A 486,822-nucleotide genomic window follows, 5' to 3' on the forward strand; every position below is an offset into this window, starting at 1 on the left:
TTAGTAATAATATAGTTTATAATTACTTACTTATTAACTACTAAACTATTAACTTATCTTCTTTCTTATGCATTATTTATACTATTATTAAATATCATCTCTATCACTATTTTACTATCTATTATTCTTCTTATTTAATTAGGCTAGCTAGTATCTTTATAGTAGCTATACTATTATTAATAATACTCTCTCTATTTAGCGTAAAATATACTCACTATATTTCTCTACGTGAGGCTTATATCCTCTTTAGTATTTTTAAGTATTTTGAAAGAGAAGTTTTATTTATTAAAATAGTTAGAGATCTAATTAAACTCTATATTAATATTATTTAAAGCTTTTTAGTAAAAAGGAAACCATTACTATTTATAGAGGTTTCTAAGAGGTTTATTAATAGAGCTATTAAAATAATATATTTTTGATTTTCTTTAGATTATTTTTTAAATAAAAGCTTTTTATTAAGTATACTAAAGTTAAATTTATTCTAGATATAAAATATATTATTTATAGAGATAAAAATACTATTTAGCTTATACTTAGTGAACCTAAGTGCTTTATGTAGTGTAGATATTATAAAGGATTTATTATAAGTTAGTGAGGAAGAGAGAAAAAAAAAAGTATAAAGCTTTATATATAGAGGTTTTATATTTCTAGCTATAAGAACTTTTTTTAATAACCTCTTTAGTTAAAAAGTCATCTCTTATGTAATAGCGTTTACTTTACTAAAAGGTTCACTAAGCTATTATTAAGCTATAAAAGCTTTAGTAATCTATTTAGCTTTAATATAATTAGCTTTATTATATATAACGTTATTACTAACGTAAATGATAAGCGAGCCGAACAGACAAGCAAGCCGAACACCCAACCGCAACCACAGCATCTTCTTACTTCTACCACACGTCAATCCCACAATAACAATAGCATCAACACAAAAAGAAGCTTAAGTGGTCCTAGCAGTCCAAGCTATCAAAAACACACTAAGTCTCAGTATCCGAGAGGCTGCCTGGATCTACTCCGTCCCAGTTATAACGTTATACGATCGATTGAAGGGAAGATCATCATGACGCGACACCACGCCTAACTCGCGGAAATTGACTACGCTCAAAGAAGAAAAGCTTGTTGAGTATATTCTCAACCTGGATTCCCGATCGTTTCCTCCTCAGATTAGTGGTGTTGAAGATATGGCTAATCGACTGCTTGCCGACTGCGACGCGCCCCCAGTTGGGAAGCGCTAAGCTTCAAACTTCATTAAGCGACAACCACAGCTCCAGACGCGCTTTTTTCGCAAGTACGACTATAAGAGGGCCTAATATGAAGATCCAGACGCAATAAACGCATGGTTTCATCTTATGGCGAACATAATCGCGAAATACAGCATTATAGACTGATATCTATAACTTTGATAAGACTAGGTTTATGATAGGCTAGATTGCATCTAGGATGGTTGTTATAAGTGCTAAAAGGTGCTCAAACATAAAAATGATGCAGCCTGGCAATTATAAATAGGTTACAGTTATTCAGGCTATCAGATCGTCAGGCTATAGTGTTCCATTATATATCATTGTTGCAGGCTAATATCACCTCTCCACCTGGTATACTGAAACCGATCTACTATGCGACTAGGTTATTGCAACGTCTGAAAACAGATAGATAATAAACAAAAGAGGCCTAGATTGGCTCCAGCACTTTGATCGGCATATAAAACTGCATGCAAGTGGCAGATATCGCCTCCTCATTATTAATAGTTATAAAAGTCACTATGCGGCTGACTTTGAGATATATTGCAAGGAAAATAACATCATTACACTTTATATGCCAGCCTATTCCTCTTATTTACTTCAGCCCTTATATGTTAGGTGTTTTAGGCCACTAAAGAAGGCTTACAGCTGAAAAATTAAGGAAAAGATGCGATAGGGTGATACCTATATCATAAAGGAGGACTTCTTCCCTGCGTTTTACAGAGCATTAACAAAAGCAATTACAGAAAAAAACATTTAGGGAGGATTCAGAGGGGCTAGGCTTATGCCTTTAAGTGCAGAGAGTGTGCTATCTAAGCTTGATATGAAGTTACACACTCTAACGCCTCTAGGGTCTTTCCTAACAACACCCCCTGCGTAGACTTCTCAGACGCTAAACAACCTAACAGAGGCGTCTTCTCAGTCTGAACTTATTAAGAATTAAATCTCACGCCATCAAAATAGCTCACCAACTTCAATTATTAAGGCTGTTGAGCATTTATCAAAGGGGGCGCGTGGATTTATGCATAAGATTACCTTATTGAGGTCTGAGGTCCAGATACTTCAGGAAGAGAACAACCTACTTAGCTGACATAGGAGGACTAAGAAAACACGTCTTAGACAAGGAGGAAGTCTTACTGTAGCTGAGGCAGAGGATATTCAGTCGCAGAGAGAGGCGACAACTCAGATCGAGGAGGAAACGCGTTGGAGTAGTGGTCGTCGGCCAAGGACTGAGACGGGCTAACGGCGGTGTGGCGTCTGTGGGAACACCGGTCATAATGTGCGAACATGTCAATTTGTTGAAGAAACGTCTAATGAAGAGGTTTCTGAGTAGTTTTAATTGATTTATAGTTTTTGTGGTTATTTGATGATTATATTTATAATGTGGTTGCGGTTGGGTGTTCGGCTCGCTTATCATTTACGTTATTCTATTAGTTTATTTAGTTAAGGCGTATATTAAACTTTATAATATTTAGAGGGTTTACTTATTAGTTGGAATATATAGAGTTTTATACTATTTTCTTTAATTAGTAGAAAGTATAAATTAAAATGCTTATATAGTATTTCTAGAATTATACTTGTATGTAAAGTGAATTTTATTATAGTTTTTATAAGGGAGCTATATTATAACTATAAACTTGATTAAGTTTAGCTTATTATTAATAAATTAAAACTTTTAAAAGTAATAATATTAAGAAGTTTTAGTTTAAACTTAATTAAATATTTAATAAATAAGTAAATATTATAGATATTATAGCTAGAAATAATAAAAGTTAAATATGTATTAACATATATTTAGCTAAAGAAAAAGTTAAAACATCATATTTAGTTTATTTAAATTAGTTTTGAGCTACTTAAGAATAATTATTACTTATTAAAAAAGACTTAATTACTTCTCTTAAATTAGTTTTGAGCTACTTAAGAATAATGATTACTTATTAAAAAAGACTTAATTACTTCTCTAAATACTAATAATTATAATATATTTATAAAAAATAAATATTTAAACTTTTTAAATTTATATAGATAAAACTAAATAAAAAAACCATTTTTTTAAGAATATAAAAGAAAAACTAAAATAGTAAGTTAAAACAGAAAACTTTTGAAAATTTATATATTAAATAAAAGTAAATAAATAAAAATATAAACTTAAATCTTTTAAAAATATTATGAAACTAAATAATTATTTTTTAAATAAATTCCTTTTTATATAAAATAATTTCATTAAACATATTACTTAAAAACAAAGTTTTAAGATCTTTATTTATTTTTAACTATACTAAAATAATTTCTATTTCTTAATGTATAATATACTAAATACCTATAAAAAATAGAGATATTATTCATATAGAATAAAAAATAGTTAAAACTTTAGTTTAAAATAAAACTAATAAATCTTAAGTGTTATTATGAAAAGAAATAGCTTATATAAATAAATAGAAGTTTAATTGGTTTTAAAAAAAGCTAAATAAATAAATAAAAAATATATTTATTTTTATATTTTTTCTACTTTTCTTAATAACTTTAATAACTAACTTTCTAAAAAAAAGCGATTAAGATTTTTTAGTTTAGTTTATAATAAAAATCTATTAATTTCTCTTTTTTAAAAACTAAATAAAAATAAGTATTCTTAAGTTTTTCTAGTTTTAATTAGTTCTATTTTATATTTTCTTTTTTAATCTTTATTATACTTCTTTAGTTATTTAAAACTAAAATAAAGTAAAATATTATAAAAATTACACTACTAAACTTCTTTTTAGTAGTTTATTTTTAAAAAGAATTAACTTATATTTTATTTATACTTTCTACTCTTTTCATATTTAAAATTATTTAATTAAGTTTATATTTATATATTTATTCTATATTTTTTATACTTAACTAGAAAATTAATATATAAGTATTTAAGTATTTAAGTATTTTTAAGAGGTTTTTTACTTAGAGGTAAGTATTTAGTATAATGAATAAGTTTTCTCTCTTATTTTATTATACTATACTATTAGCTTATTATATATTTTAACGCTATATAGCGTAAATAAAACACTAGATAATAAATGAAACCTACTAGTCTTACCCCTTAAGTAGACTTCTAAAGCATAGCACCTGCGACCTTTCTAATGCGGCGGATCTGGCAGCAGACTGATTCAGGTGATTAGGTTGACGTCTTTAGCTAGACCTTAGCAATCAAGTGAAGGCGCACAGGATGCCCTCACCTCACACTGGAAGCACAACCTCCTTCTCGAGCGCAGGGCCGTCGAGGCAGCCGCAGCAGCAGCAGCAGCAGCAGCAGTCGCATCTGTACCAGAAACAGCACAGACTTTCCAGGTCTTTTCCAACGTCAACGAGTCACCTGGCCCCTCGCTACCCGACCCCGACCGGCACACGCTCCGACCGACAGCAAAGTCCGGTCTCATCTTCGCTTGGTTCTCGTCTCGACACTGGCACGTCCTTTCCGCGAAGAACTCCCTCACCTCTTCCCAGGACCTCGTCGCTTCTTCCGCCCCCGCACCTTGCCCCATCACAGCCCCTGACGGCTCAGTTCGACGCCTTGAATAACAACGCTGCCGCCGACTCCGACTCCTTGTTCCTACGACCGACGACCTCTCATTCGCGATCAAGCAGCGCCGGCTTGTCAACCGAGGGGTTCAAAAATTTGAATCGCTGGTCTACCTCAACGTCATCGAGTCGAGTATCTGGCCTGAACCATCGCGCTTCTAATTTCTATGCGCGCCGCATGAGTGTGGATGCGGCTGCATTTGTTGCAAATTCGTCGCCTCAAAGACCCCTTAGAACTAGACGGCGGTCGAATTCTAGTGAAGCTTCCCAACCGGTCGGCAGTGCCCTCAAGTTGCGTGGCTACTCACCTCCTGGATCAACTCGAGTTGAAGGCCTGTCTACTGTGTTCGCGCCTTACCCATTAGATTCATCCCTATCAACTGATCCGGCAGGTGCAGCGAACGGCCCAAGTGTACCGTTGGGCGCACCCAGAGCGCCCAGAAGCGGCCATATTGCGGAACAAAATCGACCCTGGGATGCATTCTCAAGCCCAGACCGGAGGAGATCAGCGGAACCAGGTTCACAGCAGCCGCTTCGTGCAATGATGCCAGCCGATCGCAATGGAGGGGCCTACGATACAAGGGGCCATTCCCGTAACCGTTCCCAAGCGGCTAAGGGGAGTACGGACACCACTGCATCGTCAAAAGGTCGAGAAAGAGGCAACAAACCGCCCTCTCAAAAAGCTATGCTTTCCCGAGCCCTACAAAAAGCAAACACTGCAGTTCAGTTAGACAATGCGCAGAATTTCGAAGGTGCACGCCAAGCTTATGCCGAAGCATGCGAACTACTGCACCAAGTATTGGCGAGAACCTCCACGGAGGAAGACAAGAGAAAGCTCGAGGCGATTGTGAGTATCTTGACTTGGAATGGTGTGACAGTCCGGAGCTAAACTAGGTCAGCGCCGCACGTATACAAGTCGAATCGAGGAGCTGGACCAGATGGCTCCTATCGAGGTACCGGATGGGAAGGCTCTTCCTGCTAGACCCGAGAGCTTAGGTCTGCGACTCAACCCGACCCTCCAGTTTAACGACGACGACGATGTGGACTACCTGGAGGAACCAGGCGGTCTCGAAACAGCGGCTCTTGCCAGGATACTCAAAGATGGAGGTCGAAATTCACCTAGCTATGCGGGGCCTGGGCTGCCTATATCACGAATGCAGGGCTTGGCTGAACCAGCAAGGAGCGGCTTATCGAGGACACCAGAGCAATATACGCTGCAGTCTTCCTTCTCTCGCTCGCCGCTTCGAGAACGAAACTCGGACGAACATCTTATCTTCCAAATACCCACGGAAGATGCTACCATGCCACCGCCACTCTCACCTCGCCGACCAGCTTCTCCGGAGCTAGATGGGCGGGGTTCTCCTGACGGACCCGTCAGGTCGGATTTCTCCCTTTCCGCAACGCGAATTGGACAAGCCCCGAAACATGTGCGAGATTCGAGCCGCGAATCCAATTCCTGGTTGGATCCGATTGACGAGTCCGGCGGATCAACTTCGTCTGTCCACTCCCGATCATCCTCTATGAATGTGCGGCGAAAGCACATACGCGCTCCTAGTGGCGCTACCGAGGCTGAATTCGATGCAGCATTAGATGCGGCGGTCGAAGCAGCGTACGACGACGGTTATGAGCCGATGGATCTATCTGACAACGAAGCATATGCGTCAGATGATCAGGTCGTAGCGAAGGCACTGCGTAAGGTTGAGTTGGCCAAAGAACGCGTTCGTCAGACGGAAAGAGAAGTCTACGAGCAAGAAAGCGAAAGAGAGCGAAGAGTGCAAGGGCAGCAAAAACCTGACGGGGATTTGATACATGAAGATTTCTACGACGACGGATCATCGGACGAGGAGGAACGCATTTTGGAGGAAATGACTCGAGGATTTTCTATTGACGACTTTTCCTTCAACCAAGCATCTCGATCATCCGCAGCCAGGCACTCCGGCTCCAGTGATGCCCAGCAAACGTGGCAGATGCCTGGGACACACGGTACAAATGGTGATGATGTCTCCTCGTCACCGACGGATGCCTTTCCCTCTTCGAACTTCCCAAGGGCCGGAAGCCCAGCTGCACCGCCTCCGGTGCAGTCTCTACCCGAGTTACCCTCCAAAACATCTTTCTCAGGACCAGTGCCTGGGCCCGGCCAGACCGTGAGGAGTAGGCGAATGTCAGGGCAAAACCCGAAGCAGCTCAAGATTGAGACTAGCAAACTTTCGAAATACGGAGACTCCGGGAGACGTTACAGCGTTGCCCAATCAATCGACAATGATCAAGAAGTTGACTTCGATCCTCGAGACTCCATTATTTCCAACGACTTTAATGGAGGCATGCGCAGACCATACTCCCCTCCTGAGGGGATCAGCCCAACACAACCGGTACCCCCAACTCCTCCACCCGGGCATCGGAGTCGAGACAGTGCAGACTTCAATAGTCATTCGGGCTCACCATCCTTCCGGCCTACACTAAGAAAGAACTTCTCTTCCTCAAGCTTGAGGAGCATGAAGAATCGAAACATGTCACTGTCGAATTTGGAGGACGCTTCGGACATGTCACCGGGTACGCCAATGAGCAATGCCTTTGGCATCAGTGGCAGGCATCCGGCTATGCCTGCCCTGCCGACCCCCTTGGCAGCAGCCTTCAGAGACAAGTTTACCTCAGGCTCTGCTGGTGGCTTGTACCTATTCGACGATACTTTGCACTCCCCGCAAAGTCCAGGCTCGCCAAATTCGCTTCAGGTAGATGCACCAGCACCATTGGAACCGTGCCCTACAGATTACATGTTGCGGCCCTTCTGGCTAATGCGCTGCTTGTATCAAACGCTCGCCCACCCCCGAGGAGGTTATTTAAGCAACAAGCTATTTGTTCCGCGGGATGTGTGGAAGGTGAAGGGTGTAAAAATCCGCAACGTGGAGGATAAAGTAGCGACATGCGACTATCTCACGGCCGCTCTTCTCAAGCTAGCCAGAGTAGACACTTGCGATGCTGATGCCGTGCTTGAGGAGATGCAGGCTCTAGAGGTCATTCTGGAACAGGTTCAGGCCAGCTTGACCAGAAAGCTGGGGACAGAAGTCGGGGTGCAAAGCTCCAACGTGATTTTCAGGGATGCATCGAACTCTGTCGAAATTGAAGCGGCAATCAACGTACCGCGTTCAGCGAGCGTGTCGGGCAAATCGTCCTCATTCTCGTGGCGCAGATTAAGGTCCAAGGGGTCTGCGGCTGGATTGAATAGCTCCTACAACGCAAAGGGTACCGGACCCGATAGCGGCAAGGAGTCACCTGTACTGGAAACCCTGCCAATGACAGAGAATCCAACTAGCCGTCCGACGAAAAGAGATCCAACCAGTGCCCAGTTTACTGGGCCAAATTCCAACTACATGGGATCACTCGCACGGCTCTTCGATGCCGCCCAGACGATTGGTAAGGCCTCTCAAATGCGTGCCTGCTCAATCGCAGATATGTGTTGTTACGGGTCAACTAACAGACTTAGACCAAATCGCTCGTCAAGTCGAGGATCCGGGACTACGACACGCGGACAAGACACAAGTTGGCCTGGAGCTTTGTACCCGACACGCCGCGGAATTTTTCGGGTTTTTCATATGCCGGTTCGTACTGTCGGACCTCAGCATGTTGCTGGATAAGTTTATCAAAAGAGGGAGCGAATGGGTCCTCGCATGAGGCGTTGAAATGTGAGTCGCAATCTGAATTATCATATGGGAAAGTAAGGGCGGCATGATTTGAGCGTTTGCTGGAGCGTTTGTAAGAGATACCTTATGGTGACCAATGTCACACTGCAATTTGTAAGGCGACGTCAATAACAAGAGGAGGTAAGCGTGGGCACTGGGAGCGGTATTTCCTCTCTCAACCGAGCGATACTTGAAATGATGGTGATGAACACCTAGGCTTAACGAATGTCTAAAGATGCCGTGGCGTGCGCAGAGATACCGTCCAAGGCAACTACGAATAGTTTCATGCTTGACCAACACTGCATGTACTCTAACGGTAAAGATATGTAATCATGTATGAAGAAAATCTAGCAGCGTATGTACGTCGTCGGGCAGTGTACTCCATACAAACCCACCATACTAGTATACAGAACTCGGGAGTCAGTTGGTTTCGGCGAGCCTCTGCCGAAAGACCAATCGGGGGCCAGTTCCACACCGAGACCCACTCAAGCTTCAAGCACACTGTACACTACTAAGGTACCTAGGTAGGTAGTCGGGGTTTTGATTTCTGCGCCAGGACGGGCATGGGAAACAGGCTCGGCATCGCATTCGGTTGCTTCACAGAACCTACACGACATAACTGGAATCGCACAATTTGAGCCTCCAGTCTGAATCTACTCAATGCCGACAAGAACAACTTGATGCGCGGATCCCGGGCGACAAGCGTGCGCGCTATGCGGGACCGTTTGGTCAGTTTTCCACGCCAGCTGCGACAGCCTTGGTCTTCAATCTCGACGTTCAGCTTGACCCCGCCGCTTCAGTCTCGCAGCTGCACTCTGGCCCAGACGACGCTGACGACAACGCAAGCTCCATGGTCGCGTAGTCTCGCTTCATCATGGAACCCGGTGCGCAGCCAGCCTTTTCATTGTGCCACCGCCCACCTCGCCAAGCCTGCGCCGCCATCTCGTGCCGCGCAGGCTCTAGAAGAACGAATTCTCTCTATACCAATCGAGCGGTACCGCAACTTCTGCATTGTGGCCCACATCGACCACGGGAAGAGTACCCTTAGTGACCGTTTGCTCGAAATCACAGGCACCATCTCTGCCAGTGATGCTAATAAGCAGATATTGGTGAGGCCGACAGTGCAGCTGCGCTGCTCTTCCAGCTTAAAAGAGTATTGCTGACCGAATTTCTTTTCACTGGCTAGGATAAACTCGATGTGGAACGTGAGCGAGGGATCACCGTCAAGGCCCAGACTTGTACCATGATATACAACTATAAAGAAGAGGACTATCTGCTACATCTCGTTGATACACCTGGGCATGTGGACTTTCGCGCCGAGGTGACGCGATCCTACGCCAGTTGTGGTGGTGCTCTGCTGCTTGTTGATGCAAGCCAGGGCATCCAGGCACAAACAGTATCCAATTTCCATCTGGCTTTCGCGCAGGATCTCGCCTTAATTCCCGTTGTCAACAAAATCGATATGCCGTCCGCCGACGTTTCTAGAGTTCTCGATCAGATGCATACTTCATTCGAATTAGACCCTTCTTCGGCGGTTCTGGTGTCGGCGAAGACTGGCAAGAATGTGCCAAATATTTTACCTGCCGTTGTGGAACAAATACCGCATCCAGTGGGCGATATTTCAAAACCACTTCGCATGTTGCTTGTGGATTCTTGGTACGACAATTTTAGGGGCGTCATACTTTTGGTTCGTGTATTCGATGGCCAGGTTAAAGCTGGCGACGACCTCATCTCCTTTGCCACCGGGCAAAAGTACACTGTTGGCGAAGTCGGTATTCAGTATCCAAACGCCGTCCCGCAAAGTGTTCTCCGCGCCGGCCAAGTTGGCTACATACACTTCAACCCAGGTATGAAGCGTATCCAGGACGCCAAGTTGGGTGATACTTTCACCACAACCGGGTCAGAGGCTGTTGTCGAGCCATACCCTGGCTTTGAAGAGCCGAAACCAATGGTCTTCGTAGCTGCGTTTCCCACTGACCAGAGCGACTATACTCGTCTCGCTGACAGCATCAGTCAGTTAGTGCTCAATGACAGGAGTGTAACATTGCAGAAAGACTATTCTGAGGCTCTTGGCGCGGGCTGGCGCTTGGGTTTCCTTGGTAGCTTGCATTGCTCTGTCTTCCAGGATCGCTTGAAGCAGGAGCATGGCGCTAGCATCATCATTACAGACCCGACTGTACCAACCAAAGTCGGGTGGGCCGACGGGTCTGAGACGATATATCAGAATCCGGCTGAGTTCCCCAGTCAAGACGAGCACCGAATGCGCGGCGCAACAGCATACGAACCGTAAGCATTCTCATTGACTTTACTGCCTGCCCGCCTATATCCCTCTGACAATGCTACCTAGGTTTGTGACTGCCACGATTACTCTTCCCGAGGAGTACCTCGGTCGTGTCATAGAATTGTGTGAAAGTCAGCGTGGCGAGCAAAAAAGCCTTGAGTTTTTTCACACAACGCAGGTTATCCTCAAGTATGACATCCCTGCAGCCCAGCTTGTCGACGACTTGTTTGGCAAGCTTAAGGGCGTCACGTACGTTGTCTCGAATACCCTAATGATGGAGGTTACAAGCTGACAACTGGAATAGGAAAGGCTATGCGAGCTTGGACTATGAAGAGGCTGGATGGAGGGCGAGTCAGCTCACCAAATTGCAGCTTCTGGTCAACAAACAGCCCGTGGATGCTATCTGCCGGGTGATTCATACCTCTCAGGCTGAGCGTCTTGGTCGGCAGTGGGTCACCAAGTTCAAACAACACGTCGACCGCCAAATGTTTGGTAAGTCCAATCAGTCCACCATAGCGGTGGGTGAAATAGACTGACCTGTGACTTTCAAAGAGGTCGTCATTCAAGCTGTTGCCGGTAGGCGGATTGTCGCTCGCGAGACCATCAAGCCATTCCGGAAGGACGTGCTTGCGAAACTACACGCCAGCGATATCACTCGTCGGAAGAAACTGTTAGAGAAGCAGAAGGCGGGACGCAAGCGCCTTCGCGCAGTTGGCAATGTCATCATTGACCAGTCTGCTTTCCAGAGTTTTCTTGCCAGATGATTTAGTCTTGCGCCTCTACAGGTCTTGGCGTTCTCTCTGTGGCACCCGAGGACAATCGCCGCGGATCAATTGCGCTACTGATGTACGAATATGTAATTTATAAAAGAACACCCGAATTCACCAACAAACCATGCATCCATCTAATGGCCTGTCCTTCGCATGGGGATTATCGGTTGCGATACGGCCTTTCGATAGCAGTTTTGCCTCGGACTCACGCCATCGTAGTTGCTGAGGCACAATCTGAAGCAACCCCGAACTTGACACAGCGAGTCTCAGCCGCTCTGAATGCCTGCAATAGAGTTCTCCAGGACCGGCAAGTCAGAGCCAATGACAACAGGGTCTGTCCAGGATTTACCTAGACCGCCACTGACAGTTGACTGACGCTGTCGGAGCTCAGGGTTGCTATCAGCTTCATCACCTTTGTAAAGCTCGAATGCTCGGTAGTCGCCATTGAAGAACCAGTGCCCCGTCACCCCGAGTCGCAAGAAACCAGAGTGTGAAACCACAAAAACCAGCTTCTCCTTTCGCTCATAGATGCTGTTGATGCATGATCGAGCTCTTCCGAGAATAGCCTCCTTGGTGTAGGAATACTGGGCTCCAGCAGGAGAGGTCTTGTCTGGGTAGACGGGGTCGACAGAAGAGAAGTCAACGCCAGGGAATTCCACACTCAACTCGGCGATTGAGCTTCCTGTATCACACGGCTTTGCCGAGTTTTCTAGTGATGATTAGATATATTACCTGCAAGACCTTACTGAGCAGGCTTTAAATTCAAGTGCGATTACACCTACCTTGCCATCGAGCATCAGCTTGAATTGGCACCCCATTCTTGATCAACCAATCGAGCGAGAGGAGGGCTGTCTGGATAGTCCGCCTCATTGGACTGACAATGATGATGGCATCCGTCTCGTCGGCAAAATTTTGGGAAAGATTCTGACGTAGCTCCTTGCATTGTTCTACACCCAGTGATGAGAGCTCAGGGTCATGGATCGAGTAGTTCTGTGCCTATGTGTTAGTACAAAGTAAGAGGAGCTTATCAAGAGGACTACTCATCATCAACGTTGTGCAGTGCCTGGGCATGACGAATGAGCACGACTGTGGGCGCCATACTAGCCAAATTATGTCAAACAAAGAAGTGCAAGGCACGCGCAACGACTTCCCCGTGTATAGTTGGTCTCGTCAGTTTGCAAGGTCAATTCTACGGTGATACTGGAATTGGAACCGGGTCAGAAGTGGTCCAATATTCCGGTAGCGGACCGGTGCTGCTCCGGAAAATGATAACTTAGGCACCTAAGGTCCTCAGGCTTGTAGAGTATTCAGTGCCCAGGTACGTACTTATCCGTACCCGTTACTCATGGGGACCCCTGTCATGCCCCACTGGGCTGCAGGTCTGCGACCTAGGTAAGGTACGGTAGGCCGGCGCGCCTTGGAGCTCCAGCAATTACCTGCACCGTCACCTGGTTCGATCGTTACACGACTCTCCAATCTTTCACGAGGCTCCTTCGAAGTTGCGCTCTTGACGTTGACGCGCGGCTGTTAGTTTCCTGTGCGGTTTCATTTCGAGCGCCTTTGAAGAGCCTATCGCTGCCTGGCAAAGATGACCGATGTTGATAACCTATTCAAAGTAAGCCTGTCGCTCGGACTGCGCCTGGTTTTCACTTCTCAACTGACGGAAACAGAGCTCCGGCGGCGTTGGCAAAAGGAAGCTTGATGCTGTACGAGACCCAAGTAAGCAACCGCCCTACCAGATAGTGATCTTCCTGTGGTCAGGACTGACACACGACAGATGAAATATACAAGTCGGCCAAATTGAGCGCCAGCGAGTCTATAAGTCGGCATGCCCAAGTGGAAGAAGAATCCGATGATGATGATATCGCCGGACCTACTCCCCCACCCGACGACGACGCGGACGACTACGGGCCCGAAATGCCCCCGGACGAGGATGATGAAGGCCGATTCTTCGGCGGAGGGATCACAAAACAAGAATCCGAAATACTGGACTACGTGGACGGCCGCGGCGAGAACTCGGCCACTTCTGAGAAGATCGACGCTGCTTGGGTCAGAAAATCTGCCCTGAATTTCGAAAAGCGAATCACGAAGAACGCCGAGTTGCGCGCCAAGTTTGCCAACGAACCCCAAAAGTTCATCGAGAGCGAGGCAGATCTCGATGCCGCCATCAAGGATCTCTCCATCTTAGCAGAGCATCCCGACCTGTACCCTCAATTCGTCAAGTTAGGCTGTGTTGATAGTCTTGCCGGGCTACTGACACATGAAAACACCGACATCGCCATTGACGCTGTCGAAATTATCGGTGAGCTCACTGACGAAGACGTTTATGCGTCTGACGACGACTGGGATATGCTGGTGGATGCGCTGTTGAAGGCAGACCTGGTTAGCCTTCTCGTGTCAAACTTCTCTCGCCTGAATGAAGATGATGAGTCCGACCGCAGCGGGGTGTACCATGCACTTGGCGTCCTAGAGAACCTCCTGTCTAAGAAGACGAACGCGGAAACAGTTGGTAGGGACGAGACGTTGATCAAGTGGCTGTTGGAGAGGGCCCAGCGTAAGGAGTCCCCCGTATCCCAGAACAAACAGTACGCTACAGAGCTGTTGGATATCATCGCGCACACATCGACAATAACGCGCCGTCGGCTGGCAGAGCTGGAAGCCGTCGATGTATTGCTGCAACTGGTATCGGCTTATCGCAAACGCGACCCAGAGAAAGGCGGCGAGGAGGAAGAGTACATGGAGAATCTCTTCAACGCATTAGTCTGCATTGTTGATGAGCCGGAAGGCAAATTCAAATTCCTCGAAGCAGAAGGCATCGAACTGTGCCTGATCATGCTCAAGGAAGGTAAGATGAGCAAGCAACCGTCGATGCGACTTCTTGTGCATAGTGTCAGCGGAGATATGAGCGGCGAGGTTTGCCGGAAGATTGTTGAAGCCGGTGGCCTGAAGATTCTCTTCACCTTGTTCAAGAAGACTACACAGCAGCGCATGATTATGGAGAGCTTGTTTGACATCTTCAGATCTCTCTTGCGGTTTCTTCCCGCCAACTCGGCCGAGAGGATCCGGACGCTGGCGAAGTTTGTCGAGAGGGAGTACGAGAAGTTGGACCGACTCTACGACTGCAGGAGGACATACAAGTCGATGCTCGACGTAGCCGACCAGGAAATTCAAAAAGAACGAAGCAGAATGAGCGCGGACGATGCAGAACTCTCCGAAGGAGAATGGTTCCTGAAAAGGATCGACGAAGGCCTTTACAGTGTGTGGGCTATCGATGTCATCCTCGCATGGCTCGCCGCGGAGGATGCCGGTGCCAAGAGGCGGATACAAAAGCTGCTGGGTAAGGATGGTCAAGACCTGGCAGCTGTGAGAGCTACATTGCAGGAGTATCGGGAAGACTTGGATCTGGAAAAGCCCCAACACAAGGACTTGGCGGAGATGCTCACGACATTGATGGACTTTTTACAGTGAAGCAAATGAACTAGGTGTAATTATACAGCTATGAAGTGATGCGGTGTGTTTCTCTGGAAGTCTGGAAACATCTCTCTCCGACCAGTTGCATGACATCGGTTGATTTTTCTTAACAGTGCCATTCTCTACCTGTCTCTACAACCCCTTCACGACAGTCGTCGATTTCGAGCCCGATGCGTTTTCCATTGCACTCCCGTCATGTTGATGTGTCTATAAGCCGCGTGGCGTATTGGTATTGCCTCATGCGGCGCTTGGAGGGACTGGTTTGACCTCAAAAACGGCTTTCAAGAGATCGGCAACGACCTTATCCTGGCTCTTCTTTCCAGCATCCTTGATCTCCTTGATCTTGCCCTCGGCCTCCTTGTTCGCCTCGTCCTCGGCCTGCTTGTTGCCCTGGGTATGCTTCAAATCGTTAGTATACTCACACGCCCTTTGACGAGGCTTGCAAAGTCGTACCTCAGACTCAAACTTCTTGAACTCGTCCTCCTTGGAGTTGCGATAAGCTTCAATCTCCTTCTTGGCCTCGTCGCGGGCTTCCTTCACTCGCTTGGTTCGAACTATAGCATCTCAGGGTGAGCAAGCGGGCATTCAGCGCGTCAGTTGGTTATGTACATACACTCGCGGGCTGGCAGTGACATGTTAGCAGAGGCATTGGGGGTGTGGGAGGGAGGGGTTTGAATCTGACGTACCTTTCTGGACAATCTTGGAAGCCTCCCGCTCGGCCTATGTTCTTGTGATCAGTGGCGTATTCGTGTAGAAGGCCATAGAGAGATGCGCCTACGTCGAGGAGGGTCTGGATACCCGCCGAATTCTGGGCCGACTGTGAGTACATTAGCACGCTGTCCTCCGAAGGAATGACGTCCGCGGCGGCTGTCGCGCTCACCATCGTGTTTGGCTGTTATCGGCTGCAACGTTCAGCTGCAACCAGGATATGTCGAAGGGTAAGTGAATCTGAGGTACGTGTAGGTGATTGGGCGGAGTAGAGATGTCGGATGAAACAGATCGTGATAGTTATGTTGCTGAGGACGACGTTGTCGACGCTGAGTGCAGGTCCGGTAGGTCAGAGGAGCAGGAAGGTACGTAGCTAAGGTTGTACTGCACCGCCACAGCCTGAAGCGCGCCATGTAAAGGTACTCACACGGCGTCGCAGGCATCTGGAAGTTGCCCCACATGAGTTCCTACCTTAGGTAGGTAGGTAGGTACCTGCCTCCATAGCTCTGCCGCGGCCTGTGCTTGTCCACGGTGAGGTGCCTGGCGTCGATCGAAAAGTCTTATCTTATCAGAGGCCGCAACCAACCGACATCACTTTCGCCAGGTTTGCGGACGACGGTCAAATCCCGACATAAGGCCACTTTCTCCTGGGATTTGCAGTGCTCTCACTCGCGCAGGAATTTAATTCTAGATCTGGATATCACGGGAATTCGCAATCGCTACTCTGCGGATCATGTCTCGGGCCTCTAAGCTCACTCTTGCGGCGACTTCGTTGTTTGCCGCCAGTACCATCATCGTCGTACATTTCCAGCAAAAGTTCGAGAAGGAGGTAGGCTGCCCGTCCCGATGATGCCCAAAACACCCCTAGTGTCGTCGAATGTTATGAAGACTAAACGTTCCATGCTGTAGGCTATGCACCAAGGCGTTGTGCGCGACATAGAATTACAGCGCGTCAAGAAAGAGCGACAGCTTGATTTCGACATCCAGCGTGCTCTCGAGGAAGAATACAAGCGAGAGCAAACAGTTCGAGACGCCACAATACCACCCATCGTCGGTGCCGGTGGTGGTGATAATGGCTCCTGATGATGGAACTTGCAGTCAAAGGATTCGTCAAGAATAAAGTCGCCATGCAGCCGTGTAACGAAACATTTCGTCCACACCTAATTGCTGAAGCTACATATGGCAAAGGACCGATGGAAAAGCCAAGCTATTTGGTGGCGGGAATACGGGAGCGCATAGAGAGATACCCGGAGGTTTGGCGCATTCTTGCATACCTACAGGTCCTGCCATCGGCTTTTGTGGGTTCAGGTGTTCCTCGAACGACCGTCGACACCACCTAGTTGCAAAGTGAGTTTGTTTGGTATCACATTATGTACTATATCTCTTTATCTTCCCATTTGCACCAAAAATGCTCAGGGTCCAGGCAGTAATGATATCTTGTTTTTTTTATGTCCCGTTTGTAGTACAAATCGTTAGTACAAAACCATATGAGGGCTGAATTGCCAGTCTGTCGTCCGCCAAGAATTCGGAACGGGGCCCTCCAATGACACCAACCCATCAAGACGCCGAATGCAACCAACCACTGCGCTTCCCAACCTGAGAAGTCTTCTCACGTTCATCAACATGCCACACCACCATAGAAAGCCCTTTGTTTTACCGAATGGACACACCCGATCTGTTGGTGAACATGCGCGCTGCAATGTTCATGGATTGCAGTTCCTGGAAGAGCAGCTTGGCCGCGTAGGGAATATGGATTTGTGCAATCTTGGTCTTATTCTTGCAGGGTCGGCACTCGAATGACTGCTTCGAAAGGTTTCTGTTTCAAGTAAGCATGACATCTTAAGCTTTCGTGAGGGAGCAACTTACGCAATGGGTGTCATCAATCCGCAAATCTCGCATACGTGGACTCGGAAAGCATCGGAAACTTCGAATAATCTTTCCTTAAGGAAAGACGCAGCACCGTGTGCAATCATGCAATCACGCTCCATCTCGCCGAACCGCAGACCACCATCACGAGCACGACCTTCGACTGGCTGTCTAGTCATAATCTGGACTGGACCACGCGCACGAGCGTGAATTTTGTCGTCGACCATGTGACGCAAGCGCTGATAGTAGGTCGGGCCAAAGAAGACTTGAGCACGCAACTTTCTGCCCGTATGGCCCTGGTACATGATCTCAAAGCCTCTTGATTGGTAGCCTTGGTCACGAAGAAGTTGTGAAACCGAGTCGACGGTCACGTCCGTAAATGGTGTGGCGTCGCCCTCCATGCCTTTCAAGGTTGACACCTTGCTTAGCAGACACTCGATCAAATGAGCAATAGTCATACGGGAGGGGATAGCGTGGGGGTTGATGATGATGTCGGGGGTGATGCCCTCAGCGGTGAAGGGCATGTCCTCTTGGCGATAAGTGACACCGATCGTACCCTTCTGACCATGGCGGGACGCAAACTTGTCACCAATCTGAGGAATCTTGGTAGTCCTGACACGGACCTTGACGTAGCGGAGACCATCCTGGTTGGTCGTAATAATGACCGAGTCCACAATGCCGTTCTCTGTACTGCGAAGAGGCGTCGATGCGTCACGCTTGACATGCTGTGTTGTTTTCTGGCCTAACTCCTGATTGTCAGGGTTGATTGGGGACGTCTTGCCGATGATGATGTCCTCTCCAGAAACACGGACACCCGGTGCAACAATACCATCGTCGTCGAGCTTATCGTAGGTACCGTGCTTCAAACGGAGGGTGTCGCTCCTGAACGGCTTCTCAAATTGCTCGACCAAGTTGATACCAACGCGCTTTTCGCAGTCCGTGTAGGACCTGAAGAAGAGACTCCTGAACAGGCCACGGTCGATGCTGCTCTGATTCATAATCACGGAATCTTCCTGGTTGTAGCCCGAGTAGCAAGCAATGGCGACGATGGCATTTTGACCGGCAGGAAGCTCTCGGAACTTCAAGAATTCCATAGAGCGGGTCGTGGCGAGCGGCTTCTGAGGATAGTACAGGATGTTTGCCATCGTGTCCATCCTGCGAGAATAGTTTGTCAGGAAAAAGCCCATGGCTTGCTTTCCCATGGCCGATTGATAGGTATTACGAGGAGACTAGGATATTGTTAGTGCGCCCACATGCAGCTGCTTAGACCTGCAACGTACCTGATTGTGATCAGGGAAGGGAATGATGCTGGCACAGATACCCAGCAGCATACTGGGGTGAATTTCGCAATGCGTGTACATGTGCGTCGTTGGGTTGATCTTTGTCTTCAGTCGCCGGTTTCGGTCGTCCGCGTTATCTTCTTCAATGACTTGTCCCTGTTTCTGCAGTCGGTATATCTCCAAGTCCTCGGGCGTCATACAGATCATGGCCGTCTCTTCTTCTTCCGCGTCGAGATATTCAATGACTCCGCTATGGGCCAACGTTTCCCATGTGATCTTGTCGTTTGGATTATCGGGCGGGTTTTCTTGTTGATCACGCATCTCGTTGACTGTTCCTTTCTGCAAAACCAGGGAGCCCTGAGGGACGATACCTGTCGGACTTTGTTCCACGACGAACACCGGTCTCATCACTCGACCAGCATCCGAAAAAATTTTGAACTCGCGGTCTCGAATGTCACGTACCAGAGAGACCTCGTGGGAAATGACGTTTCGTCGACGAGTTCCCTGGACATCCGGTACGAGAATTCTAGGGTCCTGGTGAACTCCCACCCACACTCCGTTGAGAAAAACCTTGGTGGCGTTGGGGTATCTCAGTGGCTCATACTCTTCAAGCACTTCCATGCCTCGTTGAATCATGTAGTCAATGATGGGCTCGGCGGGTGTGCCGACACTGACATAGCACATGAGCGAAAGATTCTTCACTAGACCACAAGCTTGTCCTTCGGGCGTTTCGGCGGGACAAACCAGACCCCAGTGAGTATTGTGGAGTTGTCGTGGCTTTGCCAGCTTGCCATCACGGCCGATGGGGGTGTTCGTACGACGCAAATGAGAGAGGGTAGATGCGAAAGTGTAGCGATTCAACACCTGAGACACACCGGCCGTTGAGCTTGCAGCCTTCTTCTGGTCTCCCCAGTTACCCGTGGCCAAAGAATACTTCAATCCATTGGACAGAGTTTGGGGTTTGACACCGAGCGTCAGGCTGAACTGTCGGTTGGATTCAACACAACGCTTGAGGTGGCCTGAAAGCTCCTGGTTCATGCGGCGAACGATATTGCGGAACAATTTGGCAAGCAGAGGACCAGCAAGATCGAGACGCTTCTTGCCAAAATGATCGCGGTCGTCAGTGTCGCGTCGTCCAAGAGCGCATTGAAGCAATTTGTGAACCATATAGCCCAAAAAGAAGGCCTTGCGGGTTTCGCTACCCTCGCTTTGGGAGATGTGCGGCAGAGTCTCCTTTTGCAAAATGTCCTTCGCCGTCCTCACACGCTTCTCGCGCGGAATGTTATGGTTACTTCCTCGCTTACCGATGAAGTCGAGAGCAACCTCCCTGTCCTGAATGCAAAAGGCCTCCTCAATGCAGGGTCGCAGCATCTCGAGCATCTGGCTGTCATTTCGATCATAGCAAATATGATTTAGAATATCCTCATCGGACACCACTCCCAGCGCTCGAAAGACAATAGCGATTGGCAGATCGGACTTGACGTAAGGGAGACTGCAGTGAATGGTCTGACCATATCCGCCCTTCGCAGCGTCTCCCTTGCTGTAAAGCTTCAACATCATGCTCGAAATGAGGCGTGAACCCTTCTCAAGTGCACTGCGAATCTCGGCAGTGTACGAATAGGGACTTGGCTGGGCTTTCTTGAAAACTTGGACGATATTTGCCGCAGATCGCTCTTGGGCAATAAGAACCTTCTCACTGCCGTTGATGATGAAATAGCCACCTTGGTCGTACGGACATTCGTTCAGCATGAAGAGATCGTCCTCCTGCTCACTACTCAAGTGACAAATCTTTGACTTCACCATGATGGGCATACGCCCGATGAAGATCATGTCCTTCATATCGTCGGACTTGTTCTTGTCTGCACCGTAGTCCTCTCCACTCTCCTCTTCCTCCCATTCGAGCTTGGTGGGATGCTCACCAGTGTTGGCAAGCTCTTCTTGTTGTTCTTCGTCGAGCTCGTTCAGTGGTATGGGCTTCTCGACCGCAATAGATACCTTCTTCGTAATTTTGACGTACAGAGGGCTGGCATAAGTGAGGTTTCGGTCGCGACATTCGTACGGCAGAAGGGTCGTGACCTTGCCATCAGCTTCGGTGATGGACGGCCGCGAGACCATGACGGTCCCAAACTTGACCTCATATCGGCGAAGGGCAATAACCTTGTCGCTGTCCGACATAGGATTCGGTTGGTCGAGGGTGATTTGTGAATACTCATCGATGAGTTCTTGAACAGTGGAAGATGTAAATTCGTCGAAGGAGTCCACCTGCTGCGAAACCAAACCCTTGGACTCGAAGAATGATGAGATCACCGTCCAACAATCCTCGGGAGTGATGCTTTCATCTTCCTCGACGTAGCCATCGTAGTCGTATTCGTCGTATGCGTCAGCCATGTTGGCGGAGTGTGAAGGTATTTCGGGGAATGATCTTTTGAGATTGCTTTCGTAGGGTAGGGGGCAGGCCGTATGTAGCACTCCGATGCTGAAGTGATTTGGTGACGGATGCGCGACGGTTGGGTGTACGGAGGCGGCAGGAACGTTGGTGGTGAGGCAAAGGACGAGGTCCAACCGGGCGATATTTGAAGAAAGCGACTCGAGACTTGCTTGGTGCCGGGGTTGCGATCGATCCGAAAAGAGGAGCGAAAGGGAGTCGACGGTGATTAAGAATCACGACACAGAGCCCAGGCGAATTTGCCTCCCTCGCACAGCAGGAGCATTCGCAAGCCGGGGGACGAAAGACAAGTCCGAACGTTCGCGAATCAAGTGCTTCAAGGGCGTGTGAGTACGATGGATCGCGACGCAGGCGGGTTGTGGTCGTTGTTATTTCGTTGTTGGTCGAGACAGAGCAAGAGCAGCCTCGCTGGGTGGTGTTTTTTTTTTTCAGTCTCGTCGCAGGCAGAAGACGTTGATGGGTAGCCTCAAAGTCCTCAGAACGCGGTAGGGGGCGCGCTAGTCTTTTTCAGGACTAGGTAGCCGACTTTACTGCTACTGAGGCAGGCACTGTCGCCACCCAGTGAGCTACCTACCTACCTTATGTAGGGGTCCACAAGAGCTGCTCCTCAGTCACGTGGCTTACCTGACTCAGATACCTGCGTGTACAACAAGTCTTGACCGCCGCCATCCGAGATGCCAGGCTCTTCTGATGCTGAGAGGCCTGATTAGACCGGTAGAAGATTGGCGTCATGATTTACTTTTCCTTAGATTCGTGAGTGCTCACTCGCGACTAGAATGACTTCCGTGTCGACTTCCAACTCGAGAGTGACTATGAGAGCGAAATGGTTACCCGTAACTGTACTGCCCAATGAAGAATCGGGGCTTTCAATGGTCTATCAATGACCGCATAAATTTGAACGAGTGTTGGTCAGATCATCCCTTGGTCATTATGTCAAAGCCATTTCAAGCAGGTTTTTACCAGTGTCAGTCGACCAAAAAGTCATACTTTCACCTCACTCTCCCCCCGTGTACATGTGACGCTGTTACAAAGTATTGGCATCAAGATCGTTCCGCGCTGTTGTGGTGCCTGGATGTGGAATAGGACCGGCCACATAGATGCATAAGCGAATGTAGGCAGTTTCGAGCTTTTCGATGTTACGGACTGTGAGAGAAGCTGCTGCCCATTCCGGATAAGTATGGCAGGTATTCATAGTTTGTATGTTATTCCTAGTGCACTCAGCACAATATGTAGGTAGAATTCTGCGTTATCCTTTTTGGCAATACAAGGGCTCCGTCAGTGGTCGAAATGAGTATTCGAACGTCACAAGCTTCGATGCTTTTGTTCCATATCTGGCCTGGCTGGCCGGCCACAACAAGGTGTTTGTTTCAGTCGCAACAAGATCTGTGGGGGCCTGCTTAGCCCAAAGCCATGCAAGAGTCTCCAGAAATTTGACAGTGTCCGCCAACAGAAACAAATGTGCTTCTCTCCGCACTCTTTACTCGCAACGTCATCCGGCACTGTTGTTAGCAAAAAGGATATCTGGCATCGCATAGACTTCATGGGCAAGTGTAACGAGCACGGAAAGACCAGGTCACCACGATACACCTCACAGTCTCGGCGTTAGAGGATAATGCGACAAGTATAACATGAATTCAAGTCCTCAAGAGGTACTACGTAAACCTAGCCATGGCAACGCGTTGGGTTTCACGCCAACTGTTGTCTTCGGCGAGGCAGTCAGTCATGTTAGTAGTGACAAATGCCGCCAATATCATCATCGACAGTCCAGGTACCGGCCAGACCGCTGACCTCAACTTCGACGCCAGGACCGGGCAAGTCTGACTTGCCCAGGAAGAAGTCTCCCTTGCCTTCCGGCTTGTCCGTTCTCTTCATGAAGCGGCGAGTCCATTCCTCGATGGCCGGCTCACCAGTCTCATCTCGCGCCTGTTTCAAGAACGGGATGAGTGCGGTCCCGCCAGTGCCTGTCAATTTCTTATTCTTCCCGGTAGCTTCCAGGTTGTTTCCCTGAGCATTAGATTGGCGCTGCCGCGAAGCGACGGCCAAGTTCATTCGCTGGCGTGCGGCCTCAGGGCTTCTCGACCTGCTTCGGGCGCGCACCTCTCGCGAGGGTAGAATGATATAGCGAGTGACGATGGCAATGTGCTTATCACGGAACGCACTCAGCATTGCCAGGCAAGCATCATACGCCAGACAAAGCTGACGATCCTGTTTGTGGCTTTCGACAAACTCGCGGATATTGGCGACACCGGCGACATCCTTGAGAAAGCGTGCATGCGGGCCTGGCATATAGCGACGCATTTCCATGATGAAGTTGTGCTGCGGAACAGGAGCTCGAGACTCACGCTCCGACTCGGAGAAGGGATCACGCTTCTCGCCGGTCGGACGATGGTCAACTCCAAGGATGACGTCAAAGAACTGAATGAGACTGCTCTGTGCATTGCTACCGCCGCTGTACTGGCGATAATCCTCCTTGTCGGAGCCGTCGGCGTAGTTGACACCGTCTGGAAGCCCAGCCTCAGCCATGTTTTTGCTGCCTGCGAGAAAGATTCGGATGCGATTGTAGAAAATGTTGGGATCGCAGCTTTCATGCATGCGCTGCAAGATATTGGTCAAATCTGTCATGCGTTCCGCAAAAGCACGCAGGCTATGAGTGACGGTGGCAGCATCTTCTTGGCGAGCGGCAGCAACAGCATCCAGCATGAGCGGGATGATTGGAGCCCCGCGAGCTTCAATAGCCACGGAGACAAGGTAGAACCAGGATTCATCGAGCGAACCGGTGAAGGTGTTCAGGGTGGCTAGGTTCTCGAGATTATCGATGTCTTCGTCGACGAAAAGAGGCTTGAAGTTCCACAGACAGAGGGCAGCGTAGGTGGCTACGGGAGGTAGCTCCAGATGATTGGAAATCCCAAGGAGCGGGATGGTAATGGCCGGGGGCAGCTGGTCGCATGGTTCATCGCCACCCCAAACATACGCGTGTGCCATGAAGCACAGAAGGGAGTAGGCTCTCCGCCATTCTGCGTCATGTTCCAGACCGATGGTGGAGAGGACTGGCAAGCGATCGACAACCGGGCGAAGGCGACGGCTTAGAACCAGAGCTTGAAGGTTGGTAACAACTGCCTCCCACTTATTATAGTAGGGATCCGGCAGTCGGGTCAACGGCAGAACGTCTGGAAGGAATCCATGTTTTGGCGAGATTCCGTAATCGGACAAGACGGGGATGGGTGGAAGCATAATGAATGCCGGCGCTTAGCTATCAGGTGTAGGAGAGATGGAAGTGTGGTAGAAGCTGACTGAGTTAACGTCGTAGGCTCAGAGTCAACAAATTGAGTGTTGAGAAAGCTGCGCGGCTTATCTGGAGGCACAATGTAAAGTTGATGGTGGCGTGTTTTCGAGACAGTATTTTAACCAGGTCCTGACGCAAGGAGTATCCAGATAATGGCTCTGGAATACTCCTCAGCCGTGCGAAAGATCCTTGGTGTTGCGAGCATTCAATCGGGCAACGGATTGGGATTACAAAGACGTCTGGGAAGTAGCAGAGAGATCGAACTTGGGGAGTGGGAATGTAAGAAAGGAAAGAAGAGTTGCGAGAGAAGACGTTTATTAATGCGCGCAACAGTCCCCGTTCTGTTGAGTGGGATTGGTCGGAGGAAGGAGGGAAGGATGGAGGGAAAAAAAAAAAAAAAAAAAAAAGGGGGCCAGGGTCTTCCCTCGAGACCACAACTGACTGGCAGCATCCATGGTACGTACACTAAAACACTGTCTTGGAGAGGTAAGTCATTAGCTTAGGCTGAGTGATTTACACATGACATTTTTGTTACCTTGGGAGGGGCTGGCGCTCGAGGTGAAACGTAGGCGGTACATTGTGTACATTTTGCGGATTAGCGGGGTACATTCGGCAACGTCTGATCGCAGACGTGGGATTGCGGCAAGTTGGCAATGCAGCAAAGCAAGCATAAGTGGGTTACATGTTGACTTTGGAGCGCAGTTAGCAGATGAAATGGTGGCTACGACTCCTGCCAACCAGATCCCATTCTGCCTGGGCTTCTCTTAGCTTACAAACCAAGAAGGGACATTGTTCGGGATTTACCGTAGCGCACTGGACCTGCCTTAGCAACTAAAGCATTCAAAGGGGCGGAAGGATTGGAGAAGGGGTAAAGAGCAGGAACATATGAGAAAGCAGTCGCAACCGGGACCACCGGACAATCGAAAGTGGAAGAATTCCAACTCATCGAAGTTGTGCATCCATCCGCATCGTCCGATGCTTGCATGACCCGACCACTATCCAGCTTTACCTTGGTGCCTCCGAGGCCGGCCGGTCCAGCGGGTGTTCCATAGTCCATCAAGTACCTATCTTCCACCGGTGTTAACGTCATTAGAACAACGCCCCGTTCCAAGTTAGATTTGCTGCTGTTGGTTTTTCTATGAAGGAGGCATTACAGGCAATTATAGTCATAAGTTAATTTCAGAAGACTGAACATAGACTTCAATCTTGGTAGCACTTAGACACAGGGAATAAGAGCGAAGTTATTCCACCGCGTCGGGTCCACATCCGATACGTCGTCCATCAAGGTCCCAAAGGCAGCAAGGATCTCTGCAACAGAGCTGGGTAGTATTAGGTAAGGCGCCTAAGGTGCCCCCTCCCCCTACGCTTGTCCACTTCCAGGTTACCTTAGAGGACCTGCGAACACTCGGTACCTTACCTTACCTTACCTACGGAGCTGAACTGCGTCATCTCTCCCCCGATCCCGGGCAAGGTCAATATCGGAATCTCCCAACGACCACCTGCCACTGCTTCCTTCCGCCCCCCTCCGCCCCCCTCCGCCCTACCTGTCCGCCGCCCCCATCCCCGACCGCCGACCGTCGACCGTCTGTTCCGGCCGTCTCAACACGCCTCGCGGTGCACTCGCACCGCTGCATCCGACCCCGTGCTACCGACATGCATTGTCACCGTTCGCATTCCCCCGCTGCCCCCGCTCTTCGCGCTGCCTGAACACTTTCGTTTCTGCTGCCAGATCTCTCCTTCAGAACATCACCATGCCTGTTCAACAGCATGTTCTGAACTGGCTCTATAGTGTTCTCACAAGCGTACACGACGCCTTGTCCCCTCTCGTTCCCCGTCATGTCTTTGCTAACCCGTTCCATCACAGGAGTACCATGACGTAAACCGCACATACAACGATGTCGCCCAAGCTCTGTCGCAGTACCCATCGCTGTCACCGCGAACCGATGTTCACAGTATGACCCCTCTACTCCTCCTTTGTCGCCTCGTCGGCCTCACACAATCGATTCTGACACCGCATCCAGCTTTCGATACCGGCATCTCCGCCCTTCTTCTCCACCTCACAGGCACAGTACCGGTCATCTTCAGAGGCACGACATATCGATTCCCCATCTCAGTATGGGTTCCTCACGCATATCCCCGAGAGGCCCCTTTGGTCTACGTGACCCCCACCGAGTCCATGATGGTTCGTCCTGGCCAACACGTAGATCCTCAAGGCCAGGTCTATCACCCTTACCTGGTGGGCTGGTCCGCGTTCTGGGATGTATGTGTATCCATCCTTCCTGCTCGCCTACCCTCCCAGCCTTTCTGACACTTTCCCCTCCAGAAATCTACCATTCTTGACTTCCTAGCGATCCTCCGAGATATATTTGCCAAGGAGCCCCCCGTCATTGCTCGTCCCCAAGGAAGGCAGCCGCCTCCCGTTTTTGCCTCTCCTTCGCAGTCTCACGGCCAAACACCACCGCCCGTTCCCCCACTGCCGCCAGACCTACCTTCTCATGCAACCCTTCGTCCGACGACGCAGACGCCCGTGAGCAATCCACATCCTCCTCCACCACCGCCCAAACCGTCTGGCACTGGGCCACCTTATCGCAGCCCTCCGCCTCCTTTGGATGCTAGAAGTGGCCCTCCTCTTCCACCGCTACCACCGGGCGTTGACCGCACAGTTCTCCACGGAAAGCAGCCGGAGCAGCCCCAGAGCCAAGGCTATTCTCGCTATGATTCTGCACCACCTCTACCGCCAGCCGCCATCCCTCAACACCCGCACCATGCTGTGGCGCCGTCTCCGCGATCAACGGGCGAGCTCCCACCTCGGCCCCCGCAGCAGACACGCCCTGACGTGAACCAAAGCCAGTCATCCCTTTCGGATAATCGGTATTCTGCACCCGTCCCGCCTCCTTCGCAGCCCGCCCAGCAGTATGGTGGGCCTCCCCCGGGCTGGCAACCGGCTCCCGGACAATACCAACCGCTGCCGCAACAGCACCCACAACAGCAACCGCCACTGCAGCAGCAAGCGCTCAAGGCGGCACCCCCTCCCGATCTGCTCGATGAACCTCTCACCCTCAGCATTCCGTCTCCATCCTCTGTATCCGCGCCACCAATTCCTCCAAACCCGGAAAAGGACGCACTTTTGCATCGGCTGGCTCAAACGCTCCATTCTCTACGCCAACGGAGTCGCCAGCAGAACGAGAACAGCATGGCAGGCCTTCAAGCGCAACGCACAGCCATGCTGAACGCCTTCTCAACACTCCAGTCCGAGATGGGCACTATCAGCCAGACATCAGCCCTGCTTCAGTCTAACGCAAATATCCTCGTTGATGCTTTACGGAAGGCCGACACCGTTATCGAAGGCTCCGCTCGTCAAACGGCCCCGGATATTGATGAGTTGCTAGTAGCTCCCACCATTGTAGCCAACCAGCTGTACAATCTTGTGGCTGAAGAAAAGGCTATAGGCGATACCATATTTGTGTTAGGCCGTGCTGTTGAGCGTGGTCGTATATCACCTGCAGTTTTTGCCAAGACAACTCGCTCTTTAGCAAGAGAGTGGTATTTGAAGAAAGCACTGGTGCGCAAGATAGGAAAAGGGATGGGACTAGCAGCATAGCTAGACTATAGTGCTTCTGTCCCTGCATCAAATATAATTTTGACGCCTGTCGTCACGAAACGCACCAAAGACACTGATCCCCCCGCCCCCAACTCGTTTGGTGCCTCCCCCATTCAAGCAGTAATGATGCCGCACATCGACTTCCAAGAGCGCAAACACCACAAAATCCTCTTGGTAGTTCCTACGGACCCATCTCACTTGGAGGCGCGTTACTGCCAGTCCAATATGTAATACACCCATAGGCGATCTCCTGCCCAATTTAGAAATGCCTGAATATGCATGCGTTGTGTCGCTCCAGCTCTGTCGATGCTACCCGTCTCCTCATCAAGATTGATCGCGTTCTGCATCTCATCCACTGATGGGGATCATCTGCTTAGGAAGACCCCATTCAGTCTTGGCTACGACGAGTTTCTCCACGGGCTCCGCGGGTCATCCTCCCTCATTGGTGTTTCATTGTACGTTAACCTCACGTCCTATCTTGAACCGCAAACCGGGCGAGCGGGTATCTCAGCCGAGATGCAGGTTGTCTCGATGATCGGTCCCGTTGTGCATGCTGGGAGATTTCCCAAATGCTCCTTGCATGGAACGCTTTTGAGGTTCGAAATCTCTACCTCGCCGTCTTGTTCTGTGGCTATTGCAGGCATGCTCTTTCGCGCAGGAAGGTCTGGCTGCCATGCTCTCGTCGAATTCAGGCTTGCAGCAGAGATCAACGTCTCGTCTTGGGCACTTTTGGCCATTTTTGGGAGCCAAGAGCCGAGCCTGCGACCCGTAGTATTTTCCCCTTCCTGTGGTCGAGGAGTCGTCGGCAGGCCTGGAGAAGCGGCGATCGAGCCATGCCTGTCTTCGTGCTTGTCGAGGCTATCAGCTGGCTTTCTTTTGTCCCAAGATGCTGATAGTTTCCTCCAAACCTCCCGACCTTGCTTGAAACCTAGGCTTTCGAATTCGAATCGCCGACTAACAGGACGTCTCTCTGGGTACTCTTCTCTGTCGTCATTGCGCGCAGGAGTCAACTGTAATTTCCTCGGTGTTCCCCGTTTCGGTTCCGATATTTCGAACCTGGAGCGAGAGAGCGACTCGAAGGCGCTGATATGATCTTTCAGCGAGGATCGCGTCGAATCTCTGGAGACCCGGGCACTCTGATATTCTCGCAAATACCGCGGTGGGTCAGGCGAATCAACCATGAAACCCAGCCTGAATTCGCGATCGTAGTCGAATGAATGATTTGGCGCAGGAGAACGATTAATGGACTGGTTTCTCTGTGGTCCAGTGTGGCGGCGCTTCAGGCGCAAGTTGAGTTGCAGCTCGTCATCTTCCTTGGCAGTCATGTTCAAGAGATTCCGTAGATTAGTGACCCGGCTCTGGACAGTCTTCATCACCGTTCCCCTGAAGTTGGGATACGTGACCGCGGTGGCGTTGCCTATGGTGTTGAATTCCGCTTCTCTGCGGGCTTGGTGAGGGGCGTGGATCTGGGCTCGGAAGGGTTGTTCTACTGATCCTGGACACTGTAATACAACGTCGTTTTCCCACCCCTCCCCTGACTCCTGATTTGATCGAATATTCGGACTGGGAGGCAGCTCTAGCTGTTCCTTCGACGAATGCAGGCTGACCTCGCGCGAAAACAGTGCATCGATAGCACCAAACAGCTTGCTCCTTGGCTTGATTGCTGTGGTTGCCTTCGATCTGCTTCTTGGAGCCTCACTGCTGTGCATAAGAAGCGGATCGTGGCCGCCGGCTTGTACATCTACTGTAGCTGCGGTTTGTTCCCTTGAATTTGTCGAGGCTGGATGGTTTGTATTTTGAAGTCCAGTTTGAATCCCAATCTGGGATTTCGAGGCTTCCGAGAGGCTGTCTGACTCCATTGCTGTGGTCCAATATGTCTTGGATCGCCGTAGTTTCATTGTCAATGGCGGGCTTGACCCCGAGAGGCTAGTGCCATACAGGTTGAAAGGCATGCTTGCAGACTTGCTAGGCATAGTATGACACCCTACGCCCGTGTCAGTAAATGATATCGTCTTCCAAAGCATGGAAATTGGATTATCTTACCCGTCCGAGACTCAAAAATCTGCCGCCTCTCTGCTACAATGTTGTGTATACTCCCCGTCGCAATCCCTCCCGCGGTGCTTGGCCCTTTGTCCCTGGATCTTGTGTTGACCATTGTAGAAGTGGAAGTATCTTGCATCCACTGTCTCTCCCGATAATGATTATGCCGTTCAGGGGCGGATATTTCGCCAGACGAGAACTGGCTAGACTCCAGACTTGCATCCATGCTCTCGCCCATCATGTGCTTCGAATGACGTCGAGGTATCTTGCGAGGCGTTCTGGGACCTGCCTTTACAGTAGTCGATATCTCAGGCTTCTCCAGGTTGGTCATAGCCTCCAGAATCTCGAACTTGGACACAATAGCAGCAAGACCACAAGCTGGCGAGATCTTGGATGACTTTACTTCGCCGCCATACTCCGCAGGCACCATGTATAGTTGGCTATGATGTTCGTTTGATAGTCGAGGTGCATGCGTGTCCCTGCTCCTGGGAGACAGTCGAAGGGGTGCGGGCCTCAGATCATGGCCAACCTCTTCGGTTTCCTGGTTCCTTGTCTGAACGAACGGGACCTTAGGTTCTCCATTCATTGTAGCCAAGGTTCTGGGGCAAGTCGGGCAGTCAAAGATGCGGCAGGTAGTTTTGGGGGCTTCACAAGTCCATTGGACTGGATAGTATGCCGGAGTTCAGAAAGCATAATCCAAGGAGGTGTCGCGTGTCGGCCGCATCGGCGACTCGCCATCTCCTCCTTCCGCGACAGATCTTAACCCTCTTTCGGACCTTCCAGTCGTGGCTGGGCGCTCAGTGAGGCAAGAGCAAATGTTCTCACCTATTGATAAATGGAAGGACAGATCTTGCTGTTGCTGAACGCTAGCTGGGTTGCGTAGGTAATAAAGTAGACGGCATCCTTCTTAATACTCAATGGAATAAAGTAGTAGATACCCAACGACTTCCTGTGATGGAAAATCGCAAACATTTGTTCGTCAAGCGTGTTGAAAGTGCCCGCTGCCTCCTCCAGGCCTGGCCATATCCAGGTTTGTCTGTAATCACACTCGTTCCTCGTGGAGTTCAACGATTCGGTTGACGCGGATCATTCCCTTCTCGCAGTCTTCGATGCGCTGCAACTCGGCATCAATCGGATCGACCGAGTCACCCCGGTAACCCGAGCGTGACGATTCTATATGCGAGTTGACAACGCCCCCTTGTGCGCTTCCATGGTGGTTGAAAAGGCCGCTCGTAGAGCACAGCCTCAAGGGTGTATTGGAACATGTGCAACAGCTTCTCTGGCCTTCGGCTTGCGATGTGTTGCTTGAGATACGAGAAGCAACCAGGGTTCCCAGTGGCAGAAACACAACCACAGACGTGTACGTGACAGAAGCCGACTCAAAATTAGTCCAATGACCCCATTCTAGTGCGGCAAAGACTGCTGTCTCGGCATGTCAGCAGGTTCTCTGGGTAGTTGTGGGATACGACGGGTTACTTGAAATGGCGACCCTCGGAGCTAGCTTACCTGGGATCATCATGAGAAGACCATTCGTTATCACCAACACCTCCATTGCGTTCAGTCCGTGCCTCGTGGGAAGAATTCCACGGTTTTTGATCAAGTGCATCAGAAGCTTGATGTTGAACAGAGCGCAATAATAGAATACGGAAACTGCGCCGATAATGGTGCTTTGGTAGCGGATCCAGTCTGGGTTGGGCAACGTAATGAGCAGGATGGCCTCGACTTGTATGACACTGAATGCTATACGCCAAGCGATGGCGGCGGTGGACACAAAACAGGAAAGCCCCGTGAAGAACCACTTCCAATATCTTGGCAGCAGGTTGACGAGAGCCCAGGCCTGGATACCGAGCGATACCTGGACTAGAATCAGTAGGATCAGGGACATGGTCTCCGTTGCGACGCTTCGGTGGAAGTCCCCAGCCGTGATCCGAGAGTAATCTTGGGCCCAGTAAGCGTAGAAGTTGGTCCAGTTTGAGGTGAAATAAACAGCGAGTAGCGTCATACGAATGGTGCTTGCAACGAGGGCAAGAATGTGGACCCAAAGGGAAACCTTGATGAGCTTGATCGAGGGTGTCATAGCAACGATAGTCAGAAGCATCATGAAACTCGCGCCGATTTGGGAACCGTAATTTGTGCAGATTCCGAGATTCTCCTGATTGGCGGAATCAAGAACGGCGACATCGACTTTTATGATATTGCCATTTGCCTTGACGAGTTCGAACGTCTGCCGAAACGGGTCGAAATGAGACATGTTTCTGGCCGTGTCAGATCAGTGAATTGAACCGAAGGGCACTCACTGTAGGTCGAAAGTACCTCATTCTGATGGATTTGCAAATGGTGTGAGTGTCAACCCTCTCAAGGTCTCGATGGCCACTACGAAGGGAACGGAAGCCTCGAGGTGATCTGATATTGACCTCGCCCTGAACGGAAATGGCGATGTGCGGCAACGGTTGGTACGTTCCAGGATGAACGCTGAGAGAAGAAGCCGCTGGCAAGAAGATAACTTAGGCTTTTGGAATTGGGGGAAACGGAACACACACAAGTTATAGACGAGGCGAACGGATGAATCGCAACTGTTTCTAAAACAATAATGGGAAGTGAGCCGGGGCGCTTCAGGAGGCGGGCGTAATAACATCTTAGAGCTTTCAATCTTTGCCGGGCCCAATCCCGAGAAAACCTCAAACGAACTGCCGCCATCTCACCAGGAGATCTGATCTGGCCTCTGATTGTCGATGCAACGACATGGACCACGACCGCACGGATGTCTCGCGGGTGATGTTGCAAGATTGATCACAATGACTGCTCCAAAGCGAGACTTGATAGACCGAGGATCGGCTTTGGTTGCTCAATCTTGATGCTAGGGGCCTGTGCTATTAAGCTGTGACAGTACCTTGACTGATCCAATAACCATGGACGCGCCTGGGTTCCTGAGATACAGTTGACCGACCGCACTCAAGAGATGCACGATGTCGTTACGTGATCTCCAATCGTACTAGAATTGCAGCTAAGATCAAGATTCGGCGCCGGATCAGAGCTTTATCTGAGCCACGAAGAACATGGTACCTTTCTGGTGGCGATATGATATGTACCCTGCCCGCTACCGGCTGCCAGGTAGGCCATATGCAGAAAATGACCGGGAGGCGCGGAAGAGAACGGCTTTTTTCAGAAAACCGGGAATTCATCAGTAAATACCCAAGAGAGTATTCCTGCCATAACCCACGACAATTACTTCGCTCACCGAGCGGCGGTATTCAGTTGAAACGGGCAAAGTAAATTAGATCATGGTGACGGACGAGGCGTCAAGACAACGATTGATGAAGAGAAGTTTCACTGAGCCTCATTGCCCAGAAGACGATGAGGTATCTTGTCTTACTCCTCAAACCCCAATCAACGTTGTAGAAGACCCTGATCAGTTGCGCAGAGACACCACTGACACGCCCGTATCGGCGGTACGGTATCCGTTGCGGCCCCACCATGATTTTCCCAATGCCGTCACTCCCGCCATGACCGAAACCTTCCGTCTACGGCACGGGGGTCGGGGTTTCTGCCAGAGTGTGTTTGTAGGTCTCCGATACCCGAGAGTTTGCTGCTGTCAAACGCAGCACCATGTTAGTGTCTGTCTGTGTCGGCAAGTGGACCATCATCCTTCGCTGCTGGGTCACACAGATCGTGTATTTTCTTCCAGGCATGGGTCTACCGGCCTTGCTTCTTTAGAATTTTCTCGGGGGTAAGGACGAAGGGGACATGAAAGCATTCTCAGCCCTCGCCTTTTTTTTCCGGGAACAGATGACAGGTCGGGCAATTTGCCAAGTAAGACAAGGAGACAACTTACCGAGACCGTAGCAGCAATTTCCCAATTGGGGGCCAAAGAGCCTGTTCTGGCCCGCCACCTGTCTCTCATTGATTCCCAAAAGTCTCAACAGCTGAGCACACGCCCGTCCATTGGCCTTGTAACCGGCTGCTGGGTGTCCAATCGCCCGACCAGTTGGGTTAGTATGAGCACCTTGGCATAAGGAACTTTTCGGGAGCTCTTCGTTTGTTCATCAAACTGTCCCCCTAGTACCAATCCGTCAATTTTCCAATGAAAGCCCTCAAATGCAATGTGTATTCCGACTGAGACCCCGACGGATGACGGATGCTTGCAAGTGCGGACGAAGCTGAGTCAAACAGAACCCCCACAATATTCCCAGATGACACTGCTGTCTAAGACATCGAGTATTCAAACTCCGAAGCTTGGTTCCATGGTCTCGAGTTCCGGTCCGGCCAAGTACGGATATTGCCTGAATCTTCCACCGCGTAGAATCTTGACGTGCGTCAGATCTTGCGACGCCCCCAAACCCCCGTCCGTCGGGTACATCTGCGCTACCCTGGCGGTGGTAAGAGAGACATGTAGCTGAAGGACAGGCAATTAGTACGCCCGGGTTGAGGCTGAAATGGCATGCGCTGTCCGTGAAGATGGGCAGCTAAAATCGCGACTGTCCTTCTGCCTGCATGGCATCCCGGACCCGCCTCCGACGAGCGCCGCCGACAAGCCCAGCTCGCAATCTGTGGACACCACCAAGTCCTCGGCCTAGGAACGCTTGCAGACTAAGTTGAGGCGAATCGTCATGCGTCCAACTTGCCTTGTTCCTCGATAGCTTAAGGTGAAAACAATGGGCCGGGTGGCTGATGGAGCTGTGAAGCCATGGCTGTCATGGGAAGAGCCCTATCGTTGGAGTCTTGCCTAGCCTGCCATCCACGTCGGAGGCTGTGGTCGCGAACCATAGATCTGCTTGGAGGGAGAAAAAGATAAAAAGACCCGGTCGTGTCCACGCTGCCTTGATAAGAGCCAACATCCACATCGTTACTTCGTTGTTCGCATAAGCCGACACCTGCAGCTGTTCAGTCCATTGACACTCACTTAATACTTGGCCGATTTGATTTCCCAACGCCCTGGCCCGCACTCTTCCATAATTCGAATCCCACATACTGCCAATTCACTGCCTGGCCCCTACAGTTTCCGATCATGAAGACTGCGAGGTGGCTCCTCAGCGGCGCGTGGATGGCCAGTCATGTTACCGCCTTCTTCAAGATCCCCTGCTCAAGGCCGGTGGTCGTAGAACGAGCCGATCCCATTGTCAATCCTGGAACGTTATCTGGGCATGTACATACTGTCATGGGTGGCAACGGCTTTGACTTCAGCATGACCTATGAACAGGCTCGCGCGTCCTCTTGCTCGACCTGTAAGGTCACTGCCGACTTGAGCAACTATTGGACACCAAGTCTGTATTATCGGGGACAAAACGGGAAGTTCACAAGCGTCGGACAGGCTGGAGGAATGCTGGTTTATTATCTGTAAGCGGGAATCTCTCCAAGGGGGAAAGAATTATGTGTGGCAAGACTGACCTTTCTTCTCATCAAGACTAAGGTCGGACCCAAAGGATCCAGAGTACAGCAACGGACTTCTCGCTTTCCCAAAGGGCTTTCGGATGCTGGCAGGTGACCCAAGGTTGCGCAGCTTCAATGAGAGCAGCCTGGAGCAGAAGGCCATCTCATATGTCTGTTTAGGCAATGGTGGCCCTCAGACGAATGAGTTCCCCAACCGCAACTGTCCCGATGGGCTGCGTGTCCAAATTGTGTTCCCATCCTGCTGGGACGGTCTCAACGTCGATTCACAAGACCACAAAAGCCACATGGCATATCCAAGTGGTGTTAGCACTGGGAAATGCCCGACATCCCACCCCAAGAGACTTGTAACGTACGGTTCCCCCCACTCAATGAGAATTCCCTTTTGTCATAGGAGCTAACGATTTAGTCTATTCTATGAGGTTATCTTCCAGGTCACCGACTTCAAAGACCAATGGTATGGGGACAAGCAACCGTTCGTTTTGTCTAATGGGTATGCACTACTCGTCTGTCCCGCGTGGAGACCGTGCAAGCTGACGCTGCCCAGTGACCCAACCGGATACGGTCTCCACGGTGACTTCCTTAATGGATGGGATATCGACGTACTCCAGTCTGCAATCAAGCAATGCACTGATAACAGTGGCTCACTTGAAAAGTGCAGCGTCTTTCAATTCTTCGATGACGAGACGAGGAAGGGGTGTCGAGTGCCCGTAAAAGTGAATGAGCAAGTCTCCGGTCAACTGGATGCCCTCCCTGGTTGCAACCCGGTACAAGCAGGCCCGTCGAACGCACAACCGCAGTCAAATTGCGGCGCAACAACACAGATTTCGCAGCCTCAATGGGGCTTTAAGGATGTTACGAGCACACTCAAATTCAAATATCTTGGCTGCGCTCGTGATCCTTCAGGCCAAGGTCGTACGCTTCCCGCCAGGAAGACGTCAGACACCATGACTGTCGACTTTTGCGTCAAATACTGTAACGATCAGGGATACCAGTATGCTGGGCTGGAGTACGCCAAGGAGTGTTGGTGTGGCAATTCAGTGGCAGCAGATCGGATGCCCAAAAAGGGCCTCCTCGGCAGTTGCGAGATGCCGTGTCCCGGCAGCACGGCCGACGTGTGTGGTGGATATGCAGCGCTGTCACTTTACCAAAAGTGCAATGGCACTTGCCAGAATGCGGCGTTGATGTAAGAGGCGGGCAGGTCCTAGCCCCAATTTTAGGGAAATACTTTGCGCGATTAAGCCTACCTAAGCAATTGTAATGCCGCATATGGCCATCTGCAGACCAAGCTTGTAAACTTGCCTTTGTTTCCTCATTGAAATCCTTGCCGAGTGTAGCTGATGCCGTGCTGATTCCCCTGGCGAGCTGTGCTGTGATAGGCAAGAGAACGACAACGATGCCTAGACGGTTTGGCCTATTCGTAGTTGCCATACCGTGCCCGCACACAATATCACATCGAGACAGGCTCTGGAAGATGAAGCGAAGGTGGTGCATCAGAGTGAATTTCATTAGCCCAGGGGGCGCAAGTCGTGGGTTCGACTACTAAGCCGACCCTCGTATGCCGTTCCTCGTGAAGTAGCATCGAGGCTACCCGTCTTCGAACTATTGTACAGCCAGCATTTGCGGCAACAGGAATGTGTGATTATACATGGATCGTCATTCGGCAATCGAGAGATTGAGGTTTTCATTGACTAGAGAGAGTAAGAATGGCTAGACAATACCAGGTAGGTGATCAGGGGACTGCTCACGGAGGAAGGAGGAACTCGCCCCAGGAGCTCGAGAGGAAAGTTACGGCGGCCTGCGGACATGGTCAGTTTGTTGCGTGCCTGGGAAAAGTTGGTGGGCGTAGAACTTACGCCGAAGATGGCGATGCTACGCACGATAGGTGCATTCTCTGACGAAGTCAGGGCATCATAGGTCGATCTGAAGTAACCCTTGGGCTGGCGAGTTCGGGGGCCACCAGCTCTCTCAACGACGATTCTCTTAGGAGGCATGTTGACAACAACGATATTTGACGGCTGGGGAAAATTTCTCGTTGGCGGGGGAGAAGTATGTTGTCTTTCCACACTCAGTGGCTTTGTGAAGTTGGAGGTCGATATCGGACTGGTGCTTGCGCGACGGAGCTCTGTCGCAGCGGAAATTTTTGATTCAACGTCACCACACGAGCCACCTCACGTTAGCGCTATCTCGCCGGCAAAAGCCACTGCTGAGTGGTCAAGGTGTGGCGTGATGCACGGTCCAGAAATGCTTACTAAGAGACAGTTGTAGGTAAGCAAGGTACATACATAGGTCATGGCCAGTACGGATAGTGAATCCTAAACCTTGGGTACGTCTGATGGAGCGAAGATAACTTAACCCTACCTACCCGGTGCTTCTCACTGCTCGAGTGCTACCCATACCTTCAAGCTCAGATTAACGCCTATAAAGCCATGCTCCAGTCCTGACGATGCGCCGAACTTTGTCGACCCTGACCCAGCCAGTGCCTATACCTTTCAAACATGGCTGACACCTCGCAACCCGGTCCGGGGGGGTTCTTCCCCTCGCAGACCCTCCCTTCACCAGCTCCCAGCAGCTCATCTACCCGTTCTAGTGCGGGCCTCCCCCATCCTCGTGCCAAATCCCTGCGGCCAGGATCGAGTAAAGAAGACACAGTCCGCCGATATGTTGGGGAACGACTGGCAGTAGTCAACCGTCGCTTTGTTAAGAAACACGGCAATCCTGAGCCGGGCGACGATGTTGTTGGCTATAAGACCTTCGCAGAGCTGTGCAAAGACGTGCACGGCGTCATCGATGTTCTCTGGCTCTCCGCAACACGTTAGTGAAGGCCCACGTCTTCCCGCACGCTTCTTGTTCTCCTATGACTGACACATCCCCTCGTAGCGAGCCTGCAAATCCCCTTCCTCTTGAATATCGCTGGCGATTTCACTCAATGGATCGTCGCCTTCCAGCCCTCTCCGAGAGCTACGTTTTCTGTTCTCACCAAGCTCGACCATTGTTTTGCAAGTCTTCTGACTGGCCGAGACATCGACACTGGCGACTCTTTGCCCGGTTTTGAGAACGGCCTCAGGGCAGGAATGACCACCACCGACATGGTCCGCTGTCGAAGCTCCGTAGAGCATACTCGACTAGTGGTTGTCGAAGTTCTTGGCAGAGAGCCAGACAACGACGGCGAAGAGGAAGAAGACTTCGACACTGAAGCAGAAAGCGACGATCGCGCCAGATTGGTTTGGGATGAGGATGACGACAGACTATACATGGACGTCGCGCGAGTGTACGAGCACACAATCGTCCAACTTGGCAAAAAGCTCGGGGATGTCCTCGGCGCAATTCCTCAGCCAGACCAGACACTAGATGGCGGCCAATGCTGAACAAGACACTCCATCACCAGGTTCCGGATACCTCATTATTAGTAATGCAGGGACAATATACCCCGAGTGTCTAGCCTGAACAAACATTTTGCTCAGAACTTGTCTAGAATTTAGAGCCGTGTACAGAAACAGTAGGCGGCTGAGCCTGTTGTGCATAAACAAATAAGGATGCTGACCTACGTGCCGTGGAAGAGAGCTAGATATCTATTCACGGGCTAAAGCGCACAGAACGCACTTGGCGATGTTATAATATACACTGGAAGGAAGAGGCTTGGGTTCGTCCGAAAATGAGCATGACAGTTCGTTTCCGCCATTCTGAGCCTCACAAAGCCAGCGACTTTCAGCGACGGGGGCACTATCTCAGTGGTGGACCTCCCGCTTCGCCATCGTCCTTGTATCCACGGTACCATGCCCTCGGTTTAACGTGGTGTATCTCAGTGGAGGCGACTCGCTTATCTCCTGGATTTACGCGGAAGTTCGACTACCTGGGTTCCACGCTCTGCGTCCGTGATAGTGTGGTCAGTTTGGCTGACATGCTGATGTATGTACTCTATGTGGCCATCACGTATGTATACTACGTGCAGGGGTAACAAGGCGTGTGGGAGGCAGTGGGTATTTCCGCTCTTACAGACTCAGCGGCCCATCTCCAACGCGGCACCTGAACGGAGTCGCTCCGGGTCTCTGGTGCGGAATTGGGCAGTGCCGCGTCCATTTGCGGCGCATTGCGGTGTGCTGCGGCACCTTTACCCGATATCTTTGGCCTCCTCTGGTTCGTCCAGTGTCGCCGCGGACCAGCCAGCCCCTGTCGGAGAAACCCTGTCAGTCCTGTCTCAGAACATGCATTGCCGGCCCAAGTAAGGCTGGGTAGCTGGCAGGCTACGCCACTATTCGTACAGAGTTATATAGCGGCAGGGGCATTGCACTTGAGCGATCCGATCTTTCGCACTGAGAAATTCGCGGCGGCGTGTCCCGTCTGCACACCGGCCATCCACATCAGGCAGCCCCCCCACGCTACCATTCTGTCACATCCACCTCCTCCTCCATGGGATCCCAGGGGCTAGATGCGTTGCCGATGTGCCTCTAGAGTTGGAGGAAACGAGACACCCGTGGCATTGTCATTGTATGCTCAGCACACTCTATCAAGCTCCCCCTCCCTCCTCTCAGCATACACGGCACACAATGTTGGCTGCAGCACATCATCAAGAGAGATCATATCCAATGCGCAATCGCCGAGCCTACCCCTTTTCTCCTTCGTGGAGCTTCGGGACGGACGAGTCTGACTGACTCTGCCCATCTCCTATTTTTTCCCCTCCCCCTTCAGAATTTTTCTCCTCTAAGTGGACGGATCACACCCCAATCCCCAGCTAGCGGTGGGGATTGAGCTTATGCGCTTTTATTTTCTCCTTATGAAGCGGGATCTATCAGTGGCCAATGCAGCAGCGGGAGTCGATCCTTGGCTCGGAGGCCCCCTTATCAACATCCTAAGTCGTCCCGTCTCTTTCCCCCGTCCATGCCAATATCATGCAAATCCATGACCATTCAGTCCTCTGCGCCCCCTGCTACCTCAACCTGGGTGGTTTTCCAGGCTTGAATCTCCATTCTGCCCGTTTTTTGTCCTCTCATTGCACCGACACTTCCGCAATTCCCTCTTGGTCCTTGGTCCCGACCTTCATCGGCCGCTGGGGTCCCCTCTCATGGCGCAGATCACCACTCCCTTCCATTCATCAGCCACCTCCCGTCATGAGCTACCCCTGTTGTGCAAGGTATCTAGACGGTACTCTACTTTACCACGTCAGGGAGGGAAGATGGGAGCTTCTTGGTGCCACGCAGCTGCGCAGGTACAATGCAGAGTCATTGCGATAGTGGTGGCCAATTACCAACCAACCAACTCGACTATCTGCATATGTTTGGTATGGTCTTCGCTGTCCCTGCCTTTGACTTGGCCCTGTTCATCGGCCCTGGTACTACCCACATCTGACTACCTACACGCAACCCACTTGCGCCGCGAAGCTACCATTGTTGGGACTTCGGCTGCAACGAGAACTTGTGATTAGTCGAGCCCCAGAGAGCCAAGCGGACCACCATCACCGCCACTGAAGGGTGTTGCTGTCCGATTCTGGGCGTTTCATCCTTACTCCCCACGTCCAATTTCTTTCTTCTGCCTTACGGCATACAGCCTCGGGCTATGGATACTGCTTCGGAGGATTGCCATGGCCCATGGGTGGTGAGCGAGCTCTTTTCCCTGTCTCTGTGGCCCGCTTGCTCTCTCTGGTTCTCAGCACCGAGGAGACCTCCCTTGTTGCTGCCGCCCACTTTCTTGTCCACCGGCAAGGATTTTGTGCAAACAGCACACTCCTATCTATTATATATACTCAGTCCAGCCTCTGGCCTGCGTTCTTCAGAATGCCTTTCGTTGCCTTCTCGCCTTCAATTCCACACTCCCTGACCTGGCCTACAGCGCCGCTTACATTCCTTTCTTGGTGATCGCTTCACTTACATTCATTCACACGACGTACATCGTCCCAGTCATTCCTTCTTTTGGATATTTGCAGCTTGCCAGCATTATAAGCCAGTACGACGAGAACACCACACAATCGATAATCATCAATTTCTCCCTCGATCTCGTCCTCAAGTCTGAAACGTCACTTCATAACATCAGAGATGCTTAGCTCTACTCTTCTTCTGGCACTTGTGCCTTTTGCCAGGGCTCTCGCCCCCCCGGCCGTGGACGGCATGAACATCATCTGGTCAGAGACCTTCCAAGGAAACGCTGGCGCGCCTCCCCGAAGCGACACTTGGGGCATCACTCTAGCCATCGACACCAACAACGAGGTACAGACTTACACCGACTCATCTTGGAACCTTCAAATTTCCGGCGGCGAGACGATCCAATTCATCCCCCGCAAATCTTCCAATGGCGTCTGGACCTCAGGCCGCATAGAGACCAAAGCCTCGTGGACCCCTCAACCCGGCAAACTGATGCGTGTCCAGTCCATGTTCAGAATGGGCGCCAACGCGAATAAGCAGGGAATCTGGCCGGCCTTCTGGATGCTGGGCGATGCCGTCCGTCACGGTACGCAGTGGCCTCTCTGCGGCGAGCTCGATATCTTTGAACAGGTCAATGGTCAGCTTTCTGCCACGGGCACCGTCCACTGCCAACAAGAGTCTGGTGGTATCTGCAACGAACCCAGCGGCCGTGGAGTTGCTACCTCGATCCCGGATAACGACTGGCACACATGGAGTCTTCAGTGGGACCGTACTTCTAACAACTGGCTCACCGAGACTATTACCTGGATGCGCGATGGCGTTGTTTTCAACACGCTGACCGGTGCTGATATTGGGGACGAGTCGATCTGGGCCACGCTCGCCCATGCCCCTTACTACGTGCTCATGAACGTCGCTGTTGGTAAGTCTGAATCACTTTCGGCCATATTTGAGCCGCCCAACTAACATAGCATAGGTGGTACACTTCCGGGTAATCCTACCGACGCTACTCAGGATGGCTATGGTAGCATGATGGAGGTTGGATATCTCGCCGTTTACGAGACGGCATGAGCTTCCCTCAACGAAGTTCGCCCCCGCGTGTCCTCACGTCAAGAACTTGCCGCATGCTGGACTTCTCTCGACCGCTTTCAATCACGCTTGCTTGTGTACACTGGATGGGCGTTGCGGGCGCTCTGCGATCCGACCAAATCTTGACGAGAGCCTCGAGATAACAACGCCATACCAGTGACGCTTGCCCGCAGCTTCACTCAAGTACGCGCGATGGCGCTTCTGTTCATAGTAGATACCCCCAATTCAACAGCGTTTTTTCTTGCAGTGGCCAACCTTAGTCCACCCTTCCCTTCCGTAGATTGAAAGAGCCCAGCCTTTTTGTTATTTCAAGGGCGAAACACCAGCGGTCTAGATGCTATCGCAGAGTGATGGCAGATATATGACCAGAATGATAAAATCAAATGGCATTCTCTTCAGACTGCGCCGAGTACCCAACTTGTGGAAAGTAAACTATGATGCGACCTGATTCTAACTCTGCTTTGGCTTAAGGAACACGGGATCGATACGCCCGACGCGCGAAGTTCCCTTTCTGTCGTTGCTGCCTCAAGCACATATGGATGGAATCTGCTCTTGGTCATAGACTATGTGAGCTAGTATATAATAATGCCCAGGAGGCGGGGACTGGTAGTTGGGAGTCTATTGTGGCATTGCTGTTAAAGACGGTAGGTAGTAGAAGTAATGATGATGGTAATAATAGCGGCGGCGGCGACGACGATAGCAGCAACAACGACAGTGAGGTGGATTATGTCACCATAGGAAAAGCAGCAGGAAAAAAAGGCTGTCCCTTCCAAAATGCATCACCGGGCACTGTCAGTTGAGCACCCGGAAGCGGTCCGCGAACAGGATTCCCCCTCATCGATGACCAGTCCATGGTGGTCAATGGCTTGAAATACATTCAAAATGATATACCTACCTTGAACATACAACTCGCATGGTGCCTCGCGTACACCCGTGTTCTCCGGATTGCTTGACAAGCATTATTCACTGTTGACGAGATGCCTCTGCTGAGCCTGATAGCAGTATTCGAACAACTGAAAAAATATGGATTGAACCTCGTAAGCCAATACCATTCCACACGCCACAGTAATCTGACAAGACCTAGGATAAACGACGACGGCTGGACACGGTATGATGTTGTCCTGAACCTTCTAATACAATGCTCTTCTCATACTCAAACCCGGACAGCAACCTCTGCCCCCTTTTCGACTTCCTCTCCTCTTTTGCACAAGTTGAAACTCATGGTCCAGCGAACTTTCCCACTCCAAGTAAAACCCGGGCTCCGCAATCTCAATTCGTATGCCGCATGTAATCAATGATTTCGCCCAACTGTTCGAGGTAGGTAGTAGGCACCTGAAAAAAACTAGCGAAACCGGCCCGTAGAACTCCAGAACCAATGATCCAAGGACAGCCAAGGAGAAGCTCGTGTGGTGACAGCTAGCTCGAAGGCCCCTGTTGAGGTTGAAAGCGTGTTACCCCAGGCAGATGCACGCGTGAATTAAGACCGCCTTTGTTTTGAAGGGCGTTAGAGGACGTTGACTGTGTCCATCCACCACACTTCCACCAGATAACAAACACCAGAACCATTTCTGCCTATGTTGTCGACAGATGGTAGGTGGAGGAATAGTAGCAAATAAGGAAAACTGTCAGGCTGAGTGACGACGATGTAAATGGTCTAGAGACCACATGTGTTGGGAATGGTTTTTTTCTCTTTTTGGGTTGGTCAGGGGGCCCATAGACTGCCCTTGTGGATGATTCAACTGGCGTAAATGCCACTCAATGTTCACATAGCCAGGGGGCTTGATTGCTGGTATTCCGACCGAAATGTTGCCCAGCTGGAATAAACAAAACGGTCGACGTCGTAGCTGGATCTAAGGAACGGATGACGGATATTGCGAGGCGCGAAGCGACAGCCTGCACCGTCACCGTATCGTCAAACTACCCTTGGCTACAAACGCGCGCAATGACAGTTTCAATTGGACACCTAGTCTGCGCCGATCTCGTTGGCACCCTCCATGCCGAAAGAGCCGGTATTGAAGTCAAAGGCTTGATTGTCACCATCTTCGTGCAAGAACGAGTCGAAATCGAAGTCGTTTAGGACGTTATCGGAGACGAGAGGGTCCGCAAACGCCATGGCTCCGAAATCGACCATGCCATTCGTGCTGTCCATGCCAAACGATCCGTTCTGGTTGGCATCCGAGTGAGCTTGAGGAGCGACCTGGGGCGCAGGTGCGGCTGCGGGAGCTGGAGGCTGTCCATTGGGAACGGCAGAGACCGGCGCGTTCTGGCCAGCTTTGAAGCTTGCGGGGTTGACAGGAGTGATGGGCGTCGCCGGGGTTGGCGGCTCCTGGTCTTGAGTGCCATCAGCCGCCGGCGTGGCTCCGCTGTTGAGATTGGGGTTTGACTTCTTTTGTGTGGCAGCCTGTAAATTTGTTAGATGGTTCTCATAGGCTTTTGTTGTGCTTACCTTGGCCTTTGCGTTCTTGTTATCCTTCTTCTTGGGCGCTGCCTTATTGGCTTGCGAAGGAGTGGGTGGCGCTGCAGTTGCTTGCTGAGGGGACGAGGTGTTTGTACGGTTTGCGTTCGCGGCGGCAGGCGCGGACGGTGGTGGCATTGATCGCTGCTGAGGGGTGCCCTGGACTTGACCCTGAGGGCCCTGAGGTACCATCTGGTTGCCGTTCGGACCTCCTTGCCATTGCACAGGTTGATTGCCTTGACCACCTTGTTGAGGCTGCTGTTGCTGTTGTTGCGGAGGCTGGCCTTGCTGCTGCTGCTGCTGAGCCGCTTGTTGCTGTTGTTGCTGCTGTCTCGCAGCCATCATCTGTTGAGGGTTCATTTGGCCGTTGAAGGTCTGGCCTGGATGCGAGCTAGGCGGGCGCATGCCATTGATCTGAGGGTTTGGCACCATGTTCCCGTCCATATTCGCCATGCCCTTGAAGAAGTGGGGTGCCATGTTGGGATCCATCTGGTTGCCCATGAAGTTCATGGGATTGGGGGAGCCCCGAGACTGGGCGCCCTCCGGCAAGGGTGAAGGTATGCCCGCGTTGTTCATCTGGGGCGTACCACGCTTCATCTGCTCTGTCGGGTTGGGCGAGGCTCCTGTCCTGGCACCTTGAGGGGAAGTCTCAGGGAATGGCTGGCCGTTGGGGCCTGGAGGAGCACCGGGACCGCCAGGACCGGCAGGGCCGTCTCCTCTTGGCATAGCACCGCCCATGCTGTCCTGTTCCTGTCGAGCCATCATAAGTCTCTTTTTGTTCTGCTGCTCCAGAAGCATTAGCTGCATTTGATAATCTTGCAGAGCGTGGTTACTTCCACCGCCGGCCTGGGCACCGCCAGGGCCAGGTCGAATGCCGGCAGGCATCTCGCCGGCGTTATAGTATGCGGCCAGCCCAGCTTGATCAGGGCCCTGTGCCATCATAGGGGATCCTTGACCCTGAGGACCGGCCGCGTTAGGCATAGGCTTGTTCGGCATCTGGCTGGCCTGGTGTTGCTGCAGATTCGCAGCGTATGTGGCAATGGACTTCGCTTGGACAGCAGGTGGTTGATTTGAGAATGTCGTGAACTGCTGCTGGGTCAGCTGTGCCGGGTTAATGCCGTTGGTGATGAGCATTTGCTGGGCTTGAGCTACGTTTGGGGCGGTCCCCACCTGCTGGCCTGGCATGCCCTGCTGTGGTCTCCCATTCGGCATCATCCCAGGCTGACTCGGGTTGTAAGGCGTTCCGTCCAGGCGAGGTCGCTTTGAGGGTGAAGGAGCATTTTCGCCAGAACCAGGCGAGGAGGGGCGCTGTCGGTTTCCCTCCATGTCAGACGGGTCGCGTTGCATTTGAGTCTGCTTATGCTGAAGCATTTGCATGGCTTGGGGGCTATTACGGCAACCTGTTAGCGACATCTTCGGAGTTGAATCACGGGCCGTTGCAAACTGAATACTCACTTGTTCTGATTGTTTGCCATAGCTGTGCGCGCGAGGTTTCCCTGCTTCATATTCATGGCCATGCCACCATTCTGCATGTTTCGCATCATCTGGTTGTGATATTGCTGCTGAGCGGCCAGGCCCTCGGGGCGCATCTGACGGAGAAGCTCCTGCTGCTGGTTTTGGCGCATGCGGGATTGTTGCTGCAAACCGAGTTAGCATAAGCCAGGAAATAGACGGCATGGAAACTGGAGGTCGCATGAGCTCGAAAACACGTACCTGGGTGTGGCTGACGTATTGATTCACAGGGCCGTTGCCGCCCTTGGTACGTTGCGCGTTGAAAATATCCCAGAACAGGCAGAACCACTCGTACAAGAATGAGGATTCGGAAGCAGGCATGGGCAGTTTGGGAGCGGGAAGATCATCAGGGAGCTTCGCGTCAATGTCATCCTTGGAGTCGGTATCCATAGGATCGTCACCCAAGCCATTCCCAAGCAGATTGCCATTTTCATCCCTCCGTCGGTTCGCACCATCCTTAGTGACGTTTATTTGATGGTCTCCGTTGACGAGCGATCGCGCACAGTCAAACATTTGATGGCGGAGAAAGTATTCGTAAATGTAAGTGTTGAGCAATGTTCTTTGGCTCTCGGTGGGAACGGGCATTTGTCGGGGGCCAGCGACCTGAGGTGCGACTGCGCCATTATTCATCATGGGTATGGGAGCACCGACAGGGCCGCCCATGGCGTTCATGTTGGCCATGTTGGGGTTAACGTTGACGTTCATGGTGACGAGGGTGGGCCGGGCTGCAGACAGTTGTCTGCCCGGCTGGAAGAGAAGAAGTCGATGCGGTAGATGATGAAAGGAAAGGTTGGTTGAAGGACGGGGGAGGTGGTCGGTGGACAGAGAAATCGCGGTCGTCGAAAAACTTTCGGTCAGCCACCTCAGAGGCGCTGGATGCGTGGCACGCGGTGCGCTAAAAGCCGACCGGCAGGAGCGTGTCGGGTTCAGCGGTAGGCCACTTGGGGGGGGGGGGGGGGGCCTCTAATGGAGAGAGTGAACGGATTGAATGGTCGCGACGCAGGGCGAGGGCTCGCGATCGGAGATACAAAAGGAAGCGAAGAGAAGAGCAGAGCAGTCGGAAAGGAGAAGAGGCGCGGTCGTTGCTGGCTCCGTCGTGGGTCCGTCGATGGCGATGCGGTATGGCGATAGGAAGTCGAGGATTTGTGTAGAAGAGTGAGCGAGAGGGCGAGAGCGAGAGATGCCAGTTGCAGGAGAAGAGCAAGTATGGATTGAGTGGGATTAGGTTGAGGGATGCAAGTAAAGGGAAGTGGAAAGACAGGAGAACGGATGTCGGAAGAGAAGCTCTGTCGGGGGCTTTCTTTGGGGTGCTGAGTGTCTTCTCTGGGTCTTGGGATTTGGCTCTTGGTTTGGGCCCGGGGGGGTTGTTCTGGCGTCGTCGATCCTGCCAGACCAGCTTGCTGCTCTACAAGCAGTCGCAGTCGTCCCTCTCCTGCAGCGCTGCGCTAGACCGATAAGGCGAGATCAAAACTGCGAAATTGACAAATGGTTCGGGGCAAAGGGCGAAACCATCAACTGAGCAAGTGACGCGTGTTTAAAGCCAAGTTGCAAGTGTTCGGCATGCGAGGCCACCAGGGGGGGATTTAGTTGATGAAGGAAGGGGAGAGGACAGGAGGGTAGAGGAAGGTGGAAGAGAGGGGCGCGAGATGGACAAGGCAAGGCAATGGAAGGGGAGAGACGCAGGACGAGCGACGGGTGGAAAGGATGGGGTTGGGATTTTCCTAATTTTCGCCCAGGACGCTTGGGCAGATTTGGGGGAGTCTGGAGACCTGGAACTGGGAGCTGGGTGGTCGTCAGAGCAGTTCGGGGGCGGGAGGACGCGGGTACACCTGAGAATGAGGCGCGAACTTCTGAGCACGTTCTGGCCTGAGGCACAAAGCACGTTGTGTCAAAGGCAAAAAAAAAAGGCTACAAAGACCTCAAAGAAGGGGGGACATTTACAGATATATCAAGATACACGGTGTATTTACCTAGTCGATAAGCCCGCCGACTGCACTGTAGCTGTAACTGTCAATACCTACTTTACCCATCGTCTTACACAGACGGTATTCGTTCTTAAAGGTATTGGATGTATGGATAGGTAACGTCCCAGATGTCGACACTGACGGGAGCTTATGACAGGGTACCTCGCTAAAGCACGCAGGCTCCTCATCGACCCACGTACTGACTGTTCGACGTCGCATCGCGGTTGAAGCTCCAGCCGCTTCATTATCCGTCTCAGTGAAGCGAGACGCGACGACGCGCCAGGCTGCTGGGAATAAACCCGCAGTGCAGAGTTTCACCCGACCCAAGATGACCTCCCACTGGATTGCGAGAAACTAAAGATCAGCTATATCACCTTACATATCTTGGGCTCCATGCCGTCGCATTGCAGCCACTCCCATACACGCCAACCGGTCTCGAGAAAAACCTAAGTACCCTGCATCGTCCGCGACTCTTCAGGGTCATAAGACACCTATTTGTGAGGACATTTCAATACCGGAAAAATCGTATGCACGCTGCGATGGCCCAACCACAGGGCGCACTTGGAAACTCATGAAAAGACTTTACCCCAGCGCACAATTGTCGTTCTCAACCTATGATTCCCTTGATGCCTTGGATGCTTTTTACTTGAAATTGTCGTTGCGCAAAGCACGAGCCTCCACTTTATTGCATTAGCCAGCTCCGAGCCAACGCGACACTGTGACTGGTCGGAGCCTCGAGATGTCGCCAACTATGCGAAATGACTTCCTCGGAGCAGGCGAGGCAGACCGATCCTCTTCGCTCAATGTCGCCATCCCGCCCGTGACTTTCTCGTCGCCTTGTCGCATCGTCCCGATCATCCATCTCCTTCAAAGTTTCCCTCAGGCTGTCTAGACCCAACTACGGCGGCATCCCGAACCTCTGGGCACCTCTTCCCACTTCGGCCGACACCGGCCGATACACTTATCGAAGTCCGTCGCCTAACTCCGCCATATGCCCTCCCTGGAATTGATACAGTAGCAATGCATCCGCTAGTTTAGCTGCCGTCTGTCTGTCCATTTGCCTGATCAGTGTGTCGTGTCAACGCCAAGTCGTAGCAATGGGATTGTTGAAAGCAGTAGCTGGACGTTGCTCCATGTCGTCAAAATTAACTCCCGTTGTATTCCGCCAACGTGGATACAGGCCCAGGGCCACCGCAAACCCGGCGTTGGTACGGATACAAAGTGCGGCCTTGAATTGAGCGCCAAGATTGTTTCCATTCTCACAATTATCACTCCCTGCCTGCAGTCACATGTCTCCCGCATCGCTCTTCAGATATGTTCCCGGTAAATGCCCACTTTGTGTCGTTGAGAGCCGAGCCACTGTCTCTTCCTAGTGCTGCGAGAGCACCATTGCATTTGCTACATATATCTCAAAAGCCTGAAACGCTAGGGTGCCTGTCTCAATAGAGCCGACAGAGTTGTCATTGGAAATTCCACCGTATGCACAGTCGGATTACGTTGATACTGAGGTTGATCATCTCGACTGCTCCTCTGAGGCTCTTCCTCGTCCCAGACAGGTAATTCAGCTGAGAGATACCGCGAGACCACGACTGCGAAGGCCATGACCCAGTGATCGCAGCCGGAGTTGCGGACAGTTGGTGTTGTCATGTGAAAGGTTTGCACCGCTCAGTCGTCTTCTGGTGGCAATTCGTCGTCAATGTATCGTATCAACGATACCCTCATCTCTGTTGTATCATGGCCTCTCAGGACATCGCTGATAAAGTGTGCCTCCACCTGCATCTGCACCATTTCCAACGCTCCGCGCAACACACCGCAGAAGATGTTGGAGTACCACAGCTCGTCCTGCGCGCGCCCATCATCGGGCAGCTCCACGAAGTCTGCCAATGGGTTCTCGTCAAATACCAACGAGAACTGTTTGTTATCTGTCGTCCAGTTGGTGACTTGGGGCGTAACGTTCAAGAAAATCTTGAAGCCAACCTAGCGCTCATCAGTGATTAACATTTAGACAGTCTTCTTCTTGATGGGAATGCACATACTCGTGCAATCATATCTGCCGTTTCGCGAAAATTCGAGCACCGCTTCATTGTATTTGACTTGGCCAAGTAGTCTTCAATCAGACGGAGGCCGATGTTGTATCCCATCTTATCCAGCTGCTTGTTGACCTCCACATAGTCGCTGTCATAGTCCTTGCATAGCTGGGCGACGATTGTTCCATATGTCAAAGTCACCAGCTCAGCGTTCACCTTGTCGATGCGTGTTCTGTAAGAAAAGGGTCAATTCTGGTTCGAATGGCGTCGTCGCGACTTCACGTACTTCCAGATCCTGTTGAGAAAGCTTGTTAGCCTCTGTCAACCGCATACGTAGCCGAATACTCACTCTTCACCTAGGCGAGTTGCCTTGCTTGCTGCCATGCTGCGCAGTCAGCGTGCGACGGCTCAAGGTTGCTTAGCGATGCGAGCCTCGTGAGGGCGGCAGACAATCAAGGAAGTCGGCGATGATCTGGCCGTTTCAATGCCTCTCTGTCTGATTGGGGGCTGGGTTCGGCCCGGTCTAGTATCCTCGTCACCGGATCGCCTTGTCGTAGAGTTCGCGTGGTCTTGAGGCGCAAGTGTTGGGGCGCCCTGACGTTGCTGTCAATGGTATCGGGGTGGTTGATGTTCACAGTGTGGGTGGTAGATGGTCTACGTCTGGCGTCTGTGGATATTTGAGATGGATACACCAGGGTCAAATGAGGAAAGCGCCAATCAGAAGCTTGGAGAGTTGATTAGGTACCTTAACGCGTACCTACCTTACAACAGCCATCCACCTACCTTAAGCCTTGAGGTGCACTGTACCCATAGACTTGCGCAGGTCAGGTCGGGTCCATCGGATTGGACGGGAGCTCCACTGAACTGAGCCCGGCACACTCCAGCAGGACTTACGTAGATAGGTAGCTCGGTGATCGGCAGAAGCAAGCTCCGTTCCGCGTCGCGTCCAGATCAGGTCCGTCTGCACTTAGGTAGGTTGTTGCACGGGCCAATGATCACAGTTGTTGCGTATTTTGTCTTTTCCTGCTCATTCAACTGAACAACTATCGCAACACTCAACGCGCGCATTAGCCCACGCGAATTCGACCTGAAAATAACGGCACCTCCTTTAGATCGAAGAGATATCATACATCCTCAACATGTCCGAAAAAAGACCGGCATCTGACGAGCCAGGCTCGGGCCAGATGATCGTGAAGCGTCAAAACGTGGGATCATCCACGGGAGCACTGGCGAGGCTCAATGGTTCCGGGAAGAGCAACGCCTTGGTGGAGACCGTAAGATATGCGACTCGTGTACCGTTCGATCATGGCTAACGTTGTCGTAACAGGCGCCACGAACGAGCAATCTACAATCCCCTGTCATGGAGCTCACTGGGCACTCTGGGGAGATTTTTTCAGCCAAGTTCGATCCTACAGGCAACTTTATCGCCTCAGGATCTATGGATAGAAGCATTCGTGAGTTCATCTTGCCGCAAGGAAAGCCAAGTTTTGGTGCTGACTGATAAGTCCTGTGGCGCACATATGGCGATTGTGAAAATTACGGAATCCTCAACGGCCACCGCGGCGCCATCCTGGACCTTCAATGGTCGCGGGATTCGAAGATTGTCTACTCAGCATCGGCGGATACGCATCTGGCCAGCTGGGACCTGGAGAACGGCTCCAGAATACGAAGATACGTTGGTCACGAAGAGATTGTCAATGCTATGGACATCAGCAAGAGAGGCGAAGAACTCTTGGTCAGCGGCAGTGATGACGGGTCCATAGGCTTATGGGACCCGAGGACAAAGACTGCGGTTGATCACATTCAGACTGAGTTTCCGATCACAGCTATTGCCATGTCAGAAGCCGGCAATGAAGTCTATTCAGGAGGCATTGATAACGACATCAAGGTCTGGGATTTGCGCAAGAAGTCGGTGATCTACTCCATGCTTGGGCACCAGGATACGTTAACCTCTCTGAGGGTTTCGCCAGACTCTCAATCACTCCTCTCGTTTGCTATGGACTCGACTGTAAGGACGTGGGACATTCGGCCCTTCGCACCAACCGAGAGACACATCAGGACGTTTGACGGTGCGTCCGTGGGTCTCGAAAAGAACCTCATCCGTGCCAGCTGGGATTCAGAGGGCAAGAATGTGGCCGTTGGTTCTGGAGATGGAACTGCGACGATATGGTCTAGCGAGACTGGCAAATTGATGTACAAGCTGCCAGGTCACAAGGGAACAGTCAATTGTGTTGAGTTCGCGCCTGGCACAGAGCCAATCAGTATGCGTTCCTGCTTTCTTTTTTTCTGGCGTTACGAGACGAATGCTGACTTCCTTTCCTAGTACTGTCCGCATCATCTGATCGAAACATGCTTCTCGGAGAACTGCGGTGAACAAGACGCCGAACGTGAAGCAAACATTACAACATGCCAAGGTAGATGCAGCGCAGAGATGAATTCATTGTGCAAGCGCCAAATTTGAAGGAATTATATGTCCACATGCCTTGCATCTCGGAGCATGTAGTTGTAATAGTGACAACAAATTCGGAGGTGGCGGGACAAGATGGGTGGACTTTTCTGCGATGAGTGATAACCTGATCATTCGTTGTAACACGGATTCGGACATGATTCGGCGGAGAAGAGCCGCAGGTCGACGTGGCCCGGGGAGGTTAGCGGGCGGCAACTAGACCGATCCATGATTGTACACCACAGGTCGTCTCAGGGAGAGATTACTTTGATACCCTTGGAAGAGCCGATTTCGGCAATTTAAACTCGCTATTGCCGGAGCTGTCATACGAAGTCGTGAAAAAGCACATTTCTCGGCCAGTGTCACGGCCTCGAGAATCGTCCGGTGTATCCGTCCAGGTATTCTTGCAGGAACAACCCTGAGACATTGCAAGGTTCATTGGCGTGCGTCAGTTACTTCAGCTTGCACAAGCGAGGCCCGCCGACTAACCTTTAGCATCTGACGACTGCTGCCGCGGTACGAAACCCAGATTCTGGGGTTCCCGAATTTCTGAAGTACTTGCCAACGAAACGGGAGAGCAGAGACTCACTGACCGTTGCATCGTATGTGTACGTCGTTTACTGTCATTCGTTAACCCATTGTCTGCGGGCCCACGACTTTACCGAGTTCCTGCTCTAAGGGTACGCTAAGGTGTCAACCACTCAACTTACAGATTGCCCTTTCCGGTCTTGGTGTTCGGAGAGGCAAATCTTAAAAAACTCTATTGAGCAATGGTTTTTGGACGCTGTCGGAAGTCACGAACTGGACAAAAGACGACCCGGGGGCTATTTATGAACAGGAACAGGGCGTGACGACGACAGTTGTGTAGGGTGAGAGAAAAGTAGTTCAGACGCAGCTTTGGGCGATGAGACAAATGGCAGCGCACTTGCTGACTATCAACGAATCTGAGGTGTTCGTACACGGACCCCGAAGTCTACCTGATGATGGAACACGACGCTTTCGCAATCGCCTGTCTTATGTAAGCGTACGTTGGCCGCCTCGAGGATCAGTATGCAACCGGGCTTCGTCAATGGGCATGCTTGATTCCCTGAAAACATATCGTACCTTCTGTATCTTTGGTAGATGCGCAGCAGAGAGGGTGGCAGGAGACAAGTTGGGTCAGGTCCGAATTCTTTGGCGTCGAGTGAAGCGCGCGTGTCTGCTAATTTGGATGTTGTCAAGGTGACTCTGTCTTGAACGGTACCTAGGTAAGGTGGTCAGGTATTCATGGTTGACCTTTTTCAGGCCCTGGACGCCAACGCCAACGCCAACGCCAAACTGCCAACAACGCTTCCACCACCCCCAGGCGCCCGGGTTCGTCGATATTGGGCCGTACGTTCCTGGCCCCATACAAAGACTACTTACGTAGTTCTCCCATGCTATCAAACCCCTAATCCAACATAGCCCTGATAACCTGGATCTGCTCCAGCACGCTTGATCGACTGGTGCCGCCTTTAGCCGTTTTGGCCTCGACACTCGTCTCATATTCGAATGCCTCCGCAATGTCTGCTGTGAACCGAGAGTCGATGGCTTGCAGTTGCTCAAGGGTTAACTTATCCATCGCAACTTCCAGCTTTTCAGACTCTGCAACAACGCGTCCAGAGATGTGGTGAGCCTCTCTGAACGGACATCCCTTCCTCACCAGCCACTCTGCAACATCAGTGGCTAGCATCGTTTTGTCCAGAGCAGCCTCCATCCGGTCTGGCCGCACCTTTAGGGTAGAAATAACCCCGTTGGCTATGCCAAGACTATCTGACACAGTCTGAACCGAATCCAGCATAGGCCCCCACCCTTCCTGAAGATCTTTATTGTAGCAAGATGGCAAGCCTTTCACACTCTTTTAAATGAATAGTCAGTAGCTACTCCCGATGCGCGTCTCAAAAGCCAAGGCAACTGGCTGAGATGTCAAAATGAGGACTCACCATCATTAACCCAGCCATTTGACCGAAAGCACGCCCTGACTTGCCGCGCAGAAGCTCTAACGAGTCCGCGTTGAATTTGTTGGGCATCAAAGAGCTACCCGTAGAATAGGCGTCGGCCAGCCGCACGAAACCGAACTCAGATGTCGAATATATGATGAGGTCCTCAGCCCACCTGCTAACGTGGTTGGTGAAGATCGAGTTCCAGACCAGGAAGTCGATTAGGAAATCGCGATCGGCCGAAGTGTTCATGGAGTTCAAGGTTATTCCGCTAAAACCAAGCTCCTCAGCGATTTTGTTTCGATCAATTCGAAATGGGTTGCCGGCCAAAGCACCACAACCAAGGGGACTAAGGTTGACCCTTTCGAAAACTTGGCGCAACCGCTCGAGATCCTGCTTAAACGCAGCGGCGTATGACATCATCCATTGAGAGAATCGAACTGGCTGAGCACGCTGGAGATGGGTGTATCCAGGCATGATGTAGTCGCTGAGGTTGTCAGTCAGCAGGGAGCCGCTTTTGGCCAGAGATGGGGCTAGGCTTACATTTCCGACTCGGCACGTGTGATAATGACCTTGAGGAATGCAACGAGTTGGCTGTCGATTTCGCGGATCCGATCGCGTAACCACATGCGCATATCACAGACAACTTGCTCGTTGCGGCTGCGACCTGTGTGCAGCTTACCCGCGATGTCCTTGCCGATGACCTCTCCTAAGCGACGTTCGTTTGCCGTGTGAATCTGGTTCTTTGTGTTAGCCTCGAGAAGTTGAGTAGAATTGAGCGTCCTCTTACATCTTCATCATTCGGCATGATAGCGAAAGTTCCCTGCTTCCATTCTTCCATCACTTGAAGCAAACCACGCTCAATCGCCTGAAATTCGTCGTCGCTGATGATGCCGGCCTTTGAGTTGGCTCTGGCAAAAGCAATCGACCCAAGGATATCTTCTTTGTAAAGAGCCTTGTCGTAATGGATGGAGGCATTGTACTTATGCATGAGAGGATCAATCGCACCTGCGGCACCGTGAGGTCAGTATACAGCATCCGAAGCTTGTTTCCCGAAACATTCGAACCTGTGAACCTGCCCCCCCAGAGCATGCCAGCTGCCGCAGCTTCCGCCTTTTTCTCGGCCATGTTGGAAATGATCGTGAGTGGCGTTCGTTGCGTTCGTTGCGTTCGTTGCGTTCGTTGCGTTCGTTGCGTTCGTTGCGTTTTCAAGGCCGATGAAATCAATGGGTTGGAAGGGCGGGGGTTACTGAGGTTGAAAAATCTAGTGGGGGTAAAGTACGTAGGTCGATCAGTCGAAAAAGTTTGTGGGCAAAATGGCGGGGGATAAAGCGCAGGGCGCGGCTTTTCTAACCAATCAGAGCCCTGCAATCGTAGTCGCTCCCTTCCTATTACTGCCCTCTACCTTACACTTGCCCTTTACGCTGTACTTGCCCTCTACGCCTGCCTTCTCGCGCCTACATACTCGCGCCTACATACTCGCGCCTGCTTTTTACTCGCGCCTGCTTTTTACTCGCGCCTGCTTTTTACTCGCGCCTGCTTTTTACTCGCGCCTGCTTTTTTGCGCTTGCCTGTTGCGCCTAACTTGTACGCCTCGCGCTTGCCTGTATAACTGAGGTAAGCGCCGTGGGAGTGGGCCCGTGAGCGAATTAAAGGCCTTTGGTTGGCTAATCTCTGTCCCCAGGCCAGTACCCTGCGAAAATATGAATGGAAGTTACCCTGCGCTTTTACCTAAACCCGGGACCAATTGTCGGATGTGACTATTGGGTTAGGTTGTGGACGGCGGCAGACCAGAAACGGCTTAGCGCCTCGCACCCGTGCAATCCGAAACATCTGGTGTTCTCCATCTCCAATAAGACCCCTGTAGTGGTTACCCCTGGGCGATTATGCAACACTCGAGCTGTCACAGAAGTCGACAAGTGACGGCGAATCCATCTCTTCTTCTGTGCAGGAGCTGTGCAGGAGCCCAGTGGGAGCCCGGGACACTGCGAGAGGCACGGATGAAATTGAGCCTCGCCAGCGCAAGGGTCCAATTGCGCTGCAACATGTTCCCGTCCTCCACGCCGCAGAAGATGCACGTTTCCTCCTGTTTTTCGTCCCGTACTTGCACCTCCTCGTCACCCAGGATCGCTTCTTCCTCTTTTTTCTGCCCTTCCACGTCGCAGAATCCCAGGTGCCCTGCCATGAGACTGGTCACAGCTGTCTGTGTGCCCCGAGTCTGCAGCGCAGTTTCTTTTTCTGTTCTGTCCAGTAACACTCGCGATCTTGGCCGACCTTCTCCTCCGTTCCAATAGTCGACAAGACCCTACCAATACTTGCCGGCTTGTGCCTTGCCTCGAACTCCCCTAGCGAACCGAACTGTTGGCTGTCCGTCCGGCTGGCGTACCTACATACCTCCACTTACACAAAGTCAGGCACGGCTGCGGACGCACCGAGAAACAACGCCTGACTGGCAGTCCCTTGTTCACCTCACCTTATTCCTCGTCTCAATCTCCCTTTCTTTTCCAGCTCTTCCGTCTTCTCTTCATCAATTGCCTCACTCAGCGTCATGTTGGCGGCGCCAGGCGCCCATCAGGCTTCCTTTTCATCCTTTTCTTTTCATTGACCATTTGTTTACGTTCTCTCATCTACCTTCCCAATCCATCTTTTATTTCAACTGGCCATCACTGTGCAGGCTCTGGAAGCTAAACTGCGCCGCCAGCGTTGTCCTCCTGGACACTTTTTCTGCTTCCCATCTTCCTCGGTTGCGAATGTCCCTCCCTTCAGCCGTCGAATTCCTTGATCGAGGCCGTTGAGTCGCCGGCAGTCCTCCCTTGGAACTTCCGACACAGCAGTACCCTCTCAATCCGTTGTTTCCTTCACACTTTTCTTCTCCTAACTATTGGGCATTGTTTAAGCCGGCCGTGGCCGCACCTACAAAGATTCTTCAACGAGACGGTCATCAATATCGTATCTCTGAGAGACGCTGACTCGCCATTTGCTCCGTCTACAATAAAGGATCCCCCTCGTCGCAGTATTATCTGTGGCAGCGTCGACAGCCTCCGCACGAGGAGTGCGAAACACACAGCGCCGACTCGCGCTTCTCGCTATCCTCCCCGCCGAAGCATGCCGAACCTTGAACGGCGATAACTGCGAAGTTAACTCTTAACGTTCAATCGGGAGGTGCATATCAGCTTCGACCCTCCAGTATGGACTTTCTGCGACGCGGACGGTCCTCGAATGGACCAGATATTGAGCAACAGGCCTTGGCTGGACCATCGACACAGCCTGAAATGCAGGAGGATTCGCGATCTCGACCGAGGCGACTCCCTGGAACACGGCCTGCTCTGTCCTCAAGAAGACATCCCGGCGGCAGAATGCAGCGCCTCGACGATGGCGAGGATGACAGTCCCAAGACTCCGCGCTTCAATATAGGCCTGCCAACACTCCCAAGCACTCGACTGAATCTTCCGCATCTTGCGAGGACATGGACGAGTGGTTCCAACGGCCCGAACTCGCGGCCTAGCTCAGGACAACCACTGCCAAGTCGAGCGGCGACCGATCCGCTTACCGGACCGTATATGAGCAGGGCGGGAGCTACGCAGATTCCTGTAGCGATGCCATCTCCCGTTGCCCAGCATGCTCGATCAAATTCCCGCAGACTGACAAGAAGGTTTACTGGGCCAGATCCTGCAGAATTGCATCTGGCACAGATGGCACAGGAGGGAAGGCGGCGCAGACGACGGAGGCAGCGAAACCAAGAAGACAACAACGAGGGACACCCGAAAAGGTTCCTGCTTTGCCTGCCATGGGTGAAGTCGCGACGCATGCGATCGCAAATCCTTCGGTGCTTTATTTCAGGCACATTTCTCGCCCTGTTATTAGCCGTTTGTGAGTGATGCCTAGTGCTGCTGTCGGGAAAGCCTAACTGACCCCGTAGACCTTGCCCTGTCTCTCACACAGAACATCCGCAGTAGCGAGTTCACGGTACTTCTCATACTCATCATTCTCTTTACAACGATTTTTTTCTGCCACGGCTTGATTCGCTTATGCATGCTCGTCATTCGACCGCGATCGGACGACGAGGCTAGGCCGCCAATGCCGCAGCTTGTTGCTCCAGGAGGGTACGCTGTCCCACGGGAACCGATCAGAGTGGTGTTGGCCCGTGACGAAGAGGAGGAGAGCGAAATAAGCGATGCAGCCAAAGCGAAGCCGCCAGCCTACGGGCTCTGGAGAGAGAGTGTGGTACGTGCCAGCAGCATGGACGTTTCTAATTATTTTCAGCTAACAAGAGCATACAGCGGGTGGATCCCAATAGGATATACTGGCAACGCAATCCTAATGCGACATCAAATGGCAGCCCGTCGAACTCTAGGGAGGTTGGCAGCGGGCCACGACCACCATCGTATGCATCGGAAGACGGTGTCAGCTACGTTGTAGATGCTCGGCCCCGGTCAATGGCGCCAGGAATGACCGAAGTCCTCCCACCACACCCCTCTGAGGTTGGGCGGATGAATGAACGACGAGGCCCATGGTGATTCCATTTATGTGGTCAGAAAAGACATAAGAAACCTTGCGTGTGATATTATTGTACAATGAGAGCTCGGCTAGCGGCGTCAAGGGAGTTTCGGTAGAGGCACGTCTCGCCAGTGCGTGAAAACGCCACTGAACGGGAGGACCTGAAGCATGTCATCATAAGTGTCTTGCGGTCATTATATGCTGCTCAGGGAGACAGAGCGAGTCGACTGGGACTGCACTAGTAGTACTTCCGCATGGCATTTCAAGATAATCGAGCGAGGGGATGCAGCTCATTTCCAATACAAGCGGGTGTTTCACAAGCTGAAGGCGTCACGAGAGGGGCCATGAGGGAAGGTCACGCTTTGCATGGCTGGTTCCACAGCATTAGTTGGGCTGGCGGGTGTCCGGACTGTCGGAATGTGCACCATTGGCACAAAAGAGGCTCTCCCTGCTTTGTCGCGATAAAGCGTGTGAGTACAACAGAGCTACGGTCGAAGAAAGGCATGAGGAGCTACACCAACGATTCGTAGTTCTACTGCTAAAAGGTGTTCGTTCTCCGCTGTACGGGTAAATACAGCTCTGTGTGTATGCAAAAATAAGCAAGACGGCCACCAGTCCACTCTAGGTAGATAGATATCTATTAATTGCTAGCGTTGGATGTACAGGAATAGGCTGGCCTATTGGACACCCATTTTGCTCTCCAGCTGCCGCGTGCTTGGGAGCGGAGTGGAGCAGAAAATGATGAACATCCAATGGCGCGGGGAAAAGAGACGGGCAGGCAACCTGGGGGCCAGAAAAGAGAGACACCCGACGGTGCAGTGCCAGTCACACAGACATGCGTTTGGGTCAGGCACGCTGAACCACGGCACGCCATGCTACATGGATAAATACTTTCAACGGCTCAGGTTTTGTGCTGCGAGATGCGGGAATGAGTATCTGTCTGCGCTCAGGAATTGCGGCTAAGCGATGTGAGGTTTGCTGAGCCGAACATACAGCGGGAGCGTATGTCAAGTACCTTATGGAAGGTGCCTTGAGTATATATTACGTAAGGTAGGGACTAATACAGCTCGCTTAGAGGGGCGTCAGCGCGTGGGGTGTTTGGAGGACTTGGTGGGATGATGGATCGCGGCTGCAGTGTGTTGAAAGAAGAGTGACAACTGAGCTGGTAGTGAATTGTGAATATGTAAGTAATGTACATAGTAAAGAGGTAAGGTATCCGTAAGGTAGGTTGAAGACCGAGGCCGGGCGTGAGCGGGAAGCAGAAAGCGGGAGAGTCGGGGGTACCGTTGCGATACTTGGCCCCGCCGCCCCTGGCGCCATGTTTCCCCGCCTTCCCACCTTTTGACGTCGTCAACGACCCAGTTGATCCGTTCCTCGAAGGTCGCTTCCATGTATCCAGGGCACGACAAGCACTCAAGGGCCCCGGTACTGCCATTTACAGTAGAGAAACTGGGAGGAGGGCACTGAGACAGACACGCAGGAGGGTCAAAGTTCCAACACGACACGGCCACACACATGACATGGGGGACATGAGGCCGAGCGGGTATTCGTAGGAAAAAGTGATGACTTGCCTCAGTAATGTGCTGCTGCAGGTGCAAGAGGGGCAGATGCAGGTGAGGTGCAGGCGCAGGCGCAGACGCAGACCAGACACAGGTGCATGCCTTGCCTTCGCAGAACTTGGAAGAAGGGCAGGAGAGGGGAGAGGAGGAGAGCAGAGGCGAATAGAAGCCAGTGGGAGCTTGCTTCACAAGTCTTCAGGTCTCTGACGAGGAAGTTTTTCCTTGCCTCGAACCCCCTGCTACAAACGCTGCCATCCATCCCGATGGCTCAGGTAGCCAGCCAGCCCGGCCTATTCAGCTCTCACCCCAAACTGGACACATCCCGGCCCTGCCCTGGCCTCGCCTTTCCTTTCCGGTCGACATCCATGACCAGGCTTCCCCCTCCAACGCACGCTACTTCAGTCACTGACTGACTGATGGCGGGCGAGGCGATGGAGGGGTTGGTGGTGACTTTGGATGACTTTAGAACCGGGTGATGACTGCTCTTGGTGTTGGGGATTGTTGGACACCTTACCCGCGAGACGAGAAGGAAGAGAAACAGAAAGCTCGCGCTTCGCCCTCCCACCCCGCCCGTCATCCTCCGTGTTGTCCAGCTTGCCTACGGCGTAGGTAGTTGGTAATTAGGCAGGCACGTAGTAGGCAATTACCTAAGGTAGGTAAGTAAGGTACTGGCCGAGTGCGCTTGCTTATTCTCTGCAACATCTCACCCCTTCAGCAGGACTTGAGACAAATACCTTTTACCCTTAGTTTTATCTCGAGGCATCCGTAGCCACTTTAGGTCCCCCCCCTCACTCAGGTAGCCCCGTCCAAGTCCCCAGTCAGTCAGTCAGTCAGTCAGTCAGTCCTGCCCGGCAGTCCTGGGAGTCCCCAGTCCCTCGGCCTCCTACCCCGGAAGCAACATTCCGTCATCCGCCATCAAACCAGCGGGCAACCTACCTGCATCCATACTACCTGCCTTCGCTACTTACCTACTTACCTACCTAAGCAGTCCAGTCTGGTCTAGTCCCCCGTTGGGTCACAGCCGCAGTCACAGGTCAGGTCCAGCCAGCCCAGCCGTGTCCCGTCCTTTTTTCTTCGCTACTAGAAAGGACCAGACCCCTCTTTCCTCACACATTATTATTATTTTTTTTGCCCATTAAACAACAGCAACCTTCGTGGAAACGAACTGTTCCCGAATTTTCCCAAAGGCAATTTTTCGCGAAAAGGTGAGTTTCGCCCTCGATTGTACCTGCATCCATCGCATCAGCATTGCCCCCAGCACCTCTCTGTCCTTGTCTCTCTCTGTCTCTCTCTCTCTGCCTTTTCCCTCAATCTACCCCTCATCTTGCCTTCCCTGCCCAGCCAACCCAGCGTGCCGTCGCAAACGTCTCTTTCTGCCAACCCAATGCGACACGGTCGACGAGGGCCAGCCTGCCACAGCAGCATTCGCCATCAGCCTCACCAGAATGCGCCCACCCAACGCAACGGGAACGATCACGATAGTCCTGCCGCATCCCATCTCTCTGCCCCCCCACGAAGAAACTTGGGAGACTGCCACACTGAAGATGCGATCACTTCTTCCTTGGTCCCGCACGCATTGCGCATCTCGCTATGCGACCCGCGGAAATGCGCCAACCCCGCCTGTTGCTTTGCTCTCTGGCCCACCACTACCTTTAACGACCGCAATCCTCGTCTTCTTGCCAAGACACCCGTTCTGTCGGGTTCGCACGTCAAGCTGCGATCCCAACTTCACAGATCGCGATCTCTGGAGCCTACCTGATGCTACATTGATCCGATAGTCCACCGGACTCAATTGGCTATTCATATCGTTGCGCTGCGACTGTTGCGTTACTCCTGCGCGCCACCTCAGTCCCCCACACTCGATCTCGCCCCGATGCGCCTCCCCCCGAAAAGCCCTCGGTGGATCACTTGCGATAATCCCTCAATCGCAAGCCGGCAACAAACAGCGCCAGACCACGATGAGACCGAAGCCTGCGTCATTTGCGCCCTTGCGTTCGCAGGTTCACTCCCAACGGCATCCTTCGCATTGGCAAAGATCCCTCTCTTTGCGCGCTTCGACCACAAATCAAGTCCCGGGTGATTGGCATGGGTCTACTTGAGCAAATCTATAAAGAAAAATGGACGGACCGAGGCATCAGAAACTCGCGTGTCATCACTGCCCAAGATCTGAGCTCCCATCGCAACTGTGTACCCTATTGCCGGATATTCCGTCCGAAGAGGATTGCACATCAGGGACCTTGGAGACGAATACTTCCGCTGCAACACCATCCGACAAGCTGGATTTCCTCAATAAACCGCTACAACGAGCAAAAATCTAGCCAAGAGTAAATCGACTAACCTTCCTTCTCTGATAGCTTTACACCAGACTGCAAGATGTCTTCCCTCTCCCGTCGCGCGTGCTACAAGTGCGGCAATGTTGGCCACTACGCTGAGGTTTGCTCGTCAGCTGAACGTCTTTGCTACAACTGTGAGTTCTATCCCCAAAGATCGGTCAATATTGGAAGAATTTCTGACTCTCAATGTCAGGCAAGCAACCCGGCCATGAGTCCAACGGCTGCCCGCTGCCGCGCACCACCGAGGCCAAGCAGTGCTACCATTGCCAGGGCCTCGGTCACGTCCAGGCCGACTGCCCTACCCTGCGCTTGAGCGGCGCTGGCACCAGTGGCCGCTGCTATAACTGCGGCCAGCCCGGTCACCTCGCTGTAAGCAATCTTGCGTAATCGCCGTCGATGAGAAGCTGACGTTAAAATTAAAAAAGCGTGCCTGCCCCAACCCTGCCGGCGTCGGCATCGGACGTGGCGCCCCCGTTCCTCGTGGTGCTTTCGGCGGCTACGGACGTGGCGGTTTCGCTGGTGGTCCCCGCCCCGCCACCTGCTACAAGTGCGGAGGCCCTAACCACTTCGCGAGGGATTGCCAGGCTCAGGCCATGAAGTGCTACGCTTGTGGCAAGCTCGGCCACATCTCTCGTGACTGCACCGCGCCCAACGGCGGTCCTTTGAACACTGCTGGCAAGACTTGCTACCAGTGCGGCGAGGCTGGCCACATCTCGCGCGATTGCCCCCAGAAGAACGCGAATGGCGAGATTCCCAACGACGTTGACATGAATGCCGCCGCTGGCATCGCCGCGCCCGCTGTTGCACCCATCGCCCCCGTTGCTTAAGCAATGATCCGTGGCCGCGTCGTCCTCTCCATGAGGCGGTTCCGGACTGGGAAGAAGTTGGCTGCGTGAAAAGCAGCCGCTCCGCTAGTTCTACATACGCCAGCGCATCGTTGTTGGTTTCCTTATGTTTTCAGCACGACCCTTTACGCCTCTCGCACCTACCTACCATAACACCTGCACCTTGCCCATTTCATTCTGGTTATTACTTTTACTTCCTGCATAAAAACGGCTTGTCGCCAATCGACATCCTTTGCTTTACACGGCGTCTACTGGGATTCCCCTTCGTCAACACGATTCATTTTCTGGAACAAAACGGGAAAGGCTTCCTCTCTTCATACTACCCTTGGTTCTTGCAACGACTCTCACGACGGACGGTCTCAACGTATTTATATGCATCTTCATTCCTGCATTTGGAAAAGGAAAGTTCGTGACCTCATGGCTATCTACGGTTCCTTCTGGTTCGACTTAGCTCCCTGTTTACGCGCACCATTGCGTGATCCAGAATGGTTCATAGTCGGCGCGCAGCCCCAGATTGGATCTGAACTACGGCGGCGGCAAAATTATTCCACAGGACAATATGGTGTCAAGGCGGCTGGCGGCTGGGGAATTGAACACTGACAGGCGATGGGACGCTGCGGTCTGCACGGGCAGTTCAAAACTGTCTGTAGACCTTCGCTTACCGAGCAGGCCAGGCTAGGAGATTTCATTGGAATGAAAGATATGGCTGAGGGGGGGGGTGAGAGATCCGAGTCTTTTATGAAGAAGAAGAGTTTTGGGGCGGTGGAAGTGGTTGTTGAGTAGAAGACCCTTTCGAAGGGAGACATGGTGGACACCATGGCAAAGCTGTTGTGGCGTGACGCACAAAAAAAAAGAAGCAGTTGATTGAGTCGTTTGAGTGTCCTTGGAGGAGGAAAGATGATGTTGTGATGGGCGCCCCGAGATGATTTGCACCGGTCGATGGCATGGCTGGTAGGAAGCGCCACAATACGTTGGGCTTGTTAGATCGGATTGTGGTACGGCGATGCGCTAAATCAGCAACTGCGTCGGCATGGCGATGGCACACGATTGCGTACGGTGTGCCAAATCATCGGTCGCCTGCATGGGCGAGAAATCACGAGGAGATTGCAGGGAGTTATGCGGCAGAAGGGCATCGAGTCGCTAGGCCTCGAATGGGCTAGGCGTACTGCATGAGGTGATGTGATTCCACTAGAAGGACCCAAGCTTTTGCTTAAACGAATGGTTCGCGTTCTTCTCGCGTGCGTCTGAATCAGCCCAAATAGACCAGGGCTGATGAAGACCATACAATAGTGTAGGCCGTCTTGTCTCGCCCACCTACTCCGGCGTCGCTCAGTGTCCGTAAGGCGATCAACGGGACACTGGAAGCTTTGGCCAGCTCTCACCCGGGAGCGGGACGGAGTCGCAACGGCACGGCCTAAGTGGGTCTCTTGCTGAGAGCACCGGCCATACCCGCGGGCATACTGTAACTTGCAAGCATGGCCCTGGCAGGAAGATTTCACTTTACTCCCTCTTATGGCGGGAGCCCAGCCAATTTTGTGAGTGAGATGATCATGAACACTTAAATGACTTTGCAGGCGGCCGGCCAAACACCTGAAGCGGGATAGTTGAACGAGACAACTAAAGATTTTGGGGGCTAATGTGTGTAACGTCATGTAGGTAGGAAGTGAGTGCTCTCGCCTGCAGGACACATGAGGTGAACAAAAGCACTCTCTGCGTGCGTACACATGCGTCAATATACCAGATCAACACAGCAAACGGGATGGGGATCCTCTTCAATTCATTTGTCCGCTTGCTGCCTGCTTGCCTATTTACCTGTTCACCTGCCTGGCCAAGTCAGAAATGTAGGCGGATTCGTTGCGGTCCTAAGGGTGTCGTACCCGCCCAACTACAAGCGCCAGCCTAGTCAACTTGGTAGTCACACTCGTCCGAGTCTTCATGCGGCTGCTATGCATGTCAGAGTAGCGGTCGCGTCAGCAGGCGTGCCTTAGCGGTAATACAAAGCCGCCGTTGATCATCATGGGACTTCAGCCGCCGAATGAGCTAGTATAAATGGCGCCGCCCCCAACGCGACATATCCAGGACCGCAGCCGCAGCCACAGCGAATGCCACAGCAGAAGCCCAAGCCGGAGCCTTGATTTGTTCTGCCGTTCACTGTGACCATTATCGTATGAAATTGCTCCTTCTTTCTTTTTTCTTCACTTGGGTTCCTGCCTACTGCTCGGCAGACTTCTTTCGCTTCTATTTCATGCCTGCCATTTCTAGATACCTGTCACTGCACACCTGCCTTGTACAGGCGCACATGCAAGTGTCCAAAGTCCGCATGTGTCGGCAAGTGCATCGGCGGTAAAGACCACTGGCCCCTTCCCCATCAACGCGACTTCTGGGCAATATCAATCAACATGGATTACAGCTCCGATTCCAGCTCAGACTCAGTAATCGCATCTTGCGTCGGCCCGCCCGCCCTCGATCACCCGCGACGCCGAACATACTTAGCCAGGATGCCCGTCACCGTCAGCAAACCCCGAAAAGCGAAGCAACAGCCTCCCCAAGACATTATTGATGAGTTTTGGACGAAATTCACCACCAAGACCCCTGGTAAAGGTTCGTGGTGTTAACCCCATGTTCTCTCGTCCTTGTATGACCCCGGGTGTGTTGCTGCTGGTTCTAACTTTGAAAGCGACTACTGTCATCCCTCAGAACGAATACGCCGAGAAAGTCGCCCGACGATCGGCTGCAGCTACCGGAGTATGCACCCAGACATCATATGACGAGGCTGCGGCAGTCTGCAAAACCAAGGTTGACAAGATCGTCCAAGAGTGTCGGAGAGTAAATCAGAAGTACCGGGATCCTCATTTCGACCTCGAGTTCGATCTTAAGTTTGGCAGACGGGATTGCCTGGAGTCCCTCTGGAATACCAAGAACAAGGAGCCCTCCCCGTCATCGTTCGAACCGAAGGCTGTGAAGCGCGTTGTTGACATCTTCGACAGCCCTCAATTCTACATCGATGGCCCTACCGCTAACGACGTACGCCAAGGTAGAGATGGAGACTGCTGGCTAATGGCTGCGCTATGCAATCTTAGCAATAAATCTGGCCTGATCGAGAAAGTTTGTGTTGCCCATGACCAAGACGTCGGCGTCTATGGCTTTGTGTTCCATAGGGACGGTGAGTGGTTCAGCGAAATCATTGATGATAAGGTACGTAAGTCGACGAAAGAGTGTGAACGATTCCAGTGTCAGCGAGCAATGCCTACCGAGGGACTCCTTGCCCCGCTGTTATCGACCTTGGCTGACACCGCTCGCATTAGTTGTATCTCACAAAACCCGACTACGACGAAGGCTATCTTGAACGTATTCTCTGGGAGGATCGAGAACGTGTCAACTCAGAAGAGGCCTATCGACGGATCTACCAGTCAAACAGCGGGGCTCTTTACTTTGCTCAGTGCGAGAATCCAAACGAAACTTGGCTGCCACTTCTCGAGAAAGCCTATGCTAAAGCACACGGAGATTATGCCTGCATCGAAGGGGGTTTCACCGGCGAGGCTATTGAGGACCTTACCGGCGGTGTAACTTCAGAGATCTATACCACCGACATCCTAGACAAGGAGTACTTCTGGAAAGAGAAACTCCTCAGAGTCAACGAATCCTGGTTGCTTGGATGCTCTACTGGATTCGCTTCCAAAGGATGGGGCGAACGCAAGGGCATCATTGAAATGCATGCCTATAGCGTCATGAAAGCTGTCGAGATGGACAACCAACGACTTGTTCTACTCAAGAACCCTTGGGGAAAGGGGGAATGGAAGGGTGCTTGGAGTAAGTGCGGCCTATTTCCATGAGCATGTGCTCTTATATGTGCTAACATCATCAGGCGATGGCTCTTCACAGTGGACGCCTGAGTGGCTCCAGAAGCTCAATCACAAGTTTGGGGATGATGGAGCTTTCTGGATTTCGTACCAAGACCTGCTCAAGAAGTACAACATTTTCGACGTGACACGTTTGTTTGGACCCGAGTGGAAGGTAACGTCCATTTGGACGACGTTCTCAGTACCGTGGACCCTTGACTACCACGATACTCATTTCGCCTTTGAGCTTTCCAAGCCTAATTCTGTGGTTCTGGTTCTGGCAAATCTCGACGAACGATACTTCAAAGGCCTGGAAGGCCAGTATAGGTTTGACCTGCAATTCCGTCTGCACATAGCCGGCCAGGAGGACTATGTCGTACGGAGCCCAGCATCTTACCGCATGAATCGATCCGTCAACGTGGAGCTAGACCTCGAAGCCGGTAGTTACGAAGTTTACGTCAGAATTGACGCAGTACGGAATGACAGTATTTTGCCGATTGAGCAGGTCATCAGAAACAATGCCAAAAGTCGCCGCGAGAAGTTGACTCGCATTGGGCTGGCTTACGACCTTGCCCATAGCAAGGGGAGAGTTGTCGAGTCAGCTGAGCTAAAGGCAGCACGAGAAGCCTACGAGAACAAGCAGCGGGAGAAGAAGCGCGCCGAGATCAGGAGCAAAATCCAAGAAGAGCGCGAGCAGGAGCATTACCTGCGCGTCAAGGCCGCAAAGCGGGACAAGAAACAGATGGCGAAGCGGCACGCGAGGCATAAAGCCAGGGCAGAAAAGAGAAAGGCCACACAAGCAAAGACCCGATACGACACGAACGATCGCCCTGGACCCGAGAAATCAGCGCAGACCCCCGAGAAATTCAAATCTTCTCCCAAAAAGCACGTCCAGATTCAGGAACTGGAAGTTCAGACCAAAGACTTAAACATCTCTGAACGAGACAAACAAACTGCAAGCAGCGGTGCTAGCAATAAGCATGCAGCCTCACCGAAGACCTTGTCGGACTCTGGACCTGTCGGAGATGTTACGCGATCATTTGGGGAGACTCCGAGTGGGATCTTGGGGGGATCTTCGGACAATTGCGGTCTGGCTGGGCTGCATCCCGCGAAAGCTAGGGAAACTCCAATCGTGGACATCCGCCGAGAAGCCGCCAATACAACGAATGAAAGCCGGCAAGCCACGCCCCAGAGAAGCGAAGACACCCAAAGCGATCCATCAGCCCCGTCGGAAAATTCCGACGCGTTCGGTGTGATGCTTTGTGAATCCGATGACGACTTGTCGAGCATCTCCTCCCTTTCCGACTTATCCGAGCTCGAGCTCGACATCAGGATCGAAGACTTCAAGTCGCGGGAGAACAGCCCTGGACGCCTGCCGCCGCCACCGAACCCTTCGAATCTCCTAGATGACCAGGATGAATTCGAGAGAGATCCGTGGAACGCCGTTGCCGTGGTAGGACTCCGAGTGTATCACAAGGTACTTGAAGACGATGAAAACGAGGTCATCGTCAAGTTACGCGTTGTGCCACCTAATCCATTTGCAGAAGAGGAGGTGATAGCCAAGGATGCCGACTCCAGCAAGAAGAAACCGAAGGGGCTAGACGTTGACGACAGTGCCAAGGATGCTACGCTGGAGGGTGAAATACAGCAGAGGAAAAAGAGCATTGCACCCAGCGGCGATGATCTTTGAGATGCATCCTTGCCACTTCGGCCCGGTCCGAGCAGAACATGAAGGCCTGGTTTTTTTACTCCAAGTAGAGGGCTTGCGCAGCCATGCATTGCAGTGTGCTTGCGGTGGGAAAGCGAAGTAACATCTTGTATCTTGTACTGCGTCGGGGTATCCTTTTTGAAACCTAGAACCTAGTAACACTCTTCGTGCCCAACAATGGAACACGAATCATGAAAGAATTACACAGTCCTTCACCTTTGTGCGTACATTGGGCTAGCTTGACAGCGTCTTCTCAAAAACTGCCCAAAAGGTCATCAAGCTTCCGTTTCTCGCCCGTAGCCACAGGCTCCACAACGAGAGAGTCGTCCTCCCTGAAAAGAGACCCAGACTCGGTTGAGTCGGGTAGGAGGCTAACACGACCGCCGACACGAGCTAGCAGAACCCGCATGCGTTCCATTTCTTTCTCGACCTCGCCGTCGCGTGTGACAAGATTCTCCTGAACCCCGACGCCGGACCCGTCCGAGTGGAAAGGATTCAATACAGCTTTCATACGCCCAAGTCGCTCGACACGATCTCTCACTTGCTGCCTCTGCTGTGCAAGCGATTGAAGACGTTCAAACTGGTCGTGATAGCGCCTGGCTTCCATGGGATACGTAGTCACATCGCCATCAGATGGCCATGTTGCGGGCAGTGACTTGACGGCAGCGTCATCGGCTTTGTTCCGGTTCGGTCAGCCTACGTACCTGCAGGTATATGGAGCGGTGCATAAACAATTGGGGGGGGGGGGGGGGGGCCTACTCAGGTCAAGAGAGAGCGAGAGACCGTCAGATGGCTCATCTTCTTGTACAGCTGTGGGGTGTGATAGGTAAAGAGAGTCAATCTGCTCGGCGACGTGTCGGCTGGCCTGGTGAGGGTAGGCGCGCCGAGAGTGCTGGGCGATGTTGTGGTTCAGACGAGTAACCACGTGCTCGATCAAGGCATCACTTAGTGGTGATTCGGAGGAGTCGTTGGCGGCAAGCCATGTGCGGGACGGTTGAATAGGCTGCGAAAGTAGGCGGGTTTGGGTAGCGAGGAAGGATTGCTTCTGCGCTATCACGGTTGGCGGAGCTGCTTGGGTTGACGACATAGCGAGGCGCAAGAGTGATCGAGTAGGTAGAGGAACGCGGCCGGACACGGCACGGCGATTGTAGCGGGACGGGAAGACCTGCCTTAGACGTAGGTAGAAAGGGTACTGGTGTGGGGTCCGTGTCGACCGGCAGGTTCACGGTGCAGTGTACTGCGCAGTACCCACCTAAGGCACGGTAAGGTAGGTAGTGTGAGGTAAGGTAAAGGTGCACCGAGGTGGTTTGGGAAGGTGGAGCGTGTTGTTGTGGTGCCCTCTTTACGCGGGATACGTGCCGGACGAATCATGTGACGACGATGGGGGCCAGCCTCGGCCACGGGCATATTGACATTTCTTTTTTCTAGGTCTTGATGGGATTTTTCGACTCGCAGCTGCCCACGCCAACGACGGAAGGGGGTCAAAGCTCGCGTCCACCACATTCACCTCCAACGTTCCATCAACGGTGTCCTGCATACGGATACGGATACATAGGAGCTTAACCCAATGATTGCTCCACCGATCGATACCACGCACTTCCCAATTTGTTACTCGAGCCATGTGCTCGCTCCCATGGCGAAGCTCGCGGGTCCCTTGCATTGCAGTCAGCATCCTCCAACCACCACGTAAAAAAAAAAAAAAAAAAAAAAACACTTGATCACCGGCAGCATCTAGAACTCCTCCTACTTGTCCAGGCTTCCAACGTTGCCGGCGGCTGTGTATGATAAACACAGCTAATCCAAGCTAAAGAAGCCACCAGGGCTCTCGTGTCTCACGCCTAGCCTCCTTCTCCTCTTCCTCCTTTCCTGCTCTCTACTTCCCATCCGTCTGCTCGAAAGGACCCTATGATTCGGACTCGTCGTAGGCGGCTTAGCCCAAGGTACTAGCCCGGCATCAACGTGTGCGGCAGATGTGCTGCAATACCTCGGTCTTGGCTCGTCGCCCGCCCCGCACAATTCCAACCTCTTTACCGGAGCGTGGGTGCCTTGATGGGATAAGACGGTTGCGAAAGGCGAAGTAGTACATCAGAATGAGCCTCATCAGAGGAGCGGACAAATTCGAGGCAGACGTTGGACGATAACCGGTGCAATGTCATGAGCAAGGTGGAGGTACACCGCACATCACATACCTGCAGAAACACACAAGCACACCGCCATCGGCTGGCTCCTGCCTCATGGCCTTTCTCAACCATCTCATCTTTCGCTCTTCCTTGCTCGCCCCGCCTCCCAAATCGACACTAATGCAGCCCGCTTGTATTCGATCCCTCCCGTACGGCCGCATCTCGTGGCCCTCGGCGCCCACGCCATCTGCACGTCAGGTAATTCCCTCGCCTTAAGTGGACCGACCTGGGAAGCCTCTTTCTCGTGAACCACTTGCAGGAAGCCTCGCGAGGCCGACACCCATCTCTTCGCCCTCTTACTGGCTAGCTATGCCCTCTTCCCTTTCTTTGCCGCCACGCCGGCCGGTGACAGGACCGGTGAGCATGCATGATCCGTCCCGCAACGCCTCCCAGTGTCACCACTTGCTCTTTCTCCTGCCTAAGCGTCCTCTCCTGACGGATACCTGCTTGAAAACTGCAGAGAGAGAGAAAACCTACGACGTGGTAGCTGCCTGGTCGGAAAACACCTGCTGTCCCCCGGCTCGAGTCCAGATGTGCCATTCCCACCCTCTCGGCCGAGCTTGGCCCTGTATCGTTGGAGCAAGGATGCCAAGCTCCTCTATCTTGTATGTCATGGTGCCATGCATCTGGTGAGACACGACTCCGGTGCGCTGTCAAACGGCTAATCCTGTATGCCCAGCTGCAGCGACGCATCTTTGGCGGGGGATCCGGATGGGAGCCAGCCTGGCCCAGCCCAGCCCTTACCCTGTCAAGCGATGTTCATCGCTCATCCCCCTCCTCATCCTCTACCAAGGCTGAACACCACTTTAGGATCGATGTCCGAGGTCTCAGGTGCTTCCATTGTCTGACGATGTCTCTGTCAACGTATATGAGAGGCCGTTCGTCTCTTCCACTGGCCGTATCTCGCAATCTTGTCCGTGATTGTACGACTCTTCTTCCTCTCCATTCTTCAGCGAGAAGCACATATCAAGGAGCGGCTGCTTGTCTCACTCCAGCTTGCCCATTGTTGCACGCCGATGGGTTTTTGTTTAGCTGAGTCTGCCCGCCTGCCACTATGTCTCCCCCCCCAAGGCCTCCCGCCAACGGTTTTGTTACCTTTGTGCGTAAGATCTATAACCCACTCGGCTTCAAAAAGGGTTATAACTTTACTCTCTTCTTTATCACGGCCGGTGCCATGGTGGGCTTCATCCTCGCCCGCCTAATGTTTTTCGACTTCAAAGGTATATTCTGTAATCCAGATTACAGATCAGGGGCCCTCCCGGGAGAGTGCTACTACTACCAATCCGGCACGGGGAGGATTGGCATCATCATGCATCTAGCTGGTGTGTTGCCCGGTGGTTTCTTGGCCTGCCTCCAGTTCGTTCCCGTCATCCGCCACAAGGCTATCCTGTTCCACCGCCTCAACGGATACCTCGTCCTTCTCCTCAGTACCGTCGGCATCATTGGCGTCTTCATGATAGCGCGGCGTACCTTTGGTGGTGGTGTCAGTATGCAGACGGCCGTGGGCGGAGGCAGCGTCATGTTCCTTGGAGCGTTGGGGCTTGCTATTTACAACGTCAAGAAACTCCAGATCGAACAGCATCGTGCCTGGATGCTCAGGGCTTGGGTATATGTAAGGACACATCCCAGGTCTCCAAAGGCTCAAAACTAACAATCATGGTGCCCCCAGGCTGGTTTCATCATCACCATGCGCATCATCAGTTTCTTGGCTGCTAGAGTCGTCGCCAATACCGACCCAACCTACTACGAGGTGAAGCAGTGCGCGGTCTTGGACTTCATCTTCCGCCACAACCAGACCAAGGTCCTCGGCTTCTACCCTGACTGTGGAGGCTTTTACTCTGGCGAGTATCCTGGCTTGAACGTTCTTGTTCACGCCAACGTGGACGCCCACCAGCCTGCCGAGATTGCGGCGGGATTCGCAGCCGTATTCGGTGCGGGCTCGTGGCTGGCTCTAGCCATCCATGCCATTCTTGTTGAACTCTACGTATGTACCGCCCCAGGTGTGCGCAGCTGCATTTGCAAGACCTATGCTGACGAGACTTTGAAGCTTCACTTGACCCCGGCAGAAGCGGAACGCCTTCGTCGCATATCGTACCAACGCCAGCTCGAGGCGGGGATGAAGAATGCTGGCAGCGCTGGCTTGACAGCACAGCGACTGGGCGACGCGGAGCCGTGGATACCGCCGAACGAACTTCGAAGAATCGAAGATAACAGCACACCAAGCTCTGATGGCGATATGAGAGAAAAGCGCGTGAGCTCGCCTTAATAGCAGCTTTCGTTCGGGTAACGGACCTTTGGCAGTACGGCTCTGGAAGTCTGTCTTCTGCACTCCTACGACCTATGAATGCATGATATGATAGACGTGACTATTTGAGATGTTTGGGCGGAAGTTCGTGTATTCAAGATTCTACTGATGTGGCCCACGAAGCAAATGAGAACATTTATATTGTATGTGCGCATTCATCATTCATTCGTTACATACCCAAGACAGCTATGACAAGATATTTTACTCCTTTTTTCCTGCCATCCACATGGACATCAACCATTAGTCTACAATCCCGACCACCAGAACGTCTCACCGACGCTGAAAGATCCCTTGAGGGCCTTGTCGGCGACAACACTGCTGTCGCTGACGACAACATCGTATTCGCCCTTCTCTGCGCACCACTGATGGCGTTCCTCGTCGAAGTAGCTGGCAGCGTACTTGGTCTCGATGCTGACCGTCACCTTCTTGCTCTCGCCCGCTTTCAGCGCCACCTTGGCGAAGCCCTTGAGTTCCTTGAGTGGGCGGTTGATCTTGGCCTTCTGCTTAGGCGCCACGTAAACTTGGACGACCTCGGCACCCTGTAGAGAGCCTGTGTTCTTGACTGTGACGTCGACGGTAAGCTTGCCGTCCTTGTCGTTGACGACGAGATCGCTAAAGGCGAAGCTCGTGTAAGACAGACCGTGACCAAAGGGGAAGAGGACGGGGCGGTCGATGTACTCGTAGTAGCGGTAGCCAATGTAGATATCTTCGCCGTACAGAGTGCGGCTGGCTTCAGCGCGGTAGTTGAGGTAGGCCGGGTTGTCTTGGACGCGTTCGGGGAAGCTGAGAGACAGCTTTCCTGAAGGGTTGACATCGCCGAACAGGACATCGGCGATGGCGTTACCCGTCTCGTTGCCTCCATACCAGGCCTGCACCAGGGCGGCAACGTCATTGATCCACGGCATGCGCACAGGCGTTCCTGACTGGTTAACGACAACGGTGTTGGGGTTGGCCTTGCCGACGGCAGAGATGAGGTCGTTGAGGTAGCCAGGAAGCTCCATGTCGGCGCGGTCATTGCCCTCAGTCTCCCAGTCAGCGTTAAGGCCAGAGCAGATGATGACCTGGTCGGCGTCCTTCGCGAGGGCAGCAGCCTTTGCGATCTCGGCCTTGTCATCAATAACCTTGCAACCACCGATGCGGAGGGCACCACCACCGAAGACGACGTTGTCACCCTGGAGCTTGGATGAAGGGGCCGAGGCGAACTCGACCTTAAAGGTATAAGTCTCGCCCTTCTTGAGCTCTACACGGCCCTTCTCCTCGACGGTTGCGGCGCCAAAGAAAGCGTCTCCCTGGCGCTGCTTGGTGGTGTTGTCGATGACAAGCTTGTCGTTGACGAACAGGTTGGCGGTGCCGCAGACGATTAGGCCGAGCTCGTAGGTGCAATCCTCCTCGGCGACAAAGCTGCCCTCAAAGTCGGCGTACCAGAGGTTGGACTTGAACTTGGGGTTGTAGTAGTCAACCAGCAGGAGCTCGGTCTTGGTCAGGATAAGCTCGTCGAGGCACTCGCGGCTGTGGTCGGTGGGCGGCTCGTTGTAAGCCTTCATGGTCATGCCGGGTTGGCCATTTGACTTGACAACGTTGCCCAGGAGAGGCAGAAGCTTGTGGGAGTAGGCACCCTCGGTGTGCTCGGGTGGAGAGCTCAGCTTCTTGCTGATTCCGTCAAAGGGGGTGACGGAGTAGTAAGCAGCCAGAGAAGCGGAGCCGCCTCCGTGGTAGGTGCAAATTTTGGCATTGGGGCCGATGACGACGGTCTGCGGTTCCAGTCAGCTGCTGTTGTCGTATAGGAGAGAAAGCTCTTGGTCATACCTTCTTGTCCTTCTTGAGGGGAAGAACGCTGTTCTCATTCTTGAGAAGAACGAGACTCTCGCCGCTAATGCGTCTCAGCAGCTCAGCGGTCTCAGGAGTGTCGCCAGTCTTCTCCGGGGCGCCTTCAGGGATGCCAGTTGCCGCACACTTCTTGATGAACTTGAGCATAGCACGAGCTCTCTCATCTAGAATGTGTTGGCGGACCTTGTCGGTTGAAACGTTGAACTTCAGGGGCTCTCCACGGAAGCGCGGAGGACCGGGCATCTCAAGATCGAGACCAGCGTTGGCCGCCTCCGTTGTGCTGTAAGTGCCGTACCAATCGCTCATGATCATGCCGTCCCAACCCCACTCTTTGCGAACAAGTCCCTCAAGCAGCTCTTGGTTCTCACTGCAGAACTTGCCGTTGACACCGTTGTAGGCCGTCATCAGGGCGCCGGGCTGCGAGTCGCGGAAAGTCAGCTGGAAAGGGAGGGCGTAGATCTCGCGAAGGGCTCGCTCAGTTACGATGCTGTGAACAGCGTTGCGCCTGTGCTCCTGATCGTTGCAAACAAAGTGCTTCGGCGTCGCCTGGATGCCGGTGCTCTGAATGCCGTTCACGATGGCGGCAGAGCCCAGGCCGGCCAAGACAGGATCTTCACCCAGAGACTCGAAGCCCCTGCCACCGAGGGGGGATCTTTGCATATTGATGGTCGGGCCGAGAATGCAGTGAGCTCCCTTGAGCTTGGCTTCTTCGCCCATCTTCTTTCCGGCCTCCTCTAGGAGGGTGGTGTTGAAAGTGGCGCCAAGGGCCGTTCCGCAGGGGAAGCAGGCGGCCTTAACGCCATTGAAGAACTTGGTGCCGCGAACGCCATTGGGACCATCAGATAGTCGCACGGAAGGGACGTTGTGCTTGGGAAGAGCCTTGGTGTGCCAGAAGTCGATACCTGAGGCAATTGCGTTAGCCCACAAAGATCCCATCTGTCGATGACGTCGATCGCGGGGAGAGAGCGCCAGTTGGGATGAGGTGACTTACCCGCAAGAAGGTCGACCTTCTCGGAGACGGTGAGCTTCTTCAGCAGGTCCTCCACATCGAAATCGGCCATCGTGGGCTTTGAACCGGCAAATCGGAAAATAAAACCCTTAGTTGGCTGGGTATCTCTACGTCGGAACAGAAAAGATGCCGCTTGAAATTGGAAGCAGGCGACGTAACAATAGGCGGTGACTAGGAGAAGCTGGATGGATGATTTGGAAATGGCAGGATTAGTCGGTTTCTCGAAGGCTGAGAGGTGTTAAATAGATTTATTACGAGCTCGAAAGCGGGCCATCTCCGGACGCCGCGGCGGAGTATCGGTTCAAGCAGCCAGCAGCCCCAGTCTCTAGTCTCATGGTGTGGGAGGTGGTTTTCCAATATCTGTGTTGGGCAAACAGAACCACGTATTGTTCGTTCCCGGGGAAAGACTGGCAGACAAGGTATGTCGAGGCGCAGAGAGGAGCGAGCGTAAGGTGATTCCTGTCGCTGACCCCTCTCTCCCACCACACAGCCGAGGCGTCGAGAAAGGCCTCGAGGGGAAGACAGATGGGACAGACGGGATAACTACGGTTTCCAAGACGCGGTCAGGCGGTCCATCAGTCCAGCGCATCTCCCAGCTACCCCACGTTGAGTGAGGTGCTGCCCCTCACCCCGGCTGGAGCTTTGTGCCTCCTCTGGCGTCAGACTCCGGTCTTGGGACCCATCTGTCGGCTCCGCATTGGCCAATTCAACTGGATCATGGAGCTGGACGCCGTCCCGAGATTCCGCAGACAGGGTTTTGGCCGGCTGAAGTTCGGATAGCCCCTCACTAGCGTCTCCGATTGCGTCTCACCTGCCTCCGCAACCCGCAGTTTGCGCGATATTGACGCGAGGTTCACCCGGGAAGCCCTACTTGCCTCACTCGGTGAGGAGCATTCACATCCATACCTTATGGATGAGGCTTCTCACCCGAGGGCTATCCGGGTACCGACGATACTATCGCTGATGCCAATGCGAGCCATTGCATTGAAGTGAGTCTTTCTGGGTTCTCAAAATAAAACATCCTCCAGTGACAGACATGGCTGACGGGTGTGTTGTGTTGAGCGCCGTACCATCTTCGGCATCCGGTCCGATACCCGTCATCCACTTCCCGGCAGCAAGTAGGCACCGCGGGGAGTAGCGGATCGTGACCGTCGGAAGAGCATGTCGACCACGGCATCGCCATGAAACGGAGAATCTCTCAACGGCTGTTCCACAATGCGACTGACCCACATGGGATGCCGACACGGGGCGGCGTGAGAGCGGCCCGGATTGTCTACACGGCAGCACTGTCATGACCCTACCGCCGACCATTCACGGACGATCCCTTCAACATTTCGCCGGAAGTCTCCGCCATCCCCAGAATCCCCAGACCCCGCGGGACCCATAGAAGCCATCTTGGTCAGCAGTGGCGACGTGCTGGCCCAACAAGCCGAGGCCCCTTTCACGGCTGTGACGTTGCCATTGTCTTATCGGGCATGACCTCCATTCAGGGGCATCTCGACCGGGAGAACATAGCCAATATGGGACGATGAACAATTAGCAGCAAGCCGCACTCCTTGGCTACAATGGCGGGGAGCCCCTTTCACCACATGCATTGTAACAGGTTTCTGGACGGCCTCATGCGTGTGGCTGCTTATGGTGTTCGGCAAAATGCCCATTTGCTGACCATCACCACCCGCTTCTATGGTGACTTTAGGTGATTGAGACGACCGGTTGAGAGGTCATACAAGCTTACTGCTGAAGAACACCGTGGCTGCGGCTCGGGCGAGTGCTGCAGTACCGACCGTCTGGTGATCAGCACTGATCCTCAACAGGGTTCTGCTGTTCGCATCGGGCTATTATACAAAAGCGGTGGATCGACGAAGCAAATCACCGACCTCGAGCTTCATCAGACCGCACTTGGTCCTGGTGGCGGCCACATGAATGCCCTCAATTTCCTTCGCTGCCTCAGAGTGCGTAGATGATGTCTCTCGCGTGATGAGGCACAGAGGGACAAGCGGGATTCTTCGTCTCTAACAAGCCTGTGCCACCCACGTACAGACGGCTCATCTTTCAGCCGGTGCCACGCTGATCCGTGAGCAACAGAGCAACCTCTTGAGGCATTTGAGATGCCGGATTTCACGGGCCACCTGCTCGGACTCAGGTTTGGGCGCCTTCATGATGCTGAACCAGGGGTGGCTTTCTAGGGATGCACAGCTTACAACTTCACTCCCAGTCTTAGATAGCATTGCAGGGGCTCTAGAGGCTTTCGCACGCCATCGTTGAAGCTCTTAGAGCTCCCGAGGGCTTCACGGAGACGTAGATATCGCCCGCTTGGGGGGCGTATGCAATGTACAACACACAATGGCGCTCATGGAGGAAGAGTTGCGCGACGTCTCACTTCCACACCGCCGTTCCGCTCCGCCCCTGAATATTCCATACGTTAAAATCAAGCCATGCTGCGGCGGAAGCGTCAACAACACCGTCGTTGAAGTCATCAGGGCCGGCGCAGGTGAGCGCAAGCCAGGCGTCCGAAGCATTATGTAATTGGGCATTGCTTCATTCCTCGGTGGCTAGGATACCAAACAAGTTTGGCATCGCTCAATCGTTGACCATGCTCTCCGCCATGTCATCTCCCTACAGCAGGTAAGGACGCGGGGGCCTCTATTTGGGTATAACGTCGGGCTATCCGAACGAGGAAAACCGGCCGACGACGCTCTTTCGCCCAAATCCCGCCAGGCGGGAAAATTTGATCCCCCGACCCCAAGACGAACAGACAAATCAGGTCTAGGACCGTTACAAGCACCATTCTCTGCCATGGAAGTGCTTAGCCAAGGCCTGAGGGCTGAAGGCCAGTGCCAGGGGTTCCGGAAGGAGGGGCGGGGGTTGCAGGTTTCGGCCGGGGAGATGACCGAGCGAAAGGAGATGGACGGAAGGGGAGAATGCCGAGCGCGGTGTGGGATACACGGCATCTCGATGGAGCGCGGCAGAAGCGGCGGTATCAGTCCGGCGTGTGCTACGCAGGAGTACATGGAAACACAAACGACACTGGTTGGGCTAATTAGCCAAAGCGATGGAAGGATGCATTGCAGATCGAATGTACCGCATATACAAAGTACAGATACACACCGATGCTGCCATTCTTTGTTCCTCATAGGACGGGTTAGTCCAGCTACGTGCGACTAGACCCGGACTCGACCGCCAAAGTCCCGATTGGACTCGTCCCTCCTTTCGATCGCGATTTCCGCCAGAAACCAATGGGCACTAGAAACCGGTGCTAAAGCTTTCGCAGGCTAGGGAATTGGGCGTTTTCCCATCGGGGACGCTGGCGGTCGAGCGTGCACTTGCAGGAATTATCTGGCTGCACCACGTTCCGCACGTCCGCGATCGGGACGGGAAAGCCCACGGACGCTCGGGGGGTAAAGGAAGGAAAGGGGCCACAGAGGAACAGAACGGTGAACAATTGAACTTGTTTGACAAACGGGAAAGGGTCTTGTCGTCGACGCTTTCCCTCTCAGAACAGACCCGACTTTGCAGCGAACGGCGCAAAGTGTAATTCCTTCCATGAAGCTTCCATTGCTTCGATGGCGCAGTTCGGATGCACAGAAAAGGAAACACACCGCCGCGTCGCATACAGAACCCGCGAAAAGCAGTTGGAAGCGCCGGGATTGCCACGTTTCTCTGCGCCTTCACACCCACCACCTTATAGCGTCGGAGGGGTGCGCAGGTGTTGATGAAGCGCCTCGCATCGGATCTCACAGCAAGACGCCATGGCGAAGTATGTACTAGACGTGGACGGTGTGTAGAGCATGATGTGCGTACGTGGTGTAGCTGCAGAAGAGTCAACGCCTAGCCAAACCTCGACACGATGGAGGCGAGCACGTCCGGTCATGAATCGGGTTGGCTTCGGTGTGTGTGTGTGGTGTACGTGTGTGCCATGTGCACAATGTTGCATGGCTAACATGGCGAGTCCGTGGCGTCAAACGGCGTTCGCAGAAACAACAAGTACCGGCTTTAGCCAAGCAAGAGACACAGGGGCTGTTTGCAAAGACTAAAACGCCCCCAAAGATACCCTACTTCCTGCTTCTCTAGTTCCCCAAACGAAGCCGGCGAGGCGTACAAAGAGGCGGCCCAGCGCGTGGCAGCGTTGTAGGGCTTCAGATACGCTTTCGCCATGACATGAGACGTGCATCATAGCCACGTGTTGCGGGCAGCGATAACTGTCAAAACTCTATTGAGGCCATCACACGAACCCCGAGCCGCCTGTCTCAGAAGTTTCCATGCGTCAGATTCTGCGGGAGGCTGACTCGCAGGGAAGGGTGCAACCGTCTTTGCATGCCACACATCCGATGGGCCCCTTCTGCGTCTTGGAATTCCATGTACTACACACACTTGCAGCATGAACCAGCCGACAGCTAGGCGGGCGCATATCCCGCAAACCCCGATATCCAGACTATCTTCATCAAGGAAGAGCAGTGGCAGGCAGGTTGGCGATGGGAAATTGTGCTCATGCAACCATGCTTCACACTATCCATACCTTGGCTGTTCATAGTCCTGGCGTTGGTCGAAGCAGGCAGCAAGCAAGCAAGTAGTGCTGCAACACCCCTACTGCACACTACAATAGTCAGCACGTGGACTCGAGGATGAACGCGCAAAGCTGTCATGCAGTAGACAGTCTCAATCATGTTGTCCGTTGATCGACATCTGCGATTCTCCTTCATAGACGCTCGTAATTTGAGATTTGCCCTGTGGCTGGGGGGAGTAGATGAATTGATGGGGGCGGAGCGGCAGGAAAGGAAACCGAGGCTTCCCAAGGGCTGTCCGTCGTGGTGAAGAGGCATGATGGCTGTCCTTTACGACTGTCATTGGACGGACAGCGCTTTGGTCAACCGTCACAGGGTCCTGCTCGAAGTCGGGGTGGAGTGGCGGCTTCAAGAAGGCGCATCGTGGCTTGAACAGGCACTGGGCGGCGGGGTTTGGGCTGAAAGGATGTTGCGAAATTGAGGCACTCTAAAACGGAGTACTCGAGACGACCAGTCTGGCGCTAGAGTAGCTGAGAAGAACGTCGTTCGAGCGGCCGCGAGCAAGATGCATCGCGAGGCGTGCGAGGTTGAGGTGTTCTGGAGCTAGTTGAAGACTTTCTTAGCGTAGCTTCCTATGGTAAGCCCAGGCGTTAGAGGTACGACTGCAGGACTGCAACGGAGGCTTGGAAAGAGAGGCTAAAACGGACCCTGTTGGGAGTGGCAGGGTTTCGGTGCATGAACGAACGTCCAAGGCACGTGTCTGGGTCTCGCGGCTGGCAATTCATCAAACATTGATGATGGTTGGGGGTTGGACGCTCTGACAAAACGTTTGTGGCAACGCCCAGGGGTCGAGAGGAGGAGATGCCGAAGGCGACCGACTGGTTTATGGAGATGGGCTACTGCGTAATATTACATGTAATAAGTGCGTCGAAGCAAAGTAAAGTGAGGTACTACTTAAAGTAATGGGAGATGCGTAGAAGAAGTTTGTCCGCAATAGATGGGCGTGTTAAGACGGAACGGATGCCAAGACTCGGTTGTCTTTTTGCTAAGGAACGGATGGATGCCTTAGTGGCAGACGGGACGGGAGATGCGGAATAGAGCAGCGAGGAGTAACCTGGGGGCATCATGTGGAAGAAGAAGCTTCCGTCCGTCCCTTGGAGTTGCAGTGCAAGCTCAGCTAGAGGCCAAAAGTGAGGTGAGATGAGGTAAGGTGAGCTGAGGGGGCAAGCTGTGGACAGGGAATATCCAAGCGTGATGGGAAGACTTCTTCAACAGGCAGAAGTACAAAGTACTTTGCCCCAAAGGAAAGGACCAGGCTCGAAGGATAAGGCAACCAACACAGCCCATCATACAAGGCTGGGCCCAGGACGAAGCATCGCAGGGCGCGGTCAAGAATCAGGGACAGGGGCCAAAGACGAGGAGGGCACTGGTGTCTCCCTGGTTCCGTTTGTACGGGCGCGATGCGATGGTGCACTGCCAGGACTGGGGCCAAGAGAATGAGAGTGAGAGAGAAGGAGTGATGCAAAGAGAACAATCAATGGACGGGTAGGTATGCTATTCGCTGTCTGGCTAGGTGAGTACTATGCAGTAGGTACGCAGTAAGGTAAGATGCCTAAGGAAAGGTAGGTAGGTAATGGAAGTCGAGTGTGCTCAAGGGGAATGATGATTGGGCGCTGGTGAGAGCCGGGCTCGGGACGGGAAATGTGGGTTGGACCTTCCTCGCGTCCCACGCTTTCCGGACAAGCGTTTCCTTGCTGGCGCCCCAAGGTCACTGCGATGCAAGAGGCATCTTCACACGAAGGGCAAGGCATTCGTTGTAAGTACATTGCAACAGCAGAAGCGGAACGACATGGTACTGGATACCTTGGACTCTCGTGTGCGGACGACACCTCCACCCAGTAGGTAAGGTAGCCGGCCAGTGGAAGGTGGGAGAGAGTGGGACAATCCACAATAGTCCACAACAGCGGTTTTCCGAGAACCTCTGGGCTGGTAAGGCACGGAACGTCTTTTCCACCTGCAGAGGCGGTGTTGAGTTGAATGCGATGTACCTTGCAATTGCAGATGGCGTATTGCAAATCCTGATGGGCCAGAGAGGTGCGCATGCAGAATTTACCTCATAACCATGAGAGATCAAACAGGAGATGGATGTGCGTGCAGAGACAGACGATGATACCGCCAACTGTCAGCGGCATGCCCCTCCTTCTCCTGGGAGCTCCAATCTCTTGCATATCGCAAAGCGGTCCTCTCGAGCTCAAGAGATGAAGTCTCGCTACTAGCAGATTGTGCCAAGGGGCAAGGGGGGGGAGGTCTTCAAGACGCAAGCAAGTGCACCCGCGTTTCGATCTCCCGATGCAGGCGACTCAAGTCTACCTGCATACCTACCACGTACCCAACTTACTTTACGTCATGGAAGAAGAAGATGAATGGATGCCAAGATACCTACCACAACCACCATCCAACGGCGCATGATTCGTATGAGGCATATCAACAACTTGTCGCTGCTGCAGCGCATGCTAGGTCTTCCTGTGAGTGCTGCAAAGCACTCAGACTGCCTCAGATACGGTCCAGGTGTATTGCACGTTGCTGCCAGAGCGCGATTCACCAATGACGGAGACGGTGACAGGAACGGGGGCCCTCAGCGAAGCGAGAAACCCCGCCCGAATGCATCGACCCGCTTTTCCGCTGCCGGCTCACGCTGGCGTCGGTGGATCCCCCGGCTTTCGCCTGGCAACAGGTGCAGCCGTAAGCCAAAGGTACCTCAGTCCTGGGACGTGCGACAGGGGGGTAGAGGGGAGGAGGGGATCAGGACGTGGAGGCGGAACCAAGGTACCTGGGCAAGGCACCTTACCCCACCTTGCTCTGGCAGGGAACCTTAGGGCAAGTAGATTGGCTACTTTGCTCCGCTGCAGCTTGAGGCGTAAGGTTGTGTGTATTACCTTATGGCGCTGCATAGTATCCGTAGCTAGGTATGTCGTCTCGTGACTGTCCTGCCTATGGCCACCCCTCCATGAGGTAAGGTACCGCCTAAGGTAGACAACAGAGGTAAAGTGGGCAGAGCACCTTACGCAGTAGGCTGACCTTCGAGTGCCTTAGCTGCTGCTGAGGTATGGATACCGCTGGCCCTAGGTCAAACCGTCAGCCAAGACCCTGAGGGGCGGGATCCCTGCAAGCATGTGGTGATCGACCGTGCAGGGACACCAAGGACAGGGGCACCCACCCCCCTCCCCCCCCCCCTCCCTTCACCCGACCCCTTCACATCCTCTTCTTGGAAAGGCATGAGGGCACCCAGAAAACGGCAGGATGGAGACAGAGACCCCTGTCCGTTTGCCCGCTCGTGTGCCCCTCCCCCCCGTTTTGGCGTCGCGCGCCTCGCGATTGGATCCCGCCTCAGAACTCATTTTCTACAAGGCATATTATTCCCATCAGACAGACACCAGACACCAGACACCAGACACCAGGCACCGGAGCACGCACCACCTCGTCAGGCATGCCAGGCATACATGCTATGGTACTGTTCCTTGCCTACCTACCTTACCTTACTGAGGTGCACACACATACTTCCATTGAATAACAGCGAGAATTTCCATACTCAACACCATACCGACTCCTCGCACTTACCATCCGATGCATGCCTCACCCTATTATGGCGTAAGGCATGAAGATCCCTTCTCTCTCGGTTGATTCTCGTCTGCCAGTCTGAACGTTGCCCTCACACGTGTTGCATCCGCCCCTCCCCATGGAATCTCCATGCGCTTCATCCCTTTTACACGACTACAGGCGCAAGCACACGTTTCTCCCAAAACTAAGCTCAACTTGGGTTAATTCCGAGCGCGGTGAGCGTTTGGATGACGACGGAATGTTGACACGCCGAGCCAACGAGCGGGCAGTTAATCAGAGCACCTTTCCTTAAGGTAGCCTCCACCACCACCTCCTCCACCACCACCACCACCAGTAGTCAGTGGCACCAGGGGTAGGTTGTTGGCACAAGCTTTCCATCACCCATTCTTGACATGATTCCACGGGGCTTCTCTCAGGCTTCGCAACGTCTTGCCACAAACCAAGCTCATCCTCATCCTAGACGGGCAAAAGTTAGTCTGCGACGAAGGCTAAATCGTTGAACGACGGGCTCCCCGTGCCGAGATCGTTCGGGCGAGAGTCGGCTCAAAGACTTGAGCAGAAAGATTCAGGTGGAAGGTGGTGAGGTGATTAAACGACCGGTGTTCCTTGCGACCGTGGCATGTGGTGGGTGTGCCTCGTTCCAAAGTGCGCATTGCAACTATGATGGGAGGCGGCGGGGACGGCACTGCAAGTTGACGCGAAAACGAGACAGAGATGCAGAGAAAGAGAAGTCGAAAATGGCGTACTGCCTAGGACAGTACGTAGTTGCAAGGACCAATGACAGACAACATGAGCTCGGTGAGGCATAAGATACTGTAGTGTGTAAGCCTGTAAGGTAGGTCGACATTTGCAGCAGTTGGTGCACACGGGTATCAGTGTGCAGGATTGTAATCAATTTGTTGCATGGTTGACTGGCAGCAGCTAACTTGGAAGTTCTATCTCTGCTAGCCTACGGATACTCCGTTGCTATCTTTGACTCTGGACCCAGACTTGACCAGATGCAGATCCGAAGCCCCTCCGACTGCCCCGACTGCCCCGAGTCCCCCACGGTGATTCTGCAGCGCAAGAGCGGATGGAGAGGCGGATGACGGATGACGGGGACAGTCGAGGGCTGACCAGCAAGGTATCTTAGCTTGCCCTGCACGTACTATGCAGTAGATGGCTTGGCCAGGTATGATGATGCACTGCGTCCGCTGGGTAGCAGACTGACCGCTGGCTTGTCGGAGTAACGCAATGATGTGCTCCTGGGGACGGGGAAGAAGGGTAGAATGGGAATAGATGAATGGGAACGGGAACGTATTCGTAGAGCACCCAGAGACGGAGACGATGACCGACGACGGGAAGGATAGGGTAGGGTTAGGTAGGGTAAGGATAGGTAGGTAAGGTACCTTAAGGTAAGAGGATGAAGAAGAAGAAGGGCAGGGGCATGGGAGGTTGGGTCGGCTGGGTTCGGAGCAAACGGTAGGTGAGGTAGGCAGGCACAATGGATGGAGGTTCTTACCCTGGGCAGGCAGTTCCTGGGAATTCCGTTATTTAGCCGGGTAGAGGCATTGGCTTGGGTCAGGTACTCGCCGGAAGGCAGGTACTTTGGGCGCCCCTGCCCATCTGCCGCCCAGATGTACCTGAAGCAAGAGGTACTTTGGTCCTACCCTGGCTGAGGTGGTTCGTGTGTGCCTGCCTGGGGCTTCCATGGCCTGCCTGCCTGCCTCCGCCTGCCTGCACCCCCACCCCTGCCCGCCTATCCCAGCCAGCCAGCCAGCCAGCCAGCCAGCCAGTTTTCCCTTCTGCACGTCCCGTCATCCATTGCATCGGCCGTCGTCCAGCCTCCAGCCTCCAACACCGCACCTGCTGCTGTGCCGTACGCTTAGTTTACGCCTCATCTCAGAGAAAATTCCATCTTCGGCGCTAGAACATTTCTCCTGCATCGGTGCTGCACCGGCGCTGCAACGTCCAGGCCTACTACCATACCTACCTACCTACCTACCTAAGGTAAGGCAGGCACGCCAAGTGCCCTGCCCAGGAGACTGCATCCTCCGTATGGATATCCTCCGGCCGGACTACTCCATACTTTGGACCTTACCTTACCTTACCGCATCAAACCTGCGATCCCTACGTCGGCCGCCGGTTCTTCATCGGCTCAATCACCCATCGTCATCGCCAACGCCGTCGGCACCAGAACCAGCTCCCATGTTCATTTCACACTGCTGCTCGCTCTGCTAAACCTGGTCACCATCCACCGCACCGCACCGCACCGCACCTGCCGCAACGCAACGACCTCTCGGGATGCCGAGTGGCCTGTGCGGCTGCTCTGCCTCCAGTGTTCTCCCGAGTCCGATTCTCCAAGACACGGACCCGACATCCATCGACTCTCACCCTCGACTATGGATACCGTTTGCTCTCTTTTGGCTACGGATACCTACCATGTCTTCTTGGCCTCCTGCTCCCGCGCGCATCTGCCCCCCTCCACACCCTCGTACCTACTGCCTACTCTCTCCTCTCTCCCGCTCCCCGGACCTCGACCTCACGACCAATCTCGCTTTTCGCCTACACTGCCCACAACAAGGCAAACCGCTGGCTGTTCCTCGCACTTGGTCTCCTCCAAAACATTGACCTACCCTGCGCCTTGGGTAGCGGCTAAAGAAAGAGCGCCTTACCTAATAGGCGACCGCCAATGGTCCTCGTCATCCTGGGACGCGTCACAGACGCCTGCAAGCGCAGAACCCTGCCTGTTGGACATAAGACAAAAGATGGCCCTGCCACCGTCGCAGGGCCCAGAGGCATCCTCAAACTCAAATTCCCGTCTAATATGGGAGAGAAACGCTTGGCACGGGAAGTTGGGTGCGGGTAACGTTCGGGTAAGAAGCATAGCCGGACCGGTCAAGATTCACTCAAACCTTCCTCCACCACCCCCGTCCGTTGTTGTCAATCGTCACTTACCGCCGCCGTTTTGAATCTTACCTTCACCCTGTCTAGCCTGTCCAGTCCGAGAGTGTGTGTAAAAGACCAAGTGGAAGGTATAGTGTGTGTGTGTGCGCGTGTGTGTGGGCTTTCTCCTGCAATTTGGTGGAGATAAATGGGCGGGCAATCAATCATCTCTGAAGGCCCATCATCCCGTCTTCGGCTGCTGCTGCTGCTGCTCCAGCCCCAGCTGCGACTCTGTCTCTCCCCCAGCTTCGAGCTCTGCCCCTTCTTGAAGAATCTCCATTGACTGCGCATCAGTTGACTGGACCCAAACAACTGGCGGGATCGCCAGCCTAGGTGCTCCGTGCTGGCAGTTGCTCGGCACTTTCCGGCCTTGTCCGGCGTCTTGCCATTCGGGGATTGTCCGCCGTGGTTTTACATCATCGAAAAAACGTCCGGATCCTGAAAGCCTCCGGTGCTCACCCACTCATGTCCACTTCTCTCGTCCATCTTTCCAGGGTCAGACTGCTAGTCGGTCCCAGCACCAGGGGTCAGGATCAATCAAGCTCCATTCTCCATATCCAGCAGCAGCTCCAAAACGGGGCAAAGCTCATTCCAACTTCCAACCACCGCAGAAGAGAGCCACCACAACCATCCACCTTCCACCATCGTCGGGTCAGGTCAACCTTTCCCCCGGTTCTCGACGTTGCATTTTCCCTCCGTCTCCTGCGGGACAAAGTGGGCGACGCATCAACCCTCCGGCAATATCCTCAAGTTTGTCTCTCCTCCTGCATCCCATCCCATCCCATCCTATCCTCACCTGGAATAGTTAGCCTGCGTACCTACCTTCGTCACGCCCAGACGCCCAGAACGCCCTGACGACGTGGAGAGACCCAAACGAGAAAACCCAAATAAATCACCTGTCAACACAAGAACCGCCAAACGCCTCGAAACCCTGCACACCCTGTCATCGTCGACCCTGCCAACCCTGTCGTCCTCGTAGGGAAGAGCAGGCGGGCAAATGGTCCGTCCGCGTCCACTCTTCCCGAGCCCACGGGGCGTCCTGGTGCCGTTCACTCAGTGCATCGGTGCGTCCCCGGTTCCAACCTGGCCTTGTCTGTCCTTGTTGTCGGGCCTGTCCCGTCACTTGCTGTTCTTCGCCCTGTGGCGAGTATCTACATGTGTTGTCGTTGGCTTGGGGCTCTTGCTTCCTGACGGCCTTAGCTTTCCCGGCCCCGAGTGGACGATCGAAGAAAGCCGCCAGCCGAGCCTCGAAGCGCATGCGCAGTGCCGACGCCCCTTGGGGTAGAGACGGTACGTATTGTCGTCTCAGACATATCTCAACGCGCGCAGTAAGGTTCCTCGTCTATTCGTCTACCCACTTTACACTTGACCTAAGACTGTGTGTCTCTAATCCATGTTTAGCGCCGTTGTGAACATCACTTACGTATTCAAACACTCTTGCCTTGGAACGCTCCAAACTCTATACCATCACACAGTCCATCGGGCTTGTACTGATGCTCTGACGCATCTTCGAACGCGACTGTCTGATTAAGGGAGGCAGGGGGTGAAAGCATATTGCACGCCTTTGCGCGTTGCGACGTCCTCTGATAGCTAGCGATCGCAACACCATCGGCTTGAACTCGGCTCACTCGAATCACTGATCAGTGTCGATGCGCTTGAGAAACCCTCTAGCCGCCCGTCTAGCCCAGGCCCAGCGCCTGTCTCGAAGAGATTTGAGACCTTCCAAGACACCAGATCGCATCCCGTCCACTTGGCCCGATGCGCTACGCTACATCCGTCTCCGTCCGCCGCTCGAGATCGGCCAAGGCGTCGGACGGCCAAACGATCGCTGCAAGACAGAAGAACCTGTGGAGAGAGGTGGATCGCCAACTGGAACTGGTGCAAGACACATATATACACACCACACCTGCGGCCAGTCTAGCAAAACACTCGAACGCGTCGTGACTTGCACTCACGCTTGACTGTTTTTTTTCTTCGAAATCCCGACCTGGCTGCTCTTCATATTTGAAAAGACCAACGAGACCCAGACCTAGAGGATGGGGCAGAGAGAGGTCGGTAAACCGAGACCTCCAACGAACTGGACCCATTCCCCCCCAATTTCCCCTCCCTTTACGGCTGGCCTTTGAAGCAATTTGTATTGATTGCCAGTGACCCCATTTTCCGGGCGCGCACTCTCCTTGTCTCCCACTCTACATTTCCTTCACTTCCACTGCGACCCACGACGACGAGCGCTCGCACTCGCCCGCCCCTGCACGCGCGCACGCCCATTCTCCCCGTACCGTTGCAATTATCCTATCCCAGGATACATGATACCTTTCCCAGGTCAAACGAGAAGAGCTGTGGCTCCCTCGACAGCCCCAGATGTCCAGAACGGTCGTAGACAGGACCCGGCCGGAAACACGCCAGTCCAGAAATGGCGGTCAATTTGTCGCTGTTACCACCTTACTGAGTGCTATGTACATTGGACTCAATCCAAGTTACCTTGGCCCTTCTCTATCCTCCTCTCTCTCTCTCTCTCTCTCTGTCTCTCTTCCCCGAGCGTGTATGTACTGCATGTGTCTGTCTCCCACTCTCCAGGGCTCCGCTGCATCTTTCACAGGTGACGGGCCTGTTACTTGGGACAAACCCACATTCTGCATTGGAGACAGACAGGCAATAGAACTGGAGCGCCCAGGAGCACACGCCCGGCCCAGATACGGAAGGGCCCAGATGTGGTTCGAGAGAGGGTTGAGAAAGAGGCTTAAGTCGTCCAACAAGTCTTCGGGTCCTTACCACCCGAGTGGATGCCGTTCCATTTGAAAGGCAGAGGAGAGAGAACCCACTCAACGTCACGGCATATCCCATGTCGTTTTATTTTTTAATCCCCTTCCCATCTCTCCCCCTTCAACATCCAAGCCCAAAACGCCCTCACCTCCAACGGTCAAGGGGTGACAGGCAGGCAGACAGGCAGGCAGTCAGACAGGCAGGCAGTCAGGGCGCAGACAGACGGGGCATCAGTGGGATGACCCGTATTCAGATCGGCGTCGACGAGGCCCTCCTTGTGCGATATGTATCTCGTTCCCAAACATCGTGAAAGCAGAGAGGCAGGGCCATCAATCTGACCACCCGCCGCGCCGTCCGATCCGTTCTTTTTCTTCAGCTATTGACGGTCCCATGTTTTAATCGCTCTCAAATTAGAATAAGAATACCTCTAGTGTAGCAGAAAGAACCACACCCACCCCAGTCTCCAGCAGCTGTGGCTCCCCTTCATCCCCTCCCCATCAATCAGATCCCCCCCTCCCAATCCATTCACCGGCGAACGGCAACAAGCTGGTCGGGCCCTGTTTTTTTTTTTTTTTTTTTTCTCATCAAATCAGCTGCCAAGTCGGAGGGATTCCTTCTCGCTTGCTTGCTTTTGCCATCGGCTAATCCATCGTTTAAGATAGCAGCATGCGCTTAAGGGATTTCCGACAGCGAGGTGTCATCATAATCAACAATGACAGGCAGCCTCGCGCGCCCGCGCTATTTGAGGCTCTTTGCAGGGGCAAGGTATATGTGGTGGTCTACCCAGCTGCTGGGGACTTTTTGGCGCCGTTTTTGAGAGAGACAGACTTGGGCCCCCCGGAACTACGACCATGTTTAAAGGCTCAAAGCGAAAAAAAAAAAAAAAAAAAAAAAGGGAACAAGTACAGTACACGGCATGCGATGGCCGCAGCCCTGGGGGTTTCCGGGATTTGCTCAGTCCTCGGGACCCGATGAATTGATTACCGAATTGAAGAATTGATTGAGTGGTTGATTGACCGAACGGGAAAAGAGGGTACCTCTCCCAGGAACATCACCCTTTGTGTGTGCGCGCGTGCTTGTTGTGGGCAGCAGAGGGAAATGTGCCTCTCCACAGCAATGCGTGGGACGACAGACAGGCAACTCTCTCGCACCCTGGGCCCCGTAGTGTACCTACCTACCTCCCTTCTGGGTGAGATTGAGGAGAAGAGGTCAAAGCAACACCACAGCACAAGGGCGAGAACCGACGATGCTGTCACCTTCTGCTCCCAGTATCACAGTGAGGGGAGGGGGGGGAACAGGTCAGCGGGCAGGCAAGGCAGGGGCAGCGCCCGGTTGAGGGTGAACTACTGGCGAGAGGGGAGAAAGGCGTGAGAGGCATGTCAGAGTGTGGGTGGATACGCCCTCATCTCTATCCGTATCTGGATGGGGAGACTTTGGGGAGGGGAGAAGAGAGGGGCGAGGAGACGGAGAGAGATTGATGTTTGATGGCCAAGGCAGGCGGATGTTCATTGCAACGGGACGGTTGGGCGGCGGCGGCGGCGGGCGGCTTGGATGTTGTTGCTGCGCGCGGTATGTGCGTCTACCATGCGGCAAGGGCGCCTCACCCCTGGCCTGGCTCGCTGCCTCTTCATCCCGGCCCCCGGTTTGTCTTGGTCCCTGTCGTTCTCGTTGTGTGCGAGCGTCCTCGTCTCTGTGCTGCCATTTCGTTATTTTTTACCCTATCCAATACCTCGCGGTAAATCAATGCGATCCGCCGGGCAGCTCCCTTCCCGTCTGGTCTTGTATTTCTGCTGTGCCGATGCTATGCTGGTCCCTTCTCTCGTCTGGTGTTGCTGTTCGCCAAGCCAAGGCTGTGTGCGACCCGAGTGTGCCAGGTTCTTTTACCTTTCTCTCACACTCTCACATTCCCTCCCCCCCCGGCTCTATCTCTATCTCTCTCTCTCTCTCTCTCTCTCTCTCTCTCTCTCCCTCTGCCTCTGCCTACGGACGATAAAGTAAACCAAATCTAGCTCTTCTGATTGGTCCCAGGCCCAGAAAAGGCACCTCCCGTCCGTCTCTTGCCTCCCTCTATGTGTGTCTGTACCCATGTAAGAAGGGGTCTTGTGAAAGTCTTGGATCTTGGATCTTGTAACCTATGTCATGGAGGGTCCCCAAAGCGAAAGGACCGGGGCACATTTCTCGGCTGGATCGGTTCGTCAACTAAACCCGACTTCATAAAAACTCAATGTACGATGATGGATGTGTGGGTGGGTGTTTGTCTGAGGTTGGTTGGTAACAGGAAAATCATCGAGCCAAAGTTGTCTTGGTCTCTCCCAAGTCCTCTCTCAATTACCCCCCTTCCTTGGTGCGTGACAGCATGTCTTGACTGATCGGCGGTCCCATGTTGTCATCTTCTTCGCTCTCTCTCACCTTTGCCCACCCACCCTCTGGTGTCACATACTCTCTCTCGACTGCACCCGTCAACTCATGTAGTCATCATTACCACGTCCACTGTAGCGGGACCAGATTGAATTTTGAACCTTGAGCCAACTGAAGGACGGATAGGCAGATGGGGAAAAAAAAAAACTTTTGTCTTTGCTCATTGTGTGATTTTTTATACGTATCTCGTGGCAAGGTGAGTTTTCCTAATCCACTTACTATGGTTAAACATCAGAAAAAATAAATAAAAATCAGTGATCACATTCTTATAATCCCTGCCCAGAATGTGTGTAAAACTTTCGCCCCCTCCCCAAAGTCTAGTTCCGCCTAATGGTTGTGTGATATATCCCGTTGCGATAACGACAATGTCAAGAAAAAAAAAACAGACCTCCCAAATCCTATAAAGCGCCGTCTTTCTCCTAATTTCCCGGGGGTAAAAAAAAAAACAAAAAAAAAAACCAACGAACAAGCAAAATCGTCAAAGTTCGAAACAAGAAAAGAAACAAGAACTTGCGGTCGCAAGAGTCCTCCAACCTGAGCCCCGTGACACCGGTATTTTTTGTGTAAAAGAAGTGTGAAGAGAAGAAACAGAACCAGCCAATCAGACGTGGTCCCCAGCCGCCTTGAAATGCCTCGACAATGAACCTACCCGTTGTGTTTTGTTATCTACTACAAAGACCATTCCGGCAAAAAGTGTGTCCCATCCCATTCCAGCTGAAAATGAGACTCCGCAACAAGGTGGATATCAGAACGAAGAGAGCCAAGAAACGAAGCAAGAAGTTTGACGGGGGGTGGAAGAGGAAGTATGAACAGGTAGATGTAGTAGTGCCATGACCAGGGCAACGCCAAGGCCGCCCTTGTTTATGACCCTTCGACGGCAACGCAGCCACGGAGTTCAGGGTAGCGTCTGACGAAGTTCTCATTGAGACGCCAGTTTTCGACGCGCATGGCGTGGGCTGTGAAGGTGTCGCTCAGCCACATCTCTCCAGACTGCGGGTCGACGACAAGGGCATCGATTGGTCGGCACGGCCAGTTGATGAGCCTCAGACTAGACGAGTAAACGGCCTGAAATTCTTCGTTTGCGTATGCATCCTGCCGCTCGATGATGGCAGTGCGCAGGGGGGCCCAGAGGATCAGGTCAACCCACTGCGGGTGCGGGATGGCCGTCTGGATCGGCTTGGGCGTGAGCTCTTGTACCATGGCCATGTATGCCTCACGCGTCGGATGCACCAGCCAAGCAACAGCCCGCTGGATGACCGCAAAGACGGCGAGGCGTTCAATGACGTTGGTCACGCCGGCCTTATTGACGAGGGCGGTAATGAGCTCGGCCATGGGATGGTTGGCACCGGAAGCCGCGGCAGAGTTGGAAGCGGCACGGTCGAGGTCGGCTAGCTGGCATCGTGGGGGTGAGTTGGTAGGTGAAGCAGGATGGTATTCGAGGAAATTCTTCATGTTGACCCTGACAGGCCGGAGGAGCGAGTCAAGGGGTTTGAGCTGGGACAGTCGGCGGCAATCCTGGATGAAGCCAACCAACAGCTGGTCGATTCGACAAGTGGGCGGGACGATGAGTGTCGGAATCTCCCAGAGTGTGGTGCCTGGCTGGCGGATCAATGGGCCGACGGTTGTTGGTAGTACACCGGGGTTGGATACGAATTCCACGACTGCTGGTGAGGGAGGTATGACTGATGATGATGAGCCATGGGAACGTGTTGGTGGCCCATGGGATGATGGTTGTGCGGGTAGCCAGCGTCTAGAAACTGAGTGGTTAGCGTCTCAGAATTGCGTTGACCCAACCACCGCATGCGGGAAGAACACCCACCAGAGTCGACGTCGTCGTACTCCATCTTGGACGGGATGCTACGGGCGTCCATCATCGGCGCGGGGACGCTCGTGGGGATGTAGCCTGCGCCGTACTCGTCCGTGTTGGCCGATGATGACGGACTAGAAACGGTCGAGGGAACGGAAACGGGAATGCCTGGGCCCCATGACTCTGACGCATCCGGCATGGGCACATACGAGGGGCCGAGTTCTTGCATCACGTTGTAATCACCGTTTGATGGGAATGGTGAAGATCTGGGACTCGGGACAGCCCCGCTGATAGAACTGAGGTTGTCGTCGTATACTGGAGCCGAGTCAGCACGAACAAGAGACACCCACGCAGAGGACGAGGCAGCTGCGGCAGCCGTACCTGAGTTTGGGTAAGACTGCCCGTTAGGAATGCCCACGCTCTCACGGAGCTTGAACAGTTCCTCTTCAAGGGCCTTGTTCTTGCGCAAGAGCTCCTGAACGGTCTGGCTTTGGTCGCGGTTGCGTTCGCTCTTGAGTTCCTCAAGCTCTCGCTCGAGTCTCTCGATGTGCTCCTTTGTCCTGGCTCTGATGGCCCGCTGAGCTTCTCTGTCGTTGGCACGCTTGCGCGCCAGCTGAGACGGCGTCAAGGTAGAGACGCTTCTGGTGCCTGTGGGTGAGGAACGTCAAGTCAACATGTTGGTTCTTGATATTGAAGGAAAGCAAGGCCCGCCGAGGGAAGAGAGGAAGAGTGGTGCAAGTGCGGGAGAGTGAGAGAGAGGGAGGAGGGCGGCGGCGGCAACCACGACGGCAGATGCGCATTGTCATGGACAGAAGCACAAGACAAGTGCGTCTCTGTCGAGGTCGCCGGCAATGTTGGTGACGGTTGATATTGCGTACCCTTGCGCTTGGCCGGCTTCGAAGGCTCTGCGGAAGCTGATCGCGTCATGTCGGCGGGGGATTTGTCGTCGTGTTGTGTAACAACGGTGGTGGTGACAGGTGTTGCTCGAGTGTTGGCGACGGCAGTATGGGCCATACTCTGGAAGATATGAAGAGGAGAGAGCGTTTGAGTGTTGTGAATTGTTCGTGTTACGAGGCAGGGATCAAACGCAGAGAATCAAATGGCAGCAGCATCTGAGTTATAAGATCTGTTGACGACAGAGAGCAGACGCAACAGGGCCCCCAGTGCCGCCGGCAAAGGTTTCAGGGCAGCTGGGAGCGATGGGTAAGTAGAGTACGAGGGGTACGTACATGGGAGAAGGGACATGGGGGGTGGGAAGGGCTGCTGGTGCTGAGGAGGAGTGTCTACTAGGGATCAGGTACCTAGGTAGAGTGTGTACATACCGCGTGAGGGCCACAGAAAGAGATAGAGACGGAGAAGCAGAGAGTGAGAGAGAGAGAGGTGTGCTAGGCAAGGTAGGTTGGTCTGCAGCAGGGGTTCGAGGGGATTGCTGCATCCGGGCTAAAGCAGCCCAGTCCTAAGGTAAGGTAGGGTAGGGCAGCTAGGCACGGTACCGCCAGAGAAAATGAGAGCAAGTACACCGGTACTCGAGTACTTTTGGCTGCGAGATGGGGCGAGTATCGGTGAAGAGACGCAACTTGGCACATGACAGTTGATGTTAGGCACAGACATGGCGCAAATTGCTAACCCACTTCGAGAACACCCTACAGATCTATCTAGGATGAGCTGGGGTTTGATGGGGGCACAGGGGTCTGTACAGAAGGGGACAAGACGGTCAGGGGGGCCATGTCCCCTGCACTCCCAGGACAGGCAAAGACGTCGAAGCCAGGGGTACAATAGCGCAGATGATACGTACTCAGTACGTACCCGAGAAACTTAGAGATGGGTGTGAGGTCTGGAAGTGGACTCGGGGAGAGAGGGGGGTAGGGGGGCGTGGCGCGAGATAGGGCGTGAGAATGCAAGAGATGCGAGTGTGAGGTATTGCGTCCACTAAGGCAAACCCAAGGTAAGGAAGACATGGGAATCGGAAGAAAGAGAGAGAGAGAGCGCGCAAGAGCAAGTGAGAGATGGAGGGTGTAAGAAAATTATGAAAATGGTCTTATGTAACGACAACGAGATGGGACACCACGTTCTGCCATCGCATTGCATCGTAGCGCGTAAGCTATCAGTCTGGACATCGAGTTCGGTTCGATTCGCGAGAGAGAGAGGGAGAGAGACGGATATTGTGAGACTGAACCTGAACCCGACTGACCCTGAGCTTAAGCTCAGATGGGACTGAGGCCTGCAACACGCAACAGCAAAACAAGAAGGCTGCGGGCGTTTTTGCCGTTGTTGTCACGTATAAGTGAGCTCGATGATGCTATCGTACAGCTCAGTGGTACTGTAGGTGGGTGGGCGCGGCCTGGCCTATCCCATGAATGTGGCCTTGTGCTTGTTCGAGTCCGAGTTGGAAGATGAGCGACCGGTGGGGTGGCTTATCCGCGAGATGCCCGCTCTTCACCCCAAATCCAAAGTGGATGGGCTAGGAAAAGTGACGAGGAGAATGCGAAGAGGGTTGGAACAGAGTTGCAAAAGAGCATGGTGAAGACAAGGGAAACCGGCTCCTGGTTGGTAAGGTACTCTGTATCGTAAACCGTAAGGCAAAAAGGCAAGGCAAAGCAAGGTTTGTTCCACAGGAAAAGGTACCCAGCTGCCCTGGCCTGCTTTGCCTTGCCTGGCCTTGCCTCTCTGGGTAGCCTGCCTCGCCTTGCCGTGTATGGTGGTGGTCCGTTGAAAAGTACGGTGTAACTAACAGCAGGCACCGCACCACCAAATCAAACGTCGACTCCTCTGCTCCCGCGCTTGACCTGGAGTGGCCTGGTCTGGCCTCGCATTACCCTGCCTTGCCTTCCCATGCCATGCCCGCCTTATCCATGGGCGTGTACGAGAGATGAGGACGGACGAGCAGTCGTTGAAGAAGAGGAGATGGATGGACAGACAAGACAGCACCAGCTCTAAAACCTCCCGGCCAGGAGTCAGGGCTGCGAATACCCACCACCGTCCATCGCTGGGACATTGGCCAAAGCCCACCTCCGTCCACCATATCTGACGGAATGCAATTGGGAACGGAGCACAGAGCAGAGAGTCTTGGACCAGACCAGGGGGCGCGCGGTCCGGTTTTTGCTCGGAATAGCTACACCCATGACGGTGGCCTGTGTGCCAAAGTCCCATGGGCTCCTGGCTCGTTGCGCGCCCATGGAACGCCCAGACCAGACGAGGTGGTAGGGCGATGCCCCGTGAAATGCTCTCCGTATTGCATCGAGGGTTGCGGGATGCGGATTGCGGAGCGGAAAAAGACCATGTCCAAGTTGTGGTGTGGTTATGACGGTGCCGGAGGGCCGGTCTGTTGTTCTACGTGGACCTCTGAAGATGGTCTGGTAGCGAACGGCATCCGATGTAGTGCTGTGGTGGTGTATGAGGCGTAGCTCCGTAGCTCCTTCCCCCCAGCAAAGCCTCAATCTGGATGGCTGGCTCATCGGCAGAGCTCCAGCTCCAGCTTCTGGTCCTGGTTCTGGTTCTGGCTCTGGCTCTCAGCGCGGCACGGCACCGCGCTGAGCTGCGCTTCCTGCTGCACTGCATTCGCAGCTGCATGTTCGGACACCCTCCGATGACCGGGGACGTCAGGAATATGACGAAATGGCCATTGTGTCGCCCTTGTCGATTGATTGAGCCATTCAAGCGCAGGCGGGACGCCACGAGGAGGGCGGATTTCCGCTGTAAACACACATCGGCATCAGCGCATGCGCATGTGCGGGCGGGCGTGCGGGATGAATGCGCGGTGCAGGAACAAGAGAGAGACTTTCGGGGTTTCCAGGTGGTCGTCTCTCTCTCTCCCCTCTCTCTCTATCTTTCTTGCGCACTCAATTTCTCGCAAGAGATGCTCAGAGACACGAACGCTCGCGCGCACATACACACACCCACACACACCAAGTTGAAGGGCTTGGAGGAGAAAATTGGTTGAGGGGAGCGCAAGTGAGGTGAAGACGATTGGGCCCTTCCCTTGAGAGAGGTGGGAAAAGGTGGAGAAGCCCATGGCAGTACGTCTTTCCGTTGCAAAATAAACTTTACGCTAGTGCCGAATGAGACATAGTGTCGTGGGTGCCGATACGCGGCCCAGCAGCAAAAAAAGTGGTCGTGTATCGGCCAGGGGACACTGGACACACCACACACACATACGCGGTACACACACAGCAGCGGCAGCACACTGTCTGCCGTCGCTGAACCACTGGGCCGCTCGACATTGTAAGCCTGTGAAGTGAGGTGAGGTGAGGTGAGGTGATGGAGGCGCGCAAAGCTAGGTAGGTAGTGGAGGTAAGCTCTTCTGGGATCTTTCCCTTGCGGTACGTACCCGACTGCCGTGAACTATCTTCCTAGCCCCCCCCTGTACGGAAACCTGCTCCCACCTGCTGCTCCGGCGGCGGCCAGCCCGACTGGTGCTATGGAACTGGAACTTAGCGTGCCTGGCCTCACTCTACCTCAGTCCACCTTACGAACGCTCTACCCTCCCTCACCTTACCTTACCTTACCTTACCTTACTGTGCACCTCAGTACACCCACCACCACCACCACCTCCTCCTGCTGTGTCGGATGGGGGTGTGGGTGAGAGACACGCAGGACACGCTTCAACTGCCCTCCTCCGACTCAATTCGTTTGTTCCGCATGCTCGAGATTAGCTGGATGATCGTTCTTCTGGCCATGTGGTGTGAGAATGCAAAGCCCCCTCGTCGCCGCCTCAAAGGATGGTGGTGTCATGGAATATAATGCACCGATTAAACCATAGTCAGACCGGTCGCAAGCCAACGTGGAACATTTCCGCTGCCGCCGCCGGTACGCCGCTGACTAGACTTCTCGGGAACCCTACCCAAAGGGCCCTTAGCTCATCAACCACATCGGTCGACATAACGAGGCATGCAAGGACAACAAGAAGGAATGGCTGGGGGGGCTATCGAGTAGTAGGAAGCCTCTCGGTGCGTCGTTTCCTTCTGAGGCCTTATAGCATCTCAACGGGGGACACTTGGAGAAATCGACGGCGGCCGCGGCGGTTTCAATGCCATGGCATGCTCGGCCGGGCTAACCACCAAGACGCCTTCTAGCCGCCCGCCAGAAACATTGGAAATGCCAATCGACGAGCCCAGTACCGGAGCCATTGCCAGGAACAACTTACCGCTCCCTCCATCGCCGCGATGACAATTCATCATCAACGGCCGAGCCTCCGTCTCCGCACCTAGAACGCCCGAGCTATCATTCCAAACCACGTCTGGCCTAGAGTTCGCGACCGGCCTCCAACCTCCCCAGCCCATCATCGTTCAGTAATCGCTGCTTCAATCCATTGCGAATCGGGCTACTCAACGGCAGCCTCGGAATCCGTTGTACGTAAAGCGTGCAAATTTTCAAAGCCTCCCAAGACATTCAACGAGCTGTCTTGAATGGCGATGAGCATGGGGCCCAGAGTATAGTGCCGTCAGTGTGGCCGAATGGCGTCAAGTTCGTGCCAATGGTCGGACCTGGTTCCGGTTGTCCAATCCTATGTGAAGCCGCCCGCTGAACTGCCGATGTGATTTTCTCTCTCCCCCCTCCGATTGCTTTTTCCGCCCGTCGGAATGCTTGTTCATGGCGGGTGGTATGCATCGCCCTTAGCCCTATCTGTCTGGTGCCGCCTCCCACCCTCTTCTTCCGCTGTAAGTAAAAGTACACTTGGCAAAATCTGCGGTCGACAGGTAGGCGGGTTGTAATTAGCTGTCGGCTCCTTGATCGCCGACCGACAGTCCAATGCTGTCGCAGTATTCACAGGCCGCGGCGTGTCTCACTTCAGCTTCACGGGAGGTCCTTCTGCCGGAGCTGTCATTTCTTGAGGGCGGTCTGCCGCTCGCAGAAACATTCGCTCGGTTGAAGGAAGCAGGTGCCTGTTTGGTGAGCATGCAAGCAAGATGGTGTTTGAATGCCTGTCCCGGCAACGAAGCGCAGTGCGGGAAGAGTGAGATCGCCGCTGTCAACACTAGCAGTGAGCCGAATTTCACACGTGTGCCATGTCGCCTCCGTCCCTTGTTTTTACCCTCCTCCTGGCCTTTTTTTTTTTTTTTTTTTGTTTTTTTTGTATCTGTTTCCCTCGAGATTGGGCGTTTTGGGCTGAGGTGAGGCGTGCACAGGTGATGGATGACAGTGCGCCGGCAGTTCTCTGACAACGTGGCGGGCTTCTCGAAGTTCCATGGCTTCCGTGCGTTCTGCATTGCATCGGGCGCCTGCATATTCGGCCTGTCATCGTCTTGGGGGTGTCACGGCTTTGGGTCAAGTTCTCTTCGGTGATGTTCGAAGCCGCGTGTAGGAGGCAATAAGGCGACGACGACGACGACGACGACGAAGGCAGCGGCGGCGAGGCGAAAAGGAGGCAGGCATTTGGCCGAGCCGAGAGTGATTCACTGCGCTTCCAAACTGGCGGGATTGTGGCGTTCGGGGCCGCCCTCCTTCTCCCTGCTCGTGTCTCGCTCTCCCTTTCGCCCTCTCTGCGGCACGGTAAATTTGTCCAACGTCAAGAGTATTTGGGCTGCGTCGAGGTTTTTGCATTTCCGATCTGCGCTTCCTTCGTGTTAGTATCCAGGCACCACGGTGCCCGGCGAGTGTTCCCAGCTGTCAGTGGGTGTCGCCGTCTCCAATCACGCGGGGATAAAGCATCCCATCCTGTGCCTGTGCCAGCTCGCTCGGCTGGTCGGCCCAATCCAATCTTGTCTCGATTTGTTTGTCGCTCCCGTCCCTCGTTCGCTTGTTGGTCGTCTCCCCCACGGCACGGCGGATGATCCAGAAGGTAATCGTAATCGTGAATATCCGTACCGACGCTCTGGTCGTACGATGCGCATCGTCCCGGGTCCCCGTGGATGCACACATATTGTCAGGGATGGCGATCGGTTCGAGCTATGTCATAAGGCGTTCATTCTGGATGGAGGACGAGGGTTTCGGCCACGGCGATGAGCTGCGAAAGGCGTCGACAAAGAGGGCATCCGGAATCAGCGAGCATTTTAGTTATTTCGGGGAGGGCTGAGCACTGCCGGTCCGGGGTTATGTACCCCCCCCCCCCCCCGTTGAATGCCGTGCCTTCGGCGCATTATCCCATTTGGATTTCTGTTTTGTCATTTCTGACTCAGAAAGCTGGTCTTTGTATGTTTCGTTTCCTCCTCTATTGTTCCCCTCAAGTTCAGGGACTCCAAGAGGGACTGGACGGCAAGGCCCCATACCTTCGGGGCACCAGCAGGGCCTGCTGCATGGTCCGGCGCAATGCCAGGTCTCTGCCGGGCATCTCGAGTTTTGGAGATGGGGGGAGGATGGGGGGACGGACAGATGGTGGGGGGTGCCAGGCCAGGTGCAGCTGAGAACGGAGGAGGAGAACGGGGAGCGGTCAGCTCAGTTCAGATCGGGTCGGGTCCCTCAGGCCAGTGGATGGATTGTGGGAGACGGCAGTCTGCCGACGAGCAAAAGTACCTCTCCAAGGTGCCGTTGCCTGCAAAATACTTCCATGTCTTTTTTCTAGTTCGGGTCTCCATCTTCAGGAACGGCGCTAGCAGCCCAACGAGGGCCGCTTTTCTCTCACCAACTAACCAATGAACAGTCTGCTCAGCCATTGCGGATCTCGCTCCGAGAAGATGGGGGGGAGCGGGTGGGAAGGAAGGGGTCAAAAAATAAACAGTGAAAAAAGAAAAGATAAAGGTGAACAGGGTCCGCTTCTTGGCATCTCCGAGCCTACGGTCAGCGGAGGTGTCGGCGCCGCGGCAGATCCCATTCACAGGCAGTCCAACCACCCTTGCCATACGAATCCTTCGGCGCTGCAGACTGGGGGCACCAGGCGGCCATTCCGTGGTGCGGAACTTCCGTACCTTAGGCGGAATGCCTGTACAACATCGATTTCTATCGAGACGCACGTAAGTCTATCAGACAAGTATCTACGACCACCTCTTTGTATCCAGCCAGCGGCGCATAAACTCATGTAGGTAGTCGCGCAATCGTACAGCAAGAACCAAAGAATGTCGCAATTTCTCAATGACTATCCCACTCAAAGTCACAGGGTATTTCCATCAATTCCATGATCACGCCGTCCAAAGTCAATCATATGCAAGATTTCGGTGGGGTCAATCGGTCCGTCCGGTCCCGCAGTGAGTTCGTTCGTACCATGGAAAGCTGCAACCGCAAATCGCACATCGCAGCATACTGCTCAGCATATTTCAGGCTCATCTTTGACCACCTCCACCAATTCCTCCACTCCTCCGACCTCCGTAGGCCCGCTGGTGCCCTCCGGAGGAAGGGCCCAGTCCGGCATCGGGCTGACATAGCTCCATGCTCCTCCAGCGTCCTCGTACTGGAGACTGTGAAGCCACAAGGACAGCTCATGCTGGCCCGGGTCGGTGTACAGAGGAGTGTCGCAGATCTCGCAGAGCTTGCCCGACAGCTTTTCCGCCCTTCGCTTTTGGTATAGGTCCACCATTTCATCGTGATAGGCCACTGCGTCCGCTACGTCTTGCTTTCCCATCCTCTCCAGCCGCGCCATGATGTCCTCGTCAGTGTTCTCGAGTGCTTCACTGTCGTTCTGTCCAAGATTGATGCCCCAGACGCGCTGATTGGCGTATAGAGGGTCATTCTGGATTGGATGCCCCAGATGTTGGAGGTGCACACGGATCTGGTGTGTCCTGCCTGTCAGTGGCAGACAACGAACGATTGAATAGCCCTCCTTGTTGAGCCAAGGTCGATGCTTCTCTGCCTCAAGCTCTTCCGGCGTTTTTGGTCGATCCTCGGTGGTCGTCGTAGCACTTGGGTTTTCGGGCGAGTAGTATGCAAGACGCTTGAAGACGGTCCGTGCCGACTTGCCATTGGCACGAACTCTGTTGAGTCCAAGTCTCGGGGATATCTGAAGGACAGGCTGGTCGCAGACAACGTCGCCATCGGGAAACTTTCCAATTACACGTGCCAGGTATTCCTTGCGTACCGTGCGGGCTACAATCTGGTCGGACAGTCGGACGGCAGCGGGCTGGTTTTTCCCGATGAACATGAGGCCACTGGTGAGGCGGTCTAGGCGATGGCACGGGTAAGGCACAAAGTGCTCGCCTCTCTCAGACTTCATGATCTCGATGAGCGAGTTGTACATGTATCTTCCAGCAGGGTGCACCGGCACGCCAGAGGGTTTGTTGACAACAATCATGTCATCATCTTCGTGAATAACACGGATTGGCTCAGCTGTGACAGGGGGTTCATGACGATGAATGGTGTGGTTCACCACGTCGCCGTTCTTAACCAAGTGATCCGGGCCGACAGCTTTTCCATTGACGACAATTCGCCCGGTCTCCATTGCCCAACGATAGTACTCTACCGTGCGGTCTCTGAATTCATCTTCGTAAATGTCGATTAGCTTCCGGCCACGCCAACGTTGCTTGGCGTTGGTGCGGTAGGTGAAGTGATACGGAGCAACTCGGCGAAAGCCGCCTTCAAAGAAGTAAGGCCGCGGCCACATGTCGCCAACGGGAGTTGTGATCACATCAGGCAACTCGTCTGCCTCTGGAGCTTTAGCCGGCTTGGGTTTTGGGGGCTGGACGATAATAGCAGTGGTGGTGGCAGCAGGGACAGCGACGGGAGCTGCAGATGGCGCCGCCGCCGCCGCTTCCTCCTGCGTCTGCTGGGAAGCCATAGAAGGAGAGAAGAAGCCCAGTCGAGAAGATAGCCTCGCCAAGGGCACAAAGACAGACTGCCTGATGGTAGCCAGGGTTGATAGGCCGGGGGAGGTCAACTGCCAGGAGATGCAGCAGGGGGCGGAGTGGCGGGCGTATGAGCGAGAAGGGTGTGTGTCTTTTTTCCTCGAAACTGTCGGCGACTGGTTGGCGAGGAATGTCGAGCTTTGAAAAGAAAGAACTTGTTGTTAGTTCTCCCCGCACAGCTCGCGGAATCCCGAAGGTATACTTCGCTCTATGTACGTTGACCAGATGTATCTAAGAAGAGTCACAAAATTGCTGGCGGTCAGACGTGGCAGAACTTTGCTGTACTTTTTTTTTTCTCATCCTCCTCTGGACTTTGAGGGTCGGCAACAGCGTGATTGGCCAGACTCAAGGTCAAGCTTGAGACAGTGTCTGTTTATGTAATCAATGCAGAGGGGCTTACGAGGTCGCCGCCGCCGCCGCCGCCCGCCCGCCAATGTAACCAACAGTGCTAATTAGCCCTCGTGTGGGCCATTGCATGCCTGCCTCGGTATGAAGTGAGATCGATTCTAGATCCTCGGACAGCTTCTCCGCACACATTAGTTTAGAGCCACGAGAGCTCCCCCTCCTTCAAGGCTTAAAAACGAACGCGTTTGGCCTTAACTCAATGATCACCAAAGCTACACAATTTAAGCCGGTGCAGACTTCATCGCTTACTTCACGGCCGGCACATCTTTCGTCGTCAGCCCTGAAGACCTCCATCTCACATCTCTCGGGCAACCAATACCCGGCCATCTACCTACCTTGCCTTACTGCGTAAAGCTCAAGCTCCAGGCACCCATCTCCTCGTTCCCGTCCCATTAGGCAGCCAAACATGGCCAGCTTCGAGAAGCTAAAGGGGCGTCGAAGGGAGGATTACCGCTATATTTTGGACTATCGAACACGATGGTGAGCTTGTTCCTTCCTTGCAGTGATTGTCGTGCCTGGCGCTGCTGCTTCTCTCCACATTATTCGTCCTCCTCTCTGCCGACATCAAGCCAGTTGGTGGGCATGGATGGAGGGAGCCTGTCCCTTGCAAAGGTTCCCCGGCGCCGGCGCCACTGCGACGAACCATCGCTTTGCCGCGTCGCCATATCTCCGGACCAAAGCGCCTGCCTCAAGCCGACGGCTGTGTTTGTGCGCCCGTCATCCCTCCATCGTCACATCTCATCCCTCACAGAATGCAGTAGTATCATTCTCACTGCCTGGGCAGTCAATAACAAGGTTTCCTAGGGCCGATAATGACATGTATCAACACATGAACAACAGCATTTACAACTTCTTGTATGGCTCCGAACCCAACACACTTGTGTCCTTGAGGCGCACTAGCTAAAGGCTGCAGATACGATTCCGTCGTCAACACATACCTGATTGAGCATTGCGGCCTGTCGCCCTCAGGCTCCGAGCAGCACGGCCTCGTGGTACACTCACAGAGTGATTACTTTGCGCCCATCTCTTTCCCCGCGGTTGCGGAAGTAGCTCTTCGGGTCAACAAGCTGGGCAAATCAAGCGTGACTTATGAAATCGCCGTATTTGAGAAAGGCGTGGATGAGGTGAGAGCCGTCGGAGAATTTGTTCACGTCTTTGTCCAGAGATCTACCGGCCGGCCAACCGCATCTGGAATGAGTGATGAAATGCGGAGAGGCTTGGAGCGAATTCTCGTGGTGGAAACCAAGGAAAACAAGCTCTAAATTGAACTCTATCACCCACCCACAAACGTACAGAGCTTATCTCACCCGCACACCACCTGCCTTACCTAGGCCCCTCTCACAGTTGCAACTCCAACTTCAAACGCGTTCCGTCCTGTTCACCACTCTTAAATATCTTCTCCAGGAACTCCAGGTCCGCCAGCGCCTCGTCGGTCGACTGCAGCGGGTTCGGCTTGCCCGAGACCAGGGCCTCGGCCCATGCCTTGACCTCCTCCTTCACACCTGTCGTTTGCTCAAACTGGGTTGTCCGTGCTTCGCCATCCAAGGGCTTGACAATAAGCTCGTGGCCAGAGACTGTGACACTGCCATTCTCACACGCCACTTCGAAGTCAAAGGCGCTGAGTGAAGAGCCGACACTGACGGCGAAAGACCCGGTGGCGCCTGAGCGAGTCTTGATGACGGCGTTGATGGTGTCAATGGGCGGAAGGTGCGGCCGGGTCAAGTCCGAGAATGCGGCGACCGACTCCGGGGCGGCCTCAGTACCGAGAAGTAGACGCACGGTGGCAGCGAAGTGGACGCCACCGTCCAGAAGGAAACCACCCTGGTAATCAGGCTTCTTGCGCCATGCCGTCTCAATGTACTTGCCGCCTAGCTTGACGAAGAAGAAGACTCTGGCATTGAAGCCAATAACTTTGCCTAGTTTCTGCACCTCGTCCCGTGCAGTGGTGAAGCGCGGCTGGAAACGATAGTTTTCGGCGATGGCGAAGGTAACGCCGTTCTCGGCAGACACTTTTTTGTAGTACTCGATTAGCATCTGGGCACGAGCGACGTCGGCGGCGATGGGCTTTTCAGCAAGAACATGCTTCCCAGCGGCCAAGGCCTGCTCAATGTACTCAGGCTGGTTCGGGATGGGCAAGGCCAAGATGACAGCCTTGATGTCGTCGCGGGCAAGGAGGTCCTTGAAGGACTTGCCAGCACCCGAGTCGTCTGAGTACAGGTCGGGCGCAGCTCCAGACTTGTTGGCCAGGCTTGCTGTGTCCTTGGCCGACTTGAGAGACCTCGAATAGATGGCCTTGAGTTCCAGTTGGTCGCTCGCCTCCACAGCGGGCTGTTGGTAAGGTCAGTGAGCAAAGTTCTTCGGGCAAGATAGGCCCAGAGTCTCGTTGGACGACTCACTAAATGCTGTTCCTTGGCGAAAATCCCACCCCCAACAATCGCAATTCCAATAGGTGCCATGATGACGAGTTTGACGCGATGGTGCAGGTATTCGGAGGGGAAGACGTCTGCTTTGCTTGAAGTTGGTGGTGGACGAGCCGGAAATGTTTGGGCAATGCGTGAAAAGAGGAGAAATTGGACTTGTCTTAGTCGCGATGTGCTTCCTGTTTATTTAGGCTGATGCAAAAGGATGGAAAGGGCCTCTCTTCGTCTCCATTACCGTGGCTCGAACTGTCGGATAAATGCCATCATCGTCAGTCCCCTCCAATGCCTGGAGAGCACTGCGTTGATAGTGGGGTTGGTGGCGGGGTCCAGGCGCAACTGGTATTCAGTGACACACAACTGCCCCGCAGGAGCTCGGAGGAGTCTAGACTGCTCTGGGAAGGTTTAGCAGTTGGGATGCCCAGACTGAGAGGAAGGCACGCGGGCACGCAGGCATCTACCTACCCACCTTAGTATGTTGGTTGCTTGGCTGGATAGCAACACCTCACTCTTTAGCAAACGATGTGAATATTCGCCATCAATTCGCCGAATTGCACAGTAATCATCCAGTTTATTCGTGCTTTTTACTCTACTTCTCAGCCAATCCTTGGCGATTGCTTCTTTTGTCATGGGTCATTCTAAAATCAACTATTTACCCGAGACGGTGGAAAAAAACCCTGCCAGCAGTTCAACACCAACAACACCAACACCACCCAGACAAATGGATTTGTCCCTATGTACATTCAATTCGCATGCATGGCTGACCAACACCTTCTGCCTAGACGGCCTCGTTGTCGGGAGCATCGCCTTCTCCGTCACTGCTATCATCAAGGCGATCCAACGCTCGCTGGCACTCCTTGTCCCACTTGCTGAATCCAACAATAACCCATTCGAGGACGCCGACGAGATACAGGGCAACGCACTGTCCAATCCACAGACCGGCGAGTCCCCAGCCGTGGAACGCGAGGTAAATCCCGGCCGGTAGTGCCCCGCCATAGTAGCTGACGAGGTTCACCACAGCCCCAACCCACTGCCGTCCCATCCCGCGAAGCGCACCACCACACGACCCGTTAAGCCCGTCGGCGATTTGGAACAGAGCCACAAACGGCATCACCTCGCCCACCAGCCGGATCACTCTCTCGTCGTCGTTGAAAATACGCCCGAAAACATCCTTCGTCGCCATCAGCACCACCAGCACCAACGTCCCAAGTATCACCGACAACACTGCTGCAGCGTGTGCTGCCCGCGCTGCATCCCGAGCTTTCTGCGCCCCCAGCAGGTTGCCGAGTCGAGCCGACGCCGCAACCCCGAGCCCGAACGGGATCGTGTTGATGATTTGGTCCGCCGTCATGATGACTGACTGCGCCGCCAGCGGAATCGTACCCAGCCTTCCCGCTGCCAACGCCACGATCTCAAACGCCCACCATTCCGTTCCCACGTGCACCACCCCCAGGATCGCCAGCTTCGCAAAAGGTCCTACGTTCTTCAGCGCCTTTCGCACTTGCAACCCGCCCCAGCACTCTTTGCCACGTACGAACGCCGCATACGCCACGAGAAGCAGGAAAGAGATCCAGTACGAGATGCCCGTGGCGAGAGGCGCACCGTACAAACCAAGGCCTAGCGTGTGGATGAAGAGATAGTTGAGCCCGGCATTCATCGGCGACGTGATGAACAGCACATATGTTCCCGGTCGATAGATTTCTTATTACTCAGACATCAGCAACCGTCGCTTTTCTCCATGAGATGAGGTACCGACTCACCTTGCGCCTGCAAGTACTTCTTCATAGCCTCAAACCAGACATACCCCAGTCCGCCAGGGATCAGGCACCGCAGGAATCTTGAGCTCTGCACGCAAATGAACTCTTCTTGACCCAACGCCCGGAAGACTGGCTCGGAAAACCACCATAGCACTGCCACAACTGCATAAAATGCCGACAGGACAATGATGCCCCTTTGCAGCAGAATGCCCAGATCGTGCTTATTGGTCGATCCGGTAAAACTACTAGATGCAAGCGTGTCGAGCGCCGTCGTTCCACCGAGGGCAATGAGCCATGCGGTGGCCATAGCGAACATGTAGCTGAAGGCCGCGGTCGCGAGAGCCTCTGGACTTAATCTACCCACGATGAGCACACTGATAGTCTGCAGACTGTTCTGCAGCGTATAAGCCAAGATGACCGGAACTGCGGCCTTGGCCAGCAGCAAGATCTCGGCCACCCATTGCCGGATTTGGGAAGGTTCATCGGAGGCAGAGCCCGGTGGCTTCCGGAGGAGAGCTGTGGTTTCGGAGGGGAGCGGCGGTGTTGTTGCCATTGTCTCGGAGGACGACGAGTCCGGCATTCGATCGACACTCAATGACTGTGGGCTATTGTCGTATTCGTCGAGGCCCCGGAGCCGAAGGTTGATTCGCAATTGTCCAGATACCCAAGAAACCGAGCCTTTCCAGAAACACGCCAAACCGGCCGAGAGCACGAGTCAAGTGAAGCGTCGCACGAAACGGATGAGACAGACCGAAGCATGTGTTTATCTCAGCACCAATGAGTAGCTGGCGAATCTCGTGAGTTTCTGAGAAGAATAGGAGGGAACGAAGGTTCAGACGGTCAAGATATTGACGAGGAAAAACGGCGAGAAAAGCCCTAGCATTGTATACGGCATTTCCCCAAACTCCATCTAAGGGTTCCCCTCCATCACAAGCTCGTCTCAAATCCTGAGGTGAAGTATGAGATAGCTGACATGAGCCAATTGGCACTTGCGACGCAGCAACTTGACCGCTCAATGGCCAAGAATTGACTTTCAACGCCTTTGGCGAGGCAAGCCCGGCCGGTTCTGCGCGGGGAGATCCCCTCAAACGACGGCTCGAGATTGGGCAGTGATAAGTGTGCATTTCGGCCGACACGTTTTTATTTCCACGCTTGCGAGGGTCTACACGTGCGAAAAGACGATGGACAACGGATCGATGGCTCTGAGTGGCTGCTTCATGTGGCGCACGGCAAACGGCCCATCCGAACTGACGCAATACATGAAGTTGGATGCCTTGAACGAGCAGGCGGTCGGCACGCCGCGCAGTTGCTGCGACTCTGCTTCCTTTGGCTTCGAATTTTCATTGCAATACGGCGACATTTAACATTGAAGAACGGTTGCGTCAGAGTGCCGCAGTGCTTGCCCCAGAAATGCCAATCTCGGATCTATGGGCTATGGGGTTCGCTACGCTAGACCAAGACAAGGAGAGAACAGACATTCGGTGCAGAATTCTTATCTCACCCGATGTTCTGTTATCTCTTCCACGGGCCAAGACTTCAGCGGCAGCAGCAGGACCACCCACCTGGCACCGAACCTCAGCAGCGGCACCGGCGGCCAAGGCGTCGGTGACCATGCGGTCGATGGCCGACACCGGTGTTGGAGCCAAACCCGCCGGCCGAGTGGAGAGCGAGAGACGAGACGAGAGGGGGTGTCGTCTTATCGGCCAGTGCCATTGCTCTGAATTTTTCAAGACGTGCTGCATCGCAGCCGCACTCCAGAGACGTGTACCGTCCGCCACTGAGAGACTTGTTCAGGTCCCGGCGCTCAAGTACCGGTCCCACACTGAGCTCATCTGAAGACGATCACCAAGAAAAAAACGCAAGACCACGACAGACACATGAAAGAAAACAAGTCTTCAGCTTGCATCGACGCGAGAGTCGTGGTGGAACGAATAGAACGAATGGAATCGTCTTAGAAGCCAGTCTAGAAGAACCTTGACCGAAAGAGGACAAAAAAGAGGCCATGGTCGGGGTGTCAAAGCGCAACGGCGAGGGGCGGGTTCTCGAAGTGAGTGAGATCTACAGGAAGCACACGCAGGGCAACATTTGCACTTGCGGCGGCACACCACTTGTCTGCGACCACGGACACCCAATATGGCCATCTCCGGGCAGTCATGAGAGCCGAGTAGTTCGCTAAACCAAGATATGGAAGGTTTCGCTGCGGAAACTTCTCGAAAACAGCCCGACTAGTCCTGGCACCGGTCAGATGTGGCATCCAACACATGTTGAACGACTTGGTGATGGCCAATAGATGGAGACGACACGACTAACGAAAGGTGCCCTTTTGTGTCTTTCATGAGTCGGGGTGACTCGCGAGGAAATGCCAGGAACAACGGCTCAGTCCAATGCGACACGAGGCGAGTTGAGTTGAGTTCAACTCAGTTTGCCTTTGACCTGCGGCATAATATGGATGGCTTTCATGGCAACTGGAGACTCGAGTCGGGTAAAATGCAAGCCCAGTTGCTGCAAGCACAAAAGCATACCGCTGGCATGGCATGCATGGCATCGTCATTCAGATCTCATATTGTCGAGTTTTGCGGGTATGGTAGCTAACCAGAGCTGCAGTGCAGAAGCCAAAATTCAAAGCGAACGGACCCTGCCTGCTCTTCAACGCCCGCCCAGTGGATGAGCGACAAGAAAGATGCCATTCTGATCGCCCATCACAGCCCGCATAGTAGCAACGCAAGGTAGATTCCTTGCCTTTCACGCAAGGTACAAACCCAAGCTGACTGAAGTCTATTGACATCTTTGCAGAGGTAGGATGTGAGAGGCTGCAGACGCCCTTCGTGGTAGTAGCTCGGTTCTTTGATTGGAAAGGAATTCGTTCGAAACATGCTGTGGAACGTGGTTCTAAACTCTAATGCATATCTGGGGATCCTCGACTGCCCGGGACTGGGCCTCGACGAACACCACCCATTTCATCATTGCTATTTGAGTCGGGCAAAATGTCGCTATGTAGAGGACAAGCGCTCTATCATCCCTGCCATCCTATACCATGGAACATAAATGTCCTTCCTTGTGTTGCTATTCCCTGCTCTACGATACGCTACACTGCGTGCTTGACACTCACTCTCGACCATCACACCACTTTGCGGCACCGCACTTCCATACCGCACAGCTGCATGCTGCTATTATCTCTGTTTCTTCCATTTTAACCCCTCCAAGCCGTTGCCGGAAGACCGATCCCGTCGGATCTCTGTATAGTTGAACGGGTTCTCCCTGGCTAGGTTTTCTAGCGGACATTCGGGATCGACGCCGCCATACCTTAAAGCCTTGCAACTTTGACATCAAGCTTTCATGTTGCTGCGGGCGGTTGAGAGATGAGAGACGCCAGTGGCCGGACCGGCGGAGTATCCGCACGTCGCTGAGCCTCCAGTAGAACGGCCGGCCGGAAGGGAGGTGCAGTGCGCTACCGGCGCAGACGACGGGCGTGCGGGCAGGCATCCGGGTACGGGTACGCCTCCACTTGCAACCGTTCCGACGTGAGGCCATAACGATTGTCAGACACGAAGATGGAGACACTTGCTTGCTCAGCCCCTCACCCGCCGTCTCAACAGCCACCGTACCGACGGCCGTTGATGCATCCACCAGTGCCACCACAAACAAATCTGAACACACATGGCCACAACCGGACCACAACCGGACCGGACGACAAGCTCCTCTGCGGCATTACCCTCCCCGTGGGAGCGGTACCTGTTAGCCAGAAACGGTGTCAAATAGTTTAGGTTCTTCAGTGCAGCTTCTGGCACATCCACGTGGCTCCCGCAGGGCGAACGGACGACGCCCGCGGTGCACACCTCCCTTCGTTCTGTCCTGAGCCAGGCCTCCTCGCCCGTTTCACGGGGCCCCGAACGTCGGTCATCCCGGCCGTGGCGAGTTACATGTTGCCGTCAAAAACGTGGACAGTGTCGTATCGGCCTGAACTGTCAGGAGAGAACTCGTCCGTTGGCGCCCGCTCCTGGGTTTTCCTCGCACGCTGGAACTTTGAGGAGCTCCCACAACAGGGGTGGTACGAAAACGCAGAGCAGAGAGAAAGAGGAGGGGGGATGGGGCCTTGTACCATTTCCCACTCTTTAGAGTTCAGAGCCGCAGCAACACAACAGACCAGACGCAGCCTCCTCCCCGGCTCCTCACCCCTTCCCCTCCTTGCTGGTGCTGTCTTCCTCCAACCACCGTCTCTTTCGCAACGTCTTCAGCAGTTGCAGTCCAGCTATCCTCGTCTATCACACTGTCGCTATGCCCGCGGAAGGTGCAAGCGCTTCCCCAGGAGTAATTTCGGAAGTCGGATCGTAGGGATGGTCAACGGGGAGTAATGACGACGTTGTGAGCCCAGCCTTCCAACGCAACCATAGCATCGTGACACCCCCCTCTTCCCGAAATACAGAAAAACAAAAATAAAATAAAACTTCCCTGAACCTTGCCGCTGCCCTGCCCTGTTCATTATTCGCTGTTCTTGCTCATGTCACTCTTCATGCTGCAATGAATTCCCCTCATTTGCATTGGCCAGCTTGCGGGCCCCTGGACAAACCGCATCTCTTTGCTTTGCCGCCGGCAAAGTAGATCAAGTAGGTACTTTTCTTCAACACCTCGTGGCAAGTCGCAATGCCTGGGAATCCCAGAGGAGTGCCTCTAAATGCAAATAGGCTGCAGACGATTGTCCAGGGCTCTTATGCCGGAAAACGTCATGCTGTAGAGAGTAACCCGCTCGCGAGTGGATGCGGACTGTTCCACCTCGTAAATCTCTGTCTGTCTCGTTGTCGGTTTAGTTTCGTTGTCCTGCATGTTGCGGCCGTTGTCCGTTTCGTTCAGCCATATCCATGATTCGCTGCCATCGAACACGCATCCGCATACACCCAGAGATGTGTCCCTACAGGACGTGGAAGAAAGAGACACACAAGCACAAGAATGTGGAAGAGGTCTTGGCCGTGTACACGCCTCCCATTCACCGCTCTTCGCGCCCGGAGCGCCACCTCCCTCATCCTCGTCCGCCGCCGTCTCCCTGCCCCTTTCCATCGTCCTCCTCCGCACCCTCCTCGCTCTCCGTTTCCGCGTCTTGGCCTTTCAGCCAGTGCTGCAGCTTGAGACCGGCCTTCGCAGCGCCTATAGCCACCGCCCAGTTGTCCACCCCGAGCGCAAGAGTGCTGACCATGAGCATGTTCTTGACAAAACGCACATGCGGTGTCGTGTGGCACGCTGGCGCAATGGCCAGCATGATCCAGTGAAAGGTGCCCACTGAGCTATTCCACGCCGACAGGGGTACACGCCACACCGTAGCCCATATCTGCAGGAATTCGGGCTGCGTGCAGGCCACGCTCAGCGGGGTTCGGTTCATGATGGCCCGGCTGTACACGATGGCCGTCGCTCTGATAGCCTGGTACATGTAGTCCGAGTTATGCTGTTGCTGCTGCTGGCGATGATGATGGTGGTGATGAGGCGCTGTTGCCGTCAACTTGGGGCTTGTCGGTGAATCGCTAGCGTCCGGCGCAGAAGCCCATTCCGGCGTCGTGGTGGAGTCGTACCCCGGCTCCGGTGGCGAGCGGCCCGGGCCCCCGGAGCTAGGTCCGGCTGCTGTGCCTATACTCGAGATGCTCCCGCTCCGTGTCGATCCTCCATCCGCGCCGGCGTAGTAATTGAGCCCCGGAGAATTCCCCCTCGTCGAAACTCCCGGCGATGATTGCCGATGTCCTGGTATCGTAGGATGCAGGCTCTGAATGTGTTCGTGAATGTACCTCCCCATGAGCTGTACCTTTCTGGATGCCGCCTTCGTCGGTGCCCCCGTCGTTGTCGTCGATGTCGTTGTCGCTGTTTCGATCGATGGATCGGTCGTCTCGTTCATCACCACGTACGCCGCCTCCACCGCCTTAAACAGGAACCTCACATTGTCGAGTATTGAAGCCGTCGCCCGGTGGATGCCGAGAGACTGCGAGCACTCCGCGTAGCTCGGCAGCGTTCCCACAGATGACAGGCTACAGACAAAGGGCGCGGAGTGTGTCATGCGAAGGGGCACGTCTTTTATAGGGTCGGCGAAGGTGTAGTCGGCCGTCCACGGGGTCCTTGGGTCGCCGCCGCCGCTGCCATTGCTGCAGTCTTCCTGGGGATGGAGCAGCAACAGTGGGCTGTTTTCGTGCGCGAGGGCTATGGAGACATCGTGACTATGAATGAGTCAGTCAGAGCGGTTCCAAGACAGCGAAAAAGTCCGCCGGCATATCGTGTCTTGGGATCGAGACCCATTTACGAGTCAAGGAAACGAAAAAAAAGCGAGAGAGGGTCAGACGGACGAATGGATAAAAATATCAGAGCGAAAGAGAGACCGGGAAAGAGAAAAATATAGAGACGAACAATAAACCGAACGGCGGGATACCCAGGAAAATGGGAAAGGTAGCCCCCAAATATGCTGCAAAGCAGAGTCATAAACCCAACCAACGTACCATATCGCGTTTTTCGCCAAGATCCCGTTCATCCCGAGACGGTCGAAACCGCCGCGCAACCTGATCATGTCTCGGAGACCTTTGAAGTGGTGCTGGACGTCTTCGTTGTTATCGCCCCAGTACCACTCGGCAGCGGCGAGCTGGATTACGCTCGCGATGGCGGCGTCGTTCGTGCCGCTTGTTTCCCCGACGTTGCCGGTATTGCTCGCCGCAGCGGAGTTCCGCCCGGAACTAATGCGTTGGTTGAGCATATGGATGGCACGCCCTTTGCTGGCCATGAGAGCAGTCCTGGGCAGGTGCCCGGTCTCGTGGATGTAGCAGGCTGAAGCGTACATGAGTGTTTGCACGACCAAAGGTTCTTGAATACAGAAGGGAGCGTAGTGCTTAATGAACGGATTGCTGGGGTCCGGATCGCCTGTGAGGGAAGCCTTGAAGCGGGAAAGCACGTCAAGGTCTGTTGATTACCACTGATGTTAGGTTCATGATGACAGACCACATGCTCCGGAAGGGCAGAGCTCACATATTCTGAGTAGCTTCTTGTTCAGCGGCGTCTGGGCAACAGGGAGATACCCGAACTGGTCCTCCATGTTGCCTATAGACCTCTGGATCTTTAGTTGTGCTGAACGGGCCCATACGACAGGTATTACCTCGTCTTCGGCAGTCCATTCGTCCTTCCTGCCGTCGTTTTCGGCTCCCAGCACATAGTCGGGAAACGCGCGACGAAACGTCAAGACTTGCTGCGATGCCTGTGAGGGGTCCACATCAAGCGTGTAATCCGAGTCACCGATGACTAGCTGAAGCCGCGTGGAAAGGGTTGGTCTAGCATAGTCTTGTGGTTCTGATTTTATTTCTGGTCGTCGTATACTTCCAGGTGAGAAACTGCTTGACGTGGGTGTTGTGTCAGAGCCGCTGAGAGCAGCCGGAATGGCAGCTGCAGGCCATCTGCTTTCGAAATGTGCCGGCGTCCCAGAAGATGAGGGCTCGTACGACAAGGGACTCTCAACGCCAGGAAGATCGCGACTAGCCCCTCGCCCGCCGACTCTTGTTGGGGTCGGGAAAGTCGAGGTTCCAGGTATCCGGCTGGGAGCGAGCCGTGTCAAACCACATCCAAGACAACAACAAACAGTTGATGAGGGGATGTGTTACTTACTTTCCCAAGCGATATTCGCATACTGGCTGGGGGAAACGACGTTGACAGTTGCCACACGGTTGTTGTTGATCGCACTGGGTCGACGGTTAGTCTTACGATTCGTCTTATTTCTGGATAGGATGAAATTAGGGGACGGGCGGTCTTGTCCCGTAACAACCAGTTGTCCTGATGGCCTCAACAGACGAAGGGGGCCTATCAGACAACGAATAGAGGCTTAAGCGGTGTACATGCCTTCTGCTTTCGCCTCCTACACTCGCCGCAAGACGTTGTAGTCCTCTCGGCTCGCATGTTACGCGATGCCCGCAAGTGCCGATGCTGCAGCCCTTCGGACATGATCTGAATGCGGCGATTTCCCCCTAACCATGTGGGATCTGTTCCTGTTCCACCTTGAGGAACCGCTTCCATGACGTTGGGAGGGTCTTTCGACCGTAAGGCTGACTTATAGGGATGCCGAAGGGGGTCATGGCGAACCACCCCAGGTAAGCAGCACCTATATGATCACCGGGTGAGAAAAGGAGGCTTGGATGCAGCTTGTCGGATTTTGACACACTTGGCTTAGCGTCGTATTTGCCGGGCTGAGAAAAAGCCACAAGTGGCATCTTCCGCGGTGGTTTGATCGATCTGCATTAGCCTGGCTCGCTAGTGCTGGGGCACCTGAATGGACTAATGGCAGGTTGTTGAAACGTATAAGAGCCAGTAGCATCATCTATTGTGATGGAGAAAGGGAGCTTGTGGCCGAATTTGCTGTTCATGTCCCATCTTGGTGATTCCATGAGGTGGAGGGGCTGGAAGACCGGTTGTTGTGGTCACGTTGAAATCACGTCTCGAGAAAGCGCTTCAATTTTTCGAGGCAACGTCTTTGCTGCATTTGGATTCAGCCATAAGCGGCGCTCCACCACTTGGTTCTCCCCGGCTTATGAGAGTTCTTTCAGGAGGCGACGCCATCAGGCTGGGGCTAGCCACAAAGCATTGTTGATCATGGCAGCTGAAGCTCACCGCTTCTCGACGTTAGATGACCGATGCCTATTCAAGACAGAACGGGAGCGCTCATCTCGAGCTTCTCACTCCTTAACAGAGCTATATCGGGTCTGACGGGTCGATCTCTTGATCTGGCGTCGTGCCACACAATCCGGGGGTAACAACGCGTGTCTCAAGCAGGCTAGGTAGGCAAGAGCTGCTGACGTGCCCTAATCGGTGAGTGCCGTCTGACACCGCGTCGTATGTTGTTTGAGAGCAAAAGTCAAAAAACAATGTGAATGCCCGTTGAAAAATGAACAACGATGAACCACAAGGCACCGTTCAAGCCGCTTGGCTCTACTCCACCGGAGATGCTCCCGTAGATTGTCAGTGACTTGCGATGGCAGATAGCCGCACTCTTGCTCATTTTGAAGTGCCGACGAAAAGAAAAGCGGAGTAACACAAAAAAGAAATGAGGCTCGCAAAAAGGGTAGTCTTTTGACATTGCGTTTGAGATGCTCGCAGATTGATCGACATCTCCAACAACCAGCAGGGCCAAGATGGCCGAGGCCCTTCCATCGCAAGGCACGTCAGGACTCAAACGTGGGCACCTTCATTTCCTACAAGTTCGTCAGCCCTTGTCGTGGCGCCAGAATAAGAAAGGCCTGAGAATGAGTTCGTAAATTGTGCCATGAGAATGTCGTTCGACCACATACTGTCTCGCAGCGCTAGTAGAAGAGCACATTCCAGTTGGCCAATTTCGTGAGATAGCTTCCCGTTGCCCTCGTTATTTAGGACTCGAAGACATGAACAGAACTAGAAAGCCCTTCAAAGACATTGTCTGGCGAGGGAGGACACTCTTTTTTCTTTCGAATTTGTCTCGTGGCGTCAGGGGGTGGGACGCTATTATATGCCACGATAGCCAGCTGAATGTCTTGAACATCACATCGTTCCCACATTAAGGGCATCGTGCGCGCAGCGAGTTGGGGGTAGCCAAACGGATAAAACTTAAAGAAATAGCAAGATTTGGTGCATGGTTGGCGGGCGAGAGACAAAAATATGAGTGTATAAACGAGATGGCCGGAAATATGGTGGGCACGAAGAGAGTTCCGGGACAGCGGGGGATACGCGGTTTAAGCTTATGGCCGGTTCGATCAACAAGCTACCTTAGGTACTGATAGAGAGAGGTTCACGGTGCCGTGACGTAGTGCCCCACTAGAACCCGAATAATCGGAAATTTGCCACCCGGCCGGGAAGCGGGCATGCGGGAGACCTTCGGATGACGGAGTCACAGACTAGGGCTAATTCAAGACACGGAACTTGGATGGCAGGGCTAAAGAGCATTATCTCATTATGGTGACCAGCTTCAGTGCCGCGGCTGAGCACCCGAGCTAATCACATGTGCTTGAATGGTATCTTTACTAAAATCCCAGGACCTTGGTATCAACTTCCCAAAACGCCTCATGTTATGTCGCTTTCCAATCAAATCTGAAGCCACCGGGAGGAGGTATCCACTGACGTGCCATTCCTGTGTTGTCTCATATTTGGAGACATCGAAAGCTGTTCCATGAAGGATCGGGGAAAGAGCCTCGGACGTATATGAAACCAGCAACTTTGACTATCTTCCACGGTAGTCTGGCTTCCTTGCCATATTCACTGGTGGGGGTTCGTCGTCAACAGGATAAGGAAGAGGATTGGCGGTATTGGGGCGACGGCCTCCAGCCATTTGATGTTCCGGAAGTGGTGTTTTCGGGGGTAGCGGCGGAGGGATACGTGGCAGTTGCGACTGCTGCACATGTCCGTTAGGCGGCGGGCTCTGCCATCTAGGGTGCTCATCTGGGCTCATGATAGCAATCTTGTCGGCGCCGGCGGCGTATCTGTACTGGGCTGGTGTAGGCGCCGTGACAACCAAGCGATCGACTTCGTCGTCATCATCCGCCGAGTGCGCACTTGGCGGCGGCGGGTATGGCCGCTGCCCAACAGGTGATGTCCCAACCTTGAGAGATTGTGGTGCTTGTAATCTCTCGCCAGAGCTTCTTGGGGAAGGGCTCATGGGCGAAGGGACATGCAAGTTTTCCATTCCAGATTCATACGACTGACGGCTAGGCGGTGTGTTGTGTGGCGGCCATGACGAAGGAATATCGGCTGGCAGCTCTACCGCAAATGGCTCACTAGCCTCCGACGTGGACTTGACCAGCTCGGGCACATCCGGCAAGGCGCGATTAAAGCGGATGTTCGCCTTGTGAATCTTGGCCAGCTTCGCAGACGCGCCCTGCACCATCCTCTGCTCCACTTCCCGCCTGAGATACTGGCGTGTGCCAGTACTGATGTCGGCCAGGCGGTGCCACTCGTTCATGCCAAACTCGCCAACACCGACCTCCACGTTCAGACGATAGTAGTTGTCGACGCTGACGTTTCTCTTTGCAAGGTGCTCTTTCCTCATTTGCTCGTGAATCGCCTCACAGCCCTCGATCTTAGAAATGAGCTTCCGGCGTGCCTCGGCGAAGTCTCCCATAAAACCTTCGTACCAGACATGCTGATTGGCGTCGCTGCCCTTTGGTCGTCTACCTGTTCCGACACTGACGAATACGCCTACCTCGCGGCCAGGCCACTCATTCAGTACTGCTTCGTCCAGGGCTTCCGGGGCGGGGTTAAAGGTGCCGGCGCCGTCGTCGTGGAAAACAGATTGACCGATTTGGATAGGCTTGAAGGCGAGACCGATGGCGCACGTTGCGCGGCCAGCTTGCCAAATCTTGCAGTCGAACTCGGGCGGGGGCTCTCTTCTCGAATCGTAGGATCGCAGAATGGCTGGGGGGCTGCCCTTGCGCGAGCCTCTATACATCGCTAATACAGCCCTACTTGTGTGTCAGTCATTGCACGCTTGACCGGATATTTTGTTACCAAGGGTATGGCTCACGTTTTTGTTCTAGTTTCTCTAGCATCGTAGAGCCTGGCATTGGGATTGCCGTAACGGGAGTTGAAGGCGGGGCGGGCCATCTGAGCCTGGGGGCTGCGAGCGCTGAAACTGACAGTGCTCGCGTTGCTGGTGTGTCTTCGAGGACCAGATGAGTTGGAGTAAGCCGAGTTGAGGGGGCTAATCATATCGCTCTCAGTCCCATCGTTGCCCTCCTTCTCGTAGACGGTGTGCTCTCTGACAGCCTCCCTGATAGCTTCCTCCAGCTTCGACGCCTTGAAAAGTGTTGATCGATAGGGTATTCCGGCGATGGTTTTGTCCGTCTCAAACACCATGCGTGTAAGCCTCACGTACAACTGCTTGCATGTCTCCAAGTCAAGGCGCAGCCGGCCGAGCATCAGGGCGATGAGGCCGCCAGTTCCTGTTCCGACGATAAGGTCGAAGTGGTCGCATGGCTTAGGGATCTCGTTTCGGTGTGGTGCTCTTCCTTCAATTTCGACGTATGTGCGGTGCATAAGCTCTTGGATGATAATGAGCATGGAATAGCCGCGAACCCCTCCACCATCTGTCGCAAAGCATGTCAGTACGTGAACCTCCCGGTGTATTTCGCGCACTGCTGCTGATCGCGTGGCGGGCGAAGCATGGCTTTGTGGCCGAAGGTGAACGTACCTAGAGATAGAATGCGAAGAGGAGGTCCTTTGGTGGTGTCCCTCCTCTTGACCCCATTGAGGTCCATGACTTGCGCGGGTTCCCGTGAGAACGCCAGCTTGATTATGATCGACAGGGGTCTCTGTTGGAAGTATTACTTTGGTTTTACACTCGAGTTTGTTCGTCTGGCGGTCCCAAACGTTCGTGTCGCAGTAGGGAGTGATGTTTTTGCAAAATGGAAAATTTGGCCAGCTGGGAGAAATTGAGACTAGCAGGTGCAAGTGTGTAAGTACGGTAGGCAATGAGGAAGAGGAGGCAAGGCAAGGCAAGGCAGGGTCAGGGAAGGGTGCGGCAGGCGGCAACACAGGTTGTCAAGTGACGCAAGGAACGGTTTGCGCCCTGGATGGAGGGACCCTGTCCACTTACAGGATGGGTCCTCTTGGCCCTGTCACTTGCCCACTTGGTGAAGAAGGACTCACCTTTTTTTTTTTTTCGTTTTGTTTCCAGTGCAGTGTTCCCCAATCTCGGTGAGCACCCAGCGCGTGGAAGTGTGTGATTCCTATCGTGATCAGGCTTGTCGTCGTGGCGGCCCTTGCGGACTAGACTGTCCAGTCCAGGCCGAGGATACAAGAAAAATAAAAAATAAAATAAAAGAGGCGGCAAGAAGTGGCAGCGACGGCAGCAGTGACACACAGCGACGGCCACAGCAAGTGCCAGAGCCTAGAGGTGGAAATGCAGGTGAATGGCAGGCAGTGACGCCACAGCAGCGACTGTGCTAATTTAGAAATGGCCGGGGTGGTTTTAGGCGATGAAAGAATGCGCGAATCGCAGGTCGTGTTTTGCACGAGACCCGGCGTCTTGGCTCCCTCTTTGGTGTTGCTGGAGCGAGTGGGAGGCGGGAACGGCTTCCAACACGGCGAGGATCTTCAGGTCGTCCCCCCACTAGAAGGCGTTGAGGGGGTAGCGTGGCAGCGAAGCTCCGGCAGAGAGAGGTCTAGCGCACGACGAAGGCGACGATGATCTTTATTCGCTTCAGGAGCAAGCAGACGGCAGAGTATTCGCAAGATATGAAAGAGGGCGCCGACGGAGGTTTATGACAAGCAACGGAGGCCGGCAGCATCGGGTCGGGCAGGCAGTGGGATGGGGGAGGCTTGGTTGGATGTGTCCCCGGTGTTGACTTGACTGCGTAATGGATGCGCCTTCTCGGAGGAAGCGAACTTCCTTTTTTCCCTTCCCCACGGAGGGATGCGACCTTGGGCTCAGCCAAACGTCAGCAACCACCGCCAAGACACTGGCTACTTGCCTACTTGCTTTAATGGACCTTACTACGGATACCGGCTTTCTACAATGGAATACCTCGACCTCGCGGCCTCGCCTTTGACACGGCTCAACTTGCGCCAGATGGAAGAACTCAAAAATTGCACGTCCCTTCCACCCTTGCCGACAGCCCGCCGCGCAGCACCTGCCGGGCCGCTCTTCTCACGGGCTTCAACGGTCTACCTTGTTCGACGGCCCTCGGCTGAGTACCTTACCTGAGGTAGGTAGGTAATGGAATGAAGCGAGGTCAGCTCAGCTTCTCACGCACTCTATCTGCCGTACGCTGCCAAGACCACGATGCCTCTCTCCAGAGGCTTCCTTATTCGACGCACACTGCACCACATCGGCTATCCTGTCACTTATATCCAATCGACCAGGCCTCAGTTAAGGCCCCGCGAAAAACAAACAGACTTGTGGTTGGTTGTACGAGTTATCATGCTGCATGTTATGGTCAACACACTGGGTCATCCCGCGCGCTCTGTCGTCTTCGATCCATTCAGAATGCTCAGATGTCGCGAGCGGACATAAGGCACGCTGCAAGGCAGAACGAACAGACGATACCCGATTACGTTCTGCAAATCCAAGTGCAGCAAACAGCCTAAGGTACCGCACGGGAATCTGGCTGCGACTTACCCGAAGCTCCTTCAAAGTAAGGTCGCTTACTACTACTCTACTGGAGACCAGATGGCGCCGAACCCCTCAACATGTTTCCCTGCAGCGCGGGAGACTGGCCCCTGGACTGGACGGCTAAATAAGGTGGTTTCTTGCTGTAGGTAGGATCCCGGGAACCTGCACTAGAACCGTCCTGTTCTTTGGAAACCACTCCTCTCTCAAGGCCGCCGGTCGCAATTCAGCCATTCGACAAAGCTGCGTCTTCTTCCATCTCTAGGAGCAGGGGTATCGCCAAATGCCCCACCGCGTGTCGGGGGTCCTCAGTCCTTCACCGATGATGGCGCTGGATCTCGTTCCCGACACTGACGTCTGATAAACGAGTCCGAGTTTAACTCACCCGCCACGCAATTGTCAGTCAAACGAGTCTCGTCCCGTTTGTCGATTCCCGAGGCCGAGAAACAAGCTGCGTCTCCTACTTAATGCCGGACACTTACATAAGGTAGCCTGAACTACAGTATCAGAGCCGTACCGAATACTGAACAAGCGAAACGTCAGGACCAGCAAGGATACCCCACCAGATCCTCGGCCAGGGCATCGAGGCCCGTGATGACCATGATGGCATGGCCTGTTTCTGACCTCCGCTGCTCAGCAAGTTCCCCCGCTGCCTCGAATTCACGGACAGCAAAGGCGTCGCATTACTTGGCATCAGCATTATGCCAATTCAAATTTCAAGAGATTTCTCTCAATTGGCGTCTTTGCGATGTCTAGCTGATGATGCTGGCTGACACCCACCGCTTCTGCGGCCTCCCCCGAAAGAAGCAGCTGTTTCCTGAGCTTGCGCTGCGCTGCGCTGCACTGCTGAGCAGATATCCTGCCTGTCTCTCCCAAGGTAAGGCAACGCATAACCTGACAGCTGCAAGCAAGGGACCCTTTCCCGTGACCCTACCCGCACGTCAGCAACACAATTGTTCTTCCGCTCAACATGTGCCGCCTGGCCGCGCTAGCTCCCACCCTCTGCGTTGAGAAGAGCCGCGAGTCCGACGCCTTGATTGGTCACGGAGCGTGCTGCGTACCGAACAAGAAGTTCGAAACCAGTGGCCCGCGTGGCTGTGCAAGGCTTGGGCTTGTTGGCATGGACGCCTCCGAGGAACTCACCCCAGAGTCAAGAGTGTCAGGTCACCCAACAGCCAGTCAGTCATTCGCACGCGTCTCTCTGCATGGCTACAGCTATCGAAATCGCCACTCATACGCGCTCTTGTGACAGGAGCACGTTCGCTTGGCTCCTCTTGATTGCTCGCATTGTCTTTCATGGTCTCTCTTGGCGACACAGTCTCAATCCGCTCAAGTCACCTGCCTCTGAACCAGAAGATGTGACATGGCCCCCGATCGTGCCCAACGGGGCTTTGGGGCCGACCCAGAGGCCCCGCACGCCGAACTCCGCGATACGACTCAATGTCCGGCTCAGCCCCCCGCCACATCAAGGACAGGTTTTTACTCTACCAGTGTCCGCCACCATGGAATCTCCTTGTCGCTTGGGCTCGTTCGGCAAGCGGTTTTCTAGAAGACGGTTCTTTCGCATTTTTGGGTCCATGAGCTTGGCCGAGCAAGCGACTTGGCGGTCAAGCAAGTTTCTGCGAATTAACTAGGACGGCAGATGTATTGAAATCCTCGATTGTTGAGGCCCTTTTTCGCCTGCAGCTCCATCATATCGCCGAAAGCCGAGCAGTCAGGCCGAGGAGGCGTAATAGAATCCACACGAGCTGCGTCTCTGGCCTTAGCGGACTCTCGTATTGGTCCCATCGCTTTCGGTACCGGACCAACGAGTGAGAGGTCATGCTTCCGTGGAAGCCCGACCGCTGACGAGTCTCCGGGAGCGACGGGCGGGACGGTCGGACTCCGGGCGCCTCCCTACCCGGAGACCCACTCCCCGACTCGGAGTCAGAAGCCGCTGTGCCCAGAGTGCTTCTCACAGTGTCTCCGTGACCAACCCCTCTGCCTGGTACTGCGATGAATTTGGCAAAACGCCCGGGGAACACGACAGCAACCTAAGGCGGCAGTTTGCCTGCTGGTGGTCTCGATGCCGCAGCATGCTCCTGATGGCTCCAGCTGGATTGGTGATTGGGACTCTGCAGCAATGGCGCCTCATCCGCTTACCTAGTGCGCGGAACAACGAATCACACCAAAATGCCACGACCTATGAATGTTCAAGTGCAAAGGGGCATAAAGTCGGATCCAAGAGTGCCATTTCAACGGAATTGCATGTCGACCATGGAACTGCCTGAGACGATGAACGTTCTCGAGTAGGCAAGAGTTGCATGATTCCAGACCTGGCTGTGCATGGCACACCATCCAGCGATGATGCAGCTTATTTATCCCCAAGCTCCCAGAGCTATGTCCCCTGCTTCCAGGAAAGACCCTTCATCGTCTTGGTCGTCAGTGCCCCAGCCGAGGCAGCCAAACTGCTCCGCTGGAGGGCAGAGACGAAAGGCTGCAATGCGCGCTCAGTAAGCTCAGTAGGGGTCTGGGTCAAGGCACTGGAGCTCTGTCATTTTACGTAGTGGTGATGGGGAACTCAGCCGAAGTGTGCGATAGCTTAATGACAACCACAACAAGCCTGTCGCAAAGTAGGACAGGTAATGTCACGTAGGGCATGAACAGACATTTGGTGGTGCGAATGGCCTACACCCCCCAAAAGATTGACAAAGACATACACACGTAATAGGGCGTTAGGCTGGACCTCAACAGAGCGCGAGTGATGGTGTGCATCCATCTGCGAAGCGAAGATCCCGCCCAGCTTTGCGCAACGCGTCGTGGTGCCCCTCCGATGGAAGGCTGCAACGGGGCCAAAGAAGAACAGGAACACGGATGCACTGGAACCTGACGAGACGGGAAGGGACGCACGCCAATTGGCCGGCGGCAGCGAGGGGATGGAGTGATGAAGTGTTGGAGGGGTGGGGTTGGACACCTGCAGCCATGCCTTGTGAAAGTGTAAGTCATCGGCCTTGCAGGAGGATGAGGAGCATCTCTCCCTCGGCGGCGACGGCGACGACTTCTCCCGGGTTGATTGTCAGACCAGAATTGGGTCTTGTGCCGTGGTCCGCCGTCTGCCTTCTTGGACGTGTCTACGGTGAGATTGGCTGGCTGGCTGGCGTGGTGTGTCGTCTGTATCTCTCTCTGTACTGCATGGCACGGCATAATATTGCAACAACCAAAGGTCGGATGTCGGTGAGCTAGCTACCTGGGCTGTTGCAAGAGACAGAGACAGACGGAGACGGAAAAGTGTCGGTCAGGCCATGCCAGGCCAGGTCAGATCAGGACGGCTCGGTACCATTGAACCGTACCTTGGATGAAATCAACGGCAGTGAGCGAGCAAGGCTAATGCCGTGCGCCTGTCTCTGATCGACTGCTTCCTTCTTCTTCTTACCTACCATGGCTGGCAGACAACGGGCAACGTGCCTCGACTCCTAAGGCGTGTCCGATGAAGCTAGCAAGCTAAGCTGCCTTGCAGCATGACCGAGAGACATGTGGCTCCATTCGAGGGCCGCAGTCAGGTCGTGGCTGCAGTGGACACGGCCACTTATCGGGCTTCGGATACCCCAAGAGGGGGGGCAAGGCGGAGGGGTAGCTAGCCAACGCCAGCCCAGCCTAGCCCCGAAGGAATTGAATGGTGAGGGGAAGATATCTCAGAAAGGTGAGAGGTGAGGAAGACAGCCAGCAAGTCATTGATGTGCGTCGGTGGGAGGGTGGAAGGAGAGAGAGAGAGGAAGATGATGCGGTGCGGTGGCCGGTCGGTAAGGTCCCCAGAGCAAGGAAAAGAAGACTAGGTACCTTGGTGGTAATCTTTGTGGAGGGGTTGGTGGTGAGGACGTGGAAGGACTGAATGGAGAACGGCCGGGCGACATTCGGGTGCATCCATAGTGTACTGTGGCCAATCAGACAAGCACATGGGGTGGGTCATGATTGAGGCACACAGCCTCGCCGAAGCCTCGAGCCTAGGCTGGCTGGACCTGGTCTTCCTTCATCGCCGACCCTGCCCTGCCCTGCCTTCCAAAATCTCAACCATTGTCGCCTCTCATGATCTATACGCACCGCATCGAATCATCACCCTGACTACCCAATTGTCGTCCATTGATTCGATCTGTAGATGGAGCAACCGGCCAAGAAAAGACGACTCTTGCCCGCGCCCAAAGAGTCTGCCCAGCCTGCGCCTTTCCCCGAATCGGTGAGCTCGCGCGATTCTCCCAATCCATCCTCACGAGACTCTATGTCCTGGCCCTGCCGTCATTGTCGCCCATGCTGCCCGTGAACTTCCTAGACCAAGGCGCTAATATAATCTCTTGAAGCTTCAGCAACAGCAGGTCCCCGAGGCCCCTCCAGCCGAGCGCCATGATTTCGAGTCCTTTGCGAGGCATCTTCAGGATGCTGCCATGCTGATCCAGCGTCAGACCGAGCGCCCCCCGTATGATAGCGTCTCGGTCCTGCTCCTGCGATGGGAAGAAGACACTTCGGCCGAAGCTGATCTCACAGCCCTGGAAAACATCCTCAGAGACCGCTACAACTATCGAACCGATCGATGGACCATCCCAACGGTGCCCAATCCCAGCATCAAGCTCGGCGTGCAGATGGCCTCGTTCCTCGAGCATGGTCGCAACAACCACTTGTTGATCATCTACTATGCTGGCTACGGCTATGTTGCGGACAAACAGCTCTATTGGGCTTGGTGAGTCGGGCATCCGCCACCATCATCTCTTCGCTTTCTTCTGACCGCTTCTCCCTAGCAATAACCGAGAAGACGCCGCGAAGCTCAAATGGGACGGCGTTCGATGCCTGTTCGAGGATGCGCAGTCTGATATTTTGCTTCTGCTCGATACCTGCACAGTTCGTGACATACCCATGAGCGGCAGCCATGGACTCAAGCAAGCCATTGCCGCGTGCGGCTCCGAACAGACCGCCCGGGAAACGACGGGGAAATCCTTCACATATCACTTGATTGAAGCATTACACAAACTCAGCACAGTTGGGAGGCCGTTCAGCGTGCCGCGATTGCATGAAGAGATTGTGCTGTTGCGGCAACAAGAACATGCTCAATCTGCTAAGCTCACAAATGGCGCGAGCAAAAGTCCATCCCCGCCACCTCAACTTCCCATTCTGTTTACTCTCACCCCTGGGAAGGGCCAAAGCCTCAGCCTGGCCCCCTTGCCTCCACGGGCTGTACAGCAATCGCCGCATAACGGCGACGCTGAATCCCATACAAAGTCAAAAGAGGATCAGCTGATCGACCCTGCGTCCGTCACCGATCTGCGGTTCGACGAGGCAAGAGTGCTTGTGTGCACCACCTTCGTAGGAGACGCCAGTCCAGACATGTCCTTTTTCAACGGCTGGCTACACAACACTCCTCCTCTGGCTGCCAAGATCGAAGTAGAGGGCATGTTCCTCGGACCGCCCACGATGCTCCTGATATCAATGCCACACTCCATTTGGAACGTTGTACAGCACGACAAAGTTTGCTGTTTCCTAGGATACATCACATCGCATAACATGATTCACCTGTATCAGAAATTGAAGGGATCATCAGGCATCAAAGCGACTGCAAAAGAAGTTGAGGACGGCCGCATATTGTTGGAAGCGAGGGAGATGGCAGTAAGCACACCAGCCATGCACCGACGCTCTTTAGACAGTAAAGACGCCGCCTATCACGAGGCACTCAGTCGCCTAGATACCACGCCGTCAGGGATCTCATACGCCACTGCAGCGGCGGCTGCAGCCATTGATGGCAAAGATGATGTCGAAGATTCGGCCGAGATGCAGGAGGCCGCAGAACAACTGAAGGCATTGAGCCATGTTCGCCATCTTAGTGACGAGGCACCGCCTGCGGTAGAGAGGCAACAACGGACTACCCTGCCTGATGGGGTGATGACTGCAAATCATGAAGACAGTTCATCCCACGAGTCTGGCGCCGACGACACGATGCATTCGATAGACATGAACACTCCCAACTCGAAGCCCAAGCAGAGGAGATCCCTCCAAAAAGCGACACCGAAGCAAGAAACGAGGTGCACACTTTGCAGCCACGCACCCTTCAAGGACTCCTCATCACTTCGCAAACACATCGCTGCAGCGCATACCAGACCATTCCCTTGCGCTTTCTCGTTCGCAGGCTGCACTAGTACTTTTGGATCGAAGAACGAGTGGAAGCGACATATTGCCTCCCAGCATCTGTGTCTCCAATACTACCGCTGTTCATCCTGCCCGCAGAGCACAATCGAGGGCAAGGGCAACGAGTTCAACCGAAAGGATTTATTTACCCAACATCTCCGCCGCATGCACGCACCTTTTGCCATCAAAAAGGCGATCGCCAAAGGCGACAGTAAGCTTCAAGTTGAGTGGGAGGGCCATGTCAAAGAGATGCAAACAACATGTCTTGTGACACGTCGATCGCCGCCTCAAAAGTCAGCATGTCCCAAAACTGACTGTCAAAGCGTATTCGAAGGTCCCGGTTCATGGGATGAGTGGACAGAGCATGTTGGCAGACACATGGAGAAGGGCGAGGGCCAGCGGCTTGGGGTTGACCGGTTATTGGCCAAGTGGGCTCTTGACGAGGGCATCATAGAGCGTAAAGAAGACGGCGAGTATCGACTTTGCGCTGGCAACGGAGCTGTTGGCGGCGGCGGCGGCACAGTCAGTGGGGGAGACTCGAAGGATTCCATCTCGGTAGCATTCCCAGAGCCGAAACAGGAAGTCGAGGAGGCAGCCGACGCAGGAGACGCCGATGACAAAATGGAGGTGGACACGTAGAACATACAACGGGGAAGCATACGATGCGGTTCTGAACGAGCGAACGAAAGCTGGCGCGGCGCTAAGGCTTTTTGTCGACCTATACTATACGGCGTATTTTCATCAATTGGCGGGAGTTATCCGGGAACGACTGATACGAGATATGAACGACACTCTGCTCGAAAATTGTTCGCTTCTTGCTTGGCTGGGGGCTCGCTTGGTCGGTCCCCAGACAGCTGGTTCGATTCGCCATGAGCAGCAACTTGGAAACCAAGTGGAATATGGCAGGGAATAAAAAGACCCCTCTTCAGGGACAGGTATAAGGAAAATAACTAAAAGAAAAACAATAGGGAAGTCAAGAAAGAATCAAACAAGTTGCCATGGAACACTGCAATATCATCGTGCACGCTGTGGGGTCGCGCGTGAACCAAGCTTTTGAGACCCGGTCCGGATTCGGTACTGCACCCCGGTGATGCTCCGCCGGTAGATCAGCCGACGCCCGCCAGGGCCGAAGAATCATTGGACAAACATGGCATCGACACGCCAGCGTCGCACCGGGTTGCGGGGAAGTGTGGTTAGCGCATATGTGCCTGTGTCTGCCTCTCGACTCGCCCACCCTTTTGCTAATGACATAGTGCTTTAATGGCTGCAACCTCGGAGCGGCTTTGGTATCCCAGAAAGGCTGTTGATGGTGAACACATGAGCACTACACCCACAACCTCCACCTGGATATTGGCGGGCCACTCACACCGTTCGGGGCGAAGACCAGGACGCAAGCTTCCAATTGAAGGAACCACTAATTCTCCGGCCGAGGGAGCCGGTTGTCCGTCTAGTCTACAGGCTGAAAGCGCACGAACGAAAGGTTTTTGGGAGCGTTGCGAATTGGATTGTGAGGTGGGGATGCCGGAGCCGAGGGCCGCAGCTGACGATGGCGCAGAACTGATCAATTGTGTGTTGCCGGGCATGGGAAAGTATAACTACAACCCAAGGTAGCTCGATGTTTGGGCGATTGGAACCTCTCTGGTTAGGGTTTGCGATTCTGCTACCTCGTCCACGATCGATACAGCATTGCAGCGAGAGAGAGAGAGAGAGAGAGAGAGAGAGCATTGATCGAAACCGACTTACACGGCCACACCATGCGTCTGCTCCACAGCCTCACCTCTCTCCTTGCGGGAGCTGGTCTTGCAAAGGCCACGCTCCAGATCATTCCCGGCGGCACTTGGACTGCGGTAATGATGCCCAGCTTGATTCGGGTCCTTCCCCCCTTGGTCACAATGATAGACTGACTGTGGTTGGAAACTAGACAAACACCGGGCGGCACATTCAAGCCCACGGCGCTGGCATCACCAAGGTCGGCTCGACTTACTACATGATTGGCGAGGACAAGACCGAAGGCTCGGCTTTCCAGAACGTAAATTGCTACTCCTCGACCAACCTCGTCGAATGGACCTACGTCGGGGCCCTGCTCTCGCGCACCGCCAGCGGCGACCTGGGCCCAAACCGCGTCGTCGAGCGGCCCAAGGTCATCTACAACTCGTCGACGCGCAAGTACGTCATGTACCTGCACATTGACAGCAGCAACTACGGCGAGGCGAAGGTCGGCGTGGCCACCTCGGACACCGTGTGCGGCAAGTACACGTACATCAGCAGTTGGCGGCCTCTCGGGTTCGAGAGCCGCGACATTGGCTTGTTCCAGGACGACAACGGATCCGCGTATCTGTTGACTGAGGATGTAAGATTTTGGCTCCCTATGCTTGTTCTTTTCTAAATAAAATCTGACGAGCTGTACAGCGGCCCAATGGTCTGCGCATCGACGCCCTCACCTCCGACTACCTCAATGTCACAAGCAACGTCTACCTCTGGACCACCAACATCGAGTCCCCCGCCATTCTCAAGCGTAATGGCTACTACTTCATGTTCGGAAGCAAGCTCACCGGCTGGAACCCCAACGACAATGTTTGTTCTCCCCCTTTCCGTTGACACATCGTCCTTCGTCTCACTCTTTGCAGGTCTACAGTTACGCCACGTCCCTCTCGGGCCCCTGGTCCTCGTGGGCAACTTTCGCTCCTGTAGGCTCCAACACCTTCACCAGCCAGACGTCCTACATCTTGCCCGTCGGCGACATGGTCATCTACATGGGTGACCGCTGGGTCAGCACGAACCTGATGCGCAGCACCTACATCTGGCTGCCGCTCACCATCTCCGGCACAACCATCACTCTCGCGGACCGCGTCAACTGGACGCCCAACGTCGCCGCGGGAACCTGGGCAGTCGGACCTTCCGAGACCTCCTTTGAGGGCGAGTCGGCCACGCTATCGGGCGGCGCGAAGAGCATTTCCTGCACTGGATGCAGCGGCAGCGCCGCGGCCGGATACGTTGGCGGGTCGGCCGGCGGTACGGTTCAGTTCTCGAGCGTCAGCGCCCAGGCGACCGGTCGCACCACGGTGAGGATCAAGCATCTCAACGGCGACTCTAGTCAGCGATGGGCGACGGTGACCTGCAACGGTGTCTCACAGACCATTGCGTTTCTGCCGACTGCTGATGGCAACACTCCTGGAAGCAGCTCCTTGTTCTGCAATCTCAACTCGGGATCGAGCAACACCATCACCATCGCTAGCACCGACTCATCTTGGGTTGCGGACATTGACCGAATCTTTGTACCAGTCAACTAGTCTTTGTCACAGGTAGCAGTGGGAAGTTACAAGGCGAAAGAACTCCTCTTCGTAATTATGTATGTGCATTAGGAAAGGGTGATGTACACCATTTAAGACCCGAACATCGGTCTAGTTGATCTCAATCACGAACGGCCCGGTTAAGGGCTTATCAACTGCGATTGTCATGATGGACTCCCGCCTCTTTCCATTCTGCTGTCCGCCACCCAAGAAGGTGATCTTGGACACCTTGAGCGGCGTGCTGTAGCCGAACCCGCCATCAACCGCAACTTTGCCGTCCTTGTAATCGAATGTGACGTGGGTGATACCAGACTGCTCCAAGCTGACGCCATCGTCGAGATACAGCTGGCCCTTGGCAGTTCCATTCCTATTTACGGCAATGAGAAGCTCGAAGTTCTCTTCCCTGAGCTTAGTGGTCGTCATGGCACTATTGGCGCGCAGGGGCAGCACGGAGCCGCCGCGGATGAAGAGCGGGATTGTGGTGTAGTTCTGCTCAGTCAAAGAGACGACTTCGCCCTTGCCCTGGATGGTCTCATGAGTGTACCAGTCGTAGAATGCGTCGTCGGGGAAGTAGACATCAACAGACGTGGAATTTTCCTCCGTGACGGGTGCTACCAGGATCGAATCGCCGTAGAAGTACTGAAGATCCAGTCCAAACGACTTCTCATCCTGAGGGTACAGATAAAAGACAGGGTTGATGACCGGGGTGCCATCGATTGTCTGCTGGTAAACGGCCGTGTAGATGTAGTCGAGCAGGCGGTAACGGATAGAGATTGCTCTCCTGGCGCTCTCAGCGACACTGTCCCAGAGGTAGAATTCTTGAGAGATGCTGTCAAGAGAATTGTGGTTGCGGTAGAAGGTTGAGAAAGCGGCCAGAGCAGCCCAACGAGCGCATAGCTGCTCGTTGGTGTTGTCACCGAATCCGCAAGCATCAGAGCCTACCATGGGTACCTGGTAAACAGAGGCGAACTGAAGGAGCTGGGAGATGGAGATCCGGTAAAGAGACCAGTTGGACAGGTTGTCACCTAGCCAATGCCCAACATGAGCACCGGCACCGGCAAAGGTAGAACGAGTGATAATGAGGGGACGGAGGCCGGGGCGACGAGCCTCCATGGCGACGCGAGAGGCTGACGACATCATGGACCCATAAAGGTTGTGAGTGTCATACATTGTCAGACCGTTCTGGTGAATCACGTCTGTATTGACCGTCTTGTTCGAAATGCCGCCGGCAGCCGCGTTTGACTCTGTATCCCATGCCGCCTTGTTGTGAATGGCATACTTGGGGAACAAGAGATCTCTTCCTGGCAGACCTTTCTGGTCACCGGATTCTTGTCGCTCGGCAAGAATGAGGTTTTCGAACTTCTCGCTGAAGGGCAAGGTTCTTGGTGATACATTCTGGGCCAAATCTGAGCGCTTGGATTGACTCGAGCAGTTGGTGGTTCCCGGTGGCTGGAAGTCGCACGGCCAGCCAGGCAAGGGACGGGGGTTTTCTCTGACTGGTGGCGGGTCTGGTGGGAAGCCAACGGCAGATGCGTACGGGTCGTCGCAGGGGAAGTAGCATGGGAAGTTGGACGGCTCATTCATGTCGATCCAGAGAGCATCGATATCGACGCCGCTCTCGGCTGAGAAGAATGTGGCGAACTCGTTGTTCCAGTACTTGGTAATGTTCTCGGAGAACCAATCGGGGAAAACAGATACACCTGGCCAGACGACGCCGATCCAGACTGAACCATTGCTGCGCAACAGCCAGATGTTGTCCTCGATACCTCGGAGCATCGGCTCATATTGTTGGTAGGCCACGGCAGGATCTACCATAACAATATAGTGTTGATCATTCTCGTGCAGTTTGTCGACAAGCTGTCGCATCTTTTCGAGAGGGTAACGGTCGGGGTCCAGAGAGAAGACCCTGGTTCGAAAGTCAGCAACACCGGGGTAATCTCTTTTCAAGTGTGACTTACCTGCGTCGATCCATGTAATCAATGTCAGTCCACATTGTCTCCAAGGGGATCTCGGCTACACTGTAGTTGTGAACAACCTCGGCGACATCGAAAACATCCCGGTAGCCGTAACGACATTGGTGGAATCCGAAACCCCAGTATGGCATCATAGCAGGGAGCCCAGCAACTTGGGCGTATTGCTGTGTCACTTCGACAGGAGAGGGTCCGGCAACGAAGTAGAAGTCGAGGACTCCACCGAGAGTGTTGTACTGAAGGTATTGTCCGGACTCTTCCGTCTTGTTGATGAAGACATCCATGCCATTGGAGTTGAGAAAGAAGACTCCGTGTGTGCCAGTCTTGCGATGCTCATAGTAGACGGGATGATTTCCGTACAGGTTTGCGCCTGATGGAATGCCGTAGGAGTCTTGAGACCAGAGAGTGCGGATATAATCTGTCGTGTTCAACCGGAAAGGGTCTGAGTGCTCGCCCAGGCCATATAGGTTGGGATTGTCGGGCAGCTTTGTTCTCAGACGAAGGTATTGACTCTCGAAAACGATGTTGGCGCCAGAAGTGTCGAACAGGACCTCGCCAGTGTCGGTTCTGCTGACCGAAAAGGCGAAGGGGTTCTCCGTGTAGTTGAAGTGCAGCTTGGACTGCGCCGCATCAACCCCAGGGCCACTGGGACGGGGAAACACCGACTCGGGCACCTGATACACCGTGTTGTTGGCATCCTGGATCTTGACGTGCAGGCGAGTATCTGGAAAGTCTGTTAGGCACTCTCGGACAAAGGCTGGGGCTGTTACGAGCTGTCTTTTATCTTACCAGTCTGGTATTCGACAGTCAGTGTCAGATCCTTCAGGTCGGTTCCGTAGGCGTCGCACGGCTCTCCAGCGAGGGAAAGCTGGGCAGTCAGGCCGTTGGAAGATGTCTGGACATTCGAAGCCTGATAGCCGGGACATTCCGCAAGTGCATCGTCGCTCGGGTAGTCTCGTCGGATCACAGCCGCTGAGACTGCCGTGGTCAGCAGCGCAAAGATGGAGAGGTGTCTCGCCATGGTGAATCTCGGGCTCCGAAGGTGCTGGCGAGCTTGGCTTGAGAAGTGAGAGGACACGCGAACCCGGCTGGAAGGTAACTTTTATACTCGTGGTTGCTTGCAGATCGCTCTAGGTGAAGTTACATCGGCAGGGAAGGTAAGTGAACCCCGCTGGGGAGGTAGAAAGCTCTTTCCAACCGTTCATCCCGAGAGCTCGTACTGCAGGGTAGACGCAAAGCTACCTCACCACTTTTCCATCGTACGGACATGCCCGCTAATGAAAGCCGCAATTAGCTTGTGGCAGCATGGGGCAGGCGCATAAAACGTCATCCGGACCTTCATCTGTGGTGGCCAGGACTCCCTGGAGGTTGGGCTAGCATTCAGGGGACTAAGGTTAATTGGTGAAAATGTCTAATTGACAAGTGGTGTGAGCGAGTAATGGAGCGAGGTAGGGCCGTGTGCCGTCAGATTTCAAGACCGGCCGCCAGCTTTCGCATCTTTCCCCGCACTCGAATTCCGAGCCTAGGAGAAATCAGCAAGCGTGACGATGAGCTGCAGTGTGCATCGCGTAGATAGCATGCGTAAACCGGGAGAAGTTGGAGATGGCAATGGCCGATGGGATGGATAGCTGGGGGCGGGGAAGACTGAGTGTGGTTCCAAGCAGCAGGGGGGAGGTGGAGGGGGCAAGATGAGCTGCCATTGGCGATGTCAAGCGGAGAAAAAGCAGTGTTTCGTTTCGTTTATTTCTTTCCCGGGGGGCCTGGATCCTTGGCCCGGTTCGGGTGCAGCCAACGGCCCGACTGGTGGCTTGACCGGATGGCGGGGGACACCACTGAGACGACGACAACAGCTCGACTGCCCCGCATCACCCCGCATCCGCAACAGAGCCGGTGACCTTCAAATCGCCCCGGCTCAGAGGGCGGAGACTCCGCAAGCTTATATTTTGGCCTCCAAAAGTTCTGGATCGTAGACGTGTTAGTGACTGTGGTCATGTCCTAGCTACACCCCGGACAACCACCCATGCGGTGACCGGCCGAGTGAGGGTTCGCGCCGGCCAAACTGTCGGGAGGATCATCTGCATCCACATTTGGTTGAGGCTCAGAAGGGTTAGAGTGGATGAAAACCCAGCTGCAGACGGATCTGGCGCCTGTCAATGACTGACCAGCCTGATTAATTACTAGAGACATTCATATTGACATCACCGAGGGTGCTCGGCTTGGTGGTTGCTGAGACAAGATAGCAGTTCATGACCTTCGATTCGCGCTCGCTTTGAGTCCTTCGAGACAAATACCATTGTTGAAAATAGTTTACCGAAACCTTTGGAAGCAACTTGCCTCTATTCCACTCTATTCCATGATTCGAAAAGCCCAATGAAAGTGCCTCCCAAGTCAAAGACTACTTTGACTCCAACATGCTAGTCATCAATGAAAGCGCTGTAGTAGTAGTTGCTCTCTGAACCTATGGTCACTCCTCATTGTAGATTTGGTAGGTCACTCGCAGCCTTAAATGAGAACTTGGACAGCAACACTTGATGGTTCCTGTCACAAGGTAACCACCTTTTGAAGCTATCTAGCTGGAGTTGAGGGCTTCTTAGATCTCCAGACTCACTTGACGATATGGGGTCTCACTGAGAATCCAGTCACTGCCTTTAGTAGAGAATGTTCCGTGCTGAACCAAGCACCACCCTTCTCGATATCCATGGATCGTGAAGGCACTCACCCGACGACATAATCAACTCTTGGTGCCAGTGAGCTTGGACCGGGAAGCGCCCGCAACCTCAAGATGGCACCAGAATATCTTGGACAGCAGGAGCTCCTCCGAAACATAGCTGAAGAACAATCTCTGCGTGCTTCATCTCACCAATCTCTCTGCCTCTTGTTCACAATCTGGCCAAGAAAAGCCACCAGCACACAGGCAGCTTTTGAAACCCCAGAAGTTGAGCCTTGTACTTGTGTCAAAGCCCTTCGTCTCCTTGGAACCCCCTTTTCCCAGAGGTAAGCTACCTTCAAGATGAGAGGTCCCTCTATGCTAATTAAATCCCAGTTGAGCTTCCCAGATACCGGCAAAAATTCCTACCAAGATGAGCACCGACGGCACCGATGGTGGCGATGGAGTCTGTCGGAATCTGTGGCCCGCCGGCGCTCAGATGGCGAAGACGGCGGAAGATGACAACGTAGAGGATATAATTGCTGCAGAGACTCGTCAGCAGTATGGCTCGTCGCCATTCTCGGACAGCGACTCTGCCGCAGACTTCAATTCGCAGAGCAGCACTAATTGCACCGTCACTGGCCGCCGCATCCTCAAGCCCGTCTCCCGCAAGGGCCGCGCCGGCAACACCAACAACAATAACCCTGAAGTTTTCCATCGAGGCAGCCACAACAACACCTGGGTCCCTAAGGGATTCGTTCATGAAGACGCCGACGTCTTCGGCACCCCTACCACGCGTGGTGCTTTTGGTGACCAGTCGACTCACAAGGCTACGCGTACTCAGCCGGGCAGCGAAACCCCTCGAACTTCGAAAGCCCTTCGACTCCACAACCCTGTGATGACTCGATCTGGTTTGGAAGGCGACGAAGGAAGTCCAGGCGCTGGTCTTATTCTCGACTTCGAACCGAGCCCGAAGCACTATCTTGCTCTCGGCATGAAGAACAAGATGCCCTCAAACCCCGAATGGCGCCAAACCGACACCCCGGTCGTCACTCCGCGCAAGGCAGGAAAGTCCATCGAAGGTGGGCGTGTTCCCGACCGACCCCAATCAGTCAAGACCGCTCCTCCTGCCATGTCAGCCCCCGGAAATCAGCTGTTCGTTCACGATCCCATGGAAATGGAGGATGATTCGCCTTCCCTCCGCCCTCTCCGTCGCCAATTGGGAAACCTCAAAGTCTCCCAGCGCCCACCCGAGCAGGCTGGGGTTCGTCCTATGGACACTTTCGTCTTTGCACACGGCGCCGAGCTTCCTCAAACGCCTACCAAGAGAGGCCGAGGAGAGTTTGACAGAACTAACTCCCTCTACGGAAGAGATGTTGCTCGTGAGCGGGAGATTCTTTCGCAGTATGCCGTCGCGACTGCCCCGGGAGAGAACCACGACGAGGATGAGGATGAAGATGTCGAAATGGGCGAGGAAACGCCCAAGGCGTCAATCCTCAACAGTCACCTGCAGAAGAAGTGAATAAGGCGGGCAGAAGCTTGGCTACGGTTAGATTGGAGAGATGGAGTGAAGGAGGGAAGGAGGGAAGGCTATGAGGACTGGGAATTGGAGAAGCCGAACTCTTGTTATAGTATCATCTCGTTTGTGTTATCGATTCCTTCCCAGTTTTATCTTTGTCCACCACTGTTTCCAGATGCCGTATCATTGTTGGCCGAGAGGTGCAGTCGTTGTTGCATCAACCAATTTATGCAAGCTCGAAAGCAGGATTTATGCACAGATGCGGCTGCACATTGGTTTAGCCGCTCCTCCCTAAGCACCCGCACGGATACAGCGATATCACATCCAAAAAGCGTGTCCTGCAGCAACACACCCCCTTCGCCCTCCACACCTCCAAACCCAAAACGGCACGGATCTCTAGAGTAATTAAGGTACCTTCCACGAACGAGCGCTTCACCCACCTCAGACAAGCTCCACCTCCAAAGGCCAGTCCAGCGCTTCTTGTCCCCGGCTCACGTCCGGAACACCTCACAGCTGCCTGCCAGTTGCGACCACCAGACTGAAGGCCATGAACTTTCCCGCTCCTCCATCAACCACTGGCGATCTCCCCCTCAACCCGATCTCCAACGCGTCTAGTCCAGCTGCCCAACATTTCAGTCAGCAGCAGTACCAAACCCAGCAGCAACAGCAACATCAGCAGCAGCAGCTCCAATTCGCTATCTCGCGCCAGCAACAGCAACAGCAGCCCCAACCACAGTACCACCCGGCGCCGCCAAATCCATCTTACGCCGCACCGAGCCCCCTCACACCCGCCCAGCAAGCCCTCGCCCACGCACAATACCAGCAGCTCGTCCTCATGAACGGAATGAACGGCGGCAACATGCCTGCCGGCATGGGCGGCGTGCCCACCCCGGCAGGTCAGCAGGCCGAGCTGAACTACATCTACGGCATGGTCGAGGAGCTGAGTCGGCAGCTCGCGGAGAACCGTCGCGTGACTGAGGATATTGTCTCTGGTCTCGGCAGGGTACGCAGCCGCGCAAGGACTCAAGGCGTAAACAACGATGATCTGATTCACAATGCCGCCGACGACATCAACGGTACGCACGAACACCCAGGGGCTTGCTCTCCCCAGGCCACGGGCTCCGCAAAGATGCTGACTTGAACGCTCGCAGCTCAAGAACAGAACCTCGATACGCTGATATCTATCCTGTCCGAATCACTCGAAAAGGCCAAGTACAGCCGAGACGCCAATGCCACCCTCCTCGCACAATACGCCACTGTACTCGCCGCGATGCTCAAGCAATTCCACGAATACAAGGCGAAGCACGTCACCGACGTTGCCGCGTGGCACCGATCCTACCGCTCCCAGCTCGCCGAAGCACGCGCTGAAAACAGCAGGTTGCGGGAGCAGATCTGGGAGATGCAAGAGCGCGCCGGCAAGGCCAACGAGCTGCTGCGCACGTTCCGCCGCAAGTACGATGAGGACGAGACTAGGTGGGATCGGCGCGTTGAGGATGTTGCCGCGCGCCAGGAGCTGCGATTTTGGAAACGGATGGCCATGCCTGAGGTCGGCGATGAGGATCCTTGCTGGAGTGACGACGACGATCTCATTGACTCCGCCGAGAAGGAGCGTCTAAAGGAGTTGGAGCAGAGGGCTGCCCAAGAACAGCTCGCCGGAAGCCAGCAGATGGGTGACGAGTACTCACAACCCCAGTCCCCCGAGTCAAGCATGATGGGCGGTGTACCGATGCAGAGAGATCTGGGAGTTCCCATGGGCATGCCAGTGCCCCCGCCGCGGCCCTCGAGCGCGACTTCAAGCACAGGCTCTTCTGGTCAATGAGACTGAGGAGGTTTGGTGAATCTTTTGAAATGCTTTGTCGACACCAGGGCCAATGAATTATTCCAAATAAAAAGTAAACGGCGTTGGGGATTGGGTCTGGGAAGCTGGAACGCTCAAGGGTGAGCGGTCGCATTATACCTCAAGTCACGTTTGTCATGCATTACGATGCACCTGGCGGTCATTGTCACGAATACTATGGAATGAATGAACCGTCTTTGTGATAATTATGCACCAAAGTCTGTTTATACCAGTACTGCTGCACAAAACGAAAACTCCGTTTGGTTTCCCTGCGGGAACACTTAAGACTGTCAAACCCCGGTACCCCAATCGCGAACAACTAAATGGTCTTCTAAATCCCACTCGCAAACAATGTCACTTCTCGACTACTTCGACACGCGTCGGCTGCTCTAGATCCGCGCCAGACCTATCAGCAGTAAGGCGAAGGCCGTATCGCAAATCTACCTCCTCCAGAGGAATGAGCAATGGCTTCTCGGCCTTCTGGATAAAGCGCTGGTAGAAGCGGTATCCAAAGTAAAGGAACGGAGGAATGACGGTGCCAATGTTGTCGCGGACAATGGCTTGGGCTGAGTATTTGCCGCCGACGGGCATCGCAGCGGTAATGACGTTCGCCAGAAGACCGAGGATGCAAACAAGCAGGCCAACCCAAGCCCCCCAGGTACCGAAAGGTGTTCGCCACAAGAGGGTGGCCTTGTCGTGGCCCTGGGCCGCCCATGCTCTGCGGAAGCGAATGTGGCTGAAGCAAATCGAGGCCCAAGTGTAGTAGTTGCTGGCTCCCGACAGACTAAGCAGCCAGTCGAAGATAGCTTCACCGCCCTCGGCCAGGTTGACGAAGGCGAGCAGGCCGACTAAGAATGTTACCAAGAAGGCATACACCGGCACACCCCACTTGACTTTGGCACCCCATTTGGGGCCCATTCCCTTCTCGCAGAGAGCTTGGAAGGCTCGACTGGCGGCGAATATGCTAGCATTCGCCATTGATATCAATGCAACGACGATGAGAACATTGAAAAAGTCGGGAAGATGTTTGACGTTGGCGAGCTGGGCAGCCAACGTGAACGGGCTGTACTTGGCACCATGACCGGTGGAGGCTAAATTTGGGTCGTTGGAAGGGACCACGAAACCAAGGAGAAGAAGAGCGACAATATAGAAAAAGAAGATCCTTGCAAACACAATCTTGGTCGCCAGTGGTAAGGCCTTTTGCGGGTTTTTGCACTCGGCTGCCGTCAGTCCAAGAAGTTCGGTACCTCCGTACGACATGCCAGCAGTGCGGAAGACCAAGAAGAATCCAGCCACGCCATTCTTCACGGCACCAGGGTTGACCCAATACTCGGCTCCGGTTCCGTGTCTAGAATTTGTTAACATCCGTTGGCCTGAACTCGTGAAAACTTCTGCTTACCGAGGATCCGTTGGCACCGCGCCGGCAATGATGAAGATAGCTGCAAAGATAAAGACGGCAATAGCGAGTGCCTTACCGATGCCGAAAGCATGCTCGAGTTCGCCAAACCAACGAGATCCGAGAAAAGACGAGCCCGTCAGGGCAAAGAGAATCGGCGTGATCACATAGGCTGGTCGCAAGTCTGGAACCCAGTACTTGATCTGAGCCGCGATCGTAGTGAGCTCAAACGGGAAAACAATGAGCCAGTTGAAGACGAAGTTCCACCCCATGGCAAAGCCCCACGGCTCTGATATCATGCGCCTTGAGTAGTCGTAGAATGCGCCAGCGACAGGATAGGAAGCTGTGGCTTCTCGTCAGTATAGAGGATGGAGAATGGGAAGCGTTCAACTCACCTGCAAGCTCGCCGAGACAGCCCATTGTACAGCCAACGCCGAGGCCGACAAGGGCAAAATTGAGAACCAAGTTCAGAGGACCGCCAGAGCTTAGAGCAGCACCGGAACCCACGAATAGACCAGCTCCAATTGAGCCGCCAAGAGCTATGAAGACCATCTGCCGAATGGTAATGTTTCGCTCCAACTTCTCGCCCTCCGCGGTAATGGGCGCATTGGTGGCATCTCCGCTTGTCGTACGAGTGGCGTGGGTGACATTATCGAGGTTGCTGGCCGTCTTTTTCAAGGGCGATACTGGGTCATTGAAGGACATGGCTCTTCTGATGATATGGTGGATGAGACGAGCGATGGGAGGAAACCCGGCGACTCGGTGGGATAAAACAATAACGTTTTGTTGTGAGGTTCAATAATGATCGTTGGGCACAGAACGGGGATATGAACGATCGAAAACGTGAAAGAGAGATTAAGGGAACAGAGGTTCAACGAGGATGTCGGCTGAGTTTATAAACACGACCTGATTGCTACAAACATCGTGGCTTTTGAGGGGAACCTCTGGGGAAGCTGCGGGCATCCCGATAGAGAAAGGTGCGCGTGATCATTCTTCGCGTCGTAGATTACCTTGCCCAACGAATCACAGATAAGGCAATACTTGTCGAGGACTCACGCGGGCCACGTAAGGTTCCGGCAAGGCAGGTCTGGCCTCAAAGAACCTCTTCCGAGTATTGGTCAAGATAGGCGGACGGCTTATCTAGACAATATATGGAAGGAGCGAGACCGTGATGGCCACTACCAGTCACAGCTTCGTCAACCATGTTGTGGCCACTTGATGTGATTGACCGATATGCAGCCAGAGACGCAAGCCTATATCCCACGCTTGTTGCCTTTATATTTCTTGTGCCCTGAGACAAAGGACAAATACTCATCTGCTTCTTATTATAATACATAAGCCATGATGAACGTCATATCATCCTGTCGCAGCTTCCATTCGGTATCTTGGGGCGCATGGCTTGCCAAGGTTTATAGGCTTGAGCTTGGGGGCTTTGCGATAATAACAGTGTCTGATGATCAGCCTTTGCTCATTTGGGTTGTGCGTTCATGGTCCTTCTCAAACACCTGGATGAGTTTGACTGAACTCAATTTAAGGTCCATACTTCTGCTTGCGCGCATGGCGCAGTTGTGGATGAGACGTTCAATGTACTCAATGGATAGATACCTTCTGGTCAACACGTCATTGTTCGTATGATAGCCAGCATGGCCTGATTAGACATTGTCGCCCGTGGAAGACAGGTGTCGGTAGGTGAGTGATTTGGTAATTCATGTGGTCAAGGAATGCCGCGAGCATCAAGACGTTCATGGTTCACAGAGTCCCACGACTGGTGATGCGGCGCGCTTGGTCATCTGAGTACATCTCCAGTTCATTGTCTTGTGTACCAGGAGCCGGAAGGATCCCAAGCCTCAACTAAAGCCCGCGCCAGAGCTACCGTCAAATTAACGTGCGTCATGCCTCGCAGTAACTCCTCGTTCAGATAAATGCCCCCCCCCTGAATTCCATATTATACAAGCCTGGGCTCAAGACTATGCAATAGTGTTGTTACCAGGAAGGAAGTTGTCGGTTCAGTAACCGCTTTGCTCACGTCGGTGGCCATCATCATCATCCTTCGATCCATTGGCGGCCTCCCCTGCGTCTTTGATGGCCTGCTCATCGCCCCTGAGTTTAGCGAAGTAGGACTTGATGTCTTCCGCGCCGATGGCCTGACCGCTCTCAGCAAACTTCTGGAAGAACGGCTTAAGCTGATCCTTGAGGTGGTTGTAGGCCATGACGCCCTCAATGGCCCGAACCCGATCTACATTACGCAGGGCGCTCTCGCCACGCTCGAGAAGACTTCCACTGCCATTGGTAGAACCGCCGTGCTCTGAATTGCCATCATCGGACAGGGGTGGCTCGTAAGTCTCTTCCTCTTCAAGAAGCTGAGGATGCGGGTCCAGCTTGGGGTAGCACGACGAACACTTGCAGAGATGGTCACGGAAATCCTCCTTCAGGAAGAGCGAGAACTCCTCTGCAGGTGGCGAGGGCAACGCTTCCCACTTGCAAGCAGTGGTTGTTTTGCTGGCTTCTTCCTTAACGTCAGGCTCGGCATTGTCGGGCTGGCCGTCTGTGTCCTTAGGGTCGCTCTTCAGTCGCTTAACATCAGATTCGGAGCCGTCATCATCAGCCTTGCGTTTCTTGGATGCCTCTTGCGTTACCGCATCTGGAGCCTTGTCGTCTTGAACTTTGTCGTCTTCAAGCTTCTCCTCTTGAACCTTCTCTTGAGCCATCTGGCGCGAGAAGACGGCGGGCAGGAAGCCCTTGGCCCCAGCATACTTCTTGATCCACGGGTTGGCGTTGACGCATTTGTAGCAGAGGAAAGCTTCGAAATCATCCTCTCCAGGGAAACCGGGCGGCATCGGCACATCGTCGTCATCGTCTTCCTCTTCTTCCTCCCCATTACCAGGTGCAGCTGCCTGTGTCGCTGGCTGAGGCTCCGCGTCTTCGGAGATTGTGGGCAATGCTGGCTTCTCACGATCGCCTCCGTCGATTTTGGTTTTTGTGTCTTTCTTCATGCCCTCAAACCATTCGGGTCCCATACCGACTAGACATCCGGGATGGTACCAGTCCTCACCACAGCCACCAGTCTCAGCCGTGCCCAGGCCTAGGCACTGAAACATGGTGCCTTTCTGCTGAAAGGGATCGTAGTCGCACTCGCATGCACAGAATCTGTTCCTAAAGTTCTGGTTGTACTTGTTGTTTGCGGCCGGCTCTTCAGAGTGCACTCCACCTTTAGTATTTGTCGTAGGGTTGACTCGCAGGCTACACGGGCTGGTCGCAGGGTATCGCGTCGTACCGCAATCGCAAGTGAAGTCCCTCTTTGTGAAGATTTCAACGAGAGTATGTTCGCCGTGGCATTGGACAGAGCAGGCGTAACAGACGCCAGCAGGGTTATAGGAATCCTTCGGGTTGGCCGGAGGAGGATTGCAAGTAAGGCAGGCGAAAACGCTCTGTCGAAGCGAGCCCAAAATCTTGGTGCAGTTCTCGATGCTCTGTAGGCAGATATAGTTAGGCATGCTGCTTCCCAGCTACGGGTTGAGTGACGTGACATACGTATGGGAGCGCTTCGCGCGCATCAGCCTCCAGCTGCATTTGGTCTCGGATGAACCTATGAATTATGATCAGTTTTCAAGGTTTTGATACGCGAGGTAGATGGTAGGAACGCACTCAGCAGCGGTCTGGGAGTCGCTCGACTTTTGCGAAGAGAAGCTCTCACTGCGCGCAGTCTTTGGCGCATGTGCAGGCGCATCAGCGACGGCCGCAGCATCGCTGGATGGTGCTGCGGTTGGCGGCTGGGGCGGATCCATTGATATTTCGGCCAATTCGAAAGCGAATCAAGTGTAACGAACCAAATCGACGGACCGCAGGCAGACTTTTCCCTGGGATTGAAGATGGGAGATATAGTTCGGAGTGTGGTGTTGTCAAGACGGCAGTAGGGCAAGTCGCGTTGGTCTGAGGTAACCTGTAACTGTAAGATAGGTACGTCAGATACGTACACCGGGACCTGAGCTCAGCTTCTGGTGTCCGCTGCGACAAGCCCTTGCAGCTGCCCACACTGTCAACCCATTTACGCGTCGTCCAAATGAGGAAAGGTGCCACTTTACGCGCTCGCCCCTGATCGCGTTTCTTCCAGGGGCGCGACTGGGTCCAAACTAATTTCGCACTCCAAGTGTTCCTGCCCCCTCTTCCCCATCTCTGCAATCCCCCCTCTCCTTCACCGTTGCCCAGTTTCCTCTCGTCGCAACGCTTTTTTGTGCATTTTACAGCGAAGAACAGCACATTCGAATGCGTTCTGTGACATCGCAAACATGAGGTGAGCCTTTTTATGACACCGTTGCCTCCCCGGGAGTGGTTGCTCCACTGTTGCCATGGGGAAGAAGAAAATCATGGCTCACAACATCCAGTTCCCCCCTCCGAAGCAACTACAGCTCCGCCAACAGAGGAGTCCCCGAGCGGGCGAGTCGCAAGCGTGGTCGTGGAAATGGTGACGATGGCACGTCCTCAATCGCAGCGCCTTCCAGCCCCTTGGCCTCATCTCCTCCTGCCCCGTTCGTTGCTCATGGCGGTGACGATGACGAGGACATCGAGGACGACCCCGAGATCCTCGATGACCTCGACGACATGGACGAGATGGCCGAAGACGACGTAGACCTTTTCCGCGAGGGTTTCGAGCGCGATTACAGGGCTAAAGAAGACGATCGTTACGAGGGTCTCGACATCGACGACGACGGCGACTTTGATGACATGGACTTGGGTGCAAGGAGACGACTCGAATCTCAGCTCAACCGCAGAGACAGAGAAGTTGCCCGCCGCCAACGCATTCCCGCCGCGTTCCTTCCCGGTGAAGACGATGAAGGTGACATTGATCTCTCGGCCCAGCCCCGCCGTCGCCGTCACCACTACGATGAAGACCCTGATGAGGATATGGACGCCGACATTCTGGAGGAGGAGCTTTCCCTCGAGGCTTTGCAAGATGCGAAGGCTGCTAGTCTGACCGAATGGGTTTCACAACCGAACGTCCAAAGGACCATCAAGAGAGAATTCAAGGCCTTCTTGACGGAATATACCGACGAACACGGCTCTTCGGTCTACGGAAACCGCATTCGCACCCTCGGTGAGGTCAACGCCGAGTCCCTTGAGGTCTCTTACGACCATCTCTCCTCCTCTCAAGCACTTCTCGCCTACTACTTGGCCAATGCTCCGGCAGAAGTCCTGAAGCTCTTCGACGAGGTCGCCATGGATGTCGTTCTTCTGCATTACCCCGACTACGAGCGCATCCACTCGGAAATTCATGTGCGCATCTTCGACCTGCCTGTTCACTACACTCTGAGACAGCTCCGTCAATCCCACTTGAACTGCCTGGTGAGGGTCAGCGGTGTTGTCACCAAGCGAACTGGTGTCTTCCCCCAACTCAAGTATGTCAAGTTCGATTGCACCAAGTGCGGTATTACTCTAGGGCCATTCCAGCAGGAGTCGAATGTTGAGGTCAAGATCTCCTACTGCCAATCTTGCCAATCCCGCGGTCCTTTCACGCTCAACTCGGAGAAGACGGTCTACCGCAACTACCAGAAGCTCACTCTCCAAGAGTCTCCTGGCACCGTTCCAGCTGGCCGTCTGCCTCGTCATAGAGAGGTCATCCTACTATGGGATCTCATTGACAAGGCCAAGCCTGGCGAGGAGATTGAGGTCACCGGAATTTACCAAAACAACTACGATGCCCAGCTGAACAACCGCAACGGATTCCCTGTTTTTGCCACCATTTTGGAAGCAAATAACGTCGTCAAATCTCACGATCAGCTGGCTGGGTTTCGCATGACGGAAGAAGACGAGCAGGAAATTCGCAAGCTTTCTCGCGACCCGGCTATCATCGATAAGATCATCAACTCCATCGCCCCTAGCATCTACGGTCACACGGATATCAAGACAGCAGTAGCCTTGTCCCTCTTTGGCGGTGTTGCTAAGGTTGGAAGGGGTGCCCATCAAGTCCGTGGCGACATCAACGTTCTGCTTCTTGGTGACCCTGGTACCGCAAAGTCCCAGGTTCTCAAGTATGTTGAGAAGACAGCACATCGCGCAGTTTTCGCAACTGGCCAAGGAGCCAGTGCCGTCGGTCTGACGGCCAGTGTTCGTCGGGATCCCATCACTTCCGAGTGGACCCTTGAAGGCGGTGCTCTTGTATTGGCAGACAAGGGCACCTGCTTGATCGATGAGTTTGACAAGATGAACGACCAAGACCGTACGTCAATCCACGAGGCCATGGAGCAACAGACCATCTCCATCTCAAAGGCCGGTATCGTCACAACTCTGCAAGCTCGATGTGGCATCATTGCCGCAGCTAATCCCATTGGTGGGCGATACAACTCAACCATTCCTTTCTCGGCCAACGTCGAGCTTACTGAGCCAATTCTTTCTCGTTTTGACATTCTGTGTGTGGTTCGGGACACTGTGGAGCCTTCGGAGGACGAACGTCTCGCTCGTTTCATTGTCGGATCTCACAGCCGCAGCCACCCTGCATTCTCGCAGCCCGCCGCGGACTCAATGGATGTTGAGCAGGAATCCGAGAAGCAGGACACGCAAGCTGAGACGCAGAAGAAGGAAGGCGAAATTCCTCAGGAACTTCTCCGCAAGTACATCTTGTACGCACGCGAGCGTGTCAGTCCCAAGTTGTACCACATGGACGAGGACAAGGTCGCACGTTTGTTTGCCGACATGAGAAGAGAGTCTCTTGCTACTGGCGCGTACCCAATTACAGTAAGTATCCCACGATAGGCGACCAGAATCTCTGCTAATTGTTGATCAGGTGCGCCATCTCGAAGCCATCATCCGCATCAGCGAAGCTTTTTGCAGGATGAGACTGTCAGAGTACTGCTCAGCGCAGGACATTGACAGGGCAATCGCCGTGACGGTGGATAGTTTTGTTGGCAGTCAAAAGATTAGCTGCAAGAAGGCCCTGGCTCGGGCTTTCGCCAAGTACACCTTGGCAAGACCTGGTGGAAACTCGCAAAAGAAGTCGGGAATTGCCAGCCAAGGATCAAGGAGAGCAGGCACAGTACGAGCATAAGAACGAAGAGGCGAACTATTTTGGGGTTATGATTCTTTGTTTATGATGCGATGGGCGGAACTTTTCAGATGCCCAGCAAATCAGGCTGGCGGCGACTGGCGAAGAGGCGAAGAGCACATGCCTGGTTCGGGCAAGGTTTGATAGATGACATTAGGTAATGTGAAAATGGCTGATTTTCTTGTCACAATTGCTTGCGCCAGGGGCTGGCCAAAGGAAGCGCATGATGATGGACAAACGTTGGACGAAATCCGATGACAGCGGCAGTCCGAGTCTGATGACAGGATCGGACGAGCAGCCTCGAAACGGAGGGTTCTATGCGGAAGCTAAGGTAAGCTTAACGTGGGGATGATGAGGAGGATTGATTAGTCCCGCATCGAAGGCTAGCACGGACAAATTTAGAAACGTTTAAAGAGCTGCCTGCGCTGCGGGTGACTTGATGTGTCGATTTCGTTGACCAGCTACATACACAGCCTCAATTCGCCTAGCAGTTCCTTTCTTTGCGAGAGTTGGCTGCATGGCCTCCCAACACGCATACAGCAACTGCCAGACATGTCGCGGTGAGCGGGCATGCAGCCCAGGGCACGTTTGAATTGATCAGAACCAAGGCTCGCGTACATGAAGCGTACCCCGGTCAAGTTCAGGTGCCAGAGTCTCGGGTCTTGTTTGGTAGTATTGTGCATTTTGTTGCTCCAACACGCACATGGCTCGGTGGCTGTGTGCTTTAGCAACCAACAGCAATGGAAACCCGTCTTCAGATATCACTCCACTGCCTCCTCTCCCTGCGTCGTCGCTGACAAGGATCAATGATTGCTTCAGGAAACCAACCCCTTCTCGCTCTCAGCTACGCCGCCCGCAGCGCCCTGTTGCTAGATCCCTACTTTGCACCAACATCAGCACCAGCACCAGCACCACAGCACCGATCTCTAAGATTCTAGGCACGAGGCCAGGATCCCCATCGATCCCACGCAGATTAAGTCACTTTAAAGGGTTGCTCATCTGCAGGTTTCTAGGCAGGAGGAGGAAGTGATCCCCAACATGATGGGTGGGGGGCCAGCCGCATGCGACGAAAGAAGTCTTCCGTCGCCGATGGACAGCCGAGCCCGCAGCTGCGGCGTTGACGCCGGCGACTAGATCAGTTTGACCAGTTCTCCGCCCCGAAGGATCAACTCTGAAGAACCTCCGTCGTGCCCCTGCTAGCCGATGCTCTTGTCATGGCTGTTTCTCGCTTCCTGGCTCTTATACCACTCCCCTTCTTTCTACAACCTTGGTCCCACAAACCCTCTATCATGGCAGCATTTCCTCCCAGCCGTTTCACTCCTCGTTCCAAGTTTTCTCCCTAATACTCTGATTGTCTTTCTTCCCTGGGGCGAAACTGTGCCTTGTTTCCGAACCCGTAAACCGCAAAGGGCCAACCAGACGACGACAAACAGACGGAAACCTGATTGAATCTCAGACGTATGCGCCCTCCCGAGTATCATATAGAGCTACTGCTTTGTCCCTTCCCGTCGCATCTGTACCACCGGCGCCGAGATCACGCAACGCGAGACACTCACTACGGCTTCATCGCAGACTAGTGTCCGCGCGCTCCCCGACGATCGTCACCCCTTACCTCCACGAACATTCCAACCCGTCCGTTTGGCGCCATCTGTGTCCCCTCGTTTGCCAGCTCGCAAGCACAACAGCCCAGGAGTTCATCCCTCGCCAAAAGGTCCAAGCAGGATTCTGACATCCAGCCGGCCCTGCAGCTATCCGTTTACGCCTAAAGTAATGTCTTGTTAGATAATCAGTTTGGCCCAGCACACAAGTCGGAGTTTCATTCAAGCCCGCCATGGCCGAAAGTGATCACAGGCTCATCCCTTACTCCCTGCACCCAGTCCCTGAGGTCGAGGAAAGCCATCTTTTCAACTCACAAACAAGTCGCGACGACAGACCCTCGCCACCTGGAGGTCTCCTTTCGTCTCCCATCTTCCGCCGAGATGGCTATCGGCCAATGCCCTCTGGCTCCATTGACCTTTCACCTTTAGGTGGTGTTACTGAAAACCAGCACGTGGCTCGACCCGACACCTCCTACAGTCAAGAAAGCGACCCTCTCGGTATTTCAGTACAGGGGATCGCAAAACGTGTGTCTTTTACACGCGTCCCTGTTGGCTCTAAAAGCAGCTCACCCGCTACGCCTCGTTTCAACAACGGATTTCCCGGCTCGCCAGAGTCTGGAATTACATCGCCTCGAGCAGAGTCTGGACCTGCTTCACTTGCTCAGAACCCAGATCAGGACCTCGTCTCGCCTCTGGAGGAAACGCCAGTCACGTCGCCAAACTCTTTAAGAAAAGCTACACGCATAGGAAAGTTGACGATGTCTTGGGACGATCCGCCGAGAGATGACGGTTCGTGGGATCCGTCATCTCGGGACGAAATTGATTTAGGGCGGGTAGACCCCAGCAAAGACGGTCATCGACAAGATGCAACATCGGTGGGATCAGACAGGGGCAACAGCGCGCAAATGCGCAACGACCACGACGCAGAAAATAACGATTCTCATGATGACGATGAGACCTTTTACAAGAGATACAGTAAGGCTGATAGGCTCCTAGACTCAACTTTCACAGCCACTGACACGATACGCAGGCCATGTGCCACGTTATTGCGACTCACGGAAGGACGTTCACAGAAGAAGAGCGAATTGGCTCTCCATTTCGATTATAGCGCTTTCAATTTACTCAACAGGCCTCAGCTGTCTATGGTTTGTCGTTGCCGTGGTGCAACCACGATGGGGACCGACAATCTCATCGAGCGGCGGCATCGCCCCTTCGACGGCCACCATGGTCTGCGCAATGTTCGCGAAGACGATTGAAATATCTTTCGTGACGGTCTTCGTGGCCTTCATTGGTCAGGTTTTGACACGTCGGTCATTCGTCAAGTCGTCCAAGGGGATGACCTTGGCCGAGATGACGATGAGAAACTGGGTCATTGTGAGAACCTCAGCCATCTGTATTCTCCTGCCACATCTAACGTGACGTAGCAACCTGGGTTCATGTTGACGCATTGGGAAACCCTTCCCTACGCCGCAGTCACATTCCTCGGAGCAATCTCCCTTATCGCGACCATCGCGTCGACGTTCTACACCACCGCGTCTGACGTCATGGTTTCACCCAAGCTGAAATACGGCGGCTGGGAGAGCAAGGCGTTGAATGGTTATGTTATGTCTTCTTACGCAAACACTTTTGCTACGCAGGATAGCTGCCCGACACCCCTGCGCAAGGAAGATCCAAATGGACCGGAGTTTGCTGCCAGATCGTGCTTGGACATTCAGTATGCCGGGCAATGTGAGCTTATCCCTTCCGGAGGAAGGCTCGATGCTAAACCACAAGTAGCCTATCGGAACTTGGTATCTTTCTTGACAGTGTGGGACGAAATTAACCATAATGGTACGGGCGCCTCTTTGGACATGTCTCACCGGCCTGTGGGAACCACGCTGTTGTACGACAACACGACCTTGACTACAACCTGGGTCAAAACGGAATACAGCAATGTAACTCGCCAGTACGAGGAGAAGGGGAGGATCATTCACAATGTAACCCTTGCAATGCCCCATCCCGGTGAGTACTGCAAAAGTCTGAGGTATTCAAGGCTTTGCTAAGAAAACTCGCTCAGGTGTGTATGATGCAGCCACAAACCCCGTGAATAAGATCCTCCAACCGAACGATCTTTCAGGTGTTGGAGAGTATGCTATTAGAGCGAGCGTTGTCTCCCCTGCCATCAATGTGATGTGCGTCAATATGAACGAGGAGGAAATGGCTCCTCTTATCTATACGAAGTGGGAGAATAGCCAAACAAATGCAACCGGGGTTGGCAACCAGACTACCGGTTGGGCTGGTTGGGAGGGAGAGGTGCCTCATCCCGAGGAAGATGAGTGGCTCAACCGAACAACAGTCGATGACATTTTCCGCTGGGGGCCAACATACGGGCGTCGGCCGCCGGTGTTCCAGCTTGTACGTGTCTATGCTGTTGATCCGAAAGTTTAATGCTGACAGGTCGAACAGTATCCTGCAGATTTCAACATGATTACCAACACTACAGTATGGATGAGCTGCCAATGGGAGTAAGAGCGTTTGCTGACTTGCACTAGGTGTATCAAGGAGATGCCATTTACCTACTGGCCAAATCGGCTTCCATCACGAATTACACGCTTTGTGAGATGCGTTCCTGGGTCACGCCTAATTGCTCGACTCATTTCAACATCTCTGGCACCGCTGGGTCACATATGCAGGCTCACTGCGAAGATCCCGATGACCCAGACAGATACGACCGTTCCGTGCCTGAGGTCACACCTGAAAAGCCTGATGGCGATTGGAAGGTACGTAATGCTCAACGTCGTGGTTCTCTGGGTTGATTACTCACTTTACCAGAATATCGCAGATCAATGGCGACTCTCGATGGATATCAACGGCGGAACGGTAAACAACAACGCCTCCAACGCGCGAACACTCACGCAATTCATTCTAGAACAGGGCAAGCTCAACCCGCTGCTTCCCTCCATGGCCGAAGCGCTCGCCGTCTTTGCCTCGTCAACCTTGGTCATCGGCAGTATAGGGACGCCCTTCATCCATTACTGGGACTATGAAACGATGCAGCTGGGAGAACCAGGTGCTCCCGCTGCGTTTAACGCCACGATCCGCACGCAGGAGTACACCTCTTCGCACGAGTACGAATGGCAGAACGTCTTCTACCTGGCTCTGATCCTTGTTTTGCTCATCAACATCTTCTGTCTGGGCTACTTTCTCTCACGCTCGGGTCTGGTCACCGACTACACAGAACCACAGAATCTCTTCGCGCTGGCTGTCAACTCGCCGCCGAGCGAGCAGCTCAAGGGCAGCTGCGGCGGCGGTCCCATCAAGGCCGACTTCGTGGTACCCTGGAAAGTGGCTTACGCCAAAGGCCCAAACCACTACTTCTTCGAGGAAGCCAACGGGCAGACTTGGCGTAAGAAGCAAGACGCCTCGGCCGACACGGAGTACCAGCGCGCTAGGGAGCGGAGCAGTTACAAGAGGCTCAGCACAAGTCGCACGTGGTTTTAATGGCTATCTGCCCTTTTCGCATAGAAGGCTAGGAGAGATATGGTGTTCTGATAAAAGATAGACAGCGCGGCTCGGACGTTGGTATTGTTGTTTGGAGTTTCAAAAAATACCAGTTGGTTCACGCAGTGCAGCAACCACACCACCATCGGCATTGCTTGCACGAGAAGATGATGATATGTGCTCATAGTCTCAGTAATTCAACCGTCGCCTCCTTTTCTTGGCGTTTGGTATTTATTCTTGGGACGTCGACCGTTGGCCGGGCCTGTGCAGTCGAGGTTTTGCATGAAGACAACGAGGGCGGCATGAATCGCCGCTCTCCAACAAGGTGATACCTAGGAGAAAAGCTGTTCGACGAGTGAGGCAGTGCAATCTCCAACTCGATCATTCACCCAACCTGGCCGGCCATGTGGCCAACTGGCTCGAAAGCCGCATCCACCCACCCACCCTTCCGCCCCGTTCCCGAGATGTGCTGGCCTCGATACATACCGTGGTGTAGTAGGTCAACTGCCATGTCTCCAGATGACCCCCCCTTTTTGGTGGGCTTAGATCATCATCGTCAACCTCGCGCCTAGCCCGTCAAAGTACTTACACACTAGGTACTGCTGCTGCGCTGCATACCACTGCATTTTTGTCTCACTCTAGGCTTGCATTGGCGTAGTGCAGCGCCTGGGGAACAAGCCACAGCATCCCGCAATTCATCTCCCCGCCAAGCTAACTGGATCCTTGGGGTCAAACTCAAAATTGCGGGAAGCACATACCGCTGCGACTCTACTTCCCAAGAACAAGTCACTCAACACGGCCGACCCATCCCCCCTTCACGTTTTCAGCAACAACCTTTTGCAGTCTCGTCCGCACTGAGGTCACTTCTTGCCAAAACAACTTCTTTTTATTTCTTGGCATCAAGCCTCGCTCCCGCCTCATCGCCCAGCTACGTCTATTCTACCCACCTTACCGACACAGGGCGAGGTACATCACCCAAGACGACTGACGAGACGAGAGGGTGGCTCTGACTGTCGATCACCCTCATCTTGTTCTTGTTGCACCGCTCGCCCTTCACTTCCAACACTTCTGCTCCAACATCTCCACACTCGAGTCTGTCAACAATTGTGCCTTGCGTGTCTTGGCACTTCGCATCGGCGGTCGGCATTGACATTGGCATCCAATCTCGCTACCCTCCAATCAATAGGCCCCCCAAACCGCCAGCCCAGCTTGATCACGGGAGGCCGGAGACGGGGTTTGTTCGATTTTTGTCACCTGCTCTGGTGTACAAACACCCGCGCAAGCCGCATTCCATTGCTGGCTCCCTTCCGTCAAACGGCAGAGAGAGAAAGAGGGGAAAACACACGCATCGCTTCTCGGCAAACCCTCCCTTCAACCACATTATTAAGGAATGCAAAGAATATCGGCTATCAAATCACCATATGCGCCCACTCTCGGCTGGCCCTCGAATTTGAGAACACCCCACAGGTGATTTGCCCAGTACGAGCACGAACGGTCCAAGTTACTACGGAAACCCGCCATAGACGTACAGACTCACGTCGAGGTGTAGTCACGACAAACACTTCACATTCACAATGCGTACGTTCATACTCATCCTCACCAACACTGCTCTTCCTTCCCGACACGACATCCCCAGGGATCCCGACACTTGTTCTGACTGACTCCTCCAGCTTATTACGCAAGGACCAAGGGCCGGACTCAAGAGATCCCACCCGACGGCAGCCGGTCACCCCTCCCGGTCTCCGGCGCCCGGTCACCGCTTCCGCCTCGGACACCCGTTAGTAAGTCCGCTCTATCTCATCTAGCTTACCCACTCGGTGCCCCCATCTCGGACCCGGTCATCCACTCTTCTCCTCCACCCTCTCCACGTTCTCCGTGCCATCTAATTCTCATCTTTTCATCCGGTTGCCCTTCATCACAGATGGATTTAACTAACCCACTGCCCAGATGGCCGCCTTTCATCGCGCTCACTTCCAGACCTCAGCGCCGACGTCCGCGCCGCCCTCTCAGCTCCAAAGCACGATGACGTTACGTATCAGCACAGCTTCTGGACCCGCTGCCGTTGCTGCCGGACTGGTCGGAGTCCTCTCGCTCTGATTCGAAGGATCATCATCGTGCCTCTGGCGGACTTGCTCGTGCTTGCTGAAGACGTAGCAGAGTCCGTGCCACCGGTTGTACCTGCACTAGTGGCCTGCATCTTCTTGCTTGCCATACTACCGCTAATGATCGCATGGGATGTGATTTGATAGAGACATCGCATCGGAGTGTCGGTATTGATCCAGTAGCATGTAATGGATGCAGATGATGCAGACTCAGCACCGAAGAGACAAGACTGGGAATGAAGGCTTGCTACGACAGAATGGGACCTGGCGGAGAGGATCGTTTTCTTGGGCGTTCGGTTTGAGCGAGAAGGAACATACATATATGGGTCAACATTTGCCTATTGTACTTTTACTCTTTAGACCAGACGGGGCCTCTCAAATACCCTCATAACTAACATCGAGAGGATTCAACAAGCCGCCGAAAAACGGCAAGCTCTGAGCATTCGGAGACCACTGCCATATTCGCGCAATCTCTTCCAGCAACTCCCTGTTGACTGTGTCTGATGCCATCTTTCCCTCCTCGGCCTCTAGCTTAGACCTGTACCAGTCACTGATCCATCCCATCTTCTCGACCAGCTCCTCGCACATCCCTCCTCTGCTCTCCGTGTTCTCACCTTCTATCCATGGGTAAGCCGCGCCAGTCTCTACAGAGAACTGCTCCATCCTTTCGCGTCCAGCGTCTACTGTTCTCCTGAACAAGCCGGCCATCCGCTCCGTCACGTCGAGAAAGTCGAGTGATGCCCTGGCAGATTCCAGATCCCACCCTTCGACCTCGAGAACCAGCAGTCTTGTTGTGACCGTCACCACCGTCTGCGCGTGGCTGATGCTGGCCGATGTGCGGTAGAGGAACTGCTCCGCGGGCAGCGTCGTGAGGGACTCGTAGTACGCCCTCGCGGCCGCCAGACAGTCCAGGAGGCAGGTGGTGCGGTGCAGCGAGGTCGACGTCGCGGCCTTGATTGCCGGCTCGTACAGCTGCACGAGAACGCAGTTGTACTGCATCCACAGGTATGCTAGCGAAGGAAACTTGTCAGCGTTGCGCAGCAGCACAAAAGAAAGATCAAGAAATTACCAAAGTAGGGGTCTCGGGGGTCAATCTCGTCCGCGACGCGGTCCACCTCCCTCCTGATGGCGACGGCCTGCGCCTCGAACAGCGTCGCGTACGACTCCCCCGTGGCGCGGTTCGCAAACGACCCAAACACCTCGGCGATGCGCCCGGAGATTTGCATGAAGCGCACCATCCTCACGCCCAGCGCGTCCTCGGGCGAGCCCGACGTCGCGAGCTGCTCGCAGCAGATGTCCACGTACAGGCCGCCGCCGCCGCCGCCGCCGCCGTTCTGCTGCAGCAGCGGGTTGCGGCGGGCGAACTGGTTCGAGTTGACCGTCACGACGTAGAAGAGCCCGAGGAAGGCGCGCTGCTCCTCGGGGGTGTGGTGCTGGATCATGGACGCGGCCATCCTGGACGCGAAGCAGTCGTCTGGTTGCGCCGTGCTGGCGGCGGTCCCCGTGGATGACAGGACGGAGAGGGGGATGCGGGTGATGCCGATGCTGTGGGCGTAGCCGAGGGCCAGGTAGACCAGGCGGGTGATTTGCTTGTCGTAAAAGTATTTGATGTCGGCCCTTTTTGTCATTTGTTGGTTTCTTGGAATGTACAAGAGAGGAGGAAGGGGGTTCACTCACCACATCACAATGACTAGAATCCCCTGCAAAAGGTCCAGCGTCTCTTCGTTCTCGAGCAGCATGCGATGGCCGAGGTACGCTAGCACCTCGCTCCGTATGTTGGCGATGCGGGGACGCGGGAGCGGCGCGGCTGCCAGCATGACGGCGCGGAAGAGGAATGGCTTCTCGCGGAGGAGGTCTTGCGGGCTGGTTTGGCGGTCTATGATGACGAACGGGAAGTTTGGCGTGAACTTGTCGCGGAAGTCGTTGAGGATGAAGCTTGCTTGGGCCCATGTGAAGCCAAACGGAGGCGCGTTCGGGTCATTGAGGCCTTCTTGAGCGGCTGGGTAGAGATTGCCGGCGTCCGAGGTGTGTTGTCTGCCGGTGGGGTCATGGTCTCCTCGGCCTTTTACGCTGCTTTGTGGTGAGCTTGAGTTGGATGTTGAACTGCCCGAAGATGAAGTAGATATGCTATCTGGCTTCTCTGCTGTTCTGAGAGAAGCGATCTGTTGCTCGAGAGAGGCGACACGACTGGGACATTGTAAGTAAGCCCATGTTCACCAACAGGTCATCTCTGGGGAAGACAACTCACTTCACCAACGGTTTAAGCTGTCTCGGCCGCCTCACACCCCGCGTCGTCTTTGCCGCGCACTCAATCTTGAGACGATCACATCTTGGGTGGCCCAAAGTTAGCCTGGCTTGCTCACCGAGCTTGAAATGCAAAAAGACGTACCGGTCACAGAGGTGCTTCCCGGCATTCTCCTCGCGGAAGTTGCAGCGGGCCTTGGCCCTTGTACACGGCACGCAGGCCCGCAGCCGGCGGGGTGGACTCTCGGGTCTCGGGGGTTGATCCATGGAGGCGGACGGGGCTGGTTTTGATTAAGAAATACGGAGCCGTCCTTGCAGTCTGTTGACTTTCTATCTTGTGTGTTATGATTTTGATGTTTCTCAATACTGTGTTGAATGTCCTCGAGAAATATGGATGGTGATCGTATGGGCTGCGGGTTTCCCACTTCGTTAATAATGCATGGTCACAGGTGAGAAGTCGGCGAATAAACCTATGCGCGAGAGAACGTTCCTGGACCACATTTTATAAGAATAGTCCCTCGGACACATAACGCGTAACAGAACACTCTGTCGGCGTCAGCCTGGCTGTGTTGATGTTCTCGTCGGACGAATTACGGGTTAACAGGATGGCGCGGGATAACTCAAAGTGCCCAGGGATAGAGCGAGATAGTATCTCCATGACGGGCGCGCTGGTGCACTATCTTTTACAATCCCGGCGACCTGGGATGTAAGCAGTCTTTCTTGGCCGAGTGGCTTGGTAGAGACGGACCAAAAAAGCGCCCCCAGTCCGGAAAGATGTACAAAAGTCCCAAACTGCAACAAAGTTGTGGCCGCAGAACAACGAGGGTGATGCATTTGAACAGACTCTGTTCAAACGAGCAGTTCATGCAACAGGCACCCAGTGGCCAGTGCCAAGGCATTCAGTCTGAATTCCGAGGACGGGTCTGTTCGCCAGGGCCAAACCGGTTGCCAAAGTCGTGCCATCTGATGTCCCAGTTTGATTGCAGCTTGCACCGGCAAAACGAAACAAATGGGGCCACTTTTGTGTCAGATTTTTTTTCCCTGTGGATAAGAGATAAGGAGGAAAAAGCGCAAGGTTCTCAATGCGAGACATTGTCTCAGGAACGCACATGTTCTCGGACGGCGAAGTGGCACACGTCGCTCATCAGCTTCCCGATTACGGTTTGGAATGCAGCAAATTTGATTGCGCAACGATGAAATAGGTATCATTAAGAAAACAAAAAAGGGCTCATAATATCCTTTGCGGCGTCTTGAGTTGACATATGGCCGCTCCCACGTATTATCCGGCCAGTCGTCCCTTCATGCCGGTATATACGGCCTCTGGACATTTCCTCGTAACCACGTCTCTCGTGAGACTCCAATCCTGTCGTCGTTGACCGGGTCGAGAATCAAAGTCGATAGATGGGATGGTGGATGATCCGCGAGTGTAGTGATGAATGGTGCTGGGACCTTCGCGCCCGTTCCAGCAGCAGCCCTCATGTGTAAGTCGTGGTTGTTGTCATTAGAGGGCCGCCCATTGCGACTTCGATAGTCCATGCTGAAGCCGTCCATTACTTCCTCCACCGCACCTCATGCTCCCTGCCTTGGTGTAGTAGTGACGGCGTTTAAGCGGCAGCCTTTGCGGCCTTGCGCCTGGAGATGCAGCGGGAGATCATGAGGCCGGCAATACCGCAAGCGACGATGAAGACGATGCAGAAGACGACGATGACACCGGCCTCCTGAGAGGCCCAGTTCTCGCGCTTGGCGAGCTGGTGAACAGCATCGCGGGCGACAATAGAGTTGATGGCGGGCATTGTGACTGAATTTGAGCGTAGAGTCGACTGGAGAGAAGAAAACTTGTCAGCGGGAGAGTGAGGAGAGGAGAAACAACGGCAAGGAAAACAAAGAGGGCGAATGGTGCTGAGGGTGTGAAATATGTATCAGTGAGCTTGCTCGTGGCGAATGCAACTATAAGCTGCTAGAGAAGCATCAAGCCGAAAAAAACACATCAATTGGGACGGCAAAGCTTGTCCCATTGAGGTATTTTATGGAGACGACCGTCCGAGGTCTTACAATGCGGACCCTTGAAGCTCGGTGTCCATCGTCATTACCGGGGTATCCGGCGTTCGGCTGGCCGACAAATGTCCGGTCTTGTTTCCCATGATCTGGCCCAGCGCGCCGGGCGCAAAGCACGGGGGCAAGCCTTGACGGGCAAGGAGCGGCGCCAATTCTGAATGAGGGGTCCGGAGAAGTGTTTGGCGTGCTAATTGGGACGCGAAAAGGGGAATTTTACCTTTGATTCACAGAGTTTTGCGTCGAGTGACAGAATAGAGGTGGGGAAACGGAACGGGATGGTTCGATCGCAGTCACTGGGGGGGAGGCTAGCTATGCGTCGCAGGGCGCGCACTTTGTCAGCAAGGTAAGGAAACAAAAACTGGGGTGGATCTTGGCATCCGATACTCACGTTGGGCGAACAACACGCGACGAGGAGGGGAACTGGAATTGACCGTCGCACGAGAGAGTCGGTGTCAATTGATGGGGTTGATCGTCGAGTGAGTTGGAGGAGGGAAAGAAGAACGGGAGCAGAAGTAGTGGTCAAGTGAGGGCGGGTGAGGTGGTAAATAGCTGTTCAAATAGTGGCCGGATGGGCAGGCGCGAACGGTGATTCGACCTGGCCGGATACAGCGACAACATACTTTTCCCGCGGCGCAATGGCGAGAACGACAGAGGACAAGAGGTACTCGTTAGTACCTTACGCAGTACACCTACGGTAAGTGTGAAAGGGTTAGACCATCAGGCAGGCAGGTAGGATCCGGTGGTAGCGTCATGTCACAGGAAGCGGCGCCAAGGGCAGCAGAAAGCTTGTCTCCAAGGATGCCGGGAAGACGGCAGGGTCAGTCGTCGCGAAAGGCAACCGCTGTGGGGGCATCGCCAGGGACGGCAAGGCGCACAGAACACACTGGCAGGGTAGGTAGGTACCTACCTGCTCAGGCAAGGTACCTCCTGCCTTCCTGTCCGTACTTTACCTTACCTGACTACCTACTAACGGCACCTCCAACCCTCCGTGCCTCCTTCCTAAGGTAGGCACCTTGTAATACAGGTAGCAGCAACCTTTTTCTTCTTCCCGCTTGCGCGAATTTCCACCGCGCCGGTGCTGCTCTCGTGAGTCGTGGAGGGATCAGCTTGAGCCCAACAGGTCCTGCCTGGTGTGGTGGTGCAGACTGCAGAGATTGGGCGATTGGATGACATGGGCACCTCTGATGGGGCCGGCACCGCGATGGGGCCCCAGCACCCTCAGTTTTCCAGTGGGTTCGCAGGTCAGTGGACTGTGGTTCACACTCAACTCGCCGGGTCTTGCCCTGGGGGAGGGCAAGGGAAAAGCGCCGCTCTACCTCGTGGTTGTAGGGAATTTGGCTGCTTTCGACAAGTATCACAATCCCAGGTGCTAAGGGTGATAGATACCGGTAGCCTGCTAGCGTCCTTGTCGACTCCTTGTCAGACCGTCCTGGCTCTTGTCGCGTGTTAGTCGTTAGTCGCTCTCGTTATTTGCTAGCTTGTCTGCTGTTAGTGATCATCTTACACCGGAACAACAAATGTTCTGCAAGTCCTGGCCGATACAGGGCGGAATTGACTCCAATGGGTTTGGCAACGGGATGGCCCCGACGGGAGGAAAGAAAACAACCTTGGAAGGGTGCTGGTTCCATTATCCCTCGCCTTGCCCGATGCCGCGGGGGAGATTTCTCGGGGACACCTCCAACACGCCCCGGCTTCTTTGTGACCGTACCTCCCAGTCGCCTCACCATCTTTCTGTGCTCTTTGTGACGGCCCTGGTCTGCCTCTGTAAGCGACATTTCTGATGACAATATCTTTGCAAGTACCTAACCGACCGATTTGCCGCTTCTAGGACGCCGCTGCTGACACCTCCCACTTACCTTAGTAACTACAGTCCCGTCTTATCCTCTTCACACCCGCTCATCGCCTTGCGTTGTTTATTTCTCTGTACCTACAAGGCCGGGCCAGGCCAGGCCAGAGCGTCACCGACTCGAGCTGGCCTTCCACACGCTTGGCGATTCCCTGACTTTGCTTGGCTAATCATCAGCCACCTGTACGAGGCAAGTAGCTTGATGTGAAGCTCTCTGGAGCTCTGCAAATGCCGCATCATGTCGATTCTGGTTGGCCGGTCTTGGTTCTTAATAACTGCGCCCGGCCAAGCTGCTGCGGATGGATTGGCAAAACGTTGGCAGACCAGAGTAGCTGTGATGCGCTCTCATTGCCAAGAATCGCTTGATTCAGTCAATTGCCCAGACCTCGGCCAAGCATCAAGAGCTGTTAGCCAGCGGGGTCATACCAACCGGGCAATGGGAGCGCAAATCCAGCTGTGAATAACTGGATAATAATAATACAAAATAAAATAAAATAAAAATCCAACAACACAAAAACAAAGTAGGGGCCACCAACAGTAAACACACCGGGAGTGGAGGTCCCGCAGCTTCTTGCTGTCTCCATCGCATCGTAGCCCGTCACATCGGATCGGGGTTCGCGCCCACTCAGGGCCGATGGTTGGCCTGTCTCTGTCAAGGTCAACCGTCTGGCCTGACCTGATGACCGTCCATCTTTTCTTTCTTCAAACGCGCGCCGTTGCCTCGCAGGGTCACAGCGTCGCTTTCTTGCGTCCCACAGCCAAGCGCTGATTTGATAACAAAAACCTCATACCAGAGTCCAGCTCGGAGCCCCATACACCGCTTCACGCCCCGGGGCCCTTTCCGCATGGTAAGCCCCAAGTGAGGTGAGGTAAGGCCGGCTACACTGGGGCGGGTGGCAGACCGAATCCCTCCGCCCGTTCCGATGGCCCAGTTTGAAGTTTTTTCTTCTTTTTTCTTTGGAGTCCTTGTCGTTGTCATTGCGGATTCAGCCCGGCTTCGTTATTAGAGCACCCGGGACTGCACGCTAAGGTAGCTCTTATGTCCGGTCTTTGCCCGTTCCTAGCACAAACAAAAACGGTGCCGTCTCGGCGTCTTCTTCGGCGGCCAGCCACCACAATTACTCCAAACTTTTGACTTCCTCCTGCTCGTTATGACTTATGTAATCTCAAGCTAATAAGACGCCGGAGAATCAGATCATTCATCGTTGTCTGGCGGGAAGGATCCACCGATGAAGGCCTATGACGACATGCTCAGGTAACCGCTGGCCATTCTTATCTCCTTATCACCGCTGCGGAACACCAAGTTGGGGAATCGCAGCATGGGTTGAGACGAACCAATCACCACCTCGCGCCTGTGTCGGCCGAGGAGTTGCTTGCTCCGATCCAAGTGGATTGTCGGACGCGGCCGCCTGAGCTTCAGAGCTCACGCGCCTGGGTGCTGACACACTCAGGCGACCAAAAGACATCACGGGGGCCTCGTCATCGCCAGAAGCTTGTTAGAGCAGTCGCTTTTCACTTTTCATTTCATGGTGTTCCCAGAGTAACTGCTCCTGTTGCGCTGGTAGCATCTGTCTTGGCTGGGCCTGCGATCTGAGCCGACTCATTTTCATCGGTTCAACTTCCCCGCATCATGACGGTCCTCAGTCATTTGAAACGAGTCCATCAACACAATGTTGCGACTCTGCGCCGCCAACCCGCCGCCGAAATTTCTGGCGCTCTGGGCGACCTAGGAACTTTGCTTCCCTTGATGATTGCACTCGCCGTGCAACGATCTATCCATCTTGACAGCACCTTGGTGTTTACTGGCATTTTCAATGTCGTGACCGGTGCTGCTTTTGGCATCCCGCTGCCAGTACAACCGATGAAGGTCTGACACCCCGTAACTGATTCAACAACGACAACTAACGTATTATCCTAGGCTATTGCAGCTGCTGCGATTTCTAGAAGCGAAGACAGCGGCATCAGAACTGTCATGGCTGCTGGTCAGTGGGTCAGTCTGGCGGTTTTGATCATGAGTCTCACTGGTCTTCTTCGCTGGGTTACACGAAATGTTCCCGTTCCGGTTGTCAAGGGTATTCAGCTTGGTGCTGGCCTCTCTCTCGTAATGGCCGCCGGTTCAGGCTTGCTTCGAGATTTGCACTGGACTCATTCCGTTCTGGACAATAGGCTCTGGGCCCTGGCTGCTTTCTTGGTGCTCATCTTCACGCAGGGACTTCCCCGCTTCCCCTACGCCTTATACATCTTCCTCTTGTCGCTTGTCTTTGCGTTCATTTCCATCCTGTACGCCGACCATCACGAGCCGCACAACCTGCCATGGTTCCACGTCTGGGTTCCGCAATTGCTGCACTGGAACTTCAACTGGTTCAGGTATAAGCCCATCACGATGGCCATCGGCCAGCTGCCTCTTACTACACTCAACTCTGTCATTGCTGTCAGCGCCCTTGCTGCCGACTTGCTCCCTGATATGCCTACCCCGACTGTCACCGGCATGGGCATCAGCGTTGGAATCATGAACTTGGTGGGTACTTGGTTTGGTGCTATGCCAGTCTGCCACGGCGCCGGAGGCCTGGCCGCTCAGTACCGATTCGGCGCGCGCAGCGGTGCCAGCGTCATCATCCTGGGCCTGTTCAAGATTATCTTGGGCGTTGTCTTTGGCGGAACTCTCCTCGACTTGCTGTCGCATTACCCCAAGAGCTTGCTTGGTGTCATGGTCATCGCCGCCGGTCTCGAGCTTGCCAAGGTCGGCCATAGCTTGAACCACGGTGCCTCTGACCTGTGGGAGAGTTCTGCAGGCAACAACGACGGTGGTCTTCTGAGACAACACCGCTCGCTATCTGACGATGAGAGGGCTGAAAGATGGACCGTCATGCTGATGACCACTGCGGGACTTCTTGCCTTCAGGAATGATGCTATTGGATTCATCGCGGGTATGTTGTGTTTCTGGGCCTACAGGGCTTCGGAGAGAACTGCGCGCTGGTGGCAGTCTAAGCGACCTATTTTCGGGGAGCGAGAGCCGCTTCTGCGTTAAGACGGCCATATTGGTACGTTTTGCTTCGACAGGTTAGAGTATTGGTTCCTGGAAAACCAAAGTATATGTATTTATGACCTAGAATCATTGCAAGAATCCCTGACCAGAGACTGGAGAGGGGCCATCCATCAATCCATCCGGTTCATCTCATTTGCAAGTGCGTCTCAACTGCGGGTTTGGCATGTTTTCTGGTATCCTCGAACTTACCAACGTGGATTTAACTTCAGCCACACGCTTCCAGGTTGTTGAGATTCACTAGACTTGATTCAAAATGGACCTTGTTGGGAATAAGCTACCATCCAGGTTGATAACCAAACCATGGATATGTCCATCACTGCCTCCACTGGTAGTAAAACTTCTGAGGACGAGAGAGTACTTAAAGCCGCAGGTTTCGGGCTCATGCAGAGACCAAGACTGATGCACTTCAAGAAAAAAAAAAGCCATCCAAAATGAATCACATAGAGTACCAAGATACCATACCCAAAGAATGTTTGCCTGCAGATTCGTTGCTCAAAGCAGCGGTTTGCATATGTAGTACCCAGAGCAGGGAGTCCACAAAGGTGAGGAAGTATTCGCCGGTTGGGTAGATTATCATTGGACGCTGACCGGGAAGTGGAAACCGAGTTTGGATCTACGCAGGGTGATGGCCACGAGGTCTGTCTGTGAGCAGTCTCCTGGGAGCGTGGACCTTGCTGATAGGTACTGAGAGGCAATTCGGACCTTGACCGAATTGCATCGTGAGATTCAGTCCCTTCACCGCAACATTGAAAAGATGACTCAGCCAAGCTTCAATGATAAGAAGGGGCCAGGAAAGATGAATCATTTGGGCTATGGGTTCTTTCCTGTATCGTCCCAAAGTGAACTGCCCAATCGTGTTTAGGTAATTGCCACGGGAGGATGGCTTCGTTTGGAAAGTCGCAAGCACCTTTTGCGCTTTCCTCCGGTCATTGTTTGGTCCTGAGAAGGCAGGCAGCGACGGGGGACTGCACCGGTGACTGGCGTCTGGCCTTGTCTCTTTCAAGGGAACGAGCGTGGGCCCGTGCTTTCCCAGCGCGGGGTTGACCAATAGGCCAGGAGATTCACCGAAGTCAGCCAATCAAAAAGGTACCCTTTCTCCACCGACCCTGTCAATCGGCAGGAAGGAGTCTCGCAGCCCGATTTTTTTGGGATCTCGCATTGTCCGCAGTCTCCTCAGGTCCAACCTTGTCGCAACAGACCAAATCGCCTTCAGAGGCTTGCCGAAGACGAAGGAGCTGGTCTGTCCGCTTGCAGAGCAGCGATGACTTCGTCCAACGCCGGCCAGAACGGCCAGGCGCCCGTGCCGACCACGCCGCCCCCAAAGAACAAGACGTCGCCAGCCTCCGCTCGACACAATCCCGACGACAACAACGCGACCAAGACCGACCAGCCGCGCGCCGATGCATCCACCGCCGCTGAGAACACCAAGAACGACACGTCTACCAACCGTCACACCACTCCCGTCGCCGTCGATACCGTCATGACCGATGCCGACGCCGCGACCACCGCGATCACGACCGCCCTCCCCGCAGCATCGCAGCCCGCTCCAGCCGCCCCGATGGATGCCGATCCCTTCAACTCCTCCTTCCCCCATACCCCAATGCCCAACATGGACCACGCCTACATGATGATGGCTCTCGCGCATATGGCAAACAACCAGATACCCAACCAGATGTCGCCACCTCCGACTGTCACGCCAGCCCAGGTCACGCTCCCGACCATGAGCAATGGCAACGACCCGCTCGTCGCAAGCACCCAGAACCTCGCGGCCGCCACACAAGGCCTGGAGTCCTTTGCGCGAATAGAATTCGCCGACAGTGTCTTCCAGATGACCACTTACGCCGTCATCATCGGCCGTGATCAGAAGGCCATGATCCAGGCGCGACGGGACGAGAAGCGCAATGCCGAACATCGGAGAAGAGTTGAGGAGTACGAGGCTCTGGGACTGCCGCCCCCCTCTCCTGTCAGGAATGACCGCATCAAGTTCAGCAAATCGTACGTCAGTGAAGAAGGAGGCATGTTGGGACCCGAGTCCGACAGTGAGGAATCCGGGCGGCCAGCGAAGCGACGTAAGACCACTAGTACTGGATCGTCGCAAAGACCCGAAGAGGAAGAAGCACAGGAGAACCTCATATCCAACAGACAGTACGTATCGCACACACCGGGCGCCGCTGCTGTCGACCTCGCATCTCTGCGGCCCTCTCCTCACCACGTTCCGCTGGTCGGCATCCATTCACCCGGACCCGACATCGCGACCAAGACCAAGGCCATCTCAAGAGAACATCTCAAGATCCAGTTCAATCGTGCTGAGTGCGTGTTTGAGGCTATTCCATTACACAAGAATGGCTTCTTTTGCGAAGATGTTCACCACAAAGACGGAGTAGTCGTGCTTCGGAGCGGCGCCCACTTGCAGATCAAGGATGTCGACTTTCGCTTCGTCATCAATGGTGTCCCTGAAGGCCGCACTGGCGCGGAAGACTTCGCAGAGGATAAGGACAATCTGAAGAAGAGCGGCAGAGCCCAGGGTGGCAAAGAGATGAGCTTCGAGTTCGAGGCCTCACATGGAAATGGCGAGCTGAACGACTCTAGCGACTCGTCGCTCAGTCCCCCAGCACCGTCCGAAGATGAAGAATCAGATGCGGACGTCGATGCAGAAGCTGAAGCCGATGCAGAAGCCGAAGCAGATGCAGATGCAGATGCAGAAGCCGAGGCCGAAGACGAAGCCCTCGCAGAAGCAGATGCTCAGGCTGACGAGGAAGAGGAGGAAGTGGAAGATGTTGAGCCTAGCACAGAAGTTAAGGCAGAGGAGCCCGAATTGGGCCACTCATTACAGCAGCCATTACCACTGCTTATTCCAAAGAAAAGGGGGCCTGGCAGACCGCCAAAGAACGGTTTCATGTCCAAGCGCGAGCAGCGGTTGCTTAAGAAGCAACAGCAAGAGATGGCCAAGAAGACGCTACCACAACCACCTCCCGGCGAGCCTCCAATCAAGAGGAAGGTCGGACGTCCAAGAAAGCATCCGCTCCCTGAAGAAGGGGGTGACCGACCAGAGAAGCGCAAATACAAGCCACGGAAGCCGAAGGGAGAAGACGGCGCAGAGGGATCAGACGCAGAGCGACGGGCCAAAGAGAAGAAGGAGAAGAAGGTCCGGCCGAAGTCGCCTCCCTTGGAGCTCAAGATTGAAGACTACACAGAGGAACAGCTTCAGAAGCCCAACAAAAACTACGGAGTTCTCATTGACGAAACTCTGACTGCGGCGGGACCTGACGGTCTTACACTGAAGCAGATCTACAAGCGAATCACGCAAAGATACCCCTGGTTCTACTTCCACACAGAGACAAAAGGTTGGGAATCCAGTGTACGGCACAACCTCATCGGGAACGAGGCATTCAAAAAGGACGACACCACCGGACTCTGGTCGCGTGTGCCTGGTGTGGAGCTTGATGCCGGCAAGAAGCGGAAGGCCTCATCGCCGGATCGCTCGATGAGTGCCGGTTATGGCCATTACAACCACCACCCAACGTACGCTCAATATGCCCAGCAGCAGCAACAGCAATATCAGCAGCAGCAGCAGCCTCAGCAGCCGCAACCGCAGCAACCACAACCTCAACCGCAGCAGCAACAGGCGCATATGCCTCCAGCGTATCAACATCTTCCTCATGCTTACCATACGCAGGCATATGCGAGTCAACAAGCTCAAGCTGCTGCTGCTGCCGCCGCTGCTGCGCGAACACCTCAATACTCTCCCCCAGCAACGACTCCAGCCCCTGGTCAACCAGCGCAACCCTCAGCATCTCAACCTGTTGCGCCTGCAACGCTTCCCGGTTATGGAGCTGCCGCCGCGATTGCCCGACCTCAGGGCGTCGCCGGTAAGCAACCGACTTACAGTTCACCATATGCTTCGCGACCTCCTCCGACACATACTGCTATCAAAGCAGAAAACGGCACCACACCATCAGCACCGCCAGTCACACAGCCTGCTCCGGCCGTCCCCCCTGGAGCTCACCCACCACCGATACCCGCTGCTACACCGCAGCAAACCCGACCCACACCAACGCCTCCAGCACCAGCCGAGCCTCGTGCAGTCATTCAACCTCGCCTATTGTCTGCAGTCAATGGCCTCAAAAACGGTTTGATTGACAATTTGAAGAAAGCGAAGAATCCGAAGGCCGAAACGATCGTCATGTCTGCCCTCAATCGGGTCTTGGGGCTCAAGAGTGCTGCCACAGAGAACCAAGCCATGGAGGACATTTGCATGAAGGGCATGCAAAAAATTGTCGACGGCTTCTTAGCTCCAGGCAGCAGCACGCCTGGCTCTGGTGGCACACCACAGCCAAGTGGGTCCAACAGCGTCTTCGAGCCCAAAGTCTTCCAGTCCTTGCTTGGGTTTAAGAATGTCTCGTCCAACGCCCTCAAGGTTAGAATAGGAGAAGCCAAGGCTGAGGCAGTCACCCTGTCCGCCATTGACCGAGTGCTCGGCCTAGCCGATGCAAGTATCGTGCCCCCAACCGCGGAAGCTACAGCGTCTGGCTCGCCGGCTGCAGGCTTGGATGGGATCGAATCACACCTAATTAACTCGGTGAAGCAGTTACTGCTAGGTCTAAATCAGAAGTTGCATGGAACATAAGTATCAATCTAGCACGAGAGAGGGGGAGAGAGGATTTCGCAGCAAGGTCACCTAGGCAGCCCTGGGGGTCTTTGCGTTGTTTCTGGAAGCGAATGATCATGAAATAGCGAAATACGACTACTCATAGCGTAGCTAGGTATTGTCGATTGGGGTTTAGCACAAAATATCTTGAATCGTTTTTACAACATGTTCTGCTACTATGGAAGTTGCGAGTTCACTAAGAATTGGACATAATGCCGTGCGTCTACGCGAGCATCTTCGCTTGATGCGGTGAAGCACTGTCCAAGTCTGGCATCATGTGTTTGTCCAACTGATGGCTCTGATTGACGGGGCCATGACAAGGGGCTAGGATTGGGGCCCAGGATGTTATCACGTATGGCCTCGCCCAAGCAACTGTGCCGCCCTGGGGCTTGCGTCTCTAACCGCTGTGGCTTTTGGAATTTGATAGTATAACTCAGTCGTACATACTGTGTGGCTCACCAGACATCCGAGGCAGCCTCTTCTTCCTCTGTATGGACTGAGGGTTTTCCCTACTGGGTGGGCTCGAAACTTTCTCAACATGGGCTGAGGGTTTCTGGTTTGGGCTTTGTGGGATGTGGCCAGGCTCGGGGACCATTAGTGACGTGTCTTCCGAAGCACTTTCACGCCCGCTCGTGTAGTCAGTCCATGGATTGTAGTACCAACCGTTGGCTCTGGAGGCTCTTCTTTCGCCGTTCCGGGCCCGCTGCCCGGCTGCTAAACGTGTTGGTTGAGCGGTGAGATTGGCTGGGGAAGACCGACTTGACGCGAGGGTGCGAGAAGCCCGACGAGCTTTCGGCGCATAACAAAACATACAATGGATTTGCCGCCACCTTGAAGAAAGAAGAATTGGAGCCGCGTTTCACGGCCAAGAGATCTAAGTCTGGTCATGATCAGCATAGCTACCCTGTTGGTTATGGGAGAAACCAGTACACCTGATGTTTTTGACGCCCATGCGTCCTCGAACACCCCAACGCAGCCGTTTTGAGTAATTCTAGAGCTTCAACTTGCTAGAAAACTGGTCATGTGCTAATTAAGGACAGCCATGTGATTCAGGTTTCATCTGAATCGATTGTGGAACGGAGAAGATACGTCGATGAGCGAAGCCTTTTACGAGTCTCTGCTCATTGCGGACACTCATGTTGTCTTAGAAACTGCGCATTATGCCAGAGTGACTGGTTGCTACAGAAATTGTTACGACTGAGATGACATGCTTTTTATGGGGGATGGGCCTAAAACACAGTACATAGTTGAGTAATTTGGACACTCGATTTTGAGACACGGTTCATTCTTAACAAAACATTTCATTATTCCAGCCCCTGGTTCCAGGGCTCCCAAGTTTGTTTGTCATAACTACCCATGCACTTCACCTTCTCGGGAGGATCGGCTTTCCAATCCAGCTTGAAATCTTCCTTCTTGTCTTCGTCCCCAACCCACTGGCTAGTGTAGCCCTTGGCCGCCTTGATCTTCCTGCCTGCGTCGTCACTGTATTCCAAGTTGACGCTTGGGACGACCGCAATCTTCCCGAACCCGATATTCCACATGTCCTTGCAAAACAGCTGGGGCTCTCCCTGGAAGCACTCCCCCTGGCTTGGCGCCCGGAACCTGATGAGCTGGTCCAGCAGGGGCCGCGCCGTCGTGGCCACTGCGCCGTTCCAGCAGGAAAAGACTTGGATGGGCTTGTGGTCAAAGAACCGTCGCTTCGACGTCGCCTCGTTCCAAAAGATGTTCCAGGCCGAGTTCCAGTTGCCATCGGGCGGGATCTCAAAGAAGGAATCGCCGGCAATGGTGCGGCTGATCCAGACGTCGTAGAAGGTCGGGTCTGCGCCCACGTACGTCCAGTCAAAACCGCAGGTCATGTCGGCGCCGAGATAGAGCCGCTGGTGGGCGAGCTCGAGGATGTCCTCGAGACAGATGGAGACGTCGTTGAGGAAGAGAACAGTCGTGTCCGAGGCGTATTTGAGCGGGTTGTTTACCAGCGGCGCGATGGCCATGTTTCGCAGCTCCGCAAGCTTTCTAATGCGGTCGCCTGCGCCCGGATCGAGGTCGCTGCGGGCGAAGTGATACTCGGTGCCGAGCTTCTCGATTTCGCTGGTGATTTCTTTGAGAATCTCGTACGTGCCGTCGTTGGAGTTTCCCTCCACTACCGAGAGAACGCAGCTCTCAGGACCGAAGAAACGAAGGGCTTCGACGATGGAGCCCATGAGCCGCGGCAGCAGATCGGCCTTCTGGCGGATATTGAGAGCAAGGAAGAATTTTGGCTTCTTCAGCTTCGAGGCAGGCTTGAGGTACTCATAGCGGTCGATGTTGGGCCGGGGGCAGTCTAGCCTGGGAAAGTTCTTGTCCTCGGGGTCGAGGATGGCATTGATGTATTTGGGAGCGCTCTTGATATGATCCGGGTTGCCGTCCGGCAATGGTGGGCTGACGGCGTCAGCAGTCGGCGATGGTGTCGGCACTTGTATCGGCGTTTTCGTGGGTGCCGGCGTGTGCGCCGGGACGTGGGCCGGCGATGCTACCGTGGGTTTTGATCCATCGTCTCCGTGGTGTGGAGACGCTCCGTGCGTTTGTTCGGCGGTTTGAGGCTTCCCTGGTTCAATTGTAAGTAATAATGATTCCAGGCTCAAGCAGATATCATGAGCGTCCGAAAGAAAGTTGGCACTCACGGAACGGTTTGTACGCGACATCGAAGTACTCGCGACCGGAAAAGAGATCATATGCGACCAACAGGCTGAATAGCAGCAAGCCGACGGAGCAGGCCTGCGCAAAGAGGACGAGCTTCCGTCTCGCCATGGCAGTTATGAAGGGCCGCAAACTACCATCACGCACCGTGAAAGGCGACAATGATGAGCTGCGAAGTAGAAGGGGGAAGAGAGGTTAAGTTCGATTAAATTACGTATGGCCGAGAGAGAAGAGCGCAAGAAGGCCGGGGGCCATTTCTCGGGGGGTCCAACAACAGCTCAGGTGGATGTTGGAAGCGAAAGGCCCCTGTTCGTCCAAGACATCGCCGACCACTCAGACACAACTGTTGGTGCCGTTGTCCGTCGAGTTGACCGGGGTCCCGAGAAAGGCTCACATCCCGCCCCGGTTGTCTTTTGTTGGTGCAGGCTCAGGGCGTTTACCGCGCGATTAAAATGGCGGCCGTGGTTGGGTCATGATCCTTCTGGGCCCGCAATCGAGGCCTTGGTGCATCCACTCTCCTACCAGCATTATCTTCTTTTGGTGCTGGTTCCCTTTGCTTAACTTGTTGGTCTACCTCCAGCCTCACAAGTTTTGCCCGATGCCAACGCCTTTTCTCTCTACGTCGTGAGCAGGCTGCGACGTGCCCTGAAATTTGCCCCCTCTTGCTGCATGGATGTCACAGCTAGAGGCGCTCAAGACTCGACTGCTTTGAGTATGATTCGTCGAGGGAGATGAGCTGCCCGGGGTCAACCACTCTGTCGGGTCGCAGGCAAACGAAAACAGGCAGGTGCCGTCATTCCCGCCATGGCGATAACTTGAGAGGCAGCAAAGTCAGGCTCTCTGTCACGGCTGGCCGTCGGGCCTCCGAGGTTGGCCGACTCCTCCTGCTATGTGACCTCTCGCCCAGAGGTCTGGGTGATCGGGTTGACGGGATGCTACATACTTAGTTGCGTATTCCACCCTTCCTCGTCCGAGTCTCCTCGTGTTCCGAGTCCATTTTCCCCTCGTCGCTTGTCATTGTACGACTTCACGATATCTCTCGTTTCACTGAGAGTGCTTTGGATTTGATCGTCCAGTCCATAATTACTAATATTCGAAACCGGTTTTTCATCACTTTGTCTAAGATACACGACCATCGAGAATACGAAGCCCCTGTTTATCAAGTTGTTTGCACACTTGCGGAGTCGACAAACACGCAGATCCTCCCGAGAAGTCTAGTCTATCTCTTCTTCAGCGTTCAAAGACCCTCCACTTCGGGATGCTTCGGGTAAACATCCTGTTTCTCCTCCTCTTCGCCCTCGAACGGCATTTCACCATCGCGGCATCCCCGCGGGCCATTAACCTCAAGTACGCCGCTGTTCAGCCGCCAAAGCCTACGCAACCTCCAGCCAAGAACAGCACACGAGGTACAGATGAAGAGCTCCGGCGGCGACAGGTCACTTCCATCGGATCCAAAACCTGCGGGTACTATGACGGCGACCCGACAAAGTTCCGGACTGCTGACGGCGGATACGGCTGTCGCCTTGATATCAACAACGGCCTCTGGGGATTTTGTCCTACTACAGTGATATCTCCAAAAGATTGTGGGCTGGCGGGAGCTTGCGAAGACAGACATGCGTGTGCAAACGGCTGTGGAAAGACCGGCATCGAGGGTCTCACCACGTTTACTTGGTGAGTAGCTCTGACTAAGTATGACAAGCACAGCCTAATTATTATCAGTTCAAGCACAAATCAGTACTGCTCAACTGTCATTCTCAAGGGAGATTATGAAGGCGGCTTTTCCTACATTGCGTGCGGCGCTCAAGCTGTCGTAGAAACCCTCTTCCAATCCCCAACAGTTGCGGCAGTTCCCAGCGTTACTATAACTCCCGATTCATCGACAGCCTCTGAAACCGAAACCACAAGCATATCAACAGATGCGAAATCCTCGCAAGCCTCGACGTCATCAACCTCGACAGGAGCGACAGCTACGGGTGCGCTACAATCATCCACGGAATCTACTGCTGCAGCCAGCGAGACAGCCACTCCAGCAGGACAAGATAACAGTGATGGAGATTCTTCCAGTACACCCAATACCACAGGCATCATTATCGGCGGTGTCATCGGCGGCATTGCCATAGTGTGCGTTACTGTTGTCACGGCCGTCTACCTTCTCCGTCGCAACAGGGGTAGCAAGGAGAACAACGAAGGGAGGAGCAGTCGCTTCTTTTCGTGGAGAAAATCATCTCAGAAACCTCCCACCTATGATCAAAGCGAAGCTACTCAAGTTGATCAAAATTTGCAGTACACCGCGGATAATAACAAGACCTACGCCGGATGGGGGCCAGCGGAAGTGTACGGCTCAGAGGCATGGAGGAACCCGACCGCTCCCGTTGAAATGCCAAGTGCGCCTGCGCCTCCTGTTGAGCTTCCCAGTCGACGTTACTAAAGAGAAGGGAAAGACTATTTTGGAAATGATTAAAGATTTCACAACGACATTTCAACTGTAAAGTCTACATAGCGAGGCGGGTGTTTTCCTTAGAATTTTCTTCGAATATTAATTTGTGCTTAGTTCACAACATCTTGTGGAAGTCTGCCTCAGTAAAACATGGTATATGTGCTTGACAACAAGGGGTAAAAGGAATGGTCTCTGAGAACATGATTCGAGAGTCGTAGGACTACATTGTGAATTTCATTGGTATTCGAGAGTTCCATTGGTATTCGAGAACGAACCTTCGAAGCGTTTCAGCTAAAGCTTAAAATGACAAGGAATACAAAGGCAGCACTCCTCGAAACTTTCATGACGAAAAGGAAAATTCGATGCGCCAAAGTCATCGTTGGAGGTCGTATACAGATCTACTTGACCTTGTCAAAGATCAGCTTTTCCCAGCAATCAGGGCCTTCCGTGTTCATTTCTTCGATCTTTTGAGACCAATATGACGACAGACTGCCTCCGTCATCAAATGGTCGAAGTCGAGCCCATACCGCCCACATCCTCACTACTGCCTCAGCTGTCGACGCGTCGACTTCGAAGAATTCGTGGTGCTGCGCAGGACAACCGGGGCATTTCTCTTTTCTCTGATAGTTGCGCAGAAATAGGTGGATGATCTTCTCCATCTTGACGTGATGCGCGACTTTGTATGCAAAGACAAGTTGTGGCTCGTAATGACACTGTTTCTGCCACTCTCTCATACGTCTTTTGTAATCATTCGTATAGCCCATCTTAACCACTTGGCAGGCCTTAAGGCTTGTCGTCTTATGGTCTTGAGGCAGTTGATAGCCATAGATGTATCCTTCGCCTTTGGCAAAGCCCTCTTTTTCGCTCTTCATGAAAGGCCTGTTGAGTTTGCTGACAATGTCATTATTGATCATACCGATATGTCTGGGTTGATAGTAGGGCTCGAAGGTGTGTATGGTGTCATTGCTTTTGACTGTGTCTTCAAGCGGATCCGAAGCAAAAGGCACAGCTTCAGTCTTGACGTGTTGTCCGTCTTGTTCTTCTTTAACCACGGTATTTATCAACGATATTCCTGGTTTCGCTTCAGCATGAGAACATGTTGATGGCTGAACCGCAGCTGGTGTTTTGAGAATGTTGACTCGAGTTCCGCTGAGTTGAGTTGAAGCTTTAGTCGATTTCGGGTGATTTCTGGTATCCGCTTCTTGAGTTACCGCAGCATCGTGGCTCAGGAACGAGATCAGGCGGCTTCTCCATTGTGCCACTTTCTCGGCAATCTGAGTTTGGTGATATCTTTTGCAGAGAACAAGAGAAGCGAGAGTCTTTAAATGATTGGTCGCGCAGCTAATATTTCCGCTTTCGACGATGTTGAGCAGGACGGGTGTTATCTGAGAGCGGGAGACTTTGCTTATTGAGTTACCACAAGTCGTCTTGTTCTTAGAATATCCTCGGCAGGTGGTACAAGCATTGAATTGGGTGTCGAGACAGCGATATAGCTCGGTGGTATTCTTCACCCATGATGTCTGAATGAGGGCCTCCATTGCAAAGAATATTCAAGGTTTGACGTTGAGAACTAGCTCTTGTCACGGGGTCCTCGATGCCGCAATATTGCTATCATGGCCAATTTCAAGCATTCTAGATCATTTATAGGAGTTTGAGTGACGGGAAAGCCTCTGAGGAGGCCTCGGTAAGGCTTACAGGCCTGGGCCATAGCCACGCCACACTCCAACATAGCAGAAGCCGTGGGCCGCAAAGTGACAGCCAACTGGGTGGAATCCCGGACAATACTTCCGTACTCTCATGTTCAACAACTTATGTATTAACTGGTATCGTTACTATTGCCGTCCCTTTAACCGTATCTGTCGTGATCTACATCGTCTTGTTCTTATAGTCTTTAGCGTCGTCTGATCTGTTCTCATCGCTCAAGTAGTGAGTAATATCCGCCGGAACAGCAGACTTCATACCGTGACGGTACTCCTAGGTTCAAAAAGTCCATCGCCGCCCATGTTGCGAGACCTCGATGTACAGTGTTTCCGTCTGTGTGAATGGATTCTCACGGAGAACTGTAGTGCTGGTGACAATTACCCAGCTAACGTCGTTGGAGGTTCACGTCTGTTCGCCATGTTGGCCGTTGGCGGTATGAACACCAAAAGAGGACTCACCGCCGACGATGAAACCCTCGGATCCAGTCTCTCGGGTCTGGAAATGGCGCCGCAGTATCTATTAGCAAGCATGAAGCGAAGAATCACGGAAGAAAGTGGAAAAAGTGTTGCAGGTGATGGCGTGCGGAAGACTTGTCGTCGGCGGTTGCGGAGCGAATGAGAAGTTGTGCGCTGGACTTGGCATAGGTGGTGCTGGTACTGTCTGCCAGCCGGTCAACGAAACGGCCACCACCCAGGCTGTGCTGTGGACCCATTCATCGCCATAACTCGAGCTCAACGCCCTCGAAAGTCTGCTACCGACAAGTAGAAATGGAAAATCTTTTTCCAAAAGCAATGCCTTCCCGCCAGCAATGGTGATTGATCATGTCATCTACTTTTATAGACAGATAGCGATCCGCGCGACGTTATGAATGGTCTTGAGCTGTTCAAAAGCAGTCAACCTTCGCAAAAACTCAATCCATATCTAGAAAGAAAGAGTCGATGACAAATTTCACGAGAGAGAACAGGAATGCCCTGTTGGCGTGATGCGAACTTGGGTAGCGTTGGTGTCGGATAAGTGGCGAGCATCGATACGGATGGCGCAGACTCCAATGGGCAAATCAAAGTCTTGCATTATAATAATTGTGCCTTTTGCGTGCTCCGATATCCCTCAACCTTCGATAGACGACGTTGTCGTGCGTTTCAATAGCCCTATTTCTTCTTGCTTAGCTCAATTTTCTCGCGAATAGTCAACACTGAAAAGCAGCAGCCCTCATTGTTAACACTCAGACAATCATTGATGCGACCCAGCCAGATCAGTGCGACCACTCATGTCAGGCTATGAACTTCTTCTCCAAATCGATAAGATCTAGGCGATGGAAATCCCGGCCGGGTACCGATTGACTTGTGTCACATCCGGTGAGGAACTGGTGAAATAAGAACGCGTACACACAGATGCAAGTGTGCAGATCGTCAGATCGTGCGCCGTTGTCCGGCGCGTTTGAACAGTTATCCGGACTTTAAGGAGATAAAATCAATCTAGTGGCCACTGACATCACTGCTCCGCACCGGCTCAACAGTTTCGAGAATTTACAAAACAGTCGACTCTCGGACTGGCCATCGACTTGGAATCCACAATAGTCAAGGAAAACTTACACCTGTTGTTATCGCACAGCATGGACTTCGGATCCGAAACACAGGCCGCTTCTTCAAAGCGCATGTACACTGCGCGGGCCGACAACTATGAAAACTCATTTCATCCCGACTACACCAAGCGCTTCATGGCGCTCGCCGACGTCCAGCCGGGCGAGCGAGTTCTGATACTGGCTTGCGGTACCGGGCTTGAAATCTTCATTGCTGCGGAGCAAGTGGGAGAAGAGGGCGAGATTGTCGGCGTTGATATCACAGACGCAATGTTGGCCAAGGCAAGAGAGAAGAAAGAGCGTCTCAAGCCAAAAGCGGACATACACTTGTTCAACCACGACATAACGGACCTGAACGGGTTGAAAGAACTCGAGGACAAGAAGTTCGACGTCATCATGTGCTCCAATGCATTTGTCCTCCTCGACAACCAAGAGCAAGTTGTCGCTTCGTGGAGGAAGTACCTGAAGCCTGGCGGGCGGCTGCAGGTTGACATCACCCACGAGAACAACCTCAAGATCGGGCTTTTGCTAGAGCGCGCGGCGAATAGACTGGGAACCAGATTCCCTAGTAACAGGACGTGGATAAAGGATAGGAACTCATTCAAGAAGATCCTGGAGAAGGCCGGCTATACGGTGGAAAAGATCGAGTCGATGGACAAACTAACTGGTCAGGGTAGCACGTTCTACGGCATGGACCAAATTGACGAGCAATTTGACGGGATTATCAGCACGCCGTTGACAATCAACATGGCGACGGACGAATTCAAGAATAAAGCCAGAGCACTGTTTCGGGAAGAATGGGAAAAGGATGCTGTCGATGGCAAAATTGAGAACGTCGATGCCCTGTATGTCTATGTAGCCCGGAATATGTAGGTCGCAAGGCTCTGTTAGTCTAATGCGAAACATAGAGATGTAATGTAATACATGTTTACAACTTAGCCTTGCCGCTTCCTTTCAGGTTTGGTTCAACAGGGACCTTTGGGTGATCTCCTTCTAATGCCAGACCCGTAGCCTTCTCAAGCTCTTCAACAGCCTCATATGTCCTGCCAAGGTGGACCTTGATGGTTCCAAACCCCTGCTTCTTAGCCTCCTTGAGGTTCTCGCCTATATCATCGAGGAAGAGAATATCGTCTGGCTTGACACCATCGGCCCAGCCCAAGGCCCGGCCTCTCTCGGAGTCTGCGTTCTTGATCGCATACTCATTGACGGTCTTCACAGCAAGTTGATATATCCTCGGGTCAGGTTTTCGAAGGCCGACATGCGCTGACGAAATGAAGACGTCAAAGAGGCTGCGGACAGGGTGATCGAGAAAGTCCTTCGTCCATAATTTGTGCCCTTCCGGGAAGACGACGGTGTTGCTCAGAGCGGCAAGAATGTATTTACCGCTGGCTTTCAGATTCTTCAACGCTGGGTACATCCATGGATCCGGGGGGATCGAGTTGGTCATCATGGTGTTGAATAAATACTCTCCATCAATGTCTGGCACAGGCGGGACCTCCTTTGGTAATGATGGGTTCTTGGCTTGCTGTGCAGTGTAAAATGCCACCCAACGACCATGATCGTGAAGGTCTTTGTTGAAACCTTCAAAGAAGGCCTTATCCATAGGTATTGAGCCCGTTTCCAGACGGTGCCAGAAACCGGTCGGGCTCGTCTTGGAGATGGAGTAGTTGACCCATCCTGGCGGGATGCCGAGACTGAGCTCGTAGTCGAGAATGGATTGGAAGGGCGAGACGACCTAGGGAGTGTCAGGTAAACCAATTGACCTCATCGCCATGCAGTCGCAATTCCGAGACCGCCGACGAGTGCGAGGACTGAAGAGATGAGACGGTCACTTACACACACTCCGCCAATGTCGAAGAGGAGGACCTTGGGCTGCTTGGATCCAGTCATGCTGTCTACGGCTTCAAGCACATGATCAACAAAGAAGGTGTCTGATCCCTCGAAGGACTCCATGTTATTGAGAAAGCGAGATGTGCACCATCTACTTGTACCACGATTCAGCGCGTCGCTCTGGAGGCGGAGACGGTTGATCGGGGCCGAAACCTGGGGGAAGCTCGACCCCCACCTCGGTGACAATTCCCGTGGACCTCGGCAGTAGGACCAAATTGACAATCCACTACGGACTCCCTGCTAGCGGGTTTCTCCACGTGACTCGTGACTGACCGAAGTCCGCCGGTCCCGTGACTCGTCCCCGACCAGTTCGCAGACGACCGGCAGGCGCGATCGATAGTGGGGCACTCGCTAGGGCTGCCAAAAATCGCCCACACAAATTTATCACGGAAGGAAGGCCTCGAAAGTTTCCCTCTGATCGACAACCCACGACAACACCAAAAATCGACAATTAGCTGAGCCAACCGCCCGCCAGCCAATACCGTCAAAATGGTAAGTTGAGACAACTCACACCATTTCTTCGATATCGAAGTGAAGACGACTACGACTACACTCCGCCACAATGTATTTTCATGAAAATCAAATGAATTTGGCATGGCCCTAGCTGCAGGCAGAAATGTCTCTTGGGGAAAGGAGTCAAAGCAAGATGCTTCGGATCGAGGGCCAAATCTGAAGCGCAAATTGCTGACTCGGGATTTTCAATCGTGACAGGCCTTCCACAAGTTGGTGAAGAACAGCGCGTACTACAGGTTAGTTCTCAATTGGCATTCGCGACAAATTGTGCGCACAATGTACTGACCTCGAACCTCGCAACAGCCGCTTCCAGACCAAGTACAAGCGCAGACAGCAGGGCAAGACCGACTACTATGCCCGTAAGCGTCTGATCACCCAGGCCAAGAACAAGTACGGTGCCCCCAAGTACCGTCTTGTGGTCCGCTTCACCAACCGCGACATCATCATGCAAATCGTCACCTCCGAGATCTCTGGTGACAAGGTCTTCGTCGCCGCCTACGCCCACGAGCTCCCCGCCTACGGCATCACCCACGGTCTTACCAACTGGGCTGCCGCCTACGCCACCGGTCTCCTGATCGCCCGCCGTGCCCTCTCCAAGCTCGGCATCGACAAGGACTTCACTGGTGTCGAGGAGGCCGATGGTGAGTACACCCTCACCGAGGCCGTCGAGACCGACGATGGTGAGCGCCGCCCCTTCAAGGCCTTCCTTGACGTCGGTCTTCACCGCACCTCAACCGGTGCCCGTGTCTTCGGCGCCATGAAGGGTGCCTCTGACGGTGGCATCTTCGTCCCCCACTCCGAGAAGCGTTTCCCTGGTTACGACATCGAGACCAAGGAGCTCGACGCCGAGACCCTGAAGAACTACATCTTCGGTGGCCACGTTGCCGAGTACATGGAGACCCTCGCCGACGACGACGAGGAGCGCTTCAAGTCCCAGTTCCAGCAGTACATCGACGACGACGTCGAGGCTGACGGCCTTGAGGACCTCTACACCGAGGCCCACGCCGCCATCCGCGCCGACCCCTGGAAGAAGCCCGAGGGCTCCAAGAAGACCAAGGAGGAGTGGAAGGCTGAGTCCAAGAAGTTCAAGGTCCAGCGCCTGACCAAGCAGGAGAAGGAGGAGCGCGTCAAGCAGCGCATCGCCGAGTTCCGTGAGGAGTAAGCTTGTTGTTGTATCTAGCGGCTAAAAATCCATTCACGCGTGGGGACATCAGGGCATTTTGACGTTTTGGCATGACTTTTTTCTCAAGTCTGTCGGAGTTATGAGGCAAACAAAATCCGGAAGGGGATTATGATGGGTCAAGGGAAAGGAACTCTAACACAATTCAATAAGAATATCCCAAATGCCATACGTCAACCATTGAAGTCGATATAAAAATGAACAACAGCGTGAGACATGAACCGTGGCTAACCGACTTGGCTACTGTAGTGGTGTGTGTGCCGGCCACAACGACGACGGTGCGACGGCGAATGCTTGAATCCTCGCTAAGGCATCCCAAGGCATGGTGGTTGACCGGCGGCCTAGCTTGCACCGAGACGAGGTTTAGGCGTGTGCTGAGGCCAAGACCAGGGCACGAGACCCCGCATAGGAGCACCGATGATATCAGATCACGCCAGGGAAATGGTGAAAAATGACGATCTAGGTCGAGAATCAAGAGATGGCATCTGCGGGTTTTTTCTTCTCTCTGTTCCCTGCCTCACAACTTCCGGGGTCGGAGGGCACCGGAATGGCACCAGCGGCAATGGTTCAATATCGTGCTTTTAGCCTTATGGATCTGGCGGGGGCTGGCGGTCGATGATGTCGGAATGGCCAGTTAAAGGACGATTGAAACCGAGTGCCTTAAGGCTTGTGTCTCGCCTAACCCCCTTGGACGCGATGCTGCTACTGCAAGGCAGAGGAGTGATGCGAAGGGGTTGAGAGGGCCAGGCCCACAAAGTGTCCGAAAAGCGTTGATGGCGACATGAGGTAAAAGAGAGGGTCCGCGGCATGTGAGTTGCTCGATTTGAGGGATTGAGAGTCCAAATGGTTGCACAACAAGGCACATCTCATCAGTTCGCGCGCGGGAATTACGGGATGGACGGAGGGTACGGCGGCAGCGGGGTGGAGGGACCCAGGAAACGGTTTTCCCACCAAGCCCCGAAGCACATCATCTCATGGAGCGAAAAGAGGAAAGGCGTCTGTGTCTGTTGGGTTGTCTTCGGGGCAATTGTGCGAAGAGCCATTGGCATTGCTGCAGAACGAGAGAAGAGAGCCCACCGTCCCCTACCCTTCCCGGGCGACTTGCAGGGTTGATGGTGGATGATCCAATTGTTTTTTTTCTGGCGGTGTCCGGCCGTCTTCTTTTAGAAGGGAGGGGGACACCGCTGGATGGGAGCAGGGGAGACCCTCAAGGGCCAACCGCGATGTCCGCTTCTCAGGAAGCGAGGCGGCCCCCGTGATCTCGCGATGCTCAGGGGGCGGTCAGTCAGTCGACCAGAGACTCCGAGTCGAATGTACAGTGGCCCATGTGCATTTGTACGGGATTGAGTTACCTTAGTCGCAGACAGCAAGTCGTTATCCAGGGACCGGTTCTTTATCAGTTAATGCAAACGTGGAGAGGCATCTGGACCCTGAATCGCCCTCGCCCGCAAGGCGCCGCCATGGCCAGCGGAGGGCTCAGCTACAGCTGCAATGGGCAAGTGCGAACTCTGTTTGTGCAGCAGAAATTCCTCAGGACTGGAACCCAGAGGCGAGCTTCGAGGACGGCGTGAGACGAGATCAAGGCTGGGAGAGGCGTAGTGGGCTGTAAGGCAGAGGAAGCTAAGACATGTAGGGCGACTGTAGGTTGGACGAGGAGGATAGATTAATAAGAGCCTTGCTTATTTGAGATCATCCACGTCTCGCGACCTGAGGTGTTGTAAGGTGACAGTGCAGTAGCGTGCGGTTCTAGTGATAGGTTGCATTCTGCAAGACGGCCGGAGACGGGGACCGATGCGGATGAGCCCAGACCTTGGGTACGATTCGGTGCCTCTGGTGAGTGTGAGACGAAGCACGGCGTCGCTGTCTTCGACTCGAGGATGCGAGTCGTCAAGACAGCACAAGTTGGAGGAGGGGTTCGTCCGCTTCTTGGAAATGATTGCCCTCCACTGACTGAGCATTGGTACTGGCACTGGCATTGGCACTGGCGGCGGCAGCAGGTGAGCGGTCATACCCACGGTCCGCGGCTTTTCTGACGTTGCCAAACCCCGCTGGGCAGTGGGGGCGAACGGCAGTGTCGTCCAACCAGAAGACGGTGGAAGCAATCCACTGGCCACCTGTTGACGGCAGCTCAGCGGAGGGTCCACGGGTCACCTACAGGTAGGTACAGGCCAGGACCTGGAGGAGCCCGGAGTACCTGAGGACCACCAGCCAATGCCTGTCATCCAACCGTCGCTCTCGCTGTCGCCGGTGTTTTCTCGCCGTGTGCTGGAGACTTTGGGGGGCAGTAGCGTTGGCGGTGCTGCGAGCGCTAGCTGCAACCTCCGGATCGCGCCCAGCTCGATCTAGGCCTATTAGACATCCAATGCGTTGCTATTGTAAGCGGGAGGCGATCTGGCTTGTCGCCTCAGCCGGAGGACGGCTCACGTCAGTTGCTCCCAAAGCTGGGAGTGAAGACGGCTTTGTGTCAATCCCGTCCAGTAGCTTCAGGAGCGTGCCTGAGGTAGACAAGGAAAGGATGGAGAGTACCGGACGGGCGAAGAAGCAGAAGAAGAAAAGAAGGGAGAAAAAGTGGCCGATGTTATGGCATGATCAAGTCCGTCCGATGGTGGTGTTGCCGCGGGACTTCCCACCGGGCCAGGACCAGCATCTGTCAGCCGGATTGACATGAGGATTTTGATTACCATAATCGGAGTAATAAGTAATTAAAGGAGCCCAAGGCATCCGGTGAAATGTTATGTTTTGCGAGCGAGCATGCCCGGTGCCGACGAGAGCTTATTCGCGAGTCTCAGTGCCGTCCGTGATTGTGCGAGAATAAGGCTCGCAGGACGAGTGAAAGCCAAGGCGTGCTGTCTCCAATCTGGGCCATGGCGCTGCCCATCTCCTGCCAATGACGAGATGCCTCTCCTCTAAAAAGGTTAATGAACCCCGCTAAAGCTGCCACGTCCGGCCTTTCCTTCCACGCATTAGAAGAAATGAAGTGCCCGGAATACTGCTGAGGTGCGTACCTATTCGTACCTTGCTGGAGTGCAGTGCCTGACGGACGCCGCGAGGAATCCATCAATCCACGCCAGGGAAGACGAGCTGAAGGGAAACGATACGCAGACGCAGACGCAGACGCAGACGCAGACACAGACAACAACACATCTCGCGGTGGTGCTTCCCTCCTCCATCCCAGTGCCTCCTTCCTTCCTTGCTTCCCTCCTCATCCTACCTACTCCTCCTCCTGCTGCTGCTGCTGCTGGCACTGCTGCCGTCCCGCATCTACGTACCGAGAGGAGAGAGCCACCACACCCATCCCGTCCCACGGTTCCCAGGGTCCGGGGATCAAGTGAATAACGAAGTACCCTCCACCTCCCGCCCTCTTTCGCATTCAGCAAAAAGTCACCCGCCCGCCGGGGCTGAACGCACCTCGCCTCTTCCATCACCTTCCTCTGTCTCCCCGAAAGTCAACCTCCACTGCTTCCTCCCTCCGGCGAACATCCTCCTCGCCTCCAGCCGGACGACCTCGTCTTCTTGGCCCGTTGCGGCCCTCCGTTCACCTCTACGCCTAGTCTTGATATCTTTGCGACATACAATATGGAGCAGGTTCATGGAGTAGATGTTAGCTGGATGACCCACGGCTCTCCAAAAGGTACGCAATCATGTCCCATCTGACCTCATTTTCCAGGGCAGTTGGTGCTTGCCCCCAGTCGCAAATCGCCCGCCCAGTCACCCAGTCACCCAGTCACACTCGTCGCTCGCTGCTCGCCTATGCCAGGCCAGCCGCCCAGAGCCTACCACGCCCGCATCCGCATCCCACCCAGCAGCTCAGTCGGCCCAGATAAGCAGCACCCGGCCTGCGACCGCTCGCCAATGGATGCCGCATCTCTGGGTCTCGCGCCCGCTGCTTATATCCAAGAACCCGTCACTTCCCGCGACTTTTGCTCCCCATTCTCGCCCATCTTGTTCTTTGAACCAAACATACAAACCTCCGGTTACTAATCCGCAATGCGACTCACAGACAAGGCGCTGAAGCCTTCTACAGCACGGCGATCCTCGACATCCACCCCTCGAGAGATACCAACCCCTGCCTCTCCGACCGCCGGCCAGCCTCCCGTCAACGGCGACGGAAACACCAATGGCACGACGACAGACGCCACAAAAGGTTCAACAGAAGGCGCGAAGCCTATTCCTGTGGGACGTCCTCCCATAGGCAGAAGTCCGTCGAACGAGAAGTCGGGTCCCAACGGCACTCCGCCCACCCGCCGCAACTCGTGGTTTTCCAATATTTCTTCCAAGTTTTCCTCTTCTCCGAACAACAACAATAACGCGCAAGCGAACCAACAGCCCCAGAACACTCCCCCAAAGGATTCAGGTCCGGTGCCTCCGAAGGTGACTCCTGCGAAGAATGCAGTGCTCCCGCACGCTGCCAAGTACGATGGGGACCAGCCATACACACCAGCGCCTCCCGGCCGCGGCCAGGCTGGCTTCCTTGGAGTCTTTCGCCGATTGTCTTCCTCGGGCGGTGTTTTGGGACCAGGCGCGAAGGGCACCCATGGGCTGGTCGAGCGAAAGGTACTGAATATTGACCGCAATCGCGAGCGCTGTCAGATTTCGGACTTGCACCAGGCGAAACTTCGAAGGGTCGCATTCAGCGTCGATGTTGAAATCGCGCCAATGCCAAAGTATGTCGATACGGATACGCCAACGAAGAAGCCCCTTGAGAAGTCGAAGACCCGGAAAGTGACAGAAAAGGGTGAGGGTGAGGCGCTCAAGAACCCAAAGTCGCTCGAGGAACAAAAGGAGCGCGACGGAGTCATCCACGAAACAGGCGAGCCCGTACCCAAGGAGCCAGAAAGGGAAGGAACCGACCCGGCCCAGGAAAAGAAGGACGGCGAAGTTACCACTGCAAACCCACTCACGGAAAACAAGGAGAAGGATACCAAGAAGAAGGAGAAGAAAAAGAAGAGCGAAGAGGAGAGGAAAGCTAGGAAAGAGAAGAAGAGGAAACAAGCCGAGGCCAATGGCACGATCCCAATGGAGATTCATGTCGACGACAGCGACTCTTCCAGCGAAGGCACGCCAGCTGCAACACCAAAGACAACAGCATCTCCCACGACAAACCCGGTTAGGATATACCGGCGCTGTTGCCAGTTGAGAGAAACGCCGATCCTTAAGAAGATCACCGAGCAGCTGAGCAGCCCTTCAAATTGCTCATCCGACATCGGCATGGTGCAAAAGCTGGACCTCACAGGCTACTGGCTCCAGCTGCCAGACCTCGTCACTTTGGGAGACTATCTAGCCGTCGTCCCGGTCAAGGAGCTCATTTTGGAGAACTGTGGCCTTTCAGACGAGGGGTTGAGAGTCATCCTCGCCGGCCTGCTGGCTACAAAGAAGCCCGAATCTAGGCGGCGGAAGCACACCCAACCTGATGGCCTCACAATCCAGGGAGGATTCGTCGAACGCCTTGTTCTCAAGAACAATAAGATCGGACCCGAAGGCTGGAAACACATTTGCCTCTTCATCTACCTCTGCCGAACGCTCAAATTTCTCGATGTATCCACCATCCCCTTTCCTCGACCTCCCGCATCAGCTCAAAATGGAAATGGTCACACTCATCATTTGCTGAGGCATTCCAGTGATGAGCGACCCCAGAACATCGCAGCAACACTCTTCTCCAAGGCTATTGGTGAAAGATTGGCTGGGTCCACACTCGAGCTCGTCAATTTAGGAGAGACCAACCTGAATCCGGATGATCTCGGAGTGATAATCGATGGTATTAACCAGTGTGGCGTCAAACGTCTGGGCCTTGCTCACAACAATATTGATGATAAGGGCCTGCAACACGTTGCCAGATACCTCTCCCAGAGCTTTTGCGAGGGCCTGGATCTTGGCGGCAATGATCTCCGAGATTACATGGACGTGATTGCGAACGCGATCTCAGAAAAGGATTCTTTGTGGGCACTCAGTCTGGCTGAATGCAACCTTAAGCCCGGTTCACTTTGCAAAATCTTCCCCGCGCTTGCGCAGCTCAAGGACTTTCGCTTTATCGACCTTTCTCACAATCGGGATCTATGCAAATCTGATCCTAGTGCTATTGGTCTCTTGCGCAAGTAATTTGTGTCCACTCAACCATGGCTGATAATTACTAACAATCTCCAGATACATACCGAAGCTCAATGGTTTGCGTCGCATCCACCTAGCCGATGTTGCCATGACTTCTGAGCAGGCAATCGCTCTCACAGAGATCCTTCCCGAGGCGAAGCTACTAGCACACATTAGCTTCCTTGAGAATCCAGAGTTGGTCAAGCTTACGGATGCCAAGACTGAGGAGACTCAGGAAGAAGCATGCGCCTTGTATGCATCCTTCTTGGCTGCCACACGAGTCTCCAAGTCGATCGTGTGTGTCGACATTGATCCCCCTGGCGACAACTCTGGCGAGATTGTCAAGGCTTTGGCCAAACAGGTTGTGGCATATTGCTTGCGGAACATGGATCGCTTCCCCATGGGAGACATCAGCAATGTTATATCCACGGTTCTGGCCGAGACTCAAGGGCCTCAACCTGGTGGCCCAATTCCTCCTTACCCCGATGTGCTTGCACACTTGGTTGGCCACGACGTGCTGAGAGACGATTCCTCAGACAACGAGTCGGCCCCGGATGATGACTACGTCATCGGTGGAACGGGAGTTGTGAAGGCCCTTACGTGCTGCCTGAAGAACAGAGGAGATGAGTCGAGAAGACAGTCTGGCGAGTTCATCCGAGACTTTGAAGATGGCGTGCCAGTGCCGGCAAGCCCTCGACCGAAGCTTCCTCCTGGAAAGGCCAAAGACATGTCGAAGCATCTCCTTGCAAGCGCTCGCAAGATTCGCCAGCGATTGCAGCCTGCCTTGTCAAAGGCTAGGGTCAACCCTGAAGAAGATGAACACAACTTGCGCAAGTTGATGTTCCTCGACACCACACTGGCCAATATTATCAAGCGATTCGAGGATGAGTTCCCCGACACTCGAGTGTCGACCGACGAAGCCTCGGAAAGCACAATGCCCAGCCAAAGCGATCGGCTGGGCACATCATTGTCCTCTACCGAAGACCCTGACCAAGGAACTATTCCTTCAGATCCCGAAGATGAGACTGGCTTGCAAGTCCGACCTGGTCTGCCGCGCACGAACTCCACGTTGTCGCATACGTCCAAGGCGCTCATTGAGGAAGAAGGCAGAATTCACAGAACTGGTCACAAGATTCGCTCCGGCATCATCAAGCCTGAATACTATGGCTTGCTCAGTGGCGTACTTGAGGTCGGCCTCGATCCCAAGCATACCGCCATGCTTCACCAGATGATCGAAGAGATTGATGACGCGGATTTGACTGAGAAGGTTGAGCAGAAGGGTATCATGCGCGTTTTCCACGAGGACCGCGATCAAGTCCGTGAAGGACTGCGGGCATTGGATCCCCTGCATTGGGATCGCTTTGTCGAGAGTCAGGAGAAAGCAAGGGGGAACGTCAAGTCGAGCATATCAAATGCAGTCAAGCCGGCCGACGAGGTTGCTGTTGAGGACTGAACATGAATCGACGTCGTCGCCTAACACTATGAGCGGTATTTCACCGCATTTTGTACGAATAATTTGCTTAACATGAATTGTTGGATGGGGGACTTTCGAAACAGCAAGAAGCAAGCATAGGCGTACCGCGAGAAGGGACTTCATCGCACAGAACTTTTTCTTTTTTTCCTTCTACCATTTTCCCCTTCTTCCCGTGGAAGACTTTGCGGACACAACACGTCCATTTTTCTGATACCAATAGCTCGGGAACCAGTGGACATATCTGCCAACCCCCGTTGACAAAAGTTGCATCTTGGCAGACGAGGGAAACAAATGACGAGACGGGACACAGTCGCTACTGGAACTCCTGTAATGTACACTAGTACCTCCCTAGCGAAATCATCGCACATTTTCGCCCTCTCGAGGGCAAGGAGGCCGCCGGGTTTTGACGCGCCGAAATCGTTCTGATTCTGTGAAATGCCGTGTATTCTCTCTCTCTCGATATCGTTTCTCTTGCCTGCATCTCGTTGACACGGGTGCTCAGGATTTTCTCCTCAAGTTTGAGAGACGGGGTTGAAGAACAACGTCGCGTCCAGGAATGTCGCAGTAATTGGGCTTCTTGTCTGTGCACAAGATACAGCCACATTTTTGGCGGCTTTAATGTGTAACCAGGAAACGCTCGTTCCCGCATTCACTTCGCCGACACGCGTCAGATGCATAGGGTTTGATGCTTAAAAGGCGTAGAAATCACATTTGACATTGAAGCTCCGATTGAAACTCTCATCGCCACATCCAGGGGCGGCATCTGTACGTGTTTGTTCTTCCCGTCCTTCGTTGGTCGTTTCCCGTTTCCCAAACCAAAACACTAGGGTATAAGCTACTACAATGATCCGACCTATCCCAAATCCGCACGTAACAAACATCTCCTTTTTTCCCATCTCTATTTCCGACCTCACCACTCCCTCTCTTGAGTGGTTGTCGCCGTGCCGTCGCGTTCATGCGTGAAACCCCATCCCCGATTAACACCATTAAAATGCATGCATACTGTTCCCACCTGAAACCCCGACTCGTCGCGCCGTATTTTTGGTTTGCGATGCAGAAAAAGAAGTGGTCCCGTCATCCTGATAGATGAACCCACTGGAACCGAAAAGATTATGTACAGCCGAATAGAAACAACAATAGACAATGATGTATGATGATAGATGCCGGCCTCCCCAAAAAGGGGTAAGGAGAACAGAAAAAAAGCAAACGAGAAATAAATCATGAACAAGCGTGTGTGTGTGTGTGTGTGTGTGTGTGTGTGTCCTGTTAAGCATAGCTCCTGACAGGATTGAGAACAGTGACGGGCAAACTCGAAAACGTGGCGTGCCCGACGTTCGTTCCCTCGCCCTCAGCGACGACACCCCAGGCAACCTCGCGGCAGGCGGCGCCAACGTCGCCGGGGGAGCGGTGGCACCTGGCGCTGATGACGGCGGAGCAGCTCCCTCCCTTGAGGACGAGCGGGTTGCCGGACGGGTCGCCGTCGACCCGCGTGGGCGTGGGATCCGCGCGGCGGAGACCGAGACCGAGGACGAGGCCCGCGATGATGACGAGGAGCGCGAGGAGGGCCAGGAGCCCGACGCCGCTGAACCCGACGCCGTTGAGGGGGGCGGGGAAGTCTGCGTCCTTGGCGGCGGGGAGGGAGTCGACGGAGATCATCACTACCGACTGGCTGAGGACGAAGCCTGCGGCGGCGAAGAGGACGAGGAGGAGCCAGGAGAAGGGGCGCGGTAGGGTGAGGTAGAGGCTTGTTGTTTGCGCGCCGAGGGGTCGGCCGGAGCTGACGCGGAGGGGGAGGGTCAGGCCGGGCAGGGCGTACTGGCTCAGCTCGTGCGAGAGGAAGTAGGAGGAAAGGAGGATGTTGGTGGTGAGGTAGAGGACGGCGAGGAGGAGGTGAGGGAGAGCCGCGACGAGGGCGAAGCCTGCGCGGGCGGCTCCATTGGGGAGAATGTACAACTGGTGGTCCGGAGCGTGGCCGAAGGCGCTGAGACTGGCGGATGTATCTTGGCTCAATGGAATCGCCAGCGCCGCGGCGGCAAGGCCTGTAGGCACGGCCCAGGTGAGGAACCAGACAGCCCAGAGGGAGAGGCTGGGGGTCTGGAACCAGAAATGTTCCTTGGAAGTCCAGTACTTGGCTTCATTGTAGCCCCAGCGGCCTTGGGTGACGTCCTTCTTGTCGAGGAGGCAGGAGGCTTTGGTGGTGTGGTCTGGGTGGGTGATGAAGGATGCGAGAGTGTCGCCGAGCGTCACGAGAGGCTCGAAGCCGGTGAAGAAGTACACCGCGCCAATGGCAGAGACGGAGACGAGGTTGAGGATTGCAATGACGCCAAGCAGGGAGCCGTTGAGGATTACTGAGCAAGATTCGCGTGACTCGGGCCGGGCGAGGCAGTACTCGGCGGTTGTGTCGTTTATCTTGATGGAGGAAGGGTTCGTCGGGTCAACGAATTGAGAGAGCGAGGAGCCTGATTTCGCCGTCTGGACGAGGGAGTTGCTGGTCGAGGCAGAATCCGTGACCAGCAATACGGCGCTGAAGTCGCCCTGGTACACACCTCCGAATTCGTTCAGACAGTCGGCAATGGTGAGATTCGTCAGGTTGTTCTGGGATGCCTGGGTCTGCAGGGTCAGGATGTCGGATCTCGAGAGCCCGCCGGCGTTCGTCGCAGACGCATTGCTGAACTGGCCGGAGGAAAGGAAGCTCGGGGTGACGAAAAGGATTTGATGGGCGAATCCCGGCATTGTTGTAAAGATTACAGCATTATATCTAATGACGGTCAGCACACGTAATTGAAAGTAAACCATAGTTGTGACGGACATTACTTGGGTGCTGACGGCCGCCATCATAATGATGACCGCCATGACAACCCTGGGTTTGGAAATGAAACGCAGGTTCCTAAAGGAAGGAACGCCAATGTGGAGCCAACGATGCTCCTCGTGAGCCATTTCGACCTCGGTGCGTGTCGGGCTGCTGAGTACTTGAAAGACGTAGTTGGCTGTCGCGAGAAGGATGATGACGATGACGTTGATGGCCACGGAGAGTCCGAACTTGATCTCATCTGCCTTGGAGCAAGATCCTTCGTACACTCTGCTCTCTCCCCGGATCATTCCGACAACTACCAGCGCCAGGACCAGGCAGACGATGGCGACAATGAGGATGATGAAGCCGATGACGATGTTCACTGCGATGCCGGCCCTCCACCCCGACTTCATTCTGCTGAAAGTACCCTGGCCGCCGCGCTTCCCCCCCGGAGGCATCATCCGCTCCAGATCTTCGCTCGCTGACGCTGTCGACATGCTGTGTGTTGTCGCCTCATCATAGAATCCTTCTCCTTGGTAGCGTTCCGCCGCTTGTGCTGCCAGTTCGCCCCCTTCCGTCTGTCTCTTTTTCTCCTCCCTTTTCCTTGCCATGGTCTCTGGTGTTTCTCCTCTGATGTAGTTGACGATGTAGTCGGGAACGATATTTTCGAGAATTGTTGCTGTGGAATTACGCTTGCCCGGAGCCCATGTTGCCCTCCTCGGTGGCTCCCGCTCCCGTTCCAACGGAAAACTTGGTCCTAGACTCGGCCCTGGAAAGCTTCCCGTGAAGCCGGTGAACGGCCTTGATGAGGCGACGTCGGACGCGGAACTCTGATGGCGGAGAAAAGGCCATTGCACCGTTTGTCTGCTGACTGTGCTCTGCCGTTGCTCCTGTTCGGTGAGTTCTCTGATCTCTTGGTGTGGGACTCTATGCTGCATGTAAGTCCGCATTCAAGGTTTTAGGCCGCATCCGTCAGTAGTAGACTGTACCTTTCTACTCTCTCAACTTGCCCTTCCTCGTCCCAAGTATATCTGTAGGACGGCCCATGATCTCGTGGTGGAATTACAACCTCCATGACCTCGCGGAGGAGCGCAGCGCAGACAGTTGTACGCGGCAGTTCGACATGAAGGGATTAAAAAGAAGAAAAATTGAGGGTGGATATGAATATGGTTAAAGAGGGGGAAAACTGTCTGATCAGGTCGATCAGTGCGGTCGGTACAAGACGACAGAAGCAAGAGCCGAAGGAGTGAAGGCACTTGCAGCTTTCGTCTCGTCTAGAAAAGAGACAAAACAGAATAGAGTTTTAGAGTGACGTGCAGCTGACACGTTTGGTGAAGGAGATGGAAGAGGGAGAAAAAGACACCCATGGCCGAGCGCCAGGGTTTGCGATCGTCTTGTATATGTCGGAGGGCTCGTCCGTCCGACCTTTTCTCATACGGCGGGCCTTGGTGCGATTGCGGGAGAGGCGGCCTTGACAAGGGCACAACGCAGGTGGATGGGGAGCCACCGATTATTGGACTAAAGCCCATGGCAGATCATGAACAGGGAATGGTCCTTGTCACTCGGGGGACTCGAGACTTCAAGCGGATGTGCAGACAAGAGGGGCCCGAGTGTGGTGGTGGTGGTGAGCCGCAGCGCCATCGAGGATGACCGCTTCAAGGCGAACGATGATGGAGGGGTGAGCAAGGGGGATTGGGAAGGGGGCTGACGACGTTCGGGACATGACGAGGAATCAAGGATGTTGGCGGCAGACGCTTGGAGATGCAAGATGAGATGGCATTCTGGTCGCGGCGAACGACTCGAGCCAAAGGCTTCCTTTCCGGCCGGTTGGATTGGACGACAAGAGGGCCGGTGCCCGATCGTTGACCGTGCAGGAACATTGGGGTGGCTTAGCTTTGATGAGCTCTTGTCAGAGTTCCTAGCCTCTGAGTCGAGGGCGAGTCAAATATCAGATAACTGGGGGACGAGGAGGGACGGGCCATGGATGATGGGAGGAGGAAGGCATTGAGATCTTTGACATGTCTGTCCATGTTCTCCCGTTTAGGGATTCCATCCGTATGGCCTCGAGTGCTCAACGCATGAAGAACAGAATCCGAAGATCGGTTGTTGAGAAGGAGGCTTCTGTCACCGACCATGACGATTCGGTGACGGTCCGCTTGGACGTTGCTTCTCCGGAGACGCAATCTGCCTGATGAGGGCTAGAGCAGGTCGGGCAATGGGTGAATGGTAGTTACCCAGCCGTGGCGTGGCAGAGGGGACGATCCGGGAGCTACTGCAGCGCTGGCGGCTTGGTGAGCGTCGATGGGGAGGCTCGAGGCCGGCTTTCTTCTTGCAGTGCTGCAGTTTCAGACGGGGGGCCTAGATGAGATCACACTCGCGATTTGTGTTCCATAAAGGATTAGAACGATTCGAGTGCCGGCATGTCCTGTCCTGTCCTGGGGGAGGAGGGGTGAAAACGACATGGGACGTGGGAGTTGCAGGTGGAACGCACTCCAGTGTCGAACAGGGGTTTAAAGAGCCTGCCCGGGTCCACCCAACTGTCCAGGGCGAATTGCAGTGGGTGGCTAGCCTGTTACAGCCAGGGCCAATGAGAGGCGGCCATGCCACTATGCGTTTTCCATCTTTAGAAGTCGAGCCCAAGACTTACCTCACCAACCTTGCCTACCTACCTCTGAGGCGTCTTACAGGAACCTGCACCTCCGGAATCCAACATGACTCTGCAGTCCATCCAGCCTTGCAGCTCCATGTCATTCATGATGATCTCTGTTGCCTAGAATCCGCCCACAAACATGCAATGCCCCCAAGCCAATCGACCACTGCTGACGAGACGACGATCAAGCACGCCAACCAACACACACAAGGGGGACGGGGATGGTGCTCCTTCCCCTGCCCCCTTCCCTCGGATTCAAGCCTCCTTGCCCGCCCTGAAGCATGACCACACCACTCTTGGCACTGCGAAGCAACCCTCATCGACCGTTCATGCGAAGACCTAGAATCACCAGAAGCCCTGCCCTCAGCCATTCGGTCATCCCTACTGTCCATCCCTCTCGTCCCCGCCCCCTTTCAACCTCGTGGTCTTCAACCGGGGATGTGAAGGCGAGCGAGCACCACTCGCACTTTCATGCGCCGGCACCGCCATCCCAGGAGATCGGGGTTTGCCTGTTTCACGACCTCCGCCAGGGGTCGAAAGGCTGTAAAGATTAGGAAAAATACCCGTCGAACCATATGTTGGGCACTTATATGTGATTGCTGCTTCACCCATCCCGGCCAGAACTGTTCTGAAAGGCTTCTCTTTTCGGCCGGATGCCCACAGCTGAATTACGCATTGAGTCGAGGGCGGGAACGGTCATTAAACTCAACATCGGGGGTTCCCTTCCAACTCCAGCAGATCCGGAGCTGGACCCGTCAAGAGCTCCAATTCAATTAAAGAGCGTCGCGAACGCCAATACCGCAACCCGCGCTTTTCGCGCCATGTCGTAATCGCATAGAGTCGGACGGCTTCCCTTCGAACCCTCAAATCTCTTCTGGTCTCCGCCGCTGCCGCCATAAATCCACAGCATCGTTGACTCGGGGGGCTTTGGAGAGTGCAACCAAAAACCAAAAACAAAAGAACAAAAACAAAACCTTCAGGGCCCCTTTTGATGGAACGTCGGGGCAGCTCCGCCGCCGGATCTCGGGCACCTCGTTCGGCCTTCGCTTCTCGCATGTTGGGGATTTCGCCAGAGACACAGCACGCGTTGTGATGTGGCTATACTTGGCTGTCAAGACGTCAGAAAAGCTGACGACGACTCCCAGTTGCAGCAGCTCCTGAAGACGACCCTATTAACGCCGCCAAGATCCAAAATGTTTCCGCCTGCTGCCGTCGCCTAAGCCTTGGAGAACTAGCGGCCGCCTTTTGAAACGACGGAACCGCCAACGGCGCAACGCGGGTTCAGTTAAGATGAGCCCTGTCATAACAGTTGATGGCCTTCACCTTCAGCTGGTGACGGGCTGGGCTTACCTGAAATTGGCTGCTCAATGAGCTCATAGGCCCCCTCACACCGTAATTATTCATTATTGGGCAAGTTTCGCGATCTATATGTCAAAAGGAAGTGAACTTATGAAGGTAATGAATAAATATAGCAGTGAATCAAATTCGTGACAAGAGTCCAAGAGGCACACTATCAAGCAAAAGACATGATCCAATGCCATCAGGATACCGAGCAGCAGTAGAAGACAGCAAAAGAGACAAAAAAACGAAGCACGGCGCAAAAGAAAATGTTCCGAAACCGAGAATCGAACTCGGGGCTATGCCTAACCTCTCAAAATCATGAGAGGGCATCATGTTGGCCACTACACCATATCGGAGTGGGTTGCAAGGTAGTCCAAAATTTGCATGTAGAAAGGCTGTAGCAGAGTTTGGAGCCCTAGTGCGCCACACCAGCGGGGCTCCTTTCGGCAGGAGGAGCTCCTCCCCGCCAACCGCACCTCGATTCATACCTTGACTCAAGGTCAAATGTTAGGTTGATGTGAAAGGGCAGTTGCTGTGAAGATAGTTTCGAGGGAAAGACCAGCTTATTGCGGCTACTTCCGTCCAGCCGAACTTGGATGGCAAAGCCCCTGCTGACATTTCCAAGACTCATCCTTCTTCCAGGCAGCATCGTCAGCCAGCGGAGTTTACGATCGAGTCCCCGGCCAACAGTCATCATTTATCATCAGCCTTGGGCACACGACAGGCCTGGAACTCTCGGTACGAACCAACAACGACAAGAAATCCACATAGAGTCCACCGCAGAAGCCTTACTGCTTCAGTACCCCAGACAGCCCAATCACGCGGTTAAGCCTTCCGCAAGAGCCGAAGACCGAGAGACAGGCAGATGCGGCGGCCACTTGACAATCTGTCGTAAATCTGGCATCGTTGCGACCCCGCGTGCCCAGTCTCGGGGGGTTTGCGAGGAAATGAGGGGACCGTCGGCAGCTCCAAACGGCACCGACAGCATGCGAGCACAATGCAGACGTGAAGACAAGCAAGTTGGATGGCCAGCGTCGTGTTGTCGAACCATCCGCATCATCGGTTCCCCACGGCTCGGAATGTGGAGCTCCACGGCGATTTTGTCCTCCTCTGAGCTGTGCCGAACGGTAGTCACTGGCCCCTGTCGGAGCTCATGTGCAGCAGCAACAGAGACATGCGTACAGATGGTGCCGTTGGCAGCTCCTCCTCTTCCTCAGAATCGTTCGGGAGTCGATGTCGGGCCAGCTTCGGATGGGGCTCCGACCCGAAGCGGAGCCTGCCCAAGAGGAACTTGGCCTTGGACGGGTTGGGAATCTGGGAGAAGTTGCCTTGGTCCTGATTCCGACCCTGGCCCACGAGCCGACAAGGCCCTGAAGATCACACGTTGTGGCTGGTGGATGCACCCCAACAGCCCAGTCCAGCTTCCTCATTCTCCGTCCAAAGCACGCAAGCAGTGACGTATCTCGTTCAGCCAGCCCCTCTCGTCTCAGTCAACTCAGCTGCGCTGTGTGCAGATTTTGGGGGACTATGATATTGCTCTGCTTGCAGCCATGCAAAGTATTGCGTATAATCGCGAGAGAGCAAACCCGCCATGAGCAGTAGAACAGGCCCTCAATCTGGTGAGATCCGACGGCATCGTCGTCTCCGGAACAGCTAACAAACATTCCATGCCCACCCCCAACGCGAACTCCCCGCCGTAAACGAACGGGCAGCCAACCAGGACTATTCAACGGCGAAGCTCTTGTCAATCTAGATTGGGGCACAACACCACCTTGGCTGTCAAACTGCGTCCACCGGGTCTGGGCAAGTGGAGGGTGGGCGCCCGCGCGCGCCAAAAAAGGTGAGCGTCAATCTGACGGAAAATGGTGTTCACAGTGTCAGCCCAGAGAAGACCTTTCCGGACCACCACGCCCACCCGTCCGTGGTGCCATTCAGCACAGCCACAGGCCTCAAATCGCACGTTTTCACTCCCACATTCCTCCCTTTGCGTTGCTTACTTTGGGTGAGCCCCTATTCGCCAGCAGCCATCAATCTTGCTCTCTGGGCCTTCTCATTGGCGTACCTGGCCTGTGGCGTGGCTCCTCCCGGCTGCGGAGGTGTGATGGGGCGGAGGTGCGGCCAGCCGAACAGCGTGAGGTGCTCACACGCCTGCACAGTGAGCGAGTCACACACACACGCCCGCCCCAATCTCCCCCATGCCGCACCTCGTCCGTTTTCCAGCTCTTTTGACGCCATTTTCGCATGTTTCGTGGTCCCCCGACCATTGATTTGGGTCGATTTGACAGCTGTGCAGCCACTATTGTACCAATGTATCTGTAGATCTGGCCGGGGGTGCTCGAAAGGGGGGAACCAGCAGAAAAATAACCCCTGGTATTGTTCGTCTGGTTGCCTGGCCTTGTTGTCTTCTCCCCCAAATATAACCAGCACGTCTGCCCCCCTCATAACTCGACTGTCATCGTTCTGTTTCCCATTCGAACCTCCAAGGATTCTAATAATATCACTCACGTCTCAAAGACAAACAGCCCATTAACACGACTGCTCCCAAAGACGCGTGTTTGATACTCCACAACCAAGCTCATCCCACCTTGCTTCTGAAGCTCAGCCTCACTCGACTCTCTTATATAAAACCACGACTGACTGGCCTCTCTCGTCCATCTCTGAGAGCCTGTTCTACAACCACCAAACACAACCCGGACAAATCTACTACAAACTACACCTTCACAATGTCGCCCACCTACACCATGTCCGCACACCTGTGCAAGCAGATCTACGCCTCCTGGCGCGAAACCCGTCCTTCGCCTTCCAACATGCCCTCTCCCGGCGTTCAGGCACCCAACATGACCTCCTACTTCCCCCGCAGCCCGTCCCCGGAGAAGCGCTCCATGGACAGCGACCGCAGCGACGCTGGCGTGCCCATGTCAAGATCTCCCTCAAACTCCTCGTGGCGTGGCCCCAAGTAGATGAGCTATGAGGCTGCCAGCGCCGAGGGGAGCTCCGTCTCGTCACAGGCGACATGCCAAGGTCACCCTCATCAACTACACAAATATAAACCACCACAACACACGTTCGTGTCACTGCAACCAGCGTCGTACAACAACGGAATCCAGCAATGGGCACTACGAAATTACCAATACGCATTTACGGCTTTACGCATCGAACCGGGCACGGCGCATGGAGTTACCATCTTCATCCCGACACACTTCACAACCCGTCACGCGACCAGCCGCTACGCGCCGTTTCAGTCACATCCCGCTCGTGATCAGCAACGACGTTACACAACCACAAAATCACCCAACGACCCGAGCCGCATTGGATGGAGGAGCACACAGGAAATGAACGTCACCGGAGTCGCGGCGCAACAAATTCACAAATCAGATCAAAAAAATACATCATCGGTTTTCCGGGAAGCAAACGGGAGGAATCTATTTGGGGATCGAACGGCAGCGAGCGGCCTTAGCACGCCATGAGGGTCGAAGCATGATCATCGCATCGAGTCCACTTTTCCTTCTCACTTACAACCAACCTTACGCAGGGGATGCTGCTGGTTGCCCCTTCCATTGTATCATTGGCGGGGGTGAATCGTTCGAGGGGCATGCAGAGCTGCGACATCGTCTGAAGCCACTGCTGCCCATCGAATCATCCTTTTTGCTTGTTGAACCTACTTTTATTGTATTTTTTTTCAATTTCCCCCTTTGGCAGATTTAAGCAAGGGCGCTCTACGAATAGGATACCCAACACGATTTTTTCATGTTTAAAAAGCAAATCTCCATCTACCGTTTCCTCTGCCGTGAATGATGTCCGCATGTGAATGGTCCACAAGTGCCAAGTTTCCCCATCAAGTCCACCGACTCTTCTTCTCGACTCGTAGCCAAACATCCAGGAAGCTGTCCATCAGCCCCACCCGTGACGCAAGATCGTCACACATGAAGAGTAACTTCCTCCCAGATTGAACACCACACAGGCGCAACAGGTCCGATACCGTCCACTCTTGAAGCAAGGCTTCCTGAGCAGGCTGGCGAAATGCTGCATGCACACAGCCGCAGAGACATCCACCTCCCCGGTCGCCATCGCCGTCGCCCTCTCCGTCACCGCCGCCGTCCTCCGATGGATCCCTTCATCCACCCCCTTTAGGTCCCCGCCCCGCCGTCCAAGTCCGGAAGACGTGGGGAGGGAGTATCCCAGCTTGCGACGGAAAATGCCATTAAACCCCCTGACACGGAATCCCGAAAGGGCGAAAGGGGGGATTTTTCTAGAATTTTTAGGGTTCAGTGTAGCGATGGATGAGGAGCTGGTTGAACATAAAAGTAACTCGCTCAGATTTTTTCCGCCTTTTTCTCAAAGTAACCCCTTTAGAATTCTCAAAAGATAAGAGCAAAACTCCCGCGTACGCAGCACACAAGAGAATGAGACGAGAGAAAGTGCATCCCGCCGGCCCCATCCCCTCCGACCCCTCCACCTGCACCACGTCCACGCCGTCCACACCCAAATCCGTCCGTCTCCGTCCAACCTGCGCACACCCGACCAGACTCACCAGACTCTGATCTCGCATCTCCGCCCAGCCAAGCATCCCCATGTCGGCTCGCGGCAACCTCGCCATGCACCCCAAACCAGCATCATCCTCCTTGGGCGTCTCGAGACCTAATCGGTTCATTCTTCGCTGCTCGCTGAAGTGGCCCTAAGAATAGAATACCGCATAGTTCTGTCCTTTTAGTGCCCCTTTTGCGGGTTGATTGATCTCTGAGCCCTCCCTAATCACCGAGACCCTCGATTCGCGATGAATCGCCAGTAATTCAATGTGAGAACGCTTTTGCGTTATGCATCTCAGCTGAGAATGCGCAAATCGGATATAACGACACATGGCTCGACTTGGCCAACCCCTCAAATGCACCCGCTTGCCATAATCACATCTTCCCACCTAACCGAGTGGGAACATGAGCCCATTTAGAGCCTCGCTGCAGCTGTCCTTCCTCTTTGAATCAGGTCGCGTCAAACCATTGGGCACACACAAGTCACCATCACACCAAGACTCAAGAGCGACTAGGGCCCTTTTCTTTACCAGAAAACTAACAAGTTGCTGCATTCATTCCAAGCGAGCGAGCTACATTGCTGATCCCCCACCTCGCCAAGCAAGGCCCTCCCCGCACCACTCTCCGTCTCCCCTGTTTTCTGTACGCTTCGAGCTCTCGCCCCTGATTTCTCGGGGCCCAACAAACACCTCCCACGTCCCGTGCCCTATACAATGGTCCATACTGTCGCTATGCTTCTCTGTCGTATTTTGTCGATGATGTGCGTGTCTGTTGACGGCCACCGGCGTCGTGAAGATGAAAGAAATGAAGACCCATCGCGGGTAACGCGATGGCTGAGAAACCATCAAACCCCCAAACACCGAGTTTTTGTTATCTAGCTGTTGTTGTATCCGTCTATCCTGCCCGATGGGGCCTATGCAAGTTCGGCACGGTCGAGGAAACGGACGCGTTACATGGCGGACGCAGCATGCGTGTTGATGTCGGTGCCGTTGCCAGGAGTTTCGTCGCCGCTTGAAGACTCCTCTCCGGTAAGGCTGCCACCGATGCGTCGTTTGGCGTCCTTCTTGTCCGCCTCGGTGATGTCCTTCTCGTCTTTGCGCATGTCCGGCGCCCATTGCGGTGTGCCAGGCGCGTGTCCCACAGACATGCCAGCGCGAACCTAGAAATGCTGTCAGTCAAATTTTCACAGGTAGACACCATCCCGCCAACTTACCAAAGTCTCAAGGGCGGTGTTCGAGTTGTCCACCAGGTCATCATCGAAGACCATCTTGCCAGGCTCGAACAACAATACGATAGTGCTACCGCCAAACTTGAAGTAGCCAAGCTCCTCAGCTCGCTTTACCTGCTCGCCCTCCTTGCGTGTAATGACGGTGCTGCCAACCATCATGGCACCCACACAAATGACCATCACACGGCCGTGCACAGGACTGTCGATCGGGCAAAGAACTCTGACGTTCTCTCCGTACACGTCAAGGGCTGAGCGAATAGCCATCGGGTTGACGGTGTAGTATTCTCCGGCAATGGTCTTCGGCTTGTCCAAGATACCGTCAACAGGAATGTGGAAACGGTGGTAATCTTGCGGCGCCAGTCGGAAAATGCCGAGCGCACCGTTCTCGAAGCGCTTGACATCCTCAGGGTAGGCGTCGCCGAGAAGGCGTTTGATCGAGAACTCACGACCCTTGATCCAAACGTTGGTGGCCTGGTTCACACTATTAAACACGACGCTGCGACAATCGGCGGGAGAAACGGTGACATCCGGACGCTCGGCACCAGAGCATGGGCGAGCATCGGGCTTCAGAGCTCGGTAAAAGAACTCGTTAAAGTTCTTGAACTCTTCCAGCGGCAGAAGAACCTCCGACATGTCGAGACGGTGGAATTCGATGAACTTGGGAATCTCAGCCTTGGAGGCCGGATCGTCAAACTTCTTGCCTTGCTTGATACTCATACTCTTGAGCATCTTACGAACTACGATGACGTTAGCAGAATATCCGGTTAGGGCCATGGGGCCTTGCTTACTCCTCTTGGTTTCCATGTTACTAGACTTGAGTCCTTTGTACAGGAGACGGATTCCAAGTCTCACGTAAACGCTCATCTTCTCCTCGTTGATCTGGCCCGTGATGCGGTCCTGGACCAAGATGTTTGCCGAGTTGGCTCCAAGCTTGTATCCGCCGTAAGAGATCTTGGTAATAACCTTGGAGTACCACTTGCGTTGGGCCTGGCTGGCGGTGACGAAACCGCCCATGACGAGGTTGTTCACCTGTCGCCAATCCTGGCTGGCGCATGTGGCAATGTGCGTTATGATGTCAGTGTCCTTGCGCTTGTTCAAGCGCGGCTGGTGGCAAATTGGACATTCTCTGATCTCGACCACATGCTCTTCGCCAGAACGATCCTCAGCCAGATCGTCCTTGTCAAGGAGGTCGCCCTCCTCGCCCGGAGTGCTCAGTTCCGGCACGTTGAGAGTACCATCGGAGGAACTTGAAGCCTCTGTTGAAAGACCAGGCTGGGCGTGTCCTGGCCCTGACAGAAGATTTTTGACCTTGTCGGCATCTGGCAGCATGCCCTTCATCTTCTGCGTCACAGTGACGGGCTTGCTCTTGGCCTCCAGTTGGTCCTCCAAGCATAGCACGGCCTCGTCCATCGTCAGATCTCCGGCCTCGTCGCCTTCCTCCCTGTGGGGAAAGCGCTTGAAGAAGCCATCGATTGTCGACTCATGCAGCGTAGAACCCAGAGTATCGAGCATTGTCGTCAATTCGATCTTGCTGATGCGGCCACTCTCGTCCGTGTCGTACTGCTTGAGCATGGATCGCCAGAACTGCTGACGAAGAGCAGGGTAGGGAACATACTTCGCGCGGATGTATAGGACTGGGTTGTGCTTGTCTTCCCACTTCTTGGCGTCCTTCATCTTCAAGGGAATGCTGAAGTCATGGAAGTCTACTTCTTCAGACTGCTGCGCTTCCGCAGTCTGAGCTCCAGCGCCAGCGAGAGCTTGTTCGGGCGACAGGAACTCGGGGTTCAGACCTCCAGGCTGAGCGGCAGGCGTAGGCGTCGCAGTTCCAGACTGGCTTCCTCCAGGCGCGCCGGAAGTGCTACTAGGGTTCTTGGACAGGGACGGCCGTACCACTTTGCTCAGGCTCTGAGACGAAGATGTGCGCGACATTGCGAGCTTTTTGAAGCGACGCTGCTGCGGGGCAACGAACTCGGCAGGCTCGGGTACGTCATAGAGGCCAGTCTCCGGGTCAGCTTTCGGGGCCTTGTCGATCAGCTCTCTGACGGCCAAGTTGCAGTCGGCGATAAAGTCGTTTCCGGAGTACTTGTCGTGGTCCATGACCGTGAAGGCGAATGAGTATTGCTGCTCGTGGCCTTGGACTTGGAAAATCATCTTTTCGTTGAAGACGGGGTTCAGGTTGTGTCGCACTCGTTTTGTTCGGTATGTCTTCTTGCCGAGAGACGCGACAACGAACGGGTCCATGTCGAATGTGGTTCGCGTGGAGTTGGGCTCGGGAGGGAGATCGGTGATGTTCAGGACTTCGAGGTAGATTATGCCCACTACGTCACTTCCACTGTTATTGAATTCGTACGCGTGATCTCTTCTCTTCTTCTTCAGTCCCTTGATCCTGAGGCGGCGTTTGCGCTTCTCAGCGGCCTCAGGCTTGCTCGGATCTTCGTCTTCGGGGGTATCATCTTCGATATCGAGATCATCGTCGTCATCCTCTTCCTGGTCGTCGGTGGCATTTCGCGATAACGGGGGCGAGGGTGTGGTGCCGCTGCGCACGCGCATGTTCTTGATCGGCTGAATCAGTGGCGTCATGGTGGGCGTGATTTGTCTAGAACCAGCAGGCACTTGGCTGACGAGGGAGTAAAACTTCTCGAAGACTTGCTCGCGAGTTGCGGCGGTGTTGGACTGGTCGAAAAGGGTAAACTGCAGCATGACCTCACCAGACACAACGCTCGTCTTCTTGCCGGGCTTCTTGCTCTTCAGAGGGTACCATCTCGGGGGCTGCTCGTTCTGCTCATCGGCAAAGATCTCCTCCAGAGCGAGGTCGAATTCGCCCAGATAGTCCTTGCCGAAGCGATCCTTGTCCCAGCATATTACGTCGAGGATGAGGCTCTGGGTCGTGTTTACAGGCAGCTCTTCGATGACGTTCCACTCGGGGTTCAGGGTCTTGGGAACTTCGTGCGTCGTGACTTTGGCGTCACCGAGGGTGACAACGAGAAACTGCAGGCAGACATGTTAGAGGAGTTGCTTCAGAAGGCACCGGACGGCAATTGAGGGATCGTACCGGATCGGATGTGCCGCTTCTGTCCTTGGCAGCGAGATTTCGGGCCTGGAATGCGATCAATCGTTAGCATTTGGGCGCTGCTTAGTTTGACAGGACCGCGGCACCGGGTGCGCAAGCGGGCTGAAGGCGATGGGATGGCGGGGCAGCAGTGGTGGATTGCCTACCTTCATAATGACGACCTTCAAGGTCAAGCCATTGTCTTTTGGGCTCAATTCTCCCATCTTGCCGTTACTGCTGGTGCTGCTATTGCTGTTGTTACGAGTTGGGCTACTACTGCGGCTATGGCGGAGGGAAGAGCTGGACTTGAGTCGTCCAGGGATGATGCGGACCATGGCGGGCGACGGGTCGGGGAGCGGCCCCTAAAAAGAGTTGCGGTTGCCAAGCAGAGCGTTTGAGGGCGCAGCGCACGACGTGTGACGGTGACGGTCCAGACACCACTCACAGGCAGGGCGGCGGCCAGTTTGGGGGGCGGGGTGACGTAGGAGATACAATGCGGAGCGCGCTGGGAACCGAAGCTGGGAAGCCTAGGTACGCAATTGGGAAGCCAAAAAGAGGTACTTGCGGTACCTTGCGTATTTTGGCTCCAGCGCCTAGCATCCAATTGTCACAATCCGACAGGACAACCCTCCGACGTGGGTCTCTAGCAGCTGTTGTTGACGTCTGCCTGAATGCCTCCTTTTCGCCTAGGCAGAGCAGGGCAGGGCAGGGCAGCTGTAACCTGGAGGCTGTAGCTAGGTGTGGTGGTGTACGGCAAATCACCAGCAAACAGGCGCGCGCGCGTTGGAGCTGAGGCGATGGAACGTGGCCGTATTCCGCGAGGGACAATGCAGAGCAGACAGCCAGAAGGTTGCTAGCCAGCTGCACAAGACAGGGTTTCTGAAGTACTGTCTCGTTGTTGGTTGCTGATCAGGATATGTCTCCGCGACTGCGATGCTCCGTCTCAACACGATTCGTCCTCTTCCACCAATGCAATACTGTTTTCCAGTCAAGATCGAATAGCTCGTTGGTCTTCTGGGCGGATTGGCGACGGCGAACGACAGGAACGCGAAACGGTCGTGACGGCTGGTGTAAGATGTCCGGGGGGTCTAGCGGATGGAACGAACAAGTACTCGTGCAAATTACGGCGACTCGACTCGACTCGACTCGACTCGGTTGGAGAAGGGTATCCGTAGGGAGTACGGGATAGGATTGGATCTCGAATGCTGCAACACCAACGTCTCTGGGAAGTCGCAGTGGCAGTGACAGAGTCCAGGCAGTCAAAAGGGATGTTCGATAGGGAAAAGGGGATGAATTGAAGAAACAGAGAGAGGTGGCAAAGCTCCGAGAGGCCCCTGGGAGATGCTGTCCGAGTAATAAGAGGGCCGAGGACGACAACAAGAGGTGAGCAGGTGTACGGATTAATTATGTGGCTTGGATGCACGTCAACTTGGCACCACCGCCATGCTCGGTTGGAATGTAGGAGCAAACTAAGAGTAGTACGGATAATGTGAACAAGAAGCAAAAAGGAGAGGAAGACGCGTGAGACAGACAGCCCAGGGAAAGGTCGGGACTCGGGAGAGAGAGATGGCAAGGAAGACTGAGAATGGAGCTTGCAGCGGAGGGGAATGGGAATGGCTGCAGCAGTAGCAGTGGCAGCAGGAGCAGCAGTAGCAGCGGGTGGGATAAGAGATGGCACGCCGTCAGTGTCGCAGACCGCCTTGCCCCGGCACAGAGAGCAAGCAAGCAAGGCAAGCAGACAGGCAGGCAAGCAATGGACAGAAAATCCCGCCAGCCAAAGAAGAGTAAGGTACTTTGTTCAGACACCTACAAATAGCGTGTTGTGGTGTCTGGATTTACACAGTAATGGACATATCTGATGCGTGTGTTGAAGCCACCACCGCGGGTATTCTGTTTCTAACTTGAGGTGGTAGCTGTACATGGGAACTTGTGGTTTGGTGTGCTTATGGCGGCAAAGCGAGGTACCTCACGGACAGCAGCTGGTCGTCTGAAGTATTCGGGCAAACCTACTGCGTATTCGTCCCAGATGCGTATGGTCTGCCGGTCGGGTGGCCGTTAGTGTCGCGGTTGCGCGCGGGTGCTTCGGATTGCGATCCCCAGCGGTGCCGTGCGGTGGATTCGCCAGGTTTTGGGAGCAGTGGGCAGCAGGGAAGGCAGCTGGAGCTGAAGCTGAAGCTGAAGCCCGAGGAAAGCTGGAAACGGCTGGAAACAGGAACCAGAAACCGCGGCAGAATGCTGCTTTGAGTCCCTCGACCAGGCACCCTCAATCTGTCTCTCACACTTGCACCACCACCCACTCACTCACTGCACCAGCATCTGTGGCCTGGCCAGTGGGTAGGTGGTGTTGCTGTCGGTGTCTTCTGTCTAAGGTATACGCGCATCAGTATCAGTGTCTTGTTTCTCAGCTGCATTTGCATGCATTGCATCTCCCACCGCCATTCTGTTTTCTCTGTCTACCAGCATGTCCTTGTATGTCTATGAGCACCTAACATCGAGCGAAGATGGCTGCTCGGACTCGTGCAAAAGCCCGATCAAAGTCTGTCGCCGCTGCTTGTTCAAACGCGCATCAAAGTACCGCAACCCGCACCTCCCTGCCCGCCCTCGGCTGCCCGTCCTGACCATCGACCAGCTGCTTATTTGTCCGTCCTATTAAACCGTGTCCTTAATTAGATGCTGCTCCCTGTTCAGCCCCGTTCTGTGCCCCCATCACGCCCCGTCACGCTTCCATTCCCCTTCCGAAATCCTTCGCTATTTCCTCGTGCCTCTCTGCCTTTTCAACTCTTCCCTCGCGTTCGTCGACCTTCCTCTTGGGCTCTTCCCTGTATCCGTAGCCGTCCCGCTTCTCGGTCGCGTGCCAGTCCCCTCCGTTGGTTGGCTCTTCCCGGTTGGTGGCTCATCTCTCGACGTGTTATCGCGCATCTCGAAATACTCTGTACAAAATACCTCCTTAGTCGAGTTAGTCGGCCCGGTGCCCCCAACAAAGATAGTTCTTGACCGCTCGTGGCCTGGGCCTGGCATCGCTTCAACCATTTACTAACCTCCGAATCCCGCGCCAATACTGTCCGAATCTCGATGGGGGTCCTCGACTTCTAGATCCACATGTCTTCAGGCGGCACCAAGACAGGTCAATGGCCTCGATCAAGGACCAGGTCAGAGCCCATGTCCAGATGTCGCAGACCTGGTTGAGAGCCCAGCTGAGGTATAACATACAGCAAGGTACAGATATAGAAAAGGACTAAGCAACCCTAATAGATATAACCTAAGGTGTGAACATAAAAGTATTATACTTAGTACTAGAAAATATAGAGGTCTTAAGAGAGATAAAGATAAAATAAATAAAATATAAATAACTTTTCCTCTACTATAGTAGTTTTAGCTATTAAAGTTATAAAACCCTTATTTTATATAAAGAGAGTAGTAATAAAATAAATAATTAGTACTCTATCTATTAATTAATATAATAATAAACTAATAACTTAATAACTTTAATAATAATTTTAATTTAAAGGGCGCTATATATATTAACTTTCTAGTAATTATTAAAAATATATAAAAGCTATAGTTAAGAGGAGTATTAAAGTTTTTTATAAATATTATTAAGTTTAGTATTAAAAATATTATTACTATATTGATTTTTAGTATTTACTTTTAAAAATAGACTAAATTATAGCTAATAAGTTTATAGATATAAACTTTATATTATACTTATAAGAAGTATTAATAGGGGAAAATATATAAAAAAGAGTAAAATCTTACTATAGCTCTCTAAAGTGATAAATATACTACTTATAGAGCTACTCTACTAAAAGCTTAATCGATTACTTAGATCGCGTAAGAAGAGTAGGATAAAGAGTTAAGGGATAAAGTAGTGTACTAAGACCAATATAAGAGAAATTCAAACAAATAACAGGCCACTCACACCCCAGGGTGGGGGGAGGGTGGTTGAGAGCCCAGCTCCCCCTCATCTTCGCCTGTTCTTCACATGGATCGCTCATATTGCCGTCCATCCCCTGAGTTCCCGCCCCATCAACGGCTGTCACCCGATTCTCCCTTGCATCTTTCCAACATGGCCGGACGGTCAGCATCCAAACCTCACATGCGTTCATCAAATCACTCAACCACCCGGCGATATTCATTCGTCTCTCTCTCTCCGCCTCTTGGTAACGGGGTCTCTTGCAAAAGTCCCGCCTTCCTCGGCCTCTCTCTCTCCATGTCCAAACTGCGTCCTACTTGTGGCTTTAGTCCCTCAATTTCAAAAGAGGCTGGCCCGGATGAGGACTTGGCTCCCCCCCCCCCCCCCTCTTCTCCCCTCCATCTCCACGAATCCAGTCCCCCGGTGACGCCCCTCGTCGGCTGCAACTGCACCTGCAGCGCCGCACAACATATTCATCCCACAGGCGCCTTCCCCATCTGCTTGCCGTGCATCCGTCTCTGCCCTATCCGTACCACTGAGCAAGGGAGCGTCCACATCCCACATCCTGAGGTCTGGATGTGGTGGTGGACTGGGACTGTAGGCTCCTTTCGCCAAGCCCTCGCGGATTGCTTTGGATGCTTCCAAGCCTTCTCCCAAGAGTCTTGGTCGATCTCTAGGCGGACAGCTGGTATCTCACAACAGCAAGGGCCGAGAGAGGCGGCTCGTGCCATCTGAACCTCACCTCACCTCACCCTCAGGCACATCAGGGACCAGTCAGACAGTCGAGAATAAAATGCGACGTCTGGTCCTGCCAATTGGTTCCCATCTTGGCACGGGCGGGCCTCGTCATCAAAACACCCCCATCCTGGCTCAGCTCTCTGCCAACTCGCCCGGTACAGACCCGTGAGCAGCTTGGTGGACTCATCCTGCTGCTCCCTGACGTTCCTTGTACGCGTTCCCTCTGATCTGCGGGTGTTGCCCCAAAGTTTGCCCGGGGCAGCGCAGGGCGACGAACAGCAACCCAATGTAAACGACGTGGCGCGGCGGTGGTCAATCAGCAGCATCCTTTTGAGAGTTGAGATAGACTGGTGGGGGTTGCACACTGCGTAGGTAGGTATCAGAAAAAAAAAAAAAAAAAAAAAAGCTGAGGTAATCCGACGTATCGGACACGAAACCTTTGGGAAGGCGCAAGTTGAACCGCGTACAGCAAGTACCTTCCCGTCACATTCCCAAGGGGCACGGGCCGCCGGCGATGCCCCGGCGATCCAAGCTTCGCCGCTACGACTATTAGCGCCTGCCTTACCTCGGTGCATCCATTCCCTGATGGCTAAAATGCTGATTGCTGACTGCTGCCTCGCGGTACTGTTCCAATTCCAACCCAAATCAAATCCATCCGACAATCACTCCTGAGCTCAGCCGAAATCATCCAATTCAATTGGACCCAACGCAGCCCAATACGGCGTGGCGGACGGGCTGGTGCTGATGCCGATGAGCAGCGAAATGAAACAAACCATCAAATTCGACGTCCATCCGAATCACGAAGGATCGGCCTTGTTTCTGCAGTCTGCAATGCCGCTCACCGTCGACCTACCGCTCTGGAGTCTGGCGCTCACCTCGATCCATCCTCCCGTATGCGGTACGCGACGGCGCCAAACAGCCACGGTCGACCCGCCTCCGCTCCATACTGACGAATTGCCAGCCATTTCGAGACAAATGAGACCCCCAACTTAATCAAGCCAAGCATTCCACGAGGCCTCCTACAAGGCAAAGCGAGACCCGTCATTCATTCCTACTCTGCGTGTAATCCAAGACCATCAGCCCTGTTATCCAATGCACATACCTGCCCGTCCACCACCACGGGGTGTGTCAGCCAGCGGCAGCGACAACCAGATCCAGAGTCATCCCAGGCCCCGTCTGGTGGTCCTTGTGGCTGTCGCCGGTTCAGCCCAGGGCTCCATTTATGACGCAAAACCTCACCAAACTTGATAGGGACCACGGCTATCGAGACCACACAGCTGCGACGGGCAAGGGCCAAGCCTCCAAGCTTCGGCCGGATATCCGCCCCGTGGAGCTATGGACGCTCCCGAGCACCCCGACTCCGAACTATCTGGGCTGCGACAGTCTCATCGTGCATTGGTTCATTGCCTTGCTCCATCCCATTTCGTGTGAAGTATGATGCTTTGCTAACTTTCGCGCTTGGTGTGGGTCGAGGCCCCTTGTACCACCTCTGGCTCAGCGCTCCCACGTTGGCATGGCTTTGATGAGGTCAAACTTCTCTAGTTTGCCGCTTAATCTAAGTCGCAGAACTCATACTAGGGCTACCAGTGTTGGCAACCGGTCACGAAACATGACGTCTCGTGGACGGTCTTGGCTGTGCTGTTCTCGGTACCAAACGCTCCTTGATACGATGACTATCCTGCTGGCGCCCGCTCCAACGGTCAAACCAGCGGGAAACATTGTCAATACCGCGGGTCAAACAACGGCCGCGTCGGCTCGTCCCGGTTTTGATATGGCTATTTCCAACTCTTTGGGATGATATCTGCGAATACATGATGAAACAACCTGGAGACTCGGTCAGCCATGTGTACAGCTTGACATGAGACAACCAAGGTGTTCTTTAAGTACAGTTGTGTGCCCTACACACTGTCTCTCGTCACGACACAGTCAACGATCGAGTCGTGATACCCCACGGCCGTCTAATCTGGCACTAAGTGTGTCTAGCTGTGAGTGAGGTTGTAGGGATGTAGGCATAACCGTGTGCACCCAACCATTGAGTGACCAAATTCGAAATCGACGCCCCATTAGGCGCGAGTCCAGGGGAAAAGAGATGTAGGGTTCCTCTTTCGAGTGAGTTTACCCGATCTCGTCTTTGAGTCTCCCCAGACTTGAGATGCCAAGCGCTTCATCCTTCTTCCGTCTTGACTATGTCCCCATCGTCTTTCTGTATCTACCAGAACTTACCAGAACTTTTCCGTGTCAACTGATGTCTCTCCCCTTGGGTCATGCCAAAGCGGTTCTGATTGTTGCGTAAAGTTAGCTGGTTACAAACGTCAAAACGCACTGGCTTCTTTGATTGGCAAGCGAACGAAAGCTCGCGGAGTTCACAGTGCCGTCTGCGCGATCATCCTGTTGTAACTTGAACAACTCCCTGGATCTGTCTTCCAACGTCCCTTCGCCCAGTACCGTTGTAAAGATGGCCGCAGCCGAGGTCGAGCTCTGGAGGCTTCCCTTGTGGCATGGCCAGGACCAACACGCGTCTCAAATTCCGGGTGTCGTGGGCCTATCACACGCAGTCAAAGATGATGATGGGCCTAGTATTTAAGCAGAGGCTTCGTAGTAACTTATTTGCTACGCAAATTTTATTTGTCTGCGCATTAAATAAGTCAAAACTCAAGTATGTGTCGCAGTAGATGTCAGCCGTGAGGAGCTGCGGTAGATATGTCGCACGTAGGTACTGGAGACGTAACGACAGCCCCTTGGCATTTGTATCAGCATGTGAACACGATGGCATAGTTGCTAGCACTGGGCCTTTCAGCTCCAGCCTCCCTGGTAAATATTTAGACCTAGACTCCCTGGGAATGTAGAGCTCAGGTAACCCCTTTCTCGAGATAATCTTTGCTTTTCGGGAATGCTGTCGACCAGCACCTCACTTCTTGGCTCTCTCCAGGTCGTCAGTTGCGGGTTACCTACGTTTGCCATACTACGGCAACTACATTTCCTGTAGACTCCTTTATACCCTCTGCCACCATTGTCAGTTGCTGCTTCTTTCTTACGCGTATTCTTCAAGTCATCATTCATGTAACATGCTTGACAAGTAGGCATCACTAGTGTATTAACATTGAAATCACTAAGCGATGCTTCCGAGGACGGAGGACAAGATTTTCATGGGAAAGCGTAAGTTCTGCGATGCTAACGATTGTTCATGGAAACTTTGCACTGAGGTTCAGATCATGATTAGAAACAACACCCTTCCCAAAAAAGAACATGAATTAAAAGGGGAAGGCCGAAAAAAAGTCTCAAATGTCAAAGAATTCAGTTGAACCCTTAAACTCCAACGATCAGATAATGAATTACCAGGGCGCTACGATTGCGCTGACCTGACCACTGGGCCATTTTGCTCTTCTCGCCGGTTGAGAGCAAAGAAGCAGGAGCATACTTGTGTAGGCTGCCACCTGGGGCTACCACAAGGCCCAACAACAGGAAAGAGACACCGGCAAGCGCAGCTCAAAAGTCCGTTGGCAAGCACCTACCCTCACAATATCGACCGTCAAAGTCACTTCAATGTTATAGATACTGACAACTGTCTAAAACTTTGTACAAGAAGCGTCTCCAAGATACGCATGAACAATCCTCAACTTTCACCACTTGGTTCTTATCCCCTCTTACATGGCCATCCTCTTCTTCATATCAACCCTTCTCTTGGCCATCTGCTTGACGCTCTCCGCATAATCGTTCGTGCCGTTGTTGGGGTCCGCATCGGTAGCCTTGTCCTTGCACTTGGAGCCCGCCTTAGCCTTGCCGTTCGGCCCGTCGACGGCCTGCCACTTCCTCTTCTCCGTCAGCGCGGTGACCATGGTCTGGGCCGCCTCCTCCAGCCAGCCGTTGATGAAGTCGCCGTGGAAGCAGTGGCTCGGCCCGCACGCGAGCTCCAGGGGCGGCGCGCCCTTCCAGCCGTCGGGGATGGCCTTCTTGGTGTCGTAGCGGATGCTGAAGCGCAGCTGCGGCATGCGCTTCATGCCGTCGGCACAGGTGCCCTTGTTCGAGTACGCGCTCTTAAGCGTGGTCGTGTCGACGCAGTCCGGGAACCAGAGGACCGACTGCAGCGAGGTGGAGCAGGTGCTCTGCGGGAAGTCCGAGTTCTTCTTGCCGCCGGCGTCGAAGTCCTGGTTCTGGCAGAGCCAGGCGACGTCGGAGCCTTCGATGAGGTCGTCCACGGTCTTGGCCTGGGCGTTGCCGGCGACGACATTGAAGTTGGGCGGGATCGCGACCTCGGCCGGGTCCTTGTCGAAGTTGTAGTAGGCCGTGAAAGCGACGGGCTCGATGGGGGTGCGCTTGTCGCCCTCGACGTGGTAGAGAGTCGGGATCCCTGTTTCTGGTGTAAGTGGCCAACTTTTCAAACTTGTTGAACATATTCCATGGGGATGGGACACTTACAGTAAACGGACAGGTCGTTGGGGTTCTGGGCAGTGGCGCAGCCCTGTTGGAGTTCCGCCGTGGTGCTCAGGTTGACGTTCACGGCATCGCTACCGAAGAAGCTGTGCATGTGGCTCTTGTACTGGCCCGGGATAACGATGGGATCGATGTTCTTGCGCATGAAGAAGTCGACCTTTGTGTTCGTAAAGGCGCTCGCCAGGCCGGCGGTGGCCAGAAGTATGGACGATGAGTGGTACATCTTTGACTTTGGTAAGTTGTAACGAGCGACGGGTCTTGTTCAAGCAACGAAGGTGAAGACCGCAAAGAAGAAGAAGTAGAAAAGAGCTACTACGTTCCTCTCCAGCGGACGTAGGTTGCTAAATTTGAATGGGATGGTGAAAGAAAGTTAACGACGAAACAGGCATGGCAGGATGAACGATACGTGTGGCTTTAAATGTGAGTCTATCTGACTTTGACATCTCGTAGGAGGTTGATGATCTGTACATACCTGTCTTGACAGGTGGGTTAGTTAGGGCGTTCCCAGCAGGGCGCTTCCCCAATGGAGAAGGGAAGGCATTCAGGTGGTCTTGGCGTTGTTTGAAGCATATCGTTGTTAACCGCTGTCGTTCCCCACGTTTTAATGTACACCAGATGCCCCTCTGTCGCCTATAGATTTGACAGAGCCCCCCTTGCGGCTGAGAACACCGGCAGCAGCTGCCTACTTCACATAAGCGTAAAGGCCGAGGTGGACAACAGAGGGCACAGTGCCCATGCAAGTCGACCGCATTGGGAAACCTATTCGGGGATATTGGATCTTGGGATTTCGGAGTGGCTCCCGATTAGATCTCTGCCCAGATCCCAAAAGGTTTCACTACAACCCCGTCCCTGGTCCTGATCCTGCGTTTTTGTATTGGTTCCCCTGAAACCTGGGACTCTGCATTGCCATCCAACAGAACTGCGGTTTTTTTTTCGTTTTTGAAGAGACGTCAGAGACGGGACGAACTCATCGACACCTTGTTCGGTGTGGAGCGGTACGATGATCATTCCCACATTTTTCCCACCCAAGATTGTTGGCGGCCGTTTGCTGTCAACTGCGAGCTGAAACAAAGGGGCAGCGTGGGAGCCCGTACGGGCAGCGTACCCGGGTCGCGATCTAATCTGTGTGAGGTAAATCGATTCTTGGCTGGCAGAATACGAACCCGAGGCCGGCGCCTAGGTGGATGAGCGGCAAAGACTTTTCTCCTTCCGCGGATGCCATTGACAGAATTGGGGGCCGACCGTCTGTAATGGGGTTCACTGGAAAATGGCAAAGTGTAAAGACATGAGTAGAAATCATGCAATCCAAGGGCTGGGTAAAACTTAGATATTTCATACACCTGCTAGTCACAATTCACAACTGGATGCTGGTATTGAGGTAAGGTGTAACAGTAAGCAATTTTTCTTTCCTCTAACCTAGATCTGTTTAACCGTCTTCTGGTGTAGTATCTTCTGATTTAATGTCCAACCTGTCCCAACCAAGCGCCAGCCCAACCGAATCCCATCAAATCGCTCGCTATGCATTCCCTCGTATACATGGACACCTATAAAATTCCCAAAGCCGAAAGAAGACTGCCATTCTAGGCCAAGACGGGAGCGACCATGGTCTTCTCGATGCTGGGGGACATGACGCTGAAGACGTTGGGCCACAGGAACATCTTCTCCTCCGCAGGCGACATGGCGACCATGCGAGGGATGGCAGACTTGCTGGACATGCGGCGCCACATGTTGGCACGGGGGTTGAAGGCCGCGGGCATACCCTTGCCGCCGGTCTTCTTCTCGTCCTCCTCTCTGATTCGCTCAATCTCCTTCTGGATGTCGGCGAAGGTATCAAAGGGGATGTAGGAGATGTCGTTCTCGACGCAGTACTCCTCCAATCTCAGACCCCTGCGGGCGAAAAGGACGTCGGCCTGGCGCGCGGCGGGCAAGTCCGAGACGCCGTCGCCGATGAAGACGATGAGGGGGATGCTGCCGTCTTCACACTCCATCTCAGCCTCCTTGCGGGCAACCCCCATGGAGAGAGCCTTGTCATGACCGAGCTCGTTGTCGTGAAGCCAGATTGGCTTCCAAGCGGTTCCATCCTCAGTGATCTCGGCCTCGTTGGCGACGATATCGATGTGAGCAGACTCCTCCTCGCCGAGGAAAGTGTCGAGAACCCTTCTCAGGATGGGCTTGAGTCCGGCGGAGATGACGTTGAAGGGGATCGAGTTGCTGATGCAGAACTTGTGGAACTCTTGGAAGGCAGGATCGATCTCGAGGGTCTTCTCCATCACTTCGAAGCCGTCGTCGAAGGGGACGTTGAGGGAACCCCACATCTCCTCGGAGACATCGCGGAACGACCGTTCGCCGGTCTTGATCTGCTCGTCGAGAACCTCGCGCTGCTTGGAACCGCAGCCATGGTTGTCGAAGAGGATGTGGCCAGTGTCCTGCATGAAGATGGTTCCATCGAAGTCTAGATCACTGTTAGCGGCGTGGCGAAGACCCACGTCGGGGTTGTCGATCGTTCGTACCTGAGAAACAGATGATCTTGCGCTTCTTGTTCTCAGCAAGAGGAAGACCGCCGTTGGCAACGACCATGGCTTCGGGGGGAGTGAGTGCGATAGGCATGTTGGCGGTGGTGTATATCTGTGTATGACAGGTTTGATGCGTGTAGGTCGGCAGTGATTTTTCGTCTTCAGGCTTTACAGTCTCGTGTTTTCAGAGAAGTCGAATGCTAACGAATAAAGTTGTCACGAACAGGTTTCAACGGGATGGTGTCCGACTTTATAGAAGTCAATGCCCACACGATGTCGCCGAACTCTCGACCGACCCGCGAGCGGTAGCGGCGATAAAGCGCGCACAGCCCATCCATCCTCCACGATCACGGGCTAAGAGTAGATTCCACCATCGTGTTCCCCCGCGGACACGGTGGGCACGTCACGGCGCGCCATGCTGCATGAGGACAACGAGCATGGGCGGCCTGGCGAAGAGAAAGCCAGGCCAGAAGCCGCTTCCGGGATGCTAAAGAGAAATGGCACGCCGTCGCGGACGGCGGCGCAACGGGCGTACCGCAGACTGGGCATGCTACTACGATGACGGCGTCTTACAGGGCCCGTAGCATCTGGCTTTCTTTTTGATTTTTCCAAACCATGCCCAATCGGGGGCTCTAGCGCGGCGATGGCTGACTGGGATGACTGGAAGACTCTGGTCTTTTGTCGGTGGATGAACGGGAGCGCAGCCACGCTCCCACCATCACGGGAAGCGGCCGGCAGTGTTCCTGACAAATCGGCCGGGTTGATGAAGTGGCAGACTGCCACTCGGACGAGAGCCTCCAGCCTTCTCAGCCTCTCTTTCCACTCGCCGAGTTTTGCAGAGCCGCTGCTGATCGGCATGCCGTTCCCTCCAATGTCGCGCCCGGGAACAGGAATGGACGTGTTCTCGACCAACTCCTGTTTTCCTACAGATAAGCATCAGAGACAAGCGAAAAGACAAAACTGTTTCCGATCCGGTACGCAGCTACTCGCTGGTGCAGAATTTCGATACTTCGGACAGCGGCCCCTCCGTCTCTCTCTACAGGGGATCGGGAGGCGAGGTGATACATCCGTCCGAAAGTCGAGCGAACAGAACATTCCAGCCCCGGCGAACAGCCAAGCCCCGGCCGCATCCAAACTGCGCTGAACCATCGACATGGGGCTGACGACACAATGTTGCCGAAGGCGGTAGGTATTCCCACCCCCTGCTTAAGTTGGCTGAGTGAGCGAGAAGCAAGAGGGAGTATTGGATTACAAAAGTCAAACGAACATTGATGCCGGTAGCAATGTGCATGTAGTGTAGCCATCGGGAGCCTGGTCGTCCATGACGCGCACAACAGTCAAGGCACTAACACTTTGAAAATTTACCCATGATTTCCCACATCGGAAAGGCGCTTTGAACATGTGCCTTTTGGTTGGACAGCGGGGAATTGCAGAAATCAAAGACTCGAAGCTATGATGTCATTCTGTCCTTGGTGGGGCTTTTTCACGCCTACCTTTACCTGCATCGTGCTGCAGTTCGCCTGTACTCAACCTCCTCCACGAAGCAGAACACTAGCTAGGTTACTCCGCTGTCTCTGCAGGCTGGACTGCGTTGTCAGCATCTTCGTTCTGCACTCCAGCCTGTCTAGACACAGTCCGTGGAGTCCTGCATATGCATTGTGAAAGGGGCTTGAGGCCCAGATCGAAACAAGCGAGGTCGGGGATGCTGGGGCGGCAGGGAGAACTTCTGTCGAATCGTCGAATCCTAGACTCCGTCCCATTTGCAGTGGGCCGCGCTTCCAATTCACCCGGCCTACCTACGGCTCTACAGAGAGCCCGTCTCGAAAATGCAACTGCAACTGCAACTCCATGCGCAGCACCCTCCAACTGTTAGATTCCGTGCCGCCATGGCGGTGAGGCACAACATGCCTGTCGTGTCGTGGTGCCTTGGCCACCTCCGCTCACCATCGTGAGGGGTCCTTATCGTTACCTTCACCTGCGTCCACTCCTCATTTGGCTTCATGTTCAGTCTTGGTTATCAATGGCAACTTGCACTGGGCGATGACGACAGAGGCTGCTTGAACCTTTTAGAAATTAGCATGTGCGCTCGATAGGGTCCCGAGAATTATCCAATCTCCTCACGATGTGACGGAGCATCATCATTCATCGCTGGCTTGCGTGTACAATGCCCTTGGCATCGAGAAGAGACACTGGGCACTGAGCATCTTCGGACGTCTCTCCACAGCACTAACAACCAGCCAGTCAGACGGAATATCGTATTGTGCGATGCAAAAAGATAGTGGCGAATTCAAAGTTCCCTTTGTCGCCCTAGCTCGCACCCACCGGAAATTCCACTCCGCGGAGGAAAACATTAGACCACAAAGCCCCGTCTGAGAGTACTGCAGGTAAGACCTAGCCAACCACTCTCACAACTCTTGACGGTTGCCAGAAGCCTAAGCCCTGCTTGCCCTGACTCAGGAGGAAGAGGCCATGCAGAGAGCGCTTGGTACTAGTGAGGAAATGGAAGGCCATGATGTCAATCATCCTCCTACAAGACGCCGGGCCGTCACTTCGGGCGGCTTCGGTAGACCCGACCTTCACAAGCCGGCCGCGCTACCATGCCCGGGGCCAGACCATGCACTCTCCGGGGCCAACAGTTGTCTAGACCAGAACGACAAACATCGGCCCCTTCGAGGCCTGCCGATCGCTGGCGGGTCGCGCGCCTCTAGCCGAGAGCGAATTTTGGAATACCGAGTAGAACGGGATGGGTATCTTCAAGCGGAAAGTAGTAATTCGGGTGGTCTCGTTGCGCTTTTCCGAGCCGATGTATCCATTTGAGTTCCTCTAAACCGTACGCCTAACATTATGCCTCATCAGCAGTACATCAAACCACAGCCTATGCTGACACCTTGGCGCTGTACTTGGTTGCCGCCTTGTCGAACAACGCGCTCTTTTCCTCCAAATCCACAAGGAACTGGTGCTGGGGATCCGCTGCCTTGAGCTTCCTGTGTTCAAGTGGTTAGCAACTCGGCCTCATAGCCTCGGACAGGGGCGGCACTTACTCCGTGAACTCCTTGGGATCTTTGCCAGAGATCACTGTCAACACAAGCAGGTTGGCAATGGCCTCGGCGTAGTTGGGGTTCTTCGAGACAGCCTGGTCCAGGGCAGACTGTGCCTCCTCTGCACGTCCGAGGTGCAGCTCAGCAACAGCCTGGGACACCAGCGTCGCGATCGAAGATGTTGCTGGCGCCTGCGCAAGCTCCTCGAACACGTAGAAAGCCTGTTGGTACTTGTCTCCGCCCTATCACATTTTAGCACAGTATCTCCGTTTGAGGTATGGATATCGTACCTGTCGCAGACCAACCCACGACTCAGCCAGGTTAACCAGCAAGCTATCCTGGGCCCATCTCCTGGCGGCGGTGACCTCCTTCAGGGCGAGGTCGTTTCGGTTCTGCTGGAGGTGGATCTGGACAATCAAAGCAACGGCGTCAACTGCATAACATAGGTTAGCTGGAGTCAACCTAAGCCACGCATTCATAACTTACGGCTGCCCTGGTGCTGCGACAACAGCGCAAGAGCCTCCTCTGACTTTCCTGCCGCCTGCAAGACGGTACCTCCAACAATCTGGACTGTGACATTCTCTCCCTCGGACGCGGCGAGCTTCTCGATCGTCTTCACTGCAGACTCCGCCTTTCCCAACGCACTCTCGGCCAGAGCACCAATTGCAACCAGCTCGGGCTCCTTCTCTCCCTGGACGTCGGCGATGACATCTTCGGCTTGGCCCAGAGCAACGCGGGCGCGGAGGACTAGGACTCGGGCAGGAAGCTCATTCTCGGGAGAAAGGGCGGAGGTGTCGTAATCGATGACCTCTTGGTATTGACCCTGATGGAAGTGGTTGTGAATGTTGATCAATTCGCCTTCGGCAGAGTAGGGGTCCATGTTGGCGGTTGTGTTGAGGTCGGATGCTCGTCGTTGATGTCGGACGCCAAATGCTAGACAGCTGCGACGTGTTCCCCTTGGCTACTCACTGATGTGGGGGACTCTCGAGCAACGTGGAACCCTGAGAAGGCACGGAGGATGCCGCTGCCGGGATGGTGGGTCTTTGGTATGGTCCGTGCACCGCATTGCTGAGCTTAGGAAAGAGCGATGCCAACAACACCATTGATTCAAACACCACCACGACCCACGATCTTTCTGCAGCCTTTCAGCATGACACTCCCGTTCATGACATTTCCCGGAACTCAACGCTGGAATCTCATCCAGTGCCCCTAAATTAAGCACCAGATTGCGATTCGTGATGCTTGCGCTCTCATTACCATTTGATGCTCCTCCTATCTCGGGCTTGCAATGTCACTCGGTCAAGTGGCCTAATGTTGAAGACCATGAATATTTGTTGCTCATATCAAATCTGTCGGTTTTTTTTTTTTTCGTTTTTTTTCTTCATGAAAACCCACGGCGCAATTAACAACATTTGGTGCTTGTGGTTTGGGCCATTATGAACGGAGTTCTCACCACCTGGTAGAAGGATGCTCGAAGGCTGGGTTTATAACCCCTACTGGTTAGTCCAAGTTGAATAGCTCATTGCAACTTGCAAAAACCCATTTGAAAAGCTCTTTGGCTTGATCTTCAGTTGCCCACATAACCAGGATTTCTATCAGGTTTGCCTTGCTGAGATCATCGCATCCCTCCCTAGCCTCCCTCCTCTTGGTTCTCATAGATAGATCCAGTAGTTGCCAATCATGAGCCCCCTTAGTATCCGTCTGCTGAGTGGTCTAGTGCAGAGATCTTTCAAAGTTGAAAGGTGCATGGGAAGGTGCTCCTTCTTGCGCCTACTCCTTCTGGCTTTCACATTTTCTCACGCCCACCTTAGAGAAACCACAACAACAAAAGCCACTCTCGATTTGCACAAACCCATCTCTCCCAAGGGTTGTGAAAATCCCCTCACGCCCCTTGCTTTGCCGCGAATTTCTCTCTTCTCCCCCTCCTCATCATTGCTATTACAGTTACCAAGCGTGCTACTATTTTTGCAGCGTCACTCACACAGTCTCTCGTTGCTGTGAGTATCCTCCCTGAACTCATCTTGTTATCTCACTAACGCAGCTCATCTCAGTTACTCATTCCATAAGCGCGTCTAGCACCCGCATACTTATCACCGTGGCGATGAACTGGATGACTCCCCACGAAGCGTCCCTGCAGAAGCTTCCGGCTGAAGCTGATGCTGAAGCGGAGACCAGCGTCCTCGATAGGAAGCGCCCAATTCCTCGATTTCCTGATAGCTTTTCTGCCAACCTGGGCCGCAAAGTTTCCTCGCCCTCCTCTCCCCAGGAAATCTCTGCATCTGCAACTCATCGCACCCTTCCCTCTCCTCTCCCAGAGAGCCAGAGTGTCATCAATCGCAAGCGAGACGTTGTCGCTGGCATAGCACCTCCGCTTCCTACAACTCCTCTGCCCACCTCACGCAATCGACAAGTTTCTGCTGCCTCCTCAGTCAAGGCCATGGTAGCGAAGTTTGAGGGCGGTGGCTGCGACGACGCTCCTGACAAATTCGACACAATGGCAGATTCGATGAACGACGCGCCATCCTCGCCCATCGACAGCATCAAGACAAAGGCATCTGTCGATGATTCAATCAATACGGTCAGCTCTACGCTTGCTCCTAGCTCAACCTCTCGCGCAGGCGTTCCCAAGACCCAGACCATCGAAGAGGGTGAATTGGAGCTGCTCAAGATGCAGGAGTTCTACAAAACCGAGCCTCTCCCTCGTTGCTTGGATAACTATGTCCCTCCTAAGCGAAGCAAGGAGAAGGTGAAGGTTCTTCCTACTGAACAGGATGAAGGTGCTTCAATGCTGAAGGCGGCTAAGCTCGAGCTGCATAACACGCTCGCCAAGTCTCACGAGGCCTACGAGGAGCGCCACCCATCCGCCAAGGAGGAACGTCTGCAGCGTGAGGCAGCTGAGGCATTCAAGAAGCGAGAGCCGTCCAAGAACAATGTCTCGAGCAGCACACCATCTGAGGCTAGCACCAAGTCCTCTCGTCGCGCCAAAAAGAAGGCTCTGCAGAAGGCCCAGAAGAAGGCAGAGAAGGTGGCAAAGCGCGAGGGCATCGATCCCATCGACCCGAAGCCTTCGTCTTCGACTACCACGCAGCCTCCCCAAAAAGAATGGACGCTGCGAGGCCAGTATCCCGAGACGTTCGCCAAGATCGACTATTGGCGGTCTCTACCTGATCCCGATGCGCCGCAGTCATCTTCTGCTACCCAGACACCCGGCCTGGTCAATCAGTCTATCTCTAGCAAGGATCGGGCCCCTCGCTACGGCGCAGTTTCTCACGCGACTTCTCACGACGATAGCCTCGCCAGCTCTTCCTCGTCCTCCGCCACCTTGGTCCCTTCGCAGAACCAGTCGATCTCGGTCACGCCTGCTGACAGTCACTCGTCCGACAGTGATAGCACCGACTACGATCAGGACAACACCTCCCATACTATCAATGAGTCCGATGAAGCAGCCATTCCGTCTTCCCAGGGTGCCAATAAGCCGATGAGCCAGCTCTTCACTCAGAAGGTCGGCGCCGTGGTGAACAAAGACAGCGAAGCCGGCAACGGTGGAGAGGCATTCCCGTTCATCCAGAGAAACCCGGAGGAAGTTGCTGCGTTCTAGGGCGGCGTGCGCAACTACCTCCACATCTCAGATGACGAGCTCTCTGACGGTGAATCTGCGAAGGTCACAAAGGCCGTCGCGAAGCAGAAGGAGAAGAGAGACGCTGATCGCCGCGCTCATGAAGCCGTCAACGCTGCTCATGCCGCGGGCCGCATTGTTCATCTCGAGAATACCAAGTCAATCCGCGACCAGATCTCGACTAATGTGAAGAAGTCCGACATCAAGCCCGGCTTTGGCAAGAAGGCTCAGCCTGTTCCTGCTTTCGACGAAATGGCTTACAGTGCCGACTCCATTGCCTGCCACACCTTGAAGCCGGCTCCCCTTCGGATTCCGTCGCGCACGAAGCAGCCTTCCGTCGAGGGCTCCGAGAAGAAGGAAAGGGACACTCCTCGTACGCCGGCTCCTCAGCTCCCCGGCGAGCTCAAGGTGAACAAGGGCAAGCATCGCGTGGAAAATGTGCTTTCTGAGGCTCCTGGAATTGATGTTAGCGAGACTGGTATTCAGAACAACCGCAACCAAAGTGCGTCTTCCGCCCGTCAGAAGACTGGCTCCATCAACTTCAGCCGGCCCCAGAACAAGAATACCCAGAACCAGAAGCAGTCTGACGCTCCTTCCAACAAGTCGTCTTCTCCCGCCGGTGGTAAGAAGAACAAAGCTTCTGCTCGCGACAAGCGCGGGAAGAAGTCGGCCTCTAGCGCTTCAGAGAAGGAGACTCAGCCCGGCGGCGGCGGTTATCAGGGACCTTCCAGAGATGAGCTCAATAGCTTCTTTGGCACGAAGAACCAGCCTGGCCCGGTTGATGCCTGGCTCAAGGAGGCTGCATATCGTCAGAAGCGCAAGGAGGTTGAGGTCGCTGTCGCGGCCGCCAAGGCTGCGCAAGCTGCGCAGGCTTCGCAGGCTTCTCAACCCGCTCAAGTATCCCGGCCTACTGCTCAAACTTCTCATGCCGCTCAGAACTCAGACCGCCAGAGCTTTACTGCTGGCGACTACCAGGACCTGATCCAGGATGACTACAATGACCTGATCCGAGAGTCCCCTGAGAAGAAGCAGGCTACTCACACGCAGGGAGGCTCCTCTCGCGTCGTCTCTCAGACCGTTGACTTCAACGGCCAGTACCCCCAGACTCAGCAGCTCGCCGGAGCTCGTCACCATGGTGGTGGACCAGCGCTCCCGCCCACCCCAGCTTCTGCCTACCGGCCCCGCGTTGCCGCCGCCAAGACGACGGACGAGATGATGGGCGAACTTGACGATTTCTTCGCCGAGGAGAACGATCACCTATACCAGAAGCCCGGCCGCGCCTCGACTTCCACCGCTGGCTCTTCTAAGCAGCAAGAGCCCTGGGACGATCCTGCCTACAACGAGGAGGCTCTGCAGTACGGCTACGCCTACATTCAGAACAACCACACCCCTCTGCCCGAAAACTTCGAGCCCGTCCCTCTGACCCGTGAGCAGCGCCGCCAGGTTCTGGCCGCCAACAGCATCGCCGAGGCCGACTACCCCGCCCCTCCCGCCGGCTACCCTACTCCGGCTGGCCCTGCCGATGGCGAGAACACGCCTCCCTGCCCGACCCGCCCCCCTCCTTCCGTCCCTGCTCCTGGCACCGGCACTGGCGGAGGTACTGGCCAAGGACGCCAGAGAGGCAGCGGTGAGCAGGTCCAGAGCCTCCGTCGCGCCCCTCGTCGCTTCCAGCGTGCCGCGACTGCCCCTACCTCCGCTCCCAAGAGCCCTGCTCCCGGCTACGACGACGACTGGTTCTAAATCACTCGACGATACTCTTTGTCTTCTCGCTCATCTTGCTCTTTTGCAGTCTTAACAACAGGCACACAGATATTGGCTCTCATGCACCGTTTTGGCCGATTGGAATGGCAATCTTATACGACGACAAGGATTGCGAGTCTACTTGGTATGGAAGTCTTCGAGTAATTGCACCTGGAATGGATCAGGGATGGAAAGGAAACGATAGGAAGGAAGGCCTTGGACTTTTTCTCTTGCATTTGTTGTTGGGTTACCAAAATAACTGGTCTTTTGTGGATTGACCTTTCGTTTGGGCAGGCATTTTTTTGATATGCTTGCGCTTGTAACGCGAGGACGGCTACGGAAAAGCAATAGGTAGTTCGGTAAAGGAAAAGGCAGCAACAGCTCTATACTCTACTCTACAATGCGGTGTTGTGGTTTAGCGACATGGTGATCCGTCTTCGCCTCTGAGCGGTTTGTGAGCCATCAGTGAGTGCGGCAAGACCGTACAGCACCCACATAAGTCGCACCCGGAAGATAAACATGGACATCAATAGGGCATATCTGTCATCCGTGAGCTGATTTGCACAGTGTACCATACACCTCGCGGGCTCAGAGTTCAGTTGTGGCTGGTCTAGCCACGAAGGTCCCCAGCACCAATCTTGCAGCGCACACAATCAATCACTTTTTCAGACAGCCAAGGCTTAGGAAATTGGTTGATTATCATCCACTATTCATGGCATGCGTACCCGCCGTCTTGGGGTATAGGAGGCTCCTTTTGCCGACTCCAGTCGTCGGCTTTTTTGCCTCAGGGCACATCAAGACTCCTCTTCCAAAACTTCCAAAAAGCCCCCTCCATCCCTACCTACTCCTGCGTATGTACAGCCCCATCCTGTGCTGCCACTCGAGCCCGCCACCTCTGATGGGGTCTGAACTCAGTGACTGGAAGGCAAGGGAAAGCTAAAAACAAAGGGAATAGCCTGTGTGTGTGAAAAATTATCCGCTTGTATGTCCAGTGTCCACGGCCCTCGTTGCTGGATCTCTCTCGACTCTCTTCAAGCAGTCCCAAATACGCCGCCCCTATGCGGATTCGTGTCCCTCATACATGACAAAGGTATATATAGAAAGTTGCATGGTACAAGAAACGAAGGAAAAGGGAACCCAATTAAGCGCTGTGAACGACCTCACCACAATCAACATCCTCAAGCACTTTGTGGTGGTGCTCCAGCCACGCCGTTATTCTCCTGGTCAAAGGCCAACTTCCTTGCACTTGCCGGCTCAACCTTGAAGGTCGGCTTCTCCAGACCTGAAACTCCACTATCAGTCTCACCAAATGTGATGCCCAGGACGTCTGGATTCTTCTTCGCCTCCAGTCGCTTCCTCTCCTCTTCCGCATCGTTGAGATTCATCAGTGCGGGCGGACGGTGGCGCTGTTGCTGAGCCTTGGCCAAGGAAATCGTCTTCTGTTGATACGTCGTTGTTATCGCCTGGGTATCATCTCGGTCGATCGTGGCCTTCATGAGGGCAGCCATCCACAGCCTGCCTTGCTTGAGGTTGGGGACAGCAAAGTAGTGGACGGTTGGCTTAGTGAAGTTGACAGCACGGGAGAGGCCTGCGCGCGGTGGGACAAGCTTGAAGATGAACATGGCGTCGTCGCCCTTCTCCACTGAGGAATCGTTGTGTGCCGCAGCGCCAGCACCAGTGAGTGTGGCATGGAGTCCAGTCAGTCGCTCGTTGTCAGCCGGGAGTACACGGTGGAAGGAGATGTCGATGAGGCCCTTCTCCTGGTCATCGTTCTCTGAGTAGTAGTAGGCCAGGCGACGTCCCTTGAGGACGAACAGTCTGGGTTTCCAGGTCGTCATGAGGTTAGAACTCTTCTTGCGCATCCAGCCACTGTAATCTGCTTCTTTCACAGCCTCTGCAGGGCTGACCTTTTGCAGACCACGTTGGTAGGCACTGGTCTCCTTCTTGCCCTTCTTCCTGCTGCCCTTGCTTGCGATGGTGGTCGCGGTGCTCGGGCTCTTCGCAGCATCCGGAGAATCCAGCTCGAAGCTTGGCCCAGCTGAAGGAGTACTCGATCCGGTTCTAGCGGGCGAGTGCATAGGCGAGTCCGCCTTCAGAGGAGAGTCGACAGAGGATGTGATGACAGGGGAAGGGGAGGACATTTTGTTGCGGTCTCCAGAAACCGAATCGGAGATGGCACGGAGCCCAGTGACCTTCACGGAAGGCTTGACGACGGCAGACAACCATTCCGCATGAATGCCTTGGCGTGCTGCTGGAGACATTGGCGCTGGCGATTCGCGGGTCTTCGAGGTGGCGCCGTCGAGCTTGGTGACGCTAGGGGCTCCTGTGTCCTTAACCGGAGGTGCAGGACGGGCTGATTGAGTGGTGCTGGTCGAGGCAGTCCTCCTGTGGCTGTTGGACTGCAAACCGTAATACTTCTGGGCGGCTGGCGAAGCGACGGAGTCGCGGGTTGAGTCGATGCTGCCGAATCTAGAGTGTCTCGAGATGGCAGTTGCGCTGCGGACTCGTTGCTCGTCGGCGTAGCTGTGTTTCCTGGCGTGGCTGGCCGTGCTGTCACGCTTCTTAAGTACGTTTCGGCGTCGGCCGTCAACATCAGTGCCGCTGAAGTATCCGCGATCGGTGTCGAGATTAGAATCCGGGGCATGGAGACCAGACTGCTGCATAACGTCTTGGAAACCAGTGGAGGAAAGCGGTCTCTGGGAAGCACTGCCGAGGGTCCAGTTCCTGTCGAATGAAGGCTGCTTCTTATGGGCCCCATCTGCTGCCTGAGGAAACGTCCCGCTCGTGGCTAACTTGGGTGTTACGGCATTGCCCATTGTCGTTCCTGTCAAACGGAAGTCGGTCGATGATGAGTGTCGGCGGGAGTGATGCAAATCCCTGACGGAGGCAGCCGAAGGTCGTTTCATGTGCGAAGGCCGCGTAGGGCTATCAGCAATGGGTGATACCGGTGATACCAGAGAGGTGTCCAACTTGGGCGTTTGGGAGAAGGACAACCGTTTGCTACTCAGTGACATGGACCTGTCGTCAACCGGTGTCATCCTGGGCATGGAGTTCGTCAGGGTATCCGCCCGACTCCGCGAACGCTTGGCATCTTCCGAACCGATCTCGCTACCGTAAGTCTGCGTCGTGCGTCTAGTGGCGACCCCGATATTGTTGCACTCGTCTTGAAGACTCTTAATCTTCTGCCACGTCTTGAGTCTCCTTCCGACAGAACCCAGCTCGAAGGCCTTGATGAACAGGGAGCTCTGGTCCATGCCCAAAAGGACTTCGCCGGAGATCTCCTGGTCTCGGAACACCTCGCAATGCGACTTCTCGACACCGACTGTGAATAGGTATTCGGCGACCTCGTCAGCCGACCAAGCCTCAACTTCCGACCGGCTGTGCATGCCCTCCTCCTCCTCGTCGGTCTCCTCACCATGGATGTATGATAAACGGTGGTCGATAGTGGCACTGTATTCGCTTCCAGAATCAGTTGGAGGGGCGCGCATTCCACCGTTACTGGGCTTGGAGCGTAGATCGGTGATGTGCTCCTCGATGACATTAAGCGTCTCGTTCAAAACATGGTCTTGGTTCGTATTCAAACGGCCGAGGGAGGCTGACGGCGGATGGGCCACAGGTGGCGCACTCTCACTCGGAGGGACATCCTGCTTGATGCTGTTCAAGGGAAGGGTGACTGGAGCGATCGATTCGGCAGGGGACACGGGAGCCGGCGGAGGGGTGGGCGTGTCAGCCTGGTTATCAATCGGGGATGCAACGGATGGGTGCTTGGGTTCGTTTGCTCCTTCAGGGAGCGTAGCCAGCGGCTTCGAGAAATTATTCGTAGGAGACGTCTTCGGGGCTGGTCTGGTGTAGACTAGGAAGGGCAAATCAGTTGCGCGTCGTTGGCGGCGGGGGCCAGTCGAGCCTACCTTCGGGAAACAGGCCGCTGTTGCCGTTCACCAAATGCTTGCCAAGAAACCATCCATCGCCAAATTCATCGTCTCTCTCAATGAGTTCGACTCGGTCGCCCTTGGCCAAGCTCAATTCGTCGGAGCTACGAGCAATGAAGTCGTCTGCGACAAGAACACATCAGCTCAGAGAACGCGGGTCAGGGGGGTGAGTTGTGCTGAAGGCGGGGAGAAGATGAAGCTGCATGACGCGAATGCAGCGGCGGGCGGGACGAGGGCGGCAGGTGGGCTCAGGAGGAGCAAGTCAGTATGGGCGGATAGAGAGGACGGACGTACGTATGACGAGAAGGATATCGCCAACTTCAGGCCTTGGAGCAGCCATGTTGCCGACGATGCCAGGCGCCGCGACAGATGCGGGTGGCGTTTGCTGAAGAGAATGGTTTGTGACGGGATCAATACATAGGAGACGAAGTGCTGGCTGGGCAGCCTGGCCTGGGCTCGAGATGACTTGGGTGCGACGACCGGGGGGCGGAGAAATGCTGGCGAAGGCGAAAAAAAGCGGCAGAAGCCAGGGATTGTCAGTTGTTCGGCAGCTGGGACCAGGTATGGTAAGTGTGCGCAGTAGTGACCGCGCAAGAGCGGATAAGGTGAGGAGTCGATGAGGGTCTGGTGAGATTGATGGCGACCAGGGTGGTAGGGAGGAAAGGGAAGGAGGGAGACAGAGAGGTGTGTAAGGAGAGGAATTCGATGCCGCGACGATGGGCCCCCAAAAGGTGTGCGTGTGTATTGTTGTTGTTATTTTCTGGGATGCTGATGAGGGGGGGGGGGATAATTTCACTGTCTTCACTTTTTTCCCCCTTCCTTCAGTCGCTGGTGCCCTTGTGTTTTTTTCTTCGTTCCCTTCCTTCCTTGGCTCGGCGCTCTTTCCCTTTCGCTCGTGTGAGTGAGGTTGAAGAAGCCGAAAGGTGGGCTGACAGATTGGACACGCAGCCGGCAAGAAAGTGGCGACGAATGCAAATAGAATCGGGTCGTCGGTCGGCAAGGCACGCTGTAAGATCAAGTCCCGGTCTTGACGGCAGACGAGACCAGACCAGACCAGACGGGGAGGTAGAAGAAGTTGGAGGTTGGAGTTGCTCAAGACGGGCGCTGTGAGATGTGATTGGGGGACACTGGATTTGGCGTGGAGTGACGCTATTGGATCATTGCAACGCAAGTGTAAGGCGCATAGACGGTGCTGGGGACGTGGTGGAGGACAGACGAAGGGTGACGGTCCACGTCTGGGTCCAGGAGCCGCTGTCCCGTCCTTTTTTCTTCTTCTCTTGTCGTCCAGTTGCTGCTGTTGATGCTGCTGGGCTGGTGCTGCACGCTGCCTGCAACCTGCACAAGTGTCCTGCAGATTCTGCTGTTGGCTGAGAGGTGCACCGAGGCCGTCCCGTTGACTGGGGGTACCGCCGCACCTTAGTGTCTTCTGTCCAGGGGTTCCTCAGGCTCAGGGCCACCTCGTAATTAGGTGGTCACAATCCCGTTCTCCGAGGCGGATGTCTTGGACAATGTCTTGGATGTCGGATTGGCTGTCGTGGAGCTGCGTGTGTGGTTTGGACTTTGGGAGTCCCCGTGTCTTGCGCCTGGCGAACGAGCTGCCAGACAGAAGTCTAATTGCAGCTGTCGGCCGAATGGACAGCGACTGCGAGTGCAAGATCTCAATGCACTGAATCACAGGAGCAGATGAAGGTCTGCAGGTACCGTACCAGGCGTTGGCCAGGCTGTTGGTCTAAGTGTACCTAGGTAAGAAGGTCGAAGTCCTGTGCTTCAATGCGGTGTCGTGGCCTTGGAAACCAGAGACAACCTGAAATGTCTTGGTATTGGGCCCCAGAAGGAAGGAATGGAAGGACCCCCAAAGAAGGAAGGGGTCGTTGTCGGTGGTGGCCCGTGTAACAAAAGCTGACGATGCTATGCGATGCGATGCAATGTGCGCGAGGCACGGCGGGGGAGAACGGAGGACGACGACGGGGACGGGTGCGTCTGTGGACTGGCCCTGTAGGTAACCTGCCTGGCTGGCTAGACGTACGGATACCGAGCGGTCAGACCGGGCTCAGAGCTGCGCAGAGGAACTGGTGCCGCACGCCGAGCGGACTTGTAGGTCGTCAGGGAGATAATCTGCTGCACGTTATGCGGACCTAGAGGTTTGCGACCTGGAGTGGATGAGATCCCGGAGGGGGGAGACGTGTAGGTGCTATTCTTCTTATTTATTCAGGAGGCGAGGTCGAGGCAAGGAGATGCCACTAATTAGCCAGTTTGAGGCTGTAAAGGGGACGAGAACGCGAGGATAAAGAACAGCCTTTGGTTGAGGATGTGGCTGCCAGAGGCGCCTCAAGCTAAAGTCAACGGGCGCCGGGTGGGGGAGGATGGGTAGACAGTGAGCTACCGGTAGTTGCCCTGGGTAAGATACAGGTACAGCAGAGGCAATTGGCAGACGAGAGAGGTCCTACTTGGGTCACTAAAGCAATTCGGTCTTGTCCGTTTCTCGTGTTATCCCGGCTGGGCAGTCCCTTAAAACCCGTGATAATATGATGGGAAGAGGTGAGATGGAGTGTGCAATGAATGTGTCTGGATGTTGTTCTTGCCGTCCGGAACTGCTGGGGAATCACAAATAGAGTTCGTTGCTGCAAGCCGCAGATGGCGAATGACTTTGCAGATTTGCAGACGGCAGGCAGGTCTTCACCACGGCCTGGCACTATTCCGACTCCTCTGGGTTTTGTTTCGTCCTTCATTTGTTTCCCTGTCCATGATGAACCCGCGTCGTCGTCCGTCCGCCAACTTCAATACCCGTGAACCACTTCATTTCGACGCTCTCGGTGATTACGTCTCCTGCGTTTCTGCCGTTGCTGGGACACGCATGTCCCGGCCCATCCCTTGCGTAAGGTAGATGACCGAACGCATACTGGTGTTCATGTCCGCCCACGATCCCCCGCCTTGCTCCGAGCCATCGGCGTCCTCGAGCCGTCACCGGTTTCGCCATGGCCAAAGACAAGACCGAACACGCACCACAAGACCCAGGTCTACCAGGACTTTCCTCGCGGGTGCACTGCGAAGGATTGCATCTCCCGCGGGCTGGTTCCCCGGCTCCGCAAGGGTGACCTAGAGCACGAAAGCCGGGCCCTCTGCCAGATGAACCAATCATTCCGCCCAAGCACATCGGTTGACACCTCGTCTGCATGGTGATGCTGGCCTCGTCGCTGCATTTCATCTACTTATTTTTTCTGTCATGAGCGCGTCCCGCCGTAATCACGGCAGACCCGCGAAATTGACAAGCCAGGGCACGCTGGAAGGTGTTCAAACTCACGTGTTGACCAGTCTTCAAGTTCCACAAGCCGGCGGCCGAGCAAAGCCTCCAGTCCACAAGCTGTCTGATAATGCAGCCACATCACGTACTCACTCGGAAAAGGTAAAGGTTAGGTACGGGGATGGGGTGGCTGGCTTACCTAATGAGCAGCTTGAATAGAGATTCGACTCTACTCTTGACGTTTGGAGCCCAGATGCATCCAAACCCCAGGTCAAGCAACCAAGCAAGCACCTCAATCGGGGCTAGTAAAAGGGGACCATCGGGGGCGTTTCCCCAACTGGCCAGCTTTCACCGTGATCCGTATGAGATAATAAGGGCCCTAGGATCCGCGGACCCCAACAACAACCAGCCTTCGAGATGGGTATGCGAAAGTGCAAAAATGGCGTGCACTACCTGATGGACCTATAATAGAGTTGTATGGTACTAATGATAGACACGCGAACGCCGAACTGGTGGTGTGCGGTGTCAAGCTAAAGGTGCGGCATCAATAGAAACAAACACCTTGACAAGTCGAGGGCCAGCGAAACAAAGGACACACAAAGAAACGTTCTTGTCGCCACCTGACACTTGCACCGTCTTTATCCCTCACCAATGTATGACTGCACATTGTCAATGATGAACCAAGCCTCGAGAGCTGGGATGTGGACGCAAGGGGGGTAAGAAGTGATTGGGGGCCATACCTTGAGAGAGAAAACAGCTCGAAAATCGTATTGTGTTGCGGGAATCTGGGGCGCAGAGGGAACATTATATTGTGCTCGATATGCTTCCAGCTGCAAGCCATGATTCAAGGTGCGAGAATCCCGTCGAATTCTGGCTGTCTGTACATGCGTACATACAGAAAGTCAATCACATCATAGGTGCTGATTACAACGATGGAAGGAGGTAATGAAGCGGCTGCGTTTGTGACTGGTGGTTCGACGTTATCATGACTCCATATTTACATGTCCATTGAGACGTCCTAAGCATGATGCTTTCTTTTTCCCTACCTAGTCTTGTCCGCAATCACGAAAGTGTCTCGTCGCGCTTCGTCAGAACCCCCAAAATTGGCCTATTGCGTGCAACATGCTAACGGTCTGCAGCAGGTGGGAACATGTGGTCGCCCGAAGGCCAAGTTGCTGAACACCACAGCAAACAGCCATACTGCAACCTTCCATCACCAGCTCTGCCTCCCTCCCTCGGAGTTGGGGAAGCTTGCCGTATATCCGAATGCATACAGAGGCTGGTGCAGGTCACAGTGGGAAAGCTAGATAAACTACTTTTGCATTTTCCCGATGAGATTGACTTTGAATTCGAATGCGGCAGCGCAGGTCAGTGACAGAAATTCGTGATCCCATGTTGAAAAGGGACAGCGCTATGCCCCAATCAGAGCCCGACCCGTCCTGCCCGCGTGCGGCTAGTGCGCAATAGGACTAGAGGACCTCCACCACCTGCCAAGGTCCCCCAGTCGCGGGCAGCATTAGCCTACCACCTCAGCAAACACCATCTCACCTTCCATCCCACCCTAAATCTTACGCTGTTTGACTGTGGCTTTCTCAGCGCCGTGTGAAAGATGGGCTCTCATCGTTTGGGTGCACCGTGCACGTCCGGATACCCTTCGGCCACCACCACCACCACCGCTTCACATTTGGACAGTAAGGCACGGCTGTCTGACATTACCTTACCCGCGTTCAGAATACCTGCCGACGACCATCTCTCCTCACCGACGACCGTCATCCGACGCCGCATCGCCCTAACACCTGCCATCAACCCCGAGTGCACGTTTTGTCTAGATCGACGGTTGAGTGATTTGCGAATACCCTTGGCGCCTCAAACTTCACGATCACCAGGGGGCAGGCGACACGGCCAGTCGTAGCCTCCTGGAAACCCTCAGAACGCGACAAATCCGAGCTCCAGATCGCGAAACCCATCAAACAACCCGTTCGAGAAGCACCTTTCCGAGACGTACACCCACCCGTTGCTCCTGCCCTCTTGGCAAATACTCCCACGGTCTGCAGAGGTATCCAACGCTGGACGAAAAAAAAGGGACGGAAAAGGCAGTCGCTCTGGACCGATTTTTGTCACATTGCGACCCGTGACGGCAACGACGCCAGCCTCGCCTTCCCCCGAATCCATACCTAGGGACTGGCTCTGCTCCTCGCTACTTCCAGACAACATCTGAGGAAACCCGCGTCACTATTGCCTCTCGAAAGACTCAAGTTTCTTCGACGCATCGGGACCTAGTCCTCATGGTGGGCATTCAACCCCCCCTCATCTCATTGCAGCTGTTGACCAAGACCCTCCAGTCTCGTCGAAGGTTCTCGTCCGACCCCGCTGCGTCGTCGCCGCAAACCTCCTGAACGAGCCAACACCTGGGACATGACGCCGCAAGGTGGCCAGCAAGATTCGGTCGGCGGTTTTATGTCAGGCGCGCGCGTCGCTGCCTCGAACTCGACCCTCAACGCCTGGATGGGCCGTCGACAAAAATCGTGGATGACTTCACAAACAACAACGGGCGCTTCACCGTCAACCTCGACCTACCAGCATGAGAAGTCCGGTCGCTTGGGAAGACCACCCTCTCGGTCCCAGCATCCTCCACCACAAGATACCACGAACCCGACCCCCTCGACTCACGACGACGTCTCGCCGCAAACCGCTAGACCCCCTAATACCACACAACCCGATCCTGAGTTCTTGCCTACCTCCGAGCTCGGCAAACAGACACTGTACGCTACCACCCCTCTGTCTACAGTCGATTTTCTTTTCTGACTGTTCATTTGCAGTGATAGTACGGCCGCTCTCCCCTCTCCAGCCCCGACTGATCAACCTAGTCCGCCGACTCCAGTGTCGAACCAGCTTCAGCAGCAGACTCGAGATCAGGACCGTCAAAGCCCCGGTTTTGTTCTTAGGCCAAGCAACATCGCGGCTGGCGTTGCCGAATTCTTTGCGCAACAAGCTGCTGCCAATCGTCCCCCGGAGATCCTAGGCGGAGGAGGAGCGCCCTCTGGACAAGAGGCGTCGAATACGGACGACTATTCAGGATCGATGTTCGCACTCAATGAGAGTGATGTCAGAGATGTCGAGGTTGCTCTTAGCGGTGCTTCACCATCGCTGCAAAACCGATCTGCAACCCAAATACCCGCTCTCCAGAGCCCTGGAATGCAAGAAAGAAGGCCAAGCGCGGCATCAATGCCAGAACCGCAACCTTCGAATCCCGCCGTGCAGAATAGTTCCCCGGCTTCAAGTGTTATTCAACAACCAGTTCCACAGCAAGTTGTTTCTCAGCATGCTGTCTCTCAGCAAGCCGCCCCTCCGCTTCCGCCCGCAGCGCAGAACATCAACCAAGCTGGAATCGCAAACTGTTTACGCCCTGATGTGATGTCTCTTCAGCTCGAGAAGATTGTCCAAACATGTGTTGGCCAAGCGAATTCAACTCCTGATAACACAACAGGGCCTAGACTCAAGCTCCTCAAAGACGCTATTGAAGTGGGCGATTACTTCTACATTGCGTTGCATCAGCTTCTTTGTTCTTGGTCTTTCAGCAGGGAATGGGTAATTCACACTCTTCAGATAGACCCCCCAGTGGCAGATGGCGGCATGAAGGTTGTGCAGAACACTCTCAGAAGAAACGACAACATGGCAAAGGAATTTGTCTTCTTGTTCGCCAACTTCCCTGGGTCACCCAGGTCAGGCTTGTGGAATCTGCCCTTCTATCGACAGCACATCGACAACGTTGGTGTGTTTCTCCGCTGTCTCCACAGCCAGTGGAATCGGGTCTTGATCCCGACTATGAAACCTGACGACGGCAGAGGCTATCCTGTTCTCGCGACTGAGCTGCACTATCAACTGAGGCTTCGGTCTCCTGTGCTCGAGCCTGTGATCTTCACCGTCACACGGAGGCACATGGGTATTGCGGATGGTCCTGTTGCAGACAAGATGCAACAGCTGTTCCAAACGGACCTGAAGACCGACTATTCTAGGATGTCAGAGTCGGATCAGAGCAACCTGAGAGACACGTTGATCAAGCGCTACAAACAACTTGTGCGCGAGTACCGGCAGTCTCAATCTTCTCCCCAAGCACCATCCTTCATGTCTTCAGCACAGTCGATGCCAGCACTAACGGCGCCGACCCCGATGCCTTCTAATGTGGCAATGACGCCGGCCATGGTCAGACAACAGCAGATGATGAACAACGCAAGACGTCTTTCAGCTGGTTATCCCGGCACCCAGCTCGCTGCCCCAAATCTGAATGCTCCTGAAGGGTTCGATATGTACCCATCCCCTGCAGCCCCGGGTAACTTCTCTCCTATTCCGCCGCAATACACCCTTCACAACCAAGGTCGAGTGGCCCAGGTTCGTGGATTGCAGATGCCCATGCCACAAAACATTGCGCGAGCGCCATCAACAGGGTCTCAGCTCAGCCAGCCCCTGACTCCGGCAGGCTCTCCTCTTCATGCCAATACGCAATTGCCGAACACGGGGAGGGTAGTGCAGACCCGAGGACAGACGTCGCCAGTTCTGCAAGCACCTCCTAGCGGGCTTTCTGTGTCGATGCCGACCGTGTCTTCTCCCACGCAGATGACATCTGGTCCCCATAGCCCAGCAGTGAACACACATTCTGGGTTCTTACCTCCCAATGGCTATCAAGGGCCGCGGGTGCCATATCAACAAACGATGCAACAGCAGATGCAAGCACAACAGTTGCAAGCCCAGCAGATGCAAGCACAGCAGATGCAAGCCCAACAGCTGCAAGCACAGCAGATGCGGCAGGCGAATCGTTTCAACTATCAAGTCCCCAGCCAAGTCATGGGGTCAGCATCGCCACCGAACATGGCCATGCCTCAGTTTCATCAGATACCACAGCCATGGCCCCCTCAAGGTGCTACCCAACAACTTTCAACAAGGCCGCTTCAGGGTGCTACTCATCAAATAACACCAAGGCAGGTACACAGTGAATCTACAGGTCTGCCGAGTCCAATACCTTCAAGTATTCGGGGGAGGGCACCAGCGCCGCGGCCCAAAGGCGCCATCTTTCGACCGCCTCATCAACATGTTCCTCTGGATCAGATACCGCATACTCCGCACGAACCGAAGGCTTTGGCCAATTCTCTACACCAGGTCGACGTCCGAAGCCCTAGACGAGTGCCACGAGAACTCCCCATGAAAGATGACCCGATGCCCCCGCAAAGACACTATCAATCTGTCAAAAGTCTAGCATTGGGCCCCGTGGCAACAACCCCTCGCTGGGAGTTGCACAAATTCGATTTTATGGTTCCAGATGGTGTCTTTGACAGGCTCTGCACAGATCGTTTCCCGATCGGCCAGCAGATTCCTGTTTCGCAATACTTCAACGGCTCTCTTCGATATCGTCTCCGTCTCTGCGCCATACGTCTGAAGCCAGGCCAGGAAACAGTACCAGAGGCCGCTTGGGCCGTGGCCCCCACGTATTGGCCCGATCACATCTCCGTCGTGGTCAACAAAAAGGTCATGAAGATTCGTCGCAAGCAGCACAACGGCCAAGACCAGCCTGTGGAATTGACAAGACATCTTTGTAGAGGGAGCAACGCTATATCTGTCAGCATAGCCCCCCAAGCTTGTGCGCGGAAGGCGGCAGACACGACCTACTTTATGGCTGTCGAAATCGTCGAAACCCTCAACCACCAGGGCATCTTCAATATGGTGACGCTTAGAGGCGTCATACCTGTTGACTCAACCAGAAAGCTCATTCAGAACCGTCTGAAGCCTCCACAGAACGACGGGGATGATGAGCTGGCTGTTGTGGGCAGCGACCTCAGTATTGATTTAGCCGATCCATTCAGCTCTACCATATATGAGATTCCAGTGCGCGGCGCCGCATGCACGCATTTGGAGTGCTTCGATTTGGGGAATTGGCTGAACAGCAGGCCGTCTAAGCCCATGTGCACATCCCACGGTAACAGCTGCAACCGGCCCTGTGGCGGTGGTGAACTTGGCCCCGAGCCATCGCTGGTGGACAGATGGAAGTGCCCTGTTTGCGACGGGGATGCTCGGCCTTACAGCTTGATGATGGATAGTTTCATGGCGGAGGTGCGGAAAAAGCTAGAGGCTGACGGGAAGCTCCATACGAAAACGATATTTGTGGCAGCGGATGGGACGTGGAGGCCAAAAGTGGAAGAGGCCGGAGATGACGAGGACGACGATGCAGAGGGTGTTCCTGGAAGGCCGCCAGCAAAGCGCGCGAGGACTGGGCCGTCGCCCGCTGAGGCACCGGCGATTGAGATCATTGAGCTGGATTGAGGATATGCATAAGTTTGAGGCCATTTTGGCGTGGGATTGCTAGCGGCATACGGGACACGGCGTTTATGAATCCCATCCTCAGACGAGGCACTCGGGATGGAGTTTGCTTTTTGCTATGGCATCGGGGGTGCCGAAATGATACCACCTACAACATCTGGGCATTGTGGGAATACGCAGAGGTGATTGAGCCTCGATGAGGATTGAAAGATTCATGTTACTAGTTTTGGCGCCCTGTGCACCGGGATGGTCGTTCCAGAGGGACACAGACGATGTTCCTTCGGGACAGAAGCGGAGGGGACATGGGCAGTTATCACAGCGACAGTAGGAATAGACCGATCAGCGCCATATCCGAAGTGGACGGTATTTGAATGTTCTTCATTTTGTGAAAGTTATCAGCCGGAAGCTCGGGATAGCCAGGCAGTTCGGGTTGGGTGCACGTCTCATGACCAACGGAACGCCAAAGATTTGGCAGCGGCGTCTATTTAAGGTGCGACCGAGGTCGGCAGCGTCGGCAAGAGCAGGACCGGGACTCCCTTAAGTTAGGTCGGGTCGGGCAGACAGTGCAGCAGTGCAGCAGTGCTCCAATCCAAGAAACGGTAGCGATTGGACTAAATCCCCATGACATCAGCCCTGCCAGACTTCACTTGCCATGTTTCCTCGGATTGAATACATGCCTACAACTACGCAGTATCTGTAATTGTCAACTCATCGAGCCAATTGTCACAGTGTTGCGTCGTCCGTTCCTCTGCGCTGCGACTGCCCAACTTTGCCGAGGCCCGTACATACCAGGCACGTTTGACATCTAGGGTGCCTGCTCTCGTAACATCCAAACATCCATTAGCTTCACTGCTTCAGACGAGCAGCTTGAAGCTTGCGCCTCACAGCGTCCCATCCTGAGTCCCTGAAGTCTCTGGCCCCGAGGCAGGTCAGCCAAAGCAACCATACAACTGCGACGGGTTTCACGCCCTTCCATCAGCTCCGGCAACGAGGCTTGGTGAGAGAGAGGCTGAGCCACGCGTCTACGTCGCCTCTCAAGCCCTCACGCAGGGTGTCAAAAATCTTGGCTTTGTTTGCCGTTCCGACGACCCTCATTCCAATTTCAGGGACGTCGTTTTGAATCGAACCCAACCTTTTTTTTTTTTTTTTTCTCCATTCCCCTCACCACACAATTAACTCTATGCGCCTTGGCTATCGGACCTCACTTTCGACACACTCCAACGACCGCGAAAGAAATACCTAAGAAAAGGTCCACCCCACTCTGCCCCTCCTTAGGTACCTTACTTGCCGACTCGCAAACAAAAAGCTATCGCTCGGGTGCGGTGCGCTCATTCCAGGTGAAAGGACCTGTTTGAGACCATTTTCACTCACCGTCGTTCGTCGTTGATACTATTGACGTTTGGGGGATCACCAGCCACATCATTCTGCGACGGAATAGAAATTAGGCGACCGCAGACCACTCAAAAAGTGGACTGAGCGGACACCATGTCGATCCGCATAGCGCTCGACAACCAGCCCGAGTTCTACACCAATCTCGACAACCTCGCTGGCCGCGTTGTGTTGCATCTCAGCCGCCCCGAGCAGATTGGTGGCATCATTGTCAAGCTCGAGGGCGAGTCCAAGACGGCCCTCGGATTGCCTCAGAATTACGATGACCGCACTCACCCGCGCCTGCCGCCCGGAGGCGGCCCCGGAAGTATCGCTAGCGAGAACCACAAGATTCTCTACCGGGTAGCGCAAGTCTTTCCAACCTACGAGGAAGATCTCGGCGGCGGAAGCTCCTCTATGAGCGGGAGCTACGTCATCCAGGGCGGCCAGCATGAATTCCCCTTCAAATTCAAGCTCCCCATCAACAATGCCTGCAGCGACCCCGTCGCCATGTCCAAAATCGGTGGTATCGGCGGCATGGGGGGCTTCGGTGCGGGCATCGGTCCGTTCGGACTCGGAGGTGCCAGGGTTATGGACGGCAGTAAGCAGCTGTTCCTCCAGCATGTCACGAAGACCCTGCCTCCGTCGTTCACCGGCTTCCCTCGGCAGGCAGAGGTGCGCTACTACCTCAAGGTCACCATCCAACGGCCAGGCTTTCTCAAGGAAAACTGGCGGTACCAGATTGGCTTCAAGTTCATGCCCATAGAGCCGCCCCGGCCTCCGAAGACGTCTCAAGAAGCCTACGCACGTCGGCCTTTCACCTTCAAGCCGCGACCTCAGGGTCTGCAGAAGAAGAAGAGCTCCCTCTTTGGCTCCGGCAAGGACGACAGCGCACCTAGCAACGGTGACGCTGTTCCCCCGTCCATTGAGCTCTCTGCGCGTTTACCCCATCCCTCGATTCTGACCTGCAACCAACCTCTCCCGCTGCGTCTCATCGCCAAGAAGCTCATACCCTCACACGAACAAGTCTTTCTCACCTCAATCCAAATCGAGCTGATCGGCAAGACTCATGTCCGGTGCCACGACCTCTTTAACACGGAAGTAAGCAGATGGGTCGTCGTAACCCAGACAGGCCTCAGCGTGCCCCTCCTGGACAACCCGACCTCGGACGACCTCCACCACGAGTCCATCATCCCAGACGACCTCTGGCGCAACATCCCGCTACCCAACACCGTTGCACCTAGCTTCGTCGCCTGCAATCTCCAGCGACACTATGAACTCGACATCCAGCTGGGTCTCTGCTGGGGCAAACCGCCATCCACGCGAACGTTCTTGGGCTCGAACAAGGAAAACCCCGCCGCGCAGTCCATTTTCCTCCCGTTGCATTTCTCCAAGGTTCAAGTATACTCTGGCATTGCGCCACCGCCGCAGTTGCTCGAGGCTCTAGCAGCACAAGCCAATCGGCCGTCCGCGGCAACAATGAGCCTGCCTCCGAGATTACCGCCTCGTACTTCACAGTCTGCACCCATCACCCATACCATGGGCCGTGGCCAGCAGCAAAGGCCTCAGGCGCCTCAGCAACCGCACCCACCGGCCGCGGCAGCACCGCAGTATGACCCATTATACCCTCCCCAGATGGGAACACCGGGTGCTGCGGCGTTCGACGACGCACCGCCGAGTTACGACGAGGCACTGGCAGCAGGGGCAACAGGACCAGAGGAGAGACCTGCGTACAGCGGCGTTACGAACGAGAATGCCCCGAGTCAGATCCCCGAGAAGAGTTAGCCTACGGTTTTTGCATGGAGAAATTGGGCGCGGGAAGGTTTAGACAGAGGGTTGGGTTTAATGATTAATGACCGGAGAGCGGTGACGGATGGACGAGACAAGACAGCGACGCCATCACAGACAGAGTTCAGAAGGGGGTTTTGTGTTGCCTGGGTGGTTTAAGCTTTACTATACCTTGAGATGAGTCCATGGGCTCGCCTAGTCCATGAATAGATTGAATTTTTCTTCATCCTGAAGAAGCCAGTGTGAAGTTGGACGTCTGGCATAGGGCAGATAAACAGGAGTTGGCAGCCCATGATGGAGACAAGACAACTTGGAGGTGTCAGCTCAACAGCTTGCCGAGGCGGGCAAATCCCTGGTCAGCCATTGCAAGCCTGCCAAAAGAGTGCCGTGATGCCAGCTGACCAACATGCACCAAAGCCAGCTCAGGTGCGCCATGCAGACTTGGTTTCTTCCCATCCACGTCGTTCAGAACACGCACACGCCCAATGGGCTTTAGGAACACGCAAAAGTCCGCCGCAGGTGGCGTAGCGGACCGCCTCGGGAGGATGGCCCTCCCCGTCTGAATACGGCAACCCTCGCCCGCCCAGTCCGAGATGTGATTCAATACAAGAGGAGATGTCAAATCAGAGGCGGAGGGCGGGCTCGCGATGCGATCGCCCGTTGTCCGGTCCAAAGATCTACGAGATCTTCCAGGCACGCACCGCACCTACATGGCCACACCGACGACGACGACGACGACGACGACGACAGCGAAAGCAAGCAAGCAAGCCACCCCTGCTACCAACAGATGTTGAGATGTGATCACATATGCTCTGTCTTGCACATTCCGCATACGGATATTGCCCACGGAAGGAAGATTCGCAAGGAACGAGAAAAAGGTGACTCAATCAAGCTTCCCGTCGGCATAGACGCCGGCCGTCGTGTGTGGATGAGGCACAGCGCGGCCAATCAGGGGCTGACAAACGTACATATTGTTGTTTGAGCGAGAGTGGAGGCTGGGGTTTGGGGGTTGGGCGGGCGTGTTGGTGGTCAGTATGTTGTTGGTTCGAAGCCCACTGTGTGCTGTGCTGTGTTGTATGCTGGAGTTGGAATCTTGCCTGGACGTAATTTTTTTTTCTACCAGGGTTAGATGCAGGCAGGGTTACGCGTGTGTTAACCTACCTTGTTTGGTCTGGGTTTTACGACCGGACTGGAGTGACTGGTCATGGTAATGGCAATGGGCGGTGTTGGTGTTGTTCTTCGGCTGTGATGAATTTGCGAGGTTCTCGGTCAACATCCATCTGTATTGGTGCATTCTATCCGGGGATGTTCCAATGGTGCAAAGCTCATTTCGCTGGGCTTGGATTTTGCCAATTGCTAATCATTCAGATGGATGACCTACCCACGCTCGATGCTATTGACGCTCTCTTAGTTACACATGTTCAACTGGAAATCGAAGAAATATCACAAGATAAGCATTCCTCCTCTTACACCTAGTGACGCTTTTGACACCTCACAACCCCTCCTTGGCCAACATATCCGCGATATCTAGGTAGAATGCAACAGCGTTAAAGGTCCGCGTCTGTCCCATCAAGACCTTCCTCACCGTCCACCGCACCCGGTTGGACCAATTGATCAGGTCGAGATGGCTAACGTCGACCAGCGTGCCCTTGTAGTCGCCCCACTGGCTGCTCGCAACGCTAACCAACCCGTCGTTGGCGCCCTCGACCTCTTCCAGGATGCGATGGCTCTGCCGGAACGGACTGAGGAGCGGGGGCGTGCTCGTGCATGCACCGTAGCTAAAGTACCTCACCTTGTCACTGTCTGGAGTCTTGGGGTTGAACTCGCCCTCCATGTACTCCCGCGTCAACTGGCCAAACGCCTTGGTGCCCAGCCCGGTACGCTCAATCAGGCCATAGAGGTTGGCGAGCTTGATGGGGCCCTGGCCGTTGATGAGGAAGTCGGCAAACGCGCTCCCGCGGTGCGGCGTGGCGACGGTCACGAGGCTCTTCACGTCCACGTCGGCGGGCTTGAGATGGGAAATCATGTAGCGCGCGTCGAGCCCGCCCATGGAGTGTGCGATGATGTTGACGGAGCGGCCGCGGGCTTTGGCGGCGATGTCGGCGCCCAGCTTCGCGGCGCGTTCCTCAATGGAGCCCGAGGGCGGTACGGCGGCTGTGATGACGGCCGGGTTGCCGGCGAGGGCGCGGAGGGCGTCTGAGATGCCGTGCCAGTAGTGGATTGGTGGGACGTACGAGCCTAGGCGCAGCTCGGCGAAGCCCATCAGTCCGTGTGCGAGGACGATTGGGTTCTTTGGTGTGTCTGGAGAATGTGTTAGTTATGGGTGGGTGGAGAGCCATGTAAGTGCGCGTGTGTGTGTTGGGGGCAGAAATCGGGCAGGAGGAAGACGGAGAAGACAGAGGAGAGAGAGAAAAAGGAAAGTGATCGGAGGGGGGTGGTACCATAGTGTTCTCTCACGACGGCAAACTCGTCCGATATCTGTTTGCCCAGGTCTCTCAACCTTGGATCGCTGTCGTCTTTGGTGAGGACCGGGGTGGTGGACAGGTTCCGAGTTCCCCGGCATGCTAGAGGGCGAAGAGACGCGGCTGGCGCACGGGTGGGAACAAGAGCGGGCAGCGCGCGAGGAGGGCGGCGGCGGCGGCAGAGGCCCCTCGCCAGACATGCGCTCATGGCATGGAGGATGACGAGTCGATGGGACGAGGTGTACAGTGCTGAGTGTAGGTTGCGGGTGACTGGTTGTCGGCAAGATGTGATTCAGTCTCGGCTCGCGGGGCAGGGCTTTAAGCGGGCAAGTGGGTGTGAAGGCTGGACTAGACGTAAGGTGCCGCGCAAAGTACCAGTGTATGAATACTGTGTGAGTTCCTGGAGGAAAGAATTGCGGGCGGGCTGGGTGCGACGGGCGGCGGAAACGAAGGAAGAAACGCGTGGTGGTAGTGAATGCGACTGGAAGGTCCTAACAGCGTTGATAGGAGGCGTGTTTCTCGCCAAGGAGTTTAAGCGCCCGGGTTTTGACGTCATGCAGACCGCGGCCAGAGAGGCTTAGCGCGATCGCGGGAGTCTCTGGTTCTCTCGGCCGACGACCCACCGACTACAGCGGACGCTAGGGTGCTCAGTGGATGGGCTTCCCGCACTATCCACCGGGAGGCCAGAGCTTCCTGCCTAGACAGGGGAGCTGGCCAAGGATGATTAGCAACTGCATGGCACTTGTTGGTTGGGCCTCATCCTTCAAGGCCACCCAGGGCAGCATCTGGTCAGTGTCCCGGTTCATCTCTTTAAAAGAGTAAAAGGTAATGAGATTGCTGTTGGAGGAGGGATGGATGGATGGATGGATGGATAAGTGCATCATGCAGCCTGCAGTGCGTGCGCACACAGTCCGTAGCACTGCACCTGCCATGACCGGACTTGGAGGGGGAGAGCAAATCTCGGGTCATCCCTCTTGCGTCCCTGGTCACCTTGTTTCTCCCCCTCCATCTTGTGCTCTCTTCATCTCTTCATCTCTTTGTAATGGGCTGGTAATGTCCGCGCCCCAGGCTACACAAGACCAGCAAGGGCACCTGGGAAAGAGAAGGGAAAGGGAAAAACAAATTCAGGCTTCCCCAACCGCAACACCACCACCCCCGCCCGCAAGATGTTCTGCGTTCGCAAATCAAAGTCCACCGTTGGCCGATTTCCCCGCTTCAGAGACACGTCGTGGTCTGCTACTTGTTTTCCAGCCCCCAACCTACACCTTCCCAACCCAGATTGTGCGGCGTAGCAAAGCTTTCGACAGCAAGCACTGGCTGAGAGCCAACAGCGTTGGGACCTCCCTGAGCTGGCCGGTAGGGCCAGGTGAGGAAGTGACGGTTGCCGTCGCTATTGGACGGGAGTTTCTCTTGGGCCCCCTGGCTCACCCTCACCGGCCGACATGGACCAACATGGGCCTCGCAGAATGACCAGCCAATGTAACCTCCCCGCCAGCGTTGCCCGTTGGATAAACAGCCCGCAACCGCCAGCCGTCCGCTGGTTATTGGTCCGTGACCTGGCTCTGGAGAGGGTCTTGATCTGCAAACATTTCCAACCGTTGCACCGTCGAACCGTTCCGCTGGGACGGCCGCCTGGCCTCCCTCCTCGCCCACCGCACCCGCACACATTGTTTGCTTGAATGCGTGCCTGCTTGCTTGCTGCTCTGGCGGCCAAGCTGTGTGGTTTCAATTCCTTCACGGCAGTTGAAACCCTTCTCGCTGGCTGTTTCTGCACATTGGCGTCTGACAGTGGCGTCAAAGTGCTCTTCTAAGCAGCCCCTGGTCATCGTTGTGCCAGTCACTGAACGGCATCAGTTGGGACGAGTTTGACTGAAGAAAGCTGCTGTTGGTACGACGTCTCTTCCGAAGTGGATGTAATCCATATCGGATGCAACCGCGGAAGCTGATGGTGTGCCCCTTTGAATTGACCCTGGCCTGTCCTGCGTGAACCACTTCTGCCCGTCGGACCGCCTCCTTCATCGCGTGTCCGGAGCCATCCACAATCGACCGTATCCTTCAACCGCAGCGGCCACCGCAGATCCAGCCTGCTGGAATGAAATGCTTGACCTTTGTGCCTGCTTGAATGTTGTGTCTGCTTGCTGGAGTTGGTTCGGCCGCCAGTTGTGCAAATCCCGATGGCCAGCCTGCCGTGTATATATCCCAACAGCCCGGCGCGCTTCTCCTTGCCGCCTCCCTCCTCTCTCCTCCAGGCATGCCCGACCAAACAGTGGTAAAGGGACCGCCACTGTCGCCTGTCAAGTGAGAACAAGGACACAATGACAGGCGACTGCAACGAAAACTGCCCCTTCCGAGGAGGCTTCCTCGACTATGAGCCTTCGGCAGTTGGCAGCGCCATCTTCTTGGCGGCTTTTGCGCTGCTGGTGCCGCTGACCTTCTTCCAAGGCTACCGCTTCAAGACGCCTCTCTTCGCTTCGACTTTGGCCACGGGTATTCTGTTGGAGGTTTTGGGATTCGCCGGAAGGCTGAGGCTGAAGAACAACGTCGCCAGCGAGGCATCCTTCACGTTATGGCTTCTGGGTTCAATACTCGGCCCGACCTTGATCTCGGCATCGCTCTGTCAAGTACTTCCTCACGTCGTGGCTCTATATGGTCTCGGTATCGGTTTCACCCGTCCCAGAGTCGCCGGATTGTCCCTTGTCTTTGCTCTACTTCTCGTCGTTGCTTTGGAGATTGCCGGTGTCGTTGCTGCCGTCTTTGGACTTGGTGGTGTTCAGGTATGAGTGCATCATGTGCAGACCACGTTCCGATGTTAATCAAGTGTGACAGTCGACTACCATCCTCCTCGCAGGCCTGGGCGTTCAAATTGCGGCACTCTTGCTTTTCATCGGCTTGTACCTCTGGTTCACCCAGAAGATCCCCGACCCAAAGCACATTGCAGTATACCAACAGCCGAGGTTCAGGCACTTTGTGAAGAGTGAGCCAACCAGATTCTCAAGAAACCAAGCATCAAGCTGATCGATTCCTAGTTATGCCGCCACTCGCTGTGGTCTTGATCGCACATACCATCTACCGTCTCGTCGAGTATGGAGAGGGCCTCGGCGGCCCTCTCACAAGGACAGAGGTGGCATCTCTCATTATCAGCGGCGCCCTGCCGTTTCTTGTGTGTATTGCCTTGTGCATATACCACCCCGGAGCGGCGTTCGGCCGCGCTTGGGGTCTCACATCCCCGAGGCTCCGCCGCCAGTCTCTTCGATCTCGTCGTCGACAAGGAGGACCATCGCCTCTTCATTCACCAACCGCCCCATGGGATAGACACAAGGGCCCCCGTCAGCCTGGCTTCACGGCTTCGAGATTTCCGGAGAAGAAGATGTCACCGGTTGGCGTTGGACCAGTTCCCTTGCGAGACTCCACGATGGCGAGCAAGGTTGCTGGTAGTCCTGGTGAAAGGTCTGCGATATATACAAAGATTGCCAGCAGTCCTGGCGAGAGGTCGGTGACGTATCCGAGCCCAATCGCTGAACACTATAATCTGGAGACGCCTCACCATAGCCCACCTTTGCAAAGGTCTCAGCAGACGAATCAACCGTCACCAAAACACAGTCCGCCATTCCAGAGGGCTCAACAGGCGGGGCAGCCGTCGCCGAAGCGAAATAGCAATCGTTCGAGTCAGAATCCGATGGTGAATAGCGAGTCTCTGTGGTGAGGAGACGGTATCAGCGGCGGCTTTTTGTTCTTTTGGAAACGGGAGTTGACGTGTCTAAATGGGATATCCTCTCGTTGCGGTAGCGTGGCGTTTATTGACATTGGTGGATATTTGTTGCTTTATATACCGGAAAACTCCATTCCTGTGCTTGGATCGGGTGGCCAGAGTTGATCTCAGTTTCGGTAGTTACAATCCTTTGAACTGCTTGACGAAAAGGTGGCGCTGATGATAATGTGACGCCGTCGTGTGCTGTGACCCCATCGAATCTTTCTCACAGATTCCGGTAACCTAACCACTTCCTCTCCAAGGCATACAGCAGGCCGAAGAGCGCGCCCCCAATGTGACCGGCATGCCCCACGCCGGTCTCGGTTTGAGTGCCAAGGCAGAAGATATCCACGGCAAACATCGCCAGAGATACTTCGCGCAGAGATAGCACGATGTTCGTCCCAGAGAGACGGACTCTCATAGCCGGATACATGGCGGCCAGGGCGATTCCGAGGCCCGTCAGTACCCCACTGGCTCCAACAGCGGTGCTTTCTTCAGCGGTTTTCCTTGGGCGCTGGCGCTGCGAATTCCACACAAAAGCCGCGCTCGCGGCGATGCCGCTTCCTAGAGCAAGTAAAGCAAACCGAAGCGGCGACGTTCCTCTCGCATAGAGATGTTTGACATACGTGCTATATGTTGACATGTTGACAAACAGGTGAAGGGGCTGGATGTGGCTGAAGGCCGAGGTGATTAGAGTGATCGGCTGAAGGTTGCTAGGCCTGAGCATGAAGTTCTTGTTGAGGAAATCCCTCAGGCGTTGCCGACTGAACGGCAAGGGTATCGAGGCGAGTGCAGGGTGAAGCGCAAGCAACCAGGCGATGTGGATGGCGATGTTGGTCAGGGGAACGCCGTAGAACAATACCGTCCAGGCAGGCCCCAAGCCGCGTGCCTGTGCCAAGTAGTGACTTTTGGAAAACGCCGCCATTGCGAATCCTGGAGGTTCAGTCGTTAGATTCGTATTGGTGTGTGACGAAGGAACAGCGCTGGTCGGGCGTTGGCGAGAAAAAGAGGTTGAAGTTGCTCTGAAGTAGGTTCTTTGGCACTGATTACTACTATCTTAAAACCGACAAGGGGATGAATGCTGAGTGTATGGACTAGTAGCAGGTTCAACTCGCGTTTGTAGAGCGCTTCTACTGCTAGATTTGAGAATGCTGAAGCGAATGAAAATGACGATCACCAAATGAAGGTGGTGTTCTAGGTAGTATTGCGGAGCAAGCAGCGACAAGGAAGCGAAAATGGTCCGTGCGCGATCTAAGTACATGTTTTTTTTAGTGAATAGCTCCTCGCATTACGACTTTGCCCTTCGTTCACCCATCTCAGTGTAGGTATTCCCTTTCGGCGGCCTTCCCTCTCGAACCTGATGAACAGCGGCGCATAGGACCACCTTCCCCATAAGATAATGTTATGTGTTCCATTTACCGCTATATTCATCCCAGTAAGTGCCCGTGACCTAATTCATGTCACTTAGCATGAGCACCCATCATGGCTTGGGAATTTGCACGTACCCATGGTCACGCAATCGCCTCAGCTCTCGTACCGACCGACATTTAAAATTGACAACTAGGACACTCGGGACCCAATATGCGCATGCGCAATCCCTGTGACGTCTGGACCAGTTCCATGACTCCTTGTGTTCTCGAGTTTAGTAATGGTCCTGTGCCGACTAGACGGACCTTTTTCTCCCAAATTGGCTTCAGTGTAGGTGCAACAGGATTGAACTCGAACTGCTTCCAATCGTATAGGGATGAGAACGTGTCTGTGTCAAGAAGCCGAAGCTCATCGTGGTTATGAATCTTGAGATGCTCGTGCAGACGGGATTTTGTGATATGATATGTTGCCACCAAGATAGTCCTGAGTTTCGGAAACATAAAAGGCCAACATCCGAATAAAGGGTCCGAAGCCTTATACAGTGTGCGAAACCCGGGTACGTACATTGTCTCGAAAGATTGGAGAAATTTTGCAACGTGGCGAGGTTGGGTACGCAAGATCGATTCGATAGACTGGGGAGAAAACCCGCCGAAGAGGGGCTCGATACAGTCAATCTTCGGAAAGACAAGAAGGCCTGCGGGGTGGATCATCGCAGGGCGACTTCCTGTCAAAGGCGAGAACCTGTTGCGAACCATGGCTCGTGTCTTTTGGTTGACGTGGAAGACGGGTCGAACTCCGAGAAAGCGGCTCTTCTGAAGTTTATCGGAATCTGGACGCCGTGATAAATTGGTGATAATGAATCTGTGGCGATCTCTTAGATATCTGTACGCGCCCAGCAACCATGATTCCTTCGCGGAGCTGGATTCTGCTTCGTCGAGGAAAGCTTCCATGATGAGTAGGAAAACCTCGGGGGGGAGTGTCCGTCGTAAGGAGAGACCTTTGCCTGTGGCGACCCCGTCACTCATATTGGTATTGCTGATGTTGAACTGGCAGGGTGTTGTTTGGTGTTGTTTGAGGTAAGGTAGAGACTGACTTCTGCTCTCTCCTGAGAAACGGTAATGGCTTGCGAAAGTGACGGCTGGCTATCCAATTTTGGGAAAGATCCCTAGGAGAGAAGGCGCGAGCCAAAAGTTGAGCAAGGCTTGAGAAGGTGCCTAGCTTGGCACTTTCCTTTTATCGTCTCACGTAGGTAATTTCAGATTCCCGGTATGGAAACAGCGAACGGATCCTTGGGTAGGGAGTATCCCAATTTCTAGAGCTCCTGCCTAGGTACGCGGTCTACCACTCTCAGTCTCTCTTTCCTCAACCCTTCTATCAGCCTGCTCTGGCATCATGCTAGCCGAACCTTCTGTTCGTTCAGAAACGGCCTCGTCCCCCTTCTCCAAATCAACCATTTCAAAGTTTTCGTGTTGACCATTGACGGCAGGCGCCCCGGATTCCACACCTTCCTTCGGAGGGTGTCCTGTGATTCTTGACCAGCGATTTAGAACACTTCTTCTCTTCGATTCATCCGTAGATATCCCCGTGACGCTCTTCCTGCTGGGCTTGGTCGAGTCAAGTTGACTGCGCAAGCCCAGCTTGAATGATGCATGCCGCAACAAGGGCTGCAGCGCTGGGAAGCATCCTACCCAGAGACCAACGTGGAGCTCAGCGTCCGTCCAGGCAGCGACAGACAGCATCTTATATGTTCTGGAAGAAGTCAGAGATCACGCTCATTCGGTCTGACAGCAGTGACAATACGTACGTGTTCACGGTGAAGTCTGTCGTCGTGATTATGGCAAACCTGACAATGCCGGTGGCAACACCGAAGATGCCTAGCGAGAAGATAAGAAGGATCTGAATCGACTTTACTCCCATCTTGAAGTAACTTGTCACCACCCAAAGGGGGAGGGCAACCAGCATGCAGTCGACAAAAATGCAGATAATTGCATGGGCCATCATCAGATCCCGCTCTTCTCGCTTGTCCTTGCATTCTCGCCATGTACTTGCATAGTTGAATACCTCGCTATAGTCTCGTGTTTAGTCGGGATAGGAATGCTTTGGAAAGGAGGTGCTCACGGTATTTGCTGGCATTCTGTCAGAATGAAGAAGAACCCCGTCAAGCTGATGATGATGACGATGAGCCTAAGTCCCCATATGCTCCAGGTGTAAATCTCTGTTACGATGATCAGCATCGAATTGACCAAGCGATGGTAGAGCAAGCGTACTGGCTTTGCACAGTCGTGGCAAAAATGCTAGAATTGACAGCCGAACAACTCCTGATGCAATAAGGTACACTAGCTCCATGATTGTGAGTCTCTATCACGCTCCGTCAGCTTTCTGTCAACCCAACTGCAACAATCACCAGCCCACCTTCTGAAACTGTAGCAATGTATCTTTGGGTACATCTTCGATTTGAGCGCCGGTTCCGTAATGGGTGGTATCCATCTCCAGGGCGGAAAGAGTCACGCAGAGCGCCTGCATGGAGGATTAGTCGGTGATATCTGGTACGAGTTTGTGAACATACCCATGCTAGAACCGCGAGGAAGTCATCCCATCCCAAAGCCTTGACGATAGCCTTTCGAACATACAACCGCAACGATATGAAAACCGTTGAGAAAATGATCAAGGCCAAATTCAGGTTGTAGATATGGTGCCCTTTCGAGTTAGGGTGCCATAGCATGGAGTCACTGGGAATGACCATGTCGTTTTGGCCTCCTTCGACCCACTTGTGAACCATCTTGTCGACAGCTTCGAAGTGATCTAAACCACTCAGCACTTCCCAATATCAAGACTCTGTGCCGGTTATCCGGGGGGTGGCTGTTTTTGAGAGATTTGGCAGAGACCAACGTTCAGCCAGCTTACATCACGTGGAGCATGGAAACGGCAAGAGATCATTGTGGTTTCTTGAAGAGCAGAGACACGCCAAGCCACTTTGAATGCGACGGATGGTAAGGCACAAAGTGACGGGTATTTTCCTCTTCAGCTAGGAAAGATGAGATCCAGAACGTGGAAAACCTTGGTGGCCAGCCGGACACCTCGCCGACAACCGCCGAACGCCACTTACACCGCCGACCCCGAACACAGGTGCCCACTGGCATGGTATGCCAAATGCAGAAATACATGCCTCAATGTAAGTTGCCACGTGAAGTCTCCGTAAGCATATGTTGCTGTCGTTGAGGGCAATGCATCGAACACTTGGGGCTTCTATGACTTCTACGGTACCGCCACTGAGTCACCTCCCACAATAAGAATCAAGTCCTCGATCTCGGCGTGTCTATGTCGTATTATTATTATCGCCAGTCCGTGGGCGACACCAGCTGCTCTCGGCATGTCTCATTCCAGGAGCTCTGCTTACCCGAGCGCCATGAGCATTTTTGGCCACTGGCCTGCTAATTTACAGTAACGGACGTCTTGGCAACCGATAGAACCTCGCGCTTACGGTTAAATCTTGGCCTGGACCCTAGTTTGAACAGGACGCTTTCGTCTAGGTGTAAATTTCGGTGTCGAGACGCAGACGCCTTGACGCTTTTCAAGCACAGCCCCAAAGCTGCAACGGATGTCACCGAGGAATGCATGTCACTGCATCTGTACGAACGACGGAACGATGGACGGTATGATGATCAAAGCTTTTAAACATCCGTATTGATGCATTTACATACGTCAAGTGCGACAACTGCTTCCTCAGATGGCGCTGAAGGGGCGGCATAAGTACATCGTTTCCCTCAGCTTCGTCTCTTAATCTATTCAGACGGGAAGTTCTTGATCTGACAGCTGCCATTTGCCGAGACCTTATTTTGACATCCAACGGTCTTTGCACCATAAGAAAAAAACACCCGGTCTGGACTCATCGGACCATACAAGCAGACAAAAGCACTAGCTAGGTACGGAAACATCTTGGATACTTCAGCCACCTCCTAAAAGTCACCGGTATCCCACATACTTTTCCATTCTCTCATCGCAGAGAAAGCTTCATTCGGCGGTCTTGGCACTCCGTACCCCTTGACGGATGCGGGTGTTGTTGATCCATATCGGTACTTTCCCTTCCGATTCCAAATCCTTGCGTCACTCTATCTGCCACCGACAATTGCAAGACCTTCTCGAATGTTGAATAGAAGCTTTTTCTCATTCCACTGAAGCCTTGGCTCCGTAACCGTTTTTGCGCCCAAATGACAACCGTGAGCTTAGGGAGGCCGGGGAGGAAATAAGGACGTGATAGCTCTTTCTTTGTTCACGTGGAGCTGACTTCAGGCCAGGGCTCCTACCTCAACGTTTCTGCCTCTTACAGTAACGCCCTTTGTCGTCGTGAATTTCGACAAAAAGCTCTGGAACTTGTAACTACAGGTTCCATCATTGAGAAGCTAGTTTTCAGGACCCCCTTGGGTCTGAAATCGGACGTTCCTGCCAGAAGTTTCCTCCAAAGGGAGAACACTCCCTCTCAACGCCACAAACTCCGAGGCAGTGCACACTCACCTCAACACCAGCACGACCGTTTTCATCCAAGATCGGAAGCGAAAAGCATTCCTCTGGAGCCAAACAGGCGCCCTTCAGCAAACAAATCATACCCAGCCGCCAATGAATCCTTGCTTGAAAACAGACATCGCCCCGGTTACACAAACCGTCAATACCCTCCTCCTTCGCACCTACGCCCTTCTGCAGACGCCCCTGACGGGCGCGACCCTGCGCCTGGCGCTTGAAGCCGCTGACAAAGCCCTTGCGATTGCGACAAATTTTGGACGCTTCGACCTTGAACCCCGCGCCCAGCTTTACCGTGGACATGTATTGCGAGCATGGGGTCGTTGGCGCGCTGCCTGGCAGGCGTATATCCGCGCGGCAAGCGTAATGGGCATCGGGTTCTCGGGGACGGACATCAAGGGCCTCACGCGAGAGTGTCTTGAAATGATGAGGATTGAAGACGAGTGCGATCCCGAGAGGAAGAAGAGCATGATGGAGAGGAAAGGCGCGAGGATGGTGCGCTTCGAGTTGGACGAGAGGACTCCTGGCAGAATCGACGAAGTTGATGGAACCCAGTCCGACGAGAGTACTGATGGGATGTACCTGCTCCTGAATGGAAGCGGCGAGGTCATTGGAAGCCGTGAGAGTTTGCCTGATCTGAGATCTGTACGGGGCAGAGGTTCTGTCCATCGGTCGCCGACACCAACATGACGCTATATTCAGACCATGAGATGGTGGGGTATTTCGCTATGGGAGATGAGAGGCTATAATCATGCCTTCTATTTAGGTGGGAAATATCAAGCATTCAGAGTCACGGACGGTCACTTGTCTCTATTTCCATGTCGCCAGCCTTTGTTGACGCTATCCCAGGTCTTGCCAGGCCAATGCTCAGTAATGCTTCTTTGTATCTGCAGCAAGGGCATTGAACTCTTTGAAGGTCGGGTCTCCCTTCGAGAAAGTTTTCCACCGAAAGCGTCTGTATGGCCAGTATCACCACAAGATAATGCGGAAAGCTTGAATTAAGATGAGTGAGAGTCTGAGAGCTACTGAAGTTGATAATGATCATAAACGCCCGAGACTGGGAGGAATACTCGGAGATTTACTTTCCCCAGACAGATACTCTTTCTCCTTAAGGTCTCTCCGTCACTGCGTTTTCCTTTCATTATTCTTGCTTTCAGTATCGTGTAGAAAACCCGATATGGGCGATTCTAAGAGGCGGAGAAGCTCAGAGGACAACCGCGGGCGCAATGTTCGGCCAGCATCAGACAATACGGAGGCTTTCCCTAACGACAATCGTTTGACCATACGAACCAACGCCTCTGCCAACAACACCAATGATGTCGCTGTGAACGCAACTTCCGATGGAAGAACGTCCCGCCAAGCTGCGCGGTCCGAAATGGTCCAGGAAAGTAGCGCAGTTGCTGGTTCGTCAAGAGCTCCGATTTCTCGGAAAGAGGTGCCAGCATCTGAGACGGTCAGCCCCGACGACACCGGCGCCGGCAGATTCCACTGGCCACGTCCATCGTCTAGACCAAGACGTTTTACCCACAGACGGGCAATGTCTGATGCGAATCCGTCAGGTCCATCAAACACAGCTCCTAGTGAGTCTCGGGAGGCAGCTCAGGGGCAGCCGAGGGAGAGTCGAAGAAGCATATCCGGCGCAGAGTCGGGAGAGCCTCGTAGGAGCACTTCCGAAGCAGTCACGAGCAGTCATGTCGACGATCAAATACCTCCTCCTCAATTCCGAAAAACCAGTAGTCAGACTATAATCCGCAAAGAAGTTGGATCATCCAGCCGGGACAGCAGCAGGGGGCACCCGCCCGTTGGACCGCTGCCTTCGCCTTCGGTTCCCTCCAGACGGGGGAGCAGTGGGCAACACCCGCAAAACAAGCCGTTGCCTCCTCGTCCGGATGAGTCGCCAGCTCGTTCAGCCGGTCTTCCTTCATCACGAGAGAGCAGCGGCCACCACCCACAGAACAAACCATTGCCTGCTCGTCCTGTGGAATCAAATCAGACACCGATTAAGGATGCTTCTCTAAGGAATGATTCGCCCTCCATTTTCAACTCCACCCCTCCTGAAAATCCTCCAGGACCTGCCATCGCCCCCAGGTCTGCCAGCTATGGCTCTTCCACCAGGAATCTGGACCGTCAGTCGTCAACTGCAACCCCCCCTCTGATTGACATTTCTGCTAGCCCCGGCCCTTTACCGAGAAATTCCGGCCAAGGATCTGACCAGAAGCGGAAGTTGGACTTTAATATGAATCCTCTGAAGCCTTCATCGGAGAAGCCTTCGAATAAACCTGTACTCCGTCTGTGGAAGCAAAATGTCGAGGGCCAGCAGTCTTCTGCCACCGCATCCCGGTCATCTGAGGCAACCCCTATGCCTGCGTCGAGAACTACGTCTGTGGACCCAAAAACATCCATTCCATGGCGTGGACCAACTCTTGAGCAGAAGAAGTCGGCCGACTCATTGATAGATGTCAATGGACCATTCGAAACCTCGGGCGACAGCGAGAAGACACCCACAGCCCAGCAACCGCAGAGGCCGGTCTTCCCAGATCCGAATTCGCCGACACTGAAAGCATTCAAAACGGAACCCCCCCGCGATGGACCCGGTTTCCATGGCCGGCCTGCTCCTGAGCCAAATCCCGACGCTTCAAACCGCCCCCATGTTTGGATACGCCCGCAACGTCTGCCTGTTGACGAGTCTCAGGAAACCATAGAGACCTACAAGAAATTGTTCAGTCTCAACCAAGAAACCCGCGTGACCCTTCTTTCTCGTGCCCATCGCTATCCCGATTACGGCCGCGACGAAGAAGCTGCCCGGCGCAAGGCCGAATTCGAATGGCAGACGGGCGAGACCATGTCTGATGCAGACTACTACTCCCTCTTTGACCAGACGATAGCCACGGACGGTATGATTTCCTCGCTCATGGAGTTCATGGAGGGGCGGGAGTACGTGAAAGCACCGTACGTCAACCGCATCATCCACCAGCTCTTGAAGATGATGTACCAATCTGCCCGGGAGGAAAGTCGGCTCAGGGACAGGAGAAAGCGGGAGTGCGACTTGTTGAAACGCAGGCTTGAGGACTGCGAGAAGAGGTGTGGTGGCAAGACCAAGCCTGTCAACCTCGACACGGGCGGCGACAGGGAGAAGACGCTGAGACTTATAAAGGAGATGTGGGACCGCATGGACGGCGTCATGGACAAAGAAGAAGAGTGCATCCGAGATCACAACCATAAGTGGAGGAACCGCGAGGAAACACTGCGACGAAACGACACCAGCGTTCGGGAATGGCGCGCCTTGGACGAACGGTTCAGATCTCTTTGGGACGAGCGCCAGCATCTCGAGGAGCTCATTGCAAGCAGAAGCGGGTACCTCGTCGAGGATCTGGGCCGGCTAAAGGACGTCGACGACCAACTACAGCACATGCGCAGGGACTTTGGCACCTGGTTGGAGTACAGGACCAATATGTTGATCGACTGGATTAAGCCCATTGGGGAGGATGATGTAGACGGCAGTGTTGCAAAGTTGCGAGACATCCACAGGGGGCTGCATATAGAGGTCGCGTTGCTGAACACTGAAATGGACAGACTGAAGCGCATCGCCGACTTCCAGCGCGAGGCGCGCGAGGTGCAAGCCAGATCGATGGTCGACGCTACCGCCGATTCACGACAACCGACTCTCCCACAGGTGAGCACCGACGGCAGTCCACCAGAAGACATCCAGCATGCGGAGCCCGCGGCACATCCATGCAGCGGATGCCGCTCACGCGACGACCAGCTTCGGGAGAAGGACAGAATGCTGAAGGAGAGGACGAAGCTCTTGAAGCTTGGCGTCTACAAACAAAGTGCCGCAGAAAAGCAGAGGGACAAGCTTAAAGAAGCCCTCGAACAGGTCTATAGCAACAGGGTTCAGGATGCGTTGAACACCATTGGCAGTTACAGGACCCTCGTTATCGACGAAATGGAGTGGGAGATGGACTATCTCAACCGGTTGCTGCATGCCCAAGTTGGTCGGACCAAGGAGCAAGCGGACTTGTTTCAGGGCACTGTCAACTCCCTCCGCGACAAAGACCCGTCGAACCCCGTTCTGCAGGAGCTCGAAGACATGCATAACTCGGTCCAGCGACTGGCTGATACCACTGAGGCTACACAACGAAGCTTTGGTCAGCAGCTTGATCGTATGGTTTCCAACCGAGCGACTCATTTGGATCAAGCCGCTGAACCAGATGAACAGGACCAGATCGCCAGAGATGGTCTAGTCACGTCTTTGAGAAGCCAGGTTGAAGAGCTCACGCGGAGAATTCGGAAGATGTCGGAGAAGAAGGCACATGAGAACCTCAAGGTCGTGGATAAGGTCCGCCAAGACATGGAGCGCAAGATTTCAGATCTCCAAGATCGCGTTGCAAGGTACAAGAAAGCCCTCCAGCAGCAGCGAAAGGAGGTTGAAGCAGACCTGGATTCCACTGTTTTTCGGGATCAGCGGAGCACGTCCCAGCTATTCGCGAAGGAGGCGGAGCTCACAGAAAGGGAGGAAGAGTGCCGACGCATCGAGGGGACTGCGAGAACATTGCAGGCCGAACTTGACAAACTCAAGGCAGCTTACGGTGAAATCGAAGAGCTCAACAAAGACTTGGAGGGAAAAGTCTGGGCTTTGCAGATTCACTTGGAGGAACGAAACGAAACCGACCGGTGGTCTTTGTGGGACGGCACCGAAATCGAAGTCACAGAAAACGACGATCCCGACTATCGGCGACAAGCCAATATCAACAAGCTGCAAAGGGACCTCGTTACAGCAATTGCAAAAGGCATGAATGAGGCAGAGAAGAACACGAACAAGAGCTCCAGATCTGCGTCCGCAAAATTCACCAAGTTTTTTGAGTCGACGGTTCGCAAGCTGGATAAGAAGAAGGCGGACGAGACCAGCACGACCAGCTCGATCCACGAAACGGAGAAAAACATCGAGGCTTTCTGGAGAATGGTTGATTTCCAGAGGAGAAGGGCAGAAGTTGTGTCGTTGATCAGAAGCAGCAGGATCCAGCAAGCCAAGGACAGGCTCGGCGAACTGCTGCGTTCTATTGAGCACTATACGGACTATTGGCCTGACAAGCAACATGAATACGAGGCCTTTCGATCGATGCACTATCTCCAGGCGTACGTCAATGTGGCATTGTCCACGATTCAAGTGCGTATGGGCGAAGAGTTTTCGACGATTGCGCGGGAGTCGATGGCGACTGCTCGGGGTGAGTTCCTGATTGCAGAGACTTACGTGGTCAAGTTGAAAGAACGACCAGGCGCAGGCGGAGCATGGCAAGCCATGGGGAGGTATCTGCAAATCCAGACGCAGCGATCTGTGGAGGAGCTTCAACAGTGTGACTGCAAGTACAAGACAAGACCTTGCCTACAGCATAGCCGCGATGGCTCAGCGGCGTACTATGACTTCATGCAAGCGCCTGACGACCAGGCCGAGATGGAGTTGCCACGATCTGTGCAGAACACGCTGGAGCCGTACGGCCGCTCTGCAAGCAACTACACGATGGATCCAAGAAGGCACGGATGAACCGCCTAGACTGACTTGTGTAACGACTTGGGGGCTTGCAGGATAGGCAGGCAGATAGACATGGGTGTGCAGTGGGTTCAGCTAAGGATAGATTCGAGGACGGGAGATCGATGCGGTTGATGGGCGTTACGGTTTAGGTCTCGGGGAGTTTGAATGTGACAAATGAGAGTAAATGCCAAGAAAGTGTTTGTTGTTGTTTTCATGAGGATTCGTAATCTCCGGGATAGTAGCTTGGTGCTATCGCCAACCTTCGTTCTCGCCTCTGCTCGTGATAATACCTAAGCACTCAGACGTGTGTAGGTTGGAGTCGGGGAGTTCAGTGGCGTTTGGCTCAAGTCTCCGCGCGGCGAGCTGATTCATGTGTTTCCCCGTTGACCAGGGCGGCGAAGGCGAAGCATGTTGATGAGGCGGCCTCCTTGATGGATGAGTGCAGGATGGACGTTGGAACGAGAGAGTGGAATCCGCCAATGACCGATTCGGCTGGCGGAAGGTAAGTGGGTGAGGTGTTGGTGTGGAGGTTGGAGCCGGTAGGGACGAGAAGTCAAATTGATAGCGAGAAGCCGTGGTGGGGCCGGGGAATTAACCTGCTAGCGGGTACATCGACTTTCGCCCAAATGATATGGCAAACGAAGTCCTCCCCATCACCACATGCCAAGTCGTCCGGTTCCTAGCGCACTCACTCACCCGCGCGGGTGAGCTTGATTGCTTACCACGCCAATGCATTCCTCAAACTCTTCTCAACGCACATCTACAACATGACACCTCCCCATTCGCTCAGCCGCCCGCGCCTCCTCCGCTCGCTGTGCCTGGCGATAGGGCCCCTGGGCTCCATTTCGTCTTGTCCACCCCCAGCATACCTTCCGGTCAGGTTCAATATCTAAACCTTGTCTCGGGAGCGGCATTTCCTCGAGCCTCATCTGCGTCGCCAGTGCGCACGTCAACTGTCTCAGCCAAACGTGGGCCTGGGAATGGATAGGCGAAAGGGTGTGCGTGCATGTGTGTGATTCGAGATGCGATGTGATGTGGGTGGCATCTGGCATCCCGGCAGCTAACACAAACCAAACGCCAGCCTAAGAAGAAAGCAGAAGGCCGAACTTGCACCTCTGCCACATTACATTGACTTTCGCATGGTCGAGGGGCGGGCGCCTTACGAAAACAAACTTGCGTCTGGCGTGCTTCACAATCTGTCGCTTCCCTCGATGGCCCTAACACACGTGGGACGCAAGAAACATGCTCAAGATCCAGGAGTTGGCGTTGAAGTTGGACCCATCAGAACTTTCTTCACAGGCCAGGAGCCGGACAGACATAGCCTACCCTACCCAGGGATGGCGCCTGGTGATGCGGCCTGGGCCTAATCTGCGAGCCTGCCAGACGACAATCTCTTCCATTGGTATTGCACCGAATCCGGCCTCGAGGTCTCTTAGACGGGCATGATGATTGTGGACCACGACTCAGCGGCCGCTGCACCAAGACAGACGACCCCCAACAGTCCACTGACCATCGCAAAAGGTCCCAAGCCACTGGACCCTTCGACGCAGAAGCGAGAGAAACGGGCAGCTCGTTAAACAAAAGTCTAGAACGCGATGCTACACAAATCTCTGGATCGATACAACCGCATCCTAGCTCAGAGCAGCTATTTATCCACCCCTTCTCTCACAATCACATAGCCACCCCGACCAACCCAACCGCAGCGGCTTCAGTGTCCAGTGTCACCGACCGCGAAAAGTCTACCTCATGCCACTCGCCGCCGCCTTCTCCTCCAGATTGATTAGATCGATTGACCTGGCCCTATCCCATTGGCCGGTCCTTGTCGTTTGGCTCCCCGCGTCCGTTTACACCTTACGCACATTGTTCGTTTCTCCTCCTTTGACCAACAGCGGCTGCTTCCGGCGATGGGGGCGGCAACGAGCAACGGTAGGGCAGTGCTTTTTCTTGCTTTTGGTGACGAATTTGGACCGGTGAGCAGAGGCACCAAGCTCCCAAGCGTCTAGCCAGCCGCGTCTGCATCGCATCATATCACATTTTGCGTTCCTGACGCATCATTATCTCAAACCAAGAACGGATTACGCCTGGCCTGGCCTGGACAGGGCCCACGCCACAACACACTCCGTGTCCCGCGCTCCCGCTCTCCCGTCGCCCCGATCCTGTCTAGCCCCATCCCCTTCCCTTTCCCGGCTCCGGCGTCCACCACAGCGCAGCAAGAAGGAGAGGGAAACCCCCACTGGCACGGCCGCTACAAACCATCGGGCGCACGCGAGGTGTTGTCAAATGCCAAGGGTTTGGCGCGACCTACCCTCTCGGGGAAAAGGCTCGGGCGGTTTGGGTCTGCGGCGGAGATCACGAAAGGGCGGGATATGGCTCGATCGAGCAAAGCCGGGCCAAGCCAGGGCCACTCATCCAGTAGGTGACTATCACTTCGGAGAGACTAAAAGACCAGACCAGGCGGCGGCGGGTGCGGTGCTTCTGAAGGGACAGCCACAGCCTACGGATAGCAGACATCCATGGAATGGACTCGAGCTCGCACCGAGAAACACGGGCCGTACGACGGCGTTTACAACCTTGCTTCTGTCCAATCTAGGCAAGTCAAATCTGTCTGCAAGATGCAGATAGGCACCGTGATACCGGGAGCTCCACCTTGAATGCCACAATCTGGAGGCAGATTGGTCCCGAAGAATGGTATTTGGGATTTCGACTCACAGTCACAGTCGCAGCCCAACAACAGACCATGACAGTGTCTGGTGTGTGGGGTAAATGGTGTACGCATATGTCTCTCTTCTCTGACTCTCACGGAGTGCTGGAATTATCGGCCGCGTATTGTTCTCTTTTCGTGGTTGGCTTAATTTACCCAAATTATGTCAACACCCCCCCGGGCTTCCGTCTTCTGGGTGCGAAGCGAGGGAGGCCGTCCGAGTCCTGGTACGGCCCCGTTGTCGACGGGACTACGGTTCACGGCACGCAACACCTCAGACGTCGACGCCCGGGGTACCCTATCATCTTGCCCCCCGCCCAGCATGCCGCGCCACAAAACCACTCTACTTCAACCTCAATCAACATCGCCGGCCTGCTGCTGCTGTGCGCTCACTTTAATACCTTCCTGCCAACCGAGCAAGAAGCTTTGTCAAGCTGACAAAACAAGGCAGCCAGCCGGCCGAGATGGAGTTCCTGGTCCCTGTAGGGCAGCCACCATATCTCACAATTTTGCTACAATCTACCTTAGATTTTCTTTTGCTTCGCTCCCGTGGGACCCTCCTGTGGCCATCCAAGCAAACATGCTCCCCGGTTCTTTCGCTTCGTCCTTCCCGCTGCCCTAGCTCCCTTTTGCGGGGAGCTGTTGGCGTGTACGTTACACCGGCTACTTGCACCAACTACCCCGTCGAGGGCTTGGGCTGTCAACCTGTCATTGGGCCTCCGTCCAGACATGTCCACGTATCAAAGAATGTCGTTTGGGGCGACAAGTGACTCTCTTCCAGGCAGCTACCCAGAGGGGCCAGCCATGGATGGTGACCAAGGCTCAGTTTGCCCAGGGCAAGACCATGCCGTCGAGGACGCAACCTCGTTTACTTACACCGGCACAGGAACCCGTCCAGCTGGGGAACGTGACGCTTGTCTCACATGCCATGGACTTGACAACTCGCCCCTGGCAGGAAAGGCGGTTTCGGAAGATTGCTGTGTAAGTGCGTGATAAGCGGCGCGCAGGAACCTCTTCAGAAAAAGCAAGATGGTGGTGGTGGTGCATGGCCAGGCGGGTGGCCAGTCCCACGAAGGGAAAGTCTGAGATAGACCCTCAGGATACGCCATTACGGGCCCATTGCGACATTCAACTTTTTCTTCAGCTGACGGGATCCTCGATGTCTGTGATACCCTCCTCCGCTTATCATGAGGTTGCTGTTTGGGAGGCCGTGAAAAAAAAGAAAAAGGGCCAGACAAAAGGTGCGCCACCAGGGGCAAGCCACGAACAGTAAGTCAACCGCTTTCATCCATGCCCACACCCGGAGCGTGTAAGTGGGAGGAGGGAGCTTGCAGGGTAAAAGTGTAAAAGCTTAGCAAGGCAGAAGAGAAAAGCCAAAAGAGACATGTCACTCTTTCAGGGTTTTGCTGTGTTCCTGATATTCTCTTTCGCAGTAAGCTAGCAACGCCTTCTTCCTTTCCCTGTTTTCTTTTCCTTATGTACACCCCTTCTTCAGTAGACGCCTCAGTTCGTCTGAAAAAGGCAAGCCTGGGGTCTCTGGTCTACCTGGGCCAAGGAAGAAATACTTTGTGGGACCCGGCTCTGGCTCTGGGGGCTCCTTCCCTGACCCCAGTTGCTCTTGCCAAACCTTGCAATGCCTTCCTTCCTATATGCTGTGAGTTGAGAAAGGCACCTTCCTTCACATTGTGAGCAGCTACCACATGCTGCACCTTTCCTTTCCTGGGGGCTCTTGCTCTAGGTATCTACACTACCGCCCCTCCTCCACTTGCCCAACCACACCCTGTCCACGTTCACGCCTTCTTCACTTACACCCACACTGTCTTTCCTGGTCCTGTCTTTCCTGGTCCTGCCTCTCCCTCTGCAGACCACACTCACGTCGTCCTTACTTCTCAATCTTAAAATCCCAGGGCCCTCCACGCCTGTTTCATCACTTTGACCGGTCTCTTCACGCCTTCCGCCAACAGCTTCATATTCTTCAGAACAGACTTCAGTGTATACTGTTTGTCGCTTGAGCACAGGGTGTTGTATCTGTCTCATTGTTAACCCGCCGCCGACGACATCTCAGCAACCTAACAGACTTACACGGCCTCTCTTCACAATGGCTAGCGGTCCTTCAGCCTACCCGCTGCTCTTTGCAAAGCGGACGCGCATGAACCAGGATGTTGTCACCTGGTTTGCGATCATTCTGAGCTCACTCATGGGAGTCTTCATCGTCTTTCATCTGAGCCGCCTCTTCGCCCAAAAGACTGGCCTGGCCTCCAAGCTCTCAGGTGCCACAAAGCCTTTTGTCTTTGTGTCCAGGTAAGACTCGAGATATTCTCCATCTCACGGACTGTAGCACTGGGACGGGAGCTAATCGAAATCCAGAATTGTCCGCAGATACTCTGTGCTCAAGTTCCCTGCCCTCCCTTCCACCGGCCACGCTGTCATCGCTCTTCTCTACATCGTGGTCAACGTCGTCCTTCTCCTAACGTACCTCGACGATTCGCTTCTTCCCTACATCACTGTTGTTGCTGCTCGCGCCGGATGGTATGTTTCCTACGGAATTCCCGATCAGCTGCTAGAGACTGACTACAAGCAGGCTTGCCATTGCGAACATCGTCTTCGTCATTTTCCTGAGCCTCAAGAACACTCCTCTCGGATATCTGACGGCCTGGTCTTACGAGCGTCTCAATGTCCTCCACCAGATTGCCGGATACGTCACGATGGCCCTCATCATCGTACACGGCGCTACCTATTCTTCGTACTTTATTGAAGCAAACAACGCTGCCCGTCTCCGTGTCCACGAGGAGATCTACGGTATCGCCTCCGGCTTCACCTTCCTCACTCTTGTCGTGGCTGGCGCGGTTGTCCGCTTCTGGTCGTACGAACTGTTCTACGTCATCCACGTTTCCTTCTTCGCCATTTCGATGGTGCTCGTGGGCCTTCACCAGCCCGAGATGACAAAGAAGATCATCATCGCCACAGCACTTGGCTCAGCACTCTGGCTTAGCGACCGCATCTTGCGATTTTTCCGAGTTGCCTATTACAGCATCAACAACAAGGCCACCGTCTACCCTCTGCCTCATGGCGGCACCCGCGTCGTCTTGAAGAAGGCACCTATTATGGCAAACTCCGGCGAGCACTGCTTCCTGTGGATTCCCAAGATTCGCGCGTTCGAGATGCACCCGTTTACTATCGCCAACATGGATCCCCTCGAGTTCGTTATCAACTCCTACGATGGTTTCACTCGTGATCTCCACAGGTATGCGACGAGCAACCCTGGTGCAACAGTCAAGGCATCAGTCGAAGGCTCCTATGGAAGATTCCCCAACCCGGCCGAATACGACAAGATTGTCTTGGTTGCTGGTGGCAGTGGCGCGAGCTTCACCTTCGGAATGGCTCTGAACCTCCTCAAAAGAATCGGTGATGGAGCCCAGAAGAGCATTGTGTTCGTCTGGATGGTGAAGGATCCTGGTACGTCACTCGCCATCTCTTACTCAAAGTGGAAAAAGCTAATATCACCCAGCCCGTCTCGAATGGTTTTCGGAGTCCCTTGCCACCATTAACCGCGCGCTCAACTCTTCCATCCAGCTTTACGTCACCCGCAGCCCCGGTTCCCATGGCTCGTCGCAAGAGGACATGGTTCAAACTGACAGATCGCGGTCCGGCACTATCTCCTCTGACGCTTCCACACCCTTCACGCCTGCGACCGAGAAGTTCGACGAGGCCGCACACGCTCCCCGACAGCCATCGAAGGTTCTTACTCGTACCGTTTCAGACCCCGAGAAATCCGGCAACGAGTCGGACCTCACAACACCGACTTCTCCGATTCAGCAATCCACCGTCGGCTCTCATATCAACAATATCCCCATCCACTACGGCCGACCCGACGTCTCCAAGATCATCACCAAAGCCATCGAAGAGACCCCTGCCAACCAGCGCGTGCTCGTCATGGGCTGTGGCCCAGCGACTTTGATGACTCAGGTCCGCAACACCACCGCCTCCCACATTCGCACCTCCGGTCCTGCCGTAGAGCTGCACTGCGAGCAATTTGGATGGTGAACATACTGGTGTTTGGGACGACGTCGGCAACTGCGGGCGTGACTTGGCCATTGCCAGGTAATGTCTACGCCATCAAAGTCTTTCTTGTGCATATTTGAAAACCTTTTCTGGCGTTGTTGGAGTAAATACGGGCACGACATTTGGTTTCCCTTGCATATTTCTGCAGCTTTGGAAGGATGGATACGCCTTCAACGATTGGAGAGACAGCTGGTCATGCGATACGTTCATACCCATACAGAAGCTCGGCCCCGTGGCCGCCTGTACTTTGTTGCTTACAGAAAACAACTTCCATGAATCTTGGTAAACACTGCCTTCGCCATGACATTTGTGAAATCTGCCAGCCCAAAGTGAAAATCCGGCCTCGTATCTTTCGGGCCGCCCAATCACGCCGCTGACAATGTTTCCGAGCGACACAAGACCAAACAAAGACGGGGTCTTGAGGATAACCTCCTTCTCGCCGGCCTGCGACGATCGACGCAATGACCAGTCGTTCGCCGCTCGCTCGTCATACACATACTATGTACAACGCACATCGCATGACCGTTAGATCTCCGCGCACCATCGCCAAGCCGCACGCACCCGGGGACGACCCCGTTGCCCAACCCACGAAACGGGGGCCAAAACCATGCGAAAGTTTGCGATGCTGCTTTCCCGACTGGGTAACCGTGATGTCGCCAGCAAACTATGTCAGTGGCGGCAGCAGGGGGCTTGGTTTTCGAACGTAAGTATTTCATATATTCCGAAGCCGTTCACACACCACTTTTGACACACACCATGCACCTCACCGTTTTTTGGGACACTGCTGACAAGGCCAAGAAAGTCATCGCAACACCATGCGGACGTTGACAGCTCTCACGCCCCCTCCCCCCCCCCTTCCCCGGCGGCAACTTCCGGAGTAAAGCAGGCCTTTCACACAGCACTTTCAGAATTCGGGGAGGTTGGGCATGGTAGTTTGTGGGATGTTGTGAATCGCCGTCGGTATTTGCTGCCGAAATCCGGGGAAATGAGATGGTGGTGGTGTCGACCCAGACCTTGGTTGTGACTCAAGAGTTTGCAAGCATCTCAGGCATCATGGGTTATGATCAGCAGGCCAAGCATCAATATAATTATATTGGCGACGAGTGATGGGTTCGGGTTGGCGGTTGAAAGTAATGGAAGCACAGGAGGTGGATGCGGAGGGTGTTGCGCCGTGGTATGCCGTGTCTTGGACCTTGGTTGCAACGTCATGTGCCGCGGTGCCGAGAAGCGGTTCAACAACTGGCATCGTGAGATGTCCCTGGCTGGAGAACGGGGTCTAGAAGTCCGAATGAGACAGCGCAGGTCGGTCTGGAATGAGAATCACAGTTCTCTCCACTCATTACAGAAATGCGGACGTAAGGCAGATCTATTGACTTCATCGTCTTCGCACTCAAAGCTTGTTGAAGATCTTCCATATCATATCAATGCACGATGAGACGAGCCAAAAGGCGGGAAGGTTTTGTAAAAATATCATGAATAGTCCCTTCTATTCTAGTTGGGTACTCTACAAGCCGAGAGCAGGTATCATATGTTGAACAGATGCTAGTCTTCTTTCCTTATCCCCAGCGCCATTTGTTGAATAAATGCCACCGGAATGTTGCTTTCCTTTCCCACGTTTTAAACCAATTCCCTCTTTAAGTCAACCCCGAGGCGCCTCAAGCAACCAGATGGTTGCAGGTTTTCCATGCTTTACTTTCCGATTAGAACAGGCCGTCAATCTCACCAGTCTCGGTGTCGACGTCGACGTTCAGGTAGCCCGGAGCTGTGGGCAGACCAGGGATGGTCTGGATGTCGGCGGCGAGCGCATAACTGTTATGTTGTTAGCAATGTCACTGAGAGTAAGAATGATGGTTTGCTTACAGGTAACCAGCACCGGCGGCCATTCTCACGTCCCTAACAGGAACTGTGAAGCCGGTCGGGGCGCCCTTCAGATTGGGGTCGTGGGAAAGGGAGTACTGGGTCTTGGCAACGCATATAGGCAAGTTGCCGAAGCCCTGCTTTGTGTAGGTGTCGACCTTCTTCTGAGCCAGCTCGCTGAACTCGACGGCCGCAGCACCGTACATCTTCTGGCCAATGGCCTCGATGCGCTGCTGGACGGATCCCTCGAGATCGTAGAGGAGCTTGAAGTCCTTGGGCTTCTCGCTGGCGGCGATAACGCCCTTGCCCAACTCAACAGCGCCCTTACCACCCTCAGCCCAGTGGTTGGAGAGGATGGCGTCCTCGGCACCGGCGGCAATGGCCTCTTCGCGGATGACCGCAATTTCAGCGTCGGTGTCGGTGATGAACTTGTTGATGGCGACCACGACGGGGATGCCGTAGGCCTTGGCGTTCTCGATGTGCTTGCGGAGGTTGACGCAACCAGCACGAAGAATGTCGACATTCTCCTGCTTGTAGACGGCATCGAGGGCAGCGCCGGGGGCGATGGGAGGACCACCACCGTGGACCTTCAGAGCACGGACAGTGGCAACAACGACGACAACATCCGGAACAAGACCGGAGGCACGGCACTTGATGTTGAAGAAACGCTCACCGCCCATGGTGAAGTCGAAACCAGCCTCAGTAACAACGAAACCGGCCTTCTCGGCGGGGTTCTCGTCAGCCTCGGTGCCAACAATCTTCAGGGCCATCTTGTCAGCCAGGATGGAGCTGTTGCCGACACTGATGTTGGCGAAGGGTCCAGCGTGCACGAAGACGGGAGTTCCTTCAAGAGTTTGCATCAGGTTGGGCTTGATGGCGTCCTTCATGAGAGCGGTGAGAGCACCGCCAGCGCCGAGGTCGTCGCAAGTAACAGGCTCGCCGCTTCTGGAGCTGGCAACAACCATGCGGCCAAGACGCTCACGCATGTCAGCCAAGCTGGTGCTGAGGGCCAGGATGGCCATACACTCGCTGGCAACGGAGATATCGAAGCCGGTCTCACGCTTGTGTCCCTTCTCTGTGGGCGCAACACCAACGGTGATACCGCGAAGGTGCCTGTCGTTGACATCCAGCACACGTCTCCACGTAATGGTCTCAGGGTCAATGTCCAGACGGGCGAAGCGGCGGACCTCCTCCTCCGTAAGCTCATCGGGGTTGGTCTTCTCAATGCCCAGCTTCTTGAGACGACGGAACATGACGGGCGCAAACTCCCGCTTGCCGTTCTTTGCGGGAACAAGACGTCTGTAGAGAGGTCCGTCCTTCTGGGTATCCTCGTGGAACATGCGCGTCTCGATGGCCGCTGCGAGGAGGTTGTTTGCCGCAGTAATGGCGTGGATATCACCGGTCAAGTGGAGGTTGAACTCGTCCATGGGGATAACCTGGCTGTAGCCGCCACCAGCAGCACCACCCTTGATGCCAAAGGTAGGGCCTTGACTGGGCTGACGAACGTTTGCGAAGGTGACACGACCAAGGTGGGCGCCCAAGGCCTGAGCGAGACCCATGGTGGTTGTTGACTTGCCCTCGCCGAGAGGAGTAGGGGTGATGCCGGTGACGACAACGTACTTGCCATTGCGGCGGTGGTCGAGACGCTTCAGAACGCTAAGATCGACCTTCGCCTTGTAGGCACCGTAAGGCTCAAGCTCGTGAGAAGCAATACCAACCTCCTTAGCCAGACGAGTGATCTGCTTGGGGTTTTGGGCCCTGGAGACCTCAATGTCAGATGGGACAGGCTCCTTGAGGTGCAGAGGCAGAGGAACAATCTTCCTCTGCTTCTCACGCTCAAAAGCCTGCACGGCCGAGTCGACAACGTTGTGCATGAGCATTGCGACGGTCATGGGTCCGACACCGCCAGGAACCGGGGTAATGTGAGAAGCGACCTGGGAAGCCGACTCGTAGTCGACATCTCCAACGAGACGCTGACCAGACTTCTTGGTAGAATCGGGGATGTAGTTGGTACCGACGTCGATGACAACGACGCCGGGCTTGAGCCACTCGCCCTTCACGAAGCCGGGCTGGCCAATGGCAGCGACGACAACATCGGCTGCCTTGAGGTGGTCCTGCAGGCCCTGACTCTTGGAGTGGCATACAGTGACAGTGGCGTCCGCATTGCGAAGAAGGTAGCTTACAGGGCTGCCGACGATGTCGCTGCGACCAAGAACAACAGCGTTCTTGCCCTTCAAGTCGACGCCAGCCTCCTGAAGCAGGACCATAACGCCCTTGGGAGTGCAGGGAACGAAGGGAGGGCGACCACCCCGCTTCGCAAGCTCGCCAATATTCCTGGTGCCGAAGCCATCGACATCCTTCTCGTCTGCAACAGCAGAAGTGATAGTGTACTCATCGAGGTGCTTGGGAAGAGGCAATTGCACCAAGATACCGTGGACGGCGGGGTCGTCGTTGAGGCGGTAGATACGGTCAAGGAGCTCGGGCTCAGAGATGGACTCGGGAAAGTGAACCAATTCACATCCAATGTTTGCCTAATTAGAAGTGTGAGTTATTTTGCAAGCCAAAACAGGCTCAATGATGGGTGCGTACCTCCTTGGCGGCCTTGTCCTTCATGCGAACATAGGTGGCTGCGGGGTTGTGAGCATCGCGACAAATTTCATGGTGGGGCAGACATGATGTCGCAACATACCAGAGTCCGATCTATCGCCGACTGCGGATGAACCTTGATTAGCCAAACGAACGTTCGCGTGGAACAAGCAGCGAAGCCAACTTACCCTGAATGATCGTAAGAGTAGGCTGGAATCTGGGGTTCAGCTTCTGCTTCTCGAGAATGTCGTTCCCCAACGTCTCCCGGATCTTCTTGGCGATGGCAGTGCCATCAATCTTGGTAGCGATCATTGCGGGCGTGGAGGTTGCGAAAGACCGAATGCGACAGCTTCTGTCCACGGAACCCAGGGTCCTTGCGGTAGATGGGCGACAGGAATGCCTAGAAACCAGAGAAGTGGCTCGTTTTCTCGACTGTCTGAACGCAAAGTCTGAGGGGTGTTGGGAAGAAAGTGTGGGAATTGAGATGTTCACCGCGGCCAAGCGGGCAGTTTGAGTGTAAGCGGAAGCACTGAGAAGGAGGGGCGAGGGATGGCGGCCAAGCTCGGGATTTAGCGCCCTGCAGGGTCGACGGCCTGATGGATATGCCTGGAGGCCGGTATCTACCCCGAGGGACAGCTTCGGCCGGGGTGTTGCGGAAGCCTGTGCAAGTGAGTTTGCTGCGGATAAGGCTCCCGTTGATGCTGGCACTGGTGCTGCTTCAGCTCCAGCATGCAGCCTGGCGACGTTCAGATTGGACGATCGTCCCTGCAGAAGCCGATAAGGACGACTTGGGCACTGCGGCCATCGCCTGCCCTTCAGCCGAAAGAGTGAGGACATCTCGGGTCTGTATCCGAACCTGCGATACTCGACTCCTACTTAGGCCCCCGATGCCCCCTCGTTTCCCTGTGCCGCAAGCTCACTCGAGCCAGACCTCCCCCACAGGGCCTTAGCCAGTCTCTGACTCTCAGATCGTGTACTGCGATGAGTCGTGCGAGCCTGGCAGTCACCTCCCTGATCCTGGCTCTCTGCAGACTTTGTCCCAGCACACACGGGAATCGGGATCAGCACGTTAGGCAGGTCGAAAACTCGGACTGTTATCCGAGTCCCGCTGAGACCTGATAAGCGCGCTCCAGATATTAGACGACCCAATGACACAGGCTGCCTCGTCCGTCTGTCGTAACGAGACTCAAATATTGTACAGGCCTCTACAGAGGCAATTGACTGGTATACAGAGTCGAGCAGTGTACAAAGTGGCGATGTTCTTAGGAGTGTCAAGGTCTGTGGTTAAGGGCAAGAAACAATGTTGTACAAGAGCCACAGAAAAGGCGTTGACAGGTTGTGGCCTGATTCGGTGAAAATTTCACATCATCGCGACTCGACGACTAGAGCAGATGGGCTCGAAGTTCGAGTTGGCGTTTGGCAATCCTAGTGGCGGACTGAAACGCTGTGAGAAGAGTGTGAGTCAACGATGAGTCGAATCGTCAAACCGGACCTGTCGGTATTCCTGCGATAGGCAATGAATGAGATGATGATGCACCACCATCAACAAAAGGCACAGAACAGACGGGAGCTTGGGAAGCTTGGATGACTCCAGAAGCTCCCTGTGGCGGCGGCGCTAAACCCAGCAGGTAGCGCCTCATGCTTACAGTAAGTCAACCCGTGGACGACCAAACGTTGGGCCCGAAAGCTTCAGGGCACATGGCCCGTGCCTCAGGCGAAGGAGAAAGCGGTGAATGCTTGCCAGTGGTGGCAGAATTCGTCGCGGGGAGGGAAAAATGTGCCCCACAGTGCACCGAAACCCACAATGTCGTTGAAGGGCAAAAATTCCACGATCCCCGACGACATCGCAAGCCTTTAAAGACCGACGTCCCCTGCCGCACAAACGCCCCCCGTACAGCTGCCCCGAGACCGAGAATCGCATACTCCCGAAATCAGTCAACATGAGGCCCATTCTTTTGGCAGGCCACGAGCGTGCGCTCACCCAGATTAGGTATGTTGCGCGGCGGCATCAGATTTGGAGGAGGGGGGAGGGCTTTTTCCTCATTCCTCTCGGCAAAGAAGGGCTGCATTTACAGCTGCTAACCACGTCGCGCTTCCCGCAAATACAGATACAACAATGACGGTGACCTCATCTTCTCCGTCTCCAAGGATCAGCAGATTTGCGTTTGGTACGCGCACAATGGCGAGCGTCTCGGCACTTACCACGGCCACGTTGGTGCCATCTGGACTGTCGACGTCGACCCCACCTGCACCATGATCGCCTCCGGTTCCGCCGACAACACCATGCGCCTTTGGGATATCAAGTCGGGCAAGAACCTCAAGACCTGGGAGTTCCCCACTGCCGTGAAGCGCGTCGAGTTCAGCGAGGACGGAACCAAGCTGCTTGGTGTCACCGAGAAGCGTATGGGTTACCTCTCCAACATCATCGTCGTCGACATCAACCCCGATCCCGAGGCCGAGCAGAGCGACGAGCGCGTCCTTACCATCGTTTGCGACGAGTCCAAGGCCACCGTCGCTGGCTTCAGCTACCTCAACAAGTACATTATCGCCGGTCACGAGGACGGTTCCGTATCCCAGTACGACGCGAAGGTGGGAATTGCAATATGGATACTGAGAGGGATGTGCCGCTGACTGGCCTACAGACTGGTGACCTGCTCTACAACGAGCCCGTGCATGAGCTTAACACTCCCATCACGGACCTTCAGTGGTCGCAGGACCGCACCTACTTCATTACTGCCTGCAAGGACAAGACCTCCAAGGTATGGGCAAATCTACTGTTCCGAGGCGAAGCCTGTATGCTAACCCATGTCAGCTTATTACCGCCAAGGACCTTGAGGTTCTCAAGACTTACGTCGCCGATACCCCCCTGAACAGCGCAACTATCACTCCCAAGAAGGACTTTGTCATCCTCGGAGGTGGTCAGGCCGCTATGGATGTCACCCGTACCTCGGCGAGACAAGGAAAGTTCGAGGCGAGATTCTACCACAAGATCTTCGAGGATGAGGTTGGCAGAGTCCGCGGTCACTTCGGTCCTCTGGTAAGTCGATGTCGCAACAAAAGGCAAGGTACAGCTACTGACTGTTTCCCAGAACACTGTCGCCGCAGACCCTACCGGCAAGGGCTACGCAAGTGGAGGAGAAGACGGTTACGTCCGTGTCCACCAGTTCGATAAGGGCTACTTCGACTTCATGTACGAGGTCGAGCGGGAACGGAAGAACAGACAGGAGAACTAGACTTGGTTTCACACAAAAAAGGGGCCTTTTTCTCGTCTTCTTCGCGGCTTGCATAGTACGGCGTTTGGGAAATCTTCGGGGGATGGTTAGATTGGTTTTGTAAAACCTAGGGCAGTCCGCGAAACAGAAAGACTGGTGGGATGATATCTCTTCTCCCTGCGGGTGACACACGTGGCCGTCACCGCAGGGAGCCTCCAAGATTTAAGAAACCAAAAACGGGGTAATGATGAGTTCTGACACTAGTTTCAACGCAATAACGGTCATGATCTGGAAGTGGCGATTTACGCAAAGAGTGAACCTTATGTGTATACGCGTTGTATTGAAATTGTGAGCGCATGTGGCCTCCAGGAGACACGATATGTTTTCTTTGTTCTCTAGAGAAGCACATCTAGAATACATGCCCGGGAAACCGGCGCACTTATGCTTACACAGAGAAGAAAGAGTACTTCGGAGCAAAACAGCAAAAGGAGACAGCCTGCAACAGCATAAACAGTTCACACATACGGATTCAGGATCAAAAAATGCAAAATGAAAGGGACGAGACTCGAACTCGCGCGGGTTGCCCCACCAGGAAACAGATGTTAAGCTGGCCTTAACCTGGCGCCATAACCAACTCGGCCACCCTTCCGTATCATAATCCAGAGGATCTATTTGTTAGAGGGCTTGGCGAGAAAGAAATTTAAGAAGCTAGCGCATAATGTGCGTGCGAGTGGGGGGGTATGCCCGCAGTTGAAGAGGCGGGTGATGGAGCGGTGACAGGGCACCCACGCACCGTCGGCCGGCCGCATCTCAACATTGACCAGGGTGAGCGACTCGTCCGAGACAGTCTTAGACAGCGGCAGAGAAGTGGCCGTTTTAGAGAGCCACTCCAGATAGTCTCATTATTCCGCAGTGAGGGAATTTTCAAGCCGGCGCTGGAACGTATGCGAAACTTTCATTTCTTCTAGAAGCTCTGTTTTTCTTCATTCGCCGAAATTAGACGGCTGGCAGAATCTGAAAGCCGTCCAGCAGGTTCTAATGGGTGGGGCACGCGATGACTCCGCACCTCAGTCCCGGAGTTCACATTGAGAACCTTGGAGGCGCAAATAGCTTTTTTGGTTGAGGGGTTTCCAGGAGTTTGGACGACAGAGACCCTGCGGCGTCATAGTTGGGATGAGCCGGAAGGTTATGGGAGCGAGTCGTTCGTTGACTGGTTGAAACATGTTTTGGTTGTTTGTTATGCAGCTTGACAATCTAAAATACTGAAACATCGGACATAGTGATTTAGCCGCACTGAAGAATTAAATCAAACATGATATGATATTGACGTGGAATTGTGCTGTCATTACCTCTGTCAAGTCATCATGGCAGCTATATTCCTAACGAAATAGCCCGCCATTGTGGACAGAGGAGGTATGTGATATAATGTAGCTATGGACGTGGACTAGCTAGCCGTCCCTATTGGCATCATCGCAAAAACCGTCCCAAACCTAACACCGCCCATGCACCTTCATAAACCAACTAACGCCGCTTCGTGACGCACTCTATGCCTGATTCCCTTTCCCCCTAGTAGTGTGCGTCGATGCTTGCTCAATCCGTCATATGTTGCCCGAGAATCGTAGCAGGCAAACGCTGAACATGCCTCGTGACACGTCTATGTCTGTCGCTGAAGAAGAGAAAAATGAGGTCTATCAGACGTGTCCGCGCCCGATCATGTGTGACGGGAGCGCTTCGGTCCGCCGCCAAACATATTCTTGTCCAAGCTGCTCAGGTCGAAGATTTCGGCAAAGTTGATTTTACGCTTCGAACCAGCGCCGCGGCCAAGGTTGTTTCCCTGCCTTGATGCAGAGCGAGGGATGTTTGCAGAGTGGCGTGGCCTTGATGTGCGGGAAGCGGGGTTTGCGTTTGCGCCGTCGTGTGTTCGAGAAGAATCAGACAGGTCGAGGTTTGCAAGGTTGAGGTACGCGTCTTGCTGCGGAGGCTGAGGAGGCCAGGCATGTGCGGATTGGAAGGTGAAGGTGTCCTGCGACGGCACCGTGATCGGCATGATCTCCGGCTCTTCCTGGGCGGGTTGAGGGGCAGCGGGAGATGTTGAGTCGGTCCTCATTTGTGTCTCCTCCTGCAGTTGCGTCTCGCTGTTCGAGTGATTGAGATTAGGGGAAGATGTGGTCTCCGGCTTGTCCACTTCATCGTCGCTTTCGGCATTTTGGGAGTTCTCCCTGCCTTCCAACCGCTCGGTTGCCCAACTTCGGATCCTCCGACCGTCGCCATGGCCCAAGCCGATTCGTTCTTTGTCGAGAAATGCCAGCAAATCGTCGAGGCAGTCCTGGTACCCGTCCATACGGGCCTTCGATTGGGCAGCAGCGGAGGCCTTGTAGAGTTTCGTCACCGATAGAGCGGCGTTTTTGAAGGCGTCAAGGAGTTGCTCGGGAGAGTCATTTTGCGCAGCCTGCTTCCCTGCTGAGGCGCCAGGCAGGGAGGTGTTGAGGCTTCGCATCGAGTCCATGTTTTCTTTGGCTACGTGTAAACTGACTGAGGCACGTCAGCAAGAAGACAAAGGATAAGAAGAGGGAGTCCCGCACCAAGCGGTGAAGTATGTCGTTGATGTTGTCAGGGTAAACAAATCTTGATGCCGCGGGTGGGGTCCAAAGGGGTCCCCAGTGTCTGGCGCTGGCGACGATAAGGGTGCGGTTACTGCCTCGAGTGCGACGGAGCAGAAGAGGTTATAGGCCGCTTCTTTAACTACGAAAAAAGAAGGTAGTTTGTTCCTATAACGAAAGCGTGTTGATTCCGAATAGCAAAAAAGGCTACGATGATCGATGCAGATGTTTGGCGATGGATGAAGTCCAGGTCAGCTCTACCTCAGCAATTACGCCGCAGAGAGCACATGACACTGGAAGCGGCACTAGCCGACAAACAGCAGCACCTGCGGCGGTACCTGGCCGCCCAATTGCCTCAGTGGCTTTGACGTTATCCGTCGGTGGTCATTGCGCACTAGCTTTGCCAGATGACCCAATCACTGACCCAAAGTGGACCTTCACTGCTGCATTTGCTGACTGTTACGTTGGGGCGGTTAGGTCGGGTTGCAGCTCCCATTACCGCGGGTCGGAGGTAGGTTTTCCCGGTCTAGCTGCACGGTGACCTTGTGGGCACTTGCAGTGCTGCACATGGCGGACTGATTGACACGGCGCAAACGCGCTAATCCTGATTAGATTTGTCTCTACCGGCGGAGGGATCCCACCTTTCTCTACGACTTCTGAAAAACATCTACAGACATTCAACTTCTACACCGCAGCGCAGGCACTCGACCTCCAGCTTGGACGCACCTTCCTACATTCCAGCTCGGCGACAGCTTCAAGATCTATCTATACACAATCACTCTTCTTGGTGCGCGTCGTGGTATCTTGCGAAACGCGTGTAAGTCGCGTAAAGTGATTTACGGCCATCAAGATGGCGCCCTCTCGCTCAAGAGCTGCCGTGGTCGACACCGACGCGTCAATGTCCGACGCCCCAGAAGTCAACCATGCCGAAGAGATGGTACGTTGCAATCTTTCATGTCCTCCCGTTGTTGCGGTGTTAGGCCCCGCGACAGCCCCCCTACAAACGAAGCCTTGCAGCTGACGTGCATATAGGAGGTTGACGAGACTCCCGACTACACCGACTCAGACACCAATCCGAATACCACAGCTAGTAGCGTTGCTGGCGAGCCCGTTGGAGATGGTCGCAAAAGACGTTCCGAAGCCAATCAGCTGCGTCGCAGCATCTTCGGCAAAAAGCACGACAGACTGGGCGAATCCAAGGTACTTCCAAGCCCAAATAATTCTTTCCTTGATGGGATACCTTCGGTTGGCGGACGCTAATTGATACTTTTGAACAGGAAGAGGACAGTATTCGACGATTCCGATACCTGCTTGGCCTGACAGACCTTTTCCGCCACTTCATCGAAACAAACCCCAACCCTAAAATCCGCGAAATCATGACCGAGATTGATCGACAGAATGCGGAAGCTTCAAAAAGCAAGAAGGGCGGGGCGCGTCAAGGAGGCGCGAACAACGAGAGACGCCGTCGGACCGAAGCCGAGGAAGATGCCGAGCTTCTTCGCGATGAGAAGCACGGAGGCTCTGCCGAGACCGTCTTCCGCGAGTCACCCGCCTTCATTCAGGGAACCATGAGAGACTACCAGGTCGCTGGTCTCAACTGGCTAATCTCTCTCCACGAAAACGGTATCTCGGGCATTCTTGCTGACGAGATGGGTCTTGGCAAGACATTGCAGACGATTTCCTTCTTGGGCTACCTGCGGCACATCATGGACATCACTGGACCTCACATCGTCATTGTTCCGAAGTCGACATTGGACAACTGGAAGAGAGAATTTGAGAAGTGGACGCCCGAAGTTAACGTCCTTGTGCTTCAGGGTGCCAAGGAGGAGCGCCACAACCTTATCAATGATCGATTGGTCTCAGAGGACTTTGATGTCTGCATCACGAGTTACGAGATGGTTCTGCGCGAGAAGGCGCACCTCAGGAAGTTCGCTTGGGAATACATCATCATCGACGAGGCGCACCGTATCAAGAACGAGGAATCATCGTTGGCCCAGGTCATCCGTCTGTTCAACTCCCGAAACAGACTACTCATCACCGGTACACCCCTCCAGAATAACCTGCATGAGCTGTGGGCTCTGCTCAACTTCTTGCTTCCCGACGTCTTTGGTGACTCTGAAGCTTTCGATCAATGGTTCTCTGGCCAGGATCGTGACCAGGACACGGTCGTTCAGCAGCTTCACCGCGTGTTGAGACCGTTCTTGCTTCGAAGAGTCAAGAGTGATGTGGAGAAGAGTCTTCTGCCCAAGAAGGAGGTCAACGTTTACCTGGGTATGTCTGAGATGCAGATCAAGTGGTATCAAAAGATCCTGGAGAAGGACATTGACGCTGTCAACGGTGCCAACGGAAAGCGCGAGTCCAAGACAAGACTTCTGAACATTGTGATGCAGCTGCGAAAGTGCTGCAACCACCCTTACCTGTTCGAAGGAGCTGAGCCCGGTCCGCCCTATACCACTGATGAGCATCTCGTTTACAATGCCGGCAAGATGGTTGTTCTTGACAAGCTTTTGAACAGAATGCAGAAGCAAGGTAGCAGAGTTCTCATCTTTTCTCAGATGAGTCGTCTCTTGGACATCCTTGAGGATTACTGCGTCTTCAGGCAGTACAAGTACTGCCGTATTGATGGTGGCACGGCACACGAGGACCGTATTGCTGCCATCGACGAGTACAACAAGCCGGGGTCTGAGAAGTTTATCTTCCTGCTCACCACAAGAGCCGGAGGTCTGGGCATCAATCTTACCACTGCTGATATCGTTGTCCTCTACGACAGCGATTGGAACCCTCAAGCTGACTTGCAGGCCATGGATCGTGCTCATCGTATCGGCCAAACCAAGCAAGTTGTTGTTTATCGATTCGTTACGGACAACGCGATCGAAGAAAAGGTCTTGGAGAGAGCAGCCCAAAAGCTCCGTCTGGACCAGCTTGTTATCCAGCAAGGTCGGGCTCAGACGGCTGCGAAGGCGGCTGCAAACAAGGACGAACTGCTGTCCATGATCCAACACGGTGCCGAGAAGGTGTTCCAGAGTAAGGGCGCCACCGGTTCCCTAGCCTCCAAGGGTGCCGATGTCGAAGAGGACGATATTGATGAGATTCTCGCCTCTGGTGAGACGAGAACCAAGGAGCTGAATGCCAAGTACGAGAAGCTCGGCATTGACGATCTGCAGAATTTCACTTCCGAATCTGCTTACACTTGGAATGGCGAGGACTTCAAGACCAACAAGAAGGACATCGGTATGAACTGGATCAACCCGGCCAAGCGTGAGAGAAAGGAGCAGTCCTACTCCATGGACAAGTATTTCCGGCAGACAATGTATCCTCCCAAGGAGAAGGACAACAAGCCCAAGGCGCCCAGGGCGCCGAAGCAAGTTCCCGTCCACGACTACCAGTTCTACCCAGTTCGTCTCCGAGAGCTCCAGGACCGTGAGACGGCGTACTATCGCAAGGAGATTGGCTACAAGGTCCCTCTCCCCGATGGCGAGGATGACAAGCTGGAGGAAAGAGAGCAAGAGCGTGCTTTGGACCAACAGGAAATCGATGATGCTACGCCGCTTAACGAAGAGGAGCTGGAGGAGAAGCAACGTCTGTCGCAACAAGGCTTCGGCGAGTGGAACCGTCGTGACTTCCAGCAGTTCATTAATGCCTCTGGTCGCTACGGTCGCAACGATTACGAGAGCATTGCTGAGGACATAAACGACAAGACGGCCACTGAGGTCAAGCAGTATGCCAAGGTCTTCTGGCAGCGTTACACGGAAATCGCCGACTACAACAAGTACATCAAGGTTATCGAAGACGGCGAGGAGCGCATGCGCAAGATCGAGCACCAACGGAAGCTGCTTCGCAAGAAGATGTCCCAGTACCGCGTCCCCTTGCAGCAACTGAAGATCAATTACTCTGTCTCAACTACCAACAAAAAGGTATACACGGAGGAGGAGGACAGGTTCTTATTGGTGCTGCTCGATAAGTTCGGCATTGACTCCCCTGGCTTGTACGAGAAGATGCGTGACGAGATCTCTGTGAGCCCTCTGTTCCGCTTCGACTGGTTCTTCCTCAGCAGGACACCTGTAGAGCTCAGCCGTCGTTGCACCACGCTTTTGACTACAATCGTCAAGGAGTTCGAGGATGTCCATCCGACTAAGGGCGCGAACGGTGTCAACGGCAAGGTCAAGAGAGAGGCCGCCGATGACGAGGAGAACGATGAGGACAGCATTCTCGGCATGGCTCCCGCTAAGAAGAAGGCCAAGAACGGCGTCAAGGTAAGAGTCAGAAGAAAAGCTAGTACGTGAATATGGCTAACAAGAAGTTCAGAATAAGGCTTTGGACAACGTCAAGTCAGAAGCGGGCAGCAAGAACACATCTGCAGCACCCTCAAGAGCGTCGAGCGTCGCCTCTACGAAATCCACAACCAATGCGAAGAGCAAAACCAAGGGCAAGAAGAAATAGACGGTTGGGTCAGCTACATGATTTCACACGGTTCTTTTGGTGCGGGTAAAGCTTCACCTGGCGGTGGCTGTGATAGAAAAGGCGTTTGGTCTGGTACGACCCTGAGTTGTTATTTCTAGGAGATTCTTACATGGCTTTCGCGATAGATGGCCTCGACTTTTGCCGGTGTGTACTTTGTAGTAAATCATATTTTACGAGAATGAAATGGCTCTTCGGAGTTACAGAATCTTTTGCGGCCCCTTAGTACGTCCGTATTGCCAAGTTCCCTGTTACGTGAATTTTCTGGCTCGCTTCTCGTGTGCGGTCTAAGAAAAATATTTGTACACTCTCTCGCTCGCTATAGTGGCAGCGAGCTCTGGCTTCGGCTACTGGGTTACATATAAGGTTATCACAAAGATCGGGTCCAAGTAAGGACGTCCGTCTCCTGGATGAGAGGAAGCTATTCGATCCTCGTTAAGCTGACTCATATATGAGGCTATCACTGAGGGCGCAGATGAAGGTCGTGGAATGGGGAGGGACAGAGTCAACTAGATAACTAGGAGAGCACTGAAGGGACCGGCAAAGCGGCCCTCGTTCAGGCCTTGGAGATAAAAGCTCCTCCTGACAATCCCCAAAGCAAGCTTCGCCTTATTTTTGAAGAAATCATATCCGGCGGACCGTCCGAGCTATTTCTTTGCTTGCAAGCGTGCTTCAAGTGCTGCCACCTCTGCGTCCCTGAACGCATCAAAGCTTATCGGGATTTACATCGTCGTCTACCTGTTCTTTTTTTATTGTTCCCAGCTTTTGACTATGCCACTGTCACGTTCTCGATGCGTGTCACATGATCTCATGACCATTAGGCCATTCAAGGCAAGAAGCGCAGGCTGCTTTGAAGTCATGTTATGTGGTTAATCATAACTAGCCATTCTCTTCCGTGTGGTTTCCAATTCACTATGGCGGTCTGTAACAAACTTAATACTCTGTTTGACTTACTTGCTTAAGGCGTTTATAGAGGGAGGAGATCACTCAAATATAGAGTTTCACTACACAAGAACATCTGTAAGGGAGGGCCTTAATTTCTTCACTTCATTCAAAAAGAGAAAGAGCGTGGATGAAGAATCATCGCCACGAGATTCAAAAACAAACTCTCCTCATGTGGGACTCGAACCCACAACCTTCCGATTTCAATGGCCTTGTGCAAGCCGTAAAAGTCGGACGCGCTAAACCGATTGCGCCAATGAGGACGCTGTGTACACGGAATACCCGGTCACCAATGATTCTCCGCTGTCAAAAGTTGACTGTTATAGTCCAGACAGTGGATACAAGTAAGCTTAAAGCGACTTTCTGTAGGCGATCCCAGGCTGAGCGATCGACGCATGCGCTGCGACGCATTCGTTTGGCGTCGACAAGTTGCTGGTAGAGTTCCCAGGTCTTGACCTTTTTTTTTGTAAGGTAGCTATGGATTCTGCAACTGGGATACTTCGATGGTGAAGGGGGGGATGGAACCGCAGCTGCCTCTGTTGGATCCAAACGAACGTCATTCTGCCCCGCACTAGCACCAAATGGAACGCAAGAAGCACTGCCCCTCCATACGGACCAGGATCGCCAGGTCCCAGGTCCAGGTTCCCACATTGTCGACCGCCATTGCGTTGCCTGGGGAAGCTGACACTTGACCCATTTCACCTCTCCAAACATTTTGGAATCGTTCGTTGTTCTCTCATTGTGTCTTGATCTCAGTAGCAAACTTTCACACAGGCTTTCTGGACACTTGGCTCCATCATGTCTGTCAACATCGAAAAGATCCTAGCTGCCTCGCCCGCCACGCAGCGAGGCCAGCCAACACAGCTTTCGACCGACAAGAAGGGCGAGCGTATTGCGTACGCGGTCAGTTGATTCAGACTGTCTAGATTCGATGATGATTCGCGACTAACAACAATGCACATACAGGCCGGCAAATCCATTTTCCTCAGATCAATCGACAACCCTTCCGTAAGCAAGCAATACACCGGCCACACGGCCCAAACCAGCGTCGCTCGCTTCTCTCCAAGCGGCTTTTACGTGGCCAGTGGTGACGTGTCGGGTTTTGTACGAGTCTGGGACGCGGTCGAGGCCGAAAATACAAAGGGTACACTATGATCTCCAGCTTGCCCAGCTTAACCCGCTGACACATGGCCAGGCGAGTACCACATCATCTCGGGCCGCATCAACGACATCGGATGGGATGGCGACTCCCAGCGCATCATCGCAGTCGGAGACGGCAAAGAGCGATTCGGACACTGCATTACGGCAGACAGTGGCAACTCGGTGGGCGAAATCAGCGGTCACTCAAAAGTTGTCAACTCCGTCGCCGTAAGGCAACAACGTCCGCTGCGCGCAGCAACCGTCTCGGACGACAGTTCCATCTGCTTCTTGCACGGAGCCCCTTTCAAGTTCAACTCTAAGCACGCCTCTATTCACCGTGGCTTCGTCTTCGAAACCGCCTTCTCTCCTGACGGCAGCCTACTTGTGACGGTCGGCGCAGACAAGCGTATTCAGCTGTATGATGGCAAGACGGGCGAACCAACAAAGCAGATCGGCGAGGGAGAGCACACTGGCAGCATTTTTGCCGTCTCTTGGTCCGAGGACGGCACCAAGTTCGTCACTGCCAGCGCGGATCAGACGGTCAGAGTTTGGGATGTCGAGTCTGGCAAAGCGACGCAGACGTGGAAGTTCGGCGATGGCGTTAGCATTGGTGATCAGCAAGTCGGTGTCGTATGGCCACACGGACGAAGTGATGGCTTGATCATCAGCTTGAACCTCGATGGCGACCTGATTTACCTTAACGAGGGAAGCGACAAGCCTAGCAGAATCGTGCAGGGACACAACAAGAACATCACAGCCCTTGGGACTTCATCTGATGGACAGGGCAAGACGCTGTGGACCGGAAGCTTCGACGGCCGTGTCTGCCAATGGGATGTCGAATCCGGTGTTGGAAGTGTTGTTGACGGCCAGGCGCACTCGAACCAGGTCACTCAGTTTAGCGCTGAAGCTGGACAGACCTTCAGTGTTGGCTGGGATGACACTCTCCGGACTGTCGATGAGTCTGCCAACACCTTCGTTGGCGATTCCGTCAAGCTCTCTGCGCAACCTAAGGGTGTTGCGGCTACAAATGGAAAGCTGTACGTGGCGACTACCGAGGGAGTGGACGTCTACGAGAAGAACAAGCTGGTGGCGGAGAACCGTCTCGGATATGCTCCTCTCGCCGTTGGCGCATATGGCTCAACTGTAGCGGTTGGTTCCGGTAACTCGGTTAAGATTTACACCGAGGACGGCTCTGGGAAGCTCTCCGAGGTCAAGTCGCTCGACAAGTCTACCTCTCAGATCTCCTGTCTTTCCTTCTCCAAGGATGGCCAATATCTTGCTGTCGGAAACCAGATCGGCAAGATTGTGGCGTATAAGTCAGGTGACTGGGAGGTCGCCACTGACAGATGGTCAGCGCACACCGCGAGGGTCACTTGCATCAGCTGGAATGATGCCGCAACCCACGCGGTATCTGGAGCTTTGGACACGAACGTGTATGTGTGGAGCTTGGCGAAGCCTGGTAGCCGTGTCAAGGCTCTTAACGCACACAAAGACGGCGTCAACGGCGTTGCCTGGGTTGAAGATGGTTCCAAGGTGGCAAGTGTGGGAGTTGATGCTGCGATTAAGGTCTGGGCTGTGTCTGGACTTCAATAGTTTCCTATTTCTCTGTAGACTATTGTCTTGTAGAGTCATGATGACTGAATGAAAAGCGAAATGACGTTACACCAACCAACGCCTGTTAAAATGGGGTATCTCCGTGTCTAAAAGCCAGTTTCTTTTCCGATCATACCGTCCATGCCGACCATCTTCCCCCTTTTTCTCGGCTCGTGATTCATCAATTCATGCCGAAGTAATATCGGGAAGGTGTCCACTGCATGGGAATCTAGCCCATCGTCATCTGAGCCACCTCCTCACGCTGGACCTCCCCCGAGCCCCCATTGCCCGCACCTGTCCTGTTTGTAGGCTGAGGTGTCTCTACAGCGTAGCGTCCCAGCATAGCACTGGTGACCTGCCACAAGTCGACGATGAGAGGCTCGGCGTCTTCCTTCACGGAGTGAGGCTTGAACTGCACCTTGGTCTTATCAAGCTGCAGAACAAGCTGTTCCAGTGCATATGAGATGTCGCCGAGATGGCCCCAGATCCCGTAACCCTGGCGCTGGATCTCCTCGGCCAGCTCGACTTGGTGGTTATCCTTGAGGGTCGGGTTCGGGACGACGACGAGGGGCACGTTGACGCGCATGCCGTCGAGGATGGTTCCGGTGCCTTCGTTTATCGTCTGTCAGCTTGGTATTTCATCATTGGGCCCAATTCAACTGGGAATTCTCATGACATTACCTGCATGGCAGATTACAACCCCTCTCTCACGGCCAGTAGCGGCTTGGCACTTTGTCATTTCGACGGTGAGATCGTCGACGAAGTCGAAGGCAGTGATCTCGAGCGTTGGCCAGCGAGGAACTAGCGTGGGGAGAATATTTCGAGAAAAATGCTCATAGTCTTTGCCGCATTGGAGGGTCAGGTGGGTGTAGCGGTCGCCAACGAGGAAGTCGAGGAAGGTAGGCGAGACGACTTCAGTGAGCAGTTGGGTAAAGCGGGCGGTTGCGCCGACAGTGACAAGGCAATGCCGCTCAAGCTTAGGGTTCTCAGCAGACATTATGAGGTGCGGTAGAGAGAGAGTCTGTTGGGAGAGGAGGAGGTTTGTGATGTTTCGGCTGAGAGCACGATGCGCGATGTTTGGTGAATTAGTTGAGCTTGTGAGAGCTTCCCAGTGACGTTGAATTAGGTAGGTAGTGCACTGTGGCACAGCCGATCAGGGTCCACTAGCGGGTTTGTTTGAGCACGCGGGGCGTTACAGGGCGGTGCCTTGAAGTAGGTACGTAGCCCCAACGGCACCACCAGTGGACGGCTTCTTTTCCACCTCAGTCCTTAGATTGGCACCTATTCATTCTCCAGAGACAATGCAGGTGAGCTCATCCAATTAGAAACGTCACTTCTGACCACTGTGAATGGGCATTCATTATTCCTTAATGCCTACCTCCTTTTAATATCATTTCTTGTCCTTTCAGTTTCTGTCTACTCAGACATATCTTGTTTAGTCGCTACCTGCACATATCGGCTGCCGGTCCGATCTCTCCAAAAAGGCTCGACTCCCATCTCCCGGAACCTCTTTTTCTCATAAACCTTGGTCACCATCCAACTACTCACAAACATAACCACCACGATGGCAACGATGCCGAAGCAAGCAATGAGAGGAGCCAGTATAGAGAAGACGGTGAAGCCATAGCTCACGCTCTGGAACAACTTGTCGCCCACGAGCTGATCAGTGGCCAGCCCAACTTGCATCGCTGTGAGGACAATGACGACATAACCAAGAACCGCAGCCAGCGCCGCAAAGTTGTCCCGGAGCAGGTCCTCATAAACCGCATGAGAAGCAACCTTGGAGTACCCCCGGAGCAAATACCCCAGGCGGACCCGATAGATCTTGTTCAAGCGGCTCAGTCGGAGCTCGCCGTACCAGTAGCGCGGGTTTACGGGCGCATAACAGTGGTTCTGCACGATTTGCGCCGATAATGCCCTCCACCGGTCCCAGCTGACTTGCGGCGGCATGAGGCCCTTTTCAACGGCTATGCGGAAGTCGCTCTCGTACGCGACGAGGGCCGTGTAGGAGAACAAGAATCCGAGCGCGCAGGCGACCAGCTCCCTTCGCGGATCGGACTGATGTCTCTTTCCGTCACTACTGCTGGTGCCGTCGTCGGTGGTGGTGGTGGTGACAAGCAGGTGTGCGGCCCAGAAGTCTGGGTCCAGCAGCCACCGGGGTATCGGCTTGACGAAGATGCGGTTCTTGGCCCATACTAGGTGAAGCTCGGGGTTCTCTGTGACATGAATCTCCCGCGAGGTGAGCAACTGATAGTGGAGGGGCCTCGGGGGCATCGGACGCCCGCAAATCCAGAGGAGGTCCTGGACATCGTTCAGACGTCGGACGAAGAGCTCTCGGCCCAGGAACTCTGGGTCGTCGGCTCGCGGCACGGTTATGTGGTCGTGTTGTGCTCGGCTGGTTGCCGGGAGGAGGTCGCCAAAGGCTCCGGGCGGCGAGGCCCTTGCGGGAGTGGTTGCATGATTGAAGCCGTCATCGAGGACGCGGACGGTGAAAGGCACAGACGCCGGCCGATCCATGGTGCGACTCGAGAGATGCGGGTTGAGTTTGTAAGCCGGAGTTTTTCAAGCATGAAGTGTGATCCAAGCTGTCGGTCCTGGCACCTGAGTCGGCTGTCTTGTCAAAGGATATCACGGTCCTCGCTGCGCAGGGTTTTGGCCGGACCAGCGATCTTGACAGGAGTTCTTTTCTGGATCACCGAAGGTCTCGTCGAATTGCTTCCGCCCACAAATTCAAGCGAGTTATGTTAGTAAGGCAAAAAGCACCCATTGGACCGCATGGTCTTTGTTGATCTCAGCAGGCTGCAAAGGAGCAATAGGCATCTAGATTTCTTGGGTCTAAAACGGAGGCTCCCATGCCACTTAAGATGAAGAACCGCAGCATGCAGGCAAGGTGGTTCTCTGCGCAGCCGGACATCGACAGACTCGCCTGGATCCCGAAAAGAGACGAACTCAGCAACGCTAAATTCTGACCAGTGGAACGGCGCTACAAAATTAGAGGCAGCTGCAATCGAGCTGAATAGACTATTGGCGCAGTCGGACAGGCGTTGGCATCGTAGGATGACAATGCATGGGTGGCTGACGCCGCTAAGGTCGTTTCGGGCCGCCTGGCTGCAGGGGGACCCAACTGGTCTACCGGGGGCATCTAGACCCCGGACTGACAGCCTTACAGGCACCGCCTGCCTGCCTCTGCTACGCCGCTGCCTGGGAAATCTCATGATCTCTATTATGATCTTGTTCAAACCTTTCTTTCTCCCGTCCTCGGGAACACTTTCTTCGTTGTTGTTTAGCTAAACTTGTCTCAGCAACGGCGGCATCACCATGTCTCTGCGGCGAGCAGGAACGAGAAGGGCGCCTCACGGGGGTCCGGGTGGTCCGAAGCCCAGGACGACGTATCAGACGGTTCAGCAGGGATTCCAGGAGCTGTATAATCCTCAGAAAGAGAATGGTTCTGCATCAGCAATCGACGTTGAGTATGCCGCATCTTATCGGCTGAGTGAGTTTGAGGTTTTGATTCTAACTGGTGAACAGCATTGTCTTCGTGCCAGGCTTGGGCGCTCATCCGGAGGACAGTTGGAAGTCGGAGACAGGTTTCAACTGGGCGACTGGTGTCTACGATGGCACTTCAAAACCGTCTTCGGATTCGAGCAACAAGAAGGATGGTCTCGCCAGGGACTTTCCAAAAGCTCGCATCTTGCTGTATCAGTATGAATCAGCATGGGTTGGGGATCTCAAGGTCAAGTCTTTCATGAGGGACATTGCGAAATCCATGTTGGAAGGCCTTCAAGCCAACCGAGAGGTAAGCTCACTCGGATTATTCGGTGGGAATTTTGCTCATCAGAAGACAGGGAATCAGAGACCGCCCTATAGTGTTCATTGGACACAGCATGGGAGGTTTGGTCATTGCCAAGGTATGTAAACCGCGTCTAGCACGAGATCCGTAAGTTTGACAGACTACGCAGGCAATTACTCTCGCTGCAGACACATATAGGGACGTGTTCCCCAGGATGTTCGAGTGCATCGCAGGATGTGCTTTCTTCGGAACGCCCTTTGGCGGTGCTCAAGTTGCTGCCGTAGCCGCCTTGCTCGGTGATTTTGGCGAGCACTTGGGATACACCAAGTCTTCGGCTCTAGTCAAGATGATGACGCCTGGAGACGAGGGCTTGAATGAGCTAAAGAATGACTTCTTGCGTTTAGTCCGTAAGATCAGTCCTGAGATTCAGCTTTTCTGCTTTTACGAAAACCACCCAACCGATTTCACCCAGGAGAAGTACGGCGCTGCCATGTCGAAGATTGCCAAAGCGGTCGTACCCAAGAAGGTGCAAGACTTCGTCTCAAGAGAGTCCGCAACACTTCCAGGTATCGAAGACATGGCTTTGGCGGCGAATCACCGAGATCTCGTCAAGTTCAGCGACTTCAAGGACTCTCGGTACCAGCTTGTCAGAGAACCCCTCAAACGACTCATCCATGGCGCCAGTCTTGTCGCGAAGAACCGCCTCAACTCGACACGTGGAATTGATCAAGAGACGGTCAATGGTGTCATGGAGCTCCTGAACGGTGGACAGGTTGCGAAGAAGAGGAGGATCCTTGCGCCCCAGTTCCCACCATCGACTTGGATCCCAAGGGAGACAGAGTATCTAGACTGGCTTAAAGACTCTGGCGAGGTCGAACCCGCTGCGTCGAGGTCTCGTGGGCAGGCCTTGTTCATCCGAGGACCCGAAGGAAGGGGTAAGACACGAGCGACCATGGCGACACTTCGCGACATCGACAACATGATTCAAGCCGACGAGAAGCAGAGCCACGGACGAGGACCGGTACTCCTTGCATATTTCTTCTGCGATCCTTCGTCGGATTTTTCGACTGCGGAGGACTTGCTGAAGTCGCTGGTTCGCCAACTAATCCATCAACAACCTTCTTTATCCGTGTATGCGAAGCATTTCGTGAAGAAGAAGGGCGAAGACTCCTCAAAGACCCAGGCGAACTTGACGGTCGAAAATCTTTGGCAAACTCTCCAGGACATGCTAATGGACGAGTTCATTGGACGAAGGGTGTACTTTGTCATGAATAACCTGCATGTGCTACCAGAAGATGCCGAGTCGACCATCAAGCTAATGAGATTTCTACACGCGGAGATGGAAGAGCTCAAGCACGAGGACGAGAAGAGGGTCTCAACCAGGTGGCTCCTCACAAGCAGGGAAGTTCAGAATGTCGAGGATGCATTGAAGGTTGAGGGCATCCGGCTCATCGATCTCGAAGAAGACAAATACTCGGACCAGGTACAACTCGAGCTACGCAAAACCGCTCAGGAGAAAGTCCAGGAGCTCGGCAGCGCAAAGAAGTACAACAAGGCACTCACCTACTTTGCCAGCAGTCTCATCGGCAAGCGTGCGTCCAACAGTCAGTGGATCAAGCTTTCCTGCATGCAACTTGCGGAACTTTCCGAGGCTGAGAGCGACCTGAGGATTCGACACATACTAGAGGGAATGCCCCAGGAGCTGAAGGCTTTGCTCGATGCTGCTTGGTTGCAGATTTTCCGTGCGAATGAGAAGGATGCAGACAAGATCAAGGAATTGCTGCGAACACTCGTGCTCACTTTCGAGGAACCGACCGAAGACGAACTTGCTGTGCTGGCTGGATTTCCTGCGACTGAAGAAGGAAAAGCTGAGTTGCAAAGTTTGGTCAAGAAGTGCAGGCCATTACTGGTAGTGACACGCAGTGGAAGGTCAGAAAACACTATTGGTTTCATGGACACTGTCGTCAGGGAGCATCTCTTACAAAAGGAGACCTCGAAGAAGACTCTGGGCATGTCTGGAGATGAAAGCAAGTGGCAGCATGGCATCATTGCCCTGCGGTGCTTGGCTCATATCAAGCAAGCCTTCGATTTTCCGCCTGTTGAGAAGCCTGCCGAAGAAATTGATACGGATGAGGATGAAGGCTCACAAGCGGCAAGCAGCGAAAATGGCGAAGAGTCCGACGCCGACGAGGACGACGGTAACGGAAGTGAGTCAGAGGAAGAAGACTCAGACGACGAAAGCGATTGGGATGACGATTCTATGCACAACTACCACCAAATGGAAGACGATGAGGTCGAGGAGGCGCAAAGTCTTGATGGCAAGTATTTAGCTTACCCCGTCAAGCACTGGCTACACCATGCTAGCAAGTCTACCATCGAGATCGCCGAGGATCTCAGCGAAGACGATTTCTGGGAGAAGGAGTCGCTCATTCGATACCGTTGGTTGCTCGTGTACATGCACACGACCAAGGCTCTGGTAAGCTTCCAGGCCAAGCATCTTACCGCACTCCACATCGCCGCTGCTGTTGGCTACAGGCAGCTCGTCTCGGCCCTGATTCAGAATGGACACGAAGATGAGATCAACAAGCGGGATGAACTCACAAACACCCCCGTAAGTGTTTCTTGCTACTTATAAGCTCGAATTGTCCACTAATGTGTTGTAAGCTTCATTTTGCGGCTTACATTGGACGGCCCAACACGGTCGATGAGCTCCTCAAACGTGGTGCCAACATCGATGATGGTATCGATATCGGGCAGGAGACGCCGTTGCATATGGCTGCCAACGCCGGTCACGTCAAGATCATGAACAAGTTGATCCAAAAAGGAGCAAATGCGAATGCTATCGCAGAAGATGTCGGTCCGGTGATGAACGCTGCCATCTCCTCAGGTAACCCTGATGCCGTCAGGCTTCTCGTTGAGAAGAACGTCTCCCTGGCCGTCGAGGACGACGACGTCGATTCTCCCCTGGCTTTGGCTGGTCTGCATGCGGATCTTTCTATGTTTGAGTACCTCACTCAAACTTACGCTGATAAGCTACCTCCAAAGGAATTTGACAAGGCGTTTGTCAAGGCTGCCGTTTCAGGCAGAGTCGATGTGTTCAACAAGCTTTTGACATACGATCATTCTCAGGAGTGCTTCCAAGAGGCTTTGGAGGCAGCGGCTGAGGAGGAAAACTGGGAGATTGTCATGATTCTGCTTGAGAAACGACAGGGTCTTGACTGCAACGAACTCTTCCGCCAAGCTGCGACTACAGCTGAGCATCAGGACAAGGTATTGGAGGCTGCATGGAAGTACACTGACGGGGACATTTCCAAAGAAACCCTCAATGATAGCTTGTACGAGGCCACAGACCTTGAGAAGGAATCGACGGTCAGGCTTCTGTTGGAAACCTTCAATGTCGACCCGAACGCTACCGGCGATGAGTAAGTAGCCTTCATCAAGGGATAGTAGACACTGCTAAAATCGACCAGGTATGGTACAGCTCTGACTGCCGCTGCTTACGACGGCACCCTTGATATTGTCAATCTGCTCCTCGACAAGGGAGCCGACATCAATTCCCCTGACGGATGGGCCTTGCAAGCCGCCGCGGCAGAAGGGCACTACGGCGTAGTCAAGGAGCTTCTCGATCGTGGAGCTGATGTCAACTCACTCACCGAGAATGAAAACTTCCCTCAGGGAACGGCGCTTCAGGCCGCCGCTGAGTCCGGCAAGGTGGAAATCGTAACGCTGTTGATAGAACACGGCGTCAACCCCGACCTTGGAGCGGGAGAAGACACCTTCCCCATCATGGCGGCTGCCATGAGAGGCGAGCAGACAATCTTGGAGCTTCTCGTCAACGCCAAGGCAGAAGTCAACGTCTTTGGTGGGCAGGATCACTCGACGGTGCTGATCGAAGCCGTGATCAACCTGCCGGTGGATGCCCTGCGGGTTCTGCTCGACGCTGGCGCTGATATCAATCTCGAGGATCGTGATGGCGATACCCCGTTGATCCTTGCAGCCCGCGAGGGCGACGCGGACTGCGTCAAGTTTCTCCTGGACCACGGAGCCGACATTTTCCACACGAACCACGACAATGAGAATGCCCTTCAATCGGCTATTGAGTATGGCGGTGACGACGACTGCACCAAAGTCCTCATAGATCGTATCTCGGAGATTATGTCGGCCCTGAACAAGGCCATGCACAACGGCAACTCGGCCGTCACAAAGGTCGTCCGCAGCGTTGGAACCGGGCGTCAAGGTCTCACCTATGATGACTGGGAGGATCCCGATGACAGGATGTCAGAGGCATCTGACGACGACGACAGGAAGAGAAGCAGTTACGAGACCCCGCGAACCGAGTCTTTCCCCAGTAGCGCCCGCAAGGTCGACGACTCGCCTCATGCACCGTCCCCTCTCAAACCTCGCAGCGAGAAACTCTCACAGGAATTAGAGGAAGCCATAGCCGCCCAGGTCTCGATGCTCCAGCAATTCGGAACATCTCCTCCCAAGCCGGAGAAGATCGAAATGTCCCCGGTTGAGATGCCCCCAACTACCATCGCGGGGCTGCCGTCTCAGAGGAGGTACTCCCAGCAGGTACAGCTGGAGGAGATGCTCTCAAAGTACGAGTTTGAACCGCAGCCAGACCCGGTGGAGAGGTTCAACAGGCCGCCTTACATCAAGGCACCACCGATGTCATGGACACAGTCAAGCGAAGCTCTCTCAGGCCAGCCAATGCTCTCCCCTGGTCAAGGGCCCATCAGACGCAAACCAGCGCCATCATACGCCTTGAACCCCTCGCCCACACCTTCCAATCTGTCTGGAAGCCAGTTCCAACCACCCCCTGCGCAAACCTCTGATGCAAAGCCAGTTGTCGATCAGCGACCTGCATATCAGAATGCGTCGTCGTACCCTGGGGCCCCAATGTACCAGGCGGGTCTCGGCTTGCCATCGCAGTATCCTAAGAGAAGAATCTCGGAGGAGAACGACGATCTCGCGCCACCAATTGCTCCGTATACCGCCCCCTTCAACCCTTCATCATACCGCCCAAGCCCGGGGAACACACCACCTCAGAGCCAGGAGCCGTTCCCTGATTTGCCTCAACATATGCCAGGAGGATGGCAGAGTCCGCCCCAGCAGATGCAGCCGGCGATGCAGCAGTCTTCATTGAGCATTGAGAGTGTATCGCCACCAAATTCTCAGCATCAGCAAGAGTTTGACTCTAGGTAAGCTAAACCCCGAAGAAAATTCTCCGAGCATGTATGTTCATGTGCTGACTTAAGCAGTAAACCTGACTTAAAGTCACATCGCACCTCGTTCATGGGTATGAAGAATACGCTTGACAAGGCAAGGCAGTTTAGTACTGGCATAATGAACCGCAAGACATCCGGCTTTTAGAACGTAAATAGTTGATGAGAAGTGTATGAAGACATGGGCTCTGGGAGCATACTTGGCGTCGGGGAGCAGGAAACTAATAATTAATGATACCTTTTTTGTTGAGCAATGACGGCAGTCTTTTTATCTCTTGGAATTAGAGCGCACATGTGTGCATGTATTCGCTGCGACTGAGTCAACTTATCGTTCTATACACGGGTAATGTGCACGAATTGGAACATTTCTAGACATACAACAAATGTCAGCTTTACGCTTTGGCTTCATGTTCTGTGAACTTTGGAGACACCCGCAAAGTCTCAAAGCACACAGCAAGCTCGAGAATTGAATGTCGGATTGGTCCCTTGACGAGAAAAACTCTGCATGATGAACCAGTATATGGCCCAGACAATATTCTTGTGGTGTTGTTGGAGGAATAATTTAGGTAGGTTGGCGGTGGCTAGTGGTCTAATAACGGGACTCGATTGAAGTGTGGCTAGTGCGGTGGTGGGATGTGGCTGGAGCTCGATCCAAAAATTTCGGGGACAATTCTCAACACCATCTCCAGCGCGACAATCGACGGGAAAATCAGCAAATCCGCCCTCAGCCACCGAGGATCCCGCCCACAATGGCAACAGCAGGGCAAGCACTCCGAGTCTGCGTCCGCAGTTGTCGTCGTACACCGACAGCCCCAAAAATCGCACCGCGAGCCGCGACACAGTTCCCCCAGCAGCAGTTCCAGAGACGAACGTTTGCCGCCAGCCCCGCCAGACGTGCGCGCGGGGACGGAGACGAAGAAGGGGTCGACAGTTCGCTTTACAGAGTACAGGAAAGCGTCGAAGATGTGGTCAAGAAGTTGAAGCCCGCTGAGGTCGAGGCTCTGCAGCGGATGAGAAAGAGCGACCCATCGGCGCAGTCGTTGTCGCTTGAGGAATGGCTCGACAGGCAGTGGACGAAGGCCGACGAGGAGGCGGAGCGACAAGGGCCGCTCGTGACCAACCGTGAGTACAAGATGCTCGCTCCGAGAGTGAAGCCCAACAGGCAGTCATTCTGGTTCGACCCGGACGCCCCCATGGAGGACACTGAGAATATCGTCGACGAATTCGACGAGGACGACATGACGTCCATGGCCCATGGCAAGCTCGACGAGATTCGCGAGCACAGACATTACCACCGCATCATGGCTTGGGAGATGCCGCTGCTTGCCAGTACGTTACCCCCCTTCAATGCCATTTTTCTGGGCTCATGGTTTACTGACCACGACGACAGAGCTCGCCAAGCCGTTCGAGCCGCCCGCGAAGGATGAGGTGCTGCGATTCCGATACACCACATACATGGGCGAGCATCACCCCGCGGAGAAGAAGGTGGTCGTGGAGTTCTCGCCGGTCGATTTGGACCTCACGCCGGTGCAGGCCGACAAGCTGAGAAAGCTGGCCGGCCCGCGATGGAACCCGGAGAAGGACATCATCAAGATGAGCAGCGAGAAGTTTGAGCACCAGGCTCAGAACAAGCGTTATCTGTCCGACCTGGTGGACACGCTTGTTGCGACAGCCAAGGTGAGCACACAGGCAGGAAGAACTAGAGGAGCAGCAGGGCTAATAAACCATCATAGGACCCTAAGGACACTTTCGAGGATATTCCTCTGGATACCAGACATCACCAGTCCAAGGAGAAGCCCAGGTTCCCCGTGGAGTGGCGCATGACTGAAGAGCGTCGCAAAGAGCTTGCTGCGTTCCGCCAGCAGGGCGAAAAGGCCGATGCTGCCAAGGTCGAGGAGGGACTACTTGTTGACGGCATGGGCACAATCGAGAGGTTCCTCGAGCAGCCGGCGCAGGCCGAGGTCAAGGAGGCGGAGTTGGTGGCTGTTCGCCGTGGCGGCGCGAAGAATGCTCGTCGGTAGAGCACTACTTCCGCTGAATCGAGCCCAAGTCCCGTAAAAAAGAAAAAGATGACGTCTGAGGGATGCATAGCTCAAGGACCTCCAGACATGTGTATGACTAGGCAGCTGGCTTTCTTGACGTTCAGCATGCCCGTGTAACATCTCCATGTATACATCCGTCCCGAGTCGGATTTATAGAAACATAAAAGGGGACGCGCACGATGACCCCGTTGGATTTACTTAGTAGTCCCAGCGCACACGATGCTTTCCGAGAGCCTCGTGTACCTGGGGACTCACATTGCAACCCTTCCAACGATACAGAGTAGTCCGCAATAGCTGGTCTGGTGAAGTCAGGTCAAAGTGTGTGATTATTCACTTATGGGGTCAGCAATCCTGATTATCTTGAGCTTATCCTGACGACAATATCAAATGTCACTTGACCTTCTGCTCAATTGAATCTTGGACAATTCCCAATGCGCATGGCACTATCACATTTCCTGCCATGTGGATTCCGGGATCCCACAGGTCGGCCCATTCATTCTCGGCGGAGACTCGGACGGGGAATGAAGTCTAAGGAACGGATGCCAAAAAAGGGGACCTGGAAACAGGGCCAAGGACAGGGGTGTCTTGTTAGTCAGCCTGCGCGTTCATGCCAATGCCATTCCCGCTGTTCTGCCAAATTGATGCCTCGGCATCTTTTTTTTTTTCTTTTTTTTTTCTAGCGCAGCGCAGGTGCTCGCGAGTCGCTGCGAGATGCGAGATGCGCAGGGGGTGGCGTTCTTTGGTTCTATCCCCGACGAGAGCGCGTTGCAATGCTCCATGTGGGGAAGAAGCGACCAAGCAGCGGGATTGGCACCGGGACCTTGCTGAAGCTCCAAGCTGCTCTGCTGCTAAAGCAGAGCTCTGGCGCAGCATTCGAGACGGTCGATGAGGGCGATTCACCTGAAGCTCTGAGGCGTCTCTAAGCTCTGGGCTAATATGTTCTAGAGGCGTCAGTCAGCAATGACTAGAAGGCGTCATGACTTCGCAAACTGCTGTGTGCCATCAAGACAGCGGCCCATGGAAGGGTGGCCCAGTCCGTTCCCCGTGAAGGCGAGGCCACTCCGTCGGGACATCTATGCCTCCATTCCCTGTCCAAATCCGATTCAACTCGACTGGCTGGTTTGGGCAAGAGCAGGTATCCATGCTCACACCATCTTTTCCATTTCAGAGACTGGCATTCGTTCACATGCAACTAGCGTACCGCACCGTTACCGTAGCTCCTGCTTTTTGGGAAACGAACTCGTTTCCAACTTGCAGCGCATTCGCCGCCCCGTAGCGTCGCGTCTTGCTGTTGCGTGTGTTCTCTCCTGCATTCCCATCATTCGAAGTAGATTCAAGCCCTCTCACTCGCATTCGCAACATCGACTGGTTACAACAAACCGCCTTCTAGAAGGAGGAAATCAAAGTGAATGGTAATCCGGCCTCTGTTCATCCCGACCGTCTGCCCGTTTTCGCGCGCCGAGGTTGCTCGCCCCGGACCTGACTCCCTATCCGTACAATCAATACCTAAAATACCTTTCGTCCCAAAGTACCTCCTGGAGTCCCTAACCTCACTTTCTACCTCCCTCTATCACACCCGGCGACGCGGAGGCCGAGCACACATCAAGTGGAGCTTTGTCGCATGCGCACCCATCCGCTCACTTTAAGCTGTGCCTTACCGAACGGCCAGTCCGCTAGCTGCTGATACTGCTGCCATTTTGCTACTCCGAATACATAAGTCGCCGCAGCCCTCACAACCTTAACTGCAACCACCACCACCACCTCTCCGCGGACCCGAACCCCGGCATTCCTTCTTCCCCTCACGAACCTCCTCTTTTCCATCCCTAGGATCGGTTCTTCGCAGACGACACCAGGAGCAGAAAGCCTGACATTAGCCCAATCATCACGAAATCATCCACAATGGCGCTTTCAGCAGACGTCAAGATCGCCGACTTCACTCACACGTCCACGGACGACATTTACCGCCTCACCGACACCCTGCGCGCCACTTTCCGCTCTAACAAGACCAAGGACCTCAATTGGCGCAAGGTACAGCTCCGGAAGCTCTACTGGGCCATCAGGGACTTTACTCCCCAGCTTTGCGATGCCCTGCGCAAGGATCTGAGAAAGTGCAAGCATGAGGCTCTCCTCTCCGAGATCGAGTGGTGTGCCAATGACTGCCTCTACATGATCAAGAAGATGGACCAATTCGCCAAGGACGAGACTCCCGAAGATGTTCCTCTGACCTTCGCCGCTCTAAAGCCGCGCATCCGCAAGGAGCCCCTCGGCATGGTGCTTGTCATTGGTGCCTTCAACTTCCCCGTCCAGCTCACTCTTCTCCCCATCATCGGCGCCATTTCCGCTGGATGCACGGCCGTTCTGAAGCCCTCCGAGAGCTCCCCAGCTACTGCCATGGTTCTGGCCAAGATTTTCGAGGTCGCTCTTGACCCCAAGGCCTACCAGGTCGTCAATGGCGCCGTGAAGGAGACACAGGCGCTGCTTGATGTCAAGTGGGACAAGATCATGTACACTGGCAGCACCGCCGTCGGCAAGATCATCGCCAAGAAGGCTGCGGAGACGCTCACGCCCGTCACTCTTGAGCTCGGTGGCCTGAACCCCGCCTTTGTTACCAAGAACGCCAACGTCAAGCTGGCCGCTCGTCGTCTCATGTGGTCTAAGTGCCTGAATGCTGGCCAGGTCTGCATTTCCCAGAACTACATCCTCGCCGACCGTGCCATCGTCGACCAGCTTGTCCAGGGCCTCAACGCGACCCTGAAGGAGTTCTTCCCCAGCGGTGCCAAGAACAGTCCCGACTTCTCTCGCATTGTCAACAAGAAGTCTTTCCAGCGTATCAAGAAGATGCTTGACGAGACAAACGGCAAGATCGTCATGGGTGGTGGTCTGGATGAGGACCAGCTCTTCATCGAGCCCACTGCGGTCTTGGTCGACTCCATGCTCGACTCAGTCATGAAGGAGGAGTCTTTCGGCCCCGTCTTCGCCATCATGCCTTACGATACCCTGGATGATGCCATCAACATTGCGAACCAGGTCTACAGAACGCCTCTGGCGCTGTTCACGTTCGGAAGCGATCAGGAGAACGAGAGGAGTACGTCGCACATCTTTATTTACATGATCCAAACTAACATGTGTCGCAGTCCTCAACGAGGTCACTTCTGGCGGTGCCACCAAGAACGATGCTTTCTTCCACGCTTCAATCTCGACCGTCCCCTTTGGCGGCGTGGGCGATTCTGGCACAGGCAACTACCGCGGCAGGGCATCATTCGACATGTTCACCCATCGCCGATCTGTTGCTCAGACGCCGTCGTGGCTTGAGAAGTTCATCCGCGTGCGTTACATGCCGTACTCTCCCAAGGAGCTCGCTCGCCTGTCGAGCATGACTGCGGAGAAGCCCGACTTTGACCGCAATGGCGTTCAGGTCCGCGGTCTCGGCTACTGGCTGAGCTTCGTCGTTGGTCTCGGTGCGAAAGGTGCTAAAGGTGCGTTGTTGAGATGGCTGGTGGCCTTGGTAAGTATGTACACCCTAACCCTGCGAAGGAATCATTAGGACTGTGATCGGATAAGGAGAGACTGAACACACTTCACACCTCCACATATCTCTACACAATATCCATATTCTATCTACCACATCACAAACATCACTACACATGTCTTGTGCCATTTCCTTGTAAGTTTAGCCCCCTTGAACCCCTGAGAATGGGGGTTGGAAAGGTTCCACCATACACACTCGTTGGGAGGGACATCGCCTGTTGCCGATCGGAAAGAGGGGACCTCTAGGCTGGATGATGGGCCCCTGCTTCGGACAGGCTTGTACGCTACTGTGTCATATACCATTTCTATTTTGTCTACAGCTGGGTAAAGAGTTTGCCCTTTAACGGTCTTTTTCACACCAAGCCTCTGTGTTGCCGCCATGTGATGTTCATCTGCGAACCTCTTCGAACTTCCACCGCTATGGACTGCATCAGCCACTGCCACAAACTCTGCTCCAAGCACAACGGTCTCCATACATTAGTCGGTCTTTCTGATTCCTTTCCAACAAACACCCTTCTCAAGGGGCTGTGGCTTAATGGTAAAGCGCTCTCTCGTTAGGAGGTGGTCGGAAGAGTTCACACGTTCGATTCTGCTCATGCTGACTCGATTCTACTTTACATTGTGCCTTTACGATTAATCGTATCACGGAGGAATACCCGAGGAAAAAGATTGATTAAGAAGAAAAAACCAACAAAACATTAAGACGAACTTGGTGAGAGAGAAATTCAAAAGAAAAAAACCAACAAAATATTAAGACGAACTCGGCGAGAGAGAGATGGTGGTTCGAGCCCATCTGGCCCTAAACTTTTTACAGATTTCTTCCCTTTATCTTCTTGACCTTGTCCAGCCGTGCACGTTGGTATACATCGTCTCGCAAGTATTCTACCCTCTGTTTTGCAGTTCCAATGGGATGTTCATGACCAGGCCTTCGTCTCCTTTTCCCTCAACGCCAGTCGTAGCCTTGACGTCGTGGCCTCCCCTGGCCATAGGCCCGTTGCGAAGCTCGACAGGCACATTCATGACCAGCTCATCCCCTTCACCCTGGATCCCCGCCGTCCCTGCTGCGCTGACATCTCCATGGAAAGGGTCGGGGTCAAAGTACCCGGGCTTGCTGTCGGACCGCTGCCGTTTGCGTCGCCTGGACTCGGAGAGTGTCGAGTCGACGACGGAAGTGAACGTGTTCGATCTGGAGACGTCACGGGGTCGTGACTCGTGGGTATTTTGTCGCTCGATGGCCAGTCCCTTATCCTTTGCTGCATGCTGAGAACCGTTGTGGCTGTTCTTGCGCTGCCCACTTGGACTTGCATCCCCCAGGCCAAAGTCGAAACCCGAGAAAAGCTCCGCGTCCTTCTTCTTGCCCTTGTCTCCAGTATCTGGCGTCGCCTTCTTGGGTGATTCTGGTGAAGCGGGAGACGCCTCTGCACAGCGTTGCTTGACGCATGACTTGATAGTCTCAAGCTCGGTCGTCGACTTAGTCAACGGAATCTGCTTGTGGAAGCCATCCTCCACTGCCCATTTTTCGTCGCGTTCAGCTTTGTATATGGGAAAGTCTTTCTGTACGTGCGGGTCCTTGTCGACGTACCGCACCAGGATGAACTCGAGGCGGTCGCGAAGGCGGACGAAGTACCGGTAGACTGACATTCTTGGTTGAGCCATTTGAGAGTGTGGTGGTGGTTTGTTCTTGGGCATACTGAATATAAATCCGAACCAAAGTCGTATGGTGTGCTTTAATCGCGATTTCTTTTGGTCAAACGGGTAGAAGTCGGTGAATTTTCATGGGCAAGGACGTAGACTTCTATGCTGAGTTGTGAGATGGGCAAGCCGGTGCAGTGAATCACCCACTTTCAAAGCTCCATCTGGCGTCTTCATCGTCACGCAAGCCCCTGAATTTAGATCGGTAGAAACGCCGAGTCAACCCATCCTGCCGTACCACAAGCGGCATCGTCCACATGACTGATGCCTCCACGTAACCCCACGGAAGAACCTCGACTATTCACAAAGAAGAAAAAAAGGCTGTCGTTTCCATTCTATAAGATGAGTATGGTAGTACAGTTCCCGCCACAACTTCCGCCCCTCCCGTATTCTGCCGTGGAGGGGCCCTTTTCGGAAGGAGAGGTAAGTTTCTTACACTGAGAGAGGCCACCACCGCCCGCTCAGAGACCCCTGAGCTGCGTGTTGTCCCGCTCGTCAACCCGCTGATACCGTTCCGCCAACACCTCCTTGACCGTCTTGGTCAGCCCGCTCGGCTTCTCGTACCGTTGGTGCAGCGCCTGCTGCACAGGCGAACCCGCCGGCAGCACCTTCCCGTCCTCCTTGATGCTGACCTTGTCTTCGACGATGCCCGCCGCCTGCTGCACCTTCACGACAGCGGCGCCGGCCTCATTCCTGCCCTTCTCCACGACCTCGCCGACGACGGCCTTGACCTCGGCCGCCTTGGCATCCGCCGCCTTCCGCAGCTCGGCCGCCTTTGCGCGCGCGGCCTCGTCTGCGGCGAGCGTCTTTTCCCTCGCGCGCTCCCACGCGCTCTTGGCCTCCTTGCGCAGGCTCTCGCCCTGCTCGTCGGCGAGGATGGCGCCCTTCTGCGTCGCGCCCTCGACGACCTCCTTCGCGAGCGGCGCGGCCCTGTCGCCGGCCGCGGCGGTCTTGTCGATGGCGCCGCCCCAGAGCCGCGCGACGTTGCCCTCGAGGGTCTCGCGGACCTCGGCCCAGTCCGTCCGCTGCGCCCACCGGACGGCGTTCTCGACCTCCTTGTTCCAGCGGTACTTTGCCGACTCGACGAGGTTCTCGCGGTCCTTGACAGACTGCTCGGAGCGCGTCAGGGGAGGCGGCAGGCGGAGACTGGGCTCGAGGAGGGAGGAGAGGACGTGGTTCTGGGAGCGGAGGATGTGGGATTGGGTCTCGCGGTTGCGTTGGTGGGCGAGGACGGTTAGGTAGGCGACGCCTAGGGTGAGGGTCACACCGCCAGTCTGGTTTGCGGATGTTAGTTGAGTTTCGTGGCTTATGGGATTGAGTGCATCATGCGGGGGTTGAGAGACGTACGAAGCCAGTGGTGAAGCCCATGATTGCACTCGTCGATTTACTCTCCCGGTTCCGATTTCGATTGGGCGCAATTGAGTTTCGTCTTTTCTGAGAAAAAAGTGACGGGCCTCACGGTATCATGTTGCGGACGTCGAATGTGTCCGTCGTCGGAGGCCGAATTGGGTCTTTCTGCTGTCGAGAAAGCGGGACTGGGTCGTCGGGCCCTTTTTTGATATCGGCGGGAGCTTTTTGTCGAGGCGGCGGAATGACGTTAATTAATCGGACTGGCCCTTCGGCGAGCGAGCAACTTTCAGCCTCTCCGGGCTGGTGGACATAGGTCGGTCGCTGAGCGTGCAGGGGTACCAGCCTGTGAGTGAACAGCCACAGGCGCTGAGGGTCCCGCACTAGCAGCGGCCAGGCCAACCAGAGCGGGTGGCTGCCCACCTCACCCCTCAGGGAACCTCCCGGGTGAACGCCGCCAGAGGCCAAAAATTTGGGAACCAGAACGAAGGAGAAAAGGCTATCGCGACTTCCGACGACAGTTGCTTCGCTGCTGCACCTGCGCCGGCCCCCGTTTGACCACACAACGCAGAGGCCATTGAGGAGGCTCACTGAAGCGACATTCACCGACCTCGCCAATCGATTGAGACGCCGAAGCAGCCATGGCGGGAGGTCTCACCAAGTACAGGCACTTGAGCCGCAACTCGTCGGCGCGACAGGCCCTCCTCCGCGGCCTCGTCACCTCCCTCGTGACCCACGAGCACATCCAGACCACCTACGCCAAGGCGAAGGAGGCCCAGCGCATGGCCGAGAAGCTCATTACTCTCGCGAAAAGGAACAACGAGGAGACCAAGCGGAAGGTCCAGGCCATGCTCTACGTACGCCACACCCACCACCGCTGTCTGGATGGTACCATAGCAGGACGGAAATTTGACTGACAACGATCTCTAGACCCCCCACGACCTTCTCCCCAAGGTCTTTGGCGAGCTGCGCGAACGCTACGCCAAGCGCCCCGGAGGCTACACCCGTGTCCTCCGCACCGAGCCCCGAAATAGATACGACCAGGCTCCTTCCGCCATCCTCGAGCTCCTCGATGGGCCGCGTGATATCCGCTTCGCCATGACGGCCAAGGCTGTCGCCAGGGACATGAAGAATGGCAACGAATCTACCGAGCTTACCCTTAAGAACAAGCAGAAGGTGACGAGGTATCGCAAGGACGGCAATCAAGCCTTTGACGCCTTGGTGAAAAGGTTCAACGAGCATCCACCAACCAAGCAAATCAGACTGGGAAAACCTTACAAAAAGAAACGTGGACGCATCCCAGGATCCAGGAGAGCGAAAAAGGAAACAGTCAAGGCTGAGGGTTCGTCAGGACCTGACCTGGACTTGAGGCAGTGAAGGCATTGGTGCGGTAGGAAACGCATGCTGAGGCAATGCAGGGACAGACGTGGACGGCGGAGGTGCTCAGAAAACGGCCTGTAAACCTTTTTTTTTGGTGTATCATCAACGAAAAATACCTGGCCAGTCTATAGATTATGGTCGTGTGGGGTATACGTGTATACTATGACAAAACAACTTTTTCAAGCCTGCCAATTGAGCAGGCGCAACTTCCATCTCTCTCTTGTACCCTCTCCCGATTTACACAAAGTCAAAAGTATCACCCTTCTCCTGGATCATCTTGCCTACGCGCTGCGTGCCGACGATGCGCTCCAGCCTCATGACATCGTATTTGGAGAACATGGCCCTGATGGTACCCTGTCCAGGCTCGATCAGAAGGTTCTGCTCGCTGTGTGCAAGGTAACCTCCAGCGATCTCGCGGTAGAAAATCGGGTTGTCCGGCAGGCCGTACATGATTACCCGCTGGACGCCGCGCAGGTTGTACCGTCTGAAGTGGTGCGCACGCTCCGTATACAGGAGAACCTTGTGCCGGCCGGTTGTGAAGTGAGAGCGAGCGCGGGATACTTCGGGGACCTCCGAGTATTCGGAAATGGTGCCGAAGGAGAGAACCCCGACGGCGGCATTGGTGGCGAAGTAGTTCCTCACGCGGACAAAGTCGAGGTAGGAGGGGATAAAGATGAGGGTTCCGCTGGTGTCCTTGGCTCGCTTGATGAGGGAGGGGAGGATCGCCGAGACGAAGTAGTCGAAGCGGGCGTCGGGCTCCTTGTCGATAGACTTGGCCTCGAAGCGGGAGAAGGTCTGACGCGCCTTGAGGCCGAGCTGCTGGAGGACGCCGGAGTAGTCTGCCTGGAATCGAATCTTGCCGGCCCAGTTATGGCATTGGGTGCGGAAGAGCTCCGTCAACTCTGGCGTGTTGAAGGCGGAGAGGATGACGGTCTGTCGGAAGTACTTTGACCAGTCCTCGAGGTACCAACTGCGCACACGACTGAAGTCACACCCGTGGGCGTCCTTGGGCTGGAGGTTCATGTGCTCAAAGATATACTCGACGTGCTCCCAGTTCTGCATGAGCTGGGCGTCGGCCTGGTCGACCACAACCAACTCAATGGAACTCAAAAAGTCATAATCCATCTTCTTCTTGTCTTCCTCGGAGCCGATGGCCATCCGCAGACCCAAGGGACTGGCGAAAAGAATGTCCGAGTTGTAGAACTGGGAGAAGTACTTGATGGTCTTGCGGGTGAACTTCATGCCGATGCGAAACATGTCGTCGTCGTTGCCTTCAAATAGGTCGCGAAAATCTTCAGGCTTGTCGTTGCCAAACTTAACCTCTTCGTCGGTATAGGCTTCCTCGAAACGCTTTCTGTTTTCGCGCTGGTCGGGCGCGCAGAGCGCTTCGATGGTATTCACCATCTTCAAGCACGATTGTCGCGTTGGCAGAATAAAGAGGACCTTGGGACGTGTGAAACCCTGATCTCTCAGCTCCAGGTCGGCGTTTTCTTCCTTGGCCAGCTTGTAATTGTTCTTGATGACGCGGTCGCGAGTTCTACACAATGTTAGAGAAGCCCCTGAATTCTGTCGGTTTGTAAGAGGATCTTACTTGAAGACGTGGTTGACGGCATGTAAGCACACGAGCTGCCTCAAACCTTCCGAGTTCTTGATGTCGCGATCGTCATATAAAACGTCGTTGTAGTTGAAAAGAACCGGTGCCATTGCTTGCTGCAACGTGTTGAGTGGCGAGATCTTTTTCGACGCAGACTCTTTGAGCTTCTGCTTGAGCTTGAGGCTCTCCAAGCTTGAGATTGGCGATGGGATTGACGGCGCTTCTGAACCTTCAAACTGAGGATACGTGACGACAGCTTTAGACACCTTGGACATGCTTCGCTTGAAAGTCCAGCCATTCTTCTGAATCGCCTTGACCTTCTTCGTGTAGGTGTCTTCATCGGGGGTCGCAAAGTGGTTGTCAAATGGATCCGTCGCATCAACATCATCTTCGTCGTCGCTTTCCGCCTCCTCATCAGCGAGATCGGCTGAAGGGTCCTCTTCCTCGGCCTCATCAACCCTGTCGACGTCCTTCTCACCAGCCTCCTCATCTTCATCCTCGTCTTCAGAAGACTCCTCTGCTGCTGCTGTCGCCTTGGCGGCACTCTCAGGCTTGCCGCTGTCCAATTTTCTCCTCTTTGCACTCGGCTCTGTGGATTCTGTGAACCCTTGCAAGAGTGCCATGTAAGGACGGGAGTTCTGAGGTTGCTCATCCACATCTTCGTCCTCCTCATCATCAGACATGGAGACATCAGAGTCTTCCTCCACTTCGGAATCCATCTCCTCACCAGACTCAGAACCAGACGACCTGGTTTCATTAGTTTGTGAAAACTGACCCAGAAACAGACAAACTTACTCATTTTCTTCCAGGCGGGCAGTGTTGAAGCGAGATCGACCGGGGCCGCCTCCTCTACCTCTGCCTCTGCCGCCTCTTCCACCACGCCCGCGAGCACCACCTCTTCCTCCGCCCCTGAAGCCAGCACGGCCTCTGCCTCGAGCACCCATTGTCTTGAGACTTATTCACTTAAATAACCAAAACGAAGGTGAAAAGTGGGAAATGAGACAAACAGACACGCATTCACCTCGTCGCAAAAAAAAGTTGTAAGTCGGCCATGCTCAGCCTTGCAGAAATTCCGCACCAAAGTCACCAGCCACAGCGGGGCAATCCGACGCCTCGAAAAACTTCTTATCGGTGCTTATCTTAGCGCGCACAACCTAGTCCGAATCGCAAAATCCCGCCCGCCAAAGCGAAAGGGTACGCCCGCGCTGGTGCAGAGAGTTTCGAGAATTTTGAACGACCATTTTCCATCGCGAATAGGGACCCGAGACGAATCCACTTTGCCAGCAGTCAATTTTGGCCCGTCCACCACCGGCCAAACCCGCCCCTCCCTCCTCCTCCTGTCCTGCCTCCCCTTTCTCTCCCAAACGCAACAAACCTCTCTTACGTCGGCCAACTATTTCGACAACATACCTGCCCAGCATGGCTGTCGCCGAAACTGAGAAGTTCCTCCACCTCTCGCGGCCCATCGCGCCGGCGACGGTTGGCCTTCAGGGCACTATTGCCCCGCTCACCGTCAACATCCAACCCCAGGTACGAACACCTCGAACTCATGCGCTGCAGAACCTCCTCGTTTGCGCCTGAGCCACGCACTATGCAAATGTCATCATAGCTTTTGCATACAGCATATTCACCTCTTCAACCTTGGTCGTCGACCCCTCTTCTAGTTCACCCCAAGCTAACGCTGCCCCTCCCCCATAGGCCATCCTGTCCATTCTCGACCATGCCGTTCGAAGAGACATCCGCGATACGCAATCAACCCGCGTTATCGGCGCCCTCGTCGGTGTCCGCTCCGAAGATGGCACCGAGGTCGAAGTGCGCTCCTGCTTCGCCATCCCTCACACCGAGAATGAGGACCAGGTCGAGGTGGACGTCGACTACCAGAAGAACATGCTCGCCCTCACCCTCAAGGCCTCCCCGCGCGAGTCCCTGCTGGGTTGGTACACCACCACCCACGAGCTCAACTCCTTCTCCGCCCTGATCCAGAACTTCTTCGCCTCCCCGGACACCGGCACCTTCCCCCACCCCGCCGTCCACCTGACCATCAGCACCGACCCGACCGCCGAAATCGAGGCCCGCTGCTACATCTCCGCCCCCGTCGCCGTCAACGCCGAGCGCGCTGCCGAAAGCTGCCTCTTCATCCAGGTGCCCCACAAGCTCATGTACGGCGACGCCGAGCGCAGCGCCCTCGAGGCTATCTCCATGGCCAAGGACAACGAGGACCGCGTCGCCCCCGTCGTCTCCGACATCGAGGGCCTCGCCCGCTCCATCGAGCAGGGTACCAACCTGATCGAGCGCGTCAGCGAGTGGGTCAACGGCATCCTCGACGAGGACGAGGAGCCCAACCACGCCCTCGGCCAGTACCTCATGAACGCCCTGTCTCTCGCCCCCAAGGTCGACCCCTCCCAGATCGAGCACGACTTCAACAACCACATCCAGGACGTCCTCATGGTCTCCTACCTCGCCAACACCATCCGCACCCAGATCGACCTGTCGCAAAGGCTGGCGACGGCCAACCTCACCGGTGGCGAGAAGGATGGCGAGGGCAAGGCGGCCGAGGGCGGCGAGAAGGGCGAGCAGCGGGGTCAGCGTGGTGGCAAGCGTGGTGGACGTGGCGGCGGCCGTGGTGGTGGCCAGAACAGAGAGCCCAGAGAGCCTCGGGAGCCCCGCGAGCCGAGGGAACCCACGGAGTAAATGCAGCTTTAATTGTCGACCAACCAAAAAAAGGGGTTTGCACAGTACATTCTTTCTCATGGAAAATTCTGTGAGAAGATGGGGGGACATAAAACGGGGAGAAGGGAACCGTCGGAAGTTGAAAGAGCAAGTAAGCCAGCAGGCGGTGCTGATTATTTTTTTCATCCCGCCGCAAGGTAGCAAGCATGGCATCATGAGGAATTCCACACTTGAAAAACCGTCATGGCGTTATGGCAGTGGCAGGATAGACGGCCTAGGGTTAGAAAGCGCTAGGCAGTTGCAATGATGATATTCACGCTTTCATGCACAAGTTCAGCATAACACACATATTTCACATGACCTTTTGAGATAAAACCTGAGTGACAATTAAGTTGCGTAAAGTGCTCTAGCATGCAATAGCCTACATGATCTGATGCCATCCTGTCCTCCGTTTGAACGCCAATATGCTGTACCTTGTAAACCCCCAGACGCCAGTCGTTCTACCAGAGACCATCTACAGCGACGTCAAACGCGCACCTAAACGCCCATGTTCGGCTTTTGCGGCAAAGTAGCAGGGTTGCCGTAGTGCGGCAGGTGGCTGAACGTCTGTCCGGCCGGGCCCTGAGGGATGACGGGTTTGTTAGGGATGTGAGGAGACGGGTTTTGGGGGAGATGTTGAGAAGGATGCTGCGGCGGAATGTGAGGACCCGGTGCTTGGGGGATGGTGTTGAGATGGTGAGGGTGTTGTGATGGCGGGCCGTGGTAAGAGGGAATGGAGTTGTTTGACCCCTGTCTAGCCATACCATAACCTGCTACAACGCCGTACGGTGCAGGCGGGCCCGGTTGCTGGTATCCGGCATACGCCAGGTGAGGTGAGCCGATCTGGGGGCTGCCATGATGGGATCCAGGGGCGCTGAACGGGGGTTGAGGCGGCTGCATCGGAGCCATGCCGCCACCCGGGACAAATGATTGCGTCTTGGGGTTGAAGGCGTGACGGTTGTAGCTACCCGGAATGGGATGCTGGCTCTTAGGGTCATTGGGGTTGACATTGGCTGGCAGCTGCCCGTACATATAAGGCACAGTGCTCTGTCCAGGCGGAGCGGACATGCCCCGCGGGGTGTAGGATGCTGCATTAGGCCCGGATGGCGGCATCGCCGCTGGAGCCGGACCTGGCGCAAAGCCCTGCTGCCAGCCGGCTTGGGCGGGAGCAGGTCCAGGAGCAGGTCCACCATAACCCCGAGCAGCGGCGTTCGGAGGTGGCTGGAATGGAGGTTGGCTGGTCTGAGGAGAATACTAGCACTAAGTCAGAGAGGGATGGATTGCGAAGGTAGCAGAGCTCCTTACCTGGGCCATGTTAGGATACGTGTTATAACCTGAGTTGGGCATCATCGGAGCAAAAGATTGTGTCGGAGTGGTGTTGTAGGGAGGAGGCTGTATCTGATTCGAATAGGGTTGTTGAACCGGAGCCCCGTACTGATTGGACACAGGGACATATTGCGGCTGCGGCATCCAGGTCTGTTGCTGAGGACCCCAGTACGGGGTATAGTTGTGTCGTGAATCGAAGCTGTCCGAATCGTCACGTCTTTGCTTCCCAGTCTTGCCCCTCTTTCCAGCATTCGATTTGTCTCTCGCCGAGACGGAGCTGGCTCGTGAAATTCCATTTTCGCCCTCGTTGTCTGCAGTAGCTGTCAGCCGGAGGTGTCCACATTACCACATCTGTGACAACATACCAGGGGTTGACTCTCCGGTCTTCTCCGAGTTGCCAAAGATCCTCTCTCGGGCCTGCTTGTAGGCCTCCTCACGTTGTTCTCTCGACAGCCTGTTCTGGTCAGCAAAGAAAACTACTCAGCCAAGGGGCAATGACGCACTTTTGATTCCCAGCCGCATTCTTGTCCTTGGAATCACTTCCAGTTTCGGACGTGGGCTTCGATGGCGAGGCGCTGGCGGTTGCAAGCTCCCCATCCTCACCACGTCGCATGATCTTCATGGGGAGAACGGCAGGAGGCGGTGGCGTCTCAGCACTAGTTTCCGGAGCCGCAATACTAGCTAAAGACTCGGGAACTCTGGCGTACGGAGTTCTGAAGATTCGCACAGATCCAATTCGTGCTTCATATTGATGCGTCATTCGATAGTAATCAGCCAACTTGTGGGTTAACATTCTGCAGAATGAGTTGGATGGAGGAAAATCCATATAAGGTTCCCTGTATTTGTCAGTACGATGCTCCCTTACATCTGGCACCGGGACTTACTTGGAATTTTGAACAAACTTGATCAGTTCCGCCTCTAATCTAAGCAGAAAAAGTCGGTCCTTGGGAGACGCCATGGCTTCTAAAAGCTTTTCATCCGGTGCCTGCCCGTAGATCGTGTTCAAGAGATTGGCGGAGTCGGGTAAGTTGGCCGACAGCGCATTCGCAGAAGGCTGTTGCTGATCTGAGGACGCGCTCTGCGGCGTAATCATGCCCTGGCTCAATGATCCAGATACGGGTTGGGCAAGACGGCGGTCTGGCATGTCGCCGAGCTGGATGATGCCTCTAGCACGCGCGGCGATGTCTGACCCCATCCTAGAGTTGGGCAGGTTCGGTCCGCGAAACGAGAAGGCGTCATCGTCTTCGGCAGCAGCAGCTTTCACGCTGGCACTGTCATCAGGACGCAGAGATTCCTTCTCATCAAGCGCAAAGGTAGTTCCTGAAGTAATGCTCTTCCCGTCTAAACTAGCAGGCTTCGTTCCAAGCTCGGAGCTTGAATCCGCTCTCTGAGAATCATCCGATCCATCCTTAGTTGCGGATTTTGATCTCTCGGTGAACGTTGAGCCCGTTCCGTTAACGACAAGACTGGGAGTTCGTCCAATGTTCAAATCCTTCAGTCCATCGACGACGGGGTCGCTTGAGTCGGGCTTCTTGGGCGGAGATGGCTCGCGCTGAGTGGCCGTCGATGCGGTTTTCGTAGAGCCCATGGCGGCAGATGGATGGTTATCGGCGCCGTTTGCAACAACAGGTGTGGGGGCGCCGGTCAGCGTAGGCTGTTCAGGGCGTTCTTGGGATGGCGCGGCGACTCGTCGCACGGTAGTGACAGGAGGATAATCTTTCGATGCCGAAGCAGCGACCTGAGAAAAGTGATCGTTAGCACGCGGCGCAAGGTAGGAGCTCATAGCCTCGGGACGAACGATAGACCGGGGAGGTATGCACCTTTGCGAAAGATGGTTTGGGTATGTCCGTTGGCATTTGGGCGGTAGCCATAGCTCGAGTCGATGGCTAGGAGTTCGTAGGGCGTTGGATAATAGGATGGAAGTGAAGGTCGTCGTCTGATGGGTATAGTTGCGCTGGAAGACAGCAGCGCGCGGGGGGGACGAATTGAATTTCGGCTCAAGAACGATTAAAGACGGTATCCGAAATCAAGGAACAAAATGTATCAAGGCGGGCCTGCAGAGCGAGAAAGAAGTTCCGTGGATCATTGTCGGGAGAGGGCTGTCATCGTTGCTTTCGTATTTTCCGTCAAGGTGTTGATGTTTGATGGCGCCGGTACTCTTGTTCGTTGGAGAAACTGGCTGGTTGATGATGTCCGACGATGCCTCGACTTGGTCTGCGCCTGGCGGCTATCTGTTAGCGGCTGTAGCCAGAGCTTGTTCGCAGCAAGACGGCGGTAGGGCGCACGGCAGATTTGGCGAGGCGGCCAGAATTTCGGCGAGCTGCGAGGCGGATAGACCGTCACAAGCAGGCGTCAAAGGAGGGGGTGGTGGTGTGGGTGGTGTGGTGTGGGCGACGTTGGTGGGAGGAATTGGGAAGAGAGCTGTGTGGGTTTTTGGATTGCGCTGGAAGGGGAAAACAGGATGGGGAAACTGGAGAAGGCGGAAAGGAAGCGACACTTTCGCACCTTACCTCACTCACTCACCCACAGAGGCTCGCCAGCTGTCTTGCTTGCTTCAAGCAATGGATGAACAGACAGGGGGCTATAAAGTCTGGAAGACAACAAGAAGGTTCTTCCTGCTTTTCAATTCCGGGTCCTCTTCCGCTCTCCTGTTCTCTCACTGAGACCTTGAGTCGCTTAAAGTGCTCTGTCTCGCGTTGCTTCTTGAGCCGTGGGTCTGTTCGATCGCTCCCCTCGGTCGAAGAGCCGGAGTTGAGGAACAAGAAGCTTAAATGCCGACAGGTCCTTGACGTGCGGATAGTGGTCTCAAGTCGGTACAGATGGTGTCAGACAACTGCCATCCCCCTCCGCAACGTCTTGTGGGACGTCAGGCTGAAGAATGAGGTATGGTCACAGATATTCTGGTGAGGACTGAAGAGGTCTCGGGCCTGAATTGGCTGGCGAAAGACAAAAAGGCCACAGCCTGAGCCAAAAGTGGCTTAGTCCCGGCAGATTCCTAACTCTGGAGTGTGGCTGGTGCACTGCTGGTGCACTCCACTGCGAAAAGGAGGCTGGAAGACCCAAGCCAAGCGAAGCGCGGTCACTTTTCCGTCACTGGCTGCTTTAGCGATGCCAGCTGGCACACTTACGTAAGGCGTGCCGTAATTCAGGGTCCACGAGCAGTCCAGCACTGCTGTCACCTGTGGATGTGACGTCTCCTTCTGCTGTTCGCGCCTGCCCAAGCCTCTTTCGGTCGTGAAATAATCGATGCCCCGGGCCCGTACACTCACTGGCTTGCAGGTCTCAGCTCCGTCGGAAAGAGTTCACACTCATCCGCAATCACATCCTTAGCCACAACGACGCTTTTACACCCAAGGCTTAGACTCACAGCAACTGGGCGAAACGAAACATTGTCCGACGCAAACCCACCTGCGACACTGCAGATCTAAGCCCTGAAATAGACGACAACCGAGACTGACTGACTGGTGCGGGACGCCAGAACATCAATAATCGACGTCTACCAGCGGAATCCACTATCATCGCCAATGCATTCCTATAGAGGACGTGGCGGCCCTCGCCAGCAAACACCGGCCAACGTCCAGTGTCAAAAGTGTCTGAAGAGAGATATGTACAGTACTGCCAGCGGCATCGCGAACTTACGCTGACTTTCGCAGAACGTCACTATTCATATGAGTGTAAAGAGTCAGCTGCAGCCAGACCCTACGTGTCTCGGCCCTCTCGAACGCAGCAGCTGCGCAATCCCAAACTCGTGCCCAAACTGACAAATGATGTGCCGGATGATGCGCAGAGAAAGTCAGTCACACATATCAGTTTCGCGCCTGTTTTCGTTTATCGCTAACCAAAGTACAGAAAAGGTGTGGCGGATGAGGAGCTTGCGAAGAAAGAGGCTGAGAGAGCCAGGAAGCGGGAGTTGGAGGAGCGCGACGAAGAACTCATCAGGCAGACAGAGGCGAAACGTCAGCGATCGGAGTCGGTTGATTCTGTTTCCACCATCTCGACCAACCGTTCTGCCTCGCCGCCACCCAAACGTCGTTCCCCGTCACCCGCACCCGCTCGCCGCAGCTTGAGGTCTCCTGAAGACGGCAACGGAAGTCGACGCAGGTCCTTCAGCCCCGAAAGCGATGATGATCGCTCTGTATCCCGGAGGTCTGCAAGAAGTCGGCAGACGCAATCGCCGCCTCGCCGCCGCCAACGGTCTCTTTCCAGAGACAGCCGCTCTCCTCCTGTCAACAGTGCCAGGAGATATCGCGAGAGAGGAGACGATTACGCAAGACCCGCTGCCAGACAAAATCAGGCACCCCGGCGTTCTCGTGAATCTCCTGGCTCCCGAGAGTCTTCAGTGTCGCGTGATGGTGGTGTTCGTGGCAATCGACGGTCTTTGTCCGCATCTCCTGACCGACGGGGCCCAAGATTTGACAATCGTTCAAACCGAAGCGGCGAGAGAAATTTTAGAGGCGCGTCAACTGGCCGATTTGGACGAGGCGGCAGGAACGACAGGCAAGAAAGACAACCGGAGCAGAGACAACCCCAACGCGAACGCAGTCTCAGTCCATTCAGCAAGAGACTGGCCCTGACGCAGTCGTTGAATACGGGCAGATAGCCGTGGGTATCAATTAGTTGTAGAATCGGTGACATATCCGTCCCCAAGACCATAATACAATGTACTTTTAATGTTCGCATACAATGCCTTGTTCAGACGGCCAGGTCTTCGTCCAGCTCCCTCTCGCGTCGCTCCTCTTCTTCTTCCTCTCTCTCTCGCACACGCAGTCCCTCCACTAATGCGACGCCATCTACTCCCGACGCGTTGCCTTCTCCGCTTCCTCCCTCGACCTGCTTCGACTTCTGAGCATTGGTAATGCGCTCTCGTACGAGTCTTGCAATGGCGTTGTCCGTCCTGACATTGAGAACCTCCAATTTCTTCTCCAAGTCCCTCTTCAAATCCCAGTTCGGCTTCTTCGGCTGAAGCTTGAACAGATCGATACCCTTGTCGTCCTGCGCTTCCTCGGCTGCCTTCTCCTTCACGTCGGCTTCGATGTCTGCCGCCTGCTCCTCCAGCGTAGGCTTTTCCAGGTCTTGTATCGGTGGTGCCTCGAAGCCAAGCTTGGGTCCGCGCACTTCGGGGTCGTAGTTGCGGCCCGATAGGTGTATCCTTGCGACATCGTTCTCTATTGCCGGTGCCGACCCCTCACGTTCTGACTCTGGCGGCACAACTTCGTCTCCGGGTTGTTTTCTCTTGAGATTTTTGAGCTTCGCAAGGCGGGCCTTACGATCGTCGGCGGCCGCGCTTAGGCTCGCGTGTGAGCTCATTGTGGCGTTGTAGGTAGATTTGAGTGCTTGTGCGTGAAGTGACGGGTTTTCGATTCGCTGACGTCTAGAGTGGTATGGGAGGTGCGTTGCTTTCTTAAGATAGGTTTGGATCAAGTAGGCCGCGAAGTCGAAGGTTGCCAGTTGGGAAAGCAGATTAGTTTCGTTATGGGCTGAAATTTATTAAGGTAGAGAGGTAGACCAACTGGAAGCTGGAACGCGGCGCACGGCAGGATTGCAATGCTTCCACATTGCGCTAAGAAACGGCTGCACGGACTAATTGCTGGCACCTGCCGCTGCGCTTAAGCGCCAAGGTAGTTAGCAGGGGTTCGGATCTCCCCGGCGTCATCTGAAAATCTACATTCAACGCTCAACGTTCAATTTCTCTTTTATTTTCTCACGGCAATCCATCCAGACATACGCTGGATCTCTGAGTCTCACTGGTCCTTTGATAAACGCACCTACACATGCTCCGGGCCATTATTTGCAAGCCATGTCTGCAGCGATATCAGCAGCTTGGCCTTCGGCCTTTCACCACGTGCAGAGGCTATTTGCTGCCTCAAGATGCCGCACGTGAGGGGGACAAATTCATACAGTTTATCAACAAAAAAACAGAAGCTGCTCGCAAAGAAAAACTGCAACACACCATTACTTCTCCGCCTATAGAGCAACAGGAATTGAACACGCAGGAACCTACCGTACCAACAGCTTCGTCTCCTCCTCACATGGTCAAACTATGGGTTCACGAGTCGAAACACAACAAAATCGATCAAGCCATCCGCTGGAGTTATCTGCACCATGTACTCGATAAAAACCAAGCCAAGGCTTGGGAAGAGTGGAAGCATGGCTTCGCGAACATCATCGAATGTCTGGCGGGACACGTAACCAGCAATCCACCGGCTCGACTCCTCGAAGGCGAAGCTTTCGAGAGCGCCATCAACGATTGGTCTTCCTGGGACAACAGGGAGAGAGAGGAGCTATTCAACACCGTTATCCTTTCTGCGCTGTGGTTCTGTCCTGGTAGAGCAGTTGATGTCCTGCAGACTATCACACAGGATTGGCAGCCGCCAGCTTATGCCATGGTAGATGTCATTCACTTCCTCGCCATGTGGCAAATAGAGCTTCGCGGAGATGAGCTCCAGACTCACGCTGCAGCTCTGTGTGACTTCGTGTTGGGGCATGAGTTTCTCGTGCACAGGCGCGATAACGGGCGTTTCGAAAACATGCGTTTTCGACAAAACACCATCCACAACCTTATGAGATACGTCGACCCTGCACGAATACATGCCCTATACGAAGTCTTATCTAAACAGGAGCATCCGCTGCATCTTAACACCCTCTTCAAATTTGCTCATCGGCTATCTTCGGCGCCGGTTTACAAGCAAGCGTCACTTGAAATAGCTATCCGCGCAATGCAAGCAGAGGGCAAAGAAAAAGGAAAAGGACAGGCCAACGGAGACCTCCAAGGTTCAGCTTGGCGAAGTCTTTGCACATCAATATTGTCTTTGAATCCCGGAGACGTCGCACATGGCGAATTTTCGGCCGCGGATGCGTTCAGCGTGCTACTAGAGCATGGTTTCGTCCCCAACATGATCAACTACACGGCAATGATTCGGAACCTATGCTCATCGGGCGCAACTGAGAAGGCTTGGAAAGTCTACGAGGCGATGAAGGGGAGTGGCATCGAGCCAGATTCGGTGCTTCTCAGCACCCTGCTTGACGGCGCCAAGATGGAAAACTTGTCTGGGGTCATCAACAAGATTGTGGAGGAAGCCATCCGACTCAAAGCTGTCGACACCGTCTTTATGAACGACCTCTTGTACTCGATCCTTCACTTTTCTGAACTTGAGGCCAATGAGAAGCGGAAGCTAGGTCGGGCTGGCGTCATACCAGCCTTCGGCCCTATGCTTTACTACTACTCCAAAGCCTTCAACCTAGCCCCTCTACAGGCTCTTATTCCTATGAACCTGTCCATGCACGTTCAGCAATACGGAAACAATTTGCCCCCAGAACGGCAGTTAGCTCGGCAGGTGTTTCCCGGTCTCGACGCAGCTACTTCCGCGGTCAGGAAAAAGATGGACCCGACAGCCTCCACGCTGGGTATCATGTTCATCGCCTTCGTCAAGAATCTTGCGCAACCGATTAAGCTCATCTCCTTATACGCCTACCTCCGACAACTGATCATCAACAGGCATCCTATGGCAGTACAGCACGTTAAAGAGAAGGGCACCTTCATGTACGACGTAATTCTCAAGGCCCTGATGGGGCACAAACACATGCAGCGACCAGCACTGGACATCGTCGGCGACATGCTCCATGATACCCTCGCGGAACGGGAGGCCAGCGAGAAGGAAACAAACGCCAGCCAAGAGACACAACTCCATCCACCCCCGAGCATTTACACCTGGAACATTCTTCTTGCCGGGTTCCTATTCAACCGAGACAAGGAGACTGGCGGCAGGATTCGCACGATGATGATGCAAAAGGGCGTCGAGCCGAACGAAGTCACCTGGAACACCCTCATTTCAGGCTACGCTGGACTGCAGGATGTCGGAAAGACAGTGCAATCGCTGAAAGGCCTCGAGCGTGCCGGCTACGAGGCGAGTGATTTCACTATCAGGGGTTTCTCGAGGTTGGTGAACAAGGAGAGGGCGTTTCACCACATGGAGAAGGGTTTGGATCTGGCCAAGGTCAAGCAGAATGCGGCAACCATGACGAGTCTGGAGCAGGCCGCGCCAGACAATATCGGTTCCAGCGCCTGGAGAGTGAACCTGGACGACCGACCTCCAAACACGCCGAGGCACCCGGTTCGGATCGTGAAGGTGAAACATGGGAACCAGTTGTTTCGAAAGATCGAACGCCCGGGGCCAGTGTCTGAGAAGACAAACAAGCAAGGGATGATCAGATTTGTATAATAGAAATGATACCAAGCGAGAGGGACAGGAAACATTCACCTCTCAGAAATGAACCTCGCATGCGCTGATGCAATACATTCAGTCTATTGACAATGCGATAAGTCCTTCCGCACAGGTGATTTCAATCTCACTTAATTGCGTCGCGCCCAGTAGAGGCGTCCTAGGTGCCTGTTCAGCTTAGCATATAAGGTAGCGCTATCCTCATAGCAACTCATCTCTTAGATTAATTCACTGTCTCTATATTACATAGCAAGCAACGCGCAGATTCTGCGTAAGATAGAATGCCTACAAACCTTATTCTTAAGGATTAATAGAGTGAGAGGGTCAAAAGAGTTCACCCCCCCTCCCCGGTGTCGAACGGGGGCTACATCTCTTAGTGCACATGCTGGGACATCTCGCTTAGGTCGATCGATCAGGGAAGGGAGGGGCTCGGTATCCGTCGGTCGGTATCGGTCGGAGGGAGGGCAGCCTGACGTCGAGTAGGCATCGGCGGGTCTCGATCGGGTTTCGAATGCTCGTCCTTGGCGATACCGCTTACTCAACAGTTTGACCTGAACCACTACGCCTTAGTGGAATGCCTTCTGCTGTCGGTGAGATCTCTTGGGGACCAAGCCGTGTAAGTAGGTCCTCTTCGTTGTTGTCGTTCGCAATGGGAAGGAGCGGGTAGGTAAGGGGGCTGGGTGAAAGGTGAAGGTGAAAGGTGAAGGTGAAAGGTGAAGGTGAAAGGTGAGTTTGAGTTGGGATGAAATTCGCTTGCGACAGGCAACCATCACAGGCACGTGGACGGACTTAAGGAGTAGGTTTTCAAGGTCGGGCCTGAGTTTAGGTCTACTGGAGATCTCACTGGGAAAATGCTCTATGGAAAAGGGATTGGGCGTGAGGCTCCAGGAACGGAATAGACGTACCGTGATATCAAGGGACGAGATGGGAAGGTGCTCAGCGCGACGAAGAAAAAATTCTAAGAAGCAATGGTCAATAAGCTACTCGAAAGTGTGACCCGGATCAACTTCGAATGACTGTGTGTTATGCTGTGGTATTATTCTGGTAGTGATAACGATCCACAAGACTATGCCTCCTTACCCCTGAGATCACCCAAAGACACCAAATTTCTCCCTATATCTACGACACGTAGGGGCTCAGCTACAGTACATCATGACCCGAGCCATTATGAATGCTACTAGCCTCGTCTTTGTAAATCTTTGCGGCTAACACGTTACTCGGCAGAGTGACTTTGAAAGAGGACGTGTATGCCATAATCCTATTGAAACGCAAAAGGATTAACGATACAAGAAACATGATATTTCCGGTCTATACCTGAATCGGAAAGAACACCTTCTGGAACTAATCGCTTGCTGATAGCAGACAGAGGTAAAGACTGGCCATGTAAAACCCAGTAGAGCATGCCAATTCAGACCATGAAGAGACGTACGTTAGCGACCGAGGCGAGCTTACAATTGCGACTTCAATATAATACGGATGAATCCGGCCACATTTCCATCGAAGCAACATGAGTGGAAGCAGCTGCTTCGGGGGCTATCTGCCACTCCAGAGCTAGCTTTGGGCATCCTGCAGCCGATCGAGAGCAATATTGGAAGGCGCCATGTTCTCAGCTTTCAAGCGGACTCACGATTTGTTGGCCATCGCAGACGCAGAAATTAATTGCATTGCGTTCCTCTTCCGCAGCCAGCCTGCAATCGGTACTGCTTTCAATGCCTCTCTTGAAGTCAAGTGACACATATCGGATCGACACATGGTACGTACTGCTAATTCAACTTTCGACATGTGCTTCGTTGACCGAGCCTCGCTATAGTAGCTACAGATGGTGTGTATATCATTACAGTCCGTTTCCCCAGCCGAGCCAACATGAGCATATTAGACAGGGCAATCAAACGGCCCTCCTCCAGTCCCGGCATGAATGCATACCAAGGTCGTCTGGCCCTCCAAACTCCTGCATGCTCTGGTAAACCAAAAACTTCTCCTTTTTTAATTTCTTTACGTGAGCTTCTGCTTGATGAAGAAGGACCGCAGATGCGACAGCTGCCAGGTGCAAGTGACGGCAAGCACGACAAGCTGGATTAGCATCCATCGGATAACACGGGCGTTGGTAGACTCGGACTGGTCGCGGAATTCGGCTTCGCGCTCCTATTTGGTGGTTAGCAAGGCACCGAACAAACCATACAACACGGAAGAGATAACGTACACGCTGGAAGACCTGTTCTCTGCGGATGTCGGAAAGGCGGTTGTTAAGGTCCTTAACACGGGTGGCGATATCCTCGAGCTTGCTCTTGTCAGAGCTCTCAATCTCGCTGCTCTCGCCGATCGCGAGGTCCAGCGTCAGACGGATGCCACCGTTGTGGGAGTGCTGAGAGAGCCAGCCGGCGCGGCCAGAGGTGGAGGACGGGGTGAAGCAGAGCATGTGGTCGCCGGCATCGGCAGCCGTGAAGGTGAAGCGGCCAGAAGAAGAGCCGCGCTGGGAGACGACGCGGTGGTCGTTGTCGAAGGTTTCCTGGAAAGATTGACAGTTAGGTTAGGTCTCTCATGGAAGCAAGTGCGCTTGGATCTTTGCAACTCGCAGCATCCTGGGTCTATGGAGCTTCAGAGGGATGATGCAAATTCAGGGGGTAGCTTACATCGACAGAGATGTAGATGCTGAGACCATCGTGCTTGGCCCACTGGTTGATCCTGTCATCCCACTCCTCAGCCGTGTAGTGGCCAACAACGAGCGTATCCTTAGGGAGCTCCTCGAAGAAGCACTTAGGCGAGGTGCCGTCGATGTAGAAGTAGAGCGCCTGCGCGACGGCGCTCATCGAGAGCAGGGGCAGAAACGGTCTCATCTTGTGCGACGGTGCGAAGCGAATTGACGGGACGGGAGATTGATCGAATCGTGGGGGAGCAGTGGGTTCGCGATTTGGCGCTCGTCGACCGTTGTCCTTCTTCTTCTGCCGGGGCTCGAGGGGGTGGACGTTGGAATTGGAGATGTCGTCTCGAACAGGTAGCGCCAGATCAGCCAGTTGCTGGTACCCACAATAAAGTCCCAAGGTGCGCGGGAGGTCGAAGCTGCCACGTTCGAAAAATTGGCGGCCGACAAGGGTAGCATTGGCCTTTTACAGGTGGGTCACGTGCGGTTCAGAAAGAGAGCCTGCGCGCTGGATGCGACCTCGCGTCGTCGATTTGAGAGAATGCAGCACTTCTGGGGCCCTTGCCGCCATTAATCAATCGACCTTTTTCAATTCTCTCCGTCACTGCGCACCACGACACGACAAAAATAAAACTTTAATACGAGAAAATTCCTGCGAAAATTTTGATACCCATATCCTTGATGCACGCGCCCGACTGGTGATGATTTGATGCGACCAAGTCGACCCGTCGCCGTCAATTAAAAATCCACCTCGACTGGCCGCCCGATCGTGAACGAACGTCCTTTCCACCGACTCACCTCTTTCTGCCGCCACCATGACTTCTTCCGACGTACGAGACGTGCTCAACCTCCCCGACAGCCATGGCGGCCCGCGCCCAGCAAAGAAGCAAAAGACCTCGGCCCCGCGCCCCAACCTGAAGGGTCTTGCGCGAGAGGTTCAGAACTTGGGCGGCGACAATCCTATCGCAATTGTACCCGAGGTCTCGATATTCAAGAAGCGGCGATTTGCGAGCAGGAAACCGGCCTCTAAGTGGGTGCTAAAGTCGTTCACAAACTCGGCACGAGGCGACAGTGGCGCATTGGTATTGAAGCACTGGCGGAGGAAGACGACAGGACCCGAGAATGGTGCGGCACCGGCAGAGGGCGATGCGGAAATGAAGGACGCGGATAGCGAGGCAGCTGCGAAGCCGGAAGACTCGTCGTTTGCTAAGTACAACGTCGAGGTGGACGTGCCGCAGTACAGCGAGGACCAGTACAGGACGAACCTGCAGAGCGACGACTGGACCAAGGAGGAGACGGACTACTTGCTCAACCTGGTCAAGGACTTTGACCTCCGATGGCCGATCATATGGGATCGTTACGACTACCTACCAGAGGCCATCAATGGGGAGGCTTCGGCGGACGGAGATGAGAGTAAGGCTATCATTCCCGTACCAAAGCCGAGGACAATGGAAGATCTGAAGGCACGGTATTACGAGGTTGCTGCGAAGATGATGGCAGTTCAGAAGCCTGTCCAGTACATGACTCAACCAGAGTACGCCCTCCACGAGCTCATGGCCAACTTCAATCCAAATCAGGAGAAGATGCGGAAAGACTTTGCGAACAACGCTCTTACGAGATCCAAAGAGGAGGCCAAGGAAGAGGAGTCCCTACTGCTGGAGATCAAGCGTATCCTCGCGCGCAATGACCGCTTCAACGAGGAGCGTCGGGAGCTGTACAACCGCCTGGACTACCCGCATACCGACCAGGACATAAGTGCCTTCAAGTCAAGTGCGGGGCTTCAGACACTGTTGCAGAATCTGATGAACGCCGACAAATCCAAGAAGCGGAAGTCTATCATGGCGGCAGACGGTGCCAGCCCTGCTACGCCTGCAGGCCAACAAGCTGTAGCGCCAGAGAACGCCAACCGTCGCGAGAGCATCGCCGCCGCCGCCGCCGCCGCACCTGCGGAGAAGCCACACAAGGAGCCCCCCAGCAGCGCTGCTCAGACACCGACAGCGCCCGCCGGCGGCAAGAAGGGCCAGCAGCAGCAGGAACGCCGCAAGCTCTCCGAAGCCGAGCAATTTGTCTATGGTGTTTCGCACCACGATCGCTTGTCCAGCGGTCCAATGTTCCGATATGAGAAGATCAACAAGCTGTTCACACACAAATCTAACCAACAGCAGTTGCGTATTATGAATACGCTGAATGAACTCGACATTCCGCCGCGGCTTGTTATGCCCACTGCCGCGGTCACTGCCCAGTACGAACAGCTGTTGGGTGCCGTTAATAGCTTGCTCGACGCTAGAAAAGTCACGGACAAGGTTGATGCCGAAGTTAAGATTGAGATGGCCAAGAAAGCGGAGCGAGAGAAGGCCAACGCGCCACCAGAGCCTGAGACGGGCTCGGAAACTAAGGATGGCGAGGAAGTCGAGAGGCCTGCTGAGAAAGAGGGAGATAAGCCTGCGGAAGGAGAGAAGAAAGCAGAAGCGGCAGCCGGGGAAGCTGCAAAGACGGACGAACCGAAGACCAACGGCGAGCAAGACAATGCCGAGGCAGCCCCGGCCACAGACGGCGAAGAACCGGGCGCTGCGCCGGACGCCGCGGGCGACAGCAAGGGAGACGCGGATAAGGAAAAGGAGAAGTCGGCTCGGCCGGGGAGTAGCGGAGCATCAAACAAGCGAAGCGCAAGCGTACTAGATGGCGGTGGCGCAAATGACGACAAGAGCGCGAAGCGGCAAAAGAAGTGAAGTATCTTCGAGGTACCATATGACAACGAGGTACTTGTCGACGCTAGGCGCTGTGATGAGGTAGCCGAGATGCGTCACTCATGAGCAGGGACGAGGTTGAGGAAGATCCTCGAACGAACGAGGGCATCTTTACCACCCCTGGCTCTATGGTGCAAGTTGCGAGAGGGGTGGATATCGCTCAAGGGCCGCATGTCTGGCCCGGCGTCGTGTCAGGAATGTTTGTAGAGATAGTGATGCCCAAGGGTTTACGAGCATTGGAGGAGAAACACCCGCCTCTAGATCCGATGACAGGAATAGAAATTTGAAACGACGAAATGAAAAGCAATTGCGGTCCACACCCTTGCCAGATGATGCGTTGCGTGGGGGATGTGATGTGGGCAGGGGGGTTTCTCTGGATGATCGGCCCATGTCTTTTGCTTGAGCGAGGTAGCAGTCATGATGAAACGGCCGAAATAACGTCGAGCCCAGCCGGCGAGCCATATGGGCCGCTGCATGATGTGTGTTGACGGGGATGCATACACGCGGCGGAAGGAGAGGAGGAGGCTGGTCTTGTTTCGGTGCCCGCCTTCTGTGGTCCCGCGCTTAGAAGTGCGCCATGAGATGATGTCAGGGGTGGCGGCAGGTCCGACGTTCCTTCTGAGACAAATGAAAGTGGAAATGGAAAAAGAGACTACGGCGGAAGGCGCCTTTGCCTCCTTTGTTCTTACGACATGGAAATCACGATAGATAAGGAGAGAGGGGGGTTCACAATGGGCGGATGGGCAGTTGAAGTTCAGCCGGGACGTGACGTCTCATTAAGCAAGATGCAGCTCATCGGCGGCTGCAGGTGAGGCGACTGGCTTGATATAGCAACGGCAGCTAAAAATATCGACGTGGAGAGGCGGTTATGTTGGACTGACGTGCTGCATGCTTGCTCCGCCCCCGGACGGCGAGGTGACGGCAGGGGGTGGTTTGGGCAGATGGATTTCCCAGAAGGGAAAAGAAGGGTTCACGGGTTCACGAGGGCGTCCCGGGTGTATGGTCCTGCATCGTCGAGGTTGCTCGAGCGGCCCAATGACGGGAGGTCGTCTGGACGAACTTGGTGATTGTGGCTCTTTCGACGCCACGATCAAGCAGGTTGGTTTGTTCTCAGGGTCTCCCGTCGGCGAGTTTCTTGTGAACACACGGATGGGGTGAGGCGTCTAAAGCAGGTCGCGTATTTGCCCATCTGGAGATCTTGGTCTGCAGGGCGTGGGATAGGTGTTCGTGGGGATGGCGGTGTGGTGGTCGACGAGCGTGACGCTGAGGGGGTCCCGCTGGCACGGCCACGGAGAATATTGAGGGGCGTCACGCTGATGATGACGACTGGATGGTTGACTTGTTTCTGCGGGAACCTGTTGCTGGGCGCATAGAGAACCTGGCGGCTAGGGAAGAGAGTCTGTGAAGTGGAAGTTCGTCGGGATGGAAGATCGCCAATCTCGAGCTAGGGCGCGGCCAAAGCATGTGGCATGTGGCATGTGGTTGATCCCGGGAGTTATTAATAGGTTGTAGACGCTCCGGTGCTGCAGAGATCTCCGCGATATGATTAAATCCCATGTGGGGGACAGGTTCCAGAAAGAAGACAAAGGCGAGCAGGACTAGATGTTGAAAGAAGATGTTGTCGTTGAGTGAGCGCTTAATGGGCGCTTAGACGGAAGCGAGACACGCCATTGGCTGAAGGAGGGTGGACTGCCAGGTATCGTGTGATGGAGATGCGGTGCCTTGCATTCTCGGAGAATTTGATGATCCAATATTAGAAACAATTGTTTCCGTCATTTGCAAAAGACGGGAGCTTCGTTCTCGCTTTGGCTGCCAGAGTTCAAGTCGTTGCGTGGCAAGTGGGTAAGGTCGTGGCAGGTAGGTAATGTAAGTGGTGAACGGTGGTGGACAGTTGCGGTCAAAATGAAGACGAAGCATGCCCTGTCCCTGCCAACAATTCCGTGCCAATGAAGCATGGGCCAGCCAGCTTATCAGGTCAGCATGCGTGAACAGTCACATGAACATACTACGCAGTACTTCCATGAGGTGCCTGCGAAGGTGCAAGCAAGAGAGACGCAGATGTTGAGGCTTGTGGCAGGAATAGTAATCAAGATGCATTGCAATCTTCCATGACAGCAGGTGCAATCACAGACAAGACACTGATGGACGAAAACCAAAGTGCATCCTTCCCGTCGTCAGGGAGTAGGTACGTACCGGGATGGGCGTTCCTGGTGCACCACGCGGGCCAGTGGCCCTGGCACCAGCTGGACTGACATGACATGACAGGCAAGAACGGATGTGAGAGTACCTGAGGACTTGTCTTCAGGAGCGGCGGGCGGGGGCGACCTGGGCGTTTCGTCGGCAAACACGCGTCTAGACGGGCTCGCTAGCCCCCAGTTTACCTACAGGCTACAGGCTAGGTTGGTACTAACCTGGAACGTCAAAAGCGGCTCCGCGGCGTAGAATAGTCGCCAAACGCCAAAGAAACAGAACCAACACCAACAACTTGCAAGGTGTTTTTTTGTGCAACCATCCTCGATCTGACCCAGGCACACCTACCTGCCTGAATGTTGGAAGAGTGCCCTCGGTGTGCTGCACGGTCTTTTGGCTCGCTGGGAAGGCAGGTACGTACCTAACATACCCTTTACCGCGACTCGTCCCTCTCTCAAGAAAGGTATGGAAGCAGGCAGGACAGGCATCTCGCAGCAAACCTCCACCAGTGTCGCTTGTCGCATGCCCGAGACGACGTGGACGGTGGACTCCATGGGCTCCCCGCCCCATCATTTCCCCCCTGCTCCCGTCGGCGACCTGATGTGGAGGGACAGCGGGAAAGACGCCGATATGAGAGAGACGCCTGGTAGCCATGCCAGCCAGCCACGGTACCGAGGCTCACAGCTTTTGACGTTGGCGTTGGCTCTTTGGAATCATGATTATCAACCTCAACGTGTGTTGGTGCTGGCTGCCTCAGGTGTTACTGTGCCCTTCTTCGCATCGCAATTGCTTCTTTGAGCAAAGTCACCGACTACCTTAGAGCATGCCGGCCCACCTGCTTCCAACAAGTCATCTTTCGCCAAGCACATACCATGGTTCGACCAACCAACTGACCTGCGTTGAGCAGCATCGGCAACCTTGGATCCAAAGAGTACCTGGGCTACCAACACTGACGCTGCATCAGGCTCGGTGTCGCTTGCATGCAAAACGTCCGGAATGGGCCGCCAACCTCGTGCTGCCCAGCACTTGGTCCTCGGTGGCATCAGTCATCGAATGCCAGGAATAGAATCGTGCATAAGATCGGATGGGACAAGACTGCCCTCGCGGATAGTGGCTACCTATTCAAGAACCAACGGCATCCGAACCAGCGGCCTTGTTTTCTCCAGCCCTCGCTCTCGCCCTCCCCGAGAAGGGCTCGAATTTCAGTCCACACGCGGGCCTCCGATCGCTGAGGTGACAGACAACAACGCCGACGGCAGCCAGGACCCGGCCACACACACAACCTAACCTTGCCTTGCCTTGTCTCCAGGACCATGCAACACTCGCTCTCACATCCTCATCACACATCCCTGGCCGCCCGACCTCATCGAAAGTTACCTGCCAAAGGAGATTGGCCCAACCTTCTCCTCCACATTTTCATCTCCTCAGAGGCTCTACGCCTTGTGCCGTCCTGGAACCGTCTTCCTGCCTGCTTGCCCTGGGCCTGCAGCGAGGAGGTGGGAGGCACCGTCCACAATTCATACCGTCACTTCCGTCCCCCGTCTGGTGACGACACGATACCGCAGAAAACGGGACAAGACAAGGGTTTTCTTTCTCGACTCCTCTCCTTCTCGAATTGACGCTTGCCCCACCCTTTTCTTCGTTCTTCCATCTTGGCCTTACGGATACCTACCATCCTCGCAATCGTCAACCATCCTTGCAACCTCGGTCCTCCGAGCGGCGCTTCACTCCATTTGATCAAATTGATCTGCTTCCATTTCCCCCGCCCACCTCGCTCACCCACCACCCAAACGCCATGCAACGCTGCAGATGAAAGGCATGCTGCATTTGCTAGCAACTCTCCAACCCTTACCGTCAACCCCGAGAAGCCACGAGCCATCGCCGTGTCATATTGCTCTGGGTCTCGCGGGATGATGCCCAGACGCCACCCAGAGGCGCAAAGTTCAAGGTTGTTGTCTGTTTTCTGCTGTTGCCACGACCCGGAACTCCACTACGCGGGTGTCATTCCGCATTGGTCTGATCTTTTGATGCGACACAGACGAACGAGAGACGCGGTCCGGAGAGGCGACTGCGGCCACACTCATTTAATACAACTTACCCATGCCCGAGCCATCTCTTCGCCAGACCCCCGCCCGTCTTGCTTGCTCGACGGCCCTGCTACGTATCTGCCAGCATCATGAGACGACTTTCCCTCAATTTCTGGTCGTCTCATTACCGAAGCAGCCATGCATGGCGACAGCCCGGGAGCTCCACCGGAGCCAAGCCTTGAACTCTCCGACCAATCGATCGGAGGTAACCGACACGATGCCAGACCGAGTGCGACATGACATGCAACGGAGTCATCTAGGAGCCGTTCGCGCCAAACTTTTCTTGAGTCCTGAAGAGAATAGTCACTCCTCAGTCATCGATTACGGCGGCCGATGCGGCGTCTGCCGGAAATGGTCGAGCTAGACGACCTGACGGCCTCTAATACGGATACGCATTCTGCCTTGCCTCGAATGTCAAACTCGGCACCTCTTCTTGGCTGCAAGTCCGGCTGGGTAAAGCATACCACACGCACTTCATGCGCAATAGACGGTGAAGGAGGTGTGCGCGTGTGTGTGCGTCTGAGTGTGACTGTATGTTAGCACTTGTGCAGCAAAATCGCGGTAACCGCATCAGCGTGTTTGCGGCAGACTGCGCCTATGCGGACCGCATCACGTCGCCCACGGCACCCTAGGCTGACTGCCATTTGGACTGCATCGTTCGTCCCCTAGATGAGAAAGAAAACTCTTGACGGAAGGTCAACGCGGCAGCTGAAGCATTGTGCCGTCACGTCAATTTGGCTCTTCAACCACTGCACAGCGATATGGTACGGCGTAGGTCCGGATGCCGCAAGACGAAAACTATCCATCTGGCCCGGTCCTGGTTGCTAAGATTGGACTGCCGGAGAGGTTGGGCCAGTTTCCATCCAAGAAAGGCTCATCCGTCTCGTCACAGCACATGTGTCGAATGGTATTACCCTGTCCTCAACCACTTTCCCTCAACCCATCTGAGGCTTCCCGTTGGCTGCAGCTCTCATTCTGACGGGCCAATGGGGACGATCATGTCGTCTAGCTGGCATCACGGTGGATGGGCGTGGTGGGGCACGGCGGTAAAGACACCCGAGCGGAGGGCGACACTGGAACTGGAGCGGTAGTTTTCGTGCGCCAGAGCGGGTGTATGAACAGATTGGGCGAGGCGGTCGAGTCGGGTAACTGGCTTCGGCCGATGATCCATGCTTCGATCCAACTGGCTCCGGTGTGTGTGTGTCGAGCCTTTTGGCGCTTTTTCTTTCCTTCTTCGCACCTCTCACCTCAAACACACGCCCTGCTGCGACAAGCGCTACGCCAGACAAAGACGGGAGGGAGATGGGGTGCAAGAGGTAACAGGAAACACTTTGACCGCCGCCGTCGGAGCCGACGGTGCAATTGCCTTACCGTCTACAGCACCTGATCCGTGAATGCGCGACGCGATGAAGAGACGAGACGACACGAGACGAGCGGATCGGTCCCGGGCAAAGCTGGGGTAAATAAAGTCTATCAAACTTGCGCTGGAAGCGTCCAACAGTTGCCATCTCCACCCAGCAACCAAGAGCGATGGAGCTAAAAATAATCCACCATGGCCTGCATCCCAGTCCATCGACATCGGAAGATTAACGTTTCTGTTTCACCCCTTGACCCATCAGAGGAACGGAAGCACCAGATTGCGGACCTATCGCCGAAGGGAAGGGATGCTTACAGACACTGCGTGCAGTACCTCAAGCTGCCTTCAGTTGACCAGATACCGCAGCACTACATGTCATTAAGTGTCTCTGGATCACAGTTTCGTCAACACGGACCACACTTCGCATCGACCGGGAGCTTTTCTCTGCACTCGATTTGCATCTCGCAGTCGCAGCGCACACCGGAATGAGACTGGCGCATGCGCAGCCGCGAGCGGAGGAATCAGCAGCCGTAGTCGATTGGGCAGATGCGGCCAGCGGAGCTTCCACCACCATTCTCCACTGTACACCACCACTTTGACGTATCACTGCAATAATGGTTAGGCGAAAAGTTGTGACGTTGCTTTGGACTTGCGTCAGGACTCAACGTGACTGATAGAGATGGGCTCGATCTGCTGAAGAACGGAGTTCAAAGCCGAGACATGGCTTAACGCGAGCCCGAAATTGAGACCATACCCTGTCTAATCTCACGCCGACGGTGATCAAAACCTGCTCAAATGAGTATGCACTGCCGCGCATGCTAGTGCGAATGGCGGCTGAGAAACGAAACAAGTTGCCAACGGGGCGTTAATACGAGATTTGCAAGCTAAGCCCATCTGTTGACGACAATGCCCAGCGACGGTGTTGTACTTTGTGGGGGGGTTTTCATGCTAGGCAAGTTGAAGTGGGAGACGAAACTGGGCCACAAGCGGTCTCGCCAACTACTAGACGCGTGCCAGAACGAGAGAAATGGTATTGGAAGGTGAGACGAGGAACTGGGGACCATCTGCACCCTTTCCCGGCATTCTCATTGGCGCGAGCTGAGCCAGCATCAATCAACCACATCCGTCGGCAGTGCTGAGTGCGTGCGAATGTGAATTTGTTCCTCTCATCCAGTCAACAACTTGGTTGGGGGGGAGGACTGAACCCTGAATGCAACGCTGGTCAGCCACATCTATGAGTCCGGCCGAAAACTCCAGCAAAACGACATGTCGCGAATGTCAAAATGGTCGCCTCCGAAACGCCCACTGCCACTGCGTTGCTGTTGCATCGCGGGTCGATGCCAATGGCAAGCATTATTCTCAGGACAGAGACCTTGTCAGACAGGGGCTCCCGCGTGGGTAGATGCTATTTCTGAAGGCACGAGCGGATGAAGGGACCAAAGGTTCGACGGGGGTCGCTACGGCACCGATGTTGGTCGTCTCGACTCTCGAGTCTGGAGGACGCCAGGATGCTCGGTCTGGAGTCATGTGGGCTGGATCACACAAGTCTCGGTGTTTCTTTTGCGCGCCTGGCTGCGTATCAAAGCCGTTTCCTGCCAGACTTGGGAAACGTGGAAGACCCTTGCCGCCAATTTTTTTTTGGCGGTGCAGCACACAATGCACAGTACACAGCACGCAGCACACACGCACAACGCGCGAGAATTCACATAGCTATGTTACCTTCATTAGAGCCTGGGACCCTGGCCAACCAGCGGTCTAAAGGGTTGCAATGGTGGTCAGGCTTCGCGAGGCAGACGAGTGGAAACCAGTGCAACGTCAGAGGCGGCCAGCGTCTCCGGATGCGCGAGGGGCCTTCCTGGTGAACCGCGAGGTTGACTGGGGGTCTTATTCGTACACAGACGACTCTCTTTGCCAGGTCGCACCAGACTGCCCCAAATGCCAATTGAGACGAGCAACAAAGACGACGTGCTGACAAGTTTGCCAGGAACGGCCAACTGAGCGACAAGTGATATGACGGACAGCGAGATGCAGTCTGGCGAAGGTGAGGTCAGGGTCCGGTCTTGGGGGAGGGGGTGCAAGTACCTACTGTACCCAAGTGTGAGAGTCCCGACTTAGCGATAGGCTGAGAATCGCTTGATTGTCGCGGGAAATCGCTTGTTTGCTGCCCCCAAGTTCCAATGTGGCAAGGAATTGCAAATAGACGAGGCCGCGGAAGAGCGGGGGCCAAAAAAGCCGTGCCGTGCGTGCGTGCGGCTAGAGCGTCTTCAAGGTTGTTGCTGAGGGAGGGTGGCAGACCCCCCCATCGAGATTAATGAAGCAGGTCCCCTTACCTTTCACGTGGCAGCTGTTAACACAGATATTATGACAATATGCGCGAGCGTGCGTGCGTTGCAGCAGGCTTACTTGAGTACAGAACACCGCAATTGTGCCTCGACCAGGACCTCCACCATGACGGTTGACTGTCACTGTGACTGTTCCGCACGCACATCGCGGGGAGGGGGGAAAGACATACCGGTGAGGTCCGTAAGATGAGGATGTGCCAGCCCACTTGGGCTGGACGTCGTCGTCCATCAGTCGGGCGCGGGCTTAGGCGCGTGTGTCATGTCCGATGGACGTGTGCCATAGGGCCGACTGGAGGGGGAAAAGGAGACCATCTAAGCGACAGGATGGTGACAGACGGGGGTGGAGGAGTCGAGACGTTTGGCATGAGCAACGCTCGGGTTCCTTGCCACCTGAACTGGCTGGGCTGCCACGGCTACGAACGGGACGGCCTCGATCTGTGTTCCCACGGGCGGGTAATGAAGCCTCGAAGGCGATGGAGAGTGTGAGGGTGACGATAATGTACGAAAGAGCAGGGCAAGGTGAGGCCAGGCCAGGCCGGTCGGTCACAGTCGAGGTTTGCCGGTCGATTACAGACTAATTACAAGTACACACAGAGATGGAGCGAACACTCACAGGAAGACAACAGACAGGCAGACAGACAGAAAGGACGTGGGCTGCAGAGAAGAGCTCGGGGCTCACACCCCTTCCATTCCTCGCCAATGGCCTGTCGACACGCCCCCTCCTTTCTGCATGCCATCCCCCCTGTTCATGCCTTGCCAGGGGATCCAGCACCTGGAGGCGACGACAAACGCACGCATAGTGGTTGGTAGCGTCGCGCTACCTAGTTGTCGGCAGCGCTGCCCGCCAGTATCGCGCAAGTACCTCGTGGCGGTCGAGTACCCGTGAGAAGCGCCATGCCGCCCCAATATTGTTCGACTGTTTCCCGGGTTTAGCGATGAAGAACGAGGGGGGGTTGGACAACGAGTCTGGGAGGGGAGGGCTTCCTTTTTTCTTTCACACGACCACCTACCAACACGCAGAGGGGAGGGGATATGGCAGTGGTTCCCCGGGCACGCATGAAGTGGCATTCTGGCGGGAGAGGGGCCGCTTGGTTCGAGGCCAAATCCAGGAGGAGAAAGAGGAGGAGGATGAGCGAGGATGGGGATCCCGTTCGTTCAGAAGAGGACTCGACAGACGGGTATCGCTACGATTTGCAGAGATTCTCTGTATAGATACAAAAAGTACTGGAGCGCCCGCCGAGACTCTCCGGTCTCGTCCCTGTTACCCCAGGAGGCGTTTCTCTTCCCTTGCAATTTAGTTTCGGTCGCGCACCACTCATCCCGTTCCGCCTCGAAGCTGAGCCGAATAGGCGAACCTTTAAACGCTTCTAAGCGTGCGTCTGGGCCTGTCCAGCATCTGCACTCGGTACCTAGGTCTAATTAGATACCCAGAGTCGACCCCGACTACTTTTTCTAACACCAGAGGTTCGCTACCACATGATAACAACATATTCCTCCCCTCTTCTCATCCTCCCCCCCGTCACACTCACAGTTTCTTGTCATCTCACCCTTTCGCCCATCCCACCCGTCAACATCCGAAACCACGCAAACTCTCTTTCAGCAACCTCATAGCCTAACTCATCAGGCAGGCCTCATACTGCTGCAGCACACCACAAACGCAACAACATTGTCTTCACAGACTGCACGGCAGGAAGGACTGGAATAGTATTCCTAGCCCAAGGTCTACATCCACAAGTGTTGTCGACGACAGCATTGCGCTTCGCAGGAAGGAGTAATTTGGGTTGCGTTACAGCCGACCGTCTCGCCACTGGGAGAAGCCATTCCGTCACGGCCTCACCTTACAGACGCAGCATAATCGCGCGCCAAAAAACGGCTCAAGCGCCGACGATCAGCAGCCATCATCCCTCGACTAAGGACAAACCCCTAAGACGGGAGAAGAAAGAAGGGTGCATTGCTCGGAGGGCCAGGCCGGCAAGTGAACGACAAGAGACAAGAAGTATTACTTGAGGGACAAGCGGGAAAGCAAAAGAAAGAGACAGGGCCTTCCTTCTACTTTTCTTTCTTCTGGTTCTTTAATTCCAAGATCCCGCCCCTCGCGACGACCACCACCACAACCACCATCATCAGCGAAACGGAGAAGACAGACACAGGCACACACTAATAATTACAAACCCGCCTCAAGCTCAGCAAGCGTTTCCGACGTCAACACACACCAGCAGAAGTATTGTTATTTTTTCTGCCCGGTGCTTCAACTTAACGCAACGCACCGCAGCGCAGCACTCTGCTCTCCGCTCTCCTCTCACCCACACACCCACACCCACACCCACTCCATTAACCCCCTTCGCGGTAGATCGCAAGCAAACAGCGGAGCATCTGCCCGACCCCGAACCCCCGTTCGTTCTGGACGCAAACACACACACCCGACCTTTGGGGGCCAAGAACAACCACCTCACGCACGCGCTACATTGAAAAGAAGGAGAAGAAGCAGCTCGACTGTTTCTGAATCCACCTGCCACATTGAATCGACTCATTCGTCATTCGAGGACATCTCAGCAGGGATAATCATTTCATGAGAGGGACAGCGTGAGTACCATTATTCATCATCCGTCTCCAAACGCTCTCTCGAGTTTCTCCTCTGCTTGTTACTTGTTGGAGAGACTGCTTTTTTTGCCCAATATTTTTCTCGCACCCACCACCCGCGTCTAGAGGAGGGAAGGGCGCAAACTCTCTTGACGGCCTCGAGCTTCCGTCGAGGCCGGAGACACTGGGTCGCCTGTTCCCATCCAATTTCTCTCACACACATTCATACACCAAGGGCTGCACAGCCTCAGGTCTCAGCGGCATCTCTCTCATTTTCTGCCCTTGTCCACCCCCGGGCGGACAACACACCGCTCTCGCTCTTGTCGCACGTACCTACTGACGCACGCGCGCACAGCCCAGCAATTGTTCCGCACACGCCCCCCCGTTCACTAAAACACGAGGGAAGCGACTGAGAGAGCGGGCAGAGAGGAAAAAAAAAAAAAAAAAAAAAAAGTCCAAAGCTCAAGCTCCCGCGTCCTCCGCGCGCCGCGCACCGTAGCAGCGACTGCGGCATCCACCAACGGCATCGGCAAAGTGAGGGTCATCGTCTGGTTTTGATAGCTGGCAGCTACTTTTTTCCTCAGATCTGGCGAGGGGTCTAGGGGTCAGACATAGAGAGGGGAGCAAGGAGAAGGGGGAAGAAAAAAAAAATTCTTACCCACCCCCCACGACGACAAAGAAACGATCTGGCTGAACCATCAAGCTGAGATCTGGGTTCCAGCTCCAGTTCCAGTTCCCGTTCCCCCTTCTGATCCGAACCGCCAACTTGCATACAGCATACATACATACAGCAGCAGCTCGACGCTTGCCAACATCCCACCCGACAAAGCCAGGGTGAGGAAGAACGGACAAAAAAAAAAAAAAAAAAGAGTTAACTAACTCTCTGAGCCCGGAAGACATCGAGGCGCCACCACCACCACCACCCTGTCTCAAAAAGTTGTTCCCTCGCCTCGGAACCCCAGCACATCTGCGCTACCGCTACCGCTACCGCAACTGCAACGCTTGCCAGGTTCATCGAGTCCTCCTGCGGCTCTGTGTCTCCTCTCAAAGAGGTCATTCCGCAAGTCTTTTCTCGGCCCGAATCGCTGATTCTGGCATTGATTGACGCGTGCCGCCCTGCTGCGCACCCTTCCAGACCTCATCTCCAATCTCATCTCGCGGTACATTTCCCCTTCTGCCGAAGCTCCCTGTTGGATTCTTCGCGCACTACGCGACCTGCCGTCATCCATTGTTGATCTGCTGTCGCTTACCGCGCCCACTCGGTCTCATCGACCCCAATTCCAACCTCACTCCCAAACCATCGCTCACAACGGCTTCAACCCAACCGTCGCCGCTCTCATCCTCCCGCGCCCCGACTTGGTGAGGCGCGGCGCTGAACCATGTCAGCTTTCACCGCCCTCAATGGGGGCTCACCACCAAAGACGTCAGAACCGACGAACCAGCCTGCCGACGCCGCCGCCAGAGCATCGCCAGAGGACCATCGCTCCAACGGCTCGCCCACCCATCATGAACCTAAAGCGCCCACTGCCGCAGAGGCGACGAGGGAAAGCTGGGCTGGCCCGAGAGGCCAGGACAAGTCGCCATACCACTCGACGAATTACCCTGATGTTGACGGCTCTCTCAAGAGGAAGCGGTCAGACTCGCCGCCGCAGCAGCGAAATGCGCCCATGACTCACGAGAGATCGCCAGATGCGCCAGCTCACCCCTCAGAAACACGCAGTCCGTATCGGTCACCGCCGCCCGATCACCGCCCTCGGGAACGCGAGGACCAGCGTGAAGGCGACTCGTGGTATTCCCGGGAAGGAGACAGAGAGGACCGCAGTTACTACGACCACTCAACGATGTCTGCCCAGTCAGAAGACCAGATTGGGGAGCTCCAGCGGGCAAATCAGATGGACAGCCAGGATTACGACAACACCAGCCCGGATGGCGATGACAAGAGCATGCCTTACAGCCCTTACACTCCGACCGGCGGCTCTCGCGACGCCATTCTCCAGTCCGAGAAGAAGAGGAAGCGTAACTTCAGCAATCGTACCAAGACTGGATGCATGACCTGCCGGCGGAGGAAAAAGAAATGCGACGAGCAGAAGCCCGAGTGTAAGTGTCTCTCTCGCCGCTGGCACAGTTGACGGTACTGATTCTCTCACAGGTAGCAACTGCATCCGCGGCGGCTTCGTTTGCGCAGGATACCCTCCACAGCGCAACGCGGTCTGGCAGAAGTCGGACAACAAGGCCACGGCCATTCCTCTGGAGTCAAAGGACCCGAGCTACGTCCCGCCTGGTGCTTACGGTATGCCCCAGTCTCAACCACCGCAATCTCAACCTCAGCCTCAGCCGCAAGCACAACCTCAATCTCAACCCCCACCCCAGCCTCAGCATCAATCACAGCCTCCGCACCAGCCCCAGCCTCAGCACCCGCAGCAAGCCCCTTACGGTACTCAGCCTGCCGTCGGGCAGAGGCGTGAGCCTCTCTCTTATCATCGAGGACAACCGCTGAGGATAGACACTCCTCAAGGCCGGCCCATCGCAGATCAAGACGTTGATCGGCAGACCGGATCGACGCTGTCGGCTTCCATGGTGTCTAACCCGCTCTCCGGGTCCACGCTGACACCCTCGACAATACCAAGCGTCAATAGCGCCATCAGCCCCGACCAGAAGCAGCTGTCGCCGTCCGGTCACCCTTACCCGTTCAACGTGACCTCGAGCCCGCAGCAGCAGCGAGAGCCGCACCCGCCCATCTCCGAGAAACGGTTCGACCGCGTGCCACCCCTGCACGACCTAAGCAGGACGGCCAACGACCCCGACACCCCGTACCCGGCCCCGACGTTGCCCCAGATCAACATCCTGCACCCGACGAGATCGAACAGTCCGAACCCGCAACCGCCGGCCACGACGAACGTCCAGGTGGCGGCGCAGCTGGCGCTCTCCCACGCGCAGTTCCCCGCGAACAACCGCATCCGGTCGCAGAAGGAGGAGATGCTGAGCGGCAAATTCTACTACCCCTTCGACAAGGAGCTCGTCCTCGAGCGCGAGCGCTGCAGCGCCGCCTGCTGGCGCTTCAACAACTCCACCAACCCCAACAACGGTGTTTCCCCCAACGAGAGGGCCCGCCTGTTCCGCGAGATCTTGCAGCCGCGTGAGCTCCTCTCGCCCTCCCCCGGGTCGTCCCCCGTGACCAACATTGGCCGGGTCGGCGAGAACGTCGTGGTCGAGGCGCCATTCGTGTGCGACTACGGGTACAACATCGTCATCGGGCAGAACGTCATCGTCGGCCGCAGCTGCACGATCCTCGACGCCGCCGAGGTGAACATCGGAGACAACTGCCACGTCGGGCCCAACGTCAGCATCTACGCCGCGACACTGCACACCGATCCGAAGAGACGGCAGGGCAGCAAGGGTCCGCAGATTGGCAGGCCCGTCACCATTGACCAGGACTGCTGGATCGGTGGAGGCGTTACCATTCTGCCCGGCATAACGATTGGAAAGGGCAGCACTGTCGGTGCCGGTTCCGTCGTTACCAAGGTACGTCAATTTAAACACTGATCGTGAGATCCACATCTGACTCTTTTTTTTTAAACAGAACGTGCCGCCCTTCACCATCGTCGGCGGCAACCCGGCCAGAGTCCTCCGCGGCATCGGCTCTTGAAGAAGAAGAGAAAAGCTTACTGTTGACTGCTTAGCCTTGCGTCTCATGTTCCTTGCTGCTATGATACCCAGCTCACAATACAGTTTTATTGCCCCTGTACAAAAGCGTGTGTATTTCTCTAATGTTTCTCTACCCTTTGCTGTTGTCTTTTCTTTCATCTTTCTTTTGCGAGCCAAGCGCACGGAGCAGGGGTGAAGGGGAGAATTCTAAAAAAGAACCTGGCGTTTTTAATACTATGGTCTTGTTTTCCTTCTGTGGTGCTTTCAAGAGACGGGGGGGATATGGGAAAAGTTACACAAGATGGAGGGTTGTTTAGCTCTGGCAGCTAGTTGACGGAGCAAGAAAGCGGATGGACTGGTTCAATCCCCCGGTGCGTGGAAGAATGAGAAATCGAGTTGTCGACTGTCTTCCTCGAGGTGTCTTGTAAAGTCTGTGAGTCTCGTCAGTGTGTACGGAAATGGTCCCCCAACGAGACGGACAGGGGGATGCAGTGGATGTGAAAATGAAGTTGAATGAGGGCATGATATCTATGAGCACACTTTCCTGGACTGTGAAATAATGGAAGATCGTTACATATATATACACACATGTATACGTGTACACGTACAGGTCTGTTTGGATACGACCGCACCACACTACTCTACTCTTGTTCCGGCACAAACACGACAGCCTGGCCCCAACTTCCCCTATCCGACGCCTCCCTCAGCGCCGTGTCCCAATCAGCGAGCCCGAACGCGACGGGCTTCTCGTGGCCGACCGCGTCCCCGAGATTCACGACGCCACTCTCGACGAGCCGGATCACCTCACCGACCTGCTCCCGCGTGTACATGTACTGCCCCTTGACAGTAATATTCCTGAACATGATGCTCGGGTGGGAGATGCCGACGTCGCCCGCCACGCCGCCCATGAGCGCCGCCCTGCCGCCGTCGCGGAGGGCGGCGATGCACGCCCTGATCTGCCTGCCCGGGTCCGCGAGCGTGGGCGGCGAGAGGTCGATGTAAGCGTCTGCTCCTTTCCTCGGGGCCAGGGCTCGGAGGGAGGACGTCAGGGTCTCTTCGAAGGAAGCCGAGTCTGGGGGTAGGGTGAGTGTCTTGACGCGCGGGAGGTGGGACAGCTTCCGGAGGGTTTCGGGGTTGCGTCCGATGGCGATGACGTTTGCGCCGATGGCGGACGCGAGCTCGACCGCCGCGCCGGAGTACTGCCCCGTCGCCGGCGCGACGACGAGCGTCTGTCCGGCCTTGAGCCCGACTGCGCGGACGCCGCCGTAGGCCACCGCGAGCCTGTTCAGGTAGAGCAGCTCCGCGTAGGAGTATCCCAGCGCGGAGAGGCGGTCCTCGTCGAGGGGGTGGCAGTTCTCGACGGGCACGCTCGCGGCGGCCTTCCACAGGCCGTGGGGCCAGACGTCGCGGAAGAGCTTCTTGTGCTGCGGGGTTGCGCCGTCGTGGAGCCCGAGGAGGATGTGCACGTCCGGGTCGTCGCGGGCGGCGACGTAGGAGTCGACGAGGACGAGCTGGCCCGGCTGGAGGGAGACGGAGTCCGGAGACGGGTGGAGGACGCGGGCGATGGCGGCGTGGCCGGGGATGAATGGAGTTGGAAACGAGAGGGCTGTGAGGACGCCGGTGAGGTAGGATGAGGCGGTTGGGCTGATGGCGGAGGCGAGGACGGAGACTATGGTTTGGCCTGGAAGGGGAGACGGCACGGGGACGGTTGTGTGGGTGAGGGAGAGAGGGGAGCTGACGGAGGGGAGGAGGAGGGCTTTGGTTTGAGTTGCGGTTGACATTTTGAGTATTTGATGAAGGGGTTTTGGATATAGAAGTGGTTCTAATCCTGAAGTTGAGTTATTGATCTCTAACGAACGGGAAAGTCATCAAGCTGGAGGACCTCATTTATAGCCACAACAACGACCATTTTATCAGCGATACTCCAAGCTGAATGACGATGTCTCTCCGTGCAGAGCCACAGAAGGATGTTCAACTCCACATATTGCCGGGTTGCCACCATCGTGGCTTTCACCCATACTTACAATATCTTTCATTATCACCGGTAAGCTCTTACCACATTTTCAGGCGAGACAAGCATCTAGCGGCAGCGCTTACTCCATAGGGTTATTCTGATGTCAGCAAAAGTAAAGCAAAAGTGAAAGATCTACGGTTGTTAGGCAACGAGACGAGGTTGATGGGACTTCGGAGAAGCCCTTTCCTAAAACGGAAAGTTCTAACTCCGGGGTATCCCCGACTAACAGCAGGCCAGACCATGATGATGCTGACCATCATTCCTTCTGATGACAAACCGGCGGAGTTTAGTTCAAGCCTCTTTCGCTCAACTTCAATTCTCCGAGGAAAACAGTCGTTTGTCTGATCCATCCATTTCAAACATCTCTCAATCGTCAAGATCACGGAGACATTGACGTCCCGAATTGGAAATTCTTCATCCCGACCCCGTCCTCCGTCTTCGCCGCCCCTACCGGACCGTGCCGGCCGAGTGACATGTCCGACATTGCCCAGTTCACCTCCGTCTTCCGCGCCCAGTCGCTGTCGGACCAGCACCGCAAAGTGACCAAGCGCAACCGCCAGCCAGTCTCCTGCCTTGCCTGCCGCGCGCGAAAGTTGAAGTGCTCCCGCACGCTTCCCTGCGGGGCATGCACGAAGCGCGGGGACGGAGACGCGTGCAAGTTCGGCCCCAGTCCACCTAGCAACAATGCCGGGGCTTCAAATGGCAGCAAGGTGAATGCCATCTCCCAAGCGACCCAGGATGTGAATCAAAATGGCTCCCCGGGGCAGCAAAAGCAGCCCCGCCAGGAGGTCCAGCTCCGTCTTCAGAAGTTGGAGGACATGGTCCAGGACCTTGTGCGGAGGGGGGGATCCGGGCCGTCCAAAGACCGCTGCGCCGCCCCGGGCATCGTGGCCCAAGCCGGTCCGACCCCGACTGACTCGGAGCCCAGCCACGACGAATCGTCGCCATCTTCAGCCCCGGGGGACGGGGAGGTTGCGTATTACGGCGCAACACACTGGTCCGCTCTGCTTCATCACATCCGAGAGATACAGACCGCGCTGGAACCGGACAACACCGCACCTCCAGAACCTCCTGAAGCAGCCGCATGCTCCATGGGCCCGGATTTCCTCTTCGGGGCCGTCTCCCCTTCCGTTTCGATCCAGGAAATCCTTGCAAGCCTCCCCTCGCAGCAGGATACCAATAGGTTGCTCGGCATCTACTTCCAGGCCCGCTTCACAGCCGTCCCGTTCATCCACACCGGCCGTTTCCAACGCGAGTCCGAAGCCTTCTGGGCCAACCCCGAGGGGACAAGCTTCCTCTGGATAAGCATCCTCTTCTCCATTCTCGCCGCCTCGGCCGTCATCGTCAAGGGCAAAGGCAACCCCGCGTCTCTCGGTCTTAGCAGCCCGCTGAAGGAGCCCTCGGCGTACGCCGGCCGCGCGGTGCAGTGCCTCATCAAGGGCAACTACCTCGCCGCCAAGACGTACTCCGTCGAGGCGACGCTGATGGTAGCCTACACCAGGAACATCGCGAGCAAGGACGTCGACCCGGTGATGTGGAACATGTTCGGCGTCGCCACCAGGCTCGCCCAGCGGCGCGGGTACCACCTCGAGCCGAAGCACCTCTCGTACAAGATCACGCCCTTCGAGGCCGAGATGCGCCGCCGGACGTGGTTCTACTGCGAGGCGTTCGACCTGCTGCTCTCCTTCCAGCTGGGCATGCCCGCCATCATCCACGAGGGCGACAGCGACGCCCGCGGGCCGGGGAACCACCCGGACGAGGACTTTGACGAGACCACCGTGTCGATGCCGCCCCCGCGCCCCGCGCTCGACCCGACCCCGTCGCTCTACTACCACTGCAAGTCGAAGCTGTGCCGGATCCTGCGGCGGGTCATCCGGCACACGCTGTCGCCCGTGGAGCCCGCCTACGCGGACACGGTAGCGCTGGACGAAGCCCTGCACGCGTGGCGCGCTGAGCTGCCGGCGTGCTTCGCCGTGCGGCCGATCGCGTCCACGGGGTTTTCGGAGCAGAACTATACCATCATGCAGCGGCTGATGCTGGAGCTGATGTTCCGGAAGGCACTGTGCGTGCTGCACCGCGCGTACCTGAGCCGGGACAAGAGCGAGGTGTGCTATGACAAGTCGCGGCAGACGTGCCGGCGGGCTGCGCTGCGGATCTTGGAGTTGCATGAGGAGTTTGACCGCGAGGCGAGCCCTGGCGGCAGGTTGTTCGAGGACCGGTATATGTTGAGTAGTTTGACGCTACACGACTTCATGATCGCCGCCATGGTGATCTGCTTGGATCTCAACCGGGTTTTGGAAAACATCCCGGAGTTTACGGATACTAGGTGTGTTTCTCTTGTCGGGTCAGGCGGGTTGAGTGCTGACTTACAACCACTAGTGATGAGGACTACGAGAGGAAAATGAACGCTCTCAGAACGGCAGCGAGAATCTGGGAGGGACGGTCGAACTGTTCCAGGGACGCGAGGCATGCTTCTGCAGTGTTGAGGGCCATGTTGCGTCGGCTGAGCTGCAGAGAGAATACGGGCACAAGGGTTGCAGCGTGTTCGACAACGGCGGCCTCGAGTGTGACTCTCGGCGGCGAACCAACTCCATTCGGAGGCATGCCTCAAATGAATCTTGGGTTTGGCGATGTGGGCAACGGGTTCGACCAGCTGCAGGGTGTCGACGTGTTCCAAGGCGGCGGCGTTGACTTCATGGCTCTGGATAACGCGCTGGATGACCCTGCTAATCTAGACTGGGTGAGTCTGATATGCTTCGTTGTGTTTATGGTATCGTTGGCTGACTGGTTACTGCAGAACTTTCTGGACCAATACTTGTCCAAAGATCCTAACGGACAGCTATCGATGGATATGTCAATGTGATAACACATTTGGAATGAGAATGGGCGTTGGGATACGTAGCTTCCACGCATGGTCAAACAAAACGCGAATAATAATGTAGACAATCTTGGAGCTTTGGGGGAGAGGAGACTGTTCCCCGCTACCCTAGCTCACCATGAACTCCATTGTCGTGAACTCGGCGATGTATGAGCGACTCCTATCAAAAGCGGCATCAAACTACCCCCTGACGCATACAGTGAAAGAAGGCCTCCAGCTTTAATGTTGCGAGTGCATTCATAAAGCCGGAGGAACTCACAACTCCATGAGGGGCGGTGGCGGCTATAGCCAGTGCGACTCGCCCCCGTTGTCTAGTCATCTCCATCGTCAGCGTCAAGGATCAATCGCACTACCTAACACCAACGAGATGAAAACTCTCCAGGCAACCCGGCATTCGGCCAATACAATACAGGGCGATCGATCAATTTGAGATGTAATAGGTCAAATGGAAGACAGCACCGCCCCCAAGAGTGACGCACATAGCAGAGCGCCTGTCAAACGCAGATGTCAACTCCACGACATTGGTGTCTCCATTCCCCCTGAAAACTACCCCGAAAACGATCTCATCACGCCCGGCTGACCTTGAAATCTTCAAGCTCCAATTCATCCCCCCTCCCATGTGAATATTGCCGTCTAACTTCGTTAACCCCCTTCCAAGACCGGGTGGCATCGACAACAGCTGTCTAAACAAATCCCCCCCTTCTCGCTCTGCAGAGGCCAACCAAGCACCTGCACATACTCTCCAGACCGCATTTTCCCAAACGATTCACCTTCACAGCAAAAGAGACGCTCGCCCCGGCGGTGCAAAATGAAGATTCATCTCGCTTGGTGCTGCCGGCCCGCCCTCTTCACCCCGGAAGGCCCCCCCCCCCCGTTCCCCTTTCCTCCTCACCCCGGTTTGGAAGCTTTGGGAATGGACGTCATTACAGTCTTTCAGATGAGAGAAACGGTGCCCCCTTGCTGCGTGCCAGGTCTGGAGACTTGGAAGAGAAAACGCTCCCATGGACGAGTTCTCCCGGCTCATCCGTAGCTGAAGCGGAGCAGAGACCGGGAGGCTGGATGAAGTACGGACTGCTTCGGATGCAAGGCTGACGTGCATCGGAACTTGCATCTAGTTGCTCGGAAAGGAGGGGGACGTTGGACATAGGTCAAGATGACCCCCGAACTAACACCTTTCGCCGTCGCTTGACGTCGTGTCGCCAGTGTGCGGTAAAACGTCCGCGTCGACTCAATAGAAGCAGCAAGTATAACGACGGCAGGAAACATACACACATCCAGGACAGGAGAAATACTGCCACGATGCTAGCTGAGCTGGGGATCTCACGATGTTGTAGAAACATGCTCAGTCCTCTCTCCAATTCTCTGCCCCCCTTCATCCAAAGACTGCTTGTAAACAGGAGACGGGTAAAAGGCGGCACTCTCTTTGATTCGTCTTTGCAAGACCTTCTGTGCTGTGTAAGAAAACGTCCAAAGGCTCTCCGGAATCACAAGAAGAAAAGAGAACCTCCGAGACTTACAATAATTTCAACGTGGGACCTAGCGAGGAGGACGCTAGAGCGGCCCCATGCGATGGTTCAAAGGTTGACAAGCCTCTGGTCATATTCACATCTCAAAGAAAGGAGTCAATCTGTATGTTCAAGTGGTGTAAAGTTTCATATCCATTGTATCCCTCTCCACTGTCTATCGGCCTCCACACAACTTCTCTCGCAACGTCTCTCCCCAAACCTTGCAACCCCTGTCGTCATAGACCTCCCCAACAACGCGTTCGCCTCAAGCTGCCCCTGCACGGCCAGCCCTATTATCAACTCAACGAAAACGTGCCGCAGAACCCTGACCCAATGCTAAACCCCTGCAACCGCCTTGCGCCGTGCTGCGCTGTACATTATCAAGTTGTATGTTTTTGTTTCTCTCCTTAGAAACAGAAAGTTCTTCGAAAGAAGGTCCCAATCCCCAAGTCGAGAGTTCCATGCCAGTGATTTTATGATGCCCCGAAACGGATCCGGAAAAAAAGAGGACGTCATTGCGCGGGTGAAGAGAAAACCAGAAAGAAAGGCTTGTGTTCGTCATTATCCCGGAATAGCCAGTGATGCTCTGTGCTACTCCGTTGTCGTCATGCGGAAAAAAAGTGTAGCTCGAGGAGGAAAGGAGTCGTCGGAAGGAGATGAAGAATGGTGGACAAAGGGGAGGAGTGGCAGAGGTGCCAAGGTTGTCAACCGCCTCAGGTGTGACCGCCTGAGAGCATTCGTACATCCGTCCGACATCTGGCGTTTGTTTGTCCAGTGGGCAGCTATATAGTAGTAGACGGACAGTTGTCTTTGCTGCCTTGCATGCAACACAACCAAGAACAGAGTCTATGTATCTAACCTGCATTGTTGTTAGTGACTAGGTGGAGAAGATGGATATCGGGATTCACATACCGCAGCAGAGCACCTTCATGAACTTTTGGAAGCCTGTTGGTTGAGGCTCAGCTGGCCGGCCGTTAGGCTGGGCCTGCTGTTGGTTCATCGGTGTTTGCTGAGGGACGTTCTGAGGAAGGTTGCGGTTGCTGTTCTGAAACTGGGCCTGAGTTGAGCCGGTGGGAGTGGCCATGTCCCGGAGACCCCCGGCTCCGCTGCCCCGGTTCGCATTCAATGCGCCGGGGGCGTTTGGCTGACCTCTCGATTTCGCCATCTGCTTGATCGGAGAAGGAGGCGGGGGTTGCGCGGCGTTTAAACGGCCGACAGTAAGGTTCTGTGCTTGGTTGTGGGGGGTCGCAGCACCGCCCCGATGGCCGCTGTGCAGCTCCATCTGGGACGGGCCTGGTCGAGCATTTGGGTTGTGCAGATATCCGGGGTTGTGGCCCTTCATGGCATCCCATCCCTTGCCTGAGTCCTTGGAAATCTTCATCCAGTCGTACTCGCCATCCTCGACCTCGCCGGTGTTCTTCAGGGCCTGTGTGAAGAGCTCGCGGAGGTAGTCGTAGTCGGGGGTATCCTCGAAGCCGAGGTTGCGGACGTACGTCAGGTACTTGTTGAACTCCTCGGGGAAGCCTTCGCAGAGGTCCTTGATGGGGGTCGTCTGCTTCTTCTCGCCAATCTTCTCGTACTTCTGCTTGTTGGTAGCAGCCTTCAAACCCTGCCAGGGAAGGCCGCCACGGAGGAAGTACATGAAAACGTGACCGAGGGCCTCGAGATCGTCGCGTCGGGATTGCTCGCGGCCCAGATGGGTGTTGATACTCATGTATCTGGCGGTACCGGAAAGGGACTTTCGCTCGCGGTAGGGAATGTGCTGCTTCGTCTTGGGGTCACGGTACTGCTTCGCCATACCGAAATCTACAACGTGAATAACGTTGGCAGCCTTGGTGCCTGGTCTGCCGATCAGGAAGTTATCGGGCTTGATGTCGCGGTAGATGAGGTTCTTCTCGTGGATGGTTTGCACCCTCGAAAGCTGGGTACTACGGTCAGCGTCCTGTTGTCGTCCAGTACCGTCTTACGTGTCTACGTACCATCTGCTTGGCGACCATAACGACGGTCTTGATTGTGAACCTTCTGCCGCAGTGGTCGAAAAGGTCCTCGAGAGAGGGACCGAGTAAGTCGATAACTAGGATATTGTGCAGACCCTCCTGTCCGAAGTAGTAGACATTGGGAATGCCGGCTGGGGGGGAAATGTCAGCAGTGCGTCGCCGGGCACGTGCGAGAGGGGACTCACGGCATCCAACAAGAATCTTGTATGTGCGATACTCGTCTCGCAGTTGAGGAGCATCGCTCTTACGCGGCTCCTACAATTTTGATTGACGTCAGTCATTTGTTTCTCGGCTACGAGGCCACGGCGAGGCGATTGGCGACGCGGTGGATGATGAAGATGCCTCAGCGACGTACGAATTTGATGGCGACCTGCTGGTTGTTGAGCAGGTTGGTGCCCTCGAAAATGACACCAAAGGAACCCTCTCCGATCTTCTTGCCGACGCGGTAGTGTACGCCGACAACGTTGCTCGACGAGGAAGCCATCGCGGTCGGAGGCTTGGTCCTGTTACGGACAGAGTCGAGGGTGTGGCGTCGAGGAGAGTCGGCTCAATCGTGCCGGAGTCGGTGTGGTATCGCTCGATTACGAGGAAAGGGAGGAGAGGTACGAAGAAAAAAAATTAAAACCAAAGGCGATATCTGAAGGATGCTTTGAGACGCGGTCAGCTATCTATGAGGGTGTTCGTAAGCCCATTTGGGCCGATTCTTCGGGGGGCGAAATCAGTTCGACGGAATCGGAAGGGGGTGGTGGTGTGTGGTTGTGGTTGCTGGGAGAGAGATTTTGAGAGGAAGGATGAATGGGGGAGAGAATGGACGGATTTTGGGGCAGAGGGACGGATGGCAGCCGCAGACGAGTGGTTATGGTGGGTAATCCGCCCCCGGACCACATGCACTGCACGGGGAGTGCGAAGGGAACGGGATGGGCTGGACCGGGCTGGGCTGCTAGGCTTTTGGGGGTTCAAGGCCTGCTACTGGCAGGATTGGCGTCGGGTGAGTGGTCCACAACCGGCGGTGCAGTGCAAATGGAGCGACGTAGTGGTGCTATGCGACGGGCGGGAACTGGCTGGCAGCTGGGAGCTCCTCAGGTTCGGCGCCCAAACTCGCCCGTTGTTGGCTCGGTGCCGGCCCGGACTTGGCTGGGCACCTGCTGCTTGCTTGCTTGCTAGCTGATGGGCGAGCAGAGGCTGCGCTGTGGTGAGGCAAGGTGAGGTGGACTGGACTGGGACACACGAATCGCTCGCCAGCTGCGGCGGCCTGAGGCCGAAGCTGAAATCTTTCCAGGGTGTGTGATGTGCAGGGAACAGCGGTGCAGGGGGCAGTTTTGCGTGCGTGTTTGTGCTGAGCGGCAGGAGGAGGGAGGTATCCAAGGCGTTGAATTGTGCTTGTGCAGACCGCAGCCGGGTGCATCTGCATCTCAGCCTCCCGTCCCTGGTGGTTCTTACTCACCTCGGTGCCTGTTTGATGCCGTCGCTGTCTCTTCCTTGGCCCGAGTGACCTATTTCTGTTTTCTCCGGATGCCGCCGTTTGCTGCTGCTGGTGCCTGGTGCCGATATGCTCCTTTCGAGGAATCGTCCAATCCAATCCCAAATGTTCCTTATTTCCCGTTCGTCACTGGCGGAATGCCTTGTCTCGGGGGACGGAAGGGAGGCGGTGCGAGGGCTGAGTCGTATCTCGCCGTTGTCGGATGGCCGTTGAATCGTCTCCGATCAGGCTTGTCGCGGCGAAGAAGAGCAATGGGGGGGGAAGCCGGAGGGGGGAAAAGGGAAAGGAAAGAGAGAAAAGGAAGAAAAAGGCGGGAGAAGGCAGCTCAAGAGGCAGTTCGTTAGAGGGTGTCGTCAACGGGCCAGATGAAATTACAAGCGACGCCTCAACTTCCCCAAGCCAAAATTGCCATGTATCGTTCACGACGGCCCACACTTCACTTTTCAGTGAGAGAAGGAACTTAGGAAGGGGGGATGGATCAATGGAAGGGGGGTCAGATCAGGTCCGGGTCACTGTCAAGGTCCAGGTCTAGGTCCAGGTCCAGGTCCGAGTCTACGGCGGTACGGTAGGCGGTCCAGGGCCAGGTTTGGGAAAGTGAGAGGCGGCGGCCGGGAAGGCAGGGGCGCGGCAAGAAGAGAGAGCCACGAACGTGCGGGTGGCCGCCGGTGGTTGAACTCTGAAGAGGGGGGATTAGATCTAATTTCAATGGACGAGGGGCCGTCGCGGAATTGCACGGCGCCCAACTCTTGATCCGTGTCTTTCCATGATTCCCAGTTTCCCAGATTCCCATCCTCGTCGGATTGGACGAGATGGAGGATCAGGATAATTCGCGTCTGGAGTACAAGAAATACCACGGCAGCCCCGAGGTGGCTGCCGCTGGGCTCTGCTGGCTCGGGAGCCCTCCGGACTGTCTTATGCTGAAAATGAGTGTCGCATACGACACTCACATTGGCCGCTGACTGCTGGCCCCGGCTGACTACCTTCCAGTAAGGTGCTGCTGGACAACTTGCCCTGGACGTTGCCTTTATGCTACTGGCCTGAGCAGACCACAACATTAACAAGACGAGCCGACACTGACGAGCACAGGCCATCAGATGGCAGCGGCGTCCCACCTCGACAAAGGGGGTAAAAGCATTAGTGCCTGAGGTGCAGACGCAATCATTGGTCAATAGAAGTGAGAGACACCAGGTACGTACCGGAAAAGTCCACTCCCGCCAGGAACTTGGACATGTACCTTGCCTTACCGACACCTCAAGCGCAGCAGCAACCTGAGGTGAGCAGTGGAAGTGGAAACGTCGTTGCCAAGGACCAAACCAGTAGGTAAAAAAAGAGCAAGGTACCTGTCGTCACCCCCAATTTCCCACCAATTTCGCATGTACCGGAGCCAACTTCTTCTTCGGGTCGCCTACGGCGTCCCCCAGTCGCCCCAATTTTGCAGTACGATCTTCCAGTTAGCTCTCTTCCAACCGCGACGGGACGTCTCGAGTCCCAACTTCTGTTTCTCAACCATTGCTCTGTACAGCATACGGATACAGCATGCAGCTGGAGTTGTGTACCTCCAAGACCGCTCGCTGCTCCGTCTGCTGCTTGCTCTGGCGCCGTCCGTATCCTCGCCTACGATATGACCTTGCTGAAGAACCCACGCCGTATTCGTCTCGTCTCGTCTCATGAGAAATCTAAATTAAACCCGACTCCCCTTTTCCTGCCTCTCGCCGCTCCCTCTCTCTCCTATTCGAAGATCCGACTTATCTCGAAAGTGCGAAAGTCCAGCGCCCACTGCATCATCGCTCGTCTGATGATTAACTATCCAGCCACCCGCGAGCCGTCCGTCTGACAGGTTCGCAGGTTCTGCTGTGTCTGTCGTGCCTCGTCTGCCAGCCACGGGGAGACAAACGGGACACTGACACCGCTCCAGGCCAGGGTCACTCGCGTTAGGCACTAAGCACCAACAGCGGATAGCCGAACGACGCGCCAGGGGCCAAGGGGAACTCTGGCCGCGCCTGTCCCGTCCAGGCTGCCGGGTGGAATAAATCACATCGAATTCTTCTGCCGTGGAGCATTGCGGTGCATATCAAGCCAAGCCAAAACAGCACTGGAAGCTCGCGCTAGAAACGACCCTAGAAAATACACGGCGTATGCCCTGTGCGGGGATCGAGGTCCGCTGACGGCTTAGCGGGTGTCTGCTTCAATGGCTGCATTCCTCGCTTTGTTCCCGTGCTCCTGCTAGCCACTCGTTATCCGGTCGACGACCCCTTTCTAAGGTACCTCAGGGAGACGGGAGACAGCCAGGAGAACAGACTGTCGAGGGCAGGCCAAACAACATGCACGACGACGCATCAAAGAAAGGTACGTCCGTACAGCCTCGGCGTCCTCCCTCTCAGCATACGATTACCAGATGTGCCTCACCTCGATGGAAGCACGCGGCAAACATGACATGTCGCCAATAAGATGACAAGCGCATCTGGCGACAACCGTTCTGCTCGACTCGGGCTGAGTTCCGCATACCGAGTTAGCAGAACCGGTTGTCGGCAACTGTGCCACGGTCAGATAAGCTATTGAAGCCTCGCCAGAGCTGGAGCCTGCTCACAGCAGATCCAATAAGGCTGCCTGCGGACGCTAACTCTATGCCTACACTACGGCATCTGATTGGCATGAACTCTGCACCTCGAGATGCGCAGATGTACAGAGCTCTCAGCATAAATCATCGAAACTCTCATGCTCGGCAACTCAAATGCAGAAAAGCAGTGTGCTAAAACGCCTAGGTCAACCCACCCTGACCAGGTTCATCGGTCAACCATTCACCAGGCCGTCACCTACTCGACGCAACGAACCAAAAAAGTACGCTTCAACGGGGTCCAGAGGAGAAAAAAAAAACGCAAGATCACCAACCAGAGGAATCCGCCTGCCTGCAGCCGTTGCAGCTGCTGAAGGCGCCGCTGTCCAATGGCCTCGTCTCCTGCAGCAGCTCCTTGCCCATCCCGGGTTGGACCTGCAGCGGCGTCAGAGCCCGGCATGCTAGGTTCCCACCGCCGAGGTGCCGCCCGAGATGCGGTGAAAGCCCGCCCCGTTCCATGTTGACCTCTTTTTTTCTTCTTCTCCTTCTGCAGAGAACAAGTCGGTGGCTGTCAACCAGCTGCCGCCCTTCCCCTTGGCAACAGTGCCACGCAGGTTGGTTGGAGATCGCTTGCAACTGTCGTTCGTTACGGCTTGCCCCTCGCGCTGCGCGCTGTCGGGCGGCTACCGCCCTCCCAACACAACCAAAGAAAACAGAGCCCATCATCCGATGTCCTCTTCCTACCATTCCGTCGAGAGAGGCGTCTTGAGGAGCCACTCATTCAGTCTCCCTCCCGCCCTACGGTTTCACTTCTGCTCCCCCGATCCCCGTCAGCTGGCCCTCCCTCGCCATCGGAGATATTCGCCAGGCTTCAAATGAAACGCTGACCCATCTCCCTACAACTCTCGTGAGTCTCAACCGCACACAGGCCTCCCCGCGTCCCTCCGCCAACCCGTCATCCAATCACCAATTCCCGTCTCAAGCCCAGCCCGTCCTAACCCATAGCTCTGTCGCACTCCGGAAGCTCGTGAACACACATAGGTCGAAGAAGCAGAATGTTACTAAGAAAACCCATGGCACCATCCTCTCGACGATATCTCGCGAACACTGCATGTCTCGCTCCCCGTCGTGACTATAGCTTACACGACGAAGCTAACGCCGCACCAATACTCGCCCGTGACGAATCAAGCTCGCTGACAAGACACAGTCTTAAAGTTAGCAAGTCATGTCTCAAGAAAGCCAACGAGTCCCGCCGCGGTGAGTAATGCCCGCCCAAGGATAGAGCGCCTTTCATTCTCCTCGGCACGGGCGCAGCTTGGTCTTTCATCCATGTGAATGACGTATCTGCATCTCCGCGCGCGCGCAACGCGTTTCTCATATTTTTTTCGCCTCCCTAACTCAACCCCCTCTCTCCTGCCAACGGCGGCATGAATCGTGCCTCGTCTTGTCAAAGTTGCCGGATGGTAAAACCGGCGAAAGCAAGGTGGTGGGAGAGGAAAAGGATATGCTTGCAGAGTGAGCATCGGTGCTCCGATTTTTCCCCTGCCGGAATTATCGCACTTCGACCGCGAGAGCGAACACGGCAAACTTTCCCATCCATACCCTCCGTCTCCGTCCGCCGTCTCAGACCTCAACAGAAAACGTGCAAGAAAGCTTTCCAGAAGCTAGCTCCACATTGTCTGTCTCCCACTCCGCATCCGATCTCTCGAAACATGCCATCTCTGAGAAACACAAAATATATGGATGGGACCCTTAAAGACGTATATCGTTTTGTATAGAAACTTGTGAGACGTAGAATCGACGCCCACATAATCTGGCCAGAGCTTCCGCTTAGTCGTGGAGAGTCAAAGTCCGAGGGAGAGAGCGACAGATAGACCACGCAACAAACCCCCCACCACTTCAAAACGTCCTCACATATAGTAGATACTATGGCCACAACTGCAAGTCGCAAACAAATGTCGTCACACGTCAAACGGCCATTAGCAACGTCAGCGATGAAACATATGACACGCAGACGACGATAATCAAAACCTGGAATGATGTGCAAAAAGGTTACAGCAGCTTTTATATCCCAGATCCTGTCAACGAAACGAGGAAAGGTTCTTCTAGATTGAATTACTTGACAGATACCTGTCTCCCATAAACTCCAAAAAAGTAGCGCCCGACCCACACTTTTGTTCTCTTACGCGTTTGCTGTTGATGATATCTGATGTTTCGTTCCTTGTCTTTGTGTGTGTTCTTTTTTCTTTCATAGAAAATAGAGAGAGAGCCTATTGGAAAAAAGAGAGGGAACCCCCTGGATAACCCCAACCCATCCCCGCCTCCTATGCCATCCATCCCAATGTCATCATGAATGTGTGTAGTTAAAGTGTACGAAACAAAAAAAAAATGTGGCCTCGTGCCGTGGCACCGTGGAGGCGAGACAACCCCAATGAAGCCCTGAAGGCTTTAATACAAACAACCCCAACATTAGCAAAACAAAGAAATAAGTCTTCATCATACGGGATGACATGTGTGGCTAGCTAGCTAGCCTACTCCCACAACCCGGTACGCGTCTCAGTGGATGCCGTTCGCTTTTCCGTTCGTGTGCTGATCCGGAAGCTCTTCGGTGGCAGCCCGCGTGGCTTCGTCCACGGTTTCCGCAACCAGCGCTTCGGCCGACTCGGCCGTCGTGCGGGTCCATTCCTCCAGACGCGCCTTCTCAATGTACTTGCGCAACACGGAGTCCTCCCACTTCATGGCGTCGAGGAGCTTGTCCCTGTACGACTTTTCCATAATGTCGAAACGAGAGTCCAGGTCCTCGGTGAAGGCGCCGAGCGCGTCCGACGGCCGGAAGGGCTGGAACGGGTTATCAATTGTCTCTGTTGCATTGTTAGCATGAGGATACGGTTTGTCACGGCGGTAACACTCACGATGCTGGTAGCAAGAGGCAAATGCGCTGAAGAGTGTCGTGCTTGTGATCTTCTCCTCGACAGCCGAGTCGTCCTTCAATTGAGTGTCATTGATCTTCGTCCAGTCGTCTCGGATGAAGCATCGTCTCCAGATGAGACGCTTGGCCTCCTTGAGCTCCTCGCCATTGAGGCCGTACGAAGCGGCCAGAAGTGCCAAGTAGAAGGGGTCTGCGATCTCAGCAGCGGTCTCAGCCGGAAGGTTGATGAGTGTAAGCAGATCGATGAGAGACAGAGCATCGAGCGCCTCATGCCTAACGAGTCGGCGCATGCTGTTTTCAAAGACTTGAATCAGAGCCTTCTGCTTCTTGGGAATCTGCACACAATGGTTCTCCATCGCAAGCTGGACCTCGGCCGTCTCGTCGACAGCCGTTTGAATGGAAGGGAAGACCTGCGCATACAACTGGTCCTGAATCCTGATCAGCCCAAGTTGGTTGTCGATGGTATCCAGCTTCTCGTCGTTCTTGGGTTCTTTGATATCGCTGCTGGCTGCTCGCTTGAGTCCGAAGAGGTCGGGAGTTGAGGGCTCTGGAGACTCAGCCATCAGCGCAAGCTTGCCAAGACTGAGCTCAATCTTCTTGTTCCAGACTTGTTGCTCGCGGGTCAGGCCGAGGTTAAGTAGAGTCTCCGCAGCATGGTCGATGTCGTCCTCGCCTTGGACGTCGTTGATCCAAGATATTCTGGCGAGCTCAGGCTTCTGGCGGAGGAACTTCGTCCTGTACGCATGGTTGTCGTACTGGAAGTCGAGGACTGCCTGTACGCCGGCACCGTCCAACAAGATCTCGTACATAGGAAAAGCGAAGGCCTCTCCGTACTTATCGAAGTATTGGCCAATCTGCTTTTCCCTCGCCTCGGCCTTGTTGGTGAGTTCGCGAGCCTCGACTTGTGATCGCGAAATAGTAGCCTCTGTCCTAAGAGAATTGATTTGCTCGATCATAGCCAAAGCAAGGGCCCTCCAACAGCGATGCTTCTCGGCAATGTTGATGCTCTCGTCCCACTTACCAAGTCGCAAAAGTGAAAGTACCTTGTCGTTACGATCGGAATCGTAAAGCTTCGACAAGTGTTCCGACCATTTTTGCGTCTTGGCGTCGAGTTGAGCGGAATTCCACCGAGAGGCCTCGAGCAGAGACACCAAGTACTGGTCGGTCAGATTAGAAATCTCCTTGTTGATCTTCTCAAGTAGAGCAGGGTCCGGTTGCTTAGACTTGTCCTTGGTCTTTTCCTTCGGTGGGTAGTACTGGTCTAGCCATGTATGGCTCAACTCAAGCAACCGCTTGAGGTTGTTTGTGATGTAGTGGCAGCCGGTCCATGGCTCAGAAAGGCCTTCGTAATTGTCACGAAGGATACCAAAGTCCAGCTCCTCATCCTCAAGTCCGTAGAAAGCCAATCTTTCTTGTCGGTAGTTCAAAGCTGTCATGAGCGCCACCAAGTTCACCTGCTGAGCCTCGTACATGAGACGAGTGATGCGAACATCATCCATCAAATGATCCTTGTACATGTACTTGATCACCTCATATGCCCAAGCAATGAAGATCTCTAGTCTGCCCACGTCATGAATGAACCAGTGTCTCACTCGGTCAAGCTCTCCAACGTTCCGGTTGGGGGTCGTCTTGTCGTCTTGGTGGATGAACTCAACGATTTCTGCGACCAAATCCTTCTTATCGTTTGCAGGTCGTTCATTCGTAAAAACCTCGTGCTTCTTCCAGAGAATAGTGGCGACCATCATCTTCTCAGCATGAGAAAGCAAAAGCCATCGGGTCCGCCTGTCCAAGTTGACCTTCGTGTGCTTCAGATGAGCCATCAAGCGTTCCAGGGCGATCACGCGGTTGCTGAGGTTGTCTTCCAGAGATGCCGGTACTGTCGAGATGTGCGGTGTTGATGAGCTCATAATCTCATGGCTCAACTGTAGTGCAGCTTCCGCCATTTCGTTGTCTGAGAACTGGACTCCTTTCCTTCCATCGAAAACCAATGGGGTATCTGTCTTGTTGCCGAAGAAAACGGCTTGCTCTAGCTTGCTCTTCGGTGTGACTTTCGGGGGCTTGTCACTGCCGAATCTGTCTATGTCTGTTGTCATCAATCGCACAACGCCTGTACCACGCACGATGAGAACGACTGATGGGTTCTTGGTTTTTTGGCGCTGGCTTCTTGATTCTTCGCTGCCGTTCTGAGGCTCTTCAAAGCCCGAACCGAGAATCTCTGATTGGTTGTTGTCGGAGAGGGTGATCACATCTTCATACGTAGGAGGAATGATGTGATTATCCTCTTGGAGCTGCGAGTCGGGTGACTCCGGGGGAACACCAATTGACGCGACAACAACTGCCTTGTCGAACACAACGAAAGCAACCAGAGCGGGCCGGGGAAGGTACAGGCGAGGTCTTGCGGCCTGCAGTGGGTTCGCCGGGCTGTAGCGCACCTTGTATGAGGTGATGGGCCGGACCATACCAACCTGCGCTGAGGAGGGCGAGAGGATGACTTCAACCAGAGAGTAGTGCGACTCTTTCTTCTTTGTAAGACTGACAAGCAAGACGAGGTGCTGCAAGTTGATGTCGTCTGAGGCCATGGCATTGCTGAGCCTGCTCATGTCCCGGTACTTGGCGTCCAAGCCCTTTGGCACAAACGCAAGGTCGACAACCTCGAATGTGTCGTGGTGGAATTCTCCGCTCGATGGGTCAACTTCGCGAATAGCGTCGATGATCTCTTCTTGCATGTCCGCCTCAACAATCGTGTCGTGGTGTCCTCCGCGGTGGATCCTCCATGCGTGCAGCCTCCCCTTGAGAGTAGCAGCAACAACATTGCGTTCGCCGACCCGAGTGGTGCGTTCTGCTCGTACGGCGGCAATATCCCCGCGGCCAGCGGTGTGCGTAAGAGCATGGCGAATGCTTCCGAGAAGTCCTCCGGCCGCGGGTCCCAGGCTCGTGCGGAGGAATTGGACCGAAATCGTGGGTCGGCCGTGTCCGTCGCGAACGCTCATGTACGCCAGCCTGCCGCTCGTAAAGGCAAGGACGAACCCGGCGGACTCGGCGTTGGTGATCTGAATGACTCTCTCGCCCGAGTACATGCCAGATATTGATCCCTCCACACCATGTCGTTGTTGGCGGATGAAATCCAGGGTTGCCGCGCTCGAGATGGACTCCCAGTACGCAATTTTTCCACTCACGGGCATGACAACCACCAGGCCCGGCTCTGTAGAGGAGGCTGACGGCGACACAAGACAGCCCAATGGAAGAGGTTCTGAAGTGTGCTTCGAGGGATATGGGAGAGTGAAGGTGAATGTCTCGGGGGATTGGGTAGGGTTCGTGTATGGCCAGACGATGGCGTGTGTATGGGTCAAGCTAAGGGCGTATCCGTTCGAGAAAACATCGCCATGTTGCTGAGCTTCACGGAGGGTTAGGTGGTAATGGGCGCGTAAATTGTAGAGAACGTACCTGAAGCATCCGCACGGATGCGGTCTGGAAGCGCAGGGAGTTTGCTCACCGTGTAGGCGTTATTCGTCGTCTGGAAAATTGTTAGCAGCCGTCGAGGACGCAATGCGACCGAGGTGAGACCTACCAAAACAACGCTTCCATCACCCTTGGTAGGTCTTTCGCCGCCCTTGGGCTTTTTCGCGCGTACGCTGAGCTCCTTCCTCGGCGTGGGCGTGATGGGGTGGTGGTTTTCGATGCCGTCTTGCCGCACGTCGAGCGTCGCAACTTTGTCGGACTTGACCTCGTACATCTCCGGGGCAGGCGCGTTCGATACATCGGGGTTGGTGAAGGTCTGTTCGGTCAGAGGGAGACGCTGGCGCTTGGCCTTGGGTTGTTGAGCGAGGCTCTCATTGCTGACGGGCCGCTGGCGTCTTCTGCTTCGCGTGGCGGTAGCAGGGCCGCCTTCGCTCGCGGAGGGAGAAAACATGGTGATGTTTCGAGCGACCGGGCGCGAAGGGGGTGGTGGTATTCGGGGTCGCCGTGGATGGTGATGATGTTCGATTCGGTTGATGGAGGAGGATCAGAAAAACATTTCGAGGATGAATTCTGCGGCCTAAGGTATTGTTAGGGAAAGCGGAGTGCCAGGGACGTAGGTGGCAGACTCCAAAGCGGATTTAGCAAATATGTGAGAGTGACGAAGCATCAATCGATTGGGTCTTGTCGAAAAAAACACAAGGTTGCTGCATCTGCCAAGCACGGACCACCAGCACCAGCTCTGGGTGGTGCTAAGAGAAGCTCACCTCTCACCTCACTGAAGTCGGGAGCGGTTTGTCAGGCCTCATTGGCTCCAGGCGGCTCCAAGTGGCTCCCCAGTGGTGCGGCGTGCAGGCTCTCTGCAGCTGTGCAGCCGTGCCAGCTGAGGCGGCGGAAGGGGCACCAGGAGCACTGAGATACTTCCAGCGCGTTGGTCCCGGTTCCGGTACGTACCTGCTTTGGCATGGTGCGTCTGACCTGATGAATGTCTCTGATTGGCCGACTCCGCGATCGTACTGGAGCCTGCTGAATCGCCGCATTGGAAGAAAATAGGGACCCTTAGTGGAGCCATGGAAACCAAGTCAACAACGTCACTCCCAGCGTCGGCCCTCGGGAACTGACGGCGGGACACTGGCCGCAGATAGAACCATTCTGATGTCTGGATACAAAAGGAAATATCCACCAACTCAGACTCTCTATCTTCCCCCCAGGACCTGAGGCATACAGTTTAACAGCTCAAATAACCCTCGCTCAAGTAACAGAAACCTTGAGACTACGAGGGTCAGTCGATATCAATCTCATCGTCATCCTGCCCCATCTACGCCTCTGTGGAACATTCCGCCCGAAGTCTGTTGACTCGCAACCAACTCACAATCTCCGGGGAATGCTTCTGGTGAGAGCCCTGCTTATGCTATCCATGGTTCAACGTAGCCAATGAGCAACCCGATTTTTCACACTATTTCGAAAAAGGCCAGACGGGACTTACATGCGAACTGGCTCGGTCCTGTTGTCGACTGGAGGTATATCGCCGATCAACCTGAGCTGCCAGGATGCTAAGAGAAGGACTCACAGCTGATTTCATATTTCTTTGGATCTGGCCATCAGTGTAGTAAACGGTTTACACTTGGCCTAGATCGTCATAAGTGGACTTCCAGGGTAGTCTGCACATTTGGTTTCCTCTGAAACTTAGTCCCGAGCTGGGGATCTGGAGCCGAGCTGTCCTCCGACCTCAATTTCCTAAGTTCCTAGAACTTCACAAAAGGCCGGCGACGTATATGCCTTCATACTGGCCAGTGATATTGCACGGGACACGCGCCAGTAGCTTTGACTAGCTCTTTCACACCGCAGTATCCTTTGTGCGGCTTGTACAGCCTTTCTTTTTAGCTATCGTTTCTTTATCAACACAACCATCAACGACGATGACCATGATAACGAGGAAACTGAGACTCAACTCGGTCAAGATGGCCCTCGTGGGTCGCCAGTACTCAACTGCCATGGCCATCACCGATCCGCTCGTCAAATACCGCACCCTCATCTCCACCAAACTTCTCGCCCCAGACCCCTCTCAACACCGGCTGGCTATCCATCTTCAAAAACTGTATACCCGTTTGAAAGACTACGCCCCGGAAGAGGACTATCGGGAGCGCCTGAAGCAAGTCGCCGACATCCCCGAGGCTCAGGACCCCGAAGAGGCCGCTGCAAGATTGGCCATGCCAAACCATCCCATATGGGATAACCCGCTGTTCAAGCATGTGTCAAAGAAGATCATGCCCGAGACGAAAGACCCCAACCCGATGGCTCTCGTCAGAGTCATGACCAGCCTCGAGGGCGCCATCACCATCAACTCCCCTAGAGGTCTCTTCCTCTCAGGCGAAGTCGGCGTCGGCAAGTCGATGTTGATAGATCTGCTGGCTCAGGGCCTGCCGACAGAGAAGAAGAGGCGGTGGCACTTCAACACGTTTATGCTCTACACATTCTCACAGCTCGAGAAGTTCCGTCGGTCTCACCCAGAGCTAAGCGGCAACGAGAAGGAGTACTCCATGCTCTGGCTCGCCAAGAAACTTGTCGAGGAGTCTCCGATCCTGTTCCTGGATGAGTTCCAGCTTCCGGACAGGGCAGCAAGTAAGATCCTGTCCCACCTGTTCATAGCCTTCTTCCACCTCGGCGGGGTCCTCATCGCATCATCCAACCGCATGCCTGAAGAACTACAGAAGGCCATCGGTGTCGAGTACACGGTCCCTCCGTCAGACGGTTTCCTGAAGAGTCTCTTTCTTGGTGGCGCACGATCCAAGGCTACTCTCCACAGTCAAAACGACTTCGCAGCTTTTCTGGAAGTGTTGAAGGCGCGATGCGACTTTTGGCACATGGAAGGGGCAACGGACTTTAGACGTCGTGAAACTGGTGAGACTATTGCAGTCGAGGCCCCTGTAGCTGGCTTTATAGGTGGGGAGGAGCTGGCTAAGAAGGAGCCCAAAGACGGTATGTTACCTTTACAGGCCTTGAATTATCTGTTGCCGAGCATACGATCCCCCTTTCATTCAACTCAACACCCACCCACCTCAGCATCTTTACTCGAACTTGCACCAATGCGTCCCATCTTAGTCAAGTTATCAGACTAACATCACTAGAAACATCAACACCTTCCAAGTACTTCCTGCTCACGCCCGACACAACCCCTTGGACAACTGCTCTAGCCCAGCACCTCTCCCACTCTTGGTCCTCAGCAACGCTGACAGTATACGGCCGCACAATCCCCATCCCCCGCCAACACGGCGGCGTGGTTTACTGGGACTTTGACGCCCTCGTCGCGACCCTCGGCCCGGCCGACTACGTAACCATGGCCTCGACCTACCACACCTTCATCATCGACAATGTCCCTACCCTCACGGCCCTGCAGAAGAACGAAGCCCGCCGCTTCATCACGCTCCTAGACGCCCTCTACGAAGCAAGGTGCAAGCTGTTCGTCCGCGCCCAAACGGGGCCCGACGATCTCTTCTTCCCAGACATCCGCGCCCAGGAGGAAGCTGTGGCGGCTGCTGCCGCCGCTGGGGAGGAGGTCGTCGACTCTGACGCGATCCACTCTGAGACGATCGCCGAGGTTTACCAGGACTCCGCGGCGCCGTTCAGACCCAACATCTCCTTCTACGACACGGAACTTCCGACGGCCAAGTATGACCCCGACCAAGACTCCGACTTTGGCAAGCTGGGTCACGTTGGTGGAGGCGGCGGGAGCCCCAACTTCAGCAACACGGCAGCATTCACGGGTGAAGACGAGCGGTTTGCGTACCGTCGTGCGGCGAGCAGACTGTGGGAGCTGTGTAGCGAGGCATGGCATGCTCGAGGAGGTTCACCTGGGGAGTGGTGGACTCCTGTGCCCAGGGCGTCGCGGCACTGGGAGAACTCCTTGCCATCCAAACCCAAGAAGGACGAGCCTCTGCCGCCGCGCGCCAGACAGGCGGATGCCATGATGGGTCCGTCGAGGCCTGTTGACGGACCGTTCGGTACCGACAAGCTCGTTATTGAAAGACGAGAAGCTTTGGAGGAGGCGGAGCGCAGGGTCGAGCAGTTCAGTGGGAGGTGAAGTTTTTGGTTGTTTGGAATATCCATGTTTAGATCCGATTTAGGATAGCATGTACCGGCGCATAGCATAGCATTTTGGCGACGCTGGGCCCACGCACGCGCCCGTCGCATCGGGCGATATAAACCTTTGTGTCTCGTGATAGATATCTTACAACGCCGCCAGTGGGCCCTGGCCCGACACAATATAGAATCGCAATTCGATTTACAGTACCTCCCGTCTTAGAAACGCCATAAACTCCTCATTCTGGAAGCTTTCCAGCCGTCTCACAGTGTCGTGACACCAGGCGTCCAAGCCTCACCAATCCTCCGTACATCCCCCTCAAACTTCTTGCTCTTGATCACCCTGCCCCCGCGTCCAGACACCGGCGAGTGTTCGTCGGGCTCGTAAAAGGGGTTCTGCAGCAACCTGACGTAGGCGCTCTGCACCGCCCTGAACACGACCCGCAACTCCTGCTCACGAAGCCCGACAGCTCCCCGTCCTTTAGCAGAAGCCGCAGCGGCGTCGCCGCCGCCGCCGACCCTCCGCCCGCGCATGTCCACGACGACGACGATCTTGACGCCCGTGTTCGTTTCCCAGCCGTACGCGGCGAGCCGCTCGTCAACCGCGTGGAGGAGGCCGACCTCGCCTGAGAGACCGGAGCCCCCACTGGGAGCACCTGCCGCATTGGGCCCGCTTGCGTTGTGTCGTAGTTCGAAGATATCTAAGGTCGAGGAGAGGAGGAGGGAGAACTGGAGGGGCGTGCGGATCAGGGCGAAGGTGTTTGTTGACGGGTTGTACGACGGGAATATGGAGATGTGGAGGGGGTTGTTCTGTCGCTCTCGTCAGCATCGCTCTCGTCAGCAAGTGTCGTCCTTGCCAAAGAGCTCCAGCCAAGGATGGGCGGTTTGAGGAAGAGCTCAGGAGCATGCGGAGGGGGTGGCCTGTCTGCGATTGGACGTACGTTGCGGCCGATGATGCCTATGCAGGCTATTGAGGGGATCGCGGTCGCCATAGCCACATTCGCCGTGCTTCCTTGCGCTGTGCTGGTTTCGGTTGGCGCTGAATTTGCGGCGGAAGATGCGTAATGCGGTTGATGGACACGGTATGCTTGAGGTCGAACGTCGTCGCAGAGGAGGGTTGGAGATTGGAGAGCTGGGGTAGGTACCTTAGCTGTGGTGTCGGCGGGAGCTTAATTGATTTTTGGGTCCCTCGAGTGCCCCGCATCGATGTCAGGGGTCGCTGTGGGAGGAAAGGCAACGGATCTTCAACGGCTGCCGCTGCGTAGCTAGCACTCGGAGCAATGTCAATATTAACAAAATCGCCTCTGGTGCTCAAATATGTGTTTTGCAGCAGTCAGCATATTGCAGACTTTCTGGTAAAATAAAGTTACACATTGTGAAGAAAGATCCATTACTCCAGTAACCATCAAACAAGCTGGTAAAGATGGACCATGAGACGAGCTCTCGTGCTCGTGCTTGGTAACGAAAGCGCCAGACCAATAAACCCCATATTCCGCATAAAGACATTACAGCTCCTCATTCAGCATCGTCGTCCGACCAATGCTCCGTATCCTCGAGTCCCTTCAGCACTTCTTCGATCTCGTTCGGGTCCGTGATGGCCCATACGCCACCGCCTTTGACCGAGTCCTTTCCTCTCATGCCCACCTCCTTTCCGACGAGGTTGCGTCCGACCTTGCCGGGCCCGATACCAACCCACCGCCTCACTTTCTCCTCCTGGTCGAGATATTTGATACTGTCCCACCACCTCACCGTCTCTAGGCATTGCCGCGCTAGGAGATCCTTCACGTCCTCCTTGCTCTCAAACGGCCTCGCGCTGACGTTGCTTATACAGGGCAACTTGCCCGGGAATGTGATGATATCCTCCCCTTCACGCCCTTTGACCCTGCTCTTCCTGTGTAGAATATTTTTCACAACCGAGACCGCAGGCTTCATGATCGGGCTGTGAAACGGACTGTCGCTGTTCAACCGCACAGCGCGTGGGTCATGCCCCAAGAACTGCCTGACGTGTGTAGCAAGAGTCTTGATCCGCTCAATGTTGCCGCTTAACACGATTTGGTTCTTGCTGTTGATGTTCGCAATGAGCACCTGCTCTATCGGCGGGACGTCTTCCGAGCTCTCCCCCTTGGATCCCGCGCTCGAGTGTCCCACAAAGTCGTGTATAGCCTCGATCAGGCCCTTCAAGTACTCCGGTTCTGTTACAATAGCCACCATGCCGTACTCTCCGCCGTATTCATCCACAGCGCGCCTTGTCGCCTCATGCATGGCCTCGGCCCGCTTGCGCACCAGATATAAGCTGTCTTCGAACTCGAGGTATCCGCCCGCCACCAGCGCCGCGAATTCTCCCAGCGAATGCCCAAGAGTGACGTCGACGCGCTGTGGAATGTCGAAGCCGAACTCGCGCTGCAGAATGCGGAGGATGAGGATCGAGGTCGCCATGATGGCGGGCTGGGCGTTGGGTGTCTTCGTAAGCAGCTTGCCCGGGCCGTTGGCGATGATGTCGGAGAGCTTGTATCCCATGTAGTGATCAATCTCCTCCAAGATGGGCTTCGCCGTCGTGGGGAAGGCCTCGAGCCATGGCGTGATCATGCCGACCTTCTGCACTCCTTGGCCTGCGCGGTGTAACGTCAGCTCATCCGTCGCCAGCAAAGACGAGCTCGCCCCTCCTCCTGTTCCCCTCTTCGCTTCATGTCCACTGACCTGGAAAGAACAGCGCCGTCCGCGGCCGCTTCCCTTGCGTCGAGGCATGCCGCCGACTACTCCTGGAAGCAATGTCTATCGTATGTGTCGTTGTCGCATTACATTTTCTGCCGAGGCAGCCGAGCCCATCAGCCCATATGCGTTGGCCGCCTCGGCGGAGGTAGTGAGTTCCAGGAGCTGTCATGGCCAGTGACGCCAGCCGATTACAAGCTGGGGGAGCTAGATTATCGCGAACATGAGCTTGTGTCGACAACTCCCATGCGAATTTTGAAGCAAGCACAAAAAGCCTAGAGAGGACTAAGAGGGAGAGAAGTAGGAGAGGGAACAAAAAAGTAAACGAGTCTCAAGTTTGCGCGACCCAGACCGTCGAATGTGTCACACAGCCAACCTAAGCCACGGGCGGCATAGGGAACGTGGTAGTGGCGTTCAATGCCATGACGCCAGATGGAATTGGCGGATGCTCCAAGTGGCCGCCCCTAACCGAGTCCCGAGGCCGATGGACCTCTCGCTGGAGTACCCCGCGATTGCACGCTGAAGACGACCTCTTACAGCGCGTTTTCTGGGTTCCGCTGCGCCGGGCGGGGCACATCAGCAGATGCTCAGCAGATCATTTCAGGGACCAGGGGGGGCCGATGCGATGGAGATCTGTAGATTCGTTGTTGGATGCCGAGTCTTGAAGAGTCATAGCTCTTCGATTGAGGCACCCGACATTGAAAAACATGGCTAGAATGCGTCAGAAGCAACAGCAGTGTCAATCACCGTTGCCATCTTGATATGTCTTCTACCTTAGTGCCCGACTAGCCGTTAAGCTAACAGAGTCATTGATCGAGAAGCATGTGAAATAACCAATGTTTTTCAACTCTAAGTCATTATTTTCGCCTGACCCTGCCGACTAACATCGCGTTTCTACACCGCCCTTGCTGACGGTCAAGTACTTGACTCCTTTGTATGGTTTAACACCCTCTCCCAGGCCTTTGCTCTTGCGAGGGTCGATCAAAATGCTTTCCACTTTAAGACCACTCGGTAGCCAACCCTTTACCGAGAAGCTCACCGAGGCTGAGCTGGGCATCAGCATCTTGTTTTGCGCCACTTTCTTCGCGTCTTTCTCGTCGTCAGCCTTTTCCGTCGTCTTCTTCGCCCTGACGGGGCTTGTTGCTTGATAGGGTTCATCGTAGGCATACGACTTCCCGAATCCGAATCCAGTAGGGTCCAGCTCATCGTCCTCATCGTCAGGCAGCTGGCCAACAACTGTACACCGAAGACCGAAGTAAGAAGTGCCGACGGACAGCTCCTTTGTAGGAATGTGCCACTCCAGAACCTTCTCACCAGGACTGAAGCTCGCGTCTCCCTTGCTAGGCCGCAATTCCGGGAGGTTTCTAACCTCAGCTGGCAACGGCACCGTAACGATGAGATCCTCCATCAGCGGCGATGCAGGTGTTCCAACATGGGGACCTCCAAATCCTCGACCTGCACCGCCTCCGCCTCTGCCATATTGGCTTTGTGCAGACGGACCTCCTGTGCCTAGAACCTTGTTCACGTGAAGCCGAACCTCGAAATCAGAGCCTGTCGGTCCAAGTCCGGTTTTCATCTCAATGTTGACAGGCAGCTTGAGATTATTTGAACTGATGTTGCCACTTTTGCCGCTTGTGAACGGGAGCAAGTCGACTTCGTAGCTAGCCAAGATGAATCGGCCGTCTGGAGGTATGAAGCTCAGCTCCCCTGGCCTCTCTTTCCATCTTGCCAGACGAACACATGGGTGGAACACAGGGAGGTCCATAAAACCCGCCAAGTTGTGTTTGCCCGATGGACTTGTTAATGTCATGACGATGTCAGGTACGCCTGACACCTTGCAGGTGAATGCTATTGTTCCATTGGAAAAAGCGGCCAATGGTCTTCCCGAAGGAGCAAGTGTGACTGTAAGAGTCTCGACGATATCTGCGTACATCTCGTTGGAGGTATGTCGTACATTGGCTCGACGCCAAGGTAAGGCCGGAGTGTTTTGTGCAATTATCGACGGTGCGCTTGAGTTCGAGAAGCTTGTGCCAAAGTTTCCAGGCTTCCTGCTCAGATTGTCAGATGCGGCTCGTCTTGAGCTCTTGAAAATATCTCTTACCCTGGTAAATTGATGCTCCCCAACAGCTTTCCTACCCAGCCCTCAACCTCGACCAAATCCCTCAGCGCATTTGGTTCCGTGGTGTTGATGTTGCCGGCATCGCACATCTCGTTCAAAAGCTGCGCTACGACGTCGTAGTTGCTCTCGATCTTGTGCGCCAGCAAGGGAGCACCAAGGAACTCTTCAAACACATCGATTATGCGGTGTATGAACTCGAGGACGAGGAGAGGCTCGATATCGGACGAGGAAGTAGCCAGGAAGAGGAGGTTGGCGTGCTTGAGGCTGAAGACGAGCGTCGGAGGGCTTGTGTTTGGCAAGTATAATACGTTCGGGCGCGGCGCAGGATGCTCTAGGTAGAGGGGTAGAAGATGCTGTGCCGACAGCGGGCGACCCGTGTACGTGTGCGACAGGATGGCATGGCTGCGCGGTGTCAGTATCTCTCACTGAACGGGCCGACTTCAAGAGATGACTGACTTGTGCTCATCGTAGATGTGCAGCGCCTCAATAACGCCGTTCATCGTCAGGTCGGCATCGGAGGCTGCGCCGTGTAGTTGATGAGTGTGTGGGGGGAGGTTCTGGCTCTCCCTCTTGGTGACAGTCGGTGCTTGGCCGCTGGCGGGAGCTCCAGCTGCCAGGAACCACCGTCCCGCCATGGCGCACATGCTCGATGATGAAATTAAATGTTAGTGCAAGGGAGCGGCTCCTCCCAGCCAATCACGCGCCACGCAACCCTGCTTCCATCTCAAGCTGCCCCGGATTGTACGGTGCATCGGAGCCTTTGGTCGCAAAAACACCTGACGATCTTCCAAACCTCTTGGGGCAGTTCAAGCACCACACAACAGCCATGTTTGGAGGAGGAGACAAAGTCCCCAACGTGGGCACCCTCGACAAGCCCGAGAAGCTTGACGATCTCCTGCGCGAGGACCGCGGCGATGATTGCATGTCCTGCAGAGTTGTCGGTAAGAGCAATGCGTTCCCATGCCGTTGTAGGCGACAAAATACTAATGTTATTGCATTCAGGAAGCGGTGCATTTCTCGGTCTTGCAGCCTACAACTACATGTCCGGAATGGGCCAACTCGAAAAGAACCGTCCGTTAATCCTCAAGTCCAAGTCAAAGTTCGGTATGCAGAGTCGCAAGATGGGCATTATCAGCATCTCCATCGGCTTGACATACTTGGGAATCTGGAGATTCTTCAGATAATGAGATGTAGGCCAATAAGGCACTTGGAAGCTTTAATCACCACTCAACCCATACACATACACACGAGAAGAACTCGTCGCCAGGCTCAGAAGAGACGTTGCGGAGGTCAACCCAGGGCCGTCGCATCGACAGCCAGCTGTAGTGCGCAACACGAGACGCCAAGGGAGCAGTCATGCCGCCGGCTGGGGCAGATATTTCCCTCCCATGCGATGCATACTCCGTGCAGGGACTGTTCATGCCTCTCGCCATCTGTGCAGCGAGCAGATGTTGTATGCATGCGCTCAAAAGCTGCGACAGAGCTGTACCATATACCCATGTATGAATGAAGAACTCTAGCTTGTAATCAATTCAGTAATAGAAAACAATTCATTCTATGCACCTGGACGGGACTTTTTCTGTTGTTGGGTTGCCAAAATGCAGTGGCTCGGCGACGGTCCATCAACCGCATGCTCTGATCTGCCCCTCCATAGCTTCACCAAAAATTCTTTGCACCTCAATGTCAACCACGCAACACCACCACAATACCCCACGAAACCCAGCCAACTTTGCGATTGGTGCCTAAAATCGAGAGAAACGAGCTCAAATTTTCCCGACAATCCAAATTTCGCCTGGAACCGACTGAGATCTAGCATCATCGTCACGTCCCGTCCTCCTACGGCCTCGTCGCCGTCCTCTCTTCAGAATGCCCATCACAATCCTCGCCCCGAGAGGCACACCGGCACGGCCAAAGCTCGCACAACGCCCCAGCGACTCCGACTCAGATTCCGATGGCGGCGTCGACATCGAGGGCGATGTCTCCATGTCTCGCCCAGCGAAGCGCCCTCGCGGCGACAACTACGAGATCGTCACGCCCGGTGAAGTCATCACCGACGACCCCCAGTGGATGAGGTTCGTGCAGCGCCGCCTCCCCTCCCTCGTTTTTCTTTCTGCTGTACCGGTGCACTTCTGAAGAGACATGTAATCTGACTTCCCACGCAGAGGCCACGGCACCTACGTCACCCCGAGCACCACCGAAATCGTCTCCTCCGTCGCGGGAACCGTAACCCGCACCAACAAACTCCTCTCCGTCCGGCCCCTGCGCGCCCGCTACACCCCCGAGATCGGCGACCTCGTCGTCGGCCGCATAGTCGAGGTCCAGGCCAAGCGCTGGCGCGTCGACGTCGGCTCCTCGCAGCTCGCCATCCTCCAGATCTCCGCCATCAACCTGCCTGGCGGCATCCTCCGCAAGCGCACCGACACGGACGAGCTCCAGATCCGCTCCTTCTTCGCCGAGGGCGACCTCGTCGTCGCGGAGGTCCAGCAGCTGCATCAGGACGGCGCGGCGAGCTTGCACACCCGTTCCCTGAAGTATGGCAAGCTGCGCAACGGCGTCTTCTGCGCGGTCAGCGGCACCGGGGGCGGCGGTGGTGTGGTGCGTGCCAAGAGGCAGCAGTGGGTTATGGACGCGGCGAGGGGCGCGGCAAAGGTTCACGTCACGCTCGGCGTCAACGGGTTCATCTGGATTGCGAAGCATGTCGAGAGCGAGATGCCCGAGTCAGTCGGGCTGAACCGCATGGAGGAGAGCGTGAGCGCCAACGTCTACTCCAGCCAGAACGACCAGATCGATGTCGAGACCATGCGGGAGATTGCGCGTATACGGAGTGTGATTTTGGCGCTGGTGGAGAACGGCCTGCGCGTTGACGAGGACTTGTTAGTCAGGGGCTACAAGGAGGCTGTCGAGATTGGAATGGAGAGCGTCGAGGACGACATCTACCTTGGAGGTGAAAGGGGGAAGCGGCTTGCAGAGGCCTTGCTGAAGGACTAAGCATATCACTCGGCTACATTGGGGACGTTCGAGAACCAGGAATAGATCATGTTCGTGGAAAATGTCTTGAGACCAAGACTCTAATAGACAGGAAGGGTTCAGTGCAACCACCAAGAAAAACCCAGAGTCCGCCAGACACAGGAACGCTATGCAGTATTTATCTATAGGCCATATTGTTCGGCCATGGTATCATTAATCCCAACAGCACGACAAGAAGGAGCCTCTCAAGAGGTCTCCACGAGCTCCGCGCCAGCGAAATATCCCTTGTTCTCGATTACGCCTCGGTCCTTGACGAAAGCCGTGTACTTGACCACCCATTCCGGCACGAGGTCGCCGTACAGGCCCTCGCCGCCTTCAAGAGGGTCAGCGAGGACGCCAGCGCCCTGCAGTCCGTGACCCAGAAGCTCGCGGAGGGTGCCGCTAGGCAAAATGTCGGTGCAGTCGGTGTGGACAAGCAATTCGACGCCCTCTGTCTTGGCCAGCTTGACGAGAGTTGGCGGCACGCTACAGCAGTCCTTCGTGTTGATCTGGTCAACGGCGGGACGGATATCGACCTTTTTGATGAACTTTGCAAGCTTCTCGGTGCCGAATTCAGAGATGCCGAGGGTCTTAACCTCACCGCGGCGGCACAGGTCCTCGAGTACCGTCCACGTCGCGGCCTCCTGGTCGATGTTGCCTTGGCTGGCGTTGCGCTTGTCAGCCTCCCACTCACAATCTCCCTCGAAGGACATTCCCGGGAATGAGGCGATCAGAAGATCTATCGTGGTGACGCCGAGTTCCTTCCGGACGAGGTCCAGCGCCTCCTGCACGTAGCGCTCGCGTTCTTCGGCAGGCGCGTTTGGGAGGAAGAAGAGCTTGACAGTGATATCGTAGCTTGTCGGCTCCTCTTGCAGACCAGAGTAGGACCAGTCTATCCGTGGAATGTAGAGGGCACCGTCTTCGCGAGCGGTCCAGATATCGAGGCGGGGCCGGCCAGAACGACCGTTCTCGCCGTTGGAGTAGCCATTCGAGTTTCCGTTCAGGGTTCCGTCGGCCTCGTCATCGTCGATGGGGGATGCCTCCGAGTAGGGCGAGTAGTCCTGCTGAGCAGCGAGAAAGTTGCTTCGGAGCGAGTTGGTGAGTTCGAGGTTTGATCTGTATGCGCCTGGTTTGCGGATTATGGAGGGGCCGCCCGAGACAATGTTTCTGCACGCGGCGGAGGATCACCAATCAGCTTCAGGGCGCAAGTATGAATAATCAAAGAAAAATTGGGAAAATGCAACGCACCCCGTAGATAGGATTAGTTTCGTCATGATGGGCGGGTAATTATGGAGGTCGTAGAATATTCGTAGGGAGACGTGAGGTTGAATTTGGCTCTGGGAACTGGTCGATCGGAGCAGATTGCGTCGTGAAGGGTTCTTATCGCGCAATATGATGGTGTCGATTTGACGTCTGTCGCACTTTTTTCTGGGTGCCGTACCTTTTTTTTTTTAGAGTTTGGAGGGGTTGATTAACAATCTGAGGGGAGAGGGTGCCGATAAGGATAGGCTTGGTAATGTCGGTAATCACAGGTCAGAGAGGTCAATTAATAATGGTTGGCGCACGACATGCGAGATTCGGCTTATTGTGGGAAATAAATCGGAGAGATGCGGTGCAATGTGCCGTGCCTGGTGTGGACGTCGTGAAGAGTATGCAATGCCGGTATGTGGATGGCTTCTAGAAGATGTCGAAACCTGGGATCCCTAGGTGGAAAGATGTTTTGTTTGTTGATCGATTGGTAGCGTGGTTTGTCTGAATGGAATAATTGAGGACAAGAGCGGGAAGGGCGCCGGGGGCTGGAATTGGTGCCCTTTTTCATAGACGGGCCGGAGAATCGACGAGTCGTCTCAGTGACAAAAATGGATGACTGAATCAAGACAAGAATCGTCGATTTCCCTTGTCCAAAGACGCTGTCCGCACATTCCCCCTCACCATCCCACCTTCCACCCCTCCTCTTCCGCGGTGAACTCGGCAGGAACCCGACTCCGGGGGGCAGGTCATTGGCGCATAGTGGGGTGTAGCATATCGCGTCAGCGCCTCTGGGCAGATTTGTATGCACTTCAGCGTGCTGCGTCGTACCTCCCCCCACTGGCCACGACCTATGAGCTGCTGTTATCTGCTTGAATCGTCGTGGTTTGGCTCTGTCCGACTCAGACCTACATCTCACGCTGAAGATCTGAGGCACGAAGCCACCGGACGCCTTCTCCCGAGCACCAAGCTTGTTTTGCTAGGACCTAGATAGGCTTTGGCTCATGGGGTACATCCGCTGGAGGAAACCCAGACCCGAGAATTCCCATAGCGGGCTAACACACTGTGGCGCGCTGCTGACTTCCACCGAGCGCCCTGTAGCCTCCCTGGGCTCACCGAAGGCCCAGTCAGCTACGGATATGCCTGCTGCCTGAGGATGCAGCACCTGCCAGAATTGACACCTTGCGCTGCCCAGCCTGACGAGACCCCGGCTTCCGCCAAGGGGGAAAGAACACCATCGACGACCGAACCACACCTTGCGCAAGAGTTCGTCGCCAACCTTAGTCTGCTGCTCGGTCTGCTCTGCTCAGCCGCCGTACTGCATCGGACTGCACTGGATTGAGATCCACACAACATCTCCCAAGACCATCTCTCGACCCAAACATCTCTCTAGTCCACCCTGCTGGGTGATGTGAAAGCATCATCATGGCCATCCAGTATGCTCCCCCATCACCCTGTCCGCTGGTGCATCCGAGCAAAATAGCTGAATGACGGCGCAGATACCTCATTCTTCTCTCCCGTCAGGGCAAAGTGGTATGATCTCATCCCTTGGACACGAATTCCGTCGGCGACTACATTGCTGACCACGTCCCCTCTGCAGCGTCTGGCAAAGTGGTTTACCACGTTGTCGCCTAAGGAGAAGGCCAAGATTGTCAAGGACGTCTCCCAGCTGGTTCTGGCTCGCAGAACTCGCATGTGCAACTTCTTAGAGTACAAGGGTCAGTTTCCCCTCGTCATACATATCGACAGCACCAACTGATGATCCTCAGACTCAAAGATCGTATACCGCCGATATGCCTCGCTCTTCTTTATCGCCGGTGCCGCCTCCGAAGACAACGAACTGATCACCCTCGAGATCATCCACCGCTACGTCGAGCAGATGGACAAGTACTACGGAAACGTGTGCGAGCTTGATATCATCTTCTCATTCACGAAAGCATACTACATCCTGGACGAGCTGTTGTTGGCAGGAGAACTGCAGGAGAGCAGTAAAAAGAACGTGCTACGGTGTATATCGCAGCAAGACTCGCTCGAGGATATGGAGGTACGTTTGCTGCATATTGCTTGCATGTTGCTTTGGTTGGGTTTGAACCGCGTGCTTCCACAACTATGACCTGCAGCTGCGCCACCGGCGAAGTTCATGGCTGACAATCTCCCCCCAATCCCACAGGTCGAGGACGAGGTTACAAAGATCATGTAACCCGCCTCCAGTGTGTAGCTACCCATGGATGGCGACACGATTCCCGACAACGAGTCTCGATCCAATCTACGAAATTCACATATACTTGACACTGGCTGCAAGAGGGCGTGCAGCTTTGACGAGCATTTGGCTAATGGGCGCTCTGCCATTCATCCAGGAAACGGAAGAGATCACATCGTCGCTCAAGAAAGTGGGCATCCTCTGAGGCGTTCAAGCCGATCGACCGTCGGTGGCAGAGTCAGAGGCAGATCGCGTTGGGGCGACAAGGCCGATGCGCGACAGTGGGACAACAGCACAGAGCAGGTGCGATGGCGGACGGAGGGGCCCGATTGGCCTTTTGTGTGCATAGATCTTGGAAGATGGAAAACCATCCTCTGCAAATATCAAGAGAAGATACATGGATTGGTGCGGGTTGGGCAGATTAGCATCCGCGAGGCCCGTTGGCTTGGAGCCGTCCCCAGACACGTCGCAGACGCAGACCACGGGGCCCGAGTCGGCGATGGTACTCGACGAGAGCTGCACCCCGGAAAAGGCATCAAAGCTGCTAATAAAACTAGTATTACGCCGCGAATGAAGGTCAGTTGTATGGGAAGCTGCAATTGTGCATTCAGACTGTATGAAGTCATGTCTCGAGATGGGGCGTCCAGCTTCACTCACTCGTGGCCTCTTGACGCCATCTCATTCGCCTGGAGATTACCGGCTGCGCCCCCCTTTCACGGCGAGGAGTGGAGCGGACTGTTCTCGGTCACGAGTGGTCCCCAACAAGCAAGAAACAGACAGGGACTGGACCCCGACTCCCTAGGCGGTCCCCCGCGAATCCGGTGCCAAGGACGACGCAGGCCGTCGCAGCGCAGTGCGGCAGCCCAGCAGGACCAAGATACGCTTTGTCACAGACTCCCCGTTGGCCCCGCCCCCGTCCACTCTCGGCTCCTATCTTTGGGACTGGTCAATGGTCATCCGTATCTTTGATATGGTAAACCGTAATGCAGATGGGCCTGCCAACTTTCGCGGTCTGGCCATGTATGTGCGATTGGGCACTTGTATGGCCAATACCTACCTTACTTACGGATACGGCGCCAGCAGACTGGGCGGGGACCTTGTCAGCCCGGAAGCCAACCCGCTGCAGCGACACGACACAGACCAGCACCAGGCCATAGTCCACACCCAATACACCCCGGCGGCCCTTGGAAGGCGTCACCGCACCTCAGTCAGATCAGCCGAAGCTGCAACAGCACCACTGCCGCCGCCGCCAACTCTACCTTCCCGCCCTCTCCCGCCTGGTCTCTGCTTTAAACTCCTCCGTCACCCCATCCCTTACCCCTCCGTCTCCCGACTTCAACAACACCTCACCAAAACATCCGTTATTTAGTAATGTCTGTCGACCAGATCACTCACTAGGCGCATCGCGTCTAGCCTCCGTTCCACCACCCGAACCGAACTGATCAACAGGGTCGAGTCGCACCTTGCCATAGCTTATCTAGAGCAGGCAGGCTACCGGCTTCCTCCAACGAACCAGACAGCAACCTCCGCCATCAATACAAACTTCCCATCATCGCGACGCATCATTTGCGCCTCATCGCGTATATCTGCATCACTCCGATTCTCTGCACATAGAGACACCGCCTTTCCGACTGCCGCCGCCCCTTTCCTATCTGGCGCGACTCAGAACCCCCGTGACATCATCCGACACGTTAGCACTACGGAATCCAACGGCTCCATCACAACCCGATCGCAGCGCGATACCGGCGATAAGCCAACACAGCCCCCGGATCTACAGCAAGGGAGCTCGTGACTTCGTACCTTCATTCTCCTTCAACATTCGAATGCCTTCTGTCCAACACTTCATATCACCACGTCTCCCGAAGCCCGGCCTCGACAACCCAAGATGAAGGTGCGCACAATCTGCTGCACAGGAAGGCAGCAGCGCGTCGCATCTCTGCGGCCATGCTAACCCCCATCATAGTATCTACCACTCCAAGATTTCGACGCCGTCACTGGCGCTCTGAACTTCAACACCCCCGACTGCAATGTTACCGGCGGATGCGATTTGTACACGACGAAATCGACCGGCTCCGATAAGAAGCTCTACAAGAACATCGACAAGGACCTGAGCTCACAACATGCTGCGCTTCTTAAGCTGGGCGCCAGCCTGTCACCGCCAGACCGCGAAGCCATGTTGGCTACGTCACCAAACATGCAAATGTTCTCGCACTCAAGCGCGTTCGGCCCCCTATCCGAGTTGTCAAGTCGTCGCACATTCGCTTATCTGATTGCGACTCTGAATGCGAGTCACCAACACTACGACTTTTCGCACGTCCTGAGACCAGGCGACTTCAAGCGGGAGAGAAACCTGCGACGCGTCATGGGAAATCTCGACTCGATTCTGCAGAATGTGAGACCGCATGTCGAGGCACGCCCGGTCGAACAGGCCACATCTTCCGAGACCAAGGCGGTCTGGGGCCCACAATGTTGGGCCAAGATCGATAAAGAGATGCGCCTCAACGAATGCACAGTTTTCAGCTACAACCCGGATGTCGACCCCTTTGAGGAGGACGAATCAGCCATATGGGCAGCGCACTACTTCTTCTTCAACCGCGCCTTGAAGCGTGTCGCTTATCTCTACGTGCGCGTCGTCCCTGTCGTCTCATCACAATCACCTCGCCTGCAACCGGCGCTTCCGGGATCTGTGAAGCGCCCGCGGAGTACCCAGTTCGATGCGCTCAGTGCAAACAAGCGCGCCAAGTACTGGCTTGGTGATCGCGATGCTGAGGTTGTCGCTCCTTATGAGGACGATGAGGAGCAAAGCGACGGCTTCCTCTGGAATCGAGGAGCCGACGGCGATCTGGTCCCCTTCTCAGACGACGACTACACTGACGAACGTTTCTACTACGACGAGGAAGAGGACGATGACAGTGTGTCGGACCGGAAGAGCCCGGTTCGGCGCATGAGTGAGGACGTCGTGGCCCACATGGAGATCTAAAGAGGAACCACTCCCCACTCAGCGTGAGTCCGCATGACTCTTATCGCCTGCCCCGTTTCATCAATGTGAGAGTTCTGGGGCTCTCGTTTCTCTGATTCCACCAGAGGCATTTATGACGCAAACGGAGCTTATTTGATTCAACACTATTCTTATCAGAGCACTACATGGTTAGTTCTTCTCGCCGAAGACTCACGATGGCAGTCTCCACCCCGGAGCTGTCGGGTCTGGCTTAGCAACGACACCGCACCATCAACGGCCCAATTGTTGCATGATTCTTTTCCTCGTTTCCTAACCACGTCAGTTTTCAATTAGCAATTGTCGATCCGCTTGCTCTTTTCTCTTTCACTGTTTTTCGTACGCTGGCGATTGTAGTTTCTGCCTATGGTCTGTTTTTCGATATTTCCTACTTGTTGTACTCGATGGCGGTGATACCCTCAAATGCTTTCTCGCCAGGTGGCGCTGGCTGGGAAACGGTAACTACAGAGAGGGTTGCAAAGGTGTGCGAATTTAGGTCCTGGATGGCAAACGGGACTCAAACGGGTCGGGCACGAAATGGAGTTGGACATGATCGGGTCCCTCGGTCGATGGCAGCGACTGGGCGGATAGTGACACCGATTGGAGTTTGGTATCTTTTTATTGTTCGAGCAGCTTTCTGGTTTTCTTCCTCGTTTCTTTCTGGTCTGTATTACGCAGTGATGAAAATGAAAGTACGAGCGGTACTCAACGTACATGAATCCCGCAATGATGAAGCACTTTTTATGGCCTCTATGGCACCACGACGTCCGAGATACTCGTCTTGCTACGCCGTCGTGCTGTCCGCAGGCGTAGATGAACACAACCCGGCGTGACCGTTTCGACTCTCCACGATGTGCAATCTGTCATATCTGCCCACGGCCAACCTGCCCCCTCCACCACCACAATCCACTTGAGAGGAGGGGACCCGGTGGGACTCAGTCGAGATGCCGACGTGCTCCGCTCATCCGAGTGCGGAGATTCCGAGAAGGCGGGGGGGCCCAAAACCAAACCAAACACCATCGCGGCATCGGTATCCACACCCGAATTCCCCGGGACCCGTCTTCCTGCATCTATCTCTGTTTAGCATGGTCCACGATCAGCGGTGAACATGAACAACAACAGACTGCTGAGGCCGGATACGGCAGGTGTTGAAAAGCATGGCAAGAATTGCAATGTTCAATGTTTGCGGTGGGCTCTACCTGCCGTCAAAGAAAGCACCGTTGGTGAGTAGCACATCAACAAGACGAAAGAAGGCACACGAGTTTTGGGGGTGATTAGAAAACGAAACCGATGAAAGCATTGGTCCGCCGTAGTTACTCTCGACATTAAGGTATATGTCCAAAAAAGAAGGTGCCCCCAAGGGACGGAACGTGTGCCACGTCGTGTGTCTCTCCATCTTTCCTTGCTTCCGTTTCGCCGCCTTGTTTCCCTTTTCCAACCATCAACTCGCTTCGCTCCCCGTGTCGTTTGGCGGGGAGGAGGAGGATTCATGCGTCCCGGATATCGTCGTGTACGCCCGGAACGCCAACCGCACTATATGACAAAGAATCGTGATCTGTCTGCCTCCCGCTCCTCTTAAAATGTGGTAGATGCCCCATCCTCTCCAAGTCTTTCATCTCTCCTCGCAGGTTTGCAAAAGACCGAAAAGCAGTCTTGTTTGACGCAACTGTCCCAGCCCATTCAATGCATCGTTCCCAAAGAAAAGCATGTATGCTAGAGGCGGGACGGTTGCCTCAGTGCCCTCCTTGGGCAACATCATTACGAGTACAATTCTTGACATAGGGAAGCAAAATACAACCATAGAACGCCATCACTCCAACTTTTTGTTTGAGTCGCTTCCAAACGAAAGGAAAGGGGGGATCCTATGCGAAACAGCTAGTAATGCAGCGACTGGGAAAAAAAAAACCCGATAGAAAACTGCCTGCTTGAAAGTCGTTAAACGTCAATCACGTCCACTTCTCCGAGAGGTGTTGTTCTGATGAAGGCCCGTTGGCTTGACCATTTGCCTGGACTGGCAATATAGCGTCTGCCTTTTCGTTCACGGTCTCGTTATGGACTGCTGAGCCGTTGGAAGCCTTCTGCGGAGTTGACTCTGGCGTCGTCTTCCTTGTCTGGCTGATCGTCTCGGGCTCCTCTGGAATCGTCGCAAACTTCTTCAGCACCTGCTTCAGAGCAGGCCTCCTGATAGGCTTGCTGAGGAATTCGTCCATGCCACTCTCAATGCATTCCTTGACATTGCTCTCCTCCGAGAAGGCCGTCAAAGCAACGATGGGTGCCTTGTAGCCCATTTGACGGATGAGCTTGGTGGATTGTAAGCCGTCGAGGTTTGGCATCTGGATATCCATAAAGATGACATCGAATCGCTGATTGTTGTCCATGTTGGCCTTGACAAGGTCGTACGCCTCCTGCCCGTCTTTGGCAATCGTCACGTCGTAGACTGCTTCCAGCTTGAGCATCTTGCTTACAACCTCGATGTTGGTCGAGTTGTCGTCGGCGACGAGGACCCGTAGCTTTCCGCTGTTTTCGCCCTTGGAGGCTATTGCGGCATCAATCGCTGCCATCTGGGACTCCTTCGTGTTCCTCTTTGTTTTTGGTGCGGGATTCGACGCGAAAAACGGTTGGCTGAGACCGACAAGTCTGGGCTGTTGCTCCAACAGGCTCTTAGCCGTTGTCTCGCCGGCAGGCTTGATAGGTGTATGGTTTCCGCCAGAGTTGCGTTTAGGGTCTCGGGGTATATCTGAAGGCTCGATTGTATCGACGCTGGGAGGCCGAGACTTAATGCTGCTGGATGCCGTGCTCGAAGTTCTACAGGGTATTAGCCTTAAGATTTCCCCCGTTGATGGAAAATCTTACCTGTCCTTGACATATTTGAGAGGAATCTGCATGGTAAAAGTCGTACCAACGCCAACAGTGCTCTTCAGCGTGATGGAGCCGCCCATAAGGGTTGCGAGCTGGTGACAAATGCTCAAACCCAGACCAGTGCCACCGAACTTCTTACTCAGGCCGAGGTCACCTTGCACAAAAGGTTCGAAGACCTTTTGTTGCATGTGTTCTGCGATACCTGGGCCAGTGTCCTCCACTTCGAACTCAAAGATATACGACTTTGCGCCTGGCGGTGGCGGCGTTGGAGATCGTTCTCGGATGTGAATGTGCGGGCTTGACTTAGGCTCCATTGGGTTGATGGTTAGAGCAGTGCCTTTAGGATTCTCGGTAGTTGAGTTGGCTCTGGAGCTTGTCGAGTTGTTCGAGCTGGAACCGACTCGGTGCCGAGACCTGCCGTGTCTCCGCGATTCCTTAGAAAACGAAGATGAGCGGCTCCCTTCCCCATTAAGTGCTGGGGTCTCTGCCTCGCCAATGCACTTGATCCGCACGTCGACCCTACCGCCAGCCGGGGTAAACTTCAAGCTGTTACTAACGAGATTGATGATAACCTGGAGAATGCGATGCGTATCGCCCCAGAGGCACATGTCCTTCAATCTGCCAGTACCGTGAGGCCCAAGAGCTGGTAGTCTTGTGTCCATGCTTCTTCTTTCGGGGCTTAGTTCGATGACATCAGATGCGAGGAAGTTGACATTGAGAGTGATTTTGCCTTCTCTGACTTGTTTGTCAAAAATGGTAAGAATCTGTGACCGGATGTCTGCCAACCGGAATTCCTTCTCTTCAAGACTTAGCTGCTGGCCGATTTGGTTCTTGGAAAAGCTGAGGAGATCCTCAAGGAGATGAAGCAGCAAGTCACCTAAGACTGTCAGGAACGTTCACGACAAGTGGGAAAATGGAAGCTTACCTGACTTGTAAAGCGTCTTGAGAGACTGCTTGATCCTGAGAATATCGTTCTCTTCCATACAAACGGCACACATTCCTAGAATTCCATTGAGTGGCGTCTTTAACTCGTGAGAAATGTTCGCAATAAAGAGCGTCTTGCTTTCATTAGCAGCTTCGGCCGCCTTCTTGCTGATCTCGAGTTCTCGCGTCCGCTCAAGAACCTTCTGATCCAGCGACAAGTATTGCTTGACCAGCTCGTCGCTCATGTCGTTGAAGGTCTCGGTCAACTCGGTGAGTTCGTCGGTAATGAAATGCTTCCTGTCCGTGACCTTGCCAGGAATCTTGAAAATGCGACGGGTTGAGTCGCGGTCGTGTTCGGACGCGGGCTTTTCCTTTGGCTTGTATCCGACAAGCTTGTATACCGCTGCAATGATTCCATCCTTTCTCGAACGCCGGGATCGCGACGAGATGGCACCGGATCCGGGGGTTTCGTCGTCATCCAAGTCGTCCCAGTCGCCATCCTCGTAGCCTGGTGGTTGGACTGTCTTCTCTGTGGCCGACTTGAGTCTGCGGATGGGCATGACACTGAGGTGTGCGCATGGAAAAATGAGAATGATTATCAGACCTGCTGTGCCGAATACGCAACCTAGAATGATATTCCGGAGCGTGTCTATCGGAGCGTCTGCCTCGGACTTTGCCTGCTCGACAATGACGGTCCAGTTGACGAGGGCCGTGTTGGTTCTCGCAAATCCAACAGCAACAGGCAGTCCTTGCTCGTTGTGCGTCGACAGCAGGGAACTGGAATTATTTGGCGAAACAAACTTTTTCGAGAAAGAGTCAAAGACTGCTGGGTAGTCCTTCATTGGAAAAGGCTCGTCATCCTTGCTGCTGGACCAGCTGCGCTCCTCATGTCGATCCTCTTGTCCTGACAGCGGGTTGGGCGGAAGCACAAACTTGACCGGCACGTCCCCAAAGGTATCTCGGTTGGGAAGATAGGTAGCGTTGCTGGCTGGCTGATTAATTGGGAACCTATTGGACGAGTCCGTTGGCCCGACAAGCAGGACGATACCGGTGTCTCCAAGGCCCTCCCGCGAGTTGCGCACACTGATCAAAGAATTCGCCAGGCCGACGACCGTCATGTAGCCGAGAATAAAGTCCGGCAGATCGTTGTCGCGGATGGGAACAGTTATCGATATGAGAGCCGCACTCTCGTTGAGAACAAGTGGGCCAAGGAGCAGACCACCATTAGTAGAAAGACGAACGTCGGGGAAGGCATACGCAGAGAAGGCCCTGGTGTTGTTTCTGTATGGGTTTTGGCGGCCGAGATCCGCGTAAGTGATGTTTGGGTAAAGATCCGGGGGATAGCCCTCTGGCGTATCCGAGAGCAGGGTCCTGTTGCCGCTTGCAGTCCACGGCAACTCGATGTCGGGAATGGAATCGCCCGTGACGTTCACAAGGCCATACTTATTGCCCGTGGTGTTACGCGAGTAAAGCCTGCCTTGTAACAATCCAGTGAGAGAGACCACGCTAAGGGCACTCTTGAGGTCGTCCTTTGCATTGACCCAATTTGAATCGCTGGTGTTGCCATTGTAGAAAGCATCGAGGGACTTCTGGATGAGAATTCGCGAGGAGATGGTGGTGATGCTGGTCTGAACGAGCTCGAGCTCGGAGGAAATACGAGATGCCTTCAATGAGGCAGTAAGAGCAAGTTCACGTCCTTCAACCTGGGCGACGAATTGGTTGACATAGATCCAGACAGGAACGGACAGGATCATCAAGCCAACAAGAACAGCAATCACCACGAGGAAGGCGAGCTGTTCTCGAATGGCGATCCTGATGCCCATTTTCGAAACAGACTATAACGAGGAGTCTGGCGCGGTCTGGGCGGCATTCATCGTCTGCAGTGGGGAACCCTAGATCCGACTCGAGCAACGTTTGGCGATTTTGTCGTGACGGGGGATGGAAGTCGGAGGTTTTGTTGTTGTGCTTGGCACGCGGGCGCCCAAAGGCGAAAGCGGTTGTGTTGTGAGGTATCCGCAATTACCAAAAGTTCGTTTCCGTTTGATCGAGGTGCAGCAGCAGCAGCAGCAGCCGGGGAGCCGTGTCTGTCGTTAAATTGCACAGGGAAGGGTGACAACGGCGGCCCTCGGGATGCGCTCCTGGGTCGGTATTCGCTTTGGAGACGGCGAGCTCGATCGTTCGGTTAGTCGTCGAGGAGGCAGAAGATTTGCAGACGCGGCGAGGACGTCGTCTTCTCGTCCCTCGGTCGGTTGAGGTGGAGGGTAAAAATGGTAGAAGGAAATGGGCTGAGGAGGGCGAGGAGAAAGAAGATGAGAGACCGCTGAGGGTGGAGTCGCGGGAGGAGCTGGGATCCAGGTCCCATTGAGATCAGGTCCAGGGTAGGCACACTGGAGGTGCAGTGGAGAGTAGAGGCTGCAGGCGCAATGGGAGTACTTGGCGGGTACGTATCGTTTACCTGAGCTCACTCAGGTCTAGCGCTTCGGACGAGGCAAGGTGTGGTGGTTGCTGTGTTCCCTTCAAACAGTCCAGAACGGCAAGGACGAAGAAAGGTTGCGAGATGACCAAGACACCACGAGCGAGAAGAGGTGCAGCTGAAGATTCAGACTCTGACCCGGAGAAACTTCTTCTGCCGTTTGTCTGTGTCACGATACCGCCGGAACTGGAGCGGTTTGTCTGTGTTGCGCATTTCTAGCTACCTACCTGCCTACCTTGCCTTTACTAGCTATCTAGATACCTCCGCGAGCTGCTTTAGCTGGCTGTCATCGAGGCCAGCGACCTCAGGGACGGAAGGGACGGGCTTCAGTAAGCCAGGACAGAAGACGGGCTACCGCGTCCTTGGTACCTTAGCGCCAAGTATCACACACGTGCAGAGGACGCTACAGCGTAGCGTCGCGCAAGGGCGAAGGTCAGGGGAGAAACGGGCTTGCTCAGCCCTCGACTGCTGGCTGGCAACTTTCGTGTCGTTTGGCGCGGGCGTAGTTACGACGGCCGTCGAGAAGCATTCACGTACGCGCCTGGGGGATAACATGGCGGACAGCATACGTGGGTGGCCGCGCAAAGCACGGGACTACGAGTGCCGTGGCTGCTATTTGTGGCTGCAGAACTCACTCAGCACGGCCGTCTAGGCGGATACACGGACGACAAGTCATTGGCCAAAGATTGATCGTCTCTGCTGAGGGAAGGACGAAGCACGTCGTTGTCGTCGTCGATGTTTTGGTTCAGTCGGAGAATCGGGAGGAAGAACGACGTGGTGGAACGGTGGCACAAACGAGCTGGGTTGAGCGGGAGGAGGAGGAGACAGCTTGGCGATGCAGCAGTTCCCCGGATCGTCGTCGAGTGGATGTGTTTTGAATTGATCATGGCACTGGCTGACGACCGCCCTTGACTGGCCAGGCAGTGACTAGGTAGGTGAGGAAAGGAGCACGGCCAGTATTCTTTCTGTATCGCATCTACACAGTAGGTCGGTAGGTAAGTAGTGGCCGGATTGGAAGCAAGTGAGAGGAAAGGGATGTACTCAGCAGGTCACTCTCCCGCACAGCGATCATCGATCAGCGGAGTCAAGAAGTCAATTCGCCCAAACGCTGCTCACGTTCGACAGGGACCCCTCGTCCCATTCGTGTCCTGGGGGCCCTTGAAAGTCCCGACGGGGGAGCGGTCCACGGGCATCTAGGCCCTTCCCAGACGTGCCCAGGGGACCCAGACGGGAAGATTCGATAGGCTGCCCACGGCTGCCACGGGGGGCAGAGGCCAAAGAGTGGGCAATGCACTGCACACTCAAACAGCGAGGAACACGAGGGATGGCTTTTTTTCTTTACAATTGCATCCTGCATCCATTCACCATTCAGCACTCAGTCGCGGTGCCTCCCGTCCAGTCCTCCATCGCCTCCCGTCCAGTCCTCCATCGCCTCCCAGCTGTCGTTTCCCACTTCTTCATCGAGATCGTGCTTCGACCGGGTGATCGAACGTCGCCCCCGTCCACGTCTTCCCTATCTACGGATACAACTCGAGCCCATTACGGCATGGCAGACCACGGTCTCGCTAGGTCGTTTCCTATCTGTCCCTCGCCCAAAATTCTCCCCATCCCCGAATTCCATCTCCCACCTCGCCCTCGCTCGCTTCAACCCATCATCCCTACCCTTGTCCTTTCTACCCCTTTCGCCATCCATCCCCATCCATCTTCCACCACGTCCCCCTGTCCTTCACCACCATCCATTATGGTGCCCGGGCCTCACAAGTAACCACCACCGGCGACCGCGGCCTAGCCAGAAATGCCCCGGAGATGAGGCTACAAATGTGGGCAAGGCACTCCAAAGCTGCGACGGGAAGTCAAAACGCCTCGGATGAAAGCGGCTCTCTCTCTGCGCGGTGGCTGCAGAATCTCACCAGCCTTCCCTTCCCGCGAACCTTCTGTTCCTCCATGAACAAAAACGGGAATGCGTCAGCCTGTCCGGGCTAACTCGCCGCCCATCGTATGAGCCGTCACATTCTCGACCGCCGCCAGCAGCGGGGGAGTTGCATTCTGGAGAGACCTACAATCGGCCGACATTGCTACGCAGTAGTTATTACACTACACTCGCCGCCGCCGCCCTATGGACACACTGAGTGACTGACCACACACGTACAAGTCGACTGAGGTAGCTCAACAGTACCACTGGCGCCTCCCGTTCCGTTGCATGGAGCAGGGTCCGAAAACAGCTTCAATAACTACCCAAGCAATGCACTACAAGTCAGCATGTCGAGATCTTACTCGTCATTCTCGGAGCTTCCAACGACCACTCAACACGCGTTGTTGCTCCACTGCGCCGCACTTCGCCTGCACCCATTTATCCAGGTTCTCCCGGTCTGCCCACCCGCTTTGCTGTCGACCTCACCGAGACTCGAGCGCTTCTCGCCGAGTCCACCGCGGCACCTCCGACCTACTCAGACTTTGCCCTCCTCATTCGCTCTCCGCTATCCGGGTCCCGTCCCTCGGCATTTCCCTCCCACACGCCTCATCCGCGTTTCACGGCACCAAGAAAATTCTCGGCGCTTCAGAGGAAACAATTTTTCCACGGCGGCACTTTCGCCGAATAAACAACACTCGCTCGGATCACCAAACGCATCGTTTGCTGGTTCAAACATCTCTTAAATTTTAACAAAGAAGAAGAAAGTGGTGTATCGTCAGTCATTACAAGAGTCAAAAAGCTCCCCTCATCCCTGTCATGTTCCATTCCGTTCCCGCCTGACCCGACTCTCCGGAGCCTTTGGGTTTGTTTCCTGTTGCCTTTCCTTTCCGACAGCCAAGTCCCAAATCCGTCCGAAAACATGGATCCAATGCGCCGTCCTATTTCCCGACTTACATAAGGTAACAGATAACAGAATGTACAGGTGTTTCGTCGTCAAGTCGATGGGGCTTTTTTCTGGGTTTCGTTGTTTTGTTTTGTTTGGGTATTCATCATGATCTCGTAAACATGAGCGGGACCAGCGCGGACTGGCTGGACATGGCCCGGTCGTCGGGCAGCACGCTCACGAAGCTGCGTCCAAAGAAGCCCTCTCTGAGCCTCGTCTGCATGCTGCAGTCCTTGGGTGGGCCTGGCGTCTTGCTCCTGAACTCCTTGGAGAGCTTCATCAATACCGCCGCCTTGGCCTTGCGAAGCGCGCTGACCCGTGCCGCCGCATCTTCGGCAAGCACGCGGTGCGCCTCCTCTTGCTCGATGTTGCGTTGCACCGACGAGATGCAGTCCTCGGGATCTGAAAGACGGCTTGCGTTGGGGTCGTACACAGCCGGCTGGAGCAACACCGGGTGCGAAGAGGTATCCTGAATAGGCGCCGAGATAATGGGCACCGGCGTTGACGGACGGAAGACATCGTCCTCTTCCGGTACCGGGGGCGGTTGTCGGTGGTGCTTGTGCTTGCGGTGGCGGCTCTGGCTTCTGCTCCTGTGATGCTTGGAAGAGGAGGCCTCCTTTTCCCTGCCGCCATCGTCCTTGCGGTGCTTTCTGCGTCGGTGCACGCGCTTCTTCTTGAGTATTGTGCTGAACGATGTGCTGGCCTCCTTGGCAGCCGCGACATCCGGGTCCAGATCCTCGTCCAGACGCTCGCCCAGACCATCGTACAGGTCATAGTGGTCATCTTCATCATTAACGTATAGTAGCTCACTGCCGAGGTCAAAGTCGAGCAGCTCGCGGGTAGCCGCCGCGGCCGCAGCCGACGGCGAGGGTAGGTCAAAGTCCTCGTGGGACGGCTCCGAGTGCAAGCTGCCTGCCTCGGAGTTATTTCTAGAGTGTGAGTGCTGGGACCAGAGGTCGCTCTTGGAGGACACAGGCTCCATCAGCGGGGCAAGCGCCTCGTCCCAGCTGCCGCCGTTGATGAGCACGACATTGTCGAAGTCAAACTCCTTGACAGTTTTCTGGTGGGCGTCGACGAGATCCGCGAGTTGCGGGGCCGTCATGGTCGCGTTGCGCACCTGCATGTACCGCAAGCGCGGGAAGTGCATAGGCTTGCGGGCAGGCGCCGGCGGGAGGGGGGACATGGGCGATGTGACCTCCGCGAAGAGCTTCTTGCAGTTGCGCGGGGGCGCGAAGAGAGGATCCGCGGAGAGGGCGATGGGGTTGGGGCCCTTGGGGCCGAGCCAGGTGAAGTTGAGCTTTTCGAGTGTGCCGGAGAAGCCGCGGATGTAGTCGTCGATGATCTTGAGGTGGTCCAGGCCGGGCGACGGGCCGTAAAAGTCCCACGCTTCGACGGAGATGCTGAGCTTGCGAATTTGCTTCCACCTGCGGCCCGCCGAGGGGACGGCGCCGAAGCCGGGGACGTGGCGGAGGTAGTTGAATGCGGAGGGGTGCATGCCCGACAGGGAGAGCTTGATGAGCTTCTCGAGGGGCGCCCGCTCGACGGCGATGCGCAGGCTCATGAGGGCGTAGTCGACAATGTCCCTGCGGTAGCGCTCCTGGGGTCCCTGGCCGGGGCAGCGGATTGTGAGATGGCGCAGGTTGGAGAAGTGCTTCATGGCGTTGATGAAGCTGGGCACGTTGGTGGCGGCGTGGAAGAGGGGAGGGTACTGCTGGGTCAGAATCTCGCCCAGCTCCGTGTTGGCGTACTTTGGTCTGGCGAGCACCGAGGCCATGCTCGTGTGCGGGGTGTACAGGAAGGAGATCTCGCGGCCGGTGGCGGGGTGGATGAGCGGCGGCAGGAAGGTGGCGTCGGTGTGGGCGAAGTGGAAGTGCAGGTGTTCGATGTGGTGTCCGACGCGGGCGAGGGCTTGGAGGCGGGAGGGCTTGGTGAAGGTGTTTGCCGTGAAGGTGACGCGGACGCGGCAGAAGAGCGGCTTGGTCGCGATGTTGCAGCAGGCGGAGCTGGCGAGGCGGAGGGAGGCGACGTCGGCGCGGGGGAGGAGGTCGAGGACCTTTTGACCTAGGTGGGAGTTTTCCCTCTGCCACAGGCACAGTAACGGGGTGTGTTGTTGCTGGGCCATGTTGCTCTCATGTCGTTGCGGTGGCCGCGATCTAGAGTTGGTTCTGTCCTTTCCTCCACTAATACAAGCTGATGGCTTTGATATGGATTCGTTTGTCCCTTGTTCAACCCAGAGTCGTGTGACTATAGTGGGATGAAGGGTTGAAGAGGGAAGAGAGGTAGATGGAGGGGATATCGGGTGGGATTCAAGATGGCTAAAAGTAAGATTTTAGAACACAATGGACCTTTTCTGGCAATGGCGAATGAGGGTATTCAAACTTTTTGGGTTGCTCGATTAAGTAAAGTTTCACAATATGAGACGTCTGAACGGGAGTGAGCTATCCAGTCAGACTCGTACAAGTCGTTCGCCTTGGGGGAATGGAAAACCGGGATTGGTGAGAGACGAGAAAGAGGTCTCGAAAATCAGGCCAACGAGGTGGTGGGATGCGGGATGTCTTTCCCAGATATACGTTGGGATGGGACAAGGGGACTGATTCGACTTCGGACGAAGAGCAGCAGCAGCAGCACACACACAAACTCTGAAAACCACCAAAAAAGGCTGATGGAGCTCCTTCTTCCTGTTGCTGCTCGTCGATGGAGCCTCTCTCGCGAGAGTTGGAACCAGCCCCCCCTAGTCCGCATCGTCCCGTCGCCCCTCATAGGGAACGACTGGAAGGTGAGTCACCTCTGTCGAGACCTGCATATGCAGAGACTAGGTTACGGGAACCGGGGGAGGGCGAAAAAGCGTGGTGGTCCACGGGTCCACGGTTCCACGACAGCAAGCGAGGGACGGCATTGGACGACCACACGTAGATGCCGCGCTCGTTACACGCCCCCCAGAGAGACGGGAAGTAAGTTGTCGTGTGTGGGATGCGGTTGTGTCTCGAGGTGTGCGGTATGGCAGAGCAGAGAAGAGAGAGACAGTCCTGAACGGGCAAAGGTCGAGAATAGCGTGTCTGCGGGATTTGGTTGGTCGGCCTTGCGGTCTTTTCTTCCTGCTTGGTTGATCTTTTTTGATTCGGGAACAAGACTACCTTAGTTTGGATGCAGAAAGGCCAGTGGAAAATGCAGGTTCCCACGCCAGAGAGTCCCGTTTCATGTCGTCCCAGTGGTCGAGAGGCATCCGGCCATGAGACCGATTGTCCTCGTCCTGCATGCCGGCGCCCTGGTCTAGTGCCGGAACGGGGGGGGGATAGATGTGTCTGCTGCCCACGAGCAAGGTAGCTCTCATCCGGCCCCATCGTCCGTCCGTTGCGACTCGCGATGGTATAAACCTCGAAAAAGGAAAACGACAAAAATGCCTTGTGGACGGACGGGGGGTGGGGGCGATCTGCAAAGACTGGGGAGGGGACCAGCTAGGGGTCCGTGGGAGAAGCGCTATCGATAAGCAGCAGAGAGAAACGTCCCCAAGCCACACTTGCACGCTGGATCCCTGCCGTCAACAGGAGGTGATTGGTCGGAAACTCGAAAGGCTGGTCACATTTGGCATTTCGGGGCCGTGTGATTGGACGGACGCGGCTTGACGTGTAGACGTCGCGTGGCACAGAATAGACGCGTTGGCTGGATAGAAACGCTCTAAAAGTAAGCGCTGCCACTTTTTTTTTTTTTTTTTTTTGCTGGGAGGATCCACCACCGCGCCGCCGGACGACGATCCGCCTTTTTTTTTTGGCAGGGAACCGGGGCCAGGGAAGACCTACCAGGAGAGGTTGTTTGGGTGGCGATGATGCTGTTTCGCGGCGCGGCGGTCTGAAGATGTCAAGCTAGGTCGGAAGCTAGAACGCAGACACACACGCGCGCGAGGGTTATTGTGTAAAGGCGAGTTTGCGGCTTTCCTGTCAAGGGTTCCTCTCATGTGGTATAGTTCATTCCCACGGCACTAATGTCTTGAATCTCAGCATGGCATGAAGATGCCCAAACGCGCCTGGGAACGCCCAGAGCGCCTGTGGCGTCAGGACAAATGAGGGCGTTGGAACGTCGCATGGGATCATCGCGACGGTCGATGATGATGGTGATGATGATGATGGCAGTGGTGGTGGTGGTTGAGCTGCTGTTTCGCCAAGCACGAGAGGTGTCCCTTTGGCACCCCCGTCGCATCCACAGACACACTGCAGAGAGACACGCTCCACCATTCCCATCCGGTCCCTCCCAACCAACCCAGACGAAAAGTGACGACAGTCATGAGGGCAGAAAAGTAGGGCTGTGGCCAGGACGTCAGTCCCGTTTTTCGCTTCAGACGCACGCAAAATCGTAAGAAACGAAAGAAAAAATAGGGGTGTGGGCTCGCTCTCGTATCCCTTGTATGTGATGCTTGCTGCTTGAGGATGCGGTTTACGTGTAAGTCGGGTGTGGTGTCTGGCCGGGACATGGTGCGGTGGGTGCATGAGGCATGTCATTGCAGTAGGACGGCACACGGGCTGGCTGGCTACTGCCAGTGGGCAGCAGAAGAAGTGGAAGACGAAAACCAAAAATTCAACCGTAACCCATAACCGTAAACCTTGTCCGGATGACAACCGACAGCAGGACAGACGATGACTCTTTTCTCCCCACATATTCTGCAAGCGCATGCTAGGTGCTGCATTTTGCATGGGAGGGGGGTTGCACGTCCGCGTCTCTCTCTCTGGCTGCCAATTGACCAGTGATATCCAACGCGCAACCACCATTCTTGTTGCGAATCCCGAAAGAGCCCGCGCCGGGACACGCTTACACGCCCCCCGGGTAACCCGTGCGTGGTAGGTAGAGTAAGGTACCCCACGCGGCGCAGGACGCAGCAGCAGCGACCAGCAGCGGCAGCCACTCGACCACGCTCGGCCTGCATTGCATGTTGCTGTTGCCCATGTATGTTGCCCATTGCGAAGCCCACACGCAGCAGCAGACCAAAAGCTCCCATAAGGCTTTCCCTCTCTCTGGTCCTTTTTGAATGGTTCGGCTCAGGTTGAAACGACGGGAACAAGAACCCCAGTCGCTGGCTGGCCCTCCGCCCAGCTTTCGTCAACCACCACAGCAACAAACGGGGCTGACACTGACTGCCACAACACTTAGCACCACCACACACCACCACTTCTGATACAGCCAACGACTTACACCCGTATTTGTACAACAACAATGTCTCTTCTCCTCAACTCAGTCCACCTCTGCATGACCTACCATCCCATCACCGCCCGCTCCGTCAACTCGAACTTCAGTCAATTCGGTAACACTCTACAGACTGAGAAAGTCCAAGCTTATCTCAGCTAGACTTGTACAGAGGACATGGAAAGTCTGTCTCTGCAATACTTAACCGCCGCAAGTTCCTTCCCTTTCGCATATCCCATGCAGCACTTCGCAGCCATCCTATCCCTCCACCCCAGCCCACCCCCATCCACAATACGGATACCGCGAAGGGTTGGTTTGTTCCCACAACCACACAGGCCTTGACAAGACAACAAGCATACGGACAAGGGATGAAGAAGTATCTCTGGCGAACAGCCCGCCAGCCAGCCGCCCCCCGGTTGATCGTCACTCGTTTGTGTGTGCCGTGTCCACAGCGCAACTGTTGCTGGAAAGACGAAAACGAATGAACGACCTGCCACCAAGGAGAGTCAAGAGACCCAAAGAGAGAAAAAGGTTCCCCTGGATATTCCGTCGTCGGGTCCTTCAACCACCATTCATCCCCATCGAAACCCCCATGCCTCGCCGGAAAACGCAACGCATCCCCCCTACCCTAGCTAGCTGGCATCGTCGTCAACTGCAGCCCCCGACACCGCGGACCCAACCCCTTGAACGTTGGCAGGGTTTCCATGGCAAACATGTTCTGAATAGACATCATCGGGCATGGTTGACGGGGCCACGTCGTCGTCGTGTCCAGTCCCGTTTTCATCCTCGTCGGCGTCGTCGTCGTCGGTCAACCGCAAGCGAGACCCTCCGTCCCCCCCTGGCTCGTCGTTCCCAAGGACAAGGTAATAGAAACCCACAACCCACGTTTTCCAGGATGTGTCTTGTCCTCTGAAAAAGGGTGGTCCGTCCCATCCCGACCACGAATACCCACATGCAACTTTTTTTTGGTCGATTTTCCAGGGTTTGCGAATATCAAAATTGGAACCGTCGGGCACATCACGACAACCACCACCACACAATTTATTTTCTGCTGCTCACCGACACTCCCGGGCATCGTTCGTCCACAGCCTAACGAAAGAGAAAGCTTGCCGGGCCCTGAAAGACTATTGAACATCCTCGAATTTTTCTCATGTCGACGTGGCTTGCCGAGGGACCACCACATGACTAACAACACCGCTTAAGCGCCCTGGGCCGAATTTTTACCTACATACCTACCTATATCCAACTCACCTCAACCCGCACCCGACATACTTACAACCCCGGCCCCGGCCAGCCGTCTTCGCCCTTCACCTACACTTTGAAATCCTCGTCTCTTTCCTTGCTCAACCAACACCCCCTAGCTCATCACGAGGATCAACGCATTTTTTTCTTGCTGTTTGAAGCTCTGTAAAATTCTCCGACTCGGCCTGCTGCGCTCAACCGGGATATCTGTCCTCTCTCCCCGGGTTCCCTTCTCTCACCGTAGGTTCCTTCGGACTGCGACGAAAATGCGCCACCGACAATGTCTTTCATGAACAGGGCAGATTTTTTTTCGGAATTGTCGTCGCCGTGGCCGTGAGTCAAAGTCGAGGGCTTGGCAGTGCCCGTCGATTCGCCCTGAGCCGTTATTATGTTGCGTCTTTTCCAAAGATGGATGAGCGCAATATTGTGATTTACAGGGTGATTATCCAGAGGCTGGATGGCAGACGTTGCGACTTACACACATCGAGATATCCGACAGGGGGGGCCGATTTTCGCAAAGCAAGTCTCAATTATTCTGTGCGCAAATATGCCTGGGGGGTATCAAAACTACACGAGAGCCCAGATTCTTTTTCCGTACTGCTCTGCTGGTCCTGATCTGATCCACACACTTTTCGATGGACGGGGGGTTCCACGCTTGCTCGCTTACCGCAGTCGCAGTCGCACTTGCACTTGCACTTGCAGTTGCAGGCCGGCGAGCAGCCGTCTCCGTCTCCAATTGCCAATGTAAAGCTAACGCCTCCGCGGCGCGCATTCGTCAAAAGGTCTTGCACCCAACCGAAAAGGCGAGGCTGACCGTCCCCCGTTCCGTTCCCACCTCCCACAGCGCGCGCGCACCTCACTCGCGCCGCGCCCCTGTCATCTGATTTCGCGCAATGTCAAAAGGTCGTACAAGTCGTCGCGCATGCTGCTGGTGCTGCTGCTTTTCTCCCGCCACCCCGACGTCGGTCCTTTCTACTCGTGACAGCTTGATCCATCCACCCGCGCTCGCGGCACGCCCACATGCCAACGTCGCCGTTGCGCGCCAGCCAATCAATTTAGAACCTTCATCCCTGCCTCCCACCGCGTTTGTTCTTACCCCTGCGGCGTCCTCCTCCTCCCCCAGAAGAGATTCCACCACCGTTTTGCTGATGGTGCGAGGGTCCCGTAGGCGCATTGCCCCCCGACTGTCTGGTTCGCGGCTTCTTCGCGTTCGGTCCCGGTCCGTTGTGAGGAGGTGGGGCGACGCTGTGGTAGCCGAGTTGCGGTGCTGGAGGCTTGGGAGGCAGCCCACCCCGGCCAGTGCCGTTGCTCGGAGCCTGCGGTCGCGACTGATTCTGATTGTTGTAGCTCCTCGACATGCGCGAGTACGAGCCAGTCGGTGCTGGGCCAGATGGGGGAGGTCCAGGAGGAAGAGGAGGCTGCTGCGCTGACCACCCACCACCACCACCACCGCCACCACCGCGTTGCTGGCCGCGGCCGTTCTGCTGAGGCTGCGACTGCGGTCCACCACGACCACCGAAATTGCCAAGCTGGATATTGGTCGACATGGAAATGTTCCCGGGCGGGGCGCGCGGCTTCACCTTCTGGCCGAGGAACTCGCCCTCTTCAGACCCGTCGCTATCGGCGTAGAAGATGTGCTTGCGAGCGGCGGACGCACCCTTGATCTGGAGCTGGGGTGCATTAGGCACACTGGCAAAGTTACTGATCGGCCCTTCGGTGGCGTTCTTGTCGAAGTACAGGTCTCTGTTCTTGAGTGCCCAAGTCTTGCTGCGAGGCTTGTTGGCGTGGAGAGAGCAGTCGGAAGAGTAGTGTCCTTCGGTTCCGCAAGCACCACAGTACGCGGGGAGAACGTTGACCTTCTTGATCGCGCCTCTCCGAGGCTGGTAAGACCGCCAGAGGTCCTCACAGTCATCGTCTTCGTGGGCTTGGGAGCCACACGTGGCACACTCCATGCCCTCCTCATCCAGGTGAATGAGCTTCTCCGTGCATTGTCCCTTGCCGTGGCCCAGTTGGCGACACTTAGTACACCTCTCGCGAGTCGGGCAGCTCCAAGAAAAGTGGCCTTCGTAATCGCAAAACTTGCAGGCCGTCTTGGGGCACGCAGACGACATATGACCGAGGGTAGCGCAGTAGATGCAAATTCGCTCAGACTCGGGAAGGCCAGGAAAGTACCTGCGTTGCTCAGCCAGATCCTCCTCTTCACTCATGATAGCCGGGCCCGGTCGACCGCTCTCCATCTCTTCGTCCGAGAGCTCGTCTTCTTGGGTATCGGCAGGTGAGGCGTGGGCGGCTCCTTCCAAGTGTTCCGTCTTGACGGAACCAGCGGTTTGCGCGACGGCGGGTGTGGGTTTGCTGGGAGGCGGGACTTCCTGGACATCGTCATCGTCTCCGTCGTCGATGACCATGGGTGAATCCTCGGTGCCTGTGTCTGTGGTCATGTTCAAGTAATCGTCGTTCTTCAGGATGGTTGCCAGGTTCGCAGCAATGTCGGTTTTCGTTTGAGGCTTTTTAGACTCGGCTAGGGCGACACCCTGCTGCTTCTTTTTTGTCCAGCGCGCGCGAGTGTTGATGTACGCTTGCAGGGCAGCGACAACGATGTCGGCGTTGAGCCGGTCCTGCTGGTCGATGTTGCGGCTGATGAAAGATTGGCACCAGCTCTTGAACTTGGCCTTCCAAACGCCCGCGCCCAGGTTGTTACCCTTGGGCTGCAACAAACTTTTCTTGGTAGGCAAATGAAGCAGCAAGCCACTGTGCTCAAAGGGCTTTTCGTCTTGGCCCTTTTCTTTGCCCGATGCAGCCTGCGCAGCTTGTTTTTCCTGCTTAAGTTCTTGTCGTGTTTTCTTCTTGGGTTTTGCGGTGTCCTTGTCGGCGGGGGCAGGTGGAGGGGCTTGGGAATGCGCGGCTTCTGTTGCGGATTGAGGTTCGGATTCGGCCTCAGCCTCGGGCTCCGGCGTTTGTTCCTTTGACTTGGCCTTGAACGGTGCTTGTGCAGCTTTTGCAGACCCGCCTAATGAAGTCCGAATCTGGGACGTGATGCCTTGATTCCATCCAACCTGGGCCGGGGCCTTTGCCATGGATCGCGTCGTCCGCTGCGCCCCTGCATCGGGCTTTTCAACGGCTGCCGTCGTCGCCGGCCTCGTATCGTCGTCCTCCTCACCATCCATTTCTTCTGAGCCAGAGTCTGAATTCTCAGATGCGTCATCCTCATCCTCCAGCTCACCCTCCTCAGCACTCTCGTCTTCTACGACGTCCGCGGTCCCATTCTTATCTTCCTGGCTGGTCTTTGGCCGCTTGGCTTCAGGCTCCGGTGGTGATGCCTGATGAGGCTCTGATGCGTCGGGCTCAGTGTCCTGCTGCATATCCTCCAATGAGCGCTTTTTTGACGGCTGCTGCGATTCTACTGCTTCAGTGGCCTCCACCACCTCGCTAGATACCGGCACCGCCTCTGTCTGTTCTGAAGTTTCCATGTTGTGTGATGAGTGAGCCCAAGTGGCCACAACAGTCTGTACAAGGCCGGAATTAAGATTTAGGTTTCTTTCGACTTCCTGAGAACCACGTCGAAGCTTTGAGTACAGCGGTCAAAGAATCGATGAGTTTCCTGAAAATAGATGAAAGGACTCCAAAACCTTTGATGTTGTTGATGTCTGATGGTTCGAGTATGGACGTCTACAAGACCTGAGCAATCGTAGAGAATGCTGACGCGTTGGCGCGAAATGGCCGGCTCAAACCCAATCTCTGAGATCCAAAATGCGCAAGAGCCGGTGTCTATGTGTCCTGGAAGAGAATCTGGCGTTCTGGTGACGCAGAGATGGTCGATCTCGCGGGTTGTATGTCGTCGTCAATCGCGTCCGCGATGAATTGGCCGCGCTAGGTCAAAAAATTGTATGCAGGTATCCAGTTTTGTTCGACGTCACAAACCAGCCGGGGGCTGTCAGCCGAAGAATAGCCGACACAATCCGAAGCAGAGCAGGTCCCTTCCTGCAGCGCTGCATCGTCGAACCGTGCCTGCCGTCCACACCGTTGGGATCGATTTTTCGAGGTGCGGGCCTCTGCACAGTGCCAACTGCCCCTCGAGGACGATTCATGTTCTGGGGCATCACTAATTAAGGCACTTGACAGTGCATGGATTGGGAGCACCTGAGGCGGTTTCGCTTCCACTGGGCGGGATGCGGAAGCGAAAGTGTCGACTTCTAGAATCGGCATTATTGGACCTATCGCTTTCCATCTAATTACAACCCGGCAGCATGCAACCCGCACGGGTTGGTAGGAGCAGGTACTAGCAGAACCAGAACCCTTGTGGGCGGAGATGAGGCTCGATCTTTGGTCAGTGGTCGCGCCTGCTGGTCTGGTTCCCGTTCCTGTTCCTGTTCCTGAACCGAGCGCAGCCCTGCAGATGGCGCGCGATTGAGGGCCCGGACTACTGAGGGTGATGGATGCGAAGAGAAAAAGATGATGAGTGACAGGACTTGACAGCTGACAGGCAGCTTGTGGCCTCACGAGTTGCGTGCAAGTGTCGCATTGTCTTGATCCTCTTGGAGCAAGACACGCCACGGATTCCCGCGGTATCGCAACGGGCGATTTGACGTGTCTTTCTCGTCCAAAGTGTTGCTGATCTCTGCAGGCTAAGAGTGACGACGGCAGATGAACACGGGCAGTTTGATAGATATCGGCAGACGACAAACGGGGCTCGGCACGAATGGGGAAACAGACTTTTTGATACTCCATCAGCCATGCAGATTCACTCCTCGGCTTCGGTGAGATATCCCGGAACGCCAGGACTTGAACGTCCATCCCACGCAACGCAACGAACCACTACAGTCAATAACTTATCGCACAGCCCGATTAGTGGAGAAGGCGAGAGACAGATTTAGCTCGGATAACCTGCTACTGATGTAGCTTTCGTCAGGTCGAGAGGGGGAAAAGGTGGGAAGGGCGAGCAACACCGTATGTCTTGGATGGCGAGAGTACGGAGTACCGAGGTGAGTCTGGCATCTGGACAGTGCTTCCACAACAACGCCAGGCAATTTGGTGTGCCATTCCTTTGCATCTGGCCGTGGCCTCGTCTGCCCAGCGTGGCCAGATCCCAGGCCCCCCAGATGTTGGGAGATGCATGACATTGGCGTGGATGTCCTCAGTTTGTGAACCGTATCGGCGTGTTTTCTGACGATTCTAAGCTTACCTTGGCCTAGGATTTAGCTTAGCCTGCTACGGAAAAAGGTGGTGGTGGCATGTTCATGCCGTGTGCTGCTGTTGGTGCTCGGTACAGGAGCACAGGAGCAGACAGACTCAGTCTCGATCCAACGGTTACAACCGAAGTCGACAGTGCGTTTCTGAGTTTCCAGCCAGTCTGCTTGTTTCCCGTCCGGCCAGCCGCCTCAGCCGTCTGGGCTTCTCGTCGCCAAATGTCTGAAAATAGGGGCATGTTCCCAGGAGACATTGGCCAGGGGAACCCCTCTCCTGGTTTCTCCCCGGCCCCGCTAGCAGATAGCACTGGCGAACCCTCTGCCGCAGAGTGCTCCGTCCTTCCGGTGCTGCACAGCCAGGCAGGCGGTCCGGCAGCGAGATGCACATGCAGGGTAGCTAACAGTACGGATAGCTTGCGGCGGGACAGTGGTACGTCGAAAGCTCGCTCGGGTCTGGGCCGTCCGTCTGACTGTGTGAGTTGCTGGGCTGCTGCAGCATCCCTCGGGTCGTCAGTGATCCTTCCCGGGTCGCGGGTCTCAGCCCGTGCTGTGCGTTGTTTTGCAGTCTTTGCTTTGCTTTGCCTCGCCTTGCTTCTGAGGGGAGGAGGAGTGGGTGACGTGTGCTGTGCTACGCTAGGCGCGTCTTTACGGGGCCCATTAGGCAAGATAAAGTGTCGTCTGTATGCGATCGGAGTCGACTCGTTTCTTTTTGTTTGGTGGGCTGGGCTGAATGTTCTGTTCAGTGTTGGCAGCAAGCCAGGCCTGTTCAAATAAAAGATAAGGAAGTCCCACCAGTGCCTGCCAACACTGTACTGCCAATCTCGCAGCAAGCACCGTGTGCAAATTGGGGTGGTCCCCTGAATGAATGAGCGACCCTGACCCGTCTCGCGACTGGGGCTCCACGCTCCGCTCACCTGCCCGCTCCTCGTGTCGGCTGGGCGGGCGGGCTGGCAGCTGCTCGTTCTCAGAGCTGGCAGCAGCTGCTCGCTCGCCAGTGGCTAGTGGTGGCCACAGTGCTGGCGGTGGCCCAGTGGCTCGCTAGTCGATGCTGCTGCCCCAGCTTGTCCACTCGGAACCAATCTCGTCGTGTCTTGCTTCGCCTTGCCGGGGTCGGAGTGGGTCGAAGCTGGGAAGTGCTCGCTGGTTGCCCTTGCAGTGTGTCCAGTGTGTGTCCTGTGTGCCTCCACGTCCGCGAGGACACTTGCTGGAGTCCGTGTCGGGGTCCAGTAGTCTCCTCCTCTCCTGTCCCAATCGTCCCCATCAGGCCTGAGGTCCCATCCGCTGCTATGAATATCTAATTCTCCTTCATCCCATTGCCAAGTAGCCAATTACGACGACACCGTCCCCAACATTTACAGCTCAACGCTCCCTTCCACCGTCTACAGTCTCGACGACTGCTTCTTCGTCTCTCGCTCCCATCGATTCCCCCGCATCATCACCACTATCGAGAATACCGCGCCTTATCCGTCGCGAATTGCTCGCCGAACCCCGTGACATCATCAAGGGGGCTTCTAGAGCAAATTGGATCCCATCCATCACACACCATCGCCGACCCAGCTTCCAGCATCATCTGGACCAAGAACGACGATCCCGAACTACCCGCTTCCATCTCCTTCGCCCTTTCTATTCGAATATAACCCGATCGTCTCTCCCGACACCCCTTCAACACCGCCAAACTGTCTTCCCCAATTCTCATTTCTCGCACCGTCTCGTACGACGCGGCCACCAATCCTCCGCGACGTGGCAGCGGATCGTACAGAACAATGGCGGATACCGGTGCCCGCAGAAGAAGATCTAGCAGCATTCTTCAAGTCCACTACGAGCCGCCCGAGACTCTCGAGCAAATAAGTGACCAGGCCGTCGTGCCCAATTTGAATGCGAACTGGGTCAATGCCAAAGGTGAGAGAACCCCGCGCAGCGCTCCGCAGGAAGCTTTTTCCCCCTTTCGTGCTTGTCGCGTGCCTCCCCTCCCCATTGAGACACAAAAAAAACTGACAACACCACCACAATCAGGTGCCTGGACCATCCACTTCGTCCTCATTCTCTGCCTAAAGATCTTCTACGACATCATGCCTGGCGTGTCCCAGGAGACGTCATGGACCCTGACCAACATCTCCTACATGTTCGGATCGTACATCATGTTCCACTACGTCCGTGGCGTGCCATTCGAGTTCAATGGCGGAGCCTTTGACAACCTCAACATGTGGGAGCAGATTGACGACGGCGCTCAGTACACCCCCGCAAAGAAGTTCCTTCTTAGCGTGCCTATCATGCTGTTCCTCCTCAGCACGCACTACACCCATTACGACTTGGCCTACTTCATCATCAATTTCCTGGCCGTCCTTGGAGTCGTCATCCCCAAGCTGCCTTTCGTACGTATCCTCTCACTGTTTCCGCAAGGATGCCCTAAGCTGACATCAGACACAGAGCCACCGGATGAGATTCGGTCTCTTTTCTGGTGAATCCGACGATTGAGCTGCATGGCAACATGGCGTTTAGGGGCTGGATTGTGTATTTGTCGCGCGAATCAAAAAAAGATTGGAGTCGAGAGATGGCATACATAGCGAAGCATGGTCGGAGAACGAAACGGAGAACACACACGGATGAGTGTCGAGGAACAGCGCGGAAGCACGGGAGCTTTGAGAGCACTGGACACGGAGTATTTCGACTTCGTCGAGAGACGGGTCGAGGTGCCAGAATCACCACTTTTATTGTTTCGAGTCAGAACTACCAGACGGCTTGCAGAGATCATCCACTCTGTGTGTTGCAGAAATGACGACACGACATACGGCGTCCTGGTCTGCAATCATGATCTTTCGCAATCCGAAAAGCGAGGGGTGGCCGACTCAGCAAAGAACCGAACATAGAGGCTCCACCAAATGTACCCAAGCGTTTTCATCAATACTAAGGCACAGATTCAGGATTGTCCGCCATCGGTGAAGACAGGCTCATCGAGACCCATGTGAAGAATTCAACAAGTCGCAATATTGCCTCCAATGCCCAAGGAGCATCGCCGATCAATGGAGTGATGAAAAAACTTCTGGCAGCGTCGCCGAGATTTTACTCCAGCCACGACCGCCAAAGAGGTTCTTAATGCCATGAGAAAAGTTTTACCTGCAGCCATAAACTTCGAAAAGCCGCCTCTCCGACGGACATGGTTAGGATATCAGGAGCTCATTGCATAAACTTCAATACGCCAACCCGACTCGGCGCGTCTCAACCCATCTCAACTCGAGTTGGCTGCAATGGCTTGGACGTTCTCAACAAGTTGAGCGACTGGCCATCAAGGCCAGCACACCATCAAGCCGACGATCTGCCCTGAGAGCCCCCGTATAAGATGGTTGAAGGAGATCCAAGGGTTTTCTCTTCTCTCTTCTCTCCTCATCCATCAGTCGTTCGCTCACATTACGGGAAGGCGGGAACCCTTTCACTCAGTCAATCGTTACCAACTTACAATCGTTTTCTTCTAGTTCCTTAGCCCTCCTTCTCGAAAATGAAGGTGACGGTTGCTGCTGCTGTGGCAGTCCTCTCCGGGCTTGCCGGGGCCCAGATGCCTGTTCCGAACCCCGGCCCGGCTCCATGGCGCCCGCCCACGCATGACTTCCCCGCTCCCCCGGCTCCCTGGAGCCCGCCCAAGCACGACTTCCCCGCTCCTCCGGTCGACACACCCCCGGTTGTCGTCCTTCCTCCGAAGCCGGTCACGACCACCAAGACCGACATCATCGTCAACCCCATCACCAAGACCAGGACTGAGGTCATCACGAGGGGCCACTTTACCATCACCCGCAAGGTGACAGAGCCCTGCACCACTTCCACCACCCGCCGCCGGACCACCACCCCGTGCACCACGTCTAAGCCGAAGACGACTCCTTGCACTACGTCGAAGAAGCCCACTACGACGCCCTGCACCACATCGAAGAAGCCTACTACGACGCCCTGCACCACATCGAAGAAGCCTACTACGACGCCCTGCACCACATCGAAGAAGCCTACTACGACGCCCTGCACCACATCGAAGAAGCCTACTACGACGCCCTGCACCACATCGAAGAAGCCCACGACGACGCCCTGCACCACTTCCAAGAAGCCCACGACAACGCCCTGCACCACGTTAAAGCCTAAGACTACTCCGTGCACTACCCTCAAGCGCTCCACAACGCCCTGCACCACGTCGAGGCCCAAGACTACTCCATGCACCACTTCCAAGCCAAAGACAACTCCTTGCACTACGTCCAAGCCTAAGACTACCACTCCTTGCACTACGTCTAAGCCCAAGACTACCACTCCATGCACTACTTCCAAGCTGAAGACGACTCCCTGCACCACGTCTAAGCACAAGACCACTACTCCTTACACTACATCTAAGCCCAAGACTACCCCGTGTACCACTTCCAAGCATAAGACGACGACTCCCTGCACCACCTCCAAGCACAAGACTACGTCGATGAAGCCCAAGACCAACCCTTGCCCCTCTTCGTCCGAGAAGGTTATCCACTACACGAAGATCACCTCGACCATCCCCGCGAACGGCACCAAGCCCTGCACCACGGTGACCTACTACAGCAACATCTCACCACCGCCCGTCACCACGTCCGCCAAGAAGCACCACTCCACCACTCCGGTCGTCGTCCTGCCGCCCCCGGTTGTCATCGTCTCTTCGCAGCAGGGCACTCCCGCTCCCCCGGCGCCGACCACCAGCCCCAGCAAGCAGAAGTACACCAACACTACGGCCCCGGTCAGCCCGCCTACCGCCCCGGCTCAACCTCCCGCGCAACCCCCGGCTCAACCTCCCTCGCAGCCGCCCGCTCAGCCTCCCGCTCAACCCCCGGCTCAACCTCCCTCGCAGCCGCCCGCTCAACCTCCTTCTCAGCCTCCCGCTCAACCTCCTTCTCAGCCTCCCGCTCAACCTCCTTCTCAGCCTCCCGCTCAGCCGCCTGCCCAACCGCCTGCCCAGCCTCCCTCGCAGTCGCAGCCTCCCACGCAGCCTTCTCATCCGCCCGCGCAGCCTCCTGCTCAACCCCCGGCTCAGCCGCCTGCTCAACCTCCTGCTCAACCTCCTGCTCAGCCTCCTGCTCAACCTCCTGCTCAACCTCCCGCCCAGCCCCCGGCCCAGCCCCCGGCCCAGCCCAGCAAGGTCGCCACCGCAGGCAGCTCCAGCCTCCAGGCTCCTTTCACCCTGGCTGCCATTATCGCCATGGCCTTCGCCTTCTTCTAAGCGCTATCATAACTTTTGGAAGCAGTGAATCCCCGTTGGCGATGGGAGGAAGGGAAGGAATGTTTCAGTGGTCTTGAAAAAGGCCGCTAGATCTTCTTCAGCTTCTTGCTGCTGGCATTGGGATCTTAAAAGGGGTATTGGACACCTGTACGCATCCGGTTGATAATATAATACAAAAGAAAAGGAGAATGTGTTTTGCGGTGGAATCTAATTTGGGAAGGAGAAAGGGAATAGGATAGAGTATGTAATGGAACGAGGAACTAGGTAGATTCGCGGTAATACACTTTGAATTTTCAGCAAACCTTATGGATCACTTGACTTGTGTCTTTATCATACGACAAGCCAATGAAGAGACAGAACTGATGTCGCAGCAGTAAACAGTTTTGTCAGCAAAGTGGTGTATAAGTCCAAGCCGTAGATTTTTGCCCGTTTCGAGTAACACAACTTCGCAATTGCCCCTCCTTCCCGAAACGGCAAGTCTAACAGTTTCGTCCCTCCAAAAACCTGGCTGCCCGCGCAGAGACCAAGCAGCGGAACATCCGTCTCATCTTCGGTGTTCCGAACCTTGATACATGTACCCGTGCTGTCGAATGCATGCGACGTAGGTGCAAGTAGCGTGCCCATTCATGTATGTGCGCGAGTGTGTGTGACGCAGAATCGGGTCCCGTCTGCAAGATAAGCTCCCGCGCGCAAGGCGCTGTCAGAACCACGCGGGAGCAGACGAAGCTTTTCTGGCCTGCAGTCCCGTTGATTATCAGACCGGATCTCACGGTCTTTTGCGTGGTCTCGAGAAGACGGCGGGATAGGAGGTCATGAAGAACTCCCGAAAACGCCGTTCCATCCATACACGCGCGCCCTATCTGCAGGCAGAGGCAGCAGCATCTAATCCCCGAGCCGATCGTCGGCCGAGGCAGGGCAGATCTGGTTCGTCAATTGGTACCGGGCAAATCAGCTAGTCTGCAGTTTAGATTCGTTCTCTGCGCATCCCGTCCTGCGCTCGGGAAGCGACCACGGCAAAGGTCTGGATTGGTTGTGGGAAGCAGAGGTGAGAAGTTTTGGCGGGGTGATTGCGCAACTGGGAAAGCAGGCGGGGGAGGGGGAGGGGCAATGAGCGGCGTCGCGTGCCAGCCCGCCGAACCGGCACCTCGCGCCGAGCGGGGAGGTGGGCGGGTTGAGGTGAGGGACAATGGATACCCATGTCGACGGCGTTTCTGACGTTGAAGGTGATGTGTGTGGTTTTAGTCAGGTGGTGAGGAATCACATATAAATCAGCATCATCTTGGCTACCGTTGGCATTTCTTCGTCATCTCTCAACTTCGCTAACGTCCATCCATCTGTCCGTCTGTCTGTGGCTGTTGCTTTACTCGGGTAATCACATACCGGGTAATCACATACCCGGCACATCGAGTGAGTTGTCTACGCGCCGGGTCAAGATACTCACTCTCGTTTTGGGATGACCACTCACACTTACGTAGCCTCAATCTCTTTGTCCAAAGAAGAAACGGTATTGTCCGCGAGCACGCATCAAGATGAAGTCCTCCGTCTCGGTCCTGTACCCCAACGAGCAGGTCTCGCGCAACGTGACGGCGTACTCGGAGAGCAGCTCGACGCCGCTACCGGCGCACATTGTTGCGTACCATGACCACATCGACACCACGCAGCCCGAGACGTCGATGCTCATGATCAGCAACTTTCAGGCGCAGAACCACATCTGGCTCGCCAAGTTGATTGGGGCTAAGCGAGGTGAGTTTTGTCAACTTTGCTCGGGACAGGGAAGTGAGAGTAGTGAGATGCTCCTTGTGAACGTGTCTTGTTGGTCTGGTTTGTTGGTTTCCGTCGTTCATGTTGCTTGATTTCGTCACGGGGGAGGTTGCTTGGATGACGAAATCGCTTCGTTTTCTCATTCTCATACAATTCTCGCCAGAGAAGGATGCTCTTCTTAGACTTTAATGAATAAAGAACACCAACTAACAAGTCTCAGTCCTGGAAATCGGCGTGTACGTGGGCTACTCCGGCATGGTCTGGTCCCACGCCGTCGGCCCCAACGGCACAGTAACGGGCCTCGAGTTCGACGCAAACTACGCAAAGAAAGCCCAGGAAGCCTGGGCCGCCAACGGTATCAAGAACGCATCCGTCATCGTCGGCGACGCCCTCCAGACGTACGTCCATCCTTTCCATTTCTTTCCTTTCTCTCCCACTCTTCCCTGTTACTAAACGCAACGTCGACTTTAGCCTGCCGACCCTCCAGCCCGACGAGCCCTACGACCTAATCTTCATCGACGCCCAAAAGTCAGGCTACCCCTCGTACCTCTACACGATCCTCTCCGCCTCGCCCGCCTCCGGGGGCAAGCGCCTGCTGCGCGCGGGCGGCCTGATCGTCGCGGACAACGTGCTGCGCCGCGGCATCGTCGCGGACGACTCGGACGGCAACCCGTGGGTGCAGCGCGAGAAGGGGGAGCGGGCGGCGTACTGGAAGAGCGAGGACGTGGAGAAGCTGCGCGAGTTCAACCGCATGGTGCGAGAGGACGAGAGGCTGGACAGTTGGTTGATGCCGCTTTACGACGGGGTCCACCTTGCGCGGTTGGTGGACTAGATCAAGGGGATAATCATGATAGAAATGAGGCTCGGGTTAGAGTAGAACATGACGTTTCTAGACTTTGGAAACGTGTTGCCCTGGGAGTAGCGACTAATGCAAGATGGTTCGTCGCTTGTGATGGTGACGATTCATGTCAACCTTGAGACTCTCGTGACTTGGATGCTGGATGGAACGAGACGAAGTAAATCAGAGTACCCCCTTGCCAAAGGCATTCAAGAGGCCGTGTTTCTCAGTCATCCGTAACAATGGCTTGTTCAGCCTCGTTGATCCGATTATTGAAGCCCAATACAGTCCTTGTATGTACATGGCCATTGTTCAATTCGTCCTGTTCCTGAACAATGCACAAGTTCATGGCACGGCCCGAGCTGTTACACCCTCGTGGTCTCGATTGAAGTGTCTCGAGATATTCTCGAGGCATTACACTCTCAATCGCATGTTGACTGGATGAAGAGGCACATCACATTTCACAGTGAACATCTCAACCTCCCCCATCATACACAGGACTCATTCATACATCCATCTCTGTCGTTCCCTTTGACGGCAAAACTTCTTCTCAAACAATGACGATGTCACCCACGGTTCAACACAGAGCCATTGTGATCCCACACAAAGCGCCCAACACAATGAAACGCAGTCTTCACCAACAACTCTCCATCTCATCATCCTCTATAGAAGAAGCCCAAAGATGAGACCACAACATCACCGCCCTCTGAGTAGACGCCAACTAACACCCCAGCACCAAGAAACCACCAAGAAACCACCACACAAACCCCTCGGCCGGCCCAGATGCAATGTGCACCGCCGAAAACATCTACTACACAGCCTGCAGCTGCTTCTCCGGCCACCACATCACCTGGCTCTGCCCCCGCTCCACAACCACCCCCGGCGCCGGCACCGTCTGCCCGGCCATCGACGCCCAGGGCGTCCTCCGCCGGCCGGGGAAGTGCCTCCCGTGCCGCCGGCGCGACTGGCAGCAGCAGGTACTCGAGCGTCTCCTCCCCGTCCGTGACGCTCTTCCCCCGAGCGGCGGTGACCTTGTCAGCGATAGGCTTACCCTTCTTAGCGCGATGATTCGACGGGCCGTGGAGAATTCGAATTCGAACGGGAATGGGGTTGGGAAGATGGAGGATGAGACAGGTAAGGAGGGGCAGCAAGGTAAGCGTGAACCCGACGTTGTTGCCGAGGAGTCAACGGGGGATGAGGTCCAGCAGGAGGTCATCGAGACGCATAGCACGGCGTGGCATCAGGAGTGAGGACCGGCTCGGCCGTGACACCGGGGCTCGCATACGGGATGTCGTCCCGGTCAGTGGATCATTGTCGGTGCGGTGCCGGCGATTTACAGGTAAGAATCCCCCGACAGCAAGTCAAGATCTTGGCCAGAACCGCTGGACTTCCCCCCCGCCTCGACCTCCCTCAAACGTTGGACGCGCAGACGAGGGATACTTCCCGCGGAGAGTGAGCTATGACAATGATACCCATAGAAAAAGCACGCAGCCGAAGCGCATGCACAGGAACAAACGCAGAACATCTAGAACAAACATTCGTACCACGCAGAAGGCAGTGATCCTCCTAGGCCTCCCCCTCTAAGTCTAGTAAAAGCTGCAGGAAGCCAGCCCGCAGGCTCGCTCGTTTTCACCGGCGCGGTTCCACCGCCGCCACGTACACACACGACAACGGAACCAAGGATGCTCTCGTTTCAGGGCAGCTGGATGCTGGCGAGCCAAAATCGACGACGTGCCGTGCACCGCGCTCTCGCTGCGGCTGCGAGGTTAGCGTGATGCATACGCTGTGACATGGCGAGTTTGTTTTCTCATGTGTATTGGCTTTTGGTAAATCGTAAAGTTGGTCGTGCATTTCGAATGCAGCCGCTGCTCTTCCAGACGGCAGAGAAACGGATTAGAACAAGGCGGACCGCCGCCCTGCCATTGCATGTCGCGTAAACCTAGCATATGCAAGGTAAATCATCGCCTTCGCTTCGCAAATCTTTGTCACACCGAGTGATGGTGTTTGATGCAAGAATCCAGAAAGGAACGCTTGTTTGCTCGTGGCTGACTTGGCCGCCGCCCACAAAGATCGGGCCAACGACGCAGTCTGCTCTTGGCGCTTGTCGAATGTGTAAATTGGAGGGCCCAACTGTCAGCGGCGCACGCACCAGCCGGAGGTTCGAGACAAGAGACAGATCCGGAGGATAGGGATAGATCGGGCAAAGGGCGAAGACGGGTTGGGAGCCTCAAACAAACTTGCCCGAGGCCTCACCGTTGTCAAGTGAGGAGCGCCAATGCAAAGTGCGGGTTAATCGTGCATGTCTGAGGGCATGGTCGCGCACGGCTGGGGGCCGGAACATAATCGGACACCCATATTCTCTTCAAAAAGGTTACATTAGCCAAGGTAGCGGTTTGTGTCACGATATTTGGGAAGCCGGGCGAGGTACCTGTCCGTTCCAAGAGCAAAAACAGGCAGTGATTTTCGGTCCAAGAGAGCACAGCGTGAAGACGGCTCGACGGAAGAGACTCTGAAGTGTGAGTCCCGACGGCCAATGGTGAGGGATACTGTGGATGTTGATGTTGCTCAAGTGGCCCAGAGCGCTGGAAAAGACGGCACTATTGATTCCTAGTTTGACAGATGAAGCTGAGAAGACGCAAGTGATCTCGCATACTCCACTGCCCCCCGCGTTGGCCTCAGCCTTGACGGTTGTCTGTCAACCCAGTGAGAGCAGTATTTCTCTCTAATGCACCAAGCGATTGGGTGGGGGCACACGAGGGTGGAATATGGCCGAGATGAAGGTCAGAGAAGCCCCGTCTTCGTTGTGAGAACGCGTATGTTTCGACGAGGGGGCAGGCGTAGCTTGGGTTGAACAAAGGACACTTCTGCATCGATACTTCATCAAGCTTATCAGGGGAAAATATCGATTCGCGAAGGCGGGAACAAGCCGGTACCGTTGTCGCGGAACCTCTTTGTCTGTAGTCTGCTTTGTGTGTTCTGGCTCCCAAGGACATCCCTCACTTCGGGCCGGATGGTGACCTCAGGAATGCGGCACAGGTTGCTTCTGGGGACAGTATGATGGTCTTGGACTTCCTGTCCCAAGGAATTCTCTTGCAGATGGGCACGATCGCGGAGAGTCCACGCCGCTCAAGACAAACACTACCAGCGTTTGCAATGGGTCCGGCATTCCGACGTTTGCACCATTTACGGGAAGCAACGCCATTCCGAGGGAACAATCAGGTAGGATGAGCCGCGGTTGTCTGCCTGCCAGACGTTCCTTGACCGAGACGCATGCTTTGGCATGGCTTGACTGTTTGTTTGCTTGAAATGTGCGTCGACGACATGGATTGACCGAATATATGGCCAGGGTGCGTGTTTGCCGACACCCCTATGCCGCAGCAAACATCATTCGGCGTCGTATTTCTGCCACCATACGTCGTCGTCCGAGGGTGCATGGCAGCATGGCTTTGGTGGCTTTCATGCCCTGTTTTCTCGGCGATGCTGCGGCATGTTGCTCTTGCCAATTGCCGATCTACATGAAAAGCCGTCGAAAATATTTCCTTGGACACGGACCAATGGATGCTGATCGCGTTGAGACACTGCTCTCCATCGGGCTGGGATCTGAGTCTGCATCCCGTCGTTTATCACCGCGGCGCATGCTCCGGAGCCGCTAGGAGAGTCTGTCGCAAACAAGCAGCGAGTCTTTGCAATCCAGTTGGCCAGATGAAAGCGCCCAGTTCCAGACTTTGAGGTCCCACAGCCAGCCCTATCACATCCCAATGATTTAACATCCGCGGCGTGCGACGAAGACCTGACGGAAGGACAGGATCTGCTGGAAAAAGCAATGGCGGCGCCAACCTCGTCATCATCAAGCGAGCGCGATATGCCATGAGGACAGGAACGTGGGAAGCCGACTATCTTCAGACCAGAAGACGGAACCAAGTTCTCTTGATCATCAGACGAGGTACACAAAGCCGACGGCGCGGTTCAGGGACTCCAGAGTGTGTCAGCCGGAGCCTTGAACCTGAAGATGAAGCGACTGCTCGGTCTACATGAGGGATTCGTTCTAAATGAGCTGATCAAGCCCCTGTATGAGATCAAGCCTCAATGCCCTCCTCCCGCCGTGTGCCGCCCGGGCGCTCGAATGAGAAAATGCAGAGAGGCGCCTGCTGTCCCACCGGCGGCGGCAGCAGAACGACAGCTCTATGAGTTATCGACTCGCGGAAGCTGGCTGGCACTTGGGCCATGTAGACGTGCGCCCCCGATGTTAAAACACCAGGCACCGTCGTTGGCAGAGGCGCACACATGGGATGGATCGCCGAATAGCAAGACGGCTTGTGCGCCCCCTAGCCGACCCGAAAGAGAGCTGGCGCAACCTAAGTCTTCGGCCCAAGACAGCCCGGTGTTGGCGGGAAAGCCGCAGAGCGAGCACAGCAAGCCATGCCTGAAGGAGACGTGGATTTCGCGTCAGAGCAGCTCCGTGTACTGAGGCGGAGGCAGGAAATCGTCATCTCGCTGACGGGACGTTTGGTGGTGAACGACCCAAAGTTTAATGACAAACGAGGTTCTGGAGAGTCTGGGGGTCCGACCGGTCGCCTCTTTAGCCCCGCCAGATCATTCCATTCGACTGGAGTGGAGATTTCTGGGGCGAGGACACTACGCCAACAGATTGATTGCTGTGGCCCTCGCTGGCGGGGAGTCTAGCGATGGGGAGTCTCAGAACCTCATCGCGCGGCAATGTGACTGGCTGAGCCGTTTGGTTCTCAAGGCTTCAGACATCTGTATGCTGTGTTGTCTGGCAGCTTGCGTCAGCTCGAGCATGGAAGAGTGCAGTGTTGAGTTGTTGCCCAGGGCTTGCCAACGCCTGTTCGCCAACGACGTACGGATACCCGTTGGAGAGCCAGATTGACGAGTGCATCGGCGTTGCTCAGAGCGTTCTCAGTCTGTGCGACAGAACGACGTTGCAGGTTGAGAATCTGACAGCAGACGGAAATCAATATTGGTGCGCAGCCTGGTGATGTTTTGGCGATCCCCGCAAAGCTGGGAACGTGCTCGGACGCGGATACTCTGATGGCACTCTGATGCTTGGTAAGTTCCGTCCCATGAATGCCTGGCATCACCAAAGTCTGGGTGAGCGCGGCGTGTGCACGGCGTGCTATCGGCCGTCGACGGCGGAAAGTGGAGCGACAGCTCTGGGAATTGGGTCACCGTCGCCTCGGATGCGACAATCTCGGAAGATGTCATCCTTGCTTTGGTCTTGGCTTTCAACCGATGTTCAGCGTTGATGAAGAGGTCTGAGGACCGAGTCTCCGTCGGGAATGCGCAGCAAACCGGCTGTGTCCGCTCGTTTCGTTTCGTTGCTCCGGCAAGTCTCTTGGACAGATGCAGGACGGCGGGGCTGTTCCTGACAAGACTGGCATTCGCAGACTTGGAAGTTAGGCTTATTGAGAATTGAGTCCCGAAGTCTGGGATCAGTAGGCTCAGTTTTCCTGATTGAGGCCGCGGAACGGGTAGACGAGGGACAGCGTGCCAACCGAGATGCTTATGCTTCGTCCAAAACTGCAGGAGCATATCTCAGGAGCACGATGGGACGTCGCAGAGTGCAAGACGATGTGACGGTTGCACTGTGTGTGTTGAGATGCTGGGTACTTTGAGCAAGCATGATCGCAATATGCGCGACCCGTTTGCTGGGCTGTCCAACTCTGAATCGCATATGTACGGATATTGCAAAAACTGACCTGACGCAATCTAGGACGTCTGCGGGCGAAAAGAGGCCGTCGGCATTGTGGCATCTGATGGGCTGCGTTGTTTCTTTTTCTCCAGACATGAGAGTAGCGGCGGGTGGAGGCGAGGCGGGCTAGAGAGGAGATGAATCCAAGGCCGTATTGTTCCTTTTGCATTCTTTGGGCACGAAGAAGAAACGAACCAGCTCATGAGGTGGCATGATATCGGAGAGAGGCGGAAGCTGGGCCAGCTGGCACAAGTGATTGTGTCATGCGAGTTGCTTGAGTTTCAATCGAATTGATGTCTCGGGACGTTGAAAGAAAAGCAGCGGGTGCCGTTTCGACGGGCAAACGACGGACTGTGTCTGTGGCATCTGTTGATGATCAGACATGGAAGGGGGCTAACCGTTTCCCTTTGATGTCGACAAGAAGCAACGTCTCATGGTCGACAAATTTAGCTTTCCGTCGAGAGCTGGCGACGATGGCTTCCCGCTCTTTGTTCAAACGATTTGGCGGGGGTGGAAACCGAAAGCGCTTTCGAGGCTTCTTCCATGCTTCAATGACGACGGGAGCTAGGTGAGTACACAGTGTTTCATCTGCGGGGCGTCGCAAAATGTTTGTACTGTGTTCCGCCAAGAGGCGTCGCATGTGGCTGTGGGGACCTCTGCAAGTCAATGGAAGGCAAGTGCAGTGCAGCACCTGCCACCAGCACTTTCCTTCTGGTTGGAGCGTGGAAAGTACCACTATTCGTACCATTTGGCAGTTGCTCTGTTTCTGTAACTGCCTCCGATACCACCTGCCAGCTCAACATCGATGTTATAAGACGGATCATATTGTTTGTGATTGACAATATTAATGAACCAGAAACCGCACCAGACCGGACCAGACTGGGTTTGAACTATTGATTTGCCCCAGATTTTGTTGAACAGTCGGAATCTTCCCCGGCGCAAAATCTCCTGAACATCGCGGTCGATATGGGCAGAGAGCCCTGGGGGTTTGAAGTCTGGGTCTCTCTGGGAGAGTCTTTAGAGGAGTCTGGGCAGCCTCCCGCCGCCCGCGCCTCCCCCAGCGGTCTGGACGGAAGACGTGGGTGGTCGCAGGCAAGGGTCGGTGGAAGCTCTTGACCACTTGCCAGACCAGGCTGGACAGGGGTGTCTTCTGGCAAGGTCGCATGCCCAGGAAGAGCCAGGCATGGGCCGTGGTCCAGGGTCAGGGTCCCTTCACGTCTAATTAACCAGCCTCCACTCTGTTTGCAACCTCGCATCTGGATCCTGGCCCATGATGAACCAGACGATGTGAGGTCACTTTCTGCCGATTCGTCCGGCTTTTCGCAGTCGGAGACTTTTCCCATATTATTCTCTTTCCCCTTTCCGCCACGAGGAGACCAGGAGCAGCATGGCCACGGCACTGATGCGATTCGATTCGATTTACGTACCTGGTCTACCTACAAGTATTGGATGCTGCTCGCTTTCGGCCAGGTAAGGTGAGGTGGGCTGGAAAGTGGCCGTGTCTCCTCCGTACAGGTGAACCCAGCTTCGGAGTAGTCGCGATTTGTGTTCAGTCGACAACCGACCGACGATTGGGCATTGCAACTGGCAGCAACTCGAGACAGGAATTCCGATACCCGTCTGGAAGCCGTTGTTTCGTCGTCAACGGGTCGCTGATCCATCCTTTCATCTACCAGGAACATCAAAAAAGGGGGTCACCACGGGGGGCTTGATCGCTATGACAGGGACCCGGGGTTTGTGAATTTGCTCTTGAGCGAATAGTGTGAATAGTGAAGATTGTCTGTCGCGTTAGGCCCAACGGCAATGAACTGAGAAGCTAACTCTGGATCAACTGTCCAAGGAGTGAACACTGACGTACTGCGAGACGCTGGCGGCAGTGGTTGCATGACGACAAAACTCAATACTGCCAGTTATGAACCTCTCACGACTTTGAGTTTGCGATTTTCTTTCGTCGCGACTTTTTATTTTTCTGCCTGCTGGGAAGCGTTGCTCTTGTCATCCTGTCCGTCCTCCACACTGCCAGGGGGTTGACAGTGGGCAATGGGCAGACAGCCACCGAAACCATCCCACCGTGCTGGAGACGACGGGCGCGGAATTCGCGCTCCCAGGGCCGATGGCCTCCACTGTCCGTTCCTGTCTTGAATCTTGCTCAGTCCCAGTGACGAGGTCACAGTGCACCAGCTGAGCCTGCACCTGTGGCTGTCAGTAGTACTGCGTACCTTCTGCCCGTGGGCAGCTCACACTCTATCCGCAGGTGCGTGTCTGAGGTACCTGGTCCCCAAGCTTCTTCCTTTGCTTCTGCTCCTGCTCCTGCTGCTTCTTCTTCTTCGTCTCCTTCTCGTGCTGCATGGCCCCACCATCCTAAACGTCGGCCGAATGCAAGCAACACACCTCACCTAAGTCGAGGTGGTCCCTGGGTTTTACGGGTTTCCCAAGGCCATGACGGGACCCGACCTGCTGCTCCAACTCTTGCGTGCGTGTGAGAGTGTGTGTGTGTTGTCCCCTGGACCTTTGCATGCCACATTTTGCTCCATCTGCATGCATGTACTACGTACATCCGGGCTGGTACCTGAATGGTGGATATCCTGGCCCATCGCCATCCACCCACCACCCCTTCCACGGACCACACCACGGAGCCACTCACTCACGCCCATCCTCCTCTTCCTCCTCATCCTCCTCCCAGAACCAGAGCCAGAACGCGGGAGAGTTGGTGGGCTAGTGTCTCGTACAGAGCAGGCTTGGGAGGGTCCCTTATGTCACTTTACTAAGTAGATGCACTAATCCCGCACTCTGCGCCATCTCAAAGACGGACGCTGCACAAAAAATACCTTTGACACTAAGCAACTAGGCTTCCCGTTTCGTCCTGGCCGCTGCCGGGCTTCCTCGAGACCACTCGTCGTCCGTTTTCTTTGGCTTTTTTGTCGTCTTTGGTGGCTCCTGCGCCCGTGTGCAAGCGCATCAGCTTCTTTCGAGAGCTCTATTCGTCGTACCTACGCTCTAACTAAGCTGCTTGCTCATTTGCTGCTCATTGCCTTCCTCGACATTATTCTTTCACAACCCTTTACCTGGTCCTTCTTCGCCCTCGCTCGCTCGCTCTCTCATCTTATTCCCCTTCTCTCCGTAAACATCTCACAGCTTCATCGCCATCTCTCTCTCCATACTCGTCGTCCATTACTTCCCTTCCAACCATTTCCCGACCTGTGTCCGCCGCTGGCCGCAACCCAACCATCGTTCGTCTTACCACTTCTGCTCTGTATCACCGCCATCACAACCACTTGATTCACCAACCGAACTTGCACCGGCGCATCTTCTTCCGTCTACTATACCATCACAACCAATACTGCTTTCCCGGTCATCACCGCGCTCATCCAGGTACGTGTGTTTGCTGCTGCCAGGTTGTCCCATCATCCACACCCGGCCCTACCATCGGTCACGACTCGCCGCCATCTCCCGGTCAGCAAGGAGAGAAAAGGAGGATTCGAAAGGGAAAAAAGTTGAATACGACGGATACTGTACTGCGTCCCCGAAGTCAACCTCCCCCCATGTTCGCGTGTCTGCGCTTCGACACGTAGTCACCCGTTCGTTTGGTTCCCGTACTCGCGAAACCAAATCCCACGCCTTTTGTCGTCTCTCGGACCGCAACCAGACTTTCTGCCTGCCGCGCCCGCGCACGCCTCGTCTAACATGTCCACCATCACCTCGGGTTGATCGTCTCTCTTGCGCCTACTTTCAGCCAATTCGCCCGCTCTCCGTTGCCTTCTCCAGCCCAGTGCTCCCCGCAGTGGCACTGGTTCTGCAAGACGTGGTTACCACGCATGAATCTCTGCCTCAACCCCCCCAAGTGGATCACACGCAGGTCCTTCACTGCCATGCGGCCCTGGACCAAGTGTTTCAGCTCTGCAATCGCTGCTGCTTGTTGGATTAATAAAAATTACAAGTCCGCTAACAATTAGCATCACGCAGCCATCCGTCATACTTCCCAGCCGTCCTTCCCACATAAGCAATTCTGTAATATTTGCAAACACCTGCCGTCAACACCGCCTCAGCCGCTACCCCTGATAGGCCCAGGAACACCCGCTTGCGAGACAACGCCCATCGCCAATATTTGTGTCGCCTCAATCTAATCTCCTGTGGTCTCACGGGACCCCGGGAGACCTGCTGTGCTGGTTTTCTCAACTTATAGATCCCACCCACCAGCAAACATGGCTTCCTCAGGCGCTGACTCGACCACCCCGTCGAGGTCACCCTCTGCTTTTCCATCGCCCTCCTTCCAGACGAGGTCGCGCACCCAGAGCATATCGAGCGATCGCCCTTCCACAGTCATGAGCGTTGGACTGATGTCTCCTCCCCTCTCCGTCACACCCGAGCCCGCCTTCATTGCCGCGTCGGCCGCTTCTCAGATTGTCACCAACGATCACGATAGTCATGCCGATACTTGGTACGACCAGCATGGAATCGAGCCCGCCGGAGAGACCGCCCTCGTCTCCACGGCTGCCCTGCAACTCGTCAACAGCTTTCTCGACCAGCTACTCTTCAACTTTCTGTCCGCCTCCCGCGCAACGACTCTCTCCGCCTTGAGGCCAGCAGTCTCCGAAGTTCTCAAGCCGAAACTCGCCAAAGATGCCATCAACCAGGCCGACGAAGAGTTGCGCGAATACCTGGGTGGTGGAGACGAGGATGACTTCGTTCAGCCGCCAGGCGCAAGCTCGTCCCCCAAGGACTGGGATCTCGAGCTCGTCTGGAAGCGCACTCGACTGAGGTGCATGGTTTACTCCTCGCTTGGCGACATGGAAGAGGAGGATGAAGACTACTACATGGAACAGGAGAACCTCAAGCCCGGCGCGGACGAACGTGGCCCGGAGGTCATCTCTCCCGCGGTCGCCATTTTCCTAACTTCCATTCTTGAGTACATGGGCGAGCAAGCACTGGTCATTGCAGGCCAGGCGGCGTATCACCGACTTCGAGCGAAATTCGAGAAGGGTCCCACGGAGGGAGCGAAAATGGCCGACGTCGCTGACAGGATTGTGGTTGAGGAGTTGGACATGGAGCGCGTTGCTCTCGATAGGACTCTGGGTAGGCTTTGGCGCTCTTGGAAGAAGAGAATACGCTCTCCAGCTTTGGATGGGCGTCCGTTTTCGCGCAAGCCTTCCAGCCACTTTAGGCAAACCAGCGCGGCCGAGAACATGCCAGCCAACGGTCTCGGGATCCAAGAAGCGACGAAAGAGGAACCTGAACTCGACCGCGTCGAGGAATTCGTCAAGGCATCGGCCATTCCCCTACCGATTGGTGACCGCGACATCGACGAAATCGAAGTTCCTGGTCTAGCCTCGTACAGCGATGATGAGGCGTCCGACAACGAGGAGGAGGAGCCTTCGGCGCAGCGCCCGAAAAGTCTGATGATCTTTACGTCCCAGCCCAGCAACGACCTGCCCACCCCCACAATGTCTCAACCTCATACCCCAACCGCTCCTTCCGGCCGCAAGCGCTCAAACTCGCTGCCAACCCCTTCGCCCTCGCCTTACACCTCACCTGTTCTCAAACGCGCCAAGGTCGAACGTATTCCAACCAAGTTGGTCGGCGAAGATGAGGATTCTGTCGACTCCGCCACCAAGGAGATCTCTACTGAAGAGATTTCGACGGAAGCCACACCCGTGGACCAGGCGGCGAAAGTCCCCGAGACAAGTGCGGAGAACCAGGAGTCTGAGAGGGCAAAGCCTGAGCCGACGCCAGAGCAGATTCCTGAAGTCAAACCCCGGAACCCTAATCGCAGTTCGCAAAATGTCGCCTCCGTCGCAGCGGCAGCAACAGTAGCGACTGCAGTAGCAGCAGCAGCCATCCCTGCGGTAGATGCCACTCCTGCAGCCACGCAGACGGCGGTGAAGGCAAACCCCGCCCCGGCACAGGATGAGACTGGTGACATTGACGATTTGGAAGAGGAGGCAGAGATCTGCACTTCTAGTAGGGTGTCGGTTGCCGGCCGCAGCTCTCCGAGCGTCTCCGAGTCTGGGAAAGCTGTCGTTGTGGCCCCTATGATGGGGCTCAAGAGAACGCCTTCAGCTCGTGTCATTGACGTTCGTGGTCCCAAGAGTCCCGTAGGAGGGTCGCGCACGCCTTCGGTCGATGCTTCCGATCGCTCTCAAACAGCCAATCTGTCGCGCGCAAGCAGTGTCTCTCGTGTCACGCCACCCATCGTGGAAGAGAAGCGAAAGCCAAAACCGGTAGAGGTTGACACCATTATCCGCTCGTCTGCATCAACCCCGCGCACACGTTCTCCTATTGAGAAATTGTCTCGCAGGCAAAACACGAACGAGTCCATTCTGGAAGCTGAGGAGGACGCCCAAGCCCGTCCTACACGCCAGGATAAGTCCAGGACAGTTGCAACTGCTCCGTCGCCAGCATCAACACCGACGCCTAAGGCTGGCACTCCTGAAATTAGGGCTTCACAGGCAATCTTCAACCCGGCCAAACAGCAGCCGTCTCGTCACCAACACAGCCAATCTGCGACCAAGGTTACCATCATCAGCAACACGAGCACCACTGGCCCATTCGTGGAGGAGCGCGTGCCTTCACCGCGCAATCGATCCCAGGCCACGCCAACTCTTCCCGACCGCGGCACCGGTCGCCAAGGCACACACTCGCCAGCGGCAAGCATTGGTGTTGTCTCGGTGGAGCGAACTGCTGGGCGTGATTCCCCCGAACGCCCTAGACAGCTTCGCACATCTGGTTCATCGGGCTCTTCAAGCACTGGCAAGATTAGAGCGGTTCGAACATCCGAGGACAGCAAGGCCTCGGGTCGTGCCGACAATCTGGCGCGGAATTTCGAGGAACTCATCCAGAGCGATCAAACAATTCAATTCACGCTTACTCCGGAAAGCATGCGTGATATGGACGTGAGTTTAAGCCTCTCCTATATTTCAATCACGTTACTAACAGCCAATCAGAACAATCGGGCGCGCACTGCAAGCCCTGCCGTGGGTGCTAAGTCGAGACGAAGCGAGGATGCTCGGACGGCAATGGGTGGTGAACGGAACAGATCCGTTTCCGGCGCTGACATCAGAAGAACTATGTCCGTCAGTCGTGCAACAGGTTTAAACTCTCATCCTGTCGAGTCCAAACCCAAAGGCTTTGTTCCCAAAGCACCTCCAAGCACCACATTGACCAGATCGAGAACGAACGGCCCAATGGCTAGAGATGCTCGAATCCCTCGCGATACGTCCATGAACGACTTCGCAGACTTCATTCGGTCGACCGGCCCGACTGCTGACAACGGACCTGCACCGCTACGCAACATGAGCGGCCCGCCGCCGCCTGTGAAGCACAGCCTTGACTCGAGACGCATCTCGTCATCGACCAACCGACCCCGCCTTCAGGCACGCGACGCTGCCGTCGACAATCGAGAGGACAATTCCGACCTCATCGATTTCATTCGGCGAGGACCTCCCAGCGCTAACAATCCTCGTATTCCACGCACTGTTGCTCCGTTTCGCACCACTATGGATTCTGACCAGATGTCAGGTGCCGTTGGCGGTAAAGCTGTCGATGCCAGCCTGCCAGACATTCGGTACAGCCGGGCATCGACCAACGTGACGGACATCACGATGCCCTCCGTCCAATCGTCGATCAACTCGCAAAGTGCGCTCCTCAAGAACCGCCCCAGCGCCAACACCTTCGACGAAGACGACATGATGCCGAAGCGCACCAGACGACGCGTGCGTGACCCCTACGCTATTGACTTGAGCGACGAAGACGAGGAAGATTACGCCCAAGCCGTTCGACCTCCTCCCAAGAAGGAGGAAAGCTTGGCGGACTTCCTCAAAAACTATCAGCCACCACCTGAGCCCGCCGCTCCTGTCATGCCACAGAACATCAAGCGAAAGGCCAGCGCTCCCAGCCTTATCGGGCGATTTTCAAGGAAGGACAGCAACGCTGGATCGACTGCGAAGCCACCCAAGATTGACAGCCGTTCGCTGAATAGCCGTGCTGGAGCTGCCGGAAACGGCCATGTTCCGATTCAGGTTAACATGTCTTCCGGCCAAGACAAGTACGGCGCTGGTGACGCCACTGCAAACCGGCCCACCATGCATTCCTCTGCCGGACGCGTGCCAATGAAGAAGTTCGAACCAAGGGAGGCAGTCTCTGCCACGAGCCGCACCAGCGACCTGGCTTCATTCCTCCGCAACGCCGAGCCCCCACCACAGGCGCAGCCAGCCCGCTTCAGCCCTCCCGCTGAGCAGCAAAGCAGCGGCGGTGGCTTCTCCAAGATGTTTGGTCGGCGCAAGAAGTCGAGCTTGGCCTAGTTGCCCAAGCATCGCCCTCGCGGGGCCACGACATGAACGAACCTCATGATCTCTCCGTCGCCTATGAACAAACCATGTACCCCCTGCTCTTTCCTGTTGAACTATCGTTTGAAAACCACCTGTTTCCCCGGTCATGTTTCCTACCAGATGGGATCTGTCGGTACAAACGCCGCAGCCCTCAGCACCATGTCTACTACTCTCTCGCGTTGAATGCCTGATTTTGCATCAATGCTTTGATACCACCTTGCCCGACCAGACGGGCGAGAATCATGTTTCTCTTCTTTTGCGACCTTGACCAAGGATTTGCAGATGGCTATCTGCATCGTTTTCTATTTTTGAATAATGGCATGGGGATGGAAAAATGGCTTTTTACAGATATCGAGATCCGGACAGAGGAATAGCCCTGTTCGGATACATTTTGAGGCGCCACAAAGGCAGGCGAGACAAATAAAACCCATCCCAGTTACTTACGTCGTGCTCCATGGTTCCGTGCACGGTCAAGATTGCAATACGACTCTTGCTTGGTGCTTTAACGCCGTGCATGTTCCCCGCCCAGTGAGAAGCAAGTCAGTGCCAGTAGATGGACGGCGTGACATGATGAGCACGCCGTGATTCCCGCTTGCGAGAGGTAGTTTCGCGAGGTACCCTGAGCATGGTTGGGGTATACCGCGGTTCTAGCTGTACTTATTTATATGATGTTGACGTTGGCGACTTGGATGGCTCGATCAGCGAATGACAAGGTATCCAGGACGACGCTTGAGGGACATGGCAGACATAAGTGGAGGTGATTCTTCTGCGGGGTGTATTGTTGAGAAGTGGTATGTCGAACGTCGAAGGGTAATACTCCAGCGAATGAGAAGGGGATACGGAGGAATTAGAGACGATGGAGAAGGACCATGTGTAGGTGTGAATGTGTGTGTTTAGCATATGGTGCGTATGATCGGTGTCAGCTCTCTGGCCTTGATGGGTAGAGGCCTCCCTGGCATTCATACCATTCTCAGTCTGTGAAAGTCAATTTGTACTCTAACTTGCATTTGAAAGATGGGCGGGGTTATTTTAAAGCAGAAATCCTGGGGGTAGAGTTCTATTCAATGCTTGTTGCGAGGCGATATGAATGGACAAGAGGTTGATATAAAAGAGGCCTTCTCCGGAGTAAGTGTCTCACTCAGGACGCAGAGGATGGTGGGTTTGAAGGCATCTTGGTTTAGGTGATAATGCGGGACACAGCCAGTGCCCGAGCCTCATGTCATCTTCGACATCGAGAAGTGCTAAGCCGCCTTTGTTTTGGTGATTTGCCATCGCTGGTCATCACTGCCCTTGCTCGCATGTTGACTTTGGGTATTCCAAGAGGCAGAAGATCTGGTAGCTATGGTTATTTCCTATTGCCAGGCATGTAACGTGATTTTCTCGGAGGTGGGCATGCTCGCGTTGAACAGGACGATAGCGACGTTCCGGCACGTGCTTTGAATATCATGACAACCGAGCGACTAATCGTTAAATACGAAAACGAGATCTCCGGGAAAGTTCTCGGGGCGGTAGGGATGTCAGTATCGTACCAGACGGATATGATAGAGCCATGACTTGGGGGCGCTTTCCATGATATAAATGGGGTCGAAGTGATGTGCCTTTGAAGGAACCAATCGGATTCGTTTCAGAATTGATGAGCGTCAGTTCTAGTGAACTCTTGGCCAATGTCGCGATGTACACGACACGACGTAACTTCAAAGATGACAATTGACTGTATGACTATTCGTCTAATACCTGGGCAGGGATGGGAAGAGCAGAGGCTGGAGGATGAGAGAGTTTTGGCGCTCCGACATCTACGTTGCGGTCGTTGCTATTAAGGACGAAACGGTGAATTTCGTGAGTAGGTTATGCGCACAGAAGGAAAAATCGACAGCCGTGGGCGTTCGCATTGTGTGCCGAGTACTTGGTTATGATCTTCACGATATCTTTATACAGCTATCGTCAGAGCTGTTTTCACGGCTGCAAGATGATGACATTAGAAATCTCAAGATGGCTGATATAAATTAAGTAGGCTTATACGAGCTCATGGGCCTTGGCCAAGGCAATATAACCAAAGAGTAACGATTGTGACTCGTCTTCTCCATTGCTCTAACAAGCTGTTGTCATCTGGACAAGAATTTTTGGACCATCTGCTTGACTTAACGTTTTGGCCAGAAACACATCCTATTTTCCTGCCGTCTTCCCTGCCTTTTGAGTATTGGAGAGGTATTGTGTCTCCAATCGAGAACCGGGCTGCGGGATTCTCGCGAACTCTCATCAGTCCCGTGCGGAAACGGCCAAGATGACTTCTGATACTGATTTGTAATGACACAGAACTTGCCGGCAGGTAATTTGCTATGACAAGATCTCTGGTCCGTGTAGTGCTGCTTTTATGCTGACGAGGAGGTCATGTCCAAATACTATTACACAGTTGACGAAAACCGACTCCGTATCACTTTGGTATGCCAGAGATAGTCATGAGAGGAGGCTGGGGGGCTGACATCAACGGGATTGTGAAGTCACTGTTGGGTCAACGTTCCGCATTCAAAACTAATGACATCGGGGGTGACGGCTGTTTGATGAACGTGCTGTTCACTCGTGAATTGTATTGCACACCTAATGAAAATCTCCGAAACTCAAAATTACAACGAAATCAGTCCATCTGCGTCCTCTCCTTCTCCTGAAAAGATCGTCATGTATCCTCTGATATACGAGAAGCATGCATTAAATCATTGTCTTCCGGTCCCAATGACAAGCAAGACATCCGAGTATGTTCCTTTTGCCTTGAACGAACCACCAGAGTGTCCACGTATAAGATCTCGACCCCTTAGGGAGACTCCACGTTTGCGGAATTCGGAACTACGGCGCAAAAGGCAGTCTCTGGCGCAATCTCTGGCGCTCAATATTACATATCCTCAAGTGGCCCGGGCTGGGGAATGTTCCATCAATAACACATTGCATTGAACTTTCATGGGTAAGGGAAGACTGGAATCTTGCAATAAGGCTCCTCCAGGTGCTGAGATGGTTCGCGCGAGGCGTGGTATCATCAACGATCAAGAACAGCGTAGAAAAGGTCCAAGCCCATGGTGAACCACAGTCAAGTCATAGTCACAGCCAAATCAATCAAAACCCAGAATTGTTTCATGACTTTGCATTCTATCAGTGTCGATCTATCTATTAAGAGACCCCACCAGCCATGTGTCATGATTCTGACGAACTATCAACCGTTTTCTCGAAAGCCTTGTCGTCTGCCGAGGCAGCGACGGAGAACGTGACCTCAAAGTCAATCAGAGGGTCACCAAGCGTGCCATATCAGGATGCGTGTACCGAAAGGGAAGCATCTACCAGCCGCCAGTGTCCTGGGGGGCGGTGTTGTCACCACTGCCCCAGGCATCAGCGCCAGTGTCGTTGGAGGCGCCGAAGTCACCACCTCCACCACCGCCATCGCCGAAGCCGTCAACGTCCTCGGCAGGGGGGGTAGGGCACTTGAACTTCTTGTGACCCATCTCGCCGCAGTTCATGCACTTGATGCGGGTGACTGTTGGAGACGAAATCAGTCAATGTAACGAAAACACGAGAGGAGATTTACATACCATCCTGAGGCTTGTCGCAGTCACGGGAGTGGTGGCCCTCCTCATCGCAGTTGCGGCACTTAAGCTTGCGAGGCTCGGTGCACTCCTTGGAGATGTGGCCTTCCTGGCCGCAGTTGTGGCAAGAGCGACCACCACCACCGGCGGTGGGACAGTCACGGCCGAAGTGGCCCACTATAGAAGATTAGCTGTTGAAGTTGGCTCGTGATAAGGGTAAACAACATACTCTCATTGCACTTGTTGCACTCGACGCCCTCGGCACTGCGAGGCTCAGTGCACTCGGAGACCTTGTGGCCAGATTGACCGCAGTTCTTGCAAGCGAACTTGTCGACACGAGGGGTAGGGCCTAAGAATTTGGTCAGTCAGGGATGGTTGATGAAGACATCGAATGAACTTACAGTCGCGGACGCGGTGACCCTCGTCGCCACAGTTGTAGCAAGTGATAGTGACGCGGACCTTCTCGTTGGGATCCTGGGGACAAGCCTTGGCGGTGTGGCCGAGCTCATCGCAGTTGTTGCACTTCTGCATGAGGCGAGAGACGGGCTCACCAGCATCGGCAAGACGCGCCATGTTCTCCTCGGCAGAAGCAGGCCATCCGGCCTTCTCACGGGCACGGTCAGGCTGGGAAGAAAAGCGGTACTGGACAGTGAACTTCTTGCCCAGGTTGCCCTGAAGGTCCATGTTAGTGTGAGTAGGAGCAAGAGCACGCTCGGTAGCGATGAGGTAGATGCCCATCTCCTGGCCACGGAAAGCCTCCTCAAGGATGACATAAGTCATCTCAGGGAAATGCTTGAGGTACTTCTGAATGGCCTCCTTGGCCTCAACACCATCGCGCTCGTCAGCTGCTTCGATGATCTGGTTCCAGGCCACATCAGCGTCGACATCCTCGATCTTACTGAGGTCAATCTTGCGAGGGTTCTCGCAGTTGACGACGAGGTGACCTGCAGGAATTAGTAAATAGATCGTATTTTGCAATTGGGGAACGAAAGGCACTTACCCTCCTCGTGGCAGTTGCGGCAAACTTCGGGAGGCTTGTTGGGGCAGTCCTTGCGAATGTGGCTCTCCTCGCCGCAGCTTCTGCAAGCCATGGGGGGAGCGTCAGGGCAGTCACGACGCATGTGGCCCTGCTGACCGCAGCCCTTGCACTCGCCATCGAAAGGCTTGGCAGGCTCGGGGCAATCGGCCTTGTTGTGGCTGTGGATAATGTCAGTAGACCGTGATGTTGTGAAGAAGACGTGACTTACCCATCCTGACCGCAGTTGAAGCAGGCGCCGCGCTGGCCGCCGCCACCCTCATCGCCATCGCCTCCAGAGGGGTTGTTCCAGGGGTCGCCACCACCTCCAGCACCTCCAGAGGTGTCGTTGGTGCCCCAGGCGTCGTCGGTACCCCAGCCAGACATACTGTCGTCGATGAAGGAGTAGTCGGAGAATTGATCGGGTGAGTGATTGTCAACTTGGTTGACAGAAGTGGCCGAGACTGGTTTCGACAAGTCAGTGAGGCTGGCCGGCAGACGGAGATGCGAGGGAAGAGAGTGAGAAAATCAAAGGTGGTGAGGAGGAAAGATTTTTTTCTGAGGAAAGAAGCGGAGGTGAGTGTAAAATGCAGAAGGAAGTAGACAAAATTTTGTGAAGGCAGGAGGGTATGTGAGGGAAGGAGCAACTGCACTGGCAGTCTTGCGCGGGAAGGAATGAAGGTGGGAAGGAGAGAAAAACAGTGTAAATTTGGAACCTTCGTCTGGCTGATCTTGACTTTGAGGCTCTTGACGCGGTTGTCTCAGATATCCCAAGGCCAAAGAAGATCGAAAATTCTCTTCAACCTCGACATAGGCGGCTCTCAGCTCAGGATGATCACAGTCCGAACCGAGATAAGTCGAGACGGACGTGTGATCATCGTCTGAGGCAATCGCCGCAGCCGACCCCGCCGTCATGAACACCGCCAAAGCGGACATTTCTCTTCAAACGCACAAAAATGGCTGATAGAAAAACGAGAAGAAAAATCCGCAAACAACAGCTTCGGGCTGCTGAAATTGGAGGGAATTCCGTAAGGATCGCGAAGCTTGTTTTCGACGATGAGGGTGCGTGGTGATTGAAATTTGTGAAGTTCGATGGGAAAGATGCCGCATGGTAGAGAGGAGAGGAAGAAATGACTTACTGGATTGCTTGTTCGTACTGGCCTCTGCTGATTGTCTCGTTGCGCGTTGGTATCTCACGGATCCCAAATGGTGGTATCGAAGGTCGTGTTATGGTAAGGTTGACCTGCGATGGTGTTGCAAGAGTTTTATGTCAGGCTGAGGAGATCCAGTGCCTGCTTAGTCGTCGAGGGAGTTGGCCTCGCTGCCTCGTTGGCGCTCCTGTTTGAAGCTGTCGATGTCTTGAGACCCGCGAGATCAAGACAAGGCCATTAGAGACCCATGCGGGGCACGACACTGACTGGAGGGCCACACCGACTTTGGCTTTTGAAGAGTTCCAGAGCGTGAATGCAGCTGCAAACGAGATAAATATGAAATGAGCTCCCTGCCTTCATTTTGATAATAAACTGCACTCTTTGTGGTGTGGTCTGAGACGTTTCTTTGTTGTGATGCTGAAGATGCATGTCCTAGATGTGGTCAGCCAAATCCTGACTTACATCTCTCGAAGCTCTAATCAGAATTCCCGGTTCTCTACTTGAGTATTCAAGTATGTATGAATTTGAGCAAACCCTTTACTTCAGCATATACAGCCCAACCCGTTCCTAGGGGATGCGAAGGACATGCTTACCAAACTTCGGATTGACGCAACAAAATAATCAAATCAGAAGCATGCATCAATAGTTCACACGAAGCTCTCATAGTCTAGAATTGCGTTTGTTTTTCAGGCATCTTGCAAACAGACGGCTCGTAGCGAGTACCCGCTGTGCATATGTTCTTCCATAGGCCGTACTACGACAGTTTCATCAGGGGCTAGAAGGGGATATTTCAACCGTCCGGGAGTGAAGACCGGTTCATGGCATATGCCGACCTTACTACTGTAAGGCAGATGCGGGTTTCCTTCCTTCCACCCATTTCACAGAAGAGCTGCCATGAGCATGCGGAAAGTTCACGAGGATCGCGGATAGGGTTCATTGAAAACTGTGAGTCTGTTATCTCTTAGTCTCCACGCCTCGAGTTTGTAGGACGAAAATTGATGGGACGGACTTGGGGAAGCTATCTGCGTAGCAGCGTCGTCTATCTCAATAGGGAGGCCAGCGGAGACCTCCCACCGTATGACTCCCTGCCGACTTGTTTAATTTGAGACCTGCATGTAGAGGCATCAAAGCCGCGTGTGCTAGCAGAACCCGACAGGCCGGCTCGGGAAAAAGGCTCGCTTGTGTCTTGCATGTTCGGGTCGGACTAGCTTCTCAGGCATGGAAGCCGACCAGCAAGCCGATCCAATAGATACCAGCACCTCGTTCATGCCGATGGTCGGTTCGAATCGAACCAACAGGGACACGGCGATAGTTCGATTCCTCCCCACGCCGTCTCGTCACCTTGATGGAAGATGTGTCGTTGGTGAATTAGTAAGCCGCACCATTCGCCAACTCGGGGGAATCGGAGCAGCGAGATGGTAGCACACCCCTGGCCGAAGACCCGCATGATGGCAGGGATGTTAGTGGTGCGAGCGTGGTTGCGGGTCGCAGTTCGACACAAACGGTCGCGCTTGGAGGGGCAGATGGAGGGGTAATTTAGCGTGGCTCTCGCTAAAGTCCCTTGGAGATGGTGACATCAACAGTTTTTTTCTCTCTCCTGGGGCTGTCTCTGTGATAGATTTCTATTGCGAGCTGAAATCTTCAGTCTACGAGTGAAGCGGTCTTCTTCCCGATGAGAGGAAGTTGGAATTGTCTCGGAAACTTCTGAAGCCAACCAAAGGTTGTATGCGCTCGTCCCGTCGCAAATTCTAGAGCTCGGGATTAAGCTTCCCGCCGGTCACAGCTCTCACCCCAGGCACACAGGGACGAGCAAGGAAGGCAGCATGAAACTGGCGTAAGTCTGCTGTATTCATCCCTACTTTTGTAGACTAAGCCTCCGTACCTCATGGTACCCGGCCAACCACCCACCACCGAGCCTGAACAAATCAGTGACACGAGTTGCCGCTTTCCCATGGCGGGGTTGATACCGGCTGCCCCGCATCCTGGGAGCTTGACCGCATCGATACGGCTCCTACACCACCCGGCACAGGACCGGGACTGGACATGGGATGGAGCTCTTCTGGTTGGAGCTTCCTTCTTTGAACACGAGCCGGTCCTCTTTTAATCTGGGGTAGACTATAAGTAAGGTCTCTCGGCCCATTGCGTGACACCTGCTGCTGTCCTCTCCCCCTCCAAGTCTGCATCTTCCCTCCGACCTCGCTCCACCTCATAATATCCCAAGAAAACATCCAGAACCGCAACCATGTCCAAGCCCGAGGATCTTCCCCCTATGGAGTACCGCTTCCTGGGCCGTTCCGGTCTCCAGGTCAGCGCCATCAGCTTGGGAGGCTGTGAGTTTTAACGTAACACTGTACACTTGCGGCGCAAACTGACTTCTTGCGAGGGTTGACCTACGGTGGCCATGTCGACGCTGGTATGACCGCACTCCCAACCTCCTCCTTGCAATGGAATGCTCATAGCAAATAGAGGGCACATTCGCCTGCATGAAGGCCGCCTACGACTCCGGCGTGAACTTCTTCGACAGCGCAGAGGGCTACGCCAACGGCGAGAGCGAGATTGGTACGGATACTCTCTCATACATACGGACGACGCGATATGGGACTGACTCCAGTCATAGTCATGGGCCAGGCCATCAAGAAGTACGGCTGGAAGCGCAACGACCTCGTCATCTCCACCAAGGTGCGCAATCTTCCTAGAGTGAATCGACCATGTTGAGAAACACAAAAAGCTGACAAGCGCTTGTCGGGCAGATCTACTGGGGCGGAGCTTTCGGCGACAACATCGTGAACAACAAGGGACTGTCCCGCAAGCACGTCATCGAGGCTATGGACGCCTGCCTTGAGCGTCTCGACCTCAAGTACGTCGACCTCGTCTACGCTCACCGGTAAGCATCCTTCCGCAGCTCTCCACTTCCACCTCGGTTCTTCTGACGCCCTCGCACAGCCCTGATCGTCAGACCCCCATGGAGGAGACCGTCCGTGCCTTCAACCACCTCATCAACACCGGCAAGGCCCTGTACTGGGGAACCTCAGAATGGAGCGCCGACGAGATCGCCCAGGCCTGGCGCTACGCCGACAAGCTGAACCTCGTCGGCCCCGTCATGGAGCAGCCCTCGTACAGCATGCTCGACCGCAAGAAGGTTGAGCACGAGTTCGCCCACCTCTACCGCGAGGTCGGCACCGGTCTGACCGTCTTCTCCCCGCTGCGCCAGGGCATCCTCTCGGGCAAGTACAAGAACGGCATCCCCGAGAACTCCCGCTTCGGCTCCGAGAACATTGGCTTCATCAAGGACTTCTGGAAGCGCGAGAACGCAAAGAAGCAGTTCCAGGACCTCGTCGACAAGGCCAACAAGATCGAGCCCATCGCCGAGAAGCTCGGCATCAAGATGAGCACCCTCGCCCTCGCCTGGGTCCTCAAGAATAAGAACGTCAGCTCCGCCATCATTGGCGCCAGCAGCCCCGAGCAGGTCTTCGAGAACATGTACGCCATTGGCGCCCAGGAGAAGCTTACGCCCGAGATCATGAAGGAGATTGACGAGGCGCTCGACAACAAGCCAGACGCCATTATCCCCAGATTCTAAGATTGTAGACGATAAATGAGAAAAGAGAATATGAATTGGAAAAGTGCCAGAGATATATATTGACCAGGAAGGCATGTCTCCGAAGCAGCTTCGTGGCCACGCGCTGTTGAACTATTATTTGATACTAATCCTGAGGAATAGCGCTTCCATGGCAATCATAGACGGTTGCAAGTAAGCTACAGTTTGACGGACGTCTATGCGTCCCTTTGCGCCCGAGACAATGTGATGACCGATCCTTATGCAAAACTCCGTTCTCCAACACTGTCCAATGACTTGATCAAAGCGCCCAGAATAAACCACAACACAGAATGCTAAATCTCGCCCTCAACTTCAAATTCGACCGTTCTCCCGCGCCAGTGGGGAATATGCAGGAGGCGGTGCACTCGGCGCAACAGGTGGAGTCGCGTCTCGACGCATCTCCTCTAGCTGGATATCCCGCTCGCTGCTCTGTGCAGTGGATGCCGAATTCTTGAGCCACCACCTAATCGCTGAGTAGAACGCAGCATAGACCGCAAGTAGAATAATGAACTGAGGGAACAACTGAGCCATCGCTGGGCGACCCGGCTTCCCCAGCGCATAAAGTATAGGCCCCAGCACCAACCTCACGACGCACTGCAGCGTATACACCACACCAAGGGCTCTTCCTAACGAGCGGCATCGGAGTCGCCGGCCGAGAAGAGACACGAGCATAGCAAGGGTCAGAGGTACCGCACCTCCGCCGAGGCCCATGAAGACGAGCCCCCCGATGAGGAGCTTGTAGTTGCCGTCTGTGCTCGATACTAAGAGCAGAGTGCCTATCGAGATGGACACAAACGAGGGCGCGAAGAGTAAAAAGGCTCGACGCTGGGGATTTGCGCTGTGCCGGTGGGCGCGGTTGCTCTCCAGCATTGGGATCATGGTGCTGGTCACCACGAGGGCGGTGGTGGGAAATGCGTATAGTGGGATGGGAAGTTCGAGAAAGGTTTCGTAGACAGGGAACACTCTGGACATCCAGGATGCGAGTGATGGCATCGACAATGATGCCATGGGCGGTAAAATGGCAACGATGAGGAGCAGACAGCAGCTTGGGAAACGAGCTAAGCTGGAAAAGACTTGCACCCGCGGCGGGCGGCGGTCCGGGTTGACCTCTTCCTCCGAGCGGTAGTCTTCGGCCTGTTTGCAGTATGTCTTGAAAAAACGGAACCTGCAGAGAGCGATCATCGTGACGCCGAGGGCAATGCCGGTCATGGCTGCAATGTAAGACGCATCGACGCTGTACCCAACGAGGAGTTTGAAGGCGAGGTTTGCTGTGACGTACGAGAGCAAAGCCACGCTGGACGTGTAGGGAAAGTTCCTAGCTCTGTAGAGGGAGATGATTAGCAACTCGTCAGATCTGAAGGTTGAAATATCGTCTTCGAGGACGACAAGGAGCCGGCAAGCCTCGCACTTACCGATTTTGGTCGTCCGATAGATCAGTCAACATGCCCAATATGGCTCCCTCAACAACGACTTGCCCTCCGCCGACCAAGCTAGACATAACCCAGTAGAGCAACATATGCCACCTATCATGCGTTGTGTGGTAAATCAAAAGCTTGCCGACGATCCATGTGATCGAGCCGAAAATAACGAGTCTTTCGCGGAAGTTGGCTCGTAAAACGACGTACGCGGCGAGAAGGCCTGTCCTCTTGCGTTAGGAATAAATTTTGGCAAATGACACCGCAGACCTTGGACAAACGGAAATCACATACCACCAATAGCCTCAAAGACCGAACTAATCGCGTTGCCTCTTTCGATGATGTTTTCAATCTCTTCGATCCGGCACAAGGGGTCGTCGTAAGGGAAGGCGCGGATCAGGTTCGTGGATGGATTGTTGTAGTGGCTATTGCATGTGATCTCCCGAAAGAGAATTTCAATTGGTTTGTCGATGAGCGTCTGGCCAAATTTGAAGTAGAAGACCGCGATTATTATTGCGACAAGATGCGCGCCGTACCCTTGGGTTCTGTCGTCAGGCATCTTAGCGACTGACTTGCGCGAAACTATAGTCGGTGATGCTATCTCAGGCGGGCTTAGCATGCTATAGTATCAGTGACGATTTCGAAAGAAAACAGAGCGAGATGGACGTCGTGGCCGTAAACTGGGAAAGAGACATGTCTGGTCCGTTTCTCAATGTGTTTTGGGGACACAAAACGTAGTTGATATAGTTCTGGCAGGAGGAGGGACATACACCTTCTCTACGCGAGAAGGTGGGATGAAGTCGCTTGAGTTCATTTAGGTAGGTCCCTTCTTGCCTTTTACACACTCCAGAAATCAAGTTCCACGGAAATCGTAATATCGTAGACCATCCGTCAGGATAGCTCAAACATCAACACGCTCATATACCTGCTTTCCACCAACCCAAGTCTCCTTCACCTTGAGGTCCCGCAAGTCGTCAATATCCATGGACTCGAGCGGCTGATCCAAAACGACCCAGTCAGCAAGCGCGCCCTCCTTGATAACGCCTGCACGTCCGTCCATGAAAGCGCCGAAAGCGGGTCCCTTGGTAAACCCAAGCAGCGCCTCCTCCAGGCTCAACGCCTCTTCGGTATGCCACCCCTCAGAGCTTCCATTCGCGCCGTGGCCTGTATGAGGACTCTTCCGCGTGACGGCAGCGTATATGCCCTGGAACGGGTTGGGTGGCTCCACGGGGAAGTCGCTGCCTAGGATCGGGCTGACGTTGAGGAGGGAGCGCATGCGGTAGGCTTCCTTCTTGGTGCGGTCGGGGCCGAGGCGGAGCTCGGCGTACTTCATGTCGGAAGTCGCGTGTGTCGGTTGGATGGAGGGGATGATACCAATGGCGTGAATTCTCTTTTGATCTTCTTCATGGATGATCTGGGAATGCTCGATACGGAACCGCCGCTGAGACTGGCATTTTGGAATATCTTCACCAGGGCACGCTTCCTTGAGACCAGCTTCCAAGGCATCGACGGCGAAACGGTTTGCAAGGTCACCGATGGCGTGGATATTGACTTGGTAGCCGACAGATGCCCATGATTTGCCGAGTTGCAACAGTGTAGACCCGTTGACAAGGAGTGAGCCGGACGTGTCGGGGCGATCACTGTAGGGCTCGATCATTGCGCTTCCCCAACTTCCAAGAGCACCGTCTAACAAAAGTCAGCACATGTCATTAACCAGCGATTTAGGGGACGAATTACCAGCAAAGAGCTTCACAGACTTGACGCTGAACCAATCATCCTCGCGGAGCACACGAGCTGCATCATCGAGACAGAATGTGTTTCGCTGAGCACACTCCAACATGGCGTAGACTCGAACAGTCCAGTCCTCTGTCTGCGCCATGTCTGCATACAAGTCAAGTTGATCGGGGAAGACGCCAGCATCGTGCATGCCGACCAAGCCAACCTCGTTCAGCTTCGCCATTGCGGCAGATACAAAAGCTCGTTTCTTCTCAGGGCCAGGCTTCGGCCACAGATTTGTGACCAAGTCCATGGCATTGTCACAGAAGACGCCCATGCCAGGCTCCCTGACAATCTCGCCCCCTGGGACGTCGGGGATATCTGCTGGCAAGAGGTCTAACACGGCTTGCGAAACCCAAGCGCAGTGGACGTCAATTCTGTCGAGCATGAAGTACTTGCCCTTCAGAAGTTCGTCTTCTTCGATATCCGCCTTATCGCGCATCAGTTTAATCACTCAGCCCACAACGACAGACAACTCACGGCGGTAGGCATCTTGCCGTACGCATTCTGGTCCCACCCAATCCCTCGGATCCATTCGTCCTTCGTACCAGCATCGGCATGGCTCTCCACGTAGTCTCGCAGACGACCCCTTACGTCGTCCAAGGTGCTAGCACCAAACAAGTCGGCCGAGTGAAGGAACTCTCCGTATTGAATCAGATGGCCGTGACCGTCCCACAAGCCGGGGATAACGTAGCCGACATTCGTGGTTAAGCTGGCATCTTCCCAGGAAAAGACGCGAGTGAACTTTCCGTCCAACACCGTGAAGCATTGGGCGGCTGGCTGGGCTTCATCCTGTGTTCGAACGCCTTGGTAGCAATAAGTCGTCTCAGGGTTGTTGCTAAAGATTGGCTGCTGGAGACGGACAACGGCCAGAGCCACGCCAGCGACACCGCCCGAAATCGCCATGCCCCATCTGACAATCGGATTAGAAGCCATCGTGCCACAATGTTATTTAGGCATGGACTCAACGTAATGGCCTGAATTGGCTCTCGGAGGGGTGACAGGCCCCGAAATTCAGTGTGGATGATAGATATTCTTATCGCCGACCATTTGATAAGGAAGCTTATCTTATCTTATCGCAGCTGAACATGTGCAGGGATCGTGGGAGCTGCACTCATTTGCGTTTGCCTTACCCGAAACCCCTATTAGTGTGCGATTTATTACCCCTCTATACCACTTTTACCTATTTATACGTACTAACGCTAAAAACGTATTAATTAACGCAAATTATTATATAAATTAATTATTAATAGCTTTAGAAAAGCCTTTTTTAACTAGAATCTATATATTATTATTATTTTATCTTTATAGAGTTAACTCCTCTTAAATATACATATTAGGGCGCTATAAAGAACTAGAATTATTACTATATATACTAATTTAAAGCTTATAATATTATTATTATCTATCTAGCTAGTATTATAAGTATATTAATACATATTATTATAAGATTTAAATATAACTTAATTATTAATATTATTAATAAACTTCTTTTTACTATACAATATTTATAAAACTATATTTTATCTTTTAATAGTAAAGTATTTTAAACATATTAATATTAAAGATTTTATTATTAAACTTATTTAGTAATATAAAATATAACTTATACAATATAGCTTTTTTATTATTTATTCTCTTTATTAGCGCTATATTTAATTAAAATTATGTTAATATTATAAAGTAGATAATATTAAAGCTATTAAATAGTAAATAATAAGTTTAGCTAAAAAAGTTACTATTTATATACTACTTTAATAATAAAATTAATTATAAAGCTTATTAAATATAATATTTTGATAATTTAAATCTATTCTTAATAATACAAAGTATTTAGAGATATGTTAAAACTATATTAACTAGTAGGTTTTAAATATTATAAAATATTACTAATTTATAAAGAAGTAATTTTTAAGTTTTTATATAATAAAACTAATTACTATTTTAATAAAGTTTAAAGTTTTTTTTATAAAAGAGTTTAATTTATTTAGATTTATATTAGTAGTTTTTTACTATTTTAAAAAGATTTAATAGAAAAAAAAAAGATTTAATATATTGCTTAATAATAAAATTAAGCTATATAAGAAGTATATATTATATTAATTTATAACTATATTATAAATATATTTATTTTTATTAATAGAAATAGTATTAATTATTAAAATAGTATTAAATATACAGGTTAAGCGCTAAAAAATATAAAGCTATTAAAATAAAGTATTATAAAAAGAGACATATAATATTATATTTTATTAGCTTTTATTATTAATACTTTTCTTAATTATATTATTTATTTTAGATATATAAATATTGATAGCTTTTTATTTTAGATTAATAATTTTATATTACTAAAAATAGAGAGATTTTTTAACTTAAAGTTAGTTTTAGTTATAAATAATATAGTATAATATAACTAGAAGTAGTTAGAAGATATTTATTGATAATATAGCGTTAAGTTATTATATTTATCTATATATTTATTAGATTCTAACTTTATTTAGGTATTCCTTAATTACTTTAAAAACTACTTATAGAGGTAGTATATAAAATATAAATAAATTAAAATAATAGATGTTTTCTTTATAAACTTTTTTATAACTATTATTTTAAAATAGCTAAAAATACTAACGCTATTTTATATTATTTTTATTACTATAATATTTATATTAAAATAGATAGAGATATTAATAGAGAGAAAAGCTTATTATAAAATTAAATTTATCGCTATAGTTATATTTAATTTTAATATTATTGAAAATATTTTTACTTAAAAGAATATAATATTAATATTAAATAAAATAATTTAATTTTAATAGTTAGTTAGTTTTATAATATTTTAATTATAATATAAATTTCTAGCTATAATATTAGAGGTATATCTTATTTATCAGATAAATTACTACTAATTATCAAAATTAAGATTTTTATATTAATATAGAAAAATAAAATAAAAAACCTCTCTTTATTTATTAGCTTATTATTATTATTATTATTACTATTAAATAATTAAATAAGAGAAGTAATAAGAGAGTAAATATTATTAATTATTTTAATTAAAAAGTTTATTTAATAATATTAGCTAGAAGTATTATATTATTTAGAAATATTATATTATCTATTTAAAATCTATTAGTTTTTAATATTATAAAAAGGTAGATATAAACTATAGTAAGTTATTAAATCTATAATATTTCGCTTAATTAGGAATTATTTAAATTTATTTCTAATCATTTTTATAATATTTATAGGGATATTATTCTTATTAAACTAATTAGTTAATACTTTTTAAAAAGATTTAAGTTGGAAATAAGTTTATAAAATAGTATTAAAAATAATAAGAAAATTAATATTTTATTTAGTATCTTTAATCTCTTTTATTTTTATAGATATTTCAGATATTTATAAGTATAAGCTTAATCTAAAGAATAAATAAAAAAGAAGATAAAATTAGTAAATCTTATTTCTTAATATATACTAGTATTAATAGTAGTTTTATTAATAATAGTATTAATAATAATAACTAAATAAAAATATAATAGTTATAATAAAAATAAATTAGTAGTATAAAGTCATAAAATAGTAATAATAATAGTATGTTAATTTAGTTTATATTATAGAGGCTAAAAGAAAGTAAATTCAACTTATTAATACTACCTCTATTATTTTTATTTTTATTTACTTTTAATATAATTTTATTTTATAATTTCAATTTATTTTTATAAAAATAATTATCATAGTATAAAGTTATATTAATAGTAATATTCTTTAAAAACTTATCAATCATTATTTCTCTATTAGCTATAGCTTCTATTTAAGCTGGAATATATTATTTATAAATCTAAACATAAATAAATAGACTTAATAAAATAAAAAAATAACTAATATAATAGTTACTAATAATATTATTATAATTATTAAAATATTTAACTTCTAATTTATACCTATAGAGAGCTTAAATCGCTTAACATATTTCTTAAGTTTTTTTCTATTTTAACTTATTAGTTAGTAATAAATTGCTTTGTTACTTCTATTAATATAATAGTTTATCAATATTATTAAGCTTAATAAAAATAAGTTTAATAAAGTTATTATCTTAATATAAAATTTATAGAGTTATATTAAGTTATAAAAACGTTTTAATAAAGTTTTAAAATAATATTACTAACTAAAGAGGTTACTTAAATAAAATCTATACTAAATAGCACTAAAAATAACTATTAAAACTTATGATAATAGCTTATAAAGACTAATATATATTGATTAAATAGTTTTAATATAACAAAAATAATAATTTTCATTTATAATAATTTATTCTTTTTTATTATTATTTTTAATAATATTATTAGTCTATTTTTAATATTTAAATAGTTATAAATTCTAATTATCAAACGTTTAGTATTTAATATAAAATATCTCTTTAGAGAATATATCTTAATAATTTAAGCTAAAAAGAAAAATAATTTAAACAGAGTTAAATATAAAAAGGTAATTAGTTATAGTATTATAAAATATATTTATAATAAGAGTTTCTAATTATATTATAGATAATATATTTAGCTTAATTATTTATAGTTTTTTTGTTTAATATTTTTAATCTTAATATTTAGCTATATTTTAATATTATTTCTAGAAATTTTAATCTCTATATAAACTTAAAGTTTTATAAAAAATAGTAATAATAATAATAGTTATAATAAAAATAAAATAAAATACTTATTAAATAGGCTATCTTTTTTAATAATAAGATTAATTAATAACTTTATAATAGTTTTAATAATAGCTTTAATAATAGTTTTAATATTATTAACTTCTAGCTATTATATCTTTTTAATTTATTAATATTAATATTTATTATTTTTAATATTAACTAATAAATTACATTATTTATTTTTAAAACTTATTTATAGCTAAAACTATTAGATAATAACTTTAATTATAGATTTATATATATTATTATTAATATAAAACCTTCTTCCTCTTATATTTACTCTATTTTAAGAGTTAAAACTACTATTATTCTTTTTAATTAAGTTAACTTTATTTTTTTAAGCTAATAGAAAATTTAGCTACCTTTTTATAATTAGCTAAAAGCTTTTTATTATAGCTACGTTATTAAAGTTATACATTTTAAATTAAATTAAAATTAATATGATATAAATTTTCTTTTATAATTTTCTTTTTAAAGAATTAATATAAATAGAAAAGATTTTCTTATTACTAACCTTATTAGTAGAAATTCTAGTTTTAAGAGGATATTCTTATATTTATATATTACTATTAACTTTAATAACTATATTAGTTATGTTAAACTTAGATTATTATTATTTTACTCTAATATTACGAAATTATATCTATATTACGCTCTAAATAGTATTAAAAAGCCTAAATTATATTAAAAAGCGCGTTAACTAATACTAGTAGCGTTATTATTAATAGCAAAAAGTGGCGTGGAGGGGCAATAAATAGCGCACTAACAGGGGTTTCAGGTAAGGCAAACGCAAATGAGTGTGTTCTTGTTGACTGGACGTTGTATCCTATCTTTATCATCCTTTCCTTCATAATGTTGGGCGTCTTCTTTCATCAAACCCCTCGCCTGTCTGTATCTAGTTGTGATTATTGTTCTTCAGCAAGTGCATTGGAAGGAACACCTTTTGGTTTTATTCAACTCTAATTTCCCCAGATTGATCTTGGCAGCTTTGGGCTTGGTCTAATGACCGATATGAGACAATCGTGCATTCCACGACCAAACGGCGTGGCACCTTGGCAGCAGGAAAAAGGCAGTTTTGGTGATGTGGCTTTCTTTTTCCAAAAGCCTATTCCGACGAGTACAATACTATGTACTTGCTTCCACAGCGTGCCAAGACACGCTCTCAACTCTGGCTGGTCTACACAAGCGTGTGGGGGGTAAGCAGAGCTCCTGCTTACAGTAACATGGGCCATTGTAGCCTGGTATCAGTCTCAAGATGCACTGTGAACTTGATAAACTGACCAGCCTCGTCAGCTGAAGTCGCCTTTGCTCCATACTGCTCGCAACAGACGCCATCATGACCCTGACAAAAGACCAGCTTGCCAGTCTCTCCGAGACAGACGTCCGCAGTCCCATCCCGCCGGAGGAACTCCTCCCAGCCCTGACCTCGCCGCCTTTCATCCCGTCGACCTCGCTCATCAATGTTCGCGAACTCGGGGCCGTACCAGGCTCAGCCATCCTCTCCGGTCTAGCGTACCGCTGCGGAACGCTCGAGCTCGCCGCCACAGACCCGCAGGCCCTCGCCTGGCTCTCGTCCAGCGTGAAGCGCATCTTCGACATCCGGTCACCTGAAGAACGCGAGAGAGCTCCGGACCCGCAAATCGACGGCGTCAAAAACATCTGGTTCGATAGCACCAGCGTCGACCTGCCGCCCGTCCTGGATGAGTTCGTTGAGGGTGGCGGCAAGGCGGGGTTGAGGAAGGAGTACCTCAAGGTGCTGGACATCTACCGACAAACCTTCTACGCCGCGTTGGAGCACATACGAGATAGACCTGGGGAGCCGTTCTTATTCCACTGCACGGGTAATAAGCCTCATTCCTCGTGTTTACCCTTTTGAGGGTCTGTAGACTGACACCAGCTCAGCGGGACGAGACCGCACAGGCGTGCTAGCCGGCATCTTGCAGTCCATTGCCGGCACTGCGCCCGATGATGTTCGTTTCGATTACATGCTCTCACGCATCGGCACCGAGCCCGCTCGCGAGAGACTACTCCGCTACGCCCGCGTTGGCACAGGTACCACTGCCGATGATGAACACCCGGGCTTTTACAACATGTGCAGCCTGCGGACGTCCTGCTGGGACGCTTTCGTCGCCGGGGTGGAGGAGACGTACGGCGGGTGGGAGGGCTACGTGACCAAGACACTCGGGTTTTCGACTGAGGACCTTGAGATGATCAAGCTTCATCTCCGTGAAGGGAATGCGTTGAAGAGCACGTCGTAGCTGGCTCAGAGCCGCGGATTGCACATCAAGGCCGTCGAGCTACCCTGCGTTGACAAGTTTTCGTCTGGAGCCATGTACAGTCAATCTCCAGCCTGTATCAAGGCTCAATTTGGATAAAGAGTGAGGAGCACGGCGGTCATCGATGTTTGCTGAAACGTAACTTCGTCGGTATCTCTCAACCTACTGTCAACATCCCGTCACAAACCCCAGTGGGCCCTCGCCGCCGTACTGATGAATGCGGCTTTTGGCATGAATCTGAAGGCAGTATTCAGACATCACTACACCACCCCCATCGTTACTTACGGCCTGACATTTTCCTAAAACACCGCCCAATTTCCTTTGGTATGCGCAGCTATGTTTCCTGTGCACTTAATTACTTCTATCGCAGGCGAGGATAACCATAACGACGACGACGGCGGCGAAGTATAGTATAGCCAAAGGCAAAACAGTCGGCATGGCACGAGAAAAATAGGCGGTCTCTTTGTTAAACCTGTCCCAAGACTAGCAGCATTTGAGAAGCATGGACAGATTGTGGTGTTACTATGAAAGTGACAGGAAACCCGAGCAAGACAGACCAGAAGTGGAAAGTAGCCCAAGTCACAACCAAGGCACCATCATCATCCTTATCATCCAACACGAGCCCCCAAAACCGTGATAACCGCCCCTCGAGACAGAATATGTCATTTCCCCTCAGTGATCCCCCGTTCCATCACAATCCAGACCTCGACCCAGCAACCGTACAGGCAAAAGATAACCTCCCAAGCGCCCTCTGACAGCAAAACTGACGTCGGATCCCAGCACATCCTTCGTCAGCCCGCAAATCCCTCCCGCGCCGTCCCTCCGACGGAAGGCCCTCGACAAGCACCGTTTTGGCATGGATAGACTTACACGCATCCTCAGCGCCCACACAAACACAGTCCGGTATGACATCATATCCACATCAAGCCACATCCGTACCCTGTCCTCCACGCCTGAGCCACAGCGCTCATTGGCGGAATCACTTATCTAGCGCCATTGCACAAACGCCTGATCCGAGCCACGAAGGCAGGGGTATGAGGCTCAACCCAGTAGGATCGCTTCCCTCCTCGCACCCGCTACGTCACCAGCCACAGGACCCTCTCAAACTTGTTTTTTGCAGCCGACCGTTTTCTGGGGACCGTTCTGGACCTCACCGGGGTTGCGCATCTTTGACCTCACTTTCCCATCCAAGATGTGCTCAGCTGCCTTTTTTACTCCAGCCTGCTGTGGCTTTCGCACATACGTACAAACCACCCCTACGTAAGAATCTCCTCCGACCCTGGTCCATGACCCAAAGGATGACATTCTCGTCACCCAGACTCTGCAAGGGACGTCACATTCAGGGTCCAACCACCCCGCCGCCTCCTCCATCACTCTTCGTCAGAGGGAGAGCAAGAGACAAACCCAAGCGGAGACCAAGACGCAGGTTTCTGAGACCCTTCACGCATACCGCGTAACCCCTCCCCCTCCCAAGAATCCAAACGAACAAACTAGTTCGCCCACAATGTCGTAGCCCACCCTCCAGCGTTTGAAACACACGTAGAAGCTGCCCGTAGATCCCCAGCATTTTTGACATCATCCTCCGGACCCTGATCCTAAACCACCCATGTCCACGCCGTGCCTCTGATGATGCCATCCATCGTCCTCAAGCTAAGCTCCAACTTTCCCAAAGAGCTCCCAGCCTTATCGCAACCTCGACAGAAAAGCATATAAACCAACCATCCACTCCCCGATCAGCCATCTCCCATTCTTCATCAGCATCAGCTACCAAACAAACAAACCTACCAACCAACTCTGCAATCAAAGCTTCAGACTCTCAAGTCTCCCAAACAAACACACTACTTCTACAAATCTACAAACAAACAAACCACCCAACATGCCTCTCAGATCCACCCGCCACACCACCACCACCGCCCCCCGCCGCGGCGGCCTCTTCACTCGTCGCCGCGCCCCGGCTCGCACCCACCACCACCACACCACTACCACAACTACCACCCGCAAGCGCGGCGGCCTCTTCTCCCGCCGCCACGGCGCCGTGACCACGGCCCCCGTCCACCACCAGCGCCGCAAGCCCTCCATGGGCGACAAAATTTCGGGCGCCATGCTCAAGCTCAAGGGTACCCTGACCCGTCGCCCCGGCCAGAAGGCCGCTGGCACTCGCCGCATGCACGGCACTGACGGCCGAGGTTCCCACCGCCGCTACCGCTACTAGATGTAGGCCGCCTACTGTACTACGATACCACAAAGCATTTTATTTGTAACGGATCATGATGATGAGACGGCTCGAATCCTCGAGAAGGATTGAGCAGGATTATGAATACTACAATTGTACTATTATTTAAGACGAGCGAGTTGGTTTGAAGATACCACGTCTGTATTACCACATCAGCATGGCAATTTAGACACTGTACAACAATTGAGAACAATTATACGGAGAAAGGACTTGTCTTGATCGGTCTGAACAATGTCCGACCCAGAGAGAAATTATCCGCTACTAAACCATCCTGTGATCCCCCATGAACCTGTGCCTTTCCAGAGAAACTCCAAGTCCACCACTTGCATGCCGTTCGCTGACCTATCCCTTTCAGCTAACCGATTCATGACCCTTGTCCAATGAAACCTGCTCTCAAGGTTTCCGCATTTGCACGCCCGTTCCTGAGCATGAAGAGACAATCTGGTAGAGAAGAGAAGCCGCAAAAATACGCAATTAACAAGGCGGGCAAGTGCCAGGTGCCTGGACCTGAAAAGGGCGCAGGACTTGCATTAAGGCTATGCTGTCTTGCTCAATCTTGTCTGTGATAACAAAAGGGTTATCGCGTTCCAATGACATAGGAAATGGCGCGAAGTGCTGCGCAAGGCATCAAATCGGTTTTTTTTTTTGCTTTAGCTGCCAAGTGTCAGTTATTGAAATCAACACTACTGAGGCGGATGCTGGCCACTTACACAAATTTGTTAGGAGGTGGGCGTTAACCATAGCTAGATGCATTGGTTATTGATGCCACTCCAGTACTCAACAGGCCGTGAGGCAGCAGCAAAATGGTAATAGCTGACCGCAAACGTGCGAAGGAATGTCGTGCCTGATAGATCAGGGCAGTCGTGGTAGAGAAAATTGCTGTCCACGTTGAGTGTTGTTATAGGAACCACAATCGTGGCAAGGTGCTTTCTAGAATGAAAGCGACAAAGAAACCGAGAATTTTCTGCCGCTAACCACCCAGCTGGTGGCTGAGAAAACCAGATCGCAAAACAATCTCTTTTCAAAAAGCGTTTGGCAGCTTTTCACGAACGACGAGAAGGGTAAATCGTTACGTCCTACTGCAACTCGTCCACTTCCAGCGCGCTCAGGTTCGCGGGCTGGCGCTGAGGGCCAAAGCGACGAGTCGGAAGCGTGGAGGACGGCTCGACAGGACGAGGGATCCGAGACTGCTTGTTCGACAGAACGGAAGACTCGCGGGTATGCTGGCGGTCGGTAAGATTGCTGACGTCGTCGAAGGTATCCTTATGAACAGAACGGGTCTTGATCGGAATATTCTTGTCGCGCGGGGTGAGTGCGCTAGGTCCGATGAGATCAGAGAAGTCTCTCACCAATTCGTCGCGCTTGTCGGAAGGAGCGTTGTTGATCTGAACGATGGTATACTCCCGAAAACGAGCCGGCATATCCGTCATATCCTCCTTGGTAGGCGAAGGATGCTTCTTATTCAACCTGTTGTTGCTGCGGCGAAGCTGAACTCCCTCAAAGTTGAGCTTACGCTGGCCAAAGCTGCTGCTGGAGCCCTCACCATTGGAACTCTCACCCAGGAGAACAGTGTTGACTTGGGGATTACCGGCATTTGTGTACCGAGTGGAGGGACTCTCGACCGGAACAGGCTGCTTGTTGCTTCTGTTGCGCGGGGTCGAGGCGCATGCGGGTTTCTCGGACAAAAAGCCTTCGAGATCATCGTTTTCCGAGTCGAATGGGTTGATGGATGGAACCGGTGGCACGGGAGGTAAGGTCGAATCCGTGCTGACCTTTAGCTGATGCTCAAAAGGCGTAGGCGTGCGAACAAGCCCGCGCGGCTCCGAGAACGGGTCCTCTGGGGAGTTCGAACCACCACTACGCAGCGATTTGCCATCGTCATGAATCTTCTTGCGAAGGATGCGGCCTCCAACCATACTTCTGGGCTTTTCTTTGTTGAGGTTAAGCCCCTCGTTGACGCGGATCTCCATCGAGCTGACTGGGGACGGCTGTCCAGGGGACGACCGCACAGGGGACGGCTGCTCGACATGAAATTGCTTGGCCGGGTTTGGGAGATCACATTTGACCTGGCCAATAGGCAACGATATTTTGCCACGAATCTTGGATTCCGGGGTAGCAGGCTTCGCTTGGAACACATCGAAGGCCTTGCGAACCTTTGACATCATGTTCTTGGGGCGAAAGCGAGACGTCTTTGGCGTACGCTCGGAACCAGGGGGCTTCAAACTTCTGGTAGCCGCCAGCATCGCATCGATCTTGTTATTGATGACATGAGGGTCGGCGTTATTAGGGTACGTGTTGAGAGTCAACAAATCGGCCTGATTGGCGAGTCCTCCCAGAGGTGCCGTCGTGGATCCAGCGATGAAGCCATCCCGCTTTCTGCCAGTGTCGAGTATAGTTGTTCTTGACTGGGGAAAGGGGCGCCTAGGCACTGGTTGCACAATCTCTGGGTCGTCATTGGCAATGTGGACTCGCTGAGCTCTTCTGCGGGATGACTTTCGGGGGATATCAGGAGCCACGTTCATGGTCTTTGACGCCTGAAGACGTGACCGGGTGAAAGGACCGCCTGGCTCTGCCGAACGAGCGAGAGATCTGCCACGCGGCTCAGTATCCATGTCGAAGTTCTCGGCGGGAGTTGCGGGAACAGTGCCAAGTGGCTCGATATTGCAAAGGAGAACGGATGGATGACTGGCAAGGCCGTTCGGATGATTGTAGATGGTACTCTCAAGGAGAGCACTGGCTAGTCGGTCGACAGTTGCGTCGGTGCCTGGGGTCTGCACAGCATGGCGGTCTGTCGGGGTCGCATCCACGACGGGCATAGGCACTGATGGGGTAGAGACCTCTGGCGAAAATTGTCAGCCGGTGTATACCACGCAAATGTGTGTTTTCATACCTTGAGGCTCGTGAGCCTGGTCTCTGTTGGTATTGTTGCCTCTATCCCGACGCCGAGGCGCCAGAGAGGCGAGGGTGCTCATCGACTTTTTCTTCATTGTACATGAAGACGACGAGCGTCAAGTCTGTAGGAAGGAGTGGACAGGGCGATAATCGCCCAGAGGAAAGGTGAAGGACAGAGAGAATCAGAAGGGAATAGCGAAGCTCGAGGTCATCGACAAGGGGTGAGAGAACGGCTAGGTCGGCGTTGTGAATCCTAGGTGACCGAGACCATAGGATTGCGCAACTTTCTTGGAAAAGTCTTTCTCATCAGCAACGAGTATCCACAAACAACAATTTCTCCAAGACGAACCTGTTGGATAATTGAAATCGAGCGCAAGGATCTCCGAGAGCCAGCTGCCGCCAAGCTGGTGACAAGCTGACGGTGTTGTTGTCTGCGAGCCCGCAGAAGAGAAGGGTTGTTGCGCAGGAATCAACGCGTGCGTCGTGGGGGAGGAGGCGAAGGGGAAAAAAAGGAAGCGAGGCCGCCTCGCTTGGTCTGGGGCACCTGACCTTCGTCCGAATGAATTCTTCGAGGGCAGGCTCGGTCTTGCCTCTGATAAACACCAAGCTGCCGTCCGTGGCTTCCTGTTTCTAGCCTCGAAGCCCTCTGTTTCGACCAATGTTTGGGCAGCTTCCGAGGCAAGAACACATAGCGGAGACCTGCACCAGCCTATTGCATCCACTCAAGGCACCGGGGGGTTCCGCTTCATGATCCTTCAGCAACTGCGGCTTGAGGGTGTCTAAGCCGCAGTTTACATGAGAGAACGTGGAACAGGCAGAGAGGCTTTGACCAGCGTGAAGGGGCTTACTCGGGTGGTTCTTGGAAGTTCAGAGGCTGCCATTGTAGTCACTTGGCGGTGCCTGCTGGAAGCATCTTTCAGGTTTTTCAGCCCATGAACACCACAAAGGGCTCAGAAGAGATGAAGTGTTCGCATCAGCAATAACATCAGAGCTGAGCAGGATTCTGGGGAAGAGCATGGAACGGTTTGCGGGAACTTGCGAGATATCGTGGCTGATATGGAGATCGATCCAAGACAGGACGCCATGGCTGATGGCGAACTGGGAAAACCAAGAAAATAGGATTACTGAGAATCATTCTTCAAAGTCCTCGGGCCGGCGGTAGGCTCGCTTGCAAGGACCGAAGTTGGACGTCTCATAAGTGGTGTGATTGCATCGAGATCACATCTTGATATTGGGCAGAGTAGATGAAAAAGTATAGATTTAAACTGGCAAGGGAGATGTTGGCGATACTTGGCTACGTAAATCGAGGTATCTGAATTACACGTTTGATGAGAGAAAAGCCCCGAACGGCGAAGTGGTCAGATGTTGTGTGCGTCTTGGAATGCGTCAGCTGGTGCAGCAGGAATTATGTAGCAGATTCTGAAAATGGAAACCGTTCTCATTATCGTAGTCGGCTGCTTGTTATTGCCAAATTTGGAAAAAGAAAAGTGCTGGACTCGGCTCCGCTCCGGCATCACCGGTGCTCACAGCTGCCGGTGACGGGCCTTGTGCTGGCCGTTTCGACCGGTGAACGTTGTTTGTGGCCGGAAGAGAAACGGAGGACAAACGGATCCACGGCCACCCGCGGAGATCCTCGGCCCATCTCGGGGTTGGGACAAGATCCTGCCAGCGGCTGATTGGTGCCACTCGCTGCATGAGGTAATTGGCAGGGAATAAAAATCTCTAACGAACGCTGCGTCGGAAGGGGCCCAGCACGACACAAGAAGCGTATTGAGCATCTCGACCGTCGAAAATGACAATTACGGACGGCCAATTGCCTGCCGAGGCTCACGGCGATTCTGGAAATGTTAGTCAGCCACAGCCTAGGCAATGCAATGCCGCTCACCGACGGGCGGGCGACGGTCTCGGTTTCGTTCTCACCGTTGGGAGCACGGGGATTTCGAAGAATGCGAAAACGCACCGCACGAGGGGACCCTTCGGAGCGGGGAAGCCGCCACCGGAGAGGGCCAATTAGCATTCCTTGGTTCGTGATTGGCCTGTCAGTTGCGCCATCGCACATTCCCATTCGCTGAACGCCCAGCGACATTTGGCGGGCGGGCCCACGGTCACCTCCGTCTCCTGCCGAGTGCAGCCAAAGCGGAAGGATAGCTGGTCTGTTTCAAATCCCGTCAGCCTTTGGTTCGCCATCCACCATTTCCCTCGTGCTTCAGCCGTCCGTATTTTTTCCCTTCAGCTCCAGCCCCAAGCCTTCCTCCCGCGCCTCTCTCACCGACTTCGCCTCAACGCCCATTCCTCCCTTCGAATCCGACACTCGCGACCATTTTCCGTCGCGACGATATAATAATCATCTCCAAGCCTGTGGTGCGAAACTCCAAAAAGCGCCACCTCCGACTCCTTGAAATCCCCCAACCGCTTCTCCGACGGCCATTGCCACCCAACCCCTCATTCTCTCACGAATATCGCCATTGAGCCTGTACAACATCAGAGATCACCATGTCGTTCTCCAGCCTCGTCCAGGACCTCACATTGAGGGATTCCGGCGTCCCGCGCCGGAACCGCGGCGAGGCCTCGGTCTCCACCGTCGATGACAGCCGGTCGCAAATCTCGCGCGCCATGTCCTACGCCAGCACCGCTGCCACCAGCGTCAGCATCTCCGGAGACATCTCTAGCCAGCTTCACGGCGGCTATTTCCATCCCCTTGCCCGCTCGTGGCAAGCCGAGAGGCAGTTGACTAAGGTCCGTTCCATCCAATGAGGGGTATCGCGCCTTTGTTGTTATGAATCACCGCTGACATGCCCTCTAGTCGATGCTGATTTACCCCCTCTTCATTTCCGACCAAGACGACGAGGAAGTCCTGATCCCCTCGCTTCCCGGCCAGTACCGCCGAGGAATCAACAAAACAATGGCCTGGCTGGAGGTTCTCGTACGCAAGGGCCTGCGCTCCGTTATGCTGTTCGGTGTGCCCGTGCGCCCCGGAAGCAAGGACGCTCTTGGCACCTCCGCCGACGACCCGGAGGGCCCCGTCATTAGGAGCATCCGCGCCATCCGCCAACGCTTCCCTCAGCTCTTCATCTGTGCCGACGTCTGCCTGTGCGAGTACACCTCCCACGGCCACTGCGGCATCCTCCGCGACGACGGCAGCTTGAACAACCAGCTGTCCGTCGACCGCATTTCCGATGTTGCCATTGCCTACGCTGTGGCCGGCGCACACTGCGTCGCCCCCTCGGACATGAACGACGGCCGCATCCGCGCCATCAAGCTCAAGCTCATCGAGGAGGGCATCGCCCACAAGACCGTGCTCATGTCGTACTCGGCCAAGTTCTCCGGCTGCCTGTACGGCCCCTTCCGTGACGCCGCGGGCTCCGCGCCTTCCTTCGGCGACCGCAAGTGCTACCAACTACCCCCGGGTGGCCGTGGCCTCGCCCGCCGCGCAATCGTCCGTGACATCAACGAGGGCGCCGACATCATCATGGTCAAGCCGGCTAGTCAGTACCTCGACATCATCAGCGACGCGAAGGAGCTGGGCAAGGATATGCCTGTAGCCGCGTACCAGGTGAGTGGCGAGTTCGCCATGATCCACGCGGCCGCCAAGTCGGGCGTCTTCGACCTCAAGACGATGGCTTTCGAGTCGACAGAGGGCATCCTCAGAGCCGGTGCGACGATAGTCATCAGCTACTTCACCCCCGAGTTCCTTGACTGGCTCTCCACCTAAATGATGACGGCATTACACGCTCGGAAAGTATGATAGAGGCATGGTGTTTTACGGCGTTTTCAGTTCATCATCTTCGTGGGAAGCAGCAAGTATTGTATTATCGGATTATGGTCAAGGTATTATGGGAGGGGATTCTGGCAGGGCGTCATCTTATTTTCGCATACACTCCCTCCATTGGTTCAGTGTCACGTAGAGGATACCAAAAACCAAAAGGCTACGTTAATGAAAAGGACAACACGTATTATTGACACATGAATCGATTGTTGGCCACAAACCTGACATGTTTGTATCAGGCTGGTGGGCATCCGTCTCTGTATGCTAAACTCAAAATCAACGGTGCATTAGTAAGGAACGACATGGACAAGAAACAGCGTTTGGGCAAATTTAGATACGACGTGTGCCGTGTTCTAGCTGACTGACTGGCAGCTCGTGAGGTGTGTGTGCATGCGTGTTTGATGGCAGCAATAGCATGGTGGCATCAAGAATGGGAGGCCCTGCCTCGTCTTTCCGGCTTGGGTTTCTTCAAACCCGCTCTCCCACAGGTTCGTAGGTATCGGCGTGTGGTAGCAAGCCGACAGACGGCAAGAGCAAGCCTGTGCCTGTTCCAGGGCGCACCCATGGCGGGTTTGCTGTGTGGCCTGACTCGGCTTTCGGATGTCGATCGTCAGGTTCTTCTTGATATAAACTGGACCCAAGGAGCACGCTGGTCTCCAAAAACAAAATTCGGTTGGGCATGGGGTGTTTGGCAGAGAGAGGCATTGCAAGCCAGGGGAAACGGTCCAAGGTAAGGGGGTCCAACAACGGGGAAGCGGTCGTTGGTGGGCGAGAGAGAGCGAAAAGCCTGGGTCTGGGAGATAGGTAGTGGTCGAGGCGAGGTCTTCGCTGTAACCACTAACAAGGCGGCGGACGGCGGTGCCATGCACTCGACGTGACGGATTGCCAATCTGGAACATGGCCAAGGGGTCGATTGCCGGGAAACAAGCTGCACCCCTGACGGGGGGGGCATGGGGCGGAGGCTCCACCATGACCAGCGAAACCACTGACTTCTCAATGACTGGCGTCGAGCACTGTCCAGTATCCGTACCTTGGTCCAGTGTCCGTAGCAAGAACACAGTCATCCAGCTGGCCATGGTGCATTGCAGAAGGCGAGAGCAGAGTTCAAAGTGCCGCTGCACCTTGCCGCACCACCACAGACGGACCGGCAGGCAGGAGGCAAGCAGGCACTGGCACAGGCAACGTGGTTCATCATTTTCATGGTCTTCTGACGGAGTGGAAGTTGGAGGACGCACTAGTGTGGCGGGAAAGGCACAGTAAGCACAGTGAGCACCCGCGGCTCTTCCTGCTGTGCGGCGCCGCGGACAGCTCGCAGACCGTCACAGTGCAGGTCTCGAGCCCCCACCCCGGTCCCCCGAGCGCGGCAGGCGTGGATCCAAGCGCCGATCTCAACCTTGAAGCGTGCCGCATCTGAAGAGCCCCCAAAGTGCTCTCAGAACACATCGACCAATTCCTTCGATTGCTGGACCCCGGAACTCCATCTTTTCTCCCAACCGCCGACCCGCCCACCCCCAGGCGGCAGAGCAGAGTCTCCAGATCGCTTACGACTGCTCGAGGCAAAAGTGGCCCGAATACTCATGCGCCGAGAGCTCTCGTCGGTCGCGGCTTGCCGTGTTTGCGCTCTCTGGCGCTGAGAGCCGGCCATGGCATTTCTCGGCGGAAGAGCGTTGGCCCAGAGGCATGCTCCAACGGTGGTCCCCTTCCAAGGTCTTCGGTGGCCTCCCAAGACTCCCAAGCCCTCTTATCGATCCATCTTTCCCTCATTCGGCCAGCCGTGACCCTCTTCCGACACCCCTGCCCCCTCATTGCCGTCGCGTACCTGCAGCAAACAACGGGCGGAATGGCGATGGACAGCGGGCGGGAGATGTTGTGATGGGCGCGGCGCCCGCGGCGGACACAGGAGACTGGGGCTCCTCCTCTCCTCCTCTGGGCTCCTCCTCCATCCATCCTCCAAGGAAACGGGGCTCTTCTTTCCAACGGGGATGGATGACGGGGTTGTGGAGGAGATAGATGCACAGGACCCAGGCCCTTTGACGCTGGTGACTGGAAGAGGCAAAGCGAATCGAATATTGATTGACCGACTCCGCGTACCATTTTACGTACCTTGCTGTGGCTGCGTATCTCTGACGGCCAGTCGTCCCATCATCCTCTTTGATTCGGTCGTTTCTTCAATTTACTTTATTGGTCTTCTTTATGAGCGTTTTGTGTATGGGATATGCAGACCGGCGGAGTATATGCCATTCTTAGTGGTATTCCATGTCTTGCCCATCTTCCAAGGCAAAGGGTCCCTTTCACCGTCTTGTCTCTAGTGGCCTTCCTTTTCCGAGGCAATCCTCCTTTTTTTTCATGTCCATCGCCTGTTCTATCATTTCCATATAAAGTGTGAAACCCCTACCAGTCAAATCTCCTGAGAAGATCCCCTGCGTTTGCCTGGGTTTGATGATTTCGGAGCCTGCAAGTCAAACTGACGTATCGTGTTGGCATTGTTCGTTTTTTCTCCATCCTTCTCACATTCGCTGTCTCTGCCTCCTCTCGCTCCCATCTCTCCAACAAGTCAGGAATCCGGTCGTTTCTGTCTCGAACCGGCCGACTTCCATCGTTTCATCCCTTCTTTTGCATCTGCCCCATTGGGCCCCATCTCGGTCGTGCGGTTACCTCGTTCCCAGTTGCATGCTACGCTACGGATATTTGCTACCGTGGAAGCGAGCAAGGCGGGAAAGAGGAGAAGGAACCGAGAGTGAGCAGAAATGGAACGACCCTGTGACCTGAACTTCGGCGATCCGATAGAACCAGCAGCGCGCACAGGCTGTTGGTCCTGTGTTCGTTTTTTTCTGGCGTCAGCCGTGGTCTCTTGTTGAACTCTTGACATCTGCGCCTCGGCTTGCAGTTCACAGTTCGGATTGGTGGTGTGTGTGTTGTGACCGTGGCCCTTGCCTGTCGTTCAGCTTGCCGCCCGTCCTTCAACGATTTACACTTTTCCACAGCCCGCACCCCGTCATTCTTCGACTGTCGTCCTCTTGGTGGTCTTAAAAAAAATCCCCGAAAAAGACAAGAGGCTGGGCGGGATCAGGACCAGGAATCAGGAACGAACGAACAGACTGCCTAGAGTGGGTGGACGGACCCAACACTCGTCCCTTGTTCCTGGGCTAGAACACGAGCAGACAAGAGGCAACGAGAGGCAGGCACATCTGACTTTGTCCTCACATTCGGATACACACCCTTCACTATTTTTTCCGTCGTCGAGGTCGAGGCAGGCACATTTCCAGAGTGCAGTGCATTGCGCAGGCGCGGCTTCCCAACTCGTTGACGGCATCGCTGCACCTCGTCCATGGTGCATCCCTCCCCAAACCCGTCATAGCTGCCACACTTAAACCTTTCCACACCCTGAAACAGTCTCTTCCTCTACCCACACCCGCTCTTTACGCCGCATTGCCATACGTCTATACCATCCATACCTTACTCTTACTACCGACCGTACCACTTCACCCACCTCAGCTGTCTGTCTCTAAACACACATTACCTATTACGCATCCACACTTCACGCTCCTTCTGTGTGGTCTCTTCACTGCACGTCTGACCTTTTCTTACCTTACCTTACCTTACCTCACGGACACTGGCCGCTTTCTCATCCTCTATCCGGGTCGAGGTTAGACTGATTTCCATTTCCATTCCCATCCCCACGCCCGCGCACCCGCCTTACACACATATACTACGCAGTACGTCTACGCGCAAAGCCTCGTTCCGATCTCAGCCCAGCCGGACCCTTTTCTTTTTGGTTTTGGCTTGTTTGCCTGCCTACCGCCTGCCCGCGCCTCTGGAACATCTGCCAGAAAGTCCCCACAGCTTCTTCTCGTCAGGACCCACGGCCGTGTGTGCAGAAAGGGCCCCAAGGTCCAAGGTCTCTCTTGCTTAACCTGCAAGGTCAAGGCAAGGTCCAGGTCACGGGCTCCGGTAGACGAGACGAGACCCAAGACGGGCAGAACACTCCCAGTCACCAAAGGCGGAGCGCTCCCTCGGGAAACATCCACCCATCCTCTGCTCTTCCATTTTCACAGGCCCGGGGTCTGTTCCCCATTACAATTACCTTGTCTCGCCTGCCTTTCACTCCCCGTCTCCTTCCTTTTCGCCCCTCCCAATCTGCAGATCCAGCAGATCGTCTGAATAACAAGGGCCCCCTCTGGAGTCTGGATCAAAACCACCACGCTCCCTCCCGTCCCCTCCCTCTTCCTTTCCACTTTGACTCTAGGCCCTCGTCTTGTCCAAGCCGTGCTTGATACCTGTCACCTTGGCCTCACCAGAGTCTATTATACCCCCGACATCAAACCGACACATTGCAGGACAATGAACGGACACGCTGCCTCCAAGGTGTCGCTTTCACACGAAGAGGGTATGGGTCTGTTGGACGAGAAGACGTTGTCCGACGTCGAGAGCGAGAGCGGTAGGGCCGACCTCGAAGTCCGCTTCGCGATACCGCGATGGTCGACACTAGCAAGAGGCGTCGTTGGCTACGTGCGGGCCGTGCCATGGAGGGTTACGCTTATCCGAAGCCTCATCTTCCTACTGCCCAGCTTTGTTCAGAGCCGATTTACAAGAGAACGGAGCCGTCCAGAGAAGCTGTTCCCGACGTCATACCTCGACGGCATGCGAGGACTCGCAGCGCTATTCGTCTTCTTCTGCCACTACTTCTACCAAGCCTTCATCATCGCCGAGGGCTGGGGTTCATCAGAGAAGAACTACCATATCCTGAAGCTACCATTCCTCCGACTCTTCTACCAGGGCCCGCCGGCCGTCTGCCTGTTCTTCGTCATCTCCGGATATGCACTCTCACTAAAACCGATCAAGCTCATCCGGAGCCAAAAATGGGATGAGTTTTCCGCGACAACGACATCCCTCATCTTTCGCCGATTCATCAGACTCTACATGCCCACGGCGATTTCCACCTTTGGTATCATGCTCATGCTGCAGATGGGCGTCTACGAATGGACGAGAGACTTTGCCATCGACCGCAAGTGGCACAAGAACGTCATGGAACCTCACCCCAAGCCATTGGATACGTTCTCCGAGCAAATCTGGGATTGGGTGTGGAGCATGTTCAACTTTGTTCACGTCTTCGGCTGGGAGCGGTTTGGTGGAAGCACATGTAAGTTGGATGCTGAGATGCACGTTGACACGACACTGACGCACTGTAGCCTACGACGTCCATCTCTGGACTATTCCGGTTGAGTTCCGCTGCTCGATGTACCTGTTCGTCACTCTCATCGGTCTGGCCCGTGTTCGCACAGGACTTCGTTTCCTTTTCCTCTGGGGAATCATCGCCTTCACCTACCGCAACAACCGCTGGGAACTACTTCTTTTCTACTTTGGCATGATGCTCGCTGAATACGATCTCATCCTCGGAAACCACAACAACAACCAGCCGCCCGCTGCTCTGCCGTTGAACGAGGCGCCGCCGCAAAAGAGCAGGTTCAAGGGTTTCCTTTGGGCCATGTTGAGCATTCTCGCTCTGTACCTCATGTGCCAGCCTGATATCAACTACGATGTCACTCCTGGCTGGGTCTGGCTTTGCTCCTTCATTCCCAAGTGGTGGGAGGAGGAAGGTTACCGCTTCTGGCAGTCCATTGGATCCGTTCTCTTCGTTCTCGCCGTCAGCCATTCACCGAGATGGAAGTCCTTCTTCAACACCGCGCCCGTCCAGTACTTCGGAAAGATCAGCTACGCTCTCTACCTCATGCACGGCCCAGTGATGCACACTGTCGGCTACACCATTGAGAGGTTCGTTTACAGCCGCACGGGTATCGAGGGATACTGGTACAACACCGGCTTCGTCATTGGGTCTTTCGGATGCATTCCCGCAGTCATTTGGGCCGCGGACGTTTTCTGGCGGCTCTTTGATATCCCGACGGTGCGGTTTGCAAAGTGGTTTGAAACAAAGTGCGCCATCAAGCAACAGTAAAGAGAAGGAACAAAGACGGCGCTTGCGCGTCTGCACATATGTCTGCGACAAACGCTCAATAATGAGCTGGGTCTGGAAAGTCGGTATGGGAATCGACTAATAATAGCATGATAACGGCGTTTTATATCATAGGGCATTATTACTATACCTGGCGTCGGGAATTTTTATTTTTATGGGGGCAGGGGGTTTAGTCAACCTTTTTTGGCATGTTATAGATAGGCATCTCAGCAGGAATGCACCTTTCAGAGCCACATGACGGACTTGAGAAATGTACAGAAGAGTACCAGAGAATGTGGACAACGTATCAGATGTGGTAGATGCAGTCGAAAAAATACTCTTCCGGCCGAGGGGTATCAAATTCATTCCTTTTTTCTTTTCTTGAACCTTTATCTAAATCTCCAACAAGATGTCTCAACCAATCATGCTCCTCTTCCTGCCCCTCATCCTCACGTCTTCGAGCTTCTTGAGAGTCGTGGGGGCCTGCTTGTATGATGCGCGATAGGCGTCCAGCAGATCCTGGAAGTATTCCTCGGCACGGGGATGCGTGCTGCCGAAAGCGCGCTCGAGGACATAGAGATCGACCGCGCGGTCCTCGTCGGAGGTGCTCTGGCTCGCCAATCCAAAGTCGATGATGAAGATCTCCCCGTCCAATTTCGAGGCATCCTCCCCGTTTGTGATGGCAGCAGCAGGCTTTGGCGGGCGGAGCATCATGTTGGATGTGGTGAGGTCCCCGTGTACGATCCCGATCTTGTGCATCTTGCCGACGGCGGCGCCCATCCTCCTCATCAGGTTCTTGATTTCCGTGGCGTCTCGTCGCGGGGCTGCGGCAGCCTTTTCTTCTGGCGTTGTTGTTGCTTCTTGTGTGTCCGCCATGACCTTATCATCTGTCTCTTCCTCGGGAACTCCAGCCAGGCGCTGGCTGGGAACAACAGAGTCGAGCCACTCGTTGATGCGCACGCGGACGGGGGCGCCCGGGATCCACTCGAGCATGATCCAGCCGGCGGCCTCGTCGAGGGCGTAGAGGGCGGGGACGGGGCAGCCCTCGCGGCGGCATTTCGCGAGGACGCGGGCCTCGGCGAGGATGCGGGCGCGGGTGAGGCGGGCGTCGAGGGTCGGATGGCGGTAGGGCTTCGGGGGCCGGTATTTGAGGGCGGACGGGGTGGAGGGGGCGAGGAAGGTGGTTTTGTAGAGGCGGGCTTCGGCGCCTTGGGTGATGAGCTCTGGCGCGGAGGAGGAGGGGTGGGTTAGGAGCGGGGGGAGGGGGAATTGTGTCGGTTCTGTTGTGGCCATGATGTCTGTGTGTTGTGTGATTTGGTGAGGGTGGGTGGCGCAGGTGGAGGAGGAGATGGAGGAGAGGCGAGGAGGTCGGTGGCTAGCAGCTGGATTGGCGTGGTTTGGGAATATCTTCAATTTTGCGGCAGACCTGTACGGGCGGGCTCGGCGAGGAAAGTTTGGAGGGGTAAAGGTGCCGGTGCCTTGGCGGGGGTATGGTTTGGTGGGCAGACCGCCTGCCGCGAGAGGGGATTCTGCCAGCTGCCGTTGCTTTAGGGCCGTTTCTGGGGACGGGACGGACGGGTTTCGTAGCGCGTGGCGGGCCGGGCCCTGTGCGTGAAGCTTCACTTCCGTTCCGGGTGTTTCTTTTTGGCGGGCGAAATTTCCGCTGTAATCTATTCACGACTTTCCCCAAGTGTTCTGGAACATGGACATTGGAAATGTTTGCTCATCTGCAGGTAACGCAGCGGCAGCTGCTGTTGAGCGCTTCTGAGAAGCAAGCGTGGGGTTTGAGAGAGCGACCGCAATTGACATCCAACAGCAAGATGCAAGATGAACCAATGCCCAGCGTCAACGGGTCTGAAGTTTTATCTACTTCTTCAAGTACATGAAGGTGTGATGCGCCCAGCCTTTGAATGAAGGCCGTACCAAGGGCACCAGTGTGTCATCAACAAATCTCATTTCCGAGTCGCAAAGATGACCCAATCCGTGCTTTCACGCGATCATCAATCTCAGATAACGAAGCAAGCTGCAAGTCTTTTCTCATCTTTCAACACCAACCGGCCCATTCGGCTCCTCCGCCGCTACCTATTGCCGCACATCGCGCGCGGGAGCAGACGAGCAATGTCCTGCATCGGTTCACACTGGGGCCAGGCTTCCCGATATGCAGCCCAGCGGCCCAGCAGCCACACCACCACGACCATCTGCAGGCAGGCGAGCCAACGATACAACCAGGCCACCAATCACCTCCGTCTACCAAAGTCTTCGGTGGCGGCCGAGAGGTGCTGAGAGGGGCAAATGCTTCCCTTTCGCATATCCGCTCTGGTGATATGCAGGCCAGGGTCGGTTCTCTTGCGCCTTCGGGCAGCTGCGCTGCCATGCCCGCTTCCTCGTCCCGAAAACTCGCGCAAGCCTTGTTGGACCCTAAGTTACTGGAAAGTATGTGAAGCAGCGCGGAGGGTAACGCGCAATGCTGTGAGGGGAGCAGGAAAGGCGGGCAAGCTGTGCTTACGGAGGGGAGGGCAAAATATCGACTATGCTCCATTGAGTCGCATGCATCCTCGCATCTGACAGAACCCGGCCCTGTCGAGGTTTGCTTACATTGCCCTCCAATCCCTCATATCTGGGTCTTGTGTGTTTGTCCACCTCTGGTTTCCCGGTCTTACCCTCTTCACAATCTGGTGTAGCCTTCCGCCGGTCGCACCGAGGACAATGGGCTCCTGAGCCTCGTCGCGGAACACACGACGTCTCTTTTTTGCTACACCACACCCTAGCTGGCCGAGCTGTCGCCTCTGTGCTATCAAGACTCTCCGTGGTGATTCAGGAAGAAAAGCGCCAATATCCGAGAAGACGAAATGGCGGCATTTCTCGTGGTCGCCGCGCTAGCCATCTGCGCCGGCGCGGCCGCCGGACAGAGACGGTACGCCGCCGTCGACATGTCACCAGCAGGCGGCGGCGGCGCCCTCGTCCCGCGTTTCTTCATCGACGAGCCCCGTCTCGTGGCCCGCGACGGGGCTCCTTGTCCCGCGAACGCGCATTCATGTGAGACTCCTGCAAAACATCCCGAGAAGAAGGCCATGAATATGTGAGCTGGTTCTAACAAATTGAAATGTGATATAGGCCTCGACATAGGCTTCCCTGACCAATGCTGCTCCAACGATGACTACTGCTACGTCAAGCCGAACGGGGACCCGTGGTGCTGCCAGATCGGCTCCAACTGCGACTCAAAATGCTCCGCCTCGCAGTACCAATGCACCACCGTCGTCCCCGTCACGATAACACCAACCACCACCGGCAACCCGACCGTCACATCCTCCACTGTGTCCAACTGCTGCTTCCGCGGCTGCCCCTCGACCTCCAACTTCCGCTGCGCAGACCAGTTCGGCGGCGGCTGCTGTCCGTACGGCAACACCTGCGCCTCCTCCAAGCAGTGCATCCAGACCATCTCCGCCACGCCGTCCTCCACCGCCGGCGGCCTCACCCCCGCGGACCCGGGCTGCACCGCAACCACCCAGCACGCCTGCGCCGACGGCCAGGGCTGCTGCGACGACCTCATGCACTGCACCAGCGTCTCCGGCACCGCGGCCTGCGCGCCGGGGAACCCCACCGCCACGGACGTGACGTACGACCCGGACAGCAACGGCGGCGGCGGCGGGCTGTCAGCGGGCGCGAAGGCGGGCATCGGCGTGGGCGTGTCTGTGGTCGGTCTCGCGCTCGTCGGCGTCTTCGCGTGGTTCTGCCTCGTCCGCCGCCGTCGCCGCCGCGGAGCGACCACCATGACGGCCTCATCCCAGCGCAGCGGCGGCGGCGGCGGCGGCGGCGGCGGGGGGCTGAGCAACGTCATCGGCGGGGCAGCAGCGTCCTCACGGCCGGGACGCAGCGCGCGCGCCATGTCGGAAGTAACATCCGGCTCGCGGCCGACGGCGCGCCGCGGCGCGACGCAGGATTACTTCGGCCCGGACGCCGTGGCGGGGCCGTACACGGAGACGGAGACGGTGGCGTCAGCCGAGGGGGCGGCGACGGTCGCGTCGTCGCCGGGCCGGCACCGCGGCGTGCCGCTGAAGGCGCACTCGCCGAGCGACGTCGTGGCGCCGGTGGAGATCGACTCGCGCGTGAAGAGAGGGGCGCCGGCCGCGGTCACGTCTGTGTCGCAGCAGGCGCTGGCTCCGTCCTCGCCGCCGACGACGGAGGGGCGGTTCGAGTTGTACGGGAGCGAGATGCCCAGCCCGACGTCGCCGGGGATGCCGTCGCCGCCGCTGATGACGCCGAGCTCGAGGAGCGTTAGTATGATGGAGAGGTCGCCGATCGATAGGACGCCTGGACCGGCGCCGAGCCCGGAACCACGGCGACGGTGAGGGGGTTCGAGGAGTTGGCTGATGCTGTGTGTTTTCTCTCTGTTCTCGTGTTCATATCTGTCTTTTTGAGACGCCTGCATTGAAGTAATAAACGAGCGACGGTACATTTTTTGTTACACAGATTCCCGATGCCTTCGGAAATTCTCTCTCTTGTAAGAATACTTATTATGCGATGACGAGTGGTAGGAAACCTTTTTGGCGTGAAGAGCAAACCCGCTTGACCGACCGTTTCCTTGGAGAAAATAACAAAAAACGATAGACATTGATCCTTCGTGTCACATTCCTGCCCTCCGCGAACGCCAAACAGTATGAAGGATGCAAATGAAGACTGGAAGAAGCGATGATGAACGCATGCGAGTCTGAGAAAAATTGAAGAAAGAAGGAGAAACCCCAAGACGACCAGAAACACCAAACACGAGACACCGATCCCCTTCAGAAGTTGTATGCACACCCACATGGCTCAGCAAACGACGCCGCCAAAGGGCGCGCACGTCCGTAGGTCCTTGACCAGGTCCTCGACGCTGCTGAGATGGCGGCCCAGCAGCTCCTGCTTCTCCTCTGTGGTCAGGGTGTCGGCGGACTCGCTGCCGGCGCGACTCCTTGCGTAGTGCTGAGCATCCGAGGCGGTGGAGTTGCCGCCCGCGAAGGCCCCGGCGAGCTTGCTGGGGCTGCGCTGGTGGATCGCGGGGACGGAGACGCGGGCGTCGGCGCGCGGGATGGAGGGGACCTCGGGCATGAGGTAGAAGTAGAGGAACTCGACGAGCTTGAGCTTGACCTCGCGGGCGGTGGAGCGGGACTTGAAGAGGGAGGTGACGGTGAGGAGGCCGTCGAGGGCCTCGAAGGTGCGCGTGTTCAGGGGGGTGTCGATGAGAGCCACAACGAGGACGAGAAGGGTCGCGGATTGGATCGCCGGGCAGTTGACGGGTTCGAGGAGGTCGAGGAGGAGCTGTGCGGGGGGGTCAGCGTGTGGAATTTGGAAGGGGCGTTGGGATCAGACATACGTTCATGTTTTGTTCTCTCGAGAAGAGTGCCTTGCTTGGTGGGTGGAGGAGCAGGACGCCTTGGATCAGATCCAGCGAGCTGAGGATGAGGAGGTCATTCTGGCCATCGGCGCCCTTGCCCATGAGGCGGTCAAGGGTGTTGATGAGGCGCAGGGCGACGTTCCACTCGAAACCCTCCTGCAGCTTGAAGAACTCGCGGAAGGCCAGGTCGTCGGACAGGTCGGACAGAGACTTGCCGCTCGAGCGGCCTGACTCATCGTCAGTCGCCGGCGACTTTGATGACCTTGACGGCGCTGAGAGGCAGATCTGGGCGAGGAGGCCTTCTACCTGGCGCAGGCCCTTGCGGACCTTGGGGCCATCGTAGGAGGAGAGGGAGTCGAAGGCGAGGCTGAGGAGGTTCTCCATGTTTGAATATCGGTGGTCGTGACGATGTTTGTGAGGAGGCCGCCGTGGCTTGGTGGCTGATTTGCTGTGGTGGACGGGGTCGGTCTCGAGCGCGCGGAACGGACTGAACAAAAGAGACGATGCGATTATCTGTCGATGCGATTATCGATAACAATTGAGTGACGCCGGACTGGGATCGGGGTCTGACGGCAGCAGCAGCACACGCCGGAAAGTTGATAATGCAGAAAAACAACAAGAACAAAAACCGACGAGAACACCAGTCCTCTAGGGGTTGTGGGGGTATCACGATCGGATGACTGGAAAGTGCCGAAGGGGGAAAAAGAAGAAGGGGGAAGAAGCGCACAAGGTGATGGATCGCGCGGCGCAAGTAATAAGCATATGAGAGAGACAGCAGCGGCAGCGACTAGGACGTCGGTAGCTGATTGCCGTGTGGACAGGTGTGGATGTTTGTGTTGCGACCCGACGATTGATGCCCCGGCAACCGGGTCGATCTCCAAGGCGTTGGGATGGGGATTTAGCGTGGCCCTGCAGAGGAAAGCGAGCTTCTGTTTGGCCCAAACAGCGTGACCAGTCACCACACACACACACCGTTAGCTACGAATAAGCGGGTCGATCAACGTAGGCACCTCTGCGTTGGCGCATTGCGGGGGGCCCGGCCCGGCATTCAAGCTTGGGATTTCAGGGTCAAGGTCTTTTGTTGTTTGTCGCTGCTACCTTGCCGTTTGACTTTGTTCTGGGCAGGCGATTAGGTATTGAGATTAGAATAAGCGAGTCCCTTTTTTGAGGATTCGAGCTTACTACCTTGCCGTGTAACAGCTGCCCTCTGCCCTCGGTATGTCTGCTGCGATCTTCGGAGACGACCCAGGCCGGCCACATGTCCACGGGTCCTATTAACCGGCCTTGGTTCTGCAGGAGGCGTCGGTCTGTCGCAGCGGCAGCGGATGCTTAAGAGCGGCACATATGGCAGATGAAACCTGACGGCGCGAGGGGATGGCACATTTCAGCGTCTTGGAATCCAGGTTGGCAGCGACGAGCCACGGCGACATCGCGACCCGGTTGGCAGGATGCGAGGTGAAGGCATGAACAACGGCAGGGCACACCAGGAGGGGTTCATCGGAGTGTTTTACGTGCCATCCGAGAGTGCTTAGCGGAAGTTGAGGCCAGCGACTCTGTCTTCTAGAAGCCCAATCCCGTCTACTGCAGACGTCTGGCGTCTGTCTGGCTCCCTCTTCCCACCGCAGCCGCCGCTTCTTAAGACGAAGCCTTCGCACGAACCTCTTGCTGCCTTTACTAGTCGCAGCTTGTCTCTCTGCCCTTTTTCTATTACACCTATGCGCGGATAGTCCACCTCACCGAAGCAGCCTTCCGAGAAACCCAAATTTATTCATTGCCGGACTTTTGCCAATTTCATCTTCATCACTCGCACTTCGGAGAAAAGTCCGCCATTCCCTCTGGATCTCGGTCTCTACCAAACCCCGACCCCAGCAATACCCAAGCTGCCGCCTGGGAATTGATGACGTCTGCCAGATTTCGCCCCAACCCAAAGTCCAACAACTCCCCACAATCAATCGATAAGAGCTCCAACAACGCGGCAGGTCCCATCAACACCTGCAACTGCTGCTGCATGTTCAAGGTGGGTAAGCTGCAGTCTATTGGCATGTGATTGCTCCTCTGCTCTCTTGCCTGTTTTCATTGCGTCTGCCTGCCTACAGATACAGGACCTGCTAGGACTGCCAGCCAGGACTGAGCTGCCTGGCCCAATTCTCCAGCGGAAAGCTTCAACAAAGCAAGGATCAGTGATCCAGCTGCCTCATCCCTTTGCTCCAACCCTGGCTCTCCCTACCTTACGACAACGCAAGAGTCCTCTGCACAAAGTCATGACGGCCTACATCCCAATTACCCCTGCCAAAGGACACCATGCAGACGGACAAATACGGCGTTTCCAAGCAAAAGGAACGATACGTGCATACGCGGACAAGCAGAAATCCCCACCTCCCAACAAATCAGACCTCCTACCGGGGTACGGGAAAAAACAGCTGCCCACAAGCTTGGATGAACAGAGTGGTGACGTTGACACGAGCTGACCAACAGCGAACAGCATAACCACCGCCGGCTGACCACCACCACCACCACTACCACTACCACGACCGATCCCACCTCCTCCGCAGCCCACCGGGGAAAAGAGCTCCACCAAGCTACCCACCACGCGAGCTCTGCTGAGCTCCGGCCCGTGGTAGAAGCTACTGCTGTCTCTGCTGCGGCTGCCACGGCGGCTGTTCCAGATCCAGGCGCCGCCACCCATAAGAAGCCACGCATCTTCCGGTCCGCCTTTGCAAAGAGGCTCCCTTTCACGATGGGCGTGCCTAACGACAACTCTCCAACAAGCGACCCAGGCACCAAACCCTCAGATCCTTCAAATAACCCCTCCTTCCCCTCCTCTCCGCCAAACGCCATACCCCCACGCAGATCTTCAACGAGCCACTCGTCTTCTTCCTCAACAACTGCCGCCGCCGCCGCAACAGTTGCCTCCTCTCTATCTGCCCAACCCACGGCGTCCGTGCCGACGACATCGTCCAAAGCACCCCTCCGCACCGTCCCCGAAACCGACTGGCTCAACCGCGCCGCCTCCGTCAGCTCCCGCACCCACAAGCACTCTCATTCTTCCTCCTCCCACCGCCGCCGTCCCTCCGGCGCACTCACGACAACCTCCTTCACCGGCACGATGCAGCCTCCTCCGCCTCCCGACCCCTCGCGCTACGCGACCGCCGACCTCAACTTCACTCGCAAAGCCTGGCCCGAGGAGAAGGACAAGGTCATCACCGGCCCCTTCGACTACCTCTTCGCCCACCCGGGCAAGGACTTTCGCGCCCAGCTTATCCAGGCCTTCAACATCTTCCTTGACGTCCCCCAGTCCAGCCTCGACGTCATCACAAACGTCGTCGGCATGCTCCACACGGCCTCCCTTCTCATCGACGATGTCGAGGACTCGTCCTCCCTGCGCCGCGGCCTGCCCGTTGCCCACAACATCTTTGGTGTGGCCCAGACCATCAACTCGGCCAACTACATCTACTTTTGCGCTCTGCAGGAGGTCCAGAAGCTTAAGAACTCCAAGGCAATCTCCATCTTTGCGGAAGAGCTCGTCCACCTGCACCGCGGCCAGGGCATGGATCTCTTCTGGCGCGACACCCTCACCTGTCCCACCGAGGAGGACTACCTCGAGATGGTCGGCAACAAGACGGGCGGCCTCTTCCGCCTTGGCATCAAGCTCATGCAGGCCGAGTCTCGCAGCCTCACGGACTGCGTCGACCTCGTCAACATCATGGGCCTCACCTTCCAGATCCGCGATGACTACATGAACCTCTCCAGCCAGGAGTACTCGGACAATAAGGGCATGTGCGAGGACCTGACGGAGGGAAAGTTCAGCTTCCCCATCATCCACAGCATCCGCTGCGACCCCTCCGACCTGAAGCTCATTAACATCCTCGGCCAGAAGACGAACGACGTCGAGGTCAAGCGCTACGCCGTGTCGCGCATGGAGAGCACTGGCAGCTTCGACTACACCAAGCAGGTCGTCGGCGTGCTCATCGACCGCGGCCGGAAGCTGGCGGATGACATTGACGAGGGACGGGGCCTGAACAAGGGCATCCACATGATTCTGGACAAGATGATCATCTGAAGACTTTTGTGCCATTGAAGAGATAAATCAGGGGCTTTTGGGGGGTTTAGGATTGGAAACGTCATACCCGGGGGGTTTAATGTCACGGAGCATTGGTCTGGGAAAGGTAAGCCTGGTGTGTTTGCCTCGCAGATTTCCCTCGCCCCCCTTGGTGTTGTTCAAGGGAAGGTGAGAAAGCACAGGATGGCATTTTCTTGGTGTTACAGAGAATCCCGGCTGGCACGCCGGACGGCTGCATTTAGACTTGGACCTGGATTTAGGCAGTTACAGACATGCGCAGACGCGTGATGGGGGTAATGATTCCCTCGGCGTCTGTGTTAATGGAAATGGACTTTTATGATGAGACGAATCCTCAACAGTATGCTATTGCCCTGTGGGAGAGTAAGAGCAATGATGTCCGAACGAATTCATCAAAATCACTAGGTTATCGAGATTTGGTTTGAAGCATGTTCATGTTATTCATCATCATATAATACAATCCCAACAAGCTCGTTGGCTCATCCCACACAGAAAAACTCATTAAACCACACTCATTACGCAGGGCTCGTCGTGGCTCTCCTCTTGACGAGCCGAACCCACCTCCGCCTCCTCCACTCGCCCCTGCGCCCGGTGCCGTCCTCGCCCTCCTCCCAGCTCAGCGTGGGCGCCGCGGGCACCCTCGCCTTGCCCTTGGCCGTGGTGGGCGAGTCCATGACACCGCCCGAGAAGCTCGAGTTCTCGTCGAACATGTCGTAGACCCAGCGCTCGCCCTCCGTCTCGACCTCGACGCCCGTGATGATGCGCTCCTCGACCCACTCCCTGCTCCAGAGGTCGAGCGCCCACTTCTTCTCGGACCACTCCCACCCGTCGGGCGGCAGGACGTCCTCGAAGAAGCGCGTGCCGCGGGGCCGCTCGCCCGCGATGCGCGGCTGGGAGAGCGGGTCGTACGGCGACGGGGAGAAGAGCCAGGGCTCCCACTCGTCGTGGGACTGGCGCTGCAGCTCGAAGATCTCGACCTCGCGGGTCTCGGGGGCCGAGTCGAGGATGATGTCTGCGGCGATCCAGGCCTCGACGCTCGAGCGGGCGAGGGGTTGGTGCGGGGCGACGTGGGTGTCGTGGGTGTGCGTGAGGAGCGGGGCGATGGCCGGGTGGCCGGAGAGGATGAGGCCCCAGCCTGCGACGAGTGCGATGAGGCGCCAGGGGAAGACGGAGGCGAAGGTGGTCATGAAGACTGTGGTGAGGGTCAGGGCGAGGAAGAGCGCCGAGGAGAGGGCTTCGTTGGAGAAGTTCGTGATGGGGAGGACGCTCGAGACGACGCTGTCGTGGGCGACGCAGAAGTCGTCCATCGAGTTCTGGAGGTCGCGCATGTTGCGGAAGAAGTCCTTGCTGAGCTCCTTGACCGGCTTGACGGTGCGCGCGGGGGCGAGCGGCGGGCCTTTCGGGGAGTAGCCGACGGACTGTTCGGAGGAGAGGGTGCCGGAAGGCGGCGCCGGGTGGCGGGCGAGGAAATGGGGGATGAAGACTGCGAGTAGAAAGCCAGCGAGGGGGACGACTGCGAGGAGGTACGGGTCCAGGCAGACGAAGGTGTAGACGGCGAGGAGGGATAGTGTGTGTGTCGGACGGCGCCAGCTCAGCAGGCGGACAACGCGGGCTTGGAACTTGAAGACCACGCCGATGCGGGCGTTGAAGCGGCGGAAGTTATTGGACATCGTCGTGATGTTGAAGTTTGGCCGCTGGGAGAAGGTAGAGGTCTTGTCCGCGGGGAAGCCCGGGGCCAGAGTGTCGTCGCCGGCAGCGAGGCCATCGGAGCTCTCGGGAATGACTTGTTGAAGGAGTCTAACAGTGTAAGTATGCCATTCTTGAAGAATCAACTTCTTCATGAAGACTTACCTTTCAACCAGGCGATCCTGAATGCTCGTCTTCTTGCTGAGATTGTTCGCGATGCGCGAGCGCAGGCCGGATGGCGATTTCTTGGACGGGGTGGTGTCGTTGGTGTCGGAGTCCTGGGGCCACTCGTCTACGACGACGGTCGGAGGCGGCTGCCGCTGCCGCGGCGGCGAGCTATCGGAAGTATCATCGCGGGAGATGAACAAGTCGGCCGTGTATTCGTCCATGGTCACCGGTGCCGATGCCGTGACCGCAAGGATGTCGTTGGTGGGTGTAGACGGTGCGAGGCGGGATGCGCCAGCGCGTGTCTCGTTTGCTGGTGTTTGACGTTCTGGGGGGTCACGTCATCGCCCGGCGGCAGGTACAGCTGGCCAGCGTGCACAGCTGTCGGGTCTTTCTCGAAGGTGTCCTCTGTCGGTGCGCCGAAACTTGCGTGACCTGCAACTCGTGCCTTTTCCGTCGGTGTCACGGCGTTTTCCAACCTAAGCGTCAAGGTTGATGCGCCTGTGTTGGGGATGGAGCTGTATGATGCGGATGAGCTGCTCCGGGGTAAGTTGCTGGCTGCAGGCAGAGGAGCTTCCCCAGCTGCATGTGATGAAGACATGAGGTGGTGTGGGTGCTGCTGGGTCCGGCGGCAGCGGCCTGGGGCGGAGTCTGCGGCAGTCGATTGGCATTTGGCAGTTTGCGGCGGTTGACATCACATACGGCCAGCACCAGCACCAACCAACGTGAGCTCAACCCTGAGCTGCTGCACCTGCCACCGTAGGTAAGCTACTTGCCATCCAACGTCAGTCTTTTTCATGAGAGATGTCGCAGCAGTTGCACGCATCAGACTGTGTCCAGTAGATGCTGGCATTCAACGGCAGCGTCTACATGACGGATACCAGTGCTTGCGTCGAGCATCATGCACTTCCTCAAGCTCACCAGTTTCCGCACCCACGACTAAATACCCAGACGAGGATGTTGGTGGCACTCACTGCCAGTATGAATGATTAACCCCAGATAGGACACTGGCGCAGGACGGGTGTGGCTGACGAGTTGGAGGGGATGCACCACGAGATCTGGCGGCGGGGTGTGGCCGATTGTTGAGCAGATCTCCGCTGAAGATGGCCCTCCATCTCAAATTACAGCGCCGTTGCCATCCGAAGACACAAGACGATTGGCAGTCTTGCCTTTACGTGACGGAAATCGGCAGTTTCAGCCTCTGAGGCAACTGAAATACTTCGTCGTAGAGGTTGCAACCACTCCGTCTCTGTAAATTTTGGTTTTTCATGATATGCTGTCAACTGTTTAGATAATTCCAATAAATCAACTTTGGCCCTTCGCTGTGAAATCGCGATATGACCCCCCGCCGCCCCCCCCCCCCACCCCCCCCCCATAACCAACACGGGGTGGGAAATTGCGCCTGCTCCTAGGCCGCTTCTCAAGTTGGCTAGTTTTTGCTTGGTAACACGTGCACTGGGGATTGAAGGAATAAAGAAGCGTGGAGAATGCCTCTTTGACAGTCCGGCGTCTTCGACATGACAAGAGGAGGGCTTGAAATGCACCCACGGAAGAGGGCAAACGCCACGCTAGACGAAAAGGAGGCATCCGCCGACACCTGCTCGGGCCCCGTTATGGTCTTGCCCGGCCGCATGCCAGTCTAAGTCGATCGGGCCAAGGCTCATCGCTCCAACGAGGCGTGCAGGAGTCTCCAGAGTTGCTCAAGGACGACGGCGTGCGGTCAGAGACGCCCCATCGCCTCATGGCATGCGTGACACGGGAGTCAGCGACTGAGTCTGCTAGTGTTTCCCCTGGCTAAAAAGGGAAGCAGATCGCTGCGGCCGGAGCTTCTGCATACTGGCAAGAAGTACCTCTTAACACTTTTGACATCGACCGTGACGGGTGATTGTCTAGACCAGACCGGACCGCAGACGGCTTCAGTCATACGAAGTCAAGCTTCGAGACAGCTCAGGTGAGGCAAGCAAGGCAAGTGACGGACATCGATCAAGATGTACATAATCGACGAGGACCTGAGGACGTTGAGAGCGCTGGGTGCCAACCAGCTTTGAGCGACCGAATGCGACGGCAACGCGTCGCCATGTAGATCTCGAATTTGATGGTTCGCATTGAGTGACGGAGGGTTCGAAACGAAAGCCGACGGGCCCAGCGCAGCAAGATGTTGTAGGCAAGCGGTCAGGCACCCGATGATAGCATGACCCTGTTAAGAAAACATTGGGACACGGATAGCCAACTTCGTGTCTTATGATTGGCTACCCAAGACAGCAAAACAATATCCCACGAAATGATGGCCTGTATCAGGAGCCCAGCCGAAGTTGATGCAATTGGGCTGCCGTTCCTTTCATATCGATCTGACGGTTCAAATCCATTCAACTCATCAGCGCGAGCCACTCTGTTTGAGTCTCTGGCAGCGACGCATTTCTGAGTCAACAGGCAAGTCTGATGACCGTCAAGAACGCGCCCGTCGACCAGGACTGGCGCATGGCGCAATCAAAGTCCCATGGAGGCCCGCAAAGCACGAAGGGCAGCTGTCAATGTCACCGCTTCGTCTCCGGTCGGGCTGCCAGGCCGGTCAGTGATGCCGAATGACAAGTGACAAGGACTGTTGACCATCGAAAGACAGACAGAGCCCCATTTTGCCCGACTGTCCAGCCGATCCCCGGCAGCCGAGAGTTGGGCAACGGTCAACCGTGTCAGCCGCTGCTGCAAGCCCACGTTGTCTCTTCTGCTTGGTGCTGAAGAAAAGAACAGTCACTCAGGCTATCGATATCGCCATGGGCATCAATCCTAGGGCTGACTTGCACCAGATATCCGGCCTGTTGTTTACGGTTGTCCCCGGAAACGAGGACGCGGTTACTGGCCGCTACTCGCGACCTGGCAGCGACTTGCATGACGGACGTCTGCACGGGGAATTGGTTTGCTGTGTGTAGCTGTGTCCCATCCAATCCTCTTGGGGAGCCAGCCCAAGATGCAGATGGACCCATGCATCCCGTCCCATTGTGATCCCATCCCGGCAGGCGGCTTCCCCCAAATCCCCCATTCCCACTGGACAGATTGACATGTTGCTTTAGGCGTTGAGACAGTTGAGCGGTGCCCCCCATGCATGGGATCCGGGGTCCTCTCACTTGGTTGATGCGGCGACGACAAAGACAACAAGATGCCGCGGTGACGCAGGGACACACGTCGTCTTCGCAGACTCTTGTTGGTCTGGAGACTTTGGAAATGGAGCCTGAAGACTGGGACCTGGGCCCGTGGGAGCGGGCACACCAATAGCACTCGTCATCAGCGCAACTGGAAACGAGAGACGCGTCGAATGATGGCTCCGGACAGCGGAAGCTTTCAGTGCGGCCCCCTTTGGGACGAGTCTTGTAAACTCTGAAGTGCAAGTGCGGTGCAGAGACCCGGCGCAACCGCAGCGCAGCCGCGCCACTTGGTTACGCGCACACATGGGATGCTGCAGCAACCCGAAACTCGGACTGGCTACTTGGAAGCTAGACGAGTCGTGGAATTGCGAAGTAGATAGTAGTGTCGCGGCGGTGGATCATGGAATTGAAGTGAGGTGGTACGGATGAGCGTTGCCGACGGCTCATCTTGAGCGCGATGCCATGCGATGCGAGTTGATGCGGCTCCCCGAGCGCCTCATACGTAGGGGAGAAGTGCATATCGCAATTCATCTCGCTGCGATTGCAAACAGCGGGGTCTTCATCAAACGCTACCAGCGCGAGCCATCGAAGAAAAAGACAAGAAGCCAAATCTGTGGTTGCTTGTGTCGACGGCTAATGGCAAGAGGGTTGGGTTGACCTTGGGCAAGCGGAGCGGAAATAATTGTTTGCTTGTCTCTGTGGAGAAATTCAAGATCCCTGGCCGTTTTGTTTTTGGAGTCTTGAACCCCTCTCTCAACTCTCAAGTCCCCAACGGCGGGAGGGAACAAGGGCGATTTGACGGCGCCCGCCTGAGGACTTTTCTCCCTTCCCCTCTTGAATGATCAGTCGGTGCGATGGGATGGATAACATTTGATGGGCGTGGTGAGATGGGACGAGATTGATGGAGCGAGGTAGGGAAGGATGGATTGAATTTGATACCCGCCCGCTCCATAAGATTTGCCTCATTTTGGGAGGTTATTTAGCGGCCAGGGAAACAAAAAAAAATCACTACGAGAGGGGACGAGAGGGGGGCAGCAGCACGCTATTTGGCGGGTTCCATCATCCATTTGCTCACACCGCCCAAGCTGCGATTTCCGTGAGGTAGGTGCCGCCTGGGAACCCATACATAGTGGAAGGAAGTTGAAGTCGGTAAGGCACTGTGGGCACCTGCGGAGTCCCTTTTTCTGCTAGCGCAGACCAGAGAAGGAGGAGCTCGTGCAAGGAACGAACGGGTATCCCTGTTGAACGGGAACCCGACCTCCCTTTCTCAAGATCAAAATGCGAGTTTTTGGACGGGGCCCAGCGAGTGAGCGGGCGGACGGCGGGCGGGCACTGGCACCGACCACCACCACTACGGGCACTGGGCAGTCCAGTCCAGTGTCCACCCACCCTCACCACCGCTATTTCGTCGCGCTACTGCCATCATCACCCGCCGCCGCCTTTTTTTCTATTTTGCAGCGAGTTTTTCCTAGGTCCCCCCCCAATCCCGTCCCTTCCCCCGCCCATTTCAATGTTTCCCCCCCCCCCCCCCCCCCCGGTGCACTGCAGTGCGTTCGCCCACCAAGCCCGGCCTCCATGTCTCTGGCCTGCAGCTGCAGCGTGTAGCGTGCTCAAGGGACCTGACCTTGTCTTCCTCCCGCCTTGTAGTTTACCACTCTAAATGAGAGGAGAGATACTTGCCGGTTGAATCATCCTAAGGCATGTAGGTTTGCTTCGGCCTCGTACCTTACTTTCCGGGCCTTAGGTAGATCCTCACAACAGAGTCAGGGACCTGGCCTCCATCGCCTGGGCCAGCCTGCAGTCTGAGGGAATGATTGGAAGAGTGGATGTACGGCCTCTGCCCTCCTGCCCTCTGTGTTTGTAGACGGTTCAGTCCGGTCACCTCGTCTTCGACGGCACTGGAGAGCAACAAAAGGCAAAGCAAAAGAGGCCAGGGAGACAGACGTACGTAGTAGGTACCTGCGCTTGCACTTCAGTTAGATACCACGCTGCACCTGCACTGCTTTCTCGCTCCCGGCATCCATCCATCCATCTCGCACCAGTCCAGTCTCTTCCTCCACCCGCACTCACTGCACGCTTCTGATTCGCATCTAGTCACCTCTAGACGGGGGTGAGGAACCGAGAAAGAGGCTCCAGTGTGCTCCAGTGCTCCAGTCCAGCGCTCCACCACGCCTTGACCACTGACCTGCCTGCCACTGACAAGCGGCGACGGGCCCTTCTTTTTCGACAAAAACAACCACCAGACCAGTCCACTCCAGGACCAGTCCCGACCAGACCAGTCGTCGTCGTCGTCTCGTCTCGTCTCCTCCAGGACTGCACCGGTTCACACTCCAACCTCACTCCAACCTGCCCCCGACGGCTTGGTGGTAATCCCGACCGCGCACGCCTGCCTCTCCTTTCCACAACACCTCGTCGACTTTGAAATCTTCAATCCCGTCTTTTTTCCCCGTCGACGAATCGCCGCCACATCCCATCGACCGTACCGCCCTGCCCTCTGTTGTTCCCCGGAATGAGGTAGCATCATCAATGCTCTCAGCTCCCTGACCGGACTGAGGTTGCCCGCTCGCGAAATCGCACCGCGCCCTCGACTCAACATTCGCCGACTTCCTAATCTCGCCACATCTCGCCTCGTCGGCTTCTCTACTCACGCCTTCACGTCCAACGCTCGCATGACCTGCGCGCTGGCCGTTGCACCGAGTACACATGATAAGGGAGCATAGAGTACCTGCTGGCCCGCGACCGGCGAACCAGTCCCCGACAAGACTGTATGGAATGCCCTCATCTTTCGTTTCCCGCTCTTTTTTTGACCCCGTCCCGCCCCCCTTACCCGCTCTTTGTTGCTGCTGTGCCCTGCATCCCTGAAGAAACCAGTGTGCTAATCCGCCAAAAACTTGCAGTAATAGGGGCATCCCGGACTCGAGAACCACCTCTCCCTCAAAGGGCTCGCTCGCAGACGGTCCAATGCTCAGTGCATCTTCGGCCAACAACCACTCTCTGTTTTCATTCGGTCGGAATGGCGCCGCGAATGAAGTAGGGGAGTCGACTAATTCTTTCGACTTTCTGCCCTCGGTCAGCTTCGACGACCTCCAAAGCAGCCTTGAGTCCGCATCCCACGATTTCAAATTGACCCAGTTCCCGTCCCCGACCGGTCAAGGCAGTATTCTAGAGACTGAGGGCATGACCGACAAAATGGGCGGGGGTTCCAATACGACCCAGAATGGCGGAGCCGCGCGTGCTGGTGGTATTCCTCAGACCGCGACCCGCCCTGGTAGATCTGGTTCTATTCTGAGGAGACCTAGTATCTCCAACAGACAGGCCAGCATTTCATCCATCGCCTCAGGACCATCGTCCGGCACTGATTCTGCGACTGGGTCTTCAGCCGCGAGACCCCGACGTCAGAGTCATTATCCTCCAGTATCAAACACCAATATCACCAACATTGCGAAGCCTCCCAGGAAATCCATCGGTCCGGGTCCCATTGAGACGGACTTCGGCAGTCGCACCGCGCAAAGGAGTAGGAGACCGAGCATCATAGGCAACGCTGGTGGTGGACCCGATTCCACTCGGACCTCGATCGATGGCAGCTCCGGCGCTGGTTTTGAGACTCCGCGAAACCTCACGAACAGAGCGACCAAAGCTAAATCGATGCACCAAGCACTACCCCGGACAAGCACCACAAATCTCTCGACCCCCGACAGCAGTCGTCTGTCCACGATATCTCCTCGATCACCTCGAGGTGGAAGTAAGGGAAATACTGGCGGCGCTGGCGGTTCTGCCCATTCGCAGTCGAGAAGACAGTCAGTCATGCCCGGAGGAGGGTCCCACGCATCGCATGCAAGCGGTCTCGGTGCCAGGACCATCAGTCCGACCGACACGCGACGAATGAAGCGCATGTCCATGCACCACGTCCCGAGTCTCACCCAGCTGGCCAACGCGCCGCCTCCCCCGCCGCTCGAGCACCGAGAACACTCCAGATCCCCATCGATGATACCCCGAAAGGCATCTGCCACGCCATCATCATCTCGAACGACTCCCGACATGCACAGAAAATCGTACAGTTCGGGCTTGTCCATCACCTCGACCAACAGCTTTAATACCATCAGAACCTCGACCGGCTCATCAATCCAGCCACGGGCACCCGCCGCGGGAAGTGCGTCGCGTCTGCCAGCCCCCAAGCAATTTACCCCACATAACCACAACTCCCATTCCGCTGATGACGAGGAGGACGTTCCGCCCGTGCCTGCTATTCCGAAAGCGTACGAATCACCACAGCAGTCAGCCACAGAAGGATCGTTTTTGGACAAGCGGAAAGCCAATCTTGCTGCGGATGCTAGTAGCATCAATAGTAACTCCACTGGCAGTTTCTCCATCCCGTCGCTCCCTGAACCCGCTGTCAAGCTGGTACGAAAGCCCAGCACCCGGAAGTCGACGAATGCAGCAGCCCTGGACGCCGAAAAGAAAGGCAACCCGTCTCAATCGAGAAAGAACCCTCCTCCTCCTGTGCGGCTGCCCCCAATTACTGTTGGGCCGCTGAACCCATCCACGACCGCCAAGATCGCAGCATTGGGTCAAAATGGTCCCGACAGGAACTTAAGCCCGCCACCGTCGCGTATCACCGCGAAGACGCCCACCACCCCCATGACCGCGTCTAAGAGCTCCTTCTTCTCCAGGAACCGACAAGACGATAAGTCGGACTTTAGCCTGCGAAGCAGCAGTACTGTCCACCACGCACGTCTCGACAGTGCATCTGGCGCTGATGGTACAAGCTCATCCGAGTCATTCGAGGCCTTGTCCAGAAAGCCAACCAACAAGCCCAGCGTGTCCCCGTTCCTGTCTTCTTCAGTACCCAAGGGAGGCCCCGATCCTGCTTTCCTGAAGAGGTCCAAGACTGGCGGCGACTTGAGCAACATCACTGGGCCTCTTGACGTGAAGCCCATTCAAAAGCCATCTGGCCCGCGTGCTCCCCGTCCCTCCAAGGCAATCTCGCCAACTCCGCCAGCGTCCGATCCAGAGGAGCCCCCTACGCCATCATCAATGAGCTCGCTGCGTAGAAAGCTGAGCTTGTCGTGGAAGCGTGGAAAGAACGACTCAAAATCTGCACAGGACAAGACCTTGGAGCGCAGCCTTAGTAAGGAACAGATGCCTCCACCGCGCTTGCCCATCTCCGCCACGGTCTCGAATCTCAGTTCGGCAAAGAACAGCCCAAGCCCGTCTGTCAAGGTTAACACATCTTACTTGGATTCAAGAAGGAGGAAGAGCTCAGCGGCAAGCTTGGGCCACGATAGGACTAAGAGTGAGAATTGGACCTCGGCTTCCGTTCCTAAGGCTCACCCCGAATCATCTCACCCTCATAACCCTTCTGTCATGCAAAAGATTCTTCGCCCGAAGGCGTCAGCAACGGCGATTCGCCACCAGGACCCGTGGACCGCAGATCTCGACAAGGACGACCTCGTTGCGGAGGAGGAGATGAAGAAGATGGGCGCAAGAAGAAAGGAGACCGAGATCGCGGCTCGAACTCTTGACGCCCTGAGGAAACGCGCAACGCCAAAGGAGCGAGTCGGTGCCCAGGAAGCCATCCGGATCGCGATGCTCAACATTTACGAGCGCGGCGAAATCGTTGATTATAACGACATTTACTTTTGCGGAACGCAGAACGCTCGCAAGGTGGTTGGTGATCTCCAGTCGGACGCGCCCAACTTCGGCTATGACGACGAGCGTGGAGACTACACCATCGTGCCTGGCGACCACCTCGCCTACCGCTATGAGATTATCGATGTACTTGGAAAGGGAAGTTTTGGCCAGGTCGTCCGGTGCATTGATCACAAGACAGGCGTGCTTGTTGCCGTCAAGATCATTCGCAACAAGAAGAGATTCCACCAGCAAGCTCTTGTCGAAGTCAATATCCTGCAAAAGCTTCGCGAATGGGTAAGATTCAAAGAATCACACGCAGTTTCTCAAACTAACAATAGAACAGGATCCTAAGAACAGGCACAGCATGGTCAACTTCACCCACAGCTTCTACTTCAGAGGACATCTCTGCATATCTACCGAGCTTCTGGATATGAACCTTTACGAGTTCATTAAGGCGAATGCGTTCCGCGGATTTTCTCTGAAGCTCATTCGCAGGTTCACCAAGCAGATGCTCAGCTCACTGAACCTTCTCAAGCAGCACAAGGTCATTCACTGCGATCTCAAGCCAGAAAACATTCTGTTGCGTCATCCCCTGCACTCAGAGATCAAGGTCATCGATTTTGGTTCCAGCTGTTTCGAGAACGAGAAGGTGTACACCTACATTCAGTCGCGTTTCTACCGATCCCCCGAGGTCATCTTGGGCATGACATATGGCATGCCCATCGACATGTGGAGTTTGGGATGTATCCTGGCGGAGCTGTACACCGGAGTGCCCATCTTCCCTGGTGAGAATGAGCAGGAACAGCTCGCTTGTATCATGGAGGTGTTTGGTCCGCCAGAGAAGCACCTGATTGAGAAGAGCACGCGCAAGAAGCTGTTTTTCGATTCCATGGGCAAGCCACGTCTCACGGTGTCCTCCAAGGGACGAAGGCGTCGTCCTTCTTCTAAGACCCTCCAGCAGGTTCTTAAGTGTGACGACGAGGCATTCCTCGACTTCCTCGCAAGATGTCTACGATGGGATCCGGACAGACGTCTGAAGCCGGAGGAGGCCATTCACCACGAGTTCATCAGTGGTAAGAAGATGAGCGCCCCTCTCCCGCGCATCCCCACGACCCGCGAGGCGTCTCCGGCGAAGCGTCACACTACGGCTGCGGCACCGCGCCCACTCCCCGAACCCCCCGCCGCAGGTTTCAAGAGCAATCCTGGATCGAGGCACGTTAGCGGGGCAAGCCCTCACAAGCCCGTCTCGGGGCCGCCGACCTCGCGCAGACCCTCGGTCGCAACCGCCGGAACCGTCCATGTTGCCACGGCCAAGCGCACCAGCACGGGGACAGGCGGTATCACCGTCGGAACCAGCAACCTCCCTCGCGCGGCGATGAGGAGTGTGAGCGCCAAACAGGACCTTGCATCTGCCGGAGCGACCGCGGCCATGAGTCGGCGACAAGTGTAGGGGAGGCATGCTGGCCGGCCAGGATTGGCAAGACAGAAAGAGCCAGACGGATCAAGCATTTACAGGCGAGGTGGTTTACGAATCATTGGGTAGTTGATTGCTTTTGTTTTTTATTCCCTCCTAACGCTACATCCCTAACGGGCAGTGAACATGTTCCTGCGCCATGACCACGTTTGAATGGAGTGACGGAATACCCAGCACGAAGAGTCACAGCCGGCAGGAAAGGAGTCAAATTTGGGGCATGGCGGGGCAGTTTTCTTCATGATGAGCGAGCAGTCCGGGTGGTGGTTGTGGTGGGTGTCATGTCGGATCGGATGACCAACACACAGACACACCCTTGTTCTTTTTTGTTACTCAAAACCGCATTTTCTTTTCTTATCGTAACCTTCTTCTACCCTAGCTATATACAGACAGACACGAGTCTAAAGCCCCCTTCCCGCGGACAACCACCAGCAGAGAAGGGGCTCCATGTACGTTTGGTGGATGGGATGGAGGAGCGAGAACTCGTTAAAGGACGCGAGTGTCCGAAGAGGCACGGGCCGCTGTTTGCCCGTCCGTCATTTTGCAAGGATAAAACGAGAACGAAGGCAAGAGATGTGTATATTAATAATGACGAATGGCCTTGGAATGAGTGAAATGCAGACCGGACTGGGGCAGGCGTGTTTCTGTGTTTGGCTGTTCATGTGTGACTCTAGGCATCGGTGAGGGAAGACCGAAAATGTCGCTGCTGCCGGCTGTTACCTCGCAATCACGGTAGATGTGAAGCATTAGGATGGGGTTTGGGCAGGAGAAGCGACGAGGTAGCGGCTCGCACTTGCGTCTGAGACAGAGAAGGGTCAAAAAGTTTGCGATACTCTGCGGGTTGGCTGTGTTCTCTCTCCTTCCACTTCATCTAGAACCTCTTGAACTCTGTTGCCTGCGATATTTTGAGATCGAGACACGGGCGGAGAGGGGGCAACGTAGAAGGCAAGGCAGACGATGAAGCGTCAATAGAAGGCGGGACGCCGACAGGGAAAGAAGTATGCCTTTGGGGCCGCAAGAATGCGCCTTCTTGAGACGCTGTGATGGTGTGCCTGTTGAGAGAGATCATGAGGTTTGTCGTTTCTGGCCCCCGTTCCTTCCCAGGCAACGAGTGTGATCTCGAGAAAGGGTACGGTATGGATGGGATGGTGTGTGGCGAGAAGGCAAAAGGAAAGGAAAGGGGAAGGATTCCAAGAAAAGGCAGGCTACGAACCGTTGGTTCTGTTTCGTTCGAGGCCTCCCTTTTGAACAGGCCACGCCCCCCCTCCCCTGGTCAGCATTGGGGGCCGAAGAACGAAGATGAGCTGTCACCTTTTCTTTTTGCTTTCGAGGGTCGCTCTCTACGTACCGGACCGTTCCTGTGAAGGGCGTGGTTGTGGTGATGTGATGGGAGGTTTGGGGGTTACACGACCCAGACGGTGGAAAGGGTGGTGATACAATGGGCTGGTGGTGAGCCTTGTAGGGCTGGGGAGGAGGGTGTGTGTCTGGTCACCTCAGGGAGAATGAAGGGTGACACGAAGCGCGACCGAGACCCCGGGGTCACGGCAGATGGGCCTCCAAATGCCGAGATTCCTCCCTCCATTTCTTGTGTATTTGGTTGCAACTCTCGGTGTCCGTTTGAAGCCTTTCTACGAGGAGCTCGGGTCAAGAGGAAGGCATTGGATGAACCCCTGTTCCTGGGACGGACGTTTCTGTCAATGGGGCGAACTGGGACTTGAATGATTGAAGTTTTTTTTTTTTCTCTGCCGTTTTTCCTTTTGGGGTTTCCTCATCTGGACGAACACGATGAGGCTGAAAGCTGGGAAAGGCCTCCGGTGACGATCCTCACCGAGAGAAGAATGACGGTGTCTACATTTAGCAGGACGAAAAGCAAAAAAGAGGGCATCACGAAAAAGCTTCCGGGCCACGGGCCACCGGGGCCGGGGTCATCCGTAGGCCTCCGGAGGAAAACTCCGTCCCGGAAGAGAAAAGATGCGGGGAGAGGGTCCGTAGAGCTAGAAATAGAAAAAAGAAGCTATCGTGAAAGAACAGACCACCACCAGAAAACAGGGTCTTTGTTCCCTGAGACATCGCGCTACCCCTTCCCTCCCTCCCCTGCCCTTGTTCGACCGTTTGCCGTGAGAAACGCGCTATCGCGGGTCATGACACAATCCCCTGTCCCATTTTCCTCGTCAAGTGGGAAATAAAGTGTCGATCACAGTGAAAGCTGAATGAGCAAAGCGCCCCCCTTGGAAGGTGGAGCGAGTCCACGCGCTTGTTGGTATGCATACCTTATGGATATTTTGACGGGACAATCAGTAAACACTAAATCAGATTTCTGGCCTTGCATTGAGACTTGAGGACATGGGAGGAAGAAATTCTGAATGTGAAAGGCTGTCACAAGCCGTGGCGACGGCCTTCATGACGGATTATGTGACGTTGGGGGCGACCAGGTTCTTCGGTAGCACCGGGAAGGATGCGAGGGACGTTTCCCACGGCGGCAAGGCGGCTGTTGTCAGACGCTCCCAAGGTGTGCGCGTGCAAAGGTGGACAGGCCGAAGTGCGAAATATGCCTTGTAGGATTCATCGTCTGCCGAGGTGGTTGTTCATCGTCCCTGTGCCGTCTGGCGCGATGGATCCGCGCGGATGTCATGATCTGCACGTAGGGCGAAAGGCTTGACAGCTTTTCGACTCAGAACCAAAAAAGATCGGCCGAGGAGGGCCAGCGGCTGTTCTCTGAAACAGGGTCTCTCGATCGAAGGGGGTCACCATACCCAGTGGTAAGGTTCGTAAGGCCGCTTGATAGACGCCGAGCGGGCCTTTTGACATGCAGGTTCGCCAGAGCTGAAGACATGGTCTGGGTCGGTCAAGGACTCAAGGGTCAAAAAGACCAGTCGAGACCACGTTGAGCCTCAGATTTGCCACCGGCATGCCGTGTTTCAGAAGAACGTTGAAGACGAACAAGTCAGGTATGCTCCGCTGCGGGTGCCTGGTCTGCAACGATCATACGAACTTCACTGGTAGAACGAGAGGCGCGGGAGGGGCGCGCCCCCGGCTGGCTCCCCTCACACGCCGTAGTCGTGGGAATGCGGCCGCGGGAGGAGGCCAACGGCGGAGCTGAAGCATGGGGGGTCGAGGAGAAGACAATTTGCGGTTCGGGGAGTTTTCTTCTCCCTTCATGACGAGGGGGCCTGTTCAGGTTGGACAGGACATTTGTGGATGCAGAGGTCGCACGGTCAGCATGGAAGGAAGCAGAGTCAAGTCGAGAGAACCGTTGAACGGCAGCATCGGCCGAGTACGGATTTGGAAGCGGGGCGTGGCTGGGGAGCCTGGGCCAAGCCTTGACTGTGGTTCAGCACCTGTAAACACTAGCCGCAATAGGCGTCAAGTTTCAATAACAGCGGGCGGCTTTGGGATGCGATCAAGGTACCAGGGACTTGGGAGATAGGGCAGGGGAGGGGTGAAGCTCTCTTACCTCTGAAATCACGGTGTAGGGTATGACGCGGGATTGAAGAGATGACGGACGCTGCTCCATAGCTTGCGAGAGCGGCTATCACGGCCGGGATTCTCGTTGAAAGCGTAGTCTGGTAAAGGCATCTAATGACGGCGATGACAGACGCGATGGGGAAGTGACGGGGCAACTCGTAAGATGAAGACGCAGACTGCATAGTCTGGCTCATAGGCGTTTTTGCTGTGGAAGGTGCGCGGAGGGACTTCTGCCCGACAAAACAGGCATCCGAGGACGCGAATGTCTCATTGAGCTTCGCGATAAGAGCAATGGGAAGCAATGACGCTGGCAGTCGGAAGTCGAGTGCAGCATAGCATAGCGGTATGGCGGCAGTTGCATACGTAGTGTAGGAAGTGTGGAAATGTCGAGCAGCAGGCCCACCCAAGACCGACGGCGACTCCGGCCAAGACATGGTGAGCAAGTCGGGGTGACGGCGTTGAGCGGTGGATAAAAGTGGACCTAGGACTCTTGATCCCACCGTGATGGGAGAAGGCCCTGGCCGCACTGCTGGCCCCAGGATCCGTGATGTGGTTCAGTCCCCGTGGCTTGCTGACTCCCGAGGCTGTGCTGGAGCTAACAAGACAGGGGCCTGGCCATCATCCACTGCAATCGATGGCCAGTTTCGACGGGGAGAAGGTGAGATGGAGGAATTCGTCCAGTAGTAATCCGAGAAAGTCGCTGTGCTTCGCTCGTTATCCAATCGCTTGCGCTCCCTGTGAGACAGCAGACCCTTGCTCCCAGCGACAATCCCCCGCAAAGTGATGTATGTTGAAATGAACGAGGCTGATTGAGTCCCTACTGCAGCGACTAGAGCAGGATGGAGTCAATGATTGTGCATACTAATGATTCGATTCTTGGTTTCGAGCGTGTGACTGCGTATCCGTAGCTCGGCGGTTCAGGTCTTGCGTCCTGCAGGTAGTTGACGACAGTCGAGACAAGCGTCATGCAGGTCCGGACTTGGAGGAGGTTGACATTGGCTGTGTTTCTGTCTTCTGCGTGTGCGGAGGATGGTGTATAGCACCCATGATAAAGCTTCTGGGATAGTTCCGCGATTGGATGCTGCAATAGGTGCAGAAGAGGGCGAGATGGGAAACGGAAAAATGGTCATCTTGGCCTTGTCCACACTCTGCGGGTTTCTTGACGCAACGCCCGCCTGCCCACACGGTTCCGCAGACGGGATGGGGCCGGTGGACAGTCGGAGCCATGGGTACGGGGGACACGTGCGAGTATCGGACCGTTGTCGTCGGACACCGAGTGCCGCGCAACCATTGGCGGTTGCAACACACTGGATTGCCCGTTGGATGCGCGGCAGTTGACGCCTGTGGTCATTTTGCCCGGATTGTGACTCTTTTCCGGGCGTTGTTGTGTCTTGGACGACGTTTGGCCTCGGTGAGTGCAGGCCACAAAAAGCGTAGTGGTGTACTGCTAGTTCTGAGGGTTGGGGTTACATCGAACACCCAACGTCTGCCGCGTCGTATGTCGGTACCTGTTGGTCCTTGATGCGATCTCTGTAACGCAGGACTCGATGCAGGTCAAGCTTGGATCGGGCCCGTTGCCCAAAGATGGCGAACGGTGAACAATGGAGGTCTTGCGCTGGCCTTGCAGCAAGCAGACAAGTGCCGTGGATTGAGTTGAGGGTACTGTGAAGCAGGCTGTGTCGCGCTGGTTCGTTTGTCTGTTGGCTCCGTCCCACCCGGCCGACGGCACTGATCCCTAAGCATGTACGTCCGTGGAGCGGTTGAATTGCCCAAGACGAACGGCTGAAAAGTCGGCAGGACTTGGAAAGCAGTTCATCGGAACTTCTGTGTACTTGGTTTAAGCGGACCGGACCCAGAGACGATGAAGGTCAACTTCTGCATTGGCGAGGGACAGCCACGATTCGTCGACCACTAGTCCGAGTCCAAAGGTAGTGCAACAGGGGTGAGCTTGACTGTGTGGGCATCAAGGGTCGAGGTTTCAACGAGGTTGGGGTAGGAATTCGTAGTGCGCTGTCGTAGATGGGGGTCGGAAGAAGGCTTGGATTGGGTTGTGACGCATTTTTTCCGGTATCCCCATCGACAAGCCCCCCGACCTACTGCACAAAGGCGACGACGTTGAAATCCTTGGAGAGCCATCCCCATCCGTGACTGCCATCTGCTCCAGCGGTCTGTCACCTGAACTTCTGGCGGGCGGTGGAGACGACACGTGAGGGCCATGCCTGCGAGATTGACCAGTTACATGCCTTGGCAGGGCGCAAGCTTTCGTAATCAGGAAAGAAGCAACATCCAAACTTGCCCTTTTTGATCAAGCTGCATGGTTGTTCGCCCAGGCATCCCAGGCAGCACACCCTCCCGCGCTCTTTCCCAGCGGCGAGAGACAAAGAGAGAGAGAGAGAAAGCTCGTCAGGGCAAGAGCCAGAAAGAGCAGGAACACCCGTGGACATCATATTCATCGTACCTTCTCAGTTGCGTTTTCGTGCCTTCCCAGAACCTGGCTGGGGTCAGGGGTGCTCCATGTCGTGCCCAGGCCCATCCCATCCCATCCAATCCAATCCGATCCGTGGATGTCACTTGCACCTCTCTCCAACCTACCCCTCGGCTTTCGCTTTGTGCTTCGTACAATGCTCTCAAGGTTGGCTATGTGCACCTTATCCTACCTACTCCATCGCACATTGCCTGAAGTCGCTTCACGCTAGCCAATGCTGCATCTCTGTTGCTGGTACTTTGGCGCTTGACAATCACTTACACCCCCGGTCCGATGCCATTCGGGGACGCTGACTTGTGTTGTGTCTTGGTGCCTGCTCCAACCGGCAGCCCTCTCATCAGAATCACCAGTTATCTGTCTTTGGGTTCCCTCAATCTATCGCGCGTTCTTGGCATGTGCTTGTGACGTCTACCTCCTCCAAACACTTACACAGCAAGCAACACTCGGTGAATTGGTGCAGAGCAATATCGGTGGTGCGGCCCATTCTCTCACTTGCGAACCTTCTCACCCTCCGTACCTGATCGGGGCTCTCAACGAATACCAAAGTCCTGGGCTTGGAGGGAAGGGCCTGTCGATCAAGGTCTCAAACGTGCATTTACATCGGTCGAATGAAAGCCGACGTCGTCCTCGAGACCTGCATTGGCCGATTTACGGGGACCTTCGGAGACCGTTGCAACCAAGACATGGTAGGCATTCCATACCAATTCCCCTGTGCGGGCCTGGGAATACTGACAACTTCGACAGCCCGCACTTGGTACTTAGTACCTTTGTAGCAAGTAGCATAAGCTAAACTTTACATAATTCTATATATATAATTAGAGTACTTATCTTATACTTAATACTTTATAAGTTTTCTTTTATATAAAACTAATACCAAGATTAAAAGTATTAATACTATCTAAGTTTATAATATTTTATAAAGTAAATAAACTACTTAAATATGAGAAATTTTAAATATAATACTTTCTATACATATATATATAAATATATTTTAATTAGCTTATTATATTAACTATTAGACTATATTATAATATAAATCTTAATAAATATAAAAACCATTATAATAAACATATTAATCTAAAGTTTTATATTATAATATTATATACTATATAATAATAAAAGCTTAGTTTTAGTTTTATGAATAATATTATAAATAAATATAACATAATAAAAAAAGCATAAGAAATATAATAAATTATTACTAAATAATATAATAAAATAAATATTTATAACTATTCTAGTTATTAAAATTAAACTTAAAAAATTTAATATATTATTTAGAAAAAAGAATCTCTTATATTTTATTTTAAAAGACGTTATAACTATATATTATTAAATAAAAACTCATTTTATATAAAAAAAATAGTTTTAATTACTTTATTTATTTCTATAAACTAAAATATACAGTATAATATACTAATTTTTAATAAATATATATATTATTTTAAGGGATAAATAGAGATAAAGATAAATAAAGATAGTATAGAGACGAACAAAAAGATAAATATAAGTATAGAGTAATCTTATATAATATACAGTTAAAAATACATTATGTTCTTTTATAAAGGATAACTATTAGATTATAGAGGTTAAAATAGCGCTTCTTAGCTGCTAAGAGCGGCTTAGATAAATAGATAATCTACTTAGCGAGAACAGTAAGCTTTATAAAACTACATATAAAGTTTTGCTTATTCTTAGGGATATATATATATAATATATCTAAGTTAACTTATTAATTAATAGTCTAATTTAAATTAACTAATATACTAATAAACTATTTATAATACTAAAGAATAGTTTATAAATATATAACAATATTTCTAAATAGTAAAAAGATCTTTCTAAAAGGTATAGAAAACTAAGTTCTATAGATTAATTAAGTTTAAGCTTTCTATCGCTCTTATTAGTTATAATATATTATAAACTTTAAAAAGGTCTCTAAGAGCGCTATTTAAACTTATAAATTAGCTTTTTAGAGGTTTATAGTGTTTCTGAACCTTCTATATATCTCTAATTACTTTATACAAAAATCTTTAACTATAATAGTTTTCCCTAAAAATAATAAAGAGATATTTTAAGTGTAGAAACTTAAAAAACTTTTTTAAGTAAACTATATTTTTTATGATAAGTTTTAAATAAATTATAGCTTTTTTAAGAAAAATAGAATAACGTAATAAAAAGTATATAAAAGATCTAGTAGTTTATTAGGGACATAGTTTTTATAAAGCTTTTAAAGTATTATTATACTACTAATATAGGTTTTAGTATATAGCTTTATAAACTTAAGATTTATATTAGCTATAATAAGAGAGAATAAAAAGTTTGAACTATTTCTAAATATATATTGATGATTATAACTTTTAGTTAAAAGTTCCTCTTAATAAAAAAAGATATAAAAGTTTAGATCTCTTAATAAGAAAACATAATCTATACAAAGTAAAGCTATAAAATTTCTAATAATTTAGACTTCTTAATTTAGTTTTCTAAATATATTAATATATTTATTTAGAGCTATTTTAGCATATAGATATTTACTTATTATATAATTAAACTTCTTTTAGTAATTTAATAAAGCTTTATAATTAGTAAAATTATATCTAATATATAAATATATTTTATATACTTTAAGACTATTTTATAGAAGTTTAGAGTAAACAGAAATATATTTAGCTTTATAGTTAAAACAAAAAGCTTTAATTAAGAAAATCTAAATAGTTTAATAGAATAACTAACTGTAGAACGAACTATAAAAGAGGTTTTTAAAAAAGATAAAATTTAAAATAACTTTCATAATAATAAAAACTAATTAAAAATAAAAAGAAATCTCTTTTAGATATTTAAAATATAAAGAAATCACACTATAAACTATATTATAGTATATATATACTTTTTAAATGTTTTTATATTAACGCTATAATTTAACTAAAAATATAAATACCTTAAATAGTTATCTAATATGTTTTTAATAAAAGAATAGAGAATAATAAAGCTTTTACAAAATATATTTATAAAGCTATAAAGTTTGTTTTAAAATTAATATAATTTTATAAAAAAGCAAAAGAATATATTAAGGTAGTATTTATAATATTAAGAGAATATTCTTTTATAAAGTCTATAATATCAAATTTAAGCTTTACAATATGTATATTTAATTATATAAAATAGTTTATTATTTTTAAAGCGCTGTAATAGAAAACTTCTTATAAATAGAAATATATAAAGTTTTTATTAAAATACATAATATAGCTAAAATCTTAGTAAGAGGAGTAAATAATATAATAAAACTATAATTATTTAATATAGCTTTATAATTTAGCTTTATAAGTAATTTAGTATTTTTATAAAAGTTATGCTAAAGAGAAATATAATAAAATATAAGCTTTAGTAATAACTATCTATAGAAGTTAAACTATATATTTTTATATTTATTTAAAAAATATTAATAATTAATATATTTGTAATTATAAACCTCTAAGTAAAATAGCTTTTACTATAATTATACCTCTATTAGCTTCTTTATAAGGTAAAGCTTTAAAACTAAAAAAAGAATAACTACATAACGTTAACGTATTATAAGCTTATTAAGAGATTAATAAAGCTTTAATACTAAAATTTAAATATTTAAAACTCAAAGCTCTCTAACGCTTATCTAACTTTATAAAAAGGGTTTAAATAACAAATAAGCATTTAAGAGTTTTAACTACTACCTATAATATAGGGAGATAAGGGAAGTCATACTATTAAATATATTATATACTAAAAGAGGCTATTATATATACTTATCTAAATGAGACAATTACTTTTAACTTTTATAATTATAAAGAAGGATATAAAAGTTATATTTTAAGTATAATTATTATAAATAAAGCTTTAGAGTTAGCTTGAAACTTGTATTTAAGAAATAGAAAAAATAGACTTACTTTTTAATATTCTAAATAAGTTTTTTAACTATTTTCAAACTATATTTAATATCTAAGTTAAAGAATTGAAAATAGATAATAAAATATTAAAATATAAGTAGATTAGAGAAAACTATTATTTAAGAAATATTAAGATTGAGCTATTCTCTCCATATATATAGATATAAATTAGAGAAATAAAAAGAGTAATTATAGCTATTAAGTAGTGTATAAAAATAATAGTAATAAGTGTAAAATTACTAGATATATTCTAGCTAGAAATTAGTAAAATAGCTATATATATATATATGTATATATATATATATAACTATATATTAATAATAAGCTGAGGATAGAAAACTTTATATAAGCTTTTCTATAGCTATTTTTAGTAGGAAAATAATATATATCTAGCTTAATTAAACCTTTTATATTTTTAAATATATAGATATTATATATATATAATAACTAGAGATATTTAACTTAAAAAAAGAAATTTGAAGTTTACTTTAAAAGTATTTATTAGCTTTTTTTAAGCTATATATTAAATAATTCTTTCCATATACAAAACTTACTAAAAAGTAAAATATTCATTACATAAGATATAATATTTAATTAAAAAAGTTTTATAATAAAAATCTAATATACATAATAGAAAAGTTCTATTATATAAACTTTGAAGTAATCTAGAAATATATTATTTAGCTTATTGAAATATCTTATAATATTTCTACAAAATAGAAAGCTAATAAAAAAGTAAATAAAATCTTCAACGATATTAAAACTACTACAAGAGAAGAGATTAACTAAAAATAACTAAAAAGATAGTACTATATATAAATATATAATTTAAGCTTTAACTAACTCTATTTTCTTCTCTAAAGCTAATAAGCTTATTTACTATATTTAGTAAAGCTTTTTAAGAAGTTTCTAATATTAAAAGGTAAAAGGATAAGCTTATTAGTAATAAAAATAACCTTTAGAACTTCATTTAAAGCTATATTTTTAGTAGAAAATAATTTATATAAAGAGTTTTATACTCTTTCGAAACTAAATAGCTTAAATAGCTTATATATATAGTTTACCTAGCTTTATATAGCTATAAAGGTAGATTGATTTATAGATATAATAGAAAAGCTATAAAATAAAGAAATAAAAATTAGAAGCTTAAAAGCTTCTAAAAATGTTTTAGAGAAATATAAAATACTTTCTAAAAGCTTTCTCTTATTAAAAATAGCTTAGTTTATATATTTATACTTTATAAATACTTATTAATAAGAGTTACTTTTTCTCTTAATATTATATCAATAACTCCTAAGTTAAAAAGAATAGCTAAGCTATAAAAAGAAATATAATCTCTTATAGTTTAACTACTACTTTTTAGTAAAAGGTTTCTTATTAATAGAGAAATCTTATTTATAAAGTTATAAAGAGTCTAAATTATAAAAACAAATTATAAAGAACGCTTTAGAAAATTAATAGGTTTTTAGACATCATTAGGTATATATTTATAAACTTAATAAGTATAATAGATTTATAAAACTAAAACCTTATTTAATAATTTAAAAAGACTAATAAATAAAAAATATTTAAAATATTTATACTATAATATTTATAAATATATTATTTAGAACTCTAATAATAATAATAAACTACTTTAACTTAAAACTTATTTAATATAACATAGTAAATATATTTATATATATTAAGCTTAATAAAATAGTATATATAAGGTTTCTATTTGGCTATAAAAAGCTTAAAAAGTATTTAAATTTAGAAAAACTTTATATAGATTTTATTAATCTCTCTTCTTATAATAATAATATTTTAAGAAAAAACTAAAAAAGTTAAATTTCTTATAAATATTAAGAGAGAACTATTATTAAAAGAAATTAAATATACTTCTTTTTCTATATAAATAACTATATATTTATTTACTTAAAAGCTTTTTAAAAAAAAAACTAAACAAAAAAATGAAAAACAACTCTAAAAAGGATATTATCTTAAGAATAATAAAAATTTATAAAAAATGTTTAATATTAAGGTTTTTTATAACTAAAAAGAAAACTCTAGCTTTTATAAATAGTTTGTATAGAAAAAGCAAAAAGATTTCTCTTATTAAGATATTTTTTAAAAATATAAAATAGAATTTTTATAAAGCATATTAAGTTATTTCTATATATAAAAAAAGCTTTAAATATTAAAATCAATTTTTATTAGAGAAAAATAGAGATTATTTTATATATAGTAGTAATAATATAACTAAACTTTTTATTTATAATAAATCATTTAGCCTACTTTAATTAAAACTTTAAATTAAAATATTAATAAGCTATAAATTAAACTTTATAATACTTGTATAAAACATATTATTTATATATTAAATATAAAGTTAAAGCTAGAAGATTATATAATATACTTAAAATAACTTTAAATATAAGCTTTAATAATAAAATTTTGAATTAAAAAAGCTTCTAAGGATTTATAATAAAACTTTTTAGAAGTATTATAATGTAGAAAATAAATAAATAATTAATTATGATAACTTTAATTGTAGAGGTAAAGCTTCTTTTATTTTTATTTATAATATAAAAAGCTATATTTATAAGTTATTTTATAATATCTCTCTAAATATAACCTTTTAGGAAAACAAGCTAAAAAATATCTTTTTAATTATAAAAACATTTTTATAATAATATAAATTTAATATAATAACTAATAAATAGTTCAGCTAATTATAAAGAAGTTTACTTATCTCTAAATAAAGTTATATTATATTAATATTTATAATTACTAGCTTTTTTAAAAGCTCTATAAGAAGTATATATTAATAATATATATTCTTTTTATATTAGCAGTCTAGTTAACCTATATAAATACGTATTATAGTTTACTCTATACTTTGTTTTCATAATACTGAAACCTAATAGCAGCACTTTAACTTATGCTTAATCTTAATAAAGCAAATAAATAAATCTTAATATAACTAGTTATTAACGCTTAGCTTAACTTATCCCTAATAGAAAAAAGTAGGTAAGTAAGCAGTAAAACAGCAAAATATATTAATAAGAGCGTTATTTATAATATAGCTAGAGCTTAATAATAGCTTAAACTTATACTTAAAGGTGTAAACTTAATAGTATAACCCTTTGTATAGCTAAAAAGGTTCTTATAGCTATAATATAAAAACTTAATTATTTAAATAAAGCTTTAAGCTTATTCTTTATATCCTCTTATATATATAATAACTTTATATAATACCTTTTTCTCTTATTGTACCTATATATAAGCTAAATAAGGCTATTTTAGATAGCTTAATCTATAAAACTAAAATAAATAAAATTAAAAGCTCTAAATATAATAACTTTCGCTATACTAATAAGAATGCTTAATTTAAATTTATTTAGAAATACTAACTTAAGATAGCTAATAAATATAAGATATTAAAGTTATATAGCTTTAAAGTTAATATAAAGATAGTTAAAGTTACTAATAATAATCCTAATATTTATAAATACTTTATAGACTTCTTTAAGATAGGTAAAGTAGTTTAAAGGGAATATTAATAAGTTAAAAAGAGCGAATCTAATATTAAGAGTATAGCTAATAGCAGTAAAGCTTTATATTAAGACTACATAGTAGGGCAGAAGATATTATCTATTATAGCGTAGACGTCTAAATAGTAGAGGAGACTTAGAGATAGAGGTAGCTAAAAGAAGATAGTTAACTTAGCTTATTATAATATTTAAAGTCCTAATAGACTAATAGAGGAGCGTGGAGGCGAAGAAGATATCTAAGTAGTTATATAACCTAAAGGTTATTAGCAGAGGGCGAGGGGACTAGTCTAGCTTTTGCAGTTAATACTAGTTAAATTTCATAATATAAGGCTAGCAGCCCTTCTTAGTAATAATATATTTAATAAAATTAATAATAGTATGCTTTTTTCTTCTATTTAGCGAGAGAGAAAATAAAACCTTTAGTCTTTTTAACCTCTTTTTTCTCTTTAGCTTTTTTTAGCTTAGCGCTAAGTATTAAAAAAGTAACTATATTTCTTTTTAATAAAAATCTTTTTCATTTAATTATTATTAAAGTTTTTTTTTAATGAGCTAAAAAAATAAAGCGCTTAAAGTAGCTAGAAAAATATATAGTA

General features: G+C 53.8%; 121 protein-coding genes across 121 annotated transcripts; 61 read left to right on the top strand and 60 right to left on the bottom strand.

The window, feature by feature from the left end:
- Positions 1-5,347: 5,347 nt before the first annotated feature.
- Positions 5,348-11,509, top strand: CGCA056_v012836 (Translation factor GUF1; the record flags this gene model as incomplete). The annotated part of the gene is made up of 9 exons (XM_037328080.1): positions 5,348-5,513; positions 5,564-5,634; positions 5,687-8,198; positions 8,269-8,340; positions 9,311-9,573; positions 9,651-10,750; positions 10,812-10,994; positions 11,050-11,237; positions 11,298-11,509. 9 exons carry the CDS (start codon positions 5,348-5,350, stop codon positions 11,507-11,509), a joined length of 4,767 nt encoding a protein of 1,588 aa, XP_037173245.1.
- A 272-nt stretch (positions 11,510-11,781) lies between these two features.
- On the bottom strand, positions 11,782-12,614 carry CGCA056_v012837 (putative phosphatase; the record flags this gene model as incomplete). Its single annotated transcript, XM_037328081.1, has 3 exons — positions 11,782-12,224; positions 12,298-12,505; positions 12,567-12,614. 3 exons carry the CDS (start codon positions 12,612-12,614, stop codon positions 11,782-11,784), a joined length of 699 nt encoding a protein of 232 aa, XP_037173621.1.
- Positions 12,615-13,103: 489 nt separating this feature from the next.
- Positions 13,104-14,983, top strand: CGCA056_v012838 (Beta-catenin-like protein 1-like protein; the record flags this gene model as incomplete). The annotated part of the gene is made up of 3 exons (XM_037328082.1): positions 13,104-13,130; positions 13,186-13,234; positions 13,293-14,983. The coding sequence occupies 3 exons, from the start codon at positions 13,104-13,106 to the stop codon at positions 14,981-14,983; spliced, it is 1,767 nt and encodes a 588-aa protein (XP_037173298.1).
- Positions 14,984-15,223: 240 nt separating this feature from the next.
- On the bottom strand, positions 15,224-15,869 carry vma-10 (V-type proton ATPase subunit G; the record flags this gene model as incomplete). Its single annotated transcript, XM_037328083.1, has 5 exons — positions 15,224-15,385; positions 15,440-15,540; positions 15,600-15,608; positions 15,673-15,706; positions 15,765-15,869. 5 exons carry the CDS (start codon positions 15,867-15,869, stop codon positions 15,224-15,226), a joined length of 411 nt encoding a protein of 136 aa, XP_037173614.1.
- Positions 15,870-16,427: 558 nt separating this feature from the next.
- Positions 16,428-16,777, top strand: CGCA056_v012840 (Protein PET117; the record flags this gene model as incomplete). Its single annotated transcript, XM_037328084.1, has 2 exons — positions 16,428-16,523; positions 16,604-16,777. The coding sequence occupies 2 exons, from the start codon at positions 16,428-16,430 to the stop codon at positions 16,775-16,777; spliced, it is 270 nt and encodes an 89-aa protein (XP_037172596.1).
- A 570-nt stretch (positions 16,778-17,347) lies between these two features.
- On the bottom strand, positions 17,348-21,228 carry RPB2 (DNA-directed RNA polymerase II subunit RPB2; the record flags this gene model as incomplete). The annotated part of the gene is made up of 3 exons (XM_037328085.1): positions 17,348-17,510; positions 17,561-18,789; positions 18,841-21,228. 3 exons carry the CDS (start codon positions 21,226-21,228, stop codon positions 17,348-17,350), a joined length of 3,780 nt encoding a protein of 1,259 aa, XP_037173062.1.
- A 1,783-nt stretch (positions 21,229-23,011) lies between these two features.
- On the bottom strand, positions 23,012-24,517 carry BNA2-0 (Indoleamine 2,3-dioxygenase; the record flags this gene model as incomplete). Its single annotated transcript, XM_037328086.1, has 1 exon — positions 23,012-24,517. The coding sequence occupies one exon, from the start codon at positions 24,515-24,517 to the stop codon at positions 23,012-23,014; it is 1,506 nt and encodes a 501-aa protein (XP_037173063.1).
- A 1,803-nt stretch (positions 24,518-26,320) lies between these two features.
- On the top strand, positions 26,321-28,170 carry Tsg101 (Tumor susceptibility gene 101 protein; the record flags this gene model as incomplete). The annotated part of the gene is made up of 4 exons (XM_037328087.1): positions 26,321-26,371; positions 26,434-26,521; positions 26,591-26,829; positions 26,893-28,170. 4 exons carry the CDS (start codon positions 26,321-26,323, stop codon positions 28,168-28,170), a joined length of 1,656 nt encoding a protein of 551 aa, XP_037173064.1.
- A 990-nt stretch (positions 28,171-29,160) lies between these two features.
- Positions 29,161-30,796, bottom strand: CGCA056_v012844 (uncharacterized protein; the record flags this gene model as incomplete). Its single annotated transcript, XM_037328088.1, has 3 exons — positions 29,161-29,289; positions 29,349-30,154; positions 30,214-30,796. The coding sequence occupies 3 exons, from the start codon at positions 30,794-30,796 to the stop codon at positions 29,161-29,163; spliced, it is 1,518 nt and encodes a 505-aa protein (XP_037173421.1).
- A 4,419-nt stretch (positions 30,797-35,215) lies between these two features.
- On the top strand, positions 35,216-36,785 carry CGCA056_v012845 (WSC domain-containing protein; the record flags this gene model as incomplete). Its single annotated transcript, XM_037328089.1, has 4 exons — positions 35,216-35,544; positions 35,612-35,947; positions 36,005-36,088; positions 36,143-36,785. 4 exons carry the CDS (start codon positions 35,216-35,218, stop codon positions 36,783-36,785), a joined length of 1,392 nt encoding a protein of 463 aa, XP_037173422.1.
- A 1,308-nt stretch (positions 36,786-38,093) lies between these two features.
- Positions 38,094-38,963, top strand: CGCA056_v012846 (uncharacterized protein; the record flags this gene model as incomplete). Its single annotated transcript, XM_037328090.1, has 2 exons — positions 38,094-38,409; positions 38,476-38,963. The coding sequence occupies 2 exons, from the start codon at positions 38,094-38,096 to the stop codon at positions 38,961-38,963; spliced, it is 804 nt and encodes a 267-aa protein (XP_037173423.1).
- Positions 38,964-41,624: 2,661 nt separating this feature from the next.
- On the top strand, positions 41,625-42,518 carry glcA-2 (Glucan endo-1,3-beta-glucosidase A1; the record flags this gene model as incomplete). Its single annotated transcript, XM_037328091.1, has 2 exons — positions 41,625-42,369; positions 42,424-42,518. 2 exons carry the CDS (start codon positions 41,625-41,627, stop codon positions 42,516-42,518), a joined length of 840 nt encoding a protein of 279 aa, XP_037173424.1.
- Positions 42,519-44,499: 1,981 nt separating this feature from the next.
- On the bottom strand, positions 44,500-47,208 carry somA (Transcriptional activator somA; the record flags this gene model as incomplete). Its single annotated transcript, XM_037328092.1, has 4 exons — positions 44,500-44,937; positions 44,983-46,378; positions 46,447-46,628; positions 46,705-47,208. The coding sequence occupies 4 exons, from the start codon at positions 47,206-47,208 to the stop codon at positions 44,500-44,502; spliced, it is 2,520 nt and encodes an 839-aa protein (XP_037173056.1).
- Positions 47,209-50,132: 2,924 nt separating this feature from the next.
- BET3 (Trafficking protein particle complex subunit BET3) lies at positions 50,133-50,878 on the bottom strand (the record flags this gene model as incomplete). Its single annotated transcript, XM_037328093.1, has 4 exons — positions 50,133-50,444; positions 50,504-50,726; positions 50,781-50,789; positions 50,844-50,878. 4 exons carry the CDS (start codon positions 50,876-50,878, stop codon positions 50,133-50,135), a joined length of 579 nt encoding a protein of 192 aa, XP_037172563.1.
- A 755-nt stretch (positions 50,879-51,633) lies between these two features.
- SNRNP40 (U5 small nuclear ribonucleoprotein 40 kDa protein) lies at positions 51,634-52,867 on the top strand (the record flags this gene model as incomplete). Its single annotated transcript, XM_037328094.1, has 4 exons — positions 51,634-51,768; positions 51,822-51,948; positions 52,000-52,755; positions 52,818-52,867. The coding sequence occupies 4 exons, from the start codon at positions 51,634-51,636 to the stop codon at positions 52,865-52,867; spliced, it is 1,068 nt and encodes a 355-aa protein (XP_037173221.1).
- Positions 52,868-54,369: 1,502 nt separating this feature from the next.
- Positions 54,370-56,026, bottom strand: argx (putative argininosuccinate lyase; the record flags this gene model as incomplete). The annotated part of the gene is made up of 5 exons (XM_037328095.1): positions 54,370-54,816; positions 54,902-55,385; positions 55,442-55,635; positions 55,689-55,906; positions 55,966-56,026. The coding sequence occupies 5 exons, from the start codon at positions 56,024-56,026 to the stop codon at positions 54,370-54,372; spliced, it is 1,404 nt and encodes a 467-aa protein (XP_037173396.1).
- A 2,678-nt stretch (positions 56,027-58,704) lies between these two features.
- On the top strand, positions 58,705-59,415 carry CGCA056_v012852 (uncharacterized protein; the record flags this gene model as incomplete). The annotated part of the gene is made up of 3 exons (XM_037328096.1): positions 58,705-58,768; positions 58,818-59,122; positions 59,179-59,415. 3 exons carry the CDS (start codon positions 58,705-58,707, stop codon positions 59,413-59,415), a joined length of 606 nt encoding a protein of 201 aa, XP_037172531.1.
- A 3,912-nt stretch (positions 59,416-63,327) lies between these two features.
- GIS2 (Zinc finger protein GIS2) lies at positions 63,328-64,114 on the top strand (the record flags this gene model as incomplete). The annotated part of the gene is made up of 3 exons (XM_037328097.1): positions 63,328-63,421; positions 63,481-63,656; positions 63,713-64,114. 3 exons carry the CDS (start codon positions 63,328-63,330, stop codon positions 64,112-64,114), a joined length of 672 nt encoding a protein of 223 aa, XP_037172530.1.
- A 2,417-nt stretch (positions 64,115-66,531) lies between these two features.
- On the top strand, positions 66,532-69,661 carry Capn8 (Calpain-8; the record flags this gene model as incomplete). Its single annotated transcript, XM_037328098.1, has 4 exons — positions 66,532-66,733; positions 66,810-67,327; positions 67,438-67,942; positions 67,998-69,661. The coding sequence occupies 4 exons, from the start codon at positions 66,532-66,534 to the stop codon at positions 69,659-69,661; spliced, it is 2,889 nt and encodes a 962-aa protein (XP_037172529.1).
- A 271-nt stretch (positions 69,662-69,932) lies between these two features.
- Positions 69,933-70,766, bottom strand: fta4 (Inner kinetochore subunit fta4; the record flags this gene model as incomplete). Its single annotated transcript, XM_037328099.1, has 2 exons — positions 69,933-70,354; positions 70,439-70,766. 2 exons carry the CDS (start codon positions 70,764-70,766, stop codon positions 69,933-69,935), a joined length of 750 nt encoding a protein of 249 aa, XP_037173206.1.
- Positions 70,767-72,913: 2,147 nt separating this feature from the next.
- On the top strand, positions 72,914-74,125 carry CGCA056_v012856 (uncharacterized protein; the record flags this gene model as incomplete). Its single annotated transcript, XM_037328100.1, has 3 exons — positions 72,914-73,471; positions 73,529-73,843; positions 73,907-74,125. 3 exons carry the CDS (start codon positions 72,914-72,916, stop codon positions 74,123-74,125), a joined length of 1,092 nt encoding a protein of 363 aa, XP_037172528.1.
- A 284-nt stretch (positions 74,126-74,409) lies between these two features.
- bglI-0 (putative beta-glucosidase I) lies at positions 74,410-77,052 on the bottom strand (the record flags this gene model as incomplete). Its single annotated transcript, XM_037328101.1, has 3 exons — positions 74,410-75,915; positions 75,971-76,893; positions 76,983-77,052. The coding sequence occupies 3 exons, from the start codon at positions 77,050-77,052 to the stop codon at positions 74,410-74,412; spliced, it is 2,499 nt and encodes an 832-aa protein (XP_037172527.1).
- Positions 77,053-94,087: 17,035 nt separating this feature from the next.
- On the bottom strand, positions 94,088-96,047 carry CGCA056_v012858 (uncharacterized protein; the record flags this gene model as incomplete). Its single annotated transcript, XM_037328102.1, has 4 exons — positions 94,088-94,908; positions 95,046-95,348; positions 95,415-95,681; positions 95,912-96,047. 4 exons carry the CDS (start codon positions 96,045-96,047, stop codon positions 94,088-94,090), a joined length of 1,527 nt encoding a protein of 508 aa, XP_037172526.1.
- A 7,162-nt stretch (positions 96,048-103,209) lies between these two features.
- CGCA056_v012859 (Uncharacterized protein) lies at positions 103,210-104,673 on the bottom strand (the record flags this gene model as incomplete). Its single annotated transcript, XM_037328103.1, has 1 exon — positions 103,210-104,673. One exon carries the CDS (start codon positions 104,671-104,673, stop codon positions 103,210-103,212), a length of 1,464 nt encoding a protein of 487 aa, XP_037172525.1.
- An 878-nt stretch (positions 104,674-105,551) lies between these two features.
- On the top strand, positions 105,552-106,407 carry CGCA056_v012860 (uncharacterized protein; the record flags this gene model as incomplete). Its single annotated transcript, XM_037328104.1, has 3 exons — positions 105,552-105,625; positions 105,950-106,000; positions 106,059-106,407. 3 exons carry the CDS (start codon positions 105,552-105,554, stop codon positions 106,405-106,407), a joined length of 474 nt encoding a protein of 157 aa, XP_037173479.1.
- A 76-nt stretch (positions 106,408-106,483) lies between these two features.
- On the bottom strand, positions 106,484-107,601 carry CGCA056_v012861 (Uncharacterized protein; the record flags this gene model as incomplete). The annotated part of the gene is made up of 2 exons (XM_037328105.1): positions 106,484-107,473; positions 107,542-107,601. The coding sequence occupies 2 exons, from the start codon at positions 107,599-107,601 to the stop codon at positions 106,484-106,486; spliced, it is 1,050 nt and encodes a 349-aa protein (XP_037172993.1).
- A 739-nt stretch (positions 107,602-108,340) lies between these two features.
- Positions 108,341-109,872, bottom strand: CGCA056_v012862 (putative transporter; the record flags this gene model as incomplete). The annotated part of the gene is made up of 2 exons (XM_037328106.1): positions 108,341-109,263; positions 109,323-109,872. The coding sequence occupies 2 exons, from the start codon at positions 109,870-109,872 to the stop codon at positions 108,341-108,343; spliced, it is 1,473 nt and encodes a 490-aa protein (XP_037173477.1).
- A 4,461-nt stretch (positions 109,873-114,333) lies between these two features.
- CGCA056_v012863 (uncharacterized protein) lies at positions 114,334-116,957 on the bottom strand (the record flags this gene model as incomplete). The annotated part of the gene is made up of 5 exons (XM_037328107.1): positions 114,334-115,510; positions 115,787-116,240; positions 116,307-116,576; positions 116,827-116,866; positions 116,937-116,957. 5 exons carry the CDS (start codon positions 116,955-116,957, stop codon positions 114,334-114,336), a joined length of 1,962 nt encoding a protein of 653 aa, XP_037173478.1.
- Positions 116,958-119,511: 2,554 nt separating this feature from the next.
- Pnpla8-0 (Calcium-independent phospholipase A2-gamma) lies at positions 119,512-121,543 on the bottom strand (the record flags this gene model as incomplete). Its single annotated transcript, XM_037328108.1, has 3 exons — positions 119,512-120,748; positions 120,811-121,372; positions 121,477-121,543. 3 exons carry the CDS (start codon positions 121,541-121,543, stop codon positions 119,512-119,514), a joined length of 1,866 nt encoding a protein of 621 aa, XP_037173475.1.
- Positions 121,544-127,528: 5,985 nt separating this feature from the next.
- On the top strand, positions 127,529-130,179 carry CGCA056_v012865 (uncharacterized protein; the record flags this gene model as incomplete). The annotated part of the gene is made up of 4 exons (XM_037328109.1): positions 127,529-127,606; positions 127,728-128,104; positions 128,163-129,751; positions 129,875-130,179. 4 exons carry the CDS (start codon positions 127,529-127,531, stop codon positions 130,177-130,179), a joined length of 2,349 nt encoding a protein of 782 aa, XP_037173476.1.
- Positions 130,180-131,294: 1,115 nt separating this feature from the next.
- On the top strand, positions 131,295-132,830 carry CGCA056_v012866 (uncharacterized protein; the record flags this gene model as incomplete). The annotated part of the gene is made up of 4 exons (XM_037328110.1): positions 131,295-131,387; positions 131,462-131,890; positions 131,950-132,114; positions 132,168-132,830. The coding sequence occupies 4 exons, from the start codon at positions 131,295-131,297 to the stop codon at positions 132,828-132,830; spliced, it is 1,350 nt and encodes a 449-aa protein (XP_037173474.1).
- A 111-nt stretch (positions 132,831-132,941) lies between these two features.
- On the bottom strand, positions 132,942-135,821 carry agdC (putative alpha/beta-glucosidase agdC; the record flags this gene model as incomplete). Its single annotated transcript, XM_037328111.1, has 3 exons — positions 132,942-134,736; positions 134,789-135,524; positions 135,590-135,821. 3 exons carry the CDS (start codon positions 135,819-135,821, stop codon positions 132,942-132,944), a joined length of 2,763 nt encoding a protein of 920 aa, XP_037173252.1.
- A 2,059-nt stretch (positions 135,822-137,880) lies between these two features.
- Positions 137,881-138,969, top strand: CGCA056_v012868 (uncharacterized protein; the record flags this gene model as incomplete). Its single annotated transcript, XM_037328112.1, has 1 exon — positions 137,881-138,969. The coding sequence occupies one exon, from the start codon at positions 137,881-137,883 to the stop codon at positions 138,967-138,969; it is 1,089 nt and encodes a 362-aa protein (XP_037173480.1).
- A 544-nt stretch (positions 138,970-139,513) lies between these two features.
- Positions 139,514-140,785, top strand: CGCA056_v012869 (uncharacterized protein; the record flags this gene model as incomplete). The annotated part of the gene is made up of 2 exons (XM_037328113.1): positions 139,514-140,042; positions 140,118-140,785. The coding sequence occupies 2 exons, from the start codon at positions 139,514-139,516 to the stop codon at positions 140,783-140,785; spliced, it is 1,197 nt and encodes a 398-aa protein (XP_037173481.1).
- Positions 140,786-141,157: 372 nt separating this feature from the next.
- CGCA056_v012870 (putative amino-acid permease) lies at positions 141,158-142,904 on the bottom strand (the record flags this gene model as incomplete). The annotated part of the gene is made up of 3 exons (XM_037328114.1): positions 141,158-142,151; positions 142,203-142,542; positions 142,595-142,904. 3 exons carry the CDS (start codon positions 142,902-142,904, stop codon positions 141,158-141,160), a joined length of 1,644 nt encoding a protein of 547 aa, XP_037173583.1.
- A 1,301-nt stretch (positions 142,905-144,205) lies between these two features.
- Positions 144,206-145,984, bottom strand: mlo2 (the record flags this gene model as incomplete). The annotated part of the gene is made up of 3 exons (XM_037328115.1): positions 144,206-145,669; positions 145,731-145,785; positions 145,845-145,984. 3 exons carry the CDS (start codon positions 145,982-145,984, stop codon positions 144,206-144,208), a joined length of 1,659 nt encoding a protein of 552 aa, XP_037172986.1.
- A 501-nt stretch (positions 145,985-146,485) lies between these two features.
- mcm2 (DNA replication licensing factor mcm2) lies at positions 146,486-149,238 on the top strand (the record flags this gene model as incomplete). The annotated part of the gene is made up of 3 exons (XM_037328116.1): positions 146,486-146,490; positions 146,582-148,928; positions 148,978-149,238. The coding sequence occupies 3 exons, from the start codon at positions 146,486-146,488 to the stop codon at positions 149,236-149,238; spliced, it is 2,613 nt and encodes an 870-aa protein (XP_037172904.1).
- Positions 149,239-151,066: 1,828 nt separating this feature from the next.
- Positions 151,067-154,313, top strand: CGCA056_v012873 (uncharacterized protein; the record flags this gene model as incomplete). Its single annotated transcript, XM_037328117.1, has 8 exons — positions 151,067-151,808; positions 151,864-152,207; positions 152,258-152,561; positions 152,610-152,834; positions 152,890-153,227; positions 153,279-153,314; positions 153,365-153,592; positions 153,645-154,313. The coding sequence occupies 8 exons, from the start codon at positions 151,067-151,069 to the stop codon at positions 154,311-154,313; spliced, it is 2,886 nt and encodes a 961-aa protein (XP_037172903.1).
- A 2,451-nt stretch (positions 154,314-156,764) lies between these two features.
- CGCA056_v012874 (uncharacterized protein) lies at positions 156,765-158,926 on the bottom strand (the record flags this gene model as incomplete). The annotated part of the gene is made up of 6 exons (XM_037328118.1): positions 156,765-156,767; positions 156,812-157,425; positions 157,485-158,032; positions 158,093-158,602; positions 158,664-158,744; positions 158,805-158,926. 6 exons carry the CDS (start codon positions 158,924-158,926, stop codon positions 156,765-156,767), a joined length of 1,878 nt encoding a protein of 625 aa, XP_037172906.1.
- A 1,337-nt stretch (positions 158,927-160,263) lies between these two features.
- Positions 160,264-160,452, bottom strand: CGCA056_v012875 (uncharacterized protein; the record flags this gene model as incomplete). The annotated part of the gene is made up of 1 exon (XM_037328119.1): positions 160,264-160,452. One exon carries the CDS (start codon positions 160,450-160,452, stop codon positions 160,264-160,266), a length of 189 nt encoding a protein of 62 aa, XP_037172905.1.
- A 3,738-nt stretch (positions 160,453-164,190) lies between these two features.
- MOT1 (Molybdate transporter 1) lies at positions 164,191-165,588 on the top strand (the record flags this gene model as incomplete). Its single annotated transcript, XM_037328120.1, has 2 exons — positions 164,191-164,427; positions 164,479-165,588. 2 exons carry the CDS (start codon positions 164,191-164,193, stop codon positions 165,586-165,588), a joined length of 1,347 nt encoding a protein of 448 aa, XP_037173590.1.
- A 1,279-nt stretch (positions 165,589-166,867) lies between these two features.
- On the top strand, positions 166,868-170,233 carry Foxk2 (Forkhead box protein K2; the record flags this gene model as incomplete). The annotated part of the gene is made up of 1 exon (XM_037328121.1): positions 166,868-170,233. One exon carries the CDS (start codon positions 166,868-166,870, stop codon positions 170,231-170,233), a length of 3,366 nt encoding a protein of 1,121 aa, XP_037172907.1.
- A 1,325-nt stretch (positions 170,234-171,558) lies between these two features.
- On the bottom strand, positions 171,559-173,041 carry CMT1-1 (Alpha-1,3-mannosyltransferase CMT1; the record flags this gene model as incomplete). Its single annotated transcript, XM_037328122.1, has 2 exons — positions 171,559-172,838; positions 172,915-173,041. The coding sequence occupies 2 exons, from the start codon at positions 173,039-173,041 to the stop codon at positions 171,559-171,561; spliced, it is 1,407 nt and encodes a 468-aa protein (XP_037172734.1).
- Positions 173,042-174,188: 1,147 nt separating this feature from the next.
- CGCA056_v012879 (uncharacterized protein) lies at positions 174,189-175,358 on the top strand (the record flags this gene model as incomplete). The annotated part of the gene is made up of 2 exons (XM_037328123.1): positions 174,189-174,601; positions 174,650-175,358. The coding sequence occupies 2 exons, from the start codon at positions 174,189-174,191 to the stop codon at positions 175,356-175,358; spliced, it is 1,122 nt and encodes a 373-aa protein (XP_037172733.1).
- Positions 175,359-178,680: 3,322 nt separating this feature from the next.
- On the top strand, positions 178,681-179,520 carry arsM (Arsenite methyltransferase; the record flags this gene model as incomplete). The annotated part of the gene is made up of 1 exon (XM_037328124.1): positions 178,681-179,520. The coding sequence occupies one exon, from the start codon at positions 178,681-178,683 to the stop codon at positions 179,518-179,520; it is 840 nt and encodes a 279-aa protein (XP_037172875.1).
- Positions 179,521-179,575: 55 nt separating this feature from the next.
- On the bottom strand, positions 179,576-180,600 carry ACAD10 (Acyl-CoA dehydrogenase family member 10; the record flags this gene model as incomplete). Its single annotated transcript, XM_037328125.1, has 2 exons — positions 179,576-180,382; positions 180,484-180,600. The coding sequence occupies 2 exons, from the start codon at positions 180,598-180,600 to the stop codon at positions 179,576-179,578; spliced, it is 924 nt and encodes a 307-aa protein (XP_037173279.1).
- Positions 180,601-181,026: 426 nt separating this feature from the next.
- Positions 181,027-182,212, top strand: rpl-5 (60S ribosomal protein L5; the record flags this gene model as incomplete). Its single annotated transcript, XM_037328126.1, has 3 exons — positions 181,027-181,029; positions 181,249-181,286; positions 181,354-182,212. 3 exons carry the CDS (start codon positions 181,027-181,029, stop codon positions 182,210-182,212), a joined length of 900 nt encoding a protein of 299 aa, XP_037173181.1.
- Positions 182,213-186,217: 4,005 nt separating this feature from the next.
- Positions 186,218-189,767, top strand: MHP1 (MAP-homologous protein 1; the record flags this gene model as incomplete). Its single annotated transcript, XM_037328127.1, has 2 exons — positions 186,218-188,322; positions 188,372-189,767. The coding sequence occupies 2 exons, from the start codon at positions 186,218-186,220 to the stop codon at positions 189,765-189,767; spliced, it is 3,501 nt and encodes a 1,166-aa protein (XP_037173297.1).
- Positions 189,768-191,054: 1,287 nt separating this feature from the next.
- On the bottom strand, positions 191,055-193,654 carry CGCA056_v012884 (uncharacterized protein; the record flags this gene model as incomplete). The annotated part of the gene is made up of 3 exons (XM_037328128.1): positions 191,055-192,546; positions 192,598-193,506; positions 193,569-193,654. The coding sequence occupies 3 exons, from the start codon at positions 193,652-193,654 to the stop codon at positions 191,055-191,057; spliced, it is 2,487 nt and encodes an 828-aa protein (XP_037173218.1).
- A 5,639-nt stretch (positions 193,655-199,293) lies between these two features.
- CGCA056_v012885 (uncharacterized protein) lies at positions 199,294-199,530 on the top strand (the record flags this gene model as incomplete). Its single annotated transcript, XM_037328129.1, has 1 exon — positions 199,294-199,530. The coding sequence occupies one exon, from the start codon at positions 199,294-199,296 to the stop codon at positions 199,528-199,530; it is 237 nt and encodes a 78-aa protein (XP_037173308.1).
- A 2,515-nt stretch (positions 199,531-202,045) lies between these two features.
- psd3 (Phosphatidylserine decarboxylase proenzyme 3) lies at positions 202,046-205,708 on the bottom strand (the record flags this gene model as incomplete). Its single annotated transcript, XM_037328130.1, has 5 exons — positions 202,046-202,255; positions 202,310-203,061; positions 203,113-205,312; positions 205,377-205,421; positions 205,541-205,708. 5 exons carry the CDS (start codon positions 205,706-205,708, stop codon positions 202,046-202,048), a joined length of 3,375 nt encoding a protein of 1,124 aa, XP_037173311.1.
- Positions 205,709-213,668: 7,960 nt separating this feature from the next.
- Positions 213,669-214,678, bottom strand: CGCA056_v012887 (uncharacterized protein; the record flags this gene model as incomplete). The annotated part of the gene is made up of 2 exons (XM_037328131.1): positions 213,669-214,372; positions 214,441-214,678. The coding sequence occupies 2 exons, from the start codon at positions 214,676-214,678 to the stop codon at positions 213,669-213,671; spliced, it is 942 nt and encodes a 313-aa protein (XP_037173328.1).
- A 1,357-nt stretch (positions 214,679-216,035) lies between these two features.
- Positions 216,036-217,062, bottom strand: ptf1-0 (Pdp3-interacting factor 1; the record flags this gene model as incomplete). The annotated part of the gene is made up of 2 exons (XM_037328132.1): positions 216,036-216,907; positions 216,966-217,062. The coding sequence occupies 2 exons, from the start codon at positions 217,060-217,062 to the stop codon at positions 216,036-216,038; spliced, it is 969 nt and encodes a 322-aa protein (XP_037172870.1).
- Positions 217,063-217,322: 260 nt separating this feature from the next.
- Positions 217,323-218,291, bottom strand: CGCA056_v012889 (uncharacterized protein; the record flags this gene model as incomplete). Its single annotated transcript, XM_037328133.1, has 2 exons — positions 217,323-217,887; positions 218,236-218,291. The coding sequence occupies 2 exons, from the start codon at positions 218,289-218,291 to the stop codon at positions 217,323-217,325; spliced, it is 621 nt and encodes a 206-aa protein (XP_037172943.1).
- A 1,552-nt stretch (positions 218,292-219,843) lies between these two features.
- CGCA056_v012890 (Coatomer subunit epsilon-1) lies at positions 219,844-220,886 on the bottom strand (the record flags this gene model as incomplete). The annotated part of the gene is made up of 4 exons (XM_037328134.1): positions 219,844-219,952; positions 220,010-220,248; positions 220,297-220,439; positions 220,493-220,886. 4 exons carry the CDS (start codon positions 220,884-220,886, stop codon positions 219,844-219,846), a joined length of 885 nt encoding a protein of 294 aa, XP_037173277.1.
- Positions 220,887-222,107: 1,221 nt separating this feature from the next.
- Positions 222,108-225,362, top strand: CGCA056_v012891 (uncharacterized protein; the record flags this gene model as incomplete). The annotated part of the gene is made up of 2 exons (XM_037328135.1): positions 222,108-223,589; positions 223,668-225,362. The coding sequence occupies 2 exons, from the start codon at positions 222,108-222,110 to the stop codon at positions 225,360-225,362; spliced, it is 3,177 nt and encodes a 1,058-aa protein (XP_037173452.1).
- Positions 225,363-226,540: 1,178 nt separating this feature from the next.
- Positions 226,541-229,631, bottom strand: BOI2 (the record flags this gene model as incomplete). Its single annotated transcript, XM_037328136.1, has 3 exons — positions 226,541-229,215; positions 229,271-229,414; positions 229,586-229,631. 3 exons carry the CDS (start codon positions 229,629-229,631, stop codon positions 226,541-226,543), a joined length of 2,865 nt encoding a protein of 954 aa, XP_037173450.1.
- A 5,316-nt stretch (positions 229,632-234,947) lies between these two features.
- ZMIZ1 (Zinc finger MIZ domain-containing protein 1) lies at positions 234,948-238,844 on the top strand (the record flags this gene model as incomplete). Its single annotated transcript, XM_037328137.1, has 2 exons — positions 234,948-235,294; positions 235,352-238,844. 2 exons carry the CDS (start codon positions 234,948-234,950, stop codon positions 238,842-238,844), a joined length of 3,840 nt encoding a protein of 1,279 aa, XP_037173447.1.
- Positions 238,845-240,326: 1,482 nt separating this feature from the next.
- On the top strand, positions 240,327-241,994 carry CGCA056_v012894 (uncharacterized protein; the record flags this gene model as incomplete). Its single annotated transcript, XM_037328138.1, has 1 exon — positions 240,327-241,994. One exon carries the CDS (start codon positions 240,327-240,329, stop codon positions 241,992-241,994), a length of 1,668 nt encoding a protein of 555 aa, XP_037172821.1.
- A 1,495-nt stretch (positions 241,995-243,489) lies between these two features.
- Positions 243,490-244,667, bottom strand: TGL2 (Lipase 2; the record flags this gene model as incomplete). Its single annotated transcript, XM_037328139.1, has 2 exons — positions 243,490-244,298; positions 244,439-244,667. 2 exons carry the CDS (start codon positions 244,665-244,667, stop codon positions 243,490-243,492), a joined length of 1,038 nt encoding a protein of 345 aa, XP_037172820.1.
- A 2,107-nt stretch (positions 244,668-246,774) lies between these two features.
- Positions 246,775-248,162, top strand: RSB1-2 (Sphingoid long-chain base transporter RSB1; the record flags this gene model as incomplete). The annotated part of the gene is made up of 3 exons (XM_037328140.1): positions 246,775-247,233; positions 247,286-247,433; positions 247,486-248,162. 3 exons carry the CDS (start codon positions 246,775-246,777, stop codon positions 248,160-248,162), a joined length of 1,284 nt encoding a protein of 427 aa, XP_037173454.1.
- Positions 248,163-248,433: 271 nt separating this feature from the next.
- On the bottom strand, positions 248,434-249,132 carry CGCA056_v012897 (uncharacterized protein; the record flags this gene model as incomplete). The annotated part of the gene is made up of 1 exon (XM_037328141.1): positions 248,434-249,132. The coding sequence occupies one exon, from the start codon at positions 249,130-249,132 to the stop codon at positions 248,434-248,436; it is 699 nt and encodes a 232-aa protein (XP_037172679.1).
- A 622-nt stretch (positions 249,133-249,754) lies between these two features.
- CGCA056_v012898 (uncharacterized protein) lies at positions 249,755-250,525 on the bottom strand (the record flags this gene model as incomplete). The annotated part of the gene is made up of 1 exon (XM_037328142.1): positions 249,755-250,525. One exon carries the CDS (start codon positions 250,523-250,525, stop codon positions 249,755-249,757), a length of 771 nt encoding a protein of 256 aa, XP_037172818.1.
- Positions 250,526-250,937: 412 nt separating this feature from the next.
- CGCA056_v012899 (uncharacterized protein) lies at positions 250,938-252,354 on the bottom strand (the record flags this gene model as incomplete). Its single annotated transcript, XM_037328143.1, has 7 exons — positions 250,938-250,943; positions 251,264-251,324; positions 251,380-251,640; positions 251,694-251,790; positions 251,843-251,933; positions 251,988-252,092; positions 252,142-252,354. The coding sequence occupies 7 exons, from the start codon at positions 252,352-252,354 to the stop codon at positions 250,938-250,940; spliced, it is 834 nt and encodes a 277-aa protein (XP_037172817.1).
- A 3,273-nt stretch (positions 252,355-255,627) lies between these two features.
- Positions 255,628-259,632, top strand: CGCA056_v012900 (uncharacterized protein; the record flags this gene model as incomplete). Its single annotated transcript, XM_037328144.1, has 1 exon — positions 255,628-259,632. The coding sequence occupies one exon, from the start codon at positions 255,628-255,630 to the stop codon at positions 259,630-259,632; it is 4,005 nt and encodes a 1,334-aa protein (XP_037173004.1).
- A 4,787-nt stretch (positions 259,633-264,419) lies between these two features.
- On the top strand, positions 264,420-266,365 carry FRE2-0 (Ferric/cupric reductase transmembrane component 2; the record flags this gene model as incomplete). Its single annotated transcript, XM_037328145.1, has 4 exons — positions 264,420-264,622; positions 264,689-264,850; positions 264,903-265,777; positions 265,830-266,365. The coding sequence occupies 4 exons, from the start codon at positions 264,420-264,422 to the stop codon at positions 266,363-266,365; spliced, it is 1,776 nt and encodes a 591-aa protein (XP_037173000.1).
- Positions 266,366-268,083: 1,718 nt separating this feature from the next.
- Positions 268,084-271,138, bottom strand: CGCA056_v012902 (C-1-tetrahydrofolate synthase; the record flags this gene model as incomplete). Its single annotated transcript, XM_037328146.1, has 5 exons — positions 268,084-268,192; positions 268,244-270,771; positions 270,830-270,867; positions 270,930-270,950; positions 271,015-271,138. The coding sequence occupies 5 exons, from the start codon at positions 271,136-271,138 to the stop codon at positions 268,084-268,086; spliced, it is 2,820 nt and encodes a 939-aa protein (XP_037173012.1).
- A 1,628-nt stretch (positions 271,139-272,766) lies between these two features.
- TIF34 (Eukaryotic translation initiation factor 3 subunit I) lies at positions 272,767-274,059 on the top strand (the record flags this gene model as incomplete). The annotated part of the gene is made up of 5 exons (XM_037328147.1): positions 272,767-272,816; positions 272,935-273,415; positions 273,469-273,585; positions 273,639-273,863; positions 273,916-274,059. The coding sequence occupies 5 exons, from the start codon at positions 272,767-272,769 to the stop codon at positions 274,057-274,059; spliced, it is 1,017 nt and encodes a 338-aa protein (XP_037173262.1).
- A 1,690-nt stretch (positions 274,060-275,749) lies between these two features.
- Positions 275,750-276,535, bottom strand: CGCA056_v012904 (uncharacterized protein; the record flags this gene model as incomplete). Its single annotated transcript, XM_037328148.1, has 1 exon — positions 275,750-276,535. The coding sequence occupies one exon, from the start codon at positions 276,533-276,535 to the stop codon at positions 275,750-275,752; it is 786 nt and encodes a 261-aa protein (XP_037173264.1).
- Positions 276,536-277,488: 953 nt separating this feature from the next.
- Positions 277,489-281,078, top strand: ISW2 (ISWI chromatin-remodeling complex ATPase ISW2; the record flags this gene model as incomplete). The annotated part of the gene is made up of 4 exons (XM_037328149.1): positions 277,489-277,575; positions 277,671-277,838; positions 277,916-280,891; positions 280,944-281,078. The coding sequence occupies 4 exons, from the start codon at positions 277,489-277,491 to the stop codon at positions 281,076-281,078; spliced, it is 3,366 nt and encodes a 1,121-aa protein (XP_037173263.1).
- A 1,758-nt stretch (positions 281,079-282,836) lies between these two features.
- On the top strand, positions 282,837-284,771 carry CGCA056_v012906 (putative WD repeat-containing protein; the record flags this gene model as incomplete). Its single annotated transcript, XM_037328150.1, has 3 exons — positions 282,837-282,941; positions 283,005-283,182; positions 283,234-284,771. The coding sequence occupies 3 exons, from the start codon at positions 282,837-282,839 to the stop codon at positions 284,769-284,771; spliced, it is 1,821 nt and encodes a 606-aa protein (XP_037173143.1).
- Positions 284,772-285,000: 229 nt separating this feature from the next.
- Positions 285,001-285,768, bottom strand: alg13 (UDP-N-acetylglucosamine transferase subunit alg13; the record flags this gene model as incomplete). Its single annotated transcript, XM_037328151.1, has 2 exons — positions 285,001-285,380; positions 285,483-285,768. 2 exons carry the CDS (start codon positions 285,766-285,768, stop codon positions 285,001-285,003), a joined length of 666 nt encoding a protein of 221 aa, XP_037173265.1.
- A 419-nt stretch (positions 285,769-286,187) lies between these two features.
- On the bottom strand, positions 286,188-287,288 carry CGCA056_v012908 (uncharacterized protein; the record flags this gene model as incomplete). The annotated part of the gene is made up of 1 exon (XM_037328152.1): positions 286,188-287,288. The coding sequence occupies one exon, from the start codon at positions 287,286-287,288 to the stop codon at positions 286,188-286,190; it is 1,101 nt and encodes a 366-aa protein (XP_037172671.1).
- Positions 287,289-288,089: 801 nt separating this feature from the next.
- On the top strand, positions 288,090-293,934 carry ANK3-2 (Ankyrin-3; the record flags this gene model as incomplete). The annotated part of the gene is made up of 7 exons (XM_037328153.1): positions 288,090-288,241; positions 288,300-288,567; positions 288,617-288,679; positions 288,731-291,172; positions 291,226-291,983; positions 292,032-293,762; positions 293,823-293,934. 7 exons carry the CDS (start codon positions 288,090-288,092, stop codon positions 293,932-293,934), a joined length of 5,526 nt encoding a protein of 1,841 aa, XP_037172670.1.
- A 601-nt stretch (positions 293,935-294,535) lies between these two features.
- CGCA056_v012910 (37S ribosomal protein S24) lies at positions 294,536-295,807 on the top strand (the record flags this gene model as incomplete). The annotated part of the gene is made up of 3 exons (XM_037328154.1): positions 294,536-295,115; positions 295,177-295,463; positions 295,520-295,807. 3 exons carry the CDS (start codon positions 294,536-294,538, stop codon positions 295,805-295,807), a joined length of 1,155 nt encoding a protein of 384 aa, XP_037172730.1.
- Positions 295,808-297,727: 1,920 nt separating this feature from the next.
- On the top strand, positions 297,728-299,388 carry ylo-1-1 (Beta-apo-4'-carotenal oxygenase; the record flags this gene model as incomplete). Its single annotated transcript, XM_037328155.1, has 3 exons — positions 297,728-298,913; positions 298,963-299,304; positions 299,363-299,388. 3 exons carry the CDS (start codon positions 297,728-297,730, stop codon positions 299,386-299,388), a joined length of 1,554 nt encoding a protein of 517 aa, XP_037172731.1.
- An 850-nt stretch (positions 299,389-300,238) lies between these two features.
- On the bottom strand, positions 300,239-301,045 carry CGCA056_v012912 (uncharacterized protein; the record flags this gene model as incomplete). Its single annotated transcript, XM_037328156.1, has 1 exon — positions 300,239-301,045. The coding sequence occupies one exon, from the start codon at positions 301,043-301,045 to the stop codon at positions 300,239-300,241; it is 807 nt and encodes a 268-aa protein (XP_037172728.1).
- A 464-nt stretch (positions 301,046-301,509) lies between these two features.
- CGCA056_v012913 (uncharacterized protein) lies at positions 301,510-302,416 on the bottom strand (the record flags this gene model as incomplete). Its single annotated transcript, XM_037328157.1, has 2 exons — positions 301,510-302,322; positions 302,396-302,416. 2 exons carry the CDS (start codon positions 302,414-302,416, stop codon positions 301,510-301,512), a joined length of 834 nt encoding a protein of 277 aa, XP_037172729.1.
- A 620-nt stretch (positions 302,417-303,036) lies between these two features.
- Positions 303,037-303,772, top strand: CGCA056_v012914 (54S ribosomal protein L8; the record flags this gene model as incomplete). The annotated part of the gene is made up of 2 exons (XM_037328158.1): positions 303,037-303,252; positions 303,326-303,772. 2 exons carry the CDS (start codon positions 303,037-303,039, stop codon positions 303,770-303,772), a joined length of 663 nt encoding a protein of 220 aa, XP_037173527.1.
- A 240-nt stretch (positions 303,773-304,012) lies between these two features.
- On the bottom strand, positions 304,013-306,313 carry UTP25 (U3 small nucleolar RNA-associated protein 25; the record flags this gene model as incomplete). Its single annotated transcript, XM_037328159.1, has 3 exons — positions 304,013-305,312; positions 305,367-306,116; positions 306,165-306,313. 3 exons carry the CDS (start codon positions 306,311-306,313, stop codon positions 304,013-304,015), a joined length of 2,199 nt encoding a protein of 732 aa, XP_037172785.1.
- A 475-nt stretch (positions 306,314-306,788) lies between these two features.
- CGCA056_v012916 (Eukaryotic translation initiation factor 3 subunit F) lies at positions 306,789-308,060 on the top strand (the record flags this gene model as incomplete). Its single annotated transcript, XM_037328160.1, has 2 exons — positions 306,789-306,899; positions 307,068-308,060. The coding sequence occupies 2 exons, from the start codon at positions 306,789-306,791 to the stop codon at positions 308,058-308,060; spliced, it is 1,104 nt and encodes a 367-aa protein (XP_037172726.1).
- Positions 308,061-308,576: 516 nt separating this feature from the next.
- On the bottom strand, positions 308,577-311,275 carry R3HDM1 (R3H domain-containing protein 1; the record flags this gene model as incomplete). Its single annotated transcript, XM_037328161.1, has 6 exons — positions 308,577-309,332; positions 309,384-309,715; positions 309,770-309,858; positions 309,908-310,240; positions 310,289-311,142; positions 311,225-311,275. 6 exons carry the CDS (start codon positions 311,273-311,275, stop codon positions 308,577-308,579), a joined length of 2,415 nt encoding a protein of 804 aa, XP_037172727.1.
- Positions 311,276-314,096: 2,821 nt separating this feature from the next.
- On the bottom strand, positions 314,097-314,711 carry cwf18 (Pre-mRNA-splicing factor cwf18; the record flags this gene model as incomplete). The annotated part of the gene is made up of 1 exon (XM_037328162.1): positions 314,097-314,711. One exon carries the CDS (start codon positions 314,709-314,711, stop codon positions 314,097-314,099), a length of 615 nt encoding a protein of 204 aa, XP_037173555.1.
- A 722-nt stretch (positions 314,712-315,433) lies between these two features.
- Positions 315,434-317,623, top strand: CGCA056_v012919 (Pentatricopeptide repeat-containing protein; the record flags this gene model as incomplete). The annotated part of the gene is made up of 1 exon (XM_037328163.1): positions 315,434-317,623. The coding sequence occupies one exon, from the start codon at positions 315,434-315,436 to the stop codon at positions 317,621-317,623; it is 2,190 nt and encodes a 729-aa protein (XP_037173559.1).
- A 1,992-nt stretch (positions 317,624-319,615) lies between these two features.
- Positions 319,616-320,457, bottom strand: ERP1 (the record flags this gene model as incomplete). The annotated part of the gene is made up of 3 exons (XM_037328164.1): positions 319,616-319,765; positions 319,824-320,129; positions 320,254-320,457. 3 exons carry the CDS (start codon positions 320,455-320,457, stop codon positions 319,616-319,618), a joined length of 660 nt encoding a protein of 219 aa, XP_037173086.1.
- A 619-nt stretch (positions 320,458-321,076) lies between these two features.
- On the top strand, positions 321,077-322,990 carry SWC4 (SWR1-complex protein 4; the record flags this gene model as incomplete). Its single annotated transcript, XM_037328165.1, has 1 exon — positions 321,077-322,990. The coding sequence occupies one exon, from the start codon at positions 321,077-321,079 to the stop codon at positions 322,988-322,990; it is 1,914 nt and encodes a 637-aa protein (XP_037173532.1).
- An 8,318-nt stretch (positions 322,991-331,308) lies between these two features.
- On the top strand, positions 331,309-332,759 carry CGCA056_v012922 (uncharacterized protein; the record flags this gene model as incomplete). Its single annotated transcript, XM_037328166.1, has 3 exons — positions 331,309-331,437; positions 332,416-332,448; positions 332,613-332,759. 3 exons carry the CDS (start codon positions 331,309-331,311, stop codon positions 332,757-332,759), a joined length of 309 nt encoding a protein of 102 aa, XP_037173236.1.
- Positions 332,760-334,943: 2,184 nt separating this feature from the next.
- On the top strand, positions 334,944-337,210 carry maa-0 (putative maltose O-acetyltransferase; the record flags this gene model as incomplete). The annotated part of the gene is made up of 3 exons (XM_037328167.1): positions 334,944-335,661; positions 335,714-337,086; positions 337,145-337,210. The coding sequence occupies 3 exons, from the start codon at positions 334,944-334,946 to the stop codon at positions 337,208-337,210; spliced, it is 2,157 nt and encodes a 718-aa protein (XP_037173235.1).
- A 640-nt stretch (positions 337,211-337,850) lies between these two features.
- Positions 337,851-338,990, bottom strand: parE (2-deoxy-scyllo-inosamine dehydrogenase; the record flags this gene model as incomplete). The annotated part of the gene is made up of 1 exon (XM_037328168.1): positions 337,851-338,990. One exon carries the CDS (start codon positions 338,988-338,990, stop codon positions 337,851-337,853), a length of 1,140 nt encoding a protein of 379 aa, XP_037173084.1.
- Positions 338,991-339,696: 706 nt separating this feature from the next.
- On the top strand, positions 339,697-342,086 carry fsa6-0 (Fusarisetin A cluster transcription factor fsa6; the record flags this gene model as incomplete). Its single annotated transcript, XM_037328169.1, has 3 exons — positions 339,697-341,549; positions 341,603-341,963; positions 342,021-342,086. The coding sequence occupies 3 exons, from the start codon at positions 339,697-339,699 to the stop codon at positions 342,084-342,086; spliced, it is 2,280 nt and encodes a 759-aa protein (XP_037173234.1).
- A 2,374-nt stretch (positions 342,087-344,460) lies between these two features.
- CGCA056_v012926 (Casein kinase I-like protein 1) lies at positions 344,461-346,087 on the bottom strand (the record flags this gene model as incomplete). Its single annotated transcript, XM_037328170.1, has 5 exons — positions 344,461-344,465; positions 344,519-345,527; positions 345,586-345,734; positions 345,789-345,858; positions 345,959-346,087. 5 exons carry the CDS (start codon positions 346,085-346,087, stop codon positions 344,461-344,463), a joined length of 1,362 nt encoding a protein of 453 aa, XP_037173233.1.
- Positions 346,088-352,193: 6,106 nt separating this feature from the next.
- NUP133 (Nucleoporin NUP133) lies at positions 352,194-356,476 on the bottom strand (the record flags this gene model as incomplete). The annotated part of the gene is made up of 4 exons (XM_037328171.1): positions 352,194-352,498; positions 352,550-355,960; positions 356,011-356,080; positions 356,135-356,476. 4 exons carry the CDS (start codon positions 356,474-356,476, stop codon positions 352,194-352,196), a joined length of 4,128 nt encoding a protein of 1,375 aa, XP_037173232.1.
- A 1,507-nt stretch (positions 356,477-357,983) lies between these two features.
- CGCA056_v012928 (Lactation elevated protein 1-like protein B) lies at positions 357,984-360,103 on the top strand (the record flags this gene model as incomplete). The annotated part of the gene is made up of 2 exons (XM_037328172.1): positions 357,984-359,001; positions 359,151-360,103. 2 exons carry the CDS (start codon positions 357,984-357,986, stop codon positions 360,101-360,103), a joined length of 1,971 nt encoding a protein of 656 aa, XP_037173531.1.
- Positions 360,104-360,366: 263 nt separating this feature from the next.
- Positions 360,367-361,094, bottom strand: trappc2l (Trafficking protein particle complex subunit 2-like protein; the record flags this gene model as incomplete). The annotated part of the gene is made up of 2 exons (XM_037328173.1): positions 360,367-360,912; positions 361,044-361,094. 2 exons carry the CDS (start codon positions 361,092-361,094, stop codon positions 360,367-360,369), a joined length of 597 nt encoding a protein of 198 aa, XP_037173508.1.
- Positions 361,095-361,617: 523 nt separating this feature from the next.
- fabD (Malonyl CoA-acyl carrier protein transacylase) lies at positions 361,618-365,565 on the bottom strand (the record flags this gene model as incomplete). Its single annotated transcript, XM_037328174.1, has 5 exons — positions 361,618-362,711; positions 363,697-364,494; positions 364,766-364,859; positions 364,948-365,332; positions 365,387-365,565. 5 exons carry the CDS (start codon positions 365,563-365,565, stop codon positions 361,618-361,620), a joined length of 2,550 nt encoding a protein of 849 aa, XP_037173609.1.
- Positions 365,566-365,756: 191 nt separating this feature from the next.
- Positions 365,757-366,114, top strand: CGCA056_v012931 (Uncharacterized protein; the record flags this gene model as incomplete). The annotated part of the gene is made up of 2 exons (XM_037328175.1): positions 365,757-365,871; positions 365,933-366,114. The coding sequence occupies 2 exons, from the start codon at positions 365,757-365,759 to the stop codon at positions 366,112-366,114; spliced, it is 297 nt and encodes a 98-aa protein (XP_037173610.1).
- Positions 366,115-366,796: 682 nt separating this feature from the next.
- Positions 366,797-367,918, top strand: rrp4 (Exosome complex component rrp4; the record flags this gene model as incomplete). Its single annotated transcript, XM_037328176.1, has 2 exons — positions 366,797-367,002; positions 367,093-367,918. The coding sequence occupies 2 exons, from the start codon at positions 366,797-366,799 to the stop codon at positions 367,916-367,918; spliced, it is 1,032 nt and encodes a 343-aa protein (XP_037172696.1).
- A 224-nt stretch (positions 367,919-368,142) lies between these two features.
- CGCA056_v012933 (putative glutamate--cysteine ligase regulatory subunit) lies at positions 368,143-369,210 on the bottom strand (the record flags this gene model as incomplete). The annotated part of the gene is made up of 2 exons (XM_037328177.1): positions 368,143-369,103; positions 369,185-369,210. The coding sequence occupies 2 exons, from the start codon at positions 369,208-369,210 to the stop codon at positions 368,143-368,145; spliced, it is 987 nt and encodes a 328-aa protein (XP_037172697.1).
- Positions 369,211-370,609: 1,399 nt separating this feature from the next.
- On the top strand, positions 370,610-374,364 carry vas2 (AP-1 complex subunit sigma-1; the record flags this gene model as incomplete). Its single annotated transcript, XM_037328178.1, has 5 exons — positions 370,610-370,620; positions 370,684-370,717; positions 370,785-370,902; positions 370,954-371,228; positions 373,348-374,364. 5 exons carry the CDS (start codon positions 370,610-370,612, stop codon positions 374,362-374,364), a joined length of 1,455 nt encoding a protein of 484 aa, XP_037172693.1.
- Positions 374,365-376,325: 1,961 nt separating this feature from the next.
- On the bottom strand, positions 376,326-379,985 carry tcsB (Two-component system protein B; the record flags this gene model as incomplete). Its single annotated transcript, XM_037328179.1, has 3 exons — positions 376,326-377,184; positions 377,233-378,115; positions 378,164-379,985. The coding sequence occupies 3 exons, from the start codon at positions 379,983-379,985 to the stop codon at positions 376,326-376,328; spliced, it is 3,564 nt and encodes a 1,187-aa protein (XP_037172694.1).
- Positions 379,986-383,596: 3,611 nt separating this feature from the next.
- CGCA056_v012936 (uncharacterized protein) lies at positions 383,597-385,612 on the bottom strand (the record flags this gene model as incomplete). The annotated part of the gene is made up of 1 exon (XM_037328180.1): positions 383,597-385,612. One exon carries the CDS (start codon positions 385,610-385,612, stop codon positions 383,597-383,599), a length of 2,016 nt encoding a protein of 671 aa, XP_037172695.1.
- Positions 385,613-390,968: 5,356 nt separating this feature from the next.
- On the bottom strand, positions 390,969-393,371 carry AIR2 (the record flags this gene model as incomplete). The annotated part of the gene is made up of 1 exon (XM_037328181.1): positions 390,969-393,371. The coding sequence occupies one exon, from the start codon at positions 393,369-393,371 to the stop codon at positions 390,969-390,971; it is 2,403 nt and encodes an 800-aa protein (XP_037173608.1).
- A 3,479-nt stretch (positions 393,372-396,850) lies between these two features.
- On the top strand, positions 396,851-397,562 carry ORM1 (the record flags this gene model as incomplete). Its single annotated transcript, XM_037328182.1, has 3 exons — positions 396,851-396,986; positions 397,101-397,459; positions 397,515-397,562. The coding sequence occupies 3 exons, from the start codon at positions 396,851-396,853 to the stop codon at positions 397,560-397,562; spliced, it is 543 nt and encodes a 180-aa protein (XP_037172562.1).
- A 1,018-nt stretch (positions 397,563-398,580) lies between these two features.
- CGCA056_v012939 (uncharacterized protein) lies at positions 398,581-400,302 on the top strand (the record flags this gene model as incomplete). Its single annotated transcript, XM_037328183.1, has 1 exon — positions 398,581-400,302. One exon carries the CDS (start codon positions 398,581-398,583, stop codon positions 400,300-400,302), a length of 1,722 nt encoding a protein of 573 aa, XP_037173591.1.
- Positions 400,303-401,831: 1,529 nt separating this feature from the next.
- mdmC (O-methyltransferase MdmC) lies at positions 401,832-402,895 on the top strand (the record flags this gene model as incomplete). The annotated part of the gene is made up of 3 exons (XM_037328184.1): positions 401,832-402,045; positions 402,284-402,461; positions 402,535-402,895. 3 exons carry the CDS (start codon positions 401,832-401,834, stop codon positions 402,893-402,895), a joined length of 753 nt encoding a protein of 250 aa, XP_037173061.1.
- Positions 402,896-403,689: 794 nt separating this feature from the next.
- Positions 403,690-404,151, top strand: CGCA056_v012941 (uncharacterized protein; the record flags this gene model as incomplete). The annotated part of the gene is made up of 1 exon (XM_037328185.1): positions 403,690-404,151. One exon carries the CDS (start codon positions 403,690-403,692, stop codon positions 404,149-404,151), a length of 462 nt encoding a protein of 153 aa, XP_037173060.1.
- An 8,662-nt stretch (positions 404,152-412,813) lies between these two features.
- Positions 412,814-416,908, top strand: CGCA056_v012942 (uncharacterized protein; the record flags this gene model as incomplete). Its single annotated transcript, XM_037328186.1, has 2 exons — positions 412,814-415,501; positions 415,553-416,908. 2 exons carry the CDS (start codon positions 412,814-412,816, stop codon positions 416,906-416,908), a joined length of 4,044 nt encoding a protein of 1,347 aa, XP_037173394.1.
- A 3,347-nt stretch (positions 416,909-420,255) lies between these two features.
- HEXBP-1 (DNA-binding protein HEXBP) lies at positions 420,256-421,903 on the bottom strand (the record flags this gene model as incomplete). The annotated part of the gene is made up of 6 exons (XM_037328187.1): positions 420,256-420,452; positions 420,508-420,678; positions 420,731-420,850; positions 420,903-421,445; positions 421,502-421,698; positions 421,749-421,903. 6 exons carry the CDS (start codon positions 421,901-421,903, stop codon positions 420,256-420,258), a joined length of 1,383 nt encoding a protein of 460 aa, XP_037173382.1.
- Positions 421,904-424,909: 3,006 nt separating this feature from the next.
- On the top strand, positions 424,910-426,247 carry KOB1 (putative voltage-gated potassium channel subunit beta; the record flags this gene model as incomplete). The annotated part of the gene is made up of 6 exons (XM_037328188.1): positions 424,910-424,997; positions 425,051-425,080; positions 425,134-425,226; positions 425,285-425,346; positions 425,418-425,551; positions 425,611-426,247. The coding sequence occupies 6 exons, from the start codon at positions 424,910-424,912 to the stop codon at positions 426,245-426,247; spliced, it is 1,044 nt and encodes a 347-aa protein (XP_037173171.1).
- A 330-nt stretch (positions 426,248-426,577) lies between these two features.
- On the bottom strand, positions 426,578-428,239 carry CGCA056_v012945 (uncharacterized protein; the record flags this gene model as incomplete). The annotated part of the gene is made up of 3 exons (XM_037328189.1): positions 426,578-427,586; positions 427,678-427,903; positions 427,975-428,239. The coding sequence occupies 3 exons, from the start codon at positions 428,237-428,239 to the stop codon at positions 426,578-426,580; spliced, it is 1,500 nt and encodes a 499-aa protein (XP_037173170.1).
- A 342-nt stretch (positions 428,240-428,581) lies between these two features.
- Positions 428,582-430,392, bottom strand: ytcJ-1 (putative amidohydrolase YtcJ; the record flags this gene model as incomplete). The annotated part of the gene is made up of 3 exons (XM_037328190.1): positions 428,582-429,366; positions 429,418-429,886; positions 429,937-430,392. The coding sequence occupies 3 exons, from the start codon at positions 430,390-430,392 to the stop codon at positions 428,582-428,584; spliced, it is 1,710 nt and encodes a 569-aa protein (XP_037173375.1).
- A 5,108-nt stretch (positions 430,393-435,500) lies between these two features.
- On the top strand, positions 435,501-436,422 carry iphP-1 (Tyrosine-protein phosphatase; the record flags this gene model as incomplete). Its single annotated transcript, XM_037328191.1, has 2 exons — positions 435,501-436,005; positions 436,067-436,422. The coding sequence occupies 2 exons, from the start codon at positions 435,501-435,503 to the stop codon at positions 436,420-436,422; spliced, it is 861 nt and encodes a 286-aa protein (XP_037173172.1).
- Positions 436,423-438,316: 1,894 nt separating this feature from the next.
- On the top strand, positions 438,317-438,652 carry CGCA056_v012948 (uncharacterized protein; the record flags this gene model as incomplete). Its single annotated transcript, XM_037328192.1, has 1 exon — positions 438,317-438,652. One exon carries the CDS (start codon positions 438,317-438,319, stop codon positions 438,650-438,652), a length of 336 nt encoding a protein of 111 aa, XP_037173088.1.
- Positions 438,653-439,749: 1,097 nt separating this feature from the next.
- Positions 439,750-441,660, bottom strand: CGCA056_v012949 (uncharacterized protein; the record flags this gene model as incomplete). Its single annotated transcript, XM_037328193.1, has 2 exons — positions 439,750-441,512; positions 441,564-441,660. 2 exons carry the CDS (start codon positions 441,658-441,660, stop codon positions 439,750-439,752), a joined length of 1,860 nt encoding a protein of 619 aa, XP_037173055.1.
- Positions 441,661-444,058: 2,398 nt separating this feature from the next.
- On the top strand, positions 444,059-445,277 carry HEM2 (Delta-aminolevulinic acid dehydratase; the record flags this gene model as incomplete). Its single annotated transcript, XM_037328194.1, has 2 exons — positions 444,059-444,301; positions 444,369-445,277. 2 exons carry the CDS (start codon positions 444,059-444,061, stop codon positions 445,275-445,277), a joined length of 1,152 nt encoding a protein of 383 aa, XP_037173373.1.
- Positions 445,278-449,672: 4,395 nt separating this feature from the next.
- On the top strand, positions 449,673-451,284 carry CGCA056_v012951 (uncharacterized protein; the record flags this gene model as incomplete). The annotated part of the gene is made up of 2 exons (XM_037328195.1): positions 449,673-450,471; positions 450,521-451,284. The coding sequence occupies 2 exons, from the start codon at positions 449,673-449,675 to the stop codon at positions 451,282-451,284; spliced, it is 1,563 nt and encodes a 520-aa protein (XP_037173393.1).
- A 411-nt stretch (positions 451,285-451,695) lies between these two features.
- BUD32 (EKC/KEOPS complex subunit BUD32) lies at positions 451,696-452,574 on the bottom strand (the record flags this gene model as incomplete). Its single annotated transcript, XM_037328196.1, has 1 exon — positions 451,696-452,574. One exon carries the CDS (start codon positions 452,572-452,574, stop codon positions 451,696-451,698), a length of 879 nt encoding a protein of 292 aa, XP_037172741.1.
- A 1,556-nt stretch (positions 452,575-454,130) lies between these two features.
- CGCA056_v012953 (uncharacterized protein) lies at positions 454,131-455,630 on the top strand (the record flags this gene model as incomplete). Its single annotated transcript, XM_037328197.1, has 2 exons — positions 454,131-454,317; positions 454,396-455,630. 2 exons carry the CDS (start codon positions 454,131-454,133, stop codon positions 455,628-455,630), a joined length of 1,422 nt encoding a protein of 473 aa, XP_037172744.1.
- Positions 455,631-456,090: 460 nt separating this feature from the next.
- cdc14 (Cell division control protein 14) lies at positions 456,091-457,036 on the bottom strand (the record flags this gene model as incomplete). Its single annotated transcript, XM_037328198.1, has 2 exons — positions 456,091-456,576; positions 456,632-457,036. The coding sequence occupies 2 exons, from the start codon at positions 457,034-457,036 to the stop codon at positions 456,091-456,093; spliced, it is 891 nt and encodes a 296-aa protein (XP_037173586.1).
- Positions 457,037-461,245: 4,209 nt separating this feature from the next.
- Positions 461,246-462,805, bottom strand: PEX29 (Peroxisomal membrane protein PEX29; the record flags this gene model as incomplete). The annotated part of the gene is made up of 2 exons (XM_037328199.1): positions 461,246-462,527; positions 462,582-462,805. 2 exons carry the CDS (start codon positions 462,803-462,805, stop codon positions 461,246-461,248), a joined length of 1,506 nt encoding a protein of 501 aa, XP_037173507.1.
- A 5,877-nt stretch (positions 462,806-468,682) lies between these two features.
- Positions 468,683-472,802, top strand: pom1 (DYRK-family kinase pom1; the record flags this gene model as incomplete). The annotated part of the gene is made up of 2 exons (XM_037328200.1): positions 468,683-471,646; positions 471,696-472,802. 2 exons carry the CDS (start codon positions 468,683-468,685, stop codon positions 472,800-472,802), a joined length of 4,071 nt encoding a protein of 1,356 aa, XP_037172757.1.
- Positions 472,803-486,822: the final 14,020 nt, after the last annotated feature.

Source organism: Colletotrichum aenigma, assembly GCF_013390185.1.
Source record: "Colletotrichum aenigma strain Cg56 chromosome Unknown KSG_Cg56_contig09, whole genome shotgun sequence".
In the NCBI taxonomy this organism is placed as follows: domain Eukaryota; kingdom Fungi; phylum Ascomycota; class Sordariomycetes; order Glomerellales; family Glomerellaceae; genus Colletotrichum; species Colletotrichum aenigma.